A 576,716-nucleotide genomic window follows, 5' to 3' on the forward strand; every position below is an offset into this window, starting at 1 on the left:
CTCTGTGATGATCAGCAGGACACTACTGTAAAGTGATCTGAACAGAACAGGAATTCTCTGCTTGATTTTTGGCTTAGTTGGGAGAATAAAAACTGATAAATGTCAGGATTATTTTATAATATAGATAGTAAAATGAAGAATTACAAAACCATAACTAAAAATTCATTAACATTTTTTTTTATATAAAAACTTGATTTAAAGGCGTACTTTGGCAAAAAAAAAATTCTCTGAATAAGCCTGGGCTTCTGTGATTTAAATAAAAAACTTTGACGTACCTCCTGCTGCTCTCTGGTGCAGCTGGTTATACTGCCTTGTCCTCCATTGTGGTCTTCTTCCTGCTTCTTGAGGTCAACACATAACATCTCAGCTCACTTAATCGCCAAATGTAGCAATATCCTGCCTCGGTCACTGAAATGTTGAGCGGCAGTGTGATGTATTAAGTCTGACCTGGGCCTTCCTTCATGTACCCATTCGCAATACTTAACACTGCTGCGGTGTCTAAAAGTGCCAAAAAAATTTTGCTGGTAGCTCAGGGAAACAATTTGGGACCACCGCTGCAAAATCACAGGGTTCCAATCAGCAGAGAGGATGTTCGGAGGATCTGTCCAGTCTGATGGGTGCCCAAATCCTGCACACAGCCTCTGAAGCCTGTAGTAATGGAGCACCAATATCACTGTGCAATGCTGTGCTATAGCACAGCATTGTTCAGTGTATGCAGTCGAAAGATTGCAGGTAATTGTTCCCTATAAGGATTTAAAAAATAGGGAATACAATGTGTAAAAATGTTTTAATAAATATAAATAAGCTCCTTACCAATAAAAGTTTGAATCACCCTTCATTTTCCAAATTAAATAATGTAAACAACAATAAACCTAAACATGTGTGATATTTTTAAGTGCTTAAGTGTCCATACAAAAAAAAAAATTACTTTCAATAAGAAAAGGCTTCATAACAGCATGTAATGTGAACTGACACCAACCCACTGATGAATCTCAGCAGTTTAGGCTGCTGGACTCAAGGTGATTAAATCACCAGGTACAATGATGAGACAGTCCATACCCTCTCTCTGCAAAGCCATAGGATTCATGGAAAATGGAAGCAGAAGTAGAAAATAATTTCAGTGATTGGAAATTGAATCGGTATGGCTGAAAACTCATGCATGTCACATGAGCTAAAACAGGTAAGCACAAGGCATACACAAAAGCCTCTGCATTAATCTCTAATAGTAGCCGATGACGCTCTATAAAAGCAAGAAATACAATTGAGACATTTATATGTCCACAAGATATGCCATAATTGTCCTTTACATATTGGTCCAACCTCTAGGAGCTACACTTATGAAGGGCTGCATGGAACAGGTGACTTTAAAGTCATTGGGAGTTACGTAGATGGTTCAAAATAGAAGACTTGGCTGTTTTTGGGTTCCCAGCCATCTTCAGTAGCAACAAGATGGCCGAAGTGGGCCAGGGAGCCTTTGTTTTCAGATGGGAATAAGGCTTTAACTGAGAATATTCTCATATATTTTGTTAACTATAGTCATGATTGGTAGGGCATTTTACATATTACAGGGCATATTTACATTATAAATACAATAATAACAGGGACAATTACAGCATTGACAATCAGTATATTTTAAGGTGGGGAGAAAGCTTTAATGGCCTGACTAGGTTGTTTAAGAGTCTTGCAGTAGTTCCTGGTCTCCTATTCTCTCTCTTTCTCTCTATCACCATTTCTTGTGTATTTGGCACAGTAACCTTGGCATTCTGCCAGTGTGACAATCACTGCTTGAACAGTCTCCTCTGTCTGAGATTGCTTCTCAGGTTTCTTTGTTTTATGGCTGGGTGGGGGAGAAAGTTGGCTCATTCTTAACTGAAACAGGATGTCCTGCTGGTGTCTCTGGCTGTGGGAAGCTCCATTTCATCGGATCTGCAAGCCACGCAGGATGGCTTAGCTTAATCCAGTAAGACTGGGCTCTTGTTTCTTTATATATTTTGAAGACTTTTAGAGCTTGTGAGTAATGCCGCCTTTGCATTGCTTCAATAATGAAGTCAAAAGTATTTATTAAAAGAAAGAAAACAAAAACATATATGATGATGACCCTAGTGTTCAGGGTACTCAACACAATGCTTGTGAGTGTGTCCAGTAAGTATCATAATTTGTCTGGAAACAAAAAAAGATGATGAAGGTTACAAAACTTTTTCCAATAGGGAATTCCACTCCTGAGGAGCAAAACATACACTTATTGTAAAAAAAGAATGCACCCAGATAAAAATGCCAGATTGCTGCACAACATGGAATGCAGGTATATGTCAGTAGATATGTAAATTATTACATTTGTGGTTTGATTATACATAAAGTCTCAACAGGAGTCAAACTATAGGATAAAAGTGTGAGCTTTCCAGCTATGCCCTAAACCACAACCAAAGCACTCCCAGCCGCTTTCTTTACATATTCAACATTTTCTTACTGCTGTTCAGAACACACCACACATATATGGCCAACACTCCATTCATTGTTTGTGGAGCAGTGCTGCTCCTTGGAGAATGAATGGAACACAACATAATGCCTAAATAATACCACCACACCATAACCACTATCATTACCACTACAGACAATATAAGTGATTACAGGGCGGTGACTCATAGGTGATGTCTTCTCTTATCAAAGTACAGTAGTTTTATTTCCTTTTGCTTCTTCATCTAGCCCAGACCGGCATAACAATTTCTTCAAGCCATGACTTGTCTGTGCAGAACCTGCCGGACAATTATTTTAGTCTCTCTATTTTTCAGCTCCTTTCAGCAAAAATTCCCCCCTGGTGTCTCACAAAGTAGAGTGGGTAAATAAGTGGGATGGGGAAGAGGAGATAGGTCCTCCTGTAGATAGTTGTCCCCAATAGGCAGTTTTTCTTGTAGATAGGTCTCCTGTAGTTATTCCCCCCCCCCCCTGTAGATAAGTCCCTTGGAGATAGTTACCCCTTGTAGATAGTTGCCCACTTGATGGCAATTTCTCCTGTAGGTGGTACCCCTCTTATAAATAGTTGGCCCCTGTAGTTAGTGGTCCTCGTAGATAGTTGCTCCCTGTAAGTAGTTGTCCCCTGTAGGTAGACTATCCTAGATAGTTGCCCTCTGTAGGTAGACCCCCTAGATAGTTGCCTCTTGTAGGTAAAACACCCTATATAGTTGACCCCTGTAGGTAGATCCCCTGGAGATAGTTGCTGTCTCATCATGATTAAAATGAATAAATAAATAAACACCCATGCTGACTCCGGCACAATCCACAGCATGACCTCTCCTCTTCTTCCTCTGCAGGTGAACAATTATGTCATCATTTTACATATATCTTATCCTTCATTCAAAGCCCCTGACAAATCCGCTTATCTGATCGTGTTTGTCATATTTATAATATGCATGAAAATGATGAGAGCTTTTGTGGCTGCTAATAAAGCATTTTGCCAGTTTCTGGCACTTTATAAATAACCTACCACTTCTCATCTTAAAAATGTATTATTTTGATTTATTAAGGAATAATGCTATAATAAAAAATAGTGACGCACAGAGCTTACACAATGGCAAGCACCATTCCTGACTTCAGTAAAAAAAGTAAAATCTAATGATAGCTGCCATTTCTAATATTAGAGAAACGGCTAAAAATACAGAGGAAAGATTTTCAGGGGGGAAAGAAAGTATAATTGTGGCTGTTCTTTCAGCAGAGGTCTTGTCAGTCCAAGACAACATGTCAGAATCTGTCAGAGGCTTCTCACACAGCCAGCAGATACAATTCACTACTGGCACATGCAGAGAGAATATGATGCATTATTGAAATATGCTTCTATTTAATATGCACCTAGGCTTCCAGCGTACATGCATCACTAGACAGAAATCATCTCTGGTCTCAGAAACACTTTCATAACGTATTGAACGTATAGAAAGATTCCATTCATACTTCTTAGAGTATTCATGTAGATTCTTAAAAGAACAATTTTTTATGTTTTATCTGTCTTTATTGAATTATGAATAATAACAAATGGAAAACACATGTCCAGGGAGTCTGGAGTTATAGAAACAACCAACTCTACCTATACTACTCTACTTACCGTATAATGTATCTGGAACGTTTTCAGACCCTTGCACTTTTTCACATTTTGTTATATTGCGGAATTGTGCTACAATATAATTATAAAAACCACGTTTTCTGTACTCAGTTCTTCATAAACACACAATGAAAACAGAATGTCAGACATCTTAATAATAATAATTTAATAAAAAGGTTTATTGAAAATGTAAAATATTGCCTTAACATACTGTAAGTATTCAGACCCCTTTCTCAGCATGTAGTTGAAGCAGGGATTACAACCTCCAGTCTTCTTGGGTATAATGCCACAAGGTTTACACACCTAGATTAGGGGATTTTCATTAAAAACATGTAAGTCCTGTTTATGACCTGAGTCTTTAAAGAATTCCAATCTGTGATGATGGTTAAACCTTCTTTCCTTTAGGGGATGCCCCCTTGTCATGATATCCGGCCTTGGTATAAAAAGATCACTATAAAGATCCATTTATATATTTGTACATTGTGATTTAAATGCCCCAAAGAATTTTTTTCTCTCAAAACTAAATATCCCCAAGCTTTTTAAAGGGAAAACAGTCAGCTTGCTACCCCCACACTAAACAGCGGCTGGTAGTGCGGGGGACGCTGATCAGTTTGATGCCTACCGTGCCCGGATCCACCTCGCCGTTTGGCCGAAATCTTCCTTTTTCTCTATATGCTAAATAGGTGCTAACTGGCACAGGCAGGCGTTACTTGATCTCTGATGTCAGCGCCGTTCGTCCGCAGCGCAGCCCAGCTCATGAATATTCCTCCCCTCCCATATTGAATTAGAACTGGCGCACTGGTACAGACAGAGAGATGGTAGTAGTTTGGTCATTTCTGGTCCCAGAGGTATTAAGGGTTTGGGACAAATGGGTCACTAAATACAGTATTTCACCATGGTCAGGGCATATGACACGTTTTATGGTAAATCCAGCTTTTTTACCAGGATTGTCAGCCCAGAGTTTTCTGGCTTTGGACAGGCAGTGTAAACCTTGCCTAAAAGATGTTCTAGTGGAAGCTCAACTAACATAAGTAAATGTTCATGGCTGGAGTATACACAATTAAAATCATTAATAAAACCAATACTCTCGGGGCCTTCCTTTGTAAATGAGCCTACAGCTTTTAATGATTTATTTCTCTCAGCAAAGACCAGGGCAGGGGCAAAAGCTAAGCTATACAGTTTACTTTTGGCCTTAAATAAGCCTGGTAGGGCTCCCTTTTTTTTCTCTATAAGAGAAGGATTTGGCTGTTATGCTCAGAAAAACTGATGTTCAAAAAATCTGTACATTCTTCAATAAGATGTCAGCAGCTTCTTGTACTAAGGAAAAAAAAACTATAACATTTTATCCCCTTGGTACTGTTGCCCTGTTTATGTTTATAGGATGTATATAGAGAAATCAGATTCTGGAGGTGCAATACAGTAGAGGGAACCTTGGTTTATGTTTGGGGCGATGAACTAGTATGATTGCAGAGAGAGGAGAGAAGCTGTACTATACATGGGCACAGAGGGGCTGTAAAATGTGGGGACTAAAGCAGCCTAAGTACTATATATATATATATATATATATATATATATATATATATATATATATATATACTATACTATACTGGAGGCATAGAGGGACCTGCTTATTATATGGTGGCACAGAGGGGACCTAATACTATATGGGGGCACTAATGCTATATGAGGGGTATATCTATGTAGGGAAAACTAGTGGGCACTATTACTGTGTGGGGCAATACATATGGGGAGTTTGTTTAGAGGTTAGAATGTGTTGGAGCAAGGAGACTAAAATATTTGTATGGCAGATTCTTTGGAGACAAGTCATAGCTGGGAGAAGTCAAGATTGTCCAGGTCGGATAGAGAAGAAAAGGAAAAGTGAATGGTTCTGTTCAAAGAAGACTTCACCTTTGATTCACTTTGAGAAGATACCCCTCCCTGCGACTTACTGGATATCACTGCGCTGTAATCAATAATAGTTTGCAGAACCAGTATAGTGCTGGTATCTTCCCCTATATGGTCACTGTATGTGGGAAATTGGTCTTTTTATAGCAGAATGTATTCAGTAACAGTATGGTGGTATTATCCAGTCTTTATGCAGTGATTATGGTAGTGGTCATGGTGCAGTGTTATTTGTTCCATTTAGACTGGCTTTTATGGTAATACTCTACATACATGTTCTCCAACCTTTGGCACTCTGGCTGTTGCAAAACTACAACTCCCTTTCAGGGCATGATGGAAGTTTAAATGTTGTAATGTATTGTCTTGTATGGAAAAACATTTGTAAAAGGGAGCGGTTAATAAGATAGCTATGTCCACCTAGGGGAAGAGGGCATCAAAAAAATAATCCTGCACTCAAGCGTACATGACCCTAGAATCATTTCTGGCTCAATGGAATCCAGGCTCTTCTGAATATAAATAAACCATATTTACAGGTGTAATCTCTGCAGTGTGTTTTACAATTGTACCAATACCTTTATTAGATAAAGGTACACTAGCTGTGGTGTATATCAACCTGATGAAGAGGTTGGTACAATCCCAAAATGTGTTACAGCCATTACACCTGTAAATAAAGTTAAAACTGATGTATATTCCAGCAAGTATGGGTTCCACTGAGCAGCACTAGATGAATCTCTACATACACAGAAAAAAAAGGGCTGATAATGACCAGTGCTTTGCACTGCTGTCTTTTAGCTCCAGACACCTTGGTTAAAGCTGGAGTAACAACTAAAAGAGCTCTGTCTGATCATAGCGAATACTATGTGGTTATTTAGTCCAAGCCATGCATTAATGGCCCGCCCCGGCCTGCGCGCTTATGACTGATGGCGCAGAGGGGAAGGGAAACATGCGTGTGCACTGCGCACACAGCGTCCCCCTGCGTCCCCCTCTCCCTTGCGGCGCTGTGAGACGAAAATGATGCCCTGGGGCGGAACGAGCTGCATCTGCGCCGGACTCCCGTGCCTGCCGTGGAACTGCAAACTTCGCGGGCCGGCTTGCTTAAGGTACTGTACCCTTTCCACCCCTCTGTTTCCCCTTCTCAACCCTGTCCCCCCCCCCCCCCACCACCACCACCACCACTGTCACCCAGGTCCACCCCCAGGCATCCTTGTCCACCTTGTCCACCTCCCTGTCCATCCATGTCACCCATGTCCACCCCCCCTCTCACACATGTCCACCGTCCTATCATCCCCATCACCCATGTCCACCCTCCTGTCACCCATCTGTCCCTTTGTCACCCCAGTCCACCCCTCTCTGTCACTCCTGTACCTCTTTTACCCCCTTGCTCACCCCTCTGACCCCGTCTCCCATGTCCACCCTCCTGTCATCCATGTCCACCCCCCCCCCATCCAACCTTCTGTCACCCATGTTCACCCTCCATTGTCCACATCCTTGTCACCCATGTCCACCCCCTATTCACCCCTCTGTCACCCCCTATGCCCCCGTCACCCATGTTCACTCTTCTACACCCATCTGTCACCCTTGTACACCCATGTACACTCCTCTACACCCCTCTGTCACCCATGTACACTCCTCTACACCCCTCTGTCACCCATGTACACCCCTCTGTCACCCATGTACACTCCTCTACACCCCTCTGTCACCCATGTACACTCTTCTACACCCCTGTCACCCATGTACACCCATCTATCACCCATGTACACTCCTCTACACCCCTCTGTCACACATGTACACTCCTCTATACCCGTCACCCATGTACACTTTTCTACACCCCTCTGTCACCAATGTACACTTCTCTACACCGCTGTCACCCATGTACACTCCTCTACACCCCTCTGTCACCCATGTACACTCCTCTACACCCCTCTGTCACCCATGTACACTCCTCTACACCCCTCTATCACCCATGTACACTCCTCTACCCCCATCTGTCACCCATGTAAACTCCTCTACACCCATCTGTCACCCTTGTACACCTCCGTACAACCCTCTGTACACTCCTCTACACCCCTTTGTCACCCATGTACACTCCTCTACACCCCTCTGTAACCCATGTACACTCCTCTATAGCCCTCTGTCACCCATCTGTCACCCATGTACACTCCTCTACACCCCTGTCACCCATGTACACCCATCTATCACCCATGTACACTCCTCTACACCCCTCTGTCACCCATGTACACTTCTCTATACCCCTCTGTCACCAATGTACACTTCTCTACACCGCTGTCACCCATGTACACTCCTCTACACCCCTCTGTCACCCATGTACACTCCTCTACACCCCTCTGTCACCCATGTACACTCCTCTACCCCATCTTTCACCCATGTAAACTCCTCTACATCCATCTGTCACCCATCCGTCACCCATGTACACTTTTCTACATCCCTCTGTACACCCCTCTGCACCCCTCTGTCACCCATGTCCACTCCTCTAAACCCCTTTGTCACCCATGTACACTCCTCTACACCCCTCTTTCATCCATGTACACTCCTCTACACCCCTCTGTCACCCATGTACACTCTTCTACACCCCTCTGTCACCCCTGTACACTCTTCACCCATGTAAAAAAAAGTGCGGAGCCTAATAGGTTTGTTTTGCAGGTTTAACGGTGAAGAATTGTGTGTGGAAGAAATCGTGATGATGGCCCGGACGGACCAGATGGAGAAGAGAAGGCAACGATGCAAATTAGAGAAGATGTCATTTGTGAGTTGCTTTATAAAGCAGCACTTTAACCACTTCAGGACACAGGGCGTATGGATACACCCTGCATTCCGAGTCCTTAAGGACACAGGGCGTATCCATACACCAGTGGGAAATCCGGTCCCCACCGCTAGCCGGTTGGCTACCGGAGCCGGATGCCTGCTGAAGTCATTCAGCAGGCACCCCGGCACATCGCCCAGGGGGGTCCTGAGACCCCCATGTCCGCGATCGGAGAAAATCGCATGTCAATTCAGACATGCGATTTTCTCCAATTTTGGGCTGATCGGGTCTCTGGTGACCCGATCACCCGGAAAATAGGGCTGATCGGAGTTGTCAGCAACAGCCCCGATCAGCCTAAGGGATAGGTGTGAGGTCGCAGAGCTGCGATCTCCTCCTATCCCCTGCCATTAGACCAATGGCAGCGCAGGACAGGGGGTTGGAGCCTGCTGGATACTGGATCAGGTAGGGAATTGAAAGTGAAATGATCTTTACTGTGGCAACCACTAGGAAGGCCAAACTGCAACTCCCAGCATGCCCAGAAAGCCAAAGGCTGTCTGGGCATGCTGGGATTTGTAGTTTTGCAACATCTGGAGGGTCACAGTTTGGAGACCACTGTTACAGTGGTGCCCAAACGGTAGCCCTCCAGATGTTGCCAAACTACAACTCTCAGCATGCCTCGACTGCCCAGGCATGCTGGGAGTTGTAGTTCTGTAACATCTTTCCCTTCAGATTTAGCAATTTTCATGACATTTTTGAAAATTGCTGTTCTACTTTGAAGCCCTCTAATTTTTTCAAAAAGCAAAAATATGTCCATTTTATGATGCCAACATAAAGTGGACATATTGTATTTATGAAGAAAAATAAAATTGATTGTGAATATTCATTTTCCTTACAAGTAGAGAGCTTCAAAGTTAGAAAAATGCAAAATTTTTAAAATTTTCATGAAATTTTGGGATTTTTCACCAAAAAAGGATCCAAGTAATGCCGAAAATTTACCACCAAAATAAAGTAGAATATGTCACGAAAAAACAATCTCAGAATCAGAATATTCGGTAAAAGCGTTTTTCGCGTTATTAATTCGTAAAGTGACGATGGTCAGAATTGCGAAAAAGGGCTCAGTCCTTAAGGTGAAAAAGGGCTGCGTCCTTAAGGGGTTAAACTACATACCCACTGATAAATAGATATAGTGCATTGCATTTTTTACAGTTCTTTTCTTTTTTTTTTTTTTTGCTCGTCTACTTCGCATGTGGTGCCTAGCGGAAATTTTTTTTTCCCGAGGTGAGCCCCGACCTGAAAAAGGTTGGGAAACACTGCATTAACGTATTAAAACAAGACACAGGCAGTGTTCCGTAGTGTGATACCTTTAGGCAACCAGAATAGATAAATTACAAGTGGCGCTTACCACACATGGAATTACACTCCACCAAGTGTAACTATGGAAAAGATTGATGTTAAAGGTGTATTTCAGGATTTTTTTTTTATTTGACTACACTACAGGGGCTGTAAAGTCTGTGTAGTTCATAATATAGTGTCTGTACCTGTGTGTGACGGTTTTCTCACAATTCTACTGTGATTTTCACCCCCCTATTTATTTTTAACAGCATACAAAATGACTGTTGTCTCAGATTTTTCCCAACTTGCAATGCGGCCGAGACCTGACTCACTAGTCCGCTGATGACAGGGAGCCTGTCTGCTTCAATGGGTGGAGGGATCAATCTGCAACTAATGCAACAGCTGTAGGCACCCTGATTGAAAACCACAGGTCTTTTGTTTCAATGGGTGGGGTGGATGATGTGTGGGAGGGAGGAAAATGGCACTGTGGGATTTGTAGTCAAAAAAACATAAGTCAAACAGGAAATATCAGTTCACAAAAAGCTATCCACAGGGTTATGGTAATCTCACAACATAGCCATTTAGCCCCAAGACAAGCGCAGATCCTTCCTAAGCATGTCCATTACCGTCTGCCAGGTACGTACTAAAATCACCTTATGGTGGATAACCCCTTTAAGGGTGCCTGCAGCCGCTCCACGTCAACTTCAAATATGAAAGCACAAATTCCTCCACCGTAGCGACAGGATTGAGAGGCGATGGACCCACAGATTGAAAGGGATCTCAAGTTTAATCACCCATGATGCAACACGTTTCACAGTAAAACTGCTTCATCAGGCAAAGGCTTTGCCTGGTGAAGCAGTCTTACTGTGAAACGCTTTGCATCATGGGTGAATAAACTTGAGATCCCATTCAATCTGTGTGTCCAGCGCCTCTCAATCCTGTCGCTACAGTGGAGGAATTTGTGCTTCTATGCATTAATGTATATCAGGGCTGAGAGTGTGAGACAAGTGGAATGGAACGGGAATGGTGATATCCAGTCATCAATTAATTCATACTTTTTCTGGAAGAATAAAAGAATTGTACAAAGCCAAAAATGTATTCTAGCAGAGTTATTTTATGGGAATGCAAGTTTTTATTGAAATAGACACGTCAGAAGAGATATAAAGTCTTCCTGGAGTGCAGTCATGACACTACCATTGAAGATAGAGCATAGATGACAGCTTTATTACTCACACAAAGCTGTATGCGTATTTACAGAATAAATAATATCTGAATCTACAGTGTTTGTGTTCAGTGTCATACAAATACTTGGATGTGCCCAGGGCTTGGTTCATCACTGATGATAGAAGTATCAGGTACTTGGTGCCCTGACTGAAATTCCCCAAACCCTTCTTATGTTTCCACAAGAGGATGATTATACATTGACTGAATGCCATATGGTTTATGCGTCCTTGGAGACCAATGTACTTGTCTGGCTTGAACAACAACAAAATAACACCACATTTGCAAAATACTTAGATATAGTCATCAGTTCTCAGGTCCAATATCGTTGTATACAAGGCTGTGTACGGTATTACTAGATTAGAAGCTTGAATATGAAAATGTCAACCACTCCGACAGATGTTCTAGCTGTATTTAACCATAGCTCCAGGGTTCTGTTACTCACTTTCATGGCTCTCTTCCTAGGCTTAGTTATCAATACATGGCATTGTATTAAACAATGGAGATTCTAAATCTTGCATGGATACACATTATGGCATATTGCATTAAATTGATTTGTTCGGCTAACATTTGTTTTCTGTACTTTATGTTATAAAATGTGGCAGCTTAAATTATAGTTCGAAATAAATGCTGGTCTTCAGATAGCAGGTTTAAGTGAAAGAAAACACAGACAGCCTAGTAAATACCATAGATCGCTGCAGACTATACATTATCAATGTGAATGAATTATAAGACAAGGAATATTATTCAGGAATAGAAAAAAGAGCTTTTTTTTTTTTTTGCAGCACCATTCCTGTCCTCAGGTTGTGTGTAGTATTACAACTCTCCTCCATTCACTTCAATGGAACTGTGCTGCAATACCACATACAACCTAAGGAGAAAAGTGGTGCTATTTTTTTATCCTGGATAACCCCTTTAAGGGATCCTATGTTTTTGTTTTCTTTTGCCCAGTTCCACATATTCCTTTTTCTGTCACTGTCTGTGTAATGTGAGGAATACTCAAATATAGCACAGAGAGGGTATCTCAAATTGTTTGTGACATGGCCACAGTGGAAAGGAAAGCAGAAGTCCAGTGGGGAAATATGCAGTTTCAAAACTTTGTTCCGATACAATCAGGCATGGCAACAGATCATGTGATTTACACCCTTATGCCATTACTTGTCTCTGTAATTTGTTGCACAGATAACTTTAGCTCTTCACTTACCCAGCATCCTCCTCACCTGCTACACAAACATTCCATCATGCTGCCCCTTCAGCAGTGCCCAAAAACAGTTCAACTGTTGTTCACTTGGGTGCTACACAGAAATAATGCACCCTTTGATCACCACACAGTAATACTGCCCCCTACATAGTAATAGGTCCCCCGTTCTGCCCCCACACAGTTTTAGTATCCTCCTTTTGCTTCCACACAGTGATTGTATCTGCTTTTGGTTACACACCTTTTATAGTGTCCTATGAACTTCCATTGTGCCCTTTTGTATGGAGGGAAGATAGAAAGAATATTGGATCTTCTTTAAAGCTTGTTCGTAATGTAAATACTATTTGCTAACAGAGCTCTATTTGTGCCTCCACATAGTTATATTGCTTACCATTGGCTCCACACAGTAATATTGTCCTACACACTTTTGTAGTGGCCTCCAAGATAATGCTTCCATACAGTGACAATGTCCCTTTAGTGCCCCCATGTAGTAGTTATGCTCCTTTATGCCCTCTCACAGAAATAATGCCCCATTTGTCCATTCAATATACTAAAGATGCCCAGTGGTGTTCTACTCTACGGTAGTGATACCCCTTAGAGTCACTGCATCACCATGTGCCATTACTGGCATCTTGTATTGACAGCTTATTAGCTACAGGGATTTTTAGTCATCGATTTTACAAGACTCCGGGTAGTCACACAGTAAACTGTGGAGCAGGTAGCTGACAGCAAATATAGTTAAAATGGTGCTTTCTCAGGGTTTGGGGTACCAGGGAAAAGATCCAAGGATTATGGCCCGAATGTTCAATGCTAGTGACACCACTACTGTCTGCACTGATTTTGGTGGAGATCCCTACATCTCTTTTTATGGTGAAGACCCAGATGTACAAAGCACATCCCTATGACCTGTCCTTAATAACAGCATCGTGATATTTAGAGACGGTCCTAGAGCCTTAGCTGTTACATGGCTTGAAGGGAAATTATTAGGGCATCTTCACATATTACAGACATATTACAGACTGGAAAAAAACTAAAGTGAAAAAAGTTTTCGTAACCCTGGTCATAAGCATTAGAATTTTTGTGGGTAGATTACAATCCATGTTGTAAGTTCTGAGCTTTAGATTTCTGACATGAATTCTTGGAAATGTGTCAATGCAAAACAAAGGTTTATTTATCATGGACCCTATTTATCACATCTCAGATAGAAGATAGAAGAGGTATTTGCTGCAAATTACATTTGTATAATAAAAAAAACACATCACTTGTTAACAATCGATTCAGATGATTCATAAAATGGCACTATTTATACGATCAATGGACACAGGAACAATTTTTCTACTTGATGTACAATTTCTAAGAAGGATGCCATCTCTGTATACAGTTTCCTGCCTTTGGCTTGTTAGGTTCTGACAACAAGCGATCTGACCATATCATGGCATTATTTTGGATGTCATGTGTTCTTGTTGGCATGTCAACTTAACCATTAAGAATTGAACAGACTTGAACTGCCAGCATCATTTTGACATAAAGTAACAAACAGATAAATCCATTCTGTGCGGTGTCATGCTTTCAAGCTGGTGGTGGTCAGATAAAGGTGTGGGAAATAATTTCTTTCCACTCATTAGGTCTCCTGATACCAACAGCGACATATATGATCCTAGTCATTCTTGCTGAGCAGATTAACCCTCATGTAGCTGCCTTCATCCATGTTTCTACAGTGGGGCAAAAAAGTATTTAGTCAGCCACCAATTGTGCAAGTTCTCCCACTTAAAAAGATGAGAGAGGCCTGTAATTTTCATCATAGGTATACCTCAACTATGAGAGACAAAATGAGAAAAAAAATCAATAAAATCACATTGTCTGATTTTTGAAGAATTTATTCGCAAATTATGGTGGAAAATAAGTATTTGGTCACCTACAAACAAGCAAGATTTACATTTACGTCCTGTGTATGACCGCGAGCATCGGAAGGGTGCTTGCGTCCTACACGGCAGGTTGCGGCTGCTAGCAGCAGCCGGGGACCCTCCGGTAATGACCAACATCATTGCGGCACTGATTGGATGATCGGATCGCCCGCAGCGCTGCTGTGGGGATCCGATCATCCAGCATGACAGCCGGCTGTCTCCCGGGGTCTTCTGCACTGGTCTGCGATCGAGCAGACCAGAGCAGAAGATCACCGATTATACTGAGCAGTGCTGTGTCCTATGCTTAGCACTACACAGTATTAGCAATCAAACGATTGCTATAGATAGTCCCCTATGGGGACATAAAAAGTGTAAAAAAAAAAAAAAGTTGAAAAATGTAGAAATAAAAAGTAAAAAGTGAAAAATCCCCTCCCCCAATAAAAATGAAAATTGTCCGTTTTTCCCATTTTACCCCCAAAAAGTGTAAAAAAAATTTTAATAAACATATTTGGTATTGCCGCATTTGTGTAAATGTCCGAACTATCCCGTACGGTGAATGGCGTAAACATAAAAAATTTGAAAACTCCACAAATTCTGCTTTTTTTGTCACATTTTATTTTAAAAAATTAATAAAAAATGATCTAAAAGTTTTATATATGCAAATGTAGTATCTAAAAAATTTACAGATGACGGTGCAAAAAATGAGCCCTCATACCGCCCTATATACGGAAAAATGAAAAAGTTATAGGTGGTCAAAATAGGGCGATTTTAGATTACTGATTTTGTACAAAAAGTTTTAGATTTTTTTTAAGCGGTACAAAAATATAAAAGTGTCTAGCCATGGATATCATTTTAATCGTATTGACCCACAGAATAAATAACACCTATCATTTTTACCATAAAGTGTACAGTGTGAAAAGAAAACCCTCCAAAATGTGCAAAATTTTGGTTTTCATTTAAATTTCCTCCCTAAAAAAAATTTTTGGGGGGTTCGCCGTACATTTTATGGTAAAATGAGTGGTTCCATTACAAAGTACACTTGGTCACATAAAAAACAAGCCCTTATATGGGTCTATACATGGAAATATAAAGGAGTTATGGATTTTAGAAGGCGAGGAGGAAAAAACGAAAACGCAAAAATAAAATTGGCCTGGTCCTTGAGGTGAAAATGGGCTTGGTCATTAAGGGGTTAAGAGTCTCCTCTGTCCTCCACTTGTTACCTGTATTAATGGCACCTGTTTGAACTTATCAGTATAGAAGACACCTGTCCACAACCTCAAACATTCACACTCCAAACTCTACTATGGCCAAGACCAAAAGAGCTGTCGAAGGACACCAGAAACAAAATTGTAGACCTGCACCAGGCCGAGAAGACTGAATCTGCAATAGGCAAGCAGCTTGGTGTGAAGAAATCCACTGTGGAAGCAATTATTAGAAAATAGAAGCTATGCAAGATCACTGATAATCTCCCTCGATCTGGGGTTCCACGTAAGATCTCACCCCGTGGTGTCACAATGATCACGAGAACGGTGAGCAAAAATCCCAGAACCACAAGGGGGACATAGTGAATGACCTGCAGAGAGCTGGGACCAAAGCAACAAAGGCTACAACCAGTAACACACTACGCTGTCAGGTATTTCAAATCATTAGATAAACACCAAGAAAATAAGCGTATAGCGACCAGCATATATATAAAAATAGAAACTTTTATTGGACATATATGCTCAAGAAGACAAACATTTAAAAACACTTTAAAAAGGAGTCAGGTAGCATAGTACTGGAGGACCGACTAAAATGGGAGGCTACACACTGAGAAAACCTCAGCTGAGTAACTGAGGTGAATAAAAATCAGAGTATTTCGCAGTAGTTACATAGCAAATAAAGTGACAGAAATACAAAAGTGCAACATAAGTATATAGATCATAATGGTTGCTATCCACCTGCAGAGGTAAAGTGACACAGTACAAAAGAAAATACAATGGAGAAATACACTGGATAAACTAATATAAATAAGCACAGTGGGAGAAGGTATGAGCGTGTGCCTCCATCACCCGACATTTCGCTTTAGGGCTTTATCCAGATTGCATTTTCTTTTGTACTGTGTCACTTTACCTCTGCAGGTGGATAGCAACCATTATGACCTACATACTTATGTTGCACTTTTGCATTTCGGTCACTTTATTTGCTATGTAACTACTGTGAAGTACTCTGATCTTTATTCACCTCAGTTACTCAGCTGAGTTTTTTTCAGTGTGTAGCCTCCCATTTTAGTCGGTCCTCCAGCACTATGCTACTGGTCTCCTTTTTAAAGTGTTTTTAAATGTTTGTCTTCTTAAGCATATATGTCCAATAAAAGTTTATATTTTCATATACTCTGGTCGCTATATGCTTATTTTCTTGGTGTTTATCTATTGAATTTAGAGCGTAGATCTGTGACGATTTCTGGGACGTATGTGTTATATGTGGATTTCAAATCATGCAGTGCAGACATGTTCCCCTGCCTAAGCCAGCACATGTCTGGGCCTGTCTGAAATTTGCTAGAGAGCATTTGGATGATCCAGAAGAGGATTGGGCGAATGTCATATGGTCAGATGAAACCAAAAGTAGAACTTTTTGATAAAAACTCAACTCGTGTTTGGAGGAGAAAGAATGCTGAGTTGCATCCAAAGAACACCATACCTACTGTGAGGCATGGGGATGGAAACATCATGCTATGGGGCTGTTTTTCTGCAAAGGGACCAGGACAACTGATCCGCGTAAAGGAAAGAATGAATGGGGTCATGTATCGTGAGATTTTAAGTGAAAACTTCCTTCCATCAGCAAGGGCATTGAAAATGAAATGTAGCTGGGTCTTTCAGCATAACAATAATCCCAAACACACCGCCCGGGCAATGAAGGAGTGGCTTTGTAAGAAGCATTTCAAGGTCCTGGAGTGGCATAGCCAGTCTCCAGATCTCAACCCATGGAAAAACTTTGGAGGGAGTTGAAAGTCCGTGTTGCCCAGTGACAGCCCCAAAACTTCACTACTCTAGAGGAGATCTGCATGGAGGAATGAGCCAAAATACCAGCGACAGTGTGTGAAAACCTTGTGAAGACTTAAAGAAAACATTTGACCTCTGTCATTGCCAACAAAGGGTATATAACAAAGTATTGAGATGAACTTTTGTTTTTGACCAAATACTTATTTTCCACCATAATTTGCAAATAAATTCTTTAAAAATCAGACAATGTGATTTTATAGATTTTTTTTTATTATTATGTCTCTCATAGTTGAGGTATACCTATGATGAAAATTACAGGCCTCTCATCTTTTTAAGTGGGAGAACTTGCACAATTGGTGGCTGATTAAATACTTCCCCCCCCCCCCCCCCCATTTTATATATTTTTATTGCCTGCAGAGTTCTCAGAGCTCAACCCGCAACTACATGAAGCCATCTTGTCCGCATTGTACAGTATCACTAGTGCACAAAAATGGTAACCACATAAATTGTACTGTACAATCATTCAATTTGCCTACTAAATAAAACAGTTTTTCTCTTCATTAAAAAAATTGAACACAATTTTCATATTTTCTGTGTTCTGTGCAGAAATTACCAACTTTGTTAGGACAGTTTTAGTTTTCTGGTGTATTTATATATTTATATATTTCATCTATAAAATCCCATATTATGTTTTTCCGTAACTTACACACTTGCCCTTTGTAGGGGTATGTAGGTCTTGAAATACATCATTTTCTGAACTGTTTTCCTGATCAAGGCTTAATTCTTCATGCTGACTTTTTAAGTTCTTCAGCTGGAAAAATGTGAGTTGTTAGTACTCCGGCTGTCTGTAATTATTCCTTAAACATCATGTCATGTGACCGGCGAACCGAATACAGTGGGTTGACTGATTTGGCGACTTTCCTCTAACTCTCTATCAAGGGTTTTAAGAAATGCTGTCAGTTAAACCTGAGGACATTGCTATAGTAGACTGAACTGAGAATGTACTTATGTTGGGCGACTGCCAAACTCATTACAACGGTTGTAATTTTTCAAGCTGTAATTTTGTGGAATTTTGATGAGAAGAGTTTATGGTGTTCGGATTATCAAAGGGCCTCGGGCTGTTGCTTGATACATTAAATTATTAGAACCTCAGGCATTATGCTCCTCTAATTTAAAGGAAGGTTAAGACTTGCCAAACATTTGTTTTAAAGTGAAAGAAGACATATATATCAAACCATGGTTTCAGGCACGAGATCATGCATCACAGTCTGCACACAGAATAAATGTAATTGGCATTTGTCAATAACACTTTGGCCCAGTTGGCAGTAAAAGGTATAAAGTGTACAGTTGGCAGTCGGGTATTCTTATAACATTATTACATTATATGGGTTGTTTTTTTTTTTTTTTTATAGAGTCCCCAGCGCATGATTACTACAAGGGAAAAATCTCCATATTGCATTCTTATAAAGCGGTGTATGCATTTATAAGTGGTCTATGCATTTTCTTTATAAAGATTTGTACTAATAAATAAGATTTTTCTCAATAAAAAGTTAAAACGCTAGTAGTTAGATGAAGGTAAAGAGCTATTCTTACAGATAAAAGTAATTTTGTTATCGTTATTGTCAATATGTAGTTAAACCTCAAGCTCAATTAACTTAAATATTCAGTTGTTCCTCATGCTCCAAAAACAAAAGTACTATATGTATTTAACCCCTTAAGGACCAAGGACGTATGAGTACGTCCTTGGTCCCGCTCCCGTGATATTATGCGGGGTCCCACGGTGACCCCGCATCATATCACGGCGGGCCCGGCGTCATAGTGAAGCCGGGACCCGCCTCTAATAGCGTGCGGCACTGATCGCGGTGCCGCATGCTATTTACCCATTAGCCGCGCGCTCAAAGCTGAGCCATGCGGCTAAAAGTGAAAGTAAAAAGTGCCGGTTAGCTCAGGGAGCTGTTCGGGATCGCCGCAGTGAAATCGCGGCATCCCGAACAGCTGTACTACAGGAGGAAGGTCTCTTACCTTCCTTCCTGCAGTCCGATCGCCGATTGAATGCTTCAAGCCTGAGTTCCAGCCTTGAGAAATCAATCGCCGAAAACCCTGATCAATGCATCCCTATGGAGATGCATTGAACACAGTTAAAGATCAGTAAATGCAATGTTATAGCCCCCTATGGGGGCTATAATATTGCAAAAGAAAAGTGTAAAAAAATCATTAACCCTTTCAATTATCCCTTCCCCTAATAAAAGTTTGAATCACCCGGCATTTCCAATAATAAAAAAAAAGTGTAAATAAAAACAAAAATAAACATATGTGGTATTGCCGCGTGCGGAAATGTCCGATTAAAAAAAATATACTGATAATTAAACTGCACGGTCAATGGCGTACGCGCAAAAAAATTCCAAAGTCCAAAATAGCATATTTTTGGTCACTTTTTATGTCATGAAAAGATTAATAAAAAGCGATCAAAAAGTCAGATCAATGCAAATATGGTACCGACAAAAACTTCAGATAACGGCGCAAAAAATGAACCTTCATAGCACCCTGAAAATGGAAAAATAAAACAGTTATAAGGGTCAGAAGATGACAATTTTAAACGTATACATTTTCCTGCATGTAGTTATGATTTTTTTCTGAACCAATACAAAATCAAACCTATATAATTAGGGTATAATTTTAACCGTATGGACCTACAGAATAAAGATAAGGTGTCATTTTTACCGGAAAGTGTACTACATAGAAACTGAAGCCCCCAAAAGTTACGAAATGGCTGTATTTTTTCAATTTTGTCACAAAATGATTTTTTCCCGTTTCTTCATAGATTTTTGGGTAAAATGACTGATATCATTACAAAGTAGAATTAGTGGAGCAAAAAATAAGCCATAATACAGATTTTTAGGTGCAAAGTGTTAAGAGTTATGATTTTTTAAAGGTAAGGAGGAAAAAACGAAAGAGCAAAAACCAAAAAACGCCCTGTCCTTAAGGGGTTAAGTTTCATGAATTATGAAGTGCAGTCTACAGGAAGTGATGCCTTAGCTTTATCTATAGTTTTTCTATCTGCCTTATCTTGGCCTCCAGCAGCATGGGTGTAGTTAAAAACAGCAAATCTGCTACTCCTGCTCATGACCAGGAGTAGTGCCAGAGGTCCAGGTATAGTGGGGGAGATTTATCAAAACCTGTGCACATGAAAAGTTAACTATTTGCCTATATAAACCAACCAGATTGTGTCTTTTATGTTTTAGAGAACTTTGAAAAAAAAAATGAAGCATTGGATGCTATGGGCAACTGCTCCACTTTTTCTCTGCACAGGTTATCCATACATCAAGGTGGGAAAATCATCAGAAATATCCAGTAGTCAGGACCAGAAGTAGTACATCAAGTAACAGGCATCTCTGAAGGTCAAACAATCTGAAACAGTAGGACCATTGTGGAAACCGAGTAACCAGGTGAATTGTATAATTGTATATAAAATGTACTGTATATCATAATGCAATTTTTCTGTCCACCATGTAGCCATTAAATCCCTTAGGTGTTTTTCATCTCTTCTTGGGGGTTGGGGTTTGCCTACCAAACAGTCAGGCTAAATTAATAAAACATTAACAGTTGTACCATTTATATATTTTATTTAAGACTCTGAGTAAACATCCACAGTGCAGGGAGAAAAAGCAAGAGAACATCTGTGACAATAAAATCTAAAAGCGCCAAGTAGCAACATTTTCAGTGAGAATATCAGAGTGAAAGTGTTTATTTTACAGGTTCTAAGCTCATTTAATAAAGGCACACATTGGTTAGTTTTAACCATACTTTGATGCTATCCTCTTCCAGAAGACCTTAGAAGAATTGTCATAGATACATGAAGCTGGAAAAGGCTGCAATAGCAATGCTAAACACGTCAATCCACTGTTCAATCTGTTTTATACAAAAGGACAGGACGGCTGCTAGTCTAACTAGGAGAGGGTGTCCTGTTAACGTTACTCAGAGAGTAAACATCTTGAAAGAGGTCAGATATAAACCAGTAAAAAAAGACTCTACGCTCTTCATAAGTCTCTGCACATGAGTCAACTAATTAGAATGCACTGAAAAATGATATTTATGGAAAGACACCACGAAGAAAGCTAATCTAAAGATTGCCTAAGACTATCTGGATTTTTTACAATTCTTTTGTAAAAATGTTCAATAAACTGATAAATCCAAAGTGGCACTTTTTAGTACAAATGCAAAGCCCTCTGTTTAGAAGGGAGAAAAACACTGCTCGCCAACACCAAAACCCCACCCTAATTGTGATGTATGGTGGAGGGAGCATCATGGATAGGGGCTGCTTACTGGCTTAGGTCCGCGACACATTTGGATCACTGGATCCAATGGATTTAGAATAGTACCTAAATATTGCACAGGAGAATGTAAGGGCAGAAGTCCATGACATTTGCGGAAGGGACACTTATGTGATCAAACAAGACAATGGCCTATTCTGACCTCAATCATAACAACATGCTGTGGCATTACCAGAAGAGGGCTATGCACACAAGTCATCCAGAAATATTGATTAACTGAAATGAATTTACTTGGAGAAATGGTCCAAAATTATCCAAAATTCCTCCACAGTTTTTTTTGCATTTTAGCAAATGGTTGGTGCTAAAGAGAAATCTAATATACTAACCTGTCCGGGTTGAAGCGGTTCTTCTCTCCCCTGCTGCTTGATGCTCTGATAAACAGCATCCTGAGGATTCCATGGTCAGCAGTTTCACTGCCAGGAGGACTGGTCAACCAATCAATGGATTTGGATGCCATCTCAATCAGGGCTTAGGCTCGGCATCCAATGTTTGTGCAGGGTGGGCTATTTAAATTAGACTCCTGCCTTCAGTAGGTCCTGTAAATGCTGCACTCTGCTTCTAAAATGGGATCTTCTGGCTTCTGACTTTTAGACTGTGTACCCTCCTTTTTTACGGATCCCGATCCTTCCCTAACCTTCTGCCTTTAACTGTTGGACTGTTAATCCATTAACTTCTAATTTTGTATGTACATGACCTCCTGGCTTCTGACCCATAGACTGCCCCTGGTTATTCTTCTATCTGCTGTTTTTGTCCTAAAGATCTGTCCTGGGACTGGACAAGCATACTATTCCTTTCATGTGGCTTCTATGTATATTAGGTGGTGTTTGTCTATAATTGTGACTAAGATAACAATCAGACCAAATTCATTAGTAATCAATGCAAAAATCCAGGTAAGCTTACTTTTTCATGCAAGTTTTTTTTTTTACAATCTTACAAATCATATCACTATTTGGCTTCTAAATCATGGGTAATTGTTTCTTCCCTTTTGCCTCCCTTTGGATTGTGGACTGAATAATGTGCAAGAAGATTTTACCACAACACAGTAGAAAAAAATATCCCCATGCCTACAAAATATTCTGAATGCATCTGTCATGTACACACTTCCCCAACTTGTGACATGGGTGCGAGTTTAATCTACTTCTACTCACCTTCTACTCACCTTCCACTCAAATAGAAAATTGAACAAAAAAACACCAACACAGTCCATAGACCCATAATACATCCTCAAAACATGCACACACCTCTCTCCGGCAGTCAAAGGGTATGAAAGGCTATGGCTTCTTGTTGGTTTTTTGTTTTATTTTTTATTCTGAATTTGAGTTGTCTTATTAAGTTTTAAGGTTTAGAACGAAAAAGGTGAAGTGCTTTTAATAAGTTATAAAATAAGAGACAAAAAGGCATATACAGTACTGTACGTACAAGCAATTCACTTACAAAATGTAGAGGCTTGTGTTTCTCTGGAACAGATCGGGTTTGGACTAAACCCCACAGTATGAACCCCTCTCTTTTGTTACAATGATATTTTATACTTTCATTCCTTGCCTCCGGTTTCCAGACCAGGATATCAGCTCATTAGGCCAATTCCTTGTTTTGACTGGACAGTGACACGATAAAGGGGGTTTAAGTCTGGATAGTCAGCTGTCCATCTGCTCTTCCTTTGAAGCTGCACAAGTCAGGCCCAAAGTCCTATTGTGACACTCTCTTTCTGTAAGCTTTTTGTCTCCTCTGTAAACCATGTAAAAGGAATTCCTTACAACTTCAAAAGCTCTATGGCCTTTACTCTAGAAGTTTACTATTGTGTGGCAGGTGACATTCAGAAAAGTTAATTTTCATTACAGCATCTATTCTTCACTCCTCAGACTTGATAGAAATAAGACAATTCGGGAGAGTCTGTACTCTGTCTAAAGCTGCACATTACATCAATCAAACATTCAGCCGACAAATGTCAATTAACATGGACTATTGGCTCCACAAAAGGCTCATGTTATTTAAATAGAAGGGAAACTATATGCAGCAGTCAAAAATCTCTGGTTTAACTTATATCCAGAGGATAAAAAAAAGATTAAGCAAGTTAACATTTTATATGCAGGATACCTTTTTTCCATTTACAGATTGTCTATCAGCCCATAAACACATTAGATTATATGTGGATTTTATAGAAATTGACAAGATCTGCCAAAAGAAATATAATCTCTACAGTCAGTTTTAAGGTTTTACACATTAGCATTTTACTTCAGTATGTTTTAAAGAAACACGAGCACAGATGGTAGTTTCTGGGGAAATTGGTGGGATACCATGCAAAAAAATGCACCTTTGTGGGAGGGCAGCTCACACTGGCGGCCCTAAAAGAGGAATCATGGGAACAATGCCTCTATTTACAGCTGCCCCTCTTTTACATGGTATATGTTAGTGCTGCAATTATTCACCAACACCTATTCAAAATTTAACCTTTGTTACCTAAAAGTTTGTACTGCCTTCTTTAGCGTCAAAGACTGCTTGCTATATTTTGTGACAGTTGTGAATAGGGCCCTTGGATTTCCCATGTATAGCTGCCCATTTCTTTAGTAGGCAACTAGGATGTGTACCATGAACAGCAAAATCAAGTTTAAAAACAATGGATTTTTCCCCTAGAATGAGCTCAGGGGCAAGGTGGCACATACCCGCTAAACTAGTCTCCCATTATTAAAGCCGCCAAACAAATTTATTAAGAGTATAGCGAAACCAGTGTGCCACCCAAACACTCTTGGTTACCGAGGCATGGTAGTGAACTCTGTAGAGTGGCCCTTTTGCGGCATGTATGTGTTTTTACTGCAGTACAACGGTGCTTTTGCTGCAATAATGGTGACATCATAATAACGACATAGGTCATGTCTCACAAAAGAGAGGAGTTACTCCCGGTAAGTCACATTGCCATGAAACATGACTGAAAGGGAAGGAGTTTATCTGAAGTTCTGTGAAGGGAAAAGAAATGAAAAAGACGCTGCTGCTGGAAGTAACTTCTACGGAGGAAGGTAATAAAGGTTGACAAAAGAGGACAGTCTGTTAGGGCTATGAGTAAAGAAGAAAATCCCGGCACTCGTTTGTTTCAATGAAGATGCTTTTTACTTCTCAAAGTGCATGAATTACAGCATGTAAAAGATGCAGCACGCGTTCCAGCTCTGAAGCCTTTCTCAACTGCATGTGCTGGTCTGAATAGTGATACAATTTAAAGGCGTCAGCGGCTCACAATTATGAAGTCATTGATTGCCCTGACAACATAACAACAACAACAAAAAATGACAAAACAGGCAAAATATAATACGTGGATACAGGTTACTTGGAACACTTGAATGAACGTTGTGGATCACTGCTCACGGATCCCATCCACTCAGGTGTGTCTCTGTGGATGAGAATCATAATAAAGGTAAGCATTAGAGCATATATAATCTCATAGTAAGTGAGCTAAATCATATTCTCGGTTCATTCCCCTTGGTTCCAAAGTACTCAATCTATGAATCGAGAACGCCTCTTTTTTAAGTAATAATTTCTTTATGTCTCCCCCTCTCCTTGGTGGGAGTACCTCATCAATCACCTGGTACTTGAGTTGGGCTATATTATGCCCCTTTTCATCAGATTGCCACATCTAATGCTAGATTTATGTCTATTGATGCAGTCCCCTACACGTTGGGTGGTCTCCCCAACGTATAGGAGACCGCAAGGACATTTAATTAAATAGACTAGATTCTTAGATTGACATGTATAATAACCTTTTATTTGAAACTTTTTTCCAGAATGAGGATGTTCGATTTTATCTCCTCTAATCACATTACTGCATTGAGCGCAGTTGAGGCATGGAAACGGGCCACATTTCCTTGTGCTAAGAAATGTTTGTTTGGATTTTTTCATGTATCCTACATCAGCATGTATCAGTTTGTCCCTCAAGTTTGGGGACCGTTCATTACATATCAGTGGGGGATGTTGAAATCCACTGAATGTATGCTTTATTGACGATGGACCAATGGGTGTGTACCACTTTGTCTATTTTATAGTTTAAAGGATGATAAGTCCTTATGATAAGTCCTTACAAAGGGAATGGTTTTTCTCTTGTTCCTTTGTTTTTGTGAAAAGAGGATAGACTGTATACTTAAAAATATGGAGAGGGGAGAATTGCATGCTTTTCCTAACTTATCTGCCATTGAGAAACAGGCACTTATGTATTTGTCCACTGACCGCAGTATAACAGTTAAGCCTGCAGATAAAGGGGGCGCTGTCGTAGTAATGGACATGACTGAATATAAAAAAGAGATTATGCAGCAGTTAGCGGACAACAATACATATGAAAAGGTGGAAATAGATCCCTTACCATTGATTCAGAAAAAGATTCATGACATGGTAACAAAACAACTGGTGTCAGGGGTTATTGATAACAAACTGGGGAAATACTTACAACATACCAATCCAATCCCACCAGTAATATACATTGTACCCAAGATACATAAGAGTTTGAACAACCCACCTGGTCACCCAATAGTGGCATCACTAGATTCAGTACTCGCCCCCCCCCCCCCCCCCGCCCCCCTCAATTGTCCTGGAGAAGGCACCGAAACTATTAGTTAAAAAGACACCAGCGTTTCTATTGGACACATCAGATCAGGTATCTTACATAATATTTCCACTATCACCACAATTACAGATGAAACATTATTGGTCACAATAGATGTAGTTAGCCTCTATAAGTCTATTGTACATGATAAAGGCACTGAAGCAGTAGATTGGCTATTACAGCAGAACGAATATACCGCTGAACAAAAAAAATTTTTATGGACCTACTTAATGTTGTTTTGAGAGAAAACAATTTTTTATTCGTAGATAGTTCTTACATGCAGCACAGGGGATCTGCGATGGGGGGCGAACTAGCCCCCCCCCCCATATGCTAATGCCTATATGTCACCGTTTGAAGAAAGATACATCTATAATCATCATCTATTTTATAGACATGTTAAAAAGTGGAGAGAACATATGCATGTGGGAGGGGCCGCGCTCGACCCTGGAAGTCTTTTTTACAAACATAAACAGTATATGGGATGAATTGAAATGCACGATGACTGTTGTTGATAAACAAATCAACTTTTTGGACACCACAGTCCTAAAGGACGGTAAGGGTGGACTGTACACTGATCTCTATAGAAAAACTACAGATAGGAATAGCATCATACACTGTACAAGTGCTCACCCACGCAGTATTAAAAAGTCTATCCTCTTTTCACAAAAACAAAGGAACAAGAGGATAGTCACAGACCCAGAGAAACAACAAGAGAGACTTGGGGAACTCAAAAATACATTTAAAGGAGGGGTTACCCAGATAGGATTATTGATGCAATTCCTGAAGAGAGAGAAAGGAGGGAAACATGAAATGAAAAAAACATTCCCTTTGTAAGGACTTACCATCCTTTAACCTATAAAATAGACAAAGTGGTACACACCCATTGGTCCCTCCTCAATAAAGCATACACTAATGAATTTCAACATCCCCCACTGATATGTAATGAACGGTCCCCAAACTTGAGGGACAAACTGATACATGCTGATGTAGGATACATGAAAAAATCCAAACAAACATTTCATAGCACAAGGAAATGTGGCCCGTTTCCATGCCTCAACTGCGCTCAATGCAGTAATGTGATTAGAGGAGATAAAATCGAACATCCTCATTCTTGAAAAAAGTTTCAAATAAAAGGTTATTATACATGTCAATCTAAGAATTTAGTCTATTTAATGAAATTGCAGAAAATGTAGAAAAATGCTGCGGTGGCGCTTCCAAGGAATTCACCCAAAGTCGTGGGTATAGGTATAAAGTAAATAATTTATTTTTACAGCATAAAGAAATCAAAGAAAATAAATGATTAAAGCAAGACATGTTTCGGAAGTCACAGCTCCCTTTTTCAATTGCAGGTGGTTGCTTTGACACAGCAACCACCTTAATTGAAAAAGGGAGCTGTGACTCCCGAAACGCGTCTTGCTTTAATCATTTATTTTCTTTGATTTCTTTATGCTGTAAAAATAAATTATTTACTTTATACCTAATGTGAATTCAGGTAGAAGACAGACATGGTGCACATCTAGAATCTTGCACAATGATCCCCTTGCTTCTCAGCATAATTTCAAAAACTAACAGGTTGTTAGTATATACATTTTGATTAAAAAGTACAAAGCCCACTCGCCACGTCAAGGCCACCTATTTAGAGTGAGTCCTTAACGTCCCTAGCATAAAATGGCGTAGCATTGGGAGGCGACCACCACCGCTGCAACACCAGTGCACACAGGAGGAACGACCCACTGGCAGAGCGGCCCCAATGCCACTCAAACCAGTCCATGGGCCGCACCTCCCTGCAGACACGGCGTTGTAGAGCTAGAGACTATTTTCCCATAATAAGATTTAATGTAAAGCTTAACCTCTTCCCGCTTCCCGACGTATGCCTACGTCTAAAGTGAAAGTAAACTTTGCCGGTTAACTCAGTGGAGCTGTTCAGGACCGCTGCAATGAAATCGCGGTGTCCCAAACAGCTTGCTGAACAGCTGGAGGGTCCCTACCTGCCTCCTCGCTGTCCGATCACCGAATGACTGCTCTGTGCCTGAGATCCAGGCAGGAGCAGTCGAGCGGCGATAACACTGATCAATGCTCGGCTGTTGCCAGGTAGTGATCTGTGTAGAAGATCAGTGTGTGCAGTGTTATAGTCCCTTATGGGAGCTATAACACTGCAAAAAAAAGTGAAAAAAAGTGTGTTAATAAAGATCATTTAACCCCTTCCATAATAAAAGTCAGAATCACCCCCTTTTTCCCAATAAAAAAATATAGTGTAAATAAAAATAAACATGTGGTATTGCCGTGTGCGTAAATGTGCGAACTATAAAAATGTAATGGTAATTAACCTCTTCAGGACATAGGGCGTATGGATACGCCCTGCATCCAGAGTCCTTAAGGACCAAGGGCGTATCCATACGCCCGTGGGAATTCCGGCCCCCACCGCTAGCCGGTTGGGGACCGGAGCCGGATGCCTGCTGAAATCGTTCAGCAGGCATCCCGGCATATCGCCCAGGGGGGTCATTATGCCCCCCCATGTCGGCGATCGCCGCAGATCGCTGGACAATTCAGTCCAGCGATCTGCGGCGATTCCGGGTCAATCGGGTCTCCAGTGACTGACGGCCCCGAACAGCCAGAGCCTGCAGGGGTAAGGTGGCACTGGTGCCACCTCACGATCGCCCTGATTCGTCGGCCGGGTTACCGGTCGACCAATCAGGGCGCCTGCTGCGGGTGTCACTCCCGCACCCGCTCCGCCCCTCTTCTGGAGGACGTGAGCGGGTGCGGGACGTGCACCCCGGGTGCTGGGGACCCCGATCCCCAGCGCCCCTGTTGGGATCGGGGCCCCAGGAGCAGCTGCGGCGGCGGGACTGACCTGCAGCGTCTGGATCGTTGGAGGTGAGTGACAGCCTCCTGCTGTTGCTTAGCAACAGCTCCCAGCATGCAAAAAGGGCATGCTGGGAGCTGTAGTTATGCAACAGCAGGAGGCAGACCACCACAACTCCCAGCATTCCCTTATGGGCATGCTGGGACTTATGGTTTTGCAACAGCTGGAGGCACATTCTTTCTATGGAAAAGTGTACCTTCAGCTGTTGTCTAACTACAACTCCCAGCTTGCACAAACAGCTAAAGTGCATGCTGGGAGTTGTAGTGGTGCATCTGCTGGTTGCATAACTACAACTTCCAGCATGCCCGTTGGCTGTCGGTGACTGCTGAGAGTTGTAGTTTTGCAACAGCTGAAGGCACACTGGTTGTGAAACTCAGTTTTTTTTTACCTAACTCAGTGTTTCACGACCGGTGTGCCTCCAGCTGTTGCAAACTACAACTCTCAGCAGTCACCGTACACCATGCACCATACATGCTGGGAGTTGTAGTTTTGCAACAGCTGAAGGCACACTGGTTGTGAAACACTGAGTTAGGTCACAAACTCAGTGATACATAACCAGTGTGCCTACAGTTGTTGCAAAACTGCAACTCTCAGCAGTCACCGACAGCCAACGGGCATGCTGGGAGTTGTAGTTATGCAACAGCTGGATGTCCCCCCCAATGTGAACATACAGGGTACACTCACATGGGTGGAGGATTACAGTAAGTATCTGGCTGCAAATTTGAGCTGCCGCAAACTTTCTGCTGCAGCTCAAATTGCCAGCGAGAAACTACTGTGAACCCCGGCCCGTGCGACTGTACCCTAAAAACACTACACTACACTAACACAAAAAATTTAATAAAAAGTAAAAAACACTACATATACACATACCCCTACAAAGCCCCCCTCCCCTCCCCAATAAAAATGAAAAACGTCTGGTACGCCACTGTTTCCAGAACGGAGCCTCCAGCTGTTGCAAAACAACTCCCAGTATTGTCGGACAGCCGTTGACTGTCCAGGCATGCTGGGAGTTTTGCAACAGCTGGAGGCACCCTGTTTGGGAATCACTGGCGTAGAATACCCCTATGTCCACCCCTATGCAATCCCTAATTTAGGCCTCAAATGCGCATGGCGCTCTCACTTTGGAGCCCTGTCGTATTTCAAGGCAACAGTTTAGGGTCACATATGGGGTATCGCCGTACTCGGGAGAAATTGTGTTACAAATATTGGGGGGTATTTTCTGCTTTTACCCTTTTTAAAAATGTAAAATTTTTGGGAAAACAAGCATTTTAGGTAAAAAAAAATGTTTTTTTTTACATATGCAAAAGTCGTGAAACACCTGTGGGGTATAAAGGTTCACTTAACCCCTTGTTACGTTCCCCGAGGGGTCTAGTTTCCAAAATGGTATGCCATGTGGGTTTTTTTTTTGCTGTCCTGGCACCATAGGGGCTTCCTAAATGCGGCATGCCCCCAGAGAAAAATTTGCGTTCAAAAAGCCAAATGTGACTCCTTCTCTTCCGAGACCTGTAGTGCGCCAGCAGAGCACTTTTCACCCCCATATGGGGTGTTTTCTGAATCGGGAGAAATTGGGCTTCAAATTTTTAGGGGTATTTTCTGCTATTACCCTTTCTAAAAATAAAACATTTTTGGGAAAACAAGCATTTTAGGTAAAAATTTTTTTTTTTTTTACATTTGCAAAAGTCGTGAAACACCTGTGGGGTATTAAGGTTCACTTTATCCCATGTTACATTCCCCGAGGGGTCTAGTTTCCAAAATGGTATGCCATGTGGGTTTTTTTTTGCTGTTCTGGCACCATAAGGGCTTCCTAAAGGTAACATGCCCCCCAAAAACCATTTCAGAAAAACGTACTCTCCAAAATCCCCTTGTCGCTCCTTCCCTTCTGAGCCCTCTACTGCGCCCGCCGAACACTTTACATACACATATGAGGTATGTCCTTACTCGAGAGAAATTGGGCTACAAATACAAGTAAAAATTTTGTCCTTTTACCCCTTGTAAAAATTCAAAAATTGGGTCTACAAGAACATGCGAGTGTAAAAAATGAAGATTGTGAATTTTCTCCTTCACTTTGCTGCTATTCGTGTGAAACACCTAAAGGGTTAAAACGCTGACTGAATGTCATTTTGAATACTTTGGGGGGTGTAGTTTTTATAATGGGGTCATTTATGGGGTATTTCTAATATGAAGACCCTTCAAATCCACTTCAAACCTGAACTGGTCCCTGAAAAATACTGAGTTTGAAAATTTTGTGAAAAATCGGAAAATTGCTGCTGACCGTTGAAGCCCTCTGGTGTCTTCCAAAAGTAAAAACTCATCAATTTTATGATGCAAACATAAAGTAGACATATTGTATATGTGAACCAAAAAAAAATGTATTCGTAATATCCATTTTCCTTACAAGCAGAGAGCTTCAAAGTTCGAAAAATGCAAAATTTTCAAATTTTTCATCAAATTTACGGATTTTTCACCAAGAAAGGATGCAAGTATCGACAAAAATTTACCACTATGTTAAAGTAGAATATGTCACGAAAAAACAGTCTCGGAATCAGAATGATAACTAAAAGCATTCCAGAGTTATTAATGTTTAAAGTGACAGTGGTCAGATGTGCAAAAAACGCTCCGGTCCTTAAGGCCAAAATGGGCTCCGTCCTGAAGGGGTTAAACCGCACGGTCTATGGCGTACACGTAAAAAAATTCCAAAGTCCAAAATAGCGTATTTTTGGTCACTTTTGATGCCATAAAAAAGTGAATAAAAAGCGATCAAAAAGTCAGATCAAAACAAAATTGATACCAATAAAAACGTCAGATCACGGCGCAAAAAAATGATCCCTCATACTTCCCCCATATGTGGAAAAATAAAAAAGTTATAGGGGACAGAAGAGGACATTTTTAAACGTATACATTTTCATGCATGCAGTAATGAGGGACGACAAAATCAAACCTATATAAGTAGAGTATCATTTCAACCTTAAGGACCTACAGAATAAAGAGAAGGTGGAATTTTTAGACTGCACAGTGGTCTGCACAGTGGTCTCCAAACTTTGACCCTCCAGATGTTGCAAAACTACAACTCCCGCCATGTCTTTCGGCTGTCTGGGCATGCTGGGAGTTGTAGTTTTGCAACAGCTGGAGGCACACTGATTGCGAAACACTGAGATAAGTAACAAACTCTGTGTTTTGCAACAGTGTGCCTCCAGCTGTTGCATAACTTCAACCCCCAGCATGCACGGACAGCCAAAGGGCATGCTGGTAGTGGTAGTTTTGCAACAGCTGGAGGTTTGGAGGCACCCCGTTTGGGAAACACTGTCATAGGGTATTTTTGGTATCGGAGGCAAGTGTAATTCTTGTATCAGGCTACAGTTTAGGGCCACATATGGGGTATTTCCGTACTCAGGAGAAATTGTCTTACAAATTTTGGGGGTCTTTTTCTCCTTTTACCCCTTGTGTAAAGGTAAAGTTGGGGTCTACTCCAGCATGTGAGTGTAAAAAAAAATTAAAATTTTTTACACTGACATGCTGTTGTTGCCCCATATTTTTCATTTTCCCAAGAGGTAAAAGGAAAAAGACCCCCAAAATTTGTAACGCAATTTCTTCTGAGTATGGAAATGCCCCATATGTGGGCATAAAATGCTCTGCGGGCGCACAACAAGGCTCAGGAGTGAGAGCGCACCATGTACATTTGAGGTGATTTGCACAGGTGTGGCTGATCGTTACAGCGGTTCTGACATAAACACAAAAAAAAACACCCACATGTGACCCCATTTTGGAAACTACACCCCTCACGGAACGTAACAAGGGGTGTAGTGAGCCTTAACACCCCACAGGTGTTTGACAAATTTTCGTTAAATTTGGACATGAAAATGAAAATTTTGTATATTTTCACTAAAATGCTGGTGTTATCCCAAATTTTTCATTTTTACAAGGGGTAATAGGAAAAAAGCCCCCCCAAAATTTGTAACCCCCTTTCTTCTGAGTATATAAATACCCCATATGTGGATGTAAAGTGCTCTGCGGGCGAACTACAATGCTCAGAAGAGAAGGAGCGCCATTGGTCTTTTGGAGAGAGACTGGCCTTTATTTACTAGGAGTGTTGCGTAGGTTTCTTTGTGGGTTTTAATTCCCTACAATTTATTTTTCACGGTATTTACTAAGGTTTCCCTACATTTTCCACTTTCCCTACACTTTGCTTTTTTCTACATATGCTCTGATCTGTAGTGTTTTCCTCAGCTCAAATCCACCACATTTTATGCAGCGCAATGCGACAGAATCTGGCGCGTAATCCGACAAAACATGTCAGATTTGCAATAGTAAATGAGGGCCAATGTGTATGGAATTGAAGGCCATGTGTGTTTAAAAAGCCCCCATGGTGCCAGAACAATGGGCCCCCCACATGTGACCCCATTTTGTAAACTACATCCCTCATGTAATGTAATAAGGGGTGCAGTGAGCATTTACGCCCACAGGGGTCTGACAGATTGTTTGAACAGTCGTCCGTAAAAATGAAAAATTTTATTTTTCATTTGCACAGCCCACTGTTCCAAAGATCTATCTAAGGTCAGTGGGGTGTAAATGCTCACTACACCCCTTTTTACATTCCGTGAGGGGTGTATTTTCCAAAATAGGGTCACATGTGGGGGGGTCCATTGTTCTGGTTTCACGGGGGGGGGGGGGGGGGGGGCTTTGTAAACGCACATGGCCCCTGACTTCCATTCCAACAAATTCTCTCTCCAAAAGCCTGATGGCGCTCCTCTTCTGAGCATTGTAGTTCACCCGCAGAGCAAATTTTGGGGGGGATTTTCTCCTATTACCTCTTGTAAAAATGGTAAGTTTGAGGAAAAAAACTGCATTTCAGTGAAAAAAATAATTTTTCATTTACACATCCGACTTTAACGAAACATTGTCAAACACCTGTGGGGTGTTAAGGCTCACTGGAACCCTTTTTACGTTCCTTGAGGCATGTCGTTTCCAAAATAGTATGCCATGTGAGGGTTATTCTGCTGTTCTGGCACCATAGGGGCTTCCTAAATGTGACATGCCCCCCAAAAACCATTTCAGCAAAATTTGCTTTCCAAAAGCCAAATGTGGCTCCTTCTCTTCTGAGCATTGTAGTGCACCAGCAGAGCACTTGATGTCCACACATGGGGTATTTCCATACTCAGAAGTGATGGAGTTACAAATTGTGGGGGGCATTTTCTCCTATTACCCCTTGTAAAAATTTAAAGGAACACCAGAATTTTAGTGGAAAAAAAATACATTCATTTACACATCCAAATTTATCAAAAAGTCGTAAGAAAAACTGTGGGGTGTTAAGGCTCACTGTACCCCCTGTTACGTTCCTTGAGGGGTGTAGTTTCCAAAATAGTATGCCACGCATTTTTTTTTTTTGCTGTTCTGGCACCATAGGGGCTTCCTAAATGTGAAATTGCCCCCCAAAAATCATTTCAGAAATCCCATTGTTGCTCCTTCCCTTCTGAGCCCTCTACTGCGCCCGCCAAACACTTGACATACTCATATGAGGTATTTCCTTACTGGAGAGAAATATGGTTGCAAATTTTGGGGGGATTTCTCTCCTTTTACCCCTTGTAAAAATTCAAAAACTGGGTCTACAAGAACATGCGATTGTAAAAATTGCAGATTTTGAATTTTCTCCTTCACTTTGCTGCTATTCCTGTGAAACACCTAAAGGGTTAACACACTTACTGAATGTCATTTTTAATACATTGAGCAGTGCAGTTTTTATAATGAGGCCATTTATGGGGTATTTCTAATATGAAGGCCCTTCAAATCCACTTCAAAACTGAACTGGTCCCTGAAAAATTCCGATTTTGAAAATTATGTGAAAAATTGGAAAATTGCTGCTGAACTTTTTACTTTTACAAAAGTAAAGACATGTCAACTTTATGATGTAAACATAAAGTAGACATATTGTATATGTGAATCAATATATAATTTATTTGGTATGTCTATTTTCCTTACCAGCAGAGAGTTTCAAAGATAGAAAAATGCTAAATTTTCTAATTTTTAATGACATTTTTTAATTTTTTCACCAAGAAATTATGCAAGTATCGACGAAATTTTACCGTTATGTTAAAGTAGAATATGTCACGAAAAAATTATCTCGGAATCAAATTCAAAAGTAAAAGAATCACAGAGTTATTAATGCTTAAAGTGACAGTGGTCAGATGTGCAAAAAACACCCAGGTAATAAAGGTGAAAATGGGCTTTGTCCTTAAGGGGTTAAGCAGCCAGACACACGCCGGTAATGGCGGACATAAGAGACCATGCTGATGCCCATCATTAACCCTTCAAATGCCGGAATCAATACTGGCCGACACTGTCAATCTACTCCTCTGGTCTGTCTTCTAGCAGACTAGAGAAGTAGATCGCCAACATTACTAATGAGTGCTATGCCTATGCATAGCACTGAACAGTAAAGGCATCTAAAAAAATTTACAGTTTTTTTTCTTTTAATGTGAAAAAGCCTCTCCCACTATAAAAATTAAAACCCCCCATTTTACAAAAAAAAAATTAAAAACTAAAATAAATGTTTAACCCCTTAAGGACTCAGCCCATTTTGGTCTTAAGGACTCAGACAATTAAATTTTTACGTTTTCATTTTTTCCTCCTCGCCTTCTAAAAATCATAACTCTTTTATATTTTCATCCACGGACTAGTATGAGGGCTTGTTTTTTGCGCGACCAGTTGTCCTTTGTAATGACATCACTCATTATATCATAAAATGTATGGCGCAACCAAAAAACACTATTTTTGTGGGGAAATTAAAACGAAAAACGCAATTTTGCTAATTTTGGAAGGTTTTGTTTTCACGCCGTACAATTTCTGGTAAAAATGACATGTGTTCTTTATTCTGAGGGTCAATACGATTAAAATGATACCCATTATTACATACTTTTATATTATTGTTGCGCTTAAAAAAAATCACAAACTTTTTAACCAAATTAGTACGTTTATAATCCCTTTATTTTGATGACCTATAACTTTTTTATTTTTCCGTATAAGCGGCGGGATGGGGGCTCATTTTTTGCGCCATGATCTGTACTTTTTTTTGATACCACATTTGTATATAAAAAACTTAATACATTTTTTATAATTTTTTTTTTAATAAAATGTATTAAAAAAGTAGGAATTTTGGACTTTTTTAATTTTTTTTCGTTCACGCCGTTCACCGTACGGGATCATTAACATTTTATTTTAATAGTTCGGACATTTACGCACGCGGCGATACCAAATATGTCTATAAAAAATGTTTTTTACGCTTTTTGGGGGTAAAATAGGAAAAAACGGACGTTTTACTTTTTTATTGGGGGAGGGGATTTTTCACTTTTTTTTTACTTTTACTTTTACATTTTTTTTTACACTTGAATAGTCCCCATAGGGGACTATTCATAGCAATACCATGATTGCTAATACTGATCTGTTCTATGTATAGGACATAGAACAGATCAGTATTATCGGTCATCTCCTGCTCTGGTCTGCTCGATCACAGACCAGAGCAGGAGACGCCGGGAGCCGCACGGAGGAAGGAGAGGGGACCTCCGTGCGGCGTTATGAATGATCGGATCCCCGCAGCAGCGCTGCGGGCGATCCGATCGTTCATTTTAATAGCGAACTGCCGCAGATGCCGGGATCTGTATTGATCCCGGCACCTGAGGGGTTAATGGCGGACGCCCGCGAGATCGCGGGCGTCGGCCATTGCCGGCGGGTCCCTGGCTGCGATCAGCAGCCGGGATCAGCCGCGCATGACACGGGCATCGCTCCGATGCCCGCGGTTATGCTTAGGACGTAAATGTACGTCCTGGTGCGTTAAGTACCACCTCACCAGGACGTACATTTACGTCCTGCGTCCTTAAGGGGTTAAACTATTAAAATATGATATTAATAATCCCATACAGTGAATGGCATAAACGTAAAGAAAAACAAAGTCCCAAATTACTGCTTTTTGGTCACAGTACATCCCAGAAAAATAAAAAATAAAAGCAATCAAAAAGTCACATACGCAAAAGTGAAACCAATAAAAACTAGCCCAAAAAAAATAAAAAATTAAATTAGCCCTTAAACAGCTCCGTATACGGAAAAATGAGTCAGAATAGAGCAATTTTAAACTACAAATTTTGCTTGAAAAGTCGGGAGTTTTTTTTAAAGCAGTACAATAATAGTAAAACATGTAAACATGATTATCATTTTAATCGTATTGATCCACAGAATAAAGATATGCTAGTTTTACCATAAAATGCACTGCGTAAAAACGAAACCCTTCAAAAGTTGCAGTTTTCTTTTCAATTTCCCCCCCCAAAATTATATTTTTTTGGTTGTGATGTACATTTTATGGTAAAATGAAAGGCGTCATTACAAAGTACAATTGCTCGCCCCATAAAACAAACCCTCATATGGGTCTGTGGATGGAAAGATAAAAAAAGGTTATAGCTCTTAGAAGGCAAGGAGGAAAAAACGAATGTCTGATAGGACAGGAGATAGCACAGAGGAGTGCTATCAGATAGGAGAGAGCACAGAGAAGTCCTATCACACAGGAGAGAGCACAGAGGTGAAAGCACAGAGAAGTTCTATCACACAGGAGAGAGCACAGAGGAGTCCTATCAGGCAGGGGAGAGCACAGAGGAGTGCTATCAGACAGGAGAGAGCACAGAGGAGCCCTATCAGACAGGAGAGAACACAGAGATGTACTATCATACAGGAGAGAGTACAGAGGAGTCTTATCAGACACGAGAAAGCACAGAGGAGTGCTATCAGACAGGAAAGAGCACAGAGGAGCCCTATCAGACAGGAGAGAGCACAGAGGAGTACTATCAGACAGGAGAGAGTACAGAAGAGTCCTATCAGACACGAGAAAGCACAGAGGAGTGCTAGCCCACCCTCACTTACTGGACTTTGTCCACATCCGTGCTTCGGCTTGGACAAAGCCATGATTTTCTAAGTCATGATTTCTTAAAAAAAATAAATGCATATTTCTTATGACGTATATTAGAAAAGTTAATGTTTTGCCAAGATGTACAACATATAAAAAGTTTTTGTATCTCACAGTGCCCATTTAAACATTTCTACACTATTCAGACCTAACTAAACAACTTTCTTTGTCTTAACTTTCTGAGTCCCCATGAAACATAGGTAGGAGATTGCCACTTGGGATTTAGTTTGATGCAGTGTTAGTAGGATGATTAAATGGTTATATTGACACTGATTCAAAAAGCTAAAAATGATGAATGTTTAGACAAACCCTTAGCTGAGGAATACTTAAACTAATATGTCCCTGGTTCAAGGTTATGCTTGTCACAAGTATCTTGACATCTATGCTAAATCAAGCTATCAAATGAAAATCTGAATTTCCCACCACCCCAAGACCACCCACGTAGCTGAGGATATAAAACACATGTTTTCCTAACATAAGCACTCTGTTCTAAAAACAGATCAGTATTACAACCTTGCTACAGGACAGCTAGCAAAATCATCAGCTTTGTTCCATTCCAGGATCTAGCTGTCAAACCATATAAAATAAGTGGTCATTTCAAAGAATGAAAACAAAATGTAAATGTGTTTAATTGTAGAACAAAGAGACAAACCATATACAATAATGAATGGACCACTAGCACTACAGTTCACTAACTGGGGCACCAATATTTATCTACACTGTAAAGTTTACACTCAAAGCACTGGATCTCTGTAGAAAGCCCGAAACAGATTCCATATGATTTTTAATGCTTAAAAAGGAGTATTCCAAGGTGAGTCCTGGTACTTTAAAAATTAAAAGCAAACATACTTACCGGACAAAATCTCCCAATGCTTCTGCTTTCAGTCCCTGCTAGACACCTAATCTGGTTAAATTATCTTTCTGGAAAACCATTTTCTTTAGCGAACAGTCCAAATGTTATCCCACTACCTTACTAGTTGGGTACAGTACATTGAGATTTGTCCTAAAAGGGACTGAAAGTCAGAAATCTATATAAAATGAGTATGGTTCATTTAGCTTCAGGCTGGCACAATACCTTTTGCTGCAAGCATACTAAGTACAACACAAAACAACAAAAAGGTGAGATTACCACGTTGACAAGGCTTTGGGCCATCACAAAGCCCAATCTAAAAGGTTAACAATAAAAATGAGAGAAAAAAAAAAAGAATCAGTGATTGTTATTCCAACCTGTGCTACAGCCTGACCTTCTTCTCCGAAAATATGCAAAATCTCAGAAAACATAAAAATTCAAAGACTTGCCATTCTATCCAGAGCTGTAAAAATCATCTCTATTCATGAAAGAGATTAAATGCTTTCCATGCATACATTAATCCGCATGAAAATTCAGTGTAAGGTTTAACACTTGCCAGGGCGTTTATGTCTTAAGCAAGAAAGTCTAAGCTTAAAAAGCTGACAATATGTTGGCGGTGGAGAATTTTTTTTGTGCGAAATGAAATTTCATAAATCCTAATAAGGAAAAAATCAGATAGAGGTAGAACAACAAAATAATAATAGAGAAAACAAAACCTGACATTTCCCTGAATAGTCAAATATTCCCTGACTGTCTATAAAATATGATACTACACACAGGGCCGGCCTTAGGTGTTCAGGCGCCCTGTGTGAGCTAACCTTGTGGTGCCCCCCCCCCCCCATTACCCCATAAACTTACACAAAAATATCTTTGAAACAAATATTTTTTTTTAAATATTTAATCATTCCCCTGCCCCTCTTAATCCGATGCAGTACAGTTCCCCCACATTAGGTGCAGTATAGTTCCCCACATTAGGTGCAGTATAGTTCCCCACATTAGGTGCAGTATAGTTCTCCACATTAGGTGCAGTATAGCTCCCCCACATTAGGTACGCAGTACAGTTCCCCCACATTAAGGGCAGTACAGTTCCCCCACATTAAGGGCAGTACAGTACCCCACATTAGGTAAACAGTACAGTTCCCCCACATTAGGTAAGCAGTACAGTTCACCCACATTAGGTACGCAGTACAGTTCACCCACATTAGGTACGCAGTACAGTTCACCCACATTAGGTATGCAGTAAAGTTCCCCACATTAGGTGAAGTACAGTTCCCCCACATTAGGTGCAGTATAGCTCCCCCACATTAGGTAAGCAGTACAGTTCCCCCACATTAGGGGCAGTACAGTTCCCCCACATTAGGTAAGCAGTAAAGTTCCCCCACATTAGGTACACAGTACAGTTCCCCCACATCAGGTGCAGTACAGTTCCCCACATTACGTAGGCAGCAGGTTCCTCACATTAGGTAGTAGCAGGTTCCACGCATTAGGTAGAAGCAGGTTCCCCACATTTGGTAGCATTGTCGTTCCCCCCCCCCCTCCCCCCCGACTCACACACACACACACACAGACAACCTTACCTGTCCTGCGCTTCTCTCCGGCGTCGGCCTGACAAGTGACGTCACTGACGTCCTCCTGTGCGGGTCTGCGGAGGGACATCACATGCGCGACGTCCCTCATCAGACCCGGGCCGGCCAACCAGAGATGTGGAGGAGGGCGGGGTAAGTGAAGCCTTCCGGTGTAATGAAGAAAACTGTACCCTGAATTGGAATGTGACCCTCCGCATAGGGACACAGTTGAGGTAGGGTAGTGGGAATGGAATGAGAGGGAGCGGTCTGCAAAGCAGAAAACTGTGTCCCTGTGCGGCTGGTCACATTCCGCTTCAGGGCACAGTTTTCTTCATTACACCGGCATTTAGCGCTGCTTGCCCGAAGCAGGGCTAAATGTCTGAAGAAGTTGCCTGCACGGTGCCCAGAACTGCATGTCGGGCTTCGGGCAATACAAATTACATATACCTGGTGCGAGCTGTGTCGCACACACCTAAGGCTGGCCCTGACTACACAGTATAGATATATTCATTAATGAACTGGAAGTTGATTTTGATGGCAAGAATATTGTATCCACCAACACTTTTCTTTAAAAACAGTGAATCTGTCAGAATGAGCTTTCAGTCAGTGATAGCTCAGTTAAGAACAGAAGCCTAAGCACACATACACAGAGCAATTTTATTTATTTATTAATTACATTTATTTATTTAAATTATTTTAGGAGGAGCATTATTTTTTTCAAAAAAATAAAAATAAAATTGCACTGTGTATTGTGGTGTTAGGAGCTTTGTAAACTGAAGGGGCTAATTGTAAAAAATATGCGTAAAAAGCATAGTAAATGCTAAAAGGACTCTAAGGAGAGACACTGCTAGGCCATTACAGAGATGATTGACAGATTTTTTTGGGATCAGTATGTACCCGGAAGTCATCAGTGTGTGGAGGCAGGGTCATCAGGATGCTCACTGTGTCTCCTAGGAGTCCTGTCAGGATATACAGGGTGGGCCATTTATGTGGATACACCTTCATAAAATGGGAATGGTTAGTGATATTAACTTCCTGTTTGTGGCACATGAGTATATGTGAGGGGGAAACTTTTCAAGATGGGTGGTTACCATGGTGTCCATTTTGAAGTCGGCCATTTTGAATCTAACTTTTGTTTTTTTAATAGGAAGAGGGTCATGTGACACATCAAACTTATTGGGAATTTCCCAAGAAAAACACTGGTGTGCTTGGTTTTAACCTCTTCAGGACACAGGGCGTATGGATATGCCCTGCATTTCGAGTCCTTAAGGACCGAGGGCATATCCATACGCCCGTGGGAAATCTGGTCCCCACCGCTAGCTGGTTGGGGACCGGAGCCGGATGCCTGCTGAAATCATTCAGCAGGCACCCTGGCACATCGCCCAGGGGGGTCCTGAGACCCCCCCATGTCAGCGATTGGAGAAAATCGCATGTCAATTCAGACATGCGATTTTCTCCAATTCCGGGCTGACCGGGTCTCTGGTGACCCGATCACCCGGAAAATAGTGCTGATTGGAGTTGTCAGCAACAGCCCCGATCAGCCTAAAGGATTGGAGTGAGATCGCAAAGCTGCGATCTACTCCTATCCCCTGCCATTACTCAGAACGGAGTTCTGACCAATGGCAGCGCAGGACAGGGGGTTGGCAACCCCCCGTTCTGCCCGCCCCTGGATGTCGAGGGGCTCTGGGAAGAAGATGGAGGCTGTACCTGCAGGAGAAGATGCCTGGGGACCTGGGATCTTCGCTGGAGCCTGCAGGAACCTGATCAGGTAGGGAATAGACAGTGGGGGGGGGGGGGGGGGATTGAAAGTGAAAGTTAATCGATCTTTACTGTGGCAACCACTAGGGGGGCCAAACTGCAACTCCCAGCATGCCCAGAGAGCCAAAGGCTGTCTGGGCATGCTGGGAGTTGTAGTTTTGCAACATCTGGAGGGTCACAGTTTGGAGACCACTGTTACAGTGGTGCCCAAACAGTAGCCCTCCAGATGTTGCCAAACTACAACTCTCAGCATGCCTCGACTGCCCAGGCATGCTGGGAGTTGTAGTTCTGTAACATCTGTCCCTTCAGATTTAGCAATTTTCATGAAATTTTTGAAAATTGCTGCTCTACTTTGAAGCCTTCTAATTTTTTCAAAAAGCTAAAATATGTCCATTTTATGATGCCAACATAAAGTGGACATATTGTATTTGTGAAGAAAAATAAAATTTATTTGGAATATCCATTTTCCTTACAATTAGAGAGCCTCAAAGATAGAAAAATGCAAAATGTTCAAAATTTTCATGAAATTTTGGGATTTTTCACCAAAAAAGGATGCAATTAACGCCGAAAATTTACCACCAAAATAAAGCAGAATATGTCACGAAAAAACTATCTCAGAATCAGAATATTCGGTAAAAGCGTTTTCGCGTTATTAATTTGTAAAGTGACGGTGGTCATAATTGCGAAAAAGGGCTGCGTCCTTAAGGGGTTAACATAACTTTATTCTTTCATGAGTTATTTACAAGTTTCTATTTGTTTACAGCCATTGACATGTCGTTGAGGTTAACACGTGAGGAGCGGATAGAAATTGTGTTGATGTCTGGTGAACGCAGTAACTGGGTCATTGCAGCAAATTTCAATGCAAGACACCCTACGAGACTACCCATCTCCCATGCTACAGTTAGCTTGCTAAGTTTCGTGAAACTGGTTCAGTGTTGGATTTGCCAAAATGTGGACGCATGAAATCTGTCACTAATGAAACATCAGGGGCTGTCCTAGCTTCATTCAGCAAGAGCCCACAGCGTAGCACTCGCCGCATGTCACTGGAGAGTGGCATTAGTCGAACATCCCTTAGTCAGATATTAGCTACTCACAAATGGCACCCTTACAAACTCCAGCATCTCAACGAGGATGACCCAGATCGGCGCACTGAATTTGCAGAATGGACAAAACAAAAATTGGAACAGGACCCTCAGTTTATGCAGATTTTGTTCAGTGATGAGGCAAACTTTTATGTGAATGGTGAAGCTAACAAAAAAACCACCGCTATTGGTCTGACACTAACCCACATTGGATAGATCCCTCCAAGACTGTTGGAACACAAAAATTGATGGTATGGTGTGGTTTATGGGGTACAAAGATAGTGGGACCATTCTTCATCAATGGAAACTTCAAGGCCACTGGATATGCGAAATTGCTACATGATGCATTTCCCACTTTATGTACTGAAGCTGGCACGTTCCCTGAGTTTTTCCAGCAAGATGGTGCACCAACACATTATGGGTGTCAGGTCCGAGCATTCCTAGATGAACAGTTTCCTGGAAAGTTGAATGGCCCCCAAGGTCTCCCGATCTGACCCCTTAGACTTTTATCTTTGGGGTCATCTGAAGGCAATTGTCTATGCTGTGAAGATACGAGATGTGCAGCACCTGAAACTACGAATACTGGAAGCCTGTGCTACCATTTCTCCTGCGGTGTTGCTATCAGTGTGTGAAGAGTGAGAGAAGAGGGTTGCATTGACAATCCAACACAATGGGCAGCACATTGAACACATTTTATAAGTGGTCAGAAACTTGTAAATAACTCATGAAAGAATATACTTACGTTAAAACCAAGCACATAATTGTGTTTCTTGTGAAATTCCCAATAAGTTTGATGTGTCACATGACCCTCTTCCCATTGAAAAAACAATGGTCACCACCCATCTTGAAAAGTTTCCCCCCTCACATATACTAATGTGCCCCAAACAGGAAGTTAATATCACCAACTATTACCATTTTTATTAAAGGGGTTCTCCGGTGCTTACACATCTTTTCCCCTATCCAAAGGATAGGGGATAAGATGCCTGATCGCAGGAGTCCCACCGCTGGGGACCTCTGGGATCATGCACGCGGCACCCCGTTTGTAATGAGTCCCCGGAGCGTGTTCGCTCCGGGACTGCTTACAGGCGACCACCGGGCCGGCGGCGTATGACGTTACGCCTCCGCCCCCGTGTGACATCACGCTCCGCTCCTCAATGCAAGCCTACGGGAGGGGGCGTGAAAGCTGTCACGCCCCCTCCTGTCCGATTCCCCTATCCTTTGGATAGGGGAAAAGATGTGTAAGCACCGGAGAACCCCTTTAACTCCTTAAAGACACATGACTTACTGGAACGTCATGTGTCCGATCCCGATCATAGCGGGTCGGGCCCGGCCTCTAACAACGGCCGGGACCCGTGGCTAATAGCGCGGTGCCGCCCACTGTTAACCCTTTAGAAGCGGCGTTCAAAGTTGAACGCCGCGTCTAAAGTGAAAGTATGCCAGTTAGCTCAGTGGGCTGTTCGGGATAGCCACGGCGGAATCGCGGCATCCCGAACAGCTTACAGGACAGCAGAAGGGTCCCTAACTGCCTCCTCGCTGTCCAATCGCCGAATGACTGCGGCAGAATCATTGATCACTGGTTTCCTATGAGAAACCAGTGATCAATCTAAAAGATCAGTGTGTGCAGTGTTACAGGTCCCTATGGGAGCTATAACACTGCAAAAAAAAAAGTGGAAAAAAAAGTGAATAAAGATCATTTAACTAACCCCTTCCCTATTAAAAGTTTAAATCACCCCCCTTTTCCCATAAAAAAAAACGGAAATGTCCGAATTATAAAAATATATTGTTAATTAAACCGCACGGTCAATGGCGTACGCGCAAAAAAATTCCAAAGTCCAAAATAGTGCATTTTTGGTCACTTTTTATATAATGAAAAAATGAATAAAAAGCGATCAATAAGTCCGATCATTACAAAAATGGTACAGCTAAAAACTTCAGATCATGGTGCAAAAAATGAGCCCTCATACCGCCCCATATGCGCAAAAATAAAAAAAAGTTATAGGGGTCAGAAGATGACAATTTTAAACGTATTAATTTTCCTGCATGTAGTTAGGATTTTTTCCAGAAGTACGACAAAATCAAACCTATGTAAGTAGGATATCATTGTAATCTTATGGACCTAGAGAATAAAGATAAGGTGTCATTTTTACCGAAAAATTTACTACGTAGAAACGGAAGCCCCCAAAAGTTACAAAACAGCGGGGTTTTTTTTCAATTTTGTCTCACAATGATTTTTTTTTCTGCTTCGCCGTAGATTTTTGGGCAAAATGACTGACGTCATTACAAAGTAGAATTGATGGCGCAAAAAATAAGCCATCATATGGATTTTTAGGTGCAAAATTGAAAGGGTTATGATTTTTTTTTAAAGGCAAGGAGGAAAAAATTAAAATGCAAAAACGGAAAAACCCCTGGTCCTTAAGGTGTATCCATATAAATGTCCCACCCTGTACTATACACCTAGAGTAACCTCCAGTTCAAAAGATATGTATGTTTATAAGCACCTGACAGATTTGCTTTAAAAACAAAAAAGGTCTCAGGGAAATAGGTTTTCACATTGGCCAAATAAATCAATCATTCACAAACAATTCCATACTCTGGATATGAGAATGAAAGTAGGGCTGGGCGGTATGACCAAAAATGCATATCACAGTATTTTTGCAAGTTATGGCGGTTCCATGGTATTTAACTGTATTTCCCCCTCCCCCCAGGAACTAATCATATATGACCCCCAGGCGCTGCTATATTTCTCTAAACCTCAACCCCCCCCCCCCCCCCCATCTCCAGGTCGCAGCACTTTAAATGAATGAGATGCGGGCCATGGCGCTTTAAATTTATGAAATGCGGGCGCAGCACTGGAAACCATTAAAGGAATACTGCCAGATATTTTCTCCCGCACTATCCTGGTGGATAGTGCGGGAGATGTTGATTAAAACGAGCCCTACCTTACCCGGATCCGCCCGGCCATTCGCCCGCAATTGTAGTTTTATTCAATGTGTATTTCTTGCTGTAACTGGCACGGGCGGGGCTTCTGCAGGTTAACTGGCACTGATGTCAGCGCCGCTTATGAATATTCATCCCCTCCAGCTCTCCCTCTCTTCGCCGCTCCTAACTGGAGGGAGGGGGATGAATATTCATAAGCGGCATTGACGTCAGCCAGGCTTTTAGCGCTTGCACGGGGAGGTGACAGCTTGCCGGCGGTCCGAAACTTAATCATATAAAGCGCCGGCGTCCCGCAAGTCATTCATTTAAAGCACCGCTGCAACTCATCTGCAGGTGATAATTTATTTGAGGGGGAGGGGGGGGCAACTGGTGTTGCGGTATGGGAAAAATTCATATCGTGCAGGGAAAAAATTTCGGTATTCGGTATGAACCGGTATACCGCCCACCCCTAAATGAAAGTCTGTAATTGCAACTCAGCTCACTCACCAGATTATACAATATTTAGCAGACATCCAAGTGGTATGGGGTGCTGGGGTGGTAAGGGGTATGGGGTGCTGGAGCGGGCCACTTCCCGTGTTGAAATAGCAGAAAAGGAATGGTGGTCCAAGCTCACATGCCTCAGAATTTCCTGGTTAAAAATTGACTTTCAATAAATCCGTTAAAACATGGTACAAAAACCTAAAAGTAACAAAGTTTATAAAAACACACGTGCCAACTCATTTGGGGCTTGGTGTAAGCCCTTAATCATGGCCATAATTAAGGGCTGACCCCAAGCCCGAAACGGGTCGGCGTGTGTTTTTTATACACTTCTTAAAAGTCATGTTTTAACCAGGAAATTCTGAGGCATGTGAGCTGGACCACCATTTCTTTTCTGTATACTCAGTATAGGCAGTCAATATTAGATAAGCAGGGGTCTAAATCTTAGCATTTGTAACCAGTGAACAGTGAAAAGGTACAAAAGAACTACAGCTTGTGCAAACAGCTGATCGGTGTGGTGCTGGGAGTCAAACCCCTTAACCTAAAGGGGTTTTAGAAGGTTAGAAAAACAAGTCTGCTTCCTTCCAACATGTCCATGGGTTATGCTTGTTATTGAACCTTAGCGCTATTGAGGAGAATGAGGCTGAGCTACCTAACTAAATAAAAAAACTATTTTTTTTATATATATATTATTGTACATCCACATAATAAAGGGATTGTCAACAAGTTAGTTTCATAATGTAATTCCTTGGTAGGATGTAGAAACAAAAATAATGTATGCTGCCTTCAAATAACCCCACACTTTTTTCTGTTCCATGGCGATTGGGAAAGTACTTTCATGTGTTAACTATACTTTCATGTTTATGGAGAGGAAGTATAGTTTGATTGTCTATGTCTTGGACAATGCAAGGGGTGCAGATTAAGTGGCTTAACAGTGGCTTACATACACTTAGATTTTTTTCTCTTTGTATTCTGGCAGTCATATCTTAAAAAAAAAATGATTCTTGCTTTTGTTCAGTTGTTAGTATGTATACATCAGAGTTTAATTCATAAGTCTTTTGCACCAATCATCAGAAGGGATGCCTCATGCTGCATTATACTGGCCGTATACGATCTCAGAGCAATATGGAGTCTTTACATGATACAAATTCAACTCTAAGGGTCTATTAACACGGCAGAATTTCCACTTGCGGAATTCCGCAAGCCAAAATTCTGTAGTGTGAATAGGCCCTAAGGGTCATACTGAATTACCCTTTGCCTCCAGGCACCATATAAAAGACTTGCACAGACCATCCAGTTTCCTTCAATCCCTTTAGAATGATCAGATTCCTGTATTATATACTTGGTGTTTAAAATGGATTTCTGCTGATCATTTTTTTTACATGCTTCTGCCATTAAGAGGGGTCTGATATTCTGCCTACCCATAAAAAGACATATTTTCAATTTTCCTAAAGAAATGAATAAAGCGAGAGTAAGGATGTTTGATGACAGGAATCCATTAGTTGTCTCTGTATTCTCAGATTTCAGGTATCCTGTGGTTGGATAGCCTTTATAACATCAATAAACTCAATCATATCCTTTGCCTTTTTTTGACCAAATGTTCTCGTATTCTTCTTCTTTATATAACAGAATCTGCTTTTGGGTTATTTTTTTAGCCCTTTTTATTTGCTGTGCGTGTCATACCTTTAAAACTGTGGAAACAAAACATATGTTCTAATTTGGGAACAATAAAAAAAAAGCTCATGACTTCCTTCTGCTTGAAACAGAACAGAAAACAAGGATGATTGTGTTGTGGCTTTTATATGAAACAAGATTCGGGCATGATCTCTGATTAAAGAAGAGTTACAAAAGTTATTTATGGACCATATGATATATATGCATTTTTTAATAACAGAATGTACCATGTAGATTGTGCATCAAGTAGTTAAAATGCTAGATTGTTTCAATTATTCTATACACTTCAATGTCAACCAAGTAACAGTAAAACAAAAACAACACACATGCGTCATTTTGAAGTTTTAAGCTTTCCTTGATATAAATTGCACGTGGACTATACAACAAACTGTTTCAAGTATGCTTCATGCCAATCATCCTATAGAGTCATAACATTACTGGAAAGTACACTTGTTCATTGGGGAGCAACGCAAATTCTCCCAAGGTTAAAACATACAAGAAATAAAAAATAAAAAAATACAAAAACAACAACTCTTTGGGCTGAAATAAACACAAAGAAAAATATTGAAATTGGAATACAATAATAAAACATATTCACACCAGTTATACATTGATCAAGTAAACTGAAAATGTGGCACATACTGTACCTATTCGGACCTATAAGGAACGAGAAGACTGCAGCACGGAAAAAAAATAGAAATAACATTTTAGGCAAGGTGTCTATACTGACTATTGTATAAATATACTGCATCTCCTTGGCATACATATCTAGTCAGGCCAGGAATTTTTACCATTAGTGCAGTTATTACGTTATTCAGTGTTGTACAATTGCCATATACATAATTATATCAAAAAGTATGTGGAGGTTCTCAGGCTGCTAATGGACATTGATGGAATATTGTTTTCAGTATCACCATGTACATTCCATGTGTGTTTGTATGTGTGTGGGTGTATGCAAACATTTAGGCACCCCTGAAAGTTTCCAAGATTCTCATTTACATATAAATTGGGCGTTTGGATCAGCAGGTATGCAAACGCAGGTTTGGACAAGCCAGCTCCATTTTGGAAGAAGGTGCTGTGGACTGATGAAACAAAGTTGGAGTTATTTGGTCATAACAAGGGGTGTTATGCATGGCATCAAAACAACACAGCGTTCCAAGACAAACACTTGCTAAAATCTGGTGGAGGTTCCATCATGCTGTGGGGCTAGTGCCAGTACTGGGAGTCATTAAAGTTGAGGGTCACATGGATTCCACTCAATATCAGCAGATACTAGAGAATAATGTAGAGTCATCGGTCAAAAAGGTTGAAATTACACCAGGATTAGACATTTCAACAAGATAATGACCCAAGGTCCAATGTTCTGGAATGGCCAGCCCAGTCCCCAGACCTGAATATTATTGACAATCTGTGGTGTGATGTTAAGTGGGCTGTCCATACTCAGCAACCATCAAACCAAACTAAAACTGGAAATGAAAGGAGGAAAGGTCAAAAATCCCTTCATCCAGAATCCAGACCCTCATTACAGGCTATAGGAAGTGTCCAGAGAATGGTATACCTGCAAAAGGAAGATCCACTATATATTTATGTGATATTTCTGTTGGGGTGCCCAAATTTTGCACCTGTCTACTTCTGTTTTCATGCATATTGCTAATTTTTAGTTCATCCGATAAACCTCATTTCACTACTGAAATGTTATTGTGTCTTTTCGGTTTTTGATAGCTCCAAATTAAATTGCTTATCCAAACACCCAGTTATTTATAAATGAAAATCATGGACATTGTCAGGGTGTCTAAACTTATATATAATATATAATATATATATATATATATATTATACAACACGACCCAGACAATGCAGTTAGAGTGGGGGTTCTTGTCCTATATAGGCTTGCAACCGGACAGACAATAATGATATGAAATAACTGGATGCAAATCTTTGGCAGTAAGACTTACACATCTTCAGTGTAACAGCAAGTTGGGAATGTTCCTATAACTTATATTTCAGTGGTTTGTTTAGAAAAGTGTGAGCTGACTGTAGTCCCTGCTCTAGAAATACCCGACTTAAAAAAACACAGTTTACATGGCACTATAAAACAGTAAAAAAAAGGGAGATGGTTAATGTATAGCTGGTAGCGCTAAACCATGCCCAGCAGTTCTCCTCCACAATGTAACAGCTGGAATGGAAAGATGGAGATTTTGGTTCAAAGTACAGGAACTAATTGAAGCCAAACTACAATCTTGTAAAATGCCATTCAAAGCCCAGTGCAGCGTGTCTGATTGTAGTGAATAAGTAACTATTTTTTTCAAGTTTTAGTACACGCACAATAATAATGAAGAAGTCCACAGTCAACATTCCAGAATGTATTAAGCAGAGTTGGCAAATGGTTATGGATTGTAACCAATTGTGTGTTTAGCTGCTATAGGATTTGGCATAACTTCATCACAACCTGTGTCACAGGTTTCATAAATGCCCCATCTGTAGGATTACTGCACATCCCAACAGTACAATTCATTTTTTTTATTATTTTAAACAAGAAGGATTTGAAGCCAGTGTGTTTTTCCATTAAATAAAAAAACAAAAGCTCGTAATTTGGGGACAAATGAGGCAATTATCTTGGGGACTAAGGGAAATGAAAAAAATATATAATTATATATATTCCTTAATATAAGACATAATATATATGTAAACAATATAATGGGTATCCTGGTCATGCCAGAAAAAAATTGATCCCAAAACAAATTACTGTATACTTTTATGGAAAGAGAATTTAATTTCCAAATAGAAAAAGTTGACATTAGCGACCATAAACAAATAGGTAGACATAAAAAAAAAAAGCGAAATATCAAATGCCATTTTGTCCATGGAAGCAATAATTAATGTAACTGCCAGTCAAAGACAGTAAAGATTTGTAATAAATAGTCCCAAATGAAGAAATTTCTACATTATTACATAAGTATGTGGCAGAACAATGTCCTTTTCAACAAGGAATCTGTAGACTGCCTGTACTTTTGAAAACCTGTGTATAGTGCTGAATATATATATATATATATATATATATATATATATATATTCAACTAGGAAAACAGTTTTAATATTAGAGAGAGAGAGAGAGAGAGAGAGAGAGAGAGAGAGAGAGAGAGAGAGAGAGAGAGAGAGAGAGAGAGAGAGAGAGAGAACACTGAGAAAGACACGAGCACATTGAATAGACAAACATTGCAAGACTCAGATCAGCCCAAAGCTTATTTTCGTATCAGGACATCCTACTAGTTCACAACGCATTTGGGGTATTTGTGTTAGATAATTACAACGAAGTGATAGTATCAAGCAAGGATGATGGTGAAACTAAGCTTGGTCCACCTCTGGGTCTATAAGCTTTTCTTAAACCAGTAGAAATAGAAGCCAAGTATTTGCCGAGTGAGCAGAGAAATGTTTTGGTGATCAGTCATTAAGTTTCTGATGGCAGTCTTGCTCAAAAAATGGAGCAGGTATTTTAGGATGAATGTAATGGACCTACTAGCATCTGGTAGTGTCATTCCCACACTGATGTCTGGAACCTAGATATGCGGTAATAAATAGATCAGTCACGTAGTAAGGCAGTGTGTGTGTTCAAATGCGTGTGTCACATGGCAACACATGATACCGAACACTTCAGTCCATGAAAGAAGTAATGTTGTGCATGTCTTTATTTTTTCAAGGCTTTCCAGGTTTAATCTCCAAAATGTATAGTTAATGTGAAGGATGATCCTTCTGTAATTGTGGTTCATAGCATTCCATTTTGGGCATAAGAAACAACAAGAAGAGTGAAAAGACATCCAATGGAATATTTTCTTTCCAATGTTGTTCTTTACAGGGTCCCGATCAGTCATATTATCCTAAACAATAATAATCAGTTAATGTGTTGCATTGACTCCGGTCCTAATTGTCCATGTAGGCAGGTCCATATCATACCCTCAGGACGCCCCAGAAGTTTCTAGGTAACTCTGTAATTTTCGGACTGTGGTTTTGTCGAGCGAACAAAGATCAAAGTCAAATGTTGTGTTTGTGATGTGGAAGTGTCCAGTTTCTTCTATAAGGTTCACTATCTGTAAAATGTATTTAGAGAAAAAAAATAATATTAGTTAGAGGACAACACATTGTTTTGCTCATCAAACAATGTACTAAAATAGCATAGAGTTATTTCCAATATATATTTCCTTTATAAATAGAAGCTGGGGGCCAAGCTACCCCACATGAATATAGGTGACCTTTCTCCTGGGGGTGCACTGCTTGCTTCATTCTTTAAGTTCTCCTAAACTAAACTAACAGGTTGCGGTTAAGTATCAAAGCCAATAAAAGAGGTAAGGCTGGGTTCACACTACGGTTTGTCATTACGGTTCCCGTATACGGCTGGGAGGAGGGGTGGGCGGGGCTTAATCGCGGCGCCCGCACTCAGCCGTATTCGGGAACCGTAGTTAATGTATGTCTATGAGCCGACCGGAGTGAACCGCAGCCTCCGGTCGGCTGCTTTTTCGGCCGTATGCGGTTTCCCGACCGCAGGCAAAAACGTGGTCGACCACGTTTTTGCCTGCGGTCGGGAAACCGCACACGGCCGAAAAAACAGCCGACCGGAGGCTGCGGCTCACTCCGGTCGGCTCATAGACATACATTAAATACGGTTCCCTATACGGTTGAGTGCGGGCACCGCGATTAAGTCCCAGCCGTATACGGGAACCGTAATTACAAACCGTAGTGTGAACCCAGCCTAACACACCAACAACTAAAACTCTTACCACAACTTGTTTTAAGTTGGGGAGCAGCAAGAGGTTTGCAAATAGGAAGGGCGGAGGGAGAAAATAGTAAGTAACATCAGAAATAAAAGAACATGTCTCCACAGTATAGCCTCCAGGGACGCCAAGAGAGGATATAGGAACTTTTCTTCATTGTATCACCCTTCTGCTTGTAAAATTTAGGGGTAAAGTAATAAAGGATGAGACAATCTAAATATCCCCTGTGCCTAATATCAGGATACTTGTCAACTCAATGGCTTACATTTATTTTTCTGTTGGGGACAACAACTGGAGTGGTTTTCCCACAGCAACCAATCACAGCTCAGCTGTCACATGCAGAATAAATGGATTTGCACTAGTGCAAAGGTTTTATGACTTCACAAGCTTTAAGCTTGTCCGCACTGTCCGAGGAATCTACCTCACTTTCCCAATGTGCAACGACCCTGTTAGATATCATTCGGTTCTCCTTCCACCAAGGCATTACCTTCTTTCCTGCCCAGATATATCATCTCCCCTTCCAGGCGTTATCTTATGACTATTGCTTCTCACTCCTTTCATTACAAATCACAGGATCGTGCCATGAGAGCAGCTGGTGGCAATGCCTGCCATAAATTTTAACTCTATCCATATCCTAAGAATGCAATTAAAAGTGGCATCATTGCCCGAAATCTGTTTGCTCTATGGTTAAAGTGTCTCTGTCCCTAAGGTTAACAACCATTATTACTGCATGACTAGACTAAACAGAGTTAGCTGTAGCTAGCTGCCATAAAATCATATAGATATGCATAGTAGCTGTACATTAGCTTTTGTTATCCTGTATTTTAGTATAGTACTAAAAGACAATAATAAAGTAATATACAATTCAGTGTATAGCACAATACCGGTAAGGGTGAAATCACATCTTGGATCTGTGTATCAGTCAGCTGGATACGGTAGAAGAATTTGAAAAACACCTCCTGCCGTTTTGCTGCTGGATCCGTGCAGTACCCTATTTATGTCATTGAGCTGTCCGTGGTAAAGTAATATTCCAATCTTATCCCTTTTTTTTAGCTGGACTTAAAAAAAATGGTCTGGTTGAAAAACCCAGATATGGTAGGTCTAGGTCTCGCGCAATAATAAGGCATCCCAAGCGACTGCTTTAGGGCGCTGATGCCGCAGAGCGTGGGGGTTGGGGGAGGGGGGTCCAGGCAGAAAAATTAAACAGGTTTTTATTCTTACTAAACATTTTGCAGCCACACTGCCGCCCACCAGGCTTGGGCGCTCTGACAAGTGTGTGCTGTGTGCGAGCCATGTGATCACTTCTCTGAGGGACGGCACGCAGGTACAGCACAGCAGTGTTTTGGGGCTGTGACTGGCGCCACGGCGGCAGGGGCTTCAGGACTGTGCGCATCATCATGGGTCACCACAGTCACAGATGGCTCATACAGCCGGGCCCTGGACTGCGAGCCGCTCCTGCCTTGAGTGGAGAGCCAGGGGAGGGGAAATATACCTGCTCTGTATGTTGTGACATACAAAGCTTGTCCTGTGTGTGTATATATGGACCCCTTCACTGCCTCTGTACAGCAGTGTTTCCCAAGCAGTGTGCATCCAGCTGTTGAAAACCACAGATCCCAGCATGCCCAGACAGTCAAAATCCACCACGCGGAGGTGGCCTCTTGTCAGATGGGACCCTAACATTCTTAATCCACTCACCTCTGCTGGGCATAAAGCCTGACTGGGTGACATTCAGGATCCACTATCCATTTAAAAACTTCCTGTGAACAGGGAGGGGTACAGAGGGTGCCACTCCCACTAATATGCATAGCAAAAACACAAAAAAGAAAAATAGCCAGCACAACTACCTAATACACGGGTGCACGCTGCTGTTGCAAATACAAAGTATACAAAAAAGTAGGTTGCAGAAGCTGCACCCTCTCTAGCCGTGCACCCTTCCCCGTTTCACAGGAGGTTTTTAAATTGATAGTGGATCCAGCATGTGACCCAGTCAGAGGCCATATGCCCAGCAGAGGTGAGTGTTATGAGTGTTAGGGTCCCATCCGACAAGAGACCACATCCGTGTGGTGAATGGGGGACTAGTTTTTATCAAAATGTGCTCTAAGAGCCTCCATTTTTTGACCAAGTGTGCTGCCTCAACATTCTTTTATGTATACTTTGTATTTGCCACAGCAGCGTGCACCCATGTATTAGGTAGTTGTGCTGGCTATTTTTCTTTTTTGTGTTTTATAATTGTATATTAACCTTGTACTGTGTATTATCTCTCTACTATGACATTGTTGTGTGTGTTACCCCTGTACTGTAACATCACTGTGTGTATTATCCCTGTATTGTGACATCAATGGCAGTATTACCCCTGTATTGTGACATTACTGTGTATTATCCCTGTACTGTAACGTCGTTCGGTATAGAATCCCTTTACTGTGATATCATTGGGTGTATTATCCCTGTGTTGTGACATCACTGGCTGTATTATCCCTATATTGTGACATCACTGTGTATTATGCCTGTAATGTAACGTCATTCGGTGTATTATCCCTGTGTTGTCACAATACAGGGATAATACAGCCAGTGATATCACAACACATGGATAATACACCCTATGATGTCACAGTACAAGATTATACACCGAATTATGTTACAGTACAGGAATAATACACAGTGATGTCACAATACAGGGGTAATACGGCCAGTGATGTCACATCATTGGGTGCTTTATCACTGTCCTGTGACATCATTGGGTGCTTTATCACTGTACTTTATGTGTAGGGGGCACATGGCAGGAGGCATTATTACTATTTGTGAGGGGCACACAGTGTTTTGCATTTCAGAGGTATTGTGTATCATATAAGGTTTACTGTATGGAAAGGTTATATTTAGAGATGAGCGAACTTACAGTAAATTCGGTTTGTCACGAACTTCTCGGCTCGGCAGTTGATGACTTATCCTGCGTAAATTAGTTCAGCTTTCAGGTGCTCCTGTGGGCAGGAAAAGGTGGATATAGTCCTAGGAGACTCTTTCCTAGGAATTTATCCACCTTTTCCAGCCCATCGGAGCACCTGAAAGCTGAACTAATTTATGCAGGAAAAGTCATCAACTGCAGAGCCGAGAATTTCGTGACGAATCGAATTTACTGTAAGTTCGCTCATCTCTAGTTATATTCAGAGGTGCAGTATGTAATAGTATCATATTCAGAGAGTACAGTGTGTGGTAGTATTATATACAGAAGATACAATGTGTGGCAGTATTATACTCAGAGGGTATAGTGTGTGGTATTATTATATTCCGAAGGTACAGTGTGTGATAGTTTTATATTCAGAGGGTACAATGTGCAGTAGTATCATATTCAGAGAGTACAGCGTGTGCCAAGTTTATATTCAGAGAGCACAGTAGTATTATATATTTTAAGGGTGCAGTGTGGGATAGTATTCTATTCAGAGGATAAAGTGTGTGTCAGGTTTATATTCAGAGAGCGCAGTGTGTGGCAGTATTATATTCAGAGGATACAGTGCCTGGCAGCTTTATATTAATTTTCATATAGACATAGTGAAGAACCAATGCCATCGTCACGTTCTGCAGAGAAGATTTTGCTGGAAGAGTTCTGGCGGTATGTACCATCTGAATTAGATAAGGGACTATAGAGAAGACGTCACCTGTAGTCACTGATATCATTGTGTATTCTCCTCCTTCTCTATGTCCCATCAGAGTTGTAGTAACTTGACAGTTCTGCAGTAATGGGTGAAACAACAACTCCCAGCATAACCTTTACTACTGCTAAGGCCATACTGGGAGCTGTAGTTCACCTCTGGTGTCCTTCAAAACAGGCTATAAGATTACTTTGGCGAGGGTTGGTCGGGGGACTAATCATGTTACCCACAGGCGCTGATTTTCTTTTCCTCCTGTGAGCCACCGCGCTGGAAATGAATGAGTTGTGAGCCGCGGGCGCAGGACGGAAAACGAAAGCGGTCACCTCCCCCTGCAAGTGCTGAAAGCCATTGGGCCGTGGGCGCTGCAGAAGTTCTGATCAGAACTTCTGCAGCGCCCGCAGCCCACTGGCTTTCAGGGGGAGGTGACAGCTTTCATTCTCTGTCCTGAGCCCGCGGCTCACAACTCATTCATTTCCGAATTTCAGCTAGGATATTCCTTGCTGAATTTCTGAATGTCAATCATTGCACCCATAGTTAAGAAAATTTTACATTAAAGATAAAGACCATGGGGGAGATTTATCAAAACCTGTCCTGAGGAAAAGTTGCTGAGTTGCCCATAGCAACCAATCAGACCGCTTCTTTCATTTTTCAGAGGCCTTTTCAAAAGTGAAAGAAGCGATGTGATTGGTTGCTATGGGCAACTCAGCAACTTTTCCTCTGGACAGGTTTTGATAAATCTCCCCCAATTACACTATTTCACGCATGTTCCTTTTTGTGGTATACCAATGTTAAAACGCAAAAAAGTAACGTGAACACAGCTTAATCTATACCTTAATCACAAGTCATTAGGCTTACAGGCATCAACCTCATAACGACCTCTCACATTTCTTCTCCCTATGGAGGCCATGACTACTACTATGTTATTTTTAGAGTTAAATTTGGGTCTTAGCCTCTGTACTCCAGTAACTGATACTAAGAAAACTTGAATTCCATGGCATATAATAGCATAGGACATTATCAACCAGGATGAAGTTGAAATATAATGAAAAGTGTTAGCACAAGCCTTAGTGAAAATGACCAATATAGTATTCTTCTCTTTCCTTTTGGTCTTTATAACTTTATGAAGGTAATAGATAAATGCAACTAAAGCTCTATCACTGCCTTTCTGAGATCTTATGGATGCTACAATGGCAAATGACAGGAACTGCATAAGCCAAGCTATAAAATTGTGTTTTTCTAAGCTTTCATTTACAATGGGGCTATCCAGGATTAGAAAAAACATAGCTGTACTACACCCGTCAACAGTTTCTACATGGTATTATAATTCTGCTCCATTCACTTTGATGGCACTTTGATGGAATGGAGCAGCCACACTACATATAACCTAAGGACAATGGTGGTGCTGTGCTACTATAAAGAAGATGGCAAGGTTGTAGAGGCAGGAGGATTTCACTAAAAGCTAGCTTATCACTACATATTTGTCCAAAAAGGGAAAGGGCTATATGATGAAATCCAGTCAACAGCAGACACTTGTGTCTCATAAAATGGAGGTGTATAGCTCTTTAAATAAATTACAAATTAATTAAACAAAGAATAACTATAACCACACGGTGTAACCTCTGGCCTGATCATAGATACATTGGACAGTCATGTCCTCTCTACAGCCCCTGGATATAATAATAGAATGACCATACCTGGAATATATTCACCAAGCTATTTACCTCAGCAAATACACAAATCATAGATACGACCAGGGGCGTAGCTATAGAGGTAGCAGAAGTAGCAGTCGCATCGGGGCCCTGGTTCCTAAGTGGGCCCCGAAGCACATCTGCCCCATTAGAGACCAGTAATATAACTGGCATATGGGGCCCTGTTGCAGATTTTGCATCGGGGCCCAGAAGCTTCAAGTTACGCCTCTGGATACGACACAACAATGTTAGTTTAATAGCTTAAAAAAGTTTAGTAATAATTTCTCAGCTTTACTACTGTGGCTCAAGGTTTTTTTTTCTGGGACTTTTACAGTGATGGCTTTCTTCAGATCGGCCATTAAGTAGTCACCATTCCACATAACAACGGGGGCCTTCTAGGCTTCTGTAGCTGGTAGTATTGGAGGCCATGATTTGGCCTTCTGGTGCCATAGCAACCCTATGAAACCCATGATCACATTGTGGCATCATCGATGGGTGACAGGGAGAAGCCCCCTTCCACTTGTCAATGCTATTAATGTTGCGGTAAGTACTGAGATGGCATCTATAGGGTTAAACTACCAAGACAGGTGCATAGAGTGGTTTGTGTCAACCACTAGCTCAATGTTAAAATAAAATTGTGTACCATACAGTATGTTACTTACTTGACACATATGTATGGAATAGCGCAGTTTACTGTGTTGTTCCATATAGCAGAAAAAAAACTCTTCTACCAAACTATACTGCCCCACGTAAGCCAGAATGCCGCACTTTTGGCCTCTGTTAGGTGGACAAGGCCTATGGATATCTTTGATGTGTGCACCAAGAGCTTTCCCTCTGCATATGGCAAACAGACACTGTAGTTGTCCAATCTATTATAAATACAATTCAGAAATACAGTAAAGTGTGTTTGGGGTTTTAGGGGAAAAAGAAGCCTACTTTGAAAAATATCTTTATTAATCAGTCACACAAATCATCTCCCTGAAGCAAATAATAGTGCAATTTCTTTAAAGAGTTTTACAATACAAACAGTAAAAAAATATACCTATCTGTCACTGTTTAAATATGTCTTTTATCAGGACACAAATCATTAAGTGTACATGTGCCGTTAGTTTACTTTTCTTCAAATGAGTCTAACCTTGGAACGACCATATAAACTTGTGTCTACAGGCACCAGGAAGGGATTTTCTCTCCTCCTGTCAACAAGCAATCTTTGCTTCTATCCCTAGGGGTTTTTTTCTGCACCTGGCGAGGTTATTGCATTTAGTTTATTTTTTCTTTTTTTCTGGTAGTTTTGTGCAATACGTACATCTATAGCTTATCCATCAAAGGAATAAGTGCCACAATGAAGATTTATATTTTAGCTTAAATCCACATGAAACACCTGTAGATATTTGAAAAAAACTAAGCCAGTACTTGTGGAAACATAAATTCAATATAATTTATCCTAACCCTTGTCTGAAGTATTTATCATAATGTTTCCTCGGTTTAATGTTGAAATCAAATGTGAAAAAAAAAATATCTAGGAGGTAAATGTATAATCTTTTAACCCTTTGCTTTAAATATACAGTATATGGTGGAAGTTGGGAGGATCTGAATGGAGAGAGAACTTTATTAAAGCTTAGATCACAGGCAACTCCGAACCTGGCTGTTTAACCACTTAAAGGGGTACTTCGCCCCTAGACATCTTATCCCCTATCCAAAGGATAAGGGATAAGATGTCAGATCGCCGCGGTCCCGCTGCTGGGGAGCCCCGGGGTCCCCGCTGCGGCACCGCGCTATCATTACAGCACAGAGCGAGTTCACTCTGTGCATAATGACGGGCGATACAGGGGCCGGAGCAGCGTGATGTCATAGCTCCTCCCCTCGTGACATCACGGCCCGTCCCCTTAATGCAAGTCTATGGCCATGACCGCCACGCCCCCTCCCATAGACTTGTATTGAAAGGGGCGGGCCGTGATGTCACGCTGCTCCGGCCCCCAGTATCGCCCGTCATTACGTGCAGAGCGAACTCGCTCTGTGCTGTTATGATAGCGCAGTGCCGCAGCGGGGACCCCGGGGCTCCCCATCAGCGGGACCGCGGCGATCTGACATCTTATCCCCTATCCTTTGGATAGGGTATAAGATGTCTAGGGGCGGAGTACCCCTTTAAATGCCTCTATGGCTATTAAACATTGCATCTAGGTGATTAGACAGAGGCTCCCTCTGTCACCCACGACCCACTGTTCAGTGAATAAGCCTTTTCTAACTCATTGATCTAAATACTGAACCATGTATGTGGGTCAGCGTTCGCCATTGTCAGTGTATTTTTAAAGAAGCTACTGTATATATTGTTTGTTATATGTTACTTAAATAAGTACAACTCTCCCATGTTTGTAAATATTTTAATATTTTGTATGATGCGACAACATTAAGTCTGCTACAATGTAAAGTATTAAGTGTACAGCCTGTATAACAGTGTTTAATTTTGTATTCCCTCAAAATGACTCCACATACAGTCATTAATGTCTAAACCTAGGCTACAGAAGGGAGTACACCCCTAAGCGGAAATGTCCAAATTGGGCCCAAAGTGTTTTATTTCCAGAACTGCCTTAGGCCTCTTGGGCATGGAGGTTACCAAAGCTCAGCATTCCTCAGAGACAGGGTATTATTGCCACAAATATTAAAAACACTTATTTACCTGTTGTAGTACATGTCTTTCTCGTAAAGTCATCAATCTTCTGTGAAGCTCAACTAGCTCATCTAGATATGCCTACAAAAAGAACAACTCTGACTTTAAATGGATATGACGGAAAAAGTCTTTTCAGTAGAACATGATACATTTCTGCAATATTATTGTTACTTCTCATGCAGTGTATTTTTTTCACACCTGCTCAAGTACCATATCATACGTTTACTTTTTTTTTTTCTGTCTGACAGCTTTTTATTATATACTATAATGCAGTGGAAGAGTTTTTCAAGCTCTATGCATAAATTATGCAAACAATGAATAATGGGAAATATCAGTTCTTAAAGTAGAAAATCATGGATGTAAATAAGCACAGGGTCATCAGGATTCCAGGCTTTCCATTTTTATTCCCTTAGCCCTCTCCATAGTCCTTTCCATCGATATAAGCTTTTTGGTGTTATGCAAATGAGGATCAAAGCCCAGGGGAAGCTGAACAACACAGCAAATGCCCAGATAAGTCCAGCCCTTTTTCACTTTATTACCGCCTATCTTGTTTGACTTCTAGTCACTAGAGGACATGGATTGGACATACTTGGGCTCTTCACACCCCCTGGGCTTTTGAGCCACATATGCATAATGCCCCTAGTGGCTATTACACTGCACATACCGATCTCATATAAAGATCATTGCTATGGACTGACACGGCAAAGATTAGTGTTATCGGTGGTCGATTGCTAAAGCCTGGATTTTAGGCTTGAGGCAATCAATCGCTGATCGGACGCGACGGAGGCAGGTAAGGGGACCTTCGCTCATGTTCTAGCTGATCGGGACATTGCGATTTCCCTGCGATGGTCCTGATTATCCCGACTGAGCTGCCGGGAAGCTTTCACTTTTATTTTAGATGTTGAGATCAACTTTGAACGTCGCGTCTAAAGGGTTAATAGCACGCGGCACAACAATCGGTGCCGCACACTATTAGCCCAGGGTCCCGCGTTATATACCACCCTGCGTCCTTAAGAGGTTAAGCTTTCAGATTTGTGAACGTAGTTACTACGGACTGGTCCAGTAAAATATAAGCAACACTATGGGGGAAATTTATCAAAACGTATGCAGAGGAAACCGATCAGATTGCTTTTTTAATTTTTAAAAAGGGCTCTCAAAAAAAAAATAAGTTGATTAAGCAAATTGCTATACTTTGTAAGGCAGCACGGTAAGACACAAAGTCAATGCCAATACTGCACCCTATTAGCCAAAGCACTTTTAAAATAGGACCTAGAGACAGCATTGCAGTACACCTCAATCACTTTTATCACATTTTCTTCATTAAAATCAATGGAGAACATCTACAGTATAACAAAAAATACATGTTAAAAACATGAACAACAACTTTCAGATAGAATTTGTGTAGTCCCAACCATTTCAATACACAGAACTAATCGTTTAACAAGCTATACCCTTTTCCAGCTCAAATCACATCAATATTCTCAACATTTCTTTGAAAAAACAACCCTTCTAGAGAGTCTTTTCTTGGAATAGTAAATCATTAATAGTATGTAATTTTTTTTTTAACTTTAATATTATAAATAAACTGATCTAAACACTTTAAAATATATCAATAGAGAAAATGTAAGTTCTTATTCTACATAAAAATGGACTTTGTTTACTCTGGAGAAATATAAGTGAAAGCTTCAAAATCCACATGGTGTTTGGGGGGAAAGTCAACTAAGTAAAGGAAATAAAAAAAAGCTAAGCTGAAAGCAAGATATACAAAATACTTTAAACCAGTAGGAAACAATATGTTGGAATATAGCAGTGTAAAGGTACAAAAAAAAGTGTGGCTACATAATTGAAAAGCAGAATTACATTTACTATTAATACCCTCACAGAGCTAGAACCATGTGGCCAGTCACAGATCTAGATTTACCTTATCACAGTCTCCATTTTTTATTTGCTTTTCCGACTTGCTTTGTTTAATTGGACTTTTTACTTCCAGGATCTAAAAACACAACAAAATCCAAAGGAAACACAATTCAGTCTAAAATGTACATTGTTTTAATTTAACACAAGCATATATGATCTGAGACCAGTATAAAAAAAACACTAGTATTCATCTGCTCCGAGACAAATGTGAAGAACAGACTTCGGTTTGGATAAATTGCTTATAACTCTTTTCTTTGCCTCCCCCATTTCTACCTAAGAGTTTGAAACCTTCAAATAAAGAGTTAAGCAAAGAAAATAACTTTATGTTGTAAATTCTGTCTGGCCTCTGGTGGGACTGATAAAAGCTCTTGACCTCTGGTCTTGCACTTTATGGTTTCTGCCAGACACAATGGAATTTACAGCTGTATTATAAAGTAACAAGTGACATTTTGACAAATCAGGTCAACGATTCTAGTTGGAGCAGGAATTATTCATATTTTTGGGCAGGTCAGGTCTTACGTCTTTTCATCTTTAATGGTAACAGGTTGTAATACATTATACTAGTTAAGTTTGTACTGTAATGACTCATACAAACAATGTCATATTTTTGGAATAACGTAAAAACTACAAACTAGGTTACAGGAATTATGGAGAATAAATAATCCAATATATTATATACATATATATAACAAACATATCAGCAAGGATGTTTGCAAAAAAAATGTATTAAAAAAAGGACAGCAACTGGTTTCAATAGATATTCTTAATTATATTTTACGTGAATCACTGAAACAAAACTGCTTTGTGCAAGGACCACTGACACAAATATACCAGGCCTGCACATATATAGATTACCTAAAAATATGTGCAAAGGTGATGTTACTGTTGACCCGCAACAATAATAAGGTCCCATGATCATATCTGTGCAGGTCTTTAAGCTGGAGGAGAGAGCAGCACAGCTCCACAAAGAAGAAGAGTGCAAGCTGCTGTATTAAGGGGCTCTGGTCAGACGTCTGTTTAAGTTTAGGGATTCTTGTCTACAGCCTATATAAGCTTTGGTGGATTTGGCCTGAGGTCTGAATTCATTAAGAGTCTTTGTATTTAGAGGTTTTGGGCGTCTCTATTTTTTATTGGATCTGGTTAGGGCTGTTTTTTTTTTTTTACTATAGAGATCTGGTTTGAGGACTGCAATATTTTAGGGGGACTGGGGTCTGTAATTATTCTTGGAATCAGTATTCAGCCTATGGTCATAAATGATTTGGGTATCTGTCCCGGGGTCTGTATTAATTTGGGGGTCTGGTCTGGTGTGTAATACATTTGGGGGTCTGGTGTCTGATGTCCATGATAGGATGGCTGAGTTAATTTGCTGCTGCAGAGGCTGGGGATGGCTGCAGAAAATGTCTTGGCAGCAAACTATGCAGTCACCAGTAGAGGTCATCATGGTGGCCTGGGCTGGACGGAGAAGTAATAGAACATCTAGTGGAAAAGAAGTCACTGACTTTATAGAGGTCTTTTCACCTATCTTGATAGGTCTTCTTTAGTAAATACTATACAAATATTTGTGCAGGCAACTGGACATTCCCATTCCCCTGTTAAGAGGATAAGTTCATAAGTTCATACACAGTGTGACAGGGAAAATGTGGGCAAACAATTCAGGGTACACATTTTTCTTTTTAAAGGGTACGTTCACACGTACGCAGATTTGATGTGCAGGATGGGTACATTCACACAGGATCCAGCGCAGATTTGATGCGCAAGATTTGTAAGTGCAGATTAGAAGCAGAAAATTCTGCGCATCAAATCTGCGTACGTGTGAACGTACCCTAAGGGTCTATTCACACGTACAGTATTCTGCGCATATTTATTGCACAGGATTTGATGCTGCAGATTTCAATGTAAACTAAATGACTGAACAAAACTTCAAATCCTGAGCATCAAATATGCAAGGCTACTGTACATATGAATACACCATATATGTACCATTTTAAGGGTATTCGACCCATAAAATGGTACATATAATAATAGGTCACAAGCATGCAGCAGGAGAATCTTAGTTCCCTTTGTACATAGGACCTAGATTGGTATTGGTTTTCCAAGATCACCTACTTTAAAGTCATGTGTATTGCCAGCTTATTACACAGGGGGGAGAAATACAAACTGTGTAAACAAAAACTGGTTTTGCCCATAGCAACATCACATACCAATCACAGCTCAGGTTTCCTTTGTTAAATTTGTAACCCCCAGGATACGCTGGTGGTAGGATGCCTGTTTAAATCTTCTAACAACTTCGTAGTCCGAGCCAAAAGCAATCAGGATATGGATTTGATATAGACTTGCATAGGTTTTTTGACTGGTTGCTATGGGCAAAACAGACTTTTTGTTTACAGTTTTCATTTATGCCCCCATAGACTTTTGTAAAATCTGACAGCTAAATGAGCAAAGTACACAAACATTTGTATATATGCAGTATCTGCACTGCCAGGACCTCCTGCTCACAACCCAGCCCTAGAATAGAAGCAGACAGGACACTCTCCTCGTCTAAATGATTACAAGAAGCGGATTCATCCCTATTAAATTCTGTGCACTGCTATAGTCTACTAAGTCAGAGTGGGAGGTATATTGAGGTGGTGCCTTTGATGGGGCCTTGTTGCTGGTAATGTAATGGGCCAATGGGGCTGGCATAATGATTGAACTGACAAATGTGATCAACATTTAAGAAACTATGATTGCAATAATGATGGGGCACTATAGCTGTAATAGTTATAAGGTAGTCTGGTTTTTATACATTACTAAGTCTGTACCATGTGAAATGGCTCATAGGTAAGGAACAGAAATGTTCTTATTTTTAATTCTTTAGGCGCGTGTTATATCCTAGTGCATCTCATAATCTAAAAAGAATATGGAACTAAAACCTAAACATCAGTGACAAAACCCCTTCCTCCCACAATGACTGTGTAGTTCACACGTAGAAGCTGCTGAATTCAAATATAAAAAATAATGTATTATGATTCACTGGAGAGTATTAACCAATAGTTGAAGCTCATGAAGCAAACAACCAGAAGATTAGCAATATGCTCTGTTTACAGAACCCAAAGAAAAAGCATGTCTCCTGTCAAACGATTCCCTTTATATGTTTTATTTCTCTAACAATAAAACCTAAAACTAAAAAGCTAATGTGAATTCAGCCCAACTCAACCCTATTAATATTGCACACATTTGTTAGTTGGAGTCATCCTTTTACATACTAGATATTAAAGTTGTAGCAATAATAGCACCTAGACAGAAAAATTATGACTTCACCCTTCGGCTAGGAGGAAACAAACGCATACCAAAGAGGACTGGTACATTTACATATTTAGAGTAAAACCTGATCCATTACCCATGATAAAATGTTAGAGCCACAGCTGGCACTACACATTGCTGTGTAATTGTGTTGCGTGTCTTCTATATTAAGGCCACTGCTGAATAAAAAGAGCAGCCGAGATACATATGTGCAGCTTCATGTGCTCCAAAAGTACTGGCATCATGCCAATCACTTGTACGGCCTGTGAGTGGCAGGGTATCATGAGCAGGCCTGAAGAACGGTAATGAATATACCGTGTCAATTGTTCCTTTTTTTCTGGTGAATTTTCAGATGCACGCTTCAGCGCACACAACACTGGAAAAACACAACTGACTGTACTTTCTTTTTTTCAGTATGTTTTTCATCTATAAGTTATTTATGTGTGGCATGGCTTGGCAGAGCATCAAATAATCCACAGGAATGGTTAAATGCTGCATGAACAAAGGGGGTATCAGAACAATATGCACACACAGTTCAAAGGAACTTATAAGACGCTCACAGGCAGCTTTTATCTTCGAACAATGGCTAGGTTTAAGAATATGGCCGATAAATGTCTTTCTCTGACAGTTGGGACAGGACACATGTTATACTGTCTCTACATGTAAATTGAACTGAAAAAAAATTGCTTTCTATATTTGGCCTTCATGTTTCGGAACTCAACATTTCTTTCCAATATTGGATCATATATTAATTTCATCTTATCTTAGAAATGACATTTTATTGAGAATAATGCAGTCGTGGATCAAGTTATATGCAGACAACTCCCTCCTCCAGACTAATAAAAGGTTGCTTTCACCACATGAGACAGATGCAAATGTACTGGAAGATAAAGTAGCACTTAGGATTCCACTAACTAGAATGGATTGCGTCCTTCTCTATGCAGACAAATCCAGTGTAGTTCAGTTAACTAAAACAGAGACAAACAGAAATGTTAATGTGCTGCAAGACACTTGCTGGCCCACAGGAGCAATACATGACTTACGTGCTTCTCTGTGGAGGACGGCTATTAGCACTGTTAAATATACATGCACGGTGAGCCTGCTGCTATAGCAGCGGTGTTTAAATGTTGGCAGCATTGTAGCCCTGTGAGAAGCCAAATCGTCACTGTTATTATGTGCTCTGTGTAAAGAACAGTGTGTGGGCAGCTCATATGCTTCTGTTCCCATTGTAAGGTTAACAGATTTGCAGCCGTATCAAGCACTTGATGTGATGTGGAAAAAAGAGACAAAAGCAAGTGTAGGTAGTCTAACACAGAGGAATGGAAAACACATGCTTTACAGTATCATTAGGATTGCACAACTCATGGTGGAAAAAAGGGTTCAATTTATACATATTGGATACTATGGAGCAAAGCTCTGGATTGCCAGTATGGTTTACCTGATTGTTGTTTGTTTTTAACAAGGTTGGAGGGTCATTCCGTAATGGCGAGGACACTGAACTGCTTTCACTATTGCTTCCATCACTTAGACTGATTCTGTAAATAAAGACCAGCAACAAACAGGTTACACTATAACTCAGAGGGCAATTTACAAGATAAAACTTTACTGTCATATAACAAAACTTTAAAAATTTCAGAGACATGATTGGTCAGGGTCTGGGTGTTCAGACAACCACCGATCATTAGAAAAAGCCGGGAGAAGCGCATGGCGGTGCGCTTCTCTTCCTGATTTGCTGCAGGATCTCCTGCAGCAAGATGGGGAGCAGCACTCAGTTCTCAGGGCTTCTCCAAGCTCATTTCAGCTATCACAGGGGTTCTCAGCCCCCGAAACCCTGACCGATCAAAACTTTTGACATGTTTTGTTAAAGTCCATGTAGATGTAGAGAGAAAAATGACAGCACAGCACTCACCCTTAATAGTGGTTTATTCAGATCAAACGGTGCACATGAAGTGATGATCCACAGTATAGTAGGGCCATGGAGAACAGGAAAGACGACTCAGGGGAGTCCTTGCAGCAACGTTTCGGGGCTGATCTGAATAAACCACTATTAAGGGTGAGTCCTGCGCTGTCATTTTTCTCTCTACAGCTACATAAATTTTTTGTCTATTGCTGCTTTGCACCCCCCAGTGTACAGTACAGGCTCCTGTTCATCCTGTCCAATCTCCACTAGCATGACCCTAGTGCCGAGTGCTCATCTTCTATTCTTTACATATTTTGTTAAAGTCCAATGCCTTGAAGTACAGAAAAACTTATCCCCTATCCACAAGATAGGGGATACGTTTTAGATCGCGGGGGGTACTACCAATGTGGCCCCCCGCGAAATTCTGTATGGAGCTCTGGCTCTCCCCCAGAGTGGTGCGTCACGCCCCCTCCATATATCTCTATGGGAGAGCCAAAGATAGCTGAACTGCTCTCCCATAAGGAGCTATATGGAAGGGGTGTGGCGGCCTCTGCTTTGGGTGGGGGTCATGACACGCCACTCTGGCAGAGAGACGTGGCTCCGTACAGGAGATTGCAGGGGGGCCACAGAGGTCAGACCCCCCACTATCTAAAACTTATCCCCTACCCTGTGAATAGGGGATAAGTTTTTCTGTACTTCCAGGGATTGGATTTCTTCTTTAATGATTAAAGGTAACCCTGCAGATCTGAAATTAATATACCGAGAACTTCATTAGATTGTCTCTAGGTCTTTTCATTGCTTATAGATCATATTTTTTTCTAAACCCAAAACCATTATGTTACAATTTATTAACCTATCGTGTGAATTAAAGAAAACATTAAAACTTGACCTCTGTAAATGAAAAGGGTTTTAAACATTTAGAGCGGTATCCCCCTTCCTACATCTGAGGGCTGTGGACTAACGATTTACTTGCATCATGTACATAAAGATGGTCTTATTATGCTACATAAACACTGCAAGCATTCTATATGAGCAAATAAACAGTGCTGTCAAGGTGCTGTCTTTTACTTATTTATAGAAATGCGTTACTTATATTGTAGTAAAGGAAAACAATGATTTTTACCTTTACTTGATTGGTAACACAACTCAAATGGTAAACTATTAACCTGCTTTTACTTAGCCCAAAGCTACCATAATGTAAGTTTGTATCAGCAAGTTACAGTAGCGTTTTCTTCCTTATCTCTTGTGTAGCTTCTTCTTCAGCTTTGTCACATCACAAGCAAAGGAATATTTGGTTCCTTTAAGAACATGATGTACCTGCGAGCCCGACTCCCTCCATGCATGTGAACAGTCCTTTCATTTTCAGAATCATTGTCCTCTGCATCATCAGATTCATCCTCATTTTCATCCGAATGCAAGTCCTTCATTATGGACCTCAGAGAACCTGAACAAGACATGAAGAAACCTAGGAAAATTTACATTTTATTGGATATATATCAAATGGATAAATGTAAAATGCTTACTGGGTTTTGCCGAGTTTCTGAAACAATTGCCAAATATCATTAAAATTGCACAAGAGACAGAATAGGTATGACAACATACTACATTGTTATGTATCTACAACCAACGTATGTACAACCAGTATTTTATTTACTCTAATCATAACAAATCTTAAAAATACACTGCACAAAAAATAAAGGGAACACTAAAATAACATCCTAGATCTGAACGAATGAACTAATCGTATGAAATAATTTCTTCTTTACATAGTTGAATGTGCTGAAAACAAAAATCACACAAAAAATTATCAATGGAAATAAAATGTATCAACCCATGGAGGTCTGGATATGGAGTCACACTCAAAATCAAAGTGGAAAACCACACTACAGCTGATCAAACTTTGATGTAATGTCCTTAAAACAAGTCAAAATGAGGCTCAGTAGTGTGTGTGGCCTCCACATTCTCGTATGACTTCCCTACAATGCCTGGCCATGCTTCTGATGAGGTGGCGGTCCATGGTGCAACATGGCATTGGTGGATGGAGCGAGACATGATGTCCCAGATGTGCTCAATCAGATTCAGGTCTGGGGGACGAGAAGGCTAGTACATAGCATCAATGCCTTCCTCTTGCAGGAACTGCTGATACACTCCAGCCACATAAGGTCTAGAATTGTCTTGCATTAGGAGGAACCCAGGGTCAACAGCATATGGTCTCACAAGGGGTCTGAGGATCTCCTCACAGTACCTAATGGCAGTCAGGCTACCTCTGGCAAGCACATGGAGGGCTGTGCGGCCCCCCAAAGAAATGCCTCGGCACACCATTACTGACGCACCACCAAACCGGTCATGCTGGAGGATGTTGCAGGCAGCAGAACATTCTCCACGGCGTCCCCAGACCCGTCACATCTGTCACATGTGCTCACTGTGAACCTGCTTTCATCTGTTAAGGACACAGGGCGCCAGTGGCAAATTTGCCAATCTAGGTGTTCTTTGGCAAATGCCAAACGTCCTGCACAGTGTTGGGGCTGTAAGCACAAACCTCACCTGTGGACGTCGGGCCCTCATACCACCCTCATGGAGTCTGTTTATGAACGTTTGAGTGAACACGTGCACATTTGTGACCTGCTGGAGGTCATTTTGCAGGGCTCTGGCAGAGCTCCTCCTTGCACAAAGGCGGAGGTAGCGGTCCTGCTGCTGGGTTGTTGCCCTCCTACGGCCTCCTCCATGTCTCCTGATGTACTGGCCTGTCTCCTGGTAGCGCCTCCATGCTCTGGACACTACGCTGACAGACACAGCAAACCTTCTTGCCACAGCTCGCATTGATGTGCCATCCTGGATGAGCCGCACTACCTGAGCCACTTGTGTGGGTTGTAGAGTGAAAGCACCGCCAGCATTTAAAAGTGAACAAAACATCAGCCGGGAAGCATAGGAACCGAAAAATGGTCTGTGGTCACATCATGAAGAACCACTCCTTTATTGGGGGTGTCTTGCTAATTGCCTATAATTTCCACCTGTTGTCTGTTCCATTTGCATAACAGCATGAGAAATTGATTGTCAATCAGTGTTGCTTCCTGAGTGGACAGTGTGATTTCACAGAAGTGTGATTGACTTGGAGTTACATTGTGTGGTTTAAGTGTTCCCTTTATTTTTTTGAGTAGTGTATATAACTTTTAGTTTTTGTTATGCAGTTGTATACTAGTTAAAAGACTGATGACCGGACAGGTTTACTAACCTAAGTATTAAGAGTATCATGTGCAGTTCCATAATGTGCTTAATACACATTTTTGTGGTATAGGATTGGCTTTTCAACCATAAAAAAATATAACTGCTTATTTACACCTAGAGAGCTAAAATTGTATAAATTATATGGCCTTCTGAAAGTGCAAGGAATGTTTCACATGCATTTAATTAACTATGGGTGTACACAAGGCAGCAGGGTTATACGGTTAAAACTACCTTCTGTTACCCTTTCAATAATATGCACATCCTCCGGAAATTGATATAGTTGAATACTATGGCAGATCAGGAATAAATTCGCTCCCTAGCCCACTATATACTTCTTTCATAAGCCTCAGGAGATCATTGCCCTTCATGTGCCATGCTGCAGACAGCTACAGGCCATCGCTGATCAGTCCCTGTCAATGCATATTGCATGTATTTTCCACACATTTTGTGTATACATGAACTGTGGAGAGGCACAATGAATGCAATGTGGACACTAATGGGTACATATTAATAGGGGCATGTTTACCTGTGAGGAATACACTAAAAGGGCTTTTACTGGGCACAAAGAGAGGCACTATAACTGTGTAGTCCACTATTAGGCTTTGTTCACATGGCAGAATGTCCGCATGGAAACTCTCCACGCAGACATTCCAGAAAATCTGGGTGCTGCCATAACATGCGGGCGCTAGGACTACACGGGAATGCACCGTCTCATAGACAGAAATGCATTCCGTGCAGAGTCTGCAGAAAGAATGGACAGGTTCATTCTTTCTGTGGACACGGAAATCTGAATTTTCGCGCCAGAAACATCACAGAAAATCTGTGTGCACAGCGCAGCAGAATCCCATTGAATGTGGAATTCCACAATGAAATTCTGCAGTTTGAACATGGCCTTATTGTGTGGGGCACTACTGCCACTTTTTGTTGGGAGGGGAGGGGTGTCATGGGTTAATTGGGTGTAAATACAAGTTTTTATGGCCTTGGGAATAGCAGCAGACACAGGATCGTACTGTAAATGGGGCAGCAAAACGGAGAATTTGTGTAGACAGTTTGAAATAGGTGGGCTCTTCAGAGACTATTAATGGCTAAAAGAAGTCTTCATGGTGGTCTGGGCCAGATGGAGAGAAAAGAGGAAGAGGGGAAGAGTCCACTCAGAGAATACATCACCTGCGACTTGATGCAAGTGTACTGTATCACTTATATTGTCTGCAGCCTGTGTACAAATGGTCATGTTATGGTGACAACATTGGTCTTTGGGGTTTTTATTCAGTAATGATATGGCAGTATTTTTCAGTCACTGCAATATACAGTGCAGACACATGATGTAAAAATAAAACGTGATTTATCGTCAATTGTTCCAAGGTCTAGTTCTGAAGCTCAGATGTCTATTGTAGGTGTCCAAAGAAAAATAATAGAGCAGTGTATCCATAGAGAAAACAGTTTTGCAGTTGATAGTTTTTTTTCCCCCAATTTTTTTTCAACTTATTTTCTGATTGTTAATCTTATATTCTATTTTTTTTTTTATAATTATGGGGTCAGCTATTTTGCCTGAGCTGCTGCGAGCTGCATTCAGATAAGTATACTTTACAGCAACCACTGACTTCTTCTGTTCTAGGCATGCTATGTGACCTGTACAGAGGTTATTGTGCAGGGGATGGGTATCATCGCCTCTTGTGAAAAGTGGATCCTATATTATTATATATTGAGATTTTTTTTTTTTTTTTTAGAACAAAGAGATAAGCCACGACAAGAGCTGTTTGGCTCCAGTTTACCCCTATCCATAGAGGAAAGATTAACATTTAGCTGGGACATATGTATTGCTAGGTTGGGAGATATAACAGTCTAATGACAGTTATTAAAGATGTATGGCCACCTTAACCAATACCTTATTGCAATACTCTTGAAAATGAGAAGACTGCTGAAAAGTTACTTATCCCGAACACAAAGCATCAGTCTTTTCTGAGGCTCAGTGGCAAATGGGAAAACTACACCATTTCAGGACTTGAAAATGTATAAAATAAAAAAGATCATTACAAATTCTTAAAATCATGGGCCATTTTCTGATGACACTTAAACTTTAAAGGGGTACTCCACCCCTAGACATCTTATCCCCTATCCAAAGGATAGGGGATAAGATGTCTGATTGCGGGGGTCGCGCCGCTGGGGACCCCCGCAATATAGCATGCAGCACCCACCTGTATCTGCTTCCGGCAGCGCTGGACGTTCTGGCTCTCAACCACGGGAATGGAAGATCGTGACGTCCCGACTCCGCTCCCATGTGACGTCACTCCCCGCCCCCTCAATGCAAGTCTATGGGAGGGTGAGGCGTGACGTCACACGGGGGCGGGGTCGTGACGTCACGATCTTCCATTCCCGTGGTCGGGAGCCAGAACCTCCAGTGCTGCCGGAAACAGATACAGGTGGGTGCTGCATGCTATATTGCGGGGGTCCCCAGCGGCGGGACCCTCGCGATCAGACATCTTATCCCCTATCCTTTGGATAGGGGATAAGATGTCTAGGGGTGGAGTACCCCTTTAAGGGACAGATGTACTAAACTAACTGTCCTGCATGTTAATGCCCCAGACCAGACACCGCCCAGTTCATCATCATCTATCTCAATGATACTAATAATACACTCTTTTAAGATTGAAATTCCAACACAAAAAAGGAAGATCCGCTGCTTGCAACTCTTTTTGCAATTGACAACCAATTGTGCTCAGTGGGAGACAAGCCAGGAGATGCTTCAGGCCTTGGGAACACATTTATACCACCCAGGCTGCTTACAGTAGCCGAAACAACATTGGGGCCGAAACACATGATGGTGTGTGTTGACGCTGTGTAACAACCCAGGGCTTTGTACGTGATGTTCCATTTCAGTTACAATAAAGAATTGATCGCTACACAACATTCTTCTAATCTGACAATACGTCCATGCAGAGATTCACCTCTTTGCACCTCTTGCTGTAATTTCAGTTTGTGTCCCAACCATTGGGAGTAACAAATTAAGGTCTCTTAGTTTGAGGAATCTGTCCCTGTCAGATTTCGACAAGGAGCCATACCTGGCACATTGATGAACAAACAATCATACTGTACTGACTTGATGCAATGTCTAAGGTTTCATGCGGCTGAAATTTTTTTTTGAAAATCTGATTAATAGCAGATCTTAGGGACACCTGCTATTCCTTTTTGCATAGCCTTATGGTTTGTCATTCTTAGTTTTGCAATTTAAGTGTTGAGAAGTGTAAAAGCATTAGCTTTGATCAGCCTGTCATGTCATATGCTATGAGTTCTAACCAAGCTGTAAACCGTGTTTAACCCCCATTATTTTATTTGTCATGTTACATAAAGCATACATCTCAGCTTTACCACTTTTACAATTTTTAGTATTTTTCCATCATGGATGCTCTGAAAAGGTGAAAAACATAAAAACATAATATAAAATGAAGCGTAATTACCAGAGTCCAGCTTCCTGCAACAATATAAAAATCAATAGTGACCTACAGCAAAAGTGTGATGTTAACTTTAAAAAAAAATTTGGATAACAAATCAATTTGATTGCAGGCTTCTCTGTAGGGGCTTTTGTTTGCCTGTTTTTGATGTATTTAGTTTTTGCCATTCTTCTCTGAGTTCAAGGTCAAATTCTGGTCAAGCAAGCCCTTTTCTTAAGTCTTAATGCAAGTTGTTTGGTGCTTTCATATCACCCCTACTGCCCTTTATTTCTTCCTATGTTCAACATTATTGCTGTCAAATTCCTAAATAACGCTGAAGTGGGTCTGTATTCATACAATATCTTCTGACATCATTTTCTAACCTATTTAAGATACAGTAAACCCCTAAGTCCCTCACGTTACAGTTAGATTATTTATGTTCTTCCAGCCTAATTTAAAGGGGTTATCCAGGAAAAAAAACAGTTTTTTATATAAATCAACTGGCTCCAGAAAGTTACACAGATTAGCTTATTACTTCTATTAAAAAATCTTTATCCATTCAGTATTTATGAGCTGCTGAAGTGGAGTTGTTCTTTTCTGTCTAAGTGCTCTCAACTGACACCTGTCTCGGGAACTGTCCAGAGTAGAAGCAAATCCCCATAGCAAACCTCTTCTACTCTGTGCAGTTCCAAAGACAAGCAGAGATGTCAGCAGAGAGCACTGTTGCCAGACAGAAAAGAACGACTCAACTTCAGCAGCTGATAATTATTGGAAGGATTAAGATTTTTTAATAGAAGTAATTTACAAATCTGTTAAACTTTCTGGAGCCAGTTGATTTAAAAAAAAAAAAAAGTTTTTCCCTGGAATACCCCTTTAATTTCTACATTCTGAGTGAAATGCATATAACAATTCTGAATTTTCTTTTACCTTTCTTTCAACCTATTTCACAATTTTTTATATGTCTACTGATAATCTAATAGAAGAAATTAAATCCCTTAGCAGTTTCCCAGACCTATTGCTTAAAGAGCAACATCTGTCATGTTTGATATAAGTTATCCAGTGCAGAAAATACTGGAAAAAAATTACACTTTACTCCTCATATGTCTCAGGACACCCAAGATTTCACATTTTCTCAACCCTGTAATCAATGGCTCAGCCTGCAATTTTAAGGGTTTGTCCGGTAAAATGGACTATTTTCTTATTGTCCCCAGGCTGTCTAATATAACAATAAACACTTAAACTTACCCTTCTCCGCACCCTCATAGCTCCGGTATCAGGGCGACCCATCCACGGCCGTTAACACTGCTTTCTGAGCTGAACAATGTAGGGTCTACAGCCAGGAAAACTGACAGTGCCGCTGTCCAATCACTGACTGAAGTGTGTTGCGGCCAGTGATTGGCAAGCAGCACCATGATGTCATGTTTACCTCTACAGTTCAGCAGACTGTCAGCTTAGACCAGCAAGAGATGGGGCATCCGGATATCAGATCTATGAGGGAGGGGAGGAGGTTGAGTTAAAGTGTTTGTTATTTTATTAGGCAGGTGTGGGACACTAAGAAAATTACCAGACAAGCCCTGAAGGGTACACCTTGGTGATCTAGTGGGCTTCCACCAATAGCGTTATCACAATCTACTGCACTTGCCATTTTCTAATTTAATACACTGAAAGTCGCTATTTATGCAGGTATTGTGTACACAACCTTGGTCACCCATCTTTTGGAAAAAAGGTGGTCCAATGAAATGGTAAGCCTATCCACCTGAAAAGAGGTGACGAGGTGACCTGGCGTGTGCGGAGATGTTTTTTCTGAAGTCTGAGTGGTTGGCTTTGCTGTCTCCATACACAACAATCTCTACTATATGTAGCGCTGCCATAAAGAATCATTTTGGGTTAATTTTTCAGAAGGGATGAAGGACGCCACCAACTATAACCCAGCCCTGCTTTACTCACCTACCAAGAGTAGCAATGGAAAGAAATTGAAAACACCCACTTTTATGATCTATATATGTTCCTGCAGTTTTCATCTTTCGAACCCATTCAGATTCCATTCATACAAATCTAAACTAAGATCCAAGAAACATAAAAATCGATGTATATGATTCTATACAACAATAAGTGGAGAAAAGGCTTAAGAACCGTTAGGACTCCTTCCAAACAGTCTAGAATCCTGTGTATTGTCCGCTACAGTAAAAATTTCTTTCAATAAATGTGTCAGTCATGCAACATTTAATACGATTTTGTTAAATTGTCTACATAGCTGTCAGTCGCCCCATCTATTTTGTTACAGGATTACCTACAAGCTTAGCATTGCAGTGACAAAACTGAGCATAAAAAATTGGTAGTCTTACTTGCTGTTAATGTATACAGTACTGTAATAATAAATCTTTTGGGAAGACTTTTCTGTATTACAGAATTGCATAAATAATTAAAATGCAATAACCACAGAAGCGTGAAAATAATGGGAATTTTACATTTCTATTGGCTGTCCCCCAAACAAACATTATGATAACCTTTAGTTTGCACTATATTATGGTAAAATTACTATGACAATAATAATAATAATAATAATAATAATAATAATAATAATAATATTGTTTTAGCACATAAAAATAACAAATTGCCTAAACAATGAGTGGAATTATCAGTTACTCAAAGATACGAAGAATCTAATGTAATTTATCTTTTCCTTTCCAACATACAATGCATTTATAAAGTTTTCAGATTCTTAAAATGTTGTCACATTTTGTAATGTTGTGGATTTGCTAATTTATTGTAAGGAAAAACTAAAATATTGCATTGACATAAGTATTCAGACCAACTACTACTCTGTACTTGAAGCCCCTTTGGCAGTGATTACAGCTTCCAGTGTTCTTGGATACGATGCCACAAGGTTTACACACCTAGGTTTGGGGAATTTCTGCCATTCTTCTCTGCAGATTATCTTAAACTATGCTCTGTCAGGTCTCTGGCCATTCAAATACATATTTACTGTGAACTCCTGGAAGCAAGGTTCCCCTTGGCTTCACTGCCGGGGGGAACGGCGCTTCCGGGAGTACATAGTAAGCTGCGCATGCACCATACACTAACATGGGCGAAGGAGCAGGGAGGGGGGTTATGGGTATTGATGAGCCGGGCAGGGTGGCCTCCTGGCTAAGAGGATGTCAGCATTGCCCCAAGTTCAGATCAGAGCTCCGCCCATGCCCCAAGGCCCTCTTTAGCATGTCCAGAAGCTGGGAGAATCTGGACAATGTGAATACAGTTTTAATCAGCATCACCCACACTACAAGCCTGTGTCACAGGTTTACTGCGGGTGATACTACTGACAGATTTCCTTTAATAAATTTGGTGCTTTTACACATTACCAGCACACAAAAAAAAGGTGTAGAAAAATGCTTCACTTACACCTACAATGATAAATGCCGGCCATATTGGGGTGGCTAAAAGATGTAGTAAAATTCACCAAACTGAAGATATCCATCAGGTTTAAGGGTCATGTAAAGCATCTTGCTAGCCAACCAACACCCTGTCCTCTAAGGACAAGTAATAAGAAACCAAAAACAATGTTGTACAGTTGGGTGACATTTCCTTTTGGAGGAGACTATGGTTTATCTAGAATACATCTTCTTTCTCTCCCAATGAGCATTGTTTGAAATCTCCATACACCACTGGATCTCTTTAGTGATCGTCATTACTGCCACTACACTAAAGGCATCTAACTAACCTAACCAGTGCCTGACTCTATACTGAGAAGGATCAAGAACCCTAAAACCACAGTTAACGGATGATTGACTCCTCCCATTGGTGTAAATTCTGGTTTGTAGATAGTTTGCATATTATGTTTTCTATTAGGCATTGCCTAAAAAAAAGTTTTTATAACATCTTTCTTATCTTTATGATGAGAATCAGTACCCCACTAAACTAGAAACACTGGTGTCAATGTACAAAGCTTATAATAATGTCTGCTCATATCATGTACACATTTATGTAACTGTTTCTCTGGAGGGACCCAGGGCTAAAGATAACTCTGTCCATAATTCCACTGAACAGCATTATAGTGGCCCTCACGTCAATATGAAAAACTGAGAAATATACAAGAAATATAGATCAGGATAAACAATTATTACTCATTATTAGTTTAATACCTTGTCTGTGGTTATGAGGTGGCACCAAACTGGAACTGGAACTAGACGTAGAACTGGCTGGACTTGGCTGTCCGGACTGTAAAGATTTAAAAAAACAAAAAAATATATAGATATATATATAAGAAATAGATATGTCAATTGCACGCTACATGTAAATAAATGCATGTGTCTCACCAGTGGTAACTGGGGTATGTATGACAGTAGGGATTAAAAATCGCCATTTGTGCAATAATAGGCATTTCTTAGAATGACCAAAAGACTTCCAATTGTTAATATTTTCCTGGTTGGTTCACAAAAAAAAAAAAAAAAAAAGAACAAAAAAAGAACAAAACAAATCTAAACATCACCAAACACACTACATTCTGATGTCATCCATACTCATTATTTCCAGCTCCCCCCATCGCCCCACCAGAATTGATTGAAGGCATACCAGGGGTAGGAACAGCAATCTCTAACAACTGTAAGACAGGCAAGTTTTCTTTTTTTGCCACAGTTCAGTCTGTCAGCTTGTCTTAAGAATATTTTCATTTGCATTGCCAAAAAATCCAGCAGAAGCGTAGAGGCTGGCTGTATGTTACATGGAAGCAGTGAAAAGCCCTAGAGCTTAGCTGCATCTTTCTACACATACACTAAATATGCCTAACAGTTGCTGCGCCTTGTAAATCAATCCATTGTTACTGCTCATAATGAGTCGGCAGATTTACAGCCTTCCACAACCTTTTTCTCACAATTAGAAAGATGCTGACTTGGTAGCTGAATCGGATGCTTGAATTTCTAGCAGCGCAGGGAACAATATTACGTGGGATTTCTTTAATGAAATACGGAACACAGGAGGGAAAACACCAAAATAATGAGCATATAGTTATATCCTTATTAACTGAATTGTGAAATAGTTTCTAAGGGATTGTTCACACTGTCGCCATACACCGCTAAATGGAGCACCGCACTGAGTCCATCGGAAGGATGGGAGTTGAGCGGAGAAAATATAGCGACACGTCCCATATTTTTCTCCACTGCATTCCTGTAAAACACGGACACCCAACGGACCCCATTCAAGTCATTGGGATCCATCGGGACTCTGCGTATAAGTTGTGCTACGACCTGTTCATGGTCCATTCGGCAAAAAAAATTTTTTTTTTTTATTAACGGACCATGAACAAGTGGGAGCATAATGGCACTTACTCTAGCCTTTTCCTAATCTATGGTCTAGTCTTTATTGTAAAGTGCTGCAGAATATGTAAGTGCGACAGTATATAAAATAATATTGCATGTGGAATAATCAAAAGATACAGTGGACTTTCCAGTGATGTATGAGCTTTAGTACAATGCAAGAAAAAAAAGTATAGGTTTCCGGCTCCCAGTTAACAATCCAAACGCTTTATTGAAGCATGTTATAATCACTCCAAGTGGACTGAATAAAGGAAACAAACACACAAAAGATAAAAAAACAGATATGGAAACATGTTATTTATTCTAATCTGGTGCTATTTTCTGATTGCAATTTAATTAATTGCAATGCCATTATTTGCACATTTCAAGCATTTAATGATATGCTTTACTGCAGGACACATGGATCATAGATAGCAATAGACAGGACCTGTCTCATTCACATCCATTGGAAAGGCTACTGGGCATTCTCTGACTTTTTCAAGAGTCAATGTACAGGGAGGGGGATGCTGAGCTCTTCTGTGAATGCTGGTGGATCTAGTGTTATCTACTGGTGTCACCTTTTCACTGTACTCCTGTCTGTGCTGAGAGGAAAGGTATTACTGGGAAATGACCTGTACAAAACAGGAAGTCTCAGCTTAGTTTTAAACCAGATTTAAGACTCCATGATTTCATGATAATTTCAAAATATAGACAGTAAAAATGGAAAATGTGAAAAAAACAAACATTATTTAAAGATATGGCACATATAAAATTGATTTAAAATCACGTTATGGACATATGTAACAACATTGTAGTAGTCTGGGGGGCTAAAAATTCATGACAGTTGCGCTTTAACTTTCTGGAGCCAGTTGATATAGAAAAAAAAGTTTTGTTTTTTTTCCAGGAATACCCCTTTAACTTTTTTTTTTTTTTTTTTTAGCATTTTGTGTGTTTAATTCTACTGTTTTAGACTTATTTTGTAACCACTATGAATCCCAAAAATATCTGCTCAAGCATTCATGAGCTGCCCAAATGCACTGGCACCATTAATGTATTTATTAAAAATAAACAAAATCTGCCAAAACTGAGGGGTGTGAGCTGGCAGTCCATACAGACATTTTTATTTTATTAAATGTGGAAATATTTAGTAAGGAGACAAAAAGTATACAAAAAAAAAATATGTAAAGGCTCACATAGCTTCTTTTTTGTGAAAGATACTTTCATGGTCCGGAAAGGTCACTTCTGAATGTAAACATCTTGGTAATAATTTTCTGCATGTTCATTTTAACCATATAACAGCCCCATTATGTTTGGAGACACAAGATTACAGAGCAAAACAGGAATGTAGACAACCAATGTCCTGACTCTAAGCACTGTTCTGCATTATTGCAAAAATACCAACGTTACCGTATGGGTTCATGGAGAACAGTTCATTTCTTGTTTTACTACTAGCAGAAAAACTGAAGACCTCGTGGATGCTTTCTTGGACACAGAGAAGGAAGAGTCCTATTAGGCTAGGTTTCCCCTTTCTTTTAGGCAACCCCCCCCCCCCCCCCCAAAAAAAAAAAAAAGCTGCATGACTTTTTTTTTTTTTGAGAAAAAAAGCATTGCATCCAGATATTAGCTGGAAGTCAAAAAGGGAATTATGAAATGCCGAACCCACTTGGCATTTGTGGGGCAGGCGATAGTCTTCTAAAATCCCAGCATTTTTTTTTTCAAGGAATGTTGGCATTTTTCCCTCCCATAGGCTATGTTCACACAGCAGGAATATTAGAGAAAAAAACGCCAAGAAAATCGCAATGTGGGTCAAAAATTAAATTTTTTTCTGGCTTTCCTCACCGACCCAATGTTTCAAAAGAAATTAGCTGCATCACGTGTCTTTGTCAAAGAAAAACACGGCAAGATTAAAACCCACTAGGGTTTAAAAAAATAAAATAAAAAACCGCATCTTGGGAATGCAAAATTAGAGGGCAGCTTTGTTGTGGGTTTTAGGTTAAAAAAAAATGACAATTGCGTAGCTCATTAGTTCATCATCATAAAAAAGTAAAAAAAAAAAAAAATCATTCCTATGCTAGCTACCTTTACACCAATGTTTCCTAACCAGGATGCCTCTAGCTGTTGTAAAACAAGTGCCAAGACACCAGGGCTGTCTAGGCATGCTGGGAGTTATAGTTTTGCAACAGCTTAAGGCACCAAGTTGGGAAATACTGCTTAACGGTGACACAAACCATAAAGTTCAGTACTACAGACTCTCTATGGTCCAGTGTATGGTGCTGAAAGGATACAAGGACAGAAAATATCTGTAAAATCGCACTTGTCTCAATTTTTATTTTCTCTGATTCTGTAAATCTCTCTCTCTCTCTCTCTCTCTCTATATATATATCTATATCTATATATATCTATAAAAGTATATTTCATTTTCAAACAACTAAATGTTTGTATCGATAAATTGGTAAACTAATACAAATATCATTTACCAACTCTCCTATAACCGTCGCCTGTATTAGTTGTCCGTTTTGAAAAAAACAAAACAATAAAACTTGCTTGAAGATGACAACTTATATAACAGAAGCAATGTAAGAAATGCTTTATATTTTGGTACCTACAGGTTGAAAGTATTTGTAAAAGCTGGTTCTGATGTGTAACAGACACAAAACAGGGAACCCTGCCCGCAAAATGTTATAGACTCAACTAGGGCTGCAACAATTAATCGATAAAAATTGTTAAAGAGTACCTGTCATCAAACCATATTTTGTAAACTAACTCAGATGATATTCACTAACTACTCCTAACACCCCTTCTGCCCTTAGAAAAATTTCCGAGCTTTAGAAAGCTCTGTATCCTACCTTTACCCCTTGCTCACATTGTGTGAGCTCCCGGCAGGAGAAAGTGGGCGTTCCCCAGCAGGCGCAATGTCACTGAAGCCTGTGAGAGCTGTGCCCCACTATGCCCCGCACACTCTTAAGAAGGAAAAAACTTGTTACAAAAATGTCATAACGTTGACATTATGACATTTGTAACAAATCTTTTGGGTCAGCACTCTGTGGGAAGCACTGTGCTCCACCTGCTCCCCAGCCAGCTCCCAGCATGGGAATATAAAGTTACAGTGCTGTGATGTCATATTCCCTGCCGGGAGCTCTGATTGGTCGGCACAGATTGAGCAACCAGAACTCCCAGCGGGGAATATGAAATCACTGCACAGTAACTTCAAATTCCCTGAGGGAGCCGGCCGGGGGGCATTATGCTTACGTTGTTCATCCCGTATAATTGACGTACAGGGCTCCATTTCCCCCAAGCAGATTAGGGCGGGGAGGAGGCATGCCACTGTGAAAGTCTACTGGCCCCTCCGACTGCCCTATGCCCTAACTGATGATGCCCGTGCCTCATACGGAGGTGACAGTTTTGCTTTAAATGCTAAGTTAGTGCGGGAGATTTATCACAGACAGTGTAGGTGCACTGATGTTATGCACAGGTTTTGATGATGAGAGTAAATTTATGAAATGGTGCTGGGCATGTAATAAATATGGGGCTAGTACACATTTTTGTGACATTTCACTTTAGAACACCACTTTGTATGACCCCCTTCTCTGTGACATTTGTGCAACTTTTTACACCTGTGCCACTTTTTAAAAGCCAGTTTTGTAAGTCAGGTCTGTTCCGGAGTAGGTATTTTGCGTAATTGAAGGTTGTGCGGCAAATCTGTGACTCTTTTTATTTTTCTTTAAGAAAAGTCTCACGTTGTAAATCACTGAGCACTGCAAAGTAAAAAGCAGATCTCGTGTAAAACATCTGTTCAGTGGGAAATCGTGCAGGCCGGCATACCAATAAAAGTCACACAAAAAGTCAAATATACACCTGTGTAAATGCCTTAATAAATTCCAGCCAGTGTTTCCCCACCAGGGTAACCCCAGCCAAAGGCTGTCCGGGCATGCTGGGAGTCGTAGTTTTGCAACAGCTGAAAGCACCATAGTAGGGATACACTGTGCCAAGTAACAATATATTTTTATATGTCTACTGTACTTTTTTATTTTATAATTTTTTTTAAAGCCCCCAATTTTGCCCTTTTTCCCCGATTCATCGATTAATTTATTGCCAACGAATTGATTGTGCGATTGTTGCGGCCCTAGACTCAACCCAATTTCCTCTGCTGGACATATTCTGGACAGATATGCGCTGTTTAATTGAGGTCGTGTATAAACAAGGAACATTGAAAAGAAACCTTCACTAACCAGGCCATATCTAGTAATAGAAATGTTATTTAAGGATAACCTTAACTGCTAAATAACACACTTCTTGAATTATAATATACACTCGATAATTGATGTCAGACACAAAAACCATAACCCAACCGAGGTCTGTAAAGAACAATATTGTTCTAGAATGTCTCTCCCTAATGATAGGCTTTGTCAAAGCTCCTCTGGATTTACAATGCATATTCCTCACTATAAATAAAATAAAATGGGACACACTGTGAACTTCTTTATACATAAGGAATGGCCTAAGGCCACGTTTTTCACAGACAAATACAGTTAAAAGTTCCCTAGACGCAGCTGCATGGCTAAATTATCCAAGATGGCTTCAAGGCAAACCCAGCAAAGAAACATCAACATTCTCCATGAACTAGTTACAAGGAGGGTGATTACTCAGGCTGGAGAGAATCCTACATCAACTTGGATAGTAAACAGTCAATTGTGATCCACTCTCCTGGTTGTCAGGACAAGTTTGAGTAAAAAAGCACTCCAATTTTAGTTTTTGTTCCATTTTATGCACACTAACCATCTCACATCCTACAGCAAAATCTCTTTGATACCAGAACAGCTGCTCCATGTGCTTTATTACTGTAATTAGGTCATGTGATCACCATCCGGACCCACAGAAAATAAAAAGGGGGACATTCAAAACTCTTCGTGTCAAAAATTTCACATTTTGTGCCCAAATTTTGGAGAGAAAAAAAGTATTTTACATGAGAATGGTCCAAGGTTTACACTAGTCACACCAGTTTTGCAAAAGTGGGCGTGGTGATGTAAATTTCATGTCTTACACAATATTTTCAAAGGCTGAGAGTCCATTTTACATAAAAAATATCTCACCAGCTCTTTGCTAGTTTAGAAATCACAAAAATAATAATTATTTTTTTTTGTTTTTTTCTTAATTATTTAATCAGTTATTCAAATATAAATATAACTTATTGACAAATAATAAAAAAAAAATGCAATCATAGAAGAACGATAGCATGCACTCACCGCTGGGCTGGTGTCTAGATGTCCGGAGGTCTGGAATCATGGGGGGCAACACAGGTCACGACGAAGCACTCAGAGGCTACGCTGGTCGTTTCACGTGACAATGCACACTTCTTCCGGCCAGAAGAATTGCACACTGTCGCGTGAAACAACCGGCGTAGCCTCTGAGCGCGCCGGCGTGACCTGCTATGTTGCCCCCATGATGCCGGACCTCCAGACATCTAGACACCAACCCAGCGGTGCTATCATTCCTTTGTGGACTTAATAAAAAATAAATTTATTAACTGTCACTTCACCTGAATGCTCCTCTGAACCCCAAACCTGAGCCCGCTTTCCTCTAGCCCCCACAGGATGGAGCGAAAGCACGCTCGAGGTTGGGGTTCAGAGGAGCATTCATATATACAGCATAGGAGTAATAGGAGTTCCATGTATGGGCTGTTTTCTATTGAATTGTTGTACTTTTTATGGAGGTAATGACCTGAGATCATAGCCCATTGTGGTTACAGTTGTAATATGTTCTCATGTCCATCTCTGCTACATTGAGAGCTATAATGTGTCAATAAACAGTTCATATATACAAGCAGTATACGGTTTGATGTCCTTGTAAACACCCCTTGTGTGCTGGTTTTCATACCTTCACAGTGCTGTCATACTTTTTTGATAACTAATCTGATAACTATACTTTTAGTGCTCCTCTGGCAATGCATTATCTGTCATTTTATTGGGCACCGTTTATTTCTGCTTTATGAGATATTATTTAATAAAGATATTCAATTTTACTGAGTAGTGGTTATCAACTAATTTACATATATATATATATATATATATATATAAATAACTCAGTTGGGGATTTATCATTTATTGTTGTCTTTTGTAGTCATTTTTGCTTTGGTTTTGCTTATGCGTGACATATTCATAATACTATCACGGGGGGTTGATAAATTTGGCGCATGTAAACTAAAAACAATAAATCACTTCAGAGCACCATATTGTGTGACTCCTCTTCTCTGCAACTGAAAATTGTGTATGCTGGGTCTGGGCTGGTATAGATTTGCAATGTTTTGGAGGGGTTTGCGACTTTTTGTGCGACATTTGCACTAGCTAAATTCCACTGCAAAGTGAAACTGACTTTTGCTAAATTGTTTGTAGCTTTTTGCTTACAGCCAAAAGTCTCAAAAAAAAAGAGCATTGGTGCATGCGCCACATTTTATATGCCAAATATAAGCAACAAAAAGGCTTTAAAGACAATAATAAATGTCTCTCAATGTATTTATGTTTGTTCCACCATAACTTCCAACTGGCTGGGATATTAAGATGAAACTTTCACATAAAATTGGAGCTGCAGATAACATACACTGTTCAGGATTCATTCTTCTCATTTAGTTTTATATTTCAGGGAGCAGCCCACAATAGCAGCAACAACAAAAACACATCAAAGTATGACATTTACTGAATGAGCTGAACAAGTAGTTGGTATCATTTAGTGTAACTAAATAGCTTAATAATGAAGAACTACCACCCCATGTAAAGAAACTTACCTGCAAAGACTGAATTCAGTGCCGCATGTGGAGTATTATAGACAAATGTTTTAACTTGGGAATTAAAATACTGCATTGGCAGAATTGTGAAATACAGTCGTAGATTTATTCTCAAACGCAGGGGAGAAAAAGAAAAAACGGTACAAGATAGACTGGAGTGTAAAAGGCCTGGATATAGGAACAGGATGTGGAGGCCGCTTTCACACTATAGAATACTCAGGTTTTAAATGGGCACTGTCATGAAATCAAAAAGGTTGCGGGCTGCGCGGCGGGGAGCGGGATGTGCGGCCATCACGGTGTGCCTCCAGTTGTTTCCCCACTACAACTCCCAGCATGCCCTAACAGCCAGTAGATGTCAGGGCATGCTGGGAGTTGTAGTGGTGAAACAGCTGGGGGCACCCTGTTAGGAGAACTAAGGGCGGAAGTTGGCCCCCAGCAGGCATCAGTGATGTTGCACCTGCTGGGGAAGTCTGCCTGGTAGTGAGCACACTACCAGGCAAACTAAATGCCATTTTTAAAATAGTAAAAAAATAAAAATAAAGGCAGGGAGGGTGTTAGGGATAGAAGGGCAATAGGCAGGGACAGAAAAAAAAAACATGATGGTGGGAGCTACCCTTTAAAGATCCGTTATAATGACCCGTTAACAAAACCATTAAAAATGTCTGTTAAACAGCAGTTAAAAAATCCCATTATAGTCTATGGGATGCATGCACTATTTCTCCCATTACTTTCTCCCTTCACAAAATAACGTCCGTTATTAACAGGCTATGATGGGTTAAAATGGGTGATGTAAAAATCCCATAAACTATAATGGGATTTTGTAACGGCAGTTTAACGTCCATTTTTAATGGTTTTGTTAGCAGGTCATTATAACGGATCTTTAAAATGGAGCATTCTTTAGTGTTAAAGTGGCCTTAGATTATTCCCACTGAATTGGACTTTGAAGTAGCAAATGTTTTTGACCAGTCTGGAATGTCTTATCAGCACACATAGCCCCTTGGCAGATACAACACAGCCCCATTCATGAGCCCTTCTTATTAATGGTGTTACATTCTCCAGCTAATCAATGGTTAACTCAAGCAGACATACCCTTAAATAAGCACTTACAGGACCACACTGGATTGCACATATGCATGCTCCCAGTACTGAATAACCTCAGTGTGAACACATTTACAGGTCCTTTCTATTTCTTGCCAGTGATCTTATTTTTAACACGTTGTGGTCAGGTTTATCGTTTTCATACATTGTTTTAATTATAAATAAACTGCATTACAGCAACTGGCCTCTTACTTATTAAATGGATTGTTAAATGAAGTATCTCACTGCCAGCATGCATCGGACGTACTGCTGTACAGTAGGTACAAACCACGACATAAATCAGAACATCCCACAAGACCTACTGGAGTCCATGTCAACAGGTCAGAGAACTAGGGAGGCCTATACACCTACGCACTATTCGGGCTGTATTCAACAGCCTGACTCCTGCCTGAAAAAAAGCACTGATCTACTAGATGGTGCACATTTACTGATATAATTATAATTCCGTTATATAAATAGTGCAGACATCTTCTGCAATGCAGCACAGAGCGTACAATCTAATTCATAGCGCAGAGCGTGCAATCAAATTCATAGCACAGAGCGTGCAATCAAATTCATAGTACAGAGCATGCAATCAAATTCATAGTACAGAGCGTGCAATCAAATTCATAGTACAGAGCGTGCAATCAAATTCATAGTACTGTACAGAGCGTGCAATCTAATTTATAGTACAGAGCGTGCAATCAAATTCATAGTACTGTACAGAGCGTGCAATCAAATTCATAGTACTGTACAGAGCGTGCAATCAAATTCATAGTACAGAGCATGCAATCAAATTCATAGTACTGTACAGAGCGTGCAATCTAATTTATAGTACAGAGCGTGCAATCAAATTCATAGTACTGTACAGAGCGTGCAATCAAATTCATAGTACTGTACAGAGCGTGCAATCAAATTCATAGTACTGTACAGAGCGTGCAATCAAATTCATTACTGTACAGAGCGTGCAATCAAATTCATTACTGTACAGAGCGTGCAATCAAATTCATTACTGTACAGAGCGTGCAATCAAATTCATTACTGTACAGTGCGTGCAAACAAATTCATAGTACAGAGCGTGCAATCAAATTCATAGTACAGAGCGTGCAATCTCATTCATAGTACAGAGCGTGCAATCTCATTCATAGTACAGAGCATGCAATCTCATTCATAGTACAGAGCGTGCAATCTCATTCATAGTACAGAGTGCGCAATCTCATTCATAGTACAGAGCGCGCAATCTAATTTATAGTACAGCGCGCGCAATCTAATTCATAGTACAGCGCGCGCAATCAAATTCATAGTACAGAGCGTGCAATCAAATTCATAGTACAGAGCGTGCAATCAAATTCATAGTACAGAGCGTGCAATCAAATTCATAGTACAGAGCGTGCAATCAAATTCATAGTACAGAGCGTGCAATCTAATTCATAGTACAGAGCGTGCAATCTCATTCATAGTACAGAGCGTGCAATCTCATTCATAGTACAGAGCGTGCAATCTCATTCATAGTACAGAGCGTGCAATCTCATTCATAGTACAGAGCGTGCAATCTCATTCATAGTACAGAGCGCGCAATCTAATTCATAGTACGGAGCGCGCAATCAAATTCATAGTACAGAGCGCGCAATCAAATTCATAGTACAGAGCGTGCAATCAAATTCACAGTACAGAGCGTGCAATCTCATTCATAGTACAGAGCGTGCAATCTCATTCATAGTACAGAGCGTGCAATCTCATTCATAGTACAGAGCGTGCAATCTCATTCATAGTACAGAGCGTGCAATCTCATTCATAGTACAGAGCGTGCAATCTCATTCATAGTACAGAGCGTGCAATCTAATTGATAGTACAGAGCGTGCAATCTAATTCATAGTACAGAGCGTGCAATCTCATTCATAGTACAGAGCGTGCAATCTAATTGATAGTACAGAGCGTGCAATCTAATTGATAGTACAGAGCGTGCAATCTAATTGATAGTACAGAGCGTGCAATCTAATTGATAGTAGAGCGTGCAATCTAATTCATAGTACAGAGCGTGCAATCTAATTCATAGTACAGAGCGTGCAATCTAATTCATAGTACAGAGCGTGCAATCTAATTCATAGTACAGAGCGTGCAATCTAATTCATAGTACAGAGCGTGCAATCTAATTCATAGTACAGAGCGTGCAATCTAATTCATAGTACAGAGCGTGCAATCTAATTCATAGTACAGAGTGTGCAATCTAATTCATAGTACAGAGCGTGCAATCTAATTCATAGTACAGAGCGTGCAATCTAATTCATTACTGTACAGAACGTGCAATCAAATTCATAGTACAGAGCGTGCAATCTAATTCATAGTACAGAGCGTGCAATCTAATTCATAGTACAGAGCGTGCAATCTAATTCATAGTACAGAGCGTGCAATCTAATTGATCCTTCGTGCGATTTGAACCTATAACCCAGGTGCTGCAAGGCAACAGTGCTTATTACTGACTGACCAACCACAGATAGTTAAGAGCAGTGCTGTAACACGTGTCCTTCAGACCTGTTCTCACTGCTCCTAGGCACAGAAACGTGGCCTTCCTTAATGATCACTAGGTTGCTTGTGCCGCCCTTCTATCATTTGTCAGGCACATATTACATAAGGCAATATGAAGCGAATGACGATTAAAATCCAGAAATAGGCAAATTAATGTTTGCTTGTTCATCAGCTGACTGCTGGGCCTATATAAGATTAATAAGATTATTGGCCTGTTTGGCTGATAATGGCCTCATGTAGCAGAGCTCTTAGCTAGGTAGTTTGAATGTTATTAAAAAGGGGTACTCTGGTAGAAAAAATGTTTTTATATCAACTGATGCCATATTTGTAAATTGCTTCTATTTAAAAATCTTAATCCTTCTAGTACTTAGCTGCTGTATGCTCCAGAGGAAGTTGTGTAGTTCTTTCCAGTCCGACCACAGTGCTCTCTGCTGACACCTCTGTCCATGTCAGGAACTGTCCAGAGCAGGAGAGGTTTGCTATGAGGATTTGCTTCTAAGAACTACACAACTTCCTCTGGAGTGTACTACAGCTGATAATGGAAGGATAAGGACTTTCTGGCACCAGTTGATTTGAAAACATTTGGTTTTCCACCGGAGTAATCCTTTAACTTTTATGTTATTAAACCTGTGGTCCCAAGCAGCAGGTTTCATAAACTACCCAGGAACCTGTACAGGTAATAACCTTTGGCATACATAATTCTATCTAGAGCTACACTTGCTGCATGTATTTAACTTAAGTATGAGTATACAAAAGTTTGATCAACACAAACTTAAAGGGGTACTCCACTGTCCCAGCGTCCGGAACATTTTTTTCCCCAAATGCTAGTAGTGGGCTGCGTGGGTCGTGACATCACGACCATGCCCTTCGTGACTTCACGCCACGCCCCCTCCAACAGACTTGCATTGAGGAGGAGTGGTATAACATCACGAGGGGCGTGGCTGTGACGTCACGACCCCGCAGTCCACATTCAGAACAAAATGTACCGGCCGCTGGGGCAGGGGAGTACCCATTTAATGCAAGACTGGGAAGAAATGACTGAACCATAACAAGGACCTCAGTATATGTGAACAAAAACAAATCTATATGGTGTGCGGTGGCAAGGTGTTCAAGGTCTACTGGGGTGAAAAAGGAAACAGACAGTAAAAAGTGTACTATTACACTATAACCACGGCACACAGCACTGCTCTCAACTTTACTGACAGCAGCAAATAATAACAAAATGATCATGAGAACACAACTGCAAGATTGGGTCTTGCTGAAAGGGAACCTGCTCTGCTGGTACGAAATCCCAAACTGTAGCTGGTAACATATTTAAAAAACATGCTAGAAAAAAGTTTAAATTCTAGGTAAAACAAAATCCCTTCGTAGTTTATTGTCATAATAAACTGACCGCTAAGCGCTATTCTCACATACAGCATAACCGATGTGTTGCAGAATTTTGTGCAAACGTTTCATTCAGATAAATAAGGCTAGTAAAAATCCATATGCATACTGCAGAAATGATCCCAATAAGTTGTGTGGGACAGATTATCAGGTGCAAATCTTTCTGTAACAAATCTCCAATGTCTACTAATTGCACAATATAAAAGTAATGGTATACTCATACGGGGCGGATTTGTTGCAGGTACAATCTACTGCAAATTTCGAGCAACAAAAAGTCTAGATGAGATTTTATAAACCCTCAGCAAGTCAACTTCTATTACAGATTTGAGGCAGAGTTTCCCTATTGGTGCGATTTTCAGGAGCAGTTTTTCTTTATTAAATATATAAAAAAAAAAAATTATAAAAAAAATAAATTAACTACCGTATTACAAAAGGTCTTTAATTTTCATCAGTAACAAAAAGTTTTTGGATCTGACAGTGCCCATTTAAACTGACAAATTTTAAGATCATAAGCCTAGAAACCAACCTGAACATACTGTATACAGTTGCAAGAAAAAGTATGTAAACCCTTTGGAATTATATGGATTTCTGCACAAATTGGTCATAAAATGTGATCTGATCTTCACCTAAGTCACAACAATAGACAATCACAGACTGCTTAAACTAATAACACACAAAGAATTAAATGTTACCATGTTTTTATTGAACACACCATGTAAACATTCACAGTGCAGGTGGAAAAAGTATGTGAACCCTTGGATTTAACTCCTTAACCCCTTAAGGACCACGGGTTTTTCTGTTTTTGCACTTTGGTTTTTTTCCTCCTCACCTTTTAAAAATCATAACCCTTTAAATTTTGCACCTGAAAATCCATATGATGGCTTATTTTTTGCGCCACCAATTCTACTTTGCAGTGACATAATTTTACCCAAAAATTTATGCTGAAACTGAAAAAAATAATAATTGTGCAACGAAATTGAAGAAAAAACGCCATTTTGTAACTTTTGTGGGCTTCTGTTTCTACGCAGTAAATTTTTCGGTAAAAATGACACCTTATCTTTATTCTGTAGGTCCATACGAATAAAATGATACCCTACTTATATAGGTTTTAATTTTGTTGTACTTCTGGAAAAAATAACTACATGCAGGAAAATTTATACATTTAAAATGGTCATCTTCTCATTTTTTGCGCCGTGATCTGAAGTTTTTAGAGGTACCATTTTGTATTGATCGGACTTTTTGATCGCTTTTTATTCATTTTTTCATGATATAAAAAGTGACCAAAAATACGTTTTGAACTTTGGAATTGACCGTGCGGTTTAATTAATGATATATTTTTATAGTTCGGACATTTACGCACGCGGCGATACCACATATTTATATTTATTTTTATTTACATGTTTTTTATGGGAAAAGGGGGGTGATTTGGACTTTTATTAGGGAAAGGGTTAAATCACATTCATTAACTTTTTTTTCACACTTTTTTTTGCAGTGTTAAAGCTCCCATAAGGGGCTATAACACTGCACACACTGATCTTATACACTGATCATTGCAAAGCCATAGCTTTGCATTGATCAGTGTTATCGGCGGTCGATTGCTCAAGTCTGCATCTCAGGCTTGGAGCAATCAATCGCCGAACGGACGCTTTGGAGGACCTCCGCTCGCGTTCTAGATCGGGACACCACATTTTTACTGTGGTGGTCCCGATCAGCCCCACTGAGCAGCCAGGAAGCTTTTACTTTCGTTTCAGGCGCGGCGTTTAAAGTTGAGTCTAAAGGGTTAATAGCACGCGGCACCGCTATCGCTGTCTTGTGCTATTAGCCCGGGTCCCGGCATGAGTTACATGCCAGGACCGACCCGATATGACACGAGGTCACCGCGTTACCCCGTGTTATATCGCGGGAGCAGACCAAGGACGTAAATATATTGCCGGGACCATTGGCTAATAGCACGCAGCACTGATTGTGGGGCCGCATGCTATTTACCCTTTAGACGCAGCGTTCACATCTAAAGTGAAACTAAACTGCTGCCGGTTAGCTCAGGGGGCTGTTCAGGATCGCCGTGGTGAAATCGCTGCGTCCCGAACAGCTGTAGGACACTAGGAGGGTCCCCTTACCTGCCTCCTGTTGTCCGATCGCCAAATGACTGCTCAGTGCCTGAGATCCAGGCATGAGCAGTCAAGCGGCAGAATCATCGATCAATGGTTTGCTATGAGAAACCATGGATCAATGTAAAAGATCATTTAGTGCAGTGTTATAGCCCCCTATGGGGGCTATGACACTGCAAAAAAAAAAGAAAATAAAAAAGTTAAGATCATTTAACCCCTTCCCTAATAAGTTTAAATCACCCCCCTTTTTCCATTTAAAAATAAAAACTGTGTAAATAAAAACAAACATATGTGGTATCGCCGCATGCGGAAATGTGCAAAATGTAGAAATTTATTGTTAATTAAACCACATGGTCAATGGCGTACGCGCAAAACAAATTCCAAAGTCAAAAATAGCATATTTTGGTCACTTTTTATATCATGAAAAAAAAATGAATAAAAAGCGATCAAAAAGTTCGATCAATACAAAAATGGTACCGCTAATTCAGATCATGGTGCAAAAAATGAGCCCTCATACCGCCCCGTACGCGGAAAAATAAAAAAGTTATAGGGGTCAGAAGATGACAATTTTAAACGTATAAATTTTCCTGCATGTAGTTATGATTTTTTTCCAGAAGTACGACAAAATCATACCTAAATAAGTAGGGTATCATTTTAACCATATGGACCTACAGAATAAAGAGAAGGTGTCATTTTTACCGAAAAATGTACTGCGTAGAAACGGAAGCCCCCAAAATTTACAAAATGGCCTTTTTTCTTCAATTTTGTCGCACTATGATTTTTTTTTCCCATTTCGACGTAGATTTTTAGGTAAAATGACTGATGTCATTACAAATTAGAATTGGTGGCACAAAAAATAAACCATCATATGGATTTTTAGGTAAAAAGTATGGAGGAAAAAACGAAAGAGCAAAAACGCTTAGTCCTTAAGGGGTTAATAACTGGTTGAACCTTCTTTGGCAGCAATAACTTCAATCAAACGTTTCCTGTAGTTGCAGATCAGACGTGCACAACGGTCAGGAGTAATTCTTGACCATTCCTCTTTACAGAACAGTTTCAGCTCCAGGCCCTGATGCAGCAAAGCAGCCCCAAACCATGATACCCACACCACCATACTTCATAGTTGGGATGAGGTTTTGATGTTGGTGTGCTGTGCCCCTTTTTCTCCAGACAGTGTTGTGTGTTTCTTCCAAACAACTCAACTTTGGTTTCATCTGTCCACAGAATATTTTGCCAGTACTGCCGTGGAACATCCAGGTGCTCTTGTGCAAACTGTAAACGTGCAGCAATGTTTTTATTTGGACAGCAGTGGCTTACTCTGTGGTATCCTTCCATGAAATCCATTCTTGTTTTTTTACGTATCATAGATTCATTATTAGGGATGTTAGCACATGCCAGAGACTTTTGCAAGTCTTTAGCAGACACTCTAGGATGATTCTTCACCTCACTGAGCAGTCTGCGCTGTGCTCTTGCAGTCATCTTTACAAGACGGACACTCCTAGGGTGAGTAGCAGCAGTGCTGAACTTTCTCCATTTATAGACAATTTGTCTTACCGTGGACTGATGAACAGCAAGGCTTTTGGAGATACTTTTATAACCACTTCCAGCTTAATGCAAGTCAACAATTTTTAATTGTAGGTCTTCTGAGAGCTCTTTTGTGCGAGGAATCACTAACATCAGGTAATGCTTCTTGTGAAAAGCAAACCCAGAACTGGTGGGTGTTTTTTTTTTTTTATAGGGCAGGACAGCTGTAACCAACACCTCCAATCTCATCTCATTGATTGGACTCCAGTTGGATGATACCTCACTCCAATTAGCTCTTGGAGATGTCATTAGTCTAGGGGTTCACATACTTTTTCCATCTGCACTGTGAATGTTTACATGGTGTGTTCAATAAAAACATAGTAACATTTAATTATTTGTGTGTTATTATTCAGACAAAAAATAAAGCTTGCACTCACCGTTCCTTCCTGTAGAGAAATCTTATACGGTCATTCCGTTCCGGCAGGGAGACTTCAATGATGTGAGTTGCTCAGAGGAAAACAGCCATTTTCGTACAACAGGTGTGTGCTTCTTCCGGCCTCCGGAAGAACCACACACCTGTTGAGGGAAAACGGCTGTTTGCCTCTTAGTACCTCACATCACTGAAGTCTCCCTGCTGGAACGGAATGACTGTATAATATTTATCTACAGGAACAGTGAGTGCAAGCTTAATTTTTTATATCTGGATTTTTCGAATTGTCTTGCTATCTATAAGCTTTGCAACCCATCAGTAGTATAATTATTGTTATACCCGGCTGCTGTCCTGCTTTAATTAACAAACCCCTTTATGGTCGACACACATGGACTCTTCTGACTCTGCTCTCTGAATTCATCTGTTTTTGATTTGTGTGTTATTAGTTTAAGCAGACTGTGATTGTCTATTGTTGTGACTTAGACGAAGATCAGATCACATTTTATGACCAATTTGTGCAGAAATCCATATAATTCCAAAGGGTTCACATACTTTTTCTTGCAACTGTATGTGATTGAGCATATAGAAAATTAGTTTGAAATTCCTATTTTAAATCCATCTTTTGTCCCAAGTGTTTTAGGTGTATTAAAGCTGGGTGGTGTCATGGTGTGGCATTCAGGATAAAAAGTAGTGTCTTGAGCTAATGGCCAGGACAATAAAGGGAAGTGTTAGGATGGTGGGCTTTCCAGAAAGGTATTGTTTAGTGTGCTCTCATGGTTGAATGGTAGCTAGTGTAACATGGAAATCACAAGGGCTATTAACCATAGGATAAATTAAATGATCATAGTCTATAAAAAGGCTTGGAAGACCAATGTTACTGGGCAACTAAGGTTCTTTTAGTTATAAAAGATTTAGGGCAATCCCAATGCTCAGCTGACAGTTCATTTCCTACAAAAATAGAATAGCAAGACATGACATTGTACAGAACATTTCCACAGATGAGCTTATTGATTCACTTGAGGGCTGCTGAAAATAGAGGCAAACCTATCAGTCAGGACTAAGCAAACCAAAGCATGGTGCTAGGATGTGCTGCCTATGTCTCATTATTCTGAAAGCAGTCTGTCTCCTTGTTATAGAACCCAGTGATGGTAATACATGTGAGCAGCCAGCCCGCCTATCCTACGGTGCCCTGGACTAATGAGAAAATGTTAAAAGGAAGGGCTGGGTGATATATGGGAATGAAATATCATTTATGTTGCATGTACTGGGAAAACTGAGAAAAACAGATGGCACTTTGTAACGTAGTACTGCAAATGCAGCATAATGATGACAGGTATGTGCAGTAATTCTTATCAATCCACACCACCATAAGTAACGGTTAAGCCCATTAAGGGAAAAAAACTGCAATAATCCATAGTTTCGAGAAGGCACTTGTCACGTTTTCTGCAGCGCGGTGTCACTTTTCTGCAGCAGTAAGTGTAAGCAATCACTTTACTCTTCTGACAGCAAATATGGTCCTAATGGGCACACTAGAAAGCGGGTGTCACAACAAAGTACTTGCGCCCACTGGAACACAGATGCTGAATAGCTTGGAAGACCAAGTTAATTATTAATGCAGATGCTTCAAAAAAAAATTAACTGTTTAGAATTCACTCAGCAGGCCTGTCAATTTTACATATTTTTCCTGTGTCACACATATAAGCAAATAAAATATATTGCCACAGTTACAGGTGGACATTTAAAAAAAAAAAAAAAAAACAATACCCTACTCATCTCCTCCCATCTACTACTTATATGCTAGATTGCAGTGATTGAGATGATTGAAATGGTGAGCAGTGTTTTCCTTTTGTTTAGTTTTTTGGTTATTTAATAATGTCTTTTTCCAGGAATCTGAAAACCACTTTCATTTGAGAAGCGTTATCATATACCATTTGAATTAGGAAAGTTACCAATACCAATACTCGTATCCGTGCCGATACTAGCCATTTGCATGGTATCGGGGACTCATTCAATGTCCCTGATACCAAATCCGATACCTGCTGCCCCATTCCCCTGTCCGCATCATGGCCACTTCACACGTCACTCCACCTCCTCCACTGTGCCCAGGAGAACGCTATGGAGGAAGCAGAGTGACGTGTATGTCCCATGCTCCTCCATAGGATGCCATGATGTGGATGGGAGAACGGAGATAGAGGACAGCCGAAAGTGGGGGGGGGGGGGATGGAGGAGATCGGGCGATGTCTACAAGGGTGGGGGCTGCAGTCTACAGGGGAGCTGCTGCTTATGTCTGCAGGGGGGCTGCTGTCTACAGGGGGCTGCTACTAATCTATACATGGGGGCTGGTGTCTACAAGGGGGGGGCCTGCTGTCTACAAGGGGGGGCTGCGGTCTACAGGTGGGGGTTGCTACTAATATCCAACTAATGTCTGCAGATGTCTGCAGGGGGGCTGCTGTCTACAGGGAGCTGCTGCTAATGTCAGCAACTATTTATACTACCTACAAGGAGATACTACCTACTATTAAAGGCAATCTTACAGCAAAGTCACCTGCACTAACTTCAATTTATATGGAGATAGGTAGTACAGGTGACCCTGTATCTACTGCTGCTCATCTTGTGAACATCAGCGCAATCGCTCCGGAGACATCGGTCTCGGCGCCAATGCAAATTCTCTGCTCTGTCCAATGGAGGAGAGAGAAATCTTTTCTGATCTGTGTAAAAGATCAGTGTGTGCAGTGTTATAGGTCCCTATGGGAGCTATAACATTGCAAAAAAAAAAAGTAAAAAAAAAAGTGTTAATAAAGATCATTTAACCCCTTCCCTAATAAAAGTTTGAATCACCCCCCTTTTCCCATAAAAAAAAATAAAACAATGTAAATAAAAATAAACATATGCGGTATCGCCGCGTGCGTAAATGTCTGAACTATAAAAATATATATCGTTAATTAAACCGCACGGTCAATGGTGTACACGTAAAAAAATTCCAAAGTCCAAAAAAGCTTATTTTTGGTCACTTTTTATACCATTAAATAATGAATAAAAAGTGATTAAAAAGTCAGATCAAAACAAAAACCGCCCTGTACATAAAAAAAAAAAGTTATAGGGGGTCAGAAGAACATTTTTAAACTTATACATTTTCCTGCATGTAGTTATGATTATTTCCAGAAGTACGACAAAATCAAACCTCTATAAGTAGGGTATCATTTTAATCATATGGACCTACAGAATAAAGATAAGGTGTCATTTTTACCGAAATATGCACTGCATAGAAACAGAAGCGCCAAAAAGTTACAAAATGGTGTTTTTTTCTTCGATTTTGTTGCACAATGTTTTTTTTTTCTGTTTCACTGTGGATTTTTGTGTAAAATGACTAATGTCACTGCAAAGTAGAATTGGTGACGTAAAAAATAAGCCATAATATGGATTTTTAGGTGGAAAATTGAAAGGGTTATGATTTTTAAAAGGTGAGGAGGAAAAACGAAAATGCAAAAACTGAAAAATCCTGAGTCCTTAAGGGGGTTAAGAACTCTCCACAGGAGTTCAATGGGATTTAGATCTGGACACATTGCTGGCCACTTCAGAACTCTCCAGCGCTTTGTTGCCATCCATTTCTGGGTGCTTTTTGATGTATGTTTGGGGTCATTGTCCTGCTGGAAGACCCAAGATCTCGGACGCAAACCCAGCTTTCTGGGTCTCCTGCCATAGCGTTTCATTTCATTTAAATGTTGACGGATAGTTTGCGCTGACACTGATGCTCCCTGAGCCTGCAGGACAGCTTGGATATCTTTGGAACATCACGTGCTTGAAACTGTTATTTTTCCACAATTTTGAAAGGGTGCAAATAATTTTGTCCAGACCATTTTTGGAGTTTGGTGTGACATTATGTCCAATTTGCTTTTTTCCCTCCTTTTTGGTTTAGTTCCAATACACACAAAGGGAATAAACATGTATATAGCAAAACATGTGTTACTGCAATCCTGTTCTGTGAGAAATACTTCATTTTCTAGAAAAATTTCAGGGGTGCAAACATTTACGGCCATGACTGTATCAGCACGGTAAGCAGTGCCAGAAACTGGGTCACCCTTGTGTCACATTCCCTTTAAAATAAAAGTACTCGCAATTGGTATTGGCGAGTACTAGAATTAAAGTATCAATATTCATACTCTGTCTTAAAAAAATGGCTCAATTTTATGACATCCATATAAATGGAGAGGACTTATTCCGCCATAAAGTCTTATTGTAAAAATTTATTTCCAGGAATGAGACTCTCACATAGTTAAGCTGTTTTAATCACCCTCACAATACTTTTGCAAATCTTGTCCTATGTTGTTATTCAGATTTTATCTAAAAAAAATTTGGGTGAAGAGTTGTGTTTTAAGGGATTAAAAAATAAATAATAATAATTGGCAGAGATCGATATTAGGATTTAAAAATATTTATTACATTTTGTAGTTGAGTTTGAGATCTAATAAACTTTGCTATATGCCAATACTGTGCATTGCAAAATTACCATACATTTACAAATTAATAAGTAACTACAATGTTTGGTGGTATCCCCCTCTTTTGGAAAATGGTTGAACACACACAGGTGAAAGTCAAAAAATTTGAATATTAGTGCAAAACTTAATTGTATTTCAGTAATGCAACTCGTCTGCGGAAGGAAGCATGAAGTGCTCCTAAATCTCCTGGTAAATGGCTGCGTTGACCCTGGATGTAATGAAGCGCAGTGACCAACACCAGCAGATGACATGGCTCCCAAATCAAATCATATATTAGGGATTTGGGGGTTTATGAGCTGTAAGCCATAATCATCTCAATTATGACAAATCACGGCTTGATCTATCTTGCTTTGCATGGAATGAATCTCTCTCATATACTAGTTTCCCCTTTTAAGTTGCATTTTACCGAAATAAATGAACTTTGCGCGATATTCAAATATTTTTTTTCTACCTGTAGCTGATTTAGTGACAGTCAGAACGGAAAATAAAGCAGTTGTCTGTTAATGCAATAGCTGAGAATTAATTGAATTTACTACCTCATTACCCAGGTTGTACACTCTATTCACTGACCCCTAGTATTCAGATGACCCAAGAGAATATTTCTGGAGGTGCACACACCATAAAATGTGCTGCATTCCATTCATTTCATATTAAGTATATGTAATTTATGTAAAAAAAAAAAAAAATTAATTTAAAAAAAAAACACGCCTACTGCATTTGCGTTTTTTTAGGGCCGATACCGATAATCGGTGCAGGTTAGGGCCGATAACTTATACCGATATTCCGGTATAAGTTATCGGCTATTTATCCCCCCGCGACACCGCTGCAGATCATTGATTTAAAGCAGGCGCTTTAAATCAATGAACTGCAGCGGCTTTTGCGGTGCCATAGACCGCCGCCGCCACCCGCTTCTCTCCCCCTGCCAGTCCGGGGGTCCTCCTGAGTCCTATCATCACCACCGTGACCACCCCCCCCCCCCTCCCACCGCCGCACCGCTCCGCGCCCCGTCGCACCCCCCATCGCACCGCTCCGGCCCCATCCCCGGTTTTATAATTACCTGTTCCCGGGGCCCGGGGTCCACTCTACATCTGGCTCCAGTGGCGTCCTCCTGAGCTGTCACTGTGCGCACTGACGGTGACGTTGCGTCACGTCACTTGTCATTGCACACAGCGTAACGCAGGACGCAGCAGGAGCCAGAAGTAGCGTGGACCCCCGTAACGCAGGACAGGGGATGGGAGTGGCAATGGGGCCGGGGTGGTGAGGTGGGGGGGTGCGACGCAGTGCGGTGGGGGGGGCAGTCGCGGTGTGGTGGGGGCGGTGCGGGGGGCAGGGCATTATCGGATTATCGGCAAGGTAATTGCGGATACCGATAATATGCAAAATCGTGATTATCGGCCGATAATATCGGCCAAACCGATAATTGGTCGATCCCTAATAAATAAATAGTTTAATATTGTAAGAGTTTAGATTTTAGGTGCTTTTTTTGTTTTTATTTCCCTTCATTATATTGAAAAATGTAAAACAGACGTGATTAGAATTTTTTATACTGAGGATATAGTTTTATTTTTTAACCCCTTAAGGATGCAGGGCATACAGGTAGGCCCTGACATCCTAGTACTTAAGGACTCAGGGCGTACCTGTATATCCTGATCCCATTAACGGGGTTTAAAGCGTTCTCATGAGTGCTCTATCAGCAGCCAAGACCCAGGGTTAATACCGGGCACCGCCCATCGGGCCAATGCCCGCCATTAACCCTTTAAATGCCACAATCAAACTTGATCATGGCGTCTAAAATTAAACTAAAAGTATCCCAGCAGCTCAGTGAAATCGCGATGTCACGATCAGCTGAGAGGACGGCAGGAGGGTGCTCACCTTCCTTCTCGCCGTCCGATGTTCTATTGCTCCAAGCCAGCCATGCAAGCTGGAGCAGCAGAGCACTGATAGCATTAATTATCGGTGCCTATAGGGACTAAAAAAGGAAAAGAAAAGTGCTAAAAAATAAATGTGAATTAACTAATAAAAGTTTTAGTCCACCCCCCTTTTCCCATTTTTGAAATAAAATAATGTAATAAAAAAATTAAAAATAATCACATGTGATACTGCCGCGTGCATAAATGTCCAAGCTATTAAAATATAAGGTTAGCTAAACTGCAAGGTCAATGGCGTACGCGGAAAAAAAAAAAAAAAACAAGTCCAAAATTGTGCATTGTGCTAAAAATAAGCCCTTATATAACCCCATATGCGGAAAAATAAAAGTTATAGTTATATTTATTTAAGTAGTATAATGAAACAAAACCTACATGAATTGGGTATCCTTGTAACTGTATGGACCTACAGAATAAAGATAAGGTGTCATTTTTACCGAAAAATGCACTGCGCAGAAGTGGAAGCCCCCAAAACTTACAAGATAGCTTTTTTTTTTTTTAAATCTCACTCTCACTTTTTTTTTTGCCGCAAATAATGTATTAAAAATTAAAATAAAAAATAAAATAAAAAGAAGTCCTTATATGGGTCTGTAGATGCAAACTTGAACGTTTTATGATTTTTAGAAAGGGAGGAGGAAAAAACGAAAATGCAAAAACTAAAATTTGCTGGGTCATTAAATGAACTTAAGAGGTTAAATATATGTTAAATCCCCCATAGGGGACTTCACCATATGATTGATTTGGCAGACCTTAGTAAGAGACTTATCATGGCAGCCGCATTCAGACGGCCCATTGCTGCATGGCAACTGATTGGCAACTTGTGTTTGTATTATTGAGGGATTGATTAGACTGATCTTATTAACAATTTACTTAGTTTATTTTGTACAGTTCTTATTAACATTTTTTATACATACCTGTAAGATTATCCCAGGGGAATTAGCTAAGGGATCATCCCAACTTCGTATAGGATATGTTTTTCATGCAGGAGTAACCATGCCACAGCAGCTGTCTCGTGAAGAACTGGCTCCTCGCCAGGTTTATTAGGTCGCAGGTATAACCAAACAAAGCCAAACAAATCCCTCGGCACTTGGGCCATTAACTATACTTTTATAGCTTGCTCTATCTATCCCACTGGAGGGCTTATCCCAGCAAGTGTAAGACACATGTACTCTGCAACCTCTTAACACACTGTTCACACTTAGCTTATCTTGCTTTCTTGCCGTCTGGCAAAGAAACATAATGTCTCCCCCCCTTGCATCAATCTGCGATTTAGGAGAGAGCTCAGACCACACTGTCTGACTTCCTTAAAACACACTCCCCCTTTCTGCTGGCCTCATTAATCAGGCCCTAGGTGAAGGTTTCTCCCACATCAGAATTCCCATTGCTGGAAATGGGATTCCGCTGCATAGTGCACACTGCAGATTTTTCCAGGCGTACATCTCACGCAGAAAATATCTGGGAAAAATTCCGCCAGAACATTGAACAAGTTCAATCCGATGTGTGAACTCAGCCTTAGTCTTAGAGGAAGCGTGCAGCATGACAATGTAAATCTCTACAGGGATATAAAATGTATATAAAGAGAAGAAAAGGGAGTAGTTTTCCTGAACATGTGCACCTTGTGAAACCAAAATCAATACAAACTCATCCCTTTTCATTACCAAAACCCTTTGGAGGGCTAACCCCCCTCGGGGACTAAAACCCTGTACTATGGTCTCCCTAAAAACAACCTTTATTGGTATGCATTAAAATATATGTACATGTGAATAGGAAAAATGAAACAAAGTGATTTAAAATGATCAGAGATTTCTCTTATTAGCTAGCTCTTAGTTAAGTATATCACTGGCCAAATTGAAACTCTCCAGACTAGTCATTTATCTGGCTATGGCTGTTTAGAACAGTCTCTGGTTTTCTTATATAAAGTGAGCTGCAGTCGTCTTTCACACATCTGTGTGATATACCCTACCAATGCGCCGATGACTTTTTAGATACAGATCCTCTGTAGCTAATAATATCAAAAACAAGAGAATGAGCTGAGTCAAATTGAACCTCTCTGTAGAGCATAGAACTTGGTGTATATTGGAGGGTGTGAGAGACCCCCATTAATGCCCACTGTGTAGGAGAGTAAACTGAGCGATTTGCAGCACATGGTGAATGTGAGATACTCACCATTGTGCTACTGATGGAGGGTATGTGAAACCCCCGATGGTGCTCTCCCATATCACATCGGAGCATTGGTAGGGTATATCACACAGAGGTGTAAAAGACCTTTACAAGAGTAGCTAACTTTATATAAGAAAACCAGAGACTTCTAAACAGCCATAGCAATAACTGGTCGGGAGTGTGTCAATTTGGCCAGTTATATACTTACCTAAGAGCTAGCTAATAAGAGAGATCTCTGATAATTTTAAATCAACATTTGTTTCATTATTCCTATTCACATGTACGTATATTTTAATGGATACCAATAAAGGTTGTTTTTAGTGAGACCCTAGTACAAGGCCTTATGAAACCAGACATTTATCAGGCAGAATTAGAAAGCATAAGTGCCCAAGGCTAAAGTGTGCTCATATAAATAGGTGGTGTTGATAGAAGTAACAATATTTAACATTGGAGGAACATTTGGGGTCTTCCAGTACCTTGCCATTACTATTTTAGAAATAATACATATGTTACACCATGAAAGTCTAAATATAGGAGGGAGGAAGTATAATTTGAGAAATAATAAAACATTGTGTGGATACAATTAAATTAAAATGGTAGTAAAGGTTCTAACAATTGTCCTATGAACATGTTAAAAATTTTGATCATCTGGTCTGAGTGTTATGACCTTGACTGGTCAGTAGAGCAAGCGGGGAGAGAAGCACACAGAGAGACAGCCTATGGACTTACTGTACATTATAAGACAGTCTCAGACAGATGACAGAGCTGGGAAGGAATGTGCTAAGAGCGCACTTCTTCTGGCTCGTTCTACTGATCGGTCAGGGTCTCAACATTTCTAAATACTTTTTAAAAACAAAAGTGCCGATTCAGCATTGTTTTATAGGCACTGCCTTTTTAAAAACTTGAAACTCCCAGCATTCCCACCACTAAACTAAATAAGGGGGCCACAGCGCTGTGTTCTCTTTATTACATACCAGGTACAGCTCCATATAACTGGCTATTGGCTGTACAGGGTATTGCAGCTTGTCCCATTATCCTCGGGATTGCTCCCAAATATGAAAGTTGCCCTCTTCCCTGCCCCAGCCCTTACTTGAATTATTATCTGAAATCGTGACAATATTCATGGTAGAAATGAACAACAAATTTTGACATGTGTTATCTTTCAACTTTTTTTTTCTTTTTCTCTTCAGTTTTATTTTTAGTTCGCTAATCCGTGAAAAGTATTTCCAATTTCCCTCAGTAGTGCTTTAGTTTAGATGCTCAGAGAAATGTTAAAGAACTAGCTTTTCAGTTGGCTGTAGATAAATGGGCAAGAAACCTTTGGAAACACTTGGTGGTCTTGTAAAACTTTCAGAAACCTTAAAACCACAAATCCCTCCTATTTAGCAGGGCAAACAGCCAAAATAAGATTCTTCCTGATAAAAAATTTTTGCCTAAAACTAAGACCACAGCGTTGACGTAAATGAATGTGGCAATTTGCTAGGAAGATCCAGATTCTGTTAAAAAGGCCACTTAGCTGGGACCGAAAAAGTATAATCTATCATATATGCCATTACGGATATATAATGTGTACTTACTTCACGAATCACAGTATATTAAGGTTTATATCAGTATGAATCTGGAGAATTATTATTGAGAAATGTTATTCCCAACATTTATAAAATGTAAAAGTTATTGCAGCTTAGTTTCATTTCTGCAGTGTGATACTCTCAAGGGAATATGGGAAATCTATATTTTCACTTCTCTTAGAGAGTTACATTTATTTTGGCCACGCTCTTTTCAAGAGTAGATAAAATTCTGCAAGTAAAACATAACAGCGGCAGCCAACCCAAACAAAATCATTAAAGTGATGTACTACGCTTGATTTATCCCTGCCAAGCCCCGTGGTACTTTTGCTTTTAGTGACAATAAAATGTAAAGGAAAAAAGTGAGAAAATTATTTTATGACTTGTCCTTCACACTGACACAGTGACAGAACATTCATTCTTTAAAACACCACTTTGATACAGGTTCGTAATATTGGGTTTTAGGGATCTGTACACTTTGTCACCCAGATAAGCCCTGACCAAACAGCACTGCTTAGAACCCTTTGCTGGTTTACAATGACCTGGTTATTAGATACAGTATAATTAGAAAAATAATGAAAAATGGCATGAAAAGGGAATATCATTTTTCAGTATCAAATATTGGATCTAAAATAATAATCGTATAATTTTTGTAATGTTGCCATAAATACTTCACTACATTCCCCAACCAACAACATGACTAGCATTCTTCAGATACTCTCCCAAAACTAAACTAGTAGATCTTAGGCCCCTTTAACACTACCGTTTGTTTCCTGCATTCTGACACCCGTTATACAGCCATAACAGGTCATGAAAACATGGATGAAATAACTAAATACAACAAATGATAACTGATGTCCGTTATTTTGACAGAATGTCCATCAAAATTGGTCATGTGCCATCCACTATCACCCGTTATAGTCTTATTTTATGTCCGTTATTTTATTTCCATTTGACTTCCTGGTTGTGATGATCAGTAGCAATAAAAGATCATAATTGAACATAAAAAAAAGGACAATAACGGATGTCATTTGAGAACATCCATCTCCCATAGACTTCAATTTAAAATTTTAACCCGTCTACACAACATCAGGTAGTACCTGATGGAAAAACTCTCACAGCGCGGCCGGGCGCTGTGACAGTTTATTGAGCTCGGCTGTGCTGCACAGTCCCTGGCTGGCGATCGCTGCTATTGGCCCGACAGTTCAGACAGACCAATAGCAGGGATCTGGCGGTGGTCTCCTCCTTCCCCTCTCCACCGTCACTTCACACAGTGAAGCGATCGGTGTTGAGGGGGGCCCATTCAGGGGAGGCCACCCGCAGCAGTCAGGATCTGAGTTGTGCTCCGATCCTGAGTTAACCCTGTAGACGCTGTGGTTACTGTGACCGCAGCGTCTATTAGGGTAACAGGGGAGCTCCCCCTGTCACTGATCGGCGCTCTGCAAAATGAAAGCAGAGTGGCCTGCGCTGTCATGGCAACAGATCAGCCTTTACCTAAAGAGACTGATCTATCCTATGTCTATACAGATGTGTACTCCATTGAATTATGTGTATAATAGTAAAAAAAAAAAAAAAGTTAAATGTGAAAAAAGTAAACAAAAAATTAAGTTAATTTTTTTTAAATAAAAAAATGTTACAAATAAAATTAAAAAAAATGGAAAAAAATATATAATACACCCCAAAAAACACCAAAAATAGTCTCCCCAAAAAGGTCAACATGTCCCGCAAAAAAAAGTGTCCTCACACAATTGCATCAGTGAAAAAAAAAAAAAAAAAAAGTTATGGCTCACAGAATATTGGGATTTACAAACGTGATATTTTTTTTTTTTTACAAAATTTTTTTTATGCTATACCGCATGATGAACAAAATCCACATAGCATGCCTTTATGTCTGAGGCCTGTGTGAGAGACATGTAGCGCACAAAGGCCACATATGGGATATTTCTAAGTACGTCAGAATTCAGGGAATAAATCTTGGATTGTATTTCTCTGTCAACACCTACTGTGTTACAGAAAAAAAATTGATAAAAATGAAAAATCAGCAAAGAATGACATTTTAAAATTCAGCCTCCACTTTGCTTTCATTTCTGTGAAACACCTAAAGGGTTAAAGGGGTTTTCCAGGCAAAACCTTTTTTTATATATATCAACTGGCTCCGGAAAGTTAAACAGATTTGTAAATTGCTTCTATTAACCCCTTAAGGACCGGGGGGCTTTCCGTTTTTGCATTTTCGTTTTTTTGCTCCTTGCCTTTAAAAAATCATAACTCTTTCAATTTTGCACCTAAAAATCCATATGATGGCTTATTTTTTGCGCCACCAATTCTACTTTGTAATGACGTCAGTCATTTTGCCCAAAAATCTACGGTGAAACGGGGAAAAAAATCATTGTGCGACAAAATTGAAAAAAATACGCTGTTTTGTAACTTTTGGGGGCTTCCGTTTCTACGCAGTACATTTTTCGGTAAAAATGACACCTGATATTTATTCTGTAGGTCCATACGATTAAAATGATACCCTACTTATATAGGTTTGATTTTGTCGTACGTCTGGAAAAAATCATAACTACATACAGGAAAATTAATACGTTTAAAATTGTCATCTTCTGACCCCTATAACTTTTTTATTTTTCCGTGTATGGGGCGGTATGAGGGCTCATTTTTTGCGCCGTGATCTGAAGTTTTTAACGGTACCATTTTTGCATTGATAGGACTTATTGATCGCTTTTTATTCATTTTTAAATGATATAAAAAATGACCAAAAGTGCACTATTTTGGACTTTGGAATTTTTTTGCGCGCACGCCATTGACCGAGCGGTTTAATTAATGATATATTTTTATAATTCGGACATTTCCGCACGCGGTGATACCATATATGTTTATTTTTATTTACACTGTATTTTTTTTATTGGAAAAGGGGGGTGATTCAAACTTTTAATAGGGGAGGAGTTAAATGATCTTTAGTCACTTTTTTTTTCACTTTTTTTTTTGCAGTGTTATAGGTACCATAGGGACCTATAACACTGCACACACTGATCTCCTATGCTGATCACAGGTTTCTCATAAGAAACCAGTGATCAACGATTCTGCCGCATAACTGCTCATGCCTGGATCTCAGGCACTGAGCAGTCATTCGGCGATCGGACAGCGAGGAGGCAGGTAGGGGCCCTCCCGCTGTCTTGTCAGCTGTTCGGGATGCCACGATTAGCCGCGGCTATCCCGAACAGCCCGACTGAGCTAGCCGGGAACTTTCACTTTCACTTTTAGCCGAGCGGCTCAGCTCTGAGCGCGCGGCTAAAGGGTTAATAGCGCGCGGCGCCGCGATCGGCGCTGCGCGCTATTAGAGGCGGGTCCCGGCTTCACTATGACGCCGGGCCCGCCGTGATATGACGCGGGGTTACTGTGTAACCCCGCGTTATATCAGAAGAGCAGGACCAAGGACGTACCGGTACGTCCTTGGTCCTTAAGGGGTTAAAAAATCTTAATCCTTCTGAAGTTTTCTGTCTAACTGCTCAATGATGATTTCACGTCCCGGGAGCTGTGCATGATGGGAGAATATCCCCATAGGAACTGCACAGCTCCTGGGACGTGAGTCATCAGAGAGCAGTTAGACAGAAAACAACAACTCAACTTCAGAAGCTAATAACTATTGGAAGGATTAAGATTTTTTAATAGAAGTAATTTACAAATCTGTTAAACTTTTCGGAGCCAGTTGATATATAAAAAAACGTTTTGGCCTGGAATACCCCTTTAATAAACTTCTTTAATGTCATTCTGACTACTTTAAGGTTGCAGTTTATAAAATGGGGAGATTTATGGGGGTATTTAACATACAGGCCCCTCAATTCCACTTCAGAACTGAACTGGTCCTTGAAAAATCAGATTTAGAAATTTTCTTGAAAATCTGGAAAATTGCTGCTAAAGTTATAAACCTTCTAACATTCAAAAAAAGTAAAAGAATGTTTATCAAATGATGGAAACATTAAGTAGACATATTGTAGATGTGAATTAATCAATTTGGTGCGATATGACTATTTATCGTACAAGCAGAAAATGTAAAGTCTAGAAATATGCAAAGGTTTCATTTTTTTTGCAGATTTTTTTTCTTACAAAAAACGCTAAATAATCAAAATTTACCACTAATGTAATGTACAACATGTCACGAAAAAACAATATCAGAACCGCTTTCATAAGTAAAAGTGTTCCAGAGTTATTAGCAAATAAGTGGACGCATGTCAGATTTTGAAAATTTGCCTTGGTCATTAAGGTCAAAACAGGCTGTTGAGTAAAGAGGCCATTATTCCACCGTTTTTTTTGACGGAACAAAAATGACGGACGTTAGTCATAATGGGACATAACTGATGCTTAAGGATGGGATGACATTTTTACAGGAGCATAACGGTAGTGTGAAAGGGAGCTTAACTGGACTAGACATTTTAGATAGCATACTGTGAAATCCTATACAAATTCTCTTCTTCATAGTGTCCATTCACACCACAATTTTGCAATTTTGCTGCAACCTGGGAAAACCTGAGACAACACTAATTTTGCATGCTGTTAAAATTAAACCTTGGGGGGAAAAAAAATCACTGAAGAATTGCGAGACCACCATGAAACACAGGTACAGACAATATATTATTAACAACACTAACTTTATAGCCCCTGTAGCATATTTTAAAAAAAAATCCCAGAATACCCCTTTAACCCCTTAAGGACATAGGGCGTATCCATACGCCCCCGTTTCCAAGTCCTTAAGGACCGAGGGCGTATGGATACGCCCTGAGCATTTCCGGCCCCCACCGCTAGCCGGAGGGGAGCCGGAGCCGGATGCCTGCTGAAATCGTTCAGCAGGCATCCCGGCATATCGCCCAGGGGGGTCATTATGTCCCCCCATGTCGGCGATTGCCGCAGATCGCTGGACAATTCAGTCCAGCGATCTGCGGCAGATTCCGGGTCAATCGGGTCTCCAGTGACCCGATGACCCGGAATTACTGGCTGATCGGGGCCGTCAGAGACGGCCCCGAACAGCCAGAGGCAGCAGGGGTGAGGTGGCACTGGTGCCACCTCACGATCGCCCTGATTCGTCGGCCGGATTACCGGCCGACCAATCAGGGCGCCTGCTGCGGGTGTCACTCCCGCAACCCGCTCCGCCCCTCTTCCGGAGGACGTGAGCGGGTGCGGGAAGACGACCCCCGGTGCTGGGGACCCCGATCCCCGGCGTCCCTGTTGGGATCGGGGCCCCAGGAGCAGCGGCGGCGGCGGCGACGACGAGGGACTGACCTGTGCTGCTGGATCGTTGGAGGTGAGTGACAGCCTCCTGCTGTTGCTTAGCAACAGCTCCCAGCATGCAACAAGGGCATGCTGGGAGCTGTAGTTATGCAACAGCAGGAGGCAGACCACCACAACTCCCAGCATGCCCTTATGGGCATGCTGGGACTTATAGTTTTGCAACAGCTGAAGGCACATTCTTTCTATGTAAAAGTGTACCTTCAGCTGTTGTGTAACTACAACTCCCAGCTTGCACAATCAGCTAAAGTGCATGCTGGGAGTTGTAGTGGTGCATCTGGTGGTTGCATAACTACAACTCCCAGCATGCCCGTTGGCTGTCGGTGACTGCTGAGAGTTGTAGTTTTGCAACAGCTGAAGGCACACTGAGTTAAGTAGTAAACCAGTGTGTCTCCAGCTGTTGCATAACTACAATCCCCAGCATCCCCAGCCAATGTAGTATGCCTCCGGCTGTTGCATAACTACAAGACCCAGCATGCCCTTCCGCTGTCCGTACATGCTGGGGGTTGTAGCTTTTGCAACAGCTGAAGGCACACTGGTTGCAAAACACTGAGTTTGTTACCAAACTCGGTGTTTCACAACCTGTGTGTCTCCAGCTGTTGCAAAACTACAACTCCCAGCATGCACTGATAGACCGTCCATGCTGGGAGTTGTAGTTTTGCAACAGCTGGATGTTCCCCCCTCCAATGTGAACGTACAGGGTACACTCACATGGGCGGAGGATTACAGTAAGTATCCGGCTGCAAGTTTGAGCTGCGTTAAATTTTCTGCCGCAGCTCAAACTGCCAGCGAGAAACTACTGTGAACCCCCCGCCCATGCGACTGTACCCTAAAAACACTACACTACACTACCACACAATAAAATAAAAAGTAAAAAACACTACATATACACATATCCCTACACAGCCCCCCTCCCCTCCCCAATAAAAATGAAAAACGTCTGGTACGCCACTGTTTCCAGAACGGAGCCTCCAGCTGTTGCAAAACAACTACTCCCAGTATTGCCAGATAGCCACTGACTGTCCAGGCATGCTGGGAGTTTTACAACAGCTGGAGGCCCCCTGTTTGGGAATCACTGGCGTAGAATACCCCTATGTCCACCCCTATGCAATCCCTAATTTAGGCCTCAAATGCGCATGGCGCTCTCACTTTGGAGCCCTGTCGTATTTCCAGGCAACAGTTTAGGGCCACATATGGGGTATCGCCGTACTCGGGAGAAATTGGGCTTCAAATTTTCTGGGGTATTTTTTGCTATTACCCTTTTTAAAAATGTAAAATTTTTGGGAAAACAAGCATTTTAGGTAAAAAAAAAATTTTTTTTTTTACGTATACAAAAGTCATAAAACACCTGTGGGGTATAAAGGTTCACTTAACCCCTTGTTACGTTCCCCGAGGGGTCTAGTTTCCAAAATGGTATGCCATGTGTTTTTTTTTTTTTGCTGTCCTGGCACCATAGGGGCTTCCTAAATGCGGCATGCCCCCAGAGCAAAATTTGCTTTCAAAAAGCCAAACGTGACTCCTTCTCTTCTGAGACCTGTAGTGCGCCAGCAGAGCACTTTTCACCCCCATATGGGGTGTTTTCTGAATCGGGAGAAATTGGGCTTCAAATTTTGGGGGGTGTTTTCTGCTATTACCCTTTTTAAAAATGTAAAAATTTTGGGAAACCAAGCATTTTAGGTAAAAAAAAATAAAAAATGTTCACATATGCAAAAGTCGTGAAACACCTGTAGGGTATTAAGGTTCACATTACCCCTTGTTACGTTCCCCGAGGGGTCTAGTTTCCAAAATGGTATGCCATGTGTTTTTTTTTTTGCTGTTCTGGCACCATAGGGGCTTCCTAAATGCGGTATGCCCCCAGAGCAAAATTTGCTTTCAAAAAGCCAAATGTGACTCCTTCTCTTCTGGGACCTGTAGTGCGCCAGCAGAGCACTTTTCACCCCCATATGGGGTGTTTTCTGAATCGGGAGAAATTGGGCTTCAAATTTTGGGGGGTGTTTTCTGCTATTACCCTTTTTAAAAATGTAAAAATTTTGGGAAACCAAGCATTTTAGGTAAAAAAAAATAAAAAATGTTCACATATGCAAAAGTCGAGAAACACCTGTAGGGTATTAAGGTTCACATTACCCCTTGTTACGTTCCCCGAGGGGTCTAGTTTCCAAAATGGTATGCCATGTGTTTTTTTTTTGCTGTTCTGGCACCATAGGGGCTTCCTAAATGCGACATGCCCCCAGAGCAAAATTTGCTTCAAAAAGCCAAATGTGACTCCTGCTCCTCTGAGACCTGTAGTGCGCCAGCAGAGCAATTTTCACCCCCATATGGGGTGTTTTCTGAATCGGGAGAAATTGGGTTTCAAATTTTGGGGGGTATTTTCTGCTATTACACTTTTTAAAAATGTAAAATTTTTGGGAAACCAAGCATTTTAGGTAAAAAATATATAATTTTTTTTACATATGCTAAAGTCGTGAAACACCTGTGGGGTATTAAGGTTCACTTTACCCCTTGTTACGTTCCCTGAGGAGTCTAGTTTCCAAAATGGTATGCCATGTGTGTTTTTTTGCTGTTCTGGCACCATAGGGGCTTCCTAAAGGTGACATGCCCCCCAAAAACCATTTGACGCTCCTTCCCTTCTGAGCCCTCTACTGCGCCCGCCGAACAATTAACATAGACATATGAGGTATGTGCTTACTCGAGAGAAATTGGGTTTCAAATACAAGTAAAAATTTTCTCCTTTTTACCCCTTTCAAAAATTAAAAAATTGGGTCTACAAGAAAATGCGAGTGTAAAAAATGAAGATTTTGAATTTTCTCCTTCACTTTGCTGCTATTCCTGTGAAACACCTAAAGGGTTAATACACTTATTGAATGTCATTTTGAATACTTTGGGGGGTGTAGTTTTTATAATGGGGTCTTTTATGGGGCATTTCTAATATGAAGACCCTTCAAATCCACTTCAAACCTGAACTGGTCCATGAAAAATAGCGAGTTTGAAAATTTTGTGAAAAATGTCAAAATTGCTGCTGAACTTTGAAGCCCTCTGGTGTCTTCCAAAAGTAAAAACTCATAAATTTTATGATGCAGACATAAAGTAGACATATTGTATATGTGAACCCCCAAAAAATATATTTTGAATATCCATTTTCCTTACAAGCAGAGAGCTTCAAAGTTAGAAAAATGCAAAATTTTCATTTTTTTCATCAAATTTGGTGATTTTTCACCAAGAAAGGATGCAAGTTACCATAAAATTTTACCACTAAGTTAAAGTAGAATATGTCACGAAAAAACAATCTCGGAATCAGAATGATAACTAAAAGCATTCCAGAGTTATTAATGTTTAAAGTGACAGTGGTCAGAATTGCAAAAAACGCTCCGGTCCTTAAGGTGAAAAAGGGCTCGGTCCTTAAGGGGTTAAACTTCAAGTTTGAGGTGTGTTGAGTAATATTGATAGGATTGGGGTGATCCCTGTAGTCCGACCCCCATAACTAGTATATCCTAGTATATAGTATATATGATAGCATATCCATGTCATATGCAATCTCATACTATAGTGTAAAAACTATGGAATTCTAAATTATGTATTGACCAGTAATTGGTGAATTGCTCATAAATAAATTATTTATTATCATAAGTCAAAAGAATAAAGACAATTTCAGATTATGTAAACAAAATCTACAGGGGTAAATTAATCTCAAAGGGGTTATCAGGGATTTAGTGATTGATGGTCTATCCTCCCGATAGGCTATCACTATCTAATAAACAGGGTGTCAATACCTGGAACCCCCACCAATAAGCTGTTCAGCAGAGCTGCAGCACCCATATGTACACAGTGAATGGAGTCAGAAACCTCTGCTATGTGCAGTGGCTGTGCAGAGAAACTTCAGCTCCACTTGCATTGATGCAAGCTGAGCCGCAGCAACCCTACACAGTCACATGTATGAAGTCGATGCTTTCTGTTCACTGTGTAAATCTGGATGCTGTGGTTATTCCGAATAGCTGGTCAGCAAAAGTGCAAGGTGTCAGCAATGCAACTATCAGATATTGATGGCCTATACTGAGGAAAGTCCCAAAAAACACCTTTAATTTATGTATAACACAAAGTAAGTTCTAATACATTTCTTTTTTATCAGTTCATAATGGTTTGTAGAAAACATGTACAAACCCAGTCAAAATGCAAACACATATTCATCTACACTAAGGAGGACAGGAGTGTGAATTGTGTTCAATTGTGCTGAAACAGTGGGGCAAAAAAGTAGTCAGCCACCAATTGTGCAAGTTCTCCCACTTAAAAAGATGAGAGAGGCCTGTAATGTTCATCATAGGTATACCTTAACTATGAGAGACATAATGAGAAAAAAAAATTGTCTGATTTTTTTAAAGAATTTATTTGCAAATTATGGTGGAAAATAAGTATTTGGTCACCGACAAACAAGCAAGATTTCTGGCTCTCACAGACCTGTAACAACTTCTTTAAGAGTCTCCTCTGTCCTCCACTTGTTACCTGTATTAATGGCACCTGTTTGAACTTATCAGTATAAAAGAAACCTGTCCACAACCTCAAACAGTCACACTCCAAACTCCACTATGGCCAAGACCAAAGAGCTGTCGAAGGACACCAGAAACACAATTGTAGACCTGTACCAGGCCGGGAAGACTGAATCTGCAATAGGCAAGCAGATCGGTGTGAAGAAATCAACTGTGGTAGCAATTATTAGAAAATGGAAGACATACAAGACCACTGATAACCTTCCTTGATCTGGGGCTCCACACAAGATCTCACCCCGTGGTGTCAAAATGCTTACAAGAACAGTGAGCAAACATCCCAGAACCACACAGGGGGATCTATTTAATGACTTGCAGAAAGCTGGGACCAAAGTAACAAAGGCTACCATCAGTAACACATTACACCGCCAGGGACTCAAATCATGCAGTGCCAGACGTGTCCCCCCTGCTTAAGCCAGTACATGTCCGGGACCGTCTGAAGTTTGCTAGAGAGCATTGGGATGATCCAGAAGAGTATTGGGAGAATGTCAGATGGAAACCAAAATAGAACTTTTTGATAACAACTCAACTTGTTGTGTTAGGAGGAGAAAGAATGCTGAGTTGCATTCAAAGAATGCCATGCCTACTGTGAAGCATGGGGGTGGAAAAATCATGCTTTGGGGCTGTTTTTCTCCTAAGGGACCAGGTAGATTTTGAGTGAAAATCTCCTTCCATCAGCAAGGGCATTGAAGATGAAACGTGGCTGGGTCTTTCAGCATGACAATGATCCCAAACACACTGCCCGGGCAATGAAGGAGTGACTTCGTAAGAAGCATTTCAAGGTCCTGGAGTGGCCTAGCCAGTCTCTAGATCTCAACCCCATAGAAAACCTTTGAAGGGAGTTGAAAATCCGTGTTGCCCAGTGACAGCCCCAAAACATCACTGCTCTAGAGGAGATCTGCATGGAGGAATGGGCCAAAATACCAGCGACAGTGTGTGAAAACCTTGTGAAGACTTACAGAAAATGTTTGACCTCTGTCATTGCCAACAAAGGGTATATAATAAACTATTGAGATGAACTTTTGTTTTTGTTATGTCTCTCATAGTTGAGGTATACCTATGATGAAAATTACAGGCCTCTCTCATCATTTTAAGTGGGAGAACTTGCACAACTGGTGGCTGACAATACTTTTTTGCCCCACTGTATATTTAGCATACATAGGATTTGCTATACTTAATAAAATGGTACCCACTTTTCAGCTGGAAGACAGCCTAAGTGTAAAGGTTTTCAGCCTCTGGATACAAACAAGGATGCTTTTACCCACACACAAGAAAAAGAGGCCTTGATGTTGAGGAATTGAGGCAACAGTCAGATACAAATTTGCATGTCACTTGAAAAACAAAAAAACAACCTATTGAGACATACTGTATAATAAATTACAAATTAAGGTCTTGAAACGTAAGTAAAAAAGAGGTTTCTGAAGTCTTAAAGAAACTACTCATTTCATAGGTCTACATGCAGCTTCATGGTACAATGTGCCTTGAAGAATTTACTTCTCCACAATGATCCACAAAGATCTCCAGCAGCACTTGGACAATGGCTAGCATGTTGCCCTTCTAGGACACAAACCTTAAATAACAAAGCATATCATACCGATTATTCATTTTCCAATTTGTTGGGAGAGCAGAGGTCATGCCCCAGCGATTGAATCCATCAATCAGTATCCCATTCTACGCACACAAGAGGCAGGATAATGACACCCAATGTCAGTAAATGAGTGAAATATATAACATGCAAGAAACATGACCTACTGCCATCTTTACTACCTTATTACCTAGACACATCTTTAAAGGGGTACTCCGGTGGAAAACTTTTTTTTTTTTTTAAATGAACTGGTGCCAGAAAGTTAAACAGATTTGTAAATGACTTCTATTAAAAAATCTTAATCCTTTCAGTACCTTTTAGCAGATGTTTGCTACAGAGGAAAGTATTTCTTTTTTGAATTTCTTTTTAGTGTTGACCACAGTGCTCTCTGCTGACACCTGATGCCCATATCAGGAACTGTCCAGAGCAGTAGAAAATCCCCATTGCAAACCTATGCTGCTCTGGACAGTTCCTGACACAGACAGAGGTGTCAGCAGAGAGCACTGTGGACAACACAAAAAAGAAATTCAAAAAGTAAAGAATTTCCTCAGCAGCATACAGCTGCTAAAAAGTACTTCTAGGATTAAGATTTTTTAGTAGAAGTCATTTACAAATCTGTTTAACTTTCTGGCACCAGTTGATAAAAAAAAAAAAAAAAAAGTTTTCCTCGAAGTACCCCTACCGGAGAACCCTATTCATGTCTATGGGGGGGGGGGGGGGGGTAATGGCCGTTACACCTCCTCCAATAGACATGAAGGGAGGGGGGGTGACGTGACATCACGAGGGGGGCATGGCGTTACGTCACGTCTCCAGTCCCAAAAACTTCCGGTTTCCAAGACTAGAGACGCAGCTCCGCACATAGTCCCAGCGGCAGGATAGGGGATGGAATGTCTAAAGCCAGAATACCCCTTTAACACTGTCTGAGCACTTTATATGTACATAAGCATAACTATATTTGCAATATTGCTATGAAATATTACACAGACCAGAGTAGTTCTGCGTCATATCCAGGGGTAAGGTGGTATGTAGAAAGCCACTATCACCTAAATCTTTGCAATTTACTATTTACTTTAAAAGAATAGTTAAGGAAAAGAAAAAAAAAAGTTGTCAAAACGCCACAATGTACACAGAGAAAACTCACCCGCGTATGGTGTTCTGCTTAATTTAACCCCTTAAGGACTCAGCCCATTTGGACCTTAAGGACCTTAAGTTTTTTCCTCCTCCCCTTCAAAAAATCATAACTCTTTTATATTTTCATCCACAGACTAGTATGAGGGCTTGTTTTTTGCGCGAACAGTTGTCCGTTGTAATGCCATCACTCACTTTACCATAAAATGTATGGCGCAACAAAAAAAATACTATTTGTGTGGGGAAATTAAAAAGAAAACATCAATTTTGCAAATTTTGGAAGGTTTTGTTTTCACGCCGTACAATTTATGGTAAAAATGACGTGTTTTTTATTCTCTGGGTCAATACGATTAAAATGATACCCATGCTTATACACTTTTCTATTACTGTTGCGCTTAAAAAAACTATCGCAAACTTTTTAACCAAATTAGTACGTTTAAAATCCTCGTATTTTGGAGACCTATAACTTTTTTCATTTTTCCGTATAAGCGGTGGTATGAGGGCTCATTTTTAGTGCCGTGATCTGTACTTTTTATTAATACCATATTTGCTTATACAAAACTTTTATTACCGTACATTTTTTATAAAAATTTTTTGGGAATAAAATGTTATAAAAAAGCAGTTATTTTGGACTTTTTTTTTACGTTCACGCCGTTCACCGTACGGGATCATTTACATTTTATTTTAATAGTAGGCATATTTACGCACGCGGCGATACCAAATATGTATATAAAATAATTTTTTTTTTACACTTTTTGGGGGTAAAATAGGGAAAATGGGACAATTTACGTTTTTATTGGGGGAGGGGGTTTTTCACATTCTTGTAACTTTTTTTTTTTTACTTTTATTTTTACACTCTTATAGTCCCCATAGGGAACTATTTATAGCAACCATTCGATTGCTAATCCTGTTCAGTGCTATGTATAGGACATAGCACTGATCAGGGTTATCGGTCATGTTCTGCTCTGGTCTGCGGAAAGGCAGATCAGAGCAGAAGACTCCCGGAAGACAGCGGAGGCAGGTGAGGGGACCTCCGTCTGCCGTGCAGGATGATCGGATCGCCGCGGCAGCGCTGCGGGCGATCCGATCATCCTGTTAAGTGATCGCGATGCTGCAGAGATCTGTATTGATCACGGCATCTGAGGGGTTAATGGCGGACATCCGCGGGATCGCGGGTGTCCGCCATTACCGGCGGGTTCCTGGCTGCGATCCACAGCTGGGACTTGCCGCGCATCATGCCGGCATCGCTCCGATGTCCGCGGTTATGCTCAGGACGTAAATGTACGTCCTGGTGTGTTAAGTACCACATCACCAGGACGTACATTTACGTCCTGCGCCGTTAAGGGGTTAAGTAAAGGTACTTCTCTTTACACACATCTTTAGAGTTTTGTTGTGGATGTAATTAGTAATCAAGGGGTCTAGACTGCTAACTACACAATAGTGTCTCCACATTCCTGTTACTCCATTGTCGGTGTGACCATTAATACGAGGAGCTTTATCACTCAAAACAAAGACGAACAACTGAGTTCTCCAGTGACTGGTCCACCAAGAGCAAGTGCAACCTGACAGAAGAGTTTTAAGGCAATAACATTATCAGATAAAATAAAGAGACATTTTGAAATTCCTTTTTTAATTAATCAAATTGTAAAAATGTAAAATTAATAGAAGCTTTGTAGAGCAAGGGCACCATAGCCAGGGTAAGTAAATTTTAAATACTGCTTAACTTAGAAAGTATAGAAATAGAAATTGTCTCCCAAGATTGATGGACTAAGTGAAAGATAACTGAAGAATAATAAAAAAAAATAAAAAATTGTTCTGGATTGTCATGCTTACCAGAAATTGGGCGTCAGAAGTTGCCTCAATTTACTGTGTAAGAAAAAAAAATTCCTAATAAAGTTCCTGCCTGCTGTATCAGAGTGCCTATTCAAGCACAGGAGGTGATGTGTTAACTCATAAATTGCAGAAATGTTTATAGGCTCAGTCCTTACTATTCTAACTAGGCCTTGGAGGAGTAAAACGTCATGCTGGCTACAGTAAAAGGCATCAAGCAGTGTTTTACAACCCAAGAGAGCAACCAGAGAAGATAAGGTGGTAAAAGGAGATCCAAAGGCTGCTGAAACCGCCTTCATAATTGTGCGTCCCCTGGGCAGATTTTGTTCTTAGCTGATCTTCACAAAAGAAGCGATGTAAGGAAATTGCAGGCATTAGGTGACTGTCATGATATTAAGTGAAAGTCATGAATCAGCTGCCACCACAATGATGTTACGTTGTGTATGTTACTCGAAAGAGGGCTGAAATATGTCAGTCAAGTGGTGAACTTTCAAAGCAATGCCTGAAGAGCACCACAGGGACATTCTCAAGCCAAAATGTTAATATACACTGCCCCAAAAAATAAAGGGAACACTTAACATCACAATGTAACTCCAAGTCAATCACACTTCTGTGTAATCACACTGTCCACTCAGGAAGCAACACTGATTGACAATCAATTTCACATGCTGTTGTGCTAGTGGAACAGACAACAGGTGTGAATTGTAGGCAATTAGCAAGACACCCCCAATAAAGGAGTGGTTCTGCAGGTGCTGACCACAGACCACTTTTCAGTTCCAATGCTTCCTGGCTGATGTTTTGGTCTCTTTTTAATGCTGGCGGTGCTTTCACTCTAGTGGTAGAATGAGACGGAGTCTACAACCCACACAAGTTGCTCAGGTAGTGCAGCTCATCCAGGATGTCACATCAATGCGAGCTGTGGCAAGGTGGTTTGCTGTGTCTCTCAGCATAGCGTCCAGAGCATGGAGGCACTACCAGTAGACAGGCCAGTACAACAGGAGACATGGAGGAGGCCGAAGGAGGGCAACAACCCAGCAGCAGGACCGCTACCTCTACCTTTGTGCAAGGAGGAGCACTGCGAGAGCCCTGCAAAATTACCTCTAGCAGGCCACAAATGTGCAAATGTCCACTCAAACGATCAGAAAGACTCCATGAGGGCCTGACATCCACAGATGGGGGTTGTGCTTACAGCCCAACACCATGCAGGACGTTTAGCATTTGCAAGAGAACCAAGATTGGCAAATTCGCCACTGGCGCCCTGTGCTCTTCACAGATGATAGAAGGTAGACATTGAGCACATGTGACTGACGCGACAGAGTGGAGACACTGTGAAGAATGTTCTACTGCCGGCAACATCCTCCAGCATGACGGTTTGGCGGTGGGTCAGTAATGATGTGGGGGTGGCATTTCTTTGGGGGCGGGGGCTGCACAGCCCTCCATGTGCTTGCCAGAGGTAGCCTGACTGCCATTAGGTACTGAGATGCGATCCTCAGACCCCTTGTGAGACCATATGCTGGTGTGGTTGGCCCTTGGTTCCTCCTAATGCAAGACAATGCTGGACTTCATGTGGCTGGAGTGTGTCAGCAGTTCCTGTAAGAGGAAGGCATTGATGCTATGGACTGGCACATCTGGGACATGCTGTCTCGCTCCACCCACCGACGCCACGTTGCACCACAGACTGGCCACCTCATCAGGAGCATGCCCCGGCGTTGTAGGGAGGTCATACGGGCACGTAGAGGCCACACATACTGCTAAGCCTCATTTTGACTTGTTTTGAGGACATTACATCAAAGTTGGATCAGCCTGTAGTGTGGTTTACCACTTTGATTTGACTCCACATGATGAAGTGTGACTCCATATCCAGACCTCCATGGGTTGATAAATTTGATTTCCATTGATCGTTGACAACAAAAATCACACAAAAATTATGTAAAGACAAAAGTTCATTGATTTAGTTCATTCAGGTCTAGGATGTGTTATCTTCGCATTCCCTTTACCTTTTTTGAGCAGTGTAGAATAATACATACTCCATTGGGGGCCTACAAGCAGAACATTATACTTGGGTAGGAAGAAATAACATTCTTTTGCTAACAGGTGCAGAAAAATGCTCACTATATGAAAGCTAGAACAATTACAAAGCTTTAATTCTAACAACATTGTTCCAGACAAGTCTACAAAAATCAAGTAAAAATTTAATATTTAAGAAAATATTACATAAATAATTTAAAATAAATATATAATTTATTATCATTCTGAAAGTTTTCATACCCCTTGTGGGTTTGTTTTTAGTTTTTACATTTTGTTATGCTGTGGTATTATGCTAAAAAAAATCTGCACTCAAAACTAAAAACTGAATTTTAGTCCATTTCCTAATTTATTTAAAAAAATAAAAACTATAATAACCCTTTCTATGCCTTGATTGGAGTCACCTGTGGGAAAGAACTGCCTGTAGAACTCAGAGACACAATTGAGTGGATGCATAGATCTGAATATGGGTACAAAAAAGTTATAGCTGCACTGAAAATTCCCAAAAGCACAGTGGCCTCCATGATTTTTAAATAGAAGAAAATAGAAAAACTAGAACTCTTCCTGGAACTGACTGCCCCCACCAAACTAAGTAGTTAGGGAGAAGGGCTTCAGTAGGAGAGGTGACCAAGAACCCAATGGTCACACTGCCTGAGCTCAATATATCCTATGCACAGACAGGAAAAATGTACAGAAGGTCAACCATAACTCTACCAATCTAGGTTTTATGGCTTATGAGTAACCAGAGAAAAAAAAGCATCTCTTCAGTTCTTCAGTAAAAGACACATAAAAGGCAGCCTAGAGTTTGCAAAAAAAAATCATCGAAAAGGACTCGGACTAAAAAATAAGATTATCTGGTCTAATGTAACAAAAATTGAAAAATTGAACTTGGAGGGCTGCTGAACGCTGATCAAGTAAACACAAAATGCTGATTTTACATGATTGTTTCATATATTATGGGAACAAACTAACTGAACATTGTGAAAAAGTGATTTCCCCCTAACCTAATAACTGGTTCTGCCACCCTTAGCATCAACACCTGCAATCAAGTGTTTGCAATAAATGGCTTTCACATGATTGTGGAAGAATTTTGTCCCACTCTTTTCTGCAGTTTTAACTTTTTTAATTCAGACAAACTGGAGGGTTTTCAAGCGTGAACCTGCTTTTTCAGATCATGCCACAGCATCTCAATCAAATTCAAGTCTGGATTTTGACTAGGCCACTTCAAAAGCTTCAATCTGGAGGAAGGCAAATTTGCGCATTTTCTTTTGTGTGAAACATTGCCTGAAAAACAATTTTGCATACACCACTGATCTCTTAATTAAAAGCAAGTATCCCTCTGAGCACCATCTATGATTGTCTCTTTCTAACCAACTACTGTTGCAGATCAATCTCTTAAAAGCAGCTTTGTCCTTCTCTAGCAGATTTACCCCTTACATAACTTTAAAGTAAGCTGGACTGCATTTTCCTGACAAGACCACTACAAATGAACAAGCCCAAGGTTTTCGCCCCAATCACTGTGTATATGATGAAGCAGTGGCTCTGCTGACCAACTGATAAGCAAGGGTTCTAAGTGTCAGCCCAAGCAAATCAGACATTGATGGCCTATCCTGAGGCCATCAAAGTACAAGCCCATTTAAAGGAGTACTGCAGCCGAAGACAAATAAGTGTCTGATTGTGGGAGGTCCAAGCGCTGGGACCCCTGCGATCTCCCGTTCGGGGACCAAAGAAATGTCACGGCTCTCCCCATGCAGGAGGTGACATGCCCCTTCCATGTATCTTCCATCACCTCTCCCATAGAGCTGAATGGAAGGGTCGGCGACACAAGCATTAGCTGTGTAGAGCTGCGACAATTCAGAGTCCCCGAACGGGAGATCGCAGGGGGTCCCAGCGGTTGGACATCCCGCGGTCAGGCACTAATCCCATATCCCACAGATAGGGGATTAGTTGTCTTCGGCTGCAGTACTGTTTTAAATAAAAGTGAAACCTGGTCCCCCTGTAATAATTGTTTGAGAAAAGTTGTATAACTTCATCTACAGTCATTTATAGTGCTCTTTTCAGAAAGACAGGTTCTTACAAGAACTTTGTAAATCTACAGCAAGTATAAGTTTATTCTAAACTTTAAATGCATCACATAACTGATTTTTTTCTATGACCATTATGGAAATAATGAGGCTACATACAGTCTTAAATTATGCAGCACAGCATGGGAAAACATAAGAAGGATTTCCTAATCACAGTGTGAATTCTATTGTTCTTCACTTCCGTTACAAACTGTTCATTCTTCACCAACAACATTAATTATAGTATACAATAGTTAATCAATGTTCTGTATAAAGTTTTCACTTTTAGCAGAGCCAAAGCTGAAATCCTCCAGAAATACACACACAAATAAAATGAATATACAATCTGAATTGCTTTCCTTTACAAGATTTTAAGTGTTTAAGTAAATAATCATTCTCATAAAAATTGTTATGCAACTTATTATACTTGGTTTGCATTTTCTACATACCTGTTTTCTTTCCGGGACCAACTTGGGAGCATGGGCGGAGCTTCTTGACGTCACCGCTGCTGTTTGCTAACAGCGGAACCCAGCAGAGAAGTAGAAGTGGTGACATCAGGAAGCTATTCCCATGCTCCAAATTGGCCCTGGAATGAAAACAAGATAGTAGGAGAACAGGGGCATGGAAGGGGATCAGGAAAGTATGGTTGTCATAAGTGTCACCTGCACTACCTGTCTGTAAGGCTAGGTTCACACGGCCATTCTCTTCCGTCCCGCTTTCCTCCCGCTATTGAGGTTTACCGCCATTTCTTTTAACAGACAAACAAACTGAAGTAAACGGAGGCAAACGCATGTTATCCGTTTGCATCCATTATTGTTCAGTTAATAAACAAAAAAAAATTATTTTGTTCTGAGCATGCTCAAAAGTAAAAACAGATCAAAAACTAATTTAAAAAAAAACAAACGGATGCAAACAGATGGCATTAATGGGGTACTCCGGTGGAAAACATTTAAATTTTTTTAAATCAACTAGTGCCAGAAAGTTAAAGATTTTTTAATAGAAGTCATTTACAAATCTGTTTATCTTTACAGTACTTTTTAGCAGCTTTATGCTACAGAGGAAATTCTTTTCGAATTTCTTTTTTTGTCTTGTCCACAGTGCTCTCTGCTGACACCTGATGCCTGTATCAGGAACTGTCCAGAGCAGGAGAAAATCCTCATAGCAAACCTATGCTACTCTGGACAGTTCCTGACATGGACAGAGGTGAGAGGTGTCAGCAGAGAGCACTGTGGACAAGACAAAAAAGAAATTCAAAAAGCAAAGAATTTTCTCTGTAGCATACAGTTGCTAATAAGTACTGGAAGGATAACTGTTTAACTTTCTGGTACCAGTTCATTTAAAAACAAAAGTTTTCCACCGGAGTACCCCTTTAACCCCTGAAGGACCAGGCCCATTTTGGCCTTAAGGACCAGACCAATTTTATTTTTGCATTTTCGTTTTTTCCTCCTCGCCTTCTAAAAATCATAACTCTCTTATATTTCCATCCACACACCCATATTGTTTTTTGCGTCACCAATTGTACTTTGTAATTACATCACTTATTTTACCACACAATGTACGACGCAACCAAACAAATATTATTTATGTGGGAAAATTGAAAAGAAAAACACAATTTAGCAAATTTTGGAAGGTTTTGCTTTCACGCTGTACACTTTCGGGTAAAAATTACATGTTTTCTTTATTCTCTGGGTCAATACTAGAGATGAGCGAACTTACAGTAAATTCAATTCGTCACGAACTTCTCGGCTCGGCAGTTGATTATCCTGCATATATTAGCTCAGCTTTCAGGTGCTCCTGTGGGCTGGAAAAGGTGGATATAGTCCTAGGAGACTCTTTCCTAGGACTGTATCCACCTTTTCCAGCCCACCGGAGCACCTGAAAGCTGAACTAATTTATGCAGGATAAGTCATCAACTGCCGAGCCGAGAAGTTTGTGACAAATCGAATTTACCGTAAGTTCACTCATCTCTAGTCAATACGATTAAAATTATACCAATGTACTTTTCTATATATGTACCGCTTAAAAAAAAATCTCAAACCATTTTAACAAAATTAGTATGTTTGAAATTGCCCTATTTTGACCACCTATAACTTTCTCATTTTCCATATATGGGGCGATATGAGGGCTCATTTTTTGTGCCATGATCTGTAGTTTTTATCAGTACACTTTTGCTTATGTTTTACTTTTAATTAATTTTTTATTAAATTATTTTGGAATAAAATGTGAGAAAAAAGAAGCAATTTGGGACTTTTAAAAAAAATGTTTACGTTTACAGCGTTCACCGTACGGGATAATTCACAATATATTTTAATAGTTCAGACTTTTACGCACGTGGCGATACCAAATATGTGTATTAATTATTTTTTTTACGCTTTTTTGGGGGTAAAACGGGAAAAATTGACATTTTACTTTTTATTGGGGGAGGGGATTTTTCAGGACATAGCACTGATCAGTATTATCAGTGATCTTCTGCTCTGGTCTGCTCGATCTCAGACCAGAGGAGAAGACCCCGGGAGACAACTGGAGCCAGGTGAGGGGATTTCCGGCTGCCATGCTGGATGATCGGATCGCCGCGGCAGCGCTGCGGGCGATCCGATCATCCATTGAAAGTACCGTACTGCCGCAGATGCCGTGATCTGTATTGATCACGGCATCTGAGGGGTTAATGGCGGACATCCGCCGGATCGCGGATGGCTGCCATTACCGGCGGGTCCCTGGCTGCTGATAGCAGCCGGGACCTGCCGGGCATGATGCGAGCACTGCTCCGGTGCTCGCGATCATGGCGGCGCGTAAATGTACGTCATGGTGCGCTAAGTACCACATCACCATGACGTACATTTATGTCCATTGTCGTTAAGGGGTTAAAGGCTCATCTGTTTCCCATAGACTTCAATGTTTTTATTATATCCGGGGAAAAAAATACTGCATGTACCGTCTTTTCTCCGGCAAAAAATAAAAAATGGAATAGGAAGCAAACGGGTACAAAAGGGTGACAAAGGACTGTAAAAAAAAGTCCTATTGACATCAATGGGATCCTTTTACAGCCGTTTGCAAAAGTATTGAACTGGAATGAATTTACAGGGGCAGACGGCTGTGTGAACGAGCACTAAGATAGGAAAGACTCAGAAAAGGGTAACATCCAAAGACTCAAATAGATTCAATATGGACATAAAAATCTTTAGAGATCCACTAACCTCCTCAATACATAAACCTGGATTAATAAGTCTACTAGCTATATCAAGCCTAACAATGGGGCTAGACAGAACAGTATTTAGGGGTTGTATATCTCATTACTGGCTAAAGCTGTCATACAAAACTCTTAGCCAAACAACCCTGAGAAGGCAATTCTACCCAGCAAGGGATATCTAGAACTACAATCACCTATTTGAATCAGTTTGTAAGAAAAGTGACAATTAAGAAATACATCATGAACAAATTGGGTAACACTTTGAAAAGGGTTCCTCTCATCACCAAGGAAAAGAAAAGGGATATTCCATATGGTGAATTGGAAGATGTGGACAATACATTCATAGAAGTAAATAACCTGTAATGTACATTTGAAAACATGGTCAGATTGGGGCTAAAAAGCAGCACTGGTACAGACCTGCTCACATACAATATTGCCTCCCATATTTCAGAAAATTATGTGCAATGCATGTGTAGTACACGTTGTTGCACTTTATCATGCTACCACTCACCGATTACATTGTTAACCCCTTAAGGACCAAGCCCATTTTAACCTTAAGGACCAGGCCAATATTTTTGCGTTTTCGTTTTTTCCTCCTCGCCTTCTAAAATCCATAACTCCTTTATATTTCCATCTACAGACCCATATAAGGGCTTGTTTTTTGCGTGACCAATTGTACTTTGTAATGAAACCTCTCATTTTACCATAAAATGTAGGATGTCCCCCCCCCCCCCCCATTTTTTTTTTTAGGGAGGAAATTTAAATGAAAACCACAATTTTGCACATTTTGGAGGGTTTTGTTTTCACACTGTACCCTTTACGGTAAAAATAACATGAGTTCTTTATTCTGTGGGTCAATATAATTAAAATGATACCCATGGCTAGATACTTTTATATTTTTGTACCGCTTAAAAAAAATCAAAAACTTTGTACAAAATCAGTAATCTAAAAGCGCCCTATTTTGACAACCTATAACTTTTTCATTTTTCCATATAGAGGGCGGTATGAGGGCTCAATTTTTGCGCAGTCATCTGTACTTTTTATCAATACCACATTTGCCTATATAAAAGTTTTAGATCATTTTTTATTAATTTTTTCTTATAAAATGTGACAAAAAAGCGAAATTTTTGGACTTTAAAATTTTTTTTTACGTTTACGCCATTCACCGTACAGGATAATTAACATTATATTTTGATAGTACGGACATTTACGCACATGGCGATACCAAATATGTTTATTTTAAAAAAAATTACGCTTTTTGGGGGTAAAATGGGAAAAACTGACAATTTAAATTTTTATTGGGGGAGGGGATTTCTCACTTTTTTTTTACTTTTTATTTTTACATTTTTTCAACTTTTATTTTACACTTTTTATGTCCCCATAGGGGACTATCTATAGCAATCCTTTGATTGCTAATACTGTTCAGTGCTATGTATAGGACACAGCACTGATCAGTATTATCGGTCATCTTCTGCTCTGGTCTGCTCGATCTCAGACCAGAGCAGAAGACCCCGGGAGACGGCCGGAGCCAGGTGAGGGGACCTCCGGATGCCATGCTAGATGATCAGATCCCCGCGGCAGCGCTGCGGGCGATCCGATCATCCATTCAAAGTGCCGCACTGCCGCATATCTGAGGGGTTAATGGCGGACATCCGTGCATTCGCGGATGTCGCCCATTATCGGCGGGTCCCCGGCTGCTAGTAGCTAGGTCCCTGGCTGCTCGCGGTCATACACAGGATGTACACAGGACGTAAATATACGTCCTGGTGCGGGAAGTCCCGCCAAACCAGGACGTACATTTACGTCCGTGGTCGTTAAGGGGTTAAGACAAGGAGGAAAATAAAGGTAGAACACAACATAGTCAAGGATAGACATGTTAATTCCCTTAAGAACAAGTGTACGTTACCACTATGCAAGCACCAATATAGCCAATAATACTGCCTTTATACAGTGACTGTGAGTGGTCAGGCATCAGGTCTACAGAGGTAATCTGCAGAGTATTATCACCTTTCAGACTATAAGAGAGAATAAAACACTGATCAGATGCAGTCAAAGGCAGAGTACCCAGTAAGTAAAGAAGATCTGCCAACTCTACTGTAATATATTAGTAAATCAGTCTGTGTAGGGACTCCGCCACCTGGCATGGGGAATGGTAACGCCCTGTTGTCAGTTATGCCCGAGCTACAGAGAATATCTGTAGGCGAGACCTTAAGAATAACAGAGGTCTGTCAATCCCTAGATTAAAGAAGCTCCACAACGAAACTTACAGTAATGTTACATGCCCATTCCTAACACAGTTATAAAAAAATAAATAAAAATTCACAGATCCAGCATCATTGTCATTTTCATTGTCCTGTTCCTATGATGGTTTTGTCCACATGTGGATGTCACAATGTGAAAAAGCAGAAAGTATAAACTGTGGATAAGCATTATGGCACACTATTAGGCCGACCTCACACACTACTCTCATTTTTATATGGCGTAAAATCAATGTCTAAATTGTTTAGTATTTAATTATTTTTTTTTTTTTGGTGGAGTTTAATTCTGCTGCATTTTTCTCTATACTGAGTAGTGATGAGCGGCATTGGTCATATTCGAATTTGCAATATTTTGCGAATACATAGACTAATATTCGTCCTATATTCACGAATTTCGCGTATTCCTTATATTCGAGGAAGAAAACAGTGAGGGGGTGGGCAACTTTACTGTTGGTTGCTAGGGATGTTGTTAATAACCTCTGACAAGTGTATTTTCATCATTCTAATTGGCCCACAAGTTAAAAGAAGGAATATGCGAATATTCAGTTTGCGCCAGTCGCCTTTGGGATCTCTGTTCTACTACTTTCAAACAATGATTTTGACTTGGTACGATACCGCCATATACTTTTATTATTATTTCCAACATAAAATCTCAAGACATTAACAAGTCACACCATAGGGAAAAAAAATTAAATAAGTATGTTTGCTCTCATTATACACACATTACACACTGCCCAAAAAAATTAAGGGAACACTAAAATAACACATCCTAGATCTGAATGAATGAACTAATCATATGAAATATCACACAAAAATTGTCAATGGAAATCAAATTTATCAACCCATGGAGGTCTGGATATGGAGTCACACTCAAAATCAAAGTGGAAAACCAAACTACAGGCTGATTAAACTTTGATGTATTGTCCTTAAAACAAGTCAAAATGAGGCTCAGTAGTGTGTGTGGCCTCCATGTGCCTGTATGACCTCCCTACAACACCTGGGCATGCTCCTGATGAGGTGGCAGATGGTCTCCTGAGGGATGTCCTCCCAGACCTGGACTAAAGCATCCACCAACTCCTAGACTGTCTGTGGTGCAACGTGGCGTTGGTGGATGGTGTGAGACATGATGTCCCAGATGTGCTCAATAGGATTCAAGTCGAACGGGAACGGGCGGGCCAGTCCATAGCACCAATGCCTTCCTCTTGCAGGAACTGCTGACACACTCCAGCCATATGAGGTCTAGAATTGTCTTGCATTAGGAGGAACCCAGGGCCAACCGCAACAGCATATGGTCTGAGGATCTCATCTCAGTACCTAATGGCAGTCAGTCTACCTCTGGCAAGCACATGGAGGGCTGTGTGCCCCCCCCCCCCCCCCACACCATTACTGACCCACCACCAAACCGGTCATGCTGGAGAATGTTGCAGGCAGCAGAACATTCTTCACGGCATCTCCAGACTCTGTGATGTCTGTCACATGTGCTCAGTGTAAACCTGCTTTCATCTGTGAAGAGCACAGGGCGCCAGTGGCAAATTTGCCAATCTTTGTGTTCTCTGGCAAATGCCAAACGCCCTGCACGGTGTTGGGCTGTTAGCACAACCCCCACCTGTGGACATCGGGCCCTCATACCACCCTCATTGAGTCTGTTTCTGACCATTTGAGTGGTCACTTGCACATTTGTGGCCTGCTGGAGGTCATTTTGCAGGGCTCTGGCAATGCTCCTCCTGCTCCTCCTTGCACAAAGGCGGAGTTAGCAGTCCTGCTGCTGGGTTGTTGCCCTCCTCCACGTCTCCTGATGTACTGGCCTGTGTCCTGGTAGCACCTCCATGCTCTGGACACCACGCTGACCAACACAGTAAACCTTCTTGCCACAGCTGATATGTCATCTTGGATGAGATGCACTAACTGGACCCGTTGTGTGGGGTGTAGACTCCGTCTCATGCTACTACTAGAGTGAAAGCACCGCCAGCATTCAAAAATGACCAAAACATCAGCCAGGAAGCATAGGAACTGAGAAGTGGTCTGTGGTCACCACCTGCAGAACCACTCCTTTATTGGGGGTGTCTTGCTAATTGCCTATAATTTCCACCTGTTGTCTGTTCCATTTGCACAACAGCATGTGACATTGATTGTCAATCAGTGTTGCTTCCTGAGTGGACAGTGTGATTTCACAGAAATGTGATTAACTCGGAGTTACATTGTGTTGTTTAAGTGTTCCCTTTATTTTTTTGAGCATTGTATATATACACCCATACACACACACACACACACACACACACACACACACACACTTATATAAACATAAATAGATTTGCCCACCCTGTCTATGGATAGACTAGTATGCAGGATGTTTAATCTGACGCCTACCCCTTAAAATAATTTGCTATAAATGTTTGTAAGCAGCAAACAATACATATCCTAGCTTAAGCAAACATCTAAGCTAATAAAAAAGCTAAAGAGATTCACGCAGAGGAAATCTGTTTTCACAAAGACCATGTAGTAAGCCAAGCTTGCACAACCAGTTGAACCCTCCTTAATACCTGGATGAATTCCAGATTCTTTATGCATACAGCACAAGAACCAGCCAAGGTGTAACCAACATTGGTCAAATTAAATGATCAGATATTAGCTGAATACTAGTGATGTTGAACAAATAATAATCAAATCAGGTCACCATTGTTACTTTTCATAAAAAAGGGGTTGACCAGAAAGAGACAACTTATTCTCTATTCACCAGGTAGGGGTGTCTGAAGCTCCTGCTGTCTACATTCATTTCAGTCATTTTTATGAGAGCACTTAAGATGTCTGAATACAGCATTCAGGTCTCTTCTGCACCACTATAGAAATAGAGCATGTGCCGTCTACAGCATGCACTCCTCTCAGAAGCCCCATGATCAGACACTTATTCCCTATCCTGTTGATAAGTGGTCTTTCGTTGGACAATCCCTTTAACCTAGTAGCAGAAAAAACAAACACAGTACAGTAAAACAAACTGCATACAATACCTCTGATTTGGATGACATATTATCCTCCATATCTGTATCGTTTGGGTCTACAATGTCTTCAAAAGGGGGCAGTGACACCTTCTTCTTATCCAAAACTTCACTTTCAACTTTTACTTTCCCAGTTTTAGGTTGAGATTTGTCTTTTAAAGATTTTTTGTCCGAGGAGGACAAAATAAGTAGCGAAGAATTTGAAAAAGTTTTAAGAGAAGATTCAGAGTTGCTTTTTCTCCTTTTTCTGTTTAATGGGTCCTCTGAGTCCATATGTGATGGCCTTTTACTGGAGACCTTTTTTTCCTGTTGATGACCACTTGATACTGTAAGAATATTATTGTTTTCACACCTGGGCTCTTTTGACATGGGTTTGGGTTCCTTAAAGGCCATTTTAGGGACAACTTTTTCATCCTTCAGTGGTTTGTTTTCTTTGGGTTTTTTGGACGATTCTTTGGAAGATTTTGTATGTTCCCTGGATGGTTCTTTGAAGGCACTTCGATGTTCTTTTGAGTCTTTTGATGATTTCTCCTTGTGCTCCTTTGAAGATTTGTGTGGTTTAGGTAAGCTAATTGGGTTGCTGTTACTGTTTGCACTAACTGGTTTATTTGGGTCCTGAAAGAAACATAACCAACTTATAAATATATAATAAAAAATATATTAAATATTCTTTCTGGTTTCTATGATTAAACTAGGATGAATTTCATTTTACAGTTACAAGTCATGCTCAAGTATTCTTACTGTGAGTGTTGAGAAACCAGGTTTTTCAATGTTTCCTGTACAAATAAGTAGCATTTTAATAAGAATATAGGAAACCTAAATGGTAGGCTCGGAAGGGATGCAAATGACTTTTTGTGCTTTTGGGGAAAAGCACAAATAGATTGAACAGGTGAAAGGCAATGGGGACATATTTGGTCATTTGGTGCATCAACGTTCTATTCATCCCCTGCGTATGTTAATAAAAACATACATACAACATGTGACTAATGGTTGCATTAGGCAGTTTATGAAGTGGTCAATAGTGCTGTCTTATTCTGTTTACTACCTGATAGGATTTTTACAGGTGTATTTCTTATATCCTATAAACAATAGTTATGGCCAGAGGCGTACAGTCTGTAACAAGACCCTAAATTATCAAGCGCTATGTAATATATTAATGATCTCTTATGTGGCTGCTGGGGCCCAAAAAGGCACCAGGGCGTGGTAGGGCCTGCAACTTCTCCGCCCTCTATAATTACGCCTTTGTTCATCACTTTACAATTTTGGCAATTTAGACCTAAAACAAAAGTGCCATTATTAACATGCAATCTGAGAATACATGTTTGGCCCCTAAGGCATGTGAACATTTTTAGTCTGGTAAGAGGACTACTATATAAAAGGCAGATATAATACGTGTGCACTGCCCTTGGTTGCTAAAATACTAGTTAAAAAATATATAAAGTCAACTTTGGAAACAAACACCAAATGTATAAAACGTTCTTACTTTAAAAAAAAATGATCTGATCTGTCTGTACAGAACTTTTGAAAAAAGTGTGCTGATATATGTGGCTATGGAATCCACCTCCTCTCCTGACAACTTGTTATTTATTTGTGTTAGCTGACATATACTGTATCTGGACAAGTCCATAAAGGTCAAGACTTAGCAACCTTCCTAAAAACCAAATCTTTCTAGTCTTGCCCTCAACAATTAATCACAGCTCAGCTTTCATATTTTAAAGGGGTACTCCCCCGAAAAACATTTTATCCCCTATCTAATGGATAGATAGACATGAATGGGTGGGGGGGCATGGCGTTACAAATGCAGATGCTACAAGCTTCCGTGTTCTGGATGCTGCTGCTGCCGGCCCAGAGATTGCAGGGGTCCCGAGCAGCGGGACCCCCACAATAAGACATCTTATCCTCTATCCAAAGGGAAGGGCATAAGATGTTTTTCTGCAGAGTATCCCTTTAAGGAGCACTGGTAAAATGAAAGCAGAGCTGTGATTGGTTGTAATGGTCAAAACCAGATCTGGGCCAAGGTCTTTACAAAATTCAACTAACCGACACACAATATCAAAAAACACATAAATAGGGATTTTCATACTGATGCTTTGTGTTCTTTTCTTCATATACTGACTCGGAATTATGTGAACTGAGTCATGTTTATTTTTCTATGTGCAGAAGATTGCAAATCTCTCTATTCAAGTCACTAGCAGAGATTTGATAAGCAGGGTATAAAGGGTTACAAAAGTGGACTTTAAACTTGTTCTTCAATTGATCTGTTTTCATAGAGAATGAGACAATGCTGGAGCAAATTGGATATACTAAGATTTCTGATAGTAAATGTTGCATGTATTGTAGACTAAAATACACAAAACCAACTTCTACCCTTAAGTCTAATGATTTCCTGATGGATAGGATTAGGCCAAAGGTTGACAAATTACTGTTGACAAAGGACCCAGTTACACCATTTCAAGGAGTCCGTACATTTGTTAATATTTATAAATTAAGAATGCCTACAGGCATTAACAGGGAAGAACTTGTTCAGCTCTGCATTAGGGTGCCTCTTGGTAAACCCTTATATATAGATCATTTTATTATTAGTATCATTATTATTATTATACTGCAATGCAGTGGCTTCTAAGATCCTCACGGTTGCTATTAGAAAAAAAAAATACTTTGGCACATATGTTACTGAATACAGCTTAATGAAAATCATCGTCTATGATGCAATGCCATCCTCTTTTTCTGCTGTATACTGGTCAGCCAGAAGCAAAGGACACTCCATGGCCTCCATGTAAACAGACCCCTGTATACATGTATGTATGTTAGGAGCTTTCCTGGTGTACACACTAAACATATATGATGTGAGGTTGGTGATGTGGAACTTGTATTATCATTTTTTGCACTTGAGTACTAAAGAATAGGACTTAACACTGGCATGACAGTATGAATTCAATGAGATAAAGTGGTGAAAAGGTGAACGTAAAAGCGGAAACATTCTTTTCAGTTTGGTGGAGATACAATATGTCTTATGTGAAGTGATCAGTTCTAAATTCTGTATAAAAGGCAGATAGAATTGTCTCTTATTACTTATCTGGACCTCAATCAATACCATATAATGTTAAATCTATAAAAGCATATAAAATAAAGTTGCACAATAGTCATCCAACGTTTTGCCCTTATCTTCTAGAGAGGAGCTGCATAAAAAGTAAGAGCTAAAACCTCATTTTGCTTGTTACTTATGATCAAAGAAACTGATTAATTTCAGGTTCACATACAGTAGCTTTTTTTTCTAGCCTCGGGGGGTTAAATGTTACATGCCAGTGAACTGGAATTTATTAATTCACACAGCTCTTCAAGACTTACATGCATCTTTCTGCACAAAACCAGTGCGCTGACACGTTGCAGGAACTTGTTATAAGATAGCATGCGGGGATCCACATGCTGAGACCACAATGATCAATACAAACATAAGGGCTGCATCTCCCATCAAATCTCAGTGTGCAGTCCCCCAGGAATACTGGCATCTGATAAGTCTTTATTACACATGAGCCTTTTATTAGGGATGCGCAAAAGTCCTGGGGTTGGGGGATGCATCCTATACTGTGCTGGAAATAGATCCATGTGGGGCTGAGCTGTAATGGGATTGTGACTAAACGACCTTTGTTGAGGTGGGGCTAAGCTGAGGTGTTAGACTGTGGCTGAATGACCTGCATTAATGATGATAATGATGATGTGGGGTAGGTTGGGCTGAGATGACAAATCACTGCTCTATAGCAATACATGCACAAAGTTCATTCATGTGTTACTTGCAGTGCCACATGAATAAACGTTATGCATGTACTGCGATAAAGCAATGATCCGCAACATAAACATAAAAAACATAAATCAGAATGTGGTGGACAATCTCACCTTGGATCCATGAGATGATTTGCTCTTCTTCACATCGGAAAAGGATAAAGAATTACTAGGGAGACTAGGGAGATGAAGACTGGTGCCTGAAGAAAAGGATGACCCCTCGGACATAACCATGATCTGAGGTTGGGATTATAAAAGAGATTAAAAAAAGACACTATGTTATTTTTCCAATATACAACAATAAAGCCAAAAACAGCTAAGTCGTTCTCCTTAACAATTTGTGTAACTTCTCCATTGACAATTCTTGGAGTTGCATACACGACGTAGCCCCACAAGCTATACTGTTTTCAATATCCTTCACGTGTCAACACAGCATTAATATGCTGTATTAATTTTCTATTTCTATAACCCACGATGGATCTCTTCTCCACTGTGCTGACAAAACACTAATGCTTAAAAGAAATCTGTCACCAGTGTCACCTGCACTAACCTGTCGGTACCGACAGGTAGTGCAAGTGACACTGATGACAATGGTACTTACCTTATCTCGTTCCGTGCAGGGGATCTCCTCCGTTAACTTCAGTTCCGGCCTGGCTTGGGGCACAGGCAGAGCTTAGTGACATCACCGCTGCTGTTCTCCAGTAGCTAGAGCCAGCAGAGAGCAGCAGCATCTAGAGAACAGCAGCAGTGATGTCACTAAGCTCCGCCGCGCCCCAAGCCGGTCTGGAGCTGAAATTAACGGAGGAGATTACCGGAGATCCCCTGCACAGGACAAGGTAAGTACCATTGTCATCAGTGTCACTTGACTGCCAGTCGGTACCGACAGGTTAGTGAAGGTGACACTGGTGACTGAATTTGATCCCAGTCTCCTCCTGCATTGTTTGTTGTGGAAATTCTTCTCACTATTTGTAATATAACCTGTGACTTATGCCATTTCCCCTGCCAATGCTCTCCTTCATATTTAGGGAGGGCAGATAATACAGGCTGTACTGTATCACAGTATAAAGCCATGGATGCCTTTCTCCCTCTTCTGTTATCTCTAATGTTGAGAGTAGAGATGAGCGAAGTTACAGTGATTCAATTCGTCACGAATCTCGCGGCTCGGCGTTTGCTGACTTTAGCCTGCATAAATTAATTCAGCTTTCAGCTGCTCCGGTGGGATGGAAAAGGTGGATACAGTCCTAGGAAACTCTTTATTAGGACTGTATCCACCTTTTCCAGCCCACCGGAGCACCTGAAAGCCGAACTAATTTATGCAGGATAAGTCATCAACTGCCGAGCCGCAAGGTTTGTCATGAATCTAATCACTTTAACTTCGTTCATCTCTAGCTGAGAGAAGGGAGTAGAGCAGAAAGTGCTGACACCATCAAGAGTATTATTCTGTTAGAAGCTGTAGGACTGCCAGCTATGAACAGGAGTTGCACAAATTCTACAACAGCAACAACATGGCAGGGCAGACTATTCAGAAAACTGGATAATTTAGCATTTAAAAAAAAAAAAAAAAAAAAAAAAAAAAAAACAGTGTGAAGATATTCATAGCCTTTAAAGGCTATTTAGACAGCTTTTTCTTAACATGTTTCTAGTCTACATTATTTGTTTTAAAAATATCTATAACACCTTAATGTTCAAATTTATTACAAACATTATTTAAGAACAATGAGTGATATCTTTATGAGGATATACTCATACCATGTTTGGACAAAAAAAAAAAAAAAGATAGGAACCTTTTTTACGGTCCAGTTAACCGATCCATCTGGATATCTGTGTACCTATAGACATATCATATGTATTAGGCCATGCATTGCGAAAACATTTGGAAAATATCTTTGCATTTAATAAATGATTTTTTTTCCTGAAATTAAACTTTGTTTTCCTTATCTTGATTGTTGGAAAAATATGTTTCAACATATAAGCCTAACCTAACACACCGAAAAATACACACAAAAGGCAGCATGAAGTGAATAATATCTTTTTACCTCTATTATTATTATTATTATTATATATAAAGAAAGCAATTTTAAATTTGAGGTACAAAAGTAACAATAAATCAACAGTTATTCGCTTCTTGTAAATCCTGTATACAAATAAGGGGATTTGTAGACAACATTAATATGCATATTGCTACAGAGACTGTTTAATTATAGTAGGATTCATTATCGGTCTCTATGCCATTTACAACCAAGTCATTTCTATACAGCTATTCCTACTCCGCATAAGAAGGCCTATAATGGCACCGGTGTCTGACATTAAAGGGGTATTCCAGGCAAAAATTTTTTTTATATATCAACTGGCTCCGGAAAGTTAAACAGATTTGTAAATTACTTCTATTAAAAAATCTTAATCCTTCCAATAGTTATTAGCTTCTGAAGTTTTCTGTGTAACTGCTCAATGATTATGTCACGTCCCGGGAGCTGTGCATGATGGGAGAATATCCCCATAGGCACTGTACAGCTCCCGGGACGTGAGTCATCAGAGAGCAGTTAGACAGAAAACAACAACTCAACTTCAGAAGCTAATAACTATTGGAAGGATTAAGATTTTTTAATAGAAGTAATTTACAAATCTGTTTCCGGAGCCACTTGATATATAAAAAAAAGTTTTGGCCTGGAATACCCCTTTAATCCAAGTTTAGGTGGTTCATTTTTACCAAAACTTTAAATTTAGGGGGAAGAACAAAATGAAAGACAGGCTGACGTTCAATGTATCTCCTCTTAATAGAATAGTAATGATTAGGAAATGTACGACGATAGGCAAGACCTGTCTCATTTGTCATCTTGTAATATAGACCTGCTGTGGAAAAATGATAAAGATATCAACATATTTTAAAAGGGATGATGTAGGAATTAATAGCACTTCTATACAGATTGCATTCTCCTTTATTTTACAGCCCAGCGGGGATTCACACTAGGCCAATCTTTCAGTAAGTCCCAGGGTCCCTTAATATGACTCAATTAATCTCTCTTTCCTTTTTAATGCTCACTTTCATCAGCACATAACAATGTGACCCATTATGTAAAGCCCATAGTAGCTCATTTCCTTTGCGGGGGAAACATTAACCTTAAAAGACTGGTGGAAAAAGCCATGCACTTTGTGCTGGATGTCTTCTGGAAAGGCATCTTGTGTTTGCTCACCTGTCCCTTTACAAACAGCAAACACTTAGTGCAATATCCAGAGATAAGCTAAGAGCCCATTTATTGTATGTCAATAAGGTCTTCTGTGACATTTCAACAAGAGCATCACTCTCTAGCAGGCATCTTTCATTTACTATGGCAATATCATTTATAGTTGAATTAAAATGTTATTACTGTGTTTACTTAAATGATTCGATTATTATTTGTGTGTTCTTTAATGTGTTTGTATGTCAAGGTGTAGAATTTATCCAATAGTTATATGAAAGTAGAACATTTATCTCTTTATTGCTGACAATCTGACCTAGAAGCAGAATTCATGGAACATACTAAAACACTAAACCAGTAAGGGAGGGAAAAAAAAAGAAAAAAAGGGCTTCCAGTTCAGTAAACCCATAACCAGTGTCGAAAAACAATAACAGGCATAAGTAAAAGCAGACATATTACATCTGGTAATGGTCATTTGTGGGAATTTATTCTTTGGAAACCAATAGTTTCGGGTCAGTTTTTTGGCAAATGATCCTTATTAGAGATGAGCGAACTTACAGTAAAGTCGATTCGTCATGAACTTCTCGGCTCGGCAGTTGATGACTTATCCTGCATAAATTAGTTCAGCTTTCCGGTGCTCCGGTGGGCTGGAAAATGTGGATACAGTCCTAGGAAAGAGTCTCTTAGGACTGTATCCACCTTTTCCAGCCCACTGGAGCACCTGAAAGCTGAACTAATTTATGCAGGCTAAGTCATCAACTGCCGAGCCGAGAAGTTTGTGACGAATCGAATTTACTGTAAATTCGCTCATCTCTAATCCTTATGTCAAATAATTTCACGTCATGTGTGTGAATCCGAACCCCTTCAGTTTGTATTCTGGAACCTAAAAAGTGGGCATTTCAACGGTTTGGAGCCACAATCTATGAATTTGATAACCTGAAACCCAGCTTTTCATCTGGAAAATGTAGGAATCAATCTGACCAGAATAGAAGTGGTTAAAACTACAGTTTTGCACATGTTGGGGTGTCTTTATTTAAAAGATTTATCTGTTGATTTATGTTTGGGTTTTATTAATTGTAATTGGTAAGGATGCAATCACATCACGATTTTGCAATCCTATTTTGTATATGTTTTTGTATTTGAAAACCGTATATAACCATATTGCTTGCCGTACCCATTGAGTTTTTGTACTTTTGCGATTTTTCTGAGTTTTTTTCCCGTGCACAAAACCATGGTTTTGTTCACGGTCCTGTTTTTTCAGGTTTACAATGGTCTATAAAAACTGTATATAACCCATATATGTTTTTTTTTAGAACATTATAGTTAATGCAAAACACATTGATCATAAAATTATTTTGTCAGGTTTCATTATACCATTTTGGGAACAAAAAAAAAATGATACAAAACCGTATGGTAAAAATCGTAATATGAATGTAGCCTTATTTTTATTTTATTTATTTTTCTTTTAAAAATAAACATTGAAAAATATAATTATTTTACAATTAATTAAAAAACTTTATATGAGAAGCAAAACCTAATTTTGTGTCATTTTTTCATTATCTGCAGGGATGATGTAGCTATAGCGCAAACTACCTAAATAGGTGGTTTGGCTTATATTGGAAACAACTTATAGGGTAGACCTGGGTAATGGGGAATTTACATGGAGGACCTGGCAAATAGAAGAAGTCATGTACTGGATAAAGATCTAAAGGGAAAGCTCCCTGAGATGGCCACTTTAAATTGCATTGAAAAAAAGTCTCCTAGAGTAGAGGTCTCCAAACTATGGACCTCCTGTTACAAAACTACAACTCTCAGCATACCTACAATTCTCTTGGCATGCTGGGAGGTATGGTTTTGCCACAGTTTGGGGATTATTGTCCTAGAGGGTTGGTTTTCTCACAGATAATAGCCAGTATATGTATGTAAACAGTATATTCACACCTACTTTACTTACTGCAGATTTTTCGCAAAAAAATGTGCAGGTAATTTCACAGCATGTAATATGCAAGTTTTTAAGTTTAAGATCTGCAGTCATACACTGTCTAAAGTGTAGATTTTACCCACAAAAACTTGCTGAAGCTATGAGATTACCTGCATTTGTGTGAACATACCTATACTACAAAACACTGGGCCCCAGAAAAGGTGTGTTCTGGTATTATTAAAGGGGTTATCCAGGTATAGAAACACAGAGCTAATTTATTTAAAGAACAATGCCATTCTTGTCCTAAACCCATAACCTGAATACAGGGGTGGCGCTGTCTTTGAAAGAAATTAGCTCTAGTTTTCCATTCCTGGATAACTCCTTTAAGCCTACTGAGAAAAACCAAACATGAAAAAGACAATCTCACTGGTTTCTATGGGCAACTGCTCCACTTTTTCTTTGAAAAGGATTTGCTAAATCTCCCCCCATTTCTTTTTAATTTAAGAGCTAATTTACACACCATTTCTCTGTTCTATGGTACCTTCTATTTTAGGAAGAAAGCATGGAAATGTTTAAACTTTTCCCTCTACTGAAATTAACTCTTGCTTATTTTTAAAATCATGAGGGAAAATGGGAAATAAATATGAAACCGAAGTGGCAAAAGCAGACCTACTGCAAGGCATGGTGCCACAAAAACATGACAACATTTAGTACAGAATTGCAACTAAAACATTGCAAACATGTCACATAAATATAGATGTGAAGCAGTGATAAAAGAATGTAGTCTTTAAATGGGCACTTTTAAGATACTTTAAAGACATGTAAACCGTTTTGATTGGTTAGGGTTAAGACCCCAGCTGACTGCTAGAATGAGCCAGGAGAAGAGGGCACTAGGAGAGACAAACTTTCTACCCGCTCATTCTAGTAATCGGTCAGGGTCTGAACACTCAGACCTCAACCGATCAAAACTTTTGACTTGTACACTTTAAATGTTTGTCAAAATGCTAACATAAAAAACATGGCACATTCATATGTTCTTTCGACTGGGAACAATGTTCAGTATGCTGCCCATGGTTTAGATCTAAATATTCTGCTCAAGGTACAGTGGGTTTTTGGTGACCCTACCTCCAACCAAACACCCATGTTTCTCCATGTATGGCCATAAATAAATAGTACACCTTTCTAGACTTACCCCTCCGGCCTTAAGCAATTTTTTCCTGAATTCCTCAGTGGGGTTATTAAAGGTAAGCTTTTCACAGCGTAGATGATTTACAGGGGGGTGTCCTTCAAGGTGCAGAAAGAGGTCATAATCAAAACGAACTTTCTTAGGCTCCTCCTACGAAAGAAGAAAATAGACCATTAATGGAGTTTGTAAAACTAATAGTTCACAAGTGTATTTTATTGACCGACATTTTGACGGGGCGCAACGTGCAACAGTGGGTCCCGATGGACCCTACTATAGTCAATGGGGTCCGTCGGGCACTGCTGTTTTTCAGAGGGGGTAGTGGCAGGAAAAGACCGCGCAAGCAGTATTTTTTCTCCCGCTATTCTACCCGGCAGCCCGATGGCCGTCACACTACCATCTGACAAAGATAGTGTGAAAGGGGCCTAATAAAGATACTAGTAATCTACAAAAAAAAGGCAAAGAAGCAAAATGAGTGTAGATTACATTATGGCTTGATAGGTTATACATTGCTCTTTTATAAATATTTAATATGTAATTTTTCATCTCCGTACACAATGGTACTTCCCAAAAGTTAAAACAAACATTGGGCTAATGAGCACTTTAAAAAGCTTGTCCATGGTCCATGTAAAAATGCCAGTAGTCCGTCAAGAAACAAGAAAATGTTTGCTTGCCATTTAAATTATAGTTACCGGCCACATATCACTCTGTATAAACAGGTGATGTGCAGCTGACAATAATGTAGTTACAGGGCCAGACTGCCAGGCCAGTGACTGACCCTTGTCGTTGGCGTTAAGCTTGTTGTTAATTTTCACGTCCCCATTGGTTTGTGTAAGAGGCCCTATGTACAAACCATGGACAAAAATTGCATGAAGCTTTGTTATCGGTCAAGTAATTCCTGACCCGGAGAAAGGTCTGTGAACATAATATAAAAAGGCAATGATAATACTATCAACAATGTTGTCAATTAACCAAAGGCTGTAATAGCTCAGTTTGGTTATACAAAGCAGTACCATGCTGAAATAAAAATATTCCTCCAAATGAAGAGATGAATTGCTGCATTTGAAATCCGACTCAATCGATTCAATAAAAGAGCTGACAAAGACAAGTGCCACAACACTAGTTATGAGAGTGCTGCATCAAGATCAATGCAACTGAAATATAGACAGTAGGAAACTGATATGGAAATAGCCGCTTCTCTGCTAAGTACATAAACCTATAAAGTCCTATATATATGGCTCCAGATAAAAATAGGAAGGGGTTAACAACAACATAACTAATATATATACCTACAAACGCTAAAGGCGTAACACAATGTAACCCCAGTAAAAAATAAGATACAATTCAGTATATGAAAATATATATTTTTATTTGTAAAAAAAAGACATAAATCTATAAAATGTACATAATAGACGGAATAAAATAAATACGGTATATATCAATGTATATTAAAAAAGTTAATCTCAAGATAAAAAGTTAATTACCGGTAGTTGTGATGTAGCAGGATGCAGGGGGAAAAGCAGAGATCCTGATATATTCGAAGTGTAAAACACAATAAATACCAATAAGATTGGGGGGGGGGGGGAAGAGTAGGTGTGTCATAAATGGATGAAAGTAGATACAAAGCTGCTGGGTGATGACAAAGTGCAAGTACTCAAAAAAATTGATAACTACAATAGTGACCAATAACACACAATTGTGTAGAAAAGTGCAAGGTGCCAGTAAAATTGTCAAATAGCATTAGTAATAATACATAAAGTAAAGTAGGTGCTAAAATATGGAAGACATAAAATGTGAAACGTGACAAACAAGTGAGACAGTAAATAGCAGCAAGAGATAGTCACACGTGTACATGGAAGACCTAAAATGTGAAACGTGACAAATGTGTACAGGACTCGCCCCGGTCCCATAGGTCTGTAGCGGGGCTGGGCGAGTCCTGTACACATTTGTCACGTTTCACATTTTAGGTCTTCCATGTTTTAGCACCTGCTTTACTTTATGTATTATTACTAGTGCTATTTGACCATTTTACTGGCACCTTGCACTTTTATTTTTTTACACAATTGTGTGTTATTGGTCACTATTGTAGTTATCAATTTGTTTTGCGCACTTGCACTTTGTCATCACCTTCATCCATCTATGTCACATATACTCCCCCACCTTGTGGGTATTTATTGTGCTTTACACTTGGAATATATCAGGATCTCTGCTTTTCCTCCTGCATCCTGCTACATCACTACTAATTAACTTTTTATCTTGAAATTAACTTTTTTAATATACATTGAGATATATATATATATATATATATATATATATATATTTATTTATTTATTTTATACCATCTATTATGTACATTTTATAGATTTATGTCTTTATACAAATAAAAATATATATTTTCTAATGCTGAATTGTATTTTATTTTTTACTGGGGTTACATTGTGTTACGCCTTTGGCATTTGTAGGTATATATATATTAATTCTGTGCTAAGTACTCAGAAGTATCAGCTTTTTCCCATTTTAGTTTCCATTCCAAAACAATTCAAAAATAGACTGGCCCCTAAAGTGTTAAATTTTATGTCAATCTGAATTGACTGAAAATATTTATAGAACAAATACTGATGTAGCTGAAGGTTTGCAACAATGTATTCGATCTGCATAAGTCAGGTAAACCATTTTGTTTAACATAGCTTACCTATACAAATAGTGTGGTGTAGTAAAACCTCAAGGGCAGAAAAGAGCTGGTGCCCAGATTTACAAGTGTTACCTACTGAGAGAATCTAAAAGGGGTTACAGAAGCTATGCTAAGCATCTTGGCAAGAAGGAGAGGCAGTCAGAAAGATGGACTCAATCCTTTTTCACTTTTTATCACCGGTCTACGTAAATTTGTGCCAAATTTGTAAAAAATTCTCACACCTCTTAATAAATTTGGCACATTTTAACCTAACAGTTAGGAAATAAAAGACATGCCTCTTATATGTTAACTATTCAAGTTAATAAATGATGTCTTATGTAGGGACAACATCTACTTTTCTCATCCCTTTTGGTACGTGGAGACTTAAAGAAAAGTTCTGCTAGTATGCTGAACATCCCCATTTGTGACATTTTAGCAAAACAGTTTACACTTGGAATTAAATGCTTATTGAACTGTGGCCCACATATAACTTTAAAGTACTGCCCTACGACGCCGAAGAAAAAAAAATATATATTCAATTTTACATTCTGAAAATGAGAAAAACTACAGGAACTGTTGGAATTTTCTAACAGCAATTAGAGCACATTTCAGTCTTTAAAGTGAACCCGTCAGCAGTTTTTAGGGTATGAAGTAAAGGTATAGCTGTATAGGACCATGACCATGCTTTGACCATGAATCAATACATACCTCCAGCGCTGAGACATCAGTTTAAAAATATATGCAAATTAAGCTTTGGAGCCCTCTGGGTGTTCCCCTTGGCTGCTAGAGCCCAGCACAGTTCAGCCCCTCCACTAGTTAGTCTCTCCCTTCTCTGCACTGTTCACCTCCTCTACCCTCATGATTGACAGTCACCAGACTATACTGTTATCTAGCAACTAAGGGATACGCCCAGTGGAATCCAAAGCCAGGTTTGCTTTTCTTTATCTGATATGTATGTCTGGATTCAGGGTAAAAAGCCCTATACAGCCATGCCCTTACTTTATACCCTACAAACCTGCTGACAGGTCCACTTTAAAAAAGATCAGTATGTTTGCAGGTATGTGATAGGATCTGTCTGAGGAAGGCACAATGAAACCTATGTTTGTGATTGTTCTGGCTCTAGGGATGTGCTGGTACAACAAAGAAATGGTGCACGTATAGTTTCTGATAGAAGAGTTTTCTCCCTTTTATACACAGCACGAGATAAAACAAACAGCTGCACAGGATTCAAGTAGTTGAAGATAACTCTGCCAGAGGCAGAGTTATCTTCAACTACTTGAATCCTTGAAACTCCGCCAGAGGCATTTTCAGAACTTCTACTACCTTAAAGGAATTCTGTCAGTGTCACCTGCACTAACCTATTGGTACAGACAGGTAGTGCAGGTGGCACTGATGACAACGATACCTACCTGGTCATTTTCCGTGCTGTGGTTCTCCAGCTATCCTCTACCATATCTTCAGCTCCAAGCAAGACTTGCAGCATGGGCGGAGCTTAGTGACATCACTGCTGCTGTTCTCTGCTGGGTCCTGCTGCAAGCAAACAGCAGCGGTGATGTCACTAAGCTCCGCCCATAATCCAAGTCGGGCCCAGAGCTGAAGATACCAAAGAGGATTGCCGAAGAACCACAGCACGAGAAAGGGACCAGGTAAGTATGGTTCTCATCAGTGTCACCTGCACTACCTGTCTGTACCGACAGGTTAGTGCAGGTGACACTGATGACAGATTTCCTTTAAACTCAAACATGGGTTTGAACACCTTTAATAAAAAAGAAAGCTATGTATATAAAAGATGGCTAAGCAGGAAAATGTATTTTCCAGGGAGTAATTGACATCTTGCTTTGCAGTAGCATCCTCACATTTAGTAAAATAGAGTGGCTATATTGTAATTCCTTATTCACATCACACCATGATCTCACACATGGCCATCCTACAGACATAGGAATTTATTGCACGTAAATATGCTTGACTTGATAAACCTGTCTACTTCCCACTTTACTCAGTACTGTCTCATTTAAATAAAACAGGGGCATGTCCCTTGGGCTGGGTTCACACATAGTATTTTTGTCAGTATTTGGAACTCAAAGTATAAACCCAGATCAGACAGGTGCTACTTAATCTGATGACAGGTAAACTAAAAAGAATTAAAAAAACACAAATATATGATCTACAGTAAAAAGCCAATAGTTTGCTGGAAAAACATACCTTATTTTTGAAATAGACTTCTATTGGCAAAATGAAACCAGCATAACCAGATTCTTCTACTTTGTATGGAGGATCTTTACACACTGAAACACAAAAGCAAGACAGCATATGAAATAAATATGGCATTATAACTGTAGTTCTATATTTAGTTCTATTAAACTAGTGTTGCCACACCATTAACCCTAAAAGACCATGTGGACCTTGGCGTTTGCTACCATGACATGGCACATAAAATAGTGCACTTCTGTCATAGTGGTGACTGTGGAGAATTCTACCTTGTGGAGCTTTATTGTTTTAGGGCAAGTCTATATAAGCATCATGATCAGGACATGTGCCTTATCTTTATCTGCAGCAAGAGCATGAAACTAGTGTGAATAGTGTGAAACCAGCAACATACAAGCAGCTCTGCACAAGGCCACCATAGTGTCTATTCAATTTGATACCATGATCATGAGAGTACACAGCCTTATCACATGACACATTACATTATTACAGTATTGTGATTGTATAAAAAGGCACTTGGCACCAGATTCGGAGCTGTAACCACTAGTTTTTGGCATCATGTTAAACAGTTATATCACTAGCACTACTTTGCACCAAAGTCAAAATTAGACTTCTCATAAAGTTCTTGTCAGGGTAAATCTCTGACTCAAAACCACACGGTTAATTCATTCAAGTTTTTTTTAGATGATCTGAGGTTTTGCAGATGCAACATATGTCGAGAAAGGAAACTACACGACCGGGTCTAGAATTTAAAGTTCAGTGAAAATTGTGATTATTCTTGCATTAACCAACTAATAGTTTCCATAACAAGTCATTGCTTTTGTAACCTCAATAGATTAGAAATCTATTTTCCTACTGCCTCCTAACTAGGGTAATGGAACCACCAATACCAACGTTACATGTACTCATGTCAGCATGCACCAGAACCACTCAGCTTCCATTCATTTCAGAAACCTAGAGGCTACCAATGTAATACATAGCAGAAGTCACCTCTTTCTCATAAAGAAAGAATAAACTACAATAAGCAAAGGGGAGGTGGGGGAGGTGTCTTACCTTCCTCCCTGCCGTCCGGGCTTTCAGTTAGCTTTGCCAGGCTGAAGCAATGGAGCACCGATAACACTAATCAATGCTCTCCTATGGAAAAGCATTGATCAGTGTATGCAATCTAAAGATTGCATGTCATAGTCCCCTATGGGGACAAAAAAAAGTGTAAAAGTGTAAATAAATATGCATTAACCCCTTCCCTAATAAAAGTTTAAATCCCCCTTTTTCCATTTTTCAAATAAAAAAATGTAAAAAAATAAAAATAAACGTGTGATATTGCCATGTGCGCAAATGTCCAAACTATTAAAATACAATGTTATTTAAATGGCCAGAAATGCAAATTTTTGGTCACTACATATACTAGAAAAAAATGAATAAAACGCTATCAAAAAGGTGCTATCAAAATAAAAATGAACTTCAGATCATGGTGCAAAAAATGAGCCCTCATATATAAATTAGGTATCTTTGTAACCGTATGGACCTACAGAATTAGGATAAGTTGTCATCTGTACTAAAAGTACACTGCGTAGAATTGGAAGCCCCCAAAATTTATAAAATAACGTCTTTTTCTAAAATTTTGCCCCTTAAATATTTTTTTGGGTTTCGCCATAAATTTTGTGGTGAAATAATTAATGGTATTACAAAGTAAAATTGGTGGCACAAAAAACAAGCCCTCATATGGGGTACTCCGGTGGAAAACATTTTTTTTTTAATCAACTGGTGCCAGAAAGTTAAACAGATTTGTAAATGACTTCTATTAAAAAATCTTTATCCTTCCAGTACTTTTTAGCATCTGTATGCTACAGAAGAAATTATTTTTGAATTTCTTTTTTGCCTTGTCCACAGTGCTCTCTGCTGACACCTGATGCCCGTATCAGGAACTGCCCAGAGCAGGAGAAAATCCTCATAGCAAACCTATGCTGCTCTGGACAGTTCCTGACACGGACTGAGGTGTCAGCAGAGATTACTGTGGTCAAGACCAAAGAAATTCAAAAAGCAAAGAATTTCCTCTGTAGCATACAGCTGCTAATAAGTACTGGAAGGATAAAGATTTTTTAATAGAAGTAATTTACAAATCTGTTTAACTTTCTGGCACCAGTTGATAAAAAACAAAAAAAAAAACATTTTCCACCGGAGTACCCCTTTAAAGGCTACTGTCTCACTTGCTGAATGATTTCCTGAATGCAAGTTTTCTAAGCAGCCTTCATTAGAAATGTTCTTTCATTTAGCCGTTTCCATAGAAATTATAACATAAATGTTATGTACTTTCTGCCCTTAAAGTATGTTCACTTGGGCAACAACTATGAAGGAGATTTATCAAGCTCCTTAGTAGATTTTTTGGGGGGTAATAAAGTCGCACGTACTTGCGCACGTGCAATTTTTCCATACATGCTGCGACTTTATGATTTTTGCTTATTCCAAAGCCATTTCTGAAATATGCTCACATAGTAATTATTTTTTTTTTTTTACTTTGCAGTGTATTTATCAAATGCGATAGTCACTATTTATGAAGAAAAAAAGTCACATCTCCATGTAAAAGTCGCATATGTATTCCAGGTCCAACCTGGCTTACAGAAAGTGCATACGTCTGCAGAAAAGGAAATTCACACCCACTTTAACAACTGTTCTTGTTCTGCATCATGAAACAGAGCTACTACATTAATGTTCATTATAGAAAAAATGTATTATATAACTAAACTTAATTTTAAGGTAAAAAATACACACTGCACACTTTGTTAATTTTAGGACACGTACATTCTGGCATACCCAATAAATTTTAAAATGAATGCTTTGTTAAAATAAGGCACAAAATAATTGTGTAAGAATTTTTACTGACTACATAAATAACCCATATGTGGCACTAAAAGTTTTCCTTAAAAAAAAAGAAATATCCATAGTAATACAGCTTCATGCACATTTTGGGGTGGGTAACGTACTGAGCTTTTTTTTGTGGCTTTACTATTGTTTATGTGCTTGTTGGTGCTACGCTGTCTTCCCTCCTGACGTAAACTCCGGCCTCAGCGCAGCGACGCAAGACTCCGCCCACCAACGTCACAAAGTGCGGGCTCAAAATTAAACCATGAAACCTCCAGAACACTGATATTCATGGTGTGGCATATTATTTTAATATTTTTTAATTTCTGAGGAGGGTGGATGAGTTGTTGCGGGATTGTTGGAGTGCAGCTAATTAGTGCCAGGGAGGCCAGTCAAGTTGTCACCCGATGCGGTACGCCCCCCCCCCCCCCCCCCTCCCCGTCACTCTCTAGCAACGCTACTGGTAATAAAGGGTAGATAAAGAACTTCGGTTATTAACATAAGGGAAAACTTTTCTGCTTTACAATATGCTTTTGTATGCGGGTTTCCCGGGTTTTGCTTACATGCGATTTATTTATCAAGGTCGTGCGACTATTTGATAAATAGGTCGTACGTATGCAAAAGTAAAAAAAAATTGTCATATAAAAGCCATACGTTTGAAAAGAATGATAAATCTATGTGGTTTTCAAAACATTTTCAATGATTTTAATAGGAGATTGTGAATCGTGCAAAAAAGTGACATGCCAAACTCCCATTGAAGTTAATGGGCCAGGAACTGCCCTCTATCCAATTTTAATGATAGCTTTATTATCCATTAAATGGGTTATCCAGCATCAGAAAAAGAGTAGATTTCTTCAAAAACTACACCACCTTAGGTTGTGTGTGGATTTGCAGTTCAGTTCCATTGAAGTGACTGGAGCCAAGTTGTAATACCACACACAACCTGAGGACAGGGGTAGTGCTGTTTTTTGGAAGAAATTTGCTCTGTTTAAGGTATGGATGTGTACTCTGAAACCAGTGTACAATATACCCTTACAGTGCTCCCAATTTTAATAAAAATAATTGGAAATTATAATATATTGTACACTTATATGTCCTTGACCTTCACTATTGTTCCCACCACCCGACTGGGCTCTCCTATGTGTCTTGAAGTAAAGGAGGATTTACTTCTTATTTTATTTGCTAAAACTGCAATGCTAGTGGTGGGATCCTGTGTAGGGCTTCTACTCTCCACAAATAGGATAAGATGTAGTAAATTAAGGATGGCAACTGCAGAAATTGTAATAGCTGCCTCTATGATATCTGTACTAATGACAATTTTGCTAATCTCGTCTTAATGAATGAAAGGGTTAAAGCTTTAATGGATGCAAATAAACAAGAAAACTATGAAAACAGACAAATTTTATAAATTGCTATAAATTATTGAACTATAAAGTTTCCATGACAACAAATGCACTCGGCTGGGTTCCAAAAATAGGGAAATTAAATCAAAATGTAAAGAAAGCACTTTAGTTATTTAACCCCTTGAGGACACAGACAATTTTCATTTTTACATTTTCATTTTTTCCTCCTCTTCATAACTATTATTTTTCCATCTTTAGACCCATATTAGCACTTGGTTTTTTTTCCGCAACCAATTGTAGTTTGTAATGGCACCTTTCATTTTACCATATAATGTTTTGCGCAAACAAAACAATATTTGTGGCCGGATATTGAAAAGAAAACTGCAATTTTGCAGCTATTGGGGGTTTTGATTTTCACACTGTACACTTTACAGTAAAAACGGACATGTTCTCTTTATTCTCATATTTCTTTCTTACTTACTTTTCTTACTGTTCATCCATCAATCTACTTCTATCTAATGTTTATGGCCTTCTCAACTCACCAACCACAGTTTGGCCTCATTAATCTGACTATGTATATTCCCACTGTGTTTAATAATTCTTACTGGTTAATATGGGCTAATCAGGAATATAAATTTAAGGAAGCTTAAAAGGAGAACTCCAGCCAAATGAAATTACCTTTATATAGCTGTACATAATCTTTGCTGCGCACATCCCCTGTTTCCCTCCAGGCAGGAAGTCCAGTAGATCTTATAACACTGATGACTAGAGTCTACAATAGACGACACTTCACACTCCCTCAGCTCAGAGAGGTGACTGCTTCAGTTTGCTGTGTTTGAGTGTCCCTGATTGGCTGGAAGGCAACACCCCCCCTTCCTCCTCACTCTCACAGCAGCCCCTACCTGCAGCTCACACAGCCCAGTGTGTGAAGTTTATTGCTGACTCAGCAGGATATTCAAAGGGTTTATGGGGGTCTGATTTTGAAACAAATCAGCTGGAATGCCTTGTGGAGTCATGGTGAGCTTACACACACACATATATATATATATATATATATATATATATATATATATATATATATATTAATTTAAATGGGCACTGTCCGATATAAAAACTTTTTATATGTTGTACATCTTGGCAAAACAATATTTTTTCTAATATACTTTAAAAACTTTGAAAATCCCACCACTAGGGGTTCCCATACCTCCTGGGACACTGACGAGTCCTACAGCAGCATGAGTGTGTCCAAGGGTCATGGACGCAAGATGGCTAATTGACAAGGTTGCAGGAGGAACACAGCTTGCAGCAACACTGCTGTAACACAGAGTTTTACCAAACATGTGCCTCCAGCTATTACAAAACTACAACTCCAAGCATACCTGGACAGTCAAAGGATGTCTGGGCATGCTGGGTGTTGTAGTTTTGCAAAAGCTGTAGGCACACAGCTGAAGGCAACACTGGTTTAAAAAAAAAGAAAAAAAAAAGAAGAAGAGTTATCCAAACAGTGTTCCTCCAACTTTTCCAAAACTACAAGTCCCAGCCTTACAGGATTTTCAAAGGATGGTGTACATGAATGACATAGGAAGATGTAAGTTATACAATCACCATATTGTCTTTGGTGGTAGAGTACAGGCAATCTCCAATAATCATTGTATGTTTATGTGTACAGCATAAATCCAGAGAGGAAAGGGTTACAGAGGAGGGCTGCAAGGGGTTACAGAGGAGGGCTGCAGTGAGTCAGCAGAGTGAGGGAGGGGAGGAGTCACTGTGCAAACAAGAGAGGGACACGCTCCCTCCTTTGACAAGATGGAAAAGACAGTGAGCAGTGTTAAAGGGGTATTCCAGGCAAAACCTTTATATATATATCTCAACTGGCTCTGGAAAGTTAAACAGATTTGTAAATTACTTCTATAAAAAAATCTTAATCCTTCTAATAGTTATTAGCTTCTGAAGTTTTCTGTCTAACTGCTCAATGATGATGTCACGTCCCGGGAGCTATGCATGATGAGAGAATATCCCCATAGGAACTGCACAGCTCCCGGGACGTGAGTCATCAGAGAGCAGTTAGACAGAAAATAACAACTCAACTTCAGAAGCTAATAACTATTGGAAGGATTAAGATTTTTTAATACAAGTAATTTACAAATCTGTTTAACTTTCCGGAGCCAGTTGATATATAAAAAAAAAAAAAGTTTGGGCCTGGAATACCCCTTTAATATGCAATTTTTTTGTGAAATATGGGTGATAGTACCTCATCCTGATCATGTAATTTTTATGTCTCTGAGTAACATATAACCGTTTTGTTTTTTTGTTTGTGGGATCTGACAGGTACGCTTTAAGTTTTTTTTTTTTTTTTAACACTTTTGGCCGAATATCTCATTTAAGAGGCTTTAAACACTGGACTTTTTTTTATTCTACATCTATCACACCATCACTAAAAACTCCACACTACGCATTTTCCTATGATGCTGCTATTTAACTATACAGCTAATGCACTGCCTAAAAGTGGGCAAAAACATACAATGGCTAGTGCCCTCCTGACCCATCCGTACACATGACATTTCAACTCAGAAAACAAAAGTATGCAGCTAAGTAGTTTCCAAATGGTGACAAAATATGTGGTCAAAAGCTTGAAAATTTACAAATAAACATGTAGAGAAGAAAAATCGCACTCACCGATCCAGGAAACCAGAAAACAGCTTTATTCAGGAACTAGCAAGGCAGCAAACACCATGCAGGTATCGTTCCAATACAGCCTAGTGTCAGGAAAGTGGGCGAGTGGATCACAGGTGTGGGGCGTGTGCAGTAGAGCAATGAATCGTTTCACGTCATAGATGACGCTTCATCCGGCCTCTGGAGACGTGAAATGATTTGTTGCCCTACTGCACACGCCCCACACCTGTGATCCACTCGCCCACTTTCCTGACCCTAGGCTGTATTGGAACGATACCTACATGATGCTAGTTCCTGAATAAAGCTGAGATTTTTCTTCTCTACATGTTAATTTCTCTTTGAGACTTTCTTTCTGCACCCCACACTGGGGACCGGGTCAGTAGCAGACAGTCCTAGCAGATTGTGTTCCTTCGTTATCGCAGTGGTGCCGCAGCTCCTGGTCTTTCTCTGTTTGCTGAGGTCTTGAAAATTCACAGCAGAGATCCTAGGCTACCCTAAAAGCTACATATTTTGCTACATGTTTAATTGGGTACTCCGGTGGAAAATGATTTTTTCATATCAACTGGCTCCAGCAAGTTAAAAAGATTTGTAAATGACTTATTAAAAAATCTTAATCCTTCTAGTACATATTAACTGCTATATACTACAGAGGAAGTTGAGTTGATCTTTTCTGTCTGAAGACAATGCTCTATGCTGACACCTCTGTCTGTATCAGGAACTGTCCGGAGTAGGATCAAATCCCCATAGCAAACCTCTCCTGCTCTGGACAGTTCCTGATATGGACAGAGGTGTCAGCAGAGAGCACTGGAGTCAGAAAGAAAAGAACTACACAACTTCCTCTGGAACATACAGCAGCTGCTGAAGGACAAAACGGATTAGGATTTTTTAAAAGAAGTAATTTACAAATCTGTTTAATTTTCTGGCATTACTTGATTTGAAAAAAAAAAGTAGTTTTTTTTCCACCGGAGTACCCCTTTCATGCACATAGCCTTATATTTAACAGGAGGTGCCCTGTCACAAAGGTAATTGATTCAATCATTCTATGTGAGAATTTGCCAAGTTAGGAGAAATCTGGATTGGGAGAAGCAAGCACAGTTTTAGATCACAGATTTTTTGGGGGTTAAAAAAATAAATAAACTTTATAGTGTTTAGGTTTTTTTATAAAAGAATCATAAAAGTTCACAGGGTCAAGCAGGTACAAGGTCTGCGGCAGAACAACCTGGTTGATAAGAACAGCTACCCCTATCGAGTTTTTGTATTTGTACAATACACGTTATATGACACAAGCCTCAGAATGATCAAGTTCCCATAAACAGAAATATTCAAAGTGTTGGGTTTCTGCACACAGAACGACTGACCACCTGAACATACATAGAAAAAAGTAAGTGAAAGTGAACCTCTTTACGAAATGAAGAGAACTTGCTTTACTGCTCCACATTGACAAGTACGGGTCAGGTTACCTGGAACAAAACATGGCTGTATTTTATAGAGCAGAGGCTTATCACACGCAGCCTTTGTTTTATTCAACAGAGACGGAGAGGCTGGCAAACTTCCCAAAATGTAGCAGAAAGGCCTGGTTTATATACAACAGTATTTATGGGTTTTACAAAAGATTACCCGTTATCTGATAAGAGGCATGCTATGTGAACATGTCTAGAAGTAGGGCCGCTCAGACACAACTATACTCAAGTCAGGCAAGTCCTTATCAGATCAGAGGTAAGACCATGAGAGCCATTAGAACAACAAGCTCATCAACGCTCTTAAGTGCCTATTTATAACAGAGCGCTCCCAGCACAGTGCATCAGGGGACCAAAAGTGGGAGTTCTAGAAGTCTTTATACTAATGTTACATTAACAGAAGCCCCAGCCACTAGACTAGAAAAAAGGGAGGTTCTTGTATCAAAAATACAAGATAAAATAGCTCAGCATGAAGTCCATGACAACCCAACAGACCCATTTAAAGTCAATAAAATCTGTTGGATACCCCTGCACATCATGTGACTGTGCTGCAATTTTTTTTCAGTTTTTTGTTCTGCTTCTATGATGTAACAGAACAGAAATTCTTGCCCATATAAGGCCTTATTTTAGTTATTGACCACAAACACAGATTTTGCTTAATTTCAATCAATTACCGTATTTTTCGCCGTATAAGACGCACTTTTTCTTTTTTGGGGGGAAAACTTGGTGCGTCTTAGACGGCGAATACACATTAAAACCCTGTCCTATCGCGGCGGTCCCTGCGGCCATCAACGGCCGGGACCCGCGGCTAATACAGGACATCACTGATCGCGGTGATGCCCTGTATTAACCCTTCAGACGCGGCGATCAAAGCTGACCGCCGCGTCTGAGGGGAAAGTGACACTAACCCGGCTGCACCGGGAGGGACCTTACCTTCCTCCTCTGTGTCTGCTCCGTGCCGGGATCCCCTGCATGGCCGGCACTCTCCTTCGTCCTCATCACGTCGTCGCGCACGCTGTCCCGTCATCCAATAGGAGCGGCGTGCGTATCGACGTGATGGCGGCGACGGAGAGCGAGGATACCGAGCAGCAGAGACGTTCCGGAGCGACTGGGACACCCCGGGGACGCTGCGACAGCGATGGAGGGAGACATCCAGGGCAGCGGTGACGAGCGGTGACGGGTCCGGAGCGGCGGGAACACATCAGTATTACCTCCTATACCAGTGGCCTTCAACCTGCGGACCTCCAGATGTTGCAAAACTACAATTCCTGGCATGCCTGGACAGCCAACGGCTGTCCGGGCATGCTGGGAATTGTAGTTTTGCAACATCTGGAGGTCCGCTGGTTGAAGATCACTGTCCTATACTTTACATTGTATTCTAGATTTTCCTCCTTTGAAATTGGGTGCGTCTTATATGCCGGAGCGTCCTATATGGCGAAAAATACGGTACACTTTTTTTGATAATATAAAAAATGCCCCAAGAGCTCTGTAATGAAGCCTAATAAAATAAAGGTAGCCACTGGACAGTAACATAATTCCAAAAAAAAAATCCTTTTCCAACTAGAGACGTACAGAACATATTTTCCCATAAAAACATATTGGGCCTCTTATTTAGATGTAAATATAGTAACAGTTTGTAAGGCTAATAAAATACATATGTCCATCCAGTTCAGCTACTACCTAGCAGTGATGAGCTACGGAAAACCAAAATCTTCATTGAGGTAGAAAACAATGTTCAATATTTTATGCGTTCATTATTTTTGTTTCTAAACACCGATGCAGCGGAGGGGCCATGATTTCACGCCACGCCCCTTCCTTTCATATCTATGGGAGGGGGCGTTGTCAGGCTGCCAACATGCCCCCTTCCATAGACATGAATAGAGGGGGAGTGGCATGACATCGCGGCCACCGCACCCAGCGTTTAGAAACACAAATTATGAATGCCGTGTGCACCAGGGAGCAGCAGAGTACCCCTTTAAAATTAGATTAAATCCCTGGATCAGCTAACCTTTTTCAGAATCTAGTGACTATAACCTGTAATATTATCACTCTCCAGAATTGTATCCAGGCCCCTTTGAACTACTGTAGTAAGTTTACATGGATAATTTCCCAAACCTGACCTTATACAAACAATAACTAGGAATGGCCAAATTGTAGAAGCCGACTGATAAGGTTGATCTAGTTCAAGAATAACACTAAAGTATATACGTGGGAAAAAAAAAGGGAATAAAACTTTTTTTTTTATTTAACCTTTTGTACTAGGTTTAACAGGCGAATATTTGTGGTACACTTTTTCTAATAGTAAATGCAGTAAATATGAAATTTTTTTTTTATGCAATTTTTTCATTGGTAAAAGTGCAATTTTTTCACAGCTTCACTTAGCCCCAAAAAATTGAAAAAATACATAGCTTAGGCCATGTTCAGATCAGATTTGTGATGGCCACTTGTATCTACATAAGTAAAGCCTCCAGAAACATGCTAATAGGTGTCCATAGCGTTCCACTAGTCCACCAAAGAATGCCCTTTTGGCCTCCAATGTACAGAATGGTGATGTGGTTTACACAATTCCATATGACAATATCCATACAGAAAATAATAATGTATTACAATGGACCCTATGGGTGACATATCAACATAATAGAGCCTCCATTGAAACATTGAGGGGATCTGACATACCTAAGAGAGGCCAATAATGCGTTATAAACACAGCCTTAGGAACACACTGTTCCACTACATCCCCAGAATTTTACAGTAATTGTTTTTATTTAATTATTTTTCTAGCTAATCCTTATGTTATGTTGAAAGGTGGAATATGGTGGTACCATACAAATAAGTGGTACAAAACAAAAAGGATTTGCCTTAGTATGATATGCTTAGTAGAACACCCTAAACTATTTCTTTAATTTTGCTGTACAATAATAAAGTTCTACTTTATTAGAGAAAATTAAGGATTATAATATATAATAAGTTTAACCTATTTCTATACATTGTTCTGGAGCATAAAATAATTAGATTGTCCTCATTTCTGACAACATTTTACAACCTTTTGCAACCTGCAATTTACTAGAAACATAAAAAATTATATAATTTTTTTCAGATTTGGGCTTGAAAAAATGATCAAAGGGATATTTTCACATAATTCCACCCAGATAATAGAAGTCCTCAATACATCTATTGTAATAATCCTATGTTATCTTTTGAAGTAATATGTGCTAGGGGTCTCACTTTTCACCTTAGGAAGTGCTAGGTCACACAAATGAATGCTGCTTCTAACAACACTGTCATCTTTGAAATTTACAGCCAGAGATTACGTAGCTACAAGAAAACCTGCACCGCACCGTAATTTAACTCCTCCACCCAGAAGAACCTAGTCAAGGTACAGGCCTATATATACATAAGTCAAGCTGTCACGACTTGCCACCAATTTCTTTATTCACACTAAATGCTAGTGTCCAGCACTGCCAAGTTTAAAGTGCATGTGCAGCTTTTGGTGGAAAAAAATATCTACTTACGTACATTGAGAGATTTAAATTACTGCGATATTCCTGTCCTCTTATCTATTGCCAATGGACCTGCAAATTTAGATCAAATTTTTTTTTTCTTTTCTGGCTTCTACAAACTATTTTGGCTCCTACAAAGGGGGTACTCTGGCATCTTGGTTGAGCGTAATGCCGTGAAGACGCATTCTCGGATCGCTCTCCCCCTCCCTGGGCAGGTGTACTCTGCTATGGAATATCTCTCATCCCTGACGTAAGTGGATCCCTCCATAAGATGTAAAGGGTGTAATGCTGGACTGAGAGACTGCAAATTTAAATATTTTTAAAAACGCCACCTGTGACCCTGAAAACATGCAGCAATAGGAATATAACTGCCTAATATTTCTGTGAGGGTCAAGATATGACATGTTACAGGAGATAGGAGACGGGGAGGAGGTGGAAGCAGCTACACAAGATAACCCAGTAGTTTTAGCTACCATTTTAAAAGAAATCCAGCAATGCAATACTTCTTTGGGTAATTTGAATACACAAGTTGGATCCCTCTCTGCAGAAGTTATGTACATGCGGGATGAAATTACAAAACTTTGTGAAAGAACAGTTCAAATGAAGAAAGCAATCCCAGAAATTAAAGACGATCTTTCCAGTCTAAAAACAAGCTCAGAGGGCAGGAGTTAAAAAGTTGATCAATTAAAATCCAAAATAATAGAATTTGAGGATCAGTCAAGGAGGAATAATGTAAGATTTGTGGAATTTCAAGAGGATTTTGGAATGGAAGATTTGATTTGAGAACTTTTCTGTCCCAATGGATAATGGACTCTTTTGGGGCCCAGTCATTTTCCCCACAATTTTTCTAGGAACGTGCTCACCGGGTTCCATTTGTTAGACCAGTACCAGTATTATGCTTAGTGGACCGTGATGTTTTGTTACAAAAATCCAGAGAAGCTGGACCAATTTTATATAACGGACACACGAGAAGTGTTATTTTTTTTGCTTTCTCCTTTCTATTTAGATGAAGATTAAAGTGGTGTTTTGGAATGTGAGGGGAATGGGGGGACGGATGTAAGAGGATGGCTGTTTTTAATCATATTCAACATTTCCTCCCAGCAATTATATGCATATTAGAATCACATGTAATGGTAGAAAACCAATATAAACAACAGAAAAATTGGGCACAGGTGACCTTACACTTGCAAGTTTTGAATTTCTCTTCTGGCGTCTCCATTTATGTACATAATTCAGTTGCATTTACTATTCTGGGGGGAAAAATTGACAAAAGAGGTAGGTTTATTTTTACACATTGTAAAATAAAAAAAATCAGGAAGTTGTTATGGCCTTCTTTTATATCCCTCCCCCATTTTCGATCCAACCCTTACTAGTGCTGATTGAATTTTTGAAGGGAAGGGAACATCTGCCCCTGCTTATATGGGGAGACTTCAACTGTGTCCTCAATGAGGGAAGAGATAGGAAGAGAGTGGGGGACACTAACTCCTCGGGTAGGGCTTCAAGTACCCCATTTGGAAGGTTGTTAGAGGAATTGGGATGGTTTGATATCTGGCATCAGCTTAACCCTACACTGGATGTATACTCCTGTTATTCGGCATCATATCAAACCAACTCAAGGATAGATTTGATTTTGGGAAATGGGGAAGGGATGAGGAGCCAAAACGAAGAGTAGATTCAAAAAAGGAAATAAAGAAGAATTTATACTTCTTCCCGCAGGATGCAATTTTGTTATTGGTTCAAAAAGTGCAGTGGCAGTATTCTAGAACGCTGGGTGCGGGCTGCGGGGGTTGTGACATCACGGCCATGCCACCTGTGACGTCGCACCACACCCCCTCATTGCAAGTCTATGGGCGGGGGCATGGTGGCTGCCAACAATGTTCCTTTGCCTCTCCTGGTCCATCTGTTTTAATAGATAACCAAATAATTCAGAAAAACCTTTTTATAGCGCTTTGTTGTGTCATTTCTCTGTAAATAAATGTTTACCTGTAGTTGTTTTAACCCTATTTTGAGGCATAAAACCTAAATACACATTTGTACAGTACTACTATCCTGAGAATATCCATTTTAAAAGAGATAATAACCCTTTGAATCCTAATCCAGTTTTCGATATCCCTAATACAGCTATGTTCACACAGGGTTTTGGGGGAATGGATCAAAAGCAAACAATGGCTGAAAAAACTGCAGTTGGCTTTTTGGCAGTCTTTTCAGCTGTTTACAGCCAAAAATAATGCCTAAAATACTGTTTGTGAACATAGCCAAAATAAATTACCAAAGGGTAGGAGACTTAAAATTGTTTGATACTCACCTAATCTTGGCACTAATTTTCATGGATGACCTTTATTGATGCCCAAAAGCCTTCATATAAAGAATTACATAGCTAAAATTGATCATGCAACAAAACATATGAAATGGAAAGAAAGCTATATGCACAATTGTATTCAGTATAAAGTAAACCGACTGGCCCCAAGATAAAGGGCAATTCAAAGAAACTGAGCCTATGCTACGTTTTATTATTTGAAAAAGACCTTAAAACACTAGGATGTAAATGAATAAATTAAAACAAAAAATCTGCAGACTTCTAGGCAGACCTCTAGCACAGACACACATGGTAGACATTAAAACTCCTGTGGGAAAATCTAAGTTTATTGATGTGAGGGGCTAAGTAAGGGGAGGGGGCAACTTAAAACAATATCATTAAAAATGCTAAATCTGTACAAGGTATATTAAAAGGTATTTGACTGTGGCAGCAAATGTTTTCAAAAATATCAAGTTCTATTCGAGGGTCATGTGGGAACACTGAATTACTGCCATGCTTGATGGTTCAGTCTGGCTACCTGAGAAATAGTGGTTACAGGTAATGTAATTACATAATACACCAGAATATAACAATGTATCCCCTACTTGTCTTTGAAAGCAAGTATATATTTTATTGTATCAACCAAAAGTGACTTTCCCATTTCAGTTTAATAAACCATTCTCTCCTCTGGGGCCAGGCCAGAATGACTAATTAAAAAAAATAATAATCAATTTAAAAAACTGCTGCCTGCTCGGGCTAGAAAATAATAAACTATACTGCATTTACCTCAAGCACTCTGATCAACCATGGCGACTGTTTCCTGATCCTGAAGATGTGCTGTCCCTTCTGATGACGTTCTGAATCTGCTACATCCAAATACTAAGGATGCAGTTTCTTCAGATCATTAGAAGAGGTGAGACAGTACATCATTAGGGTAAGGCTATGTTCACAAGTCGGAAATTCCACATTAAAGGGGTATTCCAGGAAAAAACTTTTTTTTTATATACATCAACTGGCTCCAGAAATGTAAACAGATTTGTAAATTACTTCTATTAAAAAATATGAATCCTTTCAGTACTTATGAGCTTCTGAAGTTAAGGTTGTTCTTTTCTGTCTAAGTGCTCTCTGTCTCGGGAACTGCCCAGTTTAGAAGAGGTTTGCTATGGGGATTTGCTTCTAAACTGGGCGGTTCCCGAGACACGTGTCATCAGAGAGCACTTAGACAGAAAAGAACAACCTTAACTTCAGAAGCTCATAAGTACTGAAAGGATTAAGATTTTTTAATAGAAGTAATTTACAAATCTGATTAGCTTTCTGGAGCCAGTTTATATATATAAAAAAAAAAGTTTTTTCCTGGATAACCCCTTTAAGATGTGGAAATCCAGCCAGATGATGCGGAAGCTAAATTCCGCATCTTTCTGCATATATGCAGAATTTCTGCAGAATTCCTCATATATTCTCTGTGCACGGAAAAGGGTGCTTTTTTACATTGCTTTTGTTAAATTTGGTGTGGAATCCGCACTAATTCCGCATGAAATTTGCATCGATTACACATTTTGCGGAGAAAAAAAAAAGCCCCATTCACTTCAGTCCCATCCGAATTCTGCATAAATTTAGGACAGGACCTTTCTTTTTGCGGAATGCGGAAAGACCAATGCGGAAATTCTGAAATGTGAAAAGGGACTGCGGAATCCCAATAAAGTTCATAAGGCTGTAAACACATGCAGAATTTTCAGGTGGAAATTCTGACCTGTAAAGCCTAAGGCCGGATTCACACGGCAGAATTTCTGCTCTGAATCCTGCATGAATTTTCAGGTGGAAATTCTGACCTGTAAAGCCTAAGGCCGAATTCACACGGCAGAATTTCTGCTCTGAATCCTGCATGAATTTATAGCCTATTCACTTCAATGGAATTCCTGCAACAGAAACTCTGCTGTGTGAATGGGACAGAGGAATCCCATTGAAGTGTATTGGCTATAAATTTGTGCAGAAATCAGCGCAGAAATTCTGCCGTGTGAATCCTGCTCCTTCACACTGCCGGCGTGCTCCAGTAAAGTGAGCTCCATTGGTCAGTCTGTCAAGAGGACAGGAGTGGAGAAAAATACTGCATGTCCCATTTTTTTCTTCCTTTCAACTCCTGTAAAATACCAGACACCCGACTGACCCCATTTAAGTCATTGGGATGCTTTGAGACCCGGCTGTGTCAGTTGTGCTACAACCCGTTCAGGGACCATTCGGCGCAATGGATCCGTAAGGCTCAGGGTGAACCAGAAAGCTGACACTGGAGTGGTTGAGGTGAATACAGTGTAGTATTATTAAAACAGAGCACCCTTGGGGGGGGGGGGGACCTACAAATGCAGAAACTATACCATTGTTATAACTTGACTACAAAGTACAAACAAATTCCACATCCTTTATAATACCAAGCATATGGTAAGTTTTAAATAAAAACAGGCCTAAAAAATCCCATCTTTCAACGCTAAAGTGAAAATACCAGTCATAAAAGGTTTATTTCCATATTATCTGTAGACTATGGAGGAGATATATACATATTAGGAGAGATTAGTTGCAGACTACTTCAGACAAGGTAAAATAAAACATTGCTGTGAAATATTGCCACATTACCAAGGAGTAACAATTTCTTGGCCTAGTGACAATAAGGATATTTTAAAGTCAGTTTTTACATATTTTATAATAAATAAGCAATGGTGGAAATGTTCTGTAACGTGTGTACTGAAACTAGTTTCAACACGGGCGCGTTACGAGCGTATGATTGTCTGCTGATTTTTCACTGGGAACACCCGTAGCAGCTCAGACCCATCTGTAAACCTGCCCACATGGTTGTACCCTTCTAGATATTTACTTGATTTGTATGTGCAGTACTACAATGCATTCGGAAACCTTCAGAACCTTTTACTTTTCACTTTGTTACATTAAGGCTTAGTGCTAAAACGGAAACAATAAAAAAATAAATCAACTCCTCATCATTGTGAACTCAATACCCCATTTTTTGCAAATTTATTTAAAAAAAGGAAAAACTAAAGTTTTGCAAGACATGAGGGGGGAAATAACTGCCTGTGGAGTTCAGATAAAGAATTGTGTGGAAGGTGAGATCTGGGAAAAAGTACAACATTTCTGCTACATTGAAAGTTCTTAAGAGCACAGTAAAATCCAAAATATTTAAATGGAGGCTGTAACAACCTAGAACTGTCTGGCGCACCAAGCTAAGTAATCAGGGAAGAGGGGCCATAGTAAGAGAGATGATCAAGAACCCAAAGGTCACTATGGCAAAGAGCTTGTGGGCAAATGGGGGTAACTTCTAGATTCTAGAAGGTCAACCAGAAGGTAACGTAAACCTTGTAATATCATCCCCAAGAAGACTGGAGGCTGTAATCACCGCCAGAGGGACTTCAATGAAGTACAGTGTAAAGGATCGGAATACTTTTCGTTTTTCCTTTTCAATAAAAGAAATATTAAAGATTTGTAACATTCTGTTTTCACTTTTTCATTATGAGGAATTAAAGGGGTACTCCGGCCCTAAGACATCTTATTCCCTATCCTAAGGATAGGTGATAAAATGTCTGATCAGCTGCATGCAGCGCTAGAGGCTCCGTGTCTGAAGCCTCACGACCACGGGGCTGGGGTATCGTGACATCACGACTCCACCCCTTGTGCCGTCACGCCCGCCCCCTCAATGCAAGTCTATGGGAGGGGGTGTGACTTAGGGGGGATAAGTTGCCTTAGGCCGGAGTATCCCTTTAAGTGCAGAATGATGGGGGAAAATAGATTATGTTTTATTTCTTTAGCAATATAACAAAATTTTAAAAAGTTTTCCCTTTCTTCACGTCATTGTATATAAAGACAGACATTTACCTTATAAAAGACAGGTTATCAGTAAAACAGAAAAAAAAAGAATAAAACAATGTATACTGTAGTGCCTTGAGATATAACTTACAAACTTTGCACCCAAATTTTTGGACGACTTTTTGCTAATTTGTTATGCTTCTATTCCCATTTTAAGTACTTTTCTCAAGCCTTTGTCAAAAATTGAAATGGGCAAAAAAAGTGGGCATGCTTTTTTAAGTGTCATCACATTGCTCAGTGGTTAGCACTGTTGCCTTGCAGCGGCAGGGTCCTGGGTTCACATCCCACCAAGGACAACACCTGCAAAGAGTGTGCATGTTCTCTCTGTGTTTGCTTAGGTTTCCTCCGGTTTCCTCTTACAATTCAAAACATACTGATTTAGATTGTTAGCGAGGGATCGATTTGAGTGTACAGTGCTGCAGAATCTGTGTGCGCGCTCTCTCTCTCTCTCTCTAATATATATATATTATATAAATTATTGTTACGCCGAGCGCTCCGGGTCCCCGCTCCTCCCCGGAGCGCTCACAGCGTCCTCCTGTTCGCAGCGCCCCGGTCAGACCTGCCGACCGGGTGCGCTGCGATAATGCTCCCAGCCGGGATGCGATTCGCGATGCGGGACGCGCCCGCTCGCGATGCGCATCTCGATTCCCTTACCAGACCCGTTCCCCGTCTGTTCTGTCCCGGGGCGCGCGGCCCCGCTCCTTAGGGCGCGCGAGCGCCGGGTCTTTGCGATTTAAAGGGCCGGTGCGCCACTGATTGGCGCAGCAGGTTTTAATCAGTACCTTCACCTGTGCACTTCCCTATTTATACCTCACTTCCCCTGCACTCCCTCTCCGGATCTTGTTGCCATTGTGCCAGTGAAAGCGTTTCCTTGTGTGTTCCAGACCTCCTGCCTTTGCCCCTGACTACGATCCTTGCTGCCTGCCCTGACCTTCTGCTACGTCCGACCTTGCTCTTGTCTACTCCCTTGTACCGCGCTTATCTCAGCAGTCAGAGAGGTTGAGCCATTGCCGGTGGATACGACCTGGTTGCTACCGCCGCTGCAAGACCATCCCGCTTTGCGGCGGGCTCTGGTGAATACCAGTAGCAACTTAGAACCGGTCCACCGACACGGTCCACGCCAATCCCTCTCTGGCACAGAGGATCCACCTCCAGCCAGCCGAATCGTGACAATTATTGTTATAAGTGTCAAGGAGGAGACACATTTCTATATGTAGTTTGTGTGAAAATGGAACAGTATAATGTCAACTGTAAGCAGTCAACATTTTTGCCTTTTCCAGAACTTAATAAATGTTAAATATATTACTGAATACTAATATAATCAGCTGGAGTAATTTTTTTAACCTAAAAAGTAATATATATTCTCTTTGATACCTTGCTTTTTAAAAGCTTAAAAGCTATCTGAATAAAATTTTCTATTTGGTGCAATTTGTGTGAAAATGATCAAAGTTGCACGACTGTTTGATAAACTTCACACCGACATTTATAAAATATAGGCACAATTTGCGCCCACATTAACAAACGTAGGCTGGGTTCACATCACGTTTTAGGCAATACAGGACAGCTAACACCTGGCTCTCCCGTATCCCTGCTGTATGTGGCCCGTATGTAATGTATTTTAATGAGCCGACCAGAGTGAAGCGCCGACATCCGGTCCGCTCATTTTTGCCCTGTATGTGGTTTTCCCACCGGACCTAAAACAGTGGTAGACCACGGTTTTAGGTCCGGTGGGAAAACCGCATATGGGGCAAAAATGAGCCAACCAGAGTCAGCGTTCCACTCTGGTTGGCTCTTTGAAATACATTACATACGGGCCACGTACGGCAGGGATACGGGAGCGTCCGGTTTTAGCTCCCCCCAGCCGTATGTGGTCCCGTATTGCCCAAAACGTGATGTGAACCCAGCTGTAGACCAACGTGTGGCAGTACCTGATCTTATTTAGCATCAAAATATCGATGATACTACTCCTCCCCCCCTTTAAAGGGATTTCCCATGTAAGAAAGGGACTGGGTTGTCGATAGGAAATGCTAACACATTATTTAAAGAAGGGATCCCACCATTAGCACCAACACCTATCATGAAAATAAAGGGTGCGCAGTACACCATCCCTTCTAATCCTGGCCACCTGGCTGTGCAGGGAAGCTGCAGTTGGCACTATTCACATGAATAGGGCTGCGCTATAATTCTCTGAACTTCCAGGGGCCACTTGCAGGGGATAACAGTAAATGGGATACACTGCTAAAAAAGCTCGGTGTCTCATTCATTCATGCAAACAGTGGAAGTCCTGAAATTATTTGCAATCGCTTTATCAGATAAAAAAATACCCCTTTAGAGATTAGAAATAAGGGTCTGAATTTTCCCAGAAACAGCACCATTCATGTCAGAAGACTGTGTGTTATTGCAGCTTAGCAAGAACCCGGGCATTAACACCGGTATTTCTGGACACTATTTTTTTTGTCTATACAACCACTACAATGACTCAGGGATGTGGAAATCCTATCGCCCGGCGCCCGGGACATGTAGTTGGGCACCGGGCAGGTGAATTGTTCATAGATTTAGACCTGTATCGGGCAAGCAGGGACAGACCGACTTCCCCCTTATTTTTCTTTAATGCCGGTGTGAGGCGCAGAAGCGGATGCAAGTCTGCACCTCACACCAGCGCTCAGGGTGTATGGAGGGGGCGGCGGCCCCCAGCTGAACGCAAAGCCCCCTTATCTTCCCTCCCAGAGGATAGAGGACGCACCGCTACATTACACAAGACGACAGGGGGAGAGAAAGGATGTACACAGCTCGGTACACAGCTCCTCCCCTCCCCCTGCTCTTTCTCCACAGGATCTAATCCACCACAGGGAGGTTGCAAGTCTGCACGGGGAAAACACAGAGCGGGGGGGGGGGGGTGGGAGGGGAGAGAGGATGTCCGGTGTGAGGTGAAATTTTCAAACCCATGCAACCTCACACGGGTCTTTATTGTGCCGGGACTACAGCTCTGATGTCCACTCATGGCCAGCTCAGGTGAGGAGGCAGAGAATGCAGGCAGCAGGAAGGGTGTTTGTATATGTAGGGTGTGAGTGGATGTGTGTATTTATATGATGTATGATGTGGGGTGGGCAGCGGCAGGTGTATGTATGATGTGTGCATATGTATGGTGTATATGTATAACGTGGGTGTATGTATGATGTGTGTATGATGTCTGTTTGTGTGTGATGTGTATGTAATGTATGATGTGTGTATGATGTCTGTGTGTGATGTGTATGTAATGTATGATGTGTGTATGATGTCTGTCTGTGTGATGTGTATGTAATGTATGATGTGTGTATGATGTCTGTGTGTGATGTGTATGTAATGTATGATGTGTGTATAATGTCTGTGTGTGATGTGTATGTAATGTATGATGTGTGTATGATGTCTGTTTATGTGTGATGTGTATGTAATGTATAATGTGTGTATGATGTCTGTCTATGTGTGATGTGTATTTAATGTATGATGTGTGTATGATGTCTGTGTGTGATGTGTATGTAATGTATAATGTGTGTATGATGTCTGTCTATGTGTGATGTGTATTTAATGTATGATGTGTGTATGATGTCTGTGTGATGTGTATTTAATGTATGATGTGTGTATGATGTCTGTCTGTGTGATGTGTATGTAATGTATGATGTGTGTATGATGTCTGTCTATGTGTGATGTGTATGTAATATATGATGTCTGTCTATGTGTGATGTGTATGTAACACACGCTGCTGCCGCCAGTTGTGCTATCTAATATTTCTTTTTAGTGGCTTCTGGCCACTCGCACTAAATTGCACCCCCAGAATCCCGCCCTTCATACTCACCCGCCAACCAAGAGCCCCACGGATGCACGCAAACACGCCCGAACCAAAACTACCACTTCCAGCATGTTGCACCATAACCTAAACTGTAGAACTATAAAGTGTAACATGCTGGGAGTTGTAGTGTTGGTTCGGGTCAGCTGCAGAACCATAGGCTGCATCAGGGCATGCTGGGTGTTTTAGTTACTAACTGTAATTCCCAGTATTCCTTAACACAGCCTATGGCTCTGCAGCTGACACGAACCAAAACTACAACTCCCAGCATGTTACACAATAACCTTAACTGTCCTACTATACAGTGCAACATGCTGCAACACCCACACAACCATAGGCTGTATCAGGGCATGCTGGGAGTTGTAGTTATCTAGTAACTAAATGCAACTTCCAGCATTTTCTGACACAAAATGCAGCACATAAACTGGAGAAGTAGAACAACCCCCAGTAGCACAGTGTTGTTCAGTGTTTTCCAATCAAAAGACTCCATATATATATATAAGTCCCTAAGAAGACTGAAAAATAGTGATTAAAGTATTTTAAAAAGTGCGTATATATGTGAATAAGCTCCTTTCCTAATACAAGTTTTCAATTTTCTTTAAATAAAAATAATGTACAAAATTAAACATGTGGTTATGTCCAGACTATTAAAATATCATGTTAATTAAACCGTTCGGTGAACGGTGTAAATGTAAAAAATAGTCCAGAATTGCTCATTTTTGGTCACTTCATATGAGAAATTTTTTATAAGGTGATCAAAAAGTTATATCTAGACTTTTGTGGGCTTGCCTAGGGCGTAAAAGGAGCTACAGTTCTCCCGCCGCTAATATCCTGGCGTACTGCGATCACCGTGGCTGCTATTAAACCATTAGATCTCCGCTGTCTAAGTTGTCAGCAGTGTCTAAAGGAATCTTCTATCCATCCCTGGTGGTCTAGTGGGGGGGGATCAGACTATTTTGGTTGAAATTATTTTATCTACCAGGAAAAGTGGATTTTCTTGAGGGACAAGTAGATTGTGTTCCGCTTTAGTCCCTTGGACAAGTAGTTTTTTTATTTATTTCCACACCCCTGAATGTAGAAAAATTGTATGCAATAAAGGGACAGCATGCTCGGTGCACAGTTGAAGAATAAGTTGGCAGCACTACAAAAACAGAAAACTTGGGGGAAGATTGGACCACTGGACCACCAGATGTGTGCGCCACAACTGTCAAGTACTGCCATAGACAATTCATGAAACACATGCCGACTCCACCTCTCCATGCAGCAAGGACAGAAGCAGCTCCGTTGTGGAGATATCAGATTATACACTTATCTACTATCATGTGGATATGAGATAACTTTTTAGGACTGACATACCCCTTTAAGATCATTTTGCAGAAATATAAAACAATCCAAATATGCCGACCTGACCAGCCGATCCAGACCATACATTGCTACATTATACTGCCTGGTTTCCAGACCTATCAATCTATAGATCTGCGTTGTAATAAATACACCCTGCGCTGGTATCCTAATACATGTGATAGACAATATGAGATACCTACATCCCCGCCATCCCCTCCCCCTTCCCTGTTTTACTGTGCAATTTTATCATGTTATGTGCCATTTTATCATGTTATGAACCTTCAGATGCCTAACAATGACTCGTTTTTTATTTCCTTAATGTTCTCCCGCTATTCATATTCTTATGTATATTTATATCTGTCAGTTTAGTGATTATTCTTTCTTTATCTATACCTATATTTGTCATTGTTTCAGTGGACTTTGTGGACCTGAGGAAGGCGCATGTTGGCGCCGAAACGCGTTGTCCAATACTTTCTATTCTAATAAATTCTTGTCCTGTGCAACCGTGGCTGTTGAGTCCCGTCCTTTACTAGCAGAAGTGCTCCACCCAATTCCCTCCTTTTCTCTGCCCATTTTACAATAAATACACAGAGCAGCCGCTTGCCTTTGACACATCAATTTTCTCATTCATTCAGTTCACTTAACATATGGTAAACATATGGAGGAAGGAAGCATTGCTGGAAGCTGTTTGCACCAAGTATATTACAATCAGCATTCACTAAGTAGGAAGCAATTCAGATTAATTGTAAACTCAATTACAGGCTAAAAACATTTTTTTTTATGAAGAAAATGGTCAGTATAGAGCGATGCTGAGCCACAATAATTCATCTGGGAATGACAAATGGTTTATTTGGGAGCAGTGTTTATTTGCTTTCAATGAGCGCTGAATGCATTCTAAGGCTATTCAATCATCTGCCAGCACCAAGGAGCAAAAGAATGATCTATCATGTCACTTGCATTGTGGAAACATTTCATCTTAGGCTTTTATAGTTGGGCACACTTTAGGGCTCGCCCATCTCCACGGTCACAAAGGGTAAACAGGATCTGATTCATGTTCCCAATGAATAGGAGGGAATACACCAAAATGCTGGCCTAATTGTCAATGGTCTAGCATGGCCAACTACATACAAGAGCTATATGCACTATTAGGATCTACTTCTGTTCTAGCCACGCCAATATCTATAGAAGCAGCAAATCTATCCCTGATGTCACTGACGGAGGAAGAATAATACATAAAGGTCTGTTCAGTTAAAGTTGTGCTAGGTAATTTTGTGCCCTGATCAACATGGTGGGGTAAAGGTGGATATGGCTTGGTTTAAAAAAAAATTGAGCATGGCTAAAATGTGGCAATTTGTGGCGCATATTTGTGTGTTAAAGGGTACCTTTCATCAAAAAAACTTTTGATATATTATAGATTTATGTATGCAGAATAACTTTCCAATTGCATGTTATTAAAAAATATGCTTCTTTCTTTTTAATTTTCCACTTTGAAAAAATGACCACTAGGGGTCTCCCTACCAGTCCTTTTTTATAGATTTCAGACTCATGCAGGAGTCCTAAATCTCAGACTGCAGCTGGAACACAGACAAACTCACCTGCTCACTGCCAGGGAGTTTGTCTGTGTCCCGGCTGCAGTCTGAGATTTAGGACTCCTGCATGAGTCTGAAATCTATAAAAAAAAGGACTGGTAGGGCGACCCCTAGTGGTCATTTTTTCAAAGTGGAAAATTAAAAAGAAAGAAGCATATTTTTTAATAACATGCTATTGGAAAGTTATTCTGCATACATTAATCTATAATATATCAAAAGTTTTTTTGATGAAAGGTACCCTTTAAAACTAAATCAAAGAATTTGCGCCCAGCACAGACTGTAAAAGGTGGCACTTTTTTCACACTTCTGATCTATGCACCTACAAGTGGGTGAGAAAGTGGAATGGTCCCCACATGTAGAGTGTAGTGAAAATATACGCCAACTAAGATATTTCTGAGGCTGCACTGCAAACACAGAGTTCTGCATAGGAACAGGATACAAAATGCCAGTCTTATTAAGAACTCTGTGCTATTCAACACAGTTAAAAACGTTCTGTCTCAGTCTTACAATTCAATGCAAAGTATAAGTCAGATTAAAAGGGTACTCCGGTGGGAAAAAAAAAACATTTTCCAATCAACTGGTGCCAGAAAGTTAAACAGATATGTAAATTACTTCTAAAAAATCTTAATCCTTCCAGTACTTAGCTGCTGTATGCTACAGAGAAAGTTCTTTTCTTTTTAAATTTCTTTTCTGTCTGACCACAGTGCTCTCTGCTGACACCTCTGTCCAAGTCAGGAACTGCCCAGAGCAGGAGAGGTTTGCTATGGGGATTTTCTTTTTCTACAGGATCCATCTAAAACGTGTAGACTTTTGCACATTTTTTGACTGGATCCAGCAAAAAAAAAAACAAAAAACAAAAAAAAAATGGAAACCTTGCTGGATGCTTAAAAATGTGGTATGAGAAGAGCCTGAACAAGCCTTAGCTATAGTATACAGGACAGCACTGCTTTCCCCAGCTTCCCCATATAAGAATCTATTTCCCTATATTGTTTGTGAACTGAACACATCCAAACACCAAACTTCAAGACTGATTCAAAGTGACAGCTAAGAATTGAAGACCGTTCACAAGATGCAGCGTCCGCACTAATAAATATTCCTTACATGTAGGCAAATTGAGATTTCCTCTATTAGACGCAGACAGATTTATTACAATGGAAACTCTAGAGTGTCTGATGTGAACCCCACCAATGACACCATACATTACCTCATTTAAGCAGCTTCCTTCATACTGCTATGTTCACAAATAGTTTTTGGTCTATTTTTCAAGAAGTAAAAATAATCATCTCAACAAATACATTGGCTTCTGCTGTAGGCCACAAAAATCAAAATTAACCCCATAAAGAACAAAGCCCCTTTTGACCTTAAAGACTGGGCGATTTTTTGTTTTTGCATTTTTGTTTTTTTTCTCCTCCCCTTTTAAAAATCATAACACTTTCAATTTTGTACCTACAGACCTTTTTTTTTTCTTTTCGCACCACCATTTGCACTATTTAATGACTTCACTTATTTTATAACAAAATCTGCGGCCAAAAAAAAAAAAAAAAAAAGTAAAAGAAAAACTTACTAGTGAGGTGAAAGAAAAAAAAAATGCCATTTTGTAACTTTGTGGGGGGGGGGGGCTTCCATTTCTACGCGTTTTATTTTTGATAAAAATTATTTATGTAGGTTATAATTTTATTCTATTATCTTGAAAGAAAATCCAAACTACATGCACCAAAATTAGTATGTTTAAATTAGTCATCTTCTGACACCTATAACTATTATTTTTCCGCATACGGGACTATATGAGGGCTAATTTTTTACACTGTGGTCTGTAATTTTTATCTGTACCATTTTTGTTTTGATGGGACTTTTTGATCTCTTTTTATGTTATATGAAGTGACCAAAAATGCGTAATTTGGGATTTTGGCGTTTTTCTACGTGTATGCCATCAACAAACCTTATATTTTAATAGTTTGGACATTTATGCACACAGAAATACCACATACATTTTAGATGTCTCAATCAACTTTGATTGCGAAGTCTAAAGGGTTAATGCTGGGCATCAGCCCGATCGGTGATGCCCAGCATTAACCCTGGGACCTGCCTACTGATAGCAGTAGGGACCCACTGGGAAAAGGTACGCCCCTGGTCCTTAAGTACCAGGATGTAAGGCGTACACATACACCCTTTGTCCTTAACAGGTAAAAAAAAAAAAAAAAGCCTGAAAAAAATGCTCCGAAGGCTCAAAATGTTCCAAATAGCAGAAAAGTCTGAAATTTTGAGATATTTTTTTTTTTATTTACGGTATTTAGTTTTTTTTTTTTTTTTTAAAGGCTGAAAATGGACCAAAACACTGAGGGGGGGGGGGGTTTATCAACACCTGTGTAGAGGTAGAATTGTGTAGTTGCCTATAACAACTAGATTGCTTCTTTCATTTTTATAGTCCTCTGAAAAATTAAGGAAGCAATCTGATAGGTTGCTATGGGCAACTACACAATTCTTCCTCTACACAGGTCAAAACCCGTGTATATCTAGTATATACCTCTATATATATATATATATATATATATATATATATATATATATATACATATATACACACATACACCTCTATATATCTCCCACTGTGTGTGTATACAGCCTTACTGTAATCTGATTTTATCCACAAACAACTTTCCTTAAAAAGTTATAAAAAAAATATATATAAATTCTCAACTCAGAAGTAGAGTGTGTGAAAAAAATGTACCACATAGGAAACTGGGTGATTTTTAGTCTTATGTCCTGTTTATATCACTTTAATGATGGTTTGGAGGGTGCTGGGAAAGGCCCCTTAAAAGCATGTTATATGAAGCATAGGGCTCTTATTGATTTTTCTTAACAATAGAACAGTAAGGATGACATATACAATTTCATGTCTAGTGTTGGTGGCATTCACTGGGATATACGTCAAACTAGGGCTGGGCGGTATATCGGTTCATACCGAATACCGAATTTTTTGGGCTGCACGATATGAATATTCCCCCATACCGCAATACCGGTTGGGCCCCTCCCCCTCGGGAATGTATTATCAGCCCAGCGCAGCGCTGTCCCCACATCGGGGAACTAATTCTATGTTACCCGCCAGCACTGTTATGCCCCCCCCCCCCCCCCAATTAATGATCAGCCCTGCGGGGTACTACTCACAGATGTCACCTTCAAGCACTGCCCTCCTCCTCTTTGTTGGGGGCCGCTGGCGCTGGAACTCACTGTACGCATGTGGTCTCCAACCTGCGGACCTCCAGTTGTTGCAAAACTACAACTCCCAGCATGCCCGGACAGCCAACGGCTGTCCGGGCATGCTGGGACTTGTAGTTTTGCAACAGCTGGAGGTCCGCAGGTTGGAGACCACTGCTGTATGCTGTATCACTATGACCGGGCTGCAAAAGATACAGAAAATAAACTTTAAACTCACCTACGTCGGCCACACGCTGGGGACTGGAACGCCGGACAGCCGTCAGCCTATCACCTGCCGGAGCGATGTCCCGCCCCGGCCAGTGATAGGCTGAGCCCACTGTCATGTAAGAAGCTGGCCAGAGCTCCTTACATGACAGTGGGGTCAGCCTATCACTGGCTGGGGCAGGATATCGCTCCGGCAGGTGATAGGCTGACGGCTGTCTGGCGTTCCAGTCCCCAGCGTATGGCCGACGTAGGTGAGTTTAAAGTTTATTTTCTATATCTTTTGCAGCCCGGGCATAGGGATACAGCGTACAGCAGTGGTCTCCAACCTGCGGACCTCCAGCTGTTGCAAAACTACAACTCCCAGCCGTTGGCTGTCCGGGCATGCTGGGAGTTGTAGTTTTGCAACAGCTGGAGGTCTGCAGGTTGGAGACCACTGGCGTACAGTATAGAGTTCCAGCGCCCGGCGGCCCCCAACAAAGAGGAGGAGGGCAGTGTCTGAAGGTTTTTTGAGTTTTTGAGATGAACACAGATTTTGAGATGAAGTGCCAAATTAACAAAATCAATGGGGTGAATTAAAAGTATGTGCAGGGTATCTACCGATGAGCAGCAAAATATGCTTTAGTTCTCTAGAATATATCAATAAGCATTACAGATGACTTCTGCCTTATCTGACTGAGAACCTAACGTTGGATGCTTTATTCCTTTAAAACATGATTATAATAATTATAACAGACATGGGAGGATATGTATATGACTGTGAACCAAGCTACAGCTGAAAGAATCCTGCAATGTGTTTTCCATTTTATTCTTCCTTAGGCTGTAGAGGCTTCTTAGAGATTAACCAGCAAAACCCAAAATAAAGTATACTACACTATAAAAAGAAATGGCAGAGATTTCAATGAAGCACTAGCGTGCAAATATCCCATCATAAATGCCTTTGTGACATCATGCTTTTATATTTTGTGTTCTGGTTTTCACATACTATGGTACTGGCAGGTTTGGCTTTCACAGAACAAAATCAGGCTCAATGTTCATTAAAATAGCAACAGCAGCCCAGTTGGTGCACAATGTTATACCGCCTTTACATTTTTCAGTGCAGCTGGCATTATAACAGAATCCTTTATTTACACAAGGTAGTTGTTTTAATGCACTTCATATATCCAGCAGAACCATTTGTATCACATGTTTCTCAATTCTGTGACACAAACGCGCCATAACTGTCCCATGTAAATAAAACTTAACAGTTCAAAAGGGAAAAATTATCTTCATACGTATTAGTGCAACATTTTTTAACTCATTCAGATTCTTCTCTTAAAAAATCCATGCTGGGTGTGAGGTCTGGGAGACTCTAGTTTGCTGTGGATTCTCTTCTTTCTCTCTACACTTCTACATGGCCCATATGATTCTTTCCATTTCCATGTGTGTGCTTCTTCCCTATCTACAGCCTGGGTAAGTTTCTATATGCATTCTATTCCAACTTTCTGCAATCTGAACTGCTGAGTACAACTTCTTCCCCCTTCCTTTTGCCATGCCCAACACTAAGTTAGTGGGGGTGAATTAGTGCTGGGCGATATACCGGTTCATACTGAATACCGTTTTTTGAATTCTGTACGATATGAATTTTTCCTATACCGCAATACCAGTCGGGCCCCTACCCCCCTTTGAATGAATGAATTATCAGCCGAATTATCAGCCGCAGCGGCTATCCCCACATTGAGGAACTAATCATATGTGGCCCGTGTGCACTGCTTCCCCCATCCTCCTGTGAGCCACCGGCGCCTTAAATGAATGAGTTGCGTGCTGCGGCGCTGGAAATGATTAATAAAGGACATCTGTACTGATTAATTTTACATATTCCTGTACCCGGTCTGCAAAAATAAACAAAACAAACTTTGACTCACCTTCCCACGTTCCCCTGATATCAGCCTCACTGTTCTCTGCTGCGATCTTCATGCTGCTTCCTGGGGATGGGAACGTCACAGAGCCTTCAGCGTATCACCGCCTCGGCCAGTGATAGGCTGAGCGCACTGTCATGTAAGGAGTGGGCCGGCTCCTTACATGACAGTGTGCTCAGCCTATCACCGGCTGAGGCGGGACATCGCTATGGCCGGTGATACACTGACGGCTCTGTGACGTTCCCATCCCCAGGAAGCAGCATGAAGATAGCAGCAGAGAACAGCAAGGCAGATACCGGAGCAAAGGGGGAACGTAGGAAGGGGAGTCAAAGTTTATTTTATTTTTGCAGCCCGGCACGCAACTCATTTATTTAAAGCTCCGGCGGCTCACAGTAGGATTGGGGGAGCAGCACCCCTCGGGTCACATATGATTAGTTCCCCGATGTGGGGGACAGGCCAGCGCTGTGGCTGATAATTCACCGGGGGGGTAGAGAAGCAGAGCAGCGCCCGAGGGTCACATATGATTAGTTCCCCAGCGTGTGTGTGGGGGGGGGGGGGGGATACCATTTAATACCGTGGAACCGCCATAACTTACAAAAATACAGTGATATGCATTTTTGGTCATATCGCCCAGCACTAGGGTGAATGAGTCCACAGCATCAAAACAGTAGGACATTTATTAAGTTGCTTAATTTTGCATTCAGGAAACAAATTCAATCAAGATGTGTCTTAAGGATACTTTGGTCAACAAGGTCAGTTTCACAAGGCAAATTTACACTGTAACACAAGGTTAATTTACACAAAAATGATGTGGCTTTCTAAAGCAGGTTTGCACCCTAAAACCCTGGAGTAAAATAGCAGGCAAGTGGATTGGGGACACTAATAATGCAGTGGGGAAACTTCTCCAGCATGTCAATTACAGGCTACAGCAATCACATGTGTGCAGGGATGTGGCAATCCTATTGCCCAACGCCTAGGACATGCAGTTCCGGGCGTCAAGCAGGTGAATTTCTCTGACATTTAGCCCTGCTCCGGGCAAGCAGAGCCGGACTGACAACCTGGCTGTGTTCAGGGTCTATGATGGGTTAACCAAACCATGACTTGAGCATGTATTGACACCACTATCTTTGGATAACATTCCACCAGGGGAGCTATGTCAGCTAAGGTTAGACAAGCAGGAGGCTCTCTTTCTGACATTCTAAAGGCGGCTAATTGGTCTTCAGAGTCTACATATAAAATTAAAACCTTTTACTTTAGACCTGATCCCCATGTCTCTATTGTTCTTTTTCAATGAAATTGTATTTATTACTTATGTTTTATCGTATAAGCTTTGAACATGCATAATGTGAAGCCTCCGTTTGTTATAACATTGAGGAATTTCCTATCCTTGGTGACGGAAAATATAGATTTTGTTAAAACGGAGGCAAACATTATCCCTCCCTACCCTATACTGTTATTATTGTTCTTTTCTATTTCAGTATAAAGACTTTTCACATTCCGGTTTCCATCTTCATCTATCGGCAGGGGTGTGGAAATTTTATAAAAAAACTACTTGTCCACGGGACTAAAATGGAGCAAAATCTACTTGTCCCTCATGACGATCCACTTGTCCGGGCCAATTTTCGCTTTTACGCACTCATTTTTTCCTCCTCGCCCTATAATAGCCATAACTACCTACTATAATGATACCTTTTAATATTTCAATAACATTCTTTGAACCAAAAAATATATATTTGGGGAAGTGAAATTGAAATAGTAAAAGATAATTTTGCAGATTTGGTGGTTTTCTTTTCTACGCCATTTACCTTCTGGTCAGATAACATGTTAGTTTTATACTTTAGGCGCCTGATTACAGCAATGCCAGATTTGTATCGTTTACGTCATGTTTTACTAATTCTGAACGTTTTCTAGTTTTTTTAACTGCCATTTTTTAACCCCTGTAGCTTTATTTTTTTTCCGCATGCCAGGCTGTATGAGGGCTCATGTTTTGCGCCATAATCTGTTTTTTTGTATCGGTACCATTTTGGCATTGATCCGACTTTTTAATTGCTTTTTAACTTTTTTTTATGGGATATAAAAATTGCAAATCTGTGGTTTGGTATTTTTTTTACATTTACCGTACGGGATACATAATGTTATATTTTAATAGGTTGTACAATTACGCAGGAAGCGATACCAAATATGTTTATTTTTATTATGTTTGCATGTTTTTATATAGGAAAAGGGGGTGATTTGAACCTCTATAGTAGATCGCCCCCCTGCGATCGCGCTGCGGGGGGGGGGGGGGGGGATCCACCCCACTAGCCCACCAGGGAGCATTCACATCTCCCTTTAGACGCCGCTGTCAGCTTTGACAGCGGCGATCTAAAGGGTTAATAAATGCTGGCTATTAGTGGCGGCCATTGGCTACTGAGAACAGCCGGGGGCTGCAGAGTATGGAGCGGGCAGGAATCTCGAGCCCGCTCCATACATACTGCAGAGCACCGCATGCATCTCCCCGTGCAGACGCGCCTCCTCCCCTCAGCGCTCCGAAGCTACAGCTGGGGGGAGTGAAGGCAGAGGACGCAGGTCTGCACGGGGAGCAAGAAGCCACGCCCCCCCCCCCCCCCCCCCCCCCGCACGTCTGCAGAGCAGGGGAGAGAAGACATACACAGCTTCTCATCTCCCCTGCTCTGCTTCAAAGGACACAGGCTGCAGAGTATGGAGCGGGCAGGAGTTGGCAGCCCGCTCCATACAGACTGCAGATCGCCACCGCACTTGTCAGGTCTGGCCCTGCTTGCCCGAAGCTGGGCTAAGGGGCCGGACAAATTCACCTGCCCGGCGCCCAAAACTGCTAGTCCCGGACGTCGGGCGATAGGAATTCCACATCCCTGTATCAGTGATTTGAATTTACCTCTTCTGATTAACTGTTTCCTGTTGAGTTATCGACTTGGTTACCTTCGTTTGTACCTGTTGTCAAGATGATTAATTTCTTTGTTTCCTGATCGCACCAAATAATGAGGAATCTAATTGACTGTTGAGACACTATATCACCTGAGATGCCTTATGATTGGCTGTTCACATATTTGATTTGCATGTTGAAAAAAGTTCTCTCTGTTAACCATTTATTAACCCTTTTGCAGCTGGAGTAGTGGGGAAAAAAAAAGACTTTAGCATAATGCTCACCTCAGTTTTAATAAAATCTATATTTTCCATCACCAAGCATAGGAAAATCTTCAATTGTAACATGAATAGTAAATCCAGGCTGCCCATCAACGAGACAGATACGGGTGGAATGAGTTCTAACAATACAATGTATCCTCTCTGAGAAAAATTTTATGTTAACATTTACTAGAGCTATAAAAACCTTTTTACTAAGTGAGACTTTGGCTTCAAATGTTTAGCAACATTTTTTTTCCAACGAGATCGCCAATACAAAGACATATCAAAAGAAAGTCAACATCCTTGTTTTCATTCCATCCATTAGATGTAACGGTATCCACTTTACACATGCTTCTTATTTTAATGGTCTGCAACTCATTCGTGTGAAATGGCTGAAGAAATTCCCCTCAGTTCCAAGGTCACAGGGAACAAATGCTTTTCTCTTTCTTCCATAATTGGTTTGGACTCATTTTGGTGCACTCTTGGCGTGACCACATATACTTAAACCACAATTTTTTTTTACTCTCCCCATCTATAATTACACACCTAAATAAAAGGCATTACATGGACAAAGTATGAAAAAAAAAATTTTCAGCCGAAATGTGAGATGGGCCACTGTCATTAAGACAACAGGTCGGTCATTTTATCAACCACAGCAATACAACTGCGCAGTAGTCTTCTCAGAAAATTGTCACTATGTATAAATGCATGGTGCACTGAAAGTCAGTCACAAAAAATATAATCTGAATAAGGGATGGTCTTCTCAAAGAGGTGGTCTTTAGAGAGGTTTCACTATAAATCCCTTTAGATCAGGCCATGGAAAACAAAATCTGGTTGCAAATTTCTGTGTGGTTTCCTTTTAGCCCAGAAAAAAAACACATTGCCCAATGTGAATTTCTTGTAGCTCGTGATGAACGGTATCAGAATATCAATTAAACTGTCATCCTTTAATAGTACGACTGTCACTGCTTCTTCCGATTTACATACTGAGGAAACCTGTATTGACTGCCATTTACCTACTATATGTTACCGTTTTAGACAAAACATGTTGGAAATAATCTGAAACATGTAAGAGCTTTATGTCATAACTGTCTAATCGCAGCCTGTAGGCATATTACCCAGTGTCCGCCTCCACAATTACAAGCCCCATTTGTCTCTCAGCGCCTAGATTTATAATACTTCTAAACAGGCTGGCTTGTTGCAACTGTTTGCAGAGCAATTATTCCTGTCCCAGAACGGTGTAAGTGCTTGCTGCACGCAAGTACAATTTCTATTACTTTTCCTGCCAATGGACATACAAATCCAGGTCACTATATTATAAACAGAACCAAATGAGAATAACTATATGAGTTTATTATACCAAGCGTAACAAGAGTGATCAACATTGGCAAACATACAGTAAATGCTTAGCTCCATACCATTTCGATATCAATATTATTTATAATAATGAAGCAACATGTAGAAGATGTATGAGTAACAGTCAGTGTAGCTCTTACTGTACAGGTCATACTGTACATACCAGATAAAAGACTTTATTAAAGGTGTACTCCGTTGGAAAACAAATTTTTTAACCCCTTAAGGACTCAGCGTTTTTCCGCTTTTGCATTTTCATTTTTTCCTCATCACCTTCTAAAAATCATAATGCTTTCAATTTTGCACCTAAAAATCCATATGATGGCTTATTTTTTGCGCCACCAATTCTACTTTGCAGTGACATTAGTCATTTTACCAAAAAATCCACGGCAAAACGGAAAAAAAAAATCATTGTGCGACAAAATTGAAGAAAAAAATTTCATTTTGTAACTTTTGGGTGTTTCTGTTTCTACGCAGTGCATTTTTTGGTCAAAATTACACCTTATCTTTATTCTGTAGGTCCATACGGTTAAAATGATACCCTACTTATATTAGGTTTGATTTTGTCGCACTTCTGAAAAAAATCATAACTACATGCAGGAAAATGTATTCGTTTAAAATTGTCATCTTCTGACCCCTGTAACTTTCTTATTTGGTGATCACATGGTGATCAAGAACGCGCCATGTGAGTTGCCTGCCGGCATGGTGATGGTGTTTGGAGTGTGCTCTCCGTTTTAAAGAAAATAATAAAATTCAACATTTTAAAGGTACTGCTGGACTAATCCTTTCTTCAATTGCTGACACGCATGAAGCCAGGTCAGGCTTGAAGTCCGCGCAGACCGTGGAGGAGGTGAGCTGAAAGAAAAAAAATTTTGGCCTCAAGTTTACTTTCTACACATGACTTAGGACAACCCGAATAGCCATACGTTAGTTTACTAAGGGGTACCACTGTCTGTTACTACATTTATTGATTGCTCCCCTTTTTGAATGGGAAAGGCCTCCTGCAAGACGTAAATGTAACCTCCTGCTACCGTAAACTTTAGTAGAATTCTATACTAACTTGAAGCTAGCTCTGAGCTTGTTGACCTATGTCCTATCTTGGCCAGTGATTGGCTGAGTTGGCAGGTCCTGTAAGGACCTGTACCATACAGCCATATGTAGACAAGTAATGAAACAGCTGTCTGCAACAACCAGAACCTAGATTCCATATACTTCCAACAGTAAATGATCTGACTAATAGTCAAATAAATGACCATAGTAGATACTATGGGGGAGATTTACCCAAACCTGTCCGGAAGAGTGGTGCAGTTGCCCGTAGCAACCAAATTTCTTCTTTTAGTTTTATAGAGGCCTGTGAAAAATGAAAGGCGCTATCTGATTGGTTGCTATGGGCAACTGCATCACTCTTCCTCTGCAGAGTTTTGGATACATCTCCCCCTGTGAGCTTATACACAGTAAAAAACAAACACCTACTACAACACACACCAATATTTATTTCCAACTAAAAGCTATGCAGTGATTCTGGCTTGTATAAAAATACGGATGCAAGATAAACCATTAATATTTTATAGAGTTCACAAATGCTGTAGAACTTGTCCAGAGCATAAAATGAACAAAATTAACTATGACCTACAAAGCACCTCTAATAAATGTAACATGCTCATAAAATGTATACATAGCAACATTTCCCTGCAACAAAAAACAGACATTTAATATGCAGAAAAATGCTCAAATTGCTAATTTCTGCTAGATATAAATAATGTAATAAAATCACTGGATCACTGAATATTTCCTAAAGGTGCTAGATTAACTTCTACATATATATATATATATATATATATATATATATATATATATATATATCTCCAAAAAATAGCTGCAGCACTCGGGATTATGAACGTAACAAAAGGTGTTTATTCCATATCAATACAGCAAGCAACGTTTCTGCTGCCATTGCAGCCTTTTGTGGTTATGGATCGTAGCAAATACATTGAGGAGGTGTATCAGGTTCAGGACACATACCGTACTTTATCTCGTGACCCGACTAAAGGAATTTCCACAAGAGTCAAGGGCCTGCTGGATTCTGCTCTAGAACAAGGTTTAAATTGACAAGACATTGTATAATTTCTTATATGTTGAATATCCTGTGACACCTGTTTTATACTTGCTCCCGAAAATACACAAGTCACTGCAAAACCCCCCCCGGAAGACCTATTGTCTCCGGGAGGGGTTCTATTACCAGTGGCTTGTCTATTTTCACAGATCAGATCTTGCGCCCATACGCTATGCGCGCAAGATCTTATCTGAGAGATACATCAGATTTTCTCAAAAAAAATTCTGACATGTTCATCCCTAATGATGCTATTGTAGCAACCTTGGACGTGACGAGCCTGTACACCTCCATCCCACAAGCTGGGGGTGTGCAGGCCGTCAGGTCCATGATTGAATCGGACTACTCACCAGAACAAGCCGAATTTGTGATTAATTTACTGTACACAATTTTACAAAACAATTATTTTCTTTTTAATGATGTTTTTTACCTCCAGACCACCGGCACCGCCATGGGTACGAATGTGGCGCCCATGTATGCGAATATGTACATGGCGGTGCTGGAGGAGACGTCTGTCTATGTGTCCCACCACTCCGACAAATTGTTGGGGTGGTGGAGATACATAGATCACGTCTTCTTGGTCTGGAAGGGCACATTAGATTCACTTTATGATTTTCATCACTATTTGAATTCAATAAATACTCACATTAAATTTACTTTGACAGCATCACGAAATTCGGTTAATTTTCTGGATACTATGGTTTCTATTCATGAGCACCGTTTAGTAACAAGTCTGTACACAGAACCTACAGATTGTAACTCTATTCTTCATTTTAAGAGTAATCATCCTCACCCGATGGTCCGCTCTTTACCTATAAGTCAGATGATGAGGGCGAGACGGATCATCGAGCGAGAAGATGAAATTGAACCGGCATTAGACAAAATGATAAAAAAAAATTCCCCAACGTGGTTACCCCTCCAAACTTTTGGAGGACAGTAAACAGAAGGTAATGCAGGTGAATAGAAACAAACTAATTCACAAATCTAGAACTAGGTCATCTATGTCCCGAGTCCCATTTGTGTCCACATTTGGTGATCACTCTGGGTTGATTTCCAGGGTGATCAACAAACACTGGAGTCTGCTAATGCACTGCTTATGTCATACAGGCGGCCTCGCAACCTCAGGGATAAATTAATCAAAACGGATGTGTCCCGACAGACCTCTACCCAACGTTACCTTACAGTACAGAACAAGGGATCATACTCTTGCTGCCAGTGTGTTAACTGCCCCCAGATGGTCAAGGGGTCACAGTTCACACATCCAAAAAGCGGCAAGGTGTATGATCTTAAGCATTACTTGACCTGTACCTCAACATATGTGGTATATGTTTTGATTTGCCCATGTGATCTCATCTATGTGGGTGAGACCACATGGGATTTCAAAACCCGGTTCAACCATCACCGGTACACGGTAAGGAAAAGACGCCTGGATTTACCGGTTACCAAGCATTGTATTGAACATGGCCATACTGAACGGGATTTGAAATTTGTTCTGATAGATCACATAACCCAACAAAAGAGGGGGGGTGATCGTATCAGCAAATTAAAAAAACTTAAAAGGATTTTTGAGTTGCAGACACTTTGTCCGAAAGGTCTCAATGTAGACGTTATTGTAACACCTCAAATATATAGTGCATAAACCCCAAGACACTTGGTATCCAGACATCGTATACAGATAGGGAGTGTGATCACTTACTTATTTACATTTACCGATTTTTGTTTTGTTGTCTTTCAGGTCGGCGAGAGGAGTATGTTGCAGTCGCCCTATGTATTTTTTTTATTATATTGTGATCTCTTGATTATGCCACAAATAAATGATTCTCTGATTCTATTATTCATGCTCTCTATTTACTTTCTTTACTTCATTATTTTTTATCATTTTCATTTTATTTATTTTTTATTATGGTTTATTACTTTGTTATTTATAAATCTTTCCTAATTTTGGACATACACGGGAACAGTCTGATCAAGTATGGATGGCTATACGAATGCAGTGGCCGCCATGGGGATGATCCCACCTCATTGAATGGCCTACCACTTTTGACTGGAGGGCGGTTAAACACGCCTTCATGTCTTTTGTGGGTGGGTTTTACCCGGGTGAGGATACACAACCTTCCTGGGTGAACTCACAAAGGTGATGGAGGCAAGTGGCAGAATGAGCCCTGTTTGATTGCAAATATGTGCTTGGATAACGGACTGAAGTGTAATGTGGTCCAATTATTATAATTATTACTTTTGTTACCAATTTCATAATGATATTTTTATTATTATTGTCATTATCATTTTTATTTATTTTTATTTTTTATTTTATTTTATAATTATTATTTTTTTGTTTATTATTACTACTACTATCATCTAATGTGTATCTTTATTTGCTTCACTTAATTCTACATTCTATTTCTCTATTTTATCCTTACACCTACCTTTGGTTATACTATATCTATGCCCATTGGACCTTATACACATTCTTATTGCGGTTTTCTGTGAACCGCCTCTAGAGTCACCTATGCTGGACATGCGCAGTATGTGCAATTGCACAGCTCGTATTGTTTACATAGTAGTGCGCATGGTCGGAAGCGCGCGCGGTCGCGTGACATGATGATGGAGGGGAATCATGTGACTTGGAGTGCCACGTGGCCGTGCGCGCGATCTTCCATACCGCACTGGAAGATACACTTTACTTCAGAATACTACTAAATAGGGCAAGTGGAACTGATCCATGCCGCCTCCTGTAGTGACATTAATTATGCAACACATGTTTGGATTAACTATGTAATGACTGAAATAAATTTTTTGCTGTAAAACATAACCTTTGCAAATAGTTTTTAATATTTTTTAAACACCACCACTCACTGGTGCACTTTACCATTATAGTGGCAGCTTATGCCCTATATCTTATAACACTATACATGGTATATACCTCTTAATTACTTGATTGTATGTTTAATTGAAGTGTTTGTACATTTGCATATATATATATATATATATATATATATATATATATATCACCCATGTGATCACTGTTTGTTGCTTGAAAAAGGCTGCATTGGCAGCAGAAACGTTGCTTGCTGTATTGATATGGAATAAACACCTTTGTTACATTCATAATCCCGAGTGCTGCAGCTATTTTTTGGATGTGTGACATGCCTTGACCAGGACCTTTTTTGCTGCCTGCACCACCTGCACCTTGAATTGGGTGCTGCTCCACAAATCTGTTTTGCTATATATATTATACATACACAGTATACACACACATATATACACACACACACACACACATACATATAAATACACACTAGAAAATAATAGAAATGGATTAGATAAATGTATCCGTTTTTTTCTTTAGCTTTGGCAAAATAGGAAATGCTGACACACTTGCTCTTTGTTTCTTTTAGCACCTGAAATATGGAATATTTTGATGGGAAACATTGCGCATCTTTTGACAAGTTCTGCAATAAATCTTGGCCTAAAAAGTGCTTCTCGTGAACTCTCAATTACTTAATTGGTACGGGGGTTTGACTCAAGAGTGCCTGCTTTCCTGTGGGTGCTGGGGATTTGACCTCATAAGCTCTACATTTAAAGAAGGAACAAAGAAATACTTTTGTTTCAATTGGCTGTGTTGTTTGCCCGAATGTTTCTACTATTCACTGGCACAATGCCATGGTCATGGGCTACTGCTGTGAGAAGCAACTTTTGTCTAAGTGAGGGATATAAAATCTAACATGTAAAAGCTTGTTGCACAGAAACCATTGCCCTAAAATTTTAAGAAAAAAAAAAGAAAGAATAAAAAATGTTGTATCATTTTTATTTGGTTGCTCTTATTGTCTGGGTGGTTAATAGTACAGAGGATTTCATCACAGTTTATGCACTGCGTTGTGTGTTTACGCTTATTGTACAAGTTTTTATTCTCTAGAAGAAAAAAAAAAAGGATATAAATGTATAAGCAGACATCAATTTCCATGGAGTAATATAGACAAATGGAATATTTGTTCACATTTCAAATGGCATCTACTTTATAGAATTTTGGTCTTTTGTCGCATAGTTTAATTGAAGTCTGCTCAATTGTGTCCAGCAAAAAAAAAAAAAAAAAAGTATGTGTTGCTTTGAATGGCAATATATTTCTTTTAACATCTACTGTACATTGCTATCCTTTTCAAGAATATAAATGTGTATGTTAATTGTGTGGTGAGCTTGTGGGGATGTAGGGTAGGTAGGGTGTAGCTGTGCAGGCAGGTGTTGGATTAACCCTTAACTGTCGTGACGCTAGGGTGCAGGTTCTTCCTCTATATATAAATCCTACCGCAACCCATCCCAGGAACGATAGGGAGGAATAAAGGATTGTCCACAACCGGAGGTTTAGTAAACTGGAAATAACTTTACTGCAACTTTTATGCAGGTTAACAGTTGTAACAGTCTTTACAGAGGACCGACTTTAGGTTCCTCACAGTTGGTTGGGACCTTGTAGGGAAATAAGCTCTGAGGCTTGCTTTACGCTGTTCCACTGAATTTAGGGTTTGGGTTTTAGCTTCAGTAGTCACGTAGATTTAGGATTTGAGTTTAGATGAACTCATGGTTTTGTATTCGGCTGAAGTTAGCAGGCTTCAGGCCTAAGTTCTCTTGCAGAATTGTACAGAGTGATGCTTTCTCTAGAGATTATCAGGAAAGAGAGCAAGTGGAGAAGAGAGCGATCATTGGATACAGCGCCCTTATATGGCAAGGGGGCAGGCTCATAGCTTATTGGTTCCCACCAACTGTCAGTCCTTTCACAAAGCCTTGTGGTACATCATGTGACCCACTCATGTGACCTGGAAGGTCCTTAAGCTTAACCTAACAGTAGGCTAAGGCTTCTTTCACTCTAGCAAATTACTCCGTTTAGCAAGTTCTGTCGCTAGTTCAGTCCTAAAATCAACTGTCACCGGCAGTAACCAAATCCTATACGTCCGTTAGAAAATTCCATTATAGTCTATGGGATTTTTCTAATATCCGTTTTAATCCGTTATAGTCCGTTATTGATAACGGATGTTATTTTGTGACGGAAGATAGTACGGAAGAAAATAGTTCATAAGGAATTTCACCATTTACCTGTCTCAATGAATAGACAAGGTTTCATAGGGTTTCATAGCATTGCAACAGGGCTTCCTTGTCTCTTAAGTCTATAAGCAATTATTTTACCAGATATCTATTTTACTTAAATTAACACCCCTTTATGGAATAAAGATCAGTTTAAGCAAATTCATATGTGGAGTTCGGAGTTTCACTGAGGTGAATCAAAAACAGACAATTTTCAATATCTTTTGGTTATTTACCTGCAACAGTTCAGTCTGCTGACCTTTCTGTTATTCCTGTTACTTCATGTTAACTTCTACTTTGGTTTCACATCCTGGTTCTAACTACCCTGCTTCCGGTATCCTGACTTCGGCTATTCCTTAGTACACTCTTTGGCTCCTGACCCCTGGCTGTGTGTTTGATCTAGTTTCTGGATTTTAGATTTATTTTCATTAATTAATCAAAGGTGTGGTTTGTACTGCATTACTGTCTCTATCTGGTTTTGTGGTTCCTGACACAGGAAGCCCACCGTAACAGAGTGAGCAGTCTTTGAACAGTGGAAGAAGGGTTTTTCATTCCATTATACCCCATAATTCTGGTTGCAGATAACAGACTTCATATACTTTAGGGGTACGTTCAGACGAGTGGATTTACAGCGTATTTTACATTGCGGATCCGCCGCTGAAGGACCTCTGTATGATAGGCCAAGAGCTTCCTCGATGTGCGAGTATACTGCGCATGCGGCTCGCACATCGCAGTGTGTCTGCTCGTATCGGCGTATTGCCGCTCCGAGCAGGCACATGTCTGAACGTACCCTTATGTATCGGAAAATCTATTTTCTGTCACCTGCCCATAAGCTAATAATAAAATAACTATGAATAAATAAGGGATAAATAGAATTATAGTTGTCTAGTATTTCTGCCATGAACTGAATAGGGACACTGAAGCAGAAACTGATTCAAGAGACCCAGTGTCTCAAGACTTTCCTGCCATGTCTGTTGTAGGGGGATATATGTATTCTTGATCGAATATTTCTGGAACATCTTTTCTTAATTTTGTTTTGTGCTGTTACACTGATATAACTCTTAGAAGTCTATGAATAAATAGTCAACCGAGTATCATCAGTTCAGGGCATGTCCCTGCACACTGACAAAGTCCAATCAGTGCTGGCAGTGTAGGGACAAACCCCTTTGACAAGCGAATGCTAACACCCAGTTGTCAATTTACTCTTACATTTTCAGGAAGTATAAAAAGGGGAACAGAACAATGTTTGCTTTATGAATTAAGGTGTTCAACAATAGCTATTGCATAAGAAAGTTAAGTATTTATTAAAAAGGACAAGTCAGAATTAGCGAGTGGTTTTCTTTAAGAAGCAGTCAATGCAGGAAAACCAACCAGCATGCCAGCTTAGGCCGTGTTTGCACGGTGCCCGTTTTTATATATATTTTTTCCATATTTTTAATGAGGTTTTCCTGCAAACAAAAATTGCTCGGGAAAAAAATAAACATGGAAAAACTGCACCATGTGAACACAGCCTTAGTAGTGTAAAGATTCATTTTATATTGATGCTCTGGCAATGCAATGTATTTACTATACATGACATGATACATATTACATTTATTTTGGCTACTTAAATTTGAAGCTATAGGGTGCTACAATGACCACTTTTCTACCTAAATGAAGCTATCTGGTAAACCCATTTTCTAGGTTCTAACAGAGTAAATTAGACAAGTGCCATATTTATGTAGGACTTTGTTTTAGGGGGGAGGGGTAGTAACGCTATATCTTTATAGCTAGCATATGAGCAAAGTGTAAACCACTGGATAATTCAGCTAAAGAAGTCTCTTGTGGACATCTAAAACTCACGCACAGCTGGTAGTATTTAGGTGGGCCTCCTCTGCCACACACATACTAAATCTGCCTGATGATCTTCTCCAAAGACTTTTCATTTCCATTAAGTTTATAAAGTCGCACTTCCTTTACAAGGAAGAGTTTTGTATAGCCTGGAAAAGACAGGGTTACAGGCATAAAAGTAGTTTGCAACCTTTAAGTGTGCCATTACAATGCAAGAGCAAGAAGATTACTTATAGCAGAATACTTTTTTAGCCAAATCTACAGCTGTGATAGTGTTTTCTTTGAAACGTGGAAAACAATTGTAAGCCACATGTTGCTCATTCTTGTTTCATAGGCCACATGAAAATCAAAAGTTGGTACAATGCAGGCGATGAGTCGTAAAACAGGGAAGTAATCCAAATTTCATTTCTGGTAAAATGGAAAAAATGAGATAGTTTTTGATGTTTAAATCTTCTTAGAAATAATCCGCTATAACACCACTTTGTGCATTGTAGAATTCTCCAGGGTGGATGTTATAGATAATGAAACAAGTTCATTGGGAAGTGGACATTGCTGCTCCTTCTTTATTCTATAATAATGGAAGATATTTTTACTATGGTGTATGTTTTTGTAGGTGGTACAATATAGCGTTGACATGTCTCATGTTGCCATCATGCTTCTACATCTCCCACTTCAATTTATTTATTTATTTGTTTTATTTAAAAGCATAGTTATCTGCTAAATAGTCTACTACTTATATACTAATACGAAAGTTTAAATTTAGTTTCGACACAACACCAGTCTTCAGCTAATCCGCTCATTTCTAGAACAAATGCTTATTTTCTGCAGATGTTGGGAAACTGGATATAGCTTGCTATATAGTGATGAAGGGACAGCAGAACAAGAAAGTCAAGATAACTAATATATTTACTATATATATGTATAAAAACACCTATGTTTGGTTGGTAAACACATACATCAACAAGCCATAATATTCCCATGACAATGGCAAAGACTTTTTTTTAAGAAGGTGTATGACATCCCCTAATTAGTCTCTACTTCTATCACTATGCCCCCAACTCAGCAGTGTCCCACTACGCTCTACAACTTGTTCATCCACCTTTATGTGATGTACCCCATTTATAAAACATGGCTGAACCATTGTCTCAAAAAAGCTATTTCTCCCATTCTTCATAGCCTGTGAGTTCTTGTTAAAAGGGCCCTCGCTCTTCTTGTACTAATATTTGGAGTATCATATTGTAATGTCTTCTCAGAATTATAAAGTGCCGCAAAATATGCTGGTGCTAGATTAATAAATATCTGCCAGGTATATATATATATATATATATATATATATATATATATATATATATATATATATAAAAAATGCAAAAACAGTAAGACTCCAGCTCGGTTAACCATCTTTAGTCACATAGTGCTACATGAATGTATGAGTAAGGCCAGCCCCTAGCCGAAATGTGTCACATCCTGCCTTGTACCTGTGATTCGTGTAGCTCTATGTGAATAAAGATGGCTATTGGATCTTAACCGAGCTGGGGTCTTCCTGTTTTTGCCATTTCTAGTAAGGTGCAGTCCGCACCCTCTCCGTGCTCTGTCCTGTTGGCTTTGGAGTGAGCTGATTTCCTTTTCTATTGCGCTCTCTCTCTCTAATATATGTAAAGTGAATAGTTCAGTTCACTTTAGTTGTAGCAATTCTTAAGTTCTTAAAGGGGTACTCCAGTGAAATCAACTGGTGCCAGATCGTCAAACCGATTTGTAAATTACTTCTATTAAAAAAATCTTAATCCTTCCAGTACTTTTTATGGGCTTTATACTACAGAAGAAATGCTTTTCTTTTTGGATTTCTCTGATGTCACAACCAGAGTGCTCTCCCTAAAATGGACAGCAGAGGTCAGTAGAGAGCACTGCGGTCGCGACATCAGAGAAATCCTAAAAGAAAAAGCATTTCCTCTGTAGTATAAAGCCCATAAAATATATTGGAAGGATTAAGATTTTTTTTATAGAAGTAATTTACAAATCTGTTCTTTCTAGCACCAGTTGATTTAAAAAAAAGTTTTCCACAGGAGTACCGCTTTATGTGGTTGAAGCAAAACAAAAATAAACTGGTCAAGTGTATGGATCTGAGTGACTTTACAAGGGCCAGATAGTGATGGCTAGACAACTACTGGGTCAGAGCATCTCCAAAGTAGCAGGCCTTGTAAGGTGTTGCTGGTATGCACTTGCAGTAGTTAGTAGTGGCTACCAAAAGTGCCCCTGGGAAAGGACAACTTGTGGGCAGGCAACATGAACAAAAGGCTCATTGACGTGTGTGGAAAAAAGGCTTGCCAGCCTGGTCCAGTCATGCAGAAGAGCTACTGTAGCACAAAATGTTAATACTGGCTGTGATGGAAAGGTGTCAGAATATGTAATGCTTTGCAGCTTGCTGAGCATGTTTTTTGCATAACTGTACCCCAGTTATGCTGCCAATGATGACCCCATCCACTGTTGAAAAATGCCTACAATGGGCAAAGGAAGAAGAAGGCCTGGTCTCATATTTTACTTTATAATCATGATGATGGCGAGTTTTTGATCATCTGGATCACTCACCTAGAGAACATATGATACCAGGATGTCTTACAAGATTAACCTCTTAACGACAATGATCGTATATGTACTGGAGGTATATGTACGTCATGGTACCATGGTACTTAACACACCAAGACGTACATCTACGGTCTGCCATGACCACGAGCACCGATTAAGCGCGGCTAGTCCCGGCTGCCATCAGCAGCCAGGGACCCGCCGGTAATGGCGGTCATCCGCGATCGTGTGGATGACCGCCATTAACCCCTCAGATGCTGTGATCAATACAGATCATGGCATCTGCGGCAGTGCGGTACTTTAAATGGATGATAGGATAACCCGCAGCACTGCCACGGGTATCCGATCATCCAGCATGGCGGCCCGAGGTCCCCTCACCTGGCTCCAGCCGTCTCCCAGGGTCTTCTGCTCTGGTCTGAGATCGAGCAGACCAGAGCAGAAGATGACCGATAACACTGATCAGTGATATGCCCTATGCATAGCACTGAACAGTATTAGCAATCAAATTATTGCTATAAATAGTCCCCTGTGGGGACTATAAAAGTGTAAAAAAAAAAAAAAGTAAAGAGAAATCCGCTCCCCCAATAAAAATGAAAATAAATCAGTTTTTCCCATTTTACCCCCCCCCCCCCAAAAAAAAAGTGTAAAAAAATTATTAACACATATTTGGTATTGCCGCATGCGTAAAAGTCTTAACTATCATAATATATTGTTAATTATACACATGGGCCTTTTCTTTCCTGGCAGCCTCCCAGTTTGACTGGGAGAGAATGGTAAGTGTGCTATAACATCCTGTTCACACTGGTGTGGTGCTGTGCGGCGTCCGTTGCTGCCGTGGCGCTGTGTCTGCGGGGAGGTGCGACCCATGGACTGGTTTGAGTGGCGTTGGGGCCGCTCTGCCAGTGGGTCGTTCCCCCTGTGGGCACTGGTGTCGCGGTGGTGGTGGTCGCCGCCCAGTGCTACGCCATTTTATGCTAGGGACATTAGGGACCCACTCTAAATAACGCCTTAACGTGGCGAGTGGGATTTGTACTTTTTGATCAAAACGTATATACTAACAACCTGTTCGTTTTTGAAATTATGCTGAGAAGCAATTGGATCATTGTGCAAGATTGTAGATTCGCACCATGTCTGTTTTCTACTTGAGTACATATTGTTAATTATCCCATACGGTGAACTGTATAAACATAAAAAAAAAAAAAAAGGTCCAAAATTGTTGCTTTTTTGTCACATTTTCTAAAAAAAAAAAAAAAAAAAAAAATCATAAAAAGTAAAACCTAAGCAAAAATGGTACCGATAAAAACTACAGATTATGGCGCAAAAAAATTAACCCTCATTCTGCCCCGTATATGGAAAAATTAGAACGTTATGGGTGGTCAAAATAGGAAAATTTCAAACATACTAATTTTTAAAGCGGTACAATTAAAGAAAAGCATATAAAATGGGTATCATTTTAATCATACTGACCCACAGAATAAAGAAAACATGTCAATTTTACTGTAAAGTGTACAGTGTGAAAACAAAACCTTCCAAAATTTGCTAAATTGCGGTTTGCTTTTCAATTTTCCCACATAATATTTGTTTGGTTGCGCTGTACATTTTATGGTAAAATAAGTGATGTAATTACAAAGTACAAATGGTGACGCAAAATACAATATGGGTCTGTGGACGGAAATATAAAAGTGTTAAGATTCTTAGAAGGCGAGGAGGAAATAAACGAAAGTGCAAAAATAAAACTGGTCTGGTCCTTAAGGCCAAAATGGGCCTGGTCCTTATAGTAGGAGAACACACCAACACACCAGAAAATGTTCAGGAATGGTTTGAGCACAAGACCAAACAGTTCCCGATATTGGCTTGACCTGAATATTTCCCAGATCTTAATCTAATCAAGCAAGTCTGACCCAAAAAGGTTGACATGGCACCTTACATTACTTAAAACAGTGTTTCTCAAGCACATTCCTCAAGACAGGTCATGTTTTCAGGGTTTCCTTAGTCTTTCACAGGTGATATAACTGTGGTGATGCCTGATCACTGACCATAATTATATTACCTGTGAAAGACTTAGGAAATCCTGAAAACTTGACCGGTTAAGGGGGTCTTGAGAACCGAGCTAGAGAAACACTGACTTAAAAGGATCTGCTGCTAACATCTTGGAGGCAAATACCAAAAGGACACCTTCCAAGGTTTTGTGAAGTCCATGCCTGAATGAGTCCTACCTTTTTTGGTGGCACAAGGGGAACCTACACAATATTAGTTTTAATTCTAAGTCAGTCAGTGTATGGTTCCCATTCTTTTTATCTTAGATTAGGCCTACAAAGTCATGAATGAAACTTACAATACATGGAAGATGACTTGGCCCGCTTCCCAGACAGGTATTATAGAAACCATAGTCCGCTTTCGCACAGGCTTAATAACTTTTACATCAGCTACACAGGAAAAAGGCTGGCAACTTTCAGCTTTGAAGACAACCGGGCAGGCAGGCTCAGCAAGTCAAAAGATATACAATTACACTTCTGGTAACTGAATTATAGTCTCTTACTTTTATATAAATTAGAATCTAAAAATATAAAAAGGTGTTTATAGGATTTGTGTAACAGCATTACATTAGAAAAACGGTAAAGCCCTAAGAAATATAAATTACATATAAGTTCATCCTTTTTATATATTTTATTTAGCCTCTTTTTTTAAGGCTTTGTTCACATGTCAGAGGATCTGTTTGGGGCTTTGATATGAAGGGTGTTGTTACAGCGTACAATTGGTCCTGTAAAAAAAAAAAAAAAAAAAGCCTTCACGTGGTTCTCTAAATGAACACATAAAGAACTACAGGTCTTTATTTTTTAGTGCCTGGGTTGTCAGGAGGTTAACAAGTTCTGAATTTGTTATACATTTATAGTTTTTATGTACTCAATACACAATACACCCTAAAAAACATAGGGAATTAACAAAAAAAAGTAAATAAATCATAGAATGAAAAGGTGTGTCCAAACTTTTGACTGTTCCAGTATCTACCGTAAACTGGGTGGGGAGTGGGAAAGTTGGTGCGTCTTATACAGCGAATACACACCTATCGCGGCGGTCCCTGCGGCCATCAACGGCCGGGACCCGTGGCTAATACAGGACATCACAGATTGCGGTGATGCCCTGTATTAACCCTTCAGATGCGGCGATCAAAGCTGACCGCCGTATCTGAAGCGAAAATAACACTAACCCGGCTGCTCAGTCAGGCTGTTCGGGACCGCCACGGTGAAATCGTGGCGTCCCGAACAGCTTACAGGACACCGGGAGGGACCTTACCTGCCTCCTCGGTGTCTGCTCCGTGCCGGGATCCCCTGCATGGCCGGCACTCTCCTTTGTCGTCATCACGTCGTCGCGCACGCCGTCCCCTCATCCAATAGGAGCGGCGTACGTAGCGACATCATGGCGGCGACGGAGAGCGAGGATACCGGGCAGCAGAGATGTTCCGGCGAGACGGGGACACCCCGGGGACGCGGCGACAGCGATGGAGGGTGACATCCAGGGCAGCGGTGACGAGCCGCGACGGGTCCGGAGCAGCGGGGACACGCGAGTATTACCTCCTATACCAGTGGTCTTCAACCTGCGGACCTCCAGATGTTGCAAAACTACAACTCCCAGCATGCCCAGACAGCCAACGGCTGTCCGGGCATGCTGGAAGTTGTAGTTTTGGTTTAGCCAAACAACAACACGGCAAACATTTAAGCGCCGTATGTAGGTCCCAGGGGTACCAATATATAACCAAAAAACTAAGAGACCCACAATACTAATAATATTTCAAAAAAGTATGACAATCTTTATTAGACAAAATAAGACAAACAATTAAAATGATTAAAAAGGCAGAGGATAACCTTAGGCAGGAGACAACAAGTGCCAGTGAATCTGGTATGGGTAATGTAGGTATTCAATGGAGAGCATATACAATAAAAAACTGACACAACTGCAAACTCCTAGTATAGTACAATGTAGATATAACATCTTACATAAATATGAGATAGGGAGCAGCAATACAGTATTATAAACAAAATGAAAACCCAAAAAATAGGAAAATAAAAATACCTAAAGAAACTACCTGTCATATACCCACAAGCCAGGAACACCAAGCACCAACACCCCTGGCCTGTGGGTATATGACAGGTAGTTTCTTTAGGTATTTTTATTTTCCTATTTTTGGGTTTTCATTGTGTTTATAATACTGTATTGCTGCTCCCTATCTCATATTTATGTATGTTAGATGTTATATCTACATTGTACTATACTAGGAGTTTGCAGTTGTGTCAGTTTTTTATTGTATATGCTCTCCATTGAATACCTACATTACCCATACCAGATTCACTGGCACTTGTTGTCTCCTGCCTAAGGTTATCCTCTGCCTTTTTAATCATTTTAATTGTTTGTCTTATTTTGTCTAATAAAGATTGTCATACTTTTTTGAAATATTATTAGTATTGTGGGTCTCTTTGTTTTTTGGTTATAAGTTGTAGTTTTGCAACATCTGAAGGTCCGCAGGTTGAAGATCACTGTCCTATACTTTACATTGTCTTTGGTTCAGAATCTTTATTTTCTAGATTTTTATCCTATAAAATTAGGTGCGTCTTATATGCCGGAGCGTCTTATATGACGAAAAATACGGTATATTATAAGATATCCTACATTTAAAATCTATAATTCGGTTTCTATTTGATGAAATTAGCCTATAAAGGCCAGGTAAGATTTACATACAGGTACATAAGATAAGCTAGTGAACATGACTGAACCTGTGGTCACATATATGATACATATGTTTGAAGTAGAGTTCCATGTAAACTATGACCGAACTGATAGCTTGAAAGTGAATTGGAGCTCTCATCCGGTCACACTGGTAGACTGTCCTCTGCTCCAGCTCCATTCATCTGAATGAGGCGGCTCTGCCTCTACACGGCTCTAATTATCTTCGTCTGGCAGCAGTTTTCTTTTAATAACCGAGATCACATTTCCATATCGCTGATGGGGTTTTAGGGAAACATGAATAATGCATTTCTGCTCACGAAAAGGAGAATGGAAATAATACTGATGTCCCTAAAGCTTCTGTGCTGAAGCAGCAGTCTCCCAAATGAATTCAATGAAGCAAATCCAGTTAGTTACCTTACAGTGATACTGTATATGTATAAGCATCCTCATCAGCATCTAGATAATCGCCAAGGCACATATTTATATTAGAGACATAAGGGTATGTTCCATGGATATGTCTGTAAATATTATATTTACAAAATTCATGTTCTGATAAAGAAATCATAATTGATACATAAGTCTAGCCTATGACTCTAGTCCATCACATATGCCTTTTGCAGAGCCTTGTTTTTTTTAGAGCTAGCCAATGATAAAGTACACGCTCTAAACAGAGGTGTAACTTGAAGATGCTGGACCCCAATGCAAAATCTGCAGTAGGGTCTAGAGCTACAATGCTTCATTTACATTACTGGTCTCCTTATATAGGAATGAAAGACATTCAGGCCCCCTAGGGCTCCAGTGCCCTGGTGCATCTGTGCCCATATCCCTGCCTCTCACGTTTAACAGGCGCTGTAACACTGTATATTAACAAAATACTGTGCTCCAGCTGCTGCAGAACATCATAAAGTGCACCAACACAGCAACTGTCATGGCTGAAAAGTAAACAGGTATTAAGCAGTAAGCTGTACACAGGAAACTCTCCTATATTTCACAGAGGGTTCCTCAATAAAGTTTTATACCCCTAGAATACCATTGTACATTTAATATGAACTACCGTATATTCTGTTTATATACTTCTATTATTTATTTATTTATATAGATTCCATTAAACATTAGAAAAGCAGTGGATAAGAGATTGAAAAACTGCACAATATTACATCAAAGTATGACAGATTTCACTTTTTGCATTTGATATACTGCATTTCTTTCAGGTTATTGTAATGTTTTGAGAGATTTGCTTTGTTGGCAAGTGTTTAGTCATATGACGTGGACACTCAAACATTCACACAAGTGCCCAAGTACAGCTTCTTACAGTGCTCAGTCATGTTCTAGCACAAAATATTACAATGGTGTCTACCTTGGTGCATCTACAGCTGTAATAAAATAGATGAGCAATACTATACTTGGAGTATTGTGTGTTTGTGCTGGGGGATACAGTTAGACCGGCTGCATGAGGAATGCGTACCTGTGGTTTCTGCATTGTTTTGTAACATGAACCCTTTAGAGTGGTAAAAAGGCAATTTTAGTGCTTTCATGGCGGTTATTGAGAGCGTATAAGACGACCCCCAACTTTTACAGTTAAAATGTAGAATTTGGGATATACTTGCCATATAAAGACTACCCCTCTAAGTACTACACATATTAGGTTGGCAGTATAGTTCCCCCACACTAGGTTGTCAGCATAGTTTCCCCCACATTAGGTTGGCAGTATAGTTCCCCCACATTAGGATGGCGGTATAGTTCCCCCACACTAGGTTGTCAGCATAGTTCCCCCCACATTAGGTAGGCAGTATAGTTCCCCCCCCCCCCACATTAGGTTGGCAGTATAGTTCCCCCCACATTGGGTTGGCAGTATAGTTCCCCCCACATTGGGTTGGCAGTATAGTTCCCCCCACATTGGGTTGGCAGTATAGTTCCCCCCACATTAGGTTGGCAGGATAGTTCCCCCCCACATTAGGTTGGTAGGACAGTTCCCCCCCACATTAGGTTGGTAGGACAGTTCCCCCCCACATTAGGATGTACTTCTCCCCCCCCCCTCCCCCCCACCATTAGGTTGGCAGTATAGATCCCCCCACATTGGGTAGGCAGTATTTTCCTCCACATTAGGTTTGCAGTAAAGTTCCCCCACATTAGGTTGGCCGTATAGTTTCCCCCACATTAGGTTGGCAGTATAGTCCCCCCCACCCCATTTGGTAGGCAGTGGCCCCCACAGACATGCAGCCTTCAGCCATATACAGTGTATGGCTGGAGGCTGTATGTCTGTGTACTGCCCCATTTCAGTGCTGCGACCACCGCTATGGGGTCATGACCTACTCATGAAGATGACGTGCCGCTGGTAACTTATCATGCGCGCATCCTCGCTGCTCCGCTGCTTCTATGGGCGCATGCACGGGACGTCCGTGACGTCCCTGAGCGCGCTACCTCCCGGCGGCCCGTGTTTTTAAAGTTAACGCGGTGCCGGAGAAAGGTAACCTGGACATCCTCGTGTCCTGAAAAGATCTGCAGCACCCGGCGTGTAAGACGACAACCAACATTTGGGAACAATTTCCAGGGTTAAAAAGTTGTCTTATATGCCAGAAAATTCGATATTTCTCATTCTTTCCATTTTCAGGGGTGGGACCAGAGTTGGGCTGTTTGTCAGTAGTACACAAACAGTAACTTCCTTTCCCTTACTCCAGTCACAGTAAATATTCCTCTCTGTTATGCCATGGTGAACAGGATGACACTAAGCTGGGGGATGACTGCTATAGGATGGCATATGGAAGGAAAAAAGGAGTTACTGATGCACTGGATTTGCAAGGTAGACTGTGAGCAGTAGAATAGCAAGGCAAAGTTTACACTAACCACTGAAATGCTACTATGATCATGATAGAGAAAGCCAAGTTTTACCTTTTAGGTGCATTGGGGATCTTCTAGAGAATACATACAGGCTCAAGTTTTGCAGGTGCACAGCACAGGATTACTCTCTCCCCTACACATTGAAGTAGCTGAGCATTTTCCCGAAAACCAAACAAATTTACTAGAGATGTAAGGAAAAAAAAAAAATCGATTTGCGCGATTATCGCGATTTTTCATTTGCCGATACTGAATCTATTCAAAATATTTTTGAATCGATCCTTTTTAGGGATGTGGAATTTGTATCTCCTGACGCCCGGAACAGCATGTCCCAGGCGTCAGGGGATACAAACTCCACATTTGTGGTGCTGGGCAGGCCAGATTTGACGCGGCAGCACTCTGGGTGTATGGAGCGGGCTCCCGACTCGTGTCCGCTCCGTACTCTGCGCCCCCCGGCTGATTTCAGTAGCCGGGAGCCACTGGTGCATCACCGACGCTAATATCCAGCATGCGGCGCTCAGCAGTCTATATGGAGCGGGCTCCGGACTCGTGCCCGCTTAATACTCTGCAGCCCCCGGCTGTTCTCAATAGCCGGGGGCAGCCGCTAATAGCCAGCATGCGGCGATCTGGCTATTAACCCTTTAGATCGCCGCTGTCAAAGCAGACAGCGGTGTCTAAAGTGCTCTGTGAATGCTCCCCTGGTGGGCTAGTGGGGTGGATTGCCTCCCCGCAGCGCGATGGCGGGCGATCCACTGTGGAGGTAGCCGGAGGGCTTACCTCTGCTTCCTGCTGTCCCGTGGCTCTGTCATTGATAAAGCGTGGCTTGACCAGGCTCTATCAATGGATCGCAGATCAATGGAGTTCAATAGAACTCTATTCATCTGTCTGAGGAATCTAATGATTCCTCCAAAAAGTCTAATAAAGTGTATAAAAAATAAATGTGTAAAAGACAGAATCGGGATAGTCACCTAGACGGTATCGCGATATATCACACTGGTACAGCGATTCGTATCGTATCGCCAAATTCTTGCCGATTCACACCCCTAATATTTACTAAGATCCCCACAGAAAATGTGGTGGATTTCAGCTGAGGAAAGCTAGACAGATCAGAGCATGTGTTAAAAAAAAAAAGTGGAAAATGTAGGGAAACATAAGTAAATACAGTGGAAAATAAATTGTAGGGAATTAAATCCCACAAAGAAAACTACACTAAATAAGGGCCATTGTGTATTCTTCTATGAGTAGACACTGCTTTCCCACTGTGTGCAGTGAGGTTTGGAGGTAGGGCAGTGTGCCGACATAACTGACACGCGGACCGCCTCCAAACTTTACTGCACACACAGTGCTGCTCATAGGAGAATATGCAGTGTATTTCCCGCTTGCTGATTTTGTACAGCATAAAATACACTGTGTACACTCTGTGTGTGACCCGACGCTTAACCCCATAAAGGGGTACTCCCGTGGAAAAAAAAAAAAATTTTTAAGTCAACTGGTGCCGGAAAGTTAAACAGATTTTTAAATTACTTCTATTAAAAAATCTTAATCCTTCCAGTACTTTTTAGGGGCTGTATACTACAGAGGAAATGCTTTACTTTTTAGATTTCTCTGATGTCATGACCCCAGTGCTCTCTGCTGAGCTCTGCTGTCCATTTTAGGAACTGTCCAGAACAGCATATGTTTGCTATGGGGATTTTCTCCTGCTCTGGTGAGTTCCTAAAATGGACAGCAGGTGTCAGCAGAGAGCACTGTGGTCATGAAATCAGAGAAATCTAAAAAGTAAAGCATTTCCTCTGTAGTATACAGCCCCTAAAAAGTACTGAAAGGATGAAGATTTTTTAATAGATGTAATTTACAGATCTGTAACTTTCTGGCACCAGTTGATTTAAAAAAATAAATAAAAAAGTTTTCCATTGGTGTACCCCTTCAAGGACCAAGCCCATTTTGACCTTAAAAGGGGTACTCCGGTATAAAACATGTTTTAAATCAACTGGTGCCAGTAAGTTGAACAGATTTTAAAATGACTTGTAAAATCTTAACCCTTCCAGTACTTCTCAGCTGCTGAATAATACATAGGAAGTTCTTTTTTTTCTTTTATTTATTTTCTGTCTGTCCACGGTGCTCTCTGCTGACATCTCTGTTCATGTCAGGAACTGTCCAGAGCAGGAGAGGTTTGCTATGGGGAATTGTTCATGCTCTGGAAAGAGGTGTCAGCAGAGAGCACAGTGGACAGACCGAAAAGAAATAAAAAAATAAAATTAATTTCCTCTGTATTGCAAAGCAGCTGATAAGTACTGGAAGGATTAGGATTTTTAAATAAAAGCAATCTACAAATCTCTTTAACTTTCTGGCACCATTTGATTATAAAAAAATAAAGTTTTCCACCGGAGTACCCCTTTAACCTCTTCAGGACGCCGGGCGTATGCATACGCCCTGCATCCCGAGTTCTTAAGGACGTGGGGCATATGCAGCCGGTTGGGGACCGGACAGGGATGCCTGCTGAAATCATTCAGCAGAAATGTCTGTGATCGCAGAAAATCGCATGTCAATTCAGAAATGCGATTTTCTCCTATTCCGGCCTGATCGGGTCTCTGGTGACCCGATCACCCGGAAAATAGGGATGATCGGAGCGGTCAGTGACAGACCCGATCATCCTGAGGGATAGGAGCCATTGGAACCGATTCTGACCAATGGCAGCACAGGACAGTGGGTTGCCATGGCAACCGCCCGTTCTGCCCACCCCTGGATGTCGGGGAGAACGGGGGGAGAAGATGGAGACCGGTACCTGAACAGAAGATGCGTGGGAACCGAAGATCATCCTGGAGACAGCGGAGATCCCGGCTCAGGTAGGGAAACGACGGTAGGGGGGGAATGAAAGTGAAAGTAAAGCGATCTTTACTGTGGCAACCACTAGGAAGGCAGAACTGCAACTACCAGCATGCCCAGACAGCCAAAGGCTGTCTGGGCATGCTGGGAGTTGTAGTTTTGCAACATCTGGAGGGTCACAGTTTGGAGACCACTGTTACAGTGGTGCCCAAACGGTAGTCCTCCAGATGTTGCCAAACTACAACTCTCAGCATGCCTAGACTGCCCAGGCATGCTGGGAGTTGTAGTTCTGTAACATCTGTCCCTTCAGATTTTGCAATTTTCATGACATTTTTGAAAATTGCTGCTCTACTTTGAAGCCCCAAATTTTTTCAAAAAGTAAAAATATGTCCATTTCATGATGCCAACATAAAGTGGACATATTGTATTTGTGAAGAAATTTTGTTTTTGTTTGGAATATCCATTTTCCTTACCAGCAGAGAGCTTTAAAGTTAGAAAACTGCGAAATGTTGGGATTTTTCACCCAAAAAGGATGCAGGTAACAACGAAAATTTACCACCAAAATTAAGTAGAATATGTGACGAAAAAACTATCAGAATATTCGGTAAAAGCGTTTTAGAGTTATTAATGCGTAAAGCGACGGTGATCAGAATTGCGAAAAAGGGCTGCGTTCTTAAGGGGTTAACCACTTAAGGACCAGGGTTTTTTCCATTTTTCCCACTTTCATTTTTTTCCTCCTTACATTTTAAATATCATAACCCTTTCAATTTTGCACCTAAAAATCCATATAATTGCTTATTTTTTCCCCCCACCATTTCTACTTTGTAATGACATCAGTCATTTTACCCAAAAATCTACGATGAAACGAAAAAAAAAAAATCTTTGTGCTACAAAATTGAAGAAAAAACACAATTTTTAAAATTTTGTGGGCTTCCATTTCTACGCAGTACATTTTTCGGTAAAAATGATATTAGCTTTATTCTGTAGGTCCATACCATTAAAATGATACCCTACTTATACAGGTTTGATTTTGTTGTACTTCTGGAAAAATTCATAACTACATACAAGAAAATGTATACGTTTAAAATTGTCATCTTCTGACCACTATAAATTAATTTTTTCGTGTACAGGGCGGTATGAGGGCTCATTTTTTGCGCAGTGATCTGAAGTTTTTAGTGGTACCGTTTTTGTATTGATCGGACTTTGATAGCTTTTTACTCATTTTTTCATGATATAAAAAGTGACCAAAAATACGCTATTTTGGAATTTTTTTGCGCGTACGCCATTGACCAAGCGGTTTAATTAACAATATATTTTTATAATTTGGACATTTCCGCACGTGGTCATACGACATGTTTATTTTTATTTACACATTTTTTTTAAATGGGAAAAGGGGGGGGGGTGATTCTAACTTTTATTAGGGAAGGGGTTAAATGATCTTTATTCACTTTTTTTTTTGCAAAGTGCTCCCATAGGGGGCTATAGCACTGCGCACACTGATCTTTTACATTAATCAATGGTTTCTCATAGGAAACCATTGATCGAGGATTCTGCCACTTGACTGCTCATGCCTGGATCTCAGGCACTGAGCAGTCATTTGGCGATCGGACACCATTAGGGGAACCTGCTCGTGTCCTACAGCTGTTCGGGACGCTGCGATTTCACTGCGGTGGTCCCTAACCAGCATTAAATTACTTTTACTTTAGAGGCGGCGATCAACTTTGAACGACGAGTCTAATACGCGGCACCACAATCAGTTCCGCACGCTATTAGCCACGGGTCCTAGCTGTTAGAGTCCGGGCCTGACCAGCTATGACGCGGGCCCATGCCGTGGCCCCGCGTTATAGAAAGGGAAAGGACCCAGGACGTAACAGTTTAAGGACCAGGCCAACTTTATTTTTGCATTTTCGTTTTTTCCTCCTCATCTTCTAAAAATCGTAACCCTTTTATATTTTCAGCCACAGACTAGTATGAGGGCTTGTTTTTTGCGCGACCAGTTGTCCTTCGTAATTACATCACGCATAACATCATAACATTTTAATAGTTCGGACATTTACGCATGCGGCGATACCAAATACGTTTGTTAATTTATATATTTTTACACTTTATGGGGGTAAAATGGGAAAAAAAGGACATTTTACATTTTTATTGGGGGAGGGAATTTTTCAAATTTTAACTTTTTTTTCTTTTTCTACTTTTATTTTTACACTTTAAAGGTCCTTTGATTGCTAATACTGTTCAGTGCTATGCATAGGGCATAGCACTGATCAGTGTTATCGGTCATCATCTGCTCTGGTCTGCTTAATCTCAGACCAGAGCAGAAGACCCATGGAAGGAGGCGGAGGCAGGTGAGGGGACCTCTGTGCACCGTTCTGGATGATCAGATCCCGGCGGCAGCGCTGCAAGCGATCCGATCATCCATATTTCTGACCGCACTCCTGCAGATGCCATGATCAATATTGATCAAGGCATCGGAAGAGTTAATGGCAGACATCTGTGCGATGGCAGATGTCTGCCATTACTAGCGGGTCCCTGGCTGCGATCAGCAGCTGGGACTAGCCGCGCATGACCCGAGCGTCACTCCGATGCTCGCAGTCATGAACAGGACGTAAGTGTACGTCCTGATGCGCTAAGAACTGCCACACCAGGACATACATTTACGTCCTTGGTCGTTAAGGGGTTAAAGTGTACATTCTCAAGTCCTTGATGTCAAAACATCCTGGGTTTGGATAAGTTGCCATTTTATCTTTTTTTTTTTCTTAAATAAGCTGGATAGATATGAAAAGGTTTTAACATACAGAGTTAGAAGAAAAGCAATTCACTCATAGAAACAAATATAACTGGGGGGAAAAAAAAAAAAAAAAAAAAAAGGGTTTAGCCGCAACCATAAATGATCGTCATCATGTCCAAAGTATTGCTTGCTCTGATTTTAAATACATTAGGTTATCTAAGTATTAATAAACTGCTGGAACATTTAACTGCCCTCAGTCATGCAAAGATCTTCTTGGCTTACAAAATACATAAAAATACTGCATATACTAGAGTATTAACCGTTCCAAATATAAGACGAAGAGTTATTGACTCGAATATAAACCTAGGGTGGGAAATACATCATCCCCCCATATCATCATCGCCCCCTGTCATCATCCAGACCCTCGTCATCATTCCCCCTCGTCATCATCACCACCTGTCAATCCCTTCGTCATCATCCAGACCCCCCTTTTGTTTTCTACTCACCTTCCCAGTTGTTGCTTTCTCGGTGGGAAGGAAGGGTGAGCTGGTCTGGGCTGTCCATCTTCGGCCATCTATGCCGCAGGGACCGGTGGGGAGGGTTAGTCGTTCCGGGCTGTCCATCTTCATCGGGAGGCCCTCTTCTCCGCTCCGGGACGGCCACGGACTAGTGACGTTGCGTTGGCGTCAATGCAGCGTCACTAGTTCGGGGCCGGCCCGGAGCAGAGAAGAGGGCCTCCCGGAGAAGATGGACAGCCCGGAACAACTAACCCTCCCCACCGGACGGTCCCTGCAGCATAGATGGCCGAAGATGGATGGCCTGGCCCATCCCCTCATAGCTAAGCCAGAAGCGTTTTTTGTTCACTCGAGTATAAGCCGAGGGGGGAGTTTTCAGCACGAAAAATCATGCTGATACTCGAGTATATACAGTATTATATTATATGTGAGAATTGTTAATTACAGTGGGGCAAAAAAGTACTTAGTCAGCCTCCAACTGTGCAAGTTCTCCCACTTACAAAGATGAGAGAGGCCTATAATTTTCATCATAGGTATACCTCAACTATGAGAGAAATAATGAGGAAAAAAAAATCCATAAAATCACATTGTCTGATTTTTAAAGAATTCATTTGTAAATGATGATGGAAAATAAAGTATTTGGTCAATAACAAAAGTTCATCTCAATACTTTGTTATATATTCTTTGTTGGCAATGACAGAGGTCAAAGGTTTTCTTTAAGTCTTCATAAGGTTTTCACACACTATTGCTGGTATTTTGGCCCATTCCACCATGCAGATCTCCTGTAAAGCAGTGATGTTTTGGGGCTGACTCAGGGCAACACAGTTTTTCAACTCCCTCCAAAGGTTTTCTATGGGGTTGAGATCTGGATAAATCTCACGATACATGGCCCCATTAATTCTTTCCTATAAACGGATCAGTCGTTCTTGTCCCTTTGCAGAAAAACAGACCCAAAGCATGATGTTTTCACCCCCATGCTTCACAGTAGGTATGGCGTTCTTTGGATGCAACTCAGCATTCTTTCTCCTCCAAACACAACGAGTTGAGTTTTTACCAAAAAGTTCTACTTTGGTTTCATCTGACCATATGACATTCTCCCAATACTCCTCTGGATCATCCAAATACTCTCTGGCAAACTTCAGACAGGCCCGAATATGTACTGGCTTAAGCAGGGGGACACGTCTAGCACTGCATGATTTGAGTCCCTGGCGGTGTAATGTGTTACTGATGGTAGCCTTTGTTACTTTGGTCCCAGCTCTCTGCAGGTCATTCAATTGGTCCCCTCATGTGGTTCTGGGATTTTTGCTCACCGTTCTTGTAATCATTTTGACACCACGGGGTGAGATCTTGCGTGGAGTCCCAGATCGAGGGAGATTATCAGTGGTCTAAATAGGTCTTCCATTTTCTAATAATTGCTTCCACAGTTGATCTCTTCACACCAAGCTGCTTGCCTATTGCAGATTTAGTCTTCCCAGCCTAGTGCCGGTCTACAATTTTGTTTCTGGTGTCCTTCGACAGCTCTTTGGTCTTGGCCATAGTGGAGTTTGGAGTGTGACTGAGGTTGTGGACAGGTGTCTTTTAAACTGATAAGTTCAAACAGGTAATGAGTGGAGGAAAAGGAGACTCTTAAAGAAGAAGTTACAGGTCTGTGAGAACCAGAAATCTTGCTTGTTTGTAGATGACCAAATACTTATCTTCCACCATAATTTGCAAATAAATTCTTTAAAAATCAGACAATGTGAATTTATGGATTTTTTTCTCATTATGTCTCTCATATTTGAGGTATACCTATGATAAAAATTACAGGCCTCATCTTTTTAAGTGGGAGAACTTGCGCAATTGGTGGCTGACAATACTTTTTTGGCCCACTGTATGTAAGAAACAAATCTAAAGTCTATGTATTAAAAGAAGGCAAAAAAAAAAAAAAAAAAAAAATAAAAGAACTGAATGTTAACATGCTCTTACTGACAGAACATGAAATGTCTACCAGGTTTACGAAAAGCGCTCTCATTAGGCACATGTGTTCAATAACCTCGGTCTGAGGGCTGCCCCCTAATGTTTTCATTACTGTGGTCTGTCTCTCAGTCACCGAAAAGCATATTGGCGTTGAGTAAATAAATGTCTGTAACTGAAATCAGATTTTGTTCTACTCCACCTAGAAACATTACGTTTCCCGGCAGAATCTACAGGCTGGTAAGCATTGCTTTCACACAATACTCAGAGCTACGGGCTGTCATACTACATAATATTACTGCTATCTGTCCGAGATTAAATTTGTACAATACTGCATTATATTGGAAGATCTGTAAGCAAAAAAAAAAAAAACAATAAGTGGTCAATAAAAAAAGCTGGTTGAAAAAAAGATTATCATTGTAGCAAAAGAAACATTTGCCTTCAACCTAGGCCAGCTAAAATAACAGAGCAGATTTTACCAGTTTGACTATTTTAGCATAAATATAGTGTGTAATTGGGAGTAACTAAAAGGTTTATCCAGCCAAAACTTTCCCCCCCCCACTTATGTGCCCCATCTCCAGTGAATTTTGCTTCCTGGTCACAATACACCATATTGCCGCTCGGCCAATCACTGGCTGCAGCAGTTTTCCACCTCAGCTACTGTTGGCTATGAGGGAATAAGGGAGGCAATAGGGGATAAGATGTCTAGGGGCGGAGTGCCCCTTTAAGTCTAAAAATACTGATCAAAACCCCATGTGTGAATGCAGCTAAACATTGATTGCAAGGGTTCATCTACATGCTGCAAACTGTGCCAAACTGCTGCTAATACAGTGCTTATGCAAAATCAACGCAAAATTTAAGCTACAGATTTGCCTATCTACTAATATTACAGAATTATCAATATACAACAGATAATATTTATCACTAATCATATTATCATTATTGTGTACTTCAAGCCTATGATAAGTACTGAGTACTCTACTTGAAAACTTTGTACACTAGAGAAAAATGTAGCACTTACATTTCAATGTAAAACTGAATTTTATTAAACACCGTTAAAAAACCATATACACATGAGGCTCAACAGAGAGTATGTACCAATATACAAATGAAGCTTAGGGCACAGTACTGACAATATTATGCACAGTTATTAGCACTCCAACCATGTTCTAGAAAGTCCATAAATATGATACCTCTCAAAACTCAACTAGTTATGAATAATTAGATTCCCTCACAGTTTTGTGACAAGGTACTCAATTACAGTATATGCCAATATATTATCTAAATTTGTGTCACTACCACTGTATAACCAGGTACTGAAATGACCGATTTACAATGATCAGGATAGTATAAAACTAGTTCAATGGACTTCTATAGTGACATGGAAAAAGTCAGTGCAATAATATAAATAAATAAGTGAAGACAAAGGCCGCAAAGGCACTGCTATACTCCTCGATAGCACCATCTTAGTGAAGGTGAGCGGCAATAATATAAATGGTGCTAGAAAAATCTTACCCCTGATGCTTAGTGCCTCACCGCTCCACAACCCCAACTGTTACTGTTTCAGCTCCTTCCTCAGGGGGCTCTGTGGAGCGGTGAGGCACTAAGCATCAGGGGTAAGATTTTTCTAGCACCATTTATATTATTGCACTGACTTTTTCCATGTCACTATAGATGTCAATTGAACTAGTTTTATACTATCCTGATCATTGTAAACCGGTCATTGCATGGTTGTACATTATTAGTGACACAAATTTAGATAATACATTGGCATACAATTATGAGTACTTTGTCACAAAACTGTTAGGGAATCTAAATATTCATAAGTAGTTGAGAGGCATCATATTTATGGACATTCTATAACATGATAGGAGTGCAAGTTAAACAGATTTGTAAATTACTTCTATTAAAAAAGCTTTGTCCTTTCAGTACTTATGAGCTTCTGAAGTTGAGTTGTTCTTTTCTGTCTAAGTGCTCTCTGATGACACCTGTCTCGGGAACTGTCCAGAGTAGAAGCAAATCCCCATAGCAAACCTATTTTACTCTGTGCAGTTCCCGAGACAAGCAGAGATGTCAGCACTGTCAGACAGAATAGGACAACTCAACTTCAGCAGCTGATAATTATTGGAAGGATTAAGATTTTTTAAAAGAAGTAATTTACAAATCTGTTTAACTTTCTGGAGCCAGTTGATATAAAAAATTAAAAATTAAATGTTTTTGCCTGGAATAACCCTTTAACTCATACGACATTGTGTTCTAAAAAGATGAATAATATATTTTATGGGACAAGAAGTTATTCTAATATCACAAGTGCTATCAGAACATAAAGATTGCATTTGTAACCGTATTCTACAAATGTTTAAAAATGTCAAAATTAAAACAATTGGGGGGGGGGGGGAGAGATAATAAAGCTAGATTAGTTTTTAAGGAAGTTACCACTGAAAAAAGAAACACCAAAAACACACTAAAGATTTAGTTTCACAACTGAGATAAAAGAGGCCATAAAACTGGTAAAAAGAGAGAAAAGAAATAAACACACAAGACAGGTAGACCTCCCCAAAAACCTTTATAGAAAGGTACTTCCTCAGACACTATCCGTAACATACAATGCGAAGCTCTGCTATAGAACAATGCCGTTGCTGCTGTGAAGGGGTTAAGAGACCAGCAAAGCAATTTGCATTTATGACCTAGTTCCTGTTTCCAAAATACAATTTAACTGGTTTTTTTCTCTTTCCTCTCAGTCTTTTATGGCAGAGCATAAATATCACCAAACTGTCAAACCCCCAACTATTCTGTGTTCTACCTCTACAAATAGGGCTGATTTCTGGCAAGCAATAAAACACTTACTGCTGAATTCCTGTAGTGGCTTTGATATCCAGAGCTGACCTAAGGGAGCTTCAAAAGCTTGCCTCTATATACTACATGTCCAAAGACAGCCATGCCCTCAGCCAGCTGCCATATAAGAGACACGCGCTTATATAGAGGAAGTCCAGGAAGATTACTCGCTCATGATTTTCAAAAGAATTGGGAACCTTTCAGCGCTGGCACATTTAGTTCTGGCTTATCACGCTCTGTATATATTTATCAGACACCCCGTCTGATCAAGGGTTTTTCATATAGTCCATTTATACAAAAGAGAATGAACCTAGAGACACTATTTTATTATAAATATATCTATCTATCTATCTATCTATCTATCTATCTATCTATCTATCTATATATATATATATATATACATATATATATATATTGCAACAAATTGATTTATTGACTAGAAAGTAGTCGATTAATCAGGAAAAACTGCAAAATGACCTAAATAAGTTTTTTTGTGTTTCCCCAAGGCCACTATTATTACTTGGCACAGTGTTCCCCAACAAGAATGCCTCCAGCTGTTGAAAAACTACAACTCCCAGCATGCCCGGACAGCCAAAGGCTGTCCGGGCATGCTGGGAGTTGTAGTTTTGCAACAGCTGGAGGCACCGTGGTTGGGGAACACTGACTGGCATTTAAAGCGAAAACGTCACCTCCGTATGAGGTATGGGCACCATCAGTTAGGGCATAAGAGAAGGTTTTTTTCTTACTCTGCCCACAGTTTGTGAAGTTATATTCATGTTGTCTTGTAATGTTGGTGAACAGTCGGAGGGGCCGGCCGACTCTCGCAGGGGCACGCCTCCTCCCCGCCCTAACCTAGCCCTATAGGTCAATCATGCAGGACCAGCAAAGTAAGGAAAAGGACCATCTATTAGATCGCATTATGCCCTAAAGGATGGTGCCTGCACCTCCGTACCTCGTGAGGGTGGCACTCCGATTGGTCAGTCGGTGCCAATCAGAGCTTCCAGTGGAATATATCACATCACAGAACCGTAACTTCATATTCCATTGCTGGAAGCCGGCCAGGGAGCGGGTGGAGCGCAGTGCTGTCCCAAAAAACACTGGCCTTAAATGGGTATTCCAGGAAAAAACTTTTTATTATATATATATATATACATACATATATATATACATATACATACATATACACACACACTGGCTCCAGAAAGTCAAACAGATTTGTAAATTACTTCTATTAAAAAATCTTAATCCTTTCAGTACTTATGAGCTTCTGAAGTTAAGGGTTAAGGTTGTTCTTTTCTGTCTAAGTGCTCTCTGATGACACGCGTCTCGGGAAACGCCCAGTTTAGAAGAAGTTTGCTATGGGGATTTGCTTCTAAACTGGGCGTTTCCCGAGACACGTGTCATCAGAGAGCACTTAGACAGAAAAGAACAACCTTAACTTCAGAAGCTCAAAAGTACTGAAAGGATTAAGATTTTTTAATAGATGTAATTTACAAATCAGTTTAACTTTCTGGAGCCAGTTGAAATATATAATATTATTATATTATATATATATATATATATATATATATATATATATATATATATATATATATATATATATATAAAAATAAAGTTTTTTCCTGGATAACCCCTTTAAGACATCTGTAACTCGTATTTTTGCTTAACAACGAATTGGAGCTCGATTCATGGATGACAGGATTCGTTGACAACAAATCCTGTTAACGATTTTAATCAATAATATCGCTTAATCGTTACAGCCCTAATATATATAATTAACAAGTAAAGAATAACAGCTATGGTGATAATGTTGTTTCTAACTTAGAACTAAAAAAAATGTCTATCGGCAAGTTGATATCCAAGCTTTTTTTCCAGAGACACTAGCTGTTCTAGCCCAGTAGCACCAAGAGTTGGAAGTAATAATATGGAACATCATCAATACAGTATCTTATAAGCTCGGATTAATATTGATAATTGACATTGGGTATAAATAGTGAGGAAGCTTGTATGGAATCACTGTGGGGCTTTCTTTGCCTCAGAGTTGACGCATGTATATACTTGATTTGCTATCAAATGATAATACTGTAATAATAATAAATCAAACTACCTAAATTACAATGGAAACATACCAGGAAATATATTCTTCATACAGTCATAAACTATAGGGTTATGATTATTGTAGTAATTTATGTCAGAATGAACAGAGTGATATACAAATATGAATATAAATATAGAAGTAGAGTAAATCTAAAAATTTACAGTTGTAAAAGAGTAAAAAGCTGACCAAGGTAAATGAAACATCAAATTAATATATATTGTCGAAGATATATCACAATTTATCATAATTTGGTCGGAATAAAAACAGTAACATAAAAATGTGTTACTCAAGAATATATATATATATATATATATATATATATATATATATAATATATAATATATATATATAGCATTTAGTGTTTGTAGTGACGAGTAGTATTTTAATAAGTGTATTGGCTAATATAGGGTACGCCCTGACCATAAATCTGGAAGACGATTTGACTAAGTCAATAAGATCGCAAGTGCCATCAAGAACGTCAAGTCATATTGAAAATAAAAAAAACAGACTGATGACAGTAAGAGTAGAAAATCATTTAATAGTGCCACTTTCACCTCCTAATAAATTATAACAAGTGGCAATTCCTGGATCAAAACGGCTAGAAAGGAGTACTACTGCAGAACGCGCATACCCAGTTTTGCAAAAAATCAGACAGTGTTTTATATTAATTTTTGCTCCCAAAGATGTGCTAGGTCTTATTTTCAGGGATGTGTTCTATTTTTCCATGAAGAATCCATACTGTACAATGGATTATTTGATTATTTAGTCTCCGTAGTCCTGGTGTAGGCCACCGTAGTCCTGGTGTGATGGCGCGGGCTCTGGGATGACGAGTGATGTCCCCCTGCTCAACGTCAGGGGGTATCACTCGTCGTCCAGAGAGCCGGCCATCGCAGCTCACTGGTTGAAAGTGACCGCACGCTGCCTGAGCAGCTCGGGCTGCGGCTGGGGCCACTCAGTGCTGCGCGGCGGCACTCACCAGTAAGGTATAGAGGGGTCCGACATTGATTTTTGGAGGGGGGTGGGGGGGGGGTCGCTTATATTCAGGGGTCCTTATATTGTGACCGACATGTGCCAGACATTTTAATTAAGAACAAAAAGGTTTTTGTTCCCACGTAAACAAAACAAAAATACTGACAAACCTATGGCGCAAAACTCTACCTGGATTGCAGTGCAAGGCAGTTCATGATAAATGGAAAGGAAGCAGCTCACCGGCACTGCTGCAGCAATTAGTGTGAGAATAGGAAACCGTGCTCTGGCAAGAGCGGAAGATGCCGCACCACAACTGTCCACTATATGGTGGTGTTCGGTCTAAAGAATGCAAGCACTTGGAAATGAAAAAACGAAGAGACCAGACGGCACTCACCAGTAAGTGGGGTACTTTATTTCTTCAGTGTGCACATACAGCGGCAGGTCAGGGAGTCATACAGATAGTGGAAGAAGCATTGGGACGATGCGTCCAGATGAGTCTCTCGCTGTCTGTCTGACTGACTCCCTGACTTGCCGCTGTATGTGCACACTGAAGAAATAAAGTACCCCACTTACTGGTGAGTGCCGTCTGGTCTCTTTGTTTTGTCAAGGCAGTACATGGCCTGCAATATAAATTTGTGGACCGTCATGTATCATGTGTATCAAGCGCGGGGGTATATAGCAGGGAAATATTTTTTGAACCACAAAAACTTGACTCCCCTTCCGTATTCAAAGTGGAAAGACTAAGGCACATTAGGTCAGATATATCATGACCATAGAAGAGTCACATCCTGAAATCGAGCGCTCCTTGATGTTTGGTTTCTATGCCACTGCAAAAAATAACTCACTTATGTAAGATTACTTTCAACTCTAAGTGACAGGTCTGCAGATACTACCCCTGTAGGCTGTCACACTTCTCACCAGGGGGACAACTGGAAAATTGCTAAAACATGCAGCTGACAATTATTAGTAAGTATGCTTCTCCAAGAGTTTAAACAGATAAGACCATTTTATACTGTAAGTCACATAATGCTAGTCTGTACATGAACGTATAACTGCACCCTATTTTTCTGATCATTAAAATTTATGGCACAAAGAGTGATGCAGTTTTTTATAGTAACATCTTAAAAGGGGTAAAACAGATTTGTAAGTTACTTATATTTAAAAATCTTAACCCTTCCCGTACTTAGCTACTGTATGCTCCACAGGAAGTTATTTTCTTTTTAAATTTCTTATCTGTCTGACCACAGTGCTCTCTGCTGACACCTCTGTCTGTCTCAGGAACTGTCAAGGGCAGGAGAAGTTTGCTATGGGGATTTGCTTCTTCTCTGAACAGTTCCTGAGACAGAGGTGTCAGCAGAGAGCACTGTGGTCAGACAGAAAAGAAATTCAGAAAGAAAAGAACTTCCTGTGGAGCATACAGCAGCTGATAATACTTTTAAATATAAGTAATTAAATTTGTTTAACGTTCTGGCACCAGTTGATTTAAAAAGAAAAATGTTTTTCACGGGAGTACCCCTTTAAATCAGCTTCTGCCATCAAGATGTAAAAATCCACATGTAATATTGCAGTTAACACTGTGTTCTTGCCATTCAGATGTGAACATCCTCTTGTACCGTATTTGGCTTGTGCTGCTGTAATGGAAGATCACTGCATGAATCCATCAAAATAAGACTTTTTACAGAAACATGAACAAATCTATCTTAACATTTGGGGTTAGTGCAAAATATTTATGCATGTTACAGTCCTTTCAACAGAACACTATGTACAATTCCTTTGTACAAATGTGAGCACTGTCAGTATTTGGTTTAAAGAATTGGCTTAAAAAATTGCCATAAGAAAGATACCCCTGACTGGCAGCAGCGCAAATCCAGACTGGAGCGGTCAGATGTCATTTCTGCATACACTGCGCCGGGTGCTACGATCAATCACAGGACTTAGTGGTTAGCAGCAGCTAGGGGCGAGCTTTAAAGGATTTGCCTCTCTGTGGGCAATTACATTTTTTTACATAGGAACCATGGCACTATATGTGGTGCTATTTAAAGAGGTACTCCACCCCTAGACATCTTATCACCTATCCAAAGGATAGAGAATAAGATGTCTGTCTGCAAGGGTTCCAGCGGCAGGGGGGGTCACACCCCCTCCCATAGACTTGCATTGAGGGGCCATGATGTCACGAGCACCACCGCCCGCACCCAGCGTTCGTAACAAAATGTTCCAAGCACTGGGGCAGCAGAGTACCCCTTTTAATACATGACCTATAATGTTCCTAAATGTAGAATATGTTAACATCCTGTAAGTAAATAAAATGTTTTTCCAACTAAATGAGCCGAGTAGGCAATCTTGTTTTTATTTGTTCTACTTTATTATAAAATCATGTCAGAAATAACCTGAGCAAAAACGTTTTTCCACATTTTAACACTAACATACTTTAACAAAAAACTGACAAAAAAAAAATATATTTTTTTTTACCTTAAACGGACACATTTTAAACACATTTTTCACATCTTGGTTATTAAGTCATATAAATCTAGAATTCATCTAGAATGAGTCACCTGCAAAATATATATATATCTTATTTTTCGTCATCTAAGACGCTCCGGCATATAAGACGCACCTAATTTTATAGGATAAAAATCTAGAAAATAAAGATTCTGAACCAAATACAATGTAAAGTATAGGACAGTGATCTTCAACCTGCGGACCTTCAGATGTTGCAAAACTACAACTCCCAGCATGCCCGGACAGCTGTTGGCTCTCCGGGCATGCTGGGAGTTGTAGTTTTTCAACATCTGGAGGTCCGCAGGTTGAAGACCACTGGTATAGGAGGTAGTACAGTGACCCCCCGACTTATGATGGCCCCGTCATATGATCATTTCAACATATGATGGCCTCTCAGAGCCCATCGTATGTTGAAGGCAGCATCGACATATGATGCTGCTGTGTGTCGGGGCCATCATACAAACAGCTATCTGACAGCGCTGACAACTTCAGCAACTGACAGTTGTTTAATGTGCCCCGTTCTGCCTCCTGTTACTCACATGCTGTCCTGCTAACTCACGCAGGCTTCCACTGTGAGCTCCGTGTAAGCCCTGCCCCCCAGCTGCAGGCATCCAATGAGCTGCTGGCTGTCCTCCCCTTCCTTTCCTATAGAGCTGTAGTCGGCAGGATCGTAATGGAGGACATTCTGCCCCCCTGAAGGTATTTAAAGAACTATACAGTACTGTATGCGATGTCACACATCACATACAATACATACACACACTATACACCCCATACATCAATGTTCCCCTATCAGTGTGCCTCCAGCTTTTGCAAAACTACAACTCCCAGCATGCCCAGACAGTCAATGGCTGTACATGAAAGCTGGGAGTTGTAGTTGGAGGCACCCTGGTTTGTTAAACACTCCCCATACACTCCACATACAGTGGTCATCCCAGAACCAATTAGCAGTTTCCCATAGAGATATGTATTCAACATACAATGGTTCCGAGGCCCCAGAACCAATTACCATTTTTACATAGACATATGTACTCGACATATGATGGTTTCAACATATGATGGTTCTCCTGGAACCAATTAATATCATATGTTGAGGGACCACTGTACTCACGTGTCCCTGCCGCTCCGGACCCGTCACCGCTCTTCACCGCTGCCCTGGATGTTGCCCTCCATCACTGTTGCCGCGTCCCTGGGGTATCTGGAACGTCTCTGCTGTCCGGAACCGTTGCTCTCCGTCGCCGCCATGACCTCGCTACGCATGTCGCTCCTATTGGATGACGGGACGGCGTGCGCGACGACATGATGACGATGAAGGAGAGCGCCGGCCATGCAGGGGATCCCGGCACGGAGCAGACACCCAGGAGGCAGGTAAGGTCCCTCCCGGTGTCCTGTAAGCTGTTCGGGACTACCGCGGTGAAATCACGGCGTCCCGAACAGTCCGACTGAACAGCCGGGTTATTGTTATTTTCGCTTCAGACGCAGCGGTCAGCTTTGATCGCCACGTCTGAAGGGTTGATACAGGGCATCACCGCGATCCGCGATGTCCTGTATTAGCCGCGGGTCCCGGCCATTGATGGCCTCAGGGACCGCCGCGCTAGGTGTGTATTCACCTTATAAGACGCACTAACTTTTCTGGGGAAGAAAAAGTACATCTTATACAGCGAAAAATACGATTATATATATATATATATATATATATATATATATATATATATATATATATTTTGCTTATTTTACAGGTGACTCATTCTAGTTGAATTCTAGATTTACACGACCTAAACCAAGATGTGAAAAATTTGTATAAAATGTGTCCATTTAAGGTAAAAAAAAAAAAATCTGCTTGGATAAAATGGCAAATGGATTGTGACCATCTGCTGTCTAAAATTTCTGTACAAACAGGCATTCGGATGCTAAGCAGCAAATTGTAATGAATATGCCCGAAACCACCTATAAGATAGAATCTACACATCAGGTTTTGGAAGGTTTTCTTCACGTTAAAAAGCCATTCACAATACTGGCTCTGTGTGTGGCTGTCTTAAATATGTCCGCCTAAAGGAGTTTGCTTCCACACAAACATAATCACTTGTAGTTAGGACTAAAATCATCTTCAAGCAATTTGTCCCTGAATTAATGAAGCTCCTCAGACATGCCATGGGCACACCAAAAATGCCTTTCATCATAGACTGAATCTTTTCAGGCATCAAAGAAGAAGATGACTTAGGATAGAGTTTTGCCTAAGACTCTGACTAGAATGTAAATAAAGTTTTCTGATAAGAGAAATAAGCCATGGCAGTAGTAAGACCCTTTGCTCTTACGCCAACTCATGGTTGACATTTTGGAACACAAAAGTCATGCACCCATTTGTAGACATTTCTGAAAGGGTCCAGCAAGGTGAAAAAGTGTCTACAACTGATAATAAATATGGCTCCCAGATGGATCAGGATTCTGTTTGACAGTCTTGGCCAGCACAGGCTTCAGCTGCAATCATTTGTAGACCTCCAAAACAGTCCCATTTAGGTAAAAAATAAAAATAAATAATTGGAGATAAGAATAAGTTGAATTTTCATTGGGTGGATCTAGATGGTGCTACTGTATAAAAGAGACCAGATTGCCTTGCAATGTGTTTAATTTCTTTCACCCTGCCATTACCTTGCAGTACAGTGATCCCTCAACTTACAATGGCCTCAACATACAATCGATTCAACATACAATGTTTTTCTCTGGACCATTGTAAGTTGAAACCAGACTCAACATACAATGTATGGACAGTCCAGATCTGTGAAACATTTCAATGGCTGGAAGATCCGACCAATCAGAATGGGTATTTTACTGGTAAAACCCTTGTATTACTAAAGTGTATGCACTGACTGGCTGTCTGGTAGCGCCCCCTACAGTACAGGGAGGTAATACATGTTCTGTACTCTTCACCTGTACCAGGGTTACCTGCTCCTTTGGACACCAGGTAAGGGTGGCTCCATGTTACTATTTAGGACATTGCGTGTACTGTACAGGACCCTGAAGAAGCTCCTGTCCTCTACATAGACAGTGATTACAGCTCCCAGCAAATCTTTCTTACTTATATATGTAAGGATTTGCTTTATCTCTATTAGTTATCTACTTCTTTTTCTTTAATCCTCACTTTTTCCTATTTTTGGATGACATTATGGGGCTTCAGAACCAATTACCAGGTTTCCATAGAGTTATGGTCTCAACATACAATGGTTTCAACATACAATGGTCGTCCCGGAACCAATTAATATTGTAACTTGAGGGACCACTGTACTTTACAGCATTTTCATTCCCCATTTGATGATTATGATAAGTCCATCACAATCATCACAGGAAAGCTAGAAACAGAAGCCTCCTACAGACTTCATCTACTTCTGACTCATTGTTCAGAGCATTTCTGAGAAGGCCGTGAAATGTTGCACTCACCAGAACGCCTGTTTATCCACAAAGTCATTGCTTTTTTACTGATGTTTGTAGGTGGAAAGTTTAGTTTCATGCACCAAATCTAGAGGAAGGAACCTACACTATGACACATACACGGGCTGACTTTTACAAGAAAGCATTTTACTGGGGATTCCTTTAGCGTCTTGAATGTAGTGTATGAAAAAGAATCTACAAGTGAAATGACTGTGGCCAGTGCCCTACTTTCTAAAAGAAAGAACGGTCTTTACTAAAAGAGGTCAACTAAATAAATACTTAATACAGACATGTTTAAAGTTTTAAAAGTGCAGTGAAATATGTATGGATATCCGCAGAAATACTGCAGATTATATTCTGTTTGAAAGTTAACCACTTAAGTTCCAGCATACTGTGTTTTTGTGAACTATGTTTGACTACACTCTAAATGTCCCTTTACCATTGATTAGCTTATCCGTACCAAACCTGCTCAGGGCTGTCGCCCCTCAGGGACTAATTCCCTTCAAACTAGCGACCACCCTTTTTAAAAAAAATCTTATTTTTTTTCATCACTTTAAAATGAATAAATTCCCAAGTGCACTACATAAAGTGGTATGTTAAAACCACAAAGTATGGGAGACAAAGTGTGTTTTGGGAGAAAAATTGAGTATTGAAGTATTCATGTAACAGGGGGTCCTTGTGATGTCTGCTTGGATTAGGATTGACTTTCTATTAGGCAACCCCATTCTTTAGGTGTAGTATCTAACCTTTCCCATCCACAGACTTATCCCAATACCCTCCTTATTGTCACCATCTCCCAAAATTGCACTTTAAAAGGGGTTATCCAGCATAAGGTGATTTTAGTACATACCTGGCAGACAGTAATGGACATGCTTAGGAAGGATCTGCGCTTGTCTTGGGGCTCAATGGCTATGTTGGGAGATTACCATAACACTGTGGCTAGCTTTTTGTGAACTGGTATTTCCTGTTTGACTTTTCTTTTTTTGAGTACAAATCCCACAATTCCATCTTCCTCCGTCCCACACATCAGCCACCCCACCCATTGAAACATGGTTTTCTCACAATTCTTCTGCTGTGATTTTCACTGACACACAGGTACAGACACTATATTATGAACTACACTAACTTTACAGCCCCTGTAGCATAGTCAAATAAAAAAAAATCCTGGAATACCCCTTTAAAGACATATGCAGCTAGACGTCCCTGATGTTTCTCCAGTAACACCCGGTTTTGTGAAGGGTAGAGGTGCTAATCATCATGTGTTAAGGTAAATATTAAACAAGCTATGCAATTAAAACAAATTATACTATATTAACAACATGGTATGTAATACTTTTATTCTAAAGCCAGAGTTGTAGTTGGTACATGTATGTTGACTACAACCCTGCTCAAAAGTGTCTCAGACTCTTTATAGTCTTAATAGCAGTAGAATTTAGTTTAAAAGGAGTATTCCACCCTCAGACATGTTTTCCCCTATCCAAGCAGCCTGACCCCTGCAATCAGACATGTTCTCCCCTATCCCTTGGATAGGGGATAACATGTCTAGGGGCAGAGTTACCCCTTTAATAAAAAATTTTAATGAAAAAAATCACCCAATACTTCCCATGATGAAATTAATGTGTAGAGTGGATTTTAAATGCATAGCATGTCAATTCTCTGTGTATTTTCACATTTTGCAATTGATAGGGCGGAATCCACAACAAAATCTGCATGTGAAACACACAGATTTTTCTAAGATTCAACAAATTCAACAAGGATTTACACTGGTAATCTGATGAATTTACAGCAGCAAAATTGCCTGTGTGTAAACATTAGTGTAACTGTGCAGCATTGGTGATCCTGCAATACACTGCAGATTTTCCACCTGTAAGGCTAAATGTAAAATCTTCAGTGTATCTACTTACTGAGCAGGTGTGTTAAAACTCACACACACATACATATATACATATACACATACATACATACACATATACACATACACACACACACTTATTTTAAAATATATATAATATATACATACACACACACATACATAAATACACACACACACACACACACACACACACACATAAATAAATACACACACACACACACACACCATACTACAGCAATGTGTTGTTTTGGTAGCAAAAGGAACAAAGAAAAAAGGAGGAAAAAAAAATGAACAGAGAACCAAAATGTAATTTGCTTTCATTGGCGATTTCCATTTCAATGTACATTGGCTCCCACTGTGTAGGAAGCATTTACTTATCAGCATGTCAACCATTTACACCATGGGGAAAAGAAAGAACCTAGGCACAATGCATTGTAGCCTACATTTCCAGTCTTGGAAGAGCTACATGCTCACAAATAGATTTCTCTTTGTTTGTCTTTTCTTCTAGGCCTTTCATTGTATCACTTATTCATTCCATTTTCTTCCCGAAAAGAATTTTATTAGGTGTACGCATGGGAGAGGACTGAAAAGCTCATGTCTAAAAAGCCCTTTTAAATATAACTGTAGATTGTGCGTATTGTTCCGCACAGTGCTTCAAATCTAAAAACGCTGACTGTATGTTATTACTTTCTATGTATCAAAATCCCCTCCTGAGCCCGTAATAATGGTGTTTTCTGGCACCCGTTATTTCGGACATATATTTTGCAGCCGCTTACTGCATGGTTATTAAACAACGGCTGCCACTACACAGATAAGTGCTGCATGTCATCTTGTCTGGCTTCCATATACTTTCTCTCTTGACAGACGGAAGGTATGGCTGCTAAAGCAATTTGCCTGAAAAGAGAATCAAATGGACTCAAAGCCTCAGTGTTCCCCACCTCAATTCTACAGGACAGATGTAGGACCGGAACCAGGGTTGCAAGGTTTTCTTTTTTTTTTTTTATTTCAATTTGACAACTTTGCTGGATATTTATCATGTGTTCATATTCATAACCTTATTACTTCATCATACATCTTCGTTTTTCCAATAAGTCAGCTGACAACCATGGCTTCTTCCTTACCTTGCTGCACATGAACACTGAACGAGTCTCTCCGACTTATTTATTAGAATAAATGAAATGGTAGAAATGCTAATGTACATCTAAAGGAATGAATGAGAACTGCAGCTGCTGGATAACATTTAAGCACATTAGCATTACAAAAATGACATCCCTGGAAGATTCCATGAAGGAGAATCAATCTTCGGCTTAATAATGACAACTTAAACGCTTCTGAAATGGATTTATCAGATATTTGAAAAGAACAGAGAACCGGTGTTTTTGGTGCCTGTGTAACCTCATCAAATAACGTATAGTTTACGGTGACGCTTCTTAAAGACACAGTTGCTGTAAGAACAAGATGGAGATAACGGATATGGACAAGTGTGACAGCAGCAGCTAGCAAATCGCACTGCGCCTTCTTCCAGCCTGGACTTCCTTTGATATACGACAGCTCAGAAGCACATTAATAATGCTCAATTTAAAAATCATTTCCTAACGCACTCTAAGGAATAGGAGAAACCTTGCAGCCGGGCTGGATTGCATGTTGTGTGCTTTCAGCGGCAGCTTAAGGGATTGCTATGTTAAGGGAAACGAACCATATGGTAAATAAAAGGAGCTTGTTGGGTTAAAAGGGGTGGTTTTCAATGAAGCCTGCCTCATAATAGAACATTAAACTACCTGCCCCTTAATAGGTTAGAACATACCAATTCATAGCTAAAACTGCACCAGAAAACATACTCCATGGAGGATGATTACGTGATAAAATACATAAAAAAAAAAAAAAACTTACATAAAGCATTTGACAGAACAACCTTATGGAGCAAAGAACAAAACTGCTAAATATCTGTTGGTGTTTCTGCACATTTCTACATGGGAACAGGTTGCACTTTTTGTGTTTTGTGTTTTTTTTTTGTTTGTTTTTTGAGTGAGACCAATATGGGAGTCAGGGATTGCTATATTTCTCAAGTGTACCTGTCATATGTAGCAACCAGATTTCAATGAGGGGGTTATTTCATCCAGGGAAAGAGTTAAATCTCTAACAAACTTAGCTTGCTAGGGACTTTTGTTCTATACTGACCTATATTTAGGCCTAGCTTTTAATTGCATGAAAGACAGTATTGGCAGTGGGGCCTTTTATTCTGTGAGGGTGCATTCACACCACGTTTTTGCAATACATTTCCCGTATACGTTTTCAATGTGAAAACCATATGGAACCAAATTGAAAACCGTATGCCAAACGATGCATCAGGCTGTGTCTGTTTTGCATCCTGTACAGTTTTGTCAGTTTTTTTCCCGTAACCAAAACCGTAGCCTACCACGGTTTTTGGTACGGGTGAAAAACCGTATACGTTTTTTTATTTTTTGTATGTGCGTACGGTTACATCCAGTATGCACCATATGGTTTTTGACTTTGCACAGTTTTTTTTCTTGGAATTTCAAATCAAACAAGTGAAACTTTATTCATAATGGAGTGAAAAGTTAAAAAGGTTTACGATTTTTCTTGAAAAACGGATGCAACCGGATATCATTTTTAAACCGTATACAGTGGCTAACCCTATACAGGTTAAAATTTGTACACACATTTTAATACAGCTGTTTAGTCCGGTTTTGAGGAATAATTTTTTTTTTTTTTTTTTTTTTATCAAAAACCTGATATGGGAACTGTATTGCAAAAACATGGTGTGAATGCAGCTTTATTCTGTTTCCTGGGCCATGGCAGGTTGTCCTGATGTGTCCTGATCAGCACAGGTGCTGAGGTCAGCTCATACTAGGTGTTAAAGTGCCAGAGGTGTAAGGAAACACCCTTTAAAGATTGATTTGTTGAGCGGTTGTTAGTAGGCCACTTGTATAATGAGGGCCACTTAAATTGTTTAGTTAGTGCTGGACAAGCAGGATTTGTATCATTCTGTGGCACTGTGAATAAGTGTGCATTTTGTTTTTGGACAATAAACTGCATGAGTAGCCCTGCACGTGAACTGTGTCACTGTCTCTGACTGGTGTATGATAAAGTTTGTCCATCTCTACCGAGCCCAACTCCCACAATATATAAATATTATTATTATTTTTTTTTTTTCTTTTTAAGAGGAGTTAAAGGAGTAGTGGAAACGATAGGGCATAAGTTATAGATTGCAGGGGGTTCAACCACTGGGACCCCCCTGTGATCTCCTGCACATCACCCTGCCAGTCCGCATATCACCCTGCCAGTCCACAGAAAGGGAGCGTGCTGTCCCCACACACGAAGTGGTGGCAGACAAGCCCTTTCCATGTATCCCATTGAAATACACTGAGGGGGGGGTGTGGGTCACGGCTTCCTGCAAGTGTCAGCAAGCCCCCTCCCTGCAGACTGCTGGTGCGTCGTGCAGGAGATCGCAGAAGGTCACAGCAGTCGGACCCCTCACAATATATAACCTATGCCCTACCCTTTGGATAGGAGACAAGTTTTATTTCACTGGAGTAATCCTTCAATAGGCGCAGTGCCACTATGAGCCTGAAGAGTAGTTTACATCGCAGCCTACCTTTGAAGCATACATCATGGATTTCTCCCAAACCATATGGCTGACAGAAGGAAAAAATAAAGAGGGAACAGAGTCGACTGACAGAGGCCTGTATCCACATAAGGAATAGAATTGGAAAAGATATGCAATATGCATGCAATACTAAAAAGCATATTTATCAGATAATAGTAAAATGTGTCAATAGGGTTGTATGGCATGGTCTACACTGACAATAGAATAGGAAAGGATGTGGGTTATGTATGCAATAGAGTATGAATTTTGAGGTAAGAATATAAAAATATTCCAAATGGATAGTATGTTTCAGAAAAGTCTCTTTATATTCGTAATAATGAAGAAACATGGAAACAAGGAAACAAATCAGCAACAAGAGCTTGAAAAAGTCCCTGCCAGCACCTCGAGATAACTGCTATAAGCTAGACTAGGCATAGGCAACCGTTGGCGCTGCAGATGTTTTAAACTACACCTCCCATGATGCTTTGGTAGCATTCTGTCTTTAAAAGCACCATGGGAGATGTAGTCCAAAGCATCTGCAGTGCTGAAGGTTACCTATTTCTGTGCTATAAAAGACATCAAGTGTGACTTGCCCTGGCAGACCACTAGAGTCCCTTAATAGCAATGTCAGGCCCCTTATTTTGGGTGTGCTGAGAATAAAAGCATTTACACTGCAGTTCCAGCATCAGAAAGGCTGCCCAATGTGGGTTTAAGAAATCAGCTTTACCTATGTCAACATTTAGGGCTATGTTCACATAGTATTTCGATTAGTATTTTTATCCAGAACCAGAAGTGAAATTAACACTTTAATGAAAACGATAAAAAGATTAGCACCTTTTTCTTTGTTTCAAAAAGCTAAGAATACAGATTCCGCAGTAGTAAGAGAAATATCTGTTATTTTGACAACACAAAACTATGAGGGAGATTTAAAAATAAATACATTTTTGTTTTAATGTTTTTTAATGTTATACATGGTTAAAGCAACCCTCTATGTACAAGATGTGTGTGAGAAAGGGTCACAGGCATTCATTCAACCGTAACTCAATTTTGTTTTATGGACTTTCCTTTGGGAAGAATGTGAGCACTGCAAGCGCCCTAGAAATGTGCAAGCTGCAAACCACAACAAAAATCAACCTGAACAGTTATGGATCATACAAAAAGCAATATACCATAAAAGCTTACTGGCGAGGATGGCTGGATGTGATTGATGGGCCGCAATCTCCAACACTTTATATTGTTATTTTTAAGGTTAACTGTGAACCTCTAGAGGGGCAATACTTTCATTACAGTGGGGAACGTGTTAATTTCTATGTCAGGATAGAGATCACTGTATACCAGTGTTTCTCAAACCTACAACTACCAGCATGACTGGACAAACCAAAGTTTAGAGGCACTATATATATATTTTTTAAATATATATGTATCTCTATATATACACACATATACACAATTTTACTTTATCATCATCACTAATTTTTTTTTCATTATTTTCATTTAATTTATTACCCCCTCCCCTTACACACACACTTTTTTTTTTTTGCTCCTAGAAAAAAGTAATATACCCTGTCCATACTGTTCTCTCCCACCTAAGGGGGCAGCAGGTATTTATTCAGGGAGGGGTATGCATTGGAAGTGACTGCCTTAAAGGGGTATTCCACTAGAAAACTTTTTTTTTTAATTAACCAGTGCCAGAATGTTAAACAGATTTGTAAATTACTTGTATAAAAAAAACAAAAACAAAAAACAACGCAACAACACTGATGGAGGGCGACATCCAGGGCAGCGGTGACTGTCCGTAGCGGCGAAGACAGGCGAGTATAAGTTCCTATTCTTTTCATTGCATGGATACCTCAATATACGATGGTTTCAACAAATGATGGTTCATTTGGAATGAATTACCATTGTATGTTAAGGGACCACTGTATATGTGATAAATAATGAGGGATCAATCAAAATACTAACTAGTATATTAGTGTAAATATTATTATAGACTGTATGGCAGACCATTGAAGCACCTGTTTATAAAAAAAAAGTTGCAAAGGAAAAACCTTCGTTAGTGTCCATAGGGACCTTGATCTTCAAAAGGAATATCCATTTAGCCTCTTCACGTAAGAGGAGACCATCCAAATTGCCTTTACGTGGGCCTACTTTCAAATGACTTGGATCATAAAAACAGAGATCTTATGATCTTCCATTATGTATAGTCTGTATGTGTCTGGCCAATGATGTGTCTGTAACATAGTTCATGAGGTTGAAAAAAAGACCAGAGTCCATCAAGTTCAACCTATATCCCTAACGAGTCCCTGTCTCTGTCCGGATGTTACTCAAATGTTGAGACATTCAACGGCGGAATTCTTGAGTCATTTTACCGACGTATAATTTCGGACAACTACACCTGGCGACACACACTATATTCCTTGTTCCACAGTTGATAAACTGGTGGATCTGGTATATCCGTTGGTCCACTGGATTCGTAATCTGTTTTGTCTTTGGGACAAATGCACAAAATTTGAAATTTTTGTCCATTGGATCAGACAGAGTTCCTAGATCCTCAAAAGGCAAGGCGGATTTCTTAGTCATTTTAGCCACCGGGGCATCAATTAACGGGGCTCTATCCCATGAATTAGTGACTGACTCCTCAAGGGGGTACTTCCTTTTAAGGAGTTTAGGAAAAAACATTTCTTCTCAGGATTTTCCCATTCCTTATCAATTATTTGCTTGACTTTTATGCAAATTAAACATATGGGACTTCTTGGGGCCTAAGCCTTCATATAGGGCGTCTTCAGCAGTGACCGCCTCTCTGCTCCCCTTAAGATTAGCCTTTAGGCGGATTGCTTTAAGGACCTGATCAGTAAAATCTGGAGAAAAGAGCAAAAAAGCCGTGGGAGGTCCTCTCCAGGGGTGCTGTCATGAGCGATCAGGTAAAACAAGCCTAAATGTATTTTCTTTTGCCTTCAAAAGCATTTACTACACATGTGAAACAGCTGTGATACTGGGAATACTACAACTCCCAGCATGCCCAGACAGCCGTTGGCTGTTAAAGCAGTATATTATTATTACGTCAATGCACTTAGCATACAAAAGGTCTGAAATTGTACGTTTAAACTACCAGACAATGATCCGAACTGACGTTTTTTATTTATCTCTGAGGACAATAGCCGCCGTCTCCTTTTGTATGCTAGCTGCATAAAGTAAATGTGAATGAGAAAATTCCCTATCAATGCAGCCTTAGAACGCTAATTATATAAATATTTTGTTACAACTTTAAACACATATATTGCTGAACATAAATTATATTAAACTAGAATTTGCTCAGGGAACATAACTGGGAAAAAGCGGATAGACAGACAGATAGATCGATCAAAGCATTGTTATGCTGCTGGACTGGTATACACTAAACTCTAAGACCAGAAGAAGCAACATGATTATTAATATTAAGAGTTCTTTGTACTGGGCAAGTGTTGAGGGTATATTGACATTAAAGGGGTACTCCAGGATTTTTTTTCTTCAGACTTTAAAGGGGTACTCTGGTGGAAAACAATCAAATCAACTGGTGCTAGAAAATTATAAAGAATTGTAAATTACTTCTATAAAAAAAAATAAAAAAAAAATAAAAAATGTTAATCCTTCCAGTACTTATCAGCTGCTGTATACTACAGATGAAGTTGAGTTGTTCTTTTCTGTCTGACCACAGTGCTCTCTGCTGACACCTCTGTCAATGTCAGGAACAGTCCAGAGTAGGAGCAAATCCCCATAGCAAACCTCTCCTGCTCCGGACAGTTCCTGACACAGTCAGAGGTGTCAGCAGAGAGCACTGGAGTACCCCTTTAAGCCCATGATCCCAAGTTATAATACTGTGTTAAAGCAAAATGGAAGGGGATTGGAGAGGTTCTTACCAATCTGTTAACCTGCGGCCTGAGCTGCCCAAATGACACCTACACCCCATGTGTCTAGCCAAAATACAATAGATAAAGAAAATGGGGCTCAAAGGTCTGTGAATATTTGATATCAAATTAATTTGTAAAATTGACTTCTTAATGTACAATTGATAGTATAAATGGTATTAATAAATAGTAAATATTATAGTGGTCTGTGACCTACAGGGCCCTTGTAGGTCAACTAGACCACAGATTCAGGTCCTCCTTAGGACCTTTCTTCAGGAGGACCTGAAACGCGTCCAAACTTAACTACCACTACAAATGCCACAATATCCAATTTTACCTCTCATAGACAAAGTACCAACGATCATCACTACTCCCATTTCCTTCATTGGACATAGCACCTATCACGAGGACACAGCTTGGTCGTTACCTACAGAACAGCTGCAGTCCACACAAAAGGAGCCCACCTCCATTACGGCCAAATCGGAAATGGCAGAGTCTCCAGGAGTGGGCCCTCTGTGCTAGAGCCGGGATCGCACCGAGACCAGCACACATCTAATCAAGGCACAAATTCTATCTTAAACATTTGCACATCGATCCGTGACTACTGTATTACACTTACCGCTGCTACACTGTGAGACAGCTGAGTCTCCTGCAGCAGGCTCTCTGCCTAGGAGCCAGGATCGATTTTTGCACAAATAAAAGCTCACTTTACACTTACCTTGAAAGTTCATACAAACTACTATAAGTCGGATACAATTGCAACTTGTGCTGTTGCACTCTGCATATAAAAAGAAAGTACTTTGCTGATCTATACCCACACTTGGATTACAGTATATCGGTATTTGTCAGAATCTGCACTAATATTTATTACATGCAATGAGAGAAGAGTGTATTCACTTGGAGTACAATTAATTATACCAGGATTACAATTCTGAAGTCACTTGTATTATTGCGGATACTTTATACTAATTTATACCATTGTATTTATATTATTTTTTTTATATAGTTTTATTCCATTACATATACACTGATTTTATCTTACACTATCTGTGGTCTAGCTGACCTACAAGGGCCCTGTAGGTCACAGACCACTATAATATTTTCTATTTACAAATATCATTTACAGTATCAATTGTACATTAATAAATCAATTTTACAAATAAACAAATTTTATATCAAATATTCACAGACCTTTGAGCCCCAATTTCTTTATCTATTATAATACTGTGTAATATGTTATCTATTATTATTCATGCGCTGTTTTGTCCAGTTATCAAGCACGGGACCTACACCGGGAAGTGTTGTAGTCCAAGTCTTCATTTTACTGTTATCTCTGACCTTTCCCAGTATTAGGCTGGGTTCACACTACGATTTGAACTACGGCTCCCGTATACGGCTGGGAGGAGGGGTGGGCGGGGCTTAATCGCGGCGCCCGCACTCAGCCGTAGGGGAACCGTATTTAATGTATGTCTATGAGCCGACCGGAGAGAACCGCAGCCTCCGGTTGGCTGCTTTTTTGGCCGTATGCGGTTTCCCGACCGCAGGCAAAAACGTGGTCGACCACGTTTTTGCCTGCGGTCGGGAAACCGCATATGGCCGAAAAAGCAGCCGACTGGAGGCTGCGGTTCACTCCGGTCGGCTCATAGACATACATTAACTACGGTTCCCGAATACGGCTGAGTGCGGGCGCCGCGATTAAGCCCCGCCCACCCCTCCTCCCAGCCGTAGTTACAAATCGTAGTGTGAACCCAGCTTTACATGCGGCCATTTTCAGAGGAGAGTGGCAATACTGCAGTGGGTGGGTGGAGTAGTACTTCAGGAAATCCCTTCCACCCTGCTATTCACCCAGCTACTGCATGGACATGCCCCCTGGAGACCAGCGACTTATGACATATTGGCCCAGATTTATGAAGCTGTGTGAGAGAAAAAGTGGGGAGTGATTTTCCCACAACAACCAAACACAGCTCAGCTAACGAGCTCTGGTAAAGTGAAAGCAGAGCTGTGATTGGTCGCTGTTGGGAAATTACTCTACTTTTTCTCTCACACAGTCTGATAAATCTGGGCAATTGTCTCTGGCCATATGGATTGCTAGGAAAGGTCATGGACAACAGTAAAATAAAGACTTGCATTACAGTATTTCTGAGTGTGGGTTCTGTGCATGCAAATGGGACAAAGCACTGCATGGAGATCATAGAAGAATATTACATGTTATTATAACTTGGTATCATGGGCACAAATGCTGAAAAAAAAAAATGAAATTTCTAAAATACCACTTTAAGTTGGGATGCCCCCTGCTTTTGATTTCACTTCGGGCGAAAATAGACAAGAACTTCCCTTGATGCACTACAGGAACAGCCATAAAAGCCATCAACTTCCATCCACTACTCCTTGGACTCTCTTCTCATATGGCAATTAAATGTATTTGTGATACAGCATCAATATCTCTGCTTGCAGTCAAGCTTCATTGCTTACGTCCAGTAAATAAATATTTGTACTGGTCATGTGATTGACACACAGGTGCACAGCTCATTAGACAGCGAGCCGCGCACTTGTGTATGTCCATCACATGACCAACACAAATATTTACATAAACTGGAAGTAATCAATGAAGCTTTATATCGAATGACAGCAAGCAGAGATCTTGAGGCCTGCAAGGAATGAACAATTATATAGCTTTTTATTATTCAATAAATCTGTATTTTCTGAAACCAAAACACCTCTTAAGGGTAGGGTCACACATACAGCATATGCAGCGTATTTCAATGTTCAGGAAATCCGCTGTGCCGTGGAAAAACAAGTAGTGGGGAATCTGCTGTGTAGGCACACAAGGCTTCACTGCCCTGTGTGTGCAGTAAGGTATGGAGGCGGGCCAAGCACACCCACGTGACTGGCGCATGGGTCCCTCTCCAAACTTCACTGCTGCAGCCCTGTGTGTGCAGTAAGGTATGGAGGCAGGCCAAGCACACCCAGGTGACTGGCACGTGGGTCCCTCTCCAAACTTTACTGCACACACAGGGCTCCAGCAGTGAAGCCTTGTGTGTCTGCTCATAGCAAAATGTACACCATATTTCCTGTTGCTGAGCGGATCCTTAGGGTGCATTCACACATACAAGATCTGCTGCAGATTTGAAGCAGCCTTCAACTGTTTATTTGTATTGATTTAACAACGTGAAACCCCATCCTCAACATGTTTTTAAATATCTTAATCCTTCCAATACTTATCAGCTACTGTATGCCACAGAGGAAGTTGCGTTGTTCTTTTCTGTCTGACCGAAGTGCTCTCTGCAAGCCTCTCCTGCTCCAGACAGTTCCTGACACAGATAGAGGTGTCAGTAGAGAGTCCTGTAGTCAGAAAGAAAACAACAACTCAACTTCCTCTGTAGCATGCTGCTAAGTACTGGAAGGATTAAGATTTTTTAATAGCAGTAATTTACAAATCTGTTTAACTTTCTGGCACCAGTTGATTTAAAAAAATAAATAAAAAATAAAAAAAATAAAAAATTCCACCGGAGTGCCCTTTTAAGGTGCCCGAGCTTTTTGGCCACTCAGAAAAGCCAACAGGGCCCATCTACAACATAACCATAAAACCAGATTAACTCTTTGATACATATTATCATTGTGTTTTGCACAAGGCCAAGAAATTGGGATTTTCTTTTCTCACTTATCTGGTTTACTTGTAACACTCGACATTCACAAACCAAGTCTACAGAGAGCAAGTAACCAGAGTATTGCCAAGTGTTCTTGCCTCGGAATCTGTGAATCATTTTGGAGAGGAAAGATAATGTATCTGGCTTTCTAGGATCAGAGAAGCAAAATGAGGTGTCTGAACAAGCTAACATTTTTACATTACTGCTTTCAGCGTACGGGCCAGTCCATCTCCCCAGGCATGTCTGCCCATAATCCATTCAGTATGTGGACCTATTCAGTTACACATACTTTCATCTATTCTTACCGGACTCCACTTAAAAAGGACCTGGCACAACCTAAATACAAAAAGAGGAATAAGAGTAAGACGAATGCCCTTATAACGTAGCAAATGTCTGATGCCGCACTGAATAACTCTGCTGGTACTCCTCTTTAGCTGTCCATTTCACCTTATTTTTATTGCTATTTTGGGAAAGTGGTTCAGATTCCTGATTACTACATTTTATAATAACACAAATGCAAAAAAAAAAATATATATTAAAAAAAAAAAAAAATTAAAAAAATTAACTTTATTTTAGGCAATATATTAAGAAAGAAAAAATTTAAATTAAAAACATTTACACAAGCAAGGGACTGATATTTTATCCAGTATGGAAAATATGTGAAAAGCACTATTCTACTATGGATTCACAACTAAGTTACCTTTTTGTTTCATTTTAAGTAAACGCGCAACCGCTCTCATAACGTATAGTCTAGAATCTCATATACTTCAACCAGAAAAATAATCTAAAAAAAAAAAAAACACTCAATACATATTATGGAAAAAATATTCTAATCGTATTTAAATGATAGCAGCCAGTGCCAATACACATAGCAGCAATGGGCCCCTACTGTTTAAAAGCTCCGTATTCCTACATCATTTATACTGAACCCCCACCGCCCCAAGGAGAACAGGAACCAACAATAAAACTACTAAGACGCTCAGAACTGCCACACAGAAATACCATGTACATTGCAATTTATAGTAACTGTACAGGAGGTAAATTAACAAGAACCTGGACTCATAGTTCTCGGCTAAAGCAATAAAAAGGTTGTGGGGGTCAGGATGAATTTTTAAGAGGGCACTTTACACACAGAGAAACATGGTTGAATCGCCATTTGTTAGAATTTTCTTGGCTTTATTCATGACAGTTAAAAGGAGTAGTCCAGTGCTGAAAAACTTATCCCCTATCCTAAGGATAGGGAATATGTTTCAGATCATCGGTGGTCCAACCGCTGGGGACCCCGCGATCTCCTGTAGGGGGCACCGGCGATCACCTGTAGGGGGCGTGTTGACCACTGCACGAAGCGGCCGCTGACACGCCCCCTCAATACAACTCTATGGCAGAGCCAGAGCGCTGCCTTTGGCAATCTCCGGCTCTGCCATAGCGATGTATTGAGGGGGCGTGTCAGCGGCCGCTTCGTGCGGGGGTCAACACCCGCTATCTGGCCAGTGAGCCAGGGCCCCATACAGGAGATTGCGGGGGGCCCTAGCAGTCGGACCCCCTGCAATCTGAAACGTATCCCCTATCCTTAGTATAGGGGATACGTTTTTCAGCACTGGACTACCCGTGTAAAAAAAAAATTGAAAAAAAAATTTGAAAGATCACAGGGGTCCCCAGCAGCGGGGCCCTCGCGATCAGGCATCTTATCCACTATCCTTTGGATAGTGGATAAGATGTCTTAGCGCCGGAGTACCCCTTTAAGTTCACGCCCATCTGACTGATTCCCTGAATTGTCAGACAAACTGCAAACACTCATATCTTAGGAATGGAAGGGTGGATCAAGAAACTGTAAAAAGGTGTGTGATCAGGGCACCCTAAGATATTTAAGGACAATGGGATCTCATTTTTGGTCACAGGTCCTCTTTAAAAAAACATTGATCAACCCATCGTGGTTGTAGAAAATAGAGCCTTCTAACAATTGTTTTTTTTAAACTGCATATCAGCAAATTATGTAGTGATGTTAATTCCATGGGATCATACCAGTAGCGCTAAAAGAGTCGAGGGTATACAGTGCTACAATTTGGTCCCAAAATATCTCTCAGAGTACATTACTAAATACCTTTTTTTCATTATTTATTTATTTAATTTAAGAATTCTATGTTCCCCAGGTTTGTCTGAAGTGTGTTACTCTGTATGACACCACTGCAAATCACATACAACTGGCAGACCTATATTGGCTTTGCTCCGAGACCTGGGTTGTATCTACTGATGAAGTCAGGTAACAATGGATTAAAGTGGTTTCCAGGAATAGAAAAACAGAGCTAATTTCTTTGAAAAACAGCTCCTCGTCTGTCTCCAGGTCGTTTGTAGTATTACAGCTTGACTCCATTCATTTCAATGGAACTGAGCTGCAGAACTCCACCCAACCTGGAGACAGACGAGAAGCTGTTTTAAAAAAAAAAGAAATTAGCTCTGTTTTTCTTTTCCTGGATTACCTTTTTAAGTATATCACATGGGGCACACCTGACTATATAAGGCTTGGTTCATACATTCCTAGTGTGCTGTTCAGCCCATAACCATGTGGCTAAAACTCAATTTACGACAAAATGGTCACAGTCCTGTTGTTCGGTTTTTGTCTGCGCAATTGTAAGATATGCATTTAGGGGAATAAATAAAAACTGCCTAAAATGGAAGTTTGTCGCAAAGCTTACAATTACACCACAAACATATACCAGCTCAGATCTGGCTTGAAAAACTGGATGTGGACAGCATAAAAAAAAAATTTAAAAAAATTTAAGTTTTTTGTGCAATAGGTTAAAAAGTCTCAAGAGTGGCAGAGGGGGAACCATACAAAGTGGTGTACTGAAGTGTAATAAAAAATAAAAAAAAATGTACTAGCACCTAATTAAATGGTGCTGGGCATGTGATAAATAAGTGTGGCGCACACATTAGCAGTAGAGATGAGCGAACTTACAGTAAATTCGATTCGTCACGAACTTCTCGGCTCGGCAGTTGATGACTTATCCTGCATAAATGAGTTTTGCTTTCAGGTGCTCTGGTGGGCTGGAAAAGGTGGATACAGTCCTAGGAAAGAGTCTCCTAGGACTGTATCCACCTTTTCCAGCCCACCGGAGCACCTGAAAGCTGAACTAATTTATGCAGGATAAAGTCATCAACTGCCGAGCCGAGAAGTTCGTGACGAATCGAATTTACTGTAAGTTCGCTCATCTCTAATTAGCAGCACAGAAGTTAAAAAGGTATAGAAAAATTGTTTACCTACACCATCCTTAATAAAATGTTCCCCTTTGTTTCACTCTCCTCCCCCATTGTTTTAACATGTTTCACCTATAAAAATTGAATGGCCAATAACCACATTGAAAACCTGTGGCAATTCACATTAAAGGGGTATTCCAGGCAAAACTTTTTTTTATATATCTCAACTGGCTCCGGAAAGTTAAACAGATTTGTAAATTACTTCTATTAAAAAATCTTAATCCTTCCAATAGTTTTTAGCTTCTGAAGTTTTCTGTCTAACTGCTCAATGATGATGTCACGTCACGGGAGCTGTGCATGATGGGAGAATATCCCCATGGGAACTGCACAGCTCCCGGGACGTGAGTAATCAGAGAGCAGTTAGACAGAAAACAACAACTCAACTTCAGAAGCTAATAACTATTGGAAGGATTAAGATTTTTTTAATAGAAGTAATTTACAAATCTGTTTAACTTTCCGGAGCCAGTTGATATATAAAAAAAAAAGTTTTGGCTTGGAATACCCCTTTAAAAATAGTGTGTGGTTTTGCAGTACGGTGGTTGGCTATGCACTACTGCTGCATGGAAACCCTTACTTACCTGTCTTCAAACTGCAAATGTCTTGCTGCCAGTCGACAAATGGTATAAAAAAGGGGTAAAGGGGCTTTGCTGGGGCACTTAAAAGGGGTACTACCCCACTAACCATGTTATCCCCTTTCCAAAGGATAGGGGATAACATGTCTGATCGCGGGGGGTCCTGCCGGACCCCGCGATCAGACATGTTATCCCCTATCCTTTGGAAAGGGGATAACAAGGTTAGTGGTGGAGTACCCCTTTAGGCTCATGGGCCTGTGATTGGCTACAGCCTCCCATCCCGAGTGTACAGAGATCAGGGCACTTCCACAGAGAACTCCAGAGCAGCTACGGTGCTGTACTGGTAGAACATGGAAGGATATGTGTTTTTGTTTTGTTTTTGTTTTTTTCAAATTAATAATATAATCTTTTCAGAAATAAGTTATCCAGGAAACCCCTTTTTAAAAAAGGTTAAAACAATAGCATTATAAGTTTAGACTAGCCCGTGAGCCCATCATGTTAGATGTGTGTCTCTCCGAGTACATTAAGGCAATTCTGCAATATGTGGAAAAAGAAATGAATCAGAGAAGTCAGGGGCTTGTCCAATCCACGGTTTCTTAGTAAATAGAAAATGTTCCGAGTCATGTGTAATTACAATATGACAAGGTCTCTGCAGGGCCATGGAAGCTGGCACATTTCCCAGCACTTGTCACATCACGGAAACACATACAGACCAAGTAGAAGAAAATGTCAACTCACAAACAGTAGTTAAAGCAGCAAGGCTATCAACGTTTCTCCACGAGAAAGAGAAGCTCATGGGACTCTGCTGGAAGAACTAGAGACGCGATATTGGCCTCATCATGAGCAACACCAGTCCGGGAAAGAAGCTGCTTCTCCCCACCTAGCAACAATTTCTAAGCCTGACTGGCAAGCACTTCCCTAAGGACAAAAACTGAAGTCACAAGGGGAATATTGAGCAAGCAAAGCTTTGGTACACTGCCTCTTTATATAGTGGAGAGAAACACTGCAGGAACTAAATCCATTTAAAAAATAAATAAATAAAATAAAAAAGGAAAACAAAACATAAAAAACAAAAAAATGTATAAAAACAACAACAAAAACACCAATAAAAAAAACAATAACAAAAAAAAAAACATACAAATATTTAGCATTACACACACACCTATTACAATCTGCAGAATCATACACAGAACCTGTCTATAGGTTTAGGACATGCTTTATGCAGTTTGGGTTTAGTGTCTTAAAGGGGGGGGGGGGGGGGTGTATGCACCTCGGCATCACTGGCACAATTCGCATGCACCCGCTGGAGACAAGTCCACCGGTAAAGTAAAAGTTATTGACTGCACATGCTGGTGGTTTAGTGTTCAGTATTCCATTAAGGCTATATTCACACCACCGCCATGGTTTCTGCTCTTCTGCTGAGTCCTAGGAACAGAAATTAAAATAACAGCAATGCCAGACACCTGAGTTAATTTCCGCCCGGAGATTCCGAGTGCGGCCGACTGAATCAGTCGGCGCTAGGACCACGCGGACACTACAATCTCCAGTAGACTGCAATGTGTTTGGCGAGTATTTCCGCCTCAAGAATGAGCAAAGCCATTCTTCAGGCAGAAATTTTCAAGCGGATTTTCTGTTCACAAATTCCGAAGTGTGAATCTGTGAACGGAAAACCATTCACTACACTATGCATTATAGTAAGCAGAATCTCTACCTGCAATTTCAAAGCAGAATTGCACCTAGCCTAAAAGCTTGGCTCTTCATTATGGAAAATAGACAAACATACCATGTTTCTCCTTGCCCTAATAGCTAAGACTAAGTTTTCACTTTTTTTTTTTTTTTTAAGGCCTGTCCGGGCATGCTGGGAGTTGTAGTTTTGCAGCATCTGAAGGCACGCTGGTTGGGAAACACTGCCATACATTGCGCACAATATGCTCTACACTAATGTGAGACATTTTCGGCTTGAGCTGAGGGCTTTCTTTAGAACACTCCCCTCAGAATTACGGTAGATTATATGAGCGCCACATGTCAGTACTGTAGAACAAGTAAATAGGCATATTCATACCTCATTGTTCACTGCTAAGGGCTTCGAGTTAGGAAATCCTTATGAAATCACATTAAAAGAGAACTAAAAGAACAAACAAGGTGAAGAGTGTGCATAATGCGGAGATTAAATCCATAATAGGACCCTTGACATGATAATCCCACATGGTTTTCACTCAGTTCTTTAGGAACTTTATTCCGCTGCCTAAAGATTTACTAGCACTCAAATGTCTTACGGCCCTGCAGCTACCGACAGTATATAAGGGAGAGGCAGAAATGCTTTAATTGTTCCTATTCTATGTATACATGTCTATAATAACTGAATATACTACTAGAACAAAACAGCACAGTTGGGAAATACCCTGCAATATGTAAATTTAGATATTGAGCCGTCATTTGTAGAATCTTACACCAGCGGATGAACATTACTCAGACTTTGTGATATTTTACCATACAACTAAGAGCAGAAGAGCTTTATCTTCAAGCTGTTCTACGTAACTGCATGAGTCCGAGATGCCCATAAAGATATTTGGTCATATAAGAGATAGTGGGTAAGACCATTTGGTGCTAAGACGACACAGCTAAATCATTTTACTAGGAATGAGATACTGTCTAGAAGAAGAATAAATCCAGCTATTAGGAGTTGTTAATACAAGATGTCAAAGGAAACACTATTGTGTTGTACACAAGACAGACTGCAGTAAAAGGGGTATTCTGGTGGAAAACTATATATATTTTTTTTTTATCAACTGGTGCCAGAAAGTTAAACAGATTTGTAAATTACTTCTATTTAAAAATCTTAAATCTTTCCAGTACTTATCAGCTGCTGTATACTACAGAGGAAGTTCTTTTCTTTCCTGTCTGACCACAGTGCTCTCTACCGACACCTCTGTCCATGTCGGAAACTGTCCAGAGCAGGAGCAAGTCCCCATAGCAAACCTATCCTGCTCTGGACAGTTCCCAACATGGACACTGTGGTCAGACAGAAAAGAAATTCATAAAGAAAAGAACTTCCTCTGTAGTATACAGCAGCTGATAAGTACTGGAAGGATTAAGATTATTAATGGAAGTAATTTTCAAATCTGCTTAACTTTCTGGGACCAGTTGATTTAAGAAAAATAATAAATCAATTATAAATAAAAATATACATATATTTTTTTCCACCAAATGTACCCCTTTAAAGAGTAAATGTATGCACCAAACATACTGCAATACAGTGAAGCCTCTTCAAAAAACCACCACCTTGTCAACATCAGATTTTGTGTGACAGATTTTCAAACCACCATACATTTTGCATGGTGGCAATTTTCGTTAGGAAGACCACCCCCATTGAAGACCACTTTTCAATGTAATTTAGAGCGATCTTCTTAAAGAGGTTTCATTGTATTTAAACTTTAAATAGGATTAGGTCAGTTCTATTTGCGGCTAAGAGCTACAGACACATAAATAGCTGTTCGAGTATAAAAGGAAACTGTACATTTCCTTGAGCTGATGCTGGTTGTCAAACTTATCAAACTGCCTTTTTATTTCTTAGCCAAGTGTCAAGTAGGCGGAGTCAATCTGCTCAAGAGAGACAGTCGGGCACACCTCATTGCTTACCCTCACCTCCCAACCATTGAGCTGGAGCTCAATGGTTGAGGGCAAGGCTGTGTCTCTTAAGCAACGTGGCTCCACCTCCTTGACCCTTGGCTAAGATGTAAAAAGGCAGTTTTATAAGCTTGGTTATCAGCTTCAAATAATACTCTAACAGCTTTACCATTACAGTTATACCATAACTGTCCAATGGTGTCTGCAGCTTTTATCAGCAAATACAGCTGACATTCCCTGTAAACTTATGTAACAGTATGCATGAAAACTTGTAAAGTAAGAAAAAAAAAAGAGTTGTTACAGTAACACAGCTTTTTATCAAAATCTGCATACTTTATGCTGTGTCCAGTGCTTAAAAGAATGAAATGGGTACTTAAACTCGCTATTCACATACTTACTGCAGATTTATTTACCCAAAATCCACAACATATACACTACATGTGAACATATCCTAACAATGTATACTCACTATGGCTAGGTTCACAAAGCTTTAAAAAAATAAAAAAAATAAAAAAAATAAAAAACAGTGTTAACACCCAAGGCTAGATAGTGATATAAAATTGACCGTAGGTTTTTTTTAAAAAGCTTTGCTGGTTTTTGTTTCTGATGGGTTCCTTAACTTGAATTCCTCTTGCTGGAGCCCCAAATGTGTGGGAAAACCAAAACCGTGCCCCCACAGGAAAAATGAAGAATTACACAGTTCTGTTGGAAACCAATGCCTTGTTCCTCAGAGCTAGAGACACCCTGTGTAGACATTGTTGCTCTGGCTAATAAAGCACCAACTACCCTCTAAGAGCCCTGAATTCTCTAATAGGGTTATTAAACAACATTTTTAAAGGGGTACTCCACTGCTCAGCATTTGGAACAAACGGTTCCAAATGCTGGAGCCGGCACTGGGAGTTCGTGACGTAATAGCCCCACCCCCTTATGATGTCACACCCGTCCCCTCAATTGAAGTCTATGGGAGGGGGCATGACAGCCGTCATGCCCCCTCCCATAGACTTGCATTGAGGGGGCATGGTGCGATATTATAAGGGGGCAGGGCTATTTGTTCCAAATGCCAAGCAGCGGAGTACCCCTTTAATAATCCATAATAATACCATAAATTGTAATGCGTGGCTTGATATTTTATGTTTGGTTATTTGCACATTAGCCTTGGCACATCCAAATGCCCTACAAATCATTATATTGAACAAATGTAAGAGTTTATTAGAATACAACTTGCACATATCTCACATAAATCAAGAGAAGTGAATGTTGCCAGCAAAAGAGATTAGAACTGAGTAGCAGAAACATATACAGACCACTGAGGGACTAATGCATTTCCTGAAAAATCGAACAAATGGGGGCTTAGTGATATCTATTTACACAGAAACTTAAATCAAAGGGTGAAATATGCAATGTATACATTACATCAAGACAGGAGGTCTGTCTTTTTAAACTCTGGAAAGTAAACATTTTACTGCTCAAACGTTCCATATGTGAGCTGTAAATGTCTTCATCAGGCTCCTTCAGTGAGCCCAGCCAAGCAATACGAGCCAATGATCTAACAGTAATATTCTTCAACAGATACGGAATAGGAGAACGTTGGGGAGAAGCCAGGAAGAACAGCTTTCCGTAACTCTGTTGATACATTTGATATTTATATACCATACAACAAATATTACACTTTACAAATAACAAACACTCCCCCAGCCACTGGTCTCAATGAAAACAAACTGATCAACGCATGAAGAACAAAGCTGAAAAACCGATTTAGATAGCAGTAATGCCTGGGGCTCACAAGAAAAAGAAATGAAGTAATAAATGAAAACCTAGAAAAACTGTCAATGGTTACTACAACGTTGAACTCAAGCGCAATAAAGAACAATAACGTTGTAAACATAAACATGTAAATGTGAGCTATTCGCATTGTGTCAAAACCGCTTTCCCCAGAATTCAGCAGTATTACAGTTCATCCCATGTACACACATACATGTCAGAAATCTTTGTATTACAGACACTTGAAGACAGAGAAGCGGCTTCTTACCTCGTTTCGGTTTTGGAAAGCTTTCGTGTAGGTGAAAAACAACTTTCTCCACAAAGTGCTGAATGTTACTGTGCTCCGGTCCTCTGACAAATACCATCCAATCGTGGGTGAATCCCTCAAGTGTTGGTTTCTTCCTAACCTGGGCTCGATGACCCAGTTCTAGCTTTACTTGTACAGCACACTGAAAAGCACAGAACAAAGAAACAGCAAATGAATGAGTAGGCTAAGAATTGGAATAGGACTATGAAATCTGTAGTGCAGTGGTCTTCAAATTGTGGACCTCCAGATATTGCACAACTACAATTCCCAGCAGGCTGTCTGGGCATTGGGAGTTGTAGTTTTGCAACAGCTGGAAGTTCACAGTTTGGAGACCAATGCTGTAGTGTGTATGTTCTTTGTATTGAATGACATACACTAAAACCTCCACAGATCACCTCTTTGACAAGACCACCCCTGATTTAGACCTACATTTTCTGAAATCATGCCTATTGAGCCAGACGCCGGATATATAAGGACCCAGCCTTAGAGCTGTAATCCAGTGGAGCATAGACACTTTGCAGCACTGGACTACAGCTCTTAGGCTGGGTTCACACTAGGGATCGACCGATATGGATATGGAAGGCCGATACGGATAATCTGCGACCTTTCAGGCCGATAGCTTATACCGACATTCTGGTAAAAGTTATGGGCCATTTCCCCATCCTTCACCCCCATACCCCCCCCCCCCCCGCAGATCAATGATTTAAAGCGGGCGCTTTAAATTAATGAACTGCATCGGCTTTTGCGGGGGCCAGAGACCGCCGCCACCCGCTTCTCTCCCCCTGCCTGTCCTGGGGTCCTCCCTAGTCCAACCACCACAGCCGCCGCTGCCCATTGCCTCCCCCATCCCCGGTTTTATAATTACCTGTTCCCGGGGTCCGCGCTACTTCTGGCTCCGGCAGCATCCTGAGCTGTCACTGTGCGCACTGACGGTGACGTTGCATTGCGTTGACGACGTCACTCGTCATTGCGCTGCGCAGCGCGCCGCAGGACGTCGCCGGAGCCAGAAGTAGCGCGGACCCCGGGAACAGGTAATTATAAAATCGGGGATGGGTGAGGCAATGGGGCAGCAGCGGCGGCGGTGATCTCTGGCCGGGGAGGCGGGGCATTATCTGCATGGTAATTGCTGATACCGATAATGCCCAAAATCGTGAATATCGGCCGATATCAGCCAAACCGATAATCGGTCGATCCCTAGTTCACACACTGTATATGACGATCCGGCTCAGTAAACGCAGCCTACAAACTGGCTGTAACTGATGCCAGAAGTTCTGGTGACAAAGAGGGAGATTTATCAAAATCTGTCCAGAGGAAAAGTTGCTGAGTTGCCCACAGCAACCAATCAGATTGCTTCTTTCATTTTTGAAAAGGCTTCTGAAAAATGAAAGAAGCAATCCGATTGGTTGCTATGGGCAACTGGGCAACTTTTTCTTTGGATAGGTTTTGATAAATCTCCCCCAAAGTGCATTAGTTGCTTAGCATTCGGCATACATCAATTGTGCAGGCCAGACGGGGGAAGATGTGTTCCTCTGCACAGCGTGTCTGACCATCCGGCATACAAACGGAGGTGCCGGATGAACGCGTACTGTTTTATTTAAATGAATGGGATCAGTTCCCAAAAGGAAAGCTGGATTGCCAGATATATGTGAGGGGGACCTAAAAGAACATTTTTCTGTGAAATTTTGGATAGTCTTTTCAAATAGGTGTGTCTGCTAAGATAAGGGTAGAATTCCTGCCTCACATGCCATATGACCAAACCCTTTGGTCTGACTATGTTTCTATCCAAACAAGGGAACAAGATTTATTAGGACCCTAGAATTTTGATATTTGAAACATGTCCAAAGTCCACAAAGAGCATGCTTTGCAAGTGTTACAAGTACTGTGTCACCTGTGTAACATTGCTTATTTTTTCCATTCTCTATAATAAAACTCATGTGGGAAAAATACATCAGATTTTTTATTCAGATTTTGCAAACAGCAAATCGTAAATTGTAAATCTACAAAAATATATTCAACTGCAAATTTAGAATTTCCCATTAAAGTCAATGGGGAATATCCACCAGAAGGCCTGGTTTACATGGCCAAAAATTCCGCACATTTGAATCAATGGGACTCTATTCCATGCGGAATTCCACAGTGTGAACATAGCCTCAATCTGCCTAAAGCTTCCATGTGGATGAGATTTAATAAAGCCTTAACCACAGTACTGTAACATTCTATAGATTATCCACCTGCCAATCTGAAGTAGTATTTGCACCGTATGATTATACCCTATGGCAGTGGTCTTCAACCTGTGGACCTCCAGATGTTACAAAATTCCAACTCCCAACATGCCCGGACAGCCAAAGGCTTGTGCAACATCCCTGTGCGTCGTCGTCAAGGCAACGTCACTAGTCCGGGGCAGACCCGAAGAAGAGGCCCCCCGGTGAAAATGGACAGCCCGGAACGACTAATCCTCCCCACCGGACGGTCCCTGCAGCATAGATGGTCTGGACCAGCTCACCCTTCCTTCCCACCGAGGGGAGGAGAGTACAAAACAAAAGGGGGGGGGGCTGGATGATGACGAAGGCCGCAGTGGTCTTTAACCACTGATGAAGGGATTGTCAGGCGGTGATGATGAAGGGGGGTATGACAACAGGAGGGGATGACAGGTGGTGATGACGGGGGTCTGGATGATGACAGGGGGGGGGGGGGGGGGAGAATGATGAATTTCCCACCCTAGGCTTATAGTTGAGTCAATAACTTTTACTGGGTTTTTGGGGTAAAATTAGGGGCCTCAGCTTATATTCGGGTCAGCTTATAATCGAGTATATACAGTACTTCCCCATTGTATGTATATTTCCCACAGCTTTCTCTACACATAACTACACGTAAAATCTGCAGTGGGATACAGTAGGATCAAGGTCAATGAAATCTGAATAAATCTCATCTTCACCCTATGAAAATTTTCTTAACTTAAGAACGCCCTGCAACATGAATGTTCAAAACTATAGCATTTCAAATGAAATTACTGTAGATATTTCACAGTGAATTCAATAAAAGAAGTTAAACCAGTCTGCTGCAGATTTGGCAGATCTGAAAAAACGTTATTCCTGTAAGAGTATGTTCACACGACAGAATTCTGCAAGAATATTCTGCACATTTCACTGTAGCAGAGTCTCACTGATTTTAAATAGGATTCTGCTGCACTGTTCATTCGGTGGAATTTCTTTAGCAGATATATTTGCCAAGGAAATCCAGATTCCGGTGCCTGCAAAAAAGAATAGACTTGTCTATTCTCTTTATGGATTTTGCTTGGAAATGCACTGCCATCTATGAGAGAGCACATTTCCGAGCGGTCCTCGTGCCCCTTGGATTATTCAAATGTGCGGAATGTCCGCAGTGTTTACTGTGCAGGCATTTGGCACATTTTACGCTGTGTGAACAAGGCTTAACAGTTACCACGTGAGAGCCAGGGGAGAGGAGCACCTTTATTTTTGGTGTTTTACACATCATAAGTCATATTTGTTATATAATTATACACACAGCAAATCCAACCCGTGGTATCATACCTGAACTCATGAAGTACCTTGCGAATGTATCGTGTTTTAGTCTCTTTTCATACCTGGACACTCTTTAATTGTCGAGCCAGATGAATGATGTTCACCAGTCTTTTGGCACCAAATAAATATTGGTATAAAGCAAGCCAACCAAGGCATAAGGAAAGGGGGCTAACATATCCAGCAATAAGTAACAAATCTATCATACAGCATGTGCCACAGTGATAGATTTGCTGCCGTTTCTGCCTGTCTCACCTAGTTTTATGACAGCATTCTCCTCTACCATGTTTTGCCAAGTGGATAGCTAAGTATTTACCAACAAAACACACACAACAAATGATACAAAATACATTTTGCCTTTTTAAAATCATTACCACATAGCTTTAGTGACCGTTTTATATTTTGTCACCTTATTTAAAATTCGGAAAGCAAAAGGGGAGAAAAATTATTCCAATATCAAACAAAAATCCGAATGTCAAGTATGCACAGTCTGTGTCCAAGGGTAAGCTCACATAGGCGGATTACCTGCAGATTTTGCTACCATTGACTTCAATGGGTCTGAAGAAAAATTTGCAAATCTGCCTCTAAGGCTAGGTTCAGACTACGGAATTTCTGCCGGAATTTTCGCTTTGAAATTTCCGCCAGAAATTCCGCTTACTATAATGCATAGTGTAGTGAATGGTTTTCCGCTTCACAAATTCCGGATGAAAAATCCGCTAGAAAATTTCCGTCTGAAGAAAGGGGTTGCTCTGTCTTCAGGCGGAAATAGCGGAACACATAGCAGTCTATAGGAGACTGCAGTGTCCGCGCGGTCCTAGCGTCGACTAATTCAGTCGGCGCAGGTGGAAATTTTCTGCCCGGAGATTCCGTAGTCTGAACCTAGCCTAATACAGAATTTTTGCTGACCCGTTGAATCAATGAGAGCAAAATCCGCTGCGGATTTTCCAAAGCAGATACGCAGTGGAAAATCCACAGGTAAACCACCCGTGTGAACATACCCTAAGGCTGAAAAGAAGCCTCAAGGCCACGGTGAGTGTCTTTCACAAAAGGTTAATGCGTAAGTCGTTGTTATCCTAATTGTGATCATGTTTGATTTAGGGCCCCAGGGCTTTAACCAATTGTGTATTCACCCTATTATCACCACTTTCCACACTTCATGGAAAAGGTCTTTGTTCTTAAGTGAAGCCCTAACAAAACAAAGAAGGTATCAGTTACAACATTGATATGTAAGCTGAATGTAACCTGACAAACACAGGCCACCCCAAGGCAAACAAACCATTAATACACAAACAAACAAGACCCATGGCTGGAAGGAGTAATAGCCAAAGGAATGGAGCTAGACTCAGACATGGACGCAGGAAAATGACAGAAATCCCACAGAAGGACGAGTGCGGCAATTCAGGTAAATCCATTTGTCAGAATACCACCAAGACAGTGAAGGCTATTCCAGGGCAAGGGGACCTAACCTGCCCACAGACCAAAGATTTACAATTAAAGGGGCACTCCCGTGGAACACTTTTTTTTAACCAACTAAAGGAATTGTAAATTACTTCTATTAAAAAAAATGTTAATCCTTCCAGTACTTATTAGTTTCTGAATACTACAGAGGAAATGAGTTTTTTTTTTTGGAACACAGAGCTCTCTGCTGACATCATGACCACAGTGCTCTCTGTCCATTTTAAGAACTGTTCAGAGTAGGAGAAAATCCCCATGGAAAACATATGCTGTTCTGGACAGTTCCCAAAATGGACAGAGATGTCAGCAGAGAGCTCTGTGTTCCAAAAAGAAAATAACTTCCTCTGTAGTATTCAGCAGCTTATAAGTACTGGAAGGATTAAGATTTTTTAATAGAAGTAATTTACAAATCTATTTCACTTTCTGGCACCAGTTGATTAAAAAAAAAAAAGTTTCCACCGGAGTACCCCTTTAAGAAGATAGGTTATAAGCTCTTAGGTGCAGGGCCTTCACTCCTCTCGTTTAAAGAATGAGTTGAGTAATATTGTACTGTCTCATATTTGTCTGTATCTGTACCCTCAGAATGGTCAAGTCCTCCAGAATTTGTTGGCACTATAAAAACTAATACTATGATGATGTTGTTAAAAAGGAACCTAATTTCATAAAGAAAGGATGGAGTGTAACAATGTTATCTACATCATAAGGCATCATGTTTCACAGTGAATCCACAGCAGGTAGACAATGATTTATTGACTATGGTCACACACCATTTCTTGAGTCTCATTTTCACGTTCCCACAGTTTTCCTTTTTTTTTTTACAGCTCAAGATGGAGCTCAAAAATACTGTAGCCTCAACCAACCCTCCTATCGATAGATCCCTGTCACCAGTCTAAAGGCACCACCAACCATTTCTGGTGAACTTTCTTTACAGCCCAAAGTATGTTAAAAGGGGTTATCCAGGAAAAAAACTTTATTTTTTTTAATAGATATATCTATCCATCTATCTCAAATGGCTCCAGAAAGTTATACAGATTTGTAAATTACTTCTATTAAAAAAATCTTAATCCTTTCAGTACTTATGAGCTGATGAAGTGGAGTTGTTCTTTTCTGTCTAAGTGCCCTCTGATGACACGTGTCTCGGGAACCGCCCAGTTTAGAACCAAATCCCCATAGCAAACCTCCTACTCTGTGAAGTTCCCGAGACAAGCAGAGATGTCAGCAGAGAGCACTGTTGCCAGATAGAAAACAACTACTCAACTTCAGAAGTTGATAATTATTGAAAGGATTATTAAATATTTTTTAATAGAAGTAATTTACAAATCTGTTTAACTTTCTGGAGCCAGTTGATATTAAAAAAAAAAAAAATAAAAAAAAAAAAAAAAGGTTTTCCTGGAATACCCCTTTAACTGCTCATATGTTGTTATTATTATTATTTGGGTATTGCATAGAAAACTGTTAAAAAGGGGCACTGTACTGGCCAGCGTTCGGAAGCAAATGTTCTGACCGCTGTTTTCGCGCTGCAGCGGTCAGCCGTCACGCCCCCTCCCTTAGACTTGCATTGAGGGGGCTGGGTGTGATGTCGCAGGGGACGTGGCCGACCCCCGCAACGCGAAGAACAGCGTTCGGAACATTTGCTTCCGAGCGCTGGCCAGTGGAGACACCTTTAAGGCTAAGTTTCCACTTGGTTTTTTCTCTGGCAGTTTTTGGAATTCTGCCACTGCAGTTTTTGAGCCAAAGCCAGAAGTGGATCCATAAGGGAGGAGAAGTGTAAGTCCTTCCTTTATATGTCCTATTCCTTTTTAATACACTTCTGGCTTTGGCTCAAAAACTGCAGTGGCAGATCTCCAAAAACTGCCAGAAAAAAAAACAAGTGGAATCCTAGCCTAACTGAGCCAGCCGGGCTCCCAAAGGCGCTCTTCATATCTCAATAATATAAAACTTATGCTTTAACATTGTACCCTATGCCAATTGTGTATTGTACTAACATGTTATACCTTTATTTCAATTTTATAAGGTACATATGTGTATGTAAATCTTTATACTTCAAGTAAATGGGCTGTTTGCTTAAATTAGATACAGAACTAAGGCTGTGTTCACATCACGTGTGTTAACTACACTTGACAAGTGCACCCGGCCTGAACATATCCATACACCAGGCAGGTACGCCATACTTCTTTCTGTATAGTGTAGTACATTATGTTATTATATGCATAGGAATCCATTAGGTAAAATTATACTGCATGTTTTTATAGTTTCAACAAGGAGCTGCCCCTTCCCATTGCCTTATAATATATCAGGCATGTTTCTGGGATTTTTCTTTTATACTAGATAGAATAATTCCTTATGCTGCACTATTCTGACAAGCAGAGATCAATGCAAAAAAAGCAACACAAATTCAAATTGAGATTTGAATGTTTTTTTGAATTATCTGTTGACAAACTGTAAGGAAACATTGTATATGTAGAAAAGTATGTGTACATACACACCTCATTTCACTGACAGAAGGAAATGACTAACCGGAAAAGTGATTTGGACTGTGGAGTAGTGATAGTCGAATGTTTCCAGTCAATATTTGGGGGTAAAGGGAGCAGTATTTACCCACCCCACAATGCTGCCCTAAAAACAATACACAGTCATGTGCAAGGAGGGATTTCCCATGTTACAGTACAGGGAAGTAGCCAGTCATGCTGGGAGCATTCCATTCTATATACACACCAATACCCAGACCATTCCATTCTATACACACCAGTACCCAGACCATTCCATTCTATGCACACACCAGTACCCAGACCATTCCATTCTATACACACCAGTACCCAGACCATTCCATTCTATGCACACCAGTACCCAGACCATTCCATTCTATGCACACCAGTACCCAGACCATTCCATTCTATGCACACCAGTACCCAGACCATTCCATTCTATGCACACCAGTACCCAGACCATTCCATTCTATGCACACCAGTACCCAGACCATTCCATTCTATGCACACCAGTACCCAGACCATTCCATTCTATGCACACCAGTACCCAGACCATTCCATTCTATGCACACCAGTACCCAGACCATTCCATTCTATGCACACCAGTACCCAGACCATTCCATTCTATGCACACCACTACCCAGACCATTCCATTCTATGCACACCACTACCCAGACCATTCCATTCTATGTACACCACTACCCAGACCATTCCATTCTATGTACACCACTACCCAGGCCATTCCATTCTATACACACCAGTACCCAGACCATTCCATTCTATACACCCACCAGTGCCCAGACCATTCCATTCTATACACATACCAGTACCCAGACCATTCCATTCTATAGGTTCTTCTAAAAAAAAATTGCATATTGTGCTAAAGTTCATTATTTTCCATAATGTAATGATAAAAATTAAACTTTCATATATTTTAGATTCATTGCACACCAACTGAAATATTTCAGGTCTTTTATTGTTTTAATACTGATGATTTTGGCATACAGCTCATGAAAACCCAAAATTCCTATCTCAAAAAATTAGCATTTCATGAAAAGGTTCTCTAAACGAGCTATTAACCTAATCATGTGAATCAACTAATTAACTCTAAACACCTGCAAAAGATTCCTTAGGCTTTTAAAAACTCCCAGCCTGGTTCATTACTCAAAACCGCAATCATGGGTAAGACTGCCGACCTGACTGCTGTCCAGAAGGCCATCATTGACACCCTCAAGCAAGAGGGTAAGACACAGAAAGACATTTCTGAACAAATAGGCTGTTCCCAGATTGCTGTATCAAGGCACCTCAATGGGAAGTCTGTGGGAAGGAAAAAATGTGGCAGAAAACGCTCCACAACGAGAAGAGGTGACCGGACCCTGAGGAAGATTGTGGAGAAGGACCGATTCCAGACCTTGGGGGACCTGCGGAAGCAATGGACTGAGTCTGGAGTAGAAACATCCAGAGCCACCGTGCACAGGTGTGTGCAGGAAATGGGCTACAGGCGCCGCATTCCCCAGGTCAAGCCACTTTGAACCAGAAACAGCGGCAGAAGCGCCTGACCTGGACTACAGAGAAGCAGCACTGGACTGTTGCTCAGTGGTCCAAAGTACTTTTTTTGGATGAAAGCAAATTTTGCATGTCATTCGAAAATCAAGGTGCCAGAGTCCAGAGGAAGACTGGGGAGAAGGAAATGCCAAAATGCCTGAAGTCCAGTGTCAAGTACCAACAGTCAGTGTTGGTCTGGGGTGCCATGTCAGCTGCTGGTGTTGGTCCACTGTGTTTTATCAAGGGCAGGGTCAATGCAGATAGCTATCAGGAGATTTTGGAGCACTTCATGCTTCCATTTGCTGAAAAGCTTTATGGAGATGAAGATTTCCTTTTTCAGCACGACCTGGCACCTGCTCACAGTGCCAAAACCACTGGTAAATGGTTTACTGACCATGGTATTACTGTGCTCAATTGGCCTGCCAACTCTCCTGACCTGAACCCCATAGAGAATCTGTGGCATATTGTGAAGAGAAAGTTGAGAGACACAAGACCCAACACTCTGGATGAGCTTAAGGCCGCTATCGAAGCATCCTGGGCCTCCATAACACCTCAGCAGTGCCACAGGCTGATTGCCTCCATGCCACGCCGCATTGAAGCAGTCATTTCTGCAAAAGGATTCCCGACCAAGTATTGAGTGCATAACTGAACATAATTATTTGAAGGTTGACTTTTTTTTGTATTAAAAACACTTTTCTTTTATTGGTCGGATGAAATATGCAATTTTTTTGAGATAGGAATTTTGGGTTTTCATGAGCTGTATGCCAAAATCATCAGTATTAAAACAATAAAAGACCTGAAATATTTCAGGTGGTGTGCAATGAATCTAAGATATATGAAAGTTTAATTTTTATCATTACATTATGGAAAATAATGAACTTTAGCACAATATGCTAATATTTTTTTAGAAGAACCTGTATGTGCACCAGTACCCAGACCATTCCATTCTATGCACACACCAGTACCCAGACCATTCCATTCTATGCACACACCAGTACCCAGACCATTCCATTCTATGCACACACCAGTACCCAGACCATTCCATTCTATACACACACCAGTACCCAGACCATTCCATTCTATACACACACCAGTACCCAGACCATTCCATTCTATACACACACCAGTACCCAGACCATTCCATTCTATACACACACCTGTACCCAGACCATTCCATTCTATACACACACCAGTACCCAGACCATTCCATTCTATACACACACCAGTACCCGGACCATTCCATTCTATACACACACCAGTACCCAGACCATTCCATTCTATGCACACCAGTACCCAGACCATTCTATGCTGTGTACACCAGTACCCAGACCATTCCATTCTATGCACACCAGTACCCAGACCATTCCATGCACACCAGTACCCAGACCATTCCATGCACACCAGTACCCAGACCATTTCATTGTATGCACACCAGTACCCAGACCATTCCATTCTATACACACACCAGTACCCGGACCATTCCATTCTATACACACACCAGTACCCAGACCATTCCATTCTATGCACACCAGTACCCAGACCATTCTATGCTGTGTACACCAGTACCCAGACCATTCCATTCTATGCACACCAGTACCCAGACCATTCCATGCACACCAGTACCCAGACCATTCCATGCACACCAGTACCCAGACCATTCCATTCTATGCACACCAGTACCCAGACCATTCCATTCTATGCACACCAGTACCCAGACCATTCCATTCTATGCACACCAGTACCCAGACCATTCCATGCACACCAGTACCCAGACCATTCCATTCTATGCACACCAGTACCCAGACCATTCCATTCTATGCACACCAGTACCCAGACCATTCCATTCTATGCACACCAGTACCCAGACCATTCCATTCTATGCACACCAGCACCCAGACCATTCCATTCTATGCACACCAGTACCCAGACCATTCCATTCTATGCACACCAGTACCCAGACCATTCCATTCTATGCACACCAGCACCCAGACCATTCCATTCTATGCACACCAGTACCCAGACCATTCCATTCTATGCACCCCAGTACCCAGACCATTCCATTCTATGCACCCCAGTACCCAGACCATTCCATTCTATGCACCCCAGTACCCAGACCATTCTATGCTGTGTACACCAGTACCCAGACCATTCCATTCGATGCACACCAGTACCCAGACCATTCTATGCTGTGTAGACCAGTACCAAATCATACATCTATTTATCTGTCTACCTATAGACACTTGATAGAAACTATAGACACAATTTTTATTGTGTTTGTATATATGCTTTGTGATGAAAAGCATGTATACACATGGTATAATGTTCTTATGATGTCACTAATTGGTGATGATGTCACAGTTGTTTGTGATTATGTGATAACCTATTTAAACCTGCACGTTTATAGTTTTATTAAAGGGGTACTCAGGTGGAAAAAACATTTTTTAAATGAACTGGTGCCAAAAAGTTAAACAGAGTCGTAAATTACTTCTATTTAAAAATCTTAACCCTTTCAGTATCTTTTAGCAGCTGTATACTACAGAGGAAGTTCTATTCTTATTGAATTTATTTTGTTTTGTCTTGGCCACAGTGCTCTCTGCTGACACCTCCGTCCGTGTCAGGAACTGTGCTATGGGGATTTTCTCCTGCTCTGGACAGTTCCTGATACGGGCATCAGGTGTCAGCAGAGAGCACTGTGGACAAGACAAAAAAAAGTAATAAAAAAAATAATAATAAAAAAAAAGAATTTCCTCTGTAGAATACAGCTGCTAATAAGTACTGGAAGGATTAAGATTTTTTTTTAAATATAAATAATTTACAAATCTCTTTAATTTTCTGGCACCAGTTGATAAAAATAAATAAAAAAATAAAAAAGTTTTCCACCAGAGTACCCTTTTAAGACTTTAATGTGAAGTTGAAATGTTGCCTGTACATATAGGGAAATAAACATACCAGTTTGTTGTATTCCGTTGGAGTGCTTCTTCTCATTTTTATAGCCAGGGGTAACCTTAGAGTTGGGGTTAAAGAGGTCCACACAGGATTTTTCATACACTGCCATTACTTCACTGGAAAACCTTTTTTTTTTTTTTTTTTTTTAAATCAACTGGTGCCAGAAAGTTAAACAAACAGATTTGTAAATTACTTCTACAGTATTTAAAAAATCTTAATCCTTCCAGTACTTATCAGCTGCTGTTATGATCCACAGGAAGTTCTTTTCTTTTTGAATTTGCTTTCTGCCTGACCACAGTGCTCTCTGCTGACACCTCTGTCCATAGCAAGATAGGTTTTCTATGGTGATTGGCTTCTACTCTGGACAGAGGTGTCAGCAGAAAGGAAATTCAAAATGAAAAGAACTTCCTGTGGATCATACAGCAGCTGATAAGTACTATTACTTTTTAATAGAAGTAATTTACAAATCTTACCTTCTGGCACCAGTTGATTTAGAAAAAATGTTTTCCAGTGGCGTACCCCTTTAAAGTATACGTTTCATCAACAAAAACGTTTTATATAATGGAGATAATACCATATGTATATTTGTAATATACATTTGTAAAAAAAAAAAAAAATAATAAAAAATTAAAAAATTATATTTTTGGCCCTACAGCTATTGTCTGTGTGTCTCTATGAGGAGTCCAAATACAGGAAGTGAAGGCGGACAAGCGGGGCTCTGCACACTGAGGACAAGCGGGGCTCTGCACACTGAGGACAAGCGGGGCTCTGCACACTGAGGACAAGCGGGGCTCTGCACACTGAGGACAAGCGGGGCTCTGCACACTGAGGACAAGCGGGGCTCTGCACACTGAGGACAAGCGGGGCTCTGCACACTGAGGACAAGCGGGGCTCTGCACACTGAGGACAAGCGGGGCTCTGCACACTGAGGACAAGCGGGGCTCTGCACACTGAGGACAAGCGGGGCTCTGCACACTGAGGACAAGCGGGGCTCTGCACACTGAGGACAAGCAGGGCTCTGTGCAGTAAGGCTCTCACACATCAGGAAGATTGACAAGTCAGGAGCCTGCACAGAGCCCTGCTTGTCCTGCCCTCACTTCCTGTATTTGGACTCCTCACAGAGACACACAGGCAATAGCTGCAGGGATAGCACTTTTTTTACCCAAAAATGTACACATTTTTTAACCAATGTATATTACAATTATACATATAATGTTATTATCTACATTACATAAACATTTTTTGTTGACGACAGGTACACTTTAACTTCGTTTTTTTCATTAACACATTCTATACCTAGAGCAATTTTATGCAATGTAAACGATTATCTAGAGCATTGTATGCCACGGACACCTATCCCTAGAGCATTGTATTCCACGGACACCTATCCCTAGAGCATTGTAAGCCACGGACACCTATCCCTAGAGCATTGTAAGCCACAGACACCTATCCCTAGAGCATTGTAAGCCACAGACACCTATCCCTAGAGCATTGTAAGCCACGGACACCTATCCCTAGAGCATTGTAAGCCACGGACACCTATCCCTAGAGCATTGTAAGCCACAGACACCTATCCCTAGAGCATTGTAAGCCACGGACACCTATCCCTAGAGCATTTTAAGCCACGGACACCTATCCCTAGAGCATTGTAAGCCACGGACACCTATCCCTAGAGCATTGTAAGCCACGGACACCTATCCCTAGAGCATTGTAAGCCACGGACACCTATCCCTAGAGCATTGTAAGCCACGGACACCTATCCCTAGAGCACTGTAAGCCACGGACACCTATCCCTAGAGCATTGTAAGCCACGGACACCTATCCCTAGAGCATTGTATGCCACGGACACCTATCCCTAGAGCATTGTATGCCACGGACACCTATCGCTAGAGCATTACCAAGAGTATTCTACGATTTGTATACCAGTGTAAAAAATTATTTGCTACATACACCAAATCCAGAAGCGTTGTATATTATATACACAAAAATTCTAGAACATTTTATGCTATGCACACATTACCTAGAGCATTTTGTGCTGTTTACATATATCCTTAGAACTTCTATACTATGTACACGAATATATGGAACATTTTATGCAATTTATGTGTATCCTTTTATACTATATATACACACACACACACACACACACACACACACACACACACACACTAGAGTACTCTATGATGATATTTAAACCAATACCCAGAGCTTGTATGCCACATATACACCAATACCCAGAGCTTGTATGCCACATATACACCAATACCCAGAGCTTGTATGCCACATATACACCAATACCCAGAGCTTGTATGCCACATATACACCAATACCCAGAGCTTGTATGCCACATATACACCAATACCCAGAGCTTGTATGCCACATATACACCAATACCCAGAGCTTGTATGCCACATATACACCAATACCCAGAGCTTGTATGCCACATATACACCAATACCCATAGCTTGTATGCCACATATACACCAATACCCAGAGCTTGTATGCCATATACACCAATACCTAGAGTACTGCATGCCTTATACACCAATACCTAGAGTACAGCATGCCTTATACACCAATACCTAGAGTACTGTATGCCATATACACCAATACCTAGAGTACTGTATGCCTTATACACCAATACCTAGAGTACAGCATGCCTTATACACCAATACCTAGAGTACTGCATGCCTTATACACCAATACCTAGAGTACAGCATGCCTTATACACCAATACCTAGAGTACTGTATGCCATATACACCAATACCTAGAGTACAGCATGCCTTATACACCAATACCTAGAGTACTGTATGCCATATACACCAATACCTAGAGTACAGCATGCCTTATACACCAATACCTAGAGCCTATATGCCATACACAACAATACCACCTAGAGAATTGTTTGCCATATACAGCAATACCTAGGGCTTATATGCTATACACAACAATACCTAGAGAATTATATCCCATATACAGCAATACCTAGAGCATTGCATGCTGTATGCATCAATACCCAGGGTTTGTATGCCATGTACACCAGTACTTAGAGCATTCTATATTGTATACATGAATACCTAGAACATTGCATGCCATATACACCAATACCTAGAGTACTGCATGCCATATACACCAATACCTAGAGCCTATATGACATACATACTACCTAGAGCATTGTATGCCATATACAGCAATACCTAGATTATATACATGAATACCTAGAACATGATATACTATATACATGAATACCTAGAACATTGCATGCCATATACCTTAGTACCTAGAGGATTATATATTATACACATGAATACCTAGTGCATGCCATATACCTTAGTATCTAGAGCATTATATATTATACACATGAATACCTAGAGCATTGTATGCCATATACCTTAGTACCTAGAGCATTATATATTATACACATGAATACCTAGAGCATTGTATGCCATATACAGCAATACCTAGAACATGATATACTATATACATGAATACCTAGAACATTGCATGCCATATACCGTATTACCTAGAGCATTATATATTATACACATGAATATCTAGAGCATTGCATGCCATATACCTTAGTACCTAGAGCATTATATATTATACACATGAATACCTAGAACATTGTATGCCATATACCGTATTACCTAGAGCATTATAGATTATATGCATGAATACCTAGAACATTGTATGCCATATACCGTATTACCTAGAGCATTATAGATTATATGCATGAATACTTAGAACATTGTATGCCACATACCGTATTACCTAGAGCATTATAGATTATATACATGAATACCTAGAACGCCGGAGGCACAGTCCGGTCGGTCACGTGACCATATTCCGCCACATGTGCCGGGCCCGTTTCCCATAGCAACCTATCAGCTTGGATTTCGCTACTAGCCCGTTGCCATGGGTGACGGCCCTTCTCCCCCGGTGTAGACTGCGCACGTTCCCCTTCCATATGGAAGTCCAGCCGGCCCCATCCATGCGTGCGGAGCCCACCACCGGCATGGCGTGCATAGGGGGAGGCACTGTGGAGCTAATAATGCAACTAGGTGTAGAAGACAAGGGGGGGGGCTGTCATTGGCACGGCTTAACCCCTTGTGACCCGCTCTGGCACACAAGCAGACAGAGAGAGAACGCACCATGCTAGCGGCGCCTCCGGGCTGCCTGTATTCTGCGCTCAGCCTGCAGATCCACTGCTCTCTTGCCGATCCCGATCCACCTCCTGCAGGTGCCCGATTCTAATCCACCGGGCGTTCCTTGTACCGGGGTAATCCAGGTGCAAGACGACAGATCACATGTACTACATGAAGCTCCGGTTCTCTTCCTGGGGAGGGGGGCTGCTCTAATCCAGTTCCATGATTCTGCCCAGCACACACCGGCCCAGGTGCTGCCGATCCACACTCCGCGATCCCAACTCTCAGATCATGCCAGTACACATCCTAGTGCCCCTCCTATGGGCTCTGTCCGGGGAGATCCCTGCCGCGATCCGCTCAATCCAGGCTCTCTGCCACTCTGCGGTGCCGCTCCAGATGCCCATCTAGTTTCCGATCGGCTCCAGCGCATGCCCCTTCAATCGCCGGGCAGCTTTAAACAGCAAGTGCCAAGGGGTAGAAGAATGGGAGGGCAATGGCAAGAATCTAGAGAGAAGAATAATCCAGGTTGGTGCTAGCAGCAGGAATACATGGATGGCTGTGCCGGCTGCATTAAGGGAAAGGGTTTGTTCCACCCCCTGTACTCACCGAGCTGGCCATGCCTAGGGGTTGGGGCAGCCTCTTAGTCCTCCTCCTTGAAGTTTTATTTGTGCTGCCCTCACCAACAGGGAGGGAGGATCACAAGGAGGTGGAGGGCAGCAGCGGGGTGATGGCAGCCAGCAGTGCTCTATCTGTCTGCCGAGCTCTCCCCTTGTCTCCGCACACTCAGCCCGGTGGCTGGCAGATCCCAGGCGCATGCGCGCTGCCGCTAGACAGAACACCGAGGAGAAGGAGGGAGGGAGGGTTTGCTAGAGAAGAAAGAAAAAAAATTCTCAGAGAAAAAAGATCGGGGGGTGGAAGAAAATGTGGAAAGAGCGCCCTAAGGAATGTGACTGAAGTGTCCTGGGGGGGGGGGGTAATGGTGGCAGCCTGGCAGAGCATCTCCCCAGCCTAGACACAAAGTGACAGATCTCACCTGTATGGAGCAGGTGCCAGCAGCCATGGATGACAGGATGCCCCCATCCAAGAAACAACCAGCTCTTTGTAATTGCTGAATACAGTACATTGTAAACGCTTGTTCACACCTATTTGTAGATATCTGTGGTATGATCCACCACTTAACACGTTGCCTGGTCAGAGAAATGTCTCATAAGTGAAGATTTAGCAGATCTGCTAAGTGGTATAGGGGTTGACAGCGCCCGGGGAGAAGCAAAGTATTGTCCAGAAGGGAAGTTTAGGGGAATTAGGTTAGGTCAGGTAGGTAGGTCCCAAGTGGGTAGGTAATTCTCCTTCATGTAGAAGCCCCCAGTAGGTGGGTAATCGCCCCATTAGATTAGTAATCCTCCTCTCAGTACATGCCCCCAGTAGATAGATAATTCCCCCCATTAGTAGATTAGTAATCCTCCTGTCAGGTACATGCACCCAGTAGGTAGATAATTTCCCCCATTAGTAGATTAGTAATCCTCCTGTCAGGTATATGTACCCAGTAGGTAGATAATTTCCCCCATTAGTAGATTAGTAATCCTTCTGTCAGTACATGCACCCAGTAGATAGATAATTCCCCCCCCCATTAGTAGATTAATAATCCTCCTGTCAGTACATGCCCCCAGTAGATAGATAATTCCCCCCATTAGTAGATTAGTAATCCTCCTGTCAGTACATGCACCCAGTAGATAGATAATTCCCCCCATTAGTTGATTAGTAATCCTCCTGTCAGTACATGCACCCAGTAGGTAGATAATTTCCCCCATTAGTAGATTAGTAATCCTCCTGTCAGTACATGCACCCAGTAGATAGATAATTCCCCCCATTAGTAGATTAGTAATCCTCCTGTCAGGTACATGCGCCCAGTAGGTAGATAATTTCCCCCATTAGTAGATTAGTAATCCTCCTGTCAGTACATGCACCCAGTAGGTAGATAATTTCCCCCATTAGTAGATTAGTAATCCTCCTGTCAGGTATATGTACCCAGTAGATAGATAATTTCCCCCATTAGTAGATTAGTAATCCTCCTGTCAGTACATGCCCCCAGTAGATAGATAATTCCCCCATTAGTTGATTAGTAATCCTCCTGTCAGTACATGCCCCCGGTAGATAGATAATTCCCCCATTAGTAGATTAGTAATCCTCTCAATAGGTACTTGCACCCAATAGGTAGATTATTCCCCCCCCCCATTAGGCAGATGCCCCCAGTAGATAGATAATTCCCCCATTAGTAGATTAGTAATCCTCCTGTCAGGTACATGCACCCAATAGATAGATAATTCCCCCCATTAGTAGATTAGTAATCCTCTCAATAGGTACTTGCACCCAATAGGTAGATAATCCCCCCCCCCCCATTAGGCAGATGCCCCCAGTAGATAGATAATTCCCCCATTAGTAGATTAGTAATCCTCTCAATAGGTACTTGCACCCAATAGGTAGATAATCCCCCCCCCCCATTAGGCAGATGCCCCCAGTAGATAGATAATACCGGCAGTCTCTGCTTCTGTACAATACTGACTGACAGCACATACATTGTACACATTGCCATTCATATTCTTTAGGGCACAACATTTTGTGCTCTGGGTAACTGTACCCCCTGCACCACTGGGGCATACAGTTACCCCGGGCGCAGTACCCCTGGATCTATCTGATAAAGGGCTGTAGATGCTTCCAAGTCACAGATAGTTCACAACTAGAATGTTGAGTTCTAGGTTTCTGGCAGCTGGTAGAAGCAGAATTCAGAAAATATAGCTTTAAATACCATTGTTCTGATAACAAAACATTCACTTGGTTGGGTCCAAATCTTCCAGCAAAGTGTCCCTCACCGGTGGAGTTATATTCTGCACTTTACTCCAGTATGACTGGCAATTCAGTGGGAATGGCAACAGACCTTTCACTTTAAAACACTTGTAGAGCGTGTATCCTTGTGACAATATATTTTATTCTTTGTTTTGTATTTAAAATAAAAATGAATACAAAAAATGAATAAAAAGAAAACCACTTGCAAAGCAGCACCAACTTTTTGTTTGTGTATCGTGGAACTACCTATAAAGAACCCTATGATGGATGAATGCCATGGAGTTGGTAACCCCTCTGAGGACCTCCCGATGTTACTGTTTAGAGGGGCTTCTGGTTTGAAAAGTTGGAATGACAATGTCTTTATTTGTTTACCCATTCATTTTAAATTGTGCCATAGCATGCTACATTTCAGTCACAGGAGAAATGGATGACTACACATAGATACCCTCTGATGATTGAACATCTTCAGATCCTTGTTACTATAGGGCAGTGTTTCCCAACCCAGTCCTCAAGGCACACCAACAGTCCAGGATTTAAATTTTTCCCTGTTCTATTCCAATGGAGCAACTGAAAAAACCCGGAATGTTGGTGTGCCTTGAGGACTGGGTTGGGAAACACTGGTATTGGGTACCTACAATTATAGCTCCATTTTCCTTAATAGAGTTTGTAACTTTTACTTCTACCTCCTCTTACTCCTTGTGCTGTGCTGGTGATGAAAGATCTGCCTTAGACACTGCCACCTGGAGGCGGATTGGGTAGTTCTGGCAGTTGATTGCCCCTGAGAATCCATAACCAGTGCTGCGGCTAGAGTTTCTCCTGTCTATAGACCGAGGCCCCTGATCTCACTCTGCTCAGAGAACCTGCAGTCATTACTGTAGGTGAGCCTAAGAGAGTAGGACGAGCAGAGTCCCTGCAAAGAAATCAAACTCCCATCATTACTTGTAGAGATGAGCGAAGTTACAGTAATTTCATTCGTCACAAACTTCTCAGCTCGGCAGTTGCTGACTTTACCCTGCATATATTAGTTCAGCTTTCATGCGCTCCGGTGGGCTAGAAAAGGTGGATAGAATCCTAGGAGAGAGTCTCCAGCCCACCGGAGCACCTGAAAGCTGAACTAATTCATGCAGGGTAAAGTCAGCAACTGCCGAGCCGAGAAGTTCGTGAGGAATCGAATTACTGTAACTTCTCTCATCTCTAATGAGTTTTTATGTGTAAGGCTACATTCACATCTCGTTTTTGCAATACTGTTGCAATTCTGTTAAAAAAAACGTATGTCACCGAACCGGACCGAAACGTATGCAAACGTATATGCCTCCTCACGTTTTTAAACTGTATACGGTTTAAAAACGGATATACGTTTGCATACGTTTTAATACGTTTTTTTCTTGAAAAAAAATATATGCGGCTTTAAAGTTTGTCAACATTTTAAATAAAGTTCATCTTTTTATTGAATTTCCCAAAAAAGAAAAAATATGAAAAACCGTATTGTGCAAACCGGATGTAACCGTATGCACATACGGTTACCATAGAACTCCATTTTAAAATTACCGTATACAGGTTGGATACGGTTTTTGACCGGGTCACAAAACCGTAGTAGACTACGGTTTGGTGTACCATTAAAAACCGTATACAACCGTAAATGATGCAAAACGTACACAACCTGATGCTGCGGTTGGCGTACGGTTTACAATGAAATGTCTATGTATACGGTTTGCACTACGGTTCAATACAGTTTTTTTAATCAAACCGGATACGACAACCGTATTGCAAAAACGAGGTGTGAATGCAGCTTAACACACGCTGTATGTGGTCCGTTAGGTCCACACTGTTCCAAACTAAGGCCAAAATGACATACAGTACTTTTGGCCTCCATCAGGCTTATGAGTATTTATAGATCCGTTTAACTTTTGCGCCAGGACCTATCCCAGGGCTTACGTTAAGTGGATCCTGCTGCAGACTGCTTAACATAAACAGGGGCTTGTAAATTTCGGGGAAGGGGGGAAGGGAAGATGTTTGAAATGACGGAGACCCTTTAAACAAAGCACAGCAATAAAGGAAATAATAAACTGCTCCTGCAGTCTCATGTGATAGTTGTGAATGAGGCACTTTGTTGTCTCATGTGGTAAAGCCTCCTGTCAATTCTTTGCTTGTCTAGCACAACCTGCTTGTCTGATTTCTTTTGTGTGGCTCAGCAATGTTGAAGTCTGAAGATTGTAATAGCCACTCCAGAATCTGCACTTTCTTCTGCATGCACTGGAGGTTTGTCATATTGTACAGTGGTCCCTCAACATACCATGGTAATCCGTTCCAAATGGACCATCATTTGTTGAAACCATCGCATGTTGAGGGATCCGTGCAATGTTAAATATAGGACAGTGGTCTACAGCCTGCGGACCTCCAGATGTTGCAAAACTACAACACCCAGCATGCCCGGACAGCCGTTGGTTGGGTGTTGTAGTTTTGCAACATCTGGAGGTCCGCAGGTTGTAGACCACTGTTAGAGGAAGTTGCACTCACCTGTCCCCGCCGCTCCGGTCCATCAATGCTCGTCACCACTGCTTTGGATGTCGCCGTCCATTTCATCGCTGTCGCCGCATCCCCATCATCAGGCCTCTGCTTCCCGGCCTCCGTGCTCTCCGTCACCGCCATCAAGTCGGTACACACGCCGCTCCTATTGGATGACGGGACGGCGTGCGTAGCGACGTGATGACGACGATGGAGAGTGCGGACGACAAAGGGGATCCCGAAGAGGACGAGCCGGAGCCCCGAGGACAGGTGAGTGACCATCACCAGAGCTCACGGGGCACCGTAAACGGCTATACGGTGACAGCTGAAGCAGTCTGCGCTGCCGGAAAGCCGTTTATGCGATGGCCCCGACATACCAAAGCATCGTATGTTGATGCTGCCTCTGAGAGGCCATCGCATGTTGAAATTATCGTATGTCGGGGCCATTGTAGGTCGAGGGGTTACTGTACTCCTCACACACAGCTTCCCGTCTGAAAAATGCACATTCTCCCCAATATTTTCTAATAACATGCTGTATCCACCCTGCCATCAAATTTGTGTAACATCCCTATTCCACTGTAGCTCACACTACCCCCAACATCAGATCTCCATCTCTATTCTTCATGACAGGGATGTTGTGCTTTTCTTTATATAAGGTTTGTGGTTGTGACAATAAAGTTCAATTTTGATCTTATTATTCCAAATGATTTTCATCCAGGAGTTTTTCAGGCTTCTCAGTGTGTTGGCCTGTTGTGGGCGGCCACTTTTTAACATTAGTGTAGGCTTTTTCCAGCCTGCCTACCATGTAGGCCATTTCTGATCATGTATCTCCTTATTGGACATGAGGTACCAACTAGGGATCGACCGATTATCGGTATGGCGGATATTATCGGCCGATAATCACGATTTTGGGCATTATCGGTATCGGCAATTACCTTGCTGATAATGCCCCGCCCCCCGCACCGCACCGCGACCCCCCCCCCCCAACTCGCCGCACTGCACCGTGACCGCCCCCCCGACCCACCGCACCGCGTCACACCCCCCACCGTAGTGCTGGGCGGTATAACGGTATGGATTTTTGCCCATACCGCTATACCGGTCGGGCCCCTCCCCCACCCTCCGACTTAATAAAAAAAATTAAACTTACCTGTAATGGGGGTGGTCCGGGCCATCCATCCTTCCTGTAGTGTCCGGGGGCGTTCCGGGTGGAGGGTGAACCGGTCCGGGCTGTCCTTCTTCTCCGGCGGTCATCTTCTCCACTTCGGGCAGGCTCCGGCCTAGTAGCTGCATAGACGCCGATACGCCGTGACGTCAGGTGCGTCGCTGCGCATGGGCGTCACTGCTCAGCGGCGTCTATGCAGCGTACTAGGCCGGAGCCTGCCCGAAGTGGAGAAGATGACCGCCGGAGAGGAAGGACAGCCCGGACCGGTTCACCCTCCACCCGGAACGCCCCCGAACACTACAGGAAGGATGGATGGCCCGGACCACCCTGACAGGTAGGGGAAGAGAAGCGGGTGGTGGCGGCGGCGGCCTATGGCACCGCAAAAGCCACTGCAGTGCATTGATTTAAAGCGCCCGCTTTAAATCAATGATCTGCAGCGGTGTCGCGGGGGGATAAATAGCCGATAACTTATACTGGAATATCGGTATAAGTTATCGGCTATCGGCCCTAACCTCCACCGATTATCAGTATCGGCCCTAAAAAAACGATATCGGTCGATCCCTAGTACCAACCACACCACTTTGTGTCAGAAAAGTCTGGCTATTAGTAGAACTACTTTTTCTGGCATTTGTGTTTACCTTTTTATTTTTGTCTGTCAGAGTTTGAAATTTCTGGATACCCTTTTCTGTCTTTTTCCTGAGCTAAAACGTTGAACTACTACTCAAGGATTTCTCAAGCTTGGAAGTGTTGGATCTGGTGTGAATAACCTCTTTATGAAAATGCTGTCTTCATTATATTTGTCCATATCAGTGTGGTGTCCCGGCACCGTATTTCATACTGTGCCTTGGTTATTAGTCCCCAAAGTTAGAGTCCCTAGAACTGTCGGGGTTCGCTCATTTAACCCCTAGTCACCCCTTATTCAATTAATATTTGTAAATATTATCTAAATAAATGTATGTGGTATTACTCACTGTTTTAGCGTTGCAGGGCCTGCGGGTCATGTGACCGGGTTGCAGAACTCTATGGTTTTTTGCTAAAGGACCTTTGGTGGTTTTGGACATGTGATCACCCACAATCCATTGTAACGATGAGTGACAGCTGATGTGGACCAATCCAAAACGTACAGCCCCTGCCCATATAAGGGAGCTGCGCCATATTGTCTCTCTCTTGGGTTGCTGATTGTGGACGAGGCAGGACCTCCGCAGCTTACAAGACAAATTACTAGGCCTAAGCCTTGCGGCCTAAGCCTGCACTAGAGACGGATAGTTCATACAATTCCCCGCAATCTCCGCAAGATCTCCGGACCTAATCAAACCCCATATCCATTGGATCTATGCAAATACAATCCTCTAAAGCTAAATATAACTTTTCAGTCCTAAGCATCTGTCAATCACTGCTGTGCTGTTTAAATAGACTCTGTTATCTGGACTGTTACCGTTATTGCAAATACAGAAAATCTTCAGTAAAGATTCCGCAAGTTTTAAGTTCAGCACTGCTGTGGACAATCTATTTATTTCACACTCACCTATCGCTCTTGGGAAGGGTGGTGATAGACCCAGCATCAATACATAGTTTTAATCCACACCCTGGCGTCACGAGTGACAAGGGTTAACAGCGCCCTTTATAATACTGAACAGCAACACCCCAGCTACCCTACACCCCCATAAGGCTTAATTCCCCAAGTTTAACACACCAGCATGGATTGATAAGGGAATGATCCTGTCACACTAACCTGATCAGCTTTTATGAGGAGGGGAGCTCCACACTGGACGGGGGTAATTCGCTGCATGTCATGTATCTTGATTTTTCCAAAGCGTTTGATACTGTGTCACATGAAAGGTTGGTGCATAAAATGAGAATGCTTGGGCTGGGCAAAATGTGTGTAAATGAGAAAGTAACTGGCCCCAGTTTTAGGGAATAGAACAATGCATGTATATAGTAAAACTGGCCACTTGCTAGCCAAATAAGCTTACCTGTCAGAGATTTCCCAGTTATAGAGAACAGATGGTGGTTAATTAATGTTACTTACACTGATTGGGTGACTGTTATTAGTGGGGTACCACAGGGGTCAGTTTTGGGTTCTTCAATTATAGAGGTATAACACAGTATTGGAGGGGACGTGTTGACCATTGCCTTGTGCAATGGTTGACACAGCTCTGTGCATGGATTAGTGATTGCTCTGTGCATGCAGAGAGCCCGGTGTGGTAACCCAGTACAGAATCACGTGTTCTTCTGTACTCCTGCCCATCCTGTGTGGCAGATGCTGCTTCAATGTCCGTCTTGGGCCCACATTCCTCAGGACTCTATAATAATGCAATGATAGGCAGTGGTTAATGTATTGGTATTTTCTATGAACTTTTTACTTTAAGAAATCTGTTGTCATGAACCTTGTTTTTAGGGGAGTATGCAAAGGTGAACCAGGTGACTTATCTGGCCCATGGGATCTCTCTAAATTGCTCCCATACATAGTGAGTTCAGTTTTGCAGAGTCTAGTGCTGAGGTACAGTCGAGAGAAGTGCGGAGTCTGTCTGTGAGGGGATTTTAAAGGAGGCCTAGTCCAGCAACCATGCATCAACTACCAGTTAACCCCAGTACCCAGGTGAAAGTCAAAGCCTTGCGGTAAGCACTACAGTCCAGGGATCAATTCAAGTCAAGTCTAAGCAACTAAAGTATAGCGTGGGCTGCATACAAGTCAAGTCAGTCATATGCAGCACAATCAACTATAAGTCCCAGCAAGCTGATAAGCTTCCCTAAATTCACCCTGCATCTCCTTCATGCTAATCTGATCTGTAACGGATTGTACCATCTTTCCAACCTCAGTAAAGCCAGTCATCCATAACCTTGCATTGGAGTGATTATTTGCAGTGTACAAAAATATAGGACATTACATATCTTTGTGGAATACGGAACATCCACAGTGAAAGTTTATTTTTTATTAAACTGTAGTTTTATTTTTGCCAAACAAAGAAAGTACAATAAAGTAAACACAAGTGATTGCAGAATGCAAAATAGCACAGATTGGGAGACCCCCAAAAATGAAGCATTGTAAATATACAATATTCAGGCTCAAACCAAAATATAAGGGTAATACAATAAAGGACAAATCCGTCCAGTACTACAAATGACAACCAAGAAGATATGCAAAGGCAATACACAAAACAAGAGAAGGGGAAACCACTCAAGGAGGTTGACGATCAGTAAAGCGATCCCATGGACCCCAGACAGACAGAAACAACAGCACAGTATTATTCAGCGAAGCAGTCAGAGAGACTCTAGGGATCGGATCTCACGAACACGGGCCAATAGGTCGCTCTCCAATGGAGGAAGCTTCCAATACTTTGCCATTAACATTTTTGCGGCCAGTACAATATGCTTAAACAATTTAAATGGTTTCTTGGACAAGGTCCTATGGGACAAATGCAGGAGATACACAAGAGGATCAAGGAGGACAGCTACCACTAGAATTGAGCTAATTAAACGGGCCACAACCCTCCAGAAATCCACTATGAGTTGACAGAACCTAAAGATATGAAAGGCAGACCCAATTCCCACCCTACAACGCCAGCACTGTGGAGGAATGGAAGGGTTCAATCTATTGAGCAGTTCAGGAGTGTAATACCAACCCATAAACATCTTGAACTGGGTTTCCTTATAAGCCGTACAAATCGAAGCCTTAGAGGCTCTCTCCCAAATCACCCTCCATTGAGGGACAGTAATACAGGTATTCAAAACCTCCTCCCAGTGGCTCATATAACAATGTGTAGGTGCAGCCCCTCCCTTCGGCTCGCACAAACCTGGCAATGTTGGGTCTAAGCTGTGCCTGCAGCTGACAGTCACAAGCTCAGCTTCACCCAGCAGGGATGAGTTATTTTCTGCGAGTTAACACCATGGGGGGGGTGTATACATTACACAGCCATCTATATGACCGTATAATGTATACAGTGAAGAGAGTGATACTTAGCACCTCGTTGCTGTGTATCCCCACCCCTTAGTGACATTATTACTGGAGGCAGGGCTACACAAGAAAAGGCCTGGACCAGGGATGAGATGGTAAGTATCACTCTTTTCACTTTATACATTATACAGTCATATAGATGGCTGTATAATGTATACACCCCAGTAAAATTAATGTAGTTCATAATATAGTGTCTGTACCTGTGTATGACGGTGGTCTCGCAATTCTTCTGTGATCTTTGCCCCAATGTTTATTTTTAGCAGCATACAAAATGAGTGTTCCCAGAAAATACAGAGAAATTACATCACTGGTCAGGTGTTCAAAGGGAGCCTGTCTGCTTCAATGGGTGGAGTGACCGCTGGGTGGTGAGGAGATAATTCTCCACAGAGTTGCAGGCAATTGTAGTTTCATGAACAACACTTATAGCTCAGCTGTGCTGCAAAGGGTGGGGTGAATGATGTGTGGGAGGGGGAAAAGTGGCCTCACCCTTACAAACAAGGGTTTCTGGGACTTATAGTTAGAGGGAGGGAACTCTAACAGGAAATAGCCATTTCCCAATAAGATAGCAGCATTGTTAATGTGGACTAACAACACAGCTACTTAGCCCCAAGACAAGCACGAATTCTTCCTAAACATGTCCATTACTGTCTGGCAGGTAAGTACTAAAGTCACCTTTTGGTGGATAACCCTCTTTAAGTTGCTCTGCGCAGTGGCACAACTTTACCCTTTAACTGCCGGAACAAGTTCAACACAAACTGAACACTTTCGGAAAGTACGTTGAGCCCAGCGAGCACTTGTAATAGAAGATATTGTTCCAATGTCACGTCTAGCCCAGCATGAACTTGTAATAAAAGAAATTGTTCGAATGTCACAGTCTATCGAATGTCACAGTCTAAAAAAGAAGCATGTTTATCCAGATAAAAAATTGTGGTTATCCATCTTTAGTTAAACTGGGCAGAAATGATAGTACAACACTAAAAAAATACAATCTTTTACACTTCTCTTAAAAAAATAAATAAATAAATAAAAGCAAAACCTACCTTGGTTTTACAATAGCAATTTTGCTAAAGTAATTTCCAAATATATACCTATATTTTTGAAGACTCTAAAATGAAACATATCTTGAAATTTGGCTATAGAGTGGCATCCAGGCATAGTTTGACATTAAGCAACATGCTCTCTCCCAGCATGTTGCCTTTGTATAAATGCTCTACTCTGGTTAAGCACTATGGGATTTTGCAGCTGTGGATCTATGTCATGTAGAACATGGACTTTTGTTGATCCTCGGAAGTCCGTGATGTCAGGACTCCGCCCCCGTGTGACGTCACGCCCGTCCCCTCAATGCAAGTCTATGGGAGGGGGCATGGCGGCCGTCACGCCGCCTCCCAAAGACTTGCATTGAGGGGACAGGCATGACGTCACACGGGGGCAGAGTCCTGACGTCACAGACTTCCGTCCCCGGAGTCACGACTCAGACCCTCCAGCGGTTCCGGTGAATAAACAGGTGGGTGCCGAATGCAATAATGCGGGGGTCCCCAGTGGCGGGACCCCCGCGGTCAGACATCTTATCCCCTATCCTTTGGATAGGGGATAAGATGTCTAGGGTGGGAGTACCCCTTTAACCCCTTAACGACGCAGGACGTATATTTACGTCCTGCGCCGGCTCCCGCAATATGAAGCGGGATCGCGCCGCGATCCCGCATCATATCGCGTCGGTCCCGGCGCTAATCAACGGCCGGGACCCGCGGCTAATACCACACATCGCCGATCGCGGCGATGTGCGGTATTAACCCTTTAGAAGCGGCGGTCAAAGCTGACCGCCGCTTCTAAAGTGAAAGTGAAAGTGACCCGGCTGCTCAGTCGGGCTGTTCGGGACCGCCGCGGTGAAATCGCGGCGTCCCGAACAGCTGATCGGACACCGGGAGGGCTCTTACCTGCCTCCCCGGTGTCCGATCGACGAATGACTGCTCCGTGCCTGAGATCCAGGCAGGAGCAGTCAAGCGCCGATAATGCTGATCACAGGCGTGTTAATGCACGCCAGTGATCAGCATAGGAGATCAGTGTGTGCAGTGTTATAGGTCCCTATGGGACCTATAACACTGCAAAAAAAATTTAAAAAAAAAGTGTTAATAAAGGTCATTTAACCCCTTCCCTAATAAAAGTTTGAATCACCCCCCTTTTCCCATAAAAAAAATAAAACAGTGTAAAAAAAATAAAAAATAAACATATGTGGTATCGCCGCGTGCGTAAATGTCCGAACTATAAAAATATATCATTAATTAAGCCGTACGGTCAATGGCGTACGCGCAAAAAAATTCCAAAGTCCAAAAAAGCGTATTTTGGTCACTTTTTATATCATTAAAAAATGAATAAAAAGTGATCAAAAAGTCCGATCAAAACCAAAATCATACCGATAAAAACTTCAGATCACGGCGCAAAAAATGAGTCCTCATACCGCCCCGTACATGGAAAAATAAAAAAGTTATAGGGGTCAGAAGATGACATTTTTAAACGTATAAATTTTCCTGCATGTAGTTATGATTTTTTCCAGAAGTGCGACAAAATCAAACCTATATAAGTAGGGTATCATTTTAACCATATGGACCTACAGAATAATGATAAGGTGTAATTTTTACCGAAACATGCACTGGGTAGAAACGAAAGCCCCCAAAAGTTACAAAATGGCGTTTTTTTTCCGATTTTGTCGCACAATGATTTTTTTTTCCGTTTCGCTGTGCATTTTTGGGTAAAATGACTAATGTCACTGCAAAGTAGAATTGGCGACGCAAAAAATAAGCCATAATATGGATTTTTAGGTGGAAAATTGAAAGGGTTATGATTTTTAAAAGGTAAGGAGGAAAAAACGAAAGTGCAAAAACGGAAAAACCCTGAGTCCTTAAGGGGTTAAGTATATAGGCAGCAGGCAGCACATGCCTCAAGTTTATAACCTGCATATTGGAGCACATAAAGGATATTGCTAGTGCCTGTCATCGTAACATTTCCAGTGTGTCTCAACCTTTTGTTGGATTAAAAGTTTATGCGCTAGAAAAAATAACATATCCTAGGATAGAAGATATTATAAAGCATCTGCAAGATCATGAGGCTTTTTGGATCATGACCCTTGAAACTAATGTTACATTATTAATTCATATTTTTCCAATAGGTGGTCTTTTACTTGGGTGTAGTTGTGGATGTTTTGCTCTTATTCATATATATATATCACTTCCAAATTATTCTGTTATGGTATAGTTGTGGATTACTGTCAGAACAATTCTTAGTGACTAGTGGTTCTGGTTTATACATTATAAATATATACATTGGGGAATTGCATTTTAAAACAAGTTTTTGTACACTAATGATAATAACTTTACTATGTTTATAGCTATGTTTTGTCTTTTGCATTTCTAGCAAGTAGTTAATTCTAAAACAGGTGCTAGCATAATTAATCAGTGTTTTTAAAGTGTATTTAAAGCTTTGTAACACATTTGATCATGACTAAGGGTGGTTATCACGCCAGACTTTTCCTTCGTGGGACTCAAAAGTCCAGACGAACACGCTTTTGAGACTCTGGGAAATCACTTGGCTGAATGGGCAGCTATTGTCCACATCATAGTAAGAAGTTAGAAAAAGAACGCAATGGGTCCTGGAAGATTTGGCAGCATCAGAATGGTCAATTTCATTTTAAGTGAAGACGGAAGCATATGACGAAAATGTATTTTTCCCCAGAAAACCCCCCTCTTAAATGACACACAACTCATCTATTTGACACTTTTTTACACTCCTGGTTTTGGCTAGATTGATCATGTACAGTATATAGCTAGGTTCATCTTATATATCCATGCAGGCGTCTCAAGGAAATAATACTTTTGTAGTATGGCAACTAGCATGCCAAGAAATGGGTTTCTGTCAGTGGTGTAAATTGGATCGCTGGCCTCACGTAGCAAAATCTTGAGGCTTCTTAGGAGGTGCCTATGTAAACATTTAGGCTGGAATAAATTCCAAAATATGTTTTTCCAATTCAAGCACCAGAGGGCGCACAAAGCCTTTTTCTAATGTCCTTATTTGACCTTCACAATAACCAGCTAACTGGTTTTCTGAAGACCGTTTTATAGACATTTCACATGCTGGCTGTTTATCATTATTGAAATAAAAAGAGAGAAGAAAGCATTACCATTAATATTATTTAATGGCGTGTTCATGAAGACTATAATTTGATGCAGTTGGTATAGAGTAAGTGTAAGGTATTACATCTTGGCTATTGTACAATAGATGTCTACACATTTTCCTTTTTACGTCATAGGTATAAAGAAAACTGGGATCAAGTCTTTGAGAAATGCACAATTATTATTGTAGGGCACAGATGCCAAAGCCAGTTGCCAAGTGCTCAATGTAACTCTGGCAAAGACGTGATAAACAACAGAGGGTGATAAGCGATGAATGAGTTTAGTTTGCGTCTGCAATAGTTTTCCTATTGCCAATGAAATGTTTGAATTGCTTACCTTGAGAACACTAAACACCTAACATAAGCACGCAGAAAAGAATATGCAAAGTCTTCATAGATTACCTGCTTACTGGTAGACTGAGATAATATTATTTACATAGCTTTCTCGACCAATCTGCTTTGTTTGGAACCATCTATCTGCTCCAAATCAAATAGGAGAGGCAATATATTTGAGCACAAACCCAGGACTCCAACAGTGTTTGCTATGAAGTTCAGTCGGCCAAGAAATGTCATCTTAGGTACTTCTAAATGCCAAATTCTGTAAAAAAGAATGAAAGGCACACTTGCATACAAACACGCAACGAGAGACATATGCTAACTGAACTCTTTCAACAGATTTCACAGCGTGAAATGCCGGGTCATTGTACCTAGTTCCTAGTAATTTTCAGTCAGTGTTTTTTTATGAAAGGAAAAGAGAATCCTGTACTACTAAGTTTAAATGACCTCTACAATTTCACCTTGATCGAAGAAGTTAGTAGCACATACCAATCTGTCAGTAAGCAAGTCTGCTTCCTGAAGTGGTCAGCTTAAAGTTTGGGTGTGCACATGTATTTATGGTGTCAACCTCCGCATTAGTCCTTCGCACAAACACATTCTGTGTACCCAGTCTATTGTTGCTACAACCTAGGCTTCCCATATTGCAGATTTCATATTGCAAACAAAATAGGCAGCATACAATTCTATTTTGTCTGGTAAAATGCTGGAAGTCATGACAAAATCTTAAGGGATCCTTGGAGTTGTCAGGCACTAATGGCATCCAGCCTGTATATGATCTGCCATTTTTATTCTATTACTAGGATAGATTTAAAAAGTGATAGGAATGGCCAAGGTGTGAATCTGGCCTTAAAAAGTACCTGTCACCAAATAAACAGTTCTATACTAACTCAGGCTATGTTCCCTAACTAATCCTAACTAGGGATCGACCGATATGGATTTTTTTAGGGCCGATACTGATAACTTATACCGATATCCTGGTACAAGCTATCGGCTATTTATCAACCCCCCCCCCCCCCACCACGCAACAGAGCTGCAGATCATTGATTTAAAGCGGGCGCTTTAAATCAATGAACTGCAGCAGCTTTTTGCGGTGCCATAGGCCGCCGCCGCTACCCGCTTCTCTCCCCTGTCCGGGGGTCCTCCTGAGTCCTATCACCGCCACCATGCCCCCTACTGTACCGCGCCCCCCACCGCCGCACCGTGCTCCCCACGCCGCACCCCCAACTGCCTCCCCCATTCCCGGTTTTATAGTTACCTGTTCCCGGTTCCCAGGGTCCACTCTACATCTGGCTCCGGCGGCGTCCTCCTGAGCTGTCACTGTGCGCACTGACAGTGACGTCGCATTGAGGACGCAGCAGGAGCCAGAAGTAGCCCGGACCCCGTCCCCCGGGAACAGGTAATTATAAAACCGGGGATGGGGGAGGCAATGGGGCCAGGGTGGTGCGGTGGGGGGTGCGACACGGTGCGGCAGTGCGGTGGGTGGTGCGGATCGGTGGGGGCAGTGCGGCGGGCGGGGCATTATCAGATTATCGGCAAGGTAATTGCCGATAACGCCCAAAATCGTGAATATCGGCCAAACCGATAATCGGTTGATTCCTACTCCTAACACCCCTCCAGCCATAAAAAAAAAAATCAGAACTTTAAAAAGCTGTGTATCATACCTTTCATCTTGCTCACATAGTGCAATTTCCCAGCAGGAGAAAGTGGGCATTTCCCTGCAGGCATGACATTACTGAAGCCTGCTGGGGGACCACTTCAGCTCTCACATCATTGCAGTGCTGTGATGAATAGAAGACCTCAGGCTCTGTGCATGTTTCAGTCTGTGTTGCTATCAGTGAGGCTCTCCTGCAGGTTTCAGTCTGCAGCTTTCTGTGAGAATCTGTGGAGCTTTCACTTTCCGTGCAGCTGTCAATCAAGCTCCTGCAGAGAAACACTTCCTGAGTTTGGTCTCCTACCAAGTGGCTGGTTTTTTTTATTACATTTTAAACATATTTATGTTGATAATTTTAAAAGCAAGTGAAAGGGAAAGTGTCTGCTACTTACTCCATGAGCACTATATTGAAAGATTCATTTGGTGAAAGTTACTCTTTAGCTGACCAGCAGGTATCCTTGTATGACACAAAACTTGTTTCATACACTAGGCGGGTTATTTGTATTAACCTATTTGTTATGCCAGACCACACTCAGGTTGCTCCAACCACAGCTTCAGAAATCAAAATAAGCAATCCAGTCATTAACTGTAACACATAAAAAAAACATAGAAAATGGACACTTGTCAGGTGTATATACCCTGTTTCCCCGAAAATACACCCTACCCCGAAAATAAGCCCTAGCTGGATTATCGGGGTGGGCTGCAATATAAGCCCTATCCCAAAAATAAGACCTAGGCAATGCCCAGGCTGCAAATATTAAAAAACATACTTTAACTTACCTTCGTCCTCCGTTGCTAAGGAACCGGCCTCACTGTTCTCCGCTGCTCTTGCTGCTTCTTGGTGTTGGGACGTCTCAAAGCCTTCAGCCTATCACCGGCCGCACCGATGTCCCGCCTCTGCCGATGATAGGCTGAGCACATTGTCATGTAAGGAGCCGGCCGGCTTCTTACATCACAGTGGGCTCAGCCTATCATCGGCAGAGGCGGGACATCGCTGCGGCCGGTGATAGGCTGAAGGCTCTGTGACGTTCCCATCCCCAGGAAGCAGCAAGAACAGCGGAGGACAGTGAGGCCGGTTCCTTAGCAATGGGGGAACGGAGGACGAAGGTAAGTTAAAGTTTGTTTTTTAATATTTGCAGCCCGGGCACAGGAATACAAAGTACAGCGCAGCGGCTGATAATTATTTGGCAGGGGGGGAGAGAAGCTGCGCTCGTGGGTGACATACGGTACGATTAGTCCCCCGATGTGGGGTGCAGCGCTTGGCTGATAAATCGGCGGGGGCGGGGGGGGGAGACGTTGGGGGCAATGTATGTTGTTAAGGTACATACCGTAAATAAATAAGCCCTACCCTGAAAATAAGCCATAGTGTGTTTTTTGTGACTAAATTTTATATAAGACCCGGTCTTATTTTTGGAGAAACACAGTAGGAGGTCAAGAGTATTTCCTCAATAATCCACCACAACACTTATGAGCCAAATTAGCCTCAAAGTATTTCCTCTTCTCCTTTATTGTCGCCAATATCCACTGTAGTCTGTAGAGGGTGCTGGGAACTCCTGAATCTCATGTGTAAGGTCGGGATAGGTTCAATGCAAAAACAAAACAGAGAAAAACTAATTCCAATGCTCAAAGGTTGTGGATAACTAAAAGCAGATCATATCAATCAAAGAAAACTTTGAATGACTTACTCTACTTGGGGGGATGTAGAACTAGTCAACACTTCTGCCCTTGAAGTCCGCCTATAATCATTCAATAAATGGTCCAAGGAGATGTCAAATGGACCCCAGGGTCACATAGATACAAACACTCCAAAAATTCCACGAGGGTAATGAATGAGTTCAGTAAAAAAATGAAATATACATGCAACGTGTTTCGGTGGTGATTGCCAATATCTCCTTTCTCAGGCATATATATAAAATGTAGTTAACAGTTTATATTCTGTAAATTTATCAGTCAACTTAATTTGTTTTAGTTTGTTCTGTTCAGTTTTTGCGTCTAACCGCGGCTTCATCAATACAGTGTAAGTCATACAGGGACTGAAGGTGTTCAGTGACCTTGTGTAAATAGTAGTTTACTAACTCAAGACAACTGTGCATTTCTGATCGATAAAAGGATTTCTAGCATAAAAAAATAGCCTTGATTTTACTGTCCCCTGAACCAATACCTTTGTTTGACAGTACATGACCCATAAAATATTTAGATTTTTTTCTCAGTTAATGTCAGTCCCTTCTCCTGTAGGTGTTTCAGCAATGCATGGTGGTGTTTATATAGTGCTTTCTGAATCACATGTTGATAGGCCTTAAATGATTAGGATACCCCGAAAATCTGTTGCTTGTAACCAAAATCATCTTTATGACCTGCAAATGATATAAGGACCCCAGATGCTGAAGGCAATTCATTTTGAGAATGGCTCTATTTCACATCTGATTTACTGAAAACACACAAAGCTTAGCACATCTCATGTCCACACAGATGTGAATATCAGTTTTCTTTGGTATTACACCTAATGGAGACACCCACGATTCAATGATATTAGGTTCTAGAAGTGCTCCACAAGTGATCTTAGACTATAAGGCAATGTTCACATGGTGCAAAGTGAGCGGAATGTCCTTCCTGAAAACATGGGTGGACATTTTCCACATTTGCATTTTCAGACGGTGCTAGGACCACTCGGAAATGCACCGTCTCCATAGATGGCAATGTAATTCCAAGCAGAATCCACAGAATAGTATAGGTTTATTGTTTCTGAGGTTGTCGAAATCGGGATTTCCAGAATTGGAAATTCCACCATGTGAAGGGTACTGCAAAATCCCACTGAAATCAATGGGACAATGCTGCAGCAGAATTCCAGAGCTGAATATTTCCGCGGAATTCCGCTGTGTGAACATGGCCTTTATATTTCTGTATAAGTTTAGAAATAGGAGACATCATGTTACTAATTGCACTGTTTGCATCCTTAGTACAATTAAGTCCAATCTGTAATACACCTAGTTTCATAGCTTATTTATGGCCAAGAAAAAGGGACTCTGTTTTATCTACAACAAAAAATTCAGTCCACAAGAGGGATCTGATCCCATATGTTTGAACAGAGGTACAGAATTTTCCTTTGAAATTGCAGTGGCTTACTGGAGCCATATGTTCAATTCTACTTGGCGGTGTTTCACAATTCTACTTGGTGGTGTTTCACAATTCTACTTGGTGGTGCTTCACAATTCTACTTGCCGGTGTTTCACAATTCTACTTGGTGGTGCTTCACAATTCTACTTGGTGGTGCTTCACAATTCTACTTGGCGGTGTTTCACAATTCTACTTGGTGGTGCTTCACAATTCTACTTGGCGGTGTTTCACAATTCTACTTGGTGGTGCTTCACAATTCTACTTGGTGGTGCTTCACAATTCTACTTGGCGGTGTTTCACAATTCTACTTGGTGGTGCTTCACAATTCTACTTGGTGGTGTTTCACAATTCTACTTGGTGGTGCTTCACAATTCTACTTGGTGGTGCTTCACAATTCTACTTGGTGGTGCTTCAAAATTCTACTTGGTGGTGCTTCACAATTCTACTTTTGGTGGTGTTTCACATTTGAAGGCATTTTCTCTGCTTTTCCGAAAGTCCCAAGTAAGTAAGCCCATTATATAACATTGCAAGTAGCACAGAGTCAGAATCAATAAATAGCTTAGGCAGCCCTGATCATGCACCATTTTACAGCTTCTTGACACTCTCCCATTCCTCGGATATGAGGGTTTATACTTTGACAATTCAGGGAATCAGTAAGATGGGGATGAACTTAATTTTAAGTGACTTTCCGGTGATGGGCAGGATTATACAGGGGTGTGTATTAGGCATACACACCCCTCAATGCACAATATTCACACCCCCTGACTGTATAATCCCGCCCATAACTTGATTCACTCCCATTCTTAAAATTAAGTTCTATAAACTGTCATATCTCAGGGAACAAAAGGGCATTGAAAGAGACTGTTAAAATGTGTGTGACCAGGGTGTACACCAAGCTATTTATTAACAGTAAAATCTTATTTTTGAGGGGTTGGCCTCATGTTCTCTTTAAAGTCAGTGGGGGGCATTTATCATTGTAGTGTAAGTGAAGCATTTTTCTACACCTTTTTTGCATGCTTGTAATGTGTAGGAGCACCAAATTTATTAAATGGTCGCAGAGCATTTTTTTTTAAATTATCAACATTTCTTTATTGAAAAAATGTATCATTTACATTTTAATAAATAACATTTTATACATTGAATTTCAAGATTTTATCTTTTTTCCCACGCCTCCTCCCCTGCCCTCACATTTCTCCCCCATGACATACCTCCCCTTGGTGGGCGGGAGGAAGAGGGACAATACCTTCTACTATATCTGTTACGATTCGGCAGGCTGGATGTGGATCCTCTGTGTCAGCGAGGGATAGGCGTGGACCGGTTCGGTGGACCGGTTCAAGGGTTGCTACTGGTTTTCACCAGAGCCCGCCGCAAAGCGGGATGGTCTTGCTGCGGCGGTAGCAACCAGGTTGTATCCACCGGCAACGGCTCAACCTCGCTGATTGCTGAGAAGGCGTGGGACAGAAGGACTAGGCAGAGGCAAGGTCAGACGTAGCAGAAGGTCGGGGCAGGCGGCAAGGTTCGTAGTCAATGAGGATAGCAGGGAATCTGGAACACAGGCTTTGGACAACACTAAACGCTTTCACTGGCACAAGGCAACAAGATCCGGCAAGGAAGTGCAGGGAAAGTGAGGTAAGATAGACAGGGAGCAGGTGGAAACTAATTAGGCTGATTGGGCCAGGCACCAATCATTGGTGCGCTGGCCCTTTAAATCTTAGAGAGCTGGCGCGCGCGCCCTAGAGAGCGGAGCCGCGCGCGCCAGTACATGACAGCCGGGGACGGGTAAGTGACTTGGGATGCGATTCGCGAGCGGGCACGTCCGGCTATGCGAATCGCATCCCCGCCGGCAATGTCAGTGCAGCGCTCCCGGTCAGCGGGTCTGACCGGGGTGCTGCAGAGAGAGAGAGACGCTGCGAGCGCTCCGGGGAGGAGCAGGGACCCGGAGTGCTCGGCGTAACAGTACCCCCCCCCTTAGGTCTCCCCCTCTTTTTGTCTCCTTGTCCCTTCAAAAGAGAGGAGAACATAGGGGACGCCTCTTGAGTCTCCTTCTGAAAAAAGAAGTCCTGGGTAGCTATACCAGCGGCAGGTAGTTCAGAAGAAGTGGGAATGGGGAGGGGGGGCAGAGGGTGAAGCTTGTCATGGGGCAGAGTGTCACCAGGACGGGGGCTATGAGGAGGCACGGCACAGTCCAGATAGGCCTTGGGGAGACCAGGCACAGGAGGAGACATTGAGGCCCGACAGACGGGACTGGGAGCAGATGTGAGGCATTTCTTACGGCAAGCAGAACCCCAATTCTTGATCTCCCCGATGGTCCAGTCAAGGGTGGGAGAATGATGCTGGAGCCATGGCAGACCGAGGAGGAGTTCAGAGGTGGAGTTGGGAAGGACGAAAAATTAAATCTTTTCGTGATGGGGTCCAATGCACATTAAGAGGGGTTCTGTGCGGTAACGCACAGTACAGTCCAACTTCACTCCGTTGACCGAAGAAATGTAGAGCGGCTTGACGAGATGGGTCAGCGGGATGCAGAACTTATTCACCAAAGAGTCCAGAATAAAATTTCCAGAAGCACCAGAGTCCAAGCAGGCCACGGCTGAGAGGGAGGAGTTGGCATTAGGAGAAATCCGCACGGGCACAGTGAGACGTGGAGAAGCAGACTTCGTACCAAGGGACGCCACACCCACGTGAGCTGGGTGCGTGCGTGCGTTTCCTAGACGTGGAGGACGAATAGGGCAATCCACCAAGAAATGTTCGGTACTAGCGCAGTACAGACATAGATTTTTTTCCCTACAGCGAGTCCTCTCTTCATGGGTCAGGCGAGACCGATCCACTTGCATAGCCTCCTCGGCGGTAGGCACGGTCGTAGATTGCAAAGGATACTGTGGGAGAGGTGCCCAGAGATCAAGGTCTTTTTCCTGGCGGAGCTCCTGGTGTCTCTCAGAAAAACGCATGTCAATGCGGGTGGCCAAATGGATAAGTTCTTGCAGGTTGGCAGGAATCTCTCGTGCGGCCAGCACATCCTTGATGTTACTGAAAGAGCCTTTTTTAAAGGTCGCGCAGAGAGCCTCGTTATTCCAAGATAATTCGGAAGCGAGAGTACAAAATTGGATGGCGTACTCGCCTACTGAAGAATTACCCTGGACCAGGTTCAGTAGGGCAGTCTCAGGAGAAGAAGCTCGGGCTGGTTCCTCGAAGACACTACGGACTTCAGCGAAGAAGGACTGGACTGTAGCTGTGGCAGGATCATTGCGGTCCCAGAGCGGTGTGGCCCAAGACAAGGCCTTTCCAGACAGAAGACTCACTACGAACGCCACCTTAGACCGTTCTGTAGGAAATTGGTCCGACAACATCTCCATATGTAGGGAACATTGAGACAAGAAGCCACGGCAGAGTCTAGAGCCCCCATCAAATTTGTCCGGCAGGGACAAGCGGAGGCTAGGAGCGGCCAGTCGCTGCGGAGGAGGTGCAGGAGCTGGCGGAGGAGATGGTTGCTGCTGTAGCAGTGGCAGAATTTGCTGTAATGTGGCGGTCAACTACGACAGCTGCTGTCCTTGTTGGGCAATTTGCTGTGATTGCTGAGCGACCACCGTGGATAGGTCAGCGAGACTTGGCAGCGGCACCTCAGCGGGATCCATGGCCGGATCTACTGTTACGATTCGGCAGGCTGGATGTGGATCCTCTGTGTCAGCGAGGGATAGGCGTGGACCGTGTCGGTGGACCGGTTCTAGGGTTGCTACTGGTTTTCACCAGAGCCCGCCGCAAAGCGGGATGGTCTTGCTGCGGCGGTAGCAACCAGGTCGTATCCACCGGCAACGGCTCAACCTCGCTGACTGCTGAGAAGGCGTGGGACAGAAGGACTAGGCAGAGGCAAGGTCAGACGTAGCAGAAGGTCGGGGCAGGCGGCAAGGTTCGTAGTCAATGAGGATAGCAGGGAATCTGGAACACAGGCTTTGGACAACACTAAACGCTTTCACTGGCACAAGGCAACAAGATCCGGCAAGGAAGTGCAGGGAAAGTGAGGTAAGATAGACAGGGAGCAGGTGGAAACTAATTAGGCTGATTGGGCCAGGCACCAATCATTGGTGCACTGGCCCTTTAATTCTTAGAGAGCTGGTGCGCGCGCGCCCTAGAGAGCGGAGCCGCGCGCGCCAGAACATGACAGCCGGGGACCGGGACGGGTAAGTGACTTGGGATGCGATTCGCGAGCGGGCGCGTCCCGCTATGCGAATCGCATCCCCGCCGGCAATGTCAGTGCAGCGCTCCCGGTCAGCGGGTCTGACCGGGGCGCTGCAGAGAGAGAGACGCCGCGAGCGCTCCGGGGAGGAGCAGGGACCCGGAGCGCTCGGCGTAACAATATCTATCCATTTTCTTTTCTCTTTTCTTTCCCTTCCCTTTCTCTCTCACTTTTCTTTCCTTTTCTTTTGCATTTTAGATCTTTGGCATCTTCTAAATTACTTCTACCCGCCTTTATTCTTGTGTCCCCCTGATTCCCGTCCCCCTCACATAATAATAATGAAATAAAAAATAAAAAACACATATAAAAAAAAAAAGACCTAATTTCCTTCTCTTACCCAAATAACCTTCCTGTCACCTCCCTCGACTCCCATACCTCTGGTTTAGTTGGGGCCAGCCTTCTCCTGAGTATTAATAATCTAGCATAAAAGAGCATCGTCAGTAGTTCCTCTCTTACTTTTGTTGTTTTATTTACTTTTCTATCATCACCCAAGATAATCAATGCTATATCATCTTTTATCTCATATTTTATTTTTCTCTCGATATCATCAATTATTGACACCCAATATTCTTGTATCTTTTCACATTCCCATATAATATGCAGGAATCCCACGTTTTCCATTTAACATCTTGGACAGTTGCCATCTTCCCTCCTACCAATCCTGAAGAATGTTGGTGTATAATAAATTCTATATACTATGTTCCATTGTATCAGTTGATGGTCTAAACTTGGGGAAATTCTTTTAATATTCCTGAATACATGCATCCAACCGCATTTATTTCTCTCACCTACCTCTTCGTCCCATTGCTGGAAGCATTTATGTTTTAAGTTATTTTCTTTATTTTTCATTATTTCGGTATAAATTACTGCCATAACTTTCTTTACTATTTTTCCCTCCTCCATTTTTCTTATAGTTTCAGTTACTTCCACTATCCGATTACCACTGTCTTTTAGTGACCCGCATATGGCACTTTTTAAACCCTGAAATTCCAACCACATACCTTTTCCTAATTTAAATTCTCCCTGCACCTCTCTCAACACGTCTCTCAAAATTTTACATTCACTACTTTGCAAGTTGTTAGTTTCCATCTTAGCTACCTCTTTCAAGTTTACATTGTGGCAAATTGGCGCTGTCTCTAATATTCCTGTTATTTTTATTTCTTTTTAATAAAGTTTTCCCAGGTTTTACAAATCCCTACTGTCATGATCACACCCTATCGGTCCAGCTAAGACGCTAGAGAGAGTGTGATGGTGCAAGGGTTAAGGCCACCAGACCTCTGGGTATACACTACTAGTCCCAGCAAGTCACCAAATTAACCCTTAGATAAATGTGTTTCCACCAGAGCTGCCTTCAGAAAGGTGAGCTCATATATTTAGAGATCAAAGACCAGAGCTGATTAATTAAACATTTAATCTGATAAAAGGTATCACAGTGCTGACTATATAAAAATACAGAAACAAATGACATACAGGTACAAAAATATATAAAAGAGTTTAGCAAGACAAGTTCAGAAAACAAAAGATGAAGTTCTTACAGAATGATGATATAGCAGTCCTTGTCAGTGAGAGTGCTTGTTACGCCGAGCGCTCCGGGTCCCCGCTCCTCCCCGGAGCGCTCGCTACACTCTCCTCACTGCAGCGCTCCGGTCAGATCCACTGACCCGGGGCGCTGCGATACTGCCTCCAGCCGGGATGCGATTCGCGATGCGGGTAGCGCCCGCTCGCGATGCGCACCCCGGCTCCCGTACCTGACTCGCTCTCCGTCGGTCCTGTCCCGGCGCGCGCGGCCCCGCTCCTTAGGGCGCGTGCGCGCCGGGTCTTTGCGATTTAAAGGGCCACTGCGCCGCTGATTGGCGCAGTGGTTCCAATTAGCCTGATCACCTGTGCACTTCCCTATATCACCTCACTTCCCCTGCACTCCCTCGCCGGATCTTGTTGCCATCGTGCCAGTGAAAGCGTTTCCTTGTGTGTTCCTAGCCTGTGTTCCAGACCTCCTGCCGTTGCCCCTGACTACGATCCTTGCTGCCTGCCCCGACCTTCTGCTACGTCCGACCTTGCTTCTGCCTACTCCCTTGTACCGCGCCTATCTTCAGCAGTCAGAGAGGTTGAGCCGTTGCTAGTGGATACGACCTGGTCACTACCGCCGCAGCAAGTCCATCCCGCTTTGCGGCGGGCTCTGGTGAAAACCAGTAGTGACTTAGAACCGATCCACTAGCACGGTCCACGCCAATCCCTCTCTGGCACAGAGGATCCACTACCTGCCAGCCGGCATCGTGACAGTAGATCCGGCCATGGATCCCGCTGAAGTTCCTCTGCCAGTTGTCGCTGACCTCACCACGGTGGTCGCCCAGCAGTCACAACAGATAGCGCAACAAGGCCAACAGCTGTCTCAACTGACCGTTATGCTACAGCAGTTACTACCACAGCTTCAGCAATCATCTCCTCCGCCAGCTCCTGCACCTCCTCCGCAGCGAGTGGCCGCTTCTGGTCTACGCCTATCCTTGCCGGATAAATTTGATGGGGACTCTAAGTTTTGCCGTGGCTTTCTTTCCCAATGTTCCCTGCACCTGGAGATGATGTCGGACCAGTTTCCCACTGAAAGGTCTAAGGTGGCTTTCGTAGTCAGCCTTCTGTCTGGAAAAGCCCTGTCTTGGGCCACACCGCTCTGGGACCGCAATGACCCCGTCACTGCCTCTGTACACTCCTTCTTCTCGGAAATCCGAAGTGTCTTTGAGGAACCTGCCCGAGCCTCTTCTGCTGAGACTGCCCTGTTGAACCTGGTCCAGGGTAATTCTTCCGTTGGCGAGTATGCCGTACAATTCCGTACTCTTGCTTCAGAATTATCCTGGAATAATGAGGCCCTCTGCGCGACCTTTAAAAAAGACCTATCCAGCAACATTAAAGATGTTCTGGCCGCACGAGAAATCCCTGCTAATCTACATGAACTCATTCACCTAGCCACTCGCATTGACATGCGTTTTTCCGAAAGGCGTCAGGAGCTCCGCCAAGATATGGACTCTGTTCGCACGAGGCGTTTCTTCTCCTCGGCTCCTCTCTCCTCTGGTCCCCTGCAATCCGTTCCTGTGCCTCCCGCCGTGGAGGCTATGCAGGTCGACCGGTCTCGCCTGACACCTCAAGAGAGGACACGACGCCGCATGGAGAATCTCTGCCTGTACTGTGCTAGTACCGAACACTTCCTGAGGGATTGTCCTATCCGTCCTCCCCGCCTGGAAAAACGTACGCTGACTCCGCACAAAGGTGAGACAGTCCTTGATGTCTACTCTGCTTCTCCACGTCTTACTGTGCCTGTGCGGATGTCTGCCTCTGCCTTCTCCTTCTCTACTATGGCCTTCTTGGACTCTGGATCTGCAGGAAATTTTATTTTGGCCTCTCTCGTCAACAGGTTCAACATCCCAGTGACCAGTCTCGCCAGACCCCTTTACATCAATTGTGTAAACAATGAAAGATTGGACTGTACCATACGTTTCCGCACGGAGCCCCTTCTAATGTGCATCGGATCTCATCACGAGAGGATTGAACTTTTGGTCCTCCCCAATTGCACTTCTGAAATTCTCCTTGGACTTCCCTGGCTTCAACTTCATTCCCCAACCCTGGATTGGTCCACTGGGGAGATCAAGAGTTGGGGGCCCTCTTGTTCCAAGGACTGTCTAAAACCGGTTCCCAGTAACCCTTGCCGTGACTCTGTGGTTCCTCCAGTAACCGGTCTCCCTAAGGCCTATATGGACTTTGCGGATGTTTTTTGCAAAAAACAAGCTGAGACTCTACCTCCTCACAGGCCTTATGATTGTCCTATCGACCTCCTCCCGGGCACTACTCCACCCCGGGGCAGAATTTATCCTCTGTCCGCCCCAGAGACTCTTGCCATGTCTGAATACGTCCAGGAAAATTTAAAAAAGGGCTTTATCCGTAAATCCTCCTCTCCTGCCGGAGCCGGATTTTTCTTTGTGTCCAAAAAAGATGGCTCCCTACGTCCTTGCATTGACTACCGCGGTCTTAATAAAATCACGGTTAAGAACCGCTACCCCCTACCCCTCATCTCTGAACTCTTTGATCGCCTCCAAGGTGCCCACATCTTTACTAAACTGGACTTAAGAGGTGCTTATAATCTCATCCGCATCAGAGAGGGGGATGAATGGAAAACGGCATTTAACACCAGAGATGGACACTTTGAGTATCTGGTCATGCCCTTTGGCCTGTGCAACGCCCCTGCCGTCTTCCAAGACTTTGTTAATGAAATTTTTCGTGATCTTTTATACTCCTGTGTTGTTGTATATCTGGACGATATCCTGATTTTTTCTGCCAATCTAGAAGAACACCGCCAGCATGTCCGTATGGTTCTTCAGAGACTTCGTGACAATCAACTCTATGCCAAAATTGAGAAATGTCTGTTTGAATGCCAATCTCTTCCTTTTCTAGGATACTTGGTCTCTGGCCAGGGACTACAAATGGATCCAGACAAACTCTCTGCCGTCTTAGATTGGCCACGCCCCTCCGGACTCCGTGCTATCCAACGCTTTTTGGGGTTCGCCAATTATTACAGGCAATTTATTCCACATTTTTCTACCGTTGTGGCTCCTATCGTGGCTTTAACCAAAAAAAATGCCGATCCCAAGTCTTGGCCTCCTCAAGCGGAAGACGCCTTTAAACGACTCAAGTCTGCCTTTTCTTCGGCTCCCGTGCTCTCCAGACCTGACCCTTCCAAACCCTTCCTACTGGAGGTTGATGCCTCCTCAGTGGGAGCTGGAGCTGTTCTTCTACAAAAAAATTCTTCCGGGCATGCTGTCACTTGTGGTTTTTTTTCTAGGACCTTCTCTCCGGCGGAGAGGAACTACTCCATCGGGGATCGAGAGCTTCTAGCCATCAAATTAGCACTTGAGGAATGGAGGCATCTGCTGGAGGGATCAAGATTTCCAGTTATTATTTACACCGATCACAAGAACCTCTCCTACCTCCAGTCTGCCCAACGGCTGAATCCTCGCCAGGCCCGGTGGTCTCTGTTCTTTGCCCGATTTAATTTTGAAATTCACTTTCGGCCTGCCGATAAGAACATTAGGGCCGATGCTCTCTCTCGTTCCTCGGATGCTTCGGAAGTTGAACTCTCTCCGCAACACATCATTCCTCCTGACTGCTTGATTTCCACTTCTCCAGCCTCCATCAGGCAAACTCCTCCAGGAAAGACCTTTGTTTCTCCACGCCAACGCCTCGGAATCCTCAAATGGGGTCACTCCTCCCATCTCGCAGGTCATGTGGGCATCAAGAAATCTGTGCAACTCATCTCCCGCTTCTATTGGTGGCCGACTCTGGAGACGGATGTTGTGGACTTTGTGCGAGCCTGCACTATCTGTGCCCGGGATAAGACTCCTCGCCAGAAGCCCGCTGGTTTTCTTCATCCCCTGCCTGTCCCCGAACAGCCTTGGTCTCTGATTGGTATGGATTTTATTACTGATTTACCCCCTTCCCGTGGCAACACTGTTATTTGGGTGGTCGTTGATCGATTCTCCAAAATGGCACATTTCATCCCTCTTCCTGGTCTTCCTTCAGCGCCTCAGTTGGCTAAACAATTTTTTGTACACATTTTTCGTCTTCACGGGTTGCCTACGCAGATCGTCTCGGATAGAGGCGTCCAATTCGTGTCTAAATTCTGGAGGGCTCTCTGTAAACAACTCAAGATTAAACTAAATTTTTCTTCTGCATATCATCCCCAATCCAATGGACAAGTAGAAAGAATTAACCAGGTCCTGGGTGATTATTTACGACATTTTGTTTCCTCCCGCCAGGATGACTGGGCAGATCTCCTTCCATGGGCCGAATTCTCGTATAACTTCAGAGTCTCTGAATCTTCCTCCAAATCCCCATTTTTCGTGGTGTACGGCCGTCACCCTCTTCCCCCCCTCCCTACCCCCTTGCCCTCTGGTCTGCCCGCTGTGGATGAAATTTCTCGTGACCTTTCCATCATATGGAGAGAGACCCAAAATTCTCTCTTACAGGCTTCATCACGCATGAAGAAGTTCGCGGATAAGAAAAGAAGAGCTCCTCCCATTTTTTCCCCTGGAGACAAGGTATGGCTCTCCGCTAAATATGTCCGCTTCCGTGTCCCTAGCTACAAGTTGGGACCACGCTATCTTGGTCCTTTCAAAATTTTGTGTCAGATTAATCCTGTCTCTTACAAACTTCTTCTTCCTCCTTCTCTTCGTATTCCTAATGCCTTTCACGTTTCTCTTCTTAAACCACTCATCATCAACCGTTTCTCTCCCAAATCTGTTCCTCCCACTCCTGTTTCCGGCTCCTCGGACATCTTCTCCGTCAAAGAGATTCTGGCATCAAAAAAGGTCAGAGGGAAAACCTTTTTTTTAGTGGATTGGGAGGGTTGTGGTCCAGAAGAGAGATCCTGGGAACCTGAGGACAATATCCTAGACAAAAGTCTGCTCCTCAGGTTCTCAGGCTCTAAGAAGAGGGGGAGACCCAAGGGGGGGGGTACTGTTACGCCGAGCGCTCCGGGTCCCCGCTCCTCCCCGGAACGCTCGCTACACTCTCCTCACTGCAGCGCTCCGGTCAGATCCACTGACCCGGGGCGCTGCGATACTGCCTCCAGCCGGGATGCGATTCGCGATGCGGGTAGCGCCCGCTCGCGATGCGCACCCCGGCTCCCGTACCTGACTCGCTCTCCGTCGGTCCTGTCCCGGCGCGCGCGGCCCCGCTCCTTAGGGCGCGCGCGCGCCGGGTCTTTGCGATTTAAAGGGCCACTGCGCCGCTGATTGGCGCAGTGGTTCCAATTAGCCTGATCACCTGTGCACTTCCCTATATCACCTCACTTCCCCTGCACTCCCTCGCCGGATCTTGTTGCCATCGTGCCAGTGAAAGCGTTTCCTTGTGTGTTCCTAGCCTGTGTTCCAGACCTCCTGCCGTTGCCCCTGACTACGATCCTTGCTGCCTGCCCCGACCTTCTGCTACGTCCGACCTTGCTTCTGCATACTCCCTTGTACCGCGCCTATCTTCAGCAGTCAGAGAGGTTGAGCCGTTGCTAGTGGATACGACCTGGTCACTACCGCCGCAGCAAGTCCATCCCGCTTTGCGGCGGGCTCTGGTGAAAACCAGTAGTGACTTAGAACCGATCCACTAGCACGGTCCACGCCAATCCCTCTCTGGCACAGAGGATCCACTACCTGCCAGCCGGCATCGTGACAGTGCTGTTCTTAGGATGGTCTTGTCAGCTTGTTGCATTGAACACCCTGAGTCTAGCATTGTTTTAAATATCATATCTGCTTTCTTGGGAGGGAGACTCCATTCCCCCCTCCCCTCTGATTCTACCAGGGGGTCTTCTCTCTTCCTGGCCTCTTATCTGTTTGATTATAGGATGGGACGAGCGTGCATGACTTCAAAAAAGCCTTTGGCTTCAAAGGAGATGTAAACAAACAGCCAGACCTCCAATAAAATGCAATACACAAACCCACAGTCTGAATGACCTCTCACCCATGGCTTGGATAATACATCACACAGTTATAATTTATAATACACATATAGGATTTTAATAATCAGGCCTTGGGCCTGACACCTACTATTTTACAGCTTCTTGACACTCTCCCATTCCTCGGATATGAGGGTTTATACTTTGACAATTCAGGGAATCAGTCAGATGGGGGTGAACTTAATTTTAAGTGACTATCTGGTGACGTACAATATTCACACCCACTGAATGTATAATCCTGCCCATCACTTGATTCATTCCCATTCTTAAAATTAATTTAAAATTAAGTTCTATAAACTGTCATATCTCAGGAACAAAAGGGCATTGAAAAAGACTGTTAAAATGTGTGTGACCAGGGTATATCCCAAGCTATTTATTAACAGTAAAATCTTATTTTTGAGGGGTTGGCCTCATGTTCTCTTTAAAGTCAGTGGGGGGCATTTATCATTGTAGTGTAAGTGAAGCATTTTTCTACACCTTTTTTGCATGCTTGTAATGTGTAGGAGCACCAAATTTATTAAATGGTCACAGAGCATTTTGTGCAGGTCACATTTTCAGAAATTTTACTCTTCACATTCACCAAAAAGCTAAGCTAAGTCTGGGCTGGTGTAGTTTAGAGACTTTTCGGTGGTTTCACGCTTTTTTTTCACAAAAAAATCTCAGTTAATAAATTCATTCCCACTGCATAAAACTAACCTTAAAAGTGTAAATCAAAAAGGCGCAAATAAATAGCATGATATGCAGCACTGTGTCAAATGTGAGATAAATCTACACACAAAAACAGCTCTAAAGACAATGATAAATGCCCCCAGTGTCACCAATTGTAATGAGTAATGTCCTATCTCCCAATGAGAGTATAAATTCACAATCTGAGGTAGTCTCCATATCTGCAGGGATGAGATTTACTTTTACAGTCTTTTATGCTTATTCCTTTGATCCTTATTTTCTGAAGTTGTACTTTTGTGCGCAACAACATGATCCATCTTTCCACAAGCATAGCACATTTTATTTTGTACAGCAGTGTAACCCTGACTTGGATGCCATATTTATTGCAATTTGCAAATGTTGGTAGAAAAATGTAGGGAGGCAAATGTAGGAGAATTTGCTTGTCTATTGCTGGTGTTCCTATTACTGTATGTAGGTTTGGAGACTACATTTGCTAATGCAGACTTTGTTTTTAATATGCAAAGCCTAGAGCTCAGACAGTACAATGGCTCATGGAATCCCCTGCGAACTAAGTAGTGTCCGATCAGGTTCTCTTAGTGGTCTCCTGAGGTGCATCATTTCGTCTGTTACAGCACCAATATCACCAGACTTTGCCAGATATTTCAACTTGGTCACATAACTATCAATGGTTTCTCCCACATCTTGTATTGCCTGTCTAAACTTATATTTTTGATATGGAATGTTTTACTTTGCCTCAAAAACCATGTCTGGATCTCTGGCCCCCCTTGGTGCAGCCATGATCTTTTCTTAGCAGATGCAATCATTCCTGTACCCTTTTTCCACTTGTGCCAGTAATGTAACAAAAAGCTGTGGTCCCAGGAACATCAAGAGGTCCATTAGCTGGAAAATCAAGACAGCATCCCATTTGGATCACCAATATGTAGTCATGCCTGCCACTTTTTAGATGGTCAAAGAAGGGCACTCATGGTCCATTGTCTAAAAGTTCCTTTTTTTCAGGGATATTTACATGCCTGAAAAGTTTTTATTCAAATGTTAGCACAAAAATCCCAGAAAAAGATATATTCTTTTATAATCCAAATTGCACCAACTGATGTATTAATAAATTGATGTCTAATATATAGCTATGATCAATATAGATAGCTTCTGGGGAACTATAGTAAGTATATTATTGCACAAGTGTTTCTTAGGTTCAAAGGAGGGACATTTAAGGAGAAAAGAGAACCAGAGGGAACTGGGTCAAAAGCAGGGACTATACCTCAAAAAGAGGGACACATGGGAGATATGTTTGGTGAGGGTGTGATGAGGGCAGATGGCATTAAACCTTTGTGTTCGTGGTGCCAGGGCGTGGTTTATCCTCTACACCACCCGAAGGTATACCGCTGGATCCAGGGCTAGGAACAGGGGCAAATAATGACTCCCACACCAAGTTATGGAACAGCGGCAGCTTTACTGAGTCAGACAGGTGTAACAGTCTATACATCTTGGCTAGGCCCAAGGAGGTGATCAGTGACTTCAGAGACCACAGGGCTTGCTGGGACTTATAGTGTACTTGGACAATTTGATGCAGTGCCACACTGACTTGAGATAGATGGACTTGGACTGACTTGACTATGACAGACTTCACCCCGTTTGTAGCTTACCAGGTTTTGACTTTCACCTGTGGGGTAGTAGACCTGTGGATTTGTGGCTGCGTGGTAGACTTTAGGCATCTTTAGGACACCAGACACTCTCTCCAGACTTGACATTACTGCAACTCAGCACAAAAGAGAAAGAGAATGAACTAGCTCTTCCCAGGGTTTATATGGGGGAGACTCTGGAGGGGTCCCGTAGGTCACCCTGTAGGTCACATGGTCACTGGTACCTTCCCTGGTTACAATCACATGGCAATAATACTTAAATATGTACATTACACTAGATAACATAGGCACTTAAGATGATACATAAGACACAAGTACAGGGTGGGCCCAGAGGTCACGGACATGGATTCTGCCCAACAGGGTAGCAAGGGTACAGGGGCGACCTGCTGGCCTTAATATAAGAACAGATTTTATGTATCTCTATTACTGACAATGAAAAGATGGTGACTATATGTTCTATCTATAGATGACGATAAAATCAAGGCATAGGGTTGCCACCTGGCCAGTATTTTACTGGCGCAGCCGGTATTTTGGACACCCTGACGGTATTTTATATAAAAAATTCCAGCAATGCAATAGCCTGTATTTTTCCAATGGCCATTGCTAGGGCCAGTCTGGGACGCATTTAACTATAAGCACCTCTACTACATTTACCTTAACTCCTTAAGGACACATGATGTACTGGAACGTCATGTGTCCGCTCCCAATCTATAACGCGGGGCCACGGCGTGGCCCCGCGTCATAGCGGGTCGGGCCCGGCCTCTAACAACGGCCGGGACCCGTGGCTAATAGCGCGGCAGTGATCGCGGTGCCGCACGCTATTAACCCTTTAGACGCGGCGTTCAAAGTTGAACGCTGCGTCTAAAGTGAAAGTATGCTGGTTAGCTCAGTGGGCTGTTCGGGATAGCCGCGGCGAAATCGCGGCATCCCGATCAGCTTACAGGACAGCAGGAGGGCCCCTACCTGCCTCCTCGCTGTCCGATCGCCGAATGATTGCTCAGTGCCTGAGATCCAGGCATGTGCAGTAAAGCGGCAGAATAATCGATCACTGGTTTCCTATATCGTTAATTAAACCGCACGGTCAATGGTGTACGCGCAAAAAAATCTATAAGTCCTATCAATGGTACCGTTAAAAACTTCAGATCACGGCGCAAAAAATTAGCCCTTATAACGCCCCATACGCGGAAAAATAAAAAAGTTATAGGGGTCAGAAGATGACAATTTTAAATGTATTCATTTTCCTGCATGTAGTTATGATTTTTTCCAGAAGTACGACAAAATCAAACCTATATAAGTAGGGTATCATTTTAACCGTATGGACCTACAGAATAAAGATAAGGTGTCATTTTTACCGAAAAATGTACTACGTAGAAACGGAAGCCCCCAAAAGTTACAAAACTGCATTTTTTTTTTCAATTTTGTCTCACAATGATTTTTTTTTTCCATTTCACCGTAGCCAACGGCTGTCCGGGCATGCTGGGAGTTGTAGTTTTGCAACATCTGGAGGTCTGCAGGTTGAAGACCACTGCTATAGAGGGTCACTAATGGGGGGCTGCTATTGCTTCCTAAAGTGGGTTCTTAAAGGGGACTGCTAACTCCTAGCATGTTGCACCATAACCTATACTACTATAATACTACTATATAGTGCAAGATGCTGGGAGTTGTAGTTTTAATTTGGGGCAGCTGCAGAGCCATAGGCTGTATCAGGGCATGCTGAGAGTTGTGGTTCGTAACTAACTGCAACTCCCAAATTTTATTAAAAGCAATAAAAAAGGAACATCAAAACAAAAAGGGTACAGTTAAAAGCTACACATGACGGCTCTAAAATAAAAATAAAAAAAGCCTCATACAGCCCTGTATCCAGAGAAATGGAATAGTTATAGGGGTCAGAGGAAGACAAAATGTACCCTGTATATGTACTGTATCTCAATCATATAATACTTGATATAATAAGTTATGCAAATTGGCCTGGCTGCTATTATTTTGCAAGAAAGGTGACAACCCTATCAAGGTATAGTAAGATAAGTAATGTACTGTATCTCTATTGATTTATCTGAGATATATAAGGAGCACGATCTGCTTGCTCTATATGTCATTTTATTATACTGTGTCATAGTGTACATCATTCATGTGATTTACAGGGGCTGGCTCCTTATTGTCCCTATACTGTTATATGGTTTCTTTCACATTTGGATGTATTGGAATTTGGAGATCACATTCTGCTGCTCCAGTGTTCTGTCGGAACATTCACTGAAGGGAGTGAGCCTATATTATGTAATATACGGTACACCATTTCCCTGTGTGCGCAGCTCTTACATGGTATTGAGCTGAGTTCGTCATGTGACCAGGAGGCGTTCCAGGAAGTGTCTAATTCTTGCTGTGGTGCTCACATGGTGTCACAACAAGCTAGATAAGGCTACCCGACTGCAGGTAATGGTATGGTCCTTATTACTTTTCGGCTTTGACAGCAAAAGGGTGTGGCTTGTTATGGGCGTGGTCTGCTGTGGGTGGGGTTTGTGGCTTGTCACAGGTTTGTTTTTTTCTGAATTTTGCTATAAGTTGTCCTCACTGTAAAGATCTTGTCCAGCATGGATAACCATTGTGATCCAGATTATACATGCTCCAGAAACAGACCTCAGTATGAGCACCCTCAGTATAATACAGACCCCAGAATAAGGCCCCCAGCCTAAAACTAACCCCAGTATCAACCCCCCCAGTATAATACAGACCCCAGAATAAGGCCCCCAGCATAAAACTGACCCCAGTATCAACCCCCCCAGTATAATACAGACCCCAGAATAAGGCCCCCCAGCATAAAACTGACCCAAGTATCAACCCCCGCCCCCACCCCAGTATAATACAGACCCCAGAATAAGGGCCCCAGCATAAAATTGACCCCAGTATCAACCCCCCCCCAGTATAATACAGACCCCAGAATAAGGCCCCCAGCATAAAACTGACCCAAGTATCAACCCCCGCCCCCACCCCAGTATAATACAGACCCCAGAATAAGGGCCCCAGCATAAAACTGACCCCAGTATCAACCCCCCCCAGTATAATACAGACCCCAGAATAAGGCCCCCAGCATAAAACTGACCAAGTATCAACCCCCCCCCACCCCAGTATAATACAGACCCCAGAATAAGGCCCCCAGCATACAACTGACCCAAGTATCCACCCCCCCCAGCGTAACATAGCCTCCAGTATCCCTCCCCCACCCAGTATAATAATGACCCCAGTATCAACCCCCCCAGTATAATACAGACCCCAGAATAAGGCCCCCAGCATAAAACTGACCCCAGTATCAACCCCCCCCCCCCAGTATAATACAGACCCCAGAATAAGGCCCCCAGCATACAACTGACCCAAGTATCAACCCCCCCCAGCGTAACATAGCCTCCAGTATCCCTCCCCCACCCAGTATAATAATGACCCCAGTATTAGGCTCCCTGCATAAGAGACCCCCAAATCAGGCCCCAGCATACTACAGACCCCAGTATCAACCATCCCAGAGTAATATAAACGCCAGGATCAGACCCCAGTATCCCCCCCCTCCCAGTATAATAGAGACTGCACTATCAGGCCCCCTGCATAATAGAGACCCCATAATCAGGTTTTAGTATCTTTTCCAGGTTATCTGCTGGCAGTGTCCCACATACAGTATTCTCCTAGCAGATCTGACCTCTGGGGTGATACCATGTTTATAAAGGTCTCCTTAACATATATTCTATATGCCATTACACAGATGACACAAAATATAGCAGTAGATCTGTTCCCCTATATACCATGCCAATACTTCTTCACCTTCCCTGCGCTTTGTACAGTAAGATGACATGCTGAAACATGTAGTTCTATTCCTTGGAAGGAAGCACAGCTGTTCTCAGAAACATTCATAGTCTCACCCAGACTTCTAATGGCAGGAATATTCCTGTCAGGCCACATCAACAAATAGGTGCCAAATCCAGCTACACCAAGCAGCCCTGTTGGGGACGGAGAGCGTACCTGTATGCCCTCCGCCCACTCCCGGTCTATAACGCTGGGCCACGGCAGGTCGGGCCTGGCACCTAACAACGGCCGGGTGCTGATCGCGGTGCCGTGCGCTAATAACCCTTTAGATGCGGTGTTCAAAGTTGAACGCCACGTATAAAGTGAAAGTACACTTGTGCCGGTTAGCTCAGGGGGCTGTTCGGGATCGCCGTGGCGAAATCGCGGCATTCCCGAACAGCTATAGGACAGCGATCGCCGAATGACTGCTCAGTGCCTGAGATCCAGGCATGAGCAGTCAAGCGACAGAATCATTGATCAATGGTTTCCTATGAGAAACCAGTGATCGATGTAAAAGATCAGTGTGTGCAGTGTTATAGGTCCCTATGGGAGCTATAACACTGCAAAAAAAAGTGAAAAAAAAGCGATTAAAGATCATTTAACCCCTTCCCTAATAAAAGTTTGAATCACCTCCCTTTTCCCATAAAAAAAAAAAAAACTGTGTAAATAAAAATAAAAATAAACACGTGGTATCGCCGAGTGCTGAAATGTCCAAATTATAAAAATATATCATTAATTGAACCGCACGGTCAATGACGTACGCGCAAAAAAATTCCAAAGTCCAAAATAGCGTATTTTGGGTCACTTTTTATATCATGAAAAAATGAATAAAAAGTGATTAAAAAGTTCAAACAGTAGAAAAATGGTACCGCTAAAAACTTCAGATCACGGTGCAAAACATGAGCCCTCATACAGCCCCATACGTGGAAAAATAAAAAAGTTATAGGGGTCAGAAGATGACAATTTTAAACATAAACATTTTCCTGCATGTAGTTATGATTTTTTTCCAGACGTAAGACAAAATCAAACCTATATAAGTAGGGTATAATTTTAATCAAATGGACCTACAGAATAAAGATAAGGTGTCATTTTTACTGAAATATGCACTGGGTAGAAACGGAAGCCCCCAAAAGTTACAAAATGGCGTTTTTTCTTCGATTTTGTCGCACAATTATTTTTTTTCCATTTTGCCGTAGATTTTTTGGGTAAAATGACTAATGTCACTGCAAAGTAGAATTGGTGACGCAAAAAATAAGCCATAATATGGATTTTTTGGTGGAAAATTGAAAGGGTTATGGTTTTTAAAAGGTAAGGAGGAAAAAACGAAAGTGCAAAAACTGAAAAACCCTGCATCCTTAAGGGGTTAAAGGAGTACTCTGCTGGAACCCTTTTTTTTTTTTTTTTAAATCCACTGGTGCCAGAAAGTTAAACAGATTTGTAAATCACTTCTATTTAAAAATCTTAATCCTTCCAGTACTTATCAGCTGCTATATGCTCCACAGGAAGTTCTTTTCTTTTTGAATTTCCTTTCTGTCTGACCACAGCGCTCTCTGCTGACACATCTGTCCATTTCAGGAATTGTCCAGAGTAGGAGAAAATCCCCATAGCAAACCTATCCTGCTCTGGACAGTTCCTGACATGGACAGGTGTGTCAGCAGAGAGCACTGTGGTCTGACAGAAAGGAAATTCAAAAAGAAAAGAACTTCCTCTGTAGTACACAGCCACTGATAAGTACTGGAAGGATTAAGATTTTTTAATAGAGGTAATTTAAAAATCTGTTTAACCTTCTGGCCCCAGTTGATATAAAAAAAAAATCTGTTTTCCAGTGGAGTACCCCTTTAAGCAAAATTGACATGTTGCATGTATCTGAAATCTGTTTCCATGCAGATTTTATGCAGCATGTGGATTTTTTTTAACTCATCCACTTCACTGCTCCTGTAAATGGTGTGAATTTTTTACACAGAAATTCCACAGCACATACTTGGCTAAGCGTGACTCCATCCTACAAGCTCTGAGATATTTGTGGCTAGATTACTCTACAGAATCTCAGAGCAGAATTCTGCTTTGAAATTACGCTTGGAAATTCCGGTGCAGCAGAATCCCATTGCTGTCAATAGGATTTTGCTGCACAGTCCACAATACGGAATTTTAGCGGCTGATCTTGGTAATTTTTTAGGTGGAATCCGGGAAAAATACATTGTCATCTGTAGTGACGGCTAGGTCTACGCGATTCTAGCGCTTACTGGGGGAGATTTATCAAAGGATTTAGACTGTTTTTCCCATCTAAATTTGTCGCACAGAAAGTCGCAGTCTAAATATGTGCGACTTTTCTGCGACTTTTGCTGTAGAGGATTTTTAGAACATGATGCATGCAAGTCAATTTTAGACGGAAATGCATTGGAAAATGCATTGGTCCTGAATTTATCAAGTGCGACTTTTGTGCGACAAGTCGCATCTGCCCAAAATACGCTGAAATGTCAGACCATGTTGGAGCAGGTCTAAATGCAGTTTAAGCTGTAGACCCTGAAGTCTGAGCACAGAATTTATCAAGGGCTGTGAGACCTTTGATAAATTAGGAGCACAATAGACAGGAGACTACCACATACGCTGGTCTATAAGCATACCCAGAATAGACTAGATTAGGGAATGTCCCCCAATGACTCTGAATCTCTAGAAGGAATTCTTCCAGCCAAACATTCCAAAGTGTGACCCTAGCCTTAGGATCTAAGAACATGGTTGCCAAATTCTGACATCTCCCAGTATTAGCTTCAAAATCATAAATGCTCCCTCAAGTTTGAAGTAAGTGAAAGGCCCTATAACAATGGCAATTATTGGCTGGAAAGGCCGATATTGCCCTCTGTTATAGACCTAGCGATCGATGAACAAGCTAATTCTTGTTCATTGAGTAAACTGACATTTTATGCAAGCCTGAAATTAATCATCTCTTCCGGAGATCAAGCTGGAGGCGCTAGGACCGAGCAGACTGCATTGCTGCCCCCATAGACTGTAATGCATTTCTGGATGGATCTTTTGGGAGATCTGCTCAGAAATGCATTGCCATCTTTGGGGACAACAATGTAGTCCGCACGGTCCTAGTGCCGCCGGATCGATCTCTGGCAGAAACTCCGCCCAGAAATTCCACAGTGTGAACCTAGCCTAAAAATAGGGCGAGCGATTATCTTGGGGCCTTGTTAGCTTAGTAAGCAAGCCATGTAATAGGCTGCTTAAACAGGCACTGATATGGTAGATCAGCGCTCATATCGGGCACGCGTCTCCCCATATAAAAGACCCTTAGGCTGGGTTCACACTAGCATAATATGGATGCAGGTTTATGATCTTATTACGACTTCAAATCCCAGTCTAACTGCAGGTCAGGTGACAGCTGATGAAGTCTACGGGGGAGATTTATCAAAACCTGTGCAGAAGCAAAATTGCCCAGTTGCCCATAGCAACCAATCGGCTTTCTTCTTACATTCTGAACAAGGCCTCTGAAAAATGAAAGAAGCGAGCTGATTGGTTGCTATGGGGCAACTGGGCAACTTTGCTTCTGCACAGGTTTTGATAAATCTCCCCCCACATATCCACACTACGGGGGGAGACTTATCAAAAACTGTGTAGAGGAAGAGTGGTGCAGTTGCCCATAGCAACCAATGCTTACTTCTGTCATGTTTCAGAGGATTTTTTTTTAAATGAAAGTAGCAATCTGATTGGTTGCTATGGGCAACTGCACCACTCTTACTCTACACAGGTTTCAATAAATCTCCCCCCCTTATCCACAACATACGCTGACATGCTGCAGATTTCAGGGTTAATTTCCGTGCTGTTTTTTTCCACAGCATATGGATAAGATTTCTTAAAATACATTGCTGCTTATACACCTCAGGTGACTTTACCTTCACAAGAGGTGTCTATCTGGATCACATACACCAAATAGCTAAGCTAAGTCTGGGCTGGTTTGCGCCTTTTTGTGAAAAGTTCATAAATCCCTTCCATATTATGTGTATTGCCAAAATCAGTGGATTGCCACTCAAAAACAGCAGAAGAGTGTAAACCAAAAGGCGCAAATTTACCCTGCTTGCGCCTTTTTTGCGCCTTTTCTACACAAAAAAAAACTGTCTAAAGACAATGATAAATGTCAGCCAATAGGCTTCTTCAAATTGGGCAGTGTTTCCCAACCAGGGTGCCTCCAGCTGTTGCAAAACTACAACTCCCAGCATGCCCGGACAGCCAAAGGCTGTCCGGGAATGCTGGGAGTTGTAGTTTTGCAACAGCTGGAGGCACCCTGGTTGGGAAACACAGAAATAGGGTGACATGTATAGCACCACCATATATGGTAGAATACTCCAGGGCTTAGAGCCGGCTGACCTTTAGTATGGTTCACTAAAATAGACAATGCTCACTTTTACATTCAAATTCCCAATTCTGATGTGACATGACAGCCAATATAGTGCCAAAAGAGTTGTCACCCAGCTTTCTTAGAGTCCTGTCTGAGTGTTAAAGTAGGGGTGTCACTATTTGCCAATGCAAATTTGTAGGGAAGCTGAGAGGAATCCTAATCAACTTTTTTTTATTTTTAGAAATGATGATAACGAAGTATCCGCAGAAGAAAGAAAAGGACTTTAATGTATTAGGGTACGTTCACACATACAGAATCTGCTGCATATTTTCTGCAGCTGATTTTGCTACCCATTGAAGTTAATGGTTAGAATATGCAGCAGATCCTGTACGTGTGAACGTACCCTTGTGGTATATTCACACACACCAGATCCGCTGTGGACTTGAAGTTCCGGATCCACAGTTGTAAAATCCTGCAGATCTTGTATGTATGTGAATTCACCTTAAGGTGATCCATTTGTTTTATGGAGACAAATTTCCACCATTTGGAGAAGAGTCGTCCACAATAAATTCCCAGCCACTGCATAGTGGAAGGGCAAAATCAATTCAGGACAAAAAGTTACAAAACCAATACACATTAAAAGACATGTAAAAATGCTTGATAAATCCCCCCCCCCATTGTCTTTCATTGAGGACTCACAAAACTAAAATGTTTGACAAATAGCAGAATAGTAGGTATCATAAGAAAATGACTCACGGTGGAGAGAATTCCTCTGCTCTAGTGTGCATGGAGCTCCGGCAGCTGTTGCCCCCTCACAGTTGGACGTACTGGTCTGTGAGTGGCCCCCACTTCCATGCCATGTGGACAGAAGGCCAGCACTGCCTTATTACCCCTCCTTCTGAAGTAGTGGGTGGCATAGACATGAAAGTGAAGACACCCATGCTGCTGCATTCAGATAAGCATTTGTAGAGGGAGTGTTCCATCGTCCTGCTGCTAGCACACACCCAACTTACTTTTGATCTATCTAGTTTTCTTACTCCGCATCAGATAAATGCTTCTTTAAGAACCTTGTCACCATGCTTATGCATTTAATAGCTAGCCTTTTCATCATCCCGATTATGGAGGATAAAAAAATAAAGTGTTCCTTTCATTGTATTGTTCCAGTGACTGCGGAAAATGTCTGAAGATTTGAAGAAAAGATTAGAATTTCCAAACTCCCTTATTCAGACACAGGTAGGACTTTCTTTTTTCTATTTTAATTGGTTTCTAATTTGTTATGGAATAAATTGTTTTTAATAGCATTAAGGGTGCGTTCCCACACGGCGTATACGCAGCATATTTCACGCTGCGCTAAATTTACAGCAGCAGCGGGAAGTACACTGCGTATTCCTTGCTCACTATACACACAGGGCTTTCCGGCGGCAGCCCTATGCAGGTAGTGAGTTTTGGAGGCGGAGCCGCGCGTCACAGTCATGCCGGCACACGGCGCCGCCTCTAAAACTCACTACACGCATAGGGCTGCCGCCGGAAAGCCCTGTGTGTATAGTGAGCAAGGAATACGCAGCGTATTTCCCACTGCTGCCATAAATTTAGCGCAGCGTGAAATACGCTGCTTATACGCCGTGTGGAAACGCGCCCTAAAGGGGTACTCCCGTGGAAAACTTTTTTTTTTTTAAATCAACTGGTGCCAGAAAGTTAAACAGATTTGTAAATCATTTCTATAAAAAAAATCTTAATCCTTCCAGTACTTATTAGCTGCTGAATACTACAGAGGAAATGGTTTTCTTTTTGGAACACAGAGCTCTCTGCTGACATCACGAGCACAGTGCTGTCTGCTGACATCTCTGTCCATTTTAGGAACAGTCCAGAGCAGCATATGTTTGCTATGGGGATTTTCTCCTACTCTGGACAGTTCTTAAAATGGAGAGAGGTGTCAGCAGAGAGCACTGTGGTCATGATGTCAGCAGAGAGCTCTGTGTTCCAAAAAGAAAACCATTTCCTCTGTAGTATTCAGCAGCTAATAAGTACTGGAAGGATTAAGATTTTTTATTAGAAGTAATTTACAAATCTGTTTAACTTTCTGGCACCAGTTGATTTAAAAAATAAAAGTTTTCCACGGGAGTGCCCCTTTAACATTCATTGCTTGTATATCATTTGACACCATTTTGATTTTGTCACATGAATGCGTAACAAACCTTTACATCTTTCATAACTAAGGTAAAATCTTTTACAGGTGTTACACACCTTGAAAAGTAAGTGCACTCCTAAATCCTGGATATGGGTATTTTAACAAGTGCATATTGTGCTGCAGATTTTCTGCAGAGGATTTTGCTACCCATTAAAGTCAATGGGGGAGAGTTATCAAAACCTGTGAAGAGGAAGAGTAGTGCAGTTGTCCATGCAACCAATCAGATCGCTTCTTTAATTTTTAAAGAGACCTGAGAAAAATGAAAGAAGCAATCTGATTGGTTGCGCTGGACAACTGCACCACTCTTCCTCTACTGCAGCAAAATATGCATGTGTGAACGTACCCTATTTCCTGAAAGCAGACAATCTAATGATTGCACATGTCTACCTTCACATAGCTTTGTATTACTAAAATGGAATAAGACTTAGTTTTTGTTTCTAAAGTTTACAACCTAGCAGGCGTTTACACACAAACACCTTAGTGTATGTTAACATGGTGGAATATTCCCAATGGACAACATTCTGCAGCATGATTTCAATGGGATTCTGCTGCACTGTGCACACGGCAAAATTTTCTTGGAAGATCATTCTGCCGTGGGAATCCTGACTTGTCTGTTCTTTCTGCGGCTTCCACTTGGAAATGCATTGTCGTCTATGAGACAGCGCATTTCTAAGCGGTCTTAGCGTCTGCTGGACTAATCAAATGTGCGGAATGTCCTCCTGTGTTTTCCGGGCGGACATTCCGCACATTTCTTCTTGAATTCCCTGATTCCCCGACTGTAACATTTGTTGTTTATGTATGTTATATACATTTCTTTTGTGGTTATATTAGCCCTTTTTGTCTTCACATTTGGTGTATTTTAATATTTTAGTGTATATCAATAATAAAAATTATATTTTAAAAGAGCATTGCGTTATAGAGGTTTAGAATACAGAGAGAGAAAACTCATACTGCACACTGTTTTTGCACCATAGTAAGTACTGAACAATAACAAAAGGTGTCCATGGCCTTTAAATACAATTTTGACTTTTTACTTATGTGGGACCTAAGTTTTGCATGTAATTAGGAATTGTAATTAGGTATATAATTTTTCAACTCTGTATACAAATTGTAACCATAATTAATAGCAATAAATTCCTAAACCTAATAGAATGTGTTATCTAAGGCTGCTTTGAAGCAGACCCAAAATGGGTGCTTCATTCCCCCCATATTATAGATACACTACCTGACCCTCCTGCGGTTCATCAGAACCACAGTTAGAGCTCCATAATCTGGTGCTGATGAACACTGAGAGGTCTGAGTATTACGTCTGTTAAAAAGGAAGCAATAAAGCACCTATAAGCCCAAAAGTGGCTAAATACTGAAAATGATCATTTATGGCAACAGTCTGTGGGTGAAAGTGGCCCAAAATGGATAATTCTGTCTGAGACAAAATCAATTTGATTTGCTCCCAACAACCCTTCACAATTCACCTTTAATTTTACCATAGCTCTTTAAGAAATGAAAGCTGAGCCGTGATTGGTTGTTATTGACAAAACTGTTGTGGTTTTCTTTGTGTGTTTTTTTTTTTTTAAATCATAAATCTGGGACTTTGTCTTCTCTAACTAATGGAAATAGTTTCCTTTCAGAAATACTCTAGACATTCTAGGTAATCTTTAACGCTATGACTGTAGGATTAAATGGGTATCACTGGACAAGCAGTCAGTTGATTTATGGACCCCAATACAAAATCAGTAATGAGGCCATGTCTGCCATGTGCCATTTATTCTTCTGAGGTCTTTATCTGGGGAAAAGGTGCCTTAGGGACAGTGGAAAATGCATGAGTTTATTGATATTTGGTTTGGTGCCACTTATTTGACACCTTGATTTGGACACTAGTAAACCTTCCAGTTTGTGGAGTCAATAAAAGGCAGAGGCAGGTGTAAAGGAGGGATCAGGCTAACAAGTATTTATCTTCTACTTTTCTGGAGAAAAAAAAGTATATCATAAAGCAAGTATGGCTGATATTGGTAGATGGATAACAGGAACAAAATCTATCCCCCCCCCCCTGCCTTATGTAATGTTGATGGTATCTCTTACAGGCCGTTGCCCACTTAATTGCTTCTGTGCTTAAAGAAAATGCCGCCTCTGGGATTATCAAGCAATCTTCAAAACAGGTAAAGTTACAGATTATATAACAACAAAGTGAATTCTTCGTTATTCTACAAAATTATAAATGGTAAATTCTATGTATTAAGATATGTAGCATGTTTTTATGTTATTCTTTCTTAAACAACCTCTATTTATTTGAGAGTGTCTGCTAGTAACTCCATTTGGGCCATTGACATGAATGGCGCCCACTGTTGTACACCACAGTACGCTACGTTGGCATGTAATAAATACTTGGTGGGATGCTGACAGATACCTGTCACAGATAGCATAAACGTTGTTGCATCATTGTAATCCTGCCTATTATGTAATGTGGAGAATGGTGAAAAGTGATCACTACAGAACAAGAAGTTTCAGCTCAGTGGCCAGAATAAAAACAGTGATAGGTAATTTTATGAAGTCACTTTCCATTTAATACCTAAACTTACAGTTGTCCAGGAAGCAGTAAACTGGCTTGCCTCAAAGGGTATTCCAGCAAAAAAACATCTTATCCCCTATCCAAAGGATAGGGGATCGGATGTCTAATTGCGGGGGTCCCACCGCTGGGGACCCCCGCGATCTCCAGGCTTGGAGCTTCCGTGTTTGAGACATCATGCCACGCCGCCTCCATTCATGTCTATGGAAGCGGGCGTGACAGCTAGTACAGAGCCATCACTCCTCCTCCCATAGATATGAATGGAGGCGTGGCGGCAGTAGTCGGCAGTCATACGGCACAGAGCGGAGTTTGCTCCGTGCATGGATGACTGGGGTGCCGTGTCGGAGATCGGATAGAGGATAACATGTTTTTCGCCAGAGTACCCCTTTAATGCAGGTTTTTGCATAAATATTGATGGCAAAGCAATGTGATATCCTTTACTATTTGCACAGAGCACATTTTTTTTGTATCAAACCAATCAAGTTTATTATGGCAAAATGGTAGCAGAACAGTAAAAAAATACACCAAATAAAAAAGGACACCATTACTAGGGTAGATTCAGGGCATCGAAGCAGTAAAGCAAAAAACACTGAGGTGAGGTCAATAAATGGATAGAGAGAAACCTATATCTGGACAGTAGGATGATGTCAGCCAGGGATCCTAGACCACAGTAAAACTTTCCATAGAGTCATCCCTCATTGCATTAAGCTTCTCAGATAGCATGATCAAATTGACCCTAGCTGTCGCCCTGTCAATGGACAGGGAGGTTTGCTTCCAGTTGGTGGCAATATGAATTCGGGCAGCCAATAACACAAAATGAACCAGAAAATCCTATAGGGCATTTTAGGGGGACGAGCACTGAGAAGGCAGAATGTAGGTTTAAGAGGACAAGTATGATGTGTAACCTTCCTCAACATAGTCAAGACAGAGGTCCAGAAAGTACAAACTATGGGGCAGCTCCACCAAGTGTGATGCATCTTGCCTAAGTTGCCACATCCCCTAAAGCAATAGAGGACGTGGAGGGGAAAACAGCATGGAGCCGTGTGGGCACGTAATATGTCCTGTGTAGGATTTTCAGAGACGTCTCCATCAAGGAAACCTGTGAGTTGCCCTTGCTAAGAGTCTCGCAACACTCTTGCTACTGTAATGGGGAAAGCGTGGTGCGAACGTCAGATTCCCATTGTAATTTACAATCAGGTGGCAGGGAATTAGAGAAGCAATAGAGAATGGAGAGGAAGCCCTGGCATTCAGGGGAGTAGAGAGCCAAGGATTCATACTGTGACACGGAAACATCCCAGGAAGAGGAGGTCAAAGAGGACAAGAAGGAAAACATTAGACATGTTCTCAAACGTTCCAAACCCGGAGGCGCGAAACATTGTAAGAAAGCTTCCACTGTCAACAACCGCTTGTTAGAAACAAAATCATAAAATCTTTATAATTTATGAGACTGCCACCAAGAAAAAGGCAGTGGTTCAATCCTGGTAAGAAGAGAGGATTACAATACAGTGGAGTGAGAGGGGAGGCTCTGGACTGGAGGGAAAATTTGAACTGGATCATTCGCCATAAAGAAACAGAATAAAGAGTAAGTAAGAGGGGGCCAGGTGAGTATCAGGCGGAAGGGACCAGAAATGAGCAGGAGGAGAATGAGGGGATAGCAAAGCAGATTCAAGGCGGACCCAGAGAGGGGTGCAAGAAGAAGCATGAAAAAGGTAAGTTGAGAAAACCGGGCAGCATAACAATATTTAGACTAGTTGGGGACTGTGAGGCCACCTAGGCGTTTGTGAAAATGCATGATTTTACGGGGAATGCAAGCAGGTCTGTGTCTCCAAATAAATTGGAAGACCTCTCGCTGAAGGGACTTAAGGTCTGAGGAAGGGACTGGGATAGGGAGGGTACAAAAGAGGTATAAAAGATGCGGTAATACCACCACTTGACCGCGTGGACCCGGCCCACCCAGGAAAGTTGAGGAAAGTCCCATTTGCGGAGATCAGCACAAATAGACCTAAAAAGTTTAGGGTAGTTGGCGGAGTACAGAGATGGAATAGAGGAGGTAAGAGTAATCCTTAGGTAAGAATGCTTAGAGGTAGAGGGTGGGAAACCAAAGTTAAGGTTGATCAATTTCTGAGTATGGGCAGGGACCCCACAATAGAGGGTTTCAGACTTTGAGTTGTTGACCCTCAACCCCTACATAGATGAAAAATCTGACAGAATTCGGAACAAGTTTGGGAGAGAAACCAATGGTTTTGTCAAGGTTATCAGCAGGTCGTCAGCAAAGAGGCTAAGTTTATGTTCAGTCTGACCCATGAGAGGACCTGTAACATCCAGACAGTTCCAGAGGAGGGTTGCCAGGAGTTCCATCGCTAAAACAAAAAGTGCTGGTGAAAGTGGACATCCCTGGTGAGTACCCCGAGATATTCGGAATGGTAGTGGGTTATCAGTAGGGAGCTCCAAGTATGCCGAGGGTTGAGAGTACAACAAGTGAAGCAGATGGACAAAAGGGCCGGAAAAACCCATTCTACCAAAGAAATGCAGTTGAAAGCCTTCTCGAGGGCTAAACCAAAGATGGGTGGATGAGGTGGTACACCAATGCATAACATCCAGCACTTTCTGGACATTGTCCAGTGACTGACGACCGGGGATGAACCCCACCTGGTCGGCATGTATAAGACGGGGGAGAAGAGAGTTGAGTCTATGTGCTAGGATAGAGGTGAGAATCTTGGTGTTAAGATTAATGAGGGAAATCGGTCTATAGTTAGCGACTAATTGGAGGTCCTTGTTAGGTTTGGATATAACAGTAATGAGGGCATATAAATATTGAGTGGGTAGAGAAGGGGCGGAGAAAAGACAGTTACACAATGTCGTGAGATGGGGTAAGAGAAGGGGTGAGAACTTTTTATAGAATTGGGCTGACAGCCCATCTGGGCCCGGTGCTTTACCCAGCTTAAGGCGAGAAAGGGTGGAAGAGACTTCGTCAGTAGTAACAGGTGCATTAAGAACATCACAGTCAGAGGGAGAGAGAGAGGGAAGAGAAATAGAGCAAAGGAAAGAGGCAAGACGGGCAGAGAAATCAGGCGAATGAGCCGGTTCAGTTTAAAGGCGGGAGTAGAACTCGTGAAATGCCGTATATATACGGTGCGGATGAGAGGAGCACAAACCCGGTCGCAGCTGGACCCTATACACTCTGTTAATAGTCTGCTGTTGTTTTAGCTGTATAGCCAGGAGTTTATTAGGTTTATTTGCTATCAGGTGTGGCATTAATGGCAAAATAGGAGGATATGTCCTCCATCAATTGGACTTTAATCTCAGGATTAGTGAGAAAAGATCGGTTTAAGTGCCATTTGAATGGCATAGATGGTCCAGTTCTGCCAGGACCATATCATGATCCGACCATATGGAGCGAATGTGTCGTGCATATAACAGTAGTGGGAGGGAAGAGGTGTTAGTTAGGATCCAGTCTATGCGGGAGTAGTGGCCATGAGAAGGGAAATAGTAGGAGTAACCACGTGTGGTTCCGTTATGCTCCCTCCAGGTACCCGCTAGGCATAGAGAGCAGAAACAGTTCAATATAGTACGCTGTTGGGAACCAGTCCTTCTAAAAAGAGTCGTGTTAGAGCTGTCAAGCTTCCCATTGAAAACAAAATTAAAGTCGTCTGCCCAGAGGAGAAGATCATACGTAAGGGAGGAAAGTCTGTCACACATTATGTAAAAAAAAGGAATTGGTGCATAAGCATTGACTATGCAGACCGTTTTACCATATAGGGAACCCTACAATATAAGGAAGCGACCCTCTGGGTCCTCCGTAAGGCTGGGTTCACATCACGTTTTTCCCATACTGTTTTCAATCCGTTTTTCTAAAGAAAACTGAATGGCAAAAAAACGGATGGAACAGTATGGAAAAAAGTAAACCATATGCGTTTTTTAAACAGTATACTGTTTTAAAAAGTGCATACAGTTCCGTCATTTTTTATAGAAAAAAAACCCATACGTTTTTGAAAATTTGGTCCATTTTTAATGGGAGGGGTCTTGGGTGGGGACTTTAGGATTCAAATGCGCATGTGCAAAGTAAAAACGTATACTTTTTTCCCGTATGGAACCGTATACATGTGCATTTCCCATTGACGTCCATGTTAAAAAAAACGTATGCGGTTGCAGTACGGTTTTAAACTGGAGACAAAATCGTGGTCAACCACGGTTTTGACTCCGGTTTAAAAACCGTACTGCAACCGCATACGTTTTTTTTAACATGGACGTCAATGGGAAACGCACATATATACGGTTCCATACGGGAAAAACGTATACGTTTTTACTTTGCACATGCGCATTTGAATCCTAAAGTCCCCACCCAAGACCCCTCCCATTAAAAATGGACAAAATTTTCAAAAACGTATGTTTTTTCTTCTTCTGAAAACTGACGGAACTGTATGCACTCTTAAAAACAGTATACAGTTTTAAAACGCATACGGTTTACTTTTTCCCATACTGTTCCATTCGTTTTTTTCCCCATACGGTTTTTGATAGAAAACGTATGCGGGAAACGTAGTTGAAAAACGTAGTGTGAACCCAGCCTAACCTGGTGGACTTCTAGGGGTAGATAGTTATGGAGACAGATCAGGACTCCCCTACACCTAGAATGATATGAGAAACAATAAACCCGCTGATAACTAGAGTGGAGATATTTAGGGAAGGAGCTTAGGGTATAATGAGTCTCCTGGAGACATATTATATTTGGACGATGGTCCAGAAAGGCTTTCCTGTGTTTGGGAGGGGAATTAAAGCCCCTAACATAACATAAAACAAGCTAAGGGACCTCAAAAAGAACATAATAAAGAGGTTACAACACCACAGAAGCAAATAATGAACCGTAATAATACAATTCCCAGCATGGTGACAGATAAATGAGAAAAATAATAAAACATGTATGCACAGACCTGGACAAACAACAAAAAACTAAAAAATAACCAACAGAACATGGAAAGCTGCGTCAGATACTAGCAGGCTACGGCCTACTTCCACTCCCGAGAACGGGTACGAGGGCATGAGGGTCCAGCCACAACTGACTCCGGAAGAGTGGGGAAGGTGCACCAACCAGTTCAGTAGAGTAGAAGTCACCAGGTGATATCATTCTGGAAGAGGTGACAGGCATGAAGCAGCCTGCTTCTGGGGTGTGTGTGTAAGGGGAACAGTGGCCCAGGTGCATATGGTTCGGAGCCCCCTTTGGGACTGCGGAGGGGCATCAGTCCAGCTAATGTTCTCCTTGTGAAGATCTTCCTGGGCAGCAGGAAGGGAGCGCACCGTGTAGGCCCGAGATCCAACTTGAAAGGACAGAGCAAAGGGGAAACCCCATCTGTACTTTATCTGTTCCAGCTGCAGGGCGATGGTGATCAGGTGGAACGCCCTGCGTCTCTCCAATGTTGAGGGAGCCAAGTCAGAATACAGGCGAACCGTGGGTGGCAGGTCGGGGAGCACAGCAAGGTTCCTGATGGCAGCCAGCAACATATCTCGGACCTCGGGATAGTACAGCTTAAGCACTTTATTGCCGCGGGGAATGTCCGGATTGCGAGGGCGGGCGAGAGCTTGATGGATTCTGTCCATACGGAGCAGGTCCGGAGCCACCTGGTGGAGCAGGGCGCTGAATAGAGTCGTGGCTGCACATTTAAGGTCAGTGGTAGACTCCGGCAGACAGTGGATCCGCAGGTTGGCACGGCAGGACCGGTTCTCCAGGTCCTCCAGTTTCAGCTCTAGGGCCTCAAGCTCCTCAGCCTGAGAATCAATGTCCCTCCGGCCGGTCTCCCTGGCATCAGCTAGTTCGTCCAGCTTACATTCATTATCAGCCACCCGCTGGCCTAGATCTTGAATTTGTTTAGTAAAATCACCGCCTTTTGCAGCTCCGTGTGGAATAGCTGTTTAATATGCCGGAGCATCGCTGCAGGGGTGAGGTGAGAGGATCCAGCAGGGCCATCTTCATCTGAGGCCGGTTCAGAGTGAGAGGGAGACGCGGGCGCCATCTTGGAAGCTGGGGAGGCCCGAAAGAACTCCGGGATTGACTGCGACAGAGCCTGGGTAAGTTTCTGCTTGGACTTCTTGGATGAGCGGGACATCTTTAGGAAGCTGTGGGTGCAATTCCCGTGCTTTTGGAGCCCAAAGGGCACTGTAATGAGTCGGTTAAATTGCGGCCGGCATGGAGCTCGCATCAATAGTGACCGTCCTGGTGAACTGTGCATATGCGCCTCCGCACAGAGCACATTTTAGATTTAAGACAGAATTTTTAGGATTTGCTGGAGATGGAGATATACTTATTAAGATTATATTTTATTCCTAATGTTATTGATTCAGGAACAGGAGCACTGATATATGACAGCCTAAGGCTAGGTTCACACTACGGAATTTCCACCTCCCATTCTGCTTTGAAATTGCAGGCAGAAATTCCGCTTACTAAAATGTAGTGTATAGTGAATGGGTTTCCGTAAGGAAATTCACACTTCTGAATTTGTGAAGCGGAATTTGTGAACGGAAAATCCGCTTGGAAATTTCCGCCTGAAGAATGGCGTTGCTCATTCTTCAGGCGGAAGTACTCGTGGAACACATTGCAGTCTATTTGAGACTGCAGTGTCCGCGCCGTCCTAGTGCCGACTTATTCAGTAGGCGCTGGCCGCACTCGGAATCTCTGGGCGGAAATTTTCTGCCCGGAGATTCCGTAGTGTGGACCTAGCCTAATAGGGCATGTGTAATGTACCGCTTGGTAGACTATATAGAACAGTTACAAGTGTAGTTGTTAGCCGGTAAAAAAATGGCAAAAAATTTGTCACAATAAGCGTGATTGTTTTTCTTAAAAGGTCTCAGTCTCATCACAACACTTCAGCTGTCCTGACATGCTGTGTCTGTTGCCTCCCACAACTCCCATCACAGCCTCTCTTTGCACGCTGCTATTTTTTGTACTTTGTGCTCGCAGTCCTGCCTTCATACATTATGATCCGTCATTGTTGGGCAGTCTGCCTCCAAACTTGAGTCTTCTTAAAGGGATACTCCGCTGCTATGACTTTATCAATACATTTGCTTAACTCTCTAATATGCTTGCTGTGTCAATAATGCATATTATTTCCGTTATACTTACTGTTCCTATGTGCAGGAAGTAGTGTAGTTTTTTTGTGCTTTGTGACTGCTGACAACGTTTGCGTCCATGTTGTTGTCAGCCCGCCCTGCAATGTCGGCGTTGACGTCCGCATTTCCCTCCTCCCGTGTCCGTAGTCAAGGCGGCCCTCTTCTTGAATATTCATTCTTTGAAATTGTGTGGGAGTAATGTTTTTCACTTTCTTTGCCGCCCCTCGTGTGAGCGTCCTAGCCTGGTCCAATCGTCCTTTGCACCAGGCGCATGCGTCGTATATATTTTGAGAGTCATCTTCGGAGCGTAGTGCGCATGTCTGGTCATTTTGTGAATCCCCTTCTCAGCACTACGCTTACAGCGTAGTGCTAACGTCGGCTACGTCAGTAGCGTAGCCCTGCGCATGCGCAGTAGTCCTTACAGATAAGGGCTTACGTTAGTAGCGTAGCCCTGAGCTGTAACGACAACTGCCCATGCGCAGGGCTACGCTAGGAACGTAAGCCCTGTACTGCAAGGAGAACTGCGCATGGCTACTCTACTAACGTATGCTACGTTAGCACTACGGTGGCAGCGTAGGGATGCGCAGGCGCAAATTTCTCTTCCGAACGATGGAACATAATGGCCGTGGAAAGAAGAAACAAGGGGCGGAAGCTAGGACGCCTATGGGCGGAAAAAAAAAAAAAAAAGGGGCATGGACATAGGCGTGAACAAAAAAAAGGATGGGCGGAATAACAAAGGAAAAATAGGTGGCACCTAAGCGCATAATCAGGGTACAAAGTATTAGGGGAATGGTAGTTTTCACGGACCGAACAACAGGAAATAAGCAACAACGTGAGCCAGACAGAACGCCAACTCAGGGAACGACAACGCTAATGGATAAGGCGCATACAGTACAGGGGTGTTGTGTGAAGTCATCAAGTAAGAGGTAAAAAGTTGGTGAAATAAGCACTAGGCAGCGGAGTACCCCTTTAAGTTACCAAGTCAACTTTTCTTCCCTTATAGAGAGGGGGACAGAAGGACAAATAGTCTTCATTGAACTCACAGAATAAAACGTTTAACACTATCACGTAGCTTACCACAGTCTGTGCATTCCAACTTCTGCCTAACTTCTTTTATAAGCAGAAGTGTTTTATTGTATTGCATTTTTGAAGAACATAATACCTTTCATAAGATAGGATGTTTCTTCCTAACATTGCTCAAGTAGTATGTTAGTTGCGAGTCAGTATACTGCATTACATTTTAAAAGATAAGCTAAGCAGGGTGTTTTTGGTGGAAAACTGTTTATCTGTTGCGCAAGTCAATTGCAACATTATACTGTGTATTATAATACAGGCTCTCGATCAATAACTATACTATATCAGACTATATTAACATTCGTTTGTCCGACCTATTAAAATATAATTTTAGATAAACCAGTCGATGGCGTATATGTAAAAAATGACTGAATTGTTGGTCTCTTCATATACCGTTAAAAAATAATAAAAAGCAATAAGAGTCCCATAAAAAATAAATAAATAAATAAAATGGTACCGATAAAAACTACAGATCACGTCGCCAAAAATGAGCCCTCATATAGCCTTGTATAAAAATTGTCAGAAGATGACAATTTTAAACATACTCATTTTGGTGTATGTAGTTATAATATTTTTAAAGTAGCAAAATAAAATAAAACCTACATAAATTGGGTATCCTTGTTACTGTATGGACCTACAGAATAAAGATAAGGTATCATTTTTACCAAAAAGTGCACTCCGTGGAAACGGAAGCCCCCCAAATTTACGAAATGGTGTTTTGTTTTTATTTATTTCACACCACAAATACGGTAATGCTTTTTTTGTTTTTCTGCCAATTTTGGTGTGTTATAAGTGATGTCATTACAAAGTACAATTGGAGATGCAAAAAAACAAGCCTTTCTGGATCTGTAGGTGCCAAATTAAAAGAGTCATGATTTTTATAAGGGGAGGAGGAAAAAACAAAAGTGCAAAAATGAAAATTGGCCTGGTCCTTAAAGTGTTCCTGTCATCAACAAAAACAACAATTTATATAATGTAGATAATTCCATTATATGTATGTTTGTAATATACATTGGTTAAAAAATATGTATATTTTTGTCCCTGCTGCTATTGCCTGTGTTTCTCTATGAGGAGACCAAATACAAAAAGTGTGGGAGGACAAGCAGGGCTCTGTGCAGTGAGGTTCTGTGACATGTCCTCTGCTCACATATGAGGATGATTGACAAGCCAGGAATCTGCACAGAGTCCTACTTGTTCTGCCCTCACTTCCTGTATTTGGTCTCCTCACAGAGACAAACATGCAATAGCTGCAGAGACAGCATTTTTCCACCCAAACATATACACATTTTTTAACCAATGTATATTACAAATATACATATGTTATTTTCTAAAAGTTTTTGTTGACAACAGGTACACTTTAAGGCCAAAATAGGCTTCATGCTGAAGGGGTTAAGATATCATAATCCTCTCTCCACTGGTGTTATTAATGCCTAAAAACAGTCAGTGTTCACTGCCGTTTGTGTATAAAAAGCTACATTTTGCACATACCTTTACTTTATAAAATACCTCTTTCCAGACTCCGTCCCTGAATGTCCTCTGGGAGAAGTGCTGCTGTGACATCGTTGTTGTGAGGACAGCCTGTTGTGATGCCCTGGTAACATTAGTGGAACAGAAACATGCTGATTTCACCTATGTCCTCAATGGTGTTCTAAACCTTATTCCTTCTGCCAGGTTAGTTTACGTTTATAAAAGATTTTTCAGAGATTTAATTTCTGATACAAAAAAAAATATTTAACCTGATGTTCTCTACAGTATATCTAATATTTTTCCAAATGTCAGTTTTACAATGTGCTTGTCACACTGGGCTTAAATAAGGGCCGAATTGAACTGACTTAAACCCTCTTTTCCTCCCTTTTGGGATGTCTACCTCCTTAATAAGGTGGCCCCAACCACAGTGCCTGTCCATACCTAAGATGCAGAGCATAGCAAAGTCATTGTAACTAAAAACACAGTACTGTCAGGGAAAAGGTCAGAACACAAATGGGTTAACAAAAAACAGCAATGGGAACACTAACAGGAAATGCACAAACAAACATATAATCAGGGTCAAACAAGCCAAGTCTGTAACAGAAAGAGAGAGAGAGAGAGAGAGGGGCAGTACAAAATCAGTGTGCAATAGAGTAGATAGGAAAACAAGAATATACACAAGATACACAGGTGACACTAAGGTTGGACACGATTGGCTAGTCGTCCACACATCCTGATTGGCAAAGGCATCATCACTGCAACTGGTAACACTGCAGTTGAACAGGATGGACTGGAGCTGCTGTCAGAGTTAGAAACAAACACACCTGTTACTGTGCTACAGATATGCTATGGGGGTATTCAACAGATCTGCAGCAGTCTGCCCACAGTGTATATATTGTATTGCAGCTCAACACCATTAGCCCCAGTGGAGTTTAGCAACGATACCCAGCCTTTTCTAGTATTCAGCTCTAACCCCTTACCCCACTGAAATTTTGACCTGCACAAACCAGAATAACAGCAGACTGTGATGTGCATGTACATGGTGTGTGTCACTGCCCCACATTTTAGCATTTGGATGAGCTAATGACTTTTGGGGAGATTTATCAAAACCTGTCCAGTGGAAAAGTTGCTGAGTTGTCCACTACAACCAATCAGATTGCTTTCATTTTTGAAAAGGCTTGTGAAAATGAAAGAAGCGATCTGATTGGTTGCCATGGGCAACTCAGCAACTTTTCCTCTGGACAGGTTTTGGTTAATCTCCCCCTTTGATACTTTCCACTAGTGCCTATAGTTTGTTTTTATTACCTTAAATACTGTGCAGTCTGACCACTTTACACAACTGCCCTAATTCAGCTGTATGTAGTATAAGAGTAAGACATGCTGGTACCAGTGGTATGTGGAAGAAGCTAGTATATACAGACCTCTGCCCTGACATTTCATTTTATAAAGTTTAAAGGAAGCTCTGTATATATTTTGTATACACTACATTAGTCTATAAAAGTTATATACAGGGTGGGCCATTTATATGGATACACCTTAATAAAATGGTAATGGTTGGTGATATTAACTTCCTGTTTGAGGCACATTAGTATATGTGAGGGGGAAAACTTTTCAAGATGGGTGGTGACCATGACGGCCATTTTGAAGTCGGCCATTTTGAATCCAACTTTAGTTTTTTCAATAGGAAGAGGGTCATGTGACACATCAAACTTATTGGGAATTTCACAAGAAAAACAATGATGTGCTTGGTTTTAACATAATTTTATTCTTTCATGAGTTATTTACAAGTTTCTGACCGCTTATAAAATGTGTTCAATGTGCTGCTCATTGTGTTGGATTGTCAATGCAACCCTCTTCTCCCACTCTTCACACACTGATAGCAACACCGCAGGAGAAATGCTAGCACAGGCTTCCAGTATCCGTAGTTTCAGGTGCTGCACATCTCGCATCTTCACAGCATAGACAATTGACTTCAGATGACCCCAAAGATAAAAGTCTAAGGGGGTCAGATCGGGAGACCTTGGGGGCCATTCAACTGGCCCACAACGACCAATTCACTTTCCAGGAAACTGTTCATCTAGGAATGCTCGGACCTGACACCCATAATGTGGTGGTGCACCATCTTGCTGGAAAAACTCAGGGAACGTGCCGGCTTCTGTGCATAAAGAGGGAAACACATCAAGTGGATTGGTTGTCGTGGGCCAGTTGAATGGCTCCCAAGGTCTCCCGATCTGACCCCCTTAGACTTTTATCTTTGGGGTCATCTGTCTTTGCTGTGAAGATACGAGATGTGCAGCACCTGAAACTACAGATACTTGAAGCCTGTGCTAGCATTTCTCCTGCGGTGTTGCTATCAGTGTGTGAAGAGTGGGAGAAGAGGGTTGCATTGACAATCCAACACAATGGGCAGCACATTGAACACATTTTATAAGCAGTCAGAAACTTGTAACTAACTCATGAAAGAATAAAGATACGTTAAAACCAAGCACATCATTGTTTTTCTTGTGAAATTCCCAATAAGTTTGATGTGTCACATGACCCTCTTCCTATTGAAAAAACAAAAGTTGGATTCAATATGGCCGACTTCAAAATGGCCGCCATGGTCACCACCCATCTTGAAAAGTTTCCTCCCTCACATATATTAATGTGCCACAAACAGGAAGTTAATATCACCAACCATTCCAATTTTATTAAGGTGTATCCATATAAATGGCCCACCCTGTATAAAAAAAATTGTTACAATAACATGATTTAATTATAAAGTATTTTATTATCATATTTAAAGCGGTAGAGGAATACTACATATCTACAGTTGTAGTACCGGTGCCAAATGAGAGTTATAGACTACTAGCTGAGTACCCGGCGTTGCCCGGTTTTCCTTCCTAATCCTTGTTGGGGAGGAAAATAAACAAAGAAGGAAGCTTTTGACTTCATATCCCGTCCTCATATATTGTTGTCATATCCCAACCCCACATCCCGACCTCCTATCCCATCCTCCTATTTCGACCTCCTGTCCCGACCTCCTGTCCCGACCTCCTATCCCGTCCTCCTTTCCCGTCCTCCTATCCCGTCCTCCTATCCCGTCCTCCTATCCCGTCCTCCTATCCCGTCCTCCTATCCCGTCCTCCTATCCCGACCTCCTATCCCGACCTCCTATCCCGACCTCCTATCCCGACCTCCTATCCCGACCTCCTATCCCGACCTCCTATCTCGACCTCCTATCCCGTCCTCCTTTCCCGTCCTCCTTTCCCGTCCTCCTTTCCCGTCCTCCTTTCCCGTCCTCCTTTCACGTCCTCCTTTCACGTCCTCCTTTCACGTCCTCATATCTCGACCTCCTATCCAGACCTCCTATCCCGTCCTCATATCCCGTCCTTCTATCCTGTCCTCCTATCCCGACCTCCTACCTGACCTCCCATCCCGACCTCCCATCCCGTCCTCATATCCCGACCCGTACCTCCTATCCTGTCCTCCTATCCCGTCCTCCTATACCGTCCTCCTATCCCCACCTCCTATCCTGTCCTCCAATCTCGAGCTCCTATCCAGACCTCCAATCCCGTCCTCCTTTCCCGACCTCCTATCCCGTCCTCCTATCCCGTCCTCCTATCCCGTCCTCCTATCCCGTCCTCCTATCCCGTCCTCCTATCCCGTCCTCCTATCCCGTCCTCCTATCCCGTCCTCCTATCCCGTCCTCCTTTCCCGTCCTCCTTTCCAGTCCTCATATCTCGTCCTCATATCTCGACCTCCTATCCCGTCCTCCTATCCCGTCCTCCTATCCCGTCCTCCTATCCCGTCCTCCTATCCCGTCCTCCTATCCCGTCCTCCTTTCCCGTCCTCCTTTCCAGTCCTCATATCTCGACCTCCTATCCAGATCTCCTATCCCGTTCTCATATCCCGACCTATAATATGTGTACCAGGTATTCACATATCTCCAGCCGTACAGAAGTTATGTGGGAACATACCCCGACCCTCACAAATGGGGGTAGTTAAGGGTTAAATTAACTATCCTATATTTTAAGTGGACATGTAAGTAACATGTGACCAAGTATTATCGAAATATCTCCAGCCATTTAGAAGTTATTCCCATTGACTTGTATAGGACTTTAAACATAAACCCCGCCCCTGGCAAATGGGGTGAGTAAGGGTAAATCACCTATCCTATGTTTGTTGTTGACATATAAGTAACATGTGTGCCAAGTTTCATGTTAATATCTTTAGCCGTTTGAAAGTTTTTGTGGAACATACATACATACATACATATATACATACATACACACACGTTGAGTTTTATATATATAGATTTAAATGTATAGAATAATATGAAGATAAATATTAAATATGTACCTGGGATGATTTATTTTTATTATTACAATCTTAGTTTATTGCATACTTCATTCTTTCTTCTTTTTTTTTTTCCACTAGTAATTTGGAGGGATTGATAAAGTGTGTTTGGCGGCTGCTTCAGATTAAAACCCAGAATGCAGAAAAAGATAAAGATCAGACTAACAATACCACTTATAAAATTTGGTAAGTTCACGATATTTAAATGATTTTTATTTTGCTTTGTAAGTGTATAGAAGGTCTTTTAAATTGGTGACTTGTTTTCACTTAGACTTCAAAACAATTCCTGGCAAGCAAGTAGGTGCTTGAAAGCCAGTTGTAAAATCTGCAACTGAGGATCTTCAGATACACAATGGATACTGTGTGTGTGAACGTACCCCAAAGAAGAATTCTTGGCAAACTAATTTGCGGGAATCCAGGCGGGGGGCCGCCACGATCAAACATCTTATCCCCTATCCTTTGGATTTTTCAATATATATGAACACTATGAGAATTGCCGATCTTCATAACCACATGAAGACTGTATGATCAATACAGCAGTATCAGAAACTATGGCCCAGATTTATCAAACTGTGTGAGAGAAAAAATAGAGAGATTTTCCCACATGAACCAATCACAGCTCAGCTTTCACTTTACCTCAGCTAGTTACCTGAGCTGTGATTGGTTGCTGGGGGAAAATCACTCTATATTTTCTCTCACACAGTTTGATAAATCTGGGCCTATATTTCCTATAACAATATTGTATTTACTGCTGGGCATGTATAAATAGAATCGTATGCTAAGTACCCTACCTTTAGCACCTATCTTCATGTGCATGTTTGGGGTCAATGAATCCTATAGAACTTCTATTTATTTTCAAGAATTTTGTCGACCCGTTGGGTTTGTATATTGCTTTAGCAGACGTAATGGATTGCAGAGTTAAGTCATGTTTTCAATAGCATAGCAACGTTGTCACTTGTGGACTATAAATGGTGAAGAAGATAACAATAAAGTGGCAAGAAGCTGAGAGCAGACACAAAGAGAGCTGCAGTTAGAGTAGCTTGCGTTTCACTGTCTATTATTGCCAGAACGTATATTCAGCTGGAGAACAGAATTAGCTAAAACTTCTATTTCTTCTGGTGTTACCTTTTGAAGGTTACTGCATGTTTATCACAGCCTGAAGTCACAGCCAATTCTCTTAAGCTTTGTGCCCATTACTTCTGTGCAGAATAACTGTAAAGTCAACCTGTTTAGCTTTTTCTTAGTTGTTTGATTTTTTTTCTCGTAATGCTGAGGGGTAGTCCGGTGAAAAACATTATTTTTTTTTTTTTTTTATCAACTGGTGCCAGAAAGTTAAACATATTTGTAAATTACTTCTATTTAAAAAAATCTAACCCTTACAGCAGTTATGCGCTGCTGTATACTACAGAGGAAGTTCTTTTCTTTTTAAATTTCTTTTCTGTCTGACCACAGTGCTCTCTGCTGACACCTCTGTCTCAGGAACTGTCAAGAGCAGGAGAGGTTTGCTATGAGATTGCTCCTGCTCTTGACAGTTCCTGATATGGACAGAGGTGTCCGCAGAGAGCATTGTGGTCAGACAGAAAATAAATGAAAAGAAAAACTTCCTCTGTAGTATACAACAGCTGATAAGTACTAGTAATTTACAAATCTGTTTAACGTTCTGGTACCAGTTGATTTAAAAAAACATGTTTTTTGCCGGAGTACCCATTTTAAACAATTTAATCCATTCATTTAAAGAGTACCTCTTATGCTCTTGTTAAATAATATAATCCTCACAGTTCACTGCCCCCATCATGATAAACTACCCCCTGCCTTTATTTTTATTATTCTTTTAAGTTTTCTAACTTAATATGGCTCTGTATTTTCTGCTCAGTCAGATTCACAGACTGGAAAGGGGTGTTCCCCAGCAGGAATGACATCATCTGAAGCCATACAGTGGAGATCTTCCTCCCACATTCTACTACACACAGCACAGAGCAGTTCAGTGTTTGAGATGAGCTATGATTTACTAAAGCTGCACACACCCACCACAGCACTCCAGACTGCATTTCCTGATTTTTGGACTTCTGCCAGGCCAGCAGGAGTAATACAATACAGCAATGTAGGTGTACTACTGTGGTAGATTTAAACAATGACATTGGCTAACCCTCAAAACTGATGTTAAAATTAAGACATTAGCCAGTATATCCTTATATGAAGGACATACCTAAGCCTGCGCATCAACGCCAAGGTTTCTTAAGTGGCACAGGACCTAACACTAACCTACCTGTGCATGATAAGCAAAACCAGGGGCCAGTGGGCAATAACAGCAGCGTTAGGTCCAACTCACAGCCGGCTCCCAGTTACCTCCAGTGTGGCTGGGGACACATACAATGGGAGGAGGGAGACAGACTATAAGCCCCACCCAAGTTGGCTGATATGTTGCCGGCCTCATAGGTGAACCTTAATGCTAAAAATAGGAAAAATTCAGCTCACCGTTGTAGTTCTCAGACCCAGATCACGTATGTGGTAACACACCTCTCCAGATGGAAGACTCGGAATGAGGCAAGGGCCGTGTTCCCAGGTGCAGCAATTAGGCAGAAGAGGAAATAGCATCCGGCTCCCAGACTGGATAAAATACTGGCTTTATTGGAACATATTAAAAACCATGATTAAGACTTGTTAACAGGTCGAACCGCGTTGGTTGCGTTTCGTTTGTTGTTATCTACATTATGTTCCAGTTTGGTTTTTAATATGTTCCAATAAAGCCAGTATTTTATCCAGTCTGGGAGCCGTATGCTATTTCCTCTTCTGCCTAATTGCCGAACCTTAATGCTGCCTATAATAGTGATCAATGCGCATTAAATGTGGAGTTTATACTCCACTTGAGAAACCTTGGCATTGGTGTGCGGGCTCAGGTATGTTCTTCATATAAGGATAAACTGACTAATGTCTCAATTTTAACGTCAATGTTGAGGGTTAGCCAATGTCATTGATATATCTACCACAGTTGTGCACTTAAATTCCTGTATTGTATTATTCTAATTGTTACACATCCACACCGTTTATCTGGTGTAGGATGCCATTGTGGCACTTGTAGTCTGCTGCAAGTATCCCCCATTGTATGCATTTTTATGCTGGGGATTGTCCCTAGCAACAGACCACAAGGGCAGGATCTGCTCCCCCAGCATAAATGCACAACTGCATTTGGGGTTTAGCACCTCCTGCCATTTGAGACCATGCCCTTGTTGTTGTTTAAGGCCAGCAGGAGTCCAAAGTCTGTGCAAGAGAGGGGGAAATGTGATCTGGACTAGTATGGGGACACCTAGTGGCAGTTTTTGTAAACACAAATAAAACATAGAAAATTTCATTTAATTTTAATCAAAGAACATTAGAAAGATTGTGTATTTACCATAAGGAGTGCAATAGCAAAATTAGTTTTAATGATAGTGCCCATTCAAACTTTTATATCCCTTTGTGAGCAGTTGCAAAAAAGCATGTTGTCCAGTTTAACCCCCTCCCCCCAACCACGAGGGGGGTTGCAGTAGTCAGATCCCCCTGTGATTAGATGCTTTTCCCCTAACCTTTGGATAGCAGAAAATAAGTAAAATGCTGAACCTCCTCTTTAAGATTAAGTATACACCTCTATGCCGTGTATGGTCTTAAAGGAGTACTACAGGATATAAGCGATGCCCCCCCCCCCCATACAGCTCTATGGGAGAGCTGGAAAGCTGGCTCTCCCATAGAGATACATTGAGGTGGCTTGTCAGCCATCGCTTTGTGTGGTGGTCGCACCATTCAGGAGGAGAGCCTGGGCGCCGTACAGGAGATTGCGGCAGGTCCCAGCGGTTGGATCCCCCGAAATCTGACACTCGCGATAAGTTTTTTTTATTCCGGAGATCTCCTTTAGGGTGTACTGATGTAGCCATTTTCAATGTGTTAACCCAACACAGCAATGTGTTGGGATATCCTAATACAGTAGAGATTGTTATAGATCAGGGGTACTCAACTATTTTTAGAGAGGGTCCTTTTATTCAGGTCTAACATATGGTAAAGGTCAATGCCGAACACTAAGGCCTGGTTCACACCCATGAAGGAAAGCGCAAACGAGCGACTGAAGTGTGGAGGATGTATGACCTGAATACTGCCACACTCTGTTCCCCTGAATATAATACTGCCGCACACTGTACCCTCTGAATAGAATAATGCCACACGCTGGGCCCCTGGTATATTACTGCCACTCACTAGGCCCCTGGTATATTACTGCTACACACTGTGCCCCCTAAAAATAATACTACGACACTTTGCACGCCTTGAATATAATACTGCCACACACTGGTCCCCTGGTATATTACCCCCACACACTGTACCTCTGAATATAATCCTGCCACTCACTGGGCCCCTGGTATATTACAACCACACACTGTACCCTTGAATATAATGCTACCACACACTGTGCCCTGAATATAAAACTGCCACACACTGTGCCCCGGGTATATTACTGCCACACACTGTACACCTGGTATATTACTGCTACACACTGTACCCCTGAATATATTACTGCCACACACTGTGCCCCCTAAAAATAATACTGCCACACACTGCACGCCCTGAATATATTCCTGCCACTCACTGGGCCTCTGGTATATTACAACCAAACACTGTACCCCTGAATTTAATACTACCACATACTGTGCCCCTGAATATAAAACTGCCACACACTGTGTTCCGGGTATATTACTGCCACACTCTGTACACCTGGTATATTACTGCCACACACTGTATCCCTGAATTTAATACTGCCACACACTGTACCCCTGAATATATTACTGCCACCCACTGTGCCCCTGAAAATAATTCTGGCACACACTGTACTCCCTGAATATAATACTGCCACACACTGGGCTCCTGGTATATTACTGTCACACGCTATTTCCCTGCAATATTACTGCCACACACTATGCCCCCAAACACTGTACCCTGTGCCGACTAATTGTACCTCTGTGCCCCAAAGAATTGATGCCACTGTGCCCCCAGAATTAATGATGCCACTGTGCCTCCAGAATTAATGATGCCACTGTCCACCGAAATTAATGATGCCACTGTCCCCCAGAATTAATGATGCCGCCGTGCCCCCAGAATTAATGATGCCACTGTGCCCCCAGAATTAATTATGCCACTGTGCCCCCAGAATTAATGATTCCGCTTTGCCCCCAAAATGAATGATGTCCCTGTGCCCCCACATGAGCTTTGCCACTGACTCTCCAGCTGTTGCAAACTACAACTCCCATCATGCACAGACAGAAGGTCATGATGAGAGTTGTAGTTCTAAAACAACTGGAGAGTCATACGTGGGGGAACACAAATTTGAACCTGAGCTTTGGCTCCTTTCCCAGGTCCCGCGCTGCTCCACCTCTCTGGCCTCTTCTAGTCAGACCTGGCCAGAGCAGATGATGCAGGCAGCGCTAATCGAGCCGCCTGCATCACAGGAGAATCGCCAGGCAGGGAGCACAGCATTCCCTTGCTAGTGATTGCGCTGATGTCTGCCATTAACCGCTCAGATCAATACGGATCTTGGCATCGACAGCAATGCGGCACTTGTAATTGATGATCAGATCGTCCGTGGCACTGCTGCATGGATCCGTTCTTCTCAGATGGTGCCCTCATCTGCTCCGCCTGTCATTCCAGGGTCTTCTTCTCTGGTCTGACATCGAGCAGTCCAGAGAAGAAGATTGCCAATAATACTGATCAGTGCTATGCTAATGTTTAGCACTGAACAGTATTAGCAATCTAATGATTGTCCTTTATGATATGTCCTCTGTGGGGATATAAAAAGTGTATATATAAAAAATAAATAAAAAAGTGAAAAAAAATTGAAAGTCCCTCCCCCAATAAAAATTTTTATGGCCCCCCTTTTTCCTTTTTTTTACCCTAAAAAGCATAAGAAAAAAGAATAAATAAACATATTTGGTATTGGCCCGTGTGTCCGAACTATCAAAATATAATGGTAATGATTCCGTACGGTTGAACGGCTTAAACATAAAAAAAATTGATGTTTTTTTTGTCACATCACATTTCATAAAAATGTATAAAAAATGATTAAAAAGTCACATATACGCAAAAGTGGTACCGATAAAAACTAGAGTTCATGGTGCAAAAAAATTAGTCCTCATACAGCCCCGTATACGGAAAATTGAGAAAGTTATAGGTGGCCAAAATAGCGCAATTTTAAGCATACTTATTTTGTGAAAACTTTTTTTAAAGCAGTACAATAATAGAAAAATATCTAAACATGGGTATCATTTTAATCTTATTAACCCACATGATAAAGAAAACATGTCATTATTAAGTGTACAATGTGAAAACAAAACCTTCCAAAATTAGAAAAAATTGGGATTTGCTTTTCAATTACCCCACACAAATAATATTTTTTTGGTTTCACCATAAATTTTATGGTAAAATGAGTGATGTCATTACAAAGAACAATTGGTCTTTGGATGAAAATATCAAAGAGTTATGATTTTTAGAAGGCGAAGATGCAAAAAAAAAAAAATTGTCTGTGTCCTTAAAGGAGTATTCCAGTCTTGAAAAACGTATCCCTTATCCTAGGGGTTTCAGATCCTGGGGGGTCCGACCGCTGGGACCCTCTGCGATCTCCCATATGAGGCCCAGCCACTCCGCTGAGACGCCTCCTCAATACAACTCTATGACAGAGCCGGAGCTCTGCCTTCGGCAATCTCCGAAGCTGCCATAGCCCTGTATTCAGGGGGCGTGTCTGCCGTCACTTTGTACGGTGGTCTACTTGCACTATCTGGCAGAGAGCCAGGGCCCCCGTACGGGAGATTACGGGGGGTTCCAGCGGTCGGACCCCGTGCGATCTGAAACTTATCCCCTATCCTTAGGATAGGGGATAAATTTTTCAGGACTGGACTATTTCTTTAATGCCAAAATGAGCTGTGTTAAGGGGTAAAGAGGACCTCTGGTCTCTGTAAAAAGCAAGATAGTTTCAGCTATATACAGGTAAGGTGGGTTGAGCCTGATCACATACCTGTTTATAGTAATTTCCGATCCTAGGGTCATGGATGCTTGGGTGTAGGATAATTTTTGTACCCCCAGGTGCATGTGGCTATCTTTTATCTTCACCCCTTTGTAAATGTTACTATTTTTGCAATGTAATGCAGTAATAAACAGCATAACAAGAAAAATGTGAGGTCCTAAAATATTCTTCTTGTAACCCCTGAAACGGCAACAAAAACTTTAATCTATTGAATCCTTTATACTGACCAAATATGACCAGTAATACCAGTATACAAGGAGAAATATTATCACCATACATATTACCATCACACTCTTACTGACCGAATCCTGTACACTGAGATGAATATTACTAATAATACCAATATACAAGAAGGAATATTATCATAATACATATTACCATCGTACTGTTACTGACCAAATCTTGTATACTAAGACCAATATTACCAATATACATGGGACACATAATACCACTACACATGACCACTGCCACCACAAAATGACTAATACCCCCACACTACTACAGAATAAAATCCACTATACAAAGACCAATACCCCACCATACAGTGACCATATAAAAGTAGATATTGACACTACACTGGCTATGCCATTTACATTCAGTGGTGACTTCTCTGATCTGAGTAGTTTTGATCAGAGAATTTTTCCTTTTCTTTTCCATCTTGAAGACTTCTATTAGCCATGATGCATCTCCACAGAATCTGCCAGACTAACATTTTAGGCTCCTTGTTCTAGGACCCTCCCTTCATAATAGTTTGGCACATCACACCTCCCTCCATAATGGCTGGGCACATACCATCCCCCTCCATAATAGCTGAGCACACCCCCCCCCCTCCATAATAGCTGGGCACATCCCATTCCCGTCCATAATAGCTGAGCACATCCCATCCCCCTCCATAATAGCTGGGCACATGGCTCCCCTTTCAAAATAGCTGGGAACATTCTCCCCCACTCCCCTCCATACTAGCTGGGCACATATTGCCACCTAAAAACATATTCTACCTCCCTCTCCATAAAAGCTGGGCATATTTCCCCTCACCATAATAGCTGGGTACATTCCCCTGTCCCCTCCCTCCATATTAGCTGGCTGAGTAAGTGGGTGGACAGGTATTCCCCTCTCCCTTAATAGACCCACCCTGATGTTCTCAGCAGCCTCCAGTATACAGCAAGCACTAGAGTAAATGGCAGGGCTAATAGCTCTTAGCTCAGCCAGCAAGTGCCAAGACGTTCTCTGTGTGCATCACGGCCGCTGCACACAAGGTCCCAATACTAGTGTCAGGACATTATGTGCTAGTGTGGAGTCGGCACCCCACTCCATACCCCATCTAACCCCCCCTCCCCCCCCCCCGTTGTGTTCTCTGTCAGATGGGTGGAACAGGCATTATAGATTTTACAGCATGTATGTGCTGTACCAGGACATGGAGGCGTGCATACTTAATGGCTGGGGAGTGTATACATGCCCTGGCCAGTGCGCACAAGATCCTGTTTGATTGAGCGCTGGCCGAACATGAATACGCATTGATAGCTTTGAGAGTAATCGCGGAATAGGCATCGAAGGCAAAATTACGTGTATTTTCTGCAATACTAGCCCTAGTCCACCACTGCCTGCTTACCTTTAGAAACTACCACCACTGTCTGCTGGCTACAACTCCCATCTGGTGGTGGACCCTTGCTGCTGTTACTACCAGCCAGACATACACAACCCATGATCCCCCCCCAAAAAAAAACATGATTATTTTTTTTTGGCTCACAAAACTTGTTGCAACCCCCCAAAAAGGATAATTTTTTTCAACTTTTCAATATTTACAAAAAATTGTTCTTCGCTACTTTTAGAAAAATCACCAATCCTGTTGAAGCTCCCAAAAAGAGATAATTTTCAAAATGCTTAGAAAAAGCCATTGCTTCTTCCGATACCTCTGTGTGCATATTAACACTGACAGGTATCTGCCAACAAAAAGGGATACTTCATTCAGCTTTATTTTAGTGTTAAAAAACATACAACATCCGCTAGTGGGTTTTTAAACAAGATGTTAGTTACCATGGGTTACCTCATATTGCCATAACTTTGACATTATCCTAGCCTTAAGCAGTGACCCTGGCAATGTTCTACAGGGCATTTATAGCTTTTAAGCTGTGTTGTACAGTGGGGATCAAAAGTTTGGGCACCCCAGGTAAAAATTTTATTAATGTGCATAAAGAAGCCAAAGGAAGATGGAAAAATCTCCAAAAGGCATCAGATTACAGATTAGACATTCTTATAATATGTCAACAAAAGTTAGATTTTATTTCCATCATTTACACTTTCAAAATAACAGAAAACAAAAAATTGGCATCTGCAAAAGTTTGGGCACCCTGCAGAATTTATAGCATACACTTTGCAAAGCTGAGACCTGCCAGTGTCATGGATTGTTCTCAATCATCATCTGGGAATACCAGGTGATGTCAATCTCAAAGGTTTTAAATGCCCAGACTCATCTGACCTTGACCCAACAATCAGCACTATGGGTTCTTCTAAGCAGTTGTCTAGAAATCTGAAACTGAAAATAGTTGACACTCACAAAGCTGGAGAAGGCTATAAGAAGATAGCAAAATGTTTTCAGATGTCAATATCCTCTGTTCGGAATGTAATTAAGAAATGGCAGTCATTAGGAACAGTGGAAGTTAAAGCAAGATCTGGAAGACCAAGAAAATATCAGATAGAACAGCTTGCAGGATTGTGAGAAAAACAATTCAAAACCCACGCTTGACTGCACAATCCCTTCAGAAAGATCTGGCAGACACTGTTTCCACTATAAAGAGATACTTGTACAAATATGGTCTTCATGGAAGAGTCATCAGAAGAAAACCTCTTCTACGTCCTCCCCACAACAATCAGCGTTTGAACTTTGCAAATGAATATATAGACAAGCCTGATGCATTTTGGAGACAAGTTCTGTGGACCGATGAGGTTAAAATTGAACTTTTTGTCCAGAATGAGCAAAGGTACGTTTGAAGAAGAAGGGGAACAGAATTTCCCCAACTATTAAGCATTGGGTGGATCAATCAGGCTTTGGGGTTGTATTGCAGCAAGTGGCACAGGGAACATCTCACGAGTAGAAGGAAAAATGGATTCAATAAAATTTCAGCAGATTTTGGATGCTAACTTGATGCCACCTGTGAAAAAGCTGAAGTTAAAGAGAGGATGGCTTGTACAGATGGATAATGATCCTAAACACACCTCAAAATCCATGGGGGATTACATCAAGAGGCGTAAACTGAAGGTTTTGCCATGGCCTTCACAATCTCCTGACCTCAACATAATTGAAAATCTATGGATAGACCTTAAAAGAGCAGTGCGTGACAGACAGCCCAGAAATCTCAAAGAACTGGAAGACTTTTGTAAGGAAGAATGGGCAAAGATACCTCAAACAAGAATTGAAAGACTCTAGGCTGGCTACAAAAAGCATTTACAAGCTGTGATACTTGCCAAAGGGGGCAGTACAAGATATTAAAGGGGTACTCCGGTGAAAACCTTTTTTCTTTTAAATCAACTGGTGGCAGAAAGTTAAACATATTTGTAAATTACTTCTATTAAAAAATCTTAATCCTTCCTGTACTTATTAGCTGCTGAATACTACAGAGGAAATTCTTTTCTTTTATGAATGCTCTCTGATGACATCACGAACACAGTTCTCTCTGCTGAATTTATTATAATAATAATAATAATAATAATGCTTTATTTATTGTTGTCCTTAGTGGGATTTGAACCCAAGTCCCCAGCACTGCAAGGCAGCACTGCTAACCACTGAGCCACCATGCTGCCCTTAGCATACATCTGCTATGCATCTGCTATGCATGGTTGCTAAAATCGACAGAGATGTCAGCAGAGAGCACTGTGTTCATGATGTCATCAGTGTTCCAAAAAGAAAGGAATTTCCTCTGTAGCATTCAGCAGCTAATAAGTACATGAAGGATTAAGATTTTTTAATAGAAGTAATTTACAAATATGTTTAACTTTCTGCCACCAGTTGATTTAAAAGAAAAAAGGTTTTCTTCGGAGTACCCCTTTAACTCTGCAGGGTGCCCAAACTTTTGCAGATGCAAATTTTTTGTTTTCTGTTATATTGAAAGTGTAAATAATGGAAATAAAATCTAACTTTTGTTGACATATTATAAGAATGTCTAATCTGTAATTTGATGCCTTTTGGAGATTTTTCCATCTTTCCTTGGCTTCTTTATGCACATTAATACAAATTTTTACCTGGGGTGCCCACACTTTTGATCCCCACTGTACATGTGTTTTAAGGCTTATTTTATTGCTAGTTCGCAGAGAACCTGTTCACCGCGAACCAAACTTTTTCTGAAAGTTCGGCGAAGCTGCCGAGCCAAACGTTTGAAAAAATTCAACTCTAATAATGATCAATACTCTTAGACGGGAGAGGTTTGCATTGTGTGCATTCACACCATACTCTACAATGAAGTGTGCTCTGAACAGTGCCTCTTCAAACTGAAGTACAACCAGAAGGCATTGCACGATGAGCTTCTTTTATAATTACAAAATGAGAAATTTTCTAATATAACTTTCATTCTAGGATGCCTACTATTGCTGGAGCTGGAGTGCAGCGAATAAGTTAAATAAATGCTGCTGTAAATGGTGGTCTGTATTTACAATAAAAGTATTTGTTTTGTTTTTTTGTGAGCAATTTCTTCCTTTAACATATTTGGTGAACTAATCAAGACTCTTGCATGAAAGTTGAAAAAGTGTCTTTTGTACTTGTGTAGCTGAAAAAAAACCTATAAGACCTAAAAGGTGGAAATTAGTAGATACGGTAAGATTTATTTGGACAAATAAATGGTGCATTAAGTATAGATAAACAGTGTATTTAAATGCATATATAACAAAGCATTGGAACACGTTGCATTAAGTAACTTTTTTTTTCTTTTTAGGAACCCTCCACATCCATTTATCAGCATGCTTGAAAACAGACCCAACTGTTGGCCTATGCTTTTGCACCAGATGTGTCCGCAGTCTCCAGACTGGTATGAACATATGAAATTAGTTTGAATCGCTGTGCTTCCATGTACAATTAGAGGTTTGTAGACAGTGGAAATGGGAAGGATATCTTGTGGGCCAAAAAAATAAATAGCCTTAACTAAAGCCTAGAACCAAAAAAATCCAGGTTTGAGTGGGTTTGTTGGGTCTGATCACAGGGGTGGGGCTGGGTAGTAAGGTCTGACCATTAAGAGCCCCAGCAACCTTCAATATTTGCCCCTGCCCTTCGTTATGGATGCATCTCTAGAACAGCCTCATCCCCGACCCTGTCCCTTTTACATAAGCAGTGGCCAGAATTATCAAAACATCTGAGTTGTCTGTGCCACGTTATTACTATACATGGGCTATGCCTTAACAGTGTCAGTATATATGGATCATCCCATTACTCCTGTTTGCACTAAAATATATATTATATTGGCTAGACCTTGGGTAAAAATTGTGGCAAATGTGAACATGACTGATGCTTATTTTAATAACTACATTAAAATTCTCCCTCTACAGTGTAATATATCATCTTTGTTATTTATAGATTGATAGTTGTATTGATAGATTGATAGAGTATTATATTTCTTAAGCAAACCATTTAATGGGTATGTCCACTGTTATGGGTATGGACTCCTTTTTTGGATTTGTTGTACTCTCTATTTGTACTTATGGACACGAGGTAAGCAGGAAGGGGAGAGTCCCATCAGTGGGCGTTACATAAAATGACATAGAATTCATTAGACCTGACAAAACAGAACTTGACAAAAAATATGTATCAAAATGTATATATATATATATATATATATATATATATATATATATATATATACACATGCAGACACGTTGGTGACTCTCAATAGTAATTCACAGTATATACACATATACATAGGAAAATACAGAGAATTAAAAAAAGAAATGACATGCAAGGTATAGAAAAATGAATGAATAAAAAGTTAAATACCGTAAATAATATATATAAAATATTAGCAACAGATGATGATCAATAATTTTATACATCAGACAGTATTCTCTATGGTCTCATTTAAACCATCCGGGCACAATGATTTCAATTTAAATATACAATATGATTCTTTATTAATCAATTGTCGGAATCAATCTCTTTTGTCAAGGGGAATCGTGTCTATAATAGTAAGCTTCAATAAATCGGCATTTTTATCATGTACCTGTGCAAAATGGCGCAATATACTATGGAGTAAAAAACCTCAATGAATATTAAATCGGTGAGTATTCATGCGGGACCGCACTGTCTGAACAGTGTGGCCCACATATTGCCACTGACATGGACATTCAAGTAAATATATAGCATAACTTGAGTTGCAGTCATAAAAATCTTTAATCTGAAATTTTTCTTTAGTAATGTTAGATGTGAAGTCAATACGCCCACTCTGTATAATGTTACAGCACAGGCATCTCGATCTATTGCACATTAACTCCCGGCTGTTTTTTTAAATGATTTTAACGGATTCTTTCAATGGTTTTAATATACTCGGTGCCAAGTAGTTACGCAAAGACATAGGCTTCTTAAAAGTAATGCGAGGGTTACTTGGTAACTGGTCTTTTAGAATTGTATCACTCTTGAGGCTTGGCCAATGTTTAGTTAATATTTCTCTATAGTATTTGAAGCACAATTGTATGAGAGAAATAGTAGTGAGAAATGTATCTTTGATTACATTATTACTGATATCCTGATTTGATTTCTTTTTAGAACTAACCAATTCGTCTTGTGTAAGTTACCGTGTCCTTTTATATGCGTCAGTTAATAAGATGTCTAAACGCCGGTGTACCCCTTTAAACAGATTTGTAATTTACTTCTATTAAAAAATCTTAATCCTTCCAATACTTATCAGCTGCTTAATACTACAGAGAAAATTATTTTCTTTTTGGAACACAGAGCTCTCTGCTGACATCACGAGCACAGTGCTCTCTGCTGACATCTCTGTCCATTTTAGGAACTGTCCAGAGCAGCATATGTTTGCTATGGGGATTTTCTCCTACTCTGGACAGTTCTTAAAATGGTCAGAGATGTCAGCAGAGAGCACTGTGTATCCCTTTAAGACTTCATTCAGCATGGAGTACCCCTTTAAGACTTGAGTGGGAAATCCATTCAATCTAAATCTCCTCTGGAGAATATGTGATTGGTACTCAAAATCCGAGTCGTCCGTGCAATTTTTCAGAATCCTAAGATATTGTCCATACGGGACATTTCAAAGCCATTTTGGATAATGGCAACTCTGGTCGGTAGTCAAGAAAGCTACTAACAGCAATAGATTTAAAAAATGTTCTGGTCTTTATATCGTCATTAATAGTTTTAATTAGTTCCAGATCCAAGAACTGCAGTGCAGTCCATCATTACCGGCAGATGTCAGCTGCTGATAGCAGCGGACATCTCCTGGTCATGACACGGACCTGACCCGCAGGTCCCCGTCATATCCACCCACCCAACCCATTAAGGAACATGTATGCTTAATGGGTCAGGAAAGGGTTAAGCTTTAAAAAAAAAAAATTATTAAACCCAAAATCTGAAAAACGATTGTGTTGATGAAGGTTTTACTGAAAGGGTTGTCTCGTAAAGAAAACCTCTGTTTTTCTTTGCTCTGAAACATTTCTTTGAAACTGCCAAGGTAGTCACTGCAAAGGTATTGGTCTAGCCACATTTCTTTGGTTATTCTTATTAACACTTTCGCTAAATTGCATTATGTAAATATATATTATTTTAGGCTCCACTAGATTTCGGGATGTTTGTTTAGAATGAAATGTTCACTTTGCACAACACTGCATGCCTGGGTTTGTTACTATTGGCTTAATTTTCCTTGTCAGAGGCTTCACATATTCAGCTAACAGTGACAGCAGGAGGAGTGTACACAGCCGGGGGATATCAAGGAGGGGCTTTGAAAGCTACTGCCATGTTATTGTCACAAGCAGCCAAAATCAACTTCGCATATATTGTATAAATTGGCACACTCTACAAAGACGGCTAAGAACTGTCCTGGAATCATGCTTCTCTCCATGACAACATGTGAAATATTATCGCTGAGTAATGCTGAGAATTGAGAGCTACTAAAAGAGTATGCATCAATCTAGAAACTTTTCCAAATTACGCCCATTTTCTCTTGATGTATTTCTTGAATGGAGCTGGTGATTTAAGGTGTGCTGCAGCATTCGTTTTCAGAAAATCTAGGGTATGGCAGTGACCACTATAGACAAACCTTACATTACGCGGTGCCCATTTTTATGTTTTCTTTTAGATATATATTTATTAAATTTTATACATAACCAATAAATAATACAGTCATATTAATAAATAAAGGATCCATAATCAAATACACTTAATATAACCTATTTAAGGGTATGTTCACACGTACAGGATCCTGCGCAGATTTGATTTGCAGGATGTGGAACTGCAGATTAGAAGCTGTGCTCAGTGAACGTACCCTTTAAGAGGTAATCTGCTGCTCAGCGTTTGGAACAAACTGTTCCGAATGCTGGAGCCGTCGCCGGGAGCTTGTGATGTCATAGCTCCACCCCTCATGATGCCCCGCCCCCTCAATGCAAGTCTATGGGAGGGGGTGTGATGGCTGTCAAGCCCCCTCTCATAGACTTGCATTGAGGGATGGGGCGGGACATCATGAGGGGGTGGGGCTATGATGTCACAAACTCCCGGCATCGGCTCCAGCATTCAAAATAGTTTGTTATTTGAAGAAGCACTTTTAGTGCCAATTTTTGTTGGCAGCTTTGTGACCTTTTTTACAGGGTTTTTATTGTGTTTAAGGGCACATTCACACGCTGATAACTTGCAGCGGGTTTCTTGCTGTATAAGATACTCTGCGAGTTTCAATGGGTCCGCATGCAATTTGCGAATCTGCTGCTATCACATATTTTTCGCAAACCCATTGAAGTGAATGATAACAAAACTTGCAGCGTATTTGCTGCAGCAGGTTTCCAATGTGTGAACGTACTCTCAAGGTCCTGCAGAGCAGCTGATCTGTGGAAAGGCCATCAATATTCTACTTGTGGAAGGACTTAAAGGGGTTATCCAGGAATGGAAAAACACAGCAAATTTCTTTCAAAAACAGCTCCACGTCTGTGTCCAGGTTGGGTGTGGAATTACAACTTAGCTCCTTTTACTTCAATTGAACTGAGCTGCAGAACCACACTCAACCTGGAGACAGACAGGAAGCAGTTTTTGATAGAAAGTAGCTCTGTTTTTCTATTCCTGGATAACCCCTTTAGAGCAAAGCAGTTCATGGGAGGAAACTGAAGCTCTTTTGTATTGAGGAAAGGTCCCCCTGCTTGATGTAACACATTACTGAAGCACATGATGGCAATCCTTTTGTGCTGAAATTTGTGGGGGTTGACAGCATGAACTATAAACACGGTCTTGACAGGCAGAGACGGCTATTAAAAAATAAAGCTAGGTGGAGCATAAAAACTAATGCACAAGGTAATTGAGGCTTCAAAGAGAGAATACACCTTAGAGTTTTCCTTTTAATGCATTGGAAATATTTTAAAATTGGTTTTATATGTCAGATGCATTGTTCTCTGTTTGGATCACATCATCTGGAGGTGGATCTTTAAACCCAGTGATGTAAAACAGCAGATGTGGTCCAAGGAAGCGTGTATGTGAGTGTGAAACAGCTGTTACCTTGATTGCACTTGTATTGTCCCTTTTGGATAAATAAATAGAACTAAAGTTTCCTTCTGCTGGCGAATGCCACTATTTCCCCCTGATGATTTGGGCATTGGTTGAAAGACTCTGCGTGCTTTGTTTGGAGTAGAGCACAACTTCACAGTGTGATCTGAATGTTATGTACATTTTGAGTATGGACATTTAAAGGGGTATTCCAGGGAAAAACTTTTTTTTTTTATATCAACTGGCTCCGGAAACAGATTTGTAAATTACTTCTATTAAAAAATCTTAATCCTTCCAATAATTATCAGCTGCTGAAGTTGAGTTGTTCTTTTCTGTCTTGCAGCAGTGCTCTCTGCTGATCTCTGCTTGTCTCAGGAACTGCACAGAGTAGAAGAGGTTTGCTATGGGGATTTGCTTCTACTCTGGACAGTTCCTGAGACACGTGTCATCAGAGAGCACTTAGACAGATAAGAACAACTCAACTTGAGCAGCTCAGAAGTACTGAAAGGATTAAGATTTTTTAATTTACAAATCTGTTTAACTTTCTGGAACCAGTTGATAAATAAACAAAAGTATTTTCCTGAATAACCCCTTTAAAATGCTGCTGCTGGCTGTTTCTGTCTCTCTTTTACACTACTTTAGAAGTTGTTCAGATGTTACAACAGAAACATGGTAGTAAATTTAGCATTTTGGAATCACATTAACATTAGAAAAAAAATATTTAAATTGTTTTGGTTTGCCTTTTTATGACCATTTTGTGTTTTCATAATTTATTGTTATCTTGGGTATAGCATTAATTTCATGTTTTTTTATGTTCTTTCAGGGATGAACTATTTACTATTAAAACATTGACACCTTTTCTGCGATACATTTTTTGCGAACCTGCTCAACTACAAGAGTTTTGTGCCTTCCGAATGGGCATAAGGAAAGCTTTACTTCAATCAGATCCCAGCTCTATTAAAGATAAGAGACCATCGGTTGCAGAAGAACAAGTTGTTTCCCTGCTATTTGATTTAGTAAGCTATATGCAAGTAAGTGGCACTTTGTTTTCTAGCTGCAGATGAGATTCCAGGGCGTCTTGTTTAATATATTTTGGCACATTTAGCACTGCGTACTTGGGATAAATGATGTAATTATTAGGAACAGCTTCAGTTAAACTAACTCAAACATTAATGCAGTTCAACTAAAGGAGTAAAACCATAATAATATTCACAAATTTTTTTCTAATTTTGTGAGAAACATAGCAGTGCTTGTCCTTCCAACCAGTCTTTATGTAATTTAGTCTTCATCCCGGAGTCATTTTACGTTAAGGCAGTAGTAATGGATAATACACATGTAACATATCTTGTGTGATTTCATCTTGAGCACAATCGTTCTTCAGCTTGTTAACACATCTCTTTTTGTCAATACTGAGCATGAGGATTCTGTAGGTCTCTTATTACGTTTCAACCTTGTGTGATGATAAAGGCAAATTGGGTGAAAAGCCGCACTGGCTGCAGACTAACTTTAAATGGAGCATTTCTTCTTTCTGTCATCATTTGTGCCTATGCAAGAGTTAATGTTTATTGAAATGAAGGGGGTGTTGATTCCAGATTCCCCAGCAGAGCAGCTGGCCCCATATCGAACAGTCCAACTTGGAAGGCTGTGATCTCACTGTTGAGCATATTGGTCTAATGGTTGCCATTGCCAAACATCTCTTTGACTGTTCTTTAGTGCCAACTGTATAAGAAACGTGCACAGCCCTAGACAAAGCAACTGTTTCACAGAGACTGGCATCTGTGAATTATAAAAACTGCATCACTCAAATTTCAATAAATAGAACCAGTCTTGTGGTGTGTTATGGCAATATTAGTCCTTCCATATTCAGCTAGTTACTTTGGCTAAGATTAAATGTGCAAATATGCTATATTAAACTGTAGAATAATGTTTGATGATTGTAATTCACAATAATATTTTTCTAGAGCAGAGTTATTGGAAATGCGTTTCATTCCTTAATTAGTATTCATATTTTTGTCTTACAGCTGTCAGATAGTGCGCAAGTGACAGAAGTGACCATGTACATGAAGGATTTGTCTATAAAGTTTTCTAAACATCCTGACTTTTGGAGAAATGAGCTTTGCCTTTTGTCACTACAGGCATTATGTGCATGTGAATACAGCTTAAAAATCACTGGGGAATGCACTACACTCTTATACATTCTGGAAGATAATGTAGCCCTGCTGAAAGAAGTGAGTAATAGACTAACTAGACAAAAGAAGGTGTAATCCACTAGCTTTTTATTGATTGAAATATCCATTTATTTATCTTTTATTTTCAGAGTTTTCCTCAAGAGCAGATCTTAATCGGACTTAGCTTGCTTCTGCTTCAGTCTCCATACATCCATCATAAACAAATTCTAAATTTAGGTAGGTGGGGAAGAGTGTATTACCCATAAGATGTGCACCCACAGCTTGTATTAAACCAGATGTCCATTACAAATGTCCATTACAAATCCTTGCTAGACAGACATTAGATTGCAAAAATGTATCTCAAGCTTTTGATCTGTAACTGGCCAGGCTATTATGTTTCAATGCAGCATTTAACTTATAAACCTTTTATTCATGTTTGAATGCATACTCTTAAGGACATTTAAGGTTTTTTCTCATAGCTCTTCATTAATGCCAACAACTGCCCGTTGTCTTTTTAACCCCTTGGGGACGGAGCCCATTATAAACCTAAGGACGGGAGAATTTTTTGCAATTCTGAACACTGTCACTTTAAGCATTAATAACTCTGGGATGCTTTCACTTTTCATTTTGAGATAATTTTTTTCGTGACATATCTTACTTTATGTTAGTGTAAATTTTTTGTTGATCCTTGCATCATTTCTTGGTGAAAAATTCTAAAATTTGGTGAACCAATTTAACCCCTTAAGGACTCAGGGTTTTTCCGTTTTTGCACTTTCGTTTTTTCCTCCTTACCTTTTAAAAATCATAACCCTTTCAATTTTCCACCTAAAAATCCATATTATGGCTTATTTTTTGCGTCGCCAATTCTACTTTGCAGTGACATTAGTCATTTTACCCAAAAATGCACGGCGAAACGGAAAAAAAAATCATTGTGCGACAAAATCGAAAAAAACCCCGCCATTTTGTAACTTTTGGGGGCTTCCATTTCTACGCAGTGCATATTTCGGTAAAAATTACACCTTATCATTATTCTGTAGGTCCATACGGTTAAAATGATACCCTACTTATATAGGTTTGATTTTGTCGCACTTCTGGAAAAAATCATAACTACATGCAGAAAAATTTATACGTTTAAAAATGTCATCTTCTGACCCCTATAACTTTTTTATTTTTCCACGTATGGGGCGGTATGAGGACTCATTTTTTGCGCCGTGATCTGAAGTTTTTATCGGTATGATTTTTGTTTTGATCAGACTTTTTGATCACTTTTTATTCATTTTTTTAATGGTATAAAAAGTGACCAAAATACGCTTTTTTGGACTTTGGAATTTTTTTGCGCGTACGCCATTGACCGTGCGGTTTAATTAATGATATATTTTTATAGTTCGGACATTTACGCACGCGGCGATACCACATATGTTTGTTTATTTATTTATTTTTTTACACTGTTTTATTTTTTTTATGGGAAAAGGGGGGTGATTCAAACTTTTATTAGGGAAGGGGTTAAATGACCTTTATTAACACTTTTTTTTACATTTTTTTTGCAGTGTTATAGGTCCCATAGGGACCTATAACACTGCACACACTGATCTCCTATGCTGATCACTGGCGTGTATTAACACGCCTGTGATCAGCATTATCGGCGCTTGACTGTTCCTGCCTGGATCTCAGGCACGGAGCAGTCATTCGTCGATCGGACACCGAGGAGGCAGGTAAGGGCCCTCCCGGTGTCCGATCAGCTGTTCGGGACGCCGCAATTTCACCGCGGTGGTCCCGAACAGCCCGACTGAGCAGCCGGGATACTTTCAGTTTCACTTTAGAAGCGGCGGTCAGCTTTGACCGCCGCTTCTAAAGGGTTAATACTGCACATCGCCGCGATCGGCGATGTGTGGTATTAGCCGCGGGTCCCGGCCGTTGATGAGCACCGGGACCGAAGCGATATGATGCAGGATCGCGGCGCGATCCCGCTTCATATCGCGTGAGCCGGCGCAGGACGTAAATATACGTCCTGCGTCGTTAAGGGGTTAAAATTTTGCATTTTTCTAACTTTGAAGTTCTCTGCTTGTAAGGAAAATAGACATTCCAAATGAATTATATATTGATTCACATATACAATATGTCTACTTTATGTTTGCATCATAAAGTTAACATGTTTTTACTTTTGGAAGACATCAGAGGGCTTCACAAAGTTTTCAAAATCAAAATTTTTCATGGACCAGTTCAATTTTGAAGTGGATTTGAAAGGCCTTCATATTAGAAAAACCCCATAAATGACCCCATTATAAAAACTGCACCCCTCTAAGTATTCAAAATGACATTCAGAAAGTTTAACCCTTTAGGTGTTTCACAGGAATAGCAGCAAAGTGAAGGAGAAAATTCTAAATCTTCATTTTTTACACTCGCATATTCTTGTAGACCCAGTTTTTGAATTTTTACAAGGGTTAATAGGAGAAAAAGCCCCACAAAATTTGTAACCCAATTTCTCTCGATTAAGGAAATACCTCATATGTGTATGTGAAGTGTTCGGCGAGCGCAGTAGAGGGCTCAGAAGGGAAGGAGCAACAATAGGATTTTGGAAAGTGAGTTTTTCTGAAATAGTTTTTGAGGGGCATGTCATATTTAGGAGGCCCCTATTGTTCCAGAACAACAAAAAAAAAAACACATGGCATACTATTTTGGAAACTACACCCCTCAAGGCACGTAACAAAGGGTCCAGTGAGCCTTAACACCCCACAAGTCGGATGTGTAAATGAAAAAAAAAATTTTTTCACTAAAGTGCAGTTCCCCCCAAATTTACAATTTTTACAAAGGGTAATGGGAGAAAATGCCCCCCAAAATTTTTAACCCCATCTCTTCTGAATATGGAAATACCCCATGTTAGGACGAAAAATGCTCTGCGGGCGCACTACCATGCTCAGAAGAGAAGGAGTCACATTTGGCTTTTGTAAAGCTAATTTTGCTGAAATGTTTTTTTGGGGGGCATGTTGCATTTAGGAAGCCCCTATGGTGCCAGAACAGCAAAAAAAAAAAAAAAACACATGGCCTACTATTTTGGAAACTACACCCCTCAAGGAACGTAACAAGGGTTACAGTGAGCCTTAACACCCCACAGGGTTGACGACTTTTTGTTAAATTCGGATCTGTTAATGAGAAAAAAAAATTTTTTCACTAAAATGCAGTTTTTTCCCCAAATGTTACATTTTTACAAGGGGTAATAGGAGAAAATGCCCCCCACATTTTTAACCCCATGTCTTCTGAGTATGGAAATACCCCATCTGTGGATGTCAAGTGCTCTGCTGGCGCACTACAATGCTCAGAAGAGAAGGAGTGTCATTGGGCTTTTGGAGACAGAATTTGTTTGGAATGGAAGTCGGGGGCCATGTGCGTTTACAAAGCCCCCCGTGGTGCCAGAACAGTGAACCTCCCACATGTGACACCATTTTGGAAACTACACCCCTCACAGAATTTAATAAGGGGTGCAGTGAGCATTTACACCCCGCTGGCATTTGACAGATCTTTGGAACAGGTGGCTGTGCAAATGAAAAATTACATTTTCAATTAATTTTCATTGACCACTGTTCCAAAAATCTGTCAGACACCTGTGGGGTGTAAATGCTCACTGTACCCCTTATGACATTCTGTGAGGGGGGAAGTTTCCAAAATGGGATCACATGTGGGGGGGGGGGGGGGTCCATTGTTCTGGCACTATAGGGGCTTAGTAAACACACGTGGCCTTCAATTCCGACAAATTTCCTCTCCAAAAGCCCAATGGCGCTCCTTCTCTTCTGAGCATTGTAGTGCACCCGCAGAGCACTTTGCATCCACATATGGGGTATGTTCTTACTCAGAAGAAAATTTTGGGGGGCTTTTTCCCTATTTTCCCTTGTGAAAATGAAAAATTTAGGGTAACACAAACATTTTAGTGATTTTTTCCCATCCAACTTTAACGAAAATTCGTCAAACACCTGTGGGTTGTTAAGGCACACTATACCCCTTGTTACATTCCGTGAGGGGTTTAGTTTCCAAAATGGGGTCACATTTGGGTATTTATTTTTTTGTGTTTATGTCAGAACCGCTGTAAAATCAGCCACCCCTGTGCAAATCACCAATTTAGGCCTCAAATGTACATAGTGCGCTCTCACTCCTGAGCCTTGTTGTGCGCTCGCAGAACATTTTACGCCCCACATATGGGGTATTTCCGTACTCAGGAGAAATTGCTTTACATATTTTGGAGGTCCTTTTTTCGTAAGGGGTAAAGGGAGAAAAAGCCCCACAAAATTTGTAGTGAAATTTCTCCCGAGTACGGAAATACCCCATATGTGGCCCTAAACTGTTTCCTTGAAATACAACAGGGCTCCGAAGTGAGAGAGCGCCATGTGTATTTGAGGACTAAATTAGGGATTGCATAGGGGTGGACATAGGGGTATTCTATGCCAGTGATATGCAAACAGGGAGCCCCCAGCTGTTGAAAAACAACAACTCCCAGCATTTCCAGACAGCCACTGACTGTCCAGGCATGCTGGGAGTTTAGCAACAGCTGGAGGCACCCTGTTTGGGAATCACTGGAGTAAAATACCCCTATGTCCACCCCTATGCAATCCCTAATTTAGTCCTCAAATACGCATGGCGCTCTTTCACTTCGAGCTGTTGCTAAACTCCCAGCATGCCTGGACAGTCAGTGGCTGTCTGGAAATGCTGGGAGTTGTTGTTTTGCAACAGCTGGAGACTCCATTTTGGAAACACTGCCGTACAATACGTTTTTCATTTTTATTGGGGGAGACAGTGTAACGGGGTGTATATGTAGTGTTTCACCCTTTATTTTGTGGTAGTGTAGTGTAGTGTTTTTAGGGTACATTTGCACTGGCAGCGGTTTACGGTGAGTTTCCCGCTAGGAGTTTGCGCTGCGGTGGAAACTTTGCCGCAGCTCAAACTTGAAGTAGGAAACCCTCTGTAAACCCGCACGTGTACATGTACCCTGTACGTTCACATGGGGGTGCATACCTTCAGCTGTTTCAAAACTACAACTCCCAGCATGCACTGACAGACCATGCTTGCTGGGAGTTGTACTTTTGCAACAGCTGGAGGCACACTGGTTGGAAAACCTTCAGTTAGGTTCTGTTACCTAACTCAGTATTTTCCAACCAGTGTGCCGAAGGACATGCTGGGAGATGTAGTTATGCAACAGCAGGAGGTACGCAACTACAACTCCCAGCATGCTGAGACAGCTGTTTGGGCATGCTGGGAGTTGTAGTTTTGCAAGATCTGAAGGGCCACGGTTTAGAAACCACTGCACAGTGATCTCCAAACTGTGGCCCTCCAGATGTTGCAAAACTACAACTCCCAGCATGCACTGACAGACCGTGCATGCTGGGATTTGTACTTTTGCAACAGCTGGAGGCACACAGGTTGGAAAACCTTCAGTTAGGTTCTGTTACCTAACTCAGTATTTTCCAACCAGTGTGCCTCCAGCTGTTGCAAAACTACAACTCTCAGCATGTACTGATCGCCGAAGGGCATGCTGGGAGATGTAGTTATGCAACAGTTGGAGGTATGCAACTACAGCTCCCAGCATGCCTCCAGCTGTTGCATAACTACATCTCCCAGCATGCCCTTCGGCGATCATTACATGCTGGGAGTTGTTTGGGCATGCTGGGATTTGCAATTTTGCAACATCTAGAGAGCTACAGTTTAGAGACCACTGCACAGTGATCTCCAAACTGTGGCCCTCCGGATGTTGCAAAACTACAAATCCCAGCATGCCCATACAGTAAACTGCTGTCTGGGCATGCTGGGAGTTGTAGTTTCGCAACATCTGAAGGGCTACAGTTTAGAGACCACTATATAGTGGTCTCAAACTGTAGCCCTCCAGATGTTGCTTGGCAACTCAACGGCTTTCGTAGGATCCAGGGAGCCGCATCGCCATCCTCTTCTGCCGCCGATCCCCACTGCTGATTGTCGCCGCCACCGATGGGTAAGTGGATCATCGGCGCCGGTTCCCTTCGGTTTTGCTGTTCTGCCCCACCTATTGTGGGTGACAGCATGATTTCCTGCTTAGATCATGTCACCAGGATTTCCATTCACTCAATACACTAGGCAATCCCTCTGTAGTCAGCCCTGGGGATCCAGAAAGGACCTCAGGACTCTCTGTTCAGAGATCCTTCTGCTATGGCACAGTGAGTGGCGTCCTAGCAGCAGCAGTCTGTGTCATAGATACACAGAGTATAATGTATCAGCATATGAGAGTATGAAATATGAAATAAAGATGTCAAATAGAAATTCTTGTCATCGTAATCCTAGTTTAAAAATGCCACCATGACCTGGGTCCTCTGAACAGGTCCCAGTGGTGACTGCTTCCCACATTTTTGGCTTGAGTGAGGCGTCTCTCCCTAAAAGTGTATAGGAAGAGATGTGTCACTCAAGCTGATGGGGCAGGGAGCAGCCACTGGGACCCACCCCGAAGACTAGGTTCCCAGGTCCCGGCAGCATTTTTTATTTATAAAAACTCTAAAACGCCCAGGCGGAATTGTGGTGCCTGCACCAGTTTTAGGCTGTCTGCGGTTCTTGCAGCAAAAAACTAATAATGACTGGTTGACTTTAATAAGAAATATTATGCAAGAAGTGATTTTGTGTAAAAAAAAATTTACATTTTGGACACCCACACTTCCATAATATCCTGAATAATTAATTTAGTAGGTTATTTAATGTGAATCCTTAATGGTATAAAAATAAATCCAAAAGAAAATGCTGAAAACATGCGCTTTTCTATATTTGCACAACAAAATGTTATTTACACGGTGGTATATGAGTTCTCCCATATGGCAAAAAAGTTATGGCTGCACAAATGCAAAAACATTAAGATCTGATCATTAAAGTGTTTGTGCAGCAAAAAGTAACTTATCCCCTATCCACACGTTCTCGTCGGCCCTGCTGTAACCCGTCCTCGATTTGCTCCCTAAGCAGACGGAGCAGAGCAGTGTTGTGGGCTGTCAATCACGTGGAGAGAGCATGATTACAGCGCAGCCGACAGGACTAGGTAAGCAGAGCTCCCTGCCCAGGAGACTAATTACGGAGGGGCGGGGGAGACTTACAAACTTAATTTCCTCACCATCCCAGGGGGCAGGAGCATCCCCAAGGGATGGTGAGGATGAAGATTTTATGATATATAAAGTGCTGCCATGCGTTATATATGGTAAAATCTAATGCTTTGTTCCCTTTAAGGCTTTGTCTCACCATAACTACTTTTCCCTATCAACAGGATAAAGGAAAAGTATCGGATCGTGAGGAAGAGGGGTGGTTGGATTACTGTACCAGTCGATTACTTAGAAAATGGAAGGCTTGGGTTCCAGATCTTGGGATTGCAAGGGCCTAGTTGGACCCCATGATTAGACATGTATCCCTTATCCAAATGATACGTTTTTATGTTGGGACAATCCTTTAAAGGGCCCTGTAACACAGAAAAATTATCAACTGAATAGGCCAATTTCTCCCTGTGAAATAGGACCAGCGATCTGCTGATGAATAAGCTAATGTTTGTTTGTCAGGTGACTACGTTATTTTGACCTATCAAAAAAACATTGAATGATTAATAATAGGAGCAGAAGGCTGCACAAGTGATCCAACAGTCACTTGGGCAGTCCTCTTTGCGTGATCCTAGAACCTTGTAATAGGCTCTTTAAACAAGTACAAGTTTAGGAGACTGGCACATTGAAAACACATGTACTGCCAGTGTTTTCCAATAAATTATTGTGTGTAAATAGGAGTAGTTTGGCTATTGACTATAGTAGGTCCAACAACCATGAAGTAGGGCTAGCACTGCTGCCAGTTTGTTAAAATGTTTGGGGGTCACGGTATATTTTTAGGCTTGTCCTTCCCAATACGCCATCAGTGTTTTTTTTTTTTTTTTTCTATACAGCTCTAAAGATCTTGGTGTTACCAGATGGAAGCAAAGTTCCAGCCATTGCTCAAGTGTTGATTATGCCATTATTACATGTGTTATCCTCAGCAACCTTAGTAGACAGTTTCAGCGAGAAGGATAGAGCAATGTCATTACAGCAGTTGGCACTGACCATTTTGGAGAAAATACAAGATACAAGCAAGGGGACCGAGAAGGTGGTAATTTTGATAAAGCTTTGTTGATCTCAACCTACCTGTTAAAGGGAATGTGTCATCCAAAAATTACCTATTTTTATGTTAAATGTTCTGTGATTTTTTTTTTCTTTCAAATTTTCTATTTTGTTATCTATATTTACAAAAAATCCTGAAATCTTGCAGGTTTCAGTTTTGCCATTAAAAGGCTTTTTCCCTCATCTAATGTATACATTCAATATGCTCGGCAGGAAAAATGTATATGTTAATGGTTTTATATATATATATATATATATATATATATATATATATATATTTATATATATAAATAGTATTGCAAAGTACACATTTTTTATTATGTACACAAAAGTGTGGTCAACTAAGTTTATTTATACAGCTAAATTAAATGTAATTGAAATACCGAATAACTTGCCTATAAAGCAGCCTTCTTTGAAGCCTTTGATTAGAATATATAATATGAATAAGAATTGGATAAAGATTGCTATTTAAAATTATTTTTTTCTTTTTATGTAATCTAGCCCTGTGTGATGCTGCATCTTCCTCTGGCTACCTGGCATTGCACAGTGACTACTACCCTGAACATCCTAAACATGCTTAAGGATGATAGCACAGCTTCCTTGAATTGGCTGTCTTCTGTGTCTTCAGTACTTCCTTTCACCGACTATGTTCCTACGCACATATCTTTGATCCTGGGATATCTACTTCTCAGTGAGGAAGGCCAAAATTTGAGAAAAGTTCTAAAAGTAACCAGTGAAATTGCCAAAAGTGATTCTTCCCAGGTAATTATTGCATTTATTGAATTGGGTTATACTGTTTTGTGTTAGTTTTTTTTTTTTATATAACAGATAATAACTCCTTATTATGATCAAATAAATAAACTAACTTCTAAAGAAAGTCATAGCTTTTAAAATGTTTCTCTATACTATAAAGATAACTTTTTTTTTTTTTTTTTTCACCTCTGGACGGGTGGATCTACAAGTTAAAATCATGGTTTTGGAACAGATATGTGGGGCTTATCTCTTCCCTTCTCTACACAAATGTGTAGCAGGATGGAGATCTATTAGGAGAGGTTAGAATCAGGCATTGGGCCTTATATCTTTAAATTCTGGGGAGTGTGCCGCTCTAGTTTGCAAGCCATTCCTCATTACATGCCACACCCCTCTCACAAGCCCCTTTCCCCGTCAATGATTTTTGGCACATTTGTAACTCAAAACTATAGCCTTAACTATTTTTTTGACGTACAGAACCATACAAGAGCATGTTTTCTGCAGGACCATTTCTACTTTGCAAAGACACCCTTCATTTTATCGTAAAATGTACCGTGAAAGAGAAAAGAAAATTTTGCGTACTGAAATTGAAAATAAACCCAGCAATTCTGCAATTTTTGAGGTATTCAGGAGGTGATTTTTCAAAACCTGTGTAGAGAAAACGTTGACCAGTTGCCCATAGCAACCAATCAGATCTCTTCTTACATTTTTCAGAGGCAATTTTTTAAATTAAAGAAGCAATCTGATTGTTTGCTATGGGCAACTTGTCAACTTTTCCTCTACAAAGGTTTTGATAAATCGCCTCCCCCCCTTTGTTTTTTACATTGTTCACTTTGCAGTAAAACTTATGTTATCTTTGTCCTGCGCATCAGCAAGTTTATGGTGATATCATATTTATGTCATTTTTTATATGTTTTTCTACTTTTAATTCTCTGAAATTCTCTTGAATCTACATTCTGACCCCTATAATTTCTTTTTTTTAATCTACGGCTGTATGATGGCTCCTTTTTTCACAACATGGTTTTTATTGGTCCTATTCTCTTGTCAATGGGTCTATTTGATTACATTTTTATAAAATGTTTCTGGGGTGTGATGTGACCAGAAATGAGTAATTCCTTTTTTTAAATAAATGATAATAATAATAATTATTATTATTATTATTTTTTTTTTTTACATCGTTCACCAAGCAGGATCAATGTCATTGCATTTAAATAGTTTCTGCACTTGACGTTACCAAATATGCTTTTTTGTTTTTTTGTTTTTTAGTTAAAAATGTTAACAATTTTTTTTCGCTTTTTTTTATTTTTATTTTTTTTACACATTTTTACTTCCCCAAGAGGACTCTTTTAGACAGTCATTTAATTGTCTTTACAGTTCACTAGCATACTGCTGTACAGTGCCCTAAATCCTTCTCCTTGATGTTCTGTTACACTGTTGAAATTTCTTGCACACAGGCATTGTTACCCTTTGCAGCAAAGTTAGGCAATGTATTGGTCATGTGTTAGAATGCACTTTAGTATATTAAAACAGCAGCATTTTGAATTAACTTGGAATCTGTAACATCAACCCCCATTATACTGTGACATTTTGTTCTAAGGTGGAATTTCACATTCAGACTTTTCTATCACTGACTGCTGCGTTTGATTACATAGATATCTTCAGGCACCATACTAGAATGTTATATATTACTTACCTCGCAAGTTCTTTTCGCAACAAATACGAAAAGAATTAAACATATGAAGTGCATCTATCGGATTCAATGGGCTTTTTTAAAATCACTGCCATCCGTATTGTCCTTCAGAATGCAGGTCCCTCTATTGTTAGAATGTATGTGCCAGTATTCATACCAGTGTGAACTCTCCCGGCGACAGTCATTCTAGACACATTGAACAAAGCAATGGACAGTGGAAAATTACATGCAATTAAAAGCCAGAGAAGAGAATGTGAGCATAAAACACACTTTCACAATATTAATTAGATAGATGACCTAGCTACTGAATATTTAGGAATGAGATGGGATGCGAAATGCCCCTAGTTGCTTAGCAACGTGCTTCGCCATCTCCTGAGCGGTCCACTTATGTCTGAAACTAATGATTCGTCCTGTGCACTTATCCAGCTGTTGGATAATTCAGGGTGTGCAAGTGTCTGCAGTTTACCCTTTCTGTACCGTGAACTCCTCCTGGTTGGTAGAATACATGCAGCGCATGGCAGACAGCAATTCCTTTTATATTTGTAGTTACGCGTGTCCTGTTGTTACATAACATTGTCGGTCTCTGGATAAACAGTGCTGTTTCCATGATCACAGCAGCATGGATTTCTCATTCAAGCCTGACTGCATATTTTAAATAAATGTTCTAGAATCTAAGAACTTTCAGGCTCCATGTCCTTTGGACCTCAATCATTTCCATTCCCTGCCAACTATTTTATATATACGTGAACACCCTTTATTTAATAGGAACCTGAAACTGACTGAGATGCCTTTTGTGGCAAGGTGAAATTTGTTTTATCAGTAAACAGTTATCTACGTTCTATTTTTCTTTTCTTAACAGGAAAATGTTTAAATGCATAATTCCAGAGCTTTAAATATAAAGTAAACTTCAAATAGTTGTGCTTTTTTGTATACAATAGCTGTTGAACAATCTATTTAGCCATGCTTTTCTTTTCCTAGGAAAGATACAAATACAGTATAGCCACCATTGCAATTTACACACTCCAGCTTTCTTAGACTATGAAAAGGCAAATTAGACTCATATTACTTATCCTATTAGTTGGTGATAAGTATTATTTCAAGGAAAACTACTTTGAACTCTATATAGCCCTACCTAATGCCAAATGCTCCCTATCTTCCTTCCTACTCATCCTACTACAATGCCTCTCTTATCAGTAACCTATGAGCGTTCTCCCCTACTACAGCAAAAAGCACTCATTGGTTCCTACATGTTCATGTCACATAGCATAGTCTGTACTTGTATGACTGACATCCATATTAACAAATCAGCACTTTCCTTTGTAGTAAGGAAAAGTGCTCATTGGTAGATACACCAGCAAACATAGTCCAGTTCACCCACAAACTCCAGCTCAGACCATCCTCCGGTCAAGGAACCTGGTGTCATGAAAAGTAACCCACTGTCTAGTAAGTCCTTTCTTAAATAGTATTTTGATTCTTTATCCAGTTTAAAAAATATTCACACAAACATTTTAGCAAAGTAGCAACTTTCTGACACATTTTTTACCCAGCTATTCTAATATATATATATATATATATATATATATATATATTTATATGTAATATATATAATTCTTTTTTATTTTTTTTGTTTGTTTTAAAGGTGCCTTACTTGGTTTCAGTTCTGATGTTCAGACTTGGCCGTACCAAGGATCCTGAATCGTCCTGTGAAATTCTGTATACACTACCTACGCTGGGTACACATAAGGTGAATCTTTCCTACCTATTTGCTCCACAGATGGAGGTAGACTTTCAGCACTGTCTGTTTCTTATAGCTCAATATTTCTCCCAATAATAGGTTTGTGTGCCACAGATCTTGCGGGCTTTGCAGATGGTAGGTACGTCACAACTTCAACCTATCACTCTGCGATTGATGACATCCTTGTGGGAGAAACAGGTAGGGAGATATCCTGATATTTACCAATGAAGCAGGTATAGTTTATATACTCTGAAGTTACTTGCTAATTTATTTAAATCATATGTTCACATGCTCATGGCAACTTTTTTGACGATCACATATCCTTAAAGAGTACCTGTCACCAAACTAAACTTTTAATATGTAAAACAGAAGAGAAGGGGGGGGGGGGGGAACTTAAGAGTCGAAGTCTCTTGAAAGGTGCAGACTTTGTCTTTATTAAGGTGCAGTTAATAATCCATAGCGCAGGACGCCAGGGTCCGCAGCGTGGTACAGTACCACGCTGCGGACCCTGGCGTCCTGCGCTATGGATTATTAACTTCACCTTAATAAAGACAAAGTCTGCACCTTTCAAGAGACTTTGACTCGTAAGTGCCCCCCCCCTCTTTTCTTCTGTTTTACCTATTGATGTCATGCAGTTACATCTGTATGGGGTTGAGCACAGTTGGAGTACTATAGGTGTTTGCTGATAAGGCAAGCTGTTAGCACTCTGTGAGGACTTAATAGTCACCTGGATTTATTTCAACAGTGCCTATCGCTGTGTCTTTTCTCTGCTTAAACTTTTAATATATTGTTCCTTATGTAATTGTAATACACTTTGCTATTTACTTGCTTAAAATTCTCAACCTTTATATGTTTTTAATGAGATTGAAAAAACAGCCACCAGGTGGCTCAGTTCTGTTCCTAGCCACAAGTCAAACAGTTAGTTTGGTCTCCTTCCAGCCTGGCAGAAGACCAAACTCAAGAAGTGTGTGTGGGGCATGGCGAGCCACAGCTCTCGCAGGCTTTAGTGACGTTGTGCCTGCTGGGGAATTTTTTTTTAAGGGCATGAGGAATGTTAGGAGTAGTTAGGGAATATAATCTGTGTTAGTTTAGAAAATATGGTTTGATGACAGATACTCTTTAAAGGGGTACTCCACTGCACATTTGTTATCACCTATCCAAAGGATGGGGGATAACAAATGTTAGATTGCGAGGGTCCCATCGCTGGGGACCACCGCGTTCACCAGGCCGGCACTCCTGTCATTCGTGGCACGGAGCGCACTCCGCTCCGTGCCCAATGACTGGCGATGCAGGCCTCCATTCCCCCCTGCATTCAAGTCTATGGGAGGAGGTGTAACGGCTCTGTACTAGCCATCACGCCCCCTCCCATAGATATGGATGGAGTGGGCGTGGTGTCACAAACGTGGAAGCCGGCCCGGAGATTGCGGGGGTCCTTTGGATAGGGGATAAGATGTGTGCAGCGGAGTACCCCTTTAAGGCTAGGTTGCCACACTTTTTTTTCTGTGTTTTTTTTGTTTTGTTTTTTAAACTGCCACTGCCAGTTTTTGGCCAAAGCCAGAAGTGGATCCAGCAGAAAGGAGAAGTCGAAGTCCTTTCTTTATATCTCCCATTCCTTTTGAATAAACTTATGGCTTTGGCTTCAAAAACTGCAGTGGCAGTTTTCAAAAAAAAAAAAAAAAAAAAAAAATTCACCCCCCCCCCCCCCTGAAAATAACATGTGTGGAAACCTAGCCTAAGGGTACATTCACACATACAGGATCCTGTGCAGATTTGATGCGCAGGATTTGTAACTGCAGATTAGAAGCTGTGCTCAGTCATTTAGTTACATTGAAATCTGCAGCAGAAAATCCTGTGCATCAAATCCTGCGCATCAAATCTGTGTACGTGTCAACGTACCCTAAATGGGTTATTCTTGATTAAGAAAACATTTTATTCTCAGCACAGACATTGGCCCTGATTTACTAAGAGTGAAGTGTAGTTTTCTTTTGGGGTTTTAATTCCCTATAATTTTTTTCCACAGTATTTACTAAGGTTTCCCCAAATTTTTGCACTTTCCCTACATTTTCCTTTTTTTGTTTTACATTTTTTACACATTCTCTGATCTGTCCGGTTTTCCCTAGCTCAAATCCACTACATTTTCTGTGGAAACCTTAATAAATATGTTGTTTTTTTTTGAAAATGTCGGGGACATGCCCCATTTTCCTGACAACCACGCCCCTTTTTTGGGTTTTCACACTAAAATGGAGAGTTAATCTCTTAATGGGTCCTCTCTAAACAGGTCCAATTAGGTCTGATATTCTTTTCTATTTATTCGGCTAATAGAAGAATTCTAGCTACTTTTAGTAAATCTGTCACATTGAAATTCCCTACCAAATGGCTGATACTTTTATTACAGTTCTCACATAAAGGATACAAGTAATACCTTTATTTCAGCATTGCGTGGCTTTAATCCACCGACAAAAGACTTTTGTGGCACTGAAGTATCAGAGACGTGGCATGGGGTCAGCGGTACCTTCAGCCCATAGGGCCTCTGCGCCCTAATGCCCACATACCGATCATAGCAGACATGGTAATAAGGTGCAAAAGAAATTTATTAGCAGAACATTTTTTTTCTCCATTGCAGGATCGAGTCTATCCAGAACTCCAGAAGCTGATTGCCAAGGCTGATTCCCAATGTCTGTCAACTGGGAAGGAGACCCAGTGGGAAAAAATAGTTGCTAAAGCAGCAACTATCAGAGATATCTGCAAGCAAAGGTAACTTATTTTGCCAATGAGTTAATCTGTAAATTGTTTATTATTATTATAATAATAATAATATTAATTATAATAAAATGTTATTTTCTTGTGCTCATTGGGTTAAGAATGGTGAAAGTGTTCAAGCAGTTTTCAAGTATAAGCCATCGTTGCCTGTACTGAGGGAAAAAAAAAGTCTATGTTCAGCCATCCAACAGCTGGTTTTTATTTGTTCCCTAATGCTGTAATATATGGCTGTTATCAGAATTACTCCTGAATAAGTGGGAGCAGTCTGATAATGTTTAGGTAAACTGCTGTAAATGTGAATACCCACAGGCTCCCGGCTGTGTGCCTGCTGTTCTCTAGGCAGAATTTGGATTGATTTCATCAGTAGAAATATATTTGAGAAAAATTGGACATGCACTTCCCTTGTATATTAATGTAAATCCATCTAAGTTGAAAATATACTATGATTTGCGTATGCATCGTTTCTTATCAAAGATCTTTTTTTGTTATTTATGTTGTTATCTCTCAGGCCATATCAGCATGGGGCAGACATGCTGGCTGCTATTACTCAAGTGTTGAGTGAGTATACCAAACCTGATCAGGCAACTCCTGCAGCCTTGGTATTACAGGGTCTTCATGCTCTATGTCAAGCTGAGGTGAGTAGATTTAAATACTAACTGTAAACATTTATTTTTCCCTTTTGTGTTGCGTATTCATCTTCCAATATGTATTTTATAAGAAATAAAAATATTTAGTTTTCTCTTAGTCACAAAGAAGAATTGTATTTAGGGAGCTAGTCATCTTCTTTCCTTGGGCAGACATGGGGTAGGGGGTGAAAGGTAATTTATCATTTATCAAAAATGTTGGCACAGGGAATGGTATATTCCCCCGACCCCCTCTCTAGTATTTCAGGTGTTTTTTGTCTCTGTTGGGCCTGTGAAATGTATTATGTCTATCTTTACTGGGGTTTTCTATGTTAATGTGCAGAAGCCAAGTATGTTGCTGGACCTGTAGTTTGATGTGTACCATTGGTGCCCGTTGGACCCTTTTTGACCTATATTGGGAAACACCTGCTCCAGTGTGTGTCAATCGGACTGTAAAAATAAGTACTGCATGTAGTGATCTATTTAAAGTAAATTACAATGCAATCGGCAATAAATTAAGGATACTGTGGCGTATATACATGTTAGTTTCACAAACAAGCTCTGTCAATATAAATATGTTTATAAGCATATGTTCTTATTGTTCTCTTTTTAGGTGGTGGACATCCGGTCTACCTGGAATGCCTTGTCTCCTAAACTAGGCTGTGACAAACGTCCCCTTGTGCTCAAAGCATTACATGAATTCTTTGCATTGGTTCCTTCATTAGTTGTCAAAACAGAAGACTATGAGGTATGTAAAGATCATATATTGCTATCTTCTACTAGTTATTTAACCTGCATTTTAAGTTTCTATGATGCCTATTTTCAAAGGTGGGAGATTACTAAATATATAGAGAAATATTGGCATCAGTTATCTTCTGACACTTTTACTAGTATCTCTTATAATTGTTTTAATAAAAGTGCTAACAACATTTGGTTGTTTTGGACCAAGTGTTTTTAATGAAACATATAAAGGAAGGACACTCATTCTAGGAATGAATTGCTGAAAAGAAGCAATACAGGCAGACCCATACATGTGCAGATCTGAAATGTCCTTTTTTCTACTTTTTAGTGTTTTTTTTTTTTAGATAATCCATCATCTAGTAACACAATTCATACTGAATCACAAGGTGTATACTGTAACAACCATATTCAGTAGATAGTATTTAATGGTCTTCTGCCATTTTTCTTTTTTCCAGAAATTTAAAGCCGAAATTCTTAGCATCCTGTGGAGCCATACACAGATTAAAGTAAGATTTGCTTTTATTAAGGTTTGTTTAAGTTTTAGATTCATTACATATTGAGCAGGTTGGAAAATAAATACAGACTTAGAGACCTTTTATGTTAACAATACATGAAAATTGAATGGTTTCGCAGATAACATTCAGATTTCACCCTGGCAAAAACCTCTATGTTGTACAAGACCAGAGTAAATTCAAATAAAAAATAGTAGTATAGAAGGATATAAAGAAAGATAATTAGATTTTTATTTTATACTAGCTGAGTACCCAGCCCTGCCCAGTTTTTCCTACCTAATCCATGTGTGGGAGGAAAGGCAACAAAGGAGGAAGTTTTTGTCCTCCTCCCCTCCTTAAATCCTGACCCAAATCCCCTCCTCATATCCTGTCCTCATATCTGGACCTCATAACCCGACCCCAAATTCGGTCTCCATATCCCGTCCCCATTTCACGTCCCAATATCCTGTCCTCATATCCCAACCTTCTATCCTAACCCAATATTTTGTCCCCATATCCCAACCTCATATCCTGTCCTCATTTCTAATCCTCATATCAAATCCTCATTTCTAATCCTCATAGCCCCACCTGAGGTAGGGATGAGTTGTGATGAAGATATTGTAAGCTGAAAATAAAAGGGGTGTGGCTTAAATGGTAGGCGTGTCTTTGCGAGATGAGGCATGGCATGCAGGGAGGGTGTGGCTTGCCATCCAGACTGACACATTCACCAGGAGATGCAGAGCGGAGCATCAACTTACAATGGCCTCAACATACAATATTTTCAACATACAATGGTCTTTTCTGAACCATTGTAACTTGAAGCCAGACTCTACATACAATGCTACGGACAGTCCAGATCTGTGAAATGTGTCAATGGCTGGAAGATCTGACCAATCTGAATGGGCATTCACTGATAAAACCCTTGTATTACTGAAGTGCATGCACTGAATTCCTGTCTGGTAGCATCCCCTACAGTACAGGGAAGTATTAAATGTTCTGTACTACTTTTTACCTGTACCAGGGTTAGCTGCTCCTTTGGACACCAGGTGGGGACGGCGCCATCTTACTTTTTTAGGACACTGTGTGTACTGTACAGAACCCTGAAGAAGCTCCTGTCCTCTACATAGACAGTGATTTACAGCTCCCACAGATCTTCCTTACTTTTATATGTAAGGACTTGCTTTATCTGTATTAGTTATCTACTTATTTTTCTTTAATCCTCACTTTTTCCTATTTTTGGATGACATTTTGGCGCTTCAGAACCAATTACCAGGTTTCCATAGAGTTATGGTCCCAACATTCAATGGTTTCAACATACAATGGTCGTCCTGGAACCAATTAATATTGTAACTTGAGGGACCACTTGTACTTGCATGGGTCTTGAAACAAAAACCCCATCCTTCACATATGGGGGTAAGTTAGGGGTTAATTTAACTATCATATATTTTTATTTGACATATAAGTAACATGTGACCATGTATTATCGAAATATCTCCAGCCGTACGGAAGTTATGCAGTAACACATATTTCCCATAGACTTGTATGGGACTTTAAACAAAAACCCCGACTCTCGCAAATGGGAGTGGGTAAGGGTCAAATTACCTATCTTATGTTTGTTGTTGACATATTAGTAATATGTGTACCAAGTTTCATGTTAATATCTTCAGCCATTTGGAAGTGATGCTGGAACACACACACACACATACACACATACACATTGAGTTATATATATATAATATATATAGATTATAACATCCTTTGGAGCTGTGTTTATGGTTATTTATTATGTGGTTTAATTAATAAGTAACTCAGAAGTTTTCCCTCCCTTGTCATCTACATTGTCAGTAGCAGAAGTTCAGTGCTTGTAACCCCTTCCTTGCGGTGCTGCATCTTCTTTCCTTTCTGCTCAAATCATCTTGAAAACCCAGTGCATCAATAACCCTCCCCCCATGTTTTATCATTAGTAAGATAGTTTGTGAAGAGTCCATTAAGTTCAACCTAAAACCCTACTGTTTTGATCCAGAGGAAGGCAAAAAAGGAGGCTGATGCTGCCCCATGACAGAGAAAAAATTCCCTCCCTACGTATGCCAATCAGAATAAATCCTTGGATCAATGTTCTATTCACATAGATCTAGTATACATAACCTGTAATAGCCCCCCTTGAGCTTGTTTATTGAGTCAGACATAACAACATCATGTGGCAGAGAGTTCCGTGGTCCCACTGCTCTTACAGTAAAGAATCCCTGTCTGTGATGATGGTGAAACCTTTCCTGTAGACATCTAAACATACAGTCCCATGTAAATACCATCACTCTGCTTCCTCTAACCTACAGCCCCATGTAAATAATTTTACTTGCTTCCTTTTAGACTCTCCAATTACACTGTGCCCCCCAGCACACACTTACCACTTCCTGTACACTGCATTACCATACAGGAGTGCAATTTGGGAGGCCCTGCCCCTTCTCGGGAATATGCCTCACCCCTTACGTGATGTCATCCTTACCAGGAGTACCTGCATCTTATTCAGGATCTGTTCATGAAAGATTCTCCTTCGCAACTGCTCTTTGTAACTTCATGACTTGAGAGAATGGTCCACAGAGGGGCCTGGCCCACCTGGTATCTACCAGATAGGCAGCCCAGTCCTGATCCTTGTAAAAAGCCAATTTCATCCACCCACATAGCTTCAGTGCACCTGCAAATTCATGAATATGATTCAGTGTTTCTGTAATAGCTCTACATCAGTGATGTGCCCTTTTACAGATCACAGAGGTTGGACCCCTCTCCACTAATAAAATAAAGGAAATCCTAGTGATATGTAATCACGTTGGAAAGCCATTTAGTTATGTAATTGATCTTGTTCCTGTGATTGATGACTGTTTGCACAAGTTGTAAATGGGCAGTGATTCTTTGCTTTTGTACACGCGTAACGCATCTTATATTAGAAACCAACAATCTAATAATCTGTTTGGGATGTTGAGGCCATATTCTGTCAAATGTGATGCATCAATTGTATGTATTATATTCACATTTGAGAGAAACAATGCTCGTGACTATTCTCCTGTCATGTTAATAGATCTTCTATGCTAAATGTGTTTTCCTTCCTCCATGACAGGGTCTTACAGTGTGTATGTCTGCTTATAAGTCACTCTGTGAGTTTGGCTCTGATGAGCACACTATACTTCATCTTCCGGAGCAGGTTAGTAATTTACTAATCGAAAGTTCACATAATAGTGGTATATAGCCCTGGAACTATAATTTCTGCTTGCTGTGCCTTTTACCACTGTTTTATTAAACTTCTGACTTACATTGTACAGATAACTGGTATTTCATGTTAATATCTTAAGGGGGTTTCCCCATATAAACATTTATCATCTGGTCATAATATAGGTAATCGATATAAGATTGCTGGGATCCCCACTAATCACCAGGGTCCATATTATTTCAATGTAAAGCATCTGTAAAATACAATGAGGAAGATTTATCAAGTAGTCTTAGTGTCTGGTCTTTGTTTCTAGTGCCAATATGAACTGTGGATAGGTGCTAAATGCTTTTAGTGCTAAAAACCCCTTTAACCCCTTAAGGACGCAGGACGTAAATGTACATCCTGGTGCGGTGGTACTTAACGCACCAGGACGTACATTTACGTCCTGTGCATAACCGCGGGCATCGGAGCGATGCCCGTGTCATGCGCGGCTGATCCCGGCTGCTGATCGCAGCCAGGGACCCGCCACAATGGCCGACGCACGCAATCCCCCGGGCGTCCGCCATTAACCCCTCAGGTGCCGGGATCAATACAGATCCCGGCATCTGCGGCAGAGCGCGATTTGAATGAATGATCGGATCGCCCGCAGCGCTGCTGCGGGGATCCGATCATTCAGAACGCCGCACGGAGGTCCCCTCTCCTTCCTCCGTCCGGCTCCCGGCGTCTCCTGCTCTGGTCTGTGATCGAGCAGACCAGAGCAGAAGATAGCCGATAACACTGATCTGTTCTATGTCCTATACATAGAACAGATCAGTATTAGCAATCATGGTATTGCTATGAATAGTCCCCTATGGGGACTATTCAAGTGTAAAAAAAAATGTAAAAAAATGTAAAAGTAAAAGTAAAAAAAAAGTGAAAAATCCCCTCCCCCAATAAAAAAGTAAAACGTCCGTTTTTTCCTATTTTACCCCCAAAAAGCGTAAATTTTTTTTATAGACATATTTGGTATCGCCGCGTGCGTAAATGTCCGAACTATTAAAATAAAATGTTAATGATCCCGTACGGTGAACGGCGTGAACGAAAAAAATAAAAAAAGTCCAAAATTCCTACTTTTTTAATACATTTTATTAAAAAAAAAATTATAAAAAATTTATTAAAAGTTTTTTATATGCAAATGTGGTATCAAAAAAATGTACAGATCATGGCGCAAAAAATTAGCCCCCATACCGCCGCTTATACGGAAAAATAAAAAAGTTAGAGGTCATCAAAATAAAGGGATTATAAACGTACTAATTTGGTTAAAAAGTTTGTGATTTTTTTTAAGCGCAACAATAATGGAAAAGTATGTAATAATGGGTATCATTTTAATCGTATTGACCCTCAGAATAAAGAACACACGTCATTTTTACCATAAATTGTACGGCGTGAAAACGAAACCTTCCAAAATTTGCAAAATTGCGTTTTTCATTTTTAATTTCCTCACAAAAATAGTGTTTTTTGATTGCGCCATACATTTTATGATATAATAAGCCCTCATACTAGTCTGTGGATGAAAATATAAAAGAGTTATGATTTTTAGAAGGCGAGGAGGAAAAAATGAAAACGTAAAAATTAAATTGTCTGAGTCCTTAAGGCCAAAATGGGCTGAGTCCTTAAGGGGTTAAGGTAAGTGCATGAAACAGAACCTGTCAATGAAGTAATGCTGCCCCTGCTTAGGGTAGCATAATATAGAGACAGGCACAATGTTTCCAGTGGTCTGGCCCTTCTGCCCAGAAGTAGTTGTAATTCCAAAGGAAGTAGGTCCAGCACAAGGAACTGAAATTCAAATGTGCTTCATTAAATCCAGTAGTACAAGAATAAAAGTACAGAGCAGTCAGTGCAACTGACATGTTTCGGGTTATTACCCTAATAGTGCATCATAGTCTTAGTTATAGAAGAACTATTATTGTTTATGACTGCTTTATTTCCATAAAATTTTTGTTTGCTAACACCATGTTTATTTACGATATATTTGAATATCAATATACTGTTATGCATTAACATGTACCTTATTTTTTACTCTGCTTTTCTATAAACCACTCTGTTCCTAGTGGCACAATAAAACTGAATAATCTTAACGCCTCTCCCTTACTATGATGGTTGCTGAAATGTTGAGCCATTAAAGGCACTGAATATTACTTTGCCTCGTGTAAACACGTTTTGAGCTGCTGTCAGGACGCCAGTGTTCTACAATAGTTTTCTTAATTAGGGGTTTATGTGTTAGCTCCTTATAGACTGAAGGAGCCGCTCACAGGCCTGGAGGTAGATGAATTGCTCTGACAGACTGATTATCTCAGTGCCTACTCCATCATAATTCCTTTCTAATTACCGCAATGTTAACCTTGCCGCACAGCCAACACCTTCCGCAGACAGTGAGAGAACTTAATTGAGTTGAAGAGTTCACTTTATTGTGAGCATTTACCAATTGTAATAGGATCAGTACAAGCACAGAGCACTTACGTTTTTACATACTCCTTGCTTCATCTAGTACAGCAGTTAAGCAGCTTCAACTAGTACAGTAGTTATGTAAATATTTTTTACATGTAACCCATGCAGTGTTTATTCAGATAGTTCACTTATTCCAAAAATACCTTACAAGAAGATTGGCAAACATGCACAATGATGGTTTGTAAACAATAAAAAAAAAAAGCTCAAGACACATGTAAACGTATAGCTGGAAAAAATGCATATATTTTCATCTAAGATGTAAAGCTGATTCTTTTATGTTTTACTTTTAAGTGAGAGCAGATATGAGGGGATTTTCTTTTCCGTTTTCAGTTGCAACTCCAGCAAAATGGCCACTGTATGTATTTTCTTCAAATTGCATCATTCTACATATTAGCAATTTTGAAAAGCAAAATGTTGTAAAATAGAACTGAAATATTAGGTTTTTAATGCCCAATAAATTGCATTACATTAAGGTCATGTAACAAGTAATTAGAGATGAGCGAATTTTTGAAAAATACGATTCACCGAATTTTCCGAAAAAAATTTGTTTAGATCCGAAATTATTTGCGGCGATTCGCTATTAAAAATTGTTATTTCCGGGCTACAGAGAGCCTCAATAGGGGTGTAGAACACTTTGCCTTGTCGTAACATGCATAGGGAGTGTGCTGTGCATAGGGAGCGGCACAATGATAGAGCCTGATAATTGGAATGAGCAAACTTGATATCCTTTTTTTAGGACCCATTGGAGGGCAAGTCTGGTGGCAGCAGCTGCGGTAATTCCAGCTCCAATAGTGTATAAGTTGCAGTGAAAAAGCTCGTACTTGTATTTTAAAATCGAGCTGGCGGTCCGTCGCGAGGCCAGCTACCGCCTGTTCCAGCCCCTGCCTCTCAGCGCACCCCCATACTCATGACTGAGTGTCCACTTGAAAAGGGAGGGACTGCAGCACCAGCAACTTGAACAGGAGCACATTCAGCTTCTGCGCCGTTGGATGAGTGGGAGCATAATGCTATAAGTTGCTGCAGTGAAAAAGCTTGTACTTGTATCTTAAAATTGAGCTGGCGGTCCGTTGCGAGGCCAGCTACCACCTATCCCAGCCCCTGCCTCTCGGCAGAATGACACAGCCTGGAGATGGCGGCAGCATGAGGAGACCATATAGGTTCTGAATGACACAGCCTGGAGGTGGCGGCAGCATGAGGAGGCCAAATGGCGGCAGAATGACAGCCTGGAGGTGGCAGATGCATGAGGAGACCAAATGGTGGCAGAATAACACAGCCTGGAGGTGGCACCAACATGAGGAGACTATATAATGGCAGAATGACAGCCTGGAGGTGGCAGAAGCATGAGGAGACCATTTAGTGGCAGAATGACACAGCCTGGACGTGGCTGAGGCATTAGGAGAACATATAGTGGCAGAATGACACAGCCTGGAGGTGGCGGTAGCACGAGGAGACCATATGTCAGCAGAATAACAGCGTCGAAATGGCAGCTGCATCAGGAGTCCTTAAAGTGACCTAGTGACAGAGTGGGGCGGTGGGTGGCAATACCAGTACCCACTGACGAAGGTGAGTGAAAGAAGGAGCACTTGCCATCAGATGTGTAACATCAGGCGGGTGGCAGGATCAGAATTGTAGATGAGGCAGGTAGGCAGACTCTTGTCAAAGTGTTGATGTGCACCAGTATTGAGGATATGTATTAGCGAAAACTTTTAAATTAATAATATACTTAGGATAAAATATATGGACCGAAATTTCTTTTTAAATCAAACAAAAGGAAAGGTGTGCAAAAAACACCATGCGCCACCTACACCACCAAGTATTTATGTGATGCAAAAACCTCTAAAAGGTGCAAGGCAACAATGTATGGTCCATTGTAACAGGTGGGGGTGAAAATTTCCCCTGCAAGACCCTATTAAATCCCTTCATGGCAAGTGTTACTCGCCCTAAAAAGGGCGGCCCCACACAGGAATCTCTCCCTATTGCCACCTAAAAACCCTGCTATTTCCCAGGGTTTTTAGTTGGAAATAGGGAGAGGTTCTTGTGTGGGGCCGCGCTTTTTAGCGCGAGTAACACTTGCCAAGAAGGGAATTAAAAAGGTCGACAGTAGGGCCTTACAGGGAAAGTTTTTACCCCCCTGTTACAATGGACCATACGTTGTTCCCTTCCACCTTTTAGAGGTCTTTGCATCACATCAATACTTGGTGGTGTAGGTTGCACATGGTGTTTTTTGCATACCTTTCCTTTTGTTTGATTTAAAAAAAAATTGGGTCCATATATTTTATTCTAAGAAAAGTTAAGTTTTAGCTAATGCATATCCTCAATACTAACTTGTGGTCTGATGCGGAGGAATTTCTGTAACTGGGGAGCAGCACCTTAAATATTTTTAGCTCTATCCATATTTGTAAACTGTTGGTGTGGCACCATGGTCAATCTATCATCAGGCATTGGTGGGTGGAAATCCTGGCTGATCAAAGCCTGATTCATCTTGACAAAGGTTAGTCTTTCCACATTTTTCGTGGACAGGCGAGTTCTCCTTGGGGTTACTATGGCCCCTGCTGCACTAAACACCCGCATTGATGGCACACTACTGGCCGGGCAGGACAGCTTTTCCAGGGAAAACTCTGCTAGTTGCGGCCACAAATCCAATTTCGCTGCCCAGAAGTCCAGCAGATCTTCAATGTGTGTTGGTAGGGTCATGTCAAGATATGCCACCATCTGCTGGTTCAGGTTCTGCTCAATGTCTACCTGCTGCTGATGAGTTGCTTTACTATGCAGGTGAAGAAAGCTACTCACCAGCGACTGTAGACTCCGGTTGCTGCTGACGGAGCTGGTACTGCTCCTGCCTCACCTCCCCTCCCTAGCAGCCATGGCAGTGGGACATGAGCGCAGAGGGCCCCCCAAGTCAGACCTGCGAGAGGATGGATGATGGCCAGATAGGAATCGGCCAAATGACTACGTAGGATGTCTCTGTAGTAGGTCAGTTTGTCCTCCCTCTCAGTGGGTGTAAAAAAGGCCCCCGTTTTGTGTCGGTAGCGAGGGTCCAACAAGGTGGAGAGCCAAAAATCATCCCGCTGCTTAATGGTGACAATTCGGTGGTCACTACGCAAGCAAGTGAGCATGCATCGTTCCATTTGTGCAAGTGACTCGGAGGGACTCCCTGCTTCCATCTCCACTGCATACTGTCACGGTGTGTCTGGGTCATCTGACTCATCTTCCTCATCACCCTGTAGCTCCTCTGGCTGCTCCTGCTCCTCCTCTCCTTTCAGTTAACTAGAAAAACCATCCATTTCCCTACACATTGCCTGTGCTCCACAGTACCTTTCCCTTTCCTCTTCCAGTTCAGCCCCCACAGGGCTCCTGCGGCCATGAGATGTAGGCGCCACGTCTCCAGTGCCCTTACCAGCCAACGTTTCCACCATCTGTTGTAGGAAATGAAGCAGTGGAATGATGACGTTCATCCCATAATCCTGGCAACTGACTAATAATGTAGCTTCCTCAAAGGGCCTGAGCAAACGGCAGGTATCACATATGAGCTGCCACTGGTTGACATCGAAGTTACAGAGGGGATTACCCCTATCCGCTTGGATCATCAAGAAATCGTTCATGGCCTTTCTCTGTTCGTATAATCGGTCCAACATATGGAAGGTCGAATTCCAATGGGTGGAAACATTGCATATCAGACTATGCTGGGGGATGCCGTTCTGACTCTGCAGCTCAAGGAGGGTGTGCTTTGCGGTGTACGAGTGGCTGAAGTGCATGCAAAGTTTCTTTCCCATTGTTAGGATGTCTTTCAGATGGGGAGAACACTTCAGGAACCACTTGACAACCAGATTGAAGATGTGTGCCATGCAGGGCGCATGGCTCCGGTTTCCTTGACACAGTGCAGACAAGATGTTCTTCCCATTAATGGATATATAAGCAGCTATGATACCACTGGGTGGGTCCCTCATTTTCCACCCCAAATGTTGGATAAACTTATAAAAATATAGAGGTTGTGTATCAGCGCTAATGGGGATATATACCATGAATATAACTTACTTGATTATGAAGTGGTTCATTAAGGGTTAAGCTTTGTGAAAGGGAGTACTGTTTGGACTTAATTAGGCCTCACCTGTGCACTGCCTATAAGTACCGTCTCCTCCCACAGCCTCCTGCCGGATCTTTGTTGCCTTTGTGCCTGAGAGAAAGCATTCCTTGTTCCTGTGTTACCCTGCCTGTTGCCGTTCCGTTGCTACTGACTTCCGCCTGTGAACCTGAGCCGCCTGCCCTGACCATTTACTACGTCTGACTACGCCTTTGCCTGATCCTCTTGTACCTTGCCTTATCTCAGCAGCCAGAGAGGTTGAGTCGCTACTGGGTGGAACGACCTGGGGGTTATGACGTGGGCCGTACCAGGGGAACGGAGTCTAAGGAGTTACTGGTTTTCACCAGAGCCCGCCGCAAAGCGGGATTGACTTGCCGCAGCAAGTCCATCCCGCTTTGTGGCGGGCTCTGGTGAAAACCAGTAACTCCTTAGACTCCGTTCCCCTGGTACGGCCCACGTCATCACCTCTCTGGCACAGCGGATCCACCACCAGCCTCCGCTACCAGCCCGGATCCTGACAGTAAGATCCGGCCATGGATCCCGCTGAGGTGCCTTTGCTAAGTGTCGCTGACCTTACCACCATTGTGGCCCAGCAATCTCAGCAGATCGCTCAGCAAGGTCAACTGCTGAACCAGTTGTCCACCATGACGCAGCAACTGCTGACAGCCCAGCAGTCACCATCTCCACCACCTGCTCCTATGCCACCCACTCAGCCTGCTGCCGTTTCCAGCTCCAGATACCACCTGTCCATGCCAGACAAATTTGATGGAGACTCCAAGTAGTGCCGTGGGTTCCTGTCACAGTGTTCTCTTCACTTGGAGATGATGGCCGACCAGTTTCCTACTGAACGTGCCAAGGTGGCTTTTATAGTCGGTCTGCTTACCGGGAAGGCCCTAGCTTGGGCCACACCGCTTTGGGACCACAATGATCCAGACACTGCTACTGCCCAGTCCTTCTGCCAAGAATTCCGGAGTGTTTTTAAGGAACCAGCCCGGGTTGCCTCAGCAGAGACTGCCTTGTTGATCCTGAATCAGGGAAATTCTTCTGTGGGCGAATACGCCATCCGTTTTCGCTCTCTGGCCTCGGAACTGTCCTGGAATAATGATGCGCTCTGTGCCACGTTCAAGAAAGGTCTGTCCAGTTACATAAAAGATGTTCTTGCCGCACGGGAAATGCCTTCTACCCTGAGTGACCTCATCCACTTGGCCACCAGGATTGATGTTCGTTTCGCCGAGAGGAGCTCCGTCAGGAGAAAGGAAATGTTTCTATGCGACGCTATCCTCGTTCAGCTCCTGTCTTCCTGCGTCCACTGCAACCCTCTACTGGGCCTCCTGCCAAGGAAGCCATACATGTGGATCGGTCACGCCTGACCCCTCAAGAAAGGAAACGCCGCAGAGACGAGAATCTGTGTCTGTACTGTGCCAGTACACAACATTTCTTAAAAGACTGTCCTCTCCGTCCGCCTCGTCCGGGAAACACGCACCTAGTTAACATTGGAGAGGCGTTGCTAGCTGTGAACGCTACCTCTCCACGCCTTACAGTGTCTGTGCGAATCTGTGTCCCAGCCAAGACATCCTTTGTTGCTATTGCCTTTCTGGATTCCGGCTCCGCCGGCAACTTCATTGACGCCTCACTTATAAGCAAGTTTAATATTCCAGAGGTCCGTCTTGTCAAGCCCTACTACATTACCACTGTCAATGGTGAGAGACTGGATGCTACCGTTCTCTACCATTCTCTACCATACTGAACCCCTCCAGATGTCAGTTGGAGTACATCATTCTGAGAAATTGGAGTTTCTTGTTCTTCCTCACTGCACTTCGGAGATTCTGCTAGGTCTGCCCTGGCTCCAGCTTCACAGTCCTGTCCTGGATTGGTCCTCCGGGGAGATCCGAAGTTGGGGGTCATCTTGTTTTGGCAAATGTCTCCTGCCAGTTTCTGCTAAACGTGCATCTTATACTCCACCTCCTCCAGGCCTTCCGGAACCATATTTGGACTTTGCAGATGTCTTCTGTAAAAAGCAAGCAGAGACTTTGCCCCCGCATAGGCCTTATGATTGTCCTATAGACCTCATGCCTGGCACCACTCCACCTCGAGGAAGAATTTACCCTCTCTCTCCACCTGAGCCATGTCAGAGTATAGTGAGGAGAACCTACAGAGGGGGTTCTTCAGGAAGTCTTCCTCGCCTGCTGGAGCAGGTTTCTTCTTTGTCTCTAAGAAAGACGGCTCTCTGCGACCCTGCATCGACTATCGTGGTCTAAACAAAATCACCATTAAGAACCGATATCCCCTTCCACTCATTTCAGAGCTCTTCGATCGACTTCGAGGTGCCAAGATCTTCACCAAATTGGATCTGAGAGGTGCCTATAATTTGGTCCGAATTCGAGAGGGAGACGAGTGGAAGTCTGCCTTTAACACGCGGGATGGTCACTTTGAGTATTTAGTCATGCCTTTTGGCCTGTGTAATGCCCCGGCCGCCTTTCAAGAATTTGTTAATGACATTTTCAGAGACCTTCTCTACACTTGTGTGGTGGTGTATCTGGACAATATCCTCATTTATTCTCCTAACCTTGAGCAACACCGTACTCATGTTCGTCTGGTCTTGTCTTGTCTGAGAAGAAATCACCTTTATGCCAAGTTTGAGAAATGTCTCTTTGAACGATCTAGACTGCCTTTTCATGTTTACATCATCTCCGCACAAGCCCTACAGATTGACCCTTCTAAACTCTCAGCAGTTCTGGATTGGCCTCGTCCCACAGGTCTACGGGCCATACAGAGGTTCCTGGGTTTTGCCAATTATTACCGGCAATTTATTCCACATTACTCCACCCTGGTGGCTCCAATCGTGGCCCTGACTAAGAAAGGGGCTAATCCTAAGTCATGGACTCCTCATGCCGAAGAGGCTTTCCGCACCCTTAAGTCCGCCTTTGCTTCTGCACCTGTCCTCACCAGACCGGATTCCTCGAAGCCCTTCTTCTTAGAGGTGGATGCCTCCTCTGTTGGAGCCGGAGCCGTACTAATCCAGAAGTCCTTAAAGGGGAGATCCGTCACCTGTGGGTTTTTCTCCAAAACCTTCTCGTTTGCTGAGAGAAACTACTCAATCAGAGACAGAGAACTTCTCGCCATCAAGTTGGCGCTGGAAGAATGGAGGCATCTCCTAGAGGGGTCTGTTCACCCTGTGAACATATTTACGGACCACAAGAATCTGTCCTATCTTCATTCTGCTCAAAGACTTAATCCCCGCCAAGCCCGCTGGTCTCTGTTTTTCGCCAGGTTTAATTTTCTTATTCATTTCAGACCGGCTGCCAAAAACATCCGGACTGCGCTCTCTCTCGCACCTCAGATGTCACCGGAGAAGAAGTGTCACCTCAGCATATCATTCCTCCCGAGCGATTGATTGTTTCTGCTCCTGCGGATTTACGTCTTCTTCCTCCGGGCAAGACCTTCGTGCCACCTCGTCTTCGTCTTAGGGTACTCAAGTGGGGACATTCTTCACTGGTGGCAGGCCATCCAGGTCTTCGGAAAACCCTACAACTAATCTCCAGAAGGTACTGGTGGCCATCTTTGGAGAGGGACGTTAAGGATTTCGTCCAGGCCTGTGCTGTGTGCGCCCGGGACAAGACACCCCGCCAGAGACCGGCAGGCCTGCTTAAGCCGCTGCCTGTTCCAGAGACTCCATGGTCCCACATCGCCATGGACTTTGTCACCGATCTCCCACCTTCTCATGGCAAAACTGTTATTTGGGTGGTTGTGGACCGGTTTTCCAAGATGGCGCACTTTGTACCTATGTCTGCTCTTCCTTCTGCGCCATTGCTGGCGAAACAATTTCTTTCTCACATTTTTCGTCTCCATGGTCTACCCACACACATTGTATCAGACAGAGGGGTACAGTTTGTGTCTAAGTTTTGGAGAGCCCTCTGTGGTCAACTGAAGATTAAATTGGACTTCTCTTCTTCCTACCACCCCCAGTCCAACGGTCAAGTAGAGCGCATTAATCAAATTTTGGGTGACTATCTCCGGCACTTTGTCTCCTCTCGTCAGGACGATTGGGTAGACTTGCTCCCTTGGGCTGAGTTCTCCTACAACCACAAAGAGTCCTCCGCTTCTAACAAGTCTCCTTTTTTCGTAGTGTATGGACGTTACCCTTTGCCGCCTCTTCCGTTGCCCACCTCCTCAGAAGTACCCGCTGTCGATAATCTTGTCCGGGATTTTGTATCCATCTGGCGCGAGACGCGCCAATCTCTTCTTGCAGCCACCATCTGGCATGGAGACACAGGCCGATAAGAAACGTCGGGTTCCTCCAGTTTTTGCCTCAGGGGACAAAGTGTGGCTGTCTTCCAAGTACATCCGATTTAGGGTCCCAAGTTACAAATTAGGTCCCCGTTACTTGGGCCCCTACAGAATCTAGAAGAAAATTAATCCCGTGGTCTATCAGCTCCATCTCCCTTCCTCCCTCAGAATACCTAATTATTTTCATGTCTCCCTTCTGAAACCAGCAATCTTCAACCGTTTTTCCCCCAAGGACATTTCTCCCACTCCTGTGTCTGGAACTTCAGATGCGTTCTCCATCAAGGAGATTTTGGCATCCAAAGAGGTTAGAGGGAGAAAATTCTTTCTGGTCGGGCTGTGGTCCTGAAGAGAGATCTTGGGAGCTGAAGGAGAACATCCTAGACCGCGGCCTCATCCTAAAGTTCTTGGGTACCAAAAAGAGGTGGAAACCAAAGGGTGGCGGGTACTGTTACGCTGAGCGCTCCAGGCCCCCTGCTGGCCTCGGAGCGCTCACAGCGTGTGTCCCCTGTCAGCGTTCCGGCATCACAGCGTGTGCATCCCCGCTCTCTAAGGCACACGTGCACTGGGACTCTTAGATCTAAAGGACCAGTGCACAGGTGATTGGTGCCTGGTCAAAAGTGGTTCATTAAGGGTTAAGCTTTGTGAGAGGGAGTGTTTGGACTTAATTAGGCCTCACCTTGCACTGCCTATAAGTACCGTCTCCTCCCACAGCCTCCTGCCGGATCTTTGTTGCCTTTGTGCCTGAGAGAAAGCATTCCTTGTTCCTGTGTTACCCTGCCTGTTGCCGTTCCGTTGCTACTGACTTTCGCCTGTGAACCTGAGCCGCCTGCCCTGACCATTTGCTACGTCTGACTACGCCTTTGCCTGATCCTCTTGTACCTTGCCTTATCTCAGCAGCCAGAGAAGTTGAGTCGCTACTGGGTGGAACGACCTGGGGGTCAATTGCCGCAGCAAGTCCATCCCGCTTTGCGGCGGGCTCTGGTGAAAACCAGTAACTCCTTAGACTCCGTTCCCCTGGTACGGCCCACGTCATCACCTCTCTGGCACAGCGGATCCACCACCAGCCTCCGCTACCAGCTACCAGCCTGGATCCTGACAAGTATCATCATACCTCGGTACCCAGTGGGTGAGACACTTCTGGCCGGAGTAGTTCTCCCGGTGTTTGGCTCCTAATTTTACACCCTGGACTACACCGAACATAGGAACATCAGCGTACTCCCTGGAGGAACAAGGAAAGGACCTAGCTGAACCCGGAGGTACAAAGAACTTTGTGGGAGTTATGCTTTCACTTTGTGGAAACACGAGTGCAGTAACATATTGACAGTTGCTGCGGACTATAATCCAATCATCACCGTACACACCAGTAACTACAACTGACGTGGAGCTAAATTTCAAGTTGATATTTAGTACTCCTTTGGTATAGATTACATCAAATACAGTGGCTGTTCTGTTGCACGGACACACCTAGTGGATTTATAGTCTACTCTATTCCGGACACATTTGCTATATGTATTTAGTTACATCCTTGTGGTTTACACTAGGTCTGTGAGTATATACTGGCATTGTATTAATATTAAGATAAATCACAACATACGTCCTTTTTCTTTTAGTGAACACGGTCTTTCACATGCTTCATATGAACCTTTTCTTCATAATCAAGTAAGTTTTATTCATGGTATATATCCCCATTAGCGCTGATACACAACCTCTATATTTTTATAAGATGTTCTTCCCGTTGTCTGTCACCTTGGTTCCCATTTCCAGTTTTCATGGAGAAAGCCATGATTCGATTTCTTGACGAATCACTTTTAGCAGTTCCTTCCCTGTGTGACTCCGTTCGCCAAGGCAAACCATGTGAAGAACAGCGTGACACCGCCGTGCCCTGCACACATGGTATGCTGGAGGGGCGCTGAGACTTGTCCGTGCAGTGGAGGCTGAGGACACAGTGGAGGATGAGGAGGCAAAATCGGACACTGTCGCAGGACCTACTTCTCGACATGTTCAGGGGAAGGATGGACAGGAGAGCAATTTGCGTTGTGACCAGGAGATGTATGGAGGTGATGTGAGTGACGATGTTGAAGACTTTGGACCAGAAGTCTGACAATAGAGGACAGGTCAGCCAGATGTGTAGCATAGTGCCCGTGGAGGCGGAACAGCGCCAGCAGGAAGTCTCGGATAGAAGTATGCTAGCAGAGCGGGGACCCTATACCATCTAGTAAGTATTTTGTAATTGATTTCTTGCGCCCTGCAAGAGACTATCTATGACAATTGTAAAGGGCCTTCTGCCACTCATCATCGGGGATCTGGTGTCCAAAGTCTTTCTCCCAGCCTGTTTTAAAAGGTAAGGGTTTGTCGGTAACCTCATCTATTAAGAGAGCATAAAGGACACTAATCAAGCGGGAAGGAGGTTGAGTGGCAATAAATAAGCATTCAAAATTAGTGAGCTGGCGGTGTAGGCCCAGTTTATGTCTCATTGAGTGGTAAAAATGTCTCAGTTGTTGGTACTGGAAAAGGTGCACAGGAGAGGGGGGAGTATCTGGCAAGATATCCGACAGGGGTTTTAATGAGGTGGGGGTCAGGAGATCTCGGTCACTCTACTGTCTCTGGTGTATGATAGGAAAGGTCTGCGGGATGAAGTCGGAAGCAAGGATGGATTGTCAAAGAGGGGTATTAAGGGGCTGTCTAGAGGGAAAAGATGTATACGTGACATGTAATATCGTCGCGCATGGTGAACAGAGTGCAGGACTGGCGGCAGCAAGGAGACGGAGACAGCAGAAGTGGAGGAACGGGGTCTCCAGAGTAGAGCCGCGGGTCAGAGTCCACCACCTGTCCCTCCAGATCTACCCACTGTTTACCCACGAGACTAGTGCAACAGTCGAGGACTCTCGTTAGCACTGCTGCTAGGTAGTAAGACATATAATCAGGCAGAGCTAGTCCTCCGTTTCATTTTCACCTAATCAAGACGTGTTTAGCCAATCTGGAGTGTTTGTGAGCCCAGACAAAGCCAGACTGAAGGGCGGACATCTTTCGTAAAAATGTGCGGGGGAGGTGAAGGGGAATGCTTGAGAATAGATATAGTAGACACGGGAGAACATTAATTTTCAAAATGTTCACTCTACCCAGCCAGGAGAAGTCTATGCTCTCGCATCTGGCCAAGTCCGCCCTCAGTGATTGAAGGAGTGGTGGAAAGTTTAACTTGTAGTGTCAGCAAGGTTAGCAGGGCCTTGAGCACCCAAATATTTGATTGCTTGTGTTTGCCACTTGTCTTGGAGGGAGTGCAGTAAATGCTGTGGGAGGGATATGTTGAGGGCCTCACATTTAGTTATATTTAGTTTATAATTACTGTAAGAGGAATATTGGTGAATGGTGGCCATTAGGGAGGGAATGGAGATAATGGGGGATGAGAGGTAAAGGAGAAAGTTGTCCGCATAAACCGAGCATTTGGCCCTTGATGTTGGGATTATTGCGGATTGCCACTAGGAGGTGTTCCATACAGAAAGCGTAAAACAAAGGGGAAAGGCGGCATCCTTGTCTCGTGCCATTACGGATATTGAACGGGGTCAATAGACAACCGTTTATACGGATTCATGTCTGGGGATTGGAATACAGGGCCATGATACGAGAGATCATCTTCTGACCAAGGCCTGTTTGGGAGAGGGTGGCCACCATGAAGTCCCAGTTCACCCGGTCAAAAGCCTTTTCAGCATCGAGGGATAACAGGATCAGGGGAGAGTTGAGCCTTTTGGCATAATGTGTAGTCGAGAAAGTCCTAAGGGTGTTTTCCTTGGCTTCTCGGCCTGGTATAAAGCCAACTTGATCCGGGTGAACTAGGAGTGGCATGTGTGTCGCCAGTCTGTTGGCTATCAGTTTCACAAAGAGTTTGGCGTCTGAGTTTATAAGGGAAATGGGGGCAGTAGCTAGGGCAGAGGAGGGGGTCTTTACCATCCTTTGGAATGACAGTGATGTAAGCTTGCAGGAAGTCAGGAGGTGGGGGGAGATCAGAGGAAATACTGTTAAATTCCTCAAGCAGAGGGAGAGACAGTTCCAGGCGGAGTGATTTGTAAAAGCCAGACGTATAACCATCTGGGTCCCGGCTCTTGCCAGCAGGCATAGATGATATGGCGCACTCTAGTTCCTCCGGCATGAATGGCCTCTCCAGGTCTTGAATGGCCGTGTCAGGCAAGCAGGGTAGGGACATTTCTGAGATATATTGGGTTAGCGAGGGTGTTGTGGGGTCCAAAGGGAATAAATTGCAGGGCCTGGGGAGATTGTATAGGTCGTGATAATATTGTTTAAACACTTCGAGGATGGTTGGCGTGAGAGAACAAGGTGGGCCTGTCCAGGGTTTAATATTACCAGTCAGCTGTGTGTAGTATCTATGCTGAGAAGACATGAGCTCAAGGAGTTCACTACAAGTGCGGATACGTTTGCTGAAGATACTGTCATGTTGGGACTGTTTGTGTAAAGTTTCAAGTTCGCGTAAGCCCGAGTGAAGGGCCTTTAGTTTTGCTGACCGTTCCTTCTTTAATCTGGAACCATGCTTCATCAGGATGTCCCTGAGTACACATTTCAATGTCTCCCATTTGATCATGTGGTAGGATGTGTCTGAGGCATGATCCTGCTGAAAGTGAGTAATGGAGTCTCTAAGGTCTTGGAGACACAGAGGATCACGTAGAAGGGAGTCATTTAACCTCCACATGGAATGAGGCTTAGAGAAGGTAGGAAGGGTCAGTGAGCAGAATACTGGGGCGTGGTCGGATATGTAATGGTACCTATGTGTGCGTGAGAAATTGACGTTAGAAGGTGGTGTGGACAGAAAATAGTCATGTCTGACATGGGTGGGAGTACAATGTGTAGTCCCTGTCCTGATGGGTGGAGGGATCTCCATATATTGCTAAGCTGCAGAGCCCTGAGCTTGTTGTGGGACAGCCCGGAATAACCGGAGGATGTGTCCACTTGAGGAAAGAGCAGCAGGTTAAAGTCTCCACTGAGAAGGATAGGACCAATGGCAAAGGTCGCTAAAGCGTCTAGGGTTCTGAGAATGAAAGGTATTTGACCTTTGTTCGGGGCATAGGCAGCCGCAAAGGAAAGGGGCTGTTCGACTATTTCACAGTTGGCAAAGACAAAGCGGGCGTGGGGGTCCAGTAGGGTAGATACAATTTTGATCAGGAGGGATCTTATGGAAGACCATAGACACACCCTTCGTCCTGGTTTTCGTGATTAACACTGTGTATCCAGTCCGAGTAGTATTTAGTAGAGACCGAGGGTACATGGCCTTCTTTAAAGTGAGTCTCTGTAGAGACAAGACTTGGACTTTGCTTATGTTGGGAATAGAGGATTTTGGCACGTTTTTCTGGGGTGGTGAATCCTTTAACATTAAGGGAGGCCAATTTGATGTTAGCTGCCATGGAAGGGGAGGAGCGATGAGGTCCACTTACCACTGGTGTCGTGGAGGATCGGCATCTCATGACTGCAAGGCGTAGAGATGGAGGAGGCGAGTAACCTGCAGAGGGATAAAGGAGGGAGAAAAAATACGAGAAGAGCAGTAACAAGGCAACAAAAAAGTAGAAAGCAACCATAAGAGAATAGTTACAAGGGGTCTAGAAGAGGGAGCCATAAGGGCCAGTATCAGGATTAGGGCCAGCCTAATCAGTATGGTAGTGGGGGAAAACTTGGACGGGGCACTAGACATGAGGTACTTAAGCGTCAGTGCGTGAGAGAGACAGCTCAGGCTCACGAGTATTGAGGTAAATAATAGTGCAGAGCACGTTCCAGATATACTAGTCAGGAACATGAAAATGAAGGGCATAAGTAGAACAACTAAAGGACACCAAATAGGCTGTCGGTCAATGGGGGAGTTGGGATAGCTATGTTGGTCAAGCATGACAGGGGAAGGAAGCGGATGACATGTGAGGCAGGGAGTATGCAAACCATGTAGGAGTGCGGAGTAGCCTGGCAGGCAACAGTCACTGAAATATAACAATAATATAGAACGTGTTAAGGACCACAAGTCCACATGAGGTCTGAGCGCAAGGGGTCACAGTGAAGACCTCAGGGAAGTGAAGCACAGCAGGGGTAATGAAATCAAACAGAACAAGTTCGGTTTCAGGTCTTGCGCTTGTGAGTGGGTAGCGGCAGGTCAGGTGCCCGTGAGGCCTTCATATCGCTGGTGTGAGAGCGCTGAGTAGGGATCATCAGTAAAGTAGCGGGACTCGGCAGGAACAGGCGGTCCCAGTCAGGAAGGGCCCTCCAGCGCTCCAGCGCTGTTCCAGCGCTTCCGGAACAGAAACTGATAATCTGTGAAACGCGTTGCATGATGGGTGATTAAAGTTGTTTCTACCCTCCGAGTGTGTCCAGCGCCTCCTGATGTCCGCCACCTCCTTTGAGGCTCCTTGTGTTCTTTGTCCAGTCAGGAAGGGGGATCTGTGACAGTTTGAAAGTCAGAAGGAAGGATGGTAAGTCCTACGGTCGTGTGAGCGTAGCAGATGTGTTTCCGTATCTGGCGGTCAGGGAAAACGGAAAACCCCATCTATAAACAAAATGTGCATTTTGAAGGAGTTGGAGAAGGGGTTTGAGGGCCACTCTCAGTTTGAGTTTGTGCAGAGAGAGGTCAGGATATAAGTGAACCGGAGAGCCGTTGTAGGAGAGGTTTTTCAGATCTCTCGCCTTTCTCATAATCTCATCTTTTACGAGGAAGTGATAGACCCTGCATATGAAATCCCTTGGCTTCTTCGGGTCAGGGTCTTTCACTTTAAGGGCATGTTGTGCTCTATCCAGTTCCAGGGGGGTATCCTGAGGTTTTTGGAGAACTTCGTTAAAGAGTCTCTGCAGGGTAGTAGCTATGTCTTGAGGTGGAACAGATTCCGGCAAGCCCTTAATATGGATGTTGTTTCTCCAATTTCTATTATCGAGTTCATCTAAGTGTTCCATTTCTTGAGATTGTTGTGAGTGTAGGGCCACCGTAGTGTCTCTCAAGGAGTGAATCTGGGAGGTAATCGAAGTGCGGAATTCTTCCAAGCTGCGTACTCTGTCCCGAAAATTTGTGATTTCGGCTTTCAAAGATCTTGTCTCCAGGCCAATTTGAGATCAGAGGCCATCGACTGCATATCAGATTTTGTGGGCAGTAGACAAAGTAGTGCTTGGAGTTCAGGAAAGTGCTGCAGCATACTTGCGGCAGCCTCAGGAGTAGGCAGATGAGGTGTCAGCTGAACGAGAGGCGGTATGGTCAGCCGTCTGCAAGCTGTGTGGTGGTCGCCTGGTGTCTGTCAATGTGTCATCAGAGGATGAGTGGCCGGATCTGGGGGAGGTATAGTTGGCATGTTTGAGTGGAGTTTTAAAGAGGGATTCTTTTGTGGGAGGGCTGGTACTCTAGTATTCAGCAGAATCACTATCTGCGTTAGAGTCTCTGGGGTCCTTGTCTGACCCAGAGTCCATGATAGCTGACCAGTCAGTCACATCTTGCGCAGGAGGGCTTGGAGCATAGGAGGCGTACCTGTGGAGTCAGTGAGCTTCAGGACTGAGGAAATGGGTGTGGGGGTACTGCGGCGGACAGGGTCCCTTTTGTGTCATCTCCAGAGGAGGTGCTGCAGCAGCTTGGGCATAGGAAGTCACACTCTGTTGCGACTCGAGGCTGCATGCGTACTGAGATGAGGCAGATGAGATGGGTATGGGCCTAGGCTGCATCAGGTGGGATGAAGGATGGCTCAAGATGGTGGCGGTGGAGGGAGTATGCACACTGGGGGATAATGGAGAGAAGGTAGTGTAGCAGGCGGCTCCTGAGTAGTGGTGCCGGGTGATGGGGTAGCTGGAGGCAGAGATGCAGAGCCAGGGGGGCCTCTACTCCCTGCCATGGGTGGTTTGGGCAGGGAGGAGGTCACACTTCCCTGGCCCGAGACATACCTCACTGGTATGGCCGCCGCTTCGAGAGTGTGTTGTGAGGGAGTCGAGTCCTGCAGTACCCGCCGCGTGGGTGATCCGTCTGCAGGAAGGATGGATGGTTGAGCTCTCTCGCAGTTTTCAGCGCGGTCCGCAGTGTGCAGCTGCCATTTTTGGGTGCAGGAAGGGGGGGAGGAGTCGGAGGCTGTATGTTAGCGCCGGTCCCCAGATTCAATGGCAGGGCTGGAGATGGAGGCCGCTCTGAGGCAGGGAGCACGTTAGCTGCTGGAAGAATGCTGTAATCGCTCACAGTTGGATCTCGGAGGTAAGGGGGACAGTCATTTTCTTTTTTCCACGTTTTTTGCCTCCCATAGTATGGTAAAACAGCTCTTAACTCGCGGCTCAGGTCGGAGCTCTTACAGAGAGCAGCTCATCACCAGCGCGCCCAAGCCACGCCCCCCAAATACATTTTCTTTAATAAAATTCCTAACGAATTCGGATTCGTCATATTCGATTCGCTCATCTCTACAAATAATCAATGTCATCCGGTTGTGTATTCTGAGTGCTATTAACTTTAATCATAAAAACACCAATAAGTGCAAGTCCTTGATATATTTTCTCATGTCAAGTTAATAATAATAATTATTAGTGATAATGGCTGGCATTTATCATTGTAGGTGTAAGTGAAGCATTTATCATTGTAGGTGTAAGTGAAGCATTTTTTTACACCTTTTTTTGTGTGCTGGTAATGTGTAGGAGCACAACATTTATAAAATGGTCACAGAGCATGTGATAAATTTTGTGCAGGTTACATTTTCTGAAATTTCTCTCTTCACATACACCAAAAAGCTTAGTCTGGGCTGGTGTAGTTTTAGAGACTTTTCAGTGGCTTTGCGCCTTTTCTGCGCCTTTTCACAAAAAGGCGCAGTTCATAAAACCCTTCCATATCATGTGTATTGCCCAAATCAGTGGATTGCAACTCAAAATTAGCAGAAATGTGTAAACGAAAAGGCGCTAAAAAGGCGCAAATAAACGCCTTTTCTAGACACAAAAAACAGTCTAAAGGCAATGATAAATGTTGGCCATAGTGCCTACAGATTCTGCAGCCCTTTAAAATTTTGGAGGTACAAATAAAGACAAGTATCAGACACTACTATATTACACACCAAATATTTCAAGAAGAGGAGTGAGGGTCCTGCTTGCGAGAGTTACATGAAGGATGGTGAACCAGTCACTAGCTAATCTCCGATAACGTCTAAAGTGCAAAAAGAGTGTGGGGACACTGCCGAAAATTGCACTTTTGATGTCTCCCAGGAATCAGAGGTCTCAAAATGGGGAGTAGGGGAGACCAAATTAGGGGATGTTAAGGAAATTATGGTGACTAGCAAGATAGGCACCAGTGTGATGTAACAGACTCTGTATCCTTCCAATAGTTATTAGCTTCTGAAGTTTTCTGTCTAACTGCTCGATGATGATGTCACGTCCCAGGAGCTGTGCATGATGGGAAAATATCCCCATAGGAGCTGCACAGCTCCTGGGACGTGAGTCATCAGAGAGCAAAACAGCAACTCAACTTCAGAAGCTAATAACTATTGGAAGGATTAAGATTTTTTTTAGAGAAGTAATTTATAAATCTGTTTAACTTTCCGTAGCCAGTTGATATATAAAAAAAAGTTTTGGCCTGGAATACCCCTTTAAGGGCGGGTTAGGGTAGGAAGTCTCGCACCACACACAGCACACACACCAATATAGTTTTACCCCCACATATATACACTCCCCTCCCCCCCCCCATTAGAGTAGGGAAATGGCCCGCAGGGTGTTTTCAGCGGAGGAGGCATATGCCATACTTGCCTCCGACTCTGAAAGCACCACAGAGGACGAGGAAGACCCCACCTTCCTTATTTCCTCGTCCTCCTCATCATCTTCTGATGATGAGCCACCATAAACCTCCTCTGCTTCTAACCCTGTGCCCCATGCTATTATGAGTCCCCCTGGCGCTCACACTAGTCAAGCCCCCCAGTCAAGTTCACTGGTGTCCCGTACCGGCGAACTTGTCTGGACTCAGCCAGCGGACCACGAGCCCATGATTCCTGAGTTTGTTGGCGACTCAAGATTGACATCGTCAGGTTCACTGAAATGGACTATTTAATTATTTTTTTTTGTGATTTTGTGAAGACTTTGTCAATCTGATGGTTGACCAGGCAAACCTCTCTGCCCAACAGTTCGTTGCTGCAAACCCGGGCTCATTTTTAGCTAGACCCAATGAATGGTACCCAGTCAATGCCCTTTTGGGGCCTCGTGCTGCATATGGGTCTAGTTAAAAAACCCAGTGTCAGGCAATACTGGAGTGGGGACATCCTCTACCAGACCCCGTTCTACAGTATGGCCATGACATGGGGCATGTCCCCCCCCCCTCCCGAAGTGATCCCACGTATGAATCAGGCCGGTCATCAATCACTTCGGGGCCAAATTTTGGGAGGCCTATGTCCCTGGGCGGGAGGTCGCTATTGATGAGTCTCTCATCAGCTTTAAAGCGCAACTGTCATGGAAATTATACCCCCCAGACTAATAACATGATAGTATAGATGATGATATGTGTAATGCAGCTGTACTTTTGGCTGCTGTTTTATCACTCTTTATCAGCCAGAAAATATTTTTATTGTGCGGTCAGCAACAGTCGGATAGGTGTGGCTGGGGATCGTAATGCCCCACCTCCGCCACGCCTATCCCCTGTAAGTGAGCACTGGACCACTGTGTGATTGACACACAGGTCCCCACCCCCCGATGTACATGATGTGCGGGCCGGCGTGACTCCACTGAGCCTATACATATGACACGCTGCTTCTGCTTTCACTATAGGCAGAGAGCTCGCTCCCGTTGTCTGCCGCCAGCTCAGTGCGCCTGCGCAGTGCTAGAGGCAGGGAGCGAGCTCTCTGCCTATAGTGAAAGCAGAAGCAGCGTGTCTCCGGCACCATGAGAAGAAAGAAGAGGAGTACGGGCACTGTATTTCATATAACATAAAGGTGCACATTATATGTATAGGCTCAGTGGAGTCACGCCGGCCCGCACATCATGTACATCGAGGGGTGGGGACCTGTGTGTCAATCACACAGTGGTCCAGCGCTCACTTACAGGGGGTAGGCGTGGCGGAGGTGGGGCATTACGATCCCCAGCCACGCCTATCCGACCGCACGATAAAACTATTTTCTGGCTGATAAAGAGTGATAAACAGCAGCCAAAAGTACAGCTGCATTACACATATCATCATCTATATTATCATGTTATTAGTCTGGGGGTATAATTTCCATGACCGTTGCGCTTTAAGGGGAGACTCAGCGTCCGGTAATACATCCCAACCAAGCAAGCGCTGTATGGCGTGAAGATGTATAAACTTTGCGAGAGTACCTCAGGGTACACTTGCAAGTTTATGGTGTATGAGGGATGAGATTCCCGTATTGAAACCCCAGAATGTCCCCCCACTCTGGGTGTTAGCGGGAAAATTGTTTGTGGCTTTTTGCACCCATTACTAGATAAAGGTTACCACCTTTACGTAGATAACTCTTCACATCCCTCGCCGCCAGATCCACGGTCGCTTTTGGGACAGTCCGGAAGAATTAAAGAGGCCTTCCGCCCCATCCCCTATATGCTCCTATCCCCTGGGGTGAGTCCCGTGCCTTTTCCCATGAAAACCTGGGGTCCATTTTCCCCTATTACCCCTTGGGAAAAAGAAAAATTTGGGGTAACCCCATAATTTTAGTGTTAAAAATCAAATTTGCCATTTTCACGTCCAACTTCAACGCAAAGTAGTCAAACACCTGTGAGGTATTAAGGCTCACTATAATACTTGTTACATTCCTTGAGGGGTGTAGTTTCCTTTCCAAAATTGTATGCCATGTGGGGTTATTTTGCTTCCTAAATGCAACATGGCCCCCAAAAACCATGACAGCAAAATTAGTTTTCAAAAATCCCAGTTTCTCTTTCCCTCTTGAGCCATGTTGTGAGCCTGCAGAGCACTTTATGTCAACATATGAGGTAACCAACAATTTCCCCTTTCTGCCCACCCACCCTAAAAACACTACACTACACTATCACATAATAAAGGGTAAAACACTACACATACGCCCCTTACACTGTCCCCCCAATAAAAATGAAAAATGTATTGTATGGCAGTGTTTCCAAAACGGAGCCTCCAGCTGTTGCAAAACAACAACTCCCAGCATTTCCGGACAGCCACTGACTGTCCAGGCATGCTGGGAGTTTAGCAACAGCTGGGGACACCCTGTCTGGGAATCACTGGCGTAGAATACCCCTATGTCCACCCCTATGCAATCCCTAATTTAGTCCTCAAATGCGCATGGCGCTCTCACTTCAGAGCCCTGTGGTATTTCAAGGAAACAGTTTAGGGCCACATATGGGGTATCTCCCTAATCGGGAGAAATTGCGTTACAAATTTTGGGGGGCTTTTTCTCCTTTTACCCCTTATGAAAAGGAAAAGTTGGGGGCTACACCAGCCTGTCAGTGTAAAAAAAATAAAAATTTTACACTAACATGCTGGTATTGTGCTTTACTTTTTATTTTCACAAGTGTTAAAAGGAAAAAAAGCCCCCCAAAATTTGTAACACAATTTCTCCTGAGTACGGAAATCCCCCATATGTGGGCGTAAAATGCTCTGCGGGCGCATAACAAGGCTCAAGAGTGAGAGCGCACTATATACATTTGAGGCCTACATTGGTGATTTGCACAGGGGTGGCTGATTTTACAGCGGTTCCGACATAAACGCAAAAAAATAAATACCCACATGTGACCCCATTTTAGAAAGTAACAAGGGGTATAGTGAGCCTTTACACCCCACAGGTGTTTTACGAATTTGGATGGAAAAATGAAAAAAATAAGATTTTCACAAAAATGCTGGTGTTACCCAAAATTTTTCATTTTCACAAGGAAACATAGGAAAAAAGCCCCTCATAATTTGTAACCCCATTTTTTCTGAGTAAGAACATACCCCATATGTGCATGTAAAGGGCTCGGCGGGCGAACTACAATGCTCAGAAGAGAAGGAGCGCCATTGGGATTTTGAAGATAAAATTTGTCCGGAATTGAAGGCTACATGTATTTACAAAGCCACCATAGAGCCAGAACAATGGACCCCCCCCCACATATGACCCAATTTTGGAAACTACACCCCTCACGTAATGTAATAAGGGGTACAGTGAGCATTTACGCCCCACAGGTGTCTGACAGATTTTTGGAACAGTGGTCCGTGAAAATGAAAAATTAAATTTTTCATTTGCACAGCCCACTGTTCCAAAGATCTGTCAAACGCCAGTGGGGTGTAAATACTCACTGCACCCCTTATTAAATTCTGTGGGTGGTGTAGTTTCCAAAATGGGGTCACGTGGGGGGGTCCACTGTTCTGGCACCACGGGGGGGCTTTGTAAACGCACATGGCCCCCGACTTCTATTCCAACCAAATTCTGTCTTCAAAAGCTCAATGGCGCTCCTTCTCTTCTGAGCATTGTAGTGCGCCAGCAGATCACTTGATGTCCACACATTGGGTATTTCCATACTCAGAAGAAATGGGGTTACAAATTTTGGGGGTCATTTTCTCCTATTACCCCATGTAAAAATATAAAATGTGGGGGAAAATCAGCAATTTAGTGAAAAAAAATTTTTTTTTCATTTACACATCCGACTTTAGCAAAAAGTCGTCAAACACCTGTGAGGTTTTAAGGCTCACTGTACCCCTTGATGTGTTCCTTGAGGGGTGTAGTTTCTAAAATAGTATGCCATGTGTTTTTTTTTTTTCGCTGTGCTGGCACCATAGGGGCTTCCTAAATGCGACATGCCCCACAAAAACCATTTCAGAAAAACTCACTCTCCAAAATCCCATTGTCGCTCCTTCCCTTCTGAGCCCTCTACTGCGCCCGCCGTACACTTGACATACACATATGAGGTATTTCCTTACTCGAGAGAAATTGGGCTACACATTTTAGGAAGATTTCTCTCCTTTTACCTCTTGTAAAAATTCAAAAACTGGGTCTACAAGAACATGCCAGTGTAAAAAATGAAGATTTTGAATTTTCTCCTTCAATTTGCTGCTATTCCTGTGAAACACCTAAAGGGTTAACAAACCTTTTGAATGTCATTTTGAATACTTTGGGGGGTGCAGTTTTTTATAATGGGGTCATTTTGCGGGTATTTCTAATAAGAAGGCCCTTCAAATCCACTTGTCCCTGAAAAATTTTGATTTTGAAAATTTTGTGAAAAATTTGAAAATTGCTGCTGAACTTTGAAGCCCTCTGGTGTCTTCCAAATGTAAAAACATGTCAACGTTATGATGCAATCATGAAGTAGACATGTTGTATATGTGAATCAATTTATAATTTATTTGGAATATAAATTTTCCTTATAAGCAGAGAGCTTCAAAGTAAAAAAAAGCAACATTTTCAATTTTTTCATCAAATTTGGGGATTTTTCACCAAGAAACGATGCACGTATCGACAAAATTTTACCACTAACGTAAAGTAGAATATGTCACGAAAAAACAATCTCGGAATCAGAATGAAAGGTAAAAGCATTCCAGAGTTATTAATGCTTAAAGTGACAGTGGTTAGATGTGCAAAAAATGGCCGGGTCCTACAGTGAAAATTGGCTGGGTCCTTAAAGGGTTAAGGGCTTAAAGGGGTATTCCAGGAAAAAAAATTTTTTTATATATATATCAACTGGCTCCAGAAAGTTAAACAGATTTGTAAATTACTTCTATTAAAAAAATCTTAATCCTTTCAGTACTTATGAGCTTCTGAAGTTAAGGTTGTTCTTTTCTGTCTAAATCCTCTCTGATGACACCTGTCTTGGGAAACGCCCAGTTTAGAAGAGGTTTTCTATGGGGATTTGCTTATAAACTGGGCATTTCCCGAGACAGGTGTCATCAGAGAGGATTTAGACGGAAAAGAACAAATTTAACTTCAGAAGCTCATAAGTACTGAAAGGATTAAGATTTTTTAATAGAAGTAATTTACAAATCTGTTAAACTTTCTGGAGCCAGTTGATATATAAAAAAAAGTTTTTTCCTGGAATACCCCATTAAGGTTGGTGGGAGTCTCTGACCTATCAAAGTAATGCTTTAAAGTGAATTAACTTGGAAGATTGTTGATCCCATAATCGGATATTAAAGTGTGGCAGTTTAATACAGCTCTAAATTATGTGCAATATAAATATATATGTTGATATGATTTCGTCAGAAGATTCTGCAATGCCTCATTATTTGTTACTAAGATAACTACAGTTTTTTTTGTTTTTTTTTTCCTTTTTGGCCATGTAAGCAAAAAATGTGACAAAGTGTTTCATCTCTTCTCACAAATTTGCTCCATTCAAGGCTACAGATATTGACCGACTATACAAAACCACAAGATAAAGATTCTCTCTGAAAACTGAACTGCAAGTTTTGCATTTTCTTCTTGCAGTGTTTTCTAATTCAAGATAGTGGTCTGACATAGTTCTCTTAATAGTAGAGATGGACAATGTTAGTATTTGTCATGGCATTGACCTACATAGCCAGCAATTCATCTTTTTTCCAATTGGCCTCTATTGCTTTGATGACTTTGGGGATTCTAGACTATTTCTTAAGTCTGACAATTTATTTGAAAACAAACAAAAAAAAATGTACTTTAGTATTTTATTGTCCTTTTACAGTGGTATACTAGTTAAACCACATGGGATATTTTTTAAACATTGCAATGTAATACAATATGTTACATGAGGCACTTATTTGGCAGCTGTAGAAGTCAAACTCGGAAATAACTAGCATATTAAATAATTATACAGGGAAGAGCCTACATGTGGTATTCATAAAAGAGCACTTTTATGTATCGTTCTGCTAAGTGGGCAGTGCTAGGAGTTTCCATTGCAGTGAAATGTAGAAGTATACAATCTAATTTCTGTGTTAGCCCTGTCTGCTTGTTCTTTGTAGTCTAGCTCAAGTTTAGCAAACCTGCTTAGGGGCAGATCTGCAATACAAGATTAAATTGTAAGATGCTTATGTAGCCTGTTTGCTTGAGACTCATGGGGTCAGCTAGAAGAAATAAACCATCAAACTGTCAAGTTATTGCATTTTGGGAATTTATAGGTGATTCTGAGTTCAATGATCATGGTCTGGCTGAGCAAGCATGACATTAGGCACACCTCATTCAATGCATTGACAATATATTGAGAACATACTGGTATAACTAGTTTTTAGTATCATTTTTTATACAGTGCCAAGAGTAAAGTTATAAAACAAACAGCTGCAGGTGGAAAGGTAAATGAGAGAAAACCCTGTCCAAAAGCTTACAGTCATGCCGGAATGGGGAAGTTCATGCAATAGGTAATATATTCTGGTAGATATATACTTTAGAAATTAAATGTAGCATCATATATTCAACAAAATTCATATGAGACAAATATAAAGACATAGGGAAATAAGAAATAAAATATTTCACAATGTCTCATATATCAATATCTAAATAAAAAAATATAGTGTCACAGCCTTCTTCAGATTAGACCAGTCTTTGGCTTCGGAGGCGACCAGTAGCTGCTGATGTTTTCACCCAAAAAAATTGACAAGCTATACTTCAATTAAAGCAGACCTGTCAACATCTGAAAAGTGTTATAAAGCACTGGCCCAGTGATGTCTCACCTTAGCCGGTGGTTAGCCAAGTGAGCAGTCGCTTGCCCATGTCCAGGAGGGTGGGGGCCATAGTGCGCCAAAGGTGTGTAAATAGGACGTGCCCATTACAGCAGATCGCGGTGGGTCCCGCATTTAGACACTTATCCCCTATTTTGTGTAAAGAGGAAAAGTGTCTGATAAGTTCTATTCCCTATTGTACCCCTTTTCATGTTTGTCAATAACTTGAAGCTTCCCTTTCCTATTTAAAAGAGATTGTCCAGTAGATGTAATAATATGCTATGTACTATAATGCATACTGCTACAGAAACTTCATCTTTCTACTTGTATATGGCCCTCAAATTAGAATACAAATAGGAATATTTAGTAGAATATGATATGACTGGTGACCTTGTCATTTAGGAAAAACTTTTGACGTGTCGGACAGATGTCTCAATAGTTTTGATTTCCTGTAGTCTAAATTATTAGGCTCTTATCGATCTCTATATATCACCAGTGAGAAGCTACCGCTTGGTTTTTCTGGCAATGTCTACAGATTGGTTGGGGTCTGAACACTCATAAGGGGTTAGTGTCTGATCTGATCTCCAGAACGGGGACCCAGCTCTCAGAGAGAGTGCATGCTGTAGACTGCACGTGCTCCACTTATTTCTATGGGAGTGCAGGAGATCTCAGAGGGCCGTACTCGGGTATCTTCGGCGCTCCCATAGAAGTGAATGGTGCACCCTATATAGCATGCATTCTCTTTGTGCTGCTCCATCTAGTGTAATGACAACCACATTACACATAGATGTAAACACAGGCTGGTCCCTTGTTGTCATATGGTCTGCAGACTCCAGACATTATAATGCATAAAAATTTATATAGTTTTGCTTTCATTTTTATAAGCCACATTAAGAATCATTGATATTTTACACAAAATTTAAAAAGGTTGAAATAACTTGATGTGTGTAATCCTAGCAACTTTTTTTTGTGTGTCAATATGGATATACATGTGGTGCGCCACGGGGGGTGCGATGTGAGGTGGATGGGGCAGATGTTGTAGCCCAGGGGCAGATGGTGTTAACCCCTAAATGTTTGTTTATGCAGGGCAAATAATAGTCCAAGGCCAGGTTAGGGTTAATGGTAGCTTTACTGAGGTAGACAGATGGTACAATCTTTACAACTAGGCCAGGATCCCAGAGAGATGACCAGTAACACAGGGGACCTTGCGGCTTGCAGGGACTTGCAGTGACTTTGACAGACTTTAGGACAGCCACGCTGACTATAATAGACTTGACTGAAGATAGTGACAGGAGACAGAGAGTACTTGACTTACTGACTTGTGGCTGCAATTTAGGCTTAAGGCCTCCAGACGTGCTGGACACTGTCTCTGAGATGTCTGGACTGGACTTGACCTCAGCAGAAAGTGAAACACAAGAGAAAGATCATAGTAACTCCCCCCTCTTATAAAGGGGGGCTGAGCAAGGAGCCCATAGGCTAGCTGCAGGTCATCTGGTCACCTGGTGCTCTCTGGGTAACAAAACATGTGACTTTAACATGTGACAACCATTATCATGTGTCTAATAACCATGTGACCATATCAATGGTCCTTTACATTCAATGTACAACTAATTACATTATGGGGGCACACTGCAGGTGAGCACTGGTGACGTGCAGGGACTCAAGCTGATAGGACTGTGGAATGCATATCCCATACCGGGACATCACAAACCCCCCTACTTAATCAAAGTCGCCCTTGATGTCCATCCTGGAAAGCTTTGAGGAGCAAAACAACCTTGGGGCCACATGCAGTCCTGGAGCATTGTATTCAATGTCCATTTCCAGGCTGTTTTTGTCAACAAGAACTGATAACACAATAGAGTCTCTGTATCAATGTCCATAACAGAGAATAAGGTTTATGTATAATAATGACAACATACCTATGACTATGGTATATCATAACATTAGACTGTGGCTATGCATACTATGACATTTGACTAAGCATACTATGACATTTGTGCATAACAACAATTTATACATTACTAGACATAACACTGGCGGATTGGGTTGCTGGAGGCTTTCTGCCCAATACCTTGGTTACTAGGGTCCCTCGGCATTACACACTTCTCCCGAGAACACTAGTTATTTTTATGCTAGACATTTTCTTATGCTTGACTTTTTTTTTTTTAGATAACATTTGACATTTTGTTACCTTTTGACTTTTTGTAACGTGCTTTTGTGGTTTACAGGAATACCTTCTGGCCAGCAATGTATCCTGAGCACGAGGACACAAGAAATATCACATTTGACATTTCAGACATATTAGACATTTTTATGGACTGTGTGGTTGTGAGTGTTACAGTCCTACTGTACATGAAACATGTGTACATGACTTTATATGTACTTATGACTATATGTAGTACACGACTTTACTGATGTTGGTGATGGGGTGAAATGTTGCATCTCCTGATTAGTTCAGGACAATCCCTACAAGAAAACTACCAGACATCAGAAATGTGACTTTTTGGTGTACAACAAATGATATACATTTTTATTATACTACAGCAATTATAGTGCAGGACCGAAAATATTTCCCTTGTGCATAACGGTGAGCACAATATATTAGAATGGCATATTTACACAAATGTCCATGTATCGCTCAGTAGTCCAGATACACTATAGAGTTCCGGTTCCTGAGAATCACAGCCGTAGCCGGGCACAACACTTACGAGATTGGTTACCACAAAACTTTCTTGACTAGTTCGTCCGGCTCTGTGCTTAAACATTGCTGTAGAAACCTGTAACAACAAAAATTGTACTTGCACACAGAAGTCAGTTAGTCATACAACCAAGTCTGATGAAGTTACTGTACACGAGTACACAAATAGAACATTTTTCACATAGGTACTCTTCCGCTCCAACCTCGTCGGTCAAACTGCTGAATTAGATTTTTAAATATGTCATATATTTTGATAATTCATGAAAGGGTTATGCTAAAGTCAGAATGAAGGTGAAACACACAGGCCTTGATTTATCAACCATTTGCAGACAAAATGTGTCTGGTTCTGCCCATAACAACCAATCACAGCTCAGCTTTCATATCTTAACAAACTCCAGTGAAATGAAAGCTGAACTGTGATTGGTGGCTATCGATAAACCAGACAGTTTATTTTTTTTTTTTTAAATAGACGCAATGCTTGCATTTTTATTGTTCAATATGTTGTGTGCCATGACAAGCTTTAGAGGATCATCACTGTAATACAGTTATTGTAATTGTGCTTTAGGCCAGACCAGAGATTCCGCCACCAGATGAGTCTGAAGAGGCAGAAGAGGAGGCGAATAAAGAGGTGGACCTCTCCGTACCAGGTTCTTCATATATAAAACTCATGGCTCTTACCCCTTCCTGTGTATTGCCTGGTAAGGAATTCAGAAGAGTAAGTTGTAAGGGGATTGTCTTTTTAGAAGATTTCATTTTTAAATACCTTATTAAGGAATCCTATTTAAGATAGTGTGGGGTTTTTTAATAGCCTAACTGTTAGCGAAAGCAGCTGCTCAGAACATATCTTGTTCTGGAGCATCCAGTATGTCTTAGCTTTACAGGGACAGACCCTTCATGTAAATGGGCACTGTAGAAAGATGTAGATTCTATTTTGCCTCTGGTTTAGTTGCAGACATATTAAACACTTGTGGCCAGGTGTCCCCACTGTTTACTACTAAATGCTAGAGGTCCCAGCAGTGCGAGATCTTGCGATTAGCTTATTGTGGACTGATCCTTGTAACACAAAAGAATTGTCCATTATGGAATACCTCTTAAAAGCCCAATGCAATATATTTTACCCATCAATAAAAGAAGTAAGTCTCTGTGAAGTGATTTTATATATAAAATATTGTTAATGTTGAAATGATTATGTATAAATCATAACCATGTGCTCTATGAATAATCCCGGAGAACCACCGACTGTAATAAGCAAGGTTTTTTGACATGATAATTAGATGGCACCTTTTGTCTTTTTATTTTGTTTGTGCCATGCCCTGTGATAGCTAGATTTACTCTTAAATATATGGCTTGACTGTGCAAAATGTTGTTTGTGGTCAGTATTATCTGTAGTCATTTCTCTTGTAAAAAACTAATTCAACCTGAATGTCCTGCCCAGCGGTCAAGTCCTGGAAAAAAAGTGTGGGAACTCACCCAAGATTTCCACTCAAAGGCTGGTCCTGCAGGACTCTTGCTAATGGGAACAGGGTTCCTGCTGTGGAATAAGTGCAGGAACTCAATTCCAACGCATTCCTGCAGGACTTGAGCTATGGTCCTGCCTTATAAATGCTATAACTTAGCTTCAATGATTCAGTTTGCAAAATCCATTGATAAGAGGTACAGTTCAATACTCCAGACAGCGAGGGTTCTGCCACATGGAAGTCCATCTGTTGCTATCCTGTCTTACTGGTCATTGTGATGGTACTCAGTGCAAGTAGTAGTATGAAAGATATAAACATGACACTCACCGCGGAACAGGGATACTTCTTTATTCAGCCATACAAGCTAGACAACACATGCAGCAGGGAGAGAGGCAGAAAGCACAGAGAATCCCTGCTGTCTGCATCTTTCCCCGCTACATGTGTTGTCTAGCTTTTATGGCTGAATATAGAAATTTCCCCGTTACCGGTGAGCATCTCTCTACTTGAAGACTGATCCCATCTTAAGCATTTATGGCTTATTTGTCTGAGGTGGGACCCATGCATATCAAGCATATCTTGATAAGATACTGTATAATAATTTTTTAAATGGCGATACCCCTTAAGGGTACATTCACAGGTACAGGATCTGCTGCATTTTTTGCTGGACATGTTCTGCAGATGATTTTGCTACCCATTGAAGTCATTGGGTGGGTTAAAGTTGTCACTATGCTTTAAAAACCTTTGACATGTCATAGACCCCATTAATCGCTAGAACAAGTGGGAAGAAGTGCTCAGCTAGACTTTTCTCTTCTAGTTTCTCTGTCTGCTGCGTAAGAATGGCTCCATACATTCATATTGAATCCGTCTCCTGCAGCAATGATAAACACAGGGAAAGAAGGACTTAGCTGCACACTTCGCCTCACGCATTTTAGCAATTTGTGGGGGTTTTGATACTCAGCCCCTGACAGATTAAAAACTGTCTGTATAAGATGTCAAAATGTTTATTTTTATTTTTTTAAATGGCAGTGACACTTTAGTATTACTGTCATATAATTTTTTGACATGTTACTCAGACATAATAAGCCTATATATCCCGACTTCTGAGACGTGGAGTGACATGCTCTATATCTAGCAATCGGAGACTGATCTAAACTGTGTAACATGTCTAAAGTTTATTTAAATGTCAGTAACATTTTAAGATCCCTAATACCAACACACTATTAACAATACAAGACAATATTAAGCCCAGTGTATGTTAGGCCCCTATATAAGCAGACATGTTAATGGCTTCAAGTCACTGTTTCATTTAATCATTACCATATATTTCTTCCAGTACATTACCTTGCCGGTGTAATTTTTTCTGAAGTTTTTTTTCTTTAGACAACCACACAGCATTTCCAACTATGCCAAACTTGATACTTGAGCTGCTGAACTTTTGAACCCTTTCATACTTTGCCATTACCAAGACTGCTGCCCAGTACAATACGACAATGTCTTTGTATGTGTAAACTCTTCAGTTTTCTCGGATTTCACGTCAGTCAACACAGCCTGAATATTTTAACGTACCATTCAGCAAATGTTTAATTTAGCCATATATTTAGTTGACAATTTTGGGAGAAAAAAACTGTTCTGTTACTGCATCGAGCTGCAGTCATTCAATTACACATTACCACCACCTTGTGAATCTTAAGAAATTAAATGGTCACCCAAGATGCTTAGGAACTGCAAAGTCACATTTTTATACATCTATGTGCTTTCTCTTTAATTGATTTTTAATTCAGCTATTACTGTCAATGGACTGGTGTTATAATATTTATTATAGCCTGCTCTCCATTATTATGAAACAGGCTTTTATGGTTAATTTATTGATTCTAGTATAAAATTACGCCTGAGAAGCCAGGAAAGAACAGAGCATTAGCTCCCTGCTCCTCTTTACTTAATGAAATAAAATTTGTTCTGCTTTCAGCATTTGAAGAGTTCCTTTCCTCCCTGGTGAAGCAGGAAATGAGCCACATGCCACGTGGTATATATCACAATGCCCTAAGAGGTGGCAATATAAGATCTGACCACAGAAAAACAGTAGCTGGAATACCAAGTTTTATGCTAAAGATGTATGAGAAAAACAGACAGCCCGGCCTAAAACCAGGACTTGCAGGTGATTATGCTTCTTTGGGTTGTAAATGATGGACATTGGGGAAAGAATAAGGGATAAGTTATAGATTGCAGGTGTCCAACCACTGGGACCCACCCCGCAATCTCCTGAACTGGGTCCTGGCAGTCTGCCGAAAACACCCATTCCGACCCCGCAGGAAGCTGCGGCCGACATGTCCCCTCTTTGTATCTCTATGGGATACATGGAGGGAGCGTGTTGGCCGTCACTCCGTGCAGGGGTCGGCACGCCCCCTTTCAGCAGACTGCTGGGAGCCCCGTTCAGGAGATTGCGGGGGGTCGCAGAGGTCTGACCGCCGCGATCTATAACTTATCCTCTATTCTTTGCATAGGGAATAAGTTATGTTTCACTACACATCTTTTAATTTAAAACCAAAAACTTTGGTCTGTCCCACTACTATTAGAGATGAGCAAATCGAACCAATACAACCAAAGCTATACATCCAAAGCAATCAGAGCAGCCACGAGTGCTGTATCTCCAACATTCTCATAGAGATACACAGAAGGGGTGTTCAGCGGTAGCCGCTCCGTGCATGGGGAGAGCCAGGCACTGGGCAGGAGATCATGGGGGTCCCATCAGTCATATCGCCAGCAATCAGACACTTATCTCCTATCCTGTGTTCCAGAGTTGCTCTTTAAGGTTGTTCTTGAAGCCACGTTGCAATACCAAACACCCGGGGTGATTGACAACACTCAGGCCCCTGGAAAAATGAAGCAAGGGCCCCCTGTAAGACATCACCTCTTGCCCTACCTCTTCACCACCTCTATTCCGCCCAAACTCCTCCTCATGCCCACATGAGGGTGTGGCTTTTTATGAGTAATTATTGAGGGTGTGTGGTTTGTGGGGGTGGGGCTTGTTACATGGTGGAGTTTTTTTAATCCGTACAGCTAGGACAATACAGAGGTAAAGGATTTCCCATAACAGCTATTAAAGGTGTTGTCCAGAGAGCCTAATAAAATAATAAAAACTTTAACTCCCTTTCCTAGGCTCCCTCAAAGTCTCCAGTATCAGGATGCCCCTTCTCTAGCCGGTCTCCGCAAACAGTCTTCTTCTCGGAGTGCGGCCGGAGCTGTAAACGCGACATTACAGCGCCACTCGGGCAATCACTGAACACAGCGGTGTCCTGCCTCTGCCAGTGATTGGCGAGCGGCAATGTAAATTCTCCTGGCTGTAGACGCTGTGCTCTGCAGCTAGGGAGAATGCTTTGTAACTAGCTGCAGACAGAGCACCCTGATACCAGTGAGTTAAAGTTTTCATTATTTTATTAATCTGTCTGGGAACATTGTTAAAAGAATAATTTTTCATTGGATAACCACTTTAAAAGGAACCAAGCAGTAGATTTTACCATATCTAGTGCTTGGCAGAGCATTATATATGGTAAAATCTTTATCCTTACCTCTCAAGGTGATGTTTTTGCCACCAGGAATGGTGAGAGTATGAAATTATTAAAGGGGTACTCCCGTGGAAAACTTTTTTTTTAAAATCAACTGGTGCCAGAAAGTTAAACAGATTTGTAAATGACTTCTATTCAAAAATATTAATTCTTCCAGTACTTATTAGCTGATGAATACTACAGAGGAAAAGGTATTTTTGAAACACAGAGCTCTCTGCTGACATCATGATCACAGTGCTCTCTGCTGACATCTCTGTCCATTTTAAGAACTGTCCAGAGTAGGAGAAAATCCCCATAGCAAACATATGTTACACATGAACAAGTTACACATGATTTCAATGTGTAATGTTTCAACGGGGCGGGTTTAATATAATTACTAGGGAAGGGAAAGGATGAGGTAGAGGAAGGACTGAAGCACGGAGGGACTAGAAGCTGAAGCAAGGCAGCATGGGGAATGACGATTTTTACGTCATCCTCCACATCACCATAACCCGGAAGAACCGGGAAATTTGCGGCGCTGCAGCGGGAAAACGGCCAGACCGACTTCTGAAAGAAGGACATTGATAGAAAGGTACAGCCGCGGGGAACATTTTGGGCCAAAAGAATTGTGCACCATAGTACTCCTTTAATTACCTAACACCAGTGTTTCCCAACCATGGTGCCTCCAGGTGTTGCAAAACTACTACTCCCAGAATGCCAAAGGCTGTCCAGGCATGCTGAGAGTTGTAGTTTTGCAACATCTGGAGGCACCTTGGTTGGGAAACACTGCCCTACACAGTAATAGTGCCCTTTTTGTGCTCCTATATAGTTAGGCCCCCTCAGTGTCCCCATATTGCCATTAGGCCCCCTCTGTCTCCCCATATAGCAACTAGGCTTTCTCTGTGCACCCAAATAGCACTATATGGGCAAACCCCCTCGTGTATAATGTATATAGGCAGACCCCCTTCATGTTTGATATATATAGGCAGATCCCAAACCACATGTATATAGGCAGAACCCAACACCCCTCCCCTCACATATATAGGCAGAACCCCAATCACCTCCACCCACCCTATATGTGTAGGCAGACTCCTCCCCCCACCTCATGTGTAGGCAGACCCTCAACCCCCTACTTCATGCGTTTAGGCAGACACCCAACTCCCCTCCCCCACTTCATGTGTGTAGGCAGACCCCTCTACCCATGAGTATAGTCAGACCTCTCCCCTAACCTATGTGTATAGGCAAACTCCCAACCCCCTTCACCCTATGTATATAGGCACACCCCCAAAGCCCCTCCCTCCACCCCACCCCCTGTGTATAGGTAGACCCCCACCCCATGTGTATAGACAGACCTCCCCCGCATGTGTATAGGCAGTAATGTCCACATAAACACGTGCATAAACCAGTGATAAGAGAAACCGATCTTTTGTTAGATTGTAGTGCTTTTTGCTTCCTCCTTCTCTTTGCTTTAGCATGTACAGCGTAATTTATAATTCAGGATATGTGTATGCACTTGCCCAATATCTTGTGATTTACATCTAAGCTTGATGAAATATATTGAGGATTTATACCCAGTATAAAGCCAAGTATGTTATTTCACAGCATTGCTGGCAGCAGTCATTGTGTTGAGGCAGACATATGCATGATTCATTTACTGCCGATTCCATAATAAACATCCTGCTGCTTTCCCTTTAATGAAGGAATCAGTGATGATATCCAGGTTGTATCATTGTTTATCAAACAGATGAAATAAAAGAAAGAATTATTTCTCCCTAGTTCTAATCTGCAGTCACTCAGTGTATGTGTAGGGGTTATTGTGTTTATGCATGTACTTTGTCTTTTTATTTTTCCTTACCAAATGTAACTTTTCACAGCCGGCATGCTGCTGTGCTATGACCTGCCTGTTCAGACAGACAGAGATGGCAGACCCATCAATCGCTTTCTTGCCAGCAGGGGCCGCAGTTACCAGCAGATGTTAACAGCCCTCATACATGAGGTATGGATTAAGAGCATACTACTAGAATCACTCCACTAGCCAGCAATCTTACTACTATTAACATGTGATACTAAAGTTTCAGTTAGAAAACCGATTTATGTTAAGAATAGAATTGCTTTATTTGTAAAACATATTGGTAACCAGTGTTTGTTTTTAATTTTTTCTCTTTTAACATGGGGCTCTTTTTTTTTGTAAAATGTGGCTAATCTCAATTAAAAACTTTATAACATTTAATAATGTGCACAATGTATTGACTACTTTTATGAAAACAAATGGGTTCATTTTATAGATATTAAACAAGGAGTAAAATACATTGTGGCAGATTTGTGTATAGAGCAGTGTTTCCCAACCAGTTTTCCCCCAGAGGCACACTGGTTGGGAAACCTCTTCCCATTTTTGAGAAGACCACCTCCTTAAAGAGGTACTCCGGTGGAAAACTTTTTTTTTTTTTAATCAACTGGTGCCAGAAAGTTAAACAGATTTGTAAATTACTTTTATTAAAAAATCTTCATCCTTCCAGTACTTATTAGCTGTTGAATAATACAGAGGAAATTATTTTCTTTTTGGAACACAGAGCTCTCTGCTGACATCTTGACCACAGTGCTCTCTGCTGACACCTCTGTCCATTTTAAGAACTGTCCAGAGTAGGAGAAAATCCCCATAGAAAACATATGCTGCTCTGGACAGTTCCTAAAATGGACAGAGATGTCAGCAGAGAGCACTGTGGTCATGATGTCAGCAGAGAGCACTGTGTTCCAAAAAGAAAATAATTTCCTATGCATTATTCAGCAGCTGATAAGTACTGGAAGGATTAAGTTTTTTTTTATAGAAGTAATTTACAAATCTGTTTAACTTTCTGGCACCAGTTTCTGGCTCCTGAGTACCCCTTTAACTATACCAAACTTTGCATGACCATTTTTATATCAGACAATCACTCTCACCCCCCCCCCCCCTTAAAGACCATTTTTCAGTTTAAATTTGGGTGATTGTTTCCAAAAGGATTGACTGCATGCGTGTGTGCATATGTGTATGTATGTAAAGTATATATGTGTGTGTATGTGCGTATATATATATATATATATATATATATATATATATATATATATATGTGTGTGTGTGTGGCAATCTTCTTGTAGAATGGACTGTCAAGATTAAAACATTATGCATTGGTTGTCTCTTTTTGTAGGTTAATATCCAATCCTCTGAATGGCATCGATCCATATTACTGCCACAGTCCTGGCTTGGCTTCATGACAAGGACTTACCATGCTGTATTGCAGGTAAACTTTAAACACTGGCCCAGATTTTTCTGTCTGTCTGAGACAAAAAATTCTTATTTTCCCATAACAATCAATCACAGCTCAGCTTTAATTTCCTAACAAGTTCTGGTATAATGAAACTGAGCTGTGATTGGGTTGCTATTGGCAAATCACTCTGGTTTTTATCTCCGACAGATTTTGTAAATCAGGGCCATGGTGTAGAAGTAGCTCCACCTTCCTTAAAGAGGTTATCATACTTCTTACCATCCTCTGTTTATATACTAGATTAGGCACCCAGTATGAAAAGCTATATTGTGCCAGCACTGGTCATTTCAAAGAAAACATGTGACTAACTGTACCAGGGGAACTGTCATCAGTATCGCCCGCATTAACCTTTTGGTATAGGCTTGTAGTTTGGGTGAAGCTGGCAGAAACATAAAACACGGCAGAATTTCCAAGCAGAATCTTCACTTCCCGACTCAGTGCTCCACCATAGACTATAATTGAGCCTCTTCTGGAATCAGTCAGATTGCATGCTGAGCCAGGGAGTGCCGCTGTTATGGGCTCCTTCAGGCTTCATCCAATGATCTGTGTGACATATCAAACTTTTCCAACAATTAAATGACAGTGACACTTTATGTGCTGAATTTCTGTAGATCGAATCGGACAAATCTGAGAGTTACAGTGGCTATTGTTTAAACTGATTGACTATTTTTTTTTCTCACACACTTTTTTTTTATTCATGTGCTTCCTATCTAGGCTTTTGTAAGCATTGAAAATACTTCAATATTTTTTTTTTAAATAAAGGCTTAAAGAGTACCTCTCATTAACTTGATACATTTTATAATCCTCCCGGTTCACTGCCCCCATCATGATAAACCACCCCCTGCCTTTACTTTTTTTATTTTTTATTTTTCTACCTGGATATTGCTCTGTATTTTCTGCTCAGTCTCGGTCAGATTCACAGACTGGGAAGGGGTGTTACCATCTGAAATCTTCTGAAGTCATACAAGGGTGAACCTCCTCCCTGACTCTGCAACCAACAGCAAACGGCAGTTAAGTGTGAGATGAGCTATGATTGGATTAGGCTGGTCACACACCCCTCAGCACTCCAGATTGCATTTCCTGTGTTTGGACTTCTGCCATGCCAGCAGGAGTCCAAAGTCTGTGCAAAAGATGGGGGGAAATGTGCTCTGGACAAGTAGGGATACACCTAGTGGATGCTTTTTTAAACACAATAGCAAAAATAGGTTTTAATGAGAGTGCCCATATAAACAATTTTCATCTAGGCCATTTAATGGGGTTTTCCTACAGGCAACACCTATAAAAATGGTAGATGATCAATATCTAGTTACCGGATGCTCTTCTGCCAAGACTCCCACTTAATCACAAAAACTATTGGAACTAATGGAGATGGCTGATTACAGCTATCTCTGTCAGTTCCATAGAGTTTTGCCATAGAGTGGCAATGCACTTCCCCTACGACTGCGTCATTCAAATCTGAAACATATGACCTTCCTTCTCAACATTAGTGGGGGTCTCTGTGGTGGATCAGTGTTAAGTATTATTTGTGGAAAACTGTTTTAAAGAGTACCGCTCATGATCTTGTTAAATTTTATAATCCTCCCTGCCTTTATTTTATAATTTTTTTTTTATTTAAAAAAGAGAGTTTATTGAAAACTAAGTCAACAAGAACAGACATCATAACAGGGTGGCACATAGGTGAGCAATACAGTGATATTCTAGATGAGCCAAACATCATAAACATATAGAGAAGTAACAAAGCAACAAAGTAAAAAGGTACATAGGGGTGGACGAGGGGATAGAATAAAGGGGGTCAGGTGCTAGACAAGGGAGAAGAAGAGGGGTCAGGGAGAGAGGGAGAAGGTCCAGAGACCAGAGAACTAGATGCCAGAGGATGGAGAAGGGATCACAAGGTACGAGAAGAGGAGGTAGAGAGCCCAAACCGTAGGAAACGAGGGGAGGCAGCAAAGTCCATCCAGAGACGCCAGCGCTTGATATACTGCTCTAAAGTACCATGGAGGTCAGCAAGGCACTCCTCTAAGCCCTGGAGATAAAGGACTTCCCTAAGCCAATCAGTAGCAGTAGGGGGATGTTGATTTCCAGCGTCTGGGTATGACACGTCTACCGGCTGCCAGGAGTACTCCAACAAGGCTTTTCCTCAGAAAGTCAGAAGAGCCAGGTAACATGGAGAGGAGGAGGGCTTGAGGGGTGTTTGCAACCTGGGTGCCTGTGATATCGCTAATCAGGGCACAAACAGTGTGTCAGAAGCCAGCCAGCCGGGGACAAGCTAACCACACATGAGACAGGGAACCCACGTCCCAGCCACACCTCCAGTAGAGAGCAGACACCGATGGGTAGTAGCGATGAAGCAGGACCGGGACCCTGTACCAACTAGAGAGTATTTTGTAGTTCATTTCTTGTAGAGCTACTGCTACGGATGCCTTGTGGCACAGCATGAATGAGGTTGTCCACTCCTAAGTGCTGGCGGTGTAGCCTAGCTCTCTAACCCAACCCATTTGATAAGGTAGCAATGCACGGGATTCCCTGTTGCGGAGCATAACATAGAGTTGGGATATTGTACGTGTGGGTCTGGTAGTGCTCAAGCAAAGCTGTTCAAAGGGTAGGATCTCTCTATGCAATTCACCCGATACCGGCCACGTGTGGTAGAAATGTCAAAGCTGATGATATTGGAGCATACACAGAGCGGAGGCGGCGGGGTCGCCCACTATTTCGGAGAGACCTTTTAAGGACAAGGAGTGGGGGACCTTAGTGATGGGCAGGGGACCCGACGGTGGGATAGTGAGGAAGCCGCCCGGGGACTGCCTTTAGTTTTTATAATTTTTTAGTTTTCTACCTTGATATTGCTCTGTATTTTCTGCTCAATCTCAGTCAGATTTACAGACTGGGAAGGGGCGTTACCCAGCAGGTGTGACATCATAGCCATACATCAAGCCATACAGAGGAGAAGTTCCTCCCTCACTCTGCTTCACACAGCCCAGAGCAGTTCAGTGTGTGAGATGAGCTCTGATTGGATAAGGCTGCACACCCCCCCCCCCTCATCATTTCCTGCTTTTGGACTTCTGCCAGGCCAGCAGGTGTCCAAAGTCTGTGCAAAAGATGCGGGGAAATGTGCTCTGGACAAGTAGGGAGACACCCAGTACCAGCTTTTTTAAACACATATAAAACTTCTTTTTTTTTTAAAGCAAAGTACATTAGAAAGATTTTTTTTATTTACCATAAGGAGTGCAATAGCAAAAATTTGTTTTAATGAGAGGGCCCATTTAAGTGCAATAAGAAAGGAAAGCTACAGGTTTTAATGACATCTAAACAGCATACCAAATGTACATGGATCTTTAGTTTCCATTCCAATATTATGTAATAGTGTGCTGGAGTGCTTAAATGGGCACTGTCAGATACAATAACTTTTGATATGTTATAAATCATGCAAAAACAATATGTTTTGCAATTGCTTTCATCCGAAAATGTTTATTATTTCATACTAAAAAAGCCAGTCAAAAAACTCCTGCAGTGCCCAGTGGTCATCGACACATCATGTACACCATGAGGGATTAACAGGGCTGCAGGCAGGGCCCTCTGTGAGTCAGAGCAGAATGAGGGAGGGGGAGGAGTTGTCACAGTGAAGAGAAGAGATGGACACGCCCCATGCCTCTGCATGAACAGATTCCTCACTGAGCAAATGATGGCAAGTAAATAAAGGCAATTCTTAGAGAAATATAGGTCGTAGACACATACAAATTAGATGTACATGATCAGGATTAGGTACTGAGCAACATATAACAGTTTTTTGTTTTTGGTGGGGGGGTCTGACAGGTACGCTTTAATTTTATTTTTATATTTTTAGGGCAGACAAGCTGAATTGGAGATGCAACTGAAGCATGGAAAGGATGACCCACAGGAACTTCAGTATAAGACATTTACAGCTTGGCTATGGTAAAAAAAAATGTTAAGAATTGCCAATTCTTATCTCAGCAATTAAATCTTCAAAATCACAGTGCATTGTTTAAAAGGTTTTCTGGGCTTAATTTATTGATGGCCTATCCTGATAATAGCCTATCTAGTTAAAAGATGTGGAAGATGTGAAAATAGACACAAAAGAAAAAGAATGCAGAGCTCCTCATAGGGTGACACTGTATCATACAAGAAGCAAATTGGTGTAGTAAAGAAAAGGTGCACACCTTGTTGGCTTGTATAAGACCATTGTACCTGTACACGCCTTACTGGCCAACAGGTCTTCTGGTACATTCCAATAGAGGGAGCTGCAGCCTCAACAGGTATGGATGCCAGACCCCTTTCAAAGGTCAATGTGAAAGCAAACACAGGTAGTTCCTGCAGAAAAAAAGAAACGGAAGCTGTGCTAGATACCCGGAGGGAATATAGCTCATAGGACTTTAGGAACTTGTTTCCCTTTCCTCAAGTTACAGACAAGGTCCTTGTCTTTAACCTGAGCAAGCGGAAATAAGTCCTCAAAACTTGGTATTTTAAGAACAACAAAGATCTTCTGAACTCTACCACCTTTAAGTCTGAGGATTTCCATTCCGTGAGAGTATCCAGCACAGCTTCAGGGTTTTCTACTAATGGAAACTACCTACATATCCTCAGAATAGGAGATCAGTATCAGATTGGTTGAGTGCTAAAGCTAATAGGAGCAGAGCTAGAGTAATTCAGCATGGCCACTGCACAAAGGGCATGTATGTCCGTGCCACCGCATTAAAAAACAGCTGTTTTGGAGGTGCCTGCAGTCAGCACTCCACCAATCTGATATTAATGACCAATGTGCTTCAATATTTAGCTTTGATAATACATAGTTTATTGACACTTGTCATTTTGTAAGATTTCTGAACCTAGTAAGTGGCCTACATGTCTTTTACATATTACAGGGTTAGAGATGCTCTTACTGAAGTAATTCGTTCTGCAGTCAAGTAAGTTATAACACCTGAATGTTTTATGTATATATTTAAAGAGATGTTCCCAAGTACTGGCATATCACTAGTGTAAGTCTAAATTTTTTTTACTGTACAGCAGTTCTCCCAGCCACCCGGCTGTGCAGAAACATACAGTCTGTTTCATTCACCCCACAAATATGTTTCAGTTCATCACTCTGTCTAGGATACCCTGTATGCACAGCTCTTTTCTGGTCATCATGCTGCAGTATCTCAATATCATACAGGCCATTCCAAAACACAAATGTTTTTCTGCCATTCTTTAGTTGGTTTACTTGTTTTCGTTGCATTATTGTCAACTCAGTGATTGCAAAGCATTTACAGGACCTGAGGCTTCAAAGCAGTCCAAAACATGACGTTTGGTCTACCATGTTTCACAATTTAGATGAGGTTTTCAGACTGTGTGTGCAATGTTCTTTTTCCTCCAAACATAGCATTGTGCATTTCCCAGAAACATTATGGGACATCAAGAGGTGCTACACTTGAGTTGAGTACAATGCTTGTTGTTTTCACTTGTACTGTCCTTCCATTAAAGGAGTGCTCCGGGGAAGTTAAGAAAAGTAAAAATGCCTTAAAGCCGCCACAATACCTGTTCTGTGTCCCCTATAATTGTCCATGTGATTTTGCCAGCTCCTGTGGCCCCTGTTGTCTCCTAAATATTCTTTTTTCATTTCATCATCATGACAGTACCACCCTGAGATTGTCTCCTGTAGCTCTTAGAGGAACAGGAAGCACAGAGAGTTTAAAAAGGCCCCTCCCCATCCACCCCTCAGTGTTTTCTGTTCCTAGGAGCACACATGGAGAGGTGAGGTTCTTACCTCTGTTGGGCTGGATTCTCTGCTCCGGACAGGGCTGCAGGCAGCGGGGGTTCGTTTACGGCTGCGTCTCCCTCCTCCTGTTGCTGCCTCCTTGTCCCTTCCTCCAGGCTGGTTTCGGAATCTCCACAGAGCTCCCTGGCTGTTCTGGGCTCCACATGCTCGTGCATGCCCTAGGATTGGCTGGTGACCGGAAGTTCCTCCCCAAGATGGCGGTGCCCACCCGAATGCCGGAGAAGTAGGGAGGGGGGCCAAATTTGAACAGAGGAGTATAAATTGCTCCTCTGTTTCATCCTGCATCCCTCTGATCCAATGATGCTTTTGCTGCCCCCCCCCCCCGCTCTGCTCATCTGGAGCGCTTGGCATTAACTGTGAGTAGCTGGCCCTTAGGGGGTTAACTTACTTTGTGTACTGCCTTCTTGCTTATGTATCTAACATAGTGTTTTATGTAATAGCAGTGGTTTCTTTAAGGGGTTAGCACCATATTGCTTTGCACTACGCTTCTTTTTTTCCTATATTCTCACCTCAAAAATCTCACCTCAAAAATCTTAATGTGGGCAGAGAAAAATTTATTTTCCCTTATAGCTGTACATCTGAGGGGTGTAGAGAATCAGGAAATAGACTTCTTAAGTCGGAACCAAGTGGATCCAGGGGAATGGGAACTAAATTCCCATGTCTTTCAGTCGCTGGTGAGAGTTTGGGGAGATCCAGAAATAGATTTTTTTGCCAGCAAGAAAAATCGCAAAGTACAGAACTTCTTCTCTCTCAATCCAAGAAAAAACCTCTTGCAGTAGATGCTCTTCAACAAAAATGGGACTTCTCTCTTGCCTATGCATTTCCTCCTCTTCCTCTCATCCTGAAAGTGCTCAAAAAGATTCAATTGGAGAAAGTTCGTGTCATTTTCATAGCCCCTTGGTGGCCTAAGAGAGGTTGGTTGAGCCTTCTAAATCTTCTCTCATTAACATAACTGATCCGCCTTCCTCAAATGAAGAATCTTCTGATGCAGGGACCTCTGTGTTATTAGGACCTAGAAACCCTACAGTTAACAGCATGGCTCTTGAAAAGCATAGCCTTCTAAAAAAGGGACTTTCTAGCAAAGTGATTAGTATATTGTTAAAGAGTAAAAAAGATTCTACCTCTACTATATATTTAAGGCACTGGAGAAAATGTATGTTATGGTGTGGTCCTTCTCCCCCGGACATTCTGAACCCAGACATCTCTAGAATCCTTGACTTTCTCCAAGAAGGGAGGGTAGGCGGCTCACACTACATATTTAAAGAGGTACAGGGTACCGAGGTGACTGCAAAAAACATGATACCCTAACGTGTTTAGTCTACAAAAATCAAACAGAGAGGGTGCAGACTTTTTAGGTAGATGTACTGGAGTGTATAAAGTGTAAAGATATGAATAATACGGCTAGGTGAATACAAATTATTTATTCATATAAATGAATAAAAATTTATAAAATTAACCCACTATCATTGTGTCCAATTTAGGGGTTATAGCAATGTAAAATAATAGATAATAATATATAAAATAATAAAATGTGCAACTAGAAAGATAGCATAAAATGTCTGTATAGCGGCAAATAATCTCCACAGTTATCTTCTGTAGTCATTGGTAATATAGTGGTTTACATCCATAAATAATGTTCCTTTTGGGAGATAAGCTTGTTGGTTGTATAGTTCTCCTATGTGAACTTTCTTATGATAGAAAGATATTGGAGGAAGTTGGTGCACGGCACCATTCATCGACACAGATGAATACTGAGGATCGTGGTGCATGCTGGCACGGGTTGCGTCTGGCACAGATGGTGAAGTGCCCGCTGGTTGTCAATGCGCTGCGATGTCCCCCGCGATGTCTCCTGGCTTTCTTATAGTTCTCGGCTGGTGCAGACTGGAGATGGTACCTGCGACTGGGAGGCTTTGGTTGGAGACAGCGGTGAGAGCTCGGTGGTATGGGAGTGGCGGCTGGCATCCTCATGTGAATGATGCGCTATTAGTGCGCGTGCTGTTGTGGTACCCGACTTGGGGGCTTCCAGCTGTTGCCATAGTTCAATGAATGTAAGTAGTTGGTAAAACCTTGTTGGGGTACAAAGTTTGGATGTCTAAAAGCTTTTCAGGGGAGTCCCCTTCTTCAGTACCGATATAGTATACCTCTATGGAGCAAAAGGTTCTATTTATAAGAACTTTTTCCAAAAAAATAGCAAATGTCTCCAAGGGTTTGAAAACCATAAAAGTTCAGACGGCAGCCTTGGCTTGCTACTTTGATTCCTCTCTAGCTGAACATAAATGGATAAAAATATTTTTTTTCCGCTATATCTAGTATAAAACCTAAGATCTCTAACTTGACTCCCCCCTCGGATCAAAATTTAGTTCTTTCTGCCTTAACCAAACATCCTTTTGAACCATTATCTGAGACCTCTGTTAAATTGTTGACCTGTAAAACTGCTTTGTTAGTTGCCATCACTTCGGCAAGGAGAGTTGGAGAAACCCAGGCTCTATCTATTGAAGAACCGTATTGCATGATTCTGGATCACAGGATTATTTTCAAGCTTAATTCAGCTTTTCTTCCAAAGGTTGTAACTAATTTCCATAGGTCTCAAGATATTATATTGCCCTCATTCTGCAATAATCCACAAAATCAGAAATAAGAAGTCTTACATAACCTGGACGTCAGAAGATGTGTTATTCACTACTTGGAGACTACAAAATCTAGGAGAAAAGATTCTAACCTTTTTATTCAATTTCAAGGGCCCAATAAGGGCAAGAAAGCTACAAAAAAATCAATTTCTAGGTGGCTGAAGATGGCTATCCAGGAGGCTTATAAATCATCTGGTAAGCAAGTCCCTGAAGGTCTTTGTGCTCATTCCACTAGGGCGCTAGCTGTCTCCTGGGCCGAAAAGGCTTCAGCCTCCATCAAACAGATTTGCAGAGCGGCAACGTGGTCATCTCCGCATACCTTCTTCAACCATTATAAGTTGAATGTAACATCTTCCCAAGATCTGTCTTTTGGCCGAAAGGTGTTGCAAGCTGTGGTCCCTCCCTAAAGTCACCTGTTTATCTGGTATGTCTCATGGTGGTGCTGTCATGATGATGAAATGAAAAGATGGAATTATTACTTACCGATAATTTGTTTTTCATGAGTTAATCATGACAGCACCCTTTAATTCCCACCCTTCATGGTGGATAAGTATTTATAGATGAATTGTGTATTCTCTAGTTAATTTTAAACCACTGAGGGGTGGATGGGGAGGGGCCTTTTTAATCTCTCTGTGTTTCCTGTTCCTATTATAGCTACAGGGGGACAATCTCATGGTGGTGCTGTCATGATGAACTCATGAAAAACGGAGTATCGGCAAGTATGAATTCCATCTTTCCTTACTTGGAGCCCAGACTACAACTCCCAGTAGTCAGTGTGGCTTTGTGTAATGGCTGCCAGACAATTGCTTTTGCCATCTTTGTGCATGCTGTGTTGTTGTAAACACACTGTACATGTCTTTTCTTTCAAACTTTCCTTCCCCTCAGCAATAAATCATGCTATTCTCTGAATGGCAACAGTCAGTGACCTACAGCAGGAAAAGAGCAGCGTTATGTGCTGAGGAGACTTCTCTGTCGGCAAGATTCTCACACAGGAAGGGGGAGGGGAGGTGTGGCTGTGAAGACAGAAATCACATGGTATTTGTCTTCCAGGAGGGTGGGGGCTAGTCTCATTGAGGGGTTTGCACAAAGACAAGCAGGATCTGATAATGATGTATTTCTCTCACTCCCTGCATGTAAGTGACAGCTGAAAGAGGGAAACTGCTCTCTATAGCTAATGAATGATATTTAGACAAATACATAGGTTGGGGAGATGAAAAGAATTGGCTATGGGTTTAGTTCCCCGGAGTACCCCTTTAACACAATTTTTATTATTGAGAGACTAAAAGGATAATGTTCCTCCTTGATGAGTGTGTCATAAAGACGTGGGGAGAGTTATAGGCTATTTATTCTCCACTGGGAATTTGGGGAAGAAATTATATGCAAAGCAGCTCACCTTTTCCACCTTTCCTTGAAAGTCAGTGTTTCACTCCAACTGGAAGTTTTAGAACTTGACAGGGAATGTAAGTCAGAAATCTCTCCAGAAAAAAAGAATACCCATCTGTAGACAGCTCTTTTGGGGTTATTGCCCTTTGTCAGTACAAAGTAGGGTGCTGTCAGGCTGTTGAGAGACCTATCATCATGGGACCAAAGAGGAAATATTTTTCTTTTAGAAGAGCGCAGGTAAAACTACCTGGAAAAGGTGAGAGCAGCTTTGCATATCCTTTCACCTGATTGATGCATGATTTCATGACTTTTCTGTAGGTCTTTTACTGTTAACCTTGATTTCTTTCTTACCTTTTTCAGGGTTGCATATTGAGCTTGCAGTGATCTTAACAGGGTGCCCACTTGTAGTGATTGTAGCAACAGCACTAAGTTTTCTAAATTTGTAGACAAATCCTTGGTGGATTTGTGTACATCCCAGACTTCAGTAAATTGTTTGTTGCATTTTCTAGTTTCCTTCATTTCTAAAACATAATCTCTAAAAGTTGTTTGCATTAAGTCATTGTTCAAGCTTCAATGCAAAGGACAGGTTTATCCGTAACTGGACTTTATTTGCTTTTATTTCATTGGCAAAACACCTGTGAAACCCAACAACTTCTCTTATCTCCTTAAAGGGGTACTCCACTGGAAAACATTGTTTTTTTTAATCAACTGGTGCCAGAAAGTTAAACAGATTTGTAAATTTCTTCTATTAAAAAATCTTAATCCTTTCAGTATTTATCAGCTGCTGTCATGATCCATATTCTTTTTGAATTTCCTTTCTGCCTGACCACAGTGCTTTCTGCTGACACCTCTGTCCATTTTAGGAACTTTCCAGAGTAGGAGAAAATCCCCATAGAAAACCTATCTTGCTTCGGACAGTTCCTGAAATGGACAGAGGTGTCAGCAGAGAGCACTGTGATCAGACAGAAAGGAAATTAAAAAAGAAAAGAACTTCATGTGGATCATAACAGCAGCTGATTAGTACTGGAAGGATTGAGATTTTTTTGTAGAAGTAATTTACAAATCTGTTTAACTTTCTGGCAAATTAAAAAAGTTTTCATGTGGAGTACCCCTTTAATTCAAACACATTTTACCACTTTTTTGAGAAATTATTACCACCTATGTTTTTCTCTCAGCACTGTGGATGTTTACTCAGTGGGGAGAAAAAATAAAAACTGCCTTGTTTAACTTATAGCAGTTCAGATTTTATTTTACCAGAGCGCATTCAGATATGAAAGCTGAGTTGTGATTGGTTGCTATAAACAAAACCAGACAGTTTTGTTCTTTTCACAGTTTTTACAGCTACAGCCGTTTGTGTGTTACTAATGCAGTTAGCAAGCACTGCAGAACTCAAGGTAGTTCCAGAGGGAAAGCCTACTTTTTCTCACATCTGTATTAGACTTGAGACAGGTAACACAGGATCACACCATTGACAATCCCTCCATAGTAACCTCTGTCGAGGTTACACATAACATCAAAGCATGTTTTTTGACTACTTCTGCTGCCTCTGTACTCAGCAAAAGAAAAGTAACATGTATACAATAAAAAAACAAAATATACATTTTAAGTATATATTTCTTATATGTATTACAAAAAAAATGACCTTTTAAGCCTGACAGTAGACATGAGATATTTATTTTCAGATCATTGGCAGATACACCCTATTTTAGTAGAATCTGCTGTTAATCTTATGATAATGCTACAGACATTTTCGGCAGATCTCACTGCGTATCTTATGTTAATGGTAAGCTTCTGTGTTATTAGGTAAACAAATGCCTACTGGAACGTATAGCGATAATATATATTACTGCTGTTTTTGTCTCTTTGTAGAGATAGCCCTGTGGTAAAGGGGAATGCTCTCTTAGCTCTCACCGGATTAGCAGTTGCTGTATCTAAATATGAAAGCAGTATTCCTTCAGAAACCGAAGGTGCCCCAGAGGTGTGTCTCATTTATATTTCATTTATGATGAATGTTTGTTTATTCCTTAACCTTTAGACATGACTTAGGTAGGTAGCTCAATGCATGCTATTTCTGTTTGCGAAAGGTAACCTAAAGTTGAAATACATTTCCCAGCATGTGGCTATATAAAATTACACTTTGGTTGCGTGGTTGTGATTTATTTTTTTCATAATACCCTTTACTGTTCTGTAGTAAAAGTCATTACATGCTACAGTTAATTAAAAATATAAAATACATAGAAATGTTTATACTCCAGAACCATATTGTTAGCAATAAAAATATCCCATATGTGTTTTGGATTGTTATATCTACATAAATTAGATGGACATATATAAACCATGTTTAGATCTTAAACCCACACAAAACCTCCAAATAAATGAGAAAATTAACACGTATCAATCTTCAAAACACTGCAAGCTGAAAATAGGTTCCCCCTTTCTTCCTAGTCACCTACATTTTCAGGTAAATGCTGTATAAGGAAAAGATCAGTTAGCTTTCTTGGTCTCCATTGCAAGGAAGGTAGTGAGAGGATGATAGAATAGTAAACTTGGTATCGGCGAGTACTAGAATTAAAGTATCGGTACTCGGTCTTAAAAAAATGGTATCGGGACATCCCTAGTAAACTATTATATTCAAGAGGTCTTGAAAAATATTTGGTGACATGATTATCATCTTTGTGCTTGTATATTACGCCTCAGAAAAGCTTTTCATGATATACTGCATGGCAAAAAATGTATACACACTTCAACAGTGGTTATCGGTGTCCCTTTTTTAAATCAGAACTTAACTTTCTAGCAATCCTAGACCATTGTGAAGTGGTTTTAGACATTTAGGAACAATGGCGATGTGAATGTGGAACAGAGCCACAAACCGGCCTGAAAAGCATGAGTATTTGTGAAAAGTTTAAAACCAGCTTTAAGTCCTGCAGATCAAGCATACAACATAGAGAGCGCAGAGAATTTATATCCCAAGATGTTTACACACGATGAATGAAGATGACCCTGATCATGAGTGGTTGCAACACATGTTTCATAAGGATGAAGAATTTATGGAGAAAATGGTTTGGTCTGATGAAGCATAATGTAAACCAAATTGTACAGTAAATCCTCATAATTGTGTTTATTGTGCTCCTCACGTTTATGTGGAGAACGTAGTTGATTTACTTAGGGGCTGGTAAATGTCTGGCCAGGGGTTTAACTGGGCCATTTTTTTTCTATTTAAAGGAGTACTCCGGTGAAAAACAAATTGTTTCTATATCAACTGGCTCCAGAAAGTTAAACAGATTTGTAAATTACTTCTATTAAAAAATCTTAATCCTTTCAGTACTTATCAGCTGCTGAAGTTGAGTTGTTCTTTCCAGTCTGACCACAGTGCTCTCTGCTGACACCTCTGTCTGTCTCAGTATTAGAAGTAGAGCAAGAAAAAACCCTCAGGTATGGCGCTGCAGACTCTTGTAGACAGATGAGGCGGATGCCAAAGGTAATAGGAAAGTCCTCAGCAGGACATTTTATTAAAAAAACAATAAAATGGACAAGATTACGTGTTTCGGGAGGATCCCTCCCTTCCTCAGATCAGGATAAGGACAGTACAACAATAGCAGGTTTATATAGCCCAAAAATGGGCGCCAAAAACACATGGGAGGAGTAACAATCCAAACTTGAAGATCAAAGTAAAGGAACAGAAACAGCACTTACATATAATATACAGTATGAATATACATTAGGAAGCAATACAATTACAAATTGTGGTAATATAAGGTCAGGTTATGTGTTGGACCATGACTAGCAACTGCTGGAGAATCGCAGTGGGCCGGAAGCTGTCAGCCGCAGCATGTGAACAGTGTAACCAAGGCACTTCCTGTGTGAGAAGCACGTCAATATTCCTGTCTGTCTCAGGAACTGTCCAGAATAGGAGCAAATCCCTATAGCAAACTTCTCCTGCTCTGAACAGTTCCTGAGACAGACAGATGGTCAGCACTGTGGTCAGACTGAAAAGAACAAGTCAACTTCATCAGCTGATAAGTACTGGAAGGATTAAGATTCTTTAATAGAAGTAATTTACAAATCTGTTTATCTTTCTGGAGCCAGTTGATATGGGAAATTGTTTTAATTTTTTTCACTGGAGTACCCCTTTAAACGCAGTCACTGACCCAGTGTACCTCACTAAAATCAGAAGTGTCTGTGTGTTAATGTTGGCCTTTTTGAGCAGCTAATGTGATTTCAGAAGTCAAACATGACTTACAGCTATTTTTTGTCTATATAAATCTAGTAATAAAGCTTTTATGCAGGTATTTTTCAGGTTAAAGTGTGTGCATATATTTTACGTGTGTATGTAAATATTATTCATTTGGTAAGTATATTACTTTAAAGGCTTATAACAGCTGTTGATTTCTCTGATTATGTACCTGCAGATTGGACCTGAAATATTGCCCACCAACGCGTGGCTTGGTATGGTGCTTGATACCCTGCTAAGTATTATCAACAGTCATTACTATCCCAAAGGGAGAATCTTTCCTTGGTTCAAGCATGTAAGTTTGTTGCAGAGGTTTGGATATTAATTTTGATTTTAAGTACAAATTAAAAATTACATAAAACATGGGGTTGTCTGTTGAATTATTTTTTTCTTATTGTCTCCTGGCTGCTTAATAAAATAACAAACATTTTAACTCCCCTTTCTCGCTCCTTCATAGCTCCGGTATCAGGACACCCTTTCCACAGTCAGTTTCTCAGATTTCCCCCAAGCTGCAGAATGTAGCGTCTACAGCTGGGGGAACTGACAATGCTGCTCGCCAATTACTGGCCGAGGCGGGACACCTCTGCAGCCAGTGATTTATGGAGTGGCACTGTGACGTCATGTCTATAACTTTAGCCGCTCTGTGAAGCTGACTGTCAGCTGAGACAGGCAAGAGACGGGGCATCCTGATAGATGAGCTACATTTGTTATTTTATTAGGCAGACTGGGAACAATAAGAAAATAATAAATTCTACCGGACAACCTCTTTAACTAGTCTAGTGTTAAAAAAAATACCATCTTTCAAAGGGTTGGGACATATTATGCAGCAAGTAAACAGTCCGTTATTAAAGCTGATGGTGTTGAAAGCTTGAGGACCTAAGTGACTTTTGAAAGTGGGCAAATTGTTATGGATTGATGACTGGGTCTGAGCTTCTCCTAAAAGGTCTGTTGGGGTGTTCCCAGTATGCATTGGTAAGTACCTACAAAAAGTTGTTCAATGAACTCACTGATGCTAAATGATGCACGTGTGGAGCCAAAAGCTAGCATGTCTACTCCGATCACACAGAATAGTTGCTGTACCCCCTGACGGGTAACTATGACGGATGTCATACTTCTACTCACATGTAAAATAAATCTATGGTATATGAGATTTTACAGGACAGTGCTCTATACAAATGACAGTTTTTTTTTACATTGTCATAATTTTATTGTTTTTAAATAAATATAGGCAAATAGTATTGGTTTACCTTTACCTCCTAAACAACTTAACCCTTAAAGGAAAAAAAAAATACATATTTTTTTGTTTTACAGTAGATTTTGTGGTAAAATGAGTGGCATTACAAAGTACAATTAGTCATGCAGAAAAAAAAAAACCCTCATGGGTCTGTAGGTGGAAAAATTAATGGCGTAATGAAAAGTGCAATTATAAAAAAAATCACTGCATCCTTAATGGGTTAAGATATGTGCTAAAATAAATTTGACAATTACTTAGATGTGCAAAACCTTTTCAAAGTTATTTTCATATATGGATTTTTGCATTTTTTTTCCTTTTTTTTGTCTGATTTAAATTTATATATTACTTAAATTTGATAAATATTTAGTTTAATTTAGATGTAAGCTAGCATTGGAAGTTTTGCTGTTTGCCAATTTTCTAGGCTTCAAGTATGTTTTAAAAATGTTGAGTATACCTTTAACACCTAACTTGATGCCCTGCCAAGTTGTGGAGTTTGGTTTGTAGAAAATGAGCTGGCAGCTTTCCCATAGGCCCTGGTGGGAGAACATAGCAGCAGATGGCTTGTTTCCTATAGGGGGTTAATTCATTTTAATGAACGATACCAAGACATAAATAACAGGGAAGACAAGTCCCATGATACCTTGCTTCAAATACATCAAAACACAATGCACCAAAAGGTTTATATTCTATACAGTCTGACAGCATATTTATTCCTATGTTACAAAGCCTCAGTAGCCTTCAACACATTACTTTGCAGTTCATTTAAGATCCATAATCCCTTTAAATTATATCAAGCCTTGCATCTTATATCTATCTTTTCTTCATCCCTATATACTATGATAATACTGGAATGTATTGTTCTCCAGTATTTTTGAGTAAAAGGGCCTCCTAAATTTGTGTGTGCAGGCAGACTCAAGATATTCTAGATTCATCTCTTTGTAGTTTGGGGTGGTTACAATAAACTGCCGTCATTTCCGGAGCATTCTAGATCAGCACACTTGGGCCTGTTGTCTAGATTTTTATATACGGTAACTTCAAGAGGGTGCTCCCCTAAAATCCAAAGCACTAGCAAATTCAGAGCAGTTTTTCTTTCTTCTTTGGGGTCTGTTCACACGTCCTTATTTTCATTGCAGATTTTGTTGCCCATTGATTTCAATAGGCAGCAAAATCTGCTAGAGGAAATCAGCAGAAAATACACACACGTGAACTTAACTTTAGTGTAGATTTAATCAAGCTTGAGTGCTTTACAAAAATGGCTGTGATAAGTGCAAAATTCCTGTTTATTTGTACGACAACCAAGTGTCATATCTGTGTCTGGTATGTTTTTGATAAATTTGGCACAATTTGTGTCACATTGGCTATTCTTTTTCCTTGTGTAAAATGTTGTTATGAAATGTGAAATATTACACATCTCACATTTTATGTGATGTGTAATTTTTCCATTATTATTGTTACCAGTTGCTGAGTTCCCATTATATACTTTTAGTTTAAAATCTATAAAATTAAAACATTGATGGTGTTAACTTTAAGGGCAATCGTGCTTGGTTGCGGTGGGTCGTCACTCTCTCCACATTCTGGGTACGGGAACTCTGATCAATTCTAAATCTGTGTGCTGCTGTTGCATGGTACCACCCCCCACAAAAAATAAATAAATAAATAAACTACTGAAGTCGGTCAAATCTAAACTAATGTGACTGCTTTACTGTAAGTAAGTTGCAGAGGAGCTAATTCAAAAGTAGTAAAAAAAAATGTGGCGCATTTCCTGTTTTCTTTATTTATTTATTTTACAAATGAGACTAGTATACCGGAATAAATAAAATTCCAATACCTATGCATAAAACAAACATTTGCAAACTAACATCCTATTTGCCAGGTTTAATACTCAGAAATTCTGTAGTACTACAGCTCGAATCATATAATATGAAAACTATTCATGAGCTGCTTGTCCTGGTTTTAGGAAAACATTGGATTGTTTGGGTATGCTTATGGGTAAGGAGATATGGTGCATATGTTGCATTGGCCAAGGCCTAGTAAATGATATTGGCCCTCATTTACTATTGCAAATCCGACATATTTTGTCAGGTTGTGCACCAGATTCTGTCGCATTGTGCCAGATTCTGTTTGCACCAGATTTTGCACTAGAATTTGCCCAGGATTGAAAAAAACCCCAACTAACTCTCCATTTTTGCTAAGAGAACCTGAAAAAGGGGCGTGGCCGCCGGAAAAGGGGATGTGGTCTCCAAAAGGGTGCGTGTCCACGACATTTTCACAAAAAAACTACATATTGTCCAAGGTTTCTACATAAAATGTGGTGGATTTGAGCTGAGGAAAACCAGACAGATCAGAGCATGTGTAAAAAAGCAAAGTGTAGGGAAAAGTGGAAAATGTTGGGAAACCTTAGTAAATACCGTGGAAAATAAATTGTAGGGAATTTAAACCCACAAAGAAACCTACACTCCACTCTTAGTAAATAAGGGCCATTGTGTAGCAATGATCATGTGTAGCTATGCAACATAGTACCCTTCTACTGTGCCAACCAGAAATCTTTACAAAATTCTTTATCTCCATGGCACAGATATGTTGGCAAAATGTTTAAATGGGATACTGATGTATCCATGCACAAAAAAGTGTGGATTGCATCACTTATGAGTCCAAGACAAAACTTGTGTCCACTTGGAAAATGACCTGAACAACATTTGGGCCATTGAGATCGATTGGTCCATGCCTTGGAGGGCACAAACATGATGTGTATGCACCCTAACATGCTTGCTAGCCCTTGTTCAATGAAATCAGTTTTTATCACATGACAACCAGGATTTGTTTACATCCATTTATTCAGGGTGCTTATGGTTTGATCTTTACTATATTTTAACTTAATGCACATGGTAAAAAGAATAATAGATTAAAACTGCTTGTGTAAGCCATACTCTATATCTACACTCATATATTCCGTAGGCATGAAAAAAAGGTTAATGGTCACAATAACTATCATTCTAAAACCACGTTTCATTTTCCTCTTCATAAAACCGATTACTACTCTAGATTATTTCATCCCCGTGGAAATAATCCATCTGCCTAGAAGCCTTTTTCCCATAATAACACTGGACATCCGCCAGCTGACTGTCGTAGCAGCCGCTTGCTTTTCGAAGGAACATGTTTTTCAGATTGCTTATTATAAGGAATTAATTGTTGTCTTTTAAATCCCTGTTACTGCTGGTATTGTGTGTACACGTATTATGCATTCATCAAGGTCGCTAAAGTGGAGTAAGATGCAATTGTAGTGCAATAGATCAATGGTTTTATGTAACACCCTCTCTGTTCTTTATTTCCTCCAGCATGGAGCATTTTCATTACCATGCAAACCAATAAAATCAGGTCAGGTTTGCACAGTGTTTTGAAGTTACGCTTACACAAAAGTAGGCCTTAAAGGGATATTCCAGCCTAAACAATGATTATTCATCTACTAGCTAAATGTTAAACCATTAAGGTAATGGCGGCTTGAAACCCAGCTGATTCCCCTTTCCAGTCACCCATCAACAAATAGTCATTACTCAATGCAGTTTGTGGTATTAGGGACCAGGCTTTCCCTTTCATATGATTAATGGATGTCTCACTTGTCAGACTTTCAACAATCTTATGTTTATCACTAGCCCAGTCAGCTTCTCCAGCTAAAGTGTACAATTGTAGAGAATGAAATGTATTCATAAGCTCTCCAAAGCTGGCCATAGACAGAAGATACATTCCGCTGGTTTAATATAGGGATATGTTTAAATAAGGGGACATTTACTTCACTTGTATAGGGAGACATTCACAATATATACTCTGTATGTTTGTAAGCAAAACATACATATACCGGCACAAGTAGTCACAAGTAGTCACAAGTAGACTATGTTTGGTCTAATAAAGCCCATGGCTATTCTATGGGCATGTCCTGGTATGTGTTGCAATACCTTATTGATGGTTTTCAACTTATACCAGCAGCTGGCATGTTGGCAGATCTGCAATTTCTGACATCACTTTATCCAGTATAAGGGTCAGTTCACATGTCCTTATTTTTTGCTGCAGATTTGCTGTAGCAGATTTTGCCACCCATTGAAGTCAATGGGCAGCAAAATTTGCTGCAGCCAAAATAAAGACATGTGAACGGAGCCTAGGAGTGAATGTATTTATATTTATTTAGTTACAGTAGCTACATTTAACAAGTCAATAAAATTATTTTGATATCAATTTAAAACAGCACTATAAGACTTACTATTTTATATTACAGAAATCCTACTCTGGTGAGAACACTGCCAGTGTCATTGCCCGATCTTGTGCTGCCACAGCCCTGTCTCTTTTGGTTCCTGTGCTTGTTGTATCATTTAAAGAAAAAGTGGAGGAAATTCTCAACCTTCTGACGGCAAGATTACCTGGGCGGCCAGAAGCAGATGATTCCCAAGCCCTTCAAGTTCATATGGGATTGGCACTTGGGATGTTTATCTCCCGTCTGTGCGAGGAGAAAGTCAGGTACACCATATATGTAGGAGTAGCTACATGGTACACTCACATATTTTTAGAGATCTGGGTTGTGGGTAAATAATGGATGTTCTGTCATGGCATGCAGAGTAACTCTTTAGCTGCTTGACATCGTTTTTAAACTCCTCCTGGGATTTAGCTCCTAAATTTTAATTTCTACCTACCTAGTATAATTAACTATTATTTACATTCTTTTCTTGGTACATGTTACTGGTGAAAAAAAGTTTTTTTTTTTTTTATGTTAGAAGTCACAATAGACTTCCATGATGCCTACCTACACACAACTATATATCAAACCAATCTTTCAACCTGTTTGTTCATACGAATGCCTGTGTCTTTCTCTGCAGCGATACGTCTGGGAAACAAATGAACTTACTAATAATGAAATCATTGGATGCACTGGAAAGCTCCTGCTTTGAATTCAGCCAGGAATACAAGTATGTACATTGCATGTTAGAGCATAATTTCTCCAGGTTAAACGTGTGCTCCTTTCTCTCTGTGGATAAATCCAGACAAAGAAATGCATTTTCCAAAGGGAATGTTTTTATTCTTCCCTATGATGGGATCTCCTCTCCTGTGATAGGATTGGTTCCTGCTTTTTTGGCTAATGTTCTAGGAAAAACTTGTCTTTTGGCCCCCCTTTTTTATTTGCATTTGTCATTTTAGTGCTAGTATCATCACTTGACTGTGGCATGAGCTAAATGTTTCCATTTTTAAGTGGATGAAAAAGTAATGCTATTTTTGCCTTCATGAGATTGGTATGGTTTCAATTTTTCCTTTTTTACTGAGTAAAATAGTGCCAGAAAACAATGGAAACCTTATAGAATAGAGGCTAAATGAAGGCAACAGATTGCTCTTTGCACTGAAAAAATCCTGTTGAGTATATTAAAAAACATTACTTAGTTTTAAAAATGACAGCACATGGTATATAGAGGCAAACACTATTACCAATAGAGTCTTTCCTATACAGAGTGCTATCCTTCCATTAGATATTTTTATGTTAGAGTTCGTGTTAGTGTTAGTGTTCACAAGAATATTGTGCGGACACCTAAAGCTATAAATCCATTAAGAATTATTTGTGTTCAGAGCTTTTAATACATATGATAACTGCTATATATATAGAGAGAGAGAGAGAGAGAGAGAGAGAGAGAGAGAGAGAGAGAGAGAGAGAGAGAGAGAGAGAGAATATAAAGGCAAAATTAACTTATTGATAATAACAACTGTTAAATAAACAAAGCATATTTGAATTTATAAATACTCTAACTGAAATCCCTTAGAGCTGTGTAATATATGTAACCTTCTTTAAAATTTTCGGTTTATTTATTTAATAGTTTTTTTTATTTTTTACTCACAGAACTTGCACTTGCTTTGTCAGGTCCCCTGGTGCAAATAAACACATATATAAAAATAATGAAGCAGAACATGCTTCTGTGCTTGGGATTTATCTGTAATTTATCTCTCATGGTAAATATAGCTTTTGCCACCTGTGTGTCATGAGCATTTATGCTCTAATGCTTGCACAGTCTCATTTGGCACACTGAATGTAGCAATTTGAGCAAATTGTCTTGAATATGAGTGCAGGTTACTATGGTTGCTTGTGAGCAAGCACTTTTGCTTTGTTGCCTATTTATCTTTCGTATACTGCCATCTTCTGGTCTTCTTTGGAATAGATAAATGAATCAAAGCCTTTGTTCAAAGAAATGTGCTCAGTATCATTAATGCTATGCTTTGGATTGAGGGTACCATGTGCCCTGGATTTTGCGGAAAGTATAAGCCCCCTATAATCCCATAATTTAAAAGACGTATCATGCACAAATTTTTCTCTCGCTATCTTCCTAACAATTGTCACCTAACGGACGAAAACGGTAGTGTGAAAGGTGCCTAAAAGTATTTGCTATTGTGAGTGTATAACTAAATGCAGGTACTTACCCACAAAAACTGACTACATTATACACATGCGTACATTCATTACACTCTTGTACAATATATATATATATATATATATATATATATATATATATATATTTATAGTTAAACAGTCAGTCCATGGCATAGCTATAAATCGGTGGTCAAACTGATCTACAGACAGGGCTGTATTTACAGTTCATACCGTACTAGGCACTCAGACTGAATACACCCCATTAGGAGTATTCCACAAGCATTGGAATTTTCTTATCATTGACGACCTATTACAAATTTACAGTAGAAACTGCATGAGATACATGTGGGTTTTGTTGCAGATTCACTGTAAATCTCACCCCATGAACAGAAAGTGGTGAAATCAATGACACATCCACAACAAAATGTGCACGGTACAGCTAACACACTTGTACAATACATTGTATATCGGTGACAATAAATTCTTTCATTTCAAACTTTGTCTTTTACAGAGTTTTTATTTCTCCATAGAAATGTTTAATGTAACTTAATTGCAATGTTATCTTTTCATCCCTTGGCACAGCATTGGCTGCATTCTAGGAGTGGGCCTGGTACTGTCCTTTATGAGTCAGAACAGTCAGACTGACAGTAGAGTCCATGTCTCTGCTACTCTTAGTAAGCTGTATGAGTGTCTGGATAACAGCTCTGACCAAAGCCGAATAGTGCAAGAGGTGAGATGTACATTTTTCTGGATTTTACAGGTTGATGAGTGATGAATATTTTATACTTTTTATGTCTTCATCCAGTTTTTCTTTTTTGTTGTTGTTGTTTGAGTTCTGCTATGATCTGTGACAACATGGGAGCCAGACTGTAGCATCACTGCACATAATATTTCCTGCTTTAACAGGCTTAATGCAACTATCTATTACGTGATCCATATTCATTTTTATGAACACCATGTAAAGGCTCCTTCACACGACCATTGTGCTCAGGTAAAGAAAGCTCCGTCGCTCAATCCATCGGAAAGATGGAAGTTGAGTTGAAAAAAAAAATTTGTGCAAAATTGTGCAAAAGTTCATGACCTATTTGTTTTCTCAGCTCAACTCTTGTATATTTGACGCCCAACAGACCCCATTCGAGCCAATAGGAATTAGAGCACAATGGAAATGGGAACCTAGCCTAATACTAATCTCCCCTGCTGCAGCTTATCGCTAGGGGATAAAAAAAAATGATGTGGTGATCACTGAGAAGGCTTAAAGCCCTGGACATCTTACCCCCTATCCAAAGGATAGAGAATAAGATGTTTGATTGTGGGTGGTCCAGCGGCCACCACGCCCCCCTCTATTCACTTCTTTGGGAGGGGGCGTAACGAGCGATCACAGCCGTCATGCCCCCTCCCATAGACATGTATAGAGGGGCGTGACGTCACAACCATGGCCGCCCGATACCCCTTTCGATCAGACATCTTATTCCCTATCCTTTGGATAGGGTAGAAGATTCCAGGGGTGGAGTAACCATTCATTTTAAGAAGTGAATAATCTTAAGTGTTTGATCAGAATGTGTGAATATTCACAACAGAAGTAACATCTAGAACAATGGTCTCCAATTTGTTTACCTCCAGCTGGTGTAAAAACTACAACTCCCAGCATGTCCAGACAGCCATTGGCTGTCTGGGCATTCTGGAAGTTGTAGTTTTGCAACATTGGGAGGTGCACAGTTTGGAGACTACATATCTAGAATCATTGGATGTTTTATAGTCCAACACATACTGACAAGCATAATAGTATGGATACAGAAGAAGGGCTTGCCTTAATAACATGCTTTTCCTGAAAAAGTATATGTACAATATTATAGAATGTATATGTTATTTACTGTGCATAAAAGTTTTTGTTAGTTTGTATTTTTTTTTATTACCCTTAGTTTACTGCTTGTCAGTTGTATGTTGAACTGACTGGGAGAGGGCATAAAAGAAACAGCTATAACAATGTTTTCTGTGAAAGCTTTTATTTACTGAGCATTTATAAAACTATTTGCAGGTCTTGTCATATGTTGTTGCTGGGGTTTCCGTGTCAGCTTTCAGTGCAGGCATTTTAGGTGCTGAAGAAGCAGAACAACACATGAATAAACTGAGGGCTTTGACTGAGCAGAATCAGCAGGTGAGGATAAATATTACCAACCATTACCACTTATTCTGGTTTTAGTTATAATAAGTCTGCAACAATGTTATCAGAGGATTTCTGTAAATTCCCCCATACTCTTTCACATGCAATATTGAGAAGCTATTTAAATGGGTCAGATATCTACAGAGGCGTAGCTTGTAGCTTCTGGGCCCCAATGCAAAATCTGCAACAGGGCCCCATGTGTCAATTATATTACTGGTCTCTAATGGGGCAGATGTGCTTTGGGACCTCCTTAGGCACCAGGGCCCCAGTGCGACTGCTACCTCTATAGCTATGCCCCTGCATATCTGGACCAAACTGGAACAAGAGGGCTCCCTATTGTTGTACTACTATAAATCTGTAAAGATAAAGAAAGGGACAACCAGAAGGATGAATATGAGATATCAAAGTCAGACTGGAATACATCCATAATGACATCTTAACAGTTGGTAGATCTACAGCTGTCACCTAGCGTCTCTATGTTACATATTTGTTCAGTGGACTTACTTTCCAGTTGACTACTGTGCCTATACTATTGTGTCATAGGAACTATCTTAAAACTAAATATTAAAGGGGTACTGCAATAAAAAGTAACGTATCCCCTATCCACAGGATAGGGAATAAGTGTCTGATTGCGAGGGGTCCCGCTGGGACCCACCCTGATCTCCTGCATGGGCTAAACCATCAAAAGGGCACATGGCATAAAATAGGGCTAAAAGAAACCTATTACTAACATCCTGTGTTGCTTCCAATGTAATGTGCCAGGCTGTGAAAGATGTATCCATTGGGCATCCCTGTCACTTTTTATTATGTCCTTCTAGCAATTGTCAGATCTCTCCCTTTCTGAGTATAGGCAGAGACCTGTCAGTCACAAAGAATGTTTAATCTTAATTTCATCAGATCTTAACATCTTTCTCTTCTCTGTAATATGCTACAGACAGCAGGGTTAGCATTGGCTCTCGGAAGTATTGCTCATGGCTTGTCAGTTTGTGGCCATGGGAAAGCTGAGGACTTAAGCAATCGCTTGCTGCCTGCCTGGGTAAAAATCCTTCTTGCAGAGGTAAGCAATACCATATTTTATGGCCATTTGTAGCATTCAGGCGAGAATTCCTTAAATACTGTTTTGTTTTTGTTTTTTCCAGGGTTGTCCTACAATGCAACGCTTAGCTGCTCTCAATGGACTTGTGGCATTAGTTGGATCAGAATCAGCGGTTATACAAGTAAGGACTGCTATGACATTATTAGTTTACACAGCAATGATAAGGCAGTATTTAGTGTAACATGTTTTTGCAACAATATTATTTTTATCAGATTGTTGTTGGGTTATTTGGAATAATGACCATATTTGGTTCCTATTAAAAACATGAAATTTACTTTAATAGCATAATTTATATACAGTATGTCATTTTACCAGTGAGATAAAATGACACATGTCTAAATAGCAAAGTAAAAAAAAAAACTCTAACCCACTTCTGTTTCCCAATGGATAACTTATAACCTCTCTCATTGCAGCTAAAATCTGAAGCTATTCAGTCATCCATCTACCAAAGTAAACTTAATGAAGTCATAAAAACAATCACTCAGGTATGGAAAATAGAATGGAGCGCACATAATTTGCCCCAGAAAACTGGTACATGACTTTTGCAATATTTATTGTCAGTTTTATACACTTTTAAGATACTTTTGTACTTGGAAGGGGCATGGTTTAATGTAAAGGGGGCATAGTTCGCTGAAAGCAGAAGTTTCTTGTGTATGTTCGTGCACCACAAAAAAATGTGCCAAATATGGGGCATAACATTTTGGAATAATAGTTGGTCTACTTAGACTAGACAGTGCTAGATTTATCAAAGTGCATGAGACACTATGATACGCTGCCATATTTTATGACTCTGGAGTTTAGGTTTCCATAATCTAGCTATTAGATAATATTAGTTCATCTGGGCCAATGTTGAGATGTGCACAAATCCAGGGAAATGGACACATTTCTTAGATTTTTGCTGATGGAGAACTAAATAGACTCAATTTAAAATGTCATTATTGTCCTTACAGATTATTAACTTTTCTGGAGTAATTGGCCTACAGACTAATGCAGCTTGGATACTTGGACATCTTCATTTATCTAGTCTATCTTCATCTCAGAGCAGAACTTCTGGTGAATATGCAAGGATTTGTGTTAATTGACACAGTGCCATTTTGTTGTTCTCTTTACAGTGGTATACATACAGGAAGCTTCTACTGCGGTTAATCCGGTTGGCTTATTTTTGACACGTATCCGGTTTTGTGACCGGACCTAAAACCGTAGTATACTACGGTTTTAGGTCCGGTCAGGAAACCGCATACGGTTCAAAAATGAGCCGACTGGAGTCCCCGTTTGACTCCGGTCGGCTCAATAAAATAAATGGATTTCAGCGCTGGTCCAGCTGGGGTAAGGGAGAGCCGGTTTGCCCCTCCCCCAGCCGGATCCGGTACCCGTAACGTAAAAACAAGGTGTGAATGCAGCCTTACACGTATTTGGTGAGGTCCAGCATCTTCCTGACTATGCCTAAACTTTTACAACAGGGGCTGTCTTTTCTTATTTCCCCAGTGTACGGCTGCTTGTCGCCCCAGGAGGTTGCTATCAATGGGTCATTTTTGTCAAATATTTTTTTATTATGGTTTCATTCCTAGAGTCATATCTTCTTTATATTTTTTTTATCAACCTAGCCATTTGATGGTTTGGTTTTTCAGTTTATGTTTAAATTTTCAGTAGCAACTTTTTTGAGTACCTGTAACGCATCGATTAACTCATATTCATTGCTACATACAAAGTGCTATTACTTTTGGCCTGGTCTAGAAACTGTTAATATAGTGTTTAGTTACCTGTAGGTAAGTCCTTTGAATATCTTTGGCACCTTAAAGGCTTCACTAAATTACAATGGGGTCAATTGAGTTTTTGTTGCAATGTTTCTCCCATCAAATCTAATGGAATTTGCGACAATGTCCCCCAATGCAAATGTGAACAAAGCCTAAATCTGTAAAGCTTAATATCTAAATGCACCAATGTTATGAATGCTCCTCTGTTAATCATATTTTCTGACTTCAGTTCCTGCAGATTTCAGCTATCTTCCTGAAAGAAGTTTAATACGTGCTCTTGTGGATTTCCTCATTTCGGCTGGAAAAAAAGGTATTGTTTATGTTGCTTAGTTCCATGTGGTTTCATTCTGTTTAACCTATTATCCTTACAGAGGAAGACAGAAATATTCTCTAATGGCAAAATTCCTAACTGATTAGTGACCTAATAGAGCCATGAACATTATTTACTGGTAAAACCAGTATCCTTAACATTACTTATTCTGGGGAAAATGTTTAACCTCCTCTTATGTACCATATTCATTTTGACTGTGAAGTTACACTTATACACTCACTGGCCACTTGGTGCTATTTGCTAGTAGCAGTGTGGTCTTCTTCAAGGTTCCATAAAGTGGCCAGGGAGTGTAAATTGTAAAAAAAAAAAAAAAAAAAAAAAAAAAACTGCTTTACCTTAAGCTACAAGGGGGTACTTTGAGGGAGATTTTTCAAAACCTGTGCAAAGGAGAAAATTGACCAGTTTCCCATAGCAACCAGTCAGATGCTTCTTTAATTTTTTAAAAGGCCACTAAAAGATAAAAGTAGCGATCTTAGTGGTTGTTATGAGCAACTAGTCACAAGTCTTGATAAACCTCCTCCTTGTGTTCTCTGTCGTGTTAAAACCAGAATGTGCTGTAAAGGTTGCTTGGAAAGATACATACAGAATTTACAAGTTGTAGCAACTAAAGTGCATTTTTATTGGATTTAACAGAAAAAAAATGTAATGTCAGTAAAATTGTTCGAAAGACAAATCAGAATATCTATGCAGAATGCAAACACTTTGTGGGGGAGATTTATCATTAGGTGTCTGTTGTAGACACAGATCTACCCCTTTACACTGCTCGTCTATTTTACACTCTTGCTCAAAATTTACCAAAAGTTGCGCACTCCTTTGATAAATTTTGCGCAAAATTACCGTGCACTCCTTCTTTACCTCACACTTTTTCCCACGGTACACTGCTCACATAGCTAGACGTGCTGGAACAGCAGTGTGTGCCGAACAAAGCTCTGCACAATAGTAAAATCATAAATCTTTATAAAATACACAGAATGTCTGGGTTAAAAAATATTACATTTTGCTGAACAATCTGTCTTCTAGAACAATTTTGTTGAACAATCTTACCTCTAGATCAGTGTTTACCAACGAGAATGCCTCCAAGTGTTGCAAAACTTGGCATGCTTGGAGTTGCAGTTTTGCAAAAGCTGGAGGCACCCCGGTTGGTAAACACTGTGTACGTGTACCAGAGCTGAATGTGTGATTATGTGTAAGCATGACCGCGCACACATTCAATACTGCTACATACAGCTGGCCACACACTCAGCTCTGCTGCATACACTTGATCACACACTCAGCTCTGCTGCATGCACACAATCACACACTCAGCTCTTCTGCATACACTTGATCACACACTCAGCTCTGCTGCATGCACACAATCACACACTCAGTTCTGCTGCATACACATGATCACATACTCAGCTCTGCTGCATACACATGATCACTCACTCAGCTCTGCTGCATACACATGATCACTCACTCAGCTCTGCTGCATACACATGATCACACACTTGGCTCTGCTGCATGCACACAATCACAAACTTAGCACAATCACACACTCAGCTCTGCTGCATACACATGATCACTCACTCAGCTCTGCTGCATACACACAATCACACACTCAGCTCTGCTGCATACACATGATCACTCACTCAGCTCTGCTGCATACACACAGTCACACACTCAGCTCTGCTGCATTTACACAATCTCACACTCAGCTCTGCTGCATACACATGATCACTCACTTGGCTCTACTGCATACACACAGTCAGACACTCAGCTCTGCTGCATTTACACGATCATACACTTAGCTCTGCTGCATACACATGATCACACATATAAATAGACCTAACAGCTGTACCTCTTTCTCCATCCCTTCACATACTGTGGTATTCTTAGCTGTACAGTCACCATGGTTACACTCTACACAGGTGCAGTCTCCTGCACTCATCAAGAACAGCTGGAGTTTGAATTTTACACAGTTTAAGTTTGAACATTGGGAATAATTTCTACCTTCTCATGTCCTCATAGCTGATCGGAAAAAAACGCGGTTTTATCGCAGTGTTTCCGATCAGCTCCGCTGAGCTGCCGGGAAGTATTTCTGGATATTTTAGATGCGGTGATCAGATTTGATTGCCGTGTCTAATGGGTTAATACCAGGCATCACCACAAACTGTGAGGTTCGGTATTAGCCAGGGGTCACAGCCTTTTCAAAGTGCCGGGACATTACAGCTATTACGCGGGGTGACAGAACGCCCGTATTCCTAGGAGCAAGAATTAATTTACGAGTGAGAAGATATAAGTTTGGACATTGGGAATAATATATATATAAAAAAAATTAGTTTGATTAGATACATATTTTTAGCCACTTATGAGGGTGGTTAAAATTGTCTAGCCTATAATAATTTAGTGGGCTGATTGAAAAATCTATATAAGACAGATGAATGATTTAGAGAATGTTTTTTTTGTTTATGCTTAGTAATTTAACAGCATCATGTTATAATGTAGGAATAGCTGGCAGATTAATATATTTCTTTGTGCGTAAAGTTTCAGTATAACTTGTAGCTTATTGATTATAATCTGTGCTCTTTTTATTCTTGAGAATTAATAAATTCTCAATTAATAAAAGGCCATATGTCCTGAACGTCTTAGCTTCTCCTACCAACCTAAGTTGGTAGATAAGACTGCATTCACAATTATACAGTGTTCCCTATTCCGTTCTGAAACTATACGAACCTTGATGATGATCCCATTTAACAATGATTTAACAAGATCAATCCATTCATTCAAGAAGAAGCGATAGCAATTTTAGCTCGTAGGAACAGAAAAGCAACACATTTATAAGTGTTTTTGAAGGCTCCCAAGATGGTCTTATTTAAAGGAGTAGTCCTAGGAACTGAACTTTTTTTTGACACTTATGCCCTAGCGACAGGATCACTTGGACCCCCTGCTATCTCCTGTATGGGGCCCTGGCTACTTTCACATCCTCAGTGCACTTCGCCCCCAACCTTCCTGGATTGATTTGAAACGGCCTGCTTAGCCAATCACCAACTGCAGTGATGTCCAGCCTCAGCCAGTAATTGGCTGAGTGGGCCATCACTTGCAGTCGTCCAGGAAGGTGGGGGCCAGAGTGTACCGGGGATGAATAAGTAGCCAGTGCCTCGTACAGGAGATTGTGGGGGACCCCTGCGGTCGAACCCCCCATGATCAGACACTTATCCCCTATCTTGTGGTTAAGTGATAAATGTCTAAAAAGTTTAGTTCCCTGGACTTCCCCTTTAACAAAGATTGAGTGAGACTCTATACCATATTGATTGATATAATGAAGCATAACACATTTTATATAACCACCTCTATAATTTCCATCCTCTATCACTGCTTTCTTCTTGCATTTGATTGACAGCCTTTGTGCTGTAGGGCAGTTGTCCCCAACTCAGTCCTCAAGGCCCACTAACATTCCAACTTTTTTCAGTTACTGCATTGGAATAGAGCAGGGAAATAATTTAATCCTGAACCTGTTGGTGGGTCTTGAGGAGTGGGTGGGAGACTTGCTGTAGGGAATGGAAATGCTGAGCACTTTTGGGAATCTGCCCTGCGTGTGGGCACTTTCTGCTGTTTTGCATATTTAAAGGTATGCCTGTGAATTACCGGTGTGTGTACAGTGTATCAGAGACATCGTAGTAGTTAAAGCCCTGTTACCCTATCACAAAGATCAGCCAACAAACAAGCAAATGGTAACTCGTCGGTTGATGAGGACATATAGCTACTCATTTAATAGGGGATGTGTGGGCAGCACAATCTAGTAATGTGCGTGTCTAACCCCCCGATTCTCAAGACATGTAAAGGCTCTGTAAACAAGCACTGATCAAAAAGATTGCTGCTTGTTTACAATTCACCATTCGTTTATGTAATTCGGCCTTTAGTCCTCACCCAAAAATTTAAGCTGAAGCCTGCAATGCAATATACAGATGATATAATGGCCAGAAATAGTGCTACTCCTTCTGCACACATGACAGCTTATCCTGAAAAGTCACATGAAACTACAGATATTCTTTAAGATGAAGCCTACTTAAAGGACAAGCATCATAGAAAAAATTATCCCCTATCCAAAGGATAGGGGATAAGTTTTAGATGGCGGGGGGTCCGAGCACTGGGGCCTCCCGCAATCTCCTTTTTAGAGCCCTGGCTCTCCTCCACAGCGGTACGTCACGACCCCTTCATATAGCTTTATGAGAGAGCCATAGAACTATATAGAGGGGGCGTGGTGGCCCCCGCTTTGGGCAGGGGTCGTGATGCGCCGCTGTGAAGAAGAGCCGGGGCTCTAAACAGGAGATCTTGGGGGGCCCTAGTGGTCGGACCCCCCGCCATCTAAAACTTATCCCCTATCCTTCGGATACGGGATAAGTTTTCTTTTTCATGATACTTGTCCTTTAATTGTTTGAGTCTAAATCACAAGACCATGTTTGCCTCCAGGCTCTTTATATGTTAATAATATGGTACTGTTTGTACATATTGGTATATAAAAGCCTTGCCAAAGTTTACCTTATCAAAAAATTCGCCAAGGCATGGTCTCCTCATATGGCATAGAAAATCATACTGTTGATTTCTAAAACTACCCACCAACCAACTTTCTCACCATTTTCCATTAATGAAAATTTCTTACAACACTTAAGGCAAATAGAATTGCAAACAAGTAGTTATTTGCTTAGAACATTATATCAAAGATCTCCAGTGATGGAAATCTATAAACAATTCTATAGCATACGAAAGCCCTTACATTATGGAAAATGGTCGTAGTTCAACCTCCTACCAAGCAGTGCATGGTATATCAGAAGATTGTTTTTCGTCTGGATTTCCTCTTTAAGCGTTAAAATGATTTAATTTTGTTATGAGGAAAGTCAGCATCTTTTTAGCTTCCTTTGTCTGACCACAGTTTACGAAGGCACTCTTTTACTTAGTACTTGAAGATTTCACAAAATAGCAGCCGAGTGTGTGTGCTTGGTTAAAGGGGTATGCCAAGATTTTTTTATGTGACTATGCTACAGGGGATGTAATGTTAGTGTAGTTCATAACATAGTGTCTGTACCTGTGTGTGATGGTTTTCTCACAATTTTTCTGTGAATATCGCCCCAATATTTATTTTTAACAGTATTAAAAATTCACAGGTTGCAGTAGTCAGGTGTTCAGAGGAGCCTGTCTTTGCTTCAGTGGGTGCAGCGTCCACTGGGTGGGAGGGGATCATTCTGTAAGAATTTTAGTTTAGCAACAGCTGGAGGTAGCCTTGTCATAAAACACTGGTCTATTGCTTGGAAAGGATCACAGGTGTATTTCAATGGGTGGGCTGGTTGATGTGTGGGATGGAAAAAAATTTCACATTTCTCACATTTACAAACAAGGAAATACCAGTTCACAAAAAGCTAGCCTCAGCATTATGTTAATCTCACAACATAGCCATTTAGCCCAAGACAAGCACAGATCCTTCCTAAGCATCTCCATTACTGTCTGCCAGGTACGTACTAAAATCACCTTATGGTAGATAACCCTTTTAAGTGTTTTATGTAACATAATAGCAACAAACACATTATTTCAGCAAGCCTGGTGGATTATGCCTGGTATGCAGTGGTTAATACCTATAGTTGTAGTCACAAGTTTCCACCTTAAATGTAGGTTAAAGAATTAAAAACATGTATTTCTTCCCGCCACATATTCCTTTTAAACAAATTAGTTTTAGCAAGTTGGTTCAGATATCTACTTTGTAGTAGACAAAAGCAATTTTTCCAACGCATGTTTATAAACAGATCATTATAATTCATCATATCATATTCTAGTGTGTTAAAAACTGGCATACACCAAGGTAACTGTGTCTTTTAAATAGCTTTAAACATTCCAGAAAATGTACATCATTTGAAATCATTGAAGATTTACCAGTGGCAGTATTTCTATTCTGTCTTGACTTTTTACTTGACATCATGGAAAAAACTAAAGAAATCAGCCAAGGCATCAGGTTGCCAATTTCCATAAGTCTAAAGGTCCGACATTTATCTGTGAAAATATGTAATATACAAGTTTAAACACCATGGGAGCCTGCAGCCATGACACTGTTCAGGAAGGAGACGTGTTCTGTCTTCTAGAAAGGAGGCTTTAGTTAAAAAAATAGATTTGTTAGCTATCAGAATGGTGGCTGTCACATGCTCACCGCTGCTCGATTCATTTTCTATTAGGCTACTGGAGTTGCTGAACGTTGTACATGGCTGCCATTTATAACATAAAATCATCTGCTATCCAACGTGGGTCTTGAACCCTGCAATGAAGTGTCTCATGCTTTACTGACTGAGCTAGCCGAACAACAATGAAATGACATGAAAGATAGCTACGATGAAAGACCTGATGGCCCCTGCTAATGATAATGTGAACAGAGTCTAAATCTGTATCTTTTGACTAAAATATGGGAGTCTGTGTGGTTTTTAAAATGTTAAAATTAGTCAGTTTTTTTTTACTATTTTGTGTTAAAATATTGCTTATGCTCTTCCCTTAGGTAGTATATACCTTTTACCTCAGAATATATCATAGTTTGTCATGTTATGACACATGCCACTTCACATTTATTTCCTTTATTGCAGGCCCTGAAGCCATCCCTCCAGCCTTGACCAAGGTGTGTGTGTCGTCCATTTCTGCAGCGGCGGACAATTATCAGTACCCACCTGTTAACTGGGCATCCATACTTGCTCCGTTAATGCGACTCAACTTTGGTCAGTCATTTTAATATTATACTTATCAATTCTGTTGTAGCTTTATCTTCACCTCCACAGATTTTGCATTGTGTTTTCTTTAAATCCATACCAGGATTGTGCAAAATGTTATATTAAAGGGGTACTCCGCCCCTAGACATCTTATCCCCTATCGAAAGGATAGGGGATAAGATGTCAGATCGCGAGGGTCCCGCCGCTGGGGACCCCCGGGATCTCTGCTGCAGCACTCACCTGTTGCGGGTTCAGGCAGCGCTGGAGGCTCTCATCCTAATGCCTCCCAACCACGGTGAAGTGAGATTGTGATGTCACGACTCCGCCCCCCTGTGTGATGTCATGCCCCACCCCCTCAATGCAAGTCTATGGGAGGGGTCGTGACGTCTGCCACGCCCCCTCCCATAGACTTGCATTGAGGGGCGGAGTCGTGTCGTCACGATCTCAGGTCACCGTGGTCGGGAGCCGAAGCCTCCAGCGTTTCCGGAAGCCACAACATGTGGCTGCTCTAGCCGAGATCCCGGGGGTCCCCAGCGGCTGGACCCCCGCGATGGGATAAGATGTCTAGGGGCGGAGTACCCCTTTAAGTACTAACAGTATAATACATTTGGTGCATTTTATGACTTTTAGCCACTTTTTCTAGATGCACTTTAGAACTGCCAAAATAGGTATAAAAAAGTGACACATATTTAAAAATGTGCAGTGCTCCATATATCTGTGCCAAAATAAAGGCTTCTTTTTTCATCCCCTTTGTTTTGTAATAATATATCTTTTATATTAAGAGTACGGTTCAAACATCCTTCTCCATCTTTACTGCAATAAAAGTTTGTCCATTTCTTTAGCTATTTACGGCTCAAAAAAAGGTTAAAAAAACCAATGAGTGAAGATAACCTCAGGTACAAGAGTAGATTTGCAATATATACTGACTTTTCTTCCTTTTACATAGGTGAGGAAATCCAAAAGTTCTGTGTCCAGATAGCAGTGACCCAGGCTCCGACCTCTCCGAATGCAGCTGTGCTGCTTGGAATGTGGATGGCACCACCCTTAGTTTACAGCCTTAATGTAAGTAACTGTTCATAGTCTTTGCTACATGAATGCATAGTTATTAGGTGCATTTATATTATCACACACATACAACTGCATTCTATGATTCATTTATATACGTCCATATTGTATGGAAACATAAAAATAGTGAGCTGTTTGGAACGTACTCTATGAGAACACCTACGCATTACACCTACTGGAGCTTTTAGGATATCCCATTTTAAGTCTTTAGGCATTAACCCCTTAAGGACTGAGCGTTTTTCCCTTTTTACAGTTTCATTTTTTCCTCCTCACCTTTTAAAAATCATAACCCTTTCAATTTTGCACCTAAAAATCCATATGATGGCTTATTTTTTGCGCCACCAATTCTACTTTGTAATGACATCAGTCATTTTACCCAAAAATCTTTTGCAAAACCAAGAAAAAAATAATTTCTCTGTCGGCTCCATTGGGGGACACAGACCGTGGGTGTATGCTGCTTTCTCTAGGAGGTGTGACACTATTGTAATAAAAAATGTCGGCTCCTCCCAGCAGGATATACCTGCCTTCAGGCCCTGAGCTAATCAGTTTAAGCTTAGTGTCTGAAGGAGGTGGACATGGTCTGGAATTCTCCAGACCAGGTCTTCTGATTTTTTGTTTTCCTAGTATAGGAACATGTTAGTTTTTTATTCCTTTTTCTTTTCTGTTTTCAGGTGGGGACTCAGGGACTCCGGTTCCCTGTTTCCCCATTGTGAGTAAGGGGGCACAGACATTGCTTATATGCACTGTTCACCCCCCCCCCCCCTCCTCACCAACGGTCAGCACCTGGGTTGGTAACTCATGGGTCCTGGTCCCCCTATTTCCCTGCTCACCTCGCTCGCGCATAGCAGCCAGGCGTGATGCAGGTAACTAAAGCTGACTGTAGACTTCACTGAAGACTCCATTAGGTAAGTTCTTCTGACTGAGGTAAGTACTTCCCCCCTTTTCTCCTTAGGTGCGGACTTGCAACCTCTGGAGACGCCCTGTTTTTGGCCCACCTTTTCAGGTTATGGGGCTGGCTTATACAGGGGCTGGACTTTTATTCTCGGGGAGCAGTGGCATCTGAGGGGGCATGTACTCATTCATTGTGTACTTCACTGTGTGTGTCTGTGTGGTTACTGTGATTACGACCGCAGTGCCTTATATGCGGCTGACAGCCGCAGCGCTTGTACGGGCCGGGCGCTCTCAGCGCCGGCTTACTTTCACTTTCTCCGGCAATCTCTGCCGGCTTATTGGCCGCCCGCTCTGTTCCCCCGAGTGCATATGCGGCTGACATGTGCGCTCTGGACAAGGAGCAGGCGCCATTTTTGCTTCTTTTTGGCCTGTCTTTAGCTCCGCCCACAGGGCTGTCGGAGCTCTTCAGAGGCGCGAAGTAGCCTCCAATCAGCGCCGTGGGCACGATTTTCAGTCAGAAGGGGCCACGCCCCCCCTCTACTATTGGCTGGGCTGTTTCACACACTAGCTGCACGGAGCCGTTCTCCTCACTGCAGCTGCCAGGGGACACAGACTAGGGTGAGAAAGTTCCTGTCTTTTTTCTCATAATGTCCGTACCCAGAGCTGTTCCTCCCTCTAAACAGAAACCTGGAACGTCAGTGACTTATTTTGTCTGTAAGCACTGTAATACCAAGATGCCTGGCTCTACCGAGCCCACTTGCCCTGACTGCTCCACTGCTCCCCCAGACCCCCTGGTACCCCCTGATGCCCTTTCCACCAGCCTGGGTTTCTTCCCTTACCCAGTATATGGCTGACTTGACCCAAGTCTCCCGTTCGGTGGGTGAGGCCTCCCGGTAAGTGGTGTCCACCTTGAAGGGATCTTCCCTGCGCAGGGCCTCTGAGAGGGCCCGCTCCTTGTCTCCAGATACTTCACGCTCTCACAAGCGTACTAGGGGTGCCTCATCTGACTCTTCCATTGAGTCTTCAGATAGACGTGAGCATTCCCCTCGTGGGTCCCCCCCCCTGTCATCTGGGCACAAATGTCGCTCCTCCAGAGGACGTTCTCAGAGTCGCCGCTCTGCCACGCCAGAGCCGCGTACCCGGTCAGGGTCTCCCCCCTCCAGGACTGCCTCTACTCATTCACATTCTCCTGGTGAACTGGCGAGCGAGGCTTCCGAGCCGGCATCTGACTCAGAGGACCGCTCGGACTCAGTTGAAACGGTGAACTCATTGGTGACAGCCATAAGAGACACCTTTCACTTAGAGGACCCAGGATCTTTGGATGTCACTCCAGGAGTATCCTTTCATCGTGCTAAGCCAGCACCTCAAAGGTTCAGCTCTCACACTGACTTTGACGACATTCTGGAATCTGCATGGAAACATCCAGACAAGAGGTTCCCGGGAATCAAGACGATTCAAGAACGTTATCCATTTGACAAGGACTTTGTCACTAAGGTGGTTTCCCCTCCCTCAGTGGATGCACCAATCTCCCAGATCTCTAAGGCGACTACACTGCTTCTGTCAGATGCCGCTGCCTTCAAGGATCCCACGGACAAGAAGGTAGAATCCTTAGTGAAGTTTGCCTCTGAAGCAGCTGGCTCTTCTCATCTTCCCATCTTCGCCTCGACATGGGTGTCCAAGGCCCTGTCGGAGTGGTGCCAAAAGCTACATCAGGGTATCTTAGCGGGATCCCCCCCAGAGGATCTATCTGCTATGGCTCTCCAATGCTCTAAAGCTTGGGGACTTCCTGTGCGCAGCTTCCATGCAGTCAGCCCGTTGTTCTGCCTTTGCTGTGGGTCACCTAGCGGCTCTCCGCCGCTCTATGTGGCTTAAAGCTTGGAATGCGGATGCCGCTTCCAAAAGGTCTCTCACTGAGCTTCCTTTTACGGGTGGCTGTCTTTTTGGCAAGCGCCTTGATGAGATTATCTCTGAGGCGACAGGAGGTAAGAGTTCCTTGTTGCCTCAAAATAAGGCTCTCCCTACTTCCCAAAGGAAGTCCTTTTCCTTTCGGTCCTTTCGGACCTCGCGGGACAAGAAGGCTCCCTCGTTCCGGGCATGCCCATCTTGGAAGTCGGACTTGAACCGGTCCGGACGTTTTGCGCACAAATAGGGCAACCGCAAACCCACTTCTGCATGAAGTGAGGCCCCCACTCACGTTTTTTTTCCCGGGTGGGAGGTCGTCTCTTACTTTTTCGAGACATCTGGACCTCACAAATTCAGGACTCTTGGGTCGGGGACGTGGTGTCCAACGGTTACCGAATCGAATTCGCCTCCCTTCCAAGGGATCGCTTTTTTCAATCCCGGGCCCCCCGGTCTCCTTCTCTGGTGAAGCAATTTCGAGCGGCTCTCCAGTCTCTGCTTCTCCAGGGGGTTATCGTTCCCGTTCCTCCAGGGGAACGGTTTCGGGGTTTCTATTCCAATCTTTTTGTGGTTCCCAAGAAGGACGGTTCTGTGCGACCAATCCTAGACCTCAAGCGTCTCAACCGTCATCTTCTTATCCGCCACTTCCGAATGGAATCTCTCCGTTTGGTGGTGGCGTCCCTGGAACAAGGGGAGTTCCTTTCATCGGTGGACATCAAGGATGCCTACCTCCATGTGGCAATATTTCCAGACCATCATCGGTACCTCCGCTTTGCAGTTCCCGGAGGGGCATTTTCAATTCGGAGCCCTCCCCTTTGGTCTAGCCATGGCTCCTCGGGTCTTTACAAAGATCCTTGCGCCAGTGATGGGCCTGTTACGGTCGAGGGGAATCTCGGTGATACTCTACCTGGACAACCTTCTCATCAAGGCTCCAACCAGAGCCCAGACTCTGGAGAATCTGGACGTCACTCTCCACACTCTGGATCGCTACGGGTGGATGGTCAACCGGGACAAGTCAGTCCTCCGTCCTACCCAGTCTCTAACCTTCTTGGGACTTCGATTCGACACGGCCTCTGCCCGAATTTGCCTCCCGCCGGACAAACGTCTGCCGCTTCTGTCGGGGGTCCGCTCCCTTCGGACCCAGGTCTCAGTCCCCATCCGCACTTGTATGGAAGTCCTGGGTCAGATGGTGGCAACTATGGAGGCCATACCCTTTGCCCAGTTTTATTACCGTCCCCTTCAACTGGCAATTCTCTCTCGATGGAACAGGTCTCCTCTGTCCCTCGATTGTCGGATTGTTCTCCCTCGCAGGGTCCGTCAGTCTCTGCTCTGGTGGCTCCGCTCCCCCCTTCTTCTCCAAGGGCGTTCATTTCTTCCCCTTCACTGGCAGGTAGTTACAACGGAAGCCAGCCAGCCAGTGTTCAGGGATTGGACGGTTCAGGGACTCTGGTCTCCCCGAGAGACCCGTCTTCCGATAAACATATTGGAATTACGGGTGATTCTTCTTTGTCTTCTTCATTGGGAGTCCCATCTTCAGTCCCGTCTTGTCCATGTCCAGTCGGACAACTCCACGGCCGTGGCGTACATAAATCGACAAGGCGGCACTTGCAGCTCGGCAGCCATGGCCGAGGTGACCCAGGTGGAAAGCAACGTTCCGGCCATTTCGGTGATTCACATTCCGAGAGTGCTCAACTGGGAAGCGGACTTCCTCAGTCGGTCCTCACCCGACCCCGGCAAGTGGTCTCTACATCCAGAGGTCTTCGCACAACTCTGCGACCTCTGGGGCATTCCGGACGTGGACCTCTTCACGTTCCGGCACAATCGGAAGATCCTTCCTTTTGTGTCCAAGTCCCGGGACCCTCAGGCTCTGGCCGTGGACGCCCTAGTGATTCCTACGGCGGGGTTTGCCCTACCCTATCTGTTCACTCCCCTTCCGCTCCTTCCCAGGGTTCTGAGGAAGCTCAAAACAGAGGACGTCCCCGCCATTCTGGTAGCTCCAGATTGGCCCCGAAGGTCGTGGTACGTAGTCAGGCTCCTGGACGACGCTCCACTGCGCCTTCCGCTCCGTCCGGACCTGCTCTCTCAGGGTCCTCTTTTTTCCACCCCAATTTACAGTCGCTGCATTTGACGGCGTGGCGTTTGAGACAGCGGTTTTGAGGGCCCGCGGGTTCTCTTCCCAAGTCATTCACACCATGCTCAGGGCTCGTAAGCCCTCCTCCGCAAGAATTTACCACCGTACTTTGTGGTCTTATTTTCGTTGGTGTGAAGCTCAGGACTTATCTCTGGTAACCTTCTCGGTTCCCCGTCTTCTCTCCTTTTTGCAGTCAGGGTTGGAACTGGGGTTGTCTCTCAGTTCCCTTAAAGGTCAGGTTTCGGCCCTTGATATTCTCTTCCAGCGGCCCCTTGCTTCTAATTCTCATGTCCGGACCTTCCTTCAAGGAGTGGCGCATGCTGTTCCTCCTTATCGATCACCCTCTCCCCCTTGGGACTTGAATTTGGTTCTGAGTGCCCTCCAGGGTGAACCCTTTGAGCCCCTTAGAGAGGTGTCTCTCCGCCTTCTTTCTTGGAAAGTGGCGTTTCTTGTTGCTATCACCTCCATCCGGAGGGTTTCTGAATTGGCAGCTCTCTCCTGCCGTTCTCCGTTTCTGGTGATCCACCAGGACAAGGTTGTTTTCCGGCCAGACCCTTCCTTTTCGCCTAAGGTGGTTTCGGCCTTTCATCTCAATGAGGACATCGTCCTCCCGTCTTTTTGTCCTGCTCCTTCTCATCCTAAGGAGCGCTTACTACACAAGCTGGATGTAGTTCAGGCTGTTCGGTCTTATCTCTCCATCACTTCTTCGTTTCGTCAGTGTGATTCCTTTTTCGTCCTTACGGAAGGTCATCGTAAGGGACAACCTGCTTCCAAGGCCACCATATCTCGGTGGATTCTGTCCGCCATTTCGGAAGCCTATGGCTGTAAGGGGATGATTCCTCTTTTCAGGGTTGTGGCTCATTCTACCCGTTCTGTTGGGGCATCCTGGGCTCTCCAGAATAGGGCCTCGGCCTCGCAGATACCAGGCGGCTACCTGGTCGTCTTTGCACACTTTCTCGAGGTTCTACCGAGTTCATATCTTTGCGTCGGCTGATGCTAGTCTGGGTCGTAAAGTGTTGCAGGCGGCAGTGGATCGGCAGTCTGCCTGACTGCTTATCTGCCCACCCAAGGGACGGCTTTGGTACATCCCACGGTCTGTGTCCCCCAATGGAGCCGATAGAGAAAAGGAGATTTTTGTTTACTTACCGTAAAATCTCTTTCTCGGAGGATCCATTGGGGGACAGCTCCCGCCCTTTCTGGGGTTTCCTTTGGTTCTCTATCCGAGGGTGTGTTCGGTTATATTTTTTTCTTCTGGTTCTCGGACAATTTGGGTTTTTTCTTGACCTGTTGGTCTCCTCCTATTGCTCTGGATCTTAAACTGATTAGCTCAGGGCCTGAAGGCGGGTATATCCTGCTGGGATGAGCCGACTTTTTTTATTACCATAGTGGCACACCTCCTAGAGACAACAGCATACACCCACGGTCTGTGTCCCCCAATGGATCCTCCAAGAAAGAGATTTTACGGTAAGTAAACAAAAATCTCCTTTTTGCAAAAAAAAAAAAAAAAAGCTATTTTGTTACTTTTGGGGGCTTCCGTTTCTACTCAGTACATTTTTCGGTAAAAATGACATCTTATCTTTATTCTGTAGGTCCATACAATTAAAGGACATCTGCAGTGCTGGGCAAAAAAAACTTTTTTCATTTAATAGGTCTTTGAAAGACCTTTCCAACGATGTCTCCCCCGTCAAAATTGGCCCAGCCGTTCTCCCATTATCAGCACACAAATTACTGAGGAGAAGTCAAAGTAAAACTACATCTCCCATCATGCCGTGTGCTTACTTCCTGTAAGCTGCTGCCCTCCCCCTGTTCTATCCCCCGAGCAAATTATTATATTGTAACGCCCACATCTCCCTGCTCTATGCATATACCCTCCCCTTCTGCTCATCTCCCCCTCCCCATGCTGGCTCCTGTCCAGTGATGAAGCAGCTGCCTCCGTGCTCATGTTAGATCCTAACTATATAGATAGACAGTCTAAATAGCTAGAATCAGCAGTGTCTGCACTGGAAAGTGGATAGTGAAAGTAAAAATCATAATTGTTTTTCTATAAAACTGTCCTGATAGGGGCCCCTCCATCTTTTTCACAACTCCAACTCCAAGCATGCCCAGTTATTTTTTATGCTGTTCGGGCATGCTGGGAATTCCATTGGTGCCTCCAGCTGTTGCAAGACTACAAATCCCAGCATGCCCTGTCAGCTTTCTGCTGTATGTGCATGCTTGGAGTTGCAGAGGTGACTCCAGCTGTTGCAAGACTACACATCCCAGCATACCCTGATAGCTTTCTGCTGTTCGTTCATGCTTGGAGTTGCAGTGGTGCCTCCAGCTGTTGCAAGACTACACATCCCAGCATGCCCTGACAGCTTTCTGCTGTATGTGCATGCTTGGAATTGCAGAGGTGACTCCAGCTGTTGCAAGACTACACATCCCAGCATGCCCTGACAGCTTTCTTCTGTATGTGCATGCTTGGAGTTGCAGAGGGGACTCCAGCTGTTGCAAGACTACACATCCCAGCATGCCCTGACAGCTTTCTGCTGTACGTGCATGCTTGGAGTTGCATTTGTGCCTCCAGCTGTTGCAAGACTACAAATCCCAGCATGCCCTGTCAGCTTTCTGCTGTTCGTGCATGCTTGGATTTGCAGTGGTGCCTCCAGCTGTTGGAAGACTACAAATCTCAGCATGTGTGATCCAGTGTATACAGCAGAGCTGGGTGTGTGATCGAGTGTTTACAGCAGAGTCGAGTGTGTGATCATATGTATACAGAAGAGCCGAGTGTGTGATCGAGTGTATAAAGCAGAGCCGAGTGTGTGATTATATGTATACAGCAGAGCCGAGTGTGTGATCATATGTATACAGCAGAGCTGAGTGTGTGATCATAAGTATACAGCAGAGCCGAGTGTGTGATTGTGTGTATACAGCAGGGCCGAGTGTGTGATCTTGTGTATACAGCAGAGCTGAGTGTGTGATCGAGTGTATACAGGAGAGCCAAGTGTGGTTGTGTGTATACAGCAGAGCCGAGTGTGTGATTGTGTGTATACAGCAGAGCTGAGTGTGTGATCGTGTGTATACAGCAGAGCTGAGTGTGTGATCGTGTGTATACAGCAGAGCTGAGTGTGTGATCGAGTGTATACAACAGAGCAGAGGCTCTGCTGTGTACACTGGATCACACACTTTGCTCTACTGTATACACACGATCACACACTCGGCTCTGCTGTATACACACAATCACACACTCGGCTCTGCTGTATACACACAATCACACTCGGCTCTCCTGTATACACTCAATCACACAAGTAGTCTCCTGGGAGTTGTAGTTCACCAACTCCTCTATTGTATCAGTAGTCTCCTGGGAGATGTAGTTCACCAACACCTATATTGTATCTCTGTAGTCTCCTGGGAGTTGTAGTTCACCAACTCCTCTATTGTATCAGTAGTATCTTGGGGGTTGTAGTTCACCAACACCTCTATTGTATCTCTGTAGTCTCCTGGGAGTTGTAGTTCACCAACACCTCTATTGTATCTCTGTAGTCTCCTGGGAGTTGTAGTTCACCAACACCTCTATTGTATCTATGTAGTCTCCTGGGAGTTGTAGTTCACTAACACCTCTATTGTATCTCAGTAGTCTCCTGGGAGTTGTAGTTCACCAACACCTCTATTGTATCTCTGTAGTTTCCTGGGAGTTGTAGTTCACCAACACCTATATTGTATCTCTGTAGTCTCCCGGGAGTTGTAGTTCACCAACACCTCTATTGTATCTCTGTAGTTTCCTGGGGGTTGTAGTTCACCAACACCTCTATTGTATCTCTGTAGTTTCCTGGGAGTTGTAGTTCACCAACACCTATATTGTATCTCTGTAGTCTCCCGGGAGTTGTAGTTCACCAACACCTCTATTGTATCTCTGTAGTCTCCCGGGAGTTGTAGTTCACCAAAACCTCTATTGTATCTCAGTAGTCTCCTGGGGGTTGTAGTTCACTAACTCCTCTATTGTATCAGTAGTCTCCTGGGAGTTGTAGTTCACCAACACCTATATTGTATCTCTGTAGTCTCCTGGGAGTTGTAGTTCATCAACACCTATATTGTATCTCTGTAGTCTCCTGGGAGTTGTAGTTCACCAACACCTCTATTGTATCTCTGTAGCCTCCTGGGAGTTGTAGTTCACCAACACCTCTATTGTATCTCTGTAGTTTCCTGGGGGTTGTAGTTCACCAACACCTCTATTGTACCTCTGTAGTTTCCTGGGAGTTGTAGTTCACCAACACCTATATTGTATCTCTGTAGTCTCCCGGGAGTTGTAGTTCACCAACACCTGTATTGTATCTCTGTAGTTTCCTGGGGGTTGCAGTTCGCCAACACTTCTATTGTATCTCTGTAGTCTCCTGGGAGTTGTAGTTCACCAACACCTATATTGTATCTCTGTAGTCTCCCGGGAGTTGTAGTCCACCAACACCTCTATTGTATCTCTGTAGTTTCCTGGGGGTTGTAGTTCACCAACACCTCTATTGTATCTCTGTAGTTTCCTGGGAGTTGTAGTTCACCAACACCTATATTGTATCTCTGTAGTCTCCTGGGAGTTGTAGTTCACCAACACCTCTATTGTATCTCTGTAGTTTCCTGGGAGTTGTAGTTCACCAACACCTATATTGTATCTCTGTAGTCTCCCGGGAGTTGTAGTTCACCAACTCCTCTATTGTATCAGTAGTCTCCTGGGAGTTGCAGTTCATACACCAGTGTTTCCCAACCAGGGTGCCTCCAGATGTTGCAAAACTACTACTCCCAGCATTCCCTGGTTGGGAAACACTGGCATACACACACGCAGAACAGGGACTACAACTCCCAGCATGTGTCATTCAGTAGTCCCCCCCCCCTCTCACACACAGAATCATCTCCAGTATGATATTTATTCCCTGTAGTCTATACACCACCAGCTCCTGCAGTGTAATATGTCTCCTTCACACACACGTCCTCCCCTCCCCTCCCTGCTCTGTGGTTTGCTCTGTGTTTCCCCCGTGATAACTTGAATCCTCCCCGTGATAAGTGAGGTCCTATGTAGACAGAGCAGGGGAGGGGGGAGGAGCTGTGGACGTCCTCATTCTCCCCCTGCTTGAATCTTATAGATAGGGGCGTTCCTGAGGATGAGCCTATGGCTGCCTCAGAAAGCACCCGCTCATGCATATGCATAAGCAGGGAGGAGCTGACAGAGGCTAGGGGGAGCACAAACACTGCTGGGAGGAAGAGATCTCCGTCCCCAAGATGGCGGCTGCAATGTAATGATTAGGGGACGGACGCAGGACTACTGGGCTATGCTGGCAACTCTAATATCTCAGAAACGGCTGCATATAGGTAAATAGAACTAATTGACTGAATTGTGTAACTTTTGTTTGGGGAACATTTGGGCAGGGATTTTTGACCACTACAGTTGTCTTTTAATATGATACTCTACTTATATAGGTTTGATTTTGTTATACTTGTGGAAAAAATCATAACTACATGCACGAAAATGATTATGTTTAAAATTGTCATCTTCTGACCCCTATAACTTTATTTTACTGCATATGGGGACGGTATGAGGGCTCATTTTTTGCGATGTGATCTGAAGTTTTTATCGGTACCATTTTTGTATTGATCAGGCTTTTTGATAGCTTTTTATTCATTTTTTCATTATATAAAAAGTGACCAAAAATACGCAATTTAATTAACTTTATATTTTTATAGTTTGGACATTTACGTTCGTGCCGATACCACATATGTTTATTTTTATTTACACAGTAGCAACCAGGACCCACTGGGTATGATGCGCGCTCACCTGCTGAGCACGTGTCATACCTCAGGAGCTGCAGATGGACGTTATTGAATGTCCATTTGCGGCAAGGGTTTAATATAGAGTTGGTCAATGCTTTACAGTTACAATGCATTCAGAAAGTCTTCAGACCCTTTCACTTTATTCACATTTTGTTATTTTGATAATAATCAGTTTTCCCCCGATCAATCTTCACCCGATACGCCATAACTATGTAATTGGGGGAAAAGGGCCTTGGTAGGAGCAGTGACCAATAACCCAATGGCTGAGCTACAAAGATCCTGTGTGCAGATGAGAGAAACTTCCAGAAGGTCAAACATCACTGAAACACTCCACCAATCTGGGCTTTAGGGAAGAGTGGCCAGAAAAGGACCTCTCATAGAAACATAGAATGTGTCGGCAGATAAGAACCATGTGGCCCATCTAGTCTGCCCAATAATCTGAATCCTATGAATAGTCCCAGGCCCTATCTTATATGAAGGATAGCCTTATGCTTATCCCATGCATGTTTAAACTCCTTCACTGTATTTGCAGCGACCACTTCTGCAGGAAGGCTATTCCATGCAGTAAAATACACACAAAAGTCTGCCCAGAGTTTGCAAAAAAGTACCCAAAGGAATATATGGACTGATGTAACCAAGATTGAAATTTTTGGCCTCAATTCTAACTGTCAAGTCTGCAGGAAACCAGGCATTGCTCATCACCTGCCCAATACCATCCCTACATTGAAGCATAGTGGTGGCAGCATCATGTTGTGGGGGTGTTTTTCAGCAGCTGAGACAGGGGGAATGGTCAAGGTTGAGGGAAACCTGAATGGAGCAAAGTACTTTTGTGTCTCAGATGGCAAAGGGGGGTTGGTTAAACAGAGAGGACTGTGACTTCAATTGAAAGGGGCTGTGTTTGATATTCTACTGTGTGCACTAAAATTGTGGTGTAGCGTTTTAGAGGAAAGAAAGCCAAACAGTAGTTGCTTTAATCTTAGACTAGACACTCTAAAGATGTGCCAGATTTATTACACCGCAAGAGCCACTAAATTTTGGCCTATCTTTTATAATAAACTTTTATCATCCATTACCTGATGGTACTTGTATGTATTAGTACATTGTATTTCTATGTGATTTTTGGCAGAATATTTGGAATCTGGCTTGGTATTAAATATGCATGTTTTTTTCCATCTAATTCTTCAATTCGCCCCCACCCTTTCATAACTTCAGCATTTAGGTAATTGTTTACATTGCAGGTCACAACCCGCTCATACATGGTTACCTCTCTGTCGCTCTGGATGAAACATGTCTCTGAGGATAAGCTACAGACCTTTGCTGATGTGTTCATGATTTCACAGTTTGAGCCCCGAAATAAGACATTGGATGTGGAGATGGCAAATAAGATATTGCTGGGTCTGACTGAGGCTATGAAGCTTCCCAACCCTCCACAACATTGCTGGAGTTTCCTGAGTAAAACTATAGAAAGACTGTACCAGCTATTACCAGACGAGATTCAGGTAAACTATTCAATGCTGAACTACATATACACTCATACATGGGCTGCCCACCATTAAAGAGGCATAACAAGAAAACCTCATAGTTTACCCTAAGACTTCCAGTGCAATAAAACTACAAAAGCCCACATACTTACCTCACCTTCTTCCCCGGCGCTGCAGCTGTCATATCCTCCGGTCTTTGTGCCTGTGTTGTGCTTCCTTCTTCTGATGACATCCTGCTTTGCTCAGTGATTGGCTGAATGAGGAGCGGAAGTCATTGGAAGAAGGAACATTAATATGGGAGCAGAGACTGGAAGCTATGATAACTGCAGCGCCGGGGAGGCAGGTGTGGTCAGTATATAGGCTTTTGTTCTTTTATTGCACATGGAGCCATAGGATTAACTGTGAGATTTTCCTGAAAAACCTTAGTTATCTCTTCCAAATTAACTGAATAAAACATATTTTTTTTATTGTTGCATAGATTATTACTAACAGGATATGATCTTGATCACTCTGAATACGCTTGCCCCATGATGCTAGGGAATCAGGCTCTGTACATTTCATTGAGTATGCATGCAAGTAAATGCAGGAAACATCAATTCCTTATTATGAGGACAGCACCTTTCTTATGTTTTTACATATACAGAGGGCAAACATGGGGATGTACGTTGAAGTCGCAAAATGCATATTGGAAATGGCAGACAGTGAAGTTGAAAGAATTTGCTGTATTTCCAAGGTAAAATCCTAAATCGCAAAGTAACTGCTCGGTCTTCTTCCTAAAGTTCATTTCCATTGTAAAACATATTTTATTTATCTTCTTATTACTTTCTATTTTCACTTTTGCTTTAATGACTGTAACTTCAGGACAACATTGTAAAGCCTACTTTTGTTCGAGTGTATCTCATCTCTCAAGGACGTCTGCCACTGTCATACTTAAGGGAAGTGATCGAAGTAGCTGTGCAGTGCAAAGATAAGCAGACCATTCTCTGGATGTTATTACAGACTTTCTATCAAGCAAGAGTTTTAAGCCACCCGAATACAGGTATAATAATACTTTAATTAAAGATAACCTAATCTGTCTGTATGCTTGGAAAGCAATGAATGTTATAGAAGTTTAGAAGAAAACAAGGAATCTTTCACACCTTGGTATTTTTTATGCATTTTTTCATTGGTGTTTTTGAAAAGTTGGGGCTTATATAGTTTTGCTTATAATCACCATATGATTGAAGGTGTTGTTAGTATATATTTGTTTATAACTCAATACTTCAAGGTGTTATCCAGACCCCTTTTTTTAGTTTTTTGAAAAAACTCAGAGGGAGATAAGGAGAGACACATCAGTGCAGCCACCAGGACCTGCCCCAACGTCTAGTTACCTGGATCCTTACTGTATTTTTATCATTTTTCTGAAATGCCCGGGTATTATAGAGTAAATTGTTATGTGTCGGGATCCCATGGTTTGGGCAGCATAAAACTGGTGATAGTTTCACTTTAATGTCTCAGCATTACATTCTTCTTTTCAGTTGGTATACATTTCATAACAGGTTTGGTAACAGCATGTTTTTGTAATGTACTTATTTCTACATCTGTAAACACTTATTTCTCTATCGGCTCCATTGGGGGACACAGACCGTGGGTGTATGCTGCTGTCTCTAGGAGATGTGACACTATGGCAACAAAAACAGTTGGCTCCTCCCAGCCGGATATACCCGCCTTCAAGCTCTGAGCTAATCAGTTTAAGTTTAGTGTCTGAAGGAGATGGACATGGTCTGGATTGCTCCAGACCAGGTCTTCTGTTTTTTTTGTTTTCCTAGTATAGGGACGTGTTAGTTTTTTATTCCTTTTCTTTTTTCAGGTGGGGACTCTGGGACTGCGATTCCTCATTTCCCCATTGCGAGTGAGGGGGCACAGACATTGCGCATATGCGCTGTTAACCCCCCTCGCCAACGGTCAGGGTCCCGGGTCCCTCTATTTACCTGCCCACCTCGCTCGCGCATAGCAGCCAGGCGGGATGCAGGTAACTAAAGCTGACTGAAGACTTCACTGAAGACTCCATTAGTTAAGTTCTTCTGACTGAGGTAAGTACATTTCCCTTTCTCCCCTAGGTGCAAGGACTTGCAACCTCTGGAGACCCCCAGTTTTTGCCCACCTTTTCAGGTTTATGAGGCTGGCTGGTCGAGGTCCCGGGACACCCTGGCTCTAGCCGTGGCTGCCATTGGGATTCCTTGGGGTGGGTTTCCTCTGTCCTCTCTGTTTTCTCTCCTTGCTCTCCTTCCCAGGCTTCTGAGGAAGCTCAAAACAGGGGACGTCCCCGCCATTCTGATAGCTTCAGTTTGGCCCCGAAGTTTGTGTTACGCCGTCGTAGTCAGGCTCCGGGACGACGCTCCTCTGCACCTTCCGCTCCGCCCGGATCTACTCTTTCAGGGTCCTCTTTGCCACCCCAATTTACAGTCGCTGCATTTGACGGTGTGGCGGTTGAGACCGCGGTTTTGAGGACCTGCGGGTTCTCTTCCCAAGTCATTCACACCATGCTCAAGGCTAGTAAGCCCTCCTCCGCAGGAATTTACCACCGGGCACTGGGCGGTCTTATTTTCGTTGGTGTGAAGCTCAGAACTTCTCCCCGGTGACCTTCTCGGTTCTCCGTCTTCTCTTTTTTTGCAGTCGGGGTTGGAACTGGGGTTGTCTCTCAGTTCCCTTAAAGGTCTGGTTTCGAACTGGGGTTGTCTCTCAGTTCCCTTAAAGGTCAGGTTTCGGCCCTTACTGTTCTTTCCAGAGGCCCCTGGCTTCTAATCCTCTTGTCCCGACCTTCCTGCAAGGAGTGGCGCACGCCTTTCCTCCTTAGCGGCCACCTTCTCTCCCTCACCTTCTACCCTTGGGACTTGAATTTGGTTCTGAGTGCTCTCCAGGGTGCACTCTTTGAGCCCCTTAGAGAGGTGTCTCTCCACCTCCTTTCTTGGAAAGTGGCGTTTCTTGTTGCTATCACCTCCATCCGGAGGGTGTCTGAATTGGCAGCTCTCTCCTGCCGTTCTCCGTTTCTGTTGATCTACCAAGACAAGGTTGTTTTCCGGCCAGATCCCTCCTTTTTGCCTAAGGTGGTTTTGGCCTTTCATCTCAATGAAGACATTGTCCTCCCGTCTTTTTGTCCTGCTCCTTCTCATTCTAAGGAGCGCTTACTACACAAGCTGGATGTAGTTCAGGCTGTTCGGTCTTATCTCTCCATCATTTCTTCGTTTCGTCAGTGGGATTCCTTTTTTGTCCTTATGGAAGGTCGTCGCAAGGGACAACCTGCTTCCAAGGCCATCATTTCTCAGTGGATTCGGTCTGTCATTTCGGAGGCCTATTGCTGTAAGGGAATGATTTCTCCTTTCAGGGTTGTGGCCCATTCTACCCATTCTTTTGAGGCATCCTGGGCTCTCCAGAATAGAGCCTCGGCCTCACAGATTTGCAAGGCGGCTACCTGGTCATCTTTGCACACTTTCTCGAGGTTCTACCGAGTTCATACCTTCGCATCGGCTGATGCTAGTCTGGGCCGTAAAGTGTTGCAGGCGGCAGTGGAACGGCCGTCTGCCTGACTGCTTATCTTCCCACGGTCTGTGTCCCCCAATGGAGCCGATAGAGAAAACTTACCGTAAAATCTGTTTCTCAAAGGATCCATTGGGGGAAACAGCTCCCACCCTTTTGGGATTTTCCTTGGTTCTCTGTCCGAGGGTGTGTTCAGTTATGTTTTTTCTTCTGGTTCTCGGACAGTTTGGGTTTTTTCTTGACCTGTTAGTCTCCTCCTATTGCTCTGGAACTTAAACTGATTAGCTCAGAGCCTGAAGGCGGGTATATCCTGCTGGGAGGAGCCAACTGTTTTTGTTGCCATAGTGTCACATCTCCTAGAGACAGCAGCATACACCCACGGTCTGTGTCCCCCAATGGATCCTTCGAGAAAGAGATTTTACGGAAAGTGTTAAAAAATCTCCTTTTTTTTTTTTATATTTTACATATTCTGCTGTGGCTTGTTTTTTAGGCATTTTGAAGAGATTGGACTGGCTACTGGATTTGATCAGTTTAATAAGAAACATAGCTTATAAGTCCACACCTTTGCAAAATGTTCTTCTAAGTGAGGTAGAGTACATTTATGTTTTCTAAATGGAATAGTTGAATGATCAAGATTTAAATGCTAAGTGGTCTAATATTTTTAATGACTTGTTCCCTCTGCTATTCCCAGCCTTATTTATTATACTAGTTTTTCTTTTCCTGTTTAGGGATTAGATTTTCTGCTACGTGTTTTTGCAGCATCCGTAGTGGCCTGGGGTGATCATGCTACTCCTTTACTCCTTGGGATCCATGGTAGCTGGTTGGCATGCAGTCATGAATTACAATTTAGCATTGGTTCTTTGGGCAAGCATTCTGTAGACATGTTGGCTGTAAATGAATGTTTTACCACATTACCAGCAAGCTTACAGTCACTTTTAGCAAAAGAACCTTGGAAGGAACATGCTCAGAAGGTATAAATTTTATTTTCACAAAATGAATTTCTATGTCTGGGGTGCACAACTACTTTTATTCAAGTCTACTGTCAGGTGAAGGGCCAAGCTGAACTGCACTGCCATGCATCAGAACGGCACTGCCTGTTGTATAAAATGATTAAGTATTAATAATTCAAATTGTAAAATGTGCTTGGATGTAGGGAATAGGATGTAAATGTACAGCTCGTCAGATGCAGTCAAAGGCAGAATAAACATTTACATATGGGACTCACAGGTGACTTCTTCTCTGATCGGAGTTGGTCACTTTTCCTTATCTTCTTCATTCGGTGCCATGAAGACTTCCTCCAGCTATGTCTCAACTATGCAGAGTTTGCTGCCCAGAGCCCTTTGGGTCTTTACCCTCTATACTAGCTCCAAATATTGTTACACTGTGCACCTAATGTAATTCCAAACACTGTACCCCTAAATATTATATTTCCATACACTGACCCCCTAAATGTTTTATCATAACATACTGTAGCCTAGGGGGACAGCGGCACACTTCATTAGGGGACAGCGGCACACTTCATTAAGGGGACAGCGGCACACTTCATTGGGGGGACAGCGGCACACTTCATTAGGGGGGACAGCGGCACACTTCATTGGGGGGACAGCGGCACACTTCATTGGGGGGACAGCAGCACACTTCATTGGGGGGACAGCAGCACACTTCATTAGGGGGACTGCGGCACACTTCATTAGGGGACAGCGGCACACTTCATTGGGGGGACAGCGGCACACTTCATTAGGGGGGACAGCGGCACACTTCATTGGGGGGACAGCGGCACACTTCATTGGGGGGACAGAAGCACACTTCATTGGGGGGACAGCAGCACACTTCATTAGGGGGACTGCGGCACACTTCATTAGGGGACAGCGGCACACTTCATTGGGGGGACAGCGGCACACTTCATTGGGGGGACAGCCTTTGTCCCAAAATGAATGGTGCCAGTGCCACTAAGTCTCCTAATGAACTGTGTCACTGTGCTGGGTTCACACTGCCTGCTGGGTTTACAAAAATGTAATCCGCCACCTTTTTATGTACATAAAAATCAAACCAACTTTGAATCCATTTTTCTATATACTATATATCAATCAAAAAACGGATTTTTCTTTTCCAAGTGTGTAAAACGTCAGCATTAAACGGAAACTAAAAAGCAGTGTCAACCAAGCCTTAGACTGTAACCTGACTTGCTTGCTAATTTCTTAGATACTTAGAGAAATACGTAGCCTATATATGTCAATGAGTGCCCTTTTTGAGACATGATTATTAAGTAGTTTTTTTTTACCTTTACAGTTTATTGATTGGATGATGAATCTCCTTGAAAGTCCAGAAGGAGCCTTATCAGAGACATCAAAGATGGTTTTAAAAGGTATGGCTTCTGACAAAAAATTATGATTTGATGCAAAATGATGTCTTATTATTGTGAAACCTTTCAGGATGCATGACTCATGTAGCCTATTACAGACTGTAAGGGTAGGGTCAAAGGTAGTGTGTGCTGCAGATTTTGCTGCTGCAGATTTTGCTGCCCATTAACTTCAATTGGAAGCAAAATCTGCTAAAGCAAATCTGCAGCAGACCTACAGCAGAAAATACATATGTGTGAACGTACCCTAAAGGGTGCATTTACACATGCATATTTTCTGCTGCAGATGTACTTCAGCAGGTTTCAATGGGCAGCAAATCTGCAACAGATCTGCAGCAAAAATATGCACGTGTTACCCTACCCTTAGGGCTCATTCACACGAGCGGATTTTTGTGCCGATTTTCAACAGCTAATCTGCTGCTTTTTTAGTTTCTGCTTTTTATTTTCAGCTGCTTATTTTATGCTGCTTATTTTATCATTGACTTACCAGCAAAAAATAAGCAGCAGAAAAAAAGCTGTAGAAAATAAGCAGCTGAAAATCTGCAGCAATATCCACACTAAAATCTGTAGAGATGAGCGAACTTACAGTAAATTCGATTCGTCACGAACTTCTCGGCTCGGCAGTTGATGACTTATCCTGCGTAAATTAGTTCAGCTTCAGGTGCTCCGATGGGCTGGAAAAGGTGGATACATTCCTAGGAAAGAGTCTCCTAGGACTGTATCCACCTTTTCCAGCCCACCGGAGCACCTGAAAGCTGAACTAATTTATGCAGGATAAGTTATCAACTGCCGAGCCGAGAAGTTCGTGACGAATCGAATTTACTGTAAGTTCGCTCATCTCTAAAAATCTGCAGCAAAATCCGCTTGGGTAAACAAGCCCTTATACCATTATTTGAACATGTAATTTAAGCAGAGGATATGGCTTTTTAGATATATATTGCTTCATGGCTATGACTAGGATAAAGTATTCTTTTTTTCTTTCAGCTTCTCTTTTTAACTTGAGAGGTCTTCAAGAGTTTAAGAGGAAAGCAGTGTGGACTAGAGCTTATGGCTGGTAATTTTCTTCTGTTTCATATATCAGCATATGGCTCAAGAATCGTTCATTTTCAAGTCTGGTTATTGAATGAAGCCATGTTGATGGGTAACATTTTCTGAAAATGTAAAATGGCAAACTGTTTTTGAAAAAAAAAAAAAAAGTGTCCTTTCAATTTAAAGTCAGCTGTATTTAATAATCATCAAAATAATGTATTTATTTTTACAGCACTTGTACCTTAGTCAAAATAAAGATATTCAATTCAAGTCTGTTATTGTATCTATACAGTTATTTTCAAAACATCTGTATAATTACGTTGAAGAGCGGTATTCCAGTACTTAAAAATGTCCCCCCCTTCCGACCATGCAGCTTGGAGAATCGAGACCACATTCTGGAGATTACAGTGGGTCCCAGAAGACTCCCTGGTGATCAGGCACTTATCCCTTGTTTTGGGGATAAGAGGTACGTTTTTAACCCCTTAAGGACGCAGGACGTAAATGTACGTCCTGGTGAGGTGGTACTTAACGCACCAGGACGTACATTTACGTCCTAAGCATAACCGCGGGCATCGGAGCGATGCCCGTGTCATGCGCGGCTGATCCCGGCTGCTGATCGCAGCCAGGGACCCGCCGGCAATGGCCGACGCCCGCGATCTCGCGGGCGTCCGCCATTAACCCCTCAGGTGCCGGGATCAATACAGATCCCGGCATCTGCGGCAGTTCGCGATTAAAATGAACGATCGGATCGCCCGCAGCGCTGCTGCGGGGATCCGATCATTCATAACGCCGCACGGAGGTCCCCTCTCCTTCCTCCGTGCGGCTCCCGGCGTCTCCTGCTCTGGTCTGTGATCGAGCAGACCAGAGCAGGAGATGACCGATAATACTGATCTGTTCTATGTCCTATACATAGAACAGATCAGTATTAGCAATCATGGTATTGCTATGAATAGTCCACTATGGGGACTATTCAAGTGTAAAAAAAAATGTAAAAAAATTTAAAAGTAAAAGTAAAAAAAAAGTGAAAAATCCCCTCCCCCAATAAAAAAGTAAAATGTCATTTTTTTCCTATTTTACCCCCAAAAAGCGTAAAAAACATTTTTTATAGACATATTTGGTATCGCCGCGTGCGTAAATGTCGGAACTATTAAAATAAAATGTTAATGATCCCGTACGGTGAACGGCGTGAACGAAAAAAAATTTTAAAAGTCCAAAATTCCTACTTTTTTAATACATTTTATTAAAAAAAAAATTATAAAAAATGTATTAAAAGTTTTTTATATGCAAATGTGGTATCAAAAAAAAGTACAGATCATGGCGCAAAAAATGAGCCCCCATACCGCCGCTTATACGGAAAAATAAAAAAGTTATAGGTCATCAAAATAAAGGGATTATAAACGTACTAATTTGGTTAAAAAGTTTGTGATTTTTTTTAAGCGCAACAATAATATAAAAGTACGTAATAATGGGTATCATTTTAATCGTATTGACCCTCAGAATAAAGAACACACGTCATTTTTACCATAAATTGTACGGCGTGAAAACAAAACCTTCCAAAATTAGCAAAATTGCGTTTTTCGTTTTAATTTCCCCACAAAAATAGTGTTTTTTGGTTGCGCCATACATTTTATGATATAATGAGTGATGTCATTACAAAGGACAACTGGCCGCGCAAAAAACAAGCCCTCATACTAGTCTGTAGATGAAAATATAAAAGAGTTATGATTTTTAGAAGGCGAGGAGGAAAAAATGAAAACGTAAAAATGTAATTGTCTGAGTCCTTAAGGCCAAAATGGGCTGAGTCCTTAAGGGGTTAAAGGGGTACTCCTGTGGAAAACTTTTTTTTTTTTTTAAATCAACTGGTGCCAGAAAGTTAAACAGATTTGTAAATTACTTCTATTAAGAAGTCTTAATCCTTCCAGTACTTATTAGCTGCTGAATACTACAGAGGAAATTCTTTTATTTCTGGAACACAGAACTCTCTGCTGACATCATGAGCACAGTGCTCTCTGCTGACATCTCTGTCCATTTTAGGAACTGTCCACAGCAGCATTAGTTTGCTATGGGGATTTTCTCCTACTCTGGACAGTTTTTAAAATGGACATTGATGTCAGCAGGGAGCTCTGTGTTCGAAAAAGAAAATAATTTATTCTGTAGTATTCAGCAGCTAATAAGTACTGGAAGGATTAAGATTTTTTAATAGAAGTAATTTACAAATCTGTTAGACTTTCTGGCAACAGTTGATTTAAAAAAAAAATAAATTCAACAAAGTACCCCTTTAAGCCCTTTTGAGAATGCCTTATAATTCGTTGCTTCATTGCAAGCTATGTTTATAATGTAATGGATAGTCATACTATATAAAACCATAAAAACAAACTTTTTTGTTTAAGTGCAAAGTTTTATTTTTATACAGCAAGCAATTATTATGTAGCATTGATCATAAACATAGTCATTATGCAATATGTTTATTTAACACTTACAAAGTGATTTCCACTTTTCATCTTTAAAATGAATATTATTAGTATTACAATTATACCCAAGGTTCATTTAATTGAACCTTTCCGTTTTTTAAGACTGCATGTTAAGCATGAACAAATACCAGTTTTAGGAAATGATGTAAACAGGTGGAATATTAGCTCCTCTCAGCTTTGTAACAGATGTTCAGCAGTAACAACAAGTCAACACTTATCGTCCAAGTCCAATACTGCAAAATAAAAACAGTAAACAAAAACAGTAAACAAAATAAAAACAGTCCCTATACACGACTTTGGTGGGACTTGCCAACTATCTTAGTTTCATGGGAGCCTCCCGACTCTCCACAGGCAGATGTTTGGCACGTTGGCTCTCTTGTTTTATAGAAGGATAAGCTACTGCCAGAGCTTTCTGGTATCACATTACCCTTTCTGTCTCCAGCCGTGCTGAATATTCACATGTATAAGCAAATCGGGAGAGAGAACTGTTGGCTAAAGGAACTTTCAGCCTATTGAAGGTGTATAAAGGATGCCTTTAGGCTCCATACTGTATGAGCCTACCAGTAAAGGTTATGTTTAGAGAATTTCACAATGTATATTGCTGACAAAAGGCTGCAGTGTATTATACTGTAATGACATACAGTGACATCATTTCCCAATAGGCTCCCATTGTAAAATAAATAAATAAGTAAAGTATCCCAGGCTGGATATACCTTCTATTGTAGGTATGTCTCTTTCCTTACACAAAAACCTACCTGTATCTGAATAAAAACTGTACAGCAGAAGTATGGTTTAAAATAAAAAGTGATCTAAAGAACTGAGGAGGCAAAATAACTTTTTTTTGTAAACTAAGTTGACAACTTTATATCTTCTAAATAATAAAAGTGAATTTCTGCCCAAACCTTACAGAGTTTCCTTTCTTTACAGAGTTATCTACCGTATTTATCGGCGTATAACACGCACTTTTTAGGCAAAAATGTTTAGCCTAAAGTCTATGTGCGTGTTATATGCCGATACACCCCCAGGAAAGGCAGGGGGAGAGAGGCCGTCGCTGCTGGCTTCTCTCCCCCTGCCTTTCCTGGGGTCTAGAGCCCTGCTGCCGCCGCTTCTCTCCCCCTGGCTGTCGGCGCCGCTGCCCGTTCTGTCCCCCTGACTATCGGTGCCGCCCCATTGCCGGCGCCGATAGCCAGGGGGAGAGAAGCGGTGCCGGCAATGGGGCAGCGGCGCCGACAGACAGGGGGAGAGAAGGGGCAGCGGCACCCATTGCCGGCGCCGCTGCCCCGTTGCCTCCCCCCATCCCCGGTTGCATAATTACCTGTTGCCGGGGTCGGGTCCGCGCTGCTTCAGGCCTCCGGTGTATGTCCCCTGCATCGTTGCTATGCGCTGCGCGGCGCATGACGTCAGTGCAGTGCATAGCGCCATTTCTCTCCCCCTGGCTATTGGCGCTGGCAATGGGGCGCCGGCACCGATAGTCAGGGGGACAGAACGGGCAGCGGCGCCGATAGCCAGGGGGAGAGAAGGGCCGGCAGCAGGGCTCTAGACCCCAGGAAAGGCAGGGGGAGAGAAGCGGGCAGCGACGGCCTCTCTCCCACTGCCTTTCCTGGGGATATATCGGGGTATACACGTGCACACACGCACCCTCATTTTACCATGGATATTTGGGTAAAAAACTTTTTTTACCCAAATATCCTTGGTAAAATGAGGGTGCGTGTTATAGGCCGATGCGTGGTATACCCCGATAAATACGGTACTTTTTCTGTTTTATTGCTATAGCCATTAATGAAAAATGCACATCAAGAAGTGTTGCCATATTTGTTGCCATATTTTGTTTGAGTTTCTCAGCGTAGTGAATCAGGAAAACAACGCTTGTTATCAGATTAAAAAGCTAATTCAAAAGTGACAACTAATATGGCTACATTTGCCAAATGGCATCGACCACTTAATAGAAATATGCCAATATAAGTTTTATAATAGCAAATGTAGTTAGCAAAACTTAAGCTGCTGCTCTAACATAACTTATTTACTTTTGTATGACCAATTTTAGTTTGAGTTGAAATTTCCTTTATTATTTTATTAGAGATTGCCTAAATATGTCTCCACTTAATTTGTGGAATATAGCTAACAAATATAAAAGGAATTTTTCTACATGTTGTTCATGTTTCTTGCTTACCTTACTTCTGTCACTTCACTTTAAGTTTTAACTCTTGGTGCTTTAGATACAATTTTCTTTTACTGTAGAGATGGCTGCATGTGTACAAAACACCTACGTGATAAAATGTTTGTTAACTTAGAAGTGGTTCAAAACTTACCAACACACGTATAGTTTCTAAAAGGACCTTACCTGCTGGTAAAAGAACCAGATATACTTTCAAAATGTAAGGGAAGTGAATGGAAACTGCAAATGGCAGTGAGAGTGTATAGCAAAATGTGCCAAGGGCTTCAAAATAAGGCAGTGATTCATAGACTGTGTACACTGCAAAACAGAAAATAAGAGGTTAAATACAGCATTGTACAGTAGTAGTTACATATAAGCCAGTGAACTATTGGGAATGGCCACCAAAAGACCAAATGGCCTGTTGTACCTGGCAACCACTTCTTTAAGTTGAGAAAGTGTGGGCTCTGTGGAACAGACTTTTTTTTTTACCACATCCTACAGATTAATTGAGCTACTCATTGAGCTAGTCAAACTTTTAAAAACAAGGCAAACTTGAGCTTTGGTTTTCCAGTGTGAATGAAGAATTTAAAAGGTGGGGCAGAAAAGGTGTCCATTAAGAAGAATTTACATTTTGGACTCTGATATGACAGTGCAAGCACATGTAGGAGACTTTCTAATCTACTTATTTAAAAACAAATTTGTGAAATAACAGTGCCCATGAATTTGTAGGCTATGTTCACACAGTGAGTTTTGAAGTTCAAAAAGACACTTGTATTCACAAGCCAAATACGATTCTAATGTTTAGGCTTTTTTATAGCTTTTTGGAGCATTTGTAATTGCATTTTTGTTTTACATAGCTTTTTTTTTTTAGCATTTTTAGTACGCTTTACCTAAGTCAGGACTTTACTTTCAATTTTAAAGTTTTCTTTTAGTATATATGTACCAAAAAGACCCTTTTTTTCTGTAAAACAAGTAAACTCTGTAGTGGTTTCTCATTAATTTCAATGTAATTCAACAGAAAACATTACAGATGTAAAATATTTAAATTTTAAGACATAATACACTCATTTTTCACCCCAAAAACCACGTGTGAGCATAGCCTGACTGTGCTATACTTGTAGTAAAGGCATGAGATGACTTAGTGATATACCTTCAGCTAGCAGAGACAAAGGGTGGACTGGAATCCATAGTGTATGGTACAGCCATGTTAGAGCTGGGTAGTCTATTCCTACAGCAGATAACAAAAGGTATGGGTATCTGAAACAAGGAACAATTCAGTCATGTACAATAAGTGTAGGTATTGAAACATGGGGATTTAATACTTTAACTGTACACAGCTTGGATTCTTGTGATGTAAATCTACTTTCTGTGGATTTTTTTCACCTGGTAATTGACCTGTAGTTCATAGCACTTCATTTTCTGTTAGGTATTGTTCGTAGATTTGCTGTGAATTTTGTCCCAATCAACCTCAATGGAGAAGTTAGACTCTACACTAAAATCCACATTCAACATATTGCTGCAGTTCCACTGAAAAAATACTCTATTATTGATTTGAAAATCATAGATTTTTCTTCTTTTATACGATGTGCAAGAAAATGCAAAGTTGCAGATCCACAACAATTTTCTATTAACCCCTTAACGACACAGGACGTATATTTACATCCTGTGTCGGGTCCCGTTATGTGAAGTGCACTCAGAAGCTGAGCGCACTTCATACCCAACAGGTCCTGGTTGCTATCAGCAACCAGGACCTGTGGTTAATACCAAATGTCGCCAACCAGGCTGATGTATGGTATTAACCCCTTAGACACCACGATCAAAGTTGATCACAGCGTCTAAAACGGGAGAAAAAAAATCGGCGGTTAGCTCAGAGGGAGTCTTCTTACCTTTCTCCCGGCTCTCCAATCGGCACTTGATTGCTCCAAGCCTCGACCGCAGAAAACACTGACCAATGCAATGCTTTGGCATAGCATTGATCAGTGTATTCAATCAGTGCAATTCATGTTTTAGTGCCCTATGGGGGCTATAACATTGCAAAAAAAAAAACTGTGTAAAAAAAGAAAAAGAGTTAATAAATGTAATTTAACCCCTTCCCTAATAAAAGTTTGAATCACCCCCCTTTTCCAATTTAAAAAAAACAACTATGTAAAAAAATATATATATAAACATATGTGGTATCACCGCATGCGTAAATGTCCGAACTCTAAAAATATATCATTAATTTAACCGCACAGTAAATGGTGTGCCCATTAAAAAAATTTCAAAGTCCAAAATGGCGTTTTTTGGGTCACTTTTTATACCATAAAAAATTAATAAAAAGCAATCAAAAAGTCTGATCAAAACAAAAATATATAAGTAGGGTATCATTTTAATCAAATGGACCTACAGAATAAAGAGAATGTGTCATTTTTACCAAAAAGTGCACTGCGTAGAAACCAGAAGCCCCCAAATGGGAAAAATATTTATAATTGCATTTTTATTTCAATTTTGTCCCACAAATATTTTTTCCCCGGTTTCGCCATAGATTGGGTGGTAAAATGATTGATGTCATTACAAAGTAAAATTGGTGGTGCAAAAAAAAAGCCCTCATATGTATCTGTAGGTGCAAAGTTGAAAGCGTTATGATTTTTAGAATGTGATAAGGAAAAAACTAAAGTGCAAAAACAGAAAAACCCTGCATCCTTAAGGGGTTAAAATTGTTGTAATTTCAGTCCATGGCAGCAATCACACCCCCTTCACATAAAACTACACCCCCTCTGTTGCAAGTCACAGTCATTTGGCAAGCGTGGCGTAAACTGGCAAAATATTGCAGAATTTTTGCACACAGGTAGAGTTTGCACAAAAAAATTTCCCCCCCCCCCCAACAGGTACAGGATTAAATGTCTTTCTTAAGGTATGTTCACATGGCAGAATGTGCGCAATTCTGTATAAATATTCCACAGGACATTCCACAGCAGCAGAGTCCTATTGATTTCAATGGGATTCTGCTGCTCTGTTCACATGGCAGAATTTCCATATCAACCATTGAAATTCTGATTCCGGCATAGCAAAAACATTGAACCTGTTCAGTGTTTTTGTGGATTCCGCTTGGAATTGCATTGCCGTCTATGAGACGGCGAATTTCCGAGTGGTCCCATCGCCGACATGTTCTGCCGGTGCTCCTCTGTCTCAGAACAGCCTCCATGTGAACATAATTTCCACCGTGTAAACATAGCCTTTTTCCTTTATATGTGTTATCCAGTTATGATCTGTTCCTGGCATTATATTCAATATTTCCAATTAAAACCTGAATGTTTGAACACAGCCTAAAAAATACTTTGACATGATGAAGTATAATTTTTAGCACCGTAAATGGTTTGTTGTCTATCTAATAAATCTTATTACCTGATAACATCCCACAGATTCCAGAGGAAAAAGAGAAGGCAGACTATACATTTACTCTGTACTTCTTCTTGGCTTGTGATCACCAGAAACAAGATGACTAGTCTTTCTGTAATCTGTCAAGGCAATGTATATATGCAAAATTCCATTAGTCTAGTATCCACAGGAATGGTAAAATTACAGGATTTTCAGGAGGAAAATGCTTTGTCATATCTAAAATGGCTTGGAGCTGTGTTTTCAGTACAATACATATACAGTGGTCCCCCAAGTTACAATATTAATCGGTTCCAGGACGACCATTGTATGTTGAGACCATAACTCTATGGAAACCTGATAATTGGTTCTGAAGTCCCAAAATGTCATCCTAAAATAGGTAAAAGTGAGGATTAAAGAAAACTAAGTAGATAATTAATACACATAAAGAAAGTCCTTAGGCTCCTTTCACACTATGAGCATTCATCTGTTATTTAACATCCTTTTTCTGTGTAAAAACAGATGTATAATAAGATGAAATAACGGGTGCTAAGACCCGTTATAACATCTGTCATGTACGGCCGTTTTTAACACCTACAGACTCCCACAGCCGGGACTACTGCTACTCCCATCATGGAACAGACTTCTTTCCATGATAGGAGTAGTAATTCCCTGGCTGCGGGAGTCTGCAGATAGTTCGGGAGGCTACATTAGTGTTTGTACTACTACCCCCATCATGGAACATAGTGTGTTCAATGATGGAGGTTGTAGTACAGGGGCTGAGGGATTGATCGCACAAGGTCTCACTTCTGAGACCCAATGTGATCAGAAGTTATTAAGCAGGGGAGCGGACGGCATGGTCCGCAACCCTGCGATGTATCCTGTGTTTTAACTTTCATTTTTAAATCCCCTGCAGGGAGACCTGAATGGCCGGTACTGAGGAGCCATTCAGCGCTCTCGGCTGGGTTTTTAAAAAGAACATTGTGAGTGGCAGCGGGGGCCATATGTATATTAAAGGCGCTGTGGGGGCAAGATATATAGCGCTGCAGGTGGGCAGACATATAGCCTATATATCTACCCTCCCAGCACATTTATAATATGCCCCCGCAGAGCATTAATAAAGATATGACCCCCGCCAGCACATTTATATATATATATATTTATATATACAATGGGGATCGAAAATGTGGGCATCCCAGGTAAAAATTTGCATTGATGTGCATAAAGAAGCCAAGGAAAGATGGAAAGATCTTTAAAAGGCATCAAATTACAGATTAGACATTCTTATAATATGTCAATAAAAGTTAGATTTTATTTCCATTATTTACACTTTCAAAATAACAGAAAACAAAAAAATGGCATCTGCAAAAGTTTGGGCACACAGCAGAATTTATAGCATGCACTGGCCCCTTTGCAAAGCCGAGACCTGCCAGTGTCATGGATTGTTCTCAGTCATCATCTGGGAAGACCAGGTGATGCCAATCTCAAAGGTTTTAAATGCCCAGACTAATCTGACCTTGCCCCAACAATCAGCACCATGGGTTCTTCTAAGCAGTTGTCTAGAAATCTGAAACTGAAAATAGTTGACGCTCACAAAGCTGGAGAAGGCTATAAGAAGATAGCAAAACGTTTGTCAATATCCTCTGTTCGGAATGTAATTAAGAAATGGCAGTCAACAGGAACAGTGGAAGTTAGAGCAAGATCTGGAAGACCAAGAAAAATATCAGACAGAACAGCTCGAAGGTTTGTGAGAAAAATAATTCAAAACCCACGTTTGACTGCACAATCCCTCCAGAAAGATCTGGCAGACACTGGAGTTGTGGTACACTATTCCACTATAAAGAGATACTTGAACAAATATGGTCTTCACGGAAGAGTCATCAGAAGAAAACCTCTTCTACGTCCTCAACACAAAAATCAGCGTTTGAACTTTGCAAATGAACATATAGACAAAGCTGATGCATTTTGGAAACTAGTTCTGTGGTTCATGAGGTTAAAATTTAACTTTTTTGCCAGAATGAGCAAAGGTACGTTTGGAGAAGAAGGGGAACAGAATTTAATGAAAAGAACCTCTGTCCAACTGTTAAGCATGGGGGTGGATCAATCATGCTTTGGGGTTGTATTGCAGCCAGTGGCACAGGGAACATATCACGAGTAGAAGAAAAAATGAATTTAATAAAATGTCAGCAAATTTTGGATGCTAACTTGATGCCATCTGTGAAAAAGCTGAAGTTAAAGAGAGGATGGCTTCTACAAATGGATAATGATCCTGAACACATCTCAAAATCCACGGGGGATTACATCAAGAGGCGTAAACTGAAGGTATTGCCATGACCTTCACAATCTCATGACCTCAACATAATTGAAAATCTATGAATAGACCTTAAAAGAGCAGTGTGTGACAGACAGCCCAGAAATCTCAAAGAACTGGAAGACTTTTGTAAGGAAGAATGGGCAAAGATACCTCAAACAAGAATTGAAGGACTCTTGGCTGGCTACAAAAAGCGTTTATAAGCTGTGATACTTGCCAAAGGGGGCAGTACAAGATATTAACTCTGCAGGGTGCCCAAACTTTTGCAGACGCTATTTTTTTGTTTTCTGTTATTTTGAAAGTGTCTAACTTTTGTTGACATTTTATAAGAATGTCTAATCTGTAATTTGATGCCTTTTGGGGATTTTTCCATCTTTCCTTGGCTTCTTTATACACATTAATACAAATTTTACCTGGGGTTCACAAAGTTTTGATCCCCACTGTATATATATGTGTACACCCAGCGAGTGCATTTATATATACCCCCTGCAGTGCAGTGCATTAATAAACATATGACCCCCGCCAGCGCATATATATATATATATATATATATATATATATATAGATATATATATAGATATAGATACACCGTTGTGTTTCTTTCACCTTCTTTGAGACTGCTGTTGGACTTTTTGACATAGATATATACCCCCACAGCGCATTTGTCATAATATGCCACTGCAGCTCTATGAATGAAAAGTATTTCTATCAGCAGCGCATAGTGCCAGCAGCTGGCCGGCCGATGATGCTGAAATAGTTTTCATACATAGCGCTGTGGCAGCATATGTGTATAGAAGCACTGTGGGGGCAGATAATGCTGTATGTCTTCCCCCCCCCCCAAGTGCATCTATATACATATGCAACCACAGCACTATGAAAAGTATATCTATTAGCAGCGCATAGGGCCAGCAGACAGCTGCTATGCGCTGCTAATAGATATACTTTTCCTTTATAGCGCTGCGGTGGCATAGGTATATAGATGCGCTATATAGCGTTATCTGCCCCCCGCAGCGCTTCTATATACATATGCCGCCGCAGCACTATGTATGAAAAGTATCAGCACTATGCGCTGCTGATAGAGATACTTTTTATTCATAGCGCTGCAGTGGCATATTATGACAAATGGGCTGCGGGGGGGGGGGGGGTGTATATATATATATATGCGCTGGCAGGGGTTATAGCTTTATTAATGTGCTGCAGGGGGCATATTAAAAAAGCACTGGGGGGCTAGATATATAGGCTAAATGTCTGCCCCCCCCCCCCGCAGTGCTATATATCTTGCCCCCCACAGTGCTTTTAATATACATATGGCCCCTACTGCCACTCACAATGTTCATTTTAAAAACCCTGCAGAGAGCCCTGAATGGCTCTTCAGTACCGGCCATTCAGAGCTCCCCGCGGAGGATTTAAAAATGAAAGTAAAAACAAATGATACATTGCAGGGTTGCAGACCATGCCGCCCTGCCGCTCCCCTGATTAATAACTTCTGATCGCATCGGGTCTCAGAAGTTAAACCTGGTGCGATCAATCCCTCAGCCCCTGTACTACAACCCCCATCGTAGAACAGACTCTGTTCCATGATGGGGGTAGTAGTACAAACACTAATGTAGCCTCCCCAGACTCCTGCAGCCAGGGAATTACTACTCCCATCAAGAAGTCTGTTCCATGATGGGAGTAGTAGTAGTAGCACTGCAGGAGTCTGCTGATGTCACCTCTTCTGAGCATGCTCAGAAGTAATAATGGATATTATAAACCAGGTGCAAACGGATGACATAAAGGCTCATCCGTTTGCCATAGACTTCAATGTTAAAAATAACGGCCGTTAATTTACCCGTTTCTTGTGATGGATGAAAAATTTGTGCATGTGCCGTTTTTTCTATCGTCACAAATATAGTCCGTTATTCATGATGGGCTATAACGGGTCATAACGGATAATCAAAAAATCCCATAGACTTGAATGGGATTTTGTAACGGATGTTTAACATCCGTTAATAAGTTTTATAACGGATCTTTTAATGGAACAACCCTATAGTGTGAAAGCAGCCTTACATATAAAAGTAAGAAAGCGACTCATAATGAAGCTCTATTCCACATCTCAATATTGGATGGGGAAGATGAGGACTCAATTGGACACCTACCTCCAATAGTGCACTCCATCCTAGCGATAGCAAAACAACATATTTTGAAGGAATGGCTCACATCTCGTACGCCTACCATATGTCACCTCATTGATGCCATGAAACAATTGTTCACTTTAGACAAAAAAGTTGTACTACAATACAAAGACCGTATGGCTAAAAAGTTTTTCACAAAATGGAAATCCTTCCTGACGAAATATTATAATAGGCTAGAATTGATAACAATCATGACACCTTTCCAACATACTCAGTGGTACTTGACAGCAGCTCTTTCAGGCTCTCTGGGGGATCTGGAAATTACTGCACCAACTGATAATTAGCCATATGGGAATAAAGTAGGTGAATTGTATTATATCATTGTTACTGAGAAGTAACCTAAGTAACCTAGACGGTTACGCTTGTGAATGTGCGGGGGGGAGGGGGGGGGGGGACTGGGAGGTGATGGCTGCTTGTGTATCTGTCCTATCTGTCTTGTCAGTTGTGTCCTGTGTTAAATATTGTGAACTCCTGCCATATATGTTATCCGTATTTGAGTTTGCATATTGACATATTTTGCTCTTATACCATGTGTATGACTTCAATATAAAGCTGTTTCCTTGTTCAGACAGCCCTTCTGACATTCACTAGAGCACCTATGGAGTGTCAATATAGATTACAGTTTCCCCATTATTGGCATGAGCTCTAGTCGGTGGTTAGTCCCTACTGTGCAACATTCATGCCCTATGGTTCGGCCTAATTGTTATCCCTGTATGCTCTTATTAGAAAAGGGTTAGGACGAAAGACTCCGTATCGTGACCAAGAAGTCATTATACATTGAATTCTATTGTGTGGTAATATTCTACAGAGTTGATCCATTATTAGCTCACTTCAACGTTGGCACGTCGCATGAATAATACATGGTTCATGCGTACCCTGGATGATATACCAGAAGATGCAAATGTGTTCCATACGTAGGATGTTTAGAGTGTTTAACAGGGTTGCTGAATACTCCCATGTCAACATACGCATGCATTCTCATTTACTTCCGTGTTTCTCCGAAAATAGGACCGGGTCTACAGTAAGGTATGCAAATTAAACATCATGGCGGTTCCACGGTATTTACACCCCCCCCCCCCCCATTATTATCATGTGATGGGTGCAGCTCTGAAGCCCAACGTCCCTCCGCCCACGCCGCCGGTTTATCAGCCCAGCACCCCACATCGGGGTAATAATCGTTTGTCACCCGCAAGTGCAGCTTCTCTCCCCCCCAAATAATGATTGGCTGCTGCGCTGTATCTATTCCTGTGCCCGGGCTGCAAATAGGGTATTACAAAACAAACTTTAACTTACCGTACTTTCGTCCTCCGTTCCCCCGTTGCTAAGGCACCGGCCTCACTATCCTCCGCTGTTATCGCTGCTTCCTGGTGTTGGGACATCACAGAGCCTTCAGCCTATCACCGGCCGCAGCGATGTCCCGCCTCGGCCGATGATAGGCTGAGCCGACTGTCATGTAAGAAGCCGGCCGGCTTCTTACATCACAGTGGGCTCAGTCTATCATCGGCAGAGGCGGGACATCGCTGCAGCCGGTGATAGGTTGAAGGCTCTGTGACGCCCCAACACCAGAAAGCAGCGATAACAGCGGAGGACGGTGAGGATGGTTCCTTAGCAACGGGGGAACGGAGGACGAAGTTAAGTTTGTTTTTTAATATTTGCAGCCCGGGCATTGTCTAGGTCAGTGGTCTAGGTCTTATTTTCGGGGTAGGGCTTATATTGCAGCCCACCCCGATAATACAGCTAGGTCCTATTTTCGGGGTAGGGTGTATTTTCGGGGAAACACGGTTGTATTATTTTGTGTTATTTGATTTGCTGTATGTTCATCTCTATTGGATTTGATTTTGTATCCGTTCTCCAAGTGACTTTGTAATTCTTTTGGAAAACAATAAACTATTATAAAAAAAAAAAAGTAAGAAAGAGCTGCTGGGAGCTGTAATCACTGCCTATTTAGAGGACAGGAGCTTCTTCAGGGTCCTGTACAGTACACGCAGTGTCTTAAAAAGTAATATGGAGCAGCCCTCACCTGGAGCAGCTATTCCTGGCAAAGGTAAAGAGTAGTACAGAACATGTAATACCTCCCTGTACTGTAGGGGGCGCTACTAGACAGCCAGTCAGTGCAAGCCCTTTAGGAATACCGGTGTTTTACCAGTAAAATGCCCATTCTGATTGGTCAAATCTTCCAGCCATTGACATGTTTCGCAAATCTGGACTGTCCGTAGCATTGTATTGTGAATCTGGCTTCGAGTTACAATGGTCCAGAAAAGACCATTGTATGTTGAAAATATTGTATGTTGAGTCAATTGTAAGTTGAGGGATGACTGTATTTGAATGTAGCTTTGTAGTACACCTCGGAATTCAGGAGGATTTAGTCACTGACTTTAACTTAATGGTGATTTTGCAGGTAATTTTGCAGAAGTAAATCTTTAGTGTTTTGTATGTGTAGATGTTACAGTTCTCTGATACTCTAACTCACAGTCCAAATTACGGAATCTACTAGTGAGAATCAAACAGGAGGTGACTGTGCAATGTGTAATGCAATATAGGAACTCCACTATATGCAATCTATGACATGACAATCAGAGATGCATATCCTGGGAGAAGCATATCCCCCTGACATGGCAGAGAGGCTATCACTGGTCCAACTAGAGGCCGATAAGATATCCAGTGAAACTCAGCAAGGCCCCAGTTCAGTTTTTCCTTGCTTGAAAAAATCTGTCTTGGGGCAGAAATGTTAAGAAACTACCCTCGTAGCAGAGCTCAAACTAGGCTAAGGAATAACTTTGTTGCAGACAGAGCTAGTGAATGGTATGTGATCTATATGTAGGAGGTATACCTGACATTAGAAGTACCTAGGTCACTACTTTGGTGGTCTCAGTAAATAAAAATTGGGAAGCAAGACATTTGCTCCTGGCTAGGGCTAGACTGAATAAACTAGATTTCGGTTAATCTCTATTCCCAGGAAAGGGGGTGGAGTTCGAACGGGCTCCTGTATTGATTGGTCAGGAGTTTTACATTTTTATGAAGCTGTACAGAGCAATGCAATACATTAAAAAACAATAACCTCAGCACACTGTAGACCTTTGTGTATGTTTAGACTTGTGGTGCAAATCAGAAAATAATTAGAAATGTAGAAAATACACTTTGCATGGCCATACAATATTGGAGAGACCTATTATGCATCCAGCAAACCTACTATACCTTAGCCACCCGATTGCTCTAATGGGTAGTAGCTGGAACTACTCTAATGGGTTGTGATTGCTCACCACATGGGGCACAAGTTAGCAACAGGATCTTTATCTACATTTTCTCGGCAGCTGCTCACACCTGTGTCTGCGTGGTTACATTTGTAAACCGAGTACAAGCTCTAAGGAGCGCTCCTCCTGCACTACAGGGAAACACCTTCTAGTTGTAGCACATTGCTTGCTACACAGTCACAGCCGGAGCAGCTAACTGAACAGCACCCATCAGCATAGAGAGGTGGAGTCGGAACTGTGCAGGGACAGTGGTTTAGTGCAGCAATGTCTTCTCCCTGCATTGTCCTTTCAGAACATTCTATAGGAAATGCATTACTGTCATTAATATAAACTGCAGACATCCAAACATATCAAAAGTTTATATTGGACCAGGCCTTAATCCTGAGACCCGCAGTGACTGTGGTAAAGCGCACTTCACACCCTGCCAGGCAAATCTGCCTAATGCTCTCCATAGACTATAATGTTATAACTTATGATCTTAGCAGGTGTTGGGACTGAGACCTGGTCCAATCTAAAGTTTTGACATGTCTGGACAACTTGTCAAAAGTTTATACTAATGTAATGTTTTTAAACTAATTTATACCCCTATTGACCTCAGTGACAGCTGTACAAGCATATACAGTGAGTTTGTTTTACTGGTGTCTATCTATGTAGATAACTGCGTGTTTGCGCATCCGAACACAAAGGAAAAAATATAATATATTCAGAATTGCAGGATAAATAGAATTTCATGTTATATACTGTATGTTTTATGATGCCCCTGTAAATCGATATATGTTGGAGAGACTAAAAACACATTTAACCCATATCAACATACTATCTATACTTCTAATATACATCTTCTCTATACTTTCTGGTATTGGATCGACTACCAAGGTGATACTCCATTCTTTACTTTCTACCTTATTTTTACATCACTTTTTCGGAGCTTTAGGTTTGCATAGGTGCTACCAAACTTTGTCTCAGAAAAGCTGTGCAAGGGAGAGGCACATCTGGAGGCATTTCCCATGGAAACCAAAAGACCTTACCCAACCCATGTCTAAGATCATAGCTAAGAATGGGCATAGGAAGGCTTTGTTCCCGCTACAGAATTTCTGTCTGAAGTTCTGTTTAGTAATTTCAGACATACATTTTGGTGCAGCAGAATCTTGTTGTTGGCAATGGGATTCAGGCGCGTAGTGCACACTACAGAATTTGGCGGATACTCCGCAGCTGAAATTCCGCTACAAAAGGAATGATCTTGCTCATTCTTAAGGCGGAATCCATGTAAAAGACATTGCTGTCTATGAGGATGGTAATGTACATGCGGTCCTAGTGTCCACTGATTCATTTGCTGTCTGCACTCGGAACCTCGGTATGGAATTTTTTCTTTTTTTTGTCCAAAGCTTCCTCAATGTAACCTAGCCTAACCGTTACACCCAGGTATAGCCCAGTAATTTGGCATTGTGCATGAAGCCTAACAGGTTATAATGTTCTGTTGAATTATTTGGCATATCAGCAAGGCAAACAAAAATGTATGAAACAGTTAAATATACAAATAAATTTGCTATATTTACCTGAGAAAATTTTGGCAGAAATGATTCTTGCTCTATACCCACTATAAGGTGTATTAGCTCGAGGACAGAAAGTAACTGGCAGACTTGCATTATCAGTCCAATTGCATGGAATGTATCTGCATATGAATCTGTGTACACAATAAAAGCAAGATTGTAAGAAGAATAAAGAACCAGGTTCAGGGCGGCAAAAACACAAAGCTATAATGAAAGACATATCCTCATTATGATGTCATAAATAACAAAATGACAAGTACAAGCAACAGTATACAATTCACATGCTGTTCACATGTTGAGACATCTCTCACTTTTCTCAAAATACAGTTTAAAAAACTATAGATTATGCAGGAAAATTTAAAGGAAACTACATTACATATTGGGCAATAGTGGCTTTATGCAGTCCCAAAAGTGTCATCTAAGTGTCCCTCTGTGTTCATCTTTTTGCAATTCCTATTAGGATCTGGTCTTCACTGCAAGAGGCCACAATGCTACCCCTGGGAATCATCCCAGTATGTGTTGCGGCTGGCCTGACACATCAAGAGATGCTGGTGAAAGGCGCCAAGGCACATGGAGAAACATATTTGGGTACTGGATGAGGTCCTGGGATGGTGGTGTGTGTGGGAAGTCAGAAACATGCAAAACAAATCGGGGGGTGGGGGGGGGAGTGGAAACACAGGTTTTTAGTTTATCAGAATCTGTCATACATAGAGGAGGCAATGTGGAACAGACCAATAGGCAGAGACCGAGCCTGGGAAGCAGGCTGAGGTGTCAAACACTGTAACAATATCAGATACAAAGAACATCTTTGCTTGAAACTCTAATGCAAGGTGGAGTTGGGGGTGGGACCAATGGCTAGGGACTAATTTTAGAAGCACACCCTGGCCTCTTAAAATGCCAAGGCATCCTAGAGGAAGGAGCATGAAGTGGAGGGTACCATTGGCAGGTAAACCAGCAGCTGTGTCCAATAGAAGATGCCATATGTTAGCGGTAGTGCAGCGCCAATGCTACACAGCATATTCCCTTAAAGGGGTATTCCAGGCAAAAACTTTTTTTTATATATCAACTGGCTCCGGAAAGATAAACAGATTTGTAAATTACTTCTATTAAAAAATCTTCCAATAGTTATTAGTTTCTGAAGTTTTCTGTCTAACTGCTCAATGATGATGTCACGTCACGGGAGCTGTGCATGATGGGAAAATATCCCCATAGGAGCTGGACAGCTCCCGGGACGTGAGTCATCAGAAAGCAGTTAGACAGAAAACACCAACTCAACTTCAGAAGCTAATAACTATTGGAAGGATTAAGATTTTTTAATAGAAGTAATTTACAAATCTGTTTAACTTTCCGGAGCCAGTTGATATATAAAAAAAAGTTTTTGCCTGGAATACCCCTTTAAGATCAGTTTTCCCCTTTATCCTATGCTGCCCTAATTTAATATAACACAATATCATGTATTATATTGTATTGTGTGTGTCACCCCTTAAGGACACAGACAATTTTATTTTTGCATTTTGGTTTTTTCTCCTCACCTTCTAAGAGCCATAACCCTTTTATATTTCCATATTCAGACCAATACAGGGCTTGTTTTTTGCTTGACCAATTGTACTTTATAATGGCATCCCTCATTTTACCATCAAATGTATGGCAAAACCAAAACATTATTATCTGTGTGGAAAAATTTTAAAACTTTGCAAACTTTGGAGGTTTTTTTTTTCACACATTGTATGGCAAAATGACATGTCTTTATTTTGTGGGTCAATATGATTAAAATGATACCCATGTTTACACGCTTTTCTATTATTGTACTGCTTTTAAGAAAAAATATAAAAAAAACTTTTTTTTTTTTTTTTACAAAATTAGTATGTTTAAAAAAGGAGTCCCCAAGGAGCTCAGGGTTTTTCTGTTCTTGCACTTTTTTTTTGTTCCTCCTCACTTTTAAAAAATCATAACCCTTTCAATTTTGCACCTACAGACACATATAAAGGCTTTTTTTTTGCGCCACCAATTCTACTTTGTAATCACATCAGTAATTTTACCATAAAATCTACAGCAATAGCAAAAAAAAATAATAATTGTGCGACAAAATTGAAACAAATAAACTCAGTTTTGTAACTTTTGGGGGCTTCCGTTTCCACACAGTAAATTTTTCAGTAAAAATGACACCTTCTCTTTATTCTGTAGGTCCATATGATTAAAATGATACCCTACTTATATAGGTTTGATTTTGTTTTACTACTGGTGAAAATTATAACTGTTTGCATGAAAATTAGTACATTTAAAAATGTCCTATTCTGACCTCTATAACTTTATTTTTCTGCATACAGGGCGGTGTGAGGACTCATTTCTTTGCGCCGTGATCTGAATTTTTAATCGGTACCATTTTTGTTTTGATTGGACTTTTCAATAGCTTTTTATTCATTTTTTTATGGTATAAAAAGTTACCAAAAATCCGCAATTTTGAACTTTGGAATTTTGTATGCCATTGACCATGCGGTTTACTTAACAATATGTTTTTATAGTTCGGACATTTACGCACACGGCGATACCACATATGTTTATATTTATTTTTATTTACCCCATTGATTATTTTAAATGGGAAGAGAGCGGTGATTCAAACTTTTATTAGGGAAGGGGTTAAATGATATTTACTAACTTTTTTTTTCACTTTTTTTTTGCAATGTTAAAGCCCCCATAGGGGACTATAACATGCAGTACATTGATTGCAGCCACTGATCAATGCTATGCCATAACATTGCATTGATCAGCGTTATGGGTGGTCGATTGCTTCAGCCTGGATCTCAGACTTGGAGCAATCAATCTCTGATCGGAGGCCAAGGAGGAAGGTAGGGACCCTCCTCGTGTGTCCTCAGCTGATCAGGACACCGCAGTTTCACCGCGGTGATCCCGATCAGCCCGACTGAGCTGCCGGGAATGCTTTTTTCTAACTTTAGATGCGGCAATCAACTTTGATCACTGCATCTAAAGGGTTAATACTGGACATCACCGCAAACGTCCATTATTAACCACAGGTCCCAGCTACCATTAGCCGCCGGGACCACCCCGATATGACGTGGTGTCACTGCATGACCCTACGTTATATCACAGGAGCAGGCGTCCCTAAGAAGTTAAAATCGCTCTATTTTGACCTATAACTTTTTCCTTCTCCTGTATACGGGGCTGTATGAGGGATCATTGTTTGCTCCGCATAGATTCTTTTTGGTACCACTTTAATGTATGTGTAACTTTTTAATCACTTTTTATTAAATTATTTTGGAATGTGAAGTGTCCAAGAAGAAGTAATTTTGGCATTTTTTTATGTTTCCACTGTTAAATGGTCACTCTCATTAAAACTAATTTTTGCTATTGCACTCCTTATGGTAAATAAAAAAGATTTCTAATATACTTTGGTTAAAAAAAAAGTTTTCTATGTTTTACTTGTGCTTAAAAAAGCTCAAGAGCATATTTTCCCCCATCTTATACATAGACTTTGGACCGAAGCCCAAACACAGGAAGTGCAGCCTGGAGTGCTGAGGGGGGAGGGGGGTGTCCAGCCAAACAGCATATGGCAGTTAAGTGTGAGTGGAGCTTTGATTGGATGAGGCTGGACACACCCCCTCAGCACTCCAGGCTGCACTTTCTGTTTTTGGACCTCAGTCCTAAGTCTGTGTATGAGATGGGCAAAAATGTGCTCTTGAGCACAAATAAAAGGAGTGCAATAGCAAAAATGTATTTTAATGAGAGTTACCCTTTAACTGAATGGGATCATTAACATGATATTTTGAGAGTTTGGACATTATGCACACAACAATAAGAAATATGTTTATCATTTTTTTACACTATTTTTTGTAAAATGGGAAAAAGGGTCGATTTTCCTTGGGGAAGGGCTTATTCACATTTTTTTTTACAGTTTATTTTACATTTTTGTATGTCCCCATAGGGAACTATTTATAGCAATCAATTGATTGCTAATACTGTTCATTGCTATGCATAGGCATAGCAGCTATCAGTATAAGCAGCGATCTACTTCTCTGGTTCACTAGAAGGCAGACCAGAGAAGAAAACCCCATGAGAGGGGTCGGATGCAGATGGGTGAACCTCTGTCTGCCATCTTGGCTCATGTGATCCCTAGGACATGCCAATTTGATTAGCCATGAGAGAAGTTGCATTGCAGCAGATGCCATGAACTGTATTGATGAAGGCATCTATAGGGTTTATGGCAGCATTAGCATGATGGCTGATGTCCGCCATTACCTACCAGGGCATCGGGTTTGTTCTCCTGATCCGTGGGGGTCTCAGCACTGAGACCATAACTGATCAAAACTTTTGACGTGTCAACAGTTTTCTGAAATGGGAGGGACACTTTAAAGCTGGATTGTATCAAATGAAATAGTGGATGATGAATATGTACAAAGACCCTATGAAGTTATTTTTCATTTATTAATGTGCTGTATATTATGTAAACAAACTTTCCCACCATAGGCTTTGTAGAGGTCATTCCTAAGTCTTGCATTGTACACTGTTTTATATGAATGCTTAGTATAAAACAGAATCAAATATATACAGCCTTAAAATTACCAGTATATGTTTATTTGTTAAATTATTATTCAGCAGAATATTAAAGGGGTTATCCAGAATTTTAAAAAAGCAAACAAAAAAAGTGCCATTTTGTCCTTAGGTTGTGTGTGGTATTGCAGCTCAGATAGTTGGAAGTAATTGGAGATGGGTTGTAATACCACACATCCTGAGGACAGGTGTGACAATGTTGTAACAAGAAATCAACTATGTTTTTCTAATACTGTATAACCCCTTTAAGGGTGAGGTCACACATAGCACAAGGCACATATTTCACGCTGTAGGAAATATGTTTGGAGGTGATCAGAGTTTTGACTGTGATGCACAGGACTGCCTACAAACCTTACTGCACACACATGGCTGCGGAAGCCCTGTGTGTCTGCTCATGTGGTGACCTGGTACAGAACACATTACTCTCCCTTTCCTCTCAGGTAGATATTGCTTCAGGTGTTTCGTCCCACAGCTTCAGGGAACTTGTCATTTTATTCTGTATTTATTGCTTCATGTTTTATGTTAATGTATGCCGTTTATCCTGTATAAAGTGTACTGAACCTTTAAATGAAAGGTTGCAGAGGAATCATGTGATTACTGTGGCCAATCAGAGTCCAGCTCTAATCCCCCTGGTCTGGCTAGACAGGAATGAGTCAGTTTGTGAGAAGTTAGTTTGAGTTCAGTCAGGACAATGTAAGCATCCCTGCAGCATACCTGCCCCATACCTCTAATGGGGACAGGTTCACAGTCTGGCGAGGAGAGAAATGTCTGGTCCTGGGCAAGAAGGAGAAAGGGGAGGAGAAAGTCAGTGCAGTGTCCAAGTCTGAGGAAAGTCAGTGCAGCATCCAAGTCAGAGAAGTCTGTAAAGTCTATGGAGTAGTCAAGTGCTGACCAACTACACTAACCGCTAGCGTCCTGCCGTCCAGGTCAAGTCATTAAAAATCCAAGTTGCAGGGAGTAGTCGCTATATTGCTGAAAGGGCCCTGTAGCGCAAGTCAAGGAACGAGAGTAGAAAGCCATTGGCAGCTGTCCAAAAGTCAAAGTTCACCCCAGGCAGTAAGCAATTCCGTGGATGTAGCGTACCCCAAGTCTATGTTAATTGTCTCCAAGTCAGTCTAAAGTCCAGCTCACCCAAGCTATGCTTGTTACAGCTGCACCATAACTACAAGTCCCAGAGTGCTCAGTGATTTAAAGTGACATATCATGCAAGTTAACCCCAATTATTGGACTACTAAAGTTTGCTGTTATACTGCATGGATTGTAACATCTGCTTGCTAGACCTTTTCAGTTAAAAGTAGTTTCCGTAACCCTGCATCTGTGGTCTAAATTGCCCTAGCACTTGGCCCAGGAAGCTGCTTATGCTTAACCGAACACTACCCTGGCGTCACAAACTCTATTCCACAACACTCTGTCCATATACTACACGCCACCCTGTTGCCTACCACACTGATAGAAAAATGTCTCGTGAATTTCCAGCTGCCCAGAGGATTTCTTGTAGCATGAAATATGCTGCGTATGCACTATGTGGGACCCTACCCTAACTGTTATTCCTGTTTTACACTGAAAGATAAAAAAAACTGTCCAGAACATCTCAATAAACATATTCCATTTCAGTCATTCACAACAGAATTTGAACTTTAATGTATACCTTTTCCAAAGAAAAGCAGCCTGGCTGTCATATTGGTGAAAATCCATGAATGACCACAGAATTGTATAAGGTAATACACAGAAAGATAGGTCTTCATCCTGGACTTGTAAAGACAGAAAACATAACAATTATAGATTCTACAAACTGGATGTCAATTGCTAAACCTATTTCTTTATTGTAGTTACTTGTTATGTCGGCCATATGTTGTCAACATTTTCATTGCCCTTTATTTATTTCTTCTTGTCAAAAAAATATAGGGATAGTTATACTTTTGCATGTTAATTTCACTGTGGTTACCTCAATATGTGGACATAAAACAGTCAATAGTCATTAAGTCATTGTTTTCCATATTCTTTCTGACATTATGAAAAACTCCTTATTCCCACTTTCTGACTTTATCCAGTTAAATATCAGCAGTTTTCTGCCATTACTTGCAGATTCATACAAGTTTAGGAGGAGGCAACTTGTCTTCTCCTAGAAAAGATGGGTGCATGTCCGGCACCTGAGGCGAATTAGATGTTAGTTTCTTTGGAATCACTGAGAGATACTCATTCTTCTTGTTGGATAAGAAACTAGTTTATTTTGATAATTTACTAAAAACTATTTACTAAATCAACACGTTTCGCAAGGGAACCCTCGCTTCGTCAGGTCTATATAAAACAGGATGCCACTAGTCTTTTATCTATATATATATATATATATATATATACACATACATATACACACATATGTAAGCGCATGCCCGATTTTAAAGGGAGCGCGGGAAGCTGGATGTCAGGATGACATCACTGGATGGTGGAAGAGACATTTACATATTCTATTATGGTTGGCAACTTCAATCTGGTTGGCAGTATGGGTGCTGAGTTCTGCTTCTTTGTGAGTCACTGCTTGTGTTCATAACAAAGTTTCATCAAAACCATATAGAATTGGAATGATGGCATGTGTTCATAACACAGTTTCATTAAAAACGTATTAAAATATAATAATAGTGGGGAAAACACATTTTCTGCACAGTAATAAAAACACATTCATATAAAACCTTAAAGATGATATTGATAGCTTAGAAATATTTTGAGGGATCTACATTGCTGGGATGGGCTGCGGTGTCGGTACTGCACTGCAGCACATCCCAGCAATGTAGATCCAGCTTCCCGCACTCCCTTTGAAATCGGGCATGCGCTAACATATGTGTGTATATTGCCTTATGAGAGAGAAATGACACGGCACCCAGGACACTTCTTGCAATCACTTGCTGCTTTATTGCTTGGAGCAGGGTATACACGAAGATGCACTAAACCAACAGCGCACTTGTTTCACGCCACTATGACGCTTTATCAAGTTAAGATGGGAAGGAGGGTGGTACAACCCCTTAACCCTTAGTGCACACATACAAGGTAATCCATTTACCAATACATCAAAAAAGAGAACCAAAAGTGACACATAATAAATAAATACCAATACACATAATACAAAATGCAAAAACAAACATCATGAATCATAAAAACATACAGTATCACAGGAAGACTGACAGGTGATTCCTGTAATTAAAGCCTAAACGGCCAGTGGCTGCCATCCGGATAATCCATCTGGCTTCAGCCTGCAACAATCTTGTGTGCCTGTCCAAACTGCTGTCTAAATTATCAATTCGCTGCAAATTTAGAGACCGAACTCCAGTTATGTCCCCATCATGTTTGTCCTTCATATGTGAAATGAAGCAAGGGGATCCTTTCCCTGTGCGTATGGAGTAAAAGTGCTCCCGTACCCTATCAAATAGAGAGTGTATAGTTTTTCCGATATAGAATAACATACAGGGACAGATAATGGCATAAACAATTAAATCTGATCAACATGTCATGAAATCATTAATCGTGTGGCTAACAGGACCTAACTGTATGCAATGTGATGTCTCTAAATATTTGCAAAAAAGAACAATGTTCGCAACAGAAATGACCTTTCGGCAATTCTCGCTGCAACCAAACAAAATTAAAGGGCGTTGATTTGTGAGATCCAGCAGATCTCTGTCTGCTTGTAGCAGATGCCAATTCTTATTGATCACATGTTTTACCAAATTCGCGGCTGGGTTAAATAAAAAAATAAAAAATTGCTTGTTTTAGTTGTTTTTTCTTTTTGCGTTTCCGACCACCAAAAATGATATCTCTGCGTTCTTGTGTTCTTGCTCTATCAAAAGCCTGCTGTATTATAGATTCAGGATACCCCCTCACTCTCAGCTTGTCCATCACGGCACAAGATTGTTCAATGAATGTGGCATAGTCGGAGTTGTTCCTACATAACCTAAGGAAATGGCCATATGACAAAGCTCTTGTCCCATGAGGTGGATGGTAACTTGTATACACTAGAAAAAAACTTAAACAGGGGAGCGGGCAGCATGCTGTGCTCCCCTGCGATGTACAATGTATTTTACTTTCATTTTTAAAGTCCCCGCCGGGAGCCCTAATTGGCTCATCCGTATTGGCCATTCAGGGCTCCCGGCGGGGAACTTAAAAATGAAAGTAAAATACATCATACATCGCAGGGGAGCACAGCATGCCGCCCGCTACCCCTGTTTAATAACTTCTAATCGCATCGGGTCTCAGAAGTGAGATATGGTACGATCATTCCCTCAGCCCTGTACTACAACCCCCATCATGGAACAGTGATGATGGAGGTAGTAGTACAAACACTCAACCACCCGCAGACTCCCACAGCCAGGGAACTACTACTCCAATCATGGAAAAATTCTGTTCCATGATGGGAGTAGTAGTAGTCCTGGCTGTGGTAGTCTGTAGGCAGAGGTGTTAAAAGGGCCGTACATGACGGATGTTATAACGTGTCTTAACAGATGAATATGCCCGTTATTTTGACTGATGTTATTCAGCTGTTAGCACCTGTTATTTCATCCGTTATTATACATCCATTTTTCCACAGAAAACGGATGTTTAATAACGGATGAATACTCAGTGTGAAAGTAGCCTAAGACTGTTTTGAAGCCCTCAACTGCTGTGACCAGCTCCTCAGCTAGACTGTTCCATAAAGTCACAATTGTTACAGTAAAGAAGGCTTGTTGTCCATACAGACTTAATCTTTTTTTCCCTCCAGGCGGGGGGAAATGTACCTTTGTTTTTTAATGGGGTTTTACCCGGATCAGTTTTTCCCCATTTTTTTTTCAGTCCATTTATACACCCTGTTACAAATTATTATACAAATTCTATTTAAGTGTCACAAAGATTAAAAATGTTGTTTTTTAGTTTAACTCATGGATGGCATTGTGTCTGGGGGCTCTTTTGATCACTGAAAACAATCTCAGACACCTGTGATTATTAGATTGCCATGTGAGCCCACTTTAAAGGGGTACTCTGGTAGAAAGTTAAACATATTTGTAAAGTTAAACATATTTGTAAATAACTTCTATTAAAAAAATCTTAATCCTTCCAGTACTTATTAGTGGCTGTATACTACAGAGGAAATTCTTTTCTTTTTGGATTTATTTTCTGTCTGAACACAGAGCTCTCTGCTGACACCTCTGTCCATGTCAGGAACAGTCCAGAGCAGGAGAAAATCCCCATAGCAAACATATGCTGCTTAGGACAGTTCCTAAAATGAACAGAGGTGTCAGCAGAGAGCACTGTGGTCGTGACAGAAAAGAAATCCAAAAAGAAAAGATTTTCCTCTGTAGTATACAGCCGCTAAAAAGCACTGGAAATATTAAGATTTTTTAATAGAAGTCATTTGCAAATCTTTTGTATTATTAGATGTTATTTTCTTTATATTTCTTTTATATTTTTTGTATATTTCTGAGTTTGTGTTTTGTAGTTCCGCTTCGGAACACATTGTCATGCTATAGTCATGATTCCCAGTGGACAGGTGGATTAGGCTTTGGAGTGAACAGGGTTAATTCCTTGAGTGCAATTAATGCACCTGGTTCCTCCAGCCACATATAAACTCACACCTCTCCACTACCTACCATACATCTGAAGAAAGGTCACATGACCTGAAACGCATCATGCATAGTGTTTCCCTAGTTCTGCTTTGCTGCTGATGTTTCTGAGATGTTCCGATGTTTTAACTTGGATTTGATCAAGGAGAAGTAATTTTACCGCTGGCATCTGTCTTTCTATTCCATATTACCGGAGGTTCTACCCCTTGTGGAGGACTGTGATGAGCTGACTGCACTTTGCACTTTCATGAACTAATTTACAAATCTGTTTAACTTTCTGGTACCAGTTGATTTAAAAAAAAAAAATAATAAGTTTTCCACCGGAGTACCCCTTTAAGGAAAAACTATTTAAGGTGGGTGTTCCACATTATTAAGCAGAGCACCATTTTCAAGCAATATGGGGAAGAAAAAGGATCTCTCTGCTGCTGAAAAGAGTGAAATAGTTCAATTACTATTACTATTGACTATTAAGATATTTGTGGCTTATTGAGAACACAGAAAGATTTGTGCAGATAAAGGCACATTGAGGAAGATTTCTGCCAGATCCATGCATCAGATAGCGAGAGCAGCTGCCAAAATACCATTACATAGCAGCAAACAGATATTTGAAGCTACACATCAAGGTGTAGAGTCCTCCAGAGTCTTGCAACTGTGCATAAACCTTCTATTCGGCCACCACTAACCAATGCTTACAAGCAGAAATGGCTGCATTGGGCAGAAAAATACATGAAAACTAATTTTCAAAGTGTCCTGTTCACTGATAAGTGTCGTGCAACCCTGGATGGTCCAAATGGATGGTTGGTGGACGACCACCCTGTTCCAACGGCCACCCTGTTCCAACAAGGCTGCAACATCAGAAAGGCACCGGTGGAGTCATGTTTTGGGCCGGAATCACGGGAAGAGAGCTGGTCGGCTCCTTTAGGGTCCCCAAAGGTGTAAAGATGACCTCTGCAAAGTATGTGGAGTTTCTGACTGACCACTTTGTTCCCTGGTACAGAAGGAAGAACTATGCTTTCCCTAATAAAATCATCTTCATGCATGACAATGCACCATCTCATGCTACAAAGAATACCTCTGCATCAATGGCTGCTATGGGGATAAAAGGAAAGAAAGTCATGGTGTGGCCTCCATCCTCCCCTGACCTCAATCCTATTGAGAACCTTTGGAGTATCCTCAAGCAAAAGATCTGGGAGGCTATTCTGACATCTTGCAAACAAATTCAAGCAGAAACAGTCCAAAACCTCACAAGTTCAATGGATGCAAGACTTGTGAAGCTGCTATCAAATAAGGGGTCCTATGTTAAAATGTAACATGGCCTGTTAAAATGTTTAAAAAGTTAAAATGTTATTAAAAGTTTGCTTGAAATAGCTTTTAATTTTAGTATATATGCTGCAAACACAACAAATGACAATTTTCAGTTCTTAACAACCTATAAAGTGTTTTGAAACTTACTGTGCACAATAATTTGGAAGAGTGTATTGTAAGTTTTTACGTTAAAAAAGAATACTGATATCATTAGGAGGTTTGTTCAATAAAATTTTAATTGTACTCTTAATAGTTGATAACATGAGAATTATGGTGACTGTTATTTACATCAATTAGGAGAAAAATATAATGTGCATAATAATTAGGAACAGGGTGTATACTGTGAGACAGTGACAGGTATGGTGGTCAAGGATTGCCATATTTCGCTATATTGTATGTCATCTCTAGCAGACCATAGCTGCTAAGAAACCTTTGGTAAAGTCCATTTTCAAACCTGGATTTTTATGGAATGAAAGGCAGGCTGGTAGGGGGGGGCTTTTCATTCTCTTCAGTGTGGCTCAAAGCAGCACAAGGACTGAAAACAGATGGTTTATGGGCAAGGTGTAATTCAGTCTAGAGATATAGGTAAAGGTTCAGCTCACCATTAGCAGCATGCAGACCCAGATCACAATGAACTCAGCACACCCTCCAGCGGAAGCCACGGAATGAGCAAGGGCCGTGGTCCCAGGTACATCAGATGAGCACAAGAGTAAGGAAAATCCGGCTCCCAAAACTGGATAAAAGTACGTAGCTTTAATGTATCATATTAAAATCCAACATGGAAAGAAAAATGGTGGCTAAAAACACAAACGAAATGCACCAACGCGTTTCGACTTGTTAACAAGTCTTAATCATGGTCAATGCTTCAAACAAAATATATACCTTATATACTATTATATCCGGTGATGTCACCCTTTAGAGTGAAGTGTCCAAGTGGCGAGAGGTAAAATAAGACATGGACAATACATAACAGATGGTATATACTGGAGAGTCATTGTACATAAGAAAATAAAATATACATGAAAACTTCTAATAGATGTAACTCAGGTCATGTCTAAAGTTAAGTCCATGCGGGAAGCGAGTATCAAGAACCAAAATCCAATATGCCTCCCGTCTGAACACGGCCCTACTCCAGTCACCACCTCGTGATGGTGGGCGTACCCTCTCTAAACCAGTCACAATAATTTCGGGAATAGTACCTGCATGTTTTTCAATGATGTGTTTCGTAAAGCCTGACATGGATCTGTTTGTGATCTTGTTGCTGTCAGGTATGTAGAGATGTTCTTGGATTCTGACCTTAAGTTTCCTGCTCATACAGCCCACATATTGTAGGCTGCACTGTAAGCAGGTAATACTGTAAACTACATGATGCGTCTGACAATTGATAAAGCTTTTTATATTGTGTATCTGTCCAGTAGTACATGAATGGAATGTAGTCTGATTGGTCATATACTGGCATATAGAACATCTAGAATGACTGCATTTATCTCCCTTTGCATGTTAACCATGTATCCTGTTTAGGTGAGGAGTTAAAGTCACTGGGGGACAATATATTGTGGAGTGATCGTGCCTTACGGGGTATTACTCGGATGCCATCCTGAATAATATTGGACATGATTTTATCATAATGAAGAACTGGTAGATGTTTGTGAATTATTTTCTTGATTTCATGGAATTGTTCGGAAAACGGTGTAGTAAATGCAGGTAAAACCTGTGTGTTGGATATGACATTCTGTTTGTCCTGTAAATAGTAGCCAGTAGGTTTAGAATTTTCTATGTTCTCAGCCCTATTTATAACTTGTGATCTGTCAAGGCAGGTATGAGTATATGTATGATGATCTGATGAGGCACGTCTGGCCCTGACAAACTCTCCTATGGGCAAATTGCAAGTGACGTGCTCTGGATGGCAGCTAGATGAATGAAGTAGGCTGTTACCAGCACAAGATTTACGGAACATCTTTCTATGTATACTCTGTGATTCATGATCACCTTTTAGAGTAATGTCCAGAAAATCTATCTGGTCAAGTGAAATGTTACAGGTAAAAATAAGAGATAAATCATTATTATTGAGAAAATTAGAAAACTCTACTTCTTGTGACTGTGTACCCCTCCAAATCAGGAGGAGGTCGTCAATGTATCTCCCATACCAACCCACAAGATGAAAAAATGGGTTGGCAGGGGAGAGCAGGACGACCTCCTCCCAATATGCCATATACAAATTGGCTAGGGAGGGGGAAAAATTCGAGCCCATGGGGCAACCAGTTACCTGTAGATAAAATGTAGAATCAAAACAGAAAAAATTATGATGTAATAGAAACTGGAGGACATCTAACATATATTGCTGCAATACTAGACTATATGTACTGTATTTTTTAAGATGGTATGAAATAGCTAATATAGCTTTATCATTAGTGTTGCTCACGAATATTCGCAATTCGAATATTATTCGCGAATATCGCATATTCGCGAATTCGCGAATTTCACGAATATAGCGCTATATATTCGTAATTACGAATATTCGTTTTTTTTTCCGTTTTTTTCTTCACAGTACACATCACAGTGATCACCCCTCTCTGCTTCCAGCTTGTGTGGTGTAAAGAAGGCTGTATTACTACTGTGTGAGACTGGCGTGCAGAAATTCGCATATGCGAAAATTAGCATATGCTACTTTTCGCATATGCGAATTTTCACGTATGTTAATTTTGTATATGCTAATATTCACATATGTTGATTTTCGCATATGCGAATTTCCGCATATGCGAAAATAAAACGAGAATATAACGAATATGCGAATATTCGCGAATATATGATGAATATTCGTCCATATATTCGCGAATATTTGCGAATTCGAATATGGCCTATGCCGCTCAACACTATTTATCATGCGGAATGCATGTATAAAGAGCAGTTATATCGCATGACATCCAACTGTCCGTGTTTTTCCATTTGCGCTTGCAATAGTGTTTTCGTGTCTCTAATAAATCCTGTAGTCCGGGATACTAACAGTTGCAGAAGGCCATTCAACCATGCACTCAACCTTTCTAGCAGTGAGTCAATACCTGCTACTATGGGCCTCAAAGGAGGGGGGGATTTGTCTTTGTGTAGCTTAGGGAGTGCATGGAAAACCAGACATTTGACAAAACCTGGTAGAAGATATTCTGCTTGTCTTTTTGTTATGATGGACAAGGTTACTCCTTCTTCTAAAAGATGAGATAATTTGTTCTTTACAGTGTTAGTCGGATCCCTTGTGAGACATCGATAGGTATGTGTGTCACTCAGCATTTCTAGTATCAACTTTTTGTAAAGTAACGCGTCCATTACAGCAACTGAGCCTCCCTTATCAGATTGATGAATAATCAATGTTTTGTTACTGGATAGATCATGCAGAGCTTGCCGCTGGGAAAATGTAAGATTGTGATGAGGTATGGATGTTGTTTGATGATGCAATTTTTTCAGATCCTCTTCAACTCTAGTTTGAAAAACATCCATGCCCTCCGATCTAGATTGTATAGGATAAAAGTCGGGATTTTTCACTGTAAATTATTTGAATGTATTTTCCACGCTATTGACATAATTCAGTCTGCAGGCTGAAGCTGTGAGGATCAGGTACCTCTGATAGGAGTATTTGAGGTCTGCAGCCTCAAAGTGGTCTTTTTGAGATGTTTGGGATGAGCAGGAATTTATTTTGTACACTGCTCAAAATATAAAGGAAACACAAAGATAATACATCCTAGATCTGAATGAATGAACTAATCATATAATTTATTTTTTTTGTCTTTTACATAGTTGAATGTGCTGACAACAAAATTATCAATGGAAATCAAATTTATCAACCCATGGAGGTCTGGATATGGAGTCACATTCAAAATCTAAGTGGAAAACCACACTACAGGCTGATCCAACTTTGATGTAATGTCCTTAAAACAAGTCAAAATGAGGCTCAGTAGTGTGTGTGGACTCCATGTGCCCGTATGACCTCCCTACAATGCCTAGGCATGCTCCTGATGAGGTGGCGGTCTCCCGAGGGATGTCCTCCTGGACCTGGACTAAAGCATCCGCCAACTCCGGGACAGTCTGTGGTGGCGTTGGTGGATGGAGCGAGACATGATGTCCCAGATGTGCTCAATCGGATTCAGGTCTGGGGAACGGGCGGGCCAGTACACAGCATCAATGCCTTCCTCTTGAAGGAACTGCTGACACACTCCAGCCACATGAGGCCTAGCATTGTCTTGCATTAAGAGGAACCCAGGGCCAACCGTACCAACATATGTTCTCACAATGGGTCTGAGGATCTCATCTCGGTACCTAATGGCCGTCAGGCTACCGCTCGCAAGCACATGGAGGGCTGTGCGGTCCCCCAAGGAAATGCCACCCCACACCATTACTGTCCCACTGCCAAACCGGTCATGCTGGAGTATGTTGCAGGCAGCAGAATGTCACGTCTGTCGCATGTGCTCAGTGTGAACCTGCTTTCATCTGTGAAGAGCACAGGGCACCAGTGGTGAATTTGCTAATCTTGGTGTTCTCTGGCAAATGCCATACGTCCTGCATGGTGTTCGGCTGTAAGCACAACCCCCACCTGTGGACGTTGGACCTTCATACCACTCTCATGGAGTCTGTTTCTGACTGTTTGAGTGGGCATATGCACATTTGTGGCCTGCTGGAGGTAATTTTGCAGGTCTCTGGCAGTGCTCCTCCTTGCACAAAGGCGGAGGTAGCTGTCCTGCTGCTGGGTTGTTGCCCTCCTACGGCCTCCTCCACGTCTCCTGATGTACTGGCCTGTCTTCTGGTAGTGCCTCCATCCTGGTAGACACAGCAAACCTTTTTGCCACAGATCACATTGATGTGCCATCCTGGATGAGCTGCACTACCTGTGTGCATTGTAGACTCTGTCTCATGCTACCACTAGAGTGAAAGCACTGCCAACATTCAAAAGTGACCAAAACATCAGCCAGGAAGCATAGGAACTGAGAAGTGGTATTTGGTCATCACCTTCAGAACCACTTCTTTATTGGGGGTGTCTTAATAATTGCATATAATTTTCACCTGTTGTCTGTTCCATTTGCACAACAGCATGTGAAATTGATTGTCAATCAATGTTGCTTCCTGAGTGGACAGTGTCATTTCACAGAAGTGTGATTGACTTGGAGTTACATTGTGTTGTTTAAGTGTTCCCTTTATATTTTTGAGCAGTGTAGTTTGTGTGTGTGAGTGTAAAGGCTATATTTTTGTAAAAAAAAAAAAATTTAAAAAAGAAGCAGCAGCCCTGTTTAAAGGGGTACTCCACTGCCCCAGCATCCGGAACATTTAGTTCCGAACTCTGGGTGCGGGTTGCGAGGGTTGTGACATCACGGCCACGCCCCTCGTGACATCACACCACACTACCTCAATGCAAGCCTATGGGAGGGAGCATGGCAGCTGTCATGCCCCCTCCCATAGACTTACATTTAGTGGGTGTACCCCTTTAAGCTATACATTTGTGTCCCTGACTAATATGTGCCGTTGTTTGCTTGGAGCTCTACAGAGCTAATCTCCCACAATACTTAAAGGAGTAGTCTAGTGAAAAGTATCTTTAGTCTGTTGTGCCCGGGTTGAAAAAAAAAAAAAAAAAGAAAACAAACTTTAACTCGCCTTCATCCGTTCCCCCCGTAGCACCGCTACAGCTGTTCGGTCCTCCGGTCTTCTTCCTTCTTCCATGCATGGATCGTCACACTGCACTCAGCTTATCACTGACCGCAGCGATGTCCCACCTCGGCCTTTGATAGACTGAGCACAGTGTGATCATCCGTTCACAGAAGAAAGAAGAAGACCGGACCGGAGGACCGAACAGCTGTAGCGGCACTATGGGGTAACGGAGGAAGAAAGTTAAAGTTTGTTTTGTTTTCTTTTTTTTTTGCAGCCCGGGCACAACGGACTGAAGATATTTTCATTAGACTACTACTTTAAATAAATCAATCAATCAATCATATCCCAGCATAAACATCTCTTCTTAAACTTAACAAAGGTCATTTTTTTAATCTTTCCTCATCCCAGGAGTCCATGCCTGTTTTAATACATGGTGATATCCTGCTGAGAAACTGCTTGACACTTCACATTGTCCTGTAGTCTATGATCTACAAGCACATTGACATCCGTCTCTATCAGTGACTCTCCCAGCTTTACTTCCCCATAGGACATATGATACATGTAGGTCATTAGTACCCAGAACTTTACATTTACGCACATTGAACCTCACATGCCAAGTCAATGCCCAAACAGATTTAAAAAAGTGTATTGTAAAAACAATTTTTTTTAATTATATAGTAGAAATACAATTCACCTTTAATTCTTAGTGATCCCACGCAATCAGACCCCCTTACGGTGAGATAAAGTACTGGAGTACCCCTTTAACCTCCCCCCCACAGTTTTCTTCTCTACCCACCACTCTCTAACTTTATCAACTTGATTTGCTACTTTTTCCTCTAATTACATCCCTGCTTGAAATACTTTGTTTTGTTGGAAAGGCAAAAATAATAAAACACAATATGGAAGAATGTAATATTTGTGCAGGTTCATATGCATTTATGAAAATGTCTCTAGGAAGAGATCATGTGCATTGCTCTCCAGACTATCTTGGCAAAGTGCCATCAGAAAAAACTAAACAAAAACAGCAGCTCCTTATCAAGATCCGTTATTCTAGGCCACATTGGTTAGAAGCCTTTAACTCTTTGGATCACATGTCCAACCCTGTAGCTACAACAAAGAGAACACTTAACAGACCTACCTATTGGATGCCAAACTGTTCGGAATATTTTGCTGTGCAGAGCTGCCTCTTCTCGGAGATCTCACTTCCAGGTTAAACAAAGTGCAGATGTGACTTCTTTGAGTCAGTGCCTCATATCCTAGGAGTAGGAGTCACCACCAACATTTTGTTGTAATGTAAAAAGCAGAAGGAATATTTCCGAATTGTTCACAACAAAACTAGCACACAAGTCTCTGCAATCCAACAGTGTCTAGCTAGTAACTGGGAGGAGGAAGGCACACCCATCAAGTATGCTGAGCTCCTTCTACTTCCCTCCTACTTTACTTTTTGAGCTAGTATTCAGCTCTTTACTGTTACTGACTTTTTTTTTTCTTAAAAAAATAACACACTGAACACAGATTGATCTGTTTACTGTTACATTGTCTTCATGACAAGAAACTACAGGCACAGGAAACAGATTTATCTGTTATAGGGTGCATGCATCTAAAAGTATGAGAAAGTGAGTCGAATTTTTCAATATGATATGTAATAAGCTTGATTCAGCACATTTGTCTTCTCTACGTTACCTTATGGCTGGCACGCATTTAGACCAAAATCAGCCTTCGTGATGTTCTGACTTTTTCTATTTTGTTTCTCATTCTTTTTTATCAACACCAATAATTTTTATCATTTTTATTGACTAAAACAGGTAACTTTTCAGGATTAGCTGTCCTGTGTGTTTTCACCAGAATCAGTACTATTTCTGGCCGTTATATAACTTGTATATAGAATCTTTCAGAAGATTTCTGCAGGCTTCATCGCTAATTTGCAGTTCTCCCAGAGCTGGTGGGCAGAGATCTCTCCTCCCCCCTCTATAGACTTTTATAGTTTGTCTTGCAGACACTTCAACGGACTCGATTCCAGACTTGTTGCAGGGCGCACAGAAACTTGTTGTAGTCCTCTGAGCGCCCTGCAACAAGTCTGGAACCAGGTCCGTTGAATTATACATATCGGAGCAAGAAGTCTGAAGCTTAATGGTGAGTGCGGGCTACCATTACTTTCTATACTAGAGTGATTTTTATTTTATTTTAGTTTATCACAGTTAAAATGTTTCACCACACACCTAGAACCATAAGTTTAAAAATGTTCTATTCATGTAGCTGCGTGAGAGCTGTTTTTTGTTGGGGGAAAGGGATAATTAGGAAGCAGCAAGTTTGAATTTGTTTTTTTTATTAACTTTTCAATGTGGGGTACAAGCAACATTAAACGGGATAATGAGTTACAGTAAACATATCCCCTATCCACATGTGTCTGATCATGGAGGGTTCTGACCAATGGCACTCCCCGCGATCTCCATTTCAGGGTGATTACAGTTGTCAGCAGTCGTAGACGGTGGTCAGCATTATGTGAAAGGTAGTTGCAGCCATAAAGGTAGCCTCTCAAAGACCCATAGATTAAATAAGGACCTAGGAATCTAATGTATTGATACCTGCAGAATAAAATTACCAAACATTTTCTAGTTATGCCCCTGACATTCACAAAATGGATATATGGAGTTTTTCAGTGCATCTGATAGTCTATCCTCTCTCTCCACTCTCTCAGTAAGGAATCTGATTGATTGCTATGGGCAACTGGTCATCTTTTCCTCTGAACAGGTCTTGATAAATCTCCCCAAATACATTTTCCCGATAATCATTTTAAGGCAATTATTTTAGTTGAGACAGTTAGAGATTTCCTTGTTAATAAGCTGTAATACAATTTTTTTTTTACCCAGTAATGATAAATATTGGAAAATAAGCAAGCATCGTATTGTGTTTAAAATGTTTGTATAATCTTATTAACTGGAAAAAGAGAATTTCCTTTAGTCTTTCTTTTAAAAACTAACATGAAATATGCTTTATTTATACAGATGACTAAGACTTTACAATTTTCATCTATCAGGAAGGAATGTACAGGTCTGATAAGAATTTAGAATATGCACGAACCAAGATAACATGCATTTGTACTATTTAGGAGTTTGAAGCTATTTGGCTTAAAGGGACAGTATACTGTGAATTTTTTGCTTGCATTTTAGAATAAAACAATAAAACTCAGTTTAGCTATTTCTTAGTTTTCTATATTGTTGTCCTGTCATACAACAAACTTAAATAAAATAATAAATAATAGTCAGCTTTTTTATAGAGCTAGGATGTGTGAACATTGTAAATGGCAGGCATAGGTTTCAACAATTTAGCCCTTTTGGACAAGAAGGCCACACTCCAAATGGGGCATATGTCATAAAAGGGTTTTCCTCATACAGTGGGGCAAAAAAAGTATTTAGTCAGCCACCAATTGTTAAAGTTCTCCCAATTAAAAAGATGAGAGAGGCCATTTAATTTTTATCATAGGTATACCTCATCTATGAGAGACACAATGAGAGAAAAAAATCCATAAAATCACTTTGTCTGATTGTTAAAGAAATTATTTGCAAAATATGATGGAAAAAACAAAACAAGCAGGATTTCTGGCTCTCACAGACCTGTAACAACTTCTTTCAGAGTCTCCTCTGTCCTTCACTCATTACCTGTATTATTGGCACCTGTTTGAACTTGTTAACAGTATAAAAGAAAAACTCCACTATGGCCAACACCAAAGAGCAGTCAAAGGACACCAGAAACAAAATTGTAGACCTGCACCAGGCTGGGAAGACTGAATCTGCAATAGGCAAGCAGCTTTGTGCGAAGAAATCAACTGTGGGAGCAATTATTAGAAAAAGACAATACAAAAATACAAGACCGCTGATAATCTCCCTTGATCTGGGGCTCCACGCAAGATCTCACCCTGTGGTGTCAAAATGATCCCAAGAACGGTGAGCAAAAATCCCAGAACCACATAAGGGGGACCTAGTAAATGACCTTCAGAGAGCTGGGACCAAAGTAACAAAGGCTACCATCAGTAACACACTACGCCGCCAGGGACTCAAATCATGCAGTGCCAGACATGTCCCCCTGCTTAAGCCAGTACATGTCCGGGCCTGTCTGAAGTTTGCTAGAGAGCATTTGGATGATCCAGAAGAGGATTGGGAGAATGTCATATGGTCAGATGAAACCAAAGTAGAACTTTTTGGTAAAAACTCAACTCATCCTGTTTGGAAGAGAAACATACATATTGTGAAGCATAGGGGTGGAAACATCATACTTTGGGGCTGTTTTTCAACAAAGGGACCAGGACGACTGATCCCTGTAAATGAAAGAATGAATGGGGCTATGTACCCTGAGATTTTGAGTGAAAACCTCCTTTCATCAGCAAGGGCATTGAAGATGAAACGTGGCTGTGTCTTTCAGCATGACAATGATTCCAAACACACTGCCCGGGCAATGAAGGAGTGGCTTCATAAGAAACATTTCAAGGTGCTGGAGTAGCCTAGCCAGTCTCCAGATATCAATCCCATAGAAAAGCTTTGGAGGGAGTTAAAAGTCTGTGTTGCCCAGCGACAGCCCCAAAACATCACTGCTCTAGAGGAGATCTGCATGGAGGAATGGGACAAAATACCAGCAACAATGAAAACTTTTTGAAAGTACCATGTGAAAACCTTGTGAAGACTTACAGAAAATGTTTGACTTCTGTCATTGCCAACAAAGGGTATATAACAAAGTATTGAGATGAACTTTTGTTATTGACCAAATACTTATTTTCTACCATAATTTGCAAATAAATACTTTAAAATTTCACTTGAACATAAAGAAGAAAAGGACAGAGCACATACCGTATCTTTAGATGCAGGTGCGACTTTATTCTTTAAAAGACAGGGAAATGGTTACAGGGTGCGGACGGATAATTTGGTGAGATCTCGGGTGACGGTCTGTATCACACTAAACTGCGCTTCATCAGGCCCTGAAACAGCCTTCATAATTGTGCGTCCCCTGGTCAGATTTTGTTCTTAGCTGATCTTCACAAAAGGTGACTGTCATGATGTGAAGGGAAGAGTCATATAATCATATTTATATCGATCTATCTCTCATCAGCCTATGTCCTATGAATGACCTTTAAGAATGTCTATAGAAATGTTGTACAAACAGGAATATTTCTTACATGACTAAGGGCATGTCATAAAACACAATATAATGGCCATTAGACCAGGGGCATATTTTGGGATGTTGTATAAAATTCTGGAATGGGCCCACCTAACCTGTTCCATACACGTATCATGGTAGCCTTGGGATTAGAGATGAGCGAATCGAAGTTGACGAACCCGAATTCAATACGGATTTCATGAAAAATTCGATTCGCAACGAATACGAATATTGCCGCGATTCTATCGCGCGAATCGCTTCATTAAACTCCATTTTACAGCGTTCCAGGTTATTGGAGACCTAAGATGGTGGATCCACATGTGAGTACATGGGGCAGGGGATTATGGGAGGGCGGGAATGAAGGTAGGTGGGCTGACCCTGGATCACATGTGAGAGGCAGCCTATCAGTGTTCACTGACCTCTGTGATGTAACAGCCCTATATAATCGGCGGCCATCTTCCCTCTGGTCATTTCTCCTATGCACGAGATAGGGAAAGGAAGTGACTGCACGTCGGTGTGCTGATCGCATACAACGGCGTTATACAGCATATATGCAGCGGTGACATCAGCATTAGGGAAAGACACAGGGCACAGTGTTGCTGCAGTTCTGACCGAGAACGATTCTAGCAAAACCTCGTATTCTCCTTACTCAATATAGCAGTCACCTGCGTCATAGATCTCACAGCTGTTTTACCTGTATGGAGCATCTAATCTCCTCTTTTTTCAGCCCAATTGAGTTTTTTCTGTTGCTCCACAAATCTGATTCTCACAATTGTGTGACAGAGTGCAATTTAGGGTTTAATCCCTGTAAAAAAAAAATTCTGTGGTGCTGCCCAGTTGGGTCCTGCTGCTGTTCAGAAATAAGTCATATTAGTGTGGATTTTAGTGCCTTTTTACCATTTTTCACCTGTTACTCTGTCCCTGTGCTAAATTCAGTGTTATACCACACGTTATACACCTGCCGGTGTATGAAAGGAAAAAAAAAAGGTTTTCCTGAGTACAAATACGCTTAACAGTGGCGTTATCATTGCAAAGGGCCTACATACAAGCAAATAGCGTACCATATACCACCTTTTTTTCTGTCTCTGTGCTAAATTCAGTGTTCTACCACACGTTATACACCTGCCGATGTATTAAAGAAAAAAAAAGTTTTTCCTGCTTACAAATACACTTAACAGTGCGCTCATCATTGCAAAGGGCATACATACAACCAAGTAGTGTACTATTTAGTACCTGTATTTCTGTCTCTGTGCTAAATTCAGTGCTATTCCACACATTAGTATACACCGGCTGGTGTATTTAAATAAAAAAAGTGTTTTTTCTGCGTATAAATACGCATACCTGTGCGCTTATCAGTGCAAAGGGCATACATACAACAAAGAAGTGTACTATTTAGTAACTGTTATCTGTCTAGGGCCTATATACTTTGAAAGGACAGCCGTAAGTAATCGCCTGCTGCTGTTCTATACCCTCATAAATGCACTAAGTATGTCAGGCAAGGAAGTGCCAGGACATGCACAGAGAAGGGGCAGAGGCCTACATACGTCAGGCAGAGTTGGCAGCAGACTTGGGGCGAGTGGCAGCAGGAGTCGCAGCAATAGGCCTGAGCTCCTGTTAACACCCAGCGGTCGTGTGGTCGTCCCATCTCTCCTCGTCAATTGGTTTGCCCACTCATCCCCATCATCATAAGCGACATCTCACAACCCCAGTCAAGAGTCGGTGGGTTCCTCAGACACAACCCTCAGTTGGCATGGCCCGGGAGCAGTCCCTGTAATCCCATTGCCTTTGTCCTATGCTGTTCCCTCTCCCAAAGAAGTATCTCATGCTTTGGGTTCAGCTCCACTATTTAGTGAGGACGATGTAATAGAGGACAGTCAGCAGCTAATGGGCAGCCAAGAATGTGAGGAGACATGCGTCCCTTGCTCCGCAAGGCGGGCAAGTAGTGATGCGGAGAGTGACGTGGCAGGCGGTCTTTCAATTGTTCAGGGTCCTGAGGCAGACACTGTTGTGGAACACGAGGAGGACATCAGTGATGTGCACACATCTTTTGATGATGATGAAGCCGATCGCAATTGGGAGCCGGGTGCAGAAGCCGGGGCTTCATCATCATCAGGAGAAGAGATTTGCTCTTTGTCTATGAAGCAGCAAGGCGGTAGCACGGTTGGCAATCAGCGTGGTGATGGAAGTGTAAATTCTGGAGCCAAACGTGCCAGGGGGAGACCACCTGCTTCGCGGCAAGCTACCATTCAGGGAGGTAGTGGAACAGGGGTTCCTGGTGACGGCGCCATTAGCAGTGAAATAGTGCGGACTGCGGGTGGGAAAATCAGCTACTCTGCGGTGTGGTTGTTCTTCAAAAGAATCCGGAGGACCTTAGCGTAGTCACATGCAAAATCTGTCGGCAGAAAGTGAAGCGTGGACAGGGTCCCAATCTCGGCACCACGCCCCTGCGTCAACACATGATTTGCCACCATATAGCGGCCTTGGATAACCGTGGCTCCGATGTAGTGGTCAAGCCTGCCGCATCACCCAGTGGCCATCCGCTCCCTCCGTCATTCAGCCAAGGCTCCACCACCTCAGCCGAAGGGAGCATTGTGTCAAACCCTCCTTCTGGCGCTCCTGCTTCTTCCGCTTTTTGTCAGCCATTCCGCCAACAATCGATCGGCCAAGCCATGTCCAAGAGACAACAGTATGCGCCCACTCATCCAACGGCGCAGAAGTTGAATGTACTCCTGTTCAAGTTGCTGGTGTTGCAGTCCCTTTCCAACTGGTGGACTCTGCAGCTTTCAGGGAATTGATGGCTTGTGCCGAGCCCAGGTGGAGAGTCCCAAGCCGTCATTTCTTTGCGAAGAAGGCAGTACCAGCCCTGCATAAGTTTGTACAAGAGAAGGTGGGCCAGTCCTTGAGCCTGTGTTCAAAAGTGCACGGCAGCGCAGACGTGTGGAGCTGTAACTACGGGCAGGGACAATACATGTGTTTTACGGCCGACTGGGTAAATGTTGTTCCTGCACAGCCACAACAGCAACTTGGACAGGTCACACCGCTTCCTCCTCCACGCTCTCGCTCCCAGGCAGTTGGTCCTTTTACATTGTGCACCTCCTCCTCCTCCCCTGTGTCCTCGGCCTCCACTGCACGTCCAAATCTCGGTGGCCCTTCATCGTACCACGTGTGTAGGGCACAGCACTGTCAAGCCGTCCTTTACATGGTTTGCCTTGGCGAACGGAGTCACACAGGGGAGGAATTGCTAAAGTTCAAGAAACTGTGCATGCACTTCAGCCACTTGTACACCGCCAAGCACACTTTACTTGAGCTGCAGCGTCAGAACGGTATCCCACAACATAGTCTCATTTGTGACATTGCCACACGTTGGAATTCCACCCTCCATATGTTGGACAGACTATACGAACAAAGAAAAGCCATCATGGATTTTTTGATGATACAAGCAGATAGGAGTACTCCCCTGTGTAATTTCAATGTGAAGGAGTGGCAGCTCACACATGACACCTGCCGTTTGCTGAGGCCCTTTGAGGAAGCCACATTTTTTGTTAGTCCCTCGAATTACGCCATGAAGGACGTAATTCCACTCCTACATTTACTCCAAAAAATGATTGAAAACATGGCTGGTCACGGCAATGGAGACGTTGCGCCTACATCAGAAGGCTACATGAGTCCTGTGGGGGATGAACTGGAGGAGGATGATGAGGGGCAGAGCGGAGCACAGTTTACGGTGGATGAGATGGCCGGTGTTTCTGGTCATTGGACAGGAGAGGAGGAGTAGAAGCAGCCAGAGGAGCTGGAGGGTTATTACGAGGGAGGCGAGACAGAGGACCCAGACACACCGTGGCAGTATGCAGTGGAGATGGAGGCAGGTAGTCCTGGCGAGTCACTGTCACAAATGGCACGATGCATGCTGAGTTGCTTGCGTAGTGACCCCCGAATTGTCAAAATTCGTCAGCGCGATGACTTCTGGATCTCCACCTTATTAGACCCTCGCTACCAGCCCAGAATGGGAGCCTTTTTTACACCCAATGAGAGGGAGGACAAACTGACCTACTTCAGGGAGCTTCTGCGTAGTCGGTTGGCTGATGCCTATCGGCCACATGGTCCATCCACTCGCAAGTCTGACTCGGATGGCCCTCTGCGCTCACCTTCCACTGCCACGGCTGCTGGGGAGGGGTGGAAGGAGCAGTACTGGCTCAATCAGCAGCAGCCTGAGTCTACAGTCGCTGATGAGTAGCTTCCTTCAGCCGCATGGTGAAGCTACTCATCAGCAGCAGGTGGACATGGAGCAGGACCTGAACCAGCAGGTGGTGGCTTACTTCGACATGACCCTGCCAACAACCGTTGAAGATCCGCTGGATTTATGGGCAGCCAAACTCGATTTATGGCCGCAACTAGCGGAGTTTGCCCTGGAAAAGCTGTCCTGCCCGGCCAGTAGTGTGCCATCAGAGCGGGTGTTTAGTGTGGCCGGGGCCATAGTCACCCCAGGGCAAACTCGCCTGTCCACTAAAAATGTGGAGGGACTGACATTTGTCAAGATGAATCAGGGATGGATCAGCCAGGATTTCCAGCCACCAATGACAGATGGGTCTGAGTAGATTGACCATGCTCCTACAACAAAATTTTCTCTATTGTGGTTGGTTATGAAACCCTCTGGGGCAGAACTGGGCATTGTACGGCCCGCTTGCCCCTTTGATTGGCTCTGACCGGCCCGCGCTGATTGGGGGACAACTATGCTCCTAATCTGGGGGACATCTATGCTGCCTAATCTGGGGGACATCTATGCTGCCTAATCTGGGGGACATCTATGCTGCCTAATCTGGGTGACATCTGTGCTGCCTAATCTGGGGGACAACTATGCTCCTTATCTGGGGGACAACTATGCTCCTAATCTGGGGGACAACTATGTTCCTAATCTGGGGAACAACTAAACTCCTAATCTGGTGGACATCTATGCTGCCTAATCTGGGGGACAACTATGCTCCTTATCTGGGGGACAACTATGCTCCTAATCTGGGGGACAACTAAAATACTAATCTGGTGGACATCTATGCTGCCTAATCTGGGGGACAAGTATGCTCCTAATCTGGTGGACATCTATGCAGCCTACTCTGGGGGACAAGTATGCTCCTAATCTGGGGGACATCTATGCTGCCTAATCTGGGGGACATCTATCCTACCTAATCTGGGTGACATCTATGCTGCCTAATCTGGGGGACAACTATGCTCCTTATCTGGGGGACAACTAAACTCCTAATCTGGTGGACATCTATGCTGCCTAATCTGGGGGACAAGTATGCTCTTAATCTGGGGGACATCTATGCTGCCTAATCTGGGTGACATCTATGCTGCCTAATCTGGGGGACAACTATGCTCCTAATCTGGGGGACAACTATGATCCTAATCTGGGGGACATCTATGCTGCCTAATCTGGGGGACATCTATGCTGCCTAATCTAGGGGACATCTATGCTGCCTAATCTGGGTGACATCTTTGCTGCCTAATCTGGGGGACAATTATGCTCCTAATCTGGGGGACACCTATGCTGCCTAATCTGGGGAACAACTATGCTCCTTATCTGGGGGACAACTATGCTCCTTATCTGGGGGACAACTATGCTCCTAATCTGGGGGACATGTATGCTGGCTAATCTGGGTGACATCTATGCTGCCTAATCTGGGAGACAACTATGCTCCTAATATGGGGAAAACTGATGCTTCTGGCCTTGGGCCTATAATTTTTTGAAGTTTAGCAGTAGCTAAATACATGCTTAATGCAAATGTCAACATTGATCTTTAAATGTAAGGGGTTATGAAACCCTCTTGGGTACTGCGAATGACTGCTCCAGACTCATTCTGTGTCTTTAACAAACTACTTGCCTCCCTGGTGCCTCAGGCCTTGGGCCTATAATTTTTGGAAGTTTAGCAGTAGCTAAATACATGCTAAATGCAAATGTAAACATTGATCTTTAAATGTAAGGGGTTATGAAAACCTCTTGGGTACTGCAAATGCATGATCCAGACTCATTCTGTGTCTTTCAGGAACTACTTGCCTCCCTGGTGCCTCTGGCCTTGGGCCTTACATTTTTGGATGTTTAGCAGAAGCTAAATACATTCTTAATGCAAATTTCAACAATGATCGTTAAATTCTTGGCGCTCTGTGTACAAAGGGCAGGGACTTAATCAACGCCAGCTTATGACCCTCACTTACTGGTAATTCCTCGTTTTAAGGTTAAATAATTGCAATCCCAGATCCCTATCACGAACTGGTTTCAGCGTGCAACACGCACCTGTCCTTGAAAGATAGAGACACGCTAATCCGTTCAGTGGAGCGCTAGTGCGGCCCAGGACATCTGAGGCCATAACATACCTGTTATTGCTTGATCTCGCAATTGATCGGGCAAGGTAAGGGGTTATTAAAGCCTCTTGGGTACTGCTGAGGCCTACTCCTGACTGCTCCTGGTGCAATGTATGCGGTAATTAAACACTCTTGGGTAGTGTTATTGTTAAATTTACTGATAATTTTATCAGTAATAAAATTGAATTTTGCAGAATGCTAACCGTTACACAACGGAACGCTTGTTGCATGTGATTTTTTAATGAAAAAAAATATATATATATATGGAGAGGGATTAACTCTGCTTAATCATTTTTGGTGATTAGAATCCTTTTGTGATCTGATCTTTTGGAGACAGATGCGCTTACACACGTAATCATTTTTTTAACCAAATTTCAAACATTGTGTGGTTTATTATTTTTGAGAAGAATGTCTTTGGGTGGTCCACCGTCCTGCATTATAGAGTCTTGTGAACTGTTGGATATGCGCTTGTTCTTACACAAAGGTATTTCTTTAAAACATTTCTAAAATGTTGTTATTTGGAGGGGATTGTGAAGCCCAGGTGTGTACTGGTGCATCAGCCAACTCCAGGCTGTGTCCTTCAGGCAATATATGGGTTCCTGATGCCGCAGAGGTGGGGTCTGGGTCTGGAAATGTCAAATTTTTGGATAGCGGGTGCTATCTATGAGAAATCTTTTTCAAAAATGTCATATATCGTGTTGTTTTTTTTTTGGGGGGGGGGGGGGGGGGGGGGGATTGTGAAGCCCTGGTGTGTAGTGTACTAGTGCATCAGCCAACTCCACGCTGTGCCATTCAGCCACCAAATGGTCTCCTCTTGCTGCCAACATGTCCACGCTGTGTCATTCAGCCACTATATGGTGTCCTCATGCTGCCAACACCTCCACGCTGTGCCGTTCAGCCACTATATGGTGTTCTCATGCTGTCAACACCTCCACGTTGTGCCATTCGGCCACTATATGGTGTCCTCATGCTGCCAACACCTCCACGCTGTGCCATTCAGCCACTATATGGTGTCCTCATGCTGCCAACACCTCCACGCTGTGCCATTCACCCACTATATGGTGTCCTCATGCTGCCAACACCTCCACGCTGTGCCATTCATCCACTATATGGTGTCCTCATGCTGCCAACACCTCCACGCTGTGCCATTCACCCACTATATGGTGTCCTCATGTTGCCAACACCTCCACGCTGTGCCATTCAGCCACTATATGGTGTCCTCATGCTGCCAACACCTCCATGCTGTGCCATTCAGCGACTATATGGTGTCCTCATGCTGCCAACACCTCCACGCTGTGCCATTCAGCCACTATATGGTGTCCTCATGCTGCCAACACCTCCACGCTGTGCCATTCAGTCACTATATGGTGTCCTCATGCTGCCAACACCTCCACGCTGTAACATTCAGCCACTATATGGTGTCCTCATGCTGCCAACACCTCCACGCTATGTCATTCAGCCACTATATGGTCTCCCCATGCTGCCAACACCTGCACGCTATGTCATTCAGTCACTATATGGTGTCCTCATGCTGCCAACACCTCCACGCTGTGCCATTCACCCACTATATGGTGTCCTCATGCTGCCAACACCTCCACGCTGTGCCATTCACCCACTATATGGTGTCCTCATGCTGCCAACACCTCCACGCTGTGCCATTCAGCCACTATATGGTGTCTTCATGCTGCCAACACCTCCACGCTGTGCCATTCAGCCACTATATGGTGTCCTCATGCTGCCAACACCTCCACGCTGTGCCGTTCAGTCACTATATGGTGTCCTCATGCTGCCAACACCTCCACGCTGTGCCGTTCGGCCACTATATGGTGTTCTCATGCTGTCAACACCTCCACGTTGTGCCATTCGGCCACTATATGGTGTCCTCATGCTGCCAACACCTCCACGCTGTGCCATTCAGCCACTATATGGTGTCCTCATGCTGCCAACACCTCCACGCTGTGCCATTCACCCACTATATGGTGTCCTCATGCTGCCAACACCTCCACGCTGTGCCATTCATCCACTATATGGTGTCCTCATGCTGCCAACACCTCCACGCTGTGCCATTCAGCCACTATATGGTGTCCTCATGATGCCAACACCTCCATGCTGTGCCATTCAGCGACTATATGGTGTCCTCATGCTGCCAACACCTCCACGCTGTGCCATTCAGCCACTATATGGTGTCCTCATGCTGCCAACACCTCCACACTGTGCCATTCAGTCACTATATGGTGTCCTCATGCTGCCAACACCTCCACGCTGTGCCATTCAGCCACTATATTGTGTCCTCATGCTGCCAACACCTCCACGCTATGTCATTCAGCCACTATATGGTCTCCTCATGCTGCCAACACCTGCATGCTATGTCATTCAGTCACTATATGGTGTCCTCATGCTGCCAACACCTCCACGCTGTGCCATTCAGCCACTATATGGTGTCCTCATGCTGCCAACACCTCCACGCTGTGCCATTCACCCACTATATGGTGTCCTCATGCTGCCAACACCTCCACGCTGTGCCATTCAGCCACTATATGGTGTCCTCATGCTGCCAACACCTCCACGCTGTGCCATTCAGCCACTATATGGTGTCCTCATGCTGCCAACACCTCCACGCTGTGCCATTCAGCCACTATATGGTGTCTTCATGCTGCCAACACCTCCACGCTGTGCCATTCAGCCACTATATGGTGTCCTCATGCTGCCAGCACCTCCACGCTGTGCCATTCAGTCACTATATGGTGTCCTCATGCTGCCAACACCTCCACGATGTGCCATTCAGCCACTATATGGTGTCCTCATGCTGCCAACACCTCCACGCTGTGCCATTCAGCCACTATATGGTCTCCTCATGCTGCCAACACCTCCACGCTATGTCATTCAGCCACTATATGGTCTCCTCATGCTGCCAACACCTCCACGCTGTGCCATTAAGCCACTGTATGGTGTCCTCATGCTGCCAACACCTCCAAGCTATGTCATTCAGCCACTATATGGTCTCCTCATGCTGCCAACACCTCCACGCTATGTCATTCAGCCACTATATGGTGTCCTCATGCTGCCAACACCTCCACGCTGTGCCATTCAGCCACTATAAGGTGTCCTCATGCTGCCAACACCTCCATGTTGTGCCATTCACCCACTATATGGTGTCCTCATGCTGCCAACACCTCCACGCTGTGCCATTCAGCCACTATATGGTGTCCGCATGCTGCCAACACCTTCACGCTGTGCCATTCACCCACTATATGGTCTCCTCATGCTGCCAACACCTCCACGCTATGTCATTCAGCCACTATATGGTGTCCTCATTCTGCCAAAACCTCCACGCTGTGCCATTCAGCCACTATATGGTGTCCTCATGCTGCCAACACCTCTACGCTGTGCCATTCACCCACTATATGGTGTCCTCATGCTGCCAACACCTCCACGCTGTGCCATTCATCCACTTTATGGTGTCCTCATGCTGCCAACACCTCCACGCTGTGCCATTCAGCCACTATATGGTGTCCTCATGCTGCCAACATCTCCACGCTGTGCCATTCAGCCACTATATGGTGTCCTCATGCTGCCAACACCTCCACGCTGTGCCATTCAGCCACTATATGGTGTCCTCATGCTGCCAACACCTCCACGCTATGTCATTCAGCCACTATATGGTCTCCTCATGCTGTCAACACCTGCACGCTATGTCATTCAGTCACTATATGTTGTCCTCATGCTGCCAACACCTCCACGCTGTGCCATTCAGCCACTATATGGTGTCCTCATGCTGCCAACACCTCCACGCTGTGCCATTCACCCACTATATGGTGTCCTCATGCTGCCAACACCTCCACGCTATGTCATTCAGCCACTATATGGTCTCCTCATGCTGCCAACACCTCCACGCTATGTCATTCAGCCACTATATGGTGTCCTCATGCTGCCAACACCTCCACGCTGTGCCATTCATCCACTATATGGTGTCCTCATGCTGCCAACACCTCCACGCTATGTCATTCAGCCACTATATGGTCTCCTCATGCTGCCAACACCTCCACGCTATGTCATTCAGCCACTATATGGTGTCCTCATGCTGCCAACACCTCCACGCTGTGCCATTCAGCCACTATATGGTGTCCTCATGCTGCCAACACCTCCACGCTGTAACATTCAGCCACTATATGGTGTCCTCATGCTGCCAACACCTCCACGCTATGTCATTCAGCCACTATATGGTCTCCTCATGCTGCCAACACCTGCACGCTATGTCATTCAGTCACTATATGGTGTCCTCATGCTGCCAACACCTCCACGCTGTGCCATTCACCCACTATATGGTGTCCTCATGTTGCCAACACCTCCACGCTGTGCCATTCACCTACTATATGGTGTCCTCATGCTGCCAACACCTCCACGCTGTGCCATTCTTCCACTATATGGTGTCCTCATGCTGCCAACACCTCCACGCTGTGCCATTCAGCCACTATATGGTGTCCTCATGCTGCCAACACCTCCACGCTATGTCATTCAGCCACTATATGGTGTCTTCATGCTGCCAACACCTCCACGCTGTGCCATTCAGCCACTCTATGGTGTCCTCATGCTGCCAACACCTCCACGCTGTGCCGTTCAGTCACTATATGGTGTCCTCATGCTGCCAACACCTCCACGCTGTGCCGTTCGGCCACTATATGGTGTTCTCATGCTGTCAACACCTCCACGTTGTGCCATTCGGCCACTATATGGTGTCCTCATGCTGCCAACACCTCCACGCTGTGCCATTCAGTCACTATATGGTGTCCTCATGCTGCCAACACCTCCACGCTGTGCCATTCAGCCACTATATGGTGTCCTCATGCTGCCAACACCTCCACGCTATATCATTCAGCCACTATATGGTCTCCTCATGCTGCCAACACCTCCACGCTATGTCATTCAGTCACTATATGGTGTCCTCATGCTGCCAACACCTCCACGCTGCGCCATTAAGCCACTGTATGGTGTCCTCATGCTGCCAACACCTCCAAGCTGTGCCATTCACCCACTATATGGTGTCCTCATGCTGCCAACACCTCCACGCTATGTCATTCAGCCACTATGTGGTCTCCTCATGCTGCCAACACCTCCACACTATGTCATTCAGCCACTATATGGTGTCCTCATGCTGCCAACACCTCCACGCTGTGCCATTCAGCCACTATATGGTGTCCTCATGCTGCCAACACCTCCATGTTGTGCCATTCACCCACTATATGGTGTCCTCATGCTGCCAACACCTCCACGCTGTGCCATTCAGCCACTATATGGTGTCCTCATGCTGCAAACACCTCCACGATGTGCCATTCACCCACTATATGGTGTCCTCATGCTGCCAACACCTCCACGCTGTGCCATTCAGCCACTATATGGTCTCCTCATGCTGCCAACACCTCCACGCTATGTCAATCAGCCACTATATGGTCTCCTCATGCTGCCAACACCTCCACGCTATGTCATTCAGCCACTATATGGTGTCCTCATGCTGCCAACACCTCCACGCTATGTCATTCAGCCACTATATGGTCTCCTCATGCTGCCAACACCTCCACGCTATGTCATTCAGCCACTATATGGTATCCTCATGCTGCCAACACCTTCACGCTGTGCCATTCAGCCACTATATGGTGTCCTCATGCTGCCAACACCTCCTTGTTGTGCCATTCACCCACTATATGGTGTCCTCATGCTGCCAACACCTCCACGCTGTGCCATTCAGCCACTATATGGTGTCCTCATGCTGCCAACACCTTCACGCTGTGCCATTCACCCACTATATGGTCTCCTCATGCTGCCAACACCTCCACGCTATGTCATTCAGCCACTATATGGTGTCCTCATTCTGCCAAAACCTCCACGCTGTGCCCTTCAGCCACTATATGGTGTCCTCATGCTGCCAACACCTCCACGCTGTGCCATTCACCCACTATATGGTGTCCTCATGCTGCCAACACCTCCACGCTGTGCCATTCATCCACTATATGGTGTCCTCATGCTGCCAACACCTCCACGCTGTGCCATTCAGCCACTATATGGTGTCCTCATGCTGCCAACATCTCCACGCTGTGCCATTGAGCCACTATATGGTGTCCTCATGCTGCCAACACCTCCACGCTGTGCCATTCAGCCACTATATGGTGTCCTCATGCTGCCAACACCTCCACGCTATGTCATTCAGCCACTATATGGTCTCCTCATGCTGTCAACACCTGCACGCTATGTCATTCAGTCACTATATGGTGTCCTCATGCTGCCAACACCTCCACGCTGTGCCATTCAGCCACTATATGGTGTCCTCATGCTGCCAACACCTCCACGCTGTGCCATTCACCCACTATATGGTGTCCTCATGCTGCCAACACCTCCACGCTATGTCATTCAGCCACTATATGGTCCCCTCATGCTGCCAACACCTCCACGCTATGTCATTCAGCCACTATATGGTCTCCTCATGCGGCCAACACCTCCACGCTATGTCATTCAGCCACTATATGGTGTCCTCATGCTGCCAACACCTCCACGCTGTGCCATTCAGCCACTATATGGTGTCCTCATGCTGCCAACACCTCCACGCTATGTCATTCAGCCACTATATGGTCTCCTCATGCTATCAACACCTGCACGCTATGTCATTCAGTCACTATATGGTGTCCTCATGCTGCCAACACCTCCACGCTGTGCCATTCAGCCACTATATGGTGTCCTCATGCTGCCAACACCTCCACGCTGTGCCATTCACCCACTATATGGTGTCCTCATGCTGCCAACACCTCCACGCTATGTCATTCAGCCACTATATGGTCTCCTCATGCTGCCAACACCTCCACGCTATGTCATTCAGCCACTATATGGTGTCCTCATGCTGCCAACACCTCCACGCTGTGCCATTCATCCACTATATGGTGTCCTCATGCTGCCAACACCTCCACGCTGTGCCATTCAGCCACTATATGGAGTCCTCATGCTGCCAACACCTCCATGCTGTGCCCTTCAGCCACTATATGGTGTCCTCAAGCTGCCAACACCTCCACGCTGTGCCATTAAGCCACTATATGGTGTCCTCATGCTGCCAACACCTCCACGCTGTGCCATTCAGTCACTATATGGTGTCCTCATGCTGCCAACACCTCCACGCTGGTCCATTCAGCCACTATATGGTGTCCTCATGCTGCCAACACCTCCACGCTATGTCATTCAGCCACTATATGGTCTCCTCATGCTGCCAACACCTGCACGCTATGTCATTCAGCACACTGTGCCATTCACCCACTATATGGAGTCCTCATGCTGCCAACACCTCCATGCTGTGCCCTTCAGCCACTATATGGTGTCCTCATGCTGCCAACACCTCCACGCTGTGCCATTCAGCCACTATATGGTGTCCTCATGCTGCCAACACCTCCACGCTGTGCCATTCAGTCACTATATGGTGTCCTCATGCTGCCAACACCTCCACGCTGTGCCATTCAGCCACTATATGGAGTCCTCATGCTGCCAACACCTCCATGCTGTGCCCTTCAGCCACTATATGGTGTCCTCATGCTGCCAACACCTCCACGCTGTGCCATTCAGCCACTATATGGTGTCCTCATGCTGCCAACACCTCCACGCTATATCATTCAGCCACTATATGGTCTCCTCATGCTGCCAACACCTCCACGCTGTGCCATTCAGCCACTATATGGTGTCCTCATGCTGCCAACACCTCCACGCTATGTCATTCAGCCACTATATGGTCTCCTCATGCTGCCAACACCTCCACGCTATGTCATTCAGCCACTATATGGTGTCCTCATGCTGCCAACACCTCCACGCTGTGCCATTCAGCCACTATATGGTGTCCTCATGCTGCCAATACCTCCACGCTGTAACATTCAGCCACTATATGGTGTCCTCATGCTGCCAACACCTCCACGCTATGTCATTCAGCCACTATATGGTCTCCTCATGCTGCCAACACCTGCACGCTATGTCATTCAGTCACTATATGGTGTCCTCATGCTGCCAACACCTCCACGCTGTGCCATTCACCCACTATATGGTGTCCTCATGCTGCCAACACCTCCACGCTGTGCCAGTCACCCACTATATGGTGTCCTCATGCTGCCAACACCTCCACGCTGTGCCATTCATCCACTATATGGTGTCCTCATGCTGCCAACACCTCCACGCTGTGCCATTCAGCCACTGTATGGTGTCCTCATGCTGCCAACACCTCCACGCTGTGCCATTCACCCACTATATGGAGTCCTCATGCTGCCAACACCTCCATGCTGTGCCCTTCAGCCACTATATGGTGTCCTCATGCTGCCAACACCTCCACGCTGTGCCATTCAGCCACTATATGGTGTCCTCATGCTGCCAACACCTCCACGCTGTGCCATTCAGTCACTATATGGTGTCCTCATGCTGCCAACACCTCCACGCTGTGCCATTCAGCCACTATATGGTGTCTTCATGCTGCCAACACCTCCACGCTGTGCCATTCAGCCACTATATGGTGTCCTCATGCTGCCAACACCTCCACGCTGTGCCGTTCAGTCACTATATGGTGTCCTCATGCTGCCAACACCTCCACGCTGTGCCGTTCGGCCACTATATGGTGTTCTCATGCTGTCAACACCTCCACGCTGTGCCATTCAGCCACTATATGGTGTCCTCATGCTGCCAACACCTCCACGCTGTGCCATTCACCCACTATATGGTGTCCTCATGCTGCCAACACCTCCACGCTGTGCCATTCATCCACTATATGGTGTCCTCATGCTGCCAACACCTCCACGCTGTGCCATTCAGCCACTATATGGTGTCCTCATGCTGCCAACATCTCCATGCTGTGCCATTCAGCGACTATATGGTGTCCTCATGCTGCCAACACCTCCACGCTGTGCCATTCAGCCACTATATGGTGTCCTCATGCTGCCAACACCTCCACGCTGTGCCATTCAGTCACTATATGGTGTCCTCATGCTGCCAACACCTCCACGCTGTGCCATTCATCCACTATATTGTGTCCTCATGCTGCCAACACCTCCACGCTGTGCCATTCAGCCACTATATGGTGTCCTCATGCTGCCAACACCTCCACGCTGTGCCATTCAGTCACTATATGGTGTCCTCATGCTGCCAACACCTCCACGCTGTGCCATTCAGCCACTATATGGTGTCCTCATGCTGCCAACACCTCCACGCTATATCATTCAGCCACTATATGGTCTCCTCATGCTGCCAACACCTCCACGCTATGTCATTCAGTCACTATATGGTGTCCTCATGCTGCCAACACCTCCACGCTGTGCCATTAAGCCACTGTATGGTGTCCTCATGCTGCCAACACCTCTACGCTGTGCCATTCACCCACTATATGGTGTCCTCATGCTGCCAACACCTCCACGCTATGTCATTCAGCCACTATATGGTCTCCTCATGCTGCCAACACCTCCACACTATGTCATTCAGCCACTATATGGTGTCCTCATGCTGCCAACACCTCCACGCTGTGCCATTCAGCCACTATATGGTGTCCTCATGCTGCCAACACCTCCATGTTGTGCCATTCACCCATTATATGGTGTCCTCATGCTGCCAACACCTCCACGCTGTGCCATTCAGCCACTATATGGTGTCCTCATGCTGCCAACACCTCCACGATGTGCCATTCACCCACTATATGGTGTCCTCATGCTGCCAACACCTCCACGCTGTGCCATTCAGCCACTTTATGGTCTCCTCATGCTGCCAACACCTCCACGCTATGTCATTCAGCCACTATATGGTCTCCTCATGCTGCCAACACCTCCACGCTATGTCATTCAGCCACTATATGGTGTCCTCATGCTGCCAACACCTCCACGCTATGTCATTCAGCCACTATATGGTCTCCTCATGCTGCCAACACCTCCACGCTATGTCATTCAGCCACTATATGGTGTCCTCATGTTGCCAACACCTCCACGCTGTGCCATTCAGCCACTATATGGTGTCCTCATGCAGCCAACACCTCCATGTTGTGCCATTCACCCACTATATGGTGTCCTCATGCTGCCAACACCTCCACGCTGTGCCATTCAGCCACTATATGGTGTCCTCATGCTGCCAACACCTTCACGCTGTGCCATTCACCCACTATATGGTCTCCTCATGCTGCCAACACCTCCACGCTATGTCATTCAGCCACTATATGGTGTCCTCATTCTGCCAAAACCTCCACGCTGTGCCATTCAGCCACTATATGGTGTCCTCATGCTGCCAACACCTCCACGCTGTGCCATTCACCCACTATATGGTGTCCTCATGCTGCCAACACCTCCACGCTGTGCCATTCATCCACTATATGGTGTCCTCATGCTGCCAACACCTCCACGCTGTGCCATTCAGCCACTATATGGTGTCCTCATGCTGCCAACATCTCCACGCTGTGCCATTCAGCCACTATATGGTGTCCTCATGCTGCCAACACCTCCACGCTGTGCCATTCAGCCACTATATGGTGTCCTCATGCTGCCAACACCTCCACGCTATGTCATTCAGCCACTATATGGTCTCCTCATGCTGTCAACACCTGCACGCTATGTCATTCAGTCACTATATGGTGTCCTCATGCTGCCAACACCTCCACGCTGTGCCATTCAGCCACTATATGGTGTCCTCATGCTGCCAACACCTCCACGCTGTGCCATTCACCCACTATATGGTGTCCTCATGCTGCCAACACCTCCATGCTATGTCATTCAGCCACTATATGGTCTCCTCATGCTGCCAACACCTCCACGCTATGTCATTCAGCCACTATATGGTGTCCTCATGCTGCCAACACCTCCACGCTGTGCCATTCATCCACTATATGGTGTCCTCATGCTGCCAACACCTCCACGCTATGTCATTCAACCACTATATGGTCTCCTCATGCTGCCAACACCTCCACGCTATGTCATTCAGCCACTATATGGTGTCCTCATGCTGCCAACACCTCCACGCTGTGCCATTCAGCCACTATATGGTGTCCTCATGCTGCCAACACCTCCACGCTATGTCATTCAGCCACTATATGGTCTCCTCATGCTATCAACACCTGCACGCTATGTCATTCAGTCACTATATGGTGTCCTCATGCTGCCAACACCTCCACGCTGTGCCATTCAGCCACTATATGGTGTCCTCATGCTGCCAAAACCTCCACGCTGTGCCATTCAGCCACTATATGGTGTCCTCATGCTGCCAACACCTCCACGCTGTGCCATTCACCCACTATATGGTGTCCTCATGCTGCCAACACCTCCACGCTATGTCATTCAGCCACTATATGGTGTCCTCATGCTGCCAACACCTCCACGCTGTGCCATTCAGCCACTATATGGTGTCCTCATGCTGCCAACATCTCCACGCTGTGCCATTCAGCCACTATATGGTGTCCTCATGCTGCCAACACCTCCACGCTGTGCCATTCACCCACTATATGGTGTCCTCATGCTGCCAACACCTCCATGCTATGTCATTCAGCCACTATATGGTCTCCTCATGCTGCCAACACCTCCACGCTATGTCATTCAGCCACTATATGGTGTCCTCATGCTGCCAACACCTCCACGCTGTGCCATTCATCCACTATATGGTGTCCTCATGCTGCCAACACCTCCACGCTATGTCATTCAACCACTATATGGTCTCCTCATGCTGCCAACACCTCCACGCTATGTCATTCAGCCACTATATGGTGTCCTCATGCTACCAACACCTCCACGCTGTGCCATTCAGCCACTATATGGTGTCCTCATGCTGCCAACACCTCCACGCTATGTCATTCAGCCACTATATGGTCTCCTCATGCTATCAACACCTGCACGCTATGTCATTCAGTCACTATATGGTGTCCTCATGCTGCCAACACCTCCACGCTGTGCCATTCAGCCACTATATGGTGTCCTCATGCTGCCAAAACCTCCACGCTGTGCCATTCAGCCACTATATGGTGTCCTCATGCTGCCAACACCTCCACGCTGTGCCATTCACCCACTATATGGTGTCCTCATGCTGCCAACACCTCCACGCTATGTCATTCAGCCACTATATGGTGTCCTCATGCTGCCAACACCTCCACGCTGTGCCATTCAGCCACTATATGGTGTCCTCATGCTGCCAACATCTCCACGCTGTGCCATTCAGCCACTATATGGTGTCCTCATGCTGCCAACACCTCCACGCTGTGCCATTCAGCCACTATATGGTGTCCTCATGCTGCCAACACCTCCACGCTATGTCATTCAGCCACTATATGGTCTCCTCATGCTGTCAACACCTGCACGCTATGTCATTCAGTCACTATATGGTGTCCTCATGCTGCCAACACCTCCACGCTGTGCCATTCAGCCACTATATGGTGTCCTCATGCTGCCAACACCTCCACGCTGTGCCATTCACCCACTATATGGTGTCCTCATGCTGCCAACACCTCCATGCTATGTCATTCAGCCACTATATGGTCTCCTCATGCTGCCAACACCTCCACGCTATGTCATTCAGCCACTATATGGTGTCCTCATGCTGCCAACACCTCCACGCTGTGCCATTCATCCACTATATGGTGTCCTCATGCTGCCAACACCTCCACGCTATGTCATTCAACCACTATATGGTCTCCTCATGCTGCCAACACCTCCACGCTATGTCATTCAGCCACTATATGGTGTCCTCATGCTGCCAACACCTCCACGCTGTGCCATTCAGCCACTATATGGTGTCCTCATGCTGCCAACACCTCCACGCTATGTCATTCAGCCACTATATGGTCTCCTCATGCTGCCAACACCTCCACGCTATGTCATTCAGTCACTATATGGTGTCCTCATGCTGCCAACACCTCCACGCTGTGCCATTCAGCCACTATATGGTGTCCTCATGCTGCCAACACCTCCACGCTGTGCCATTCACCCACTATATGGTGTCCTCATGCTGCCAACACCTCCACGCTATGTCATTCAGCCACTATATGGTCTCCTCATGCTGCCAACACCTCCACGCTATGTCATTCAGCCACTATATGGTGTCCTCATGCTGCCAACACCTCCACGCTGTGCCATTCATCCACTATATGGTGTCCTCATGCTGCCAACACCTCCACGCTGTGCCATTCAGCCACTATATGGAGTCCTCATGCTGCCAACACCTCCATGCTGTGCCCTTCAGCCACTATATGGTGTCCTCATGCTGCCAACACCTCCACGCTGTGCCATTCAGCCACTATATGGTGTCCTCATGCTGCCAACACCTCCACGCTGTGCCATTCAGTCACTATATGGTGTCCTCATGCTGCCAACACCTCCACGCTGTGCCATTCAGCCACTATATGGTGTCCTCATGCTGCCAACACCTCCACGCTATGTCATTCAGCCACTATATGGTCTCCTCATGCTGCCAACACCTGCACGCTATGTCATTCAGTCACTATATGGTGTCCTCATGCTGCCAACACCTCCACGCTGTGCCATTCAGCCACTATATGGTGTCCTCATGCTGCCAACACCTCCACGCTGTGCCATTCACCCACTATATGGAGTCCTCATGCTGCCAACACCTCCATGCTGTGCCCTTCAGCCACTATATGGTGTCCTCATGCTGCCAACACCTCCACGCTGTGCCATTCAGCCACTATATGGTGTCCTCATGCTGCCAACACCTCCACGCTATGTCATTCAGTCACTATATGGTCTCCTCATGCTGCCAACACCTGCACGCTATGTCATTCAGTCACTATATGGTGTCCTCATGCTGCCAACACCTCCACGCTGTGCCATTCAGCCACTATATGGTGTCCTCATGCTGCCAACACCTCCACGCTATGTCATTCAGCCACTATATGGTCTCCTCATGCTATCAACACCTGCACGCTATGTCATTCAGTCACTATATGGTGTCCTCATGCTGCCAACACCTCCACGCTGTGCCATTCAACCACTATATGGTGTCCTCATGCTGCCAACACCTCCACGCTGTGCCATTCACCCACTATATGGTGTCCTCATGCTGCCAACACCTCCACGCTATGTCATTCAGCCACTATATGGTCTCCTCATGCTGCCAACACCTCCACGCTATGTCATTCAGCCACTATATGGTGTCCTCATGCTGCCAACACCTCCACGCTGTGCCATTCATCCACTATATGATGTCCTCATGCTGCCAACACCTCCACGCTGTGCCATTCAGCCACTATATGGAGTCCTCATGCTGCCAACACCTCCATGCTGTGCCCTTCAGCCACTATATGGTGTCCTCATGCTGCCAACACCTCCACGCTGTGCCATTCAGCCACTATATGGTGTCCTCATGCTGCCAACACCTCCACGCTGTGCCATTCAGTCACTATATGGTGTCCTCATGCTGCCAACACCTCCACGCTGTGCCATTCAGCCACTATATGGTGTCCTCATGCTGCCAACACCTCCACGCTATGTCATTCAGCCACTATATGGTCTCCTCATGCTGCCAACACCTGCACGCTATGTCATTCAGTCACTGTATGGTGTCCTCATGCTGCCAACACCTCCACGCTGTGCCATTCAGCCACTATATGGTGTCCTCATGCTGCCAACACCTCCACGCTATGTCATTCAGCCACTATATGGTCTCCTCATGCTGCCAACACCTGCACGCTATGTCATTCAGTCACTGTATGGTGTCCTCATGCTGCCAACACCTCCACGCTGTGCCATTCAGCCACTATATGGTGTCCTCATGCTGCCAACACCTCCACGCTGTGCCATTCACCCACTATATGGAGTCCTCATGCTGCCAACACCTCCATGCTGTGCCCTTCAGCCACTATATGGTGTCCTCATGCTGCCAACACCTCCACGCTGTGCCATTCAGCCACTATATGGTGTCCTCATGCTGCCAACACCTCCACGCTGTGCCATTCAGTCACTATATGGTGTCCTCATGCTGCCAACACCTCCACGCTGTGCCATTCAGCCACTATATGGAGTCCTCATGCTGCCAACACCTCCATGCTGTGCCCTTCAGCCACTATATGGTGTCCTCATGCTGCCAACACCTCCACGCTGTGCCATTCAGCCACTATATGGTGTCCTCATGCTGCCAACACCTCCACGCTGTGCAATTCAGTCACTATATGGTGTCCTCATGCTGCCAACACCTCCACGCTGTGCCATTCAGCCACTATATGGTGTCCTCATGCTGCCAACACCTCCACGCTATGTCATTCAGCCACTATATGGTCTCCTCATGCTGCCAACACCTGCACGCTATGTCATTCAGTCACTCTATGGTGTCCTCATGCTGCCAACACCTCCACGCTGTGCCATTCAGCCACTATATGGTGTCCTCATGCTGCCAACACCTCCACGCTGTGCCATTCAGTCACTATATGGTGTCCTCATGCTGTCAACACCTCCACGCTGTGCCATTCAGCCACTATATGGTGTCCTCATGCTGCCAACACCTCCACGCTATGTCATTCAGCCACTATATGATCTCCTCATGCTGCCAACACCTCCACGCTATGTCATTCAGTCACTATATGGTCTCCTGACACTGATGCCACCACCAGGCTCTGTCATTATGCTGCTGTGCGGCAGTGATTCTAAGAGCGATGCCGGTAATCTGCATGCTATTCTGAATAACAGTATTATTTCCCTACCCCAGCACACTCCATATACGTTTTAGGACATAGGAAAGTGTTCTATACTCCTATAGAGGCTGTATGTAGGCTAGAAATAGCCTTTTTTTATATCGATTCATCACAAACAAATTCGGATCGAAACAAACTTTTCGGGAAAATTCGACGAATCGGCCGAATCAAATTTTTGAAAAGTTCGCTCATCTCTACTTGGGATATCTGGCCAGGACATAGAGAGGCCAAAGCACAGGTGGCATTGTCTCTGGTATGTGCCCTCCAAACCTGTGTTGGTGCCTGGGAAATCTGGCCAGATAGGAGGGTCTTAGGACATTGTATAAAGTTAGCTATTTATATCAAGCTGGATTAAAAGGGGGGGGGGGGGGGGAGTGATCCTGAGAGGCAGCCACCATAACAGGCAGTGAGGAACCATCATCAAACTGCTGCCCTGCCTCATCTCCTGCACCAAGGCTGATAACCCTCTTTCCTCCCTGCAACCTATACCTTTTCCCCCAACTTCTATCTCTTAATAACCTCCACTCTCTCTTGACTTCCACAGTCACATCCTATCCTTCCCATACCAAGCCTTTCCTCTCCTCTCTAACCCTGCATTAACCACTTCTATCCCTGTAACTGTATCAAGTACTGACTCTCTCATTACTATCACTAACTCCTATAGCCTTAGGGACAGAAAGCTGTTCTGGATTGAGCGCTTGTGTGCTTATGTATTGGTGTGTAATTAGGTGGGCGGGTAAAATATTGTATTGGGTTAAATTGTAATGTAACCAGTATAATGTTAATGTATTGAAGTTACCATTGTTGTATACACTGAGATACATTGATATTATACGGATATGTATATATGTTAGCTAAAGTTATAGTGTATTAGTGAATAAACCTTTGTATTGTTAACCCTGTGTTGGGAATTACTTAAACCGTACAATTTACATCGGGAAACTAGAAAAGGTTGTTAACACTTGGAGAAAAGGAAGGAAGGCAGGAGGAATAGTATACAATATTTATATCGATATTTATATACGCTCCTTACGTTCCCTTTATCATTGGCATCCTATAACATTAGGATACCCTTGTATATATCCTTTATCACATGATATTAAGTGAAAGTCATGAATCAGCTGCCACCACAATGATGTTACGTTGTGAATGTTACTCTAAAGAGGGCTGAAGTATGTCAGTCAAGTGGTGAACTTTCAAAGGAATGCCTGAAGAGCACCACTGGGACATTCTCAAGCCAAAATATTACTATATTATATCTTCATATTTACATGCCATAAAAACTTTATTTTTTATTTTTTTAATAGTTCTATTTTAAGAATAGTCAATAGAAAGTAGTCCGGCAACACTCCTAAATGTTCTTTAGACACCTTGCGGCATATACACTCTCAAGGTCCTGCTCACGATTAAAGTGAAAATGGAGGTGCAAAGCACAGAAGCTCAGAACCATAAGGTATATTCCAGTACAGAAAGAATGCTGAATCCAGTCACCCTTACATGCTTTATTATCCTTCCATCTCAGGTAGCCATAGTTTTCGGAGTGGAAGAGACAGACAGGTGGAAAGTGTGGTGTTCTCAGGACGACTGGCCATTTCACACGTTTAGCATATCATCAGGTCCATATCATGTGAGCATGTCCTGAGTTGTGTTTAATTAACTCAGCAGCTACCATGGCAACTGATATATACAGAAAGTTAAACTAAAAACAACATCTCAGAAAATGAAACAGCAATAAGTATTACAAGAACTTTTACTTCATTTCTCTCATTTAATCCTAAGGGTACTGTTGTGTTTTACTGATCCAATGAGCTTCCTTTAAAAGTAATTTGTGTTAGTCTGCGCTTGCACAGGAAGTCTCCACTCGTTCCAATGCTGAAATGTTCCCGAATGCTGGAAAACAGCGGCCTAATGGTCTAGCCTTTATAATAGTAGCTGCGAGTGCAGACTAGACTATAAACAGTAAAGGTGGATCTACACGTAATACATTGTTTGATCATAATTGTATACCCTCCTTGCTTTGGAGGGAACTTCCTAGAATTTCTAGATGTCAAGATTGAAGTGATTGAGAATCAAATTGTGACATCTAGCTATGGAAAAATTATTTCTAAAATGCCTTACTTCGTTATGGTAGCTCGCACCCTGGTGGGATACATTTCACATATTGTGACATCTACTGTTTAACTTTCTGGCACCAGTTCATAAAAAAAAAAAAGTTTTCCACCGGAGTACCGCTTTAAGGCAAACAGGTGACTTCTGTATCTCCTTTCTTGTCCCCTATCTGTACAATTGGTTGATCAAAACATTGGGTTCATAGTAAACCACTGAAAGTGGCAATTAGTATTGTCCCAGAGGATCAAGTGCCTCGGATTCATTTTGGACTATGTCAAGACCATCAGTGTTAAGTCAGATGACTTGCATGTCAGTGCGTGCAGCACTGAGGCTCTTAGAAGTCCTCACATCTATAAAAGAAGTGGTACCCTGGGTCAAGATCCACTTCAGAAAGCTAAAAGTGGATATGCTGAACCAGTGGTCCGAACATCCAAGAGGTCTGGGACTGTCTATGGCAGTGGTTCTTCACCTGGGTTCGATCGAACCCCAGGGGTTCGGTGAGTCAGTCCCGGGGGTTCGGCGGGGGAGGTCGCAACAGGACCGGCAAACCAAACAATTGCTTGGGGCCCCAAGCTGACCCGGGGCCCCGAGCAGAGCCGGTGTTCGCTGTAGCGATGGGGCAATTCCCCCCATCACTAATAACTCTCTGCAGCCCGCGTTAAGTTTAAAAACTCAGGGCCGCCGGGACATAGCACACGCCGGGACGTCACTGACGTCCTGTGCGTGTGCCCATGGAAACAAAGGCGCAGAGGACCGGAGGATAGAGAAGGAGGAAGACGCACGCTGGCAAGCTTAATAAGCGACCAGCGGCACGTCATCTTAGGTGCTCCGACCACCAGTCCCGAGACCTACTGCAGGGGGAGGGGGGGTTACTCTGCATATACCTATGGGGAAGAGGGGGGGGGTTACTCTGCATATACCTATGGGGAAGAGGGGGGGATGTAACTGCATATACCTATGGGAAAAAGGGTGTGTGTGTAGCTACATATACCTATTGTCCTGATGCCGGCTGGCAGGTAGTGGATCCTCTGTGCCAGAGAGGGATTGGCGTGGACCGTGCTAGTGGATCGGTTCTAAGTCACTACTGGTTTTCACCAGAGCCCGCCGCAAAGCGGGATGGTCTTGCTGCGGCGGTAGTGACCAGGTCGTATCCCCTAGCAACGGCTCAACCTCTCTGGCTGCTGAAGATAGGCGCGGTACAAGGGAGTAGACAGAAGCAAGGTCGGACGTAGCAGAAGGTCGGGGCAGGCAGCAAGGATCGTAGTCAGGGGCAACGGCAGGAGGTCTGGAACACAGGCTAGGAACACTCAAGGAAACGCTTTCACTGGCACGATGGCAACAAGATCCGGCAAGGGAGTGCAAGGGAGGAGACTAGATATAGCCAGGGAGCAGATGGAAGCCAATTAAGCTAATTGGGCCAGGCACCAATCATTGGTGCACTGGCCCTTTAAGTCTCAGAGAGCTGGCGCGCGCGCGCCCTAGAGAGCGGAGCCGCGCGCGCCAGCACAAGACAGCAGGGGACCGGGACGGGTAAGTGACCTGGGATGCGATTCGCGAGCGGGCGCGTCCCGCTGTGCGAATCGCATCCCCAACGGCCAAGACAGTGCAGCGCTCCCGGTCAGCGGGACTGACCGGGGCGCTGCAGGGAGAAAGACGCCGTGAGCGCTCCGGGGAGGAGCGGGGACCCGGAGCGCTAGGCGTAACAGTACCCCCCCCTTAGGTCTCCCCTTCTCTTTGTCCGGTAACTGCCTCCCCTGGGATGAGGACACCGGGAAAGAATGGAGGGTTTCCTCAACGGCAGGCAGTACAGCAGGAGTGGGAATGGGGAGGGAGGGCAGAGGGCGAGGCCTGGCACGGGGCAGTGTGACACCAGGACGGGGACCATGGGGAGGCACAGAGGCTTGCCTGACGGGACTGGGAGGGGGGGAGAGGCACTTCCTGTGGCAGGCAGAGTCCCAGTTCCTGATCTCCCCGGTGGTCCAATCAATGGTGGGGGAATGAAGCCGGAGCCAAGGCAGACCGAGGAGGACCTCAGAGGTACAGTTGGGGAGAATAAAGAACTCAATCCTCTCAAGGTGGGGTCCAATAGACATGAGGAGGGGCTCTGTGCGGTAACGCACGGTGCAGTCCAATCTGGCTCCGTTGACCGCGGAAATGTAGAGCGGCTTAACGAGACGGGTCACCGGGATGCTGAATTTATTAACAAATGACTCCAAAATAAAATTTCCAGAGGCACCGGAGTCCAAGCAGGCCACGGCTGAGAGGGAGGAGTTGGCTGAAGAAGAAATCCGCACGGGTACCGTGAGACGTGGAGGAGCAGACTTGGAACCCAGAGACGCCACACCCACGTGAGCTGGGTGCGTGCGTGCGTTTCCCAGGCGTGGAGGACGGATAGGGCCATCCACCAAGAAATGCTCGGTACTGGCACAGTAAAGACAGAGATTTTCTTCCCTACGGCGATTCCTCTCGTCCTGGGTCAGGCGAGACTTATCCACTTGCATGGCCTCCTCGGCGGGAGGCCCAGGCGTAGATTGCAACGGATACTGTGGGAGAGGTGCCCAGAGATCTAAGTCTTTTTCCTGGCGGAGCTCTTGGTGTCGCTCAGAAAAACGCATGTCAATGCGGGTAGCTAGATGGATGAGTTCTTGCAGATTGGCAGGAATCTCTCGTGCGGCCAGCACATCCTTGATGCGACTGGATAGGCCTTTTTTAAAGGTCGCGCAGAGAGCCTCGTTATTCCAGGATAATTCTGAAGCAAGAGTACGGAATTGTACGGCATACTCGCCAACGGAAGAATTACCCTGGACCAGGTTCAACAGGGCAGTCTCGGCAGAAGAAGCTCGGGCTGGCTCCTCGAAGACACTCCGGAGTTCAGTGAAGAAGGCCTGGACTGTGGCTGTGGCAGGATCATTGCGGTCCCAGAGCGGTGTGGCCCAAGACAAGGCCTTTCCTGAAAGAAGGCTTACTACAAACGCCACCTTAGACCGTTCTGAAGGAAACAAGTCCGACATCATCTCCATATGCAGGGAACACTGAGACAAAAATCCGCGGCAGAGTCTGGAGTCCCCATCAAATTTGTCCGGCAGGGACAAGCGGAGGCTAGGAGCGGCCACTCGCTGCGGAGGAGGTGCAGGAGCTGGCGGAGGAGATGGTTGCTGCTGTAGCAGAGGCAGAAGTTGCTGTAACGTGGCGGTCAACTGCGACAGCTGCTGTCCTTGTTGGGCAATCTGCTGCGATTGCTGAGCGACCACCGTGGTAAGGTCAGCGAGACTTGGCAGCGGCACCTCAGCGGGATCCATGGCCGGATCTACTGTCACGATGCCGGCTGGCAGGTAGTGGATCCTCTGTGCCAGAGAGGGATTGGCGTGGACCGTGCTAGTGGATCGGTTCTAAGTCACTACTGGTTTTCACCAGAGCCCGCCGCAAAGCGGGATGGTCTTGCTGCGGCGGTAGTGACCAGGTCGTATCCCCTAGCAACGGCTCAACCTCTCTGGCTGCTGAAGATAGGCGCGGTACAAGGGAGTAGACAGAAGCAAGGTCGGACGTAGCAGAAGGTCGGGGCAGGCAGCAAGGATCGTAGTCAGGGGCAACGGCAGGAGGTCTGGAACACAGGCTAGGAACACTCAAGGAAACGCTTTCACTGGCACGATGGCAACAAGATCCGGCAAGGGAGTGCAAGGGAGGAGACTAGATATAGCCAGGGAGCAGATGGAAGCCAATTAAGCTAATTGGGCCAGGCACCAATCATTGGTGCACTGGCCCTTTAAGTCTCAGAGAGCTGGTGCGCGCGCGCCCTAGAGAGCGGAGCCGCGCGCGCCAGCACAAGACAGCAGGGGACCGGGACGGGTAAGTGACCTGGGATGCGATTCGCGAGCGGGCGCGTCCCGCTGTGCGAATCGCATCCCCAACGGCCAAGACAGTGCAGCGCTCCCGGTCAGCGGGACTGACCGGGGCGCTGCAGGGAGAAAGACGCCGTGAGCGCTCCGGGGAGGAGCGGGGACCCGGAGCGCTAGGCGTAACACCTATGGGAAAGAGGGGGGTTACTCTGCATATACCTATGGGGAAGAGGGGGGTGTAACTCTGCATATACCTATAGGAAAGAGGGGAGGTAACTGCATATACCTATGGGAAAGAGGGGGGGTGTAACTGCATATACCTATGGGAAAGAGGGGATGGTGTATCTGCTTATACCTATGGGAAAGAGGGGGGGATGTAACTGCATATTTCCAAGGGAAAGAGGGGGGGTAACTGCATATACCTATGGGAAAAAGGGTGTGTGTGTAGCTACATATACCTATGGGAAAGAGGGGGGAGGGGGGGGGTTACTCTGCATATACCTATGGGGAAGAGGGGGGTGTAACTCTGCATATACCTATAGGAAAGAGGGGGGGTAACTGCATATACCTATGGGAAAGAGGGGGGGGGGGGGTGTAACTGCATATACCTATGGGAAAGAGGGGGGTAACACTGCATATACCTATGGGAAAGAGGGGGGGTTACTCTGCATATACCTATGGGGAAGATGGAGGGGGTGTTACTCTGCATATACCTATGGGGAACAGGGGGAGGGGGTTACTCAGCATATACCTATGGGGAAGAGGGGGGGAGGTTACTCTGCATATACCTATGGGGAAGAGGGGGGGGGGGGGTTACTCTGCATATACCTATGGGGAAGGGGGGGGTGTAACACTGCATATACCTATGGGGAAGGGGGGGTGTAACACTACATATACCTATGGAGAAGAGGGGAGATGTAACTGCATATACCTATGGGAAAGAGTGGGGGATGTAACTGCATATACATATGGTAAAGAGGGGGGTAACTGCATATACCTATGGGAAAGAGGGTGGGGTAACTGCATAAACCTATGGGAAAAAGGGGGCGTGTAACTACATACATCTATGGGAAAGAGGGGGGAGGGGTGTTACTCTGCATATACCTATGGGGAAGAGGGTGGGGGTGTAACTCTGCATTTACCTATGGGGAAGAGGGGGGGTGTAACTCTGCATATACCTATAGGAAAGAGGGGGGGTAACTGCATATACCTATGGGAAAGAGGGGGGTGTAACTGGATATACCTATGGGAAAGAGGAGGGTAACACTGCATATACCTATGGGAAAGAGGGGATGGTGTGTCTGCTTATACCTATGGGAAAGAGGGGGGGGGTAACTCTGTCTATACCTATGGGAAAAGGGAAGGAAATGGGGGTGGGAGTGGGGTAACTCTGCCTATACCTATGGGAAAAGGGGAGGAAATGGGGGTGGGGGTGGGGTAACTCTGCCTATACCAATGGGGAAGTTGCCTATACGTAAGGGGGTGGGGGGACTCTGCTGCCTATACCTAAAGAGAAAGGGGGGTTAACTCTCTTCCCATACCTATTGGGAAGGGGGTTTAACTCTGCATACCTATGGGGAAGGGTGGGGGGCTAACTCTGCTGCCTATACCTTTTGGGAGGGGGGTTAACTCTGCTGCCTATACCTACAGGGAAGGGGAGGGGTTAACTCTGCTGCCTATACCTACAGGGAAGGGGGGGGCTGCCTAACTTTATACCTGGATGCCTAGCTACTTACCTACATACCCAGCTACCTTACTATGTACATACCTGGCCTTCATACATGGCTGCCTAACTACCTAGCTAGCCCCCTACCTACCTAACATGTCACCAGCTACATATCTGGCTTCCTGATCTACCTACCTAGTTACCTATTTACCTGGCTACCTACCTACATGCCCTTTTACTGTGCAGGACACCAAGGAGGGCATTATTACAGTTTGTGGGTCTATAGATGGAAAGATTGTAGAGGAGGGGAGATCACTGGAAAAATGCAGAGTCTGACATGTTTTTCCTGCAGATGTTAAGAGATCTACATGGCGGCCTTATCCGGAAGGAGAAGAAAAGGAAAGAGGACGCCGCTGATCAGAAAAGACGTAATTGTGAGTCTCAAAATGTAACTGTAATCGCTTATATGGTATACGCATCCTGTGTATAGCTGATATCTACCGCAATATGGTTCTGTATATAGTTACTTATATTGTATACAGATCCTGCATAGTATAGTGGTTTTATTCAGTACAGTATGGCGGTATTATACAGTTATTGAGTGGTGGTATATATTTACTCCTTGTATACCAGTATTATTGGTCATGGAAATTAACCTACTTTAAAGTGTTTCGTACATATATAAATTTTAGTTTATTGTGTGCGTGAGATTTGGGTGGAATAGGAGCGTGGCAGAAGATTGACGAGCTGCAGAGCCTAGCAAGGGCCCTTGCCTTTTTTTGGTCTGAGGGCCCCGAGTGTTGTCAGTCCACCCCTGGGGGGAGGGGAGGAGGGGGTGTAATTAAAGGGGGGAAGGGTAGGGGTATAATTAAGGGGTGGGGGTGGGGGTGTAATTAAAGGGAGGGTGCGGGTGGTGGGGGGGGGGGGGTGCCAAACAAAGGGTCCGCCCCGGGTGCCAAATGCTCTAGGTACACCCCTGCATATATTCTTGTCCATTGCCGGCTCCTGCTGTATGAAGTGTGCTCAGGAGCTGAGCGCGCTTCATACCCAGTGGGTCTTGGTTGCTATCAGCATCAGCAACTGATGGTCGCCGATTGGGATAGCAATAACCTTATAGACGCGGCAAAATGTAATGTAATCAAAGTAATGTAATGTAATGTAATCAAAGTTGATTGCGACGCCTAAATGCGGGAAGTAGTGGTCAGTTAGCTCAGTGGAATGGTCGGCATCACCTCGACAAAATCACGGCATCCTGATCAGCTGAGGAGGTTGCGGAAGGTCTCTAACCTGGCTCCCCACCATCTGATCGGTGCTTCAAGGCTCCAGTCAGCCATGGTATGTTGGAGCAATGGAGCCCCGATAACACTGATCAATGCTGTGCAATGGCATAGCATCGAACAGTGTATGCAATCCAAGGATTGCATGTAATAGTCACCTATGGGGACTACAAAAATTTGTGAAAAAAAGCTAATAAAAGTGAATTAACCCCTTCTCTTATAAAGTTTAAATATTCCCTATTTTTAAATAATCAATGTAATCACTGGCTGCTGATGGGTTGCTGTGGAAGAACTGAAACCTACCCGTCCTTCCAGGCGTGCGGTAGATTGATGATTCCTTAAAGGGGAACTACGGTGGAAACAAGTGGAAAACAAATGTTTTCCAATCAACTGGTGCCAGAAAGTTAAACAGATTTGCAAATTACTTCTTTTTAAAAATCTTAATCCTTCCAGTAATTATTAGCTGCTGTAAACTACAGAGATAATAGGGCAGTTCTTTTCAGTCTGACAACAGGGCACTCTGCTTACACTTCTGTCCATGTCAGGAACAATCCACATTAGACAGTTCCTCACTCGGACAGAGGTGTCAGCAGAGAGCACTGTCAGACTGGAAAGAACTTCACAAATTTCTCTGTAGTATATCTGTAGTATACAGCAGCTGATAAGTACTAGAAGGGTTAAGACTTTTTAATAGAAGTAATTTACAAATCTGTTTAACTTTCTGGCACCAGTTGATTAGAATTTTTTTTCCAAGGGAGTTCCCCTTTAAGGCTGCTTTAGGCAGCCCATAGCAGTCGAGCACCGACAACATAGATCAATGTAATGCAATAGCATTACATTGATCTATGTAAACCATCTACTGATGGCTTATGATAGGCCGCCAGGGCCGCCAAAAAATGTGTAAAAAAAAAAAAAAGTTACAAAATGTTTTTAAAATAATAATAAAAAATCCCTGCCTAATAAAAATTCCAAATGGGCCAAATCGCTCTTCTCTGCCAACACATTCCATGTTTCTATGTTTGGTGATTTTTGGTCACATCCCATCCCAGGTAAAAACGTAATCATAAGTGATCAAGCAGTCACATAAGTGGTACCATTAAAAACTATAGCTCATGGTGGAAAAAAAATAATCCTAATACAACATCTTACATGGAAAAATAAAAAAAATGATAGGGGTCAGAACATGGCATTAAACAAACTTTTTTTCCCCTTTTTTCATGTTTTTAGTTTTTTTTTTTTACCTTAAAACAAACAAAAAAAAAAGTTTGGTATAATAAAATTGTACTGACCTATAGAAAACAGTTAGCATGTCAGATTTACCGTATTGTGAACTCCAAAAATATTATCGCCCCACAAAATTGTGCAATTCCATATTTTTTCCCCTTACAAATATTTTTGTTCTGGCTCCGTAAATAAAGTGAGCCAATGAAAAGTACAACTTGCCCATCAAAAAAGAAGCTCTAATACACTGCCAGTTGAGTAATAAAAATGTTATGGGTCTTAGAAACGTATGGGTCTTTACTACTTAAAAAAAAAAAAAACTCAAACATTTTTAACACAATTAAAGGCTAAGTTTTCACACAGGTTTTTTCTGGTGTTTTTTTTTTTTTAATTGCCACTGCAGTTTTTGAGCCAAAGTCAGAAGTGTATCCAGTAGCAAGGAGAAGTATAAGTCCTTCCTTTACATTTCCCATTCCTCTTGAACACACTTCTGGCTCTGGCTCAAAAACTGCAGAGGTAGTTTTCCAAAAAAAAAAAAAAAACAGAAAAAACCTGTGTAGAAACCTAGCCTCTCTCATTTTTCTGTATGCAGGGCTGTATGACAGCTCAATTTGTGCAGTGATCTGTAGTTTTCATTGGTTTCGTTTTTGTTTATTTGTGGCATTTTGATCATCTTCATTTCATTTCTGGGATGTGATGTGACCAAAAAGGAGCAATTTTTTTTTTTTTTTTTTACATTTACGCTGTTCACTGTACAGGATCATTAACATTATATTTTAACCCTTTAAGGGCATAGGTCATAAGTATACATCCTGGCAGGGCTGGACTGGGGATGAAAACTAGCCCTGGAAATAATTGTATATCAGCTCCACTCGGCAGTGACGACCAGATATATATCACTTTACAGTACACTATACATCTATCTATCAAGCTGTTACCATCATACTGTTACTGACTAAATCCTGTATACTAAGACCAATAACACTAGAATACAAGGAGAACATATTATCCCCATACATATTAACAACATACTGTGACTAACCAAATCCTGTATACTGAGACCAATATTACCAATAATACCAGTATACAAGGAGGGAGGAATATCATCACCATACATATTACCATCATACTGTTACTGACCAAATCCTGTATACTGATCTCAATAATACCAGTAATACCAGTTTACAAGGAAAATATATCCCCTCTATACAGTGACCATATAGTGTTATTATAACCGATAGTCCCATTAGACCTTTAACTTGTATATTGCTCAATACTTGCATCATTGCAGGCCCAGACTTGTACAAAAACCTCCTACTATATGGAGGGCTCTATGCCAATGAATTTACACCAAGAAAAGAATAGAGCTACATACTCCAATGTACAGGGTGGGCCATTTATATGGATACACCTTAATAAAATGGGAATGGTTGGTGATATTAATTTCCTGTTTGTGGCACATTAGTATATGTGAGGGGGGAAACTTTTCAAGATGGGTGGTGACCATGGCAGCCATTTTGAAGTCGGCCATTTTACATCCAACTTTTGTTTTTTCAATAGGAAGAGGGTCATGTGACACATCAAACTTATTGGGAATTTCACAAGAAAAATAATGATGTGCTTGGTTTTAACGTATATTTATTCTTTCATGAGTTATTTACAAGTTTCTGACCACTTATAAAATGTGTTCAATGTGCTGCCCATTGTGTTGGATTGTCAATTCAACCCTCTTCTCCCACTCTTCACACACTGATACCAACACCACAGGAGGAATGCTAGCACAGGCTTCCAGTATCCGTAGTTTCTCTGCCGCTCTAGGGGTGTCTCTCCTTCTCGAGGTTTCTCTAGCCTCCTGATGTATAAGGCCTCAAGACTCTTAGTGTCCTGTTGTTGTGCTTGGCACACTTCATTTCATACGGCATTTGTTTAGGCCCATACTCCTTTCTCCCCTGTGCCCTCATCTCTTCAAGTATGGCGGCCACCTCGGCCTCTCGTATGGCCCTTTCACTCTAGGCTACTTGGACTGGAGGATGGGACTTCCCTGGCAGAGGTAGGAGATTGTCCCTCTTGTATGGCATGAGTGCTGGCTCATCGCCAAATAGCCCCCGTGACAGCGGTGGTGACCGAGGATGTGCTGGAGGCTGCTGGACCTGGGGTGCTGGCTCTGGGCTGGGGGTAGATGGAGGAGTAGAGAACGCGGCCTTGGCTGGGGTACTCACTTCTGACTCCTCCGTGGGGATCTCCACCCAGGATCCCCAGGTCCGGTGGTGGTGAGACAGCCTCACTGGTGACGGTCCTTGCGACGATGCAGGCGTTCCATTCTGCTGGAGTTGCAGGCCAGTCGCCATCATCCTCAGGCAACAGAACTTTAAGATGGGCATCTTCGGCCCTGATGGAGATCCTCTGAAGATGATCCGCTAACTCCTGGAACATCTGCACCGGGGCCGCAGCAATTTTCCGGGTCTCCTGCGCTATCTTGGGACTCTCTACCCTCGTGTTTTGCTGTGCCTCCACCATCTTGCTCTCACCAGAAACTTTCACAAGACTGAAGAGGTCCGGCTCTGCTTCTCCTTTTATATTGGTCTCCAGCAAAATGGCCACCGGCCAGAGCTTCATCATCGGCTGGCACCAGAATTGACATAAAGGTGCGTCCTCTTCAACAAGGGGTGTACCTTTCAAGTTCCACTTAGTATTGGAAACCGCGATTTGGCTTCCACGCCCAGGGGCGGGATGCTGACTTTCGTGGTAACCATTTGCACTTCTCTTCCAATAGATTAACCATTTCAGGTATGGCGGTAGACATCTTGGCACATAACATCGTTTCAGCATGAATTTTACACATAGTATTCACGACTTCAGCACTGTTCCCAAATGCAGGCAATAAACTTTCTTCACCTCCCCCTCTTTTTCACAAGCGCCTCTGTACACAGTCCTGTACACTTTCTGGTGCAAATTTTATTTGCATCGGCATGTGATTTTCTGACAATACTGGACACAGTTCAGAGTGGTTGGTTACTTTAGGAATAAGGCGCACACCCGTATCCTGTTCTTTGGACAACAAAAGTTGGGGTAGAGGGTGTGATGCAGGGCAGATCGAATTACCCTAGGGGCAGATGGCATTAACCCATTGTATTCATGACACCAGGAATGGTTTATCCTCAATACCACCCGCAGGTATACAGCTGGATCCTGGGCTAGGCATGGAGGCAATAATGACTTGGACACCAAGTTACGGACAACGGTAGCTTTACTGAGTGACAGATGGAACAGTCTATACCAGGGGTACTCAACTGGCGGACCGCAGTCCAGATCCAGACCGTGGTCGCCAGTCAGCCCACCAGATCTCCCTCATTCATTTGTAGCAATGTCTTTAAGACACTAAAATAAATGAATAGCCGTGGCCCGGAGCGAGGGAATGCTGTGTCCCTGCTGCTGTGTCCCTGCGGCTCGAATAGCGCTGCCTGCATAATCTGCTCTGGCCAGGTCTGACTAAAAGAGGCCAGAGTAGCGCAGGACCTGGGAAGGCAGCCAAATCTCTCAGGTAAACATTTGTGTTCCCCCTCCTGTGACTCTCCAGTTGTTGTAGAACTATAGCTCCCATCATGACCTTCTGTCTATACATGATGGGAGTTGTAGTTTGCAACAGCTGGAGCGTTACAGTGGAAAAGTTCATGTAGGAGCACAGTGTCATCCTTAACTCTGGGGACACAGTGGCATCCTTAATTCTGGGGGCACAGGCCATCCTTAATTCTGGGGGCACAGTGGCATAATTAAGTCTGGCAGCATAGTGGCTTAATTAATTCTGGGGCACAGTGGCATCCTTAAGTCTGGGGGCACAGTGGCATAATTAATTTGCGGGCACAGTGGCATAATTCATTCTGGGGCACAGTGGCATCATACATTTTGGGGGCACAGTGGCATAATTAATTCTGGGTAACAGTGGCATCATTAATTCTGGGTAACAGTGGCATCATTAAGTCTGGGGGCAGAGTGGCATCATTAAGTCTGGGGGCACAGAGGCATCATTAAGTCTGGGGGTACAGTGGCATTATTAAGTCTGGGCAGCCAGTGGCTTCATTAATTCTGGGGGCACAGTGGCATCATTAATTGTGGGGGCACAGTGGCACCATTCATTGTGGGGGCACAGTGGCATCATTCATTGTGGGGGCAGCATATGGCAGTAATATTGCAGGGGAATAGCGTGTGGCAGTAATATACATGGGCATAGTATGTGGCAATAATATACCAGGGGCCCAGTGTGTGGCAGAATTATTTTCAGGGGCACAGTGGGTGGCAGTATTATGTTCAGTGGTACAGTGTGTTGCAGTAATATACCAGAAGCACAGTTTGTGGCAGTTTTATATTCAGGGGCATAGTGTGTGGCAGTAATATACCAGAGGCCCAGTGTGTAAAAGTATTATTTTCAGGGAGTGCAGTGTGTGGCAGAACTATATTCAGGTTGCACAGTGTGTGGCAGTATTACAGTATATTCAGGGGATACAGTGTGTGGCAGTAATATACCAGGGGCCCAGTGTGTGGGAGTAAAATACCAGGGGCTCAGTGTGTGGCAGTATTACATTCAGGGGTACAGTGTGTGACAATATTCAGGTCATACATCCTCCACACTTAAGTCGCTCGGACGCTTCAACTCGGCCCTTGAATAAGCAGGCCCTCACTAACAATAGTTGAGTACCCCTGGTCTATACAGTTCAGCCAGGCCACTCTGACTTGACAATAGATGACTGTGACTGACATGACTGGAGACTGACTAAGCTGTGACTGTAGCTTACTTGTAGACTTGAAGACTTGTGGCTGCAGGACGGACTTGAGGACTTCAGACACACTCTAGGATTTGACTGCACTGGACCTCAGCAAAGACTAAGAGAAGTACCAGAGGCTCCACCCAGGGCTTAAATGGTGGATACTCTGTGGGGTCCCATAGGTCACCCTTAGGTCACATGGTCACTGATACCTCACATGGTTACACTCACATGACAACTGGTGATCACATGTTAACATTTCATGGCAAAAAACATATATGTGGTGGCCCAGTACGGCAGGTGTTCCCCCGTACCCTTGCTGCCCTGTCAGGCAGCCTCCCTACAATGTCCCCTGGGCCCCCTTGCATCTGTCCCTCCCATGTAAATATGTTTATAATGTATTATACCATGTAATGTGTTCAGGAAGCATTGTCACTTTAAGACTGTTTACCATGTGACTTGCCATGTGATTGTTACCCAGGAGGTACCAGTGACCAGGTGATCCCAGGGGTGACCTATGGGCTCTCTGTAGTCTCCCCTTATAAGCCCTGGGTGTAGCTAGCTCTTTCTATTTTCCTTACAAGTCTTTGCTGAGGTCAAGTCGAGTCCTAGAGAGTGTCCAGCATCATAGTAGGCCTAAAGTCAAGTCTGCAGACACCATCAAGTCAAGTAAGCTAAAATCACAGCTTTATGAGTCGTCAAGTCAGTCCCTGTCATCTGTCAAGTCAGCGTGCTCTGCATTCAATTGTCCAGTCCTACTATAAGTCCCAGCAAGTCCTTATGGTCTCTGTGTCACTGGTCCCCTCCTTGGGCCCTGGCTGAACTGTATAGACATTACCAACCATCTACCCTCAGTAAGGCTACCGTTGTCCATAACTTGGTGTTGGAGTCTTTATTGCCCCCGTGCATAGCCCAAGATCCAGCGGTAGAGGAGGGGCCCAGAGGTCGCTGTAGGGAGGCTGCCGGACAGGGCAGCAGGGGTACGGGGATACAACTCCCGTACTGGGCCACAACAAACATTATAGGTTCTGTACTTTTCTAGCACATATAGCACTGCAAACAGTAATAATAACCCATTAGTGTCTTACACAATAGAATGGGTAGATATGTGGGCTGGGGCTGAGTAGGTAGGTCCCCACCCAATAAGTAGATAGTTCGCTCCACTAGGTAGATAGGTCCCTTCATGTGGTTTCCCCTAATATAGAGGAGCCCCCTTTAGGCAGTAGCAAAAGCAGCCCCCTTTAGGCAGTAGTAGAAGCAGACCCCTTTAGTCAGCAGCATAAGCAGCTGACTATAGTTAGTAATAGCAGCAGCAGCAGCATCGCCCAATAGGAGGTTGTAGCAGCCCCCAACTCTCCTCTCCCCCCCCCCCCCCGGTAGGTAGACAGACATGCCCCTCTCCTCTATATTAGCTAAGGTTACGTATAAATAAAACAACAAAGAAAAACTCACCTTCCCACCGCGCCCACGTAGAGCTGTATGCTCCAGTAACATCTGCGTCAAAGCCAGACGCACAGAACGTCTATGTCACGGCGTCGTCGGCCCAATGATATGACGTCATCACGCCACGACGCTATGTGCGGCTTCCCAGCAGGTACTGTGGAGTGTGTGTCGGGGCTGGGAGCTTATAGCTCTTAGCTCCGCCACTATGCGGCCGCTGCACACAAAGTCATGATATTAAAGTCAGGACATTGCGTGCTTGAGTGGCCGCTGGATGGCCAGGTGCGGGGTGGCCGGCCTACTAGGAATTTTCCCGGGAGGCTAGTCCAGCCCTGCGTCCTTGGTACTTAATGCACCAGGATGTACATTTACATCCTATACAAAAAGCTAGCACAGGAGCAGCATTTGCTTCATGCAGGCAGGTCCCAGCTGCTGTCAGCATGACTGCGGCTATCTGATTAGCCAAAATGGTGGATGGGGATCCCCTCACCTGTTCTCCCAGACACTTCTTCTCTGGTCTGCCTTTCAGCAGACCAGAGAAGAAGAACGCTGATAATACTGATCAGTGCTATGCCTATGCATAGCACTGAACAGTATTAGCAATCTAATGTTTGCTATAAATAGTCCTCTATGGGAACATAAAAAGTGTAAAATAAATGTTAAAAAAAATGGGAAAGATCCCCCAATACTTTTTGCCATTTTACCCCAAAAAGTGTAAGAAAATAAAAACATATTTGGTATCAGCACGTGCGTAAATGTCTGAACTTAAAATATAAAATGTTAATGATCCTATACGGTGAGTGGTGTATACGTAAAAAAAAAAAAAGTCAAAAATCAATGCTTTCTTTGTCTCATCACAATCCAAAATATTTAATAAAACAACATTAAAAAGTCACATATACACAAAAGTGTCACCAATGAAAACTGCAGATCACAACGCAAAAAATTAGCCTGGAAAAATTAGACATGGGTATCAGTTTAGTCGTATTCACCCATATAATAAAAAAAAAAAAATTATGTAATTTTTACCTTAAAATGTACAGCGTTAAAACAAAACCCTACAAAGTTTGCTACATTGCGGTTTTCTTTGCAATTTCCCGACACAAATAATGTTTTTTTGGTTTTGCCATACATTATATGGTAAAATTAGTGATGTAATATAAATGACAATTGGTTGCGCAAAAAAACAAGCCCTAATATGGGTCTTAATATGGAAAAATAAAAGATCTATGGAATTTAGAAGGCGAAGAGAAAAAAATGTTAATGAAAAAATAAAAATAGCTGTGTCCTTAAGTGGTTAAAACAAATATTTGCAATGTACATATTTAGTAATTTATGTTATGACCCAACATCTAATTAGCTATAGTCCACCAGATGGCGCTGCAGTACAATAAGTACAAGCAAGTATAAGCATTTCATATAAAAATAGCCTCTATCATTCTTTCTAAATTTCTTACCTGGAACAGACTTGAAATGTGGACCCAAACATCAGTAAAATACTGTAAATAGCTGACCACATATTCAAGATAAATGACCGTAGGTCTGTTTTTCTACACTGACTGAAAATCCTTTTTTCTCTTCATGTAATGCCTGAAGTGCCCTTTATAGTTAATGTGTTGTCATAAAATGACCTATTGTTTAAATTATGTTTTAACATTAATTATATATTAAAAGAATTTCTAGTGATTTTTGTGATCATAACCTGTTAAGAAAAGAAAAAACACTGAAATCTATTAGCTGTCAGTATGGCCACTAAGCCTAATAATATGCTGACACTTTCTGTTTTGTAGAGATCACTTTTTGTCAGTCACCTCCTTATCATCACAGACAGAATTACAATGATAGCTGTAAAGCATATCTCTAAATGCTGTTAAAAGCCACTCAGGCAGCCCTTTAATCTTTATTTAACAATCTTTTATCAAAAGATAAATGCATAATACATTACTATTAATCACCAGAATAGGCGGTGATATGACAGATGATGAGGTGGAAAATCCCCTGTAGGGCACCAGTGTATGTCATGCCAACATGAAGATGGTGCCTTTCATAGAATTTGTAATTAAGTTGTAATAGAAAATATTAGTAATATTACATGCAGTGTCCCTTTTAAACCCTTAATTCAAAATGTTGTCCATGTACATTAGCTGCATACCTCATTTAGTTCAGAATGCTGTACGTTTTTTTTTTTATCAGAAATTTTTATTAAAGTTTTGTTTTTAACAAACACAAAGAAAAAGACACATACAGCAACCCACTCCCCCACCCCCTTCCTACAGAACACACCTTACACAGTGACACCATGTCATACCGTGTGGTACAGTCTCACAAAATAACATACCATAGAGGACAGCCATTGCATGTAATGCCACAACCTCACGCTTAAAAGAACAGTAGCAATGTGCTTTGAATGGTGCTGGCAGCACTTAAACAGTACCTGTCACCAAACCAAACTTTTTAATATATTGTTACTTATGTAGTTATAAGACACTTAGCTATTTGCTTGCTGTTAAAATTCTCAACCTTTATGTGTTTTTAATTTGATTGAAAAAATGGCCACTATGTGGCTCTGTTCTGTTCCCTGAGGCAAGTCAAACAGTTACTTTGGTCTCCTCCCAGCCTGGCAGGAGACTAAACTCAAGAAGTGCATGCTGGACATGATGAGGCACAGCTCTTGCAGGCCTCAGTGATGTCGCGCCTGCTGGGGAACGCCCACTTTCTCCTGCCGGGAGCTCACACAATGTAAGCAAGGGGAAAGGTATGATACAGAGCTTTTTAGAAAATATGGTTTGATGACAGGTATTATTTAACTTCCTAGTAACTCAGATATACTCCTGGCATGCAGAGTGCATTAAAGAAGTACAGAACATGGAGGTAAGAAAGACACGGAAACATAGATACAGAAGACAACCAGTCGTGTGACAGACCCATAAGTCACTCCTGGAGTCCAAGGAGTGCCATCAACTAGAGACACATGCTACAGTCTCCCAGGGACACCCACCCCATAGATACGCCTCCATTGGTGTATGCTGTAGATATGAGGATGACAGACCAGGGGCCCCAAATGGATTCAAATTTCCCCATAGCCTTACATTTAACAAACACTCCCTTCTCCAAACGGATAATGTGGTTCAATTTAGAGACAAGTTCAGACAGAGTAGGCCCGAGAGGCCCTCAACCAGTGTTGCACTATCAATTTATGGGCTTGATAAATAATCCTATATATACCAAAATATATTCAGCTTTCCTCATCAGGTCCCTCCACAGCAAACAAGTAAAAGCAGAAACGGGAATTGAAATACCATAGACCCTCCTAATCAGGTAAACCACCTCTTTCCAAAACTGCGTAAGATGCACACAGTCCCACATCACATGCAGCAGATGGGCAACAGGCAGGGAGCATCAAGGACAACAGGTATCAGGCCGGACTCCAATCCTATGGAGAAAGGCAGGAGTCCGGTACACTCTATGCAACAAGAATAACTGTGAAACATGGTGAGCCTCTGATACCGCAAGTCACGGGGTCATGGTCATAATCTGATCCCACTGCTCATTTGAAATAGGACCAACATCAAACTCCCACTTCTCCTTAATGGTCAATGGATAAGCCCTGTGATAGGAAGACAATAATTCATTATACTGGTCAGAAATCACTCCCTTAGTAGAGGCATGAGTAAACAACCCATTACCCCCAAAGACGGGCAGATAGACATATCACGGGTCCTAGATTGAGTATTGAGGGCATGGCTTAGTTGAAGATACCTATTAAAAAAGGACTGTGGCAAGGAAAATTCCTCACGCAGTTGGGTAAAGGATTTCAATACTGCACCATCATACAATTGAGACAGAGAGGGGACTCCCTGCATGGACCAGAAAGATATCAGGAAGTGTATGTAGCTCAGACAAGTTGGGATTATTCTACAATGGGGAGTGAGTGACAAAGGTAGAACACTGCATAAGGGTCTTATTTCATCCATTCATCCATACCTTATGGATCAAAATAAAAGTAGGGACCATGTCAGGTCTAGTCTGTGCTGCAATCTCTAACAGGTAAATAGGGGTCACTCCCCCAAAGAGTTTAGATATTAAATGACCCGCCTGCCCCATAGTAGCATGCAAGACCCATCCATTCAGCTGTTGGATCTGCACTGCCAGGAAGTAAAATCAGGAGTTGGGAACTGATAAACCGCCCGCCTCCAGAGTTTTAAGACGTATTCTAGCAGGCCTACTGTTACATATGAGCTCTCAATATAAAGAATCAATTCTAAGAAAATACTTCATGGGAACCCAAACAGGGGAGTTGTGTAAGACATGAAGAAACTGGGGCATCAATACCATTTTTACCAGATTAGATCTGCTAGCAATAATGAGAGGGAGCTTGAGCCAGGTGGCTACTTGGCACTAAATTAAGGTCAATATAACTAGATGGAAAAGCTGTTACCTGAGTCTGGGGTTGGAGACAGCTTCTCCTGGGCCAGACACAGGGAGAAAATAAACACACTGACGTTGTCACGATGCCGGCTGGCAGGAGGTGGATCCTCTGTGCCAGAGAGGGATTGGCGAGGACCGCGCTAGTGGACCGGTTCTAAGCCACTACAGGTTTTCACCAGAGCCCGCCGCAAAGCGGGATGGTCTTGCTGCGGCGGTAGTGACCAGGTCGTATCCACTAGCAACGGCTCACCTCTCTGGCTGCTGAAGATGCTGAAGATAGGCGAGGTACAAGGGAGTAGGCAGAAGCAAGGTCGGACGTAGCAGAAGGTCGGGGGCAGGCGGCAAGATTCGTAGTCAGGGGCAACGGCAGGAGGTCAGGAACACGGGCTAGGAACAGACAAGGGAACGCTTTCACTAGGCACTAAGGCAACAAGATCCGGCAAGGGAGTGCAGGGGAAGTGAGGTAATATAGGGAAGTGCACAGGTGATCACACTAATTGGTAATTGGGAAGATTGGGCCAGGCACCAACATTGGTGCACTGGCCCTTTAAATTGCAGAGACCCGGCGCGCGCGCGCCCTAGGGAGCGGGGCCGCGCGCGCCGGGACAGGACCGACGGAGAGCGAGTCAGGTACGGGGACCGGGGTGCGCATCGCGAGCGGGCGCCACCCGCATCGCGAATCGCATCCCTGCTGGAGGCGGGACCGCAGCGCACCCGGTCAGTGGATCTGACCGGGGCGCTGCAGCAACGAGGATGAGGCGAGCGCTCCGGGGAGGAACGGGGACCCGGAGCGCTCGGCGTAACAGTACCCCCCCCCCCTTGGGTCTCCCCCTCTTCTTGGGGCCAAAGAACCTGAGGAAAAAAAAGTCAATTTTTTCGTGATGAGGTCCGATGCACATTAGGAGGGGTTCTGTGCGGAAACGCATGAGACAGTCCAATCTTTTATTGTTAATACAAAAGATGTAGAGGGGTCTGGCGAGACTGGTCACAGGGACGTAGAACCTGTTGATAAGAGAGGCCAAAAAAAATTTTCCTGCAGATCCGGAATCCAAGGAGACCATAGTAGAGAAGGAGAAGGTAGAGGCAGATATCCGCACAGGCACAGTAAGGCGTGGAGAAGCAGAGTTGACATCAAGAACTGTGTCACCTTTGTGCGGAGTCAGCGTACGTCTTTCCAGGCGGGGAGGACGGATAGGACAATCCTTCAGGAAGTGTTCGGTACCGGCATAGTACAGGCAAAGATTCTCCATGCGGCGTCGTGTCCTCTCTAGAGGTGTCAAGCGAGACCGGTCAACTTGCATAGCCTCCGCGGCGGGAAGCACAGGAACGGATTGCAGAGGACCAGAGGAGAGAAGAGCCGGGGAGAAAAAACGCTTCGTGCGAACAAAGTCCATATCCAGGCGGAGCTCCAGACGCCATCCGGAAGAACGCATGTCAATGCGAGTGGCAAGATGAATGAGTTCATGTAGGTCAGCAGGAGTCTCTCGTGCGGCCAGAACATCTTTAATGTTGCTGGATAGGCCTTTTTTAAAGGTCGCGCAGAGAACCTCACTATTCCAGGACAACTCGTAAGCAAGAGCACGGAACTGAATGGCGTACTCGCCAACGGAAGAAACACCCTGTTCCAGGTTCAGCAGGGCAATCTCGGCAGAAGAAGCTCGGGCAGGCTCCTCGAAGACATCACGGGCCTCAGTGAAGAAGGACTGGACTGTGGCTGTGGCAGAATCATTGCGGTCCCCATCAAACTTGTCCGGCAGGGACAAGCAGGGGTTAAGAACGGCCGGTTGCTGCGGAGGAGTTGCAGGAGCCGGCGGAGGAGATGGTTGTTGCAGCTGTAGCTGTGACTGAAGTTGCTGTATCTGCGGCAGCAGCTGCTGTGACTGAAGTTGCTGTATCTGCGGCAGCAGCTGCTGTAACTGTGACTGAAGACGCTGTGTCTCGGAGATCAAGTATGCCAGCTGTAGATCTCGTTGGGCGATCTTTACGCCAAATTTGTCCGGCAGGGACAAGCAGGGGTTAGGAACGGCCGGTTGCTGCGGAGGAGTTGCAGGAGCCGGCGGAGGAGATGGTAGTTGCAGCTGTAGCTGTTGCTGTATCTGCAGCTGCTGTATCTGTGACTGAATACGCAGTGCCTCGGAGGTCAAGTATGCCAGCTGTTGATCTCGTTGGGCGATCTTTAAGGCTAGCTGGGTGACCAGTGTAGGATCTTCAGCGGGATCCATGGCCGGATCTACTGTCACGATGCCGGCTGGCAGGAGGTGGATCCTCTGTGCCAGAGAGGGATTGGCGAGGACCGCGCTAGTGGACCGGTTCTAAGCCACTACAGGTTTTCACCAGAGCCCGCCGCAAAGCGGGATGGTCTTGCTGCGGCGGTAGTGACCAGGTCGTATCCACTAGCAACGGCTCACCTCTCTGGCTGCTGAAGATGCTGAAGATAGGCGAGGTACAAGGGAGTAGGCAGAAGCAAGGTCGGACGTAGCAGAAGGTCGGGGGCAGGCGGCAAGATTCGTAGTCAGGGGCAACGGCAGGAGGTCAGGAACACGGGCTAGGAACAGACAAGGGAACGCTTTCACTAGGCACTAAGGCAACAAGATCCGGCAAGGGAGTGCAGGGGAAGTGAGGTAATATAGGGAAGTGCACAGGTGATCACACTAATTGGTAATTGGGAAGATTGGGCCAGGCACCAACATTGGTGCACTGGCCCTTTAAATTGCAGAGACCCGGCGCGCGCGCGCCCTAGGGAGCGGGGCCGCGCGCGCCGGGACAGGACCGACGGAGAGCGAGTCAGGTACGGGGACCGGGGTGCGCATCGCGAGCGGGCGCCACCCGCATCGCGAATCGCATCCCGGCTGGAGGCGGGACCGCAGCGCACCCGGTCAGTGGATCTGACCGGGGCGCTGCAGCAACGAGGATGAGGCGAGCGCTCCGGGGAGGAACGGGGACCCGGAGCGCTCGGCGTAACAGACGTCAGGTTATGGATAACTGTCTTTCCTGAGCAGGGTACAGATGGTATTACACAGACAGTTGGTTTTGGGTGAAAGGATGCCGCGTAACCCCTTGAGAGCCTTGTTGCCTTGCTTGGACTTGTGATGCTTTCACCAAATGGATTAATACTGACTTGTAAGACGGGTACAGGAGTTTAATCTTGGTAGGTGGGGGTCTGTCAAGTTATTGAAGCCTTCCCCGCCGGGGCATGAACTTCCACCGTATAGGTGATCCTTGCAGAATGAAAAGCTTGAATAAATTTGATCTGGGCTTCCCTTGAGGCTTCTACACAAAAACACTTGAACCACACTGTTGCACAAACTGGGGTAACTCTTCTCCAACTACACTATAAGGGTGAGAATCTAGGGGTTACCATTGGCAGGCAGGGTCACGTGGGGTTTACACGGCTCCTCTCGTAAAGGGGTACTCCGGTGCTTAGACATCTTATCCCCTATTCAAAGGATAGGGGATAAGATGCCTGATCGTGGGAGTCCCGCTGCTGGGGACCCCCATGATCTTGCACGCGGCACCCCGTTTATTATCAGTCCCCGGAGCATGTTCGCTCCGAGTCTGATTACCAGTGACCACAGGGCCGACGGTGTGTGACGTCACGCCTCCGCCCCCGTGTGATGTCACGCTCCGCCCCTCAATGTAAGCCTATGGGAGGGGGCGTGATAGCTGTCTCACCCCCTCCCATAGACTTGCATTGAAGGGCGGAGCGTGAGGTCACATGGGAGCGGAGGCATGACGTCACACGTCGCCGGCCCCATGATCGACAGTAATCAGACCTGGAGCGAACACGCTCCGGGGACTGATTACAAACTGGGTGCCGCGTGCAAGATCAAGGGGGTCTCCCGCGATCAGGCATCTTATCCCCTATCCTTTGGATAGGGGATAAGATGTCTAAGCACCGGAGAACCCCTTTAAGGGTACAGTAACGCATGAATAACATATGGTATATACAAATGACAACAATAGAAATAATTAGAAAAATACAATATCAATAATCAAACATAATTGATAGAACAATAAGTCCTTTGGTGGGCCCAACATCTTGTGCTGCAAAGCTGCCCAAAGCAGTCCGAAGCCACAGGACAGCCATTGGTGCTGGGACACCACACATCATCAAGATCATCCAATCTCCTCATCATCTCAGCTCTGACTGACAGCCGTAATCCCAATAACCCATTAGATGCATCAACTAATTGAATTCCTCATCAAGTGGTTTGATAGAGAGCTCACTTTGCCACTTATCAACAGTGTCCGCATGTAATCACAAGCATCCGTATGTAATCACAAGCACCCAGCAGATTCCCTGCACTGTTACTCTGGATGCATTTTAGACCCTGACAGACACTTTACATAAACTAATGTTTCTCACCCAGTGGGTCTCCAGCCACATAAAAATAGGTCAATAAACTGTCAAAACAGCCTACAACCTGATTACTAGTACATTGCAGCCATGCCTATGTTTTGGCACTTCAGTGGCCAACAGCTATCCACTGCAGGAACCTACCCATACAACTCAGTGATGTTCCTGCATATTGGGGGGAATTAAGGGAGCATGATGTGTGACACTATTAGATTCAGGGGGCATGGTGCATGGCACCTCTACATTAAGGGGGCACACTTTGTGGCACTATTATATTCAGGGAACATGGTGTGTGGTGCTAATAAATTCTGGGGGCACAATGTGAGACACATTCAGGGGGCACAGTGTGTGTGGCACTATTACATTCAGGGGCCATGATGTTTGACACTATTAAATTCAGGGGGCACAGTGTGTGTGTCACTATTACATTCGGGAGGGGGGGGGGGGTAAGGTAGATCAGATGTGTTTAACGAAGGTTAAATAATTTTCCATGACCAATAATACCAATATACCAGGAGGAAATATATACCACCACACAATAACTGGATAGTACCACCATACTGTACTGAATAAAAGAACTATACACAGACCAGTATACTATACAGGATCTGCATACTATATAAGGGATTATATTCAGTGCCCATATAGCAGTAGATACCAGCTGTACAGAGATCTGTATACATATAAGTGATTATATACAGGACCATATGGGGGAAGATATCAGCTGTACACAGGATCTATATACCATAGAAGTGATTACAGTTAAATCTAGGGACTCACAATTATGTATTTTTTGATTGTCGGCGTCCTCTTTCCTTTTCTTCTTTGTCCAGATCAGACCGCCATGTTGATCTTTTAACATCTGCAGGACAAACATGTTAGACTCTGCATTTTTCCAGTGCCCACCCCTCCTCGACACAATCTTCCTATCTATAGGCCCACAAACTGTAATAATGCCCTTCTTGTTATTCTGCACAGTAAAAGGGCAAGTAGGTAGGTAGCCAGCTAGGTAGGTAACTAGGTAGGATGATCAGGAAGCCAGATATGTATGTAGGTGACTAGCCAGGTACAGTCATGGCCGTAAATGTTGGCACCCCTTAAATTTTAAGAAAAGTAAGTATTTCTCACAGAAAAGGATTGCAGTAACACATGTTTTGCTATACACATGTTTATTCCCTTTGTGTGTATTGGAACTAAACCAAAAAAGGGAGAAAAATAAAAAAGCTAATTGGACACAATGTCACACCAAACTCCAAAAATGGTCTGGACAAAATTATTGGCACCCTTTCAAATTGTGGATAAATAAGATTGTTTCAAGCATGTGATGCTCCTTTAAACTCACCGGGGGCAAGTAACAGGTGTGGGCAATATAAAAATCACACCTGAAAGCAGATAAAAAGGAGAGAAGTTCACTTAGTCTTTGCATTGTGTGTCTGTGTGTGTACCGCACTAAGCATGGACAACAGAAAGTCTGAGTACTTGAGAACCAAAATTGTAGAAAAATATCAACAATCTCAAGGTTACAAGTCCATCTCCAGAAATCTAGATTTACCTTTGTCCACAGTGCGCAACATTATCAAGAAGTTTGCAACCCATGGCCAGGGCTGCCATCAGAAATTTCGGGGCCCCTCACACAGCTCAATGCCTTAAGTTATAGATAGCGGGGTCCGAGCATTGGGCCCCCTGCTATCTCCTGCACGGCTGGAAGGGGGGCATGCTGTACCTCGCACGGAGCGCCGGTCGACACGCCCCTCCATGTACCCCATAGAGATACATAGAGGGGATGTGCTGGCCGTGGCTTCCTGCGGGGTACAGATGTCAGCTTCCAGCAAACTGCCAGGGCCCTGCAAGGGGGGTCCCAGCACTTGCACCCCCTCTGCGATCGATAACTTATCCCATATCCTTTAACAGAGGGCCCTACCCAAACTATATGGAAGCAACTATTAACAGAGCGGCCTAACCAAACTATATAGGGGGCGCCATATAGTTTGGGTAGGCCCCTCTGTTGCCCGATGCAAAAAATGACCTTGGGGCTCCCTACCCATACCCCCTGTCCAGACCCCCCCCCCCCTCCCAGGGCCATTTTTTTTGGTGGGGGTTTGACTGCTGAGATTCCACACCTATCACCTCGGTTGAATTGGTTCTCCAGCTGTTGGAAAGCTAAAACTCCCATCATGTCAGGAGAGCCTCAGGCAATGGGAGTTGTAGTTTTGTAACAGCTGAAGAGACACAGATTGGACACAGTTTTAACATCATCACTGCAGAAGTGACTACAGCTCTGATGGGACAGTCAGGAGAACACACAATGATATCAGTGACCTGAGTGACGTCTTCTGACTTGAGTAATATCTTCTCTGTTATCTTTTCTTCTTTATCTGGTCCAGAGACCAGGTCTTCCTCCAGCTCCATCTTCTCTGCAGAGTCTGACATCCAGACATCATTGGCTCCTCATTGTCAGCAGATCCTCATCCTCTGCATGAAGACAGTAATCATTATAACCTTGCCAGAAAGTGTACCCTAAATAAAAAACTGCCCCACACTGTACCCTGAATATAAAACTGCTATACACTGTACCCCTGAATATAATACTGCCACACACTGTACCCTGAATATAATACTGCCCCACACTGTACCCACTAAATATAATACTGCTATACACTGTACCCTGAATATAATACTGCTATAAACTGTATCCCCAAAATATAATACTGCCCCACACTGTACCCTGAATATAATACTGCTATACACTGTACCCACTAAAAATAATCCTACCACACACTGTACCCTGAATATAATACTGCTATACACTGTACCCACTAAATATAATCCTGCCACACACTGTACCCTGAATATAATACTTCCACACACTGTACCCTGAATATAATACTGCTATACACTGTACGCACTAAAAATAATCCTGCCACACACTGTACCCTGAATATAATACTGCTATATGCTGTACCCACTAAATATAATTCTGCCACACACAGTACCCTTAATATAATACTGCCCCACACTGTACCCACTAAATATAATCCTGCCACACACTGCACCCTGAATATAATACTGCCACACACTGTACCCTGAATATAATACTGCCACACACTGTAGCCTGAATATAATACTGCCACACACTGTACCCTGAATATAATACTGCTATACACTGTACCCACTAAATTTAATCCTGCCACACACTGTAACTTAAAAATAATCCTGCCACACACTGTACCCTGAATATAATACTGCTATACACTGTACCCTCTAAATATAATACTGCCACACACTGTACCCTAAATACTGCCCCACACTGTATCCACTGAATATAATTCTGCCACACATGCATATACATCATATACATATACACCCCCTCTTATCCTCTGTGTCCTCATCACCCCCATAACCCCCTGCCAAACCTCTTCTCATCATTACTATAACTCCTCCCCCCCACCTCTCCTCATCACTACTATAACCAGGGGGGGCACCTCTCCTCATCACCCCCCATAACCCCCCCTGCACCTCTCCTCACCCCCATAACCCCCCTGCACCTCTCATCACCCCCATTACCCCCCCCTGCACCTCTTATCACCCCCATAAACCCCCTGCATTTCTCATCACCCCACCCCCTGCACCTCTCCTCATCCCCCCGTAACCCCCCCGCATCTCTTATCACCCCCATAACCCCCCTGCACCTCTCATCACCCCCATAACCCCCCTGCACCTCTCATCACCCCCATAACCCCCAGCACCTCTAATCACCCCCATCACCCCCTGCACCTCTCATCACCACGACCCCACGGCACCTCTCATCAACCCCCTCCAGAACCTCTCATCACCCCCCTGCACCCCTCATCACCCCCATAACACCCCCCTGCACCTCTCATCACCCCCATAACACCACCCTGCACCTCTCATCACCCCCAAACCCCCCCTGCACCTCTCATCACCCCCATAACCCCCTGCACCTCTTATCACCCCATAACCCCCCTACACCTCTCATAACCCCCATAAGCCCCTGCACCTCTCATCACCCCCATAACCCCCTGCACCGCTCATCACCACGACCCCACGGCACCTCTAATCAACCCCCCCAGAACCTCTCATCACACCCCTGCACCCCTCATCACCCCCATAACACCCCCTGCACCTCTTATCCCCCCCATAACACCCCCCTGCACCTCTCATCACCCCCATAACACCACCCTGCACCTCTCATCACCCCATAACCCCTGCACCTCTCATCACCCCCATAACCCCCTGCGCCTCTAATCACCCCCATCACCCCCCCTCCGCACCTCTCATCACCACCACCCCACGGCACCTCTCATCACCCCCCCCAGAACCTCTCATCACCCCCCTGCACCCCTCATCATCCCCATAACCCCCCCCTGCACCTCTTATCACCCCCATAACACCCCCCTGCACCTCTTATCACCCCCATAACACCCCCTGCACCTCTTATCACCCTCCATAACACCCCCTGCACCTCTCATCACCCCCTGCACCGCCTATCACCCCCCTGCAACGCTTATCACCCCATAACACCCCTGCACCTCTCATCACCCCCATAACCCCCTGCACCTCTCATCACCCCCATTACCCCCCACGGCACCTCTCATCACCCCCACCACCCCACGGCACCTCTCATCACCACCACCCCAGAACCTCTCATCACCCCTCCCTGCACCCCTCATCACCCCCCCCTGCACCCCTCATCGCCCCAATAACACCCCCTGCACCTCTCATCACACCCATCACCCCCTGCACCTCTAATCACCCCCCCATAACACCCCCCTGCACCTATCAAATGTGCCCCCCTTCTGCACCTATCACCCCCCCCTCCCACAACATTTTTATCACCCCATAACACATTCCCCTCCCCCTGCACCAGTTTACTTACCCTTCCGGGGGATCGATGCATCGGCGTGAGGCTGCTCCTAGTGCAGTCACTGAGGATTGTCTCTGCAGGAGATCGCGTAGGGACGTGAGCAGGGACAGGTCAGGTGATTGGAGTAGACGTGCGTGCCTGCGCGGGGCACGTGACGTCTCTACTCCAATCAGCCCCTGACCTGTCCGGCCCTGTTTTTTTTTTCTTAAGGGGCCCGCGCCCAACAAAAAGGTAAATTTAATAGAAATGTGCGGGCCCCCTGGACTAAGAGGCCCGGTCATAGTCCTAGGGGCACCCAGCAGTCAGTGAGTGACAGTCACAGTCACTCACTGAGAGGCCAAAAAAAAAAAAGTCCAGGGACGTCCGGGCCCCCTGGACCACCGGGCCCCATACAGGTGTATGGGTTGTACCCCCCTGATGGCGGCCCTGCCCATGGCACTAGATATTATCTCCCTGGGTGTGGACAGAAGAGAAAAATTTATGAAAGGCGTCAATGCAGGATAGTCCGGATAGTGGAGCATCAGGGAGCATCAGTGTCAGAGTGAACTATCCATCGACATTTAAAGGAAATGAAAGGCTATGGCAGGAGATCCAGGAGGACCCCACTGCTGACACAGAGACATAAAAAACCAAGACTACATTTTGTCAAAATGAACTTGAGTAAGCCAAAATCCTTCTAGGAAAACGTCTTGTGGACAGATGAGACCAAGATAGAGCTTTTTGGTAAAGCACATTATTCTACTGTTTACCAAAAATGGAATGATGCCTACAAAGAAAGAACACAGTACCTACAGTGAAATATGAGGTTTAATCTCTTAAGGATGCAGGGCGTACCTGTATGCCCTGCGCCCAGTCCCGGTGTTTAAAACGGGGTCACGCCTGGGCTAATAGAGCGCAGCACCGACCGCTGTGCCGCTCGCCATTAACCCTTCAGAGGCGACAATCAAAGTTGATCACCGAGTCGAAAATGAAAGTAAACGCTTCCCGGCAGCTCAGTCAGGCTGATGGAGACTATTGCGATAAAATCGTGATGTCTCGGTCAGCTAGGACGCGAGCGAAGGCCCCCGTACCTTGCTCCGTGCTCCGTACCCCGTACCCCCCATACCTTGCTGGGCTACAGGCTTGAGCAATCAAGCCCCTATTACGCTGGTCCATGCAAAGCTATGGCTTTGCAGGGATCAGGGTAAAAGATCAGTGTGTGCAGTGTTATAGCCCCCTATGGGAGCTATGACACTGCAAAAAAAAATGAAAAAAAGTAATTTAACCCCTTACCTAATAAAAGTTTGAATCACGCCCCTTTTCCCATAAAAATACCTGTGTAAATAAAAATAAACATATGTGGTATCGATGTGTGCGGAAATGTCTAAACTATAAAAATATATCATTAATTAAACCGCACGGTCAATGGCGTACGCGCCAAAAAATTCCAAAGTCCAAAATAGCGTATTTTTGGTCACTTTTGATATAAAAAATGAATAAAAAGCGATCAAAAAGTCAGATCAATGCAAAAATGGTACCGATAAACACTGCGCAAAATATGAGCCCTCATACCGGCCCGTACGCGGAAAAATAAAAAAGTTATAGGGGTCAGAAGATGACAATTTTAAACGTATACATTTTCCTGCATGTAGTTATGATTTTTTTCAGAAGTATGACAAAATCATACCTAAATAAGTAGGGTATCATTTTAACCGTATGGACCTACAGAATAAAGATGAGGTGTTATTTTTACAAAAAAAATGCATTGCGTAGAAACGGAAGACCCCAAAAATTACAAAGTTTATTACTTTTTTCTTCAATTTTGTTGCACAATGAATTTTTTTTCCGTTTCACTGTGGATTTTTTGGTAAAATGACTAATGTCACTGCAATGTAGAATTGGTGGCAGAAAATATAAGCCATCATATGGAATTTTATGTGCAAAATTTTAAGCATTATGGTTTTTAGAAAGTGATGAAAAAAAAATGTAAATGCAAAAACGGAAAAACGTTTTTAAGGGGTTACTGATGTTTTGGGATTGTTTTGCTGCCTCTGGCACTGTTTTCCTTGAATGTGTGCACGGCATCATGAAATCTGAAGATTACCAACGGATTTTCGGTCGCACTGTACAGCCCAGTTTCAGAAAGCTGGGTTTGCGTCCGAGATCTTGGGTCTTCCAGCGGGACAATGACCCCAAATATACTTCAAAAAGCACCCAGAAATGGATGGCAACAAAGTACTGGAAAGTTCTGAAGTGGCCAGCAATGTGTCCAGATCTAAATCCCATTGAACAACTGTGGAGAGATCTTAAAATTGCTGTTGAGAAAAGGCGCCCTTCCAATAAGAGAGACCTGGAGCAGTTTGCAAAGGAAGAGTGGTCCAACATTCCGGCTGAGAGGCGTAAGAAGCTTATTGATGGTTATAGGAAGCGACTGATTTCAGTTATTTTTTTCCAAAGGGTGTGCAACCAAATATTAAGTTAAGGGTGCCAATAATTTTGTCCAGCCCATTTTTGGAGTTTAGTGACATTATATTCAATTTGCTTTTTTTCCTCCATTTTTTGGTTTAGTTCCAATACACACAAAGGGAATAAACATGTGTTTAGCAAAACATGTGTTACTGCAATCCTTTTCTGTTAGAAATACTTCATTTTCCAGAAAAATTTCACGGGTGCCAACATTTACGCCATGACTGTAGGTATGTATTTAGGCAGCCAGGTATGTAGGTAGTTAGATAGCCAGGTATATAGATAGTTAGTCAAGTAGATAGCCAGCACCACCCTCCACTCAGTGGCGGATCCAGAGTCTAGTTTTGTGAGGGGCACTATCAGAGTAGTTTGTGCTAGCAGACAGAAATTAACGTGTTACTTACGGAGGTTACAGGTAGGTAATGCCCCCAGGTAGGTAGTGGCCCCAGGAGATAGTGGCCCCTATTAGGTCATGCCCTCAGGTAGTTAATGTCCCCCCCCCAGGTAGGTAGTCATGCCCCCTGTAGGTAAATCCCTCAAATATCTGCCCCCTGTATAAAATAAACCTATGTAGGTAGTAGGTAGCCCCTATTAGTTTGGTAATTTGTCCCCATATTAGCTAGGCAGGAATATAGTAGATAGTCCACATTTACTAGGCAGCAGAAGTTCCCTCACATTAGGTGTAGGCAGCAGAGTTACGAGTTCCTCCACAGTAGGAATAGGCAGCAGAGTTCCCCCACAAAAGGTATGGGCAGTAGAGTTCTCCCACATTAGGTATGGGCAGCAGAGTTCCCCCACAGTAGGTATGGGCAGCAGAGTCCCCCCACAGTAGGTATGGCAGGAGAGTCCCTCCAATGCCTGACGAAAATCCCAGTCCGGGATCAAAACACATTGCCATAAAGTTTATGTATCTGACCCAGTGGGACTAGCACCTATATTCAGGGGAACTGTTCTTCTTTGCCTGCTCTTCACATATCCAGACCGGACTGACGTCACTCCCGGGAGATTCCCTTTGGCGGCTGTCCTGCAAGTTTCTTTCCACAAGCCACTGTAGGTGTTGTGCCCTCAGCGCAACACCTAAGGGTAAGGACCATATATTATCTACCATTTTCCATCTACCATAGCAATCTTCACTAGGAGTGCCCCCTGTTGTGTTTTTCTCCCTATCTCCCACCCACAGTAGGTATAGGCAGCAGATTTTCCCTCACATTAGGTATAGGCAGTAGTGTTACCCCACATTAGGTATAGGCAGCAGAGTTTACCCCACTATAGGTATGGATAACAGAGTTCCCCCACATTAAGTATGGGCAGCAGAGTGCCCCCACATTAGGTATAGGCAGCAGAGTCCCGCCATTAAATATAGGCAGCAAAGTGCCCCTACAGTAGATATAGGCAGCAGAGTTCCCCACAGTAGGTATAGACAGCAGAGTTCCCCCCACAGTAGGTATATGCAGCAGAGTTCCCCCACATTAGGTATAGGCAGCAGAGTTCCCCAACATTAGGTATAAGTAGCAGAGTTCACCCACAGTAGATATAGGCAGCAGAGTTCCCCCACATTAGGTATAAGTAGCAGAGTTCCCCCATAGTAGGTATAGGCAGCAGAGTTCCCCCACATTAGGTATGGGCAGCAGAGTCCCCCCCTCCTAGCCCTATCACCTGCACACCCATCCTCTCCTCACCTCCCCTCCCCAGGATCAAAATAAATTTGCTCACCTGATTATGTCCCATGTAGCATCCTCCACGGGGCAGGCGCTGATGAGTGACATCATCGGCACCTGTACTGCGTGGGGGCCGAGGTCATGTCTCCTTTCTGTGTAGGCCGCAGTTGTGGCTAACACAGAGAGGAAGCTTTTTGTTGTGTGTGCGTAAGCCGCACATATATAAAAAAGCAGCACGTGTCTGCCTGGAGATCTGGGATGTGTGTCCTGGATCCTCAGTAGCAGCGGCGGTGGGCCCTTTCCCCGGCCATGTCCGACCACGTCCAAACGGACTGGCCGGTCAGTCTGCCCCTGCCCAGCAGATTCCCTGCACTGTGGCTCTTCCCTTTATTTTCACTGTATACAATCTAATGTTACGCAAAGATCCACTGCTGCAGAGATTTTTGTAATTATCTGACTCTGCCCTTTTCCTGTTTTAACAGATAAAGCTCAGCACACAACAGTTTTGTATCATTCTCAGCATACATGTCATAAATAGCTTTTAAGCTTAGCACATGAGTGTGTACAATAATGTGACCTTGTTGGATTACTGAATTCTATAGACAGCCATACTGTTCACTTCGGGTGTCATCCTTGTGTGATTAAGGAACGGTTTTGCATACAGAAGTGCATATTAAGCAGTAAATGATAGCCATAAAAGACATATCAGTACTAGTAGTCATTGTAGATTTCATATGACAGGACAGGATAATAATATGTCATATAAAGTGTTTACTATAATGAAAATGCACAGTTTAAGCATGTGAAAAAAAAACAGTTTTAAACAAATTTATCACATATAAATGATATAGTATTTCTTTTGGTGTATCCTTTGATTTAGTATAGTCCATGTTCTATATCCGTTGTCAGCAAACCACATACAAAAACTCCCTTTTTTATGTATTGCTGTATACTTTCAACCATTTGTGTCACATACCAATATTAGATAATAGCCATGATATATTTGTTGTGGCTTACAATGGATTAGGTACATATTTTCTTTGACTGTTACCATTGTAGGTTGCATGATGCATTAACCTACATTAATGCACCATTAATGCACATTTTCATGTGATTTTATTATTGATTTTTAGTATTTACTAATAAAGAATGTACATTGTGATGACATTTTGTAATCTGGTGCTTGAAAAGAAACTTCACATACAGTTAAAGTTAATTTCAAAGTCTTTTCTAAGGGAATGGAATTTTACTGACTTTTACATTATCCATGGGAATCTGGACCAGGGAGTATGAATATGAGGCTGAGGGGGTGGAAATAAGGCAATCATTGCTTGAGCCTCAAATTTACACATTTAAAAAAAAAATTTACACCTACTTGACTATTTAAGAAAAGGTACAAATAGTCATCAAGCTTGTCTGAGCATTTTAGGGTAAAGCATACTTGCCAGTGATGAGTGAGCTGTCAGGATTTGCCTGTGGTTGAGGCAGCTTGAATCTACTGGCAGATACCTTTTAAGCTTAATATTTGGCCTTCTTCCTTCGTTTCTCCCTATGGTTCCTCCGTTCATCCCACTCTGTTCATACAGTGGACAGTCCTGATGTTCAGCGCACATGACCTACATTTTTCATAAGCACCTTCTGTCTCCTCCAAGCTCCCTGTGCCTCTATAAGGCAATCACCATAATGTTCACTGTCCAACTCTTGACAGGTAAAGAATCACAGAAGAATGCATTTACTAGCAACAAGTTATAAACAAACATGTGGCATGTTTTTTTTTTTTTTTTTGAGTGAGTAATTACTAAAGGACTTTTTAGTTTTTGACACTTTGATTTGGCACGAAATTAGGAAGGTAGAGGAAGGCTTAAAGAGTTTGCGGTATGTTGCCATGTACACAAACATAGTGGGTTCTTCTTGGCTAAGTGCCAGGCACATATCTTGAACTTGTTGCAGAACTGAAGAACGTATAAACATAAGGTATAGCAGTCATGGGGCATTACTCTTAATGTCCTACACAGGCTAAGAGCCGGTAACTAATGAAGACCTAGAACACAAACAGCAGGCTTTTGTTGCCTGGAACAATAAACTGTAGGTGAGCATTATTGTGGCTCACTTTTTTTTTTTGTAGACTTAATAAATGGGGATACTTGCCATCCAAATGACGGCGGTCACCACCCCTTCTGGATTGGGACATGAATTTTGCTTCTCTTCCTTGAGAACCCTCTGGCGGGTTGCTGGTGTTAGTCCAGGACACTCTAGACAAGTTGGAATTAGATATGCTGGGGCTGATAGTGACCACCATTTGTACTGAGGCAGCTTGCGCCACTGGGCCTAGTGGTGCTGCAGCAGCTGCTTCCTCTACTTCTTCCTCAAGCCCAGGTAGGGTAACAGCAGATGTAGGAGTCATGGACTGCGGTTTCTTCCCTGCAGTCACCTTAGGGGTAAACAGTACATGAGGGTCAGAGGACCAATCTTCCGAAGGAAAATAGACAAATGGCAGCTGCGTTGGGTTTTTAGGTCGTGTCACCACAGCCGCCTACTCTTCTCTGCAGCTTTGTACGTGGGTATACTTCACAATTTCCTCACTTTCAAGGCTGTGCAGAAGTTGGGGTAGATAGTCCCTTTTCACTGCTCTCCTGTTTACTAGTGTGGTGCCCCCATAGTGACAGTCCATCAATGTCACGAATCCCCTGACCTGGTCAAACTTTACAACTGTGGCTCGTCATCGTTCTAAGGGTGTTTCACCAGGGCGGGGGTGATCAAGCATATGAATATACACATGTTCTAGGAACTTGGTGTCAGTTTGCTGTTGCTGATGTACCTCTGATGGAAGCTGTCACTGGCGGGCTTCAGCTCTTTTCACCTCCTGGATCTCCTGGATGATGGCCGCAATACGGTCTTCTCGCTACGCTTCTGGAGTCAGGCCGAAGGGAATCTGGGGGTGCTCTTTACTCAGCAGGGGCAGCAGAAACTGATGCATGGCCCAGATGACCGCTGGCTCATCGCCAAACACTCATCGCGGCAGCAGGGGGTGGATGGGTCGCTTACCGGGGAAGTCGCTGACTTCTTGGGTAGAGCTTCCACTTCCAGAGTCACAGCAGACAGGTCAACTAAAGAACCCTGCCTTCTGTAGTATTGGTGGGCTTCTGGGTACTGGGGTGTTCGGCCAGGCCTCATCTAACGGCAACGGCACAGTCAGCCACCACTCTTCAATGGACAGGAGCGCCAAGAAGTTGTGCCAGCTCGGCGGTATCAATCTCAATTTCTTGTGAAATACCGGGGCTGTTTGACATCTTTTCTTCTTGGAAACAACAAAGTATGTCTGGGGGTGGAGTTCTGAAGTCCTTTTCATAGTGGACTCCCCCAAAATGGCCACCGAACGGAAATACATCAGCTGTGCCACCTCTTCAACTGCCCCCTGTGCAACAGGGGGGTGGTCCTTTGAGTTCCACTTTGGGTTTGGCACAGCAACTTGGTTCCTGCACCCGGCATGGCAGGAGTTCTTTGCATGCTTGGCGGAACAAGCTTTCTGGTGCAGCATAAGCTCTGTTCACAGCTTGCACATCGATAATATTGGATGACACAGTCTCTGGTCGCAGTATCTGTATGTATTATGGCCAAAAATAAAATGCTCTATTTCTTCAGCGCCGTTCGACATAAGCAAGGTCCTGTAAATAAATCTGGTACACAATCTGTCGCACAATTTCTTAGGCACAAACCTGAATCCTGTCCGTGCACGCCAAAAGTTATGGTGACACGGGGGTGCAAGATAGACTTGTCAATTCGTGACGCCAGGGCACCGTTAGCCTATGCACTGTCCAAGGTGGAGACAGCTTCTCCTGGGTAAGACACGGGCGTTAAGAAACACACCAACGTCGGGTTACGGATAACTGTTTTTTTTACTGAGCAGGTGTAGATGGTACAACACATAGTACGGAGCAGAGTAGAAGGGATGCAGTGTAAGCCTTGGGAGCCCTGTTGCCTTGCTGGGACTTATGGTGCTTTTCACCCACTTGGATAATATAGACTTGAGATTTGAGAGTTGAAGATATCCCACGCTGACTAGGGTTCTGACAAGGTCCATTTACTATCACCGCCAGGGCATGACTCACCACTGTTTGGGGAACTCTTGCAGAATGGCGGGGCAGACTTGAGAAGATATTTTATTTAGTCCTCCCTCAGTATTCACCACACGTCTTCCTTTCCACACTGGGGCTCAGCATAAACTGAACTAGGGCAACAGACTAGGGCAACTCCTTCCACACTACACTAAATACTGGAGAATTTGGGGGTTCCCATTGGGAAGACAGGGTCACCTGGTTATCACTGCATCTCCTGTTTAAAGGCGCAGTACATAAATAACATAAAGAACATAACTAATACAGTGAGTATAATAAAGTGCACAAAATATTGAACACAGTAAACATTTTCCCAGTGGGCCCAATACAAGAGCATCAGGCATGTCCAAAGAGATCCACAGCCCACAGGACAGCCATTGATGCTGGGCCACCACAATTTTGTTTGAAAATGTTATTTACTTTTACCAGTTGGGGATAATAGGGCATAAGTAAAATTGTGGAAATAACCCTTTCATCTTTAAATGGGCACTGTCAGATCCAAAATCTTTTTAGATGCTGTTACTGATGAAAATTAAAGACCTTTTGTAATATGGTTGTTTAAAAAAATGTAATACAGAAAGAGGCTACTAAAAATCCCACACTAGGGGTCCCCATACCTACTGGGACACTAACCAGTCCTCCAGCAGCATCAGCTTGCCCATGGGTAATGGACAAGAGATAACTCATGGACATGGCTGCATGAGCAGACACACCAATCACCTCCCACCACCACGAGGGAGGGACACGCCCCCTTCCCCTGAGAGGATTTCTAACGCTGTGAGCTAAGGATAAGAGGTATTTTTATAATAAAAATAGGTGATAGAGTCATAAAAAATAGGTGTACATGGTCAGGACTTAGGTACTGAGTAACATATTATTATTCTATTCTTTTTTTTTTATGGGACAGGTAGACTTTAAATTCCATATAACCAACTTTTTTTATTTAAGGGAGACTAGCAGTGATCTCCAACTGGTGCAAACTACAACTCTAAGCATAACAGTATGTAAACTGTGACCCTGCCCTCCATAGCTACTGTAACACATAGCAACATGTGGTCCTGCAACTACTTTATAAAACTGGTTTGGTAGATACATTGCTGTTAATAATACCAAATTATGTGAATTTAATTAAATAAATTCACTTAATCAACTTCCTCAGTGTGTTCTCTACCCAACAAAGTAATACAGACTGTCACATAAAGTCAAGATGAGTAACACAGCTGTATGCAATTGGTTAAGGCTTCAATGTAGGACTTTGAAACAAGCTAGCAACTTCTTCAAAAGAAAGTGCACAGAGCCCTACTTGTCCTCAGTGTACAGAGCCCTGCTTGTCCTCAGTATACAGAGCCCTGCTTGTCCTCACTGCACAGAGCCCTGGTTGTCCTCAGTGTACAGAGCCCTGCTTGTCCTCAGTGTACAGAGCCCTGCTTGTCCGCAGTGCACAGAGTCCTGCTTCTCCTCCCTACACAGAGCCCTGCTTGTCCTCAGTGTATGGATCCCTGCTTGTCCTCTGTGCACAGAGCCCTGCTTGTCCTCAGTGTACAGAGCCCTGCTTGTCCTCAGTGTACAGAGCCCTGCTTGTCCTCAGTGTATGGAGCCCTGCTTGTCCTCAGTGTACAGAGTCCTGCTTGTCCTCAGTGTACAGAGCCCTGCTTGTCCTCAGTGCACAAAGTCCTGCTTGTCCTCACTACACAGAGCCCTGCTTGTCCTCAGTGCACAGAACCCTGCTTGTCCTCAGTGTACAGAACCCTGCTTGTCCTCAGTGTACAGAGCCCTGCTTGTCCTCAGTGCACAGAACCCTGCTTGTCCTCAGTGTACAGAGCCCTGCTTGTCCTCAGTGTACAGAGCCCTGCTTGTCCTCAGTGTACGGAGCCCTGCTTGTCCTCACTGCACGGAGCCCTGCTTGTCCTCAGTGTATGGAGCCCTGCTTGTCCTCAGTGTATGGAGCCCTGCTTGTCCTCAGTGTACAGAGCCCTGCTTGTCCTCAGTGTACAGAGCCCTGCTTGTCCTCAGTGAATGGAGCCCTGCTTGTCCTCAGTGCACAGAGCCCTGCTTGTCCTTAGTGCACAGAGCCCTGCTTGTCTGCCTTCACATCCTGTATTTTGTCAAGCCCTGCTTGTCCTCAGTGTATGGAGCCCTGCTTGTCCTCAGTGTATGGAGCCCTGCTTGTCCTCAGTGTACAGAGCCCTGCTTGTCCTCATTGTACAGAGCCCTGCTTGTCCTCAGTGAATGGAGCCCTGCTTGTCCTCAGTGTACAGAGCCCTGCTTGTCCTCAGTGTACAGAGCCCTGCTTGTCCTCAGTGAATGGAGTCCTGCTTGTCCTCAGTGTACAGAGCCCTGCTTGTCCTCAGTGCACAAAGTCCTGCTTGTCCTCACTACACAAAGCCCTGCTTGTCCTCAGTGGACAGAGCCCTGCTTGTCCTCAGTGTACAGAGCCCTGCTTGTCCTCAGTGCACAGAACCCTGCTTGTCCTCAGTGTACAGAGCACTGCTTGTCCTCAGTGTACAGAGCCCTGCTTGTCCTCAGTGTACAGAGCCCTGCTTGTCCTCAGTGTACAGAGCCCTGCTTGTCCTCAGTGTACAGAGCCCTGCTTGTCCTCACTGCACAGAGCCCTGCTTGTCCTCAGTGTACAGAGCCCTGCTTGTCCTCAGTGTACAGAGCCCTGCTTGTCCTCAGTGTATGGAGCCCTGCTTGTCCTCAGTGTACAGAGTCCTGCTTGTCCTCAGTGTACAGAGCCCTGCTTGTCCTCAGTGCACAAAGTCCTGCTTGTCCTCACTACACAGAGCCCTGCTTGTCCTCAGTGCACAGAACCCTGCTTGTCCTCATTGTACAGAGCCCTGCTTGTCCTCAGTGCACAGAACCCTGCTTGTCCTCAGTGTACAGAGCCCTGCTTGTCCTCAGTGTACAGAGCCCTGCTTGTCCTCAGTGTACAGAGCCCTGCTTGTCCTCACTACATGGAGCCCTGCTTGTCCTCAGTGTATGGAGCCCTGCTTGTCCTCAGTGTATGGAGCCCTGCTTGTCCTCAGTGTACAGAGCCCTGCTTGTCCTCAGTGTACAGAGCCCTGCTTGTCCTCAGTGAATGGAGCCCTGCTTGTCCTCAGTGCACAGAGCCCTGCTTGTCCTTAGTGCACAGAGCCCTGCTTGTCTGCCTTCACATCCTGTATTTTGTCAAGCCCTGCTTGTCCTCAGTGTATGGAGCCCTGCTTGTCCTCAGTGTATGGAGCCCTGCTTGTCCTCAGTGTACAGAGCCCTGCTTGTCCTCATTGTACAGAGCCCTGCTTGTCCTCAGTGAATGGCGCCCTGCTTGTCCTCAGTGTACAGAGCCCTGCTTGTCCTCAGTGTACAGAGCCCTGCTTGTCCTCAGTGAATGGAGTCCTGCTTGTCCTCAGTGTACAGAGCCCTGCTTGTCCTCAGTGCACAAAGTCCTGCTTGTCCTCACTACACAAAGCCCTGCTTGTCCTCAGTGGACAGAGCCCTGCTTGTCCTCAGTGTACAGAGCCCTGCTTGTCCTCAGTGCACAGAACCCTGCTTGTCCTCAGTGTACAGAGCCCTGCTTGTCCTCAGTGTACAGAGCCCTGCTTGTCCTCAGTGTACAGAGCCCTGCTTGTCCTCAGTGTACAGAGCCCTGCTTGTCCTCAGTGTACAGAGCCCTGCTTGTCCTCACTGCACAGAGCCCTGCTTGTCCTCAGTGTATGGAGCCCTGCTTGTCCTCAGTGTTTGGAGCCCTGCTTGTCTTCAGTGTACAGAGCCCTGCTTGTCCTCAGTGTACAGAGCCCTGCTTGTCCTCAGTGAATGGAGCCCTGCTTGTCCTCAGTGCACAGAGCCCTGCTTGTCCTTAGTGCACAGAGCCCTGCTTGTCTGCCTTCACATCCTGTATTTTGTCTACACACAGGCAATAGCTGACTTTTTTCACCCAAAAATATACACATTTTTACTTTTTTATTTTTACATATTGCAAATATATATATATAATATAATGTTATTGTCTACATTATATAAAAAGTTTTTGAAAATGACAGGTATACTTTTAATCCTCTAAAATTGTGGCGACCAAGAGGAGGATATTGTCCTGCTCAAAGAAGGAACATGAAGGTAGGATTGGATACCCTCTGAGCATAGGCTGGAGACACCCCTCCTAAATGCCAATGGTCCCTTGATTCACTGCAACTAACGTATAGACTCGACTTGATGAGCACTTTCAAACAGCGTTGGTGTACATTCACACTATGGAATTCCCACACATGGAATTGTACTCTGGAATTCCGCAGTGTGAACCTTAGTATTGGTGTTAATGTGTCTGCGGAATTTCAGTGGAAGAGAATTGTGCTGCTGAAATTGATCAGCCAACATTGCCATCATTAGTCGGTCCTATTGCCAAAGGATTTTGGCAGCTGACGCCAGATGGAATCTCCACTCACAGAGTGTGAACATACGCTTAGACTGGCAGGGAGTATCTTCATGTGACCCAACCCTCATGTACCTTTACATATTTCCACCATTGATGGCAGTGCAGAAAAATTTACCTTTGCACAACTAATGTGTAACAGTGTAAAAACAATGGGATACATTACACAGGTTTAACTCACGATACCTAAACAGAGTTCAGCTATCAGCATACACTCTACAGTTGCACAACAACCTTTATACTACATCAGCTGATAGATGGGTACAGTGACACTGCAACATTATGAAAGTCCACCTCTGGTCATCTAACAGCTATAACAGCTCTGACCTGTATTAGGTCTAACTGCTGTTAGGTGGGTTTTCCTTGGAACACATTTGTTTTTCTTGCTCATTCCCCAGATCGTTGATCAGATTGCATTGCAATATGGGAAATATGAAGGCCATGTCAATACTTTGTCATGTTCCTCAAACCATTCCTAAACTATTTTTGCACAGTAGCAAGCTACATTATACAGGTGAAAGAAGAATCAAGGAGTTCACTTGGTCAGCAACAATGTTAGGATAGGTATAACATGAATGCAAGGGCCCAAGGTTTCCTTTTTAGATTAATACTGCCCAAAGCATCACACACCTCTTTCCCTCCATTCCCATATTGCATCCTGGTTCCCCAGTTAAAGTAGCCCATCCGGAAATTTGCTTTTAGGATAGTGGAGGAGGAGGTTCTTGCATATGCCCTGTGTTACCTGTTTTAGCTCATGTGACAGATGGGTTTTTAGCCATATTAATTTATATTTTCACACTGAAATTATTTTCTAATCTTGTCTACATTTCTCATGAATCCTCTGGCTTTTGAGGGAGAAGGGGTGTAGTCTTATCACTGCACTTCCCCAATGAGATCACCCAGTGATCTAATCACCTGGCTAGACTCCAGCAGCCTAAACTGCTTAAACTACTAAGTGGGTTTGAGGCAGTTCACATTATGTGCAGTTTTGATCCTTTTTCTGATTTAAAGTAAGAAATGTTGCCATGAGGATAAAGCGATTTGCCCAGTAAAAACACTTGAGTAGTATTATAAAAATTTGAAGTCTTTGAGCTATGTTCACATGTTTTGTTCTTACCTCTTTTTTGTAGCATTTTAATGGCACATTCTGCATGCTTTTGATTTTCCAAAATAGTTTTTCAGAACATTTTTATTACCATTTGTGCAATCTCCGTAAAATAACACCGATTTCCTGCAATTTTGGATAAATCACAACAACAATGCAAAAGCATTGTGAATGTAGCTTCAGGGAAGGTGTGTAACTTCTATATATCCTGATCCTATAGAGATAGCAGGGGGTCTGTGAGCAGTTTGTGGTAATGGCGAGGTGAGTGGTGTAGGGCAGATGTTGTTACCCTAGGGGCAGATGGTATTAACCCCTTGTGTTTGTGATGCCAGGGCGTGGTTTAGTCTTAACCACCCGAAGGTATACCGCTGGATCCTGGGCTAGGCACGGGTGCAATGAAGACACCAACGCCAAATTACACCCAACGGTAGCTTTACTGAGGGTAGACAGTTGTTACAGTCTATGCAGTACAGCCAGGGCCCAAGGAGGTGACCAGTGACACAGAGACCTCGCTGGTTTGCTGGGACTTGTAGTAGATCAGAGAATTTAGTGCAGGCCACGCTGGATAGACAGAAGACTTGACTTGACTGACAGGACTGTGACTTTAGCTTACTTTGCACTTTACTTGTGGCTGCAGGACTTGACTTGAGGCTGCAGGACTTGACTTGTAGCTGTAGGACAAGACTTAAGGCCTCCAATGTTCTGGACACACACACTAAGACAACTTGACTGCACTGGACCTCAGGAACAAGAGCAGAGCTCAAAGAGAGTGAGGCTAGCTCCACCCAGGGTTTATAAGGAGGAGACTAGCAGGGAGCCCATAGGTCACCTTTGGGTTCAGCTGGTCACTAGTACCTCCTGGGTAACAATCACATGGTACATATATTAAAGTCACAACACACAATAAAATGCATAACATATTTACAAGAGGGAAAACAACTGCAGGGGGCCATGGGTACACTGAGGGACACTGCCGCTGTCAGGCAGGAGAGTACGGGGAAACACCATCCTGTACTAGCCAACCACAAACTCCCCCTCTTAATTAAAGTCACCGTTGAGGCCCAGTCCTAGAGGACAGAGGACCGAAGTGCCCACGGGGACCAATGACAGTTCCTGGACATTTTTGTGCAATGTCCTTTCCAGGTCTTGGAAACACAGCAATGAGTCCATATACGCTCTAAACAGGTGTGGAGTGGAGATCTTTGACCTTGTAATCTCCTTCAAAACCTTTTCCAACAACTATATACATAACAATTGGACAAGACATTTTGGATTGGGTTGCCTGAGGCTATCTACCCAATGCCTTGGCTACTGGGGTCCCTTGGCTATACGCTATACATAGATTCTAAATTAAAGGTTATATTCACGTTTCAGTACCTCTGTGTGTTGTGAGGCTAGTGACCTCTGTCACTACATGTGTGTTGTAAGGTAAAGTATCATGCACACTGGGACTTGAAAAACATTAGACATTCACATGGGTGGACTGGAAAATGTACAGTCCCATCTAGACATGTTGACTGGCTCATATACACATTACTGACTAAATTAGTGATAGTGTACCTACTATATTGGACTATGTGTGATACTTAACTTTTATTTGAATGAGAGTTAATCCCTGTACCTTGCTGGGAGTTGTCCTTGGGTGGACCTTTGGGACCTACGCAACACCACTTCAGGAGAGCCCGTAATACTCGCGTCTTCTGGAACTCTTGGTACAGTTGGAACTAGGACTGGGTCTTCCTCAGCAAATTCTAGAGTTGGTACAGGGTCAGGACTGTCAGGATCCGGAGTTGCTGATTTTGATGTTGGAGAGACTGGTGACAGAGTTGGCGCTCTGGAAACTGGTGTATGGACTGGAGCCAACGGTGACTGGAACCGACACCGAGGCTGGTGAGACACAGAAGACCGCAGGCTGGCTTGGGGAAAACATAGGGAAGTCCATGGATGGATGAATCCCTGGGACGTACTCTCTTGCAGGTCTGACAGCTGGAGGAGATGGTGCTGGGCGCACTGGCAGATCTTCATTTAGACACAGTTTGATTCAGTTGTGATGCACAATTTGTGGCTCATACCAAGGCTTTTGCCCCTCATACATGTCAGAGTCTGGATAGGGTATGGCCTAATTTATGGGTCTTTGGAAACTTTCGCAGCCACACTTTAGTACCCAATTGAAGCGGTTTGGCAGAGGCATGACTGTCACGATGCCGGCTGGCAGAAGGTGGATCCTCTGTGCCAGAGAGGGATTGGCGTGGACCGTGCTAGTGGACCGGTTCTAAGTCACTACTGGTGTTCACCAGAGCCCGCCGCAAAGCGGGATGGTCTTGCTGCGGCGGTAGTGACCAGGTCGTATCCACTAGCAACGGCTCAACCTCTCTGACTGCTGAAGATAGGCGCGGTAAAAGGGAGTAGACAGAAGCAAGGTCGGACGTAGCAGAAGGTCGGGGCAGGCAGCAAGGATCGTAGTCAGGGGCAACGGCAGGAGGTCTGGAACACAGGCTAGGAACACACAAGGAAACGCTTTCACTGGCACAATGGCAACAAGATCCGGCGAGGGAGTGCAGGGGAAGTGAGGTATACATAGGGAGTGCACAGGTGAACACACTAATAAGAACCACTGCGCCAATCAGCGGCGCAGTGGCCCTTTAAATCGCAGAGACCCGGCGCGAGCGCGCCCTAGGGAGCGGGGCCGCGCGCGCCGGGACAGGACCGACGGAGAGCGAGTCAGGTACGGGAGCCGGGGTGCGCATCGCGAGCGGGCGCCACCCGTATCGCGAATCGCATCCCGGCTGGAGGCAGGATCGCAGCGCACCGGGTCAGTGGATCTGACCGGAGTGCTGCAATAGCGAGAGTGTAGCGAGCGCTCCGGGGAGGAGCGGGGACCCGGAGCGCTCGGCGTAACAATGACGTTTGTAGTCCCATTGCTGTCTTTGTTGAGCCTCACCCACCTTTTTGCCGACTATCTCCTTTGCTTCATGGATTCTTCTCTGGTGGTCTGAGACCCATTCCTGAGAGGCTTGCGGAGAGTTATTAAATGGGGCCTGGAGCCCAAATGTCAGGTCTTTAGGCAGCTGCCCATGTCGCCCCATCATCAAGTAGAAAGGGGTGTACCCAGTAGAACAATGGACGGTGTTGTTATAGATCTCCAAATGTTTGAGTAACAGTCGGGGACACTCTTCTTGTCTTGACACAGAGAGACCTTCCCCTGGGGGTGGTAAGCGTTATTCCAGAGTTTCTTGCGGGCATGAAATTGACACAGCTCTTGGAAGAGTTTGGCCTCGAAGGCCATTCCATGGTCCATTAGGACAGACTCCGGACACCCAAGGGTTTGCACCCAATGAGAGTAGAACATCTGGGCTGCTGTCTTGGCTGTGAGATCTTTAACGGGTACAACGACAACCCATTTGGAGTAGTGATCCACCATGGTGAGAGCATAAGTGTACCTGGACTGGGAAGGAGACAACTTGACATGGTCTAGCATGACCAACTGGTTAGGCCTTTCACTCTGGATGGAATAGAGGGGTGCTCTGGCATCCTTGCACACATTCTTGGTGATGTTACAGACTGTACATTCATTGCACCATTTCTCAATGTCGCTCCGCATTCTGATCCAGTAGACTCTGCTCCTGACTGTAGCTTCCATCTTGTGGCCTCCAAAGTGCCCCGACTGATCATGGTATGCGTTGAGGACCATTGCCGCATCTGTTTGGGGAGCCAGAATCTGATGAAGTTGATCACCAGAGACCAGATCCAAATAATTTCCCTTGTGCACAAACAGTCACTTCCTCTGTCGCCACAGACGTTTCAGCTCATAATCACACTGGGCCGGGCATAGATGGGTTGGTACCTTCTTTGCCAGTAGGTAGTCTAAAAGATTCCCCATGACTCGACTTTCGTCTTGAAGAGTCTTCCAGGTGTATAGGTCTTCTCGAACTTTTTCAGAGCCGGGGTTTGCCGTCCCCGAGGGTGTTCACAACATTTTGATTCAGGAACTGTTGATAAAATGGGAGCATCTCAACGTCTTCTCACACTTCCTCGACAGGGGGTTCTTCGCAGGGGGTTATCCAAGAAAGTACATTGGCATTGACATTTGACTTGCCGCTTCTGTACTTGATGGTGAAACTATAGTTGGCTAATTTTGAAGCCCAACGTTGTTCGATGGCACCCAGCTTGGCGGTGTTCAGGTGGGCCAACGGGTTATTATCTGTGTAGACAGTAAATGGCGTGGCAGCCAAGTAGTCTTTGAACTGTTCGGTCATGGCCCATACCAGAGCAAGAAGTTCTAACTTGAATAAGCTGTAGTTTGCGTCATTCTTCTCTGCTCCTCGCAGGTTACGACTGGCATAGGCAACTAATCGCTCTTGCCCTTCCTGGACTTGGGACAGGACAGCTTCCAGACCTTCGAAACTGGCATCGGTATATAACCAGAGCGGCTGAGTACGCCAGGATGGGTGGTTCTGTCAGCAGACGTTTAAGAGCTCAGAACGCTGTCTCTTGCTCTTCACCGTATCCCGAAAGAGAGCTGTGAGGGGTTCTGCAATCTGGGTGAAGTGGGGAATGAAGCGACAGTAGTAGCCGGCAAATCCCAGGAAGCTCCTGACATCTTTTACAGTGCGCGGGGTCGGCCAGTTCTTGACAACTTCCACCTTTTCCGGATTGGGCCATACTCTCTCGGCGCTGACAACATGTGGCACCGCCCAGGGACTCTGAATTTTTTGGATGACGTCTGCCTCTTTCATGTCAGCCAGCATCTTCTTGACAGTCTGATACATGCCTGGCGCGACCGGGCGGTGTCTTTCCTTGATAGGTGGGCTGTCGCCTATGAGGATTCGATGTTGGATCAGGGACATATGCCCGAAATCTGTGGGATGTTTGTTAAAAGCTTCATGGTACCTTTTGGAGACATTGATGACTCAGTTGACTTGGTCCCTTGGGGTAATGTTGTTTCCAACTTGGAATTGTGCCCACCAAGGCTCGGGAGGACTCGTACTGGATCCTTCAGCCACTTGGGCTGCATGCTGTCGGGCCACCATACGTTCTGTTAAGATGTCTTTTGACTCTATTAGATACAACTGGGCTACTGGGGTGTATTTGGGAAACACAGTAGAAGCATCAGGCAGGTTGATTAACCGGACTGGAACTCTCCCGTTGGTAACGGTTACAAGGCTTCTCGCAGCTCGGACAAGAGGGTGGTCTTCTAATTGCAGAGGCTAAAGCAGGGCTTGACAGTCTCTATTCTTGACTCCAGGATGTTTACGACACTAGATGACAGTCTCTGTGTTGGGTTGCAAGGTCACTGACTGGATGTCTTTTACTCGAACTCTGCAGATTTCACCTTGCTTGTTGGCAAACTTTCGCTCCACTTGTAGAATTTTCAAGTGGTGCTGCGCAGCCCACTGGCCTGAAGGGGACATATGGGGAAGAGAGACATGCAAGGCATCTATTATTTGAACAAAACAGTGTTTCATAATGTTCATCCCCAGTATAAATTCAACAGACCCCTTATCTGCCACATTTGTTACAATCACTCCCTGCCTGCTAAGTACATGCTCTCCTAACTGAATGGTTGGCTCCCAGTATCCATGTCTGGGGACTGGTTGCCAGTTACCCGCAACTACTCTGAAGTTAACATCCTCCTGTTCACACAGTAAACTAGCGTCCCAATGCTGATAGAAAACATTTTTAGGTATAGTAGACACTTGTGACCCTGTATCTATCAATGCCTCCAACTGTACACCTTCTACAATAATTTTTACATAGGGGCAGGAGGCGACATAAAGGGAGAGTCCTGACTGAGGTCGTTTGGGGATTGGACCCGATGACTGTTTTCCTGAGGGCCGGTCCACGACCTCAGGGGAAAATCATTTAAATCCCAACACTGCATTTTCCAATGTCCTGGTTTATTACAATAGGTACAAAAGGGTCTTTGAGTCCCTGAGGGTATATTAGGTGGAGGGTTGCGGGGGTTGGGGTTTCAATTGTGGGGAGCAGGGGCAGGTTTTCTGGGTCAGGGCGGTTTACAGTCAGGTGGGGCGGACTGGGTGACAAGCTCCTTTGCAGCCTTAGTCAGTTGTTCAATGTCCTGCCTAACACTCTGTAAATCTGAGGCTGCAGTGACTGGCAAAGCAGGTGACACTGTGGCGGGGGCTGGTGATGGTGGTGGTAGAGGTCTGGCTACTGTCCCTAATGGCTCTTGGATAGGTGGACAAGCTTCCTCTAACTCATTCCCGGACTCAGTCACTTGGATAGCCAGTCTCTTGAAAGCGGGGAATGACAAGTTGGGGTTTTAGACTGCTAACATTCGCAGCAGGGCTTTGTCAAACTCATTATGAGCCCCATCAATAAATCTGTCCATTAACACCTTGTTGCCCTGCTCGGGAGATATACCATCTAATTTTTGAACAGTCTCTAGGGCATTCTGTAGGGCTACGGCATATACTCTCAATGTCTCACCTGGCTTTTGTTGCCTTTCATACAGTCAGAGACGTACCTCTGATGGAGAATGGAACTCAAATACCTGGTACAGTCCTTCAAAGATCTGCTCTACAGATTCCTTCTCAGAGGCTGGCCAGGTGCGGACTTCCTCTAACGCTGGTCCCTGTAGTTGTCCTGTGAGCAATTGCACCTGTTGATTAGGAGGGACAGAGTAAAAGACAAACAAACTCTGGATCCTTTCTTTGAAATCCCTCAGGGGGAAGGGGTTTCCATTGTAGGTAGGGAGGACAGGGTTCCCCATGAATACTGGTGCAGTCTCTGGAACACCAGGGTTGTTGATGTGGACTGCAGACAGGACTGGCAACATTCTGGCCACTGGGGCAGGTGATGATCCCGCTGCTGGAGATGGAGGGGCACCGTCACCTGGTTGATCTGGAGAGCTGGGTTCTGATATCTTGTTGAATTTTGACTGCGCTGTCGCTTTAAGAAGAATAAGGTGCTTTCCCCTTTAAGATAATTGCTGAAGTGCTGCAGTGGCTTAGACTCGGCTAGTGGGACTACAATTCAATTCAACTAGAGAGAAAACAGACATAGTCGCACATCCACAACATGCACCTTGATCTAATGCTTCTCAGCAACATTTATTAAACTAACAGGTCGTTAGTATACTTTATGATCATGAAGTGCAAGCCTGCTAGCCACGTCACGGCCACCTGTAAGTAGCGGGTCCCTAACATCCCTAGCATAAAATTGCGCAGCACTGAGTGGCAATCACCAGCGCCCCAACACCAGTGCCCACAGAAGGAATGACCCACTGGCAGTCTAACTGGGAGCACATGGTAAGTGAGCTTTTACACCTGTTCACACTTGTGTGGTGTGGTGCTGTGCGGCGTCCATTGCTGCCGTGGCACCGTGACTATGGGAAGGCATGGCCCTGGGACTGGTTTGAGTGACATTGGGTCTGCTTTGCCCGTGGGTCATTCCTCCTGTGGGCACTGGTGTTGGGGCGCTGGTGGTTGCCACTCAGTGCTGCGCAATTTTATGCTAGGGATGTTAGGGACCTGCTACTTACAGGTGGCCGTGATGTGGCTAGCGGGCTTGCACTTCATGATCATAAAGTACACTAACGACCTGTTAGTTTAAGAAATGTTGCTTAGAAGCATTAGATCAAGGTGCATGCTGTGGATGTGCGACTATGTCTGTTTTTTCTCTAGTTGAATTGATTATAGTAGTCCCACTAGTCTAAGCCACTGCGACCATGTCTGTTTTCTCTATTTGATTTCACATTGTGTTTTCTATCCCCCTCTCTTTTGTTGTTGTTTTTACTTGGTGTGCACTCTGCTCCTCCCCCTCAGCCCAGCCCTATATAAATTAGCAGGAAGCTGCACAGGGCCCCTTACTTTCTGGCAGCCTTCCAGTCTGACTGGGAGCACATGGTAAGTGAGCTTTTACACCTTGTTCACACTGGTGTGGTGCTGTGCGGCGTCCATTGCTGCCGTGGCACCGTGTCTACACTAACGACCAGTTAGTTTAAAGGGGTATTCAAGTCCAAAACTTATTTTATATATCAACTGGCTCCGGAAAGTTAAACAGATTTGTAAATTACTTCTATTAAAAAATCTTAATCCTTCCAATAGTTATTAGCTTCTGAAGTTGAGTTGTTGTTTTCTGTCTAACTGCTCTCTGATGACTCACGTCCCGGGAGCTGTGCAGTTCCTATGGGGATATTCTCCCATCATGCACAGTTCCCGGGATGTGACATCATCATTGAGCAGTTAGACAGAAAACTTCAGAAGCTAATAACTATTGGAATGATTAAGATTTTTTAATAGAAGTAATTTACAAATCTGTTTAACTTTCCGGAGCCAGTTGATATATATAAAAAAAGGTTTTGCCTGGAATCGCGGGAAACATCGGACCCAATTAACGCTTTCAGGTACCGACTCTCTACAATCCACGATGGCACATAACAGTCTTTTCTTCACCTCCCCTCTGTTTCACAAGCGCCACGAGTAAAAAAAATTTCACTTGCAAAGTCCCATACACTTTTTGGCGCAGATCGGCATGCGGTTTTTGCAGATAATATTGGACACAGTTCAGACTAGGGGGGAGGACTTGTGGCAGAAGGAGCACACCCGTATCCTGTTCATGATGCCAAAAGTTGTGGTAGCAGGGTGTGTGGTTCAGGGCAGATTGTTACCATAGGGGCAGATAGCATTAACCCCTTGTATTCGTGATGCCAGGGCGTGGTTTAGCCTATAACCACCCAAAGGTATACCGCTGGATCCTGGGCTAGGCATGGGGGCAATAAAGACTCCGAGTTATGGACAACGGTAGCTTTACTGAGGGTATACAGTTGGTAAAGTCTATACAGTTCAAACAGGGCCCAAGGAGGTGACCAGTGATGCAGAGACCGTAAGGGCTTGCTGGGACTTGTAGTAGGACTGGATAATTGAATGCAGACAATGCTGACTTGACAGATGACAGGGACTGACTTGACTCTAAAGCTGTGACTTTAGCTTACTTGACTTGATGGTGGCTGCAGGACTGGACTTTGAGGTCTCCAACACTCTGGACACACACACTAGGCACAACTGCACTGGACCTCAGCAGGAAGCAAGAGCTCTAAGCTCCAAGAGCGAGAAACTAGGTCCACCCTGGGCTTATATGGGGGAGACTAGCAGGGAGCTCATAGGTCACTCTTGGGATCACCTGGTCACTGGTACCTCCTGGGTAACAATCACATGTATAATACCTCCTGGGTAACAATCACATGTATTATCACATTGTATAACTCTTAAAGCAACATTACATTTTTTAACACTTTACATAGTAAAACATATTTACATTGGGGAAACAAGTGCAGGGAGCCTTGGGGACACTGATGGAGGCTGCCTGACAGGACAGCAGGAGCACGGGGTAACGCCTCCCGTACTGGGCAACTACAGATAGATATGTGGTAGCCCTTGGGGGGTGTATGGTAGTTGGGGTGTTGTTTCGGTAGATTAGGGGTTAAGGTTAACCCTATAGTTCGTGACGCCAGGCTGAGGGCTAGTATGCTGAGGTAATTCTCCGGCCTATCGCCGCCCTTCCCAGTAACGATAGGTGCATGCATAAAATGACTGAAGGTCCACAAGGTACTTGAACTTGGATAACTTTACTGAAAGGCTTGCGGTACATCCAATGAACAGTAACAGTCTCAGGAATACAGTCTCTATCTAGTGCAATGACTGACAGTTGTTGCGGACCTTGACTTCTCATAAAAGTCTCTGAATTAGGGAATATTGTGAAGATCCGTCAGGATTTAGGGGATAGATAAGGTCTTCTTGGTCGGTGTTCTTGCAGAGTGTTTAAGGATTGACACACTCTCAATTTAGCAGATATCAGCCGTCACCGCAAGGCTCAGGCCTAAACTCACTGATGACAGCAGCGTAGATCCTTCTCCATCAACAGCCCACGAGGAAAGAGAGTGAGCAATGGCCGCCGCTCCCTTATATGGGCAGGGGCAGGGCCGTTTTTACTGGTCCAATCAACTGTCACTGGTTCAATCAACTGTCCTAGGGACCCTGGCTGTGGGGACTTATATACAAAGGTACCGGATAGGATGCGGTACCGGGACACCACAGATAGACGTGTGTTAGATGGATAGATAGATAGATAGATAGATAGATAGATAGATAGATAGATAGGTAGATAGATGATAGATATGAGATAGATGGCTAGATAGATAGATAGATACATACATACATACATAGATATGAGATAGATAGATAGATAGGTAGATAGATAGATGATAAATAAATAGATAGATAGATACAAAGAGAAATTATTTGCAGCACTGTGCTTTTATTTGTATTTGAAGAGCCCTGGACCAAGGCTTATTATTGCGGGCACCTGCCCCTATGCACTTTAGTTGTGCTGCTTCTCTGGATTTCTAGATAGATAGATAGATAGATATGAGATAGATATGAGATAGATAGGTATGGTATAGATAAATAGATATAAAAATAGATATGAGATAGATAGGTAAATACATGGATATGGGATAGCTAGAGAGATAGATATATAGATGGGTATGAGATAGATAGATAGATAGATAGATATGAGATAGATAGATAGATGGGAGATAGATAGATAGATAGATATGTGATAGATAGATAGATAGATAGATAGATAGATAGATAGATATGAGATAGATAGATAGATAGATATGTGATAGATAGATAGATATGAGATAGATAGATAGATATATATAAATATGGGATAGATAGATAGATAGATATGAGATAGATAGATATGAGATAGATAGATATGAGATAGATAGATAGATATGAGATAGAGAGATAGATAGATAGATAGATAGATAGATAGATATGAGATAGATAGATATGAGATAGATAGATAGATAGATAGATAGACAGACAGATAGATAGACAGATAGATTGAACTGACCTGCAGGAATCAGCTTGTGTAGGATATATTATTGATGATACTTACCAGAAGATCTTTGCTTTGTATTACACTATACAAAGTAAGTCACCTTCCTCTGCTTTTTCTGTCTGTATCAACCAGTTATACCAGTTGTGTCCTGGAATCATTGTTTATTTTCCATAGAAAAAACTCCCCCCACACCTACTATGCACTGCCTACCTGTGTGGCCCCTCATTCTATAAATGTTATATCACCAATATAATACCCACCCCTCCAAAGAAAAAAAAAATCTCAGGTGAACCTAGCTAACAATCAATATTATGTGAAGAATAACATGGCACAAAACATTTTTCTACTGTTACAACAGTTCTCCTCACTGACTATATCTGCTTTTACTGCACCATCTTATTGCTCTGACTAATAGTGTATGTTTTCCTACATGCTGGTAGAGACATAAGCTCTTATTAGCAGCTCTTCCTTTCCTGGAGCTAATGGTGGTTGCCAAATCTATGAAATCACCTTTTTTGCTGCCAAGTCTCAAAGAGATATGACTGAGCTGTTCAAGTGCCACAGCCTGGCTGCTCTCTTAACCCCTTAAGGACGCAGCGCATTTTCACCTTAAGGACGCAGCCCTTTTTCGCAATTCTGACCACTGTCACTTTATGCATTAATAACTCTGGGATGCTTTCACCGATTTTTCTGATTCTGAGAGAGTTTTTTCGTGTCATATTCTACTTTATGTTAGTGGTAAATTTTCATCGTTACTTGCATCCTTTCTTGGTGAAAAATCCCCAAATTTCATGAAAATTTTGAAAATTTTGCATTTTTCTAACTTTGAAGCTCTCTGCTTGTAAGGAAAATGGATATTCCAAATACATTTTATTTTTAAATGATGATGCAAAACTACAACTCCCATGCTGGGAGTTGCAGTTTGGCAATCACTAGAAGGGCAGGAGTAAATATCGCTTTACTGACACCTTCCTCCCCCCCCCACCCCCCACCGTCGCTTCCCTACCTGCGCCGCTGATCTCCGCTGTCTCCACCGATGATCGGCGGTCCCCACGGCATCTTCTCCCCCTGTTCTGCCTGACATCCAGGGGTGGGCAGAGCAGGGGGTTTCCATGGCAACCCCCTGCCGTGCACTGCCATTGGTCAGAACTAATTTCTGACTAATGACAGGGGATAGGAGGAGATCGCAGCGCTGCAACCTTGCTCCTATCCCTCAGGATGATCATCCCGGAATAGGAGAAAATCGCATGTCTGAATTGACATGCGATTTTCTCCGATCGCCGACATGGGTGGTCTCAGGACCCCCTCGGTGATGTGCCGGGATGCCTGCTGAATGATTTCAACAGGCATCCCGGTCCGGTCCCCAACCGGCTAGCGGTGGGGACCGGAATTCCCACGGGTGTATGCATACACCCTACGCCCTTAAGGACTCGGGATGCAGGGTGTATGCATATGCCCTACATCCTGAACAGGTTAAAGGGGTTATCCAGAAAATTTTTTTTTTTTAATATATATATATATATATATATATATATATATATATTTATTTATTTATTTATTTATATATCAACTGGCTCCAGAAAGTTAAACAGATTTGTAAATTACTTCTATTAAAAAATCTTAATCCTTTCCGTATTTATGAGCTGCTGAAGTTGAGTTGTTCTTTTCTCTCTAAGTGCTCTCTGATGACACCTGTCTCGGAAACTGTCCAGAGTAGAAGCAAATCCCAATAGCAAACCTCTTCTACTCTGTACAGTTCCCGAGACAAGCAGAGATGTCCCCAGAGAGCACTGTTTCCAGACAGAAAAGAACAACTCAAATTCAGCAGCTGATAACTAATGGAAGGATTAAGATTTTTTAATAGAAGGAATTTACAAATTTGTTTAACTTTCTGGAGTTGATATTAAAAAAAATGTTTTTTTTTCCCCCCCCTGGAATACCCCTTTAACCCCTTCCCACTTTGGTGATTTTTCATTTTTGCACTTTTGTTTTTTCCTCCTCACAAAAATTATTTGTGGGGCAAAATTGAGAAAAAAAAAATGCCATTTTGTAATTTTTAGTGGCTTCCGTTTATACACAGTGCAGTTTTCGGTAAAAATTGCACCTTATATTTATTTTGTAGGTCCGTACGTTCGCAAGGTTTCCCCATTTATATAGGCTTGATTTTATTTTACTACTAAAAAAAATTATGCACCAAAATGAATACGTTGAGAAATTTCCTATTCTGACCCCTATAACTTTTTTTTTTTTTCTGTAAAAGGGGCGGTATGAGATCTTTTTGCGCTGTGATCTGAAGTTTTCATCTTTACCATTTTTATTTTGATCGGACTTTTCGATCACCTTTTATTCATATTTTAATGGTCTAAAAAGTGACCAAAAATATGCTATTTTGGACGTTGGAATTTTTTTACGTGTACGCCATTGACCGTGCGGTTTAATTAACAAAATATTTTTATAATTAGGATATTTACCACATATGTTTATTCTTATTTTTATTTACACATTTTTTTTTAAATAGGAAAAGGGGGTGATTCAAACGTTTATTAGGGAAGGGGTTAAATCAGATTTATTAACACTTTGTTTTAACTTTTTTTTTTTTTTTAGACTATTATAGCCCCCATAGGGGACTATAACATTGCACACACTGATTTCCTACACTGATCACTGCCATGCAATAGCATGGCACTGATCAGTGTTTTCGCCGCTCAACTGCACGGAGCAGTCATTCGGCAATTGGACAGTGTGTAGGCAGGTAGGGATACTCCTCCTGTCCTGCAAGCTGTTCGGGACGCCACGATTTCCCCGCAGCGGTCCTGAACAGCACCAGTGAGCTAACTGGTAATGTTTACTTTCATTTTAGACACAGCGATCAAGTTTGACCACCGCGTCTAAGGGGTTAATGCCGGACATAAGCCCGATCGGCGATGTCGGCATTACACGTTGGTCCTAGTTGCCTATAGCAACCGGGACCCACCGGGTATGATGCGCGCTCACCTGCTGAGCGTGCATCATAACTCGGGAGCTGCAGATGGACATTAATGAACGTCCAATTGTGGCAAGGGGTTAACTTGCCCTTACCTTCCAGCGCTTCCTTGACTGACAAACAGGACAACAATCAGGAAGAGGCTAAAAGGTGATCACAATCAAAGAAGCGTGCCAAGCTGTGACCCTTGAAAGTTCAGCCCAGCCTCCTTAACACTTGGCTGAGAAGAAAAATGGTGATTGTATAAGGATGGCAACCACCATTAGCTCTAGGAAACTATACGTTTGTTTTTATTCCATAACAGCTATACAACAGTGTCTGCAGTTCTTATCAGCAAATACAGCTGACAGATTCCCTTTAAAGGCAAAACTATGGAACATTTATTTTCCAGGGACCTGGTTTAAGTTTCTGAATAGCTGGGTATTAAAAGTATTAAATAATGCAAGTGTGGATTAAAGGTATTATGGTCTGTTCAAAAATACTGACCCCTCCTGCCACTGTATTTAAAAGTATCCTTAAATCTAATCATATAATTATAGATTAAACACATACCAGAAACTGACTCATTATGTACACACATCTATGCAATCACTGGCTATTTGTGTGCATATATATATATATATATATATATATATATATATATACAGTGGGGATCAAAAGTTTGGGCACCCCAGATAAAAATTTGTATTGATGTGCATAAAGAAGCCAAGGGAAGATGGAAAAATCTCCAAAAGGCATCAAGTTACAGATTAGACATTCTTATAATATGTCAACAAAAGTTAGATTTTATTTCCATCATTTACACTTTCAAAATAACAGAAAACGAAAAAATGGTGTCTGCAAAAGTTTGGGCACCCTGCAGAATTTATAGCATGCACTGCCCACTTTGCAAAGCTGAGACCTGCCAGTGTCATGGATTGTTCTCAATCATCATCTGGGAAGACCAGGTGATGTCAATCTCAAAGGTTTTAAATGCCCAGACTCATCTGACCTTGCCCCAACAATCAGCACCATGGGTTCTTCTAGGCAGTTGTCTAGAAATCTGAAACTGAAAATAGTTGACGCTCACAAAGCTGGAGAAGGCTATAAGAAGATAGCAAAATGTTTTCAGATGTCAATATCCTCTGTCCGGAATGTAATTAAGAAATGGCAGTCATCAGGAACAGTGGAAGTTAAAGCAAGATCTGGAAGACCAAGAAAAATATCAGACAGAACAGCTTGCAGGATTGTGAGAAAAACTATTCAAAACCCACGTTTGGCTGCACAATCCCTCCAGAAAGATCTTTTGGAGAAGAAGGGGAACAGAATTTAATGAAAAGAACCTCTGTCCAGCTGTTAAGCATGGGGGTGGATCAATCATGCTTTGGGGTTGTACTGCAGCCAGTGGCACAGGGAACATCTCGCGAGTAGAAGGAAAAATGGATTTAAAAAAATTTCAGCAAATTTTGTATTGCTAACTGGATTCCATCTGTGAAAAAGCTGAAGTTAAAGAGAGAATGGCTTCTACAAATGGATAATGATCCTAAACACACCTCGAAATCCACGGGGGATTACATCATGAGGCATAAACTGAAGGTTTTGCCATGGCCTTCACAATCTCCTGAACTGAACATAATTGAAAATCTATGGATAAACCTTAAAAGAGCAGTGCATGGCAGACAGCCCAGAAATCTCAAAGAACTGAAAGACTTTTGTAAGGAAGAATGGGCAAAGATACCTCAATACCAGAATTGAAAGACTCTTGGCTGGCTACAAAAAGCGTTTACAATCTGTGATACTTGCCAAAGGGGGTAGTACAAGATATTAACTCTGCAGGGTGCCCAAACTTTTGTAGACGCCATTTTTTTGTTTTCTGTTATTTTGAAAGTGTAAATGATGGAAATAAAATCTAACTTTTGTTGACATATATTGTAAGAATGTCTAATCTGTAAATTGATGCCTTTTGGAGATTTTCCATCTTTCCTTGGCTTCTTTATGCACATTAATACAAATTTTTACCTGGGGTGCCCAAACTTTTGATCCCCACTGTATGTATATATGCAGACTGACATATATACTACATACTACAATATATACTACATACTACACACATTTTCATACATTGAATAGGCAAACTTACTAAATACAGTATTTCATTGCATATGTCGGAATAATAATAATAGTACCGTACCAGGTTCAAATAGTTATGTCATGTCACATAGTTATGTCATAAATGGTGTTGTCTAATGCACATATAAAAAAACGCCATTGCCCGAATAGCAGACCCATGAACTACTCACATAATAATGGTATACTCTACGGGGGGAATTTATCATTATTTCTCTATTGTAGACACAGTTCTACCCCTTTACATTCTTGTCTATTGTACACTCTTGCTCAGAATTTACTAAGGCTGTACACTCCTTTGATAAATCTTGTGCATATATAGAATCGCCCCCCCCCCCCCCCCTCGCTCTACCGTGCACTCCTTCTCTACCTCACAGGAAAGGTGGACACAGGGATTTTGTTCTTTGAGGTTGGATTCCATTGAGGTTTTTTGTCCATCAGCAAAAATGCCAGAAAAACTGTCCCAGCTTTTTCCTGTGTTTTGTCAGTTTTTCTCGTTTTTTTACTAGCGTTTCTGCTGGTGTGTGGAAACAAAAAAAAAAGTACTAAACTTTTTGTTTTTTCTCTTTGAAATTTAGACACGTGAATGCGGAGGACTATGTTAGATTTGGTGGATTGCTACGATTAACAGCGTTTTTTTTTAAATGTCGATAAAAGGGTTGACGAGGGCTGTGGGGGGGAGTGTTTTTTTAAATAAAAATTTTTTTTCAATGTGTTGTGTGAATTTTCAGGCTTAGTAGTGGAAGGCGTCTAGTAGACAGAATCCATTACCAAGCCGGGGCTTAGCGTTAGCCCCCAAAACAGCTAGCGCTAACCCCCAATTATTACCCCATTACCCACCGCCACAGGGGTGTCGGGAAGAGCCGGTACCAACAGGCCTGGAGCGTCAAAAATGGTGCTCCTGGGCCTAGGCGGTAACAGGCTGGCATTATTTAGGCTGGGGAGGGCCAGTAACAATGGTCCTTGCCCACCCTGGTAACGTCAGGCTGTTGCTGCTTGGTTGGTATCTGGCTGATACTGAAAAAAATTAGGGAACCACACCTTTTTTTATTTGTTTATTTATAAAAAAAACGCATAGGGTTCCCCCTATTTTCAGTATCAGCCAGATACCAACCAAGCAGCAACAGCCTGACGTTACCAGGGTGGGCGAGGACCACTATTACTGGCCCTCCCCAGCCTAAATAACGCCAGCCTGTTAACGCCTAGGCCCAGGAGCGCCATTTTTGATGCTCCGGGCCTGTTGGTATTGGCTCTTCCCGGCACACCTGTGGCGGTGGGTACCGGGGTAATAATTGGGGGTTAGCGCTAGCTGTTTTTGCGGCTTAACGCTAAGCTTTGGCATAGTAATGGATTCCGTCTATAAGACAGCTTTCACTACTAAGCCTGAATATTCAATTATAAAAAACACGGGCACATTGAAAAAAAAAATGTATTTAAAAAAACACTCCCCCAGAGCCCTCGTTAACCATTTTATTGAAATTTAAAAAAAAACGCTAGTCATCGTCGCAGTTCACCGAATCTGACGTAGTCTTCCCCATTCACGTGTCTGAAATGAGAAGAAACAAAAAACAAGAAATATGGGTTAGTGCATTTTTTTTGCTCTCCCCTGGGAAGAGCGCACATAATGCAGCGTGTTCCTAAACAGGGAGCCTCCAATTGTTGCTAAACTACAACTCCCATCATGGGGGGCTGTAGTTAAGCAACAGCTGGAAGCACACTGGTTGCAAAACACTGAGAGTTTGTTACTTAACTCAGTGTTTCCCTACCTGTGCACCTCCAGCTGTTGCAAAAATACAACTCCCAGCATGTACGGTTTGTCAGTGCATGCTGGGAGTTATCATTTTGCAACAGCTGGAGGTGCACAGGTAGGGAAACACTGAGTTAGGAAACAGACAATGTTTCCCAACCAGTGTGCCTCCAGTTGTTGCAAAACTACAACTCCCAGCATGCCCAGGCACCAGAAGGGCATGCTTAGAGTTGTAGTTTTGCAACAACTGGAGGAGAACAGTTTGGAGACCACTGTGTAGTGGTGTCCAAACCGTAGTCCTCCAGATGTTGCAAAACTACAACTCTAAGCATGTCCAGACTACGAAGGCATGCTGGGAATTGTAGTTCGGCAACATCTGAAGGACCAATGTTACAGAACCAGAACTCCCAGCATGCCTGGACTGTCTGAGCATGCTGGGAGTTGTAGTTTTGCAACATCTGGAAGAGCTCAGATTGGAGACCACTGTACAGTGGTCTCCAAACTGAGGCCCTCCAGATGTTGCAAAACTACAACTCCCAGCATGCCCAGACAGCCAAAGGCTGTCTGGGCATGCTGGGAGTTGTAGTTTTTAAACTACCAGAAGCAGCAGTGAAGAGCTTCACTGCTGCCTCTGATGCAGATGCCGCCGCCGCCTCCACTTACCTGCCGCCGCCAACCCGTGAGCATCCAGCTGTCTGGTAAGTTCCGTGGTCCCCGCCGCAGCTCTCGGTATCATCTTCCCCTGCTGTGCCCGGACTTCTAGCGGTGGGCAGAACAGGGGAAATAAACTTTACCCCCCAGTCATCTCATTCACTGTGATCGGTCCACAGGGACCAATCACAGTGATCACTGACCAGGACCATCGACAGATGGTCCTGGGGGGTGTTGCAGAAGTTGTCCCCTGCTGGAAACAGCGGGGCTTCTGCCAGTTAACCCGCTCAATGCCGTGCATTGACGGGTTAACTGAATGCCGTTCATAAACGCGGATCGCAGCAGATCTCCAGAATGATATTCTGCAATCTGCATTTAAATTAAAAAGCCGGTGGCACATGCGTCTACATCGCGCTGCCACCGGCTTCTATATACAGTACACGGTCATAATTCATAATCCCTGCCGGGAGAGGGGAGCTCTGATGGAGAATAGCTATTGACCAATCAGAGCTCTCCTCTCCCGGCGGCGGGGATTATGAATTATGACAGTGTACTGTACATAGAAGCCGGTGGCAGCGCGATGTAGACGCATGTACCGCCAACTTTTACAGTTAATAAATGCGGATCGCAGCGGGTCTCTAGAGAATGACCTGCTGCGATCTGCACCGCAGCCGCTGGACTACAACTCCCATCATGGGCAGAGTCTGTAGTAGTTCTAAATGTACCGCAGCCGGGGGATGTGCATTCCTCAGCAGTACCGTGGTACTACAACTACTCCCATCATGGAACAGACTCTGTCCCATCATGGGAATAGTAGTCCAAGGGCAGAGGGGCAGATCGCAGCAGATCATTCTCCAGAGATCTGCTGCGATCCGCATTTATTAACTATAGAAGTCAGCGGCACATGTGTCTACAGTGCGCTGCCCGCAGGCTCCTATATACAGCTCTTATAAGTCATAATCCTCGCCGGGAGACGGGAGCTCTGATTGGTTA

The 576,716-nt window shown here is 42.4% G+C and overlaps 3 protein-coding genes across 17 annotated transcripts; 1 reads left to right on the top strand and 2 right to left on the bottom strand.

Moving 5' to 3' along the window:
• Window positions 1-23,126: 23,126 nt before the first annotated feature.
• MLLT3 (MLLT3 super elongation complex subunit) lies at window positions 23,127-261,050 on the bottom strand. 7 transcript variants are annotated; one of them, XM_056520047.1, is made up of 14 exons: window positions 260,863-261,050; window positions 260,263-260,760; window positions 244,101-244,281; window positions 148,051-148,133; window positions 143,187-143,330; window positions 138,682-138,726; window positions 137,012-137,134; window positions 133,130-133,732; window positions 79,107-79,182; window positions 69,632-69,779; window positions 67,853-67,949; window positions 63,137-63,208; window positions 61,225-61,296; window positions 51,591-52,534 (listed from the first exon to the last, which is right to left on the bottom strand). In XM_056520047.1, the coding sequence occupies exons 2-14, from the start codon at window positions 260,263-260,265 to the stop codon at window positions 52,403-52,405; spliced, it is 1,779 nt and encodes a 592-aa protein (XP_056376022.1). In that variant the 5' UTR covers window positions 260,266-260,760; window positions 260,863-261,050; the 3' UTR covers window positions 51,591-52,402. The 7 variants fall into 7 exon arrangements, with proteins under 7 accessions (XP_056376062.1, XP_056376022.1, XP_056376033.1 ...); XM_056520087.1 differs by lacking the exons at window positions 51,591-52,534; window positions 260,263-260,760 and adding an exon at window positions 23,127-25,099; XM_056520058.1 differs by lacking the exon at window positions 260,263-260,760 and having other exon boundaries at window positions 69,632-69,758.
• Window positions 261,051-296,366: 35,316 nt separating this feature from the next.
• Window positions 296,367-452,424, top strand: FOCAD (focadhesin). Of its 6 annotated transcripts, none has more exons than XM_056520096.1 (44): window positions 296,368-296,450; window positions 303,346-303,414; window positions 306,451-306,525; window positions 316,621-316,775; window positions 320,991-321,095; window positions 332,868-332,960; window positions 338,433-338,640; window positions 339,631-339,837; window positions 339,927-340,014; window positions 347,690-347,886; window positions 348,402-348,662; window positions 351,980-352,084; window positions 352,175-352,273; window positions 354,699-354,829; window positions 355,344-355,470; window positions 356,072-356,206; window positions 356,655-356,705; window positions 359,803-359,886; window positions 390,548-390,680; window positions 393,406-393,594; window positions 396,856-396,977; window positions 398,164-398,256; window positions 402,122-402,210; window positions 403,158-403,199; window positions 409,930-410,038; window positions 412,470-412,586; window positions 417,793-418,031; window positions 418,388-418,477; window positions 420,502-420,649; window positions 421,955-422,074; window positions 423,015-423,137; window positions 423,220-423,297; window positions 423,590-423,661; window positions 424,127-424,229; window positions 425,160-425,240; window positions 431,858-431,986; window positions 432,924-433,039; window positions 444,995-445,255; window positions 445,881-445,970; window positions 446,099-446,276; window positions 449,244-449,341; window positions 449,482-449,724; window positions 451,043-451,118; window positions 452,097-452,424. In XM_056520096.1, exons 2-44 carry the CDS (start codon window positions 303,358-303,360, stop codon window positions 452,168-452,170), a joined length of 5,391 nt encoding a protein of 1,796 aa, XP_056376071.1. In that variant the 5' UTR covers window positions 296,368-296,450; window positions 303,346-303,357; the 3' UTR covers window positions 452,171-452,424. The 6 variants fall into 6 exon arrangements, 5 of the variants coding, with proteins under 5 accessions (XP_056376071.1, XP_056376091.1, XP_056376081.1 ...); XM_056520116.1 differs by having other exon boundaries at window positions 296,383-296,456; XM_056520106.1 differs by lacking the exon at window positions 296,368-296,450 and adding an exon at window positions 301,621-301,728.
• Window positions 452,425-454,530: 2,106 nt separating this feature from the next.
• Window positions 454,531-488,146, bottom strand: HACD4 (3-hydroxyacyl-CoA dehydratase 4). Of its 4 annotated transcripts, XM_056520145.1 has the most exons (9): window positions 487,624-488,146; window positions 481,463-481,593; window positions 475,622-475,724; window positions 469,414-469,541; window positions 460,152-460,264; window positions 457,918-458,024; window positions 456,954-457,085; window positions 456,783-456,875; window positions 454,531-454,845 (listed from the first exon to the last, which is right to left on the bottom strand). In XM_056520145.1, the coding sequence occupies exons 2-8, from the start codon at window positions 481,472-481,474 to the stop codon at window positions 456,793-456,795; spliced, it is 678 nt and encodes a 225-aa protein (XP_056376120.1). In that variant the 5' UTR covers window positions 481,475-481,593; window positions 487,624-488,146; the 3' UTR covers window positions 454,531-454,845; window positions 456,783-456,792. The 4 variants fall into 4 exon arrangements, with proteins under 4 accessions (XP_056376120.1, XP_056376140.1, XP_056376150.1 ...); XM_056520165.1 differs by lacking the exon at window positions 481,463-481,593 and having other exon boundaries at window positions 487,624-488,145; XM_056520175.1 differs by lacking the exon at window positions 481,463-481,593 and having other exon boundaries at window positions 475,622-475,719; window positions 487,624-488,144.
• Between the last annotated feature and the right edge of the window lie 88,570 nt (window positions 488,147-576,716).

Source organism: Hyla sarda, chromosome 1, assembly GCF_029499605.1.
Source record: "Hyla sarda isolate aHylSar1 chromosome 1, aHylSar1.hap1, whole genome shotgun sequence".
In the NCBI taxonomy this organism is placed as follows: Eukaryota; Metazoa; Chordata; class Amphibia; order Anura; family Hylidae; genus Hyla; species Hyla sarda.

Coding starts and splice junctions, on each gene's coding strand:
- MLLT3 (XM_056520036.1), bottom strand. Junction 143,331..148,050: donor AAGTCTATTTCAAAAATAAG/GTATGTTTTTCC, acceptor CTTCTTTCGTAG/GAGGAGCCTAAGAAAGTTCG. Junction 63,209..67,852: donor TAAAAACAAACAACAATCAG/GTAAACCATACT, acceptor TTGTGTTTTTAG/ATCCTGGAAGTAAAAAGTCC.
- FOCAD (XM_056520096.1), top strand. CDS start 303,358: ATGTCTGAAGATTTGAAGAAAAGATTAGAATTTCCAAACTCCCTTATT. Junction 403,200..409,929: donor GTAATTCGTTCTGCAGTCAA/GTAAGTTATAAC, acceptor GTCTCTTTGTAG/AGATAGCCCTGTGGTAAAGG. Junction 433,040..444,994: donor CCTTAGTTTACAGCCTTAAT/GTAAGTAACTGT, acceptor TTTACATTGCAG/GTCACAACCCGCTCATACAT.
- HACD4 (XM_056520145.1), bottom strand. Junction 460,265..469,413: donor TTCTGCCAAAATTTTCTCAG/GTAAATATAGCA, acceptor TTGCCTTGACAG/ATTACAGAAAGACTAGTCAT. Junction 457,086..457,917: donor TTTGTCTCTGCTAGCTGAAG/GTATATCACTAA, acceptor TCTGTTTTGCAG/TGTACACAGTCTATGAATCA.